The 576,716-nt window shown below is 44.3% G+C and overlaps 1 protein-coding gene across 1 annotated transcript; it reads left to right on the plus strand.

The window, feature by feature from the left end:
• Positions 1-18,701: 18,701 nt before the first annotated feature.
• On the plus strand, positions 18,702-484,058 carry GALNT3 (polypeptide N-acetylgalactosaminyltransferase 3). Its single transcript, XM_086956590.1, has 11 exons — positions 18,702-18,883; positions 98,117-98,684; positions 168,504-168,676; positions 176,960-177,109; positions 179,344-179,578; positions 241,511-241,628; positions 365,064-365,264; positions 418,692-418,823; positions 423,700-423,801; positions 455,651-455,803; positions 481,097-484,058. The coding sequence occupies exons 2-11, from the start codon at positions 98,188-98,190 to the stop codon at positions 481,217-481,219; spliced, it is 1,884 nt and encodes a 627-aa protein (XP_086812716.1). The 5' UTR covers positions 18,702-18,883; positions 98,117-98,187; the 3' UTR covers positions 481,220-484,058.
• The last annotated feature ends 92,658 nt before the right edge of the window (positions 484,059-576,716 follow it).

Consider the following 576,716-nt stretch of genomic DNA (forward strand, 5'->3'; position numbering starts at 1 on the left):
TGTGTCGGAGAATGGCATGAGTATTCCTGTGCCATTGGGTTCATTTCCTCCAGATGTCCACACACTCCACATTCTGTGTCACTTGTCCCAATAACTCCACTTTAGCTGACTTGATCTAATATTTCAGGGACTGCCTATCCAATTGACCATCCAGCACACATTTGAAGTCCCCAACCCACAGCACCCTAGTGGCCATCTATCAGTTAACAATGTTTGCATCTTGAGGTAGAAGTCTTTATCCTCATTATTAGAGCATACACAGTCAGCACACAGAGCCCCATGCCATCCAGCGGTCCCTGGACCAGGACAGATCTACCACCAGGATCTGCTTCAGAGTGCTGTAGTTTAAACAACACTCCAGGGGCCACTCACACAGACACCCCCGAGGCATATGCTGAATATGTCCATGAGTACAGCTGGCCACTCCATTTCGTCCTTAATTGATGATCCACCTCATCTACCAAATATGTTTCCTGAAGGCATGCTATGTGTATCCCCTGTCTCCACGGGTAGGACAGCATTCTATGTTGCTTTACATACCGACCAAGTCCCCGGACATTCCAAGTAACTACCTTGTATGTGTGAAACATATCCTAGAGTGCTTTGTGTCTCGGGGGAAACACCTGCACCTATCCCCACCACCCATCAGCTGCCGAGTCATAGATGCCCCGTCTTGCGCCTATCCCCAACCCCAGTGTGCTACCCTTAACCCATAATCAGTGAAACACAGTACAACAAATGTAACACAAGATACCCCCCACCCACCCTCCCCAGGTAACCACCACAGAACAACATAACAGTGAGCTTACCCACCCTGTTCGGTCAGGACTCACGTCCAGTCCCTTCTGAGACCCTGAAACAAGTACTCAAACTAAGCCAAGAAAAGGGCCACTCAGACACCCATATACTGTCTTACTAAGAAAATAAAGGTGCCTAGTAGCGCCCGGCAGGTCTCCAATCCCAGAGGGACAAGACTTCACCAGGGACCACACTCCAGCTGCCGTAAGAGTCCCTATCTAAATATCCCAGCAGGCCACCACCAATCTCCAGTAATTATGTCCATTGCCAACAAAGCTTAGTTACTCCTTTAAATCCCCAACCCCCTATAATTCTATAGGTGTTTTTACATTGACTTGCACCCACAAAATATTTGTCATACACAGTATTGTCTCTTCTTATACAAAATTTCCCTAACATTGGTGTATCTATGTTTATAGCCACATTCACATTCTTATCATCCAGATTTCCGTCATTAAATGTCCAATATTTTGATTTTTTCATGTTTAACTTTCTCACTCCTTTTATAAGCAACTCTTCTCTCTTCAACCATGTCTAGAAAAGTATTTTCCTCTGTTCTTAATTTACATGTCAAATTATGTTTGAAAGCATACTCATGGGTTAATTCTTCTATTTCTAAAAAATATTCTCCCGTAACTTTTCCAGATCTCTTTTGTTCAATGAATTGTCAATTCTTAATTTAGCAAAAATCTCATCTACATTAGAATAATGGTATTCTAATTTTCCAACCTGATAAAACAAACTTGCAATCACACTACAGGTTACTCCATATGTAAGAGGAAGGTGATGAAATGTCACACCTTCTGACACTGATGCAGGCAATTTTACGCAAACACAGCAATCATCAACATTCATGGTGTTGATATACTCAAGCAATAGCTTTAAAAATGTATTTTGTGAAAAATCACTGATAGACCTATCCTGATGCAACTGGTTTATACACATGAGTCTCATGAACTTCCGCTTTCTCATTTGGCTTATTCAAACTCACATTTGATTTTAATTTTGTTAAATTATCCTGGAAAGGAATAACAATAGCTAAAATTATCCATAATATTATCAATAATCCCATACAAATGGAACAACATCTACATCATTTTCTAAAGATAGAACATTTTGTTTTATGGTTATTAATAGGCATTTTCCCTAACACAATTTTCTTCGACCTTGTGTCACCTATAGAGTCTTCACTATTAGTTTTCTAACAGAGTTTTCTTCGACCTTGTGTCAATTCTATTCTAATCCATATTATAAATTATTTCTCTAACAAGCTTTCTTCTACCTTGTGTCAACTCCGACCTCTTCCATATTTACGATATCCGTCTCACAGGCACAGGACTACAGGCTTTTACTTAATATCATATACTTTGAATACCAATCAAGTTTCTCTTAAGCTGACTTCTTTACTCACTTTTCCCAATTTCTTTTGGGCAGTACAAGTTTTCCTGACTATATAAGTCCACTCAGGCGATTTATACTTCTGATTTGGTCGTCTTACCCTTTTCGGCCTTTGAACAACTTCTATTTTCTTGACCAGTGTTTCTCTCTGGCTAGTGATCTCATTCACTTGCTCTTCTGTCTCTTTTGCTTTGTTTACAATTTTAAATCTCAGTCCACCAGTTTCTTTAGGCCAATTATCTCCCTTACGGATTCTCTTGGTCCTTGGCTCTATTGTGTTATGCTCCACTCTCCAAGCTCTTTTCCTTGGACTTTTTCTTAATACAATTTCATCTGAACTGTCATCAGTTTCCCTTTCAGTATCCTCAACTGTGTCATTGATTTAGGTTTTTTACAATGTCTTTGTATTCATCAAATTCAGCTTTCTTTTCTGTTACTCTGTTAGGAACACCTTCATAACTGGTACTTGGAATCTCATACTTTTCGTGAGTCACTTCCTCTTCCCCAGTTTCAGGATTTCCGTTCCTGCCTTCAGAGTTTTCAGATTTCTCTTCAGCTTTTTCCACTTCAATTTGTCTTTACTTGCTTTTGCGTCTTTACTGGTGTCTGTCTTTACCGATTCTCGACCTTCAAGTTGATCTTCGGAATCTGGTATCTCCACAATCTCCCTTTCACCTTCACCTTCAGACGCAGAACTGGCTTCTGATACTTCCAGATGTCGACGTTCCTGTCGATCTTCAGTATCTAGATTCTATTCTGATTCAGCCTCAGAATCAGAGTGAGTTGTACTTTCTCCGTCGTATGGGTATTCAGGTGCAGGCACACGGATGGTATGACTGGCATGTACCCACCTCTTCAATCCAGCACACTTGACTGCAGTAGTACTGACCAAAATTACCTGTCGTGGCTTCTGCCACCGAGGTCCCAAACAGTTTCTTCTGCGATGTACTTTCACTCGAACCCAGTCTCCAGGGACTAGATCATGAGCTTGATTTTTCTCTTTAGAATTTGACTCAGTTCCCACCTGGTGGAGCACAGAAGTTACCACATCAGACAGATTTTTGCAGTAGTCCAATATGATATCATCATTTATTGTTAGCAATTTGTTAACAGGTTGGTTGATATGCTTTATTTCGATACATAAAAATATCTTAAAAGCAGTACATACAATAGAAATTAAAAAAGATATACAACAAATATACATCCTTAAGCTAAAAAAGACAATAAAACATTGGAAAATATACAATTAAAAAGAATTGATTTTAGTATGTACAGTAAAAAAGAAATTAAATGGATACAGAAAGCCTATTTAATCGGATCAACCAAGACCATTTTAAAAAATTTGAAACGCCACATACTACTAGGGGGGTGGTATCTGTAAGTAAGATGCGAAGGGCCACTGAGTATTGGCGGGTGCCAAATGATCTGCACACAAGTTTAAGCCAGCGCTTTCTTAGGTTACAGTAATCTGGACATTCAAAAAAAATATGGGCAACCGTCTCCACCCTCGTGGAACATAGGGCACTATAGGGGGAGTGCTGTGAGGTAGATTTCCATCTCGATGTCAAATAGCCCACTGGTAGAGTACCCACCCTAAGCCTGAAGTACAGAGCCCTATCAAATGCGATGGAAATCAAATCAAGATAGGGTTCGTAAGCCACCACATCTTTAATTCGTAAGAAAGCTGCGGTGGAGTTACAGTGGCGTGGGTTGCTAATAAGTTTAGAGGAGACCCAATCCCAGTACAATTTCTTTAAGGTGGCTTTGGGAGGGGCGGAGAGAGTAACCCATGCTTCGCCCAATCCCAACTCCCCCAAAAGACTTTTGATATCCCTCAACCACTTTATCTTATGCCAACCCCCCATAGCCATCACCTCGGACAGGCCCTCAGCATATGAGGCGAGTTCTGGGACCCTCCACAAACGAGCCCATAACAACAGCGGCCGTAATCGTGCCTGATCTTCAATCAGTCTACATTCCAAGTCTAGTAACACAGGGACTGTGGGTGTGCTCAAAGGGAGAGCCATTAGATCTTTCAAAAATTTGCTCTCCACTTTGGCTAGTATCTCCAGATTACAAGTACCCCACAGCTCAGCCCCATATGCAGCAGTGACCCCTCTAGCTTTATATATGTCAATAACGGGGGCCATACAATGTTTAGGGGAAGAACAGTGTTCCCTAAGTAACGCGCCACCCACTCTTTAATGGCTAAGTAACATTTTGTTAATGTGCGGGGACCAGCTCATGGAGTCACTAAGCCGGATTCCCAGGTAGTCAAACTCTGCCACTTTCTCCAGTGGACAGTTATTCAGCACCGGTGGACGCCCTAGTTTCCTAGGGGGATTCATGACCAAATATTTGGTTTTATCGATATTGATCACCAATCCCCTCAGGGAACAGAACTCCTGAAAGCGGTCGAGAAGCTTTTGCAGGCCTTGGGGGGTCTTAGAAATGAGGAGGGTGTCGTCCGCAATTAGGAATTTGGATGCCCACCAGGGAGGGTGCATCGGCCGGTTCTTGTTGTAGATACTCCACTACCCCATTCACATACAAGGAGAACAGGGTGGGGGCTAGCACACATCCCTGGTGGACTCCCCTGCACACCGGGATCCTATCTGTCTTTTCCCCCCCTATGCCCCACCGCACCTGTGCGTAATTCCCTGAATGTAGTTTGGTTAGGAGCATCAGTAAGTAGGGGGGCAACCCCATGTTTTGCAGGACCCTCCACAGTTCCTCCCTAGGTACCAGGTCAAAGGCAGTCTTCAGGTCTATAAAGGCCAGATAAGGACTGCCCTTGCCCAGCACCACCACCTTCCAGTGCAGGAGCATTCGTCTAAAGGCCTGTTCGATAGTTCCAGCTCCCGACCGGAAACCCGCCTGAAAGTCTGACAAGATCTTATTATCATCTACCCATTGGAGAAGCCTCCCCAGGATCGCCTTCCCTGCCACCTTCTGGGAGGAGTCTATGAGGCTTATGGGCCTGTAGTTGGCAGGGCTGTCCCGACATCCCTTTTTGAAAATCGGGACAATCTCTGCCCCTTTCCAGGAATCGGGTACAGAACCTCCCTACAAGATTGCGTTCAGTAGGGAGGCGATCAACTTACCCCATTCCTTGGGGAAGGCTCGTATCAGGTCGCCCAGGATCCCATCTGGTCCTGCAGCTTTTAGTGGGACCAGGGTCTTTATTACAGTTTCGACCTCCCTAGCGGTTTTGACCTCCCTTAGCAATTTGTTAACAGGTACATAAGCTTGTCTCATAACCCTGCCCATCAAAATTTCATGTGGACTTACTCCAGTTTACTTGTGAGGAATGTAGGAGAGTAGGGTCTGCAATCCTATGGTCACCCCAGATTTTTGCTTTTTGCTTCACTGGCTTACGACTTTCCCTGGCTGTGGGCCTGCTTATCAGACCCACAGCCTAGCTGTTCTCTCTGTAAATTGACACACATGTACTTTAGGTGCATTTACCAATTGGTATTGGGTCACTCTTGTAAGTCCTTGTACAGTGTACCATAGGTACCCGGGACATAAGTGCACCCAAGGCCTACCAGAGGCTGCAGCATGTATTATGCCACCCCTGGCTGGCCATTTAAACAGACACAACTGGCTGGTAACACAGCTGGGGCATGGTGGTGTAATCACCCTTTGCTGTAGATATAGCATACCTGAAAATCGCCTGTATGACCCACAAAGCTTTATACCACAATTCCCCCAGTTATCTCGTACAGAAACTGACAATATTTGGTGGATCAAGAGCGACAAGAAGCGCAGACAATCTTCTTTTGAAATCTAAGAGATTCCACAAGAAAAAACCTACAAACTCTCCTTTTCAGGAATGGCGCCTAGGATATGGAATGCCCCCCCTCCAGAAATCAGACTTATCTCATCTACAGCATCCTTCAAAAAAGAAGTAAAAGCTCTCCTCCTAGCCAAATTTACATGAACTCTGACTATTGTATTCTGGTAACTCAATACTTTTCCTCCTTAGACTATTTTGATTATATTTTTGTATGTAATCTGGTAACTCAATACTTCCTTCATGAGACTATTTTATATTGTATTTTGTATGTTTATTGACCTCCTGCATCTTTATCCTCAATACATTGTTTTTTATTTATGTTGTAACCATTAACATCTTTTTTATCAATCGTTTTTGTTTAATCTTTAGTCATTTGCACGTTTAGTCACACGCTGTAAAGCGCTCCGATATCTGTAAGGATCTTGTTCGCGCTCTATATAACGTTCAAAATAAAATAAATAAATAAATGTTGAGGAGCTGTATTTTAGGGTTCTACTGCAGCATTTTCTCTCAATAAAATATTAAATTTAGCCTTTCACTGAAAAAAAACTAAACCCTACCCCAGTGGCAAGACTGTCTTTGGAACGTTTTGGCCATAGTGTGGCTCAATGTTAAAATTGTTTATTATTTTATCTGGTTTGACCAGATCTGAGAGCTTACGTCTTCTATTAGGAGGCTATCCATTGGCATCTTGCTGAGTTAGCTTCTTAGCCTTTGGCCTGTTTACTTAACTTTGCTAAAAATATGGGTAAGGATGCTAGACAAGCGATGTACTTAACCAACAGGGTATTTGTGCGTATAGGAGGATCTTAACTAAGATATTCATTGATCTTCTGAGGAGTATACATGCCTATAACTATCTGTTTACATTGTAAATGACGTTGACCATGCTTGTTGGAAGACAGAATAAAATGGGGTGGGTTTGTGAATTTATACTTAATCAGGGGGATTCATGATATGTAAAATGATCTGCTGGGATATATTGCTTCTACGCAAAAAAATATTGATAAATGTTCCAGAGAAAAAAAAGTTGAGCCTTATTAAGAGTTTGGTGGGCAGTGTACTCCGCCACAAATACTGTGTGCCTCAAACTTGTCAATCTCCCTTTCTATTTGGAGTAAAAGGAAAAGTGCCAATTTTTTTTGGTACGGATTTTTATATAGCGCAAACTTGACCCAAGGGTTTCGGGTATCAGAGCGCATTACACGAGCACCAGTTTAGTTACATGAAGACTAATTCATTTTTGGTAGGCACGGGGAGGTTAAGTGATTTGCCCAGAATCACAGGATGTTGCACGTCCAGCAGAGACCCTAACTCGGTTCACCAGATTTGAGGTCGACAGCCCTAGCCAATAAGCAAAGCGTGGTCAGCTGTCTCCACAGGCCGCCTGTGTTATCCAGGGGTGACCTTGCTGTGCGGTTTTTACCTCCTGTATAAGACCACCACCTGAGAAAGTCTGGCATTCCTGAACAGGAAAATCAATATATGACCCTATGAGGAGGAGCCTGCCTTTACCCCGGTGATCAGCCCCCACCGGAGCGTTCCAAAGGAGCTGCCGTCCCTCGGCCCAGACCAGAGAGGGTTAACTAACCTGGAAACCTCTTCCCTGCAGGAACGCACAGGGGAAACCACCAACCAATGGGACAAGACCTGGGCCATCAGAAGGGCGGACCTGGCGCACGAAGAGGAGAACCCGGAAGATGCCAGGAATCAAGAGGACGACGCACGAACCACGAGGAGGACCAGCTGCAACAAGGACCGACCCGAGGACAACAACCTCACCAAAGCAGACGAGGACGACGCTGCCAACAGCGAGGCCAAGACCTGGTCCGAGGATTGGTGGACACCCCTAGAGGACGCCCAAGTGCCGCCATAACTCTGGAGAGTTACGGCTTCCACGGTGCGTGAGGAGGGAGGGAGATAGCGTTACGGGGACTGGAAGGGGAGCGGGCTCACCCGGGTCTCCATACTTCTGACTGCTGGTATAGATACAGAGGTCTCGGCTAGTGTCTGTGACCGTGGGCTGCCAGTACCAAACCAGCGTGTAGTATTCATTGTGCCATTGGTCTACATTTCCGTTTAATGTGCCTATCGGGTACTAGATAAGCAAGTATTTGAGCTTTATTTGTTTACATTACCTGAACGCTTGTTTCCTGAAGTAAAGGCAAGCTAAAGAATTTACACTATATACTCCCTTTCTTTTGGATCTTCCTCTTGTTCTCACCTTTTTTCCACAAACCCTACTCTAGAGCACCCGGGATTTCCTTCATACACCTTGGTGATGGGACTCCTTTAAAAAGAGACCGTAACAAGTATACTCACCGCCTCTGTTTCTTCTTTCTCCACGCTATCCGGGGGGAACGTCACCAACACCCTCCTGGAGAAGAAGACATCGCCAGAGGAAATTCCACACCATTCCGGAAGCCTAACCTCAAGAAGATCTCAATATGCTTTATTAACCTTTTTTGTGCACAGAACTTTAAATAAATACGCCAAAATAGATCCACGCATAAGACCTCCAAGCTTCTTTTTCCTCCCGTCCCTCTCACAGACCCCTACACACTGGGAGAAAACTCCCAGCGTGTCTGGGACATTTCTTTACAAACTCTGGCTTTGGAAGTTTATTTTTGATAAAGAAAAGCTTCAGTGTCTTCTGCGAAGGTGCACTGGCAGAGATTTTGAAGTTTGGTTGGCTGTAGTCTGCCATGACAATGAAGTACTCCCCTCCGCTTCCCTGACGTAACAGACTACAATCCACCATACTCTAAATGAGGGCATTTCTTTCCAGCAAAAGCTTGATGGCAAGTTCACTATTTGCCAGTTGGAAAGAATGACTTGTACACACTTATCTGTCCAGTATTGCATTATAAAGTTATATTACTATTCAGCTCAGTTTTTGCTCTTTCACTTTTTAATGGTACGAATTGGTTCTCTGAGTTGCAGGATTTGCTGCCTTTGGAATCAATACATATGCAAAAGAAACAATTGATGGACAAAATGCTAGACAAGGCAAACATTGACCCCCAGTCACAAGGATCTGGGTTTAATCCATCATTATTTTGCTCACCACACGACCCCATTTTAGACCCAGCCATATGCAAATCCACCTTGACCCTATTCCTTGTGGGAGCAGTCCAGCCTAAACTGCTAAGCCAGGTCCTCCCTGGACCGGAAACAAGCATCCTGGGACGGTTTCAGGGCATCACCCTTCATCAGCCAGACTAGTTTGAATCCAGTGGTGTAGGGAGCACGGGACCCACGTCTGGGCATACCCTTCCCACTTAGGGCAACATATGCAAAAGAAACAATTGATGGATGAATGCTAGACAATGTATTCTGTCCATCAATTGTTTGTTTTGCATTTGGCACCCTGAGTGGGATGGGTATGCCCAGACATGGGTTCCGTGCTCTCCATGCCACTGGAGTCAAGCTATCCTGGCTGATGAGGGCTGGAACCCCGAAACCGGTCCTAGGATGCTTGTTTCCAGTCCAGGGAGGACCTGGCCTGGCAATTCGGGCTGCACTGTTCCCATTGGGTGCAGGATCAAGACTGATTTGCATATGGCTGGGTCCAAACTGGAATGGCATGGTGAGCAAAAAAACGATGGATTTAGGCCCAGATCTCTGTACTGGAGTGAATGTATGACATTGTTCTGCATTCTGTCCATCAATTGTTTGTTTTGCATCTTTCACCCTGAGTCGGACGGTCATGCCTAGATGTGGGTCCCGTGCTCTCCATGCCACTGAAGTCAAGCTATCCTGGCTGATGAGGGCTGAAAGCTTGAAACCGGTCCTAGGATGCTTGTTTCCAGTCGAGGGAGGACCTGGCCTGGCAGTTCAGGCTGGACTGTTCCCATTAGGTGCTGGGTCAAGACTGATTTGCATATGGCTGGGTCCAAACTGGAATGGCATGGTGAGCAAAAGAAACAATGGATTTAGGCTCAGATATCTGTACTGGGGTGAATGTATGACATTGTTCTGCATTCTGTCAATCAATTGTTTGTTTTGCATCTGTCACCCCGAGTGGGACGGGTATGCCCAGACGTGGGTCCCCTGCTTTCCATGTCACTGGAGTCAAGCTATCCTGGCTGATGAAGGCTGAAAGCCCGATACCGGTCGTAGGATGCTTATTTCCAGTCCAGGGAGGACCGCCCTGACAGTTTGGGCTGGACTGTTCCGATTGGGTGCAGGGTCAAGACTGATTTGCATATGGCTGGTTCTAAACTGCAATGGCACGTTGAGCAAAAAAACAATGAATTTAGGCCCAGATCTCTGTACTGGGGTGAATGTATGACATTGTTCTGCATTCTGTCCATCAATTGTTTGCTTTGCGTTTGGAATCAATACAGCGTATTTCTTTCAGGCACCCAGATATCCTTGGCAATGTACTTCTTGTCTCCAGAAGGGAGGAAGTCTCATCAACTGATGAACTCTAAGATGTTAAATGGGTTTCTCTTCTATTGAAATTTATAGATGAAGTGGTGTATTTTCTAAGGAACACATCCCTTTTTTTCCAGTCTGGATGGAATAAGTGGCTCAAAATGAGACTAACCTTTTATTTCCAGTTACGCTGTGCTCAATGCAATTCATTTGCTGCATTTGAAAACAAGGGAAATGTCAATCTTGGGGTATTTTATTATGTTCTTTGTCATCACCGTGGCTCGTAACAAAAATATAAGACCAATGGTGATGTAGCTGAAGTCTCCAGGTAAAGAGTGATGAGAATCACTGGTTACCTGGAGGACATGCCCTTTATGCTCCTGTGCAGGCACAACTGGTTAACGGATTCAGATGACAGTGCTTTAGCAATTGTGATGTGTAACAGCACACAAGTCAATTTTTCAACCCCCCCAAATACAATTTTCTGTCTTTCCTGTAAATTTGGCAGTTGCTTCATTCATCCTTCTTAAGTCAAAGGCCAAATGGCAAAGAAAACTTTTTTTTTCTTTTATGTTTTTTATTGATGTTTGCATAAGACAATGCTGATTACAAACACATGTATTTATTAGTTCATACAATGCACAAGGTAGTACATTAGAGTGAACAGAATATATGTACTTTCGCTTCTCCAACTTTCCCCCTATGCCCATCTCCACAGTTAATAACAATCTGCCCATGAGGCCTGTCATTAGTGTATGTTAGTCACTCAATTCCGGGTCAGATTCTTCATGCGGAGGGGCGCCAATGTTTTCTCGAAATGCGTTCCATTTCTCCCACACTCGTTTCCATTTTTGGGGACACCCTCTGTGAATAAAAAACACCTTTTCCGCTACTATGGCGGCAAAGAAAACTTGCTTGAATCTGGAGCTGGGCTTTTTCTCTTAAGGTGTCTGCCAACAATGATTGTCGGACCATTTTTCCAGGTCCCCTGCAAGACAAAGCCCTCCAGAGGCTGAAATCCTTACATATCTGAAAAGGTCTACCTTACTTGTTATCAGTGGCCTTTCTCAAGATGCAGGGAGTAGCTGGTTTAGTGGTTTTCCCACATTGAGGCCTAGCATGGAAGATGTTTTCGGCCAAGCTTTGCATGATACAATCAATCAATGGCTTGTAAAGCACAACTACTCACCCATGAGGGTCTCAAGGTGCTGGCGAGGAGAGCTGCTGGTCCGTCGATGGTGCTTTGGTTCAGTCAAAGAGCCAGGTCTTGAGGTCCTTCCTAAATTGAGGCAGTGATGGTGATTGCCGGAGGTGGAGAGGCAGGGTGGTTCAGGTCTTTGCTGTGAGGTAGGAGAAGGATCTTCCTCCGGTAGTGGTCTTGCGGCTACAGGAGATGGTAGCCAGGGCCATTTGGGTGGAGCAGAGGTCTCTGGTGGGTTTGAGGAATGCAAGGCGGTGTTTGAGGTACGCAGTTCCCGTGTCCTGTAGGGCTTTGTCGGTATGTGTGAGGAGCTTGAAGGTGATTCTTTTGTCGACTGGGAGACAGTGGAGGTCTCTCAGGTGGCTGGTGATGTGGCGGGGATGATGAGGAGGAGTCTGGCAGAGGTGTTCTGGATGTTCTGCAGTTTCTTGATGAGTTTCTGGGTGATGCCGGCAAAGACTGCGTTGCCGTAGCCGATTCTGCTGCTGAGGAGTGCGTGGTTGTCCGAATTTTTCTCTGAGGCAGCTGTTCTTCATCCAGGTGCCGACAGACTTCATCCCTTTGTTAGAGTTGTTCATTGGGGAGGGAGAGGATAGCTGGGTGTCATCGCGTAGGAGAGGATGTTGAGTCTGTGGTTTGTGACGATGGCTGCGAGCAGGGCCATGTAGATGTTGAAAAGTGTGGGGCTCAAGGAGGATCCATGAGGAAGTCTGCAGCAGATCTCTGTGGGTTCCAAGAGGAACAGAGGTAGTCTGACTCACTGTGTTCGGCCGGTGAGGAAGGAGCGGATCCATTCCAGGGCTTTGTCGCGGATGGAGGCGTTGTGTAGTCTTGTGCATAGAGTGCGGTGAGAGATGGTATCGAAGGTGGCTGAGAAGTCAAGGAGGAGGAGGGCTGCAGTTTTGCCTTGGTCGAGCAGGGCTTGGGTGTCGTCTGTGGTGGAGAGGAGGGCGATCTTGGTGCTGTGATTGCTTCAGAAGCCGGATACAAAAGAGTCTTATGCCAGGTGAGTTGGAGAGCAGGCAGTTAAGAGGTCTGTAATAGAAACCATATTTCATATTAACTACTTAAATTACAAATATTTTTCATGTGGATTAATTTTGAATAAGGTTGGTGTGTCAGTGATTTTTAATTTTATACTTTAACCATTTAATAAAAATTGTGACTTTTCGGATTTTCATGTTTTTCAATATTTATTTTTGCAGATCTAAAAATATCAACAGCAAAAATAAATATTGCTTTTCTGTTATTTTCGAACGCAGTGCTTTTTTCTATTTGATTTTTATTGTTTTTAATTTCTTTTGCAAATTGCTTTTGTATCCGTCATCTGTTTTCCTCATTTTTCCTTTAAAGTTTACCTTTTCACTAATAGGGTTAGAACAAACTCTATTTTTTCATGTGTTGTAACAATTGGTTTGCAATTCGCAGCAACTATGTGCACTTTTTTGGATGACTGAATTGTTGCACAGATGAGACTACTGAGGTGAGCTGGTGTTGTACTTGCTAAACTGTTTGACAACTGTATATTGCACTACAGACCATACCCAGTTAGCCATTCTCTCATCAGTACCCATAAAGCAAGGCTTGTGCTAACATGCAAGCACCAATAACCATCATAAAATGTGTATATTCTAAAAGTCTATTTTGCAGTTAGCTGCCGTGTTCCGGTAATGCCACATTTGCCATCATCTCAAGACCAACTTGGGATAATAGAGGGCAACTGTTCAAGCGCCACCTGATGGGTTCCTCCCCCAAGTATGGGTTAGATTCTTCTTGAATCATGCCCTAGTTCATCTGAAGGTCCCGGGGCTTATGTAGGGGGATAAAACCAAAGATGCTAGAGGAAGAAAGTGAGAAACCAGGAGAGAATGTAAGTAGATGGAAAGTGGGCAGAGAACAGAAGTAGCTGGAGATCCCAGAAGGGTCTTCCTCACCCAAAACGAGCCACTGGTTCCATTCTAGGAGTTGCGTTGGAAAGCAGATGTGTATTATTCACTATATGTGGGGGGGAACCAACAAAGGCAATAAGTGGACTATTAAAAGCAAGAATGCACAAAAGTAGGGAACAAACATAGCTTTCCCGGCTGGTAGTTTACTAAGATACAAATAGAGACAGACCCAAAACAGGTACTGCTAGGAAAACTCCAGTTAGGATGCAGCCATACCTCTCCTTCATCAACAAAGATGTGTGAAATCCCGAAAACGTTGGCTAAAATAACCAGTTTTTCCGCAGTTACATTTTCTCAGGCTTCTTGGTTCGTGCTCATCAGTAACTCCATGTACATCTCTGCAGCTTCTGCTAATGTATTTTACACTCTATTTCTATGCACAGACTCACTGGGAATGGAATTGAAGGTTTCACTCCCTTCATCTTTATTTTACGTAGTTGCTACATCCTTTGCCTCCTATGTATGGAAAGCGGACTCAGATCAGGGAATAGGAGAATCATGTGCCCTGTATACTTTTAATGTCTTTCTTTAAGGTTGCTGATTTCAGGACCAGTTTCCTCTTGCCTACCCTTACTAGTGTCACCGGAATAGTGTCCCTTTTGTCTCCACCTTTCTCTTGAATTCCTGTTCGTATTCTGTCTGTGTGTATGACCACTGCACCGTTCACTGTTATCTCCAGTTGCACCAACTATTGAATAAGGAGGCTCCTAGTTGAACTCATCTTCTGGGAGCCACCCCATGTCGGACATGGCCCTTTCTGCAGGGTCATCCCCAAACTCTTTGCCTTCACTCCTCCTATTTCTGCTGAATTCGTTTTTGTTGGCCCTAGGAGTCTGTGCACTTTACCACTGCTAACCAGTGCTAAAGTGCTTGTGTTCATGCCTTATAATAAAGCAACATTAGCTTATATCTAATGCGCACATTTAATTTACTTATAAGTCTCTAGTAGAGTGGTGCTACCTTTGCCCAAGGCCTATACATTAAATGTTACTAGTGGGACTGCAGCACTGATTGTGACACCCACTTAAGTAGCCCTTTAAAACATGCCTCAGGCCTGCCATTACAGCCTGTGTGTGCAGTTTTTAAACTGCCATTTCGACCTGGCAAAATAAACCTTTCACCGGGTCCAAACCTTCGTTTTTAATACATAAAATTCACAACTAGGGTAGGTCCTGGATAACCCATTTAAAAAATGGGACTTGCACATTTAAGTTTTACATGTCCTGGTAGTGCAAAACTCTTAAATTCATTTTTCACTACAGCAAGGCCTACCTTTCCCCTTGGATAACATTGGAATTACCTTATTACATTTTATACATGTAATTTCCAAAATAGGACCTGGTCCCTCCTTCATGTATGGTGTCTCTGGATTCACAATTTAAAATCCTAATTTATGGTGAAGTCGGATTTTAAAAATGAAATTTTGAAAGTTGCACTTTTAGAAAGTTGGCATTTTCTTGCCTTATCCATTTGGTGCCTGCAGCTTGTCGCTGATCACATGACTGGGTGAAGTTGAAAGTTGGGCTTTGTGCATTTCTCCTTGACAGCCTCACACAAGGTGTGACTGGATGGGCCATCACTGGCCAGATGGGAGGGAGGAGCTGGACCCAGCCCAGCTTCCACCTAAGTAAGCTGTGTTCTGTCCACACACAAAGGGCTGCATACCCCCTGTAATTAGTCTGAATCCAGGACCAGGAAGGCAGGGCATTTGTTCACTTAAAAGGCAAGTCTCTAGAAGTGTCTCTCCACTTCAAAGGCACAACTGTGTATAAAAGAAGGACCTGAAACACCAATACTTCAGTAGACTTCTGGACCTATGGATACTCTGCCAGGAAGGATTGCCACTCTGCTGGACAGCACTCTGCTGGACTCCTGCTTTGCTGTGCTGACCTGCTGCCCTCCTTCCTGGGTGAGAAGGACTGGACCTGCATCTCTCGAACCCAGAATCCCAGAGGGACTCCAAGGGCTAGTTGGCTGACCTCCTGACTTGAGCCTCAGGAACAGAAAGCTCCAACAACCTTGAACCTGCCATCTGTGAGCCTACTCTGTCAAGTAGTGCCACCCCAGTCCTTGATCCTTGAAAGGAGGCCAGAGGTGGTCTGCCAACCTCTGTGAAGCCATCAAAACTGACATCTCCTCAGCTGCACAGCGCAAACCCAAGGAGAACTGACACATCTCCGGGGCTTAGACCTGTTGCAAAGACTCACATCGCCACCACACCCTGCATCGCCTTCGGGACCACCGCTCTGCTACACATCTGCGGCAAAGGCCCTCGCATCTCTCATTGGCAGCAGCCTCGATGACTGTGCTGGGCTCCGCATCGCACCCTCACAGCTCCTCGGAACCAATGCATTGCCGCAACTGTGCAATGCATCCCAGACTCTGGATTTCGCATTACAAGCCTTTGTCAATGGGATCATCAACGCCGATGCAACAGGACCTCGAACAGCAGCCTTGCCGCATCTTGGAACCAACGCCTCGCTTCGGCTGCACAATGTGTCTTTGACGCGGATCCACTCAACGCTTCACAAACTAGGATCAAAAGTACTCTGCTCAGAAGGTCTAACTGGGTACCTTAGCCGGCCTGCGCTCCATCGAGGTCCTGTCTGAACTTGTGACTTCGTCCCCGTGCAGCGGAAGCAGATATCCACGGTTGGTCCTTTATGCCTTTTGGGGCTATTTCTCTAAAAACTTTAAAACTCAATATCTCCGGTTCTACTAATTAGATTTGTCATTTTGGTCTTGTTTTATTTATCAAATTAAGTTCAAGTTTTCTAAACTAATGTGGGATCATTTTGTGTGGCGTTTTCAAATTTTTTACTGTTTCAAGTGTTGCATAAATAATTCACACATTGCCTCTAAGTTAAACCTGATTGCTCTGTGCCGAGCTACCAGGGGTTTGAGCAGAGGTTGATTTGGAGTTCCTTGTGCCTTACCCTGACGAGGAATGCAGTTGCTGCTTGACTAGGGCTCACAGCCCAGTAGACCAGCAACCCAGTTTCTTACACACCAGTTCTCAGATGACTGGTCCTCACCACCTTTGAGACGTTACATTGGATAACTCATGTGTGTAGCCGGGATTGATTACACTAGAGGGGGTGCTAGATTCTTTGGCCTTCTTATAGTTTGAAGGACATCATGAAATAGGCAGACTGGTCTCATGATTCTATCTTTAGGCATTATTACCATGAAACAATTGATCAAATGGTGCTAATTTGTAAGCAATAAATAAATAAATGTCAGGGCCAAAGGTACTTCGTGAGAGGCTGCAGCTTGCACACACTGCCACTGCTGCCAAATTAGAACACTTTTACTACAGACATTTCACACTCAAACATGTCACCTAAGCTGTAAGAAAGCCCTGAACAGGGATTCTTTATTTCAGTGAATATTAAAATTTTAAACAATCGTCTAATGTGCTCTTCTGAAAAAAATCACATCTAACGCCCCCAAATGGTGGCCTGTGAAATCTGTGCCGGCGCCAAGCACTGGAAAGCACCGGCACAATTTAAGCAGCTCAAGTTGCTTAGCATGTCATTGATGCACTTTAAGCTTGCTGTAATAGAATATCGAGGCTTGCAGGATTATACTTCACTGACATGTATGGCAGTTTCGTTCCATTAAAGTCACAGCAACATATATTACACCCTTAACCAAATTCTGCAATGAAACTGAAAGCACAAAAAAGTTAAAAGGTCACCCGAAGAGCACTGGTCAACGATGTATCCCGTGCTACGGATCAGATGTTTTTCCACGCGTGTCTACTCTCTTTTTATTGAAGTCTCTGACAACAGGGTGTGACATAGCATGTTTTGAGATTTCAGGTTCAAGCAATATGTGCAGTGGCTACGAAGAGGATGTACTCTGTACATTGTAAACTTAACGACGAAGACACTAGTCGGTGTCTTTTGTTTATTTATATTTGATATATATATATAAAATTCTTTGCTGCTATTAAAGTAATCAATAATATCTGCCCATCTTTGAAAGAATACAAATCTGCACTCACGATAGCGAGCTGTTTCTGTAGTTCAATACAATAGTGTACATGCTCCTAGTCCCAATCTGACATATAAAGGAACATTTGACTTGGTAGAGCTGGGGAGGGGCAGGGTGGCTATAAATCAAAGTTACATTGTTCAAAAGGCTATAAATTACCCCCCTTCAAAATGACCCGGTCATTTAGGTCAGGGTTGGGGGATGTTGCCTAGAACTCAGCAGAAGAATAGGCCTCTTGATACGGAAATAACTACAAAGTGGCCTCATATTAGGTGTTACGCTTTCAGCCATTGTTGGCTTAGAAGTCAATACTCGGTATGCTTTTATCTTTAAACCCACACTTGCAATGAAAGTTAAAGTAAAAGTCCCAAAACACAGCGTACTGCTGAAGCCATGAGTGACTAAAGGTGTGATACGGCGACAATAAACTGACGATGTAAAACTACACTAACCCCAAAGGAGGGTATAAAGGTCACCAGATTAAGGATAACACCTGAGCCTGAAAGTCCTCTGATAAGGACATTGATGCATGAAGCAGCAGGTGCCTCACACAAGTACTCATTTTGCTTCTTTTTGTAGGCGGTGTTGGTTTTCGGGACGCTCACTGTAACATCCGAATGCAACATTGCGTCTGGCAGGCACCGTACATTCATAGAGCTTTGGAGAATGTCAATAGACCTCACTGGGCGGGAAAATTCATTTTTTAAAGTAAAACTAACTTTATTTTGGCTGCCTCCCGCCTAAAAATACCTCTGCTTCAGTAGAAGTCAATGGGAGAAATACATTCTCCCGAATATATATTTTGTTTTAATCTCCCACTTTCCGCTTCTGAAATGTTGGAGGTATGAGAGTGTAGCAGCCTGGGGCCAGAAGGCCCGCCTCTAGATTTACAGATCGGGTGTGTGCTGTAATCTAGAAGACGTCTCCCATGTTGCTCCCACGCTGAACGCGCGAACCAGAAGGAGCACTTTCGGCTCACCTGGACACGAACACGGTAACAACTGTCACCGGGCATGCGCACAAGAGGCCTCCTCTCCGCGCTCAAATTAGGTCTCACCTAGGGTGGTGGTCAGGTAATGGCGCGTGACGTACATGCGCAGAGCGGAATCGTACTGGCTCACCTGGCTGCTTCACATAGGCGGAAGTGGGAGAAGTCTTTGCCCACAAACAAGCCTGCAAGTCCCGCCCAGCCTTAGTGCGAACCCACCTCCTTAGCATCACTTGGGCGCAGCACACCTGAGGGCAGACGCGTGGAGTCTGACAGCAGGGCTGGTTGTGCCGGAAAAAAAAACGCATCAGAGAGGCACTACGCTGTACCGGCGCCCGACGAGCCTTCAGCTGCCCGACACTCTGGTGCAGGTAGGGAACGTGCAGCGTTTAGGGCGGGCACTGACTGCCAGCTGGGGTTGCCACCTGGACAGTTTTATATCGGTATGACCGGTGTTTTTATGTCCCGGCCGGCATAATAAAAGAAATATCACCTAAAGCCGGTACATTTTCCCCTTATAAGTACCGTAAATTAATTGTGAATATAAAACACTTTAAAATGTGTTGTACTTCAGCAGCCCTAATGACACATGAATGATAATTAAACAAAGAAAGAAATGGCATGTTAAAAATGAATACAGGCGACTTTACGTGAAGTTCTAATTAAGCATTATGTACGGGCCTTTGTGGAAGGTTAAAACATTAACAACTGACCTGTATCTTATTCTAAATAAAAAAGGCGGCAAGTCGGTGTTATATCCATGGGCATTTCGAGAAAACTCAACGCGGGCTGGCTAGCTCCACTAACTGCACTGAACCGATCTAATGAAGCAGGGGTCTAAGAAGGGTTTAGGGGCACCAGGACGTTTTCTAATCAAATTTAGTTGGCATGGAAGAGGATCTAAAAAGTGTTTTGACTTCTACAGTGCAATGTGATAGTAGCTATGAAAGTTTGAGTGCATACTTTATCAAGTACCAGATGAAGCAGGGTTACAGAGAGCCGTTTCTTTCATTGATCTGCTTCCTCGGATTAGCACTTTCCAAGTGTGAGATGCTGGCACTCTACCATTGAAAGAAGTGAGCTTCTGCTAAGAAGGGCTGCTACTTTCTATAGGTGGATGTACCACTAAAAGCTCAAGCTCGAGGTCTATTGCAACCTCGAGCCTATAATGATTCAAGCTTTCATGTGGCTTCTGCTTGCTCTCTCGGTCTACCCTCGTCCACAAAACATTTGAAGTAGCAAGCATTGGTAATTGCATTAGGTTCGTCTTAAGCAGTTTTTGTTGTAAGTTGTAGCCAGGGCACAAGTTCTAAAGAAAAGAAGTGGGGGGGACTCTCCGAGTTAGGTAGACTATCCAAGTTGGGTAGTATCACAGGAAGTGACATCATGGCACGTGAAATCACGGTGCGCAACATCACATCACAAGAAGTGACATCACAGGTCTGCAGTCTCAGTGGAGAGGCCAATAATTGCAGGGGCAGAGCGCCTGCAAAACACCCTTTGAGTGACTGGTTCTCCCACCAACTAAATCTCTTGCTTGGTCCAGCTCGGTGATACCCTCTGTCAGACACACTGGAACTCCATCACCTTTTTGTTCACATGGTTACTCAGTCCCTCCCTTACTCTCCAATTTACATAATATTTTCTGCTTCGAGTCACTTACCCCCTCTACTACTGCTGCTTTCTCTTAGTCACTGTACACATCCCCCTCCCCCTTTCCTCCATCCTCATCTTTCCACTCACTAACAATCGGCCCAAAACATGTCCTGAGGCGCATTGGGAGAGCGGAAGTACAGTGGGGAGAGGGAGTTGAGGAGGGACTCGAGAGAGGCGTAGGTGGGGCTGATGATTGAAAAGCAGGGATATGAAGAGACATCAAGACAGGAGTGGAGATGGACAGTGACCGGAAGTCCGAGAAATTTCCATATTCAGCCGGAATCACCTGGAAATGCGTGTTTGGTGCACTCTTATCACGATTTTGATGAATGGACTGCGTTTTGATTAGCAGAGTGGACGGCGTCCACCCTGTAAAAATAGTAGGGGGATGCTGTCCACCCGCGTGTACCCCCGACTCTTACTCTGGTTGTAGCTTGCTAAGTAGTTGTAAAGTATGTTACAGAAAGTATGTTTAAGTGTTCTAACTTGTTTATGTACATAAAGGCAATATATTGTGCTGTTACTAGTGGTATAGTGCAGGTAAGTGATCGCAACATTGTGAAAAGCGAAATTATAGAGGGAACTAATTGAATTTGTTGATGTAATAGCAATATTATGTGTTTAGAGGAGTTCTGACAACGTCGCCTGTTGCACCATACAAATCATGGTCTTAGTGCCTGTAAGGTAACTGCATCTGTGACTGCCTGTTTAGTAGTAAAATGTAGCTATATTTGGTGTTTAGATGGGCTCTTAGAGCTTTGGGCCTTTGTGTCACTGCATTTGCTACACCATTCAAATCACGACCCTATTGCCTGCAAGATAAAATGCGCTTGTGACTGTCTTGTCTAGTAGTAAAATTTAGTAATAATCTAGGTTTAGTGGGCCCTAGTGCTTTTGGACCCAGTGCTACTGCACTCACTGCATCATTCAAATCAAGCCCCTTTTAACTGCAAGGTAACTGCAATTGTGACTGCCTGCTTAGTAGTCAAATATAGCAATATTATGTGTTTAGAGTTCTGACATCGTTAGGGCCCAGGCTACTGCACCTGCTGCACCATTCAAATCATGACCCTGTTGTTTACAAGGTAACTGCTCTTGTGGTTGCCTGTTTAATTGAAAATATGGCAATTTTAGGTGTTAAGTGGGTGCCTAGAGCTTTTGGTCCTGGTATCACAGCACCTGCTTTACCATCAAAATCATGACCTTGTTGTCTGTAAGCTAACTGCACTTGTGACTACCTGTTTAGTTTTACATTTTAGCAATGATCTGGGTCTAGTGAGGACCCTGGAGCTTTTGGCCCCGGTGCCACTGCACCTGCTGCACCATTCAAATCATGACCATCTTGTCTGCAAGGTAACTGCCTGTTTAACAGTTAAATATATCATAGGTCTTATATAAGAACTTTATTTTTAACGTGCAATGTTTATTAGAATATTTAGAATTGGTTCATAATGGCCAAATAGATTACGTTGAAAAAAACAAACTGATAATGCCTACAAAGAGCAAAGAAAGGTACTGAGGCATGAATAGGAAATGCGACAAACGTCTAAGGCTAAAGCATCTGCTTTACACAAACAAGTAATAAAATGCAAGCATTTCAGGATACTGTTAGATTCTTTCTGGCTTTTCCATGGGAATAGATCTTATCTTGAAAGTGAATGTGGCTTCAACAGTGTGGACAGCTTTAGTAGAAGTATCCTAAATGTATGAAACCAGGGGAAGTTAATTCAAAAGCGAATGAACACAGTTATTCAGCGAATGGGAACGGAAAAGAGCCCCTGTTTAAGATATATTAAATAAAATAGATTTTGCAAGCAAAACATAACAATCATTGGCACAGCCAATAGGTCTCGCCTTTGGGACTTTATAAGTGTTTAGCCATGCAGCACATTATCCTGGGTGCTGTGCCATCAGGGATTGAAGAGCTTATTCTCAATGCCGTTCACAGAAATGAATGCACATGACACCTGTCTGCTTACAAATACAGTAATGGCAAACAACAGTTACAGAGGAGACCTGGAATCGAACAGATGTTCGAGGTGAGCTTAAGGATGTGGCTGTGCCTCTGTGCTATTTGGCTATCTGGCTTGGCAGTTCGGGCTGGACTGTTCCCATGAGGCACAGGGTCAGACTGATTTGCATTTGGCCATGTCTGAACTGGGGTGGCGGAGTGGGCTATAGAACGGTGATGGATTAAACCCAAATCTGTTGACTGGGTGTGAGTGTTTGATTGGTTCAGATGCTCCGTCCATCACCACCCCCTTTTGTACCGCTTTGTTCGCCATAAGTTGGCAGGGTATGCTCAGACGCGAGTCCCTTGCTCACTTTGCCACTGAATTCAAGCAAGCCGGGCTGAAGACGGCTGTAATGGCAGAAACCGGTCCTAGGAAGCTTGTTTCCGGCCCAAGGAAGGCATGGCTTGGCAGTTCAGGCTGGACTGTTCCCCTGAGGCACAGGGTCAGACTGATTGGCATATGGCCATGTCTGAACTGGGGTGGCAGAGTGGGCTAAAGAACGGTGATGGATTAAACCCAGATCTGTTGCCTGGGTGTGAGTGTTTGATTGGTTCAGATGCTCCGTCCATCACCACCCCCTTTTGTACCGCTCTGTGCTATGTGGAGCAGCAGCGGGGGAGCGACGTGCTAAACCTTGGAAAAGGTTGAGGGCTACTCACTGGAGCGGCCTCCATAAGTAGCCTTGGGAGGTTGGAGGGGCTGGGCGGGAGGGCAGAGGGCGGGAAATGGTACGGGAAAAACCGTGATAAAAACAAAGTAGAATCACAACAGAATTGCAAAGTGGTGCTGAATACAGTGGTAAAAACTGTAGAAACAATGCGTCTAAATGCAAGCACAGTAATAGCAGACAACAATAACAGGGGAGACCTGTGACTGGAATACAGTATTAAAATGGGGAAAACAAAACTTGCAAATGCGGGAACCGTAATGGCAGACAAAAAGTACAGGGGAGATCTGGGACCAAAAAGCTGTTCGAGGCGAGCTCAGGGCTGTGGTGGTGCCACTGTGGTTTGAGGAGCTGCAGCGAGGGAGTGGCATGCTAGACCTTGGAAAAGGTCGAGGGCTGCTCCATTACCATTAGATCAATGTAACATTGTATCACAGGATAGCCTAGCCTCTTAATAAAAAAAATCAGACTAGGAATATATCGGCCAACTAAAGGTCAAGTGGCGCCCTCATCGAAAATTTAAACTCCGTGGTAAAAAAGCCGTAATTGCTTATAAGTAGCGCCGCACTTTAAGATTAGACAAACAAAAATGGCGAATGTCACAGTCATCGTAAAGTTAAAGAAAGTAGGTGGTAAAGGTGGTTGTAAACAAATGTTGCCCGCAGTGCCAAATAAGCTGAAAAGTCAGCTAATGTGTTTGTAGTGCCCTCATCATGAAGTTAAACTCAGTGTTGGGAAAAGCTGTGATCAAATATAAATAGCGCCCCCAGCGTGAGATTAGACAAAGTAGAAGCACACATCGTAAACAGCAGCGCCTGCAGCACCAGCATCACGAAAATAAACAAACAGAGCATACGGAGGGCTCAGGAGAACGTTGCTTTAAAAAAAATGGTGATTTCTTTGGGAGTTTGCCAATGAATTGTTCACCCAAGAATGCATTTATCCACAGAGGTTACTACTGCATGACAGTAGGCACTTTTTTTGAGTCGCTTTATAAGGCAAAGAAAAGTGGGCTGCTCAGGGAGGAGGGCGCAGCCATCCCACTGGTTTGCTGGATCAGGGGGCCTATTCATGGGTGTGGTGGGGAGGTGGCTTGTCTGTGATTAGTTTATTGTCTGCACGTCACCCGAGGGCATTATCTTCAGATAATCTGGCCGGCCTTTGTCTGCCCTCTGCTATGCAGGGAAAGGAGTCACAAACATCATGGCCTCAAGTCCAGCACAGGTTTATTTTTAAACGAAATAAGAAGGGGGTGGTGGGTCAAAACAACCTCAAATTTAAAACAAAAGGTTTGGAGGTCAATTATAGATAGCAGACAAGAGCAGCTCATTCACGTGAGATGCCCTCCATATATATGTGTGAAACGTATTGTATTTATCACCAGGGTACACTTCCACATAAAACTATAATCCTCAGAATAGAAAGGGGTGTTGTATTAAATGCCAGGATGGTTTAACAGTCTCACATAGGCTCCTTTCCTTGGGCATTATGCCTTAAAAACTCATTTCTTTAAAATGCATTGCGCTTCTGCCTTTCACCCAAATTACACAAACGTGCTTTTCAAAGCGAGCGCACGCTCTTTCTTCACAATAAATAACGCTTGTTTACGTTTGCCAATAGGAGTCACTTCCCAACTGTAATTAACAAGCGCAGCCGCAAAGTGAAAGCGACGCACTGTGTTTCATTAGTAACATGATCCACAACAACAAGGGAGGAATGCAGCTGCCACAAAGCGCGCCGCTGCTCGCTCCCAACACCAAAACACTGTGGGAGTGACCTTAACACAAAGAGGTGGGTCATGCACCCACCTTTGGCCATTTGCGTGCTTTCATTATTGAAAGTCACACGCAAAGGCCAATAGAATATGTGGGAGTTACCGGACCCACACGGAGAACTTTCGGGGAAGTTTGGAGTGCTCACAAGCAGCCTCCCATAAAGCAGCGCATGCGTGCTGTTCTAGGCTCGTTCTAAAAAGGAAAGGCGTATACATAGCTATTTAATGTCTGATTTGTACGAAGTGAAACAAGACAACCAGGATTAATTGTAGCTTCCCTACTTAACCAAATTGCGTAATCGCACATAAAAACACCTTCAAATACGTGATTTTAAAATACCAGTGTTTGATTTAATAGGGTATTATCTGGGCCACATAAAGTGTTCACACGACTGCAGTCCTGCCTTTTAGTTCACTAATACCACTGTTGCCGGGATAGGGGCAGAAATGGTTTTCAGTTCATGTTTGAAAACTATTAATGTAAAAGCTTCCACATTTTAAAGAAATGCACATTTGTAAATTTTGGAAATACTCTATCAGTGATAATTGTTGTATGATTTAACTGGCAAACATGTTCCGGGCTTGGTTCATTTGACCTCTGGCACAGATCTCCCTGTTAATTTGTTGTCTTGCCCAACTCTAATACTTTCACCTCTCAAATCAAAGTAGTGCAGATATCCATTACCTGACAGTACTTGCCTGTGTAAAGCACTGTTATTATGGTTTTTTTTGTACCACCGTAAAGCAATACCTTTAAAAATGATATATTGGTCATCTGGTATATTCCTTCCTTTGATAATTCTGTTGCTGTAAGGTGTGCAGTTTTCACTTAAAAGGTTGAAGTCCTGCCGTTCACTGAGGTAGTGTTGCTCTGAAGGCACTCTCAATCAGTTGTTGAATACCAGTGATGCTGAAGTTGTTGAAGTGGTAGAGTCATGTAGGAATGGAATTTTCTGTACTACCAAAGGCTGTCTCATAAAACTGTTCTGTTGTCGAATGACGTGACCAAGACAGCCTAGTCTTGGGAGTAGCAGAAAAAGTGCTGGGCAATGAGCCTTGTGCCTCTTTTCCTTGTCTGAGGTTTAGATGAGGGTTCGGGGAAAGATACAGTGGCTGTTATGCTGCAGTTTTAGTCGAGCAGTCTAGTGCTGCAGTAGAAATCATACTCCACATTTGATCAATCCTCTGCAGATCCAGCGGAGGAATTGGGTTTGCATAACGAGTCAGTCCCTGGACTTGGGGACTTTTGGCTATAGTCATTGCGAGAAATCCACAAGCTATTCAGTGCCCTGGTCAAAATCAAAGCAAAAGTGGTCCTAGTTCTAAACTCCGCAAACTGGTGGGCATCAAGTTGATGCCCCAAAGAAAACATAAGCAAGATAGACCACAAGTGAAAAAATTATAAATAGTCTAGAATCCTTATCTGTTTCAAAGGGCAGTTGATCTCACTGGCAGTCTTCATCCCTTGGGCCCCCAAACCCATTGAATAATCAGCAGATTTGTGGATCAATAGGCAGTAAATCGTAAGCTTAATGAAAAGGCAGAGCCCCTAATGGCCTTCTAATTGAAGAGTAAAAGGTGTTCCACTAGAGGGTGAAAAAGGCCTGCCTCTCTTCAGACCCTATGTAGCAGTGTGGCAGAAGACCGAGAAGAACCGAAGGCTTAACCAGTGAATACTGCAGCAAGTCCTTACTCATCCTAGGTCCCATCAGAAAGCAAACCAGTCCTTGTCCTATGTCACCCATACACTGTCCCCTTCTCAGTGACAGTCTCCCATCCAATCTGAGGGGGAGGAACACTTAACTATTTAAGGGCGTGTTTACCAGGGACATCCCACTTCATTCAGTGCCACTACGATGTCAACCTCGTCATCTTATCTAGTGAATTAATGAGGAAATAGCATACCTATTTTAGTGGACACTACAATGATCATGTGATGAAACAAGGAGTACTTAGGCCTGCTTCTGGCGCAAAATTTCCTTTAGAAAATAACTAAATCAAGAAGCAGTTTCTCGTGGTACTTATCCTGGTAGGTTGGTGGGTTCTATTAAGCATAAAGAATAAGGTAGAACACCACTCAGTTGTAAATGAACATAAAGCACCATGTCGGAATTCTTTTTTGCTCTTTCTATTCATTATATATCATCTTTTTATGCAAAGCATGAAAATACATATATGATATTTTGCACGAGCAAGTCGCGTTCAATGAAACTTGGTAGTCCAGCAATGTCTCAAAAAAGATAAACTCTATTTGTGTGTGAAGTTTTGTTGAGCTTTCCAGTTGATTGATGTTAGCAGTTCTAGTACAGTAAGCTCTTAAGGCAAGTAAGTTCTTGTTGTAGTTGTGTCAAAGATAATGAGGATACATCCACCAGTAATAGTCAATGATTAACAAGATACCTGCTTTCACATGTTTTGTCCCTACTGGAGCTTTTCAAGGACGCAAGGAATGAAAATTTCATATTTGTAGTTGAAATAGTTGATGGATTTGAGCCCCTCTGTAGTTTCTCGCTCGAAACATGGTATATTCCAAGCCTGAACAGGTCGAATTCATAACAAATAGATATACAAATAGAAGAGAACCTGACGTGCCAAGGAAAATTTGAGAACCATTACTTTATGCAGTATTGGATGAAAAAGAAGTCATTGTGATTAAATATATACTGGTTCGCACCTGATAAAACCTATGTGCCCACAAACAAGTAGTCAAAGCAAGAACAATAAAAAGGGATGAGTACCTCATTGGGCTGAAATTGAAGTAGTATGGTCCGTGAACGTGAGATTCAAAGAGGCTATGAACCTGAATTGCAGAAAGCTTCAATGGGAACAGGAAGTCCTCTCTTGAATTTACAAAGCGGGGAGGTTCTGTTTGTGTTGAAAAGCACAAGGTATAAATGAGGTGGATCAATATTGTAAATGAGAATCATATGGCGTAAGTAAGATTATGTCTCATAGAAGTAGTTTACCTTTTGAGAAGTTGGGAATAAGGTTGTTTAAAATCAGTGTGCAATTAGATAAGCACATTGGTTTTTTGACTTCTGCAAACTCCATTGAATAAGAACTGTAGAAGCCAAGAACTCCTAAACCATATCTGTGATTTGTAGCTCAACACTAACAAACAAAATACAAAAACAAGTACACACTATCTGACTCCAGCACATCTACTATCCTCTGCAACTGCATGTTTAAATATGAAAGTATCTATTTATTTTTTAAATATTTATTTTTATTTTAAATATTTATATATCGCAACATATACCCGAAGGCGTCAAGGCGCTTGAGGAGACTACATCAGCTGAACGGTAACTGTGCATCAGCTCAGACCGACAGCCAAGTCTTTAGGCCTCTCCTAAAGGATAACAGATCAGGGGCGTTTCTCAAATCAAAAGGTAGCTTGTTCCACCATCTAGTGGAAATACTGAAAAAGCTTTTACCAGCCCATCTTTGAAGACGAAACGTGGGTTCTTCTACTAGCTTCAATGAGGTTGAGCGCAAGGTTCGACAGGGGGTGTACCATGTAAAGAGCTTCCTCACATAGCAGGGTCCAGCGCCCTGCAGTGACTTCAAGGCAATACACATGGCCTTGAACATTATACACTTTTCCATGGGTAACCAATGTAATGTTTTAAGAGCCTGTTTTGCTGATGTAAATTTGGCTAATCCAAAAAGCAGTCTTGCTGCAGAGTTCTGAAGAACCTGAAGCTTAACCAGCGCAGATTTGTTTACTCCTAGCAGAAGCCCATTACAATAGTCGAGTTTTGAAAGGACTAACGCTGACATCACTGTTTTTTGTAGGTTTCCTGGGATGAAGAGGAGCACTTTCCTTATAATTTGCAAGACCAAATAAATGTATGAAGTAAGCCTTTTTATGTGCAGGGAGAAGGAGAGAGAGGAATCCATTATGACCTCAAGATTTTTGGCTTTGACCACGGGCGTGGGAACCGCTCCAAGTTCTGGAGGCCACCAGTCTGTGGACCAAAAAGTGGTGTCTTTACCAAAGGGAAACACCTCTGTTTTACTTGAATTCAATTTGAGGCAGTTCTTGGCCATCCATTTACTGACACTTTTCATGCAGCCCTTAAATTTTAATGCTGTGTCCTGCTTATTACTTGAGATTGTAATAATTATCTGTATATCATCTGCGCATGATACCAATTTGAACCCGTGCTTTTTTATCAGGCGAGCCAGGGGAGCAACATAAATGTTGAAAAGGGTAGGGCTCAGCGAGGAGCCCTGAGGGACCCCATGGGAGTCTAAAACGATTTAGATTTGAAGCCATCCGATTCAACAAATTTTTCTCTGCCCTGTAGGAAAGATTTCAGAAATGCGAAGGCCTTGCCACCAACTCCAGCCTCACCGAGTCGATTAATTAGGATGCTGTGGTCTACCATATCGAAGGCAGCGGACAGATCAAGCAGTATCAAAACTGCTTATCCGCCTTTGTCAACTGCCCTTCTGATTTGCTCTGTAGCAGTGAGCAAGGCAAGTTCAGTACTATGTTGTCGTCTGAAACCATATTGTGTCAGATTAAGGATTTGATTGTTCTCAATATAAGTCCCTAATTCCTGGTTCATGTGTTTTTCCAGGATCTTCGCCAGTAGGGGTAAACGGGAGATGGGGTGATAGTTACCTACATCCAGTTTGTCTAGGTCAGACTTTTTTTAAAGGGGTAGGATAGATGTTTTTTTCCATGAGGGAGGGAACATTGCGGTTTTAATGAGTGTTTAAGACTTCCATAAGAGGGTGGGCTAAAGTCTCAACTAACCTGTGGCTAATGTTGGGAGGGCAGTGGTCTAGTGGGGACCCTGACCTGGTTGCTAGTAAATATTTAACAGTTAGTTCCTGAGACATTGGTGTAAAATTGGGGAGACCGTGCGAAGTATGACCATATGCCACGGTAAGCGTGTCAAGACAAAGCTTTGTCGTCTCGTTTGGGGAGGCCTGGTTCAATGGGGTTTTACCAGAATGGGCCATGAATGTATTATAGATACTGGAGACTTTGTCACAAAAATGAGAGGCCAGGTTATCGCAGAACGCTTGATCTGCTATGACTTGACTAGTCTCTTGTACCTGACTAAGTTTCAGAACTGTGGAGAATAGTTCTTTTGAATTATTTTCTGCCCCTTCTATTTTTTCTGAGTAGTATCTGATCTTATTATTTTTTATCAGTTCTTTATATTGGGCTATTCTCAGCTTATATTTTTCCTTTTCCTTAGAGTCATAGCATTTACGCCAGCACCTTTCCTGGCCACGACAGAGTCTTCTTGCTCGTCTTAGATCTTCAGAAAACCATGGTTCTGTGGGTGCAGTCCTGTTAGCTTTGCCTGTTCTCTGCGGAATGGTTAAATGAACTGCTTCAGAGATACAGTCATGATATTGGAGCGATGCAGTTTCTGAATCTGAGGAAAAACATTGTTTACAAAGAATTAGTTGCTCAGTGAAGGTGTTTTTATCAAAGCGCTGCCACAAGTAATTTACATAGTGGTACAAGGCCCAGGTTGTGTTCACAAAATCTTAGACATCCTTGTGAAATCACCGCTCACAGCAGAAGTCTTGGGGCAGAAGTAGTAACCAAATTGAGATTGTCCCCGACACACCCAGGGCAGCAATTGAGCCCGGTATGAACAAAGCTGGAGTCTGTGCAGTGTCTTTGTCTCAAAAGGAGACACAGTGATTAAATAAAATCTAGAATACGTTAACAAGGTATACCGAGCACAAGCGAGAACTGTGCACCCTATTACGTATAATGCTCAGACTTCGGGGCAGCCACAAGCTCATACTTGCCCTCTGAGCGGCAAATTAGTGAAAGGTAGAACAACTGTTTGAAGCGGCAACAGTGTCTTTCACAGTTCTGGCTTCACCCGGCCTGCACTTCAAAGGGAGAGAGAGAAATCCCCTTCAGGCAGGTGCATTGACTGACTGAACCTATTCTCAGGGAGAAGTCTGGTGAGGATTCATGGTTCCCCCTTTCCTCCCTCCTGAGGAGTGCCCTCAGAGGGCACACTGACTCTGCACCACCTCTTTTTAGAGTAAAGTCAGCATGCCTTGTTACTGCGCCTTTGGATCTGGCCCAAGTTTACAATACAAAATCTATACAGAACCATAAATAAATATAAATCAGAAGAACAAAACATGCACATTAATCTAGTGTGTGAGTATTTATCTCCTTTTTTATTTAATAAACTTATTTTCAATTATGTTTTACAGTTGTTTGATAATCTTATCTTTCTGGTGCAGATGACACAGATACATGAAACAATTAACACAATTAACATCATGGAATACAAAAAAATACAAAGAAATGTTGAAGATCCAGAACTTGTCGATATCAGTGAGTTATATATACTCTCAACAATCAATGTATTACCCCTATTCTCACATGGGGTTTAAAAGGCATTCTTGTAAGCACTTCTCCACCTAAACAATCCACATTCCTTCCCTTTTCATGATTCAATATTTCAGGCTTCATAACCAAAATATATAGTTGTCCACAGAGAGTGTTCTTCTTTTTCCCCCCAAGAAACTGCCAACGCGTTACGACCTCAAAAAGTGGTATATGTAAACATATACCCATATTCCATAAATATTACTTTTCATTGTTTAGGCGGTGTCTCGTTGCTCTGTACCCTGTGGCACCGTTACTGGGCCGTGTGACAATTCTGTATTTTTCACTGACCGTGCTGAAACAGAAAGCAGTTTCAAAATCCCTAAAGTGTGATTCAACATCATGGAAATCTGATCAAATCTGTTGCTTGAGTCACCCCATCATGTGTTGCAAGAGTGGGCATCCTGTAATATGATTTGGAAGGGTTGGATTACATTAGCACTCGTGCATTTACAATGCATGCCTTTACCATGCATCAATTACATTGTAATGCCTTTACCATGCAAACCTTTAACCCATGTATATACCTTTACCACACAAGCCTTTACAATGCATGCTAGGTATATGTAAGGTAAGTGAAACCTACATAAATATTCACTTGAAAAAAACAAAGGTGACCGGGGCATTATGGTTAGGGTCAGGTGTCACTCGTACTAAACCATTGAAATTTGGCAGTTATATTTACCTTAGCTAACTAACTGATGACCATAATGCACTGCTTAAGACTTCACATTTGACATTACTCATGGCATGGTCAGCGACATCAGATGCAGAAAGGCTGTCTACCGAGGAACCAGGCACTACATATAGCACTGAGTTCTCCCTGTTGAACATTATTCCTGAGACCATTCAGAGCTCCTTCATAAGGAAAGCTGAAGCAAGATCTACAATGTACATTAATAAGTAATCTACATATTGAAATGTGGAATTTATAATTCCCTGTCATCTGAAGCCACATTGTGCGAGCCTGTTCCTTACTATGCAGGTCAATGGTTTTGATGCCAGAATGAAATTAGTGTGGAAAGAGGACAACTTACTTAGTATGTGGCCCTGTATATTTGTATCATGTCTCAAACCAGCTTGTTGGTTGGTAACTGTGGAGCCAGGACAGCATAGAATTTGAACCATTCCGTGAAACCGAGACTCAGTCATAAATGTAGGCAGTCATGCCCAAATATTCTCAATCTAGTATGTCAAATATTTTGTTTGTATGTAAACTAACAATGTGCCTAGGCTCTTCAGAGCTATTGCTTCTTAAAGTACTAGGAACAATCTCTGAGGCTAAATGTCGTATTTCTACTGCGAATAAATCTGGCCTGATCCAAATGGACCAAACTAATTATCAGTGGGGCCAATCAAATGGAAAGAACCTAAGATGGAAATTTTGTATCCACTTTTTTCAGCCATGGAGTTCTATAAGACCTTTTGTCTTAAGGTTCCTTGATTAAAGTAGGGAGCCCAACAACCTATTACTTTCACGATAAGTCCAGGAAAGTGAGTCTAGTCAACACCTCTTTGATAGTTATTGAATTGGGGACCATCAGCTTAACATACTGAATGTAAAAATCAACAGACAGACTTTCTGCTCCAATTATTTTGCCTTTGAACATTAATCTATTTGCATGAGCTATGAGTGCTGGCTTCAGGGACTTTTTTCTGCATCACAGACTGCTGCGTCCGGCATGGCTCGCGGGTGGGGTGGTGTTAGGCGGTTGCGGACAGGGAGGGAGGTCACAGGGTGGGAAGGAGGTGGCAGGGGGTTCATAATAAAGCTTTTAAAAAGCGTACCTTTCGGCCGGGCCCTGCATCTTCTCACTCCTACTCTCCTGCATCCGGCAGGAACAGGAAGTAGGCAGCCTGGCTCCTTCCCCTAAGCCAATCACAATGCTGCATGCAGGTCTGTGATTGGTCTACCCCTCCAGCCCCTGGCTGAACGTCGTGTCACAGCGCTCAGACCAAACAGTCATTGCGCACTCAGGAGTGGGAAAACCCTCCTGCCCTGCTCCGTAAGCAGAGCAGAGCAGCCCCGCAAAAGAAACACCCAATCGTAATAACTAAAAGTTATTTCCATTTTATGTTTTTGCTTCTCGCGTTCCGAGAAAGCAGTGGGGCGACACTCCTCCGCCATATTGGTGAGATGCTCACATTTACATTTCAAAGGCTATCTCTTATCCTTGGTTGCCTACAAGAAAAATGGCAGGAATTGAATTTATGTAACCCTTACAACCCCTGGAAGAAAACTGGAAAAACAATTGTATTTGAATATTTATCTGAAAGGTTAATTTTGATTCCAGCTCAAGCATTATTAAACATTGATTTCTACGACTTTTTGAAAATCAAAACCGCCCTCTCCAAAATCAAACTATCGCCTGCACAGTCGTCAATATCCCAATACATGGCAAGCATCAACAGACTAGAACACCAGGTCTCACACCTCTACAAACTCCTACACCCAAAATCCACCAATCTGAACACTAAGACAATTAACTACTGGGAAAAACAAAATAAAAACACACTTGATGAACAAGAATGGGCAACACTATCGACCTCTGCCTTGTGCAATAAAATCTCCCCGGTGCTCTCACAAACCAAAACCTGGCTACTCCACAAGGCCTTCTGGACCCCGGCACGCTTATTCTCACTAGGTCTCAGGGACAACGCACTATGCTGGAACTGTAGCAAGGAAAAAGGGGACCCAGCACACCTTATCTACCAATGTCCAATGCTCAACACCTACTGGGAGAGAATCTTTGGTTTAATAAACTGGGTACTGGGCTGCACACTAACAAATTAATTTTCCTCTTTCACCACCGCATTTATGACTGCAGAACTAAGATCACAGCACAATGATGACCTTCTAGACCTGCTGCTGACCGCCGCGTGAAAATGGTCCTAACCAATTGGAAAGACACAAGTAAGACCTAATACAAAGGCTGGTTCAACTGGGTTATGCACCTCAGAGGTGCGGACAACATTGCACTACAGAACTCACCCTGGAAAGCAGCAACCAGAGGGATGTGGAAATCACTCCACATATACCTAGACTTCTACGAACCCCCATGGAACCAAGTTGTCCCAGCGACACAACCCCCTGACCCCTCTAAGTGCGGTAAAAAGAATGTAACAATGCGCAATCACTATGGCCCTACGGATCGGTTGGACTGAGGAGTCTCCCTATCTCTCCATAAGCAAGCAAGTGATGTGGCGGCTTGGTCAGACATTTATACGTTTCACAATCACAGAGCCTTTATTGTGTCCTTATCTCACCCCTTTCTCTTCTGCTTTTTCTATCATCTTTTTCTCTTATTCTCACTAAACCTCGTCAGGTGGGGTTAGCTAAGCATATGTTTCGAAGTGACTGTAAACACGGTTGTACAAACTACGATTGTCTAACCTTGTAACAGAATTGCTAATGTCTTGTCTATAAAAAGTAATAAAATACTTTGAAATCAAAAAAAAAGAAGCCCTTCATGCATTTGAGCAGTGGCATATCCTTTCAAGAGTTTAACCAGTCACTTTTAGTTGCTGACAGCTGTATTCCGCTGTTAAATTGGTACAAATGTGGTATGAATGTAGGACACTCATGTTTTGTTCATGCAGCCGTTATCATGCAGATGCTTTTACCATGCATGCCTTACTACACATGGTAAGAATAATTACGGTATGTAAAACCCCTATGTATGTATGTATGTGTGTGTGTGTATGTAACTGTGTTGGAAGTGGGATTACTTGTTGTGGAGAGTGAAGCCCTACTCAAACAGCAGCCACAATTAATGTCAGGATGAAGTCCCAAGCAAACCATAAATTAACTGTGCTTAACATTATAGTAGCTTGGCACAAAACAAACCGGCTTAACTTGGAGGTAATGTGTAAAGTAATTATGCAGCACTTCAAACAGTAATAAAGTAAAAACACAACACAAGAAATCCTACACCAATTAGAAGAATGTAGAGTAAAATGTAAGAAATGATTTGACACCAAAACGACAAAAATCCAATTAATAGAACCAGAGATGTGCAATTTTAAACATGTAAGTGAAAATAGTGCATAGAAGCACAAAGTGCCAACTATGGTTATCTGGTTATGCCAGCCAGGAACGAAGTCACAAGTTCAAGCCGACCATGATGAAGTACAGACCGGATACAGGGACCAAGTTAGGCCAGCTGTACAAAATACCTTAAATTCTGGTTGCAGAGCGTTGCTAGATCTTGCGCCGAAGATGCATTGCTCAGTGGCGGTTCTGATGTGGCTGCAAGGGGATGCATCGCGCTGTCTCAGTTCTGCTCATAGGACCACAGCTGGGCTGTCAGAGTACCTTTAGGCCCACTTTAAAGGGCCTAGGACTGCTGTGGCATCACTTGTGGGGAAGAGGGTAGGAAGCAAGACTCACAGAAAGTAAAGTGCAGGTACTGGATTCAACATGGTTGGAGCCCTTTCTGTCCCTGAGGCTCTGATCAGGAAGCCATCCAACTAGCTCTTGGAGCCACTCTGGTGGTCCTGGTTTCAAGATGCAGGTCCAGACCTTTCACTCAGGCAGCAGATTAGCAGTCCTTATTGCTGAGCAGCACAGCAGTCCTTCCGAGTCTTCCACAGGTCCAAAGGTGTACTGAAGAATTTGATCTGAGGATACACTAGTTATACATGGTGTCTACTGTGAAGTAAAAGCAGGTTCTGGAGGTGTCCACCCTCAAAGGTGTTTGGAATTTCCTACCTTCCTGCCCTGGTCCCAGCTTGTCTGGGGTCACAAAAACCATTGTCAAACCCTTTGTGACTGTACCCAGGTAGAGCCTTAGTGATGTGCAAGTGTGGAAGATGATCGCTGCTCCCCCTTCACCCAGTCTGAGACGGATCATCCTGCAAACACCCTTTGTCTCACTGTCTGGGAGGAATACACAAAGACCAACTGCAAGTTGCACCTACTCATGTGACCTATAATACATGCGGCAGGCACCGAATGGTTAAGACAAGAAAATGGCAACCTGAGCAATGTTACTTAAAATCTGACTTTCCAATTAAAGAGGGTTTTAAATTACAATTCCATAGAGACCACACTCGACATTCCTCCTGCTCCTAATTGAAAGTTATCACTTATTAAATGTTATAAGTTAACCCAATGTTATCCTATCTGAGTTGCAGGCCTTGCAGTAGTGAAACTAATTTAAGAGGTTTTTACTACCAGGACATGTACATGATACAATAACATGTCAAACTTATTAAATACAGTGCACCTTTCTCACTGGGGCTATTGCGACTTAAAAACATGAAAAAGGAAGGTGTAGGCTTGGCAAAAGTTTACTGTGCCAGGTCGAAATGGCAGTTTACAACTAGGCTGCCATGGCAGGCCTGAGACATGCTTAAAGGGCTACTTAAGTGGGTGGCACAATAAGGGCTGGAGGCCCAGTAAGTGAAGCAGGTCCACTAGTAGCATATCATTTACATGCCTTGGGTTCATGTAGTACCAATATACTAGGGACTTTCAAGTAAATTAAATATGCCAATTTGGTGTAAGCATATTTTACAATGTTTAAATTAGAGAGCACATGCACTTTAACACTGATTAACATTGGTAAAAAGTCCTAAGGCCAATAAAAAAGAGGTCGTCAAAAAAATGGGAGTTAAGTAAAACATTGGGGGTAAGACTACCCTAAGGTTGACAGGTCTTTACCTCTACCACCCATAAACCCTAAAACTAACTCCCTAAACACATTTCTATTTTATATGTCTCTCTGTATCTATCCCTATCTATATCTCTTTGTTTCTCTTTCTTTGTCTGTCTCTCTATCTTTGTCTCTCACTCTCTCGCATATATAATTTCCCCACCCTCCACCCCCAAAAAAATGCGAAATGCATTTTGGCTCCCTGGCCTTTGTCATTGACAAAGGCCAGGGGGACGAAACGCAAAGATTACACGTGAGAAATTAAATAAACATCAAGATAAAGAAGCTCAGAGTTGGGTTTTTTTGGGGGAAAGAAGTGTTTGGGGAGTCCGTCCTTGCATGCTGTAAGTACTGGCTTTGCTGTGAGCAGTAGCCATAGACGGGAGTTTGGAATAAAAAAAAAAATAATAATAATATATATATATATCTATATCTATCCTACCCTACTGGCGGTCGCCAGTAGGTAGTTATAGTTAGGATTGGCTACCATAGGAAATCCGCAACATTCTATTGGGAATAACTCTGGCGACGGTTGAGGAATTTGTGTGTAATTTTCCAAAATTTTGGCCAGCTCCGCTCCGCACCTTCCCTGAAAGTTTCGGGGGGATTCGTGAAGTGGGGGCTGAGAAAAAAAGGAGTCCCAAAACGTGTTTTCCCCATGTTAATTTCCGTAGGACGGTCTGACAAGTCTACAGCCCGAACCGCTGAATGGAATTACGCCAAACTTGGCAAAATTGTAGGGACTGGTACACAGATGTGCCTTTGCTATATTTGGTTGAAATTGCTCCAGAGGTTTGTTTGAAAATTAACTTCAAAAACACATATATATCTATAGGCGCGCTCCGAGCGCTCACTGGTGCGTGTACCGGGGATCGAACCCGGCGCGCTACGGGAGTGCGCGAGCGGAAAGCTGATTGGCTGTCGGGTGTCTGTCCACATTCTAAACAGTCCGGAGAGTCCGCCATTTTGTGTCTCGGTAAAATCGAGACACAAGAAGTGAAAAAGAAAGAGGTAAATAATTAAAAGGGGGCAGAGTAGACACCCCCTGACCCCCTAGGTTTTCTGAGGGGGGCCTAGAAGGACCCTGAAGGGCAATAAAAACTTTTTTTTGTTGTTGAAATTTTCACGGGGTAAGCGCTGGGTGCGTTCCCGGGTACGCTCTCCGGTTCGCGCACCCTGAGCGCACCACGGGGAAAAACAGTGTAAAAAAATAGAGTAAAAAAATAAAGTAGAATGTTTAGAGGAAAGTGATGCTTTGCTGGAGTGTGTCACAAAAGTGACGCAACTCCAGCAATGCATCCTTTCACATGGGGCCAGCCCCATGTGAAAGGGCTTGCATCAGTCTTACGCCTGCTGTGAGGCAGGCGGAAGATTTTGACGCAACGGTGTCCTAAAAGTGACGCAGTGAAATCTCATAGATTTCACTGCATCACTTCTACGACCCTTTCCTGTGTCAATACGCCCTCTTTGCATACATTACACCTGGCGCAGGTATAATGTGGCGCAGGGGTTTACAAAGTGACGCATTTACAAAGATGCGTCACTTTGTAAATATGACTCCACGAGGTGGATTTTTTACACCACTGGTGCATCACAAAAAGTGACGCACCGGTGGCGTAAAAGTGATGGATGGTCTCAGAAATGAGGCCTTCAGTCTTCTACTCATACGTCATATTTAATGTATGACGCATTATGTCGCAAGGAGTTAAAGATGCGTCAGTATTTCTGACGTATCTGTAAGCACAAAAGTGATGCATTGCTGGAGTGTGTTACAAAAGTGACCCAACTCCAGCAATGCATCCTTTCACATGGGGCCAGCCCCATGTGAAAGGGCCTGTGTCAGTCTTACACCTGCTGTGAGGCAGGCGCAAGATTTTGACGCAACAGTGTCGTAAAAGTGACGCAGTGAAATCCCATGGATTTCACTGCGTCACTTCTACGACCCTTTCTTGCTTCAATACGCCCCCTTTGCATACATTACACCTGGCGCAGGTATAATGTGGCGTGGGGGTTTACAAAGTGACGCATCTACCTAGATGGGTCACTTTGCAAATATGACTCAACAAGGTGCATTTTTTACACCACTGGTGCATCAGAAAAAGTGACGCACCGGCGGCGTAAAAGTGACGCATGGCCTCATAAATGTGGCCTTCAGTCTTGTACTCTAACTTTTTCTTTCACTTTCTCTGTTTCTTCACTGCCTTACTCACCTTGTCTCACACTCAATTGTCTTTATCCAGTCTGTATCTCCACTCTTTCCTAACAATCATTGCTCTTTTGTTACCCTTCCACATCACCGTTCTTTTACTACATTTTCTTCACTTAAACACATTCCCCATGTTCACTCTCCTTCTCCTCACTCTCGTTCCCCACACTCACCTTATTTCAGTCCCCCTACTTCACTTCCCTTCCCCTCTCGTCCCTTTCTTTGCTTTCTCACTCATTTTCCTCTCTTCTCTCACTGCACTCCACTTCAGTTACTCTTTTTCATTTTTTTAAGAATACAGCTCTTTGATGAGAATTAGTTAGTTCTGAAAAGAACTTTTTTTTTTCTTCTTTTTTCCTTTTTTTTCAACAGAAACAAAAACAAGGAATGGGGAAACTGCTCAACAGGAGCAAAAAAAAATAATCAAAATTAGGACTGGGGTTGGCAGCGGTGGTTGTCTATTGCTCGAACCATGAGCATAACACTTTGTTCCCCATAACAAAGTAGCTGATCACATTTTTTGCATTTAATTACGGCTTCATTAAATGCAGGTTGAATGTTAGGGATCAGCTCTTCTGGTCGCCCCCTCACCGATGTAGTTGGTCCTCCGGTTGAAGTAGAGGCACCATCCCTGGGAGCCTCTTGTGCCAGAGCTCTGACACTCTCCCGGGCAAAGTTCTGGGGGTGCCTCCCCTCGACGTGGCGAATCATGGTGGAGTTCCCAAATGAATATTTTTTGGTGGGGTCACCCCGTGAGAGGACTGTATGAGAAATCCGGCACTCCACCTTTGGAGCATTTACTTTTTTTTTATCATCTGGAATGGAAAAAACTTCCATATGAAGTGTTCTTTTACCCGGGGCGGAGGAACCTCTTCATCAATAAATGTCTCTGTGTCATTCATCTTCACTGCTGGATTTTGTGGCAGCCATGGTAATCCAACAAAGATCCAAGAGCAAAAAGTCAGGTCTTGCAGTCACAAAAGTGAAAGAAGAAGTGAAGGAAATGGTTGGGGATTTCATTCTTTTAAAAAAAAAACTGTTAGCAACCAATGAAAAGAGTTATTTTAAGGTCACATGACTTGACACGCTTACGCTGCCCGCACCGGAGCACTTCCGGGGGCGCTTACGCGGCGCAAACGTAGGCGCTTCTGGGGGCGCTTACGCGGCGCGCCTGAGTGACGTTTCGATAGCTTTACGGAAATGTAAATTCATTTTCATTTCGTAAATCAAAAATACTGCTTTTATAAGTATGGTACTAAATGTCTTGCGTTATTATTTACTTTTCATACATATTTTTTTTAACGAACGTAGAAATAGCGCTCTCAGTGCGCTCTCCGGAGAGCTTACCGGTGCGCGCACCCTGAGCGCCCCAGGAAAAAATTATTTAAAAAACCATTGGAAAAATATTTTTCAAAAATAAATTCATAATAATTAATACTTACACAAAATAGCAAATAAAAAAAAATCTTAGGTTACAAACTCGATATAGAAAGGAATTAGCTTTTAAAAAACCTTTGAAATTCAGTGAAAAAACCAGAGGTTTTACAATCGTTATAGTTAGGAATTAGCATTTAAAAAAACATTGAAATTCACTAAAAAAAACATAGGTTTCACATTTGTTGTAGTTAGGAATCAGCATTTAAAAAACCTTTGAAATTCATTAAAAAAACCATAGGTTTCACACCAGTTATAGTTAGCTGAACATTTTACTCATACAAAACCATTGAAATTCCCACGTTATAGTTAGTTGGACTCACTATAACTCGCGCGCCCGCAATCCACTGCTGATGATGTCACATATTACATCATTCATGACCTGGTCAGTGACATCACTGATGACATCTCAAATGACATCACTGATGACATCACTGATGACATCATCTATGTGATAACATAATGCACCTCCTCACACTCTAATCTAATCTTTGATACATCCAGTATTGAATACAGACTACCATTCCTGAAACCATTGACACACCAATACTAGTTACTACATACACACTCACTGATTCCTAAGTTTACACTCACATCCACTCATTCACCCATACAATCACTCATACATACAGTCACTCATCAATACAAAACTATCATATGCACTCACACACCTATACAGACACTGACACACTACCACTCAACCATGGACTTACTTACAAACTTAGTTAGTCATGCAAAGAATCAATCACAATCCCATTTCCTCTTCTATACAGTTATACACACAACACCTTACTTATTCAAACATATACTAACACATACTTACTCTCTTTTACAATCACTGATACAAGTACACATTGATCCATACAGTCACTTACGCAATCACAGACTCTCATGTATAGTCATTGATATATGTCAACTCTCAAATGCACTGTGTTTTACATATGTACTTACTTGGACATGTAACACTGAGATATCCATTCACTCATCAACACATACGTGCACACAGTCAACCGTCCATACAGCTATTTCCACATGCACTCTTGAACCCATACACCAAGTGAATCAACTGCTCACACATCTATGCAGAGTCACACGCCTCCTAGCCACTCCCACACACACTCACCCTCACATACAAATACTAAAGCAACCAATCAATAACCCATATAGCCACTTATATAGCTACTAATCAACACATGCAGCACCTTACACAACTACAGACATAATGATGCACACATACAGACAGTTTAGTCACTAACCCATGCATTCAGTAAGACACATTTAATCACTCACTCATACAGTCAGTCACGCACCAACTAAATCCTTCATCCAGACACTTATACACCCACTCATTCTTGAATATTTAAAACATATTTAAACTTTACAGCAACACACAAATGATGTATAGAACTTTACAGAAACACAAAGACACTGGATGATGTCATCAGTGATGTCATTTGAGATGTCATCAGTGATGTCAACAGTGATGTCACTGACCATGTCATGAATGATGTAATATGTGACATCATCAGCAGTGGATTGCGGGCGCGCCAGTTATAGTGAGTCCAACTAACTATAACGTGGGAATTTCAATGGTTTTGTATGAGTAAAATGTTCAGCTAACTATAACTGGTGTGAAACCTATGGTTTTTTAAATGAATTTCAAAGGTTTTTTAAATGATAATTCCTAACTATAACAAATGTGAAACCTATGTTTTTTTAGTGAATATTATATATATATATATATATATATATAAACATTTTTTATTCCTTCCTCAACCTCCCAACGGCGATGAAGAAGGCGCAAACCCGCCTGTACTTCGCGTTTTGACCGGTGAAACCGGCCTTGCTCACATTATAAAAACAGCGTTACTCTGATTGCTTTTGTACCACCTCTAAGTGTCACATGACTCACAACAAGCATGAAGAAAAGACTGTTTTTTTTCTTGGATAGCATATGCGGGTCCAAGACATTGATATTATTTATCCTCAATATATATTTCCAATGCAGTCCGGCTATTAAGAAGTTACTACAAGGTATAAATAAAGAATATAATTATTATAAATACATTAAAAGCATATTGAACTTTAAAATTCGTCAGGATTGTTTGCATCAATGCATTGGAGTTACTTCAGTAACAACTCATGGCTCTTATATGCAGCCATATCTGCAATACTACTCGTATCAATTTACTGATTTATACCAGTTGTCGTCATTTGTCTTGAGTCATTACTTCATTAGACCCACTACTGTACTTAAATGCCTCATTTGAACGCCGCCAACACCACAGGAAAGCGCTAGGTGGCGCTTAAAAAGACAACTGGGCTCCCGCAGCGCTAGAGCTCCTTCTATCTGCTTTGTGTCCTTCTGCTGTTGCCGCCACTTGTGGCCATTCCCGGTCCTGCGAGGGAGGCCAGGAGAAAAACACAAGCCCCAGCAGCCCTAGCGGCGTGCACACCGCCAACGACACAGGAAAGCGCTAGGAGGCGCTTACAATGACAGGGCTCCAACAACGAGGGAGACGCACTGGCGTGCCTGGGCCGAGCCCTGGCGAAACCTGGGCCAAAGGCGGGCCCGTCTACGCCCGTCAGAGGCCGAAGGAAGCTGGGCTGGGCCACACTATTGACACTTTATGGTCAAGGGGGCATTTATTTGTGAACACGCTAACAAGGTACAAGGGGATAAGGCATCAGTTATATATTTTGGACTGTAAAGAGGGGCCTTAAACCATGAGCAAACACAAATCGTTAACTGGGCAGGGAGTGGCAGGAACATTAAACGATTACCTTATAAGGGCTGAGTCTGCTTTGATCCACGAAATCCAGCTTACAGAGCACAGGGTATCAAAGGAGCCCCAACTCCCTCACAGCCGGTTTGTAACGACTACCCCTGCAGTAAACCACAATCAGGTTTCCAATTCACCTCCCTGCACCCTTCGGTAACCAACATGGAAACTAATGATGCCCCTGATTTTACGGAGGATATTAATAAATTGACCAGGTCGACTGTAACTACCAGGGGCCAGAAAGCGAAATCTAATTAAGGTAGTAGTCTTGCTCCTCCACCTCAGAAGAAGAAGGGCCAGGGTCTTAACAAACAAAGTCACTCCTTAAAAGGCCTGGGACTTAATTCCAAAATTGTGGAGAGCGAACCCACACAGGAGTATAATCTAATCCCAAAGGATATTAGGCATATAAATTCACTCCCAGCGCAGGAGGATTTTTGGAAAAAGCTAGTGTCTACTGTTTTAACCCTCCTGAACCCACTAAAGCATATACTTACTCAAATAGAAGGGAGGCTATCCAACCTGGAAAGATCTGTAAATTCTGTGCCCTTAGCCCTGCCTGATCCCTGTCAATGTAGATTGCAAGCCGTACTTTCAAGCACAAGTAGGGTTCCATTACTTAATCGATCTAATGGCAAGTGTGGGAGTGGGAGTGTACTACAGCAACAAGCAGTTCCCATCTCGGAAATATCAAACAACTCTGCAAAGGTCTGGGTTGTTGGGAGCAAGCACACTTCAACCCTCCTTAAATCAAGCAGAGCCATTATACTCTAAACAGGGCACACTTACAGGGAAAGATCAGTTGGTAGACGACCCAAAGCAGGTCTCCCTGGATAGGGAAGCCCATATCCTGGGTAATTGGGGTCAGAGCTCAAGTAACTTAGGACGTCCAAACATGGCTCGGGGAAATTTGTCGGGCATGAGGAACTTGCATCTTCCCCCGGAAGCCACGCCATATACAGTTGTCTTTGCTAATGTTCCTCCTTTGCCATTGGGAGAAGCTGAGCATTGGTCAACACTGAGGAAAAAGTCTTTGCATTTTTTAAGTGTGAAGACAGGTATAACTAACAAATTGTTGACAGAGTTTAAGATGGCTAGGCAAATTGGCTGGGTTGAGAGTTCTAATAAGTCATTGTCTGGAGATTGTACAGTATTAACATTTAGGTCACCTGGCACCGTTCAAATCATATTAGACAGGGTTGGAATTTGGCCTGTCAGAACGAAGGAGATAAACATTCCAATTCCAAACAAGCTTTATTCGACATATAATCATAAAAGCACATTACAAAAAATATTCAATAAATATACAGAAAAAATGTTGTTCATAGGTTATAAAGCAGTCCTGTTTGGGGAAAATTTGTTAAATATTAGTTGCATATAAGCTTTCAATAGAGCAAAATATTATCATAAAAAACTCCATATGTACAAATGACAAAACTTGTACAAAATTCTTGATCATGGGAACCCAGTAGGAACAACTTCATCTTTGGTGGTTTAGGCCTGAGCTAGAAGGAAAACTGAATAAATTTGGGTGGGTGGGAAGCATTTACAGTACTGGTTCAATAGACTGACTAATCACAATTTGCATAGGTATTTCACACAGAGATTGATTTCAGCCTTATTGCCCACATCCACCCAAGATATTTTGCAATGGCTATTGAAATAGTGGGTGAAGTACTAGTGCGTATAATCCTTTCAGCTTCCACACTCCTTCTAGTACATAGCAGTTTACATATAGGACTCAACCAAACCCTACAAGGGGCTACATAGGCGGGACAGCAAAAAGTATATGTGCGACTGACGCTTTGTAGGCCGCACAAGCAGGACACTTGTTACCACTAGAGTTAGACCACCTAGAAGTGAAAGATCTAAGGGGCAACGAACCAGCCCTCAACTGAAAATACAATTTCCTATCCATTGGTTTGGTTATGATGTCCCAATATGATTCGAGACTCTGATTGTGTTTAAATTCGGAGAAGATTCCTGTCAAAGAGGCTGAATCACTATATCTCAAAGTGTTATAAGTAACCATCTCCCAATACTTTTTTTTTTTTAGGATCTTTTTTGAGAGATAGCAGGCCTTAGTTGGATCCTCCCAGAGCACTTTCGTGCCAATAACTACTAAAACTTTTCTGACTCACCGTAGCCAACTGATTTTGTGGAAGTTATCGTATTTTATTACATCCATGAAGCCAGCTGCATATGGAATCAATTCTGGTGTAGTCCACAACCCGTGCTAGTATAACACTGGACACAGTTTGGCAACATCAGATAAAGGTTTTCTACCAAGACCATATAGCAATGGACATAATGGTGTACTTTGGCGGAGGTTGGTGATACTATATAGGAACTTATTTTCTGAAATACTCCGATTAGAAATATTCTTAAACCGCCATAGTTCTACATCATAAGGGCTGAGCTGATCACTTTCATATCATAAACTTGGAGCACAGGTCTAATTGGTTTTGTAAGTGACTTTTTGTGCTCCATGCTTAATGCTCCCGAAAGTTGTTTTAATGTGGCCATGTCACTTTGGTGGTTCCACTTTAGGTCACTCTGTATGTTTACCCCCAAGTATGCAAGTATGTAAACGCTCTAACTTGATCCAGTGGTCGATTATTCATTAAAATACTACCTTTTAAAAGCTATATGTATGTTAAAAGCCATACATTTTGTTTTCGACACATTAACTTCAAGACCACGAGCGAAGCAACATTTTTCAAAAATTAACAGGGCTCGCTGCATCCCACTTGGGGTCTTTGAAATTATTAATGTGTCGTCCGCGAACATTAAAATGGGGATTTTTACGCCTACTAAAGACGGGGCATCAGTATTCATGGGTGACTTGCAATCAACTATTGCATTGATATACAAAGAAAAGAACGTGGGTCGCCATAGCACAGCCCTGGAGCACCTCTCTTTCTACTTGAAATGGGCTGTAACCATGCCCTGGGTGCCCCATCGAATTTTGGCATAGTTATCCTTGTGCAACCTCATTATAAGTGTGAGAAGTTCTATGGGCAGCCCTAATTTATTCAGCGTCGCCCACAAACTGGAGCGTGAAACAAGGTCGATCGCTGACCTTAAGTCCGCAAAGGCAGCGCACAAACTGCCTTTGCCCAGAATCCCTATCTTCCAGTGTAAAAGGATGAAACCAAACACCTGGTCGATGGTACTGGTATATGCCCGAAAACCTGCCTGCAAAGGGGACAGAATACTATGATCTTCAATCCAATCTTGAATTTTGTTGAGGATCAGCCTGCCCACAATCTTTTGCATCGTGTCTATCAGGCTAATGGGTCTGTAATTCCCTGGTAATGATTTGTCTCCTTTTTTGTATATGGGGATTATTTCTGCCCCTTTCCAGGTATTCGGTATAGGGGCACCTTGGGTGACTGCATTAGCCACCAACAAAATATATCTACCCCATTTTGATTTATAATAAAGGAACACGTCAGCAGGAACACCATCTGGACCTGGCGCTCTACCCCCAACCACTGCTTCAAGAGCTAGCATAACATCAGTAGATTTGAAAGCCTCTTCTGCATAAAACACATGGCAGGGGTCTTCCAAGTATTTCTCAGTTAAACTACGGCCATATTGTGGTCTAAAATGTTTGACCCAATCTTCCTGCAAGACATGGTTTTGCGGTTGTTCGGGTTGGCACCCTCTGCCCCATTTTTGGATATTCCAGAATAATTTACTGTTACTCTGGGCATTAGCCTCTTTAAGGTCCTGCCATCTTTGCTCATCCCAGGAGCGTTTGGCTTTGTACATAGATCTTTTGTGTTCCTGCCTGGCTCTGCGTATCATAATCGGCTCTCCACCCTTAATCGCATTACCAAGACAGACTCTTGTATGTCTGCATTCCTTATTATACCAGCGGCAGGACTTCTGATATATTTGTTTCTTTCGTTTACAGTGCCCAACAAAATGGGATCTCATACGCATACACAATCTGTTGTGAGACTGAGTGAAGAGCTCCAATTTCCCATTAGAGGACAAAATATTCTCTAACTCGATTAGAGTGCTATTGACATCTTTGTTAATGCTGACCAAAGACTCAGGATTTTCAACTATTTGGGACCATGTGAGCCGTCTCATAACATTGGTGGGGGCTACATTCTGGGAATGCATTTTTGCCTCCCCGCAATGCAATGACTTGTGCTTCCACCATCCATGGGTTACACACAAAGGATTACGATCACTTTCAGGATGATCCCTTAAAATCACATCATCAATTGTATGCCAGAATTTCACACTTGCGTGAAAATAATCTATCCTACTCTTACTATATCCATTATTAAATGTGTTTGCCCCTAATCTATCTTGGGGCATCCTACCATTTAATGCCCTTAGCCTCTTTTCTAGACAAATAGAATTAATCTGGATGACCGCCTCTGTCCGTTTTTTTAATGGATCAAGTTCCAGTTTTGGAATTCCCCACTGGGCATCTTCTTCATCAGTGAGGTGCCAATCTGAAGTGCAAGTGGTTCAAAAGTTATGTTAGGATCATCCGCAATAATAAAGTTGGTGTCCATTGAGTATAGGTCGAGGAGGTTGTCCAGGGCCGCTAAAACTTAAGACTTGCCCCCTCTAGTTCCACTCACATAGACGTTGTAAATATCAACGTTCTTTAAGGTGCCTAGATTTAATCTTCGCACCTGGATGTCATTACTCTTGGATGGAAGTTCCCCAATACTTACACCTATTTCTTGGCGAACCCATATAGTTAAACCACCTGAAGGCCGACCTTTTGCTCCCTTTACTGCTGGAATGTAATAGTTTAAAATACCTGCACAATATTGTGGTGTCAAGAGCCATGTTTCTTGGAAAAGGCAAATATCAAAACCATTAATAAAAACAAGCCATTCCGGAGACATACATTTTTAGCTCAATCCTGCGATGTTCCATGATATCAGTGAGCCCCTTGTGGAAGCATAACAAGTATACAGTGATTGACTTGTGTGCCCCGGGGGATTATTACTAAACTCATGCTGTTACTCTAGACTGGGAGTATGCGAAGCTCGCATTTGAGTGGACTTTACAAATCTATTAGTAGAGTTGGAATTTGTGGCTAAGTGGCTACCCCTAGGGGCTACTAAATCATCAACTCCACCAGGGCGTAGACCAGGCTCTCCCACCAGTCAGTCATTGCATTCTGTTATGTTATGTAAAAAAAAATTTAATACCGCGCTCATACACCAATTGGTTTCTTGGCGCACAAAGACAGTGGGCTAGGGCGCAGGGGGTGTAGGCAGCTAGCCGTGGGCAAGACGAAACAAGTGAGTTTTTAAAGATTTACGGAAAGTGGGGTAGTCAGAGATGAGTCGAATAGGGAGGGGAAGGGCGTTCCAAGTGGATGGGGCAAGGAAGGAGAAGCCAGCACCACCGTGCTTCTTGCGTCTAAACCTGGGAGTGACCAACAGGTTGTGGGCAGAGGATCTGAGGTGTCGAGGGGGAGCATAAGGGTGTAGGCAGAACGAAATAAAAGCTGGAGCAGAAACAAAAAGAGATTTGAAAACAGTGCAAGCAAGTTTGAAAATGCAACGTTGCGCAACCGGGAGCCAGTGCAAGGTTTTTAACAGAGGGGAGACATGTTGATGTTTGGGTTGCTGAAAGATTAAGCTAACTGCCTGGTTTTGCACCAGTTGAAGCCGTTGAAGATGGTAGGCTGGGATCCCCACGTATAGACAGTTGGCATAGTCTAAACGTGAGGTAACCAGGGCCAAGATGACAAGAATAAGAGCCTCTGGAGAAAGGTACCTTCGGATCTTCCCGATCCTGCGAAGATGGAAAAAGCAGGCCGAGGTAACAGCATTGATATGCGGCCGCATCGAAAGGTCACTGGAGATGACGACACCTAGGCTCTTCACGGAGTCAACAGGGCAGGGGGGGGACCGAAGGCAGGGGGCCAGAAGTTGGAAGTCCAAGGATGTGAGGGCCCACCGATCAGGACCAGCTCTGTCTTACTAGGATTGAGCTTCAGCTGGCTGAAGTTCATCCACTCGTAGATGGAGAGCATGGTGGTTTGGAAATTAGAGCAGGAAAGAGGAGAAGAGTCGATAGGAAAGATAAGTTGCAGATCATCTGCATAATTGAAAGTGGTAACAGAAGAGTGGCGGAGGGAAACCAACAGAGGCTGCATATAAAGATTGAACAAAAGGGGAGATAAAGCAGAAGCTTGGGGGACACTGCAGGAAAGTGAAGTGCAAGGAGCAGAAAAGGAAGATAAGTGTACAGATTGGGTCCGGAGTTGGAGAAAGGACACAATCCAGGACAGGGCCAGGCCCGAGATCCCAGCATTTCTGACACGGTCGACCAAGATGTCGTGGTCGACCGTGTCGAAAGCGGCCGAGAGATCAAGTAACACCAGGGCCTGGGCCAAGTTCTTATCGGCCCCCTGTCTCAGCGTGTCCATAACCGCTATCACCACTGCCTCCGTGGAATGGGAGGGTCTGAATCCGGCCTGTTGATCATCGAGGAAATGAGTTTCCTCGATGAAAGTGCTCAGACAACGGGTGACGTAGGTTTCCAAGACTTTCCCCAGATATGGGAGGAGGGAGATAGGTCGGTAGTTGCCCAGAACCGCGGGGTCGGAACCGGATTTTTTCAAAATAGGTACCACCACAGCGCTTTTAAAAGCATTGGGGACAGAGCCTATGGAAAGTGAACGGTTTAGGAGGTCCAGAGGAGGGTCGGGGCATGCCATGAAGGCGTCTCTAAGAATTTGGGGAGGACAGCAGTCCTTGGGGGAACCTGAGCCCACAGCCGAGAGTAGTGAGCGGAAGGTGTCTAGAGAGATCGGGGGAAAAACATTCAGGGAGTGGGGATTCGAGGGAGGAAGGGCGCTCAGGTGAGACATGGTGGTGGGGGGAATATTATTTTTAATCGTGGCAATTTTATCAATAAAAAAAGAATTGAGAGAATCGCACAAAGCTTGTGATGGCTGAGGCTGAGGTGTTACACGGTCGGGTAAAGAGAGTTCAGCTACAATTGAAAAAATTTCTTTAGTTTTAGATGCAGAATTGATTACTTTTTGGGAGAAGTAAGCAGATTTAGCCAGAATGATGGATTGTTTGTAGGATTTGAGTAAGTCAGTGTAGGTAGTTTTCAGTGAGGGATCATAATTACGCCTCCATCGGCGCTCAGCCTGACGAAGAAGGAGTTTGCTGGCCTTAAGTTGGTCCGTAAACCAGTGCTGAGCGTCGTGGGGTCGCTTCGATTTGATGGATTTGGCTGGAGCGACTACGTCACTGGCTAGAGACAGCCATTGATCCACTGCAGCTGCTTGAGAGTTCAAGTCAGAGTGGCTGGGGGGTAGAGTGGAAGCAAGGGTCGAGTGGAACAGAGAAGTGTCGGCGTGCTTCCAATTACGTGCCAAGAAATTGGAGGCTGGAGGGGGGCGATTCTAACGTGGAGCTTCCAAGGATGGTGGCTAGACTGACTGGCAGGCGGAAGCCTCCTTAGCTGGATAGAAGAAGAATCAGGGGAACATGTTCTGAACTTGAGGGCGAATAGATTTTCAGCCAACTCCTCCCTCTGTAGGGTTAATTCAATACAGTCGGTTAGAGGAGGAGATAAGCCTACGCGCCTTAACGATGTCTTCCCTGATCACAGAACGAGATCCCATTACATGAAGTATCCAATGGATCGCCTTGTTGGTCGGAGAATCTGCACTTTCCTGTTTTTACTAGGATCCAGCTTTGGAACATTTACCATACATATTCTATGGGTGATATATGATTTTGCTTTGTTCTTGTCCCCCCTCCCTTCAAAGTTACAATACTGTTGGTTTGCAGGTATGCAAGTATTCTTGCTCCTATCGAGCAGTGGGTATTTTCTTGGTGCTTCCAAATTTCGGGGCCTGTGGATGTTTGGTGTAGCAAGGGGTATTTTATTTGTAATGGAGAATGATGATATCAATTTTTTTTCCGTTTGGCCACCTCGCTAAACAAGAGAGTGACATTGTGCTGCCCAACCAAATTTTGAGAAACAGGTGGATTTATCTGGACAGTTGATTGACTAGATGGAACGGAACTATTAACTCCAAGAATTACACAATCTTGACTTGGAGATCCGCTATGTGACATAAGCCTGGCCATGGAAGTTAAATTATCAATCGGTGTCCTCGAAGTCCTATTTCATCCCAAAATGAGTACATTACCTGAATTCCATCCTGTCGAGCTGGTATATGGTTTAGGACTGGCTCTACAGTTTCAGGTAGCTGTGTGTTACTCTCCACCTGGGTGGCCTTCGAACCTTTTTTATGCATTAGGAACATAGCAGGAATAGCTGGACCTTTAAGCTGGCTTTCTCTCAATAATTGTGCTCTGCTAGTGGGAACTTATCCCTATCTAGATGCAAACTTGGCTCAGATTCTAATATATCCTCACTTTCCTCAATTAGTGTATCTATTCGATCAAGTACACAATTGCTGCCAGAATGCTTAGTTGACTTTCTAGCCTTTTTCCCTTTATAAATTCTGCCAGCATTGGCACCATCCACTCCCACTCATCTACCTTCCATGTTCTTTCTCTTTCCCATATCAATGAAATGCACCCTAATTCACAAATGGACTTCACAGATTTATGCTGCTAAATATCAAGCAAAGTCAGATTTTCCTCCGTGTGCTGATACAGGTATGGATTAACTCTCACCATGCTCCAACTCCAGATGGTGAACAAAAGAGGGGTGGCCCTGCCCTGCCTCTTCCTGGCGATGACGGGCAAGGACGGGGCCGCACTTGCCCGCGCGCGTCCCGCGCCGCGGGGGTAGAGGCAGCGATTTAAGCCCGATTACAAACGCCTCGCCCTCACTAGCAGCAGCTGTGGATGGCGCACTGCTCCCTGGGACTTACAGTCCCCTTCACTGCTGATTGGCGCTGCAGGGAAGAAGTAAATAACGTCTGTCGTGCCCTGGGACTCTGGTCTCACCAGGGCAGGTAAGCAGGCAAAAGGAACCCCATGGACAATGGGGCACGTAGGTAGGAGAAAGTAATACAGAATGTTGTCCCACGCCATGGGGGAGAGGCAGCACTTTAAGCGTGATTGCCTCTCCCTCACTAGCGGCAGCTGAGGATGGCGCACTGCTCCCTGGGACTTGCAGTCCCATCACTGCTGATTGGCGCTGTGGGGCAGAAGTAAACAACGTCCATCGTGCCCTGGGACTCCAGTCCCACCAGGGCAGGAAAGTAGGCAAAAGGAACCCCCATGGACAATGGGGCACTGAGGTAGGAGAAAATAATACAGAATGTTGTCCCGCGCCGCGGGGGGAGAGGCAGCACTTTTTTTAAACATTCCACCTCTGGGTTTCTTTTATCAACCACATAGGCTTACACAGTATCCCCAAGAGGGAGAGAATTTCTTTGGGTTAGTACAGCAAAGGTACGCAGTTCCAAACAGCAATCAATTTGATGTCTTCAATAGTTTAGAAGATATCGACTGACTGATTCCCCTGGCCCAGTACTTAAACCAGGATGATGGGTCAGTTGGGAGTAGCGTAGTGGGAGCTCTAGTACAGAACAAACTGACACAGAGACCAGATTAATTGTGCACTACTGTGAAGGGGAAGCACCAGTGAGTGGAGACACTATGGAAGTGCGGCTCCTTTGCCTGCACCCTGTAACCATCCCACTCAACCATCAGTGTCAACCCGCGTTGATAACGTTAATAGTACTAGGCTTGTTCCATCCTGCCCCTCTCCCAACCTTGACTGGTTTCCCTGTATTGTTAATCCCTGAATATTACAGGACTGTGTTCAAAGATAAATAATAGTCTGGTGTGACTATATTCTGAGTTGTGACATATTAAGTTTGCTGGAAACCTGGTCCAGAGACCCAACTCACATCAACGGTTTTAAAACCTTTGATACCCAAGCAGTGAAGGGTTTAGGGGGCAGACCAAAGTGCAGTCTTTGCACGTATATCTCTAATAATCTAGCAATAAACAAAATAGTCATATTTGGGGGATAGATATTACCAGATAGTCAAACTGTTTTTAAGTGCTAACTATTGTATGGTTTTGGCTAATTTCTATAACAATATTGCACCAGGTAAACTATGCCAGGTGTTAAAAAACTTAGATGACGATCTGAACTCCATTTGTAATGATAGCCTAAAAGATGTTATGATAATCTTGGTTGGAGACTTCAACTGTGCAATGTGCCCTTTTGAGGATAGCAGAATTTGCAGTCTTATGTATGAAGAAGATTTTTGTGCAATGCCCATTTTTGGCACTCAATGGCGGGGGAGTTGATTAATGATTTGCTTGTTAGTACTGATTTGGGTTTTGTCAATGAATTATTGTCAACACCTGTTCTGATGCCTCACACTTTTAATGGAAGGGGTTTCGCCTCAACGATAGATTACATCTTACCTTCATGCAAACATGCATCTAGATTGCTTCCCTTCAAGGTTGGAGATAATTCCCTGGAGTGACTATTTCCCTCTATGTCTAGCGGTTAATATGCCATTGTATAGGCCGAAAAGAATTGATAATGTCACGCAGGATATAGGTGAGATTAAACTTGATAAAATGTTTGGATTTACCTTAAAATGGTCGAATGTGGATCCTGTGGCAGTAACAAAACGATTAGTGACAAATTGTAAATCTGCCATTGATACCTGCCTATGCGAATTAGCCTCCCATGATAGTATTTTAGCGTCTTTTATTGAAATATCTGACAAGATCAGGAAATTATCTACCCAACAACGTAACAAAGCTAAAGATGCGGTCTGGCTTAATACAAGGTGTACACAGCGTATTCCAATATGAAGCTTGAGTTACATGGGCAACCCAGAATCCTGAACAATGTCAGGCTGGCAAAACTGGAGAACAGGCAGGCTGTGAAAGAAAGGGTGCCATGAGCGATGAAGCTTGGGAATCCCTTCACTCAGCAGCACAATTGAAAAACAATGTCGTATTCTGGAGAGCAGTGAAGGCCCCGTTAGTACCTCCTGGAGATTGTCCCTCAATAGAAATTGCTATCTCTGAAGAGGTTTGGATCAAGCATTTTTCAAAGGTATACATCGGCCCAGGTAACCCTACCTTGTCAGTCAGCAATAGAGTAGTGAGAAATCATGATAACGTAGATTTGAGGTTCACTTTAGTTTAGAGGAAGTGAACAGAGCCCTTGCATTAAGCAGGTTGGTAAGGCCCCCGGTCCAGACGGTGTTCCAGTTGACCTGTTTAAGTCCAACATCACTCTCTGGGGGCCCATCATAACCCAGGTTATTAATGCTAGTTGCCGATCCCGAATACCTAAGAGCTGGGCGGAGTCTATTCTCGTCCCAATTTTCAAAAAAGGGTACCGCCAAGACCCCGGTTGTTATAGACCAATTTCATTACTTGATTCCGTGGTAAAAGTGGATGGGTGTGTGATCTTGGAGCGTTTGCAAGATTGGGCTGAAGATACTCAGGTCTTATCAGACCTGCAGTATGGTTTTCGCAAGGAGCTCGGTACAACGGAGCAATGTTTGAATTTGGCTATTCTAGTAGGGAAATATACAAGGGCGAAAAAGGGTAGATTGTTCCTGGTTTTCGTGGACCTCACCGTGGCTTTCGATTGTTAGGTATGATAGAGTATGGGAGGTCCTCGAGGCTCTGAGGGTTGACCCACATATTATCGTTTTTCTTAGGCGCCTTTATAGTGGCGCATCAGCTAGTGTGCGTTTTTGGCTGAGGCGGGGAGCGCACAGCTGCATTTTCCATTAGTAGGGGGGTCAGGCAAGGCTCTGTGCTGGCCCCCTTTCTTTTTAACCTTTTATATTAGTGAATTGGGCAAAGTATTACTTAGGAGTGGGCAGGATTTTCCTCAAGTTGGTTGCAATCCATACCTGCTCAACTTTATGCGGATGACGCAGTTTTAATGGCACAAACGCAAATTGGTCTCCAGAGGGTCCTTGGCAGTTTTTTTGTCTTCATGAAGGACCTTGGTCTTAGTATTAACATATCAAAGAGTTTTGTAATAAGATGTGGCCAAGGTAGTCAGAGGTAAAAAGACAAATTTGTGGATGGTCAGAAGCTAGCCTCAACTAACAGCTTCTCATACCTTGGTATATTATTTAACCACAACGATTCATGGGCCCAAACAATATCCACTAAAAAACTGGCGTTCATTTGGTCATCCACTGCCCTTGCAACTTTTTCAAAGAAATTAGGCAGGAAACCACCAGGGAGCTCCTACAAATCTACAAAGCCAAGTGCATTAGTTCTGCTATGTACGTTTGTCAACACTCTTTCACTACAACTTGTTGAAAACTCCTTTTTAAGATATATTGTATCCGTCCCACCTAGCACATCTTCCTATGTGTATCATGAGGAGTTGGGTCTCCCTTGTATCTCTGATCTCATTAAAATGGAACCGATACTATTGTGGCATAGGATCTTGTCAAAGCAGCAGACCCAGCTAAACAGGGAGATTTTGCAGGATAGTCTTAAATTGGAATGCGGATTTACAGATTCCTTGGGTAAGGTTTGTTTGTGACTTTATGAATGACTTGGGTCATTTAGAATAGTTCACCGACCCAAGGTCCATGCAGGTAATCCCTAGAAAGGTCCTAAAAAAGGAGGGTCTTCGGTTGCTGGACACAGTAAGATAGGCAGGGGAACTTTTAAAGCCCAGCGTTAATCAACACCAGTTAATATCAACTACCTTAGGAATGGAGCCATACTTGACATTTGTACCAGGCGTTTTTGATAGATTGTTATTGACCATATTTAGGCTTAATACTGTCCATAGACTCGTGACCTTTCCTAAAATGAATGACTGGTCTTGATTGCTGCAAGTGTGTCCTTGTGACAATCATTCTGCCCAATCCACTATTCATTTAGTTTTTTTCTGTAAATTTTATTCAGAACTAAGGAAAGTGTGGGTAATTCCACTTTTAAAATCTCAGGGGTTGAGGCAATGTCGCCCAGCACTAATCATTCTTCAGTTCCTGGAGAATGAACACATAGCATGGAGGTTAGCTACGTTTTAGAAGAGAGTACTCCACCTTAAAAAAAGTTTTATTACTGATGAACTTTAACTGTATGGGAACTACCCCTTCTTTTTAGATGTTTTTTCCTCAGTCATGTATTTTCATTTTAAATTTCAAAATTGTTTTTGTTTACTGTTTTTAATTTATGTATTTCAATGTAAAAATTGTCTATTTTATGTGCTTTTATGATTGTTAAAGAACAGTCGAATAAAGCTTTCCTGGACTTGACAACAGTCCTGGAAATAAAAGACCAACCTCTATTGAATTACCATATATTCATGAACTCACATAGGACGATGAACCCTCACCTTCCAAGTGTGGTGTGCTTCATTTGGATTCCACATAGAACACTGGGAAGCATCCAGTGCTACTTTTGACTGGTTGTGATGTTTCCTAGTCATGGGTTCCCTCGTGTGCATAAGTTTGTCCCTCAAGTCGACGTTTATGTTGAACCTTTGTTTCACTCAGACTTACATTAAAATTATATGTGGGTGAGCTAACATGCTTTTTATTGGCGTCTCCATACTACAAGATTAACAGCAGGGTCAAGCACCGGACACTGCTTTTCTTTCCATCACCATGTTTTGGCAGTCAAATATTACCTCTACCGGGTCCGATGTCTTCACCAAGACTACTGGTCTTGTTATCTCATGTCAAATATTGTGAAATAATCCCCAATTCGTATAGCATGTTATGCAAGTGCACTCATTATAGCCTTTATTTCATAAGATGAGACAATAACAGTGGAACCAACCCTTCTTCATAGAACAGGCACATCTTGGACAGAAACCTTGTAAGCTTCAGTCATTCAAAGGACAGGTACAACTAGAGCAGCAGCAGAGTAAGCTTTACCCATCTAAGAACACATACAAATTTGAAAGCAGCAGTGCAATCTTTGCTTCTTCAGAGAACAAGCACAGCATGGTAGTAGCAAAGTAAGCTTTCTTCTCTCACAGAAGGCAGCATTTGCAATGTTTCATTCCCTGGAGAGCAGAATCCTGGGTAGATTAGTACAAACTTTCATCACTCACAGAACATGCACAGTTCAGGCATGTAGGTTTCTAGGTTAAGCAATTTGAATCAGTTGCTTGACTCACTGAGCAGAATCTGTATATGGATGGATGAGTGAATATGCAGGTTTTGACACAGTTATCACTTAGGTGACATTCCATGTCCGCTTCCTGAAAGTCTGCTGCTGTCACTCTAAGACCTGTTGTCGCTGTTGGAAATTCTTGTGTTATATCCTGTAGCTTTTCTGCTGACACTTCCATTAGATCCAACTGTGGACATTGACATGCATATTTGTCAATTGACCTTAGACCTCGATGGCTGAGCCATTCCTATACCAATACAGAGACCATCCCTAATCATGCTGTGATGGAGGGAGCAAAATAGCAAAAACAAAATACCACACCGCTAATCTGCTCTTTTGTTCTCCCCCCACCATTGTCCCTTCTGTCTCTATAATCCCCTTCAGTCTTTTATATTTTTCTTTCTCTCACTCTTAATCTAGTTACTACCTTTATCTGTTCTCTCTGTTTCCTATTTTTTCCCGCTTATTTTCTTTCCCTTACACTCTCTTATGTGTACCTCTTTTGACTTTTCTAGGTCTTCTCAATCTCTTTTGATTCACTTTCATTGATCTTTTCACCCTTTTCAATTCTTTCAACATGGTCACATCTTATCTCTTGCTCTCTGCTAATTATACATACCTCTGGGACACTCTTCTCATTTTCCCCACACTCTAAGCCCCTCTACTTCTTACATATTCTCTTTCTTATTTTGGGGGGGGGGGGGAGTTTTATGTAGTGCAAACCCGTTTCAAAAGTATCCGAGTGCTTTACATGATCACCAGTTTCATTACAGATGGACAGATTCTTTTTTGGTAGGCACGGAGAGATTAAGTGATTTGCCCAGAATCACAGAATGTTGAGCGTCCTTGCCGAGACTAGAACCTGATTCCCCAGCTTTGAGGTTGACCGCTCTAGCTGTTAGGCCACATCCTCTCCACTTTTATTTGTCTCTACTACTACTTTCTCAGTCTGAACCCTAATTGGGCAGCACAGGGATTGGTCATCCCTAGTTCAAGGTACATTTTTCTGTTCCACCACTTTTAGCAATGGTACCAAACTTGCTGCTTGTACTGGAAACATCATAATCTCTCCCACTTTTAATTCTTGCAGCTACTTTTGTCCATCCCCTGAAACCCTGCTCTTTATCCTCACTTCCCTCCGCTTAGTAGACATACTACTCTTTCCGACAGTCATCTCACTATTCTCTCTTACCTTTTTCTCACTTCTTGCTTTCATATATCTTGTAGTCTAACCATTTTACATCCTTCTTTCAAAGTCCCTCCTTTCTTTCCACACACTTCTCCTACCAGCCTATTTTCAATCACACACTCTTATACCCTCACCTTTCAAATCCTTTCCCTTGCAAACCCCCCATTCTCACACACTCAATCTCCCAAACACTGCCTTATACTGCTCATATAATTCTCTTCCCCAGCTCATGTTTCTAACACGCAGTTGTGGTTTTTTGTTTTCTCCCTTACACAAATTCAGACACTCAAGGATGACTGTTTTTATTTTTCTTATCACCAGTTTGATGATTAAATTAAATTTTTTTCCCTCGAAATTGCTCTTATGAAAATAAAGCTGTGTTCCATAATTTGGTAACCTTAATTTAGATGCTCTGCTGATGAGATCTGAAAAGAAAACCCTATGCAGGATAGTAGACTTCAATCAATTCAGCGATGATTTCAGGATGAAAGATGGATATTTAGTTGGAAAACTGGAGCAACCTGAAAGTTTGTGGACACCTAAAATATACCGAATTTGTGTTGAATACTTTATATTTTACGTATTGAGATGTAGCCAATACCAATTAGGTCATTGTTATGTGGAGCAGCTCAGCCGCAGCCTAAGTAACAATGTTCTACACAGGCGAACAGGAGCCAAACTCTTCAAAAAAACGGCTTCGACAGCTCGCGCACCAGGCCCTGTGCAGTGTTAGCCGTAGTGCTACGCCGGTACAAAAGGTGGAGGGCCGCCTGTGCTATACTATCTGATTCTTGGCCATTAACATCTGGAAGCAGTCTGACTTCAGCAAACATTGCGTTCGTAAAATAAGGAATGTTGTAATGTGTACTCAGCAATTATGTTTGTGAACATGCCTTCGCACGAGATCCTTAAGGTCCTTGGTGTGAAAACCCCACCGCTGTTTTTCCAGGATCTTTCTTTCCGGATCTTTTCTGCTGTTCCTAGCATACGTTGTACTTCAGTGTACCTGTTTAATAGTCTTGAAAGATTAAACTTGTTTTATTTCCAAAAAACGTTAAGCCTTGTGTTTTTGAGGCTGGGCAGAGAAGTTAATTTGATCGATTGCACGCTGATGGTTTTAGCAGCTTTATGATAAATTGTTTTGTGCTTTGGATATGTGCCACAGAACAAGGTTCTGTAACGCACGTATTTAAAAATACGTCTTCGATTTTTTTTTTTATTTGTATGGCAGCGTTTCATTTTTTTGCCAACTTTGATTTTTTTTTATAGAGGCTTGTCTTTTTTATTTTTCTCCTACGGAGCAACATAATTGATAGACGTGAAGATTTGAAAATGAATCTAAAACATTTACCTCATTCTTTTTAGTACTTGGACCTTTTTTCAGTACTTTAAAACACTCCCGCACATTTTCCAGCCTGTAAATGTCTAAGTACCTGTATTTGTTAATGCTTGCTTGCAAATCTGTAAATGAGGAGCTGGTATGAATTTAATAATAAAATACCACTATCCCCTCTCGCAACTCCAACAATCACAATACCAATCGCAATCGCATTACCACCAATCGTAATACTCCCTCTACACCTAACAACACTTCCCCCGCGCCTCCTACTCGCCTTACCACACAACACTCCCCACACCGGACTTCTATCCCCTCTCGCAATACCAACAATCACAATACCAATCACAATCGCATTACCACCAATCGCAATACTCCCTTTACACCTAACAACACTTCCTCCTCACCGCCTACTCGCCCTATCACACAACTCCCCCCACACTGGACCTCTATCCCCTCTCGCAATACCACCAACCACCCCAGACGCACTGCCAATACGTTCACAGACCATGAGACACACGCCCTTCTCCAATCTTACGTCCCGGCTCCCCAAAATCGCTTAGCCACCAACCACCTGCCCATCCCAACGATCATCTCTAACCCCCTCAGGCACCAAAAGGATAACAGAGGCGCCGTCCCTAACAACCTCACTAATGTGCCCATCACTACAGAACCTGCCTCCACCCTCTGCGCCCCTAGCCTCAAATGCATACTTCTCAACTGCAGATCGGCCCAAAAACATTCCGCGGGGGTCGCCGAGCTCATCATGTCTCAGGATCCGGATCTGGCCATTCTGACTGAAACATGGTTGTCAGATACCTCTACACCTATCTTGGATATACTAGTCCCCCTCAACTACTGTATAATTAGACTTGACAGGCCCATAAAGACAGGCGGTGGAATTGCCTGTATCTACAGAAGCAATCTCTCTGTGACTAAAGCGTCCGCCCCTTCTCTTACTTCCTGTGAATACCTCTGCCTTGATGTCATAAGCGAAAGCAAACCGGTCTGCTCACTTCACATCATATACCACCCACCTGGAGACAAGCTCTCCTTCTGCCAACAACTCATGGACACAATAACAACCAATTCAGGACGACAAAATACCCAAGTTTTCCTTGGCGACTACAATCTCCATTGGAACGACAGCAGTGACACAGTGGTTAATAGCCTCAAAAGATTCCTCAACGCCCTTGATTTCACCCAAATATGCAATAGCCCGACTCATGAGAAAGGTGGTATCCTCGACCTTATCATCGCCAAAGAGGACGCTATTCAACTGGAGTCAATTCAACCTTGTGACTGGTCAGATCATCATATTGTCTCCTTCCTTATCAATGAAAAAATTAAATTTAACCCACTGCAACCCTCTAAGCCCAAAGTCTGGAAAAGGGACATGAAAAAACTCAACCCAAACTCATTACCGCCTAACAGCTGCAATCTACTACTTCCCCCGTCCGGCGCTGCGGACGTTCAACTCCTGACTGACCACTATCTAAATGCTATGTCCACAATAATCAATGAGGCTGCACCCATGCAACTGAAAAGAGTCTCGTCCAAGATCTCCAACCCATGGTATGACGGGAGCCTCAATGAGGATAGACGGGCCATGCGAATGGCAGAGCGCACTTGGAGGTCAGACCCCTCTACACTGCACCTAGAAAGCCTGAAGAAGCAGAGAAATGCCTACTTCAGGAAAATAAAACGCTCAAAAAGAGACTTCTTCAGCCTCCAGCTCGCCCAAGCAAAAAACCGCCCAAGGAAATTGTTTGAGTCAATCAGAACACAATCCAAAGAACAACCCCAGACAATCAGCACCATGGGCATTACACCTTCCTGTGAAGAATTCTCTGCTTTCTTTAACCAAAAAAGCGACAACATAAGAAGCGATCTCCTCAATGACGCAATCCTTTATTCCAACCCCCAACTCACAGCAGCGCCTGAAACAAAGAACAACGCTACATGGTCATCCTTTAGCACCTACTCCGAAGAAGAAATTGGCAGACTGCTCAGCACCCTGAAACCATCCAATCACCTAACTGACCCCCTTCCTGCAAGCGCTGTAAAAGACTTTACCCCTCTGCTCCTCCCACTCTGGACTAAAATCATCAATAGCTCTCTTCAACAAGGATCCATCCCTGATGCCCTCAAAGTCGGACAAGTCACACCTCTACTAAAAAAACCAACAGCAGACCCCACTGATCTAAACAACTACCGCCCTATTACAAATATTCCCACCCTCGCCAAACTGTTGGAAAAATGCGTACAGCTACAACTGACTAAACACATAGACAAGTTTGATCTCCTCAACGCTCATCAATCAGGCTTCCGTGCAGGGCACAGTACCGAAACAGCCATGACGCACATAGTGGACGACGCCCTCCAAATCCTAGACCAAAACGAAACCTGCCTCCTCATCCTTCTGGATCTCTCCTCAGCATTCGACACAGTTAAACATGAGAATTTACTCGAACTGTTAAACACAAGAATGGGCATCTCAGGGACTGTTCTCAAGTGGTTCACCTCCTTTCTACACAACCGCTCACAAAGATTCAAAAGCAACAACCTGATGTCCTCTCCGGTACCTGTATCACTAGGCGTCCCACAAGGATCCTCCCTCTCCCCTACACTGTTCAACCTAGTTATGGAACCTCTCACTACTTTGCTACAGACATCCAATGTTCACTTCCACATGTATGCCGACGACACCCAACTCTATCTCAAAATACAATCCCCCAAGGACATCATGCTTCTGAACACCACGATCAGAAACACCCAGTCCTGGCTTGCAGAGAATCACCTCAAACTCAATGCCCTGAAGACTGAGTTCCTCCTGATCTCTCCTCCCGCAAAAGTCTCCACGGCTCAAACATGGCTTAAGCAGTTAACAGCTTTAAATGTACAACCTACCGTCGTAGACTCAGAAAAATCCTTAGGCATAACACTTGATACCAATCTCAACATGCAGCAGCACATCAGCAAGGCAACCAAAGGAGCGAACTTCCAAATCAATACCTTGAGGAAACTTAAACCCTTCCTTCCAGCCAAAGACTTCCAAACTGCAGTACAATCTATAGTCATCCCGCACATAGAATACGGAAGCACCACCCTCTGCGGGCTCCCACTAACAACTACGGCACCCCTTAGAGCGTCCCTTAACGCTGCAGCGAGACTCATCACTGGCTCAAAAAAACACTCGCATATTTCCCCTGACTTTAAATCCCTGAAATGGCTGCCTTTTGAAGCCAGAATACATCTGAAAATCGCCTGCATGACTCACAAGGCTGTACACCATAACTCGCCCAGCTACCTCACTCAAAAGCTGACAATCTCGGGTGGCTCTAGAACTACTAGAAGCACAAACAATCTTCTGCTGAAACCTCGAAGATTCTGAAAGGAAAAAACCTATAAACGCTCCTTTTCAGGAATGGCGCCCAGGATCTGGAACTCACTCCCTCCTGAAACCAGGCTCATCTCCTCCAACAATCTGTTTAAGAAAGAAGTAAAAGCGATCCTCATGGCTAAATACACATGATCTATTAACCTGTATCTCTCATGAATCCGCTCCGTAAGACCGGCCTGACCCCTTGGTCTACTAGTACTATTTGTATTATGACTTATTTGATTGTATATGTTCCCTCTTTGTACTAATTGTACCACTGGTATTATGACTTATTCGATTGTATATGTTCCCTCTTTGTATTTAGATGTACTGCACGCACCTACCTCAACTATGCCCACCTTTATGTTATCTCCAAAAACACTTGTTGCACGTTTAAATAAGTATATGCATACTTTTGGACTTTTATATTATTGGCGCAACGGTTTGACTATGTACCGTGTACTGACACTACCTCACCTATGATCTACCTCCGGTTTTTCTTTGACCTACCTATGTAACTATGCATATTGTACCTAACTACCTCAACTGCTACATGCTATTACTTCATCTCCTCCTGTAAAGCGCTCTGATATCTGCAAAGATCTTGTTTGCGCTATATAAAACTTTCAAAATAAATAAATAAATAAAATCAAATTGCCTGAGGTAGTGGAAGTGACATTATACACTCTTTGGCCTCAAATGACATTACAGAAAGTAATTCCACATTATCTTTCACTCTGATGACATCACAGGAAGTGACCCCACTACAATCCAATAAGGGCAAGATTAAAAATAGCACAAAAACGACTAATGCAGATAAACCTAGTTTAGCTACATTCCATGTGTTAACTAAGGAACATCCATTATATACCATGGTGCAGTGTTTGCATGGTGACAGCGGGAGGACCTTTAAGTACATTGGGCATATATATATCCGTGAATTGTGCATTTAGCTATGGCATATTCAGAAGAACGCAGGTTGCTATAGCAGTAGAATAAATTGTTAGCAAAATGAAAACGCCTCCAACTTTAATATCCATTAAAATCTCACTCCTTTTACTGACGTGAATCTGGCTCACGTGTGCAAATAGCTATAAGAATGACGACCTTAATATTTCCGATATGGTATTACATTGTGAATTAATGCCACTTTTATTCAGAACGTGTAATGCAGGGGTGGCCGACACGGCTCGCAGGTGGGGGGTGTGGATCAGCGGACTGCTTTATAAAAAAAAAAAACTTACCTTGCTGCCGCCAGGTCTTGCTTCTTCTCTCCTGCTGGCCTGGGTCCGACTCCAGCTTGGAGCAGGGAGCAGGCAGCCAAGCTTCCACCCCTAAGCAAATCACAATGCTCCAATGGAGCATTGTGATTGGTCTGAGCGCCATGACGCAGCGCTCAGCTCGGCTGGAAGGGTGGGCATGTTCTCCATGTAGGCTTCAATGCGGCCTGCATGGAGAACAGGAGAGTGCACATGACTGTTTTGGGCAGACGGAGAGGGCCGACCAAACAGTCATTGCGCACAGGAGTGTTCTATCACTCCTCCCATGCATCTCCGGCCCGTCCCCTCACACACTGCCGCAGCAGGAGGACAAAAGAAAATGAATGATTCTGTTATCATTTTATTTTTTATTTTCTTTGCTACTCCTGGCAGTTGGGCGACGCTCTTCTGCCTTAGCGGAGGAGCCGCCACTGCTGTAATGCCTTACTGTGTTTCTGCTATAAAACTGTCCAAGGAGGACCTGGCTTGGCAGTTCGGACTGGACTGTGCCCATGAGGCACAGGGTCAAGACTGATTTGCAAATGGCCCGGTCTAAACTGGGGTGACATGGTGAGCAAAAGAATGATGGATTTAACCCGGATCTCTTGACTGGGGGTGAATGTTTTGGTTTGTTCAGTATTACGTCACTCAATTGTCTTTTTCTTCCTCGCCCTAAATGCGCTGTACAACTCGCCATAGAACAGTTTAGAGCTGAATTCCCATCCCAGAAGGCAGGACGACCATATGGTTTTGTGTTTATTGCTGCTGCTCTATAAAGATCTATACCATATAGTCCTAAATGAACAAAACATTTAGTGAATGCTACTTATTTGTGTCTTACTAACAGGGGCGACTCCTCCATTAGGGCGGTGGAGCGTCACCCCTCTGCTTTCTCGCAGTGCGAGAAGCAGAAAAATAAAATAGTAATCTACCATTTGATGTTTCAGCTTCTCTCACTGCAGGAAAGCAGAAGGGTTTAGTTGCGGGCAGGTGGACGGGGCTGCTCTGGGAGCAGGACTGGGCAGGGTAGGAGTGGTTTGTCCACTCCTGATTGCGCATGACCGGTTTGGTCGACCCTCTGGGGCCGACCAAACGAGTCATGAGCAATCTGCGTTTCTCCATGTAGGCTGCAATGCAGCCTACATGGAGAACATGGCCGGGCCATGTTCTCCTGGCTGAGCAGCATCCTGACCAATCGCAAACCTGCTTGCAGAGTTGTGATTGGCTTAGGGGTGGGAGCCTGGCTGCCTGTCTCCTGTGACCCGGCCGGTGTGAAGGTAAGTTATATTTTTTCTTAAAATTAATATTAAATTGACAATTTCTCCCTACGCGTCATGTTGGCCGTGACTGCTTACTAAGTTAGATTTCCTAACTCTCATCTCTTTCTAGAGTACAAATGTATTGCGCAACATCACCATACTGCCATACAGGAAAACCTGGCCGTCAATGTGCAGTGTAACCATTCGGAAGGCACTTGAACACAGTAATAATCAATCCGTAATCCCCATGTAACTGCCCAGTTATCATTGACCACCCCAAGAAATGAATAAGATGCCCTATATGGCTCATTAAAACAGCTCTGAAAATGTACCCAAATACTGACCTACACAATTAGAACTGGCAGCCTCACAGCAGTGACCGGACACTTCAGTCTTGCCATATAACACCAACGGGAGCCCACAACTCTACAAATTTACTTGCAGGGATAAAAATGTGGTTCCATGCCACAAAGACACCGATTTCTAGTCATTTCCAGTCCCAAGCCTACGATTACCACTGTAAAGCATTTTGCTCCATGTAGTATTGGTTTAGGTTAATTGATCCTATGATACTAACACTACTGGAAACAAGGGATTGTGAAAGGAAAATTGAGATCTTGAAAAAGGTATGTCTTTGTGATTTGAAGTAAAATGGTTACCCTACGCAACTTATTCCTGACCTGCAGTAACCCATGTTAATGACATCTACTGGACTGTAATTGAGCAATTACCCACAGAACAAGGACTCTTTGAAAAAGAGCAACGTTGGGTTTTTCGCTTAGGTACACACATCTGGTTTGAATGATGCCATCCCCTGGGGCCAACTGAGACCCTAAAAGAAAAAGATCCTGAATTAGGAACCTCTCCCCCTTTCTACATAAAAGCAAGTCTGCCTAGTCTTAATGACCGATTAAATATCAGATTCTCCATGTAAACACTTAAAATGTGCCAAATTCTGAAAAACCCATAAGGCATATGGGTTAAAGATGAACGAAACTCCATGGGAAATATTGATTAAATTTTACCCCTCTCTCATCCCCTCTAATTTGACCATTTACACTAATATCTGAACATTGGAATAATTCACAAAATCTTTGTGTCACCTTACCATGTGTGAATATAATTTATGATTGCCAAAATAAAAACAAAACACTCGGCTCACTGCAGGCGCGCACCCGATTCCCTGAGGATAAGTCTAGAAACGAGTAGAAACCACCTCCCGGGCATGCGCTATAGACACGGAATTCAGGGAGCCTAGCACGCATGCGCAACCCCGGGTTACTACCTATCGCGCATGCGCGGTTCCACAGAGAAGCCAAACGCGAACCCAATTACCGGCGATCCAAATATGGGTATCCCCGATTTCAATATTTTCGAATAACCTAATTAAGGGCAAGATACCGGCGAACCAAATATGGTGATCCCGGTTAGAAACACTACCAATAATTCAATTAAGGGCATGACAAGGATAGTATATATAGAGCCCCTTTCTCAGACACACCGGCACAACCAACGGAGCCGGCGTAAGGGGCAGCGAAGAGGGATTCTCCTGATAGACTCGTGAGTAATACAAAAGAAAGAACTTACCACCTCTACCAAAATGTAAGTAGCATGATAAATAGCAGTATGCACATTTTTTCCTCACAGGCAGCAAGGAAGCACGAGTAACCCCTACATTATCACGGACTCATGGAGTAACAAACTCTAAACACAAACAGTATGTTATGCCCATTGTGAGCTTCGCTTAATTTTCTTATTATTCACAATAATTTCAGGACTTAACAAGTACCACATGGGCTGACTACAACCTGGTTATACCATGAACATTAGAGTGTGTGTTTTATGTTTTATGTGTGTCTGTCTAGTATGTGTTTTTTTGAATTAAAAGATTTTTCACCATAGGCACGTTTATCATGTGTAGAATGACACAAACGTGTCTAGACAATATTTACCCGCACCTTTTTGTGACTATATCCACGGGCAAGCATATCTATGGTGTCTCAAGGGATGAACCACCTGAAAAAAACTTTTTGTCCTTTCCCTTCCAGGTCAGCTAAATAGCGGTTGTTCTGTAGGTACATTGATATACCTGCACTTATAAATTTCACTTTTTTAGAAATATAAAAAAGCAGAAATAGAAAAACGTGAGTAAGGTGGGGATTTGTGTACCCCAGTCCTGAAGAAGATGTTTTTACATCGAAACATGTTGACACACACATAGGAGGTGGCGCACATAAATAACGCCAATACCTCCAACCCCCTTTTTAATAGTACCAGCCCGGGGGCCAATTAAAGTTTTGTTGCTACCCCACGTGCCAGGCACTTTTTAAATCCCACTCACTATTTAAACCCCACCACAACACTCACTTACACTCTCCCTCACTAACACCACACATAGTCAAATCAGTGCTCCCACGCAATCGTCGGTCGCAGCATGCCGCATCCCGTAGAGGGATGCGAGGACCCCGATGATGAAGCATGACACCAAGGGGTCTGTTGGTGTGTGAGGGGTACCCAAAACAACAAGTGTGTTCCCAACCACAGTAGGGACACCTTTTTCCCACTTCCCAATGGATTCCTCTTGTTAAATGTGTATAACTTAGGGAGAACGAATCCATTTCAAAGGAATACTCTCTCTCTCCCTCCTTTTGTTGATATTAGTAACCCATGTTATGCCATTACAGAGACATTACAGGAATTTCTGGGGGCACTGCATTCCTGACCTGTGGCACGCTCTCATTCCCGAACAGAGGCCTGCACATGTCTCTGCAAACGCACTTCAATTTTGGACAGACTTTATTTTTAAATACATATATTTCCAGGAATTTTATTATATTAGCTGGTCATTGTGCTCTAATGAAATACACTTTTACCTGTGCCATTCCTACAATACATCCCTGCAACCATGCCTGCAGTACTAACCTTTCCCACCAGCTCCAGCTCAGAACAAGCATTGGAAATGCAATAGGTCTTGGATTTATTTGAGTTTGAGAAAATGGCATTGTAAATGCCAATGTCTTTTCACCATGTGTTATTGAGTGTATGCATGTGGTGTGTAGTGGAATTATGTGGGTTGGATTTGAAATGTAGCAATGATGGTATGCTGCGCTTTAGATGAATATGTTTAAAAGTAAAGTGTGCCATACTGTGATTGCTACAATAGTTAATTGTGGATGTGTTAACAATTGATGTGTGTACTGATGGCTGGTGGTGTGTGTGCCTGTAGAAATTGTGCACTGATGGCTGGAGGTGTGTGTGTGCCTGGTGGAAGTGTGCACTGACATCTGGTGGTGTGTGTGCCTGGTGAAAGTGTGCACAGATGGCTGGTGGTGTGTGTGCCAGGTGAAAGCGCGCAATGACGGCTGGTGTTATATGTGCCTGGTGAAAGCGTGCAGTGACGGCTGGTGGTGTGTGTGCCTCTTGAAAGTGTGCACCGACGGCTGGTGGTGAGTGTGTACCTGGTGAGTGTGTACCTGGTCACCCTAGACACTCACACACTGCTCACACTGCACACTCACACACTGCTCACACTGCACACTCTCACCCTGCACACTGACACACTGCTCACCCTGCACACTGACACACTGCTCACCCTGCACACTGACACACTGCTCAGCCTGCACACTGACACACTGCTCAGCCTGCACACTGACACACTGCTCAGCCTGCACACTGACACACTGCTCAGCCTGCACACTGACACACTGCTCACACTGAACACTGCTCACCCTGCACACTGACGCACTGCTCACCCTGCACACTGACGCACTGCTCACCCTGCACACTGACGCACTGCTCACCCTGCACACTGACACACTGCTCACCCTGCACACTGACACACTGCTCACCCTGCACATTGACACACTGCTCACCCTGCACATTGACACACTGCTCACCCTGCACATTGACACACTGCTCACCCTGCACATTGACACACTGCTCACCCTGCACACTGACACACTGCTCACCCTGCACACTGACACACTGCTCACCCTGCACACTGACACACTGCTCACCCTGCACACTGACACACTGCTCACCCTGCACACTGACACACTGCTCACCCTGCACACTGACACACTGCTCACCCTGTACACTGACACAACGTTCACCCTGCACACTCACACAACGTTCACCCTGCACACTCACACACTGCTCACCCTACACACTCCTCACCCTGCACATCCACACACTGCTGACCCTGCATACTCACACACTGCTCACCCTACACACTCACACACTGCTCACCCTGCACACTCACACACTGCTCACCCTGCACACTCACACACTGCTCACCCTGCACACTCACACACTGCTCACCCTGCACACTCACACACTGCTCACCCTGCACACTCACACACTGCTCACCCTGCACACTCCTGCCTGTGTTGCCTGTTTCTATGTACTGTGTGTATATAATCAGGCCGAGAGAGAACGTAACTTGGACTGGCACAGCCTCGGCGGTGGGAGCTGTTACGCAGGCGGATTTCCTAGCCATTCGGAGGGGCTTAGCACTGCCCGGCTCTGACTCGAAATTCCTTCCCCGTTAATCCGGGCACCTTCTGTGCACTCCAGAACGGAAAGACCTCACTTAGGTGCTCTCTGGAACCCTTCACGTCGGCGGCAGCTGCTCGGTCCCGTTGCGTTGGGTATAGTTGGTGCACTGATTTTTTTTTTTTTTTATCTGGGTACCCTAGGTATGCAGTACACAGTATGGGAGCAGCACTGTGGGTACACACGCACTGACAGCAGTGGAGACTGGAACGGAGAAGGAGCAGCCAGTTTAAGTGCCAAGGTCAGCGTCAGGCTAGAAGTAGGCACGGAAGGAGGGGCCAGGTGGCACTGTATATGGCTGAGACAGGACCTGTGAGAAAGGGGGGTGTCCAACAGATGCTGCTGGGGTTCCTAGCACCTCTGCTCTGGCACAGCAGGTCTGCCGGGAACACCCCTCGGGCCATGGACAAAAACTGCACCCGCAGCAGAACATCACAGAACATCCTGCCTCCGCATCTCTTGCCCGCCTCACTTTCGGCTCAAATATCGGAATAAACACGCCCCTGCTCCTAAGAAATGTGCGCGAGCCCAGAGCGGGTTAACCACCAGAGTCTTTTCACAAACGTACGGAACTGAATTAAACTGATTAAAAAGTTGCTTTTTAGAACATAATTGTTGGTGATGGAGTACTTGAAGCGAAATCAATTCTCAAAAAAACAGAAGATGTCATTTCGACATAGGCGCTCTGCCTTCGCTCAAGACAATTACTGGAAACGCATCCTCTGGAAACCATAGAAACCACAAGAGTTCTTCAATGTTGCAGCATTCAGCGCTTATCGTTTATCCTTAATACTTCTGCAGTTCAGAGAGTAGCAATTAGCTCAAGACGAATCTGCGAGAAATGAAAGCAATCGAAAGCGATCGCGAACTACAAAAAAAAGCCTGCGAGTGGTGTGCGCGCACCACTGCAAGCATATGTTTTGAATTATCGTGGCTGTCAAGCCGCGATAATTTAAAACATATGGCCTCTTGCGTGCGCGTATCAGACACCAGTAGGCCATAGGCGACGCTATGCGACCGCCTATGGCCCATTGCGTGTTCTGTTAAAAAACAGCACGCACGCAAAGGCCAATGAAAATGGACCTTGGAAATAACACGCACGAGCTGCGTGGAATTTCCACGTCAATTTTCAAATCACCGGGAAAAGGACTCTCGCTGCGCGACACTGCATGCGCAGTGTACGCTAGGCCCGAGCCCTAAAAAGTGAGAATGTGATCTACTCACCTTTTTACTTCAGGGGTTAACTGCAAGAAGGCTTCGGATGTGTGTGCCTTTTAAATCATGAAATGCTAAAATGTAACGCACCGGACATTTAAACTCTTCTGATTGATACCAAGGCAGCATGTGTGTTCCCTTCTTCACATGAAATAACAAGTCATGGCTGGTGCTTACCCTTCTAACCTTTATTTTAATACCTCACAGCTTCTTTCAGGCACCTCAGTCATCATAGATTGGTGAGGAGGGTCTGTGGGTGGTCTGTGAAAGGAACTCTCACAGCCCTGCCTTCAGTCTATTAGCACTGCTTCTGAATCCTTTGAGACTAGGGGTCTCAAGGAGAGCACCAGGTTTTGTAATCCAAGGGTCGCAGCTACGACACCTGTCGACCCCTAAATGATGCTATAGCCAAGAATGAACAACCTCTGACCGTACACTGATATTAATGGGCTTATTTGTCTAGGTTTAATGATTTATCTACCTTACTAGATAGCTCATTCATCCACTCAGCTGCATGACATGGCACTTTTGCTTGTCCAAAACACTGAAGCCAAGCTGAGTGCCACGCAGATTATGCAGATTAGCCTGTTGTGAGGGACCACTGCTGTGTCACACAGTACTGGCCAGATATTTCCAGAAATACACATCACAAGCCTTGAGGAGTAACTGGATACCAGATAAAAACAGATACTCCATGTTGCACTGTAGAAAACGGACATTTAGTACTATCCCACAGGACCAACCAATTTGTGACCTCACACAAACTTGCATTGTATAGAATGTTTTTGTATTGTACTCCTCTCTCAAAGTTGTCCATAAAGTAAAGCCAAGCAGGTATGACTTTTGAGGGAATCGCAGTCATCCAACAGACTTCTCTGGAACCTCCACTTTGAATCTACAAATAGAAAGTACATTTAAGGTGCTCCACGCATATCTGGAATGTAGCAGCATTGATGAATATTTTGTACCAAATGGATGAAGTGTAGATGTGTCCCCAGTTGCTATGTAACCTCAAATAAGAGAGAAATCAGAGTTTAATCCCAAATAGCAGAACTGTAAATGTGAGTCTGAATATCTTTCCCCTGCTGTGAGAATAGCAGCCACAAAAATATAAACCAATAGTTATACAACATTAAATTCCCAATCATTTAACCAGACAACAGAGACACTGTCTCCCACCCCTTCCCATGCCCACACGAAATTGGAATCCAAGGACATGCACTCAGATGGACCTGCACCCTCCTGACTGTAAAGACCCAGGCATTCAGCCTGGCACTGTACACTTCAGACACCCGCGACTTCATCTGCAGAGTTCTGCTAGGATCCTCTCTGAGCCCGACCTGCATCAACGCATACATGATCCTTCCTGTCGATATCATCTGCTCTCATGATATCAAGGTCCTCTCTTATACCAATTACACGTAACTCATTCTCTCCCTCATGGATAAGATGCCCAGTAATCTGATTAAGATCAATGCCAGCCTGACAGAAATCGCCCACTGGATGAAGACAAAGTGTCTGAAGCACCAACAAGGCAGCAATCGTGCTCTTCAGGGAGAGTACTTCACTGTGTGACTCCACCTGGAGGCCCACAGAGCTGCCATCAACAGCACCAAGAATGTTGAAATTATCATCCAGTGCAAAGACAACATGACCACCCAAGTCATAGTCATCACCGCCTTGTGCTTCCATATCCTAAAGATGCTGAGCAAGATTTTCAAATGGCTCCCAATCAGCAACCAGAAAACAGCAATGCACTCCTGTGTCATAAGCAAGCTGGACTATATGAACACCATGCATGCCGGGGTCAACATTAAAGCAACTAGAATGCTGCTGACCATTCAGAACTCGAAGCCAGAATCACTGCCAACCTCTCACACTGCACTCACATCATACTTGAAGGAGCTCCACTGGCTACTCATAAACAAACGACCACAATTCAAACTTCCCACCCACACTTTCAAGGCAGTACATAACACTGACCCAGCACACCTCAACAATCGGTTCTGCCTTCACAAATCTTCTAGATACCTCTGCTTCTCCAAACCTCTATTGCTACACATACCACACTGTTAGACCCAGGATCCCTGTTTGGCTGAGGTAGGTACCTTAGGCCAACTAGGGACCCGCGTTCCAGCGTCAGGGAAAGGAAGATCACCTTCTTAGATAGCCCTGCTCACCCCCTCTGTAGTTTGGCACTAGCAGCCAGGCTCCTCTTCAAGGCAAATGTGTGAAGTACAAATAGACTCCGCACACGTTTCATAAAACGAGTATAAACTTTTTGTAAAGAGATATACAATAAGACCACACATTATAAAACCAATATGTGAGGTTGTGTAATATTTCTCCTGGCCGGTTGTTAGGCCAGCCAGCACTTGTAAGTTTTTTGACGATGTCAATGAGCCCTTCTAAACATTCTCCTGTACTCTTAATAGCATGCCATACAGTTCGTAATGCTAGAATCGGGCACTTTTGCAATGTAAAAATACTGTAATGCGCAACGTAGCAATCAGACACACTGCAATGAAAAGAATGCAATGCGTAATGCAACAATCAGGCACTATGCAAGGTAAAATAATGCGATGCGTAATACAACCACCAGATATGTCATTCTGTAAAAATAAGACCATGTGTAAACACTAATCAGGTAATTTGTTATGAAGCAATAATGCAGTACGCTGCTCAGGTAGTTCATTATGTATAAACAAGGCAATGTGCCATGCGAAAATCAGGTCGTTTGTTATGCAGATACAAATGCAATGTGTAATAAGACAGTCGGGTACATTCTGCAGATATGGAATACTACGTAGTACACTCAAGCCCCGATCACCGGGCCTTAAGTGGTCTCTCCGCCTCTCCTTCCGACTTGCAGTCAGCCTCTCACAGGTGCCCCAACACAGTACGAAGTAATCCCAAAGTGCTGCTTTGCACTGCGGCCCCTGTACCGCCATTCCTTGGCAATACAGGCCGTGATACGAGCTGAAGCAGAGGCTCGCGCTGCCAACACGAGAGAGAGGCTGAGAGCATCTCCCTCCGAGCCCGCGCCCTGCCCCAGGAGTCGACACACTTACCTGGGGGGGCACAAACTCACTCTCCTTTCTTCGTCCAGCGGCTGGGCCTCCAATGCAGCTTTGGGAAATAGCAACAGCGGCTCGGGCTGGCAACTCCGCTCCTCTGGGACTGCCGGTCCGGGCCGCTTTAGTTACGAAGACCTCAGGCTGCCACAAAGCACACACACACGCACACAGCGTTGCTAAGTCTTCCTTCACTCCGGGTGCACAATCAATGGGCACTACACACACAGGTCTCAGGTTGCACGAAGATCAAGGGCAAATAGTCGCTGAGACGCACTTTACTCGGGTGCACACGACAACAAGGCAAATCCTCACGAAGGTATTACGGTGCACAATGCACACGCACACAGTGTTGATGAGACTCACTTGGATTCTGGTGCACATGATAATGAGGCAAATCCTCACGAAGGTCTCCCTTTGCACAGCGCACCTGCAAACAGCGGCGATAAGACTCACTTGGATTCCGGTGCACACAATCACAGGACAGTTGTTATGGGGGTCTGAGGCTGCAACAAGCACGCTCACACAGCGCCGCTGAGACTCTCCTAGAAACTTTTGTGTTCTTGTGTTTCTGAACAAGGAGCCAGCTCACCTCAGGCCCTTCGGGAGAAGTTACTTCAGGACACCGCACCCAGCAACGTCCTTCAAGCAGGGGAACACAGCATAGTCCCTTTAGCCTTTCCTTGGTTGAAACAGTAAACTGCAGGCCAGCCACAGATCACACAGTAAGGATCAGTCCTATCCTTCAGTCTCTTCAGTTGTTTCTTCCTTGGCAAAGGTCCTCTTGAGCACAAAGTAGCTCCAGTCTTGTTCACACGTGATCAAGCATTCTCCAAAGTTCAGGGGTTTCGGCTCCCATGGTTATAGCTTTGAAGTTTTTGTGTTTCAGGGGGCACCAGTTCTGGGTGCCTCCCTGCCAGTGACACCTTTCTTCCTTTGATTACTGGGGGTCTGGATTCTCAATCACTTGGCAGGAGATGAGCTAATTGTTTTATAACAACAACCCAGGCCTCTTCACCTATAGGGACTTCTCCTCCCCCGACACTCCAGATGCAGGTCAGCCTGTTTCTGTCTCACCTCCTCCCCTTGGTCAAGACATTCCCCAGATCCTATCACTTTCAAATCCAGACAGTCATTCCACAGCCAGGCAGGGACACACAGAAATGTCAGAGCACAACAAATCAGCCACTTCTAAAAGAGTGGCTTCTGAACACTCAATGCAAAAAACACCTACATAAAAAGATGTTATTACATTGTGAGTTCAGGCATACTAAACTTCAGCATTCCATCTTAAGCCTTTGGGAAGATAGGCTGGAAAACATATTACACAGCCTTCCAGTTCTGTTCTATGGGCAAGATGGCCTTTCAACAGTGAAAAACGAAAATGGAGATTATTTCACTGTCCGCACATGACACACACCTTAGTACATGTCCTACTTTTCACATATACTGCACCCTGTCCAGGGAGTACCCTAGACCTACCATAGGGGTGTCTGATGTGCCTAAAAAGGGAAAGGGAAGGGTAAGGTCTGGCAAGTGAGTGCACTTGACGGAACAACATGGCAGGTTAACAAACTGTGCACAGGCCCCTCAATGGCAGGCCTGAGTTCCCTTTTTAAGGCTACTTGTGTGGGTGGCCAAATAGTGCTGCAGGCCCACAAGTAGCATTTGCATTACCAGCCCTGGCACACATAATGCACTCTACTAGGGACTTTACCAGTAAGGCAAACATACCAATCATGGACAGCCAATTACCATTACTTTATTCAGGGAGCACTTGCACTTTGACACTGATCAGCAGTGGCAAAGTGACCAAAGCATATGTCAGTCAAAAAAATAGCAGAGGTAGAGGCAAAAAGTCAGGGGTAATCACACCAAGAAGTACCAGGTCTAACACACGCATACAGAAATTCTTCTCTGGTAGTCGGAACTCTCTCCTGCATTGCTCCTAAAATGTGGAATGACCTTCTGGTACACATAAGATCCTCCTCACCACTTCTTGAATTCCGCGATAAGCTGAAGACCTAGATTTTTGAGAAGTCCCCCTAGGCCATAGGTTTGGTTAGCATCACACCTGCTCAGCACCATGATATCACCCAAGTGATAGTGTGCTCCACAAATGTGCATAACCGAACATGTTGTAGGCGTCCCCAAAAGGTCTGGAAGAAATCAGGAAGTGGTGGTACAACCTTCTTATCCTTACAAAGAGAAGGTAGCATCAAGAACACAGGAGGCTGCAGCTAAAGGTGGGGGACCTAGTATAGCCCTACAAATTACCCCTATGGAAGAAATAACAGAGGCCAATCCTGAATCCATTGCTGATGTATAAAATATTGACACATTAGACCCTGTATCTGATGCTTCAGGTCGGTTTAGTTAGTTTCAGTTTACTTATGCCAATATATATATATAGGATAAAGTATCCCCTGCTGTACATTTTAAAGACATTGCAAGTCAGTGAAGAGTTCAGTAACCATTTACAGAAACAAAGCTATATCTGTATATATGCCAGGGGGTACTTTATCACATATCATACAAGATCACACCATCACCTTTCCTACAAACCACTTAAAACCTTGGTGCATAGCTCTTTCATATGAAAGTGCGAGCATTTTTGCAAACGTGAATAAAAAATAAAAACCTCTAGTGAAAATTAAACACATCAGAAGCCTTTTAGATATTTGTTGCTACCAGACATTAGAAACTTTTCAATACAATCAGTTAAAAAAAAAAGCTGCACTACCTCAGGATGTGAAGCAAAATGCAGAAAGAGTCTAGCTCTTCTCTGAGTGTAAAAAATGAACATGTTCTTGCTGCTTGTAAACTATTAACATAGGGCAGAAGAATGAAAAGCTGTGCTCCGTTTTCGTTGCTTTAAACAGCTGCTACAATCATGCTCCGTATTCTGACTTGCTTTTCACCTGTGCTGCTGGCGTTGTGATGTCCGAACTTAACTGTAATAGCTTACAATATTCGAGTACTGACATCTTTTCTTTATAATCGGCGACTGGGTCCGACCTAAATCACAGATTATAAAGTAATCGGAAACTGGCATTTAAACAGGAATTACAGAATCCCATGTATTATATATTAATAACAAATTAGTGTCATAAGGTTTACCAAATAATTGAATTACCAGGGTGGTAATAATATGATGTTTATTTAGCAAGGGGTCAACATTGATGTTATAAAGTCAACATTCACAGTTAATTCATTTCAGGTGATAATTAAAATGCATTATGAGTAATATAATGCATGTGCATAACACCAAGACTTGCATAATTGTTTTTATTTTTTGCCTTGTGGACTTGAGAGCCTATATAAATTATATTGTAAATACTACATATATTATTTACATGTAGCTCCTAGGCTATTATTAAATAAAAACGTTTTAATAGGAATTCTTTAGAAAGAAGTAATCATTATAAACACATGTACAAAAATCGTCACTATGGTTTGATCTACAACAGCTCAACCTAATCATGCAACCCCAGCAAAAGCCAAGGATGTTAGTTAATCCTCCTGTCACTGAGAATCAGAAACTGCTGCTACACTTAATACAATTACTACAGAGGCAGGTAGTCCACTCAGCAGGCAAACACCTCCTCTGCATTAGAAGATCCACCGACAAATTTCACTAACTTTGCAGTTTCTAAACATCCAACACCACCCATTCCCATCCAAGAAGAAAGAGAAAGACAGGCTTTAGGTCTTACAGGGCGGTGCAATTAGGGAAGTCTTGAAAACCTCCTCTCCGTCTGCACAGTTCTGTGCATTTGAACAATCTGAGGTGAAAATTCAAAGAAAGCAACACAACACTACAACTAATACCTGAACAACTGTATTAGCAGTAAGGTTGGTTGGAAAAACGTAGGAGGGCTCAAGTGTGAGCAGTGTTTCTGTTGCTGATCTTGCTACATCAAGGTGCACTAGAAGCCAAACTGGAGAAGGACAAGGAAGAGCCACACAGTGTCCCACAGAAATAGCTGCTAATGGACTACAAAGACGTGACTAGAAATGTAAATAACTTGACAATTTTCTTGAGATTAAAAAACATTTTATTTTTTGGGAAACAAAAATAATCTATATGTTTTGTTTGGTTTTTCTTTGTAATTATGTGTGTGATGGGACCCTTGAATTTTGTTTTTGGTGACATCTTCCCTGCACGTATGTCCCTCTTCAGTTCTTGGAGCATTATGTCCCGGTGTTGTATTCGAGGGGGCTTTTCAACAAAATATGCACGGGTTCCTCACTTGCAGGATCCATTGCTACTCTTTTTCTGATGGCTAAATTATGCATTGCACAGACGGCTATAATTTTACAGCAGATTGTTAGAGCATATTCTAGGACACTCCCACTTTTGTGCAGACCTCTGACTTTGAGTATGCGAAATGTCCACTCTGTAATGTTCCTTGATTGTTTAGGAATAATATCGTAACTACTGTGTCTAGGTGTTGAGAGATTAACAAATGGAGTCATTGTAATGCACATGCACTGTATCCTGAAATTCAACATATTTGTTTTAGAAATATTAAAAATACTCCAAATTAAGGGATTCATTAAAATAATTTACCTAATAGCTATCTGTTTTGGTTAGTAGCTCTTATAGTTGACAGTGTCTAAAGACATAAGAGTCTTGAGTGCTCCCTGGGCATCGAGCAACTAGATCTGTGATCAGTCTTGTGACATTACACACTTCTTGTATATTTAATGAGTGGTGGCTCTTTTTATTGTGATATGCAAACTCTGTTTCCGAGGGTGAACACATTAGAACATGCATACCATGTACATATCCAATCGCTTCTGGAAAAAGAGCTGTGAGAAATTGGCCTGATATATGATGCTCACTAGTTCTAGTGATCACCTTGTATCAGTCCAAACAACCCTTATGGTGATTGGTTGTAAGTCAACCTTATAGACCAGCTATCCTAATGGTAGCATGGAAAAAGCCGTCTTAGGCTAAACTCTTTTGGCATGCGAAGCCAGCTGTTTTACCACACATAACCCCTTGAATACCAAATGAAAGGACACCACACAGGTTGTTATGAAAATAAACAATATATTTATTACTGACAAAACACCTCTGAACTCTTTATGAGATCAGAGAGCTAAGTACATGACAAGACTCTTAAGAAAAATATGTTAAGTTGCACAAATTACAATGGTGCCCTAGGGACACGACAAACCATATACTAAGTAAATGGTATGAGGTAATCGATCAAAGGAATGGAGCTGTCCAGAGGCTGTAGGATCGCTGGGACTACACTACCCTAACTTTAGGTAAGTAGCAAGAGGTCCACGGGACGCGTGTGCAGAGTGTGAACTCACACGCGAGATGTGGGACAAAGTCAATGGACAGTACAAATTACGAAAAGGTAAGTAAAAGACCGTTCCGACTAGCTAGGACTAAAAGGACTGGATACCTAGACACTAGGAGAGTCAATCTACCCTTGAGCACCGAAATGCTCTCGTTACCTCACCCACGGGCTGCGGGTGCATAGGTGTGAAAGTGTGTCGGGTTTCCGCGTCGAAGTCTATGGAGCCTTGAAGAAAGATGCTGCAGGCGACCAGGAGGAATCGAGGAAGATGAAGACCTGAAAGCAGAGGGGACAATGTTCAAAGTCACTAGTCAGTGACCGGAGTGGAACCAGGAAGGAACTAGATGCTGTTGTCGCGATCAGGTGAAGAGTGGACGCTTGACTCTGCAGCCACGTGGACCAGGTGGTGTCTTCGACAACCAGGATGGAGGCACGAGCTGTCCCACGCAGGCTCTCGCTGTCGGCGGTATTGGTTCCGGATTCGGCATCAACAGGCCTTGGCAAAGGCAACCCATGCAGTGAGTGGAAAAGGCGTCTGGTGCGGACCACGAGGGTCCGGGGTGCTTCTCCTTTGCAGGGAAGCAAGGGCCAGTCTGGAGCAACCAGACCAGTGGTGTGGATTTCAAGGAACGACGTCTAGGAGGCCACTAGCCAGCCGGCAAGTGACCAGACAACGCGTCGAGCAGCAATCAAGCAAAAGGGCCCCACGCAGATCTCGTGGATGCTGGAGGGCTGATCTTCTGTGCAGGCGCTGCTCGGGGCTGGGGCTTCTCAATCCCCAAAGCACTTTCTCGAGGATGCCTCTGAAGTCGTGCTGGAAGCGAAGTGCAGTTTCTCCAAGATGGCCAGTCCCACGTGTCTCGTCGCACCCACGGATCTCAGCTGTGCTGCAGATGTAGGTAGAGGTCGGAGAGGTCTGGAAGTCCGGATCTCGTCGGGCTCTGAAGTCTGGTTCCAGGCAGGAAGGACGACAAAGTGAACCGCTAGGACGCTTGATGGTGCCTGCAGATGCAGGGTGGTCACTCCTTGGCCACAAGGGAGATTTCTTCAGTCTTCTGTGGAGCATCTAGAAAATGACAAAAAAACCTGCACAATGCTCCCCGGGCTAGTCCCCTCTGCAACGGTGCATTGGTAACTACCAGATGAGAAAAAGCGAAAGCTAAACAAAACCTAAATCTAGGTAGGACTTGCTTCACTGTGTTGTTGGCTTGCATAGTACATAATTCAATCAATTAATTAATTAATTAAACTAAGAATGGTGTAGGTGCTGTGCCTATACCCACCATACGGTCTACTATTTGGCCAGAGACATTGTCTGTTTGAAAATCCTGTCTCTCCTCCTTTTCTGTTGGGCTTCAAGATCCCATATCTTCCTCACTACAGAACAGAGTGCAGCCATTGTGAAAGATTGCAATGCATATTGGCCGTCATTTTATAATTTGCACCTGGATACCACTTACTTCAAATTGTTAGTATTTTGCATGTGCAATATACCTTACTTTGCTGAATTTGCTCTCCACACCACTGGAGTCAAGCTATCCTGGCTGAAGACGGCTGATAGCCAGAAACCAGTCCTAGGATGCTTGATTCCGGTCCAGGAAAGACATGGCTTGGCAGTTCGGGCTGGACTGTTCCCATGAGGCACAGGGTCAGACTGATTTGCATATGGCCATGTCTGAACTGGGGTGGTGTGGAGTGCAAAAAAATGATGGATTTAGGCCCAGATCTCTGCACTGGGGTGAATGTAAGACATTGTTCTGCATTCTGTCCATCAGCTGTTGTTTTTGCATTTGTCACCCCGTGTAGGAAGGGTATTATCAGACGTGAGTCCCATGCTCTCCACACCACTGGAGGCAAGCTATCCTGGCTGAAGACGGCTGATAGCCAGAAACCGGTTCTAAATGAGTTCACACTGGGGGAGGTGGAGACAGCTATCCTCAACCTCCGGGCCTGGATAAAATACCGTGCGACCTAAAGCATGACCCGGTGGTATGGGCCCCTTATCTGATGGCCATTGTCAATGCTACATGGAGAGGCATGGAGGTACCCAGTACTTGGCAGGGGGCAGAGATTGTCCCAATCTTCAAGAAGGGCTCACCCCTGCTCCCTGCCAATTGTAGGCCAATCAGCCTCATTGACGTTCCCCAAAAACTCTTTGCACGCCTGATCCTAAATCGTCTTTTAGACTGGATTGAGGACTATTCCATTTTAAGCCCCTACCAGGCAGGGTTCAGGAAAAATGTTTCCACTACGGACCAGATTTTCCGCCTATACATGATCTATTGGAAAACTGTCAAGATCGGGGGTGGGTCATTATACACTATTTTTGTAGACCTACGCGCGGCTTTTGATTTGGTCCCACGCCAGAAGTAATGGGCTATACTTCGGGAACTCGGTATTCCTCCCCCACTCCTGAATATGTTAATACGACTTCATGCCCAGAACTATGCACAGGTCAGGTGTGGCAGCAATGGTTCACTGATCGCTCGATTCCCCGTTGGCAGGGGGGTAAGGCAGGGGTGCGTTTTGGCACCCACCCTGTTCTGCCTCTATGCCAACGGGGTAATCGCACATCTGGATGCTGTACACGATAGTGATGCCCCAAAGCTTGCTGGGTCCCGGATTGCAGCGATCATGTTTGCAGATGATACGCTGCTCCTATCTAAAACTCCCATGGGCATCCAGTGTGTCTTAGATGGATTTGTTTCCTTTTGTAAAGAACGGGGTTTGGAAATTAACACCTCAAAAACCAAATACATGATCTTTAACCCTCCTACAATAACACGCCCAAACCCCATGATAGATGGTGTCAGATTAGAAAGGGTCCATACCTTTGACTACCTCAGGCTCACCCTAATGAATCCTTCACCTGGGTCCAACATCAACTGAAACAGCACCTTAAAATGACCCATATAGCCGGGGGCATACTGAAACGCTTGAATAAATCTTCGTACAAACCAATTGGTCCCCCATTAGAAATTTATAAACTGCGGGCTCACGGGGCAGTGTCCTACGGGGCTGAGTTGTGGGGCCACAAGACTAGCTCAGCAATTACTGTTGCTGAGAATAGATTCTTGAGGCAGTTGACAGCTCTGCCCGCGAGCACCCCTCTAGTGCCGCTAAGACTGGACCTTGGTATCAGACCTATTGATGAGGAACTGGCCCTTAGACCTCTAACCTTTTGGAGGAGACTCTGGGTCACTCCAGAATTGTCTGAATATAGGCAAGAGTTAATGGAAGTATTGGGCTTGCCTAATGCGGGCAGACTTCCTTGGCTAAAATATGTCCGGAAGGAACTCGAGAACCTTGGACTTGCTTCAATGTGGTTAGACCCGGAGCATACTTGCGCTGGCATTTTACGAAAACAACTGGTCCAGCTGTACCGGTAAAACCGCATGGCTCACTTAACATCTAGCTCCCAACTAGGTACACTTACAGCTAGGTTCTTATCGATCAAAGATTCCTATTCTTTGGAGCAAGTCCTGGACGACATTAGCCCTGCTGCCTCGAGGAAGCTTTTTCTGCAATGGCGGCATGGTTCGCTACCCATCAGATCCTTTACGTCTGATTGGTGCACACCATCGCCGAAGAACTGCCCAGGGTGTACTGCGGCTTTAGAAAATGAGGTACATATTGTCTTCTTTTGTCCTTCTTATCTAAATTCGAGATGGAGGTGGATCATCCCAATATGTAAAAACTTGGGGATAAGCCACTGCCTCCAGGTGTTTAGAATCTTAAAGACGGATCTCTCTCCGGTTGTGGTCTTTGCTATTACAAAATTTATAGCAGCAATGTGGAACACCAGAAGGGCACTTGTGGCTAACCTGTAAACTAGGACATAGAAGCTACATAACAGAATTCTACTGGGGCCGGTAGTAGAATCAGGAGGCTAGCCGGGTCATCTGTTTCATTGGAAATATACATTGTTATGAAATGGTTTTATTACTGTTTTGTTTTTAAAGATTTTATTGTATTATTATACTGTTTTAATGTAGTGTTCTTTTATGACAATTTATTGTCGGAATAAAGATTGATGAAAATATATATATAAATATATGAGGCAAATAAAAATACCTTGGTTTGCATTTCAACCCCTGAAGGGTCATGACCCCAAACTCACATTACCCCCAAACCTACACCAGATAGCACCCCACAATATGGGGGTATCACTTTAAATAACACAGGCCTATTGTCTTGGTCAAGGGTTATCACATTAAAAGGCAAATGATCCATATGTATACCACTATCATTTCATGGAATCAATAATAATCAGGTGTACATGCAATAATCCCTCTCAATAAACAATTTCAACATTGCCCCGCAATCACGGTCAGTCTAAAATGTGACTAAAGTAATAAAAATAAACCTGACGTATCGGTGTCTTTTTTTAATACTCGATCGGGCCACATAAAATCCAACCATTGAACCAGCCCCTAGAGGTGTTCGAGCAAAGCTACAGCATTGGGAGTGCCTAAATAGCAATTAAAATCCAAGGGGGATCATATTTTTGGTGACCCCAAGAAACAGAGTCCAGGCTTAATTTCTTGGGGGGGCTGCAACTCTTACAGCCCCCACCCCAAACAACACTTTCCAAACCTGTTGGTAGTGCCCCTGCCCTCCTGAAGTCTGAACAAGGATAAAAATAGGTATATTAACCAGCAGGTATTATAGGGTACTGGTTCTGACCAGGGAGCTCGTCAATATTCAATGAGCGGCTCCAGCCATATTCTGCTGCCTTGCGGGGCATTGCTTCTCTTTGCTTTTGTATTTTTATGGTTTAAATCTTTCTATTACTATTATTGTTCACATGTATCGAAGACCATGCGGTACAGCATTTAAGCCTTCGTATTCAGCTTTCACAAATTGTAGTCCCCATCGTAAGTGTCTCTTAACTTAACATGTGAGTTTTATCAGTTAATATAACACAACAGGAAACGGGAACGAAACACAAACCCTCCTCTCCCCTCCCCTCCCACCCCCCAGTATTCAATGCAAGGGTGATTGGTCTTGTTATTGAAGGCAGATGTGTTTATATCTCTTCCCCTAGATGTGTGGCATGTACCACTCCTTCTCAGAAAGCCAGAGGATGTGCAAATATTTGGGACAGGTAAGCTCTCTGAATTCTCTGGCCAGGAGACTGAGAAATGGATGCCATATTTCGCAGAAAGAGACCTAGTGGGAATGTGCATGCTTTAAGGCGATGCCAGTCCTTGCTCAATAAATGTGACTCTTGGAGGAAGCAAATATCCGCTTCCGTGTTTTCGAGAAAGAAAAGAATCTCCCTCCTCTTGATGGGAATATTAAGGCCCTTGATGTTTAATGAGAGTACCTTAATTACCTGCAGCGCCATAACTTATGTGGGATAGGCGCCTAAGTATTCCCTTGTACCTCTAATGGTCCTAGTCTCCGGCAGATCCTTTGAACATAGTTTCTCCCTTGTATATGCACTACATGCTCTTCCTTCCCGATTAAAATGAGCACTGGATCCCCCCTGAACTTGAGGCAAACAAAACCTAAAACTCAAAACAGTCTTTGTAAGTCCAAGACTAGCAGATCCAGTCCACAAGTCCCTGGAAGAAAGAGAAATTGGGATGTGTGGTGGCCCATGTGTCCCCCTCCTCACACAGCATCCCCTGCCCGCCAGCAGAGTGAACCTGCATGTAGTGCAATACTTGACCAGGGATTTTATGTTGCAGCATCTTCTTGTTTCTCCTCTGACAGCAAGTCCAGGACCGCCCGGTGTTCTTTCGCTATAGTGGCAGGTCTGGCCTCTGATTGTGCTCCTTGGAGCGTCATTTCCAGTCCCACCGATTTCTCCTTTGCTGGGGCTTAGGATCACTCTTCTCCAATTCTTTGTCAGAGGAGTCCGCGATTCCCAGGATGTCACAAGTTTATTGCAAGGACTGAAGTTGAAGAAATTTACCTTCGCATCAGAAAATCAAACGAAAAGGATATCCTCACAAGAAGGCAATCCCTAGGTTGCGCAAGTGTGCAGTGGCTGGATGAAACTCCCTTCTTTTCTGCAATTTTATCATGACCAGGTCCTAGCATAGTGTTGGGGTATGGCCTCGAAACTCCAAAGACTGCTTCTCTCGTACCTTTCGCAGGATCAGTGCCTTTTGCTGGAAGTCTGGGAGGTGGGATAGGATGTCTAGAGGCGGAGCCGTAGAGCGCTTCGGTAGGCCCACTCTGTGTCTGGTCTATTTTAATCTCATTGTCCTGAGGGGCCCTCGGGATATAGTTGAAGAGTTCCCTTCGGTATTGAAAGATATCTGAGCACTCTGCTTGCAATGGAATGCTTTGGACACAAATATCCTTGCACCTGGAGCAGTTCTCAAGATCTTCAGCATGTGCCTACAGCTTTGTTGCTACAGTAAGCTAATCACCTCTTGCTGCCGGGACTCCACTTCCTCGTCCCATGCGTGTTCATTGTCTTCCACAGCCAACATGCGGTCCCCTAGGGAGTCAACCTCTCGCCGAACTTCTTTGATATCGTTAGCGATCTCCCCTCAGAGGGTCTGTATGTCATCCCACAGTGAGGCAATCAGGGACCTCAGGAAGACTCGGGTAACTGGCTCCTCTGCTTTCTCCAATTCCTGATCAGGTTGGCCACTCTGATGCACCTGCCCATCGCCCCCAGACACTGAAGAAAGTCTGGTCAACATGTCCTTCAATGTGCGGTCCTTTTTCACCCTTGTGGCGGCCATTATTGGGGATAGGTCCAGAAAGTAATGCGCTCCAATATTATGCTGCCCCTGCGTGATGGGAGCTCATGACACTGAGGTTAGCTAAGGATCGGATGTAGCCCTCTTCAGCTGGGCCATCACGTGCTCCCTTCCTCTGCTGCCGTGTTATCCTCCCTGATCTCCCACGTCTTCCAGGCCCAGAACCAGAGTAGGTGCAGCCCCTTGGTTCCCACTGCTGCCAAGCTCTTGTCTGTCCTTGCTCTGGGGGCTCATAGCTGGCTACTCGCACAGTGTGCTGTCATGCATTGGCTTTCTTTGTATCAGGGGCCCAGCATGAGGGCCTCCATATCTGTCCAGGGACGCCCGTCAAAACCAGTGGCGCCTGTGTTGCCTCTTGTGGAGGATGCCCTCCGGCTCGGCACCCACTCTGGTAGCTCTGACTCTGATTACTTCTTCCGTGCTGGTGCTCCATTGCCATTCCGTGGGCCTCGAGCTTCTGCTAGCCGCCCCTGGTTGCGTCTCAGGGGACATTTGTAGATTTTCGGTTGGGCTGCTTGCTCACCACCAGTCAGGGTATACCTTATACGGGGGCCCGTTGCACTGCTTCACTGCCCCCTCTCCTGGGTGTCAGTGGTGAACCCACTACTACTGGCTGTCTGGCCAGTCCTGCTGTGTCCTGGAAGACTACGTCTGGCCTGGAGCGACTAACAAACTTCTCCAGCCAGGCCTCCGTGATCTGCGATTACGGGGAGCCCGAGGTGAGCTTCCTGAAGTGGGCATAATGCCATCCAATTTCTCCCCCCTCCATAACAGGGACGAGCTCCCTGGTCTGAGCCTCTGCTGCTTTTTGTGGGTGTGTTGGCCGCTGTGCTCTGGGGATTGCCCCTCTGTGAATGCAGGTGGAGCCCAGTCGCAGTACCACACAATGCCCCTCACTCACTCTACGCTGGGTTTGCAATGCAGGCCACGGGGACACTGCCACTCCCTGGCTCAGTCTGCCCTGTCTGCTCACCTCCCGCCTCCAGAGAGGGCAGAAGCTCAATGTTTCCCCGCAGGGTCTTCAGGTTGGAAGGCGTTTCTGGCTGGGGACATAATTTTTGCTCGCCAGCTATGTCACTGCGTGTTTCTTTCGGGGGGACGCCGAGAGCATGGCGCTGTGGCTGCCATTACCTCAAGGCCCTCCTCTTCTGCTCCCAGTGCTGCAGTTGCTCCCGTCGGCACAATCCTTCTCGATCCCGCGGCGCCAGTTGGCGGTCTTTTTGGATCAATTTGTGAGACCCCCAGGCAGTCGAAGGTTACCTATATAAGCGGCAGCGAGCCGAAAGACCAGGACAGACATGTCCTAACCGCTCCTTCTTATCCACGCCCTGCTTTCATATTTTTTAAATGCATTTTTGGTATAGGTGCCCGGTCCTACACGGGCACTGCAAATGCATATTTTCATTGAGGGCAGCTTGGAGAGCCCACCCCCGGTTTCCTCAGCTGTCTGCTTGCCCAGCCGGCAATCTTCTCTGTACACATGTAAGTCAGAGCTCTACTCTGCTGCCTTCTCCTTCAGTCTGACTATCTTTTTGCGGTGATCACTCCGCTCCCCTGGGCATAGGTAATGGGAGATGGGCCCACTACCGCTGGGAGGAGCATTGCGGCGCTCCCCATGGGTTCTGTCATTTAGGGTCCCCCACTTTTCCTGGAGGAGAGGGGGAAGGGCGATGGTGCTCCCGCAATCCTTTCTCATGATGATGGACCGGAGACTGGGCCTGGGCCTTCTCGACCATAAGACAAGCCCGAGGGTTGAGATTACCGGGCCCCAAGAGCTCTGGAGAGGGATACAAAGCAGATGTACCCTCAGAGGGTGCATTAATAATTATTGACCTCTTAATCGACCACCTCCCAGGCCCTGGCCTTCTCCTGTGGAGCTCCATGCTCTGTCAGCTGGAAGTCAAAGGTCAAATCCCCTCTACTTTTAATACCTCTGGCCCGATGGTCCATTTTGCATGATCTTGAGGTCATTTTGATCCTGGTGGCACACCCTAGGCACCTCTGGCCAATCCTTGCGTGCCACATCACTTCTCCACTCCTGTCCCAGCCCTTCTGCACAGCATGATGGGACAGTGCTAATCACTGGTCACATCTCCTCTGGGAGCCTCCGCTCTGCCCCTCTCTGACATCATTATCTGGGCCTTTCCCACCAAAACGTTAAAGAGGAGTCCCCTTCTGTGTTGGTTCAGTGGTCTGGGCTTCCTCCTTTGATCACTGGGCCTGGTCTGTCCCAGCCTTGGTACAGTGTGATAGCTAATTAACAGATGGAGATATTCTTCCTCATCCTTTCCTCCTCAGAAGATGATGGAAACAGTGTAAATTACTCATTTTTTGTAGGGAGGCCTTTCTTTCCTCTACTGGGGAGCAGAATAATTAACTTGGCCCAGCAGGGTGAAAAAAAAATCCTGGGCTCAGATCCTGTGCTGAGCCAGGAAAATATTAATGCTCTGGATGACCCATAAAGTGTACATATGTCTGCTTGGTACTTGCATAGAACATCTTGGCACATGTTTAGCACCTTTTTGGTATCTTGGCGGACTTTGTATGGTAAAGGGAAGCAAAACTGCACTGTAAGACACACTTCCTCCAAAGTTTCACTTACAGACAAAACAGGAAAGAATAGTGATTTTACATATGAGTGCCCTCTAATAATTTAAGGCCTACCCCAGGTCACTAACCTTGAAGAATCCCCTCTGCCAGTCTACCTGTGCTCTGTTACCAGGCTGCACACAAAAGTAGACTCCCATGCATAGCAGTGCTTAATTTGAGCCTGTGGTTACCGGTGCTCTGCACTTATTTGTCAGAACCTGCACTTATGACAGCTGCCACATGGTGGCGCTGTTTGTGTAATTTAAAAATTAGCAGAAAAATAGTTGTTTATTAGTTCAATATACATTAAAAAACAACTAATGTCTGCCACCCAAGCCATTCTTAATGCTTTGGCAGCCTCAAACAGTCTGAATTGTCACACTTGAAGAAGTGTGATTGTTAGTAGGTGTATCAGTAGAGTGGCTATGTGTGGTGCAAACTGTGGATGGTTTCATGACTATGGACCTGCCATGTATTTTTTTAAAGAAATTAAACACTGACGCACAGCCCAAACATGTGTTCTTGCATCTTTAGGTGTAACCAACCAAGTGTTCCTGACCCTAGCTGTGTCTCAGCAGCCTTATCTTAAAAAGGGGACACCGGCGGTAAACATGAAAAGTCCATTACCATGGGTGAGACTCCTGTAGAGAGATTCACCCACAGCAGAAAGTCCAAAATAGAGTGATCAAGAAAAGCTTTAGAAAAATCCTGGCGTATTAAATGGGTGGTACCCATTTTCCAACAATCCTGCTCTAAAGGATCAAACCACACACCTGTTATTCTTTCAACAGAAGCATTCTCTCTCCGAGTCAGTCATTGGTGTCAGTTGTCTCTTCTGATACTAAGGATTAATCTCCAGTGGAAATGATGGAAGATCTTTGCATATGCAGACGTCTTGCGCCTTCAGGTGAGGGGCCCTTTGTGGAACAGTTAGTCTGAAACAGAGAGTGATGTACTAATGGAACACACTAGTTGGTTTAAGGGAATCTGACTGAGACATGGTAAACGTTAATGTTAAAATTGGAAATGGACTCTGACAACCTACCACCATGAGCTTCCCCTTCTTGAAACCCTATTGTTGATGCAAGTGTGACAAATTAAAATTGGTCAGATAATCTGGTGTTCATGGTATACAGTAAAGGGCATTTGCTCTAGAGCACACAATTGTTAGCAGTGAGTTCATTTGAATCGCACAGGTTTTTATCAAGAAATAGACTTGGAATGAGTACTAGATAGACTATTCATGGTTGGAGGTCTTGCGGTGATCCAGCAGGGGGCTGTAACATTGTTTAACCTAATACCAACACTTTTTAGTGTTGTTGATCTGCTGTATTTTCGTTGAAGCTTGCAATATAATAAGCATCATACATTTTTATATGGCGTTTTTCCGAAACAGGAGCAATGCATATGTTTTGAAAAAATATAATAACTACAATAGCTACAATAATAACTACAAGGCATAACTTGACCTTCTCCTTGGTCCGTGTCCCCTTAATCCCTCTTTCTGTTTCATCTCCACCTCTTATTCAGTCTCCTTCATATTCACAGCTTCCATTGCCTGATACCTCTTGATCCATGTGTTATATTCTATTTTCTTTTGCATACCCTTGACTACTGTTTCTGCTCTACTTGTCATTCTCCTATTTATGCTTCTCTTCACTATGTCAATTGTTCTTTTCTGTTAGCCCATGCCTCCTTCTCCTTTCTCTATCACTGTAACTTTCCACTTCTATGGAGGTTTAGCCCTGTCTTTTCACCACCTTGTTTGTCTTTGATTTCTTTTTTTAGACTGCACAATTTTTCAGTCCCTGTTATTGCCCCCTTTCGCCCTGCTTTTTCATTGTTTCCTCCTCGTTTTTTTTCTTTTTCCAGTTTCAATCTTTTTAATCCCGCTTTAACTTTGCTTATTCCTACTTCCACTTTTTCTTCCACTATAATTTGTTTTCTTTCATGCTTTATGTTGTGCCTTATTCTTAGTGTTAGTGTCTTGTTGACTGCTTCTGTTCTATTCTACATCATCGTATGCATCACTTAGAGTGTTAGGCTTAGTTAATTCTGTATTCTGTATTCTTATTCTGGCGGTTGCCGAGGCAGGTTAGAGATATCTTGTTTTCCTGCACCAGTACCTTCAATAAAATGCTCTGAACTCACAGCTCGGCTGCATCATCTTCTTAACATTTTGGCGACAAGGATCTATCCTCGTCGCCAAAATGTTAAGATGTTAGTGTTAATGGTAAGAAGATGATGCAGCTGAGCTGTGAGTTCAGAGTATTTTATTGAAGGTACTGGTACAGGAAAACAAGATATCTCTAACCTGCCTCAGCAACCGCCAGAATAAGAATACAGAATACAGAATTAACTAAGCCTAACACTCTAAGTGATGCATACGATGATGTAGAATAGAACAGAAGCAGTTAACATAACACTAAGAATAAGGCACAACATATCTTCTCTCCTTATAAAACAAAAGAAAATAAAAGAAAGAACAAGGGGAAAAATAAAGTGAAACAATAAATACAATACAAGTTCAAAAGATATCAATACCTAATTAAATCAACATTAATGAATTAAGAACATTACATGTGAAACAATTGGTTCAAATCTAGTTCAATAAACATTAATATCTAAGAAAATCATCATATTTCTTAGGAATACGAGAAATCCTACTAGAAGCTCCTCATCCCAAGACCTGAGCATTTCCTCTAGAAGACAAATTTTTTTTATTAACACCTCAGGTGTTATAAGAGACCCTTGGGAAGAGGACCCCTCGTTAGAAGACATTCAATTCCGCACCAACCGTTCACTCAAACCTTCACTCGTCACACTCCCTTTAGAATACAAGGCGATCCTACGGAAATTCCAACTCTGCCCATTCTCCAAGACAACATGCCATTTATGAACCTCCTTAACTTTCATAGGATCAGAAAACTTATTCATACCATGCTCTCTGCGACCCAACTTAACTTTGATTAAATCTCCCACTTCAACTCTTCCAACCATACCCGGAACAACCTTGCTAGTAACAGCTCTGCTCTCTCACAACCACTGAAGAACCAACTTAGTTTTCGGAAGTCTACCACGCATACACTCAAAAGGAACTTGATCAGTAACACCATGAGTTGTAATATTATAAGACCAAACCATCTCTTCCACTGCCCTACGTACATCACAATGCCCTTGCAGTGACATCTGTATGGTCCCTTTAACTAAACGATTCATCCGCTACACAATGCCATTACCCTGTGGATTGTATAATGAAGTGCACATGTGTTTAATCCCATGATTAGCTAGAAAAAAATGCATGGCCAAAGACCCTTCTTCCTCTAATATAGACAAATTTGATGTTAAGCCAAAAGTGTTTCCCTCTAAACCTAAATCCTTTTTTAGTGGTTCTGGGGGGAGAGGTAAATTTGTGGGGTGTTTTCGTTGTGGCAGTATGTCTCATGCTGCTGATTTTCAAGGATGTTTTGCCAGGAATAAAACTTGTCGTAAATGTGGTAAGCAAGGTCACATTAGCAAAGCATGTAAATTTCCATCTTTTAATAGAGTGAATTTTGTAGAGGATGATTTCATTCCTCCATAGATGTCCTTGTGTGTTGAAAGTGATTCTGAAGATAATAATACTCATTTTGTTTTGCAAAGGCCGAAGGCTTCCTTTATTCTCAATGGTGTTTCTGTTACACTTTTGGTTGATCCTGGTTCTATGTTTTCTATCATTCCTTATAGTATGTATAAAGAGTGTTGGTCTTCTTTTCCACTCTTACATAGTGACATTATGCCTAAAGGTTACACGGGGCAAGTTATTAAACTAAAAGGAGTCATGGATGCTTCTTTTCAGTTTAAAGGAAGGTCTGCGGTTGGAAAAGTTTATATTTCTGATGATGGTCCAGCCATCCTGGGTCGGATACAAAAATATGATTTGCATATCATTCTTGATCCAAGGTCTGATGACATGGTACTGGTTATTGATGATTTCAATAATGTTGACACTGTTTTATCTAAATTTAGTGATGTATTCCGCCCAAGTTTAGGTAAATTGAAAGGTTATTTACATGAGATTAAAGTAAAAGAAAATGCTACTCCTGTTAGGCATTCACTTAGGAGAATTCCCATTGCAGTAAGGAAAGAAGTAAAAGAAATGTTTGATGATATGCAAAAGCAAGACATAATTGAGCCAGTGGAAGCTTCAGAATGGCTTTCGCCAGTTGTTGTCACACAAAAAAAGGATGGTAAGCTCCAATTTTGTGTTGACCTTCGATCATTAAATCAGAATATCATAGTTGATAAGTTTCCTTTGCCTAACATTTCAGAAATGGTACTTTTGATGGATAAGGTTAAGTTCTTTGGTAAATTGGACCTAAGATCTGCTTATCATCAAGTAGTATTACATCCTGATTCCAAGAAATGTACTGCCTTTGTAACTATTGAGGGTGTCTTTCAATTCAAGAGGTTGCCATTCGGTCTGGCATCTGCAGCCAGCGTGTTTCAACGAATGATGCATTCCTTGTTTAAAGATTTGAAGCACATTCATTTTTTTCAAGATGATATTTTGATTACAGGAGTGGATGAACTCGAGCACAATTGCAATTTATCTAAGGTTCTTCAGATTTTATCTAGTGCTGGTCTTACTTTAAGGAGGGACAAATGCCAATTTTTCTTGACTGAAATTGATTATTTGGCGTACACTATTTCTCAAGCTGGTGTTAAACCAAAGGAAGATTTGTTAAAAGCTATCAGATGTGCTCCAGTACCTTCCGATAAAGACAAATTGAAATCCTTTCTAGGGTTAGAGGAGTATTACTCCAAATTTGTAGCAAATTTTGTCCATAAAACAGAACCTTTCCAATTATTGCTCAGAAAGGGTGTGCATTTCACTTGGGAGGCCCAACAGTCGCAAGCTTTTGACGAGATTAAAAGTGAAATTATTAATGCTGGCATTCTAACTACTTTTGAGCCAGGTAGAGACACGTATGTTACTGTTGATGCTAGTGCTTATGGCATCGGTGCGATCTTGTCTCAGAAAAGGGGTGGGGTTGAGAAAACGGTAGCTTTTGCTTCCCGTTGTCTCAATTCTTCAGAGCGAAATTATGCAGTGATTGAGCGAGAGGCACTGGCTGCTGTGTGCGGTGTGTCTCATTTCCGTACTTATTTATGGGGTATGCATTTTGCTTAAGAATTGACCATAAGCCCCTTATTAAAATCTTGTCACCTGGTGGGGCTAATAATGGTTCTCCTCGCTTAATGAAATTTGCAGCTAAATTGCAAGAGTATACGTACAAAATGGAACACATTTCTGGTTGGAGGAACACTCAAGCTGACTGTTTGTCACGTTTACCTATTGCTTCTGAAACAATAGATGAAGATTTTGAGGATGAAAGTGTGTGTGTGTTTGCTGGTTTTGAGGATGTCTGTACTAGCGAGTTTTGTTCTATTTCCAAGGAGGAGTGGCATCAAGCCGTTATTGAGGATTCTGATTTTAGTGAACTTGTTAATGCTATCCAGTTAGGTTGGAAAAGAGAAGGTGATGTCAAACCTTTGCGTTTTTTTGTAAAATTGCAAGAGGAACTTAGTCTTGGTTCTTCAAATGATCTGGTGTTGCAGGGTGAAAGATTTATTCCACCTACCCCTCTCAGAAAGAAACTCTTCTGTCTTGCTCATGAAGGTCATCTTGGGCAAAATATGACTATCAAACGTCTTTAAAAAAGTTTTGGTGGCCTGGAATCGATGATGATGTGCGGAGGTGGGTGGAGTTATGTTTGTTGTGTAAGGAGAGTGAGAAAAGGTTAAAATTGTTACTCCTTCTCAGGGTTCTATTGTTAGCACAAGTGATTTGCCTTGGGACAAAGTTTGTTTGGACTTCATTGGTCCAATGGACTCTTTACCTGGTGACTGTAGATTTGCCTTGGTGTTGGTGGACGTATGTTCTCGATGGTTGTGTGTAGAATTTATGAGAAATATTACTACTGACTCAGTAATTAGACAGTTGAGATCAATATTTTTAAAGGAAAGCTTTCCAAAGATTTTAATCACAGATAATGGGACTCAACTTACTACTTTGGCCATGCATTCTTTTCTAGCTAATCATGGGATTAAACACATGTGCACTTCATTATACAATCCACAGGGTAATGGCATTGTGGAGCGGATGAATTGTTTAGTTAAAGGGACCATACAGATCTCACTTCAAGGGCAGTGTGATGTACGTAGGGCAGTGGATGAGATGGTTTGGTCTTATAATACTACAACTCATGGTGTTACTGATCAAGTTCCTTTTGAGTGTATGCGTGGTAGACTTCCGAAAACTAAGTTGGTTCTTCAGTGGTTGTGGGAGAGCGGAGCTGTTACTAGCAAGGTTGTTCCGGGTAAGGTTGGAAGAGTTGAAGTGGGAGATTTGATCAAAGTTAAGTTGGGTCGCAGGGAGCATTGTATGAATAAGTTTTCTGATCCTATGAAAGTTAAGGAGGTTCATAAATGGCATGTTGTCTTTGAGAATGGGCAGAGTTGGAATTTCCGTAGGATCGCCTTGTATTCTAAAGGGAGTGTGACGAGTGAAGGTTTGAGTGAACGGTTGGTGCGGAATGGAATGTCTTCTAAGGAGGGGTCCTCTTCCCAAGGGTCTCTTATAACACCTGAGGTGTTAATAAAAAAAAATGAGTCTTCAAGAGGAAATGCTCAGGTCTTGGGACGAGTTGCTTCTAGTAGGATTTCTCGTATTCCTAAGAAATATGATGATTTTCTTAGATATTAATGTTTATTGAACTAGTTGTGTACCAATTGTTTCACATGTAATGTTCTTAATTCATTACTGTTGATTTAATTAGGTATTGATATCTTTTGAACTTGTATTGTATTTATTGTTTCACTTTATTTTTTTTCCCTTGTTCTTTCTTTAATTTTCTTTTGTTTTATAAGGGGAGGAGATATGTTGTGCCTTATTCTTAGTGTTAGTGTCTTGTTAACTGCTTCTGTTGTATTCTACATCATCGTATGCATCACTTAGAGTGTTAGGCTTAGTTAATTCTGTATTCTGTATTCTTATTCTGGCGGTTGCTGAGGCAGGTTAGAGATATCTTGTTTTCCTGTACCAGTACCTTCAATAAAATACTCTGAACTCACAGCTCGGCTGCATCATCTTCTTAACACTTTCACTATCCCCTTTCTTGCTCATTATTTTCTTTCTTCTCTTTTTCAGTGTTAGGCTTTCCTCTTCTTACTTTCTTTGAACCTTTCATCTGCTTTTTATCAACTTTAAATGTCATTGTTTCCCTCTCCCTTCCCTTGCTCATAAACTTTCTTTATATGTTATTTTATCATTCTCTGCTTTTCTCCTACTTTAATGCAGCCCCCTTTTCAATTTTATCTACTGCCACCTTTTAATTTATTTCCCAATTACTCTATCTATTAATGACCAAACATTGTCCCCTCTTTGTGTTTCTTTAACTCTCTTCTACTTTTTTTGCACTTTGATCTTTGTTCTTCTGTTACTCTTCCTTTCAGTCTTTCATTCTCGCTTTACTTTCTGCTTTTTTTTTTTCTGCTTTTATTTGATTCTTTCATGCCTTTTTCTTTATTTCCTGTCTTGACTGTCCTTTCCTGTCTTGACTGTCCTTAGCTTCTGTTGTTTTTTCTTTCCTTATTCCCTTTCTTTCATTCTTCCTTTCTTTGTTGCATTCTTTCCCTTGTTCAGTATTGCATTTTTATTCTTTATTTTACGTTTCACATTCTTCACTTTCCTTGTTTCTGCTTCACTTACCTTCTTCCTTTTGCTTCCCTTTTGTTGTTTTCTTTGCTTTCCTGTCCCCATTTTTCTCCAACTTAATTTTCCTTTCCTATTTTGTCTCAAATGCCTTCTCTTGTACATCTTTTTTTCTCCCCTTCTTATTTTTTCTTTATTTCTTCTTCCTTTTCTTTGTCACTGTGTTTGCTTCATTTGATCCCACAACCCCACCATTGATATATTGTTTTAGAGTTGGTATTGTATATTCCCTTTTGGAGACCTTCTTGTCTTGGATCAAATTCCAGAGGCCCGTAAAGAACATTTTAACGTTGTAACGTGGCCTAGACCTGCTAATTGCTGCAGAAGTCCTCTGGCAACCTCAGATACAAGGGCCAAAATGGGTAGTTTAAAAGCGCCATTGTATTAAAGATTGTATTACGCTTCACAAGGTGAAGGTGGTTCTCCAAAATTACCAGTTTTCTAAGACCACATGAGATTTTTTATTGTATTGAATGTTATGCTTTTCTTATTCTTTCCATAATCTCTGGAGGTGTATTTTGGAATTGCAATTGACATCGAGAACAACGATTGAAACAGGGTAATGGCTTTTTAAAAGTTTGTATATGACATTATCGGAGTTAATAGGACTGTTAAGATAGCATCATTTTGTTAATAGATCACGCCCTCAGCTGTGGAACTTGCAAACAACAGCCCAGATAGTTTGCTATACCATTACAAGGTATTCGATTTATGACCCAATATAGTGCTATTCTAACCAACCAGTTTACTTCATCAGTGTTCTATAGAAAGCAGTATGTAATCTGAAGAATATGCGGTACAACAGAAATGAGTCTACTACTCAAAATAGCATAATATCGACTTTGGAAACTGGTGCTTTAGATTACTAGATTGTATGTAAGTTTTTCTTCTGGATCACAAAGGGGTCGACTTTTTCACCTACATAGATTTGATTCAGTCTGGGAAAAGGAAGAGCATGGACATAAAAGAGCGAGGGTCACACTCCAAGTAAACTTTTGTGTGTTTTATTCTCTTATTTAACCTCAGTGGCTCGAGTTTGGTAGCTATCACAGAGTTGAGAATATTCAGACATGTTGTAATCCTAAAGATAGTGAGGGTTTAAAGGACACTAGGTTATGGTGGCAGTGATTCGTTTTGAAGAGCCATTGTCATTTGAGTGTTAAAGTTGTCTTAAATTTTAATCAATGTCAATGGCTGAGATGTTTAATTACTTGAATGAGTAGTGCTTTTTTGGTGGTCTACGTTGTCGAAATGTTGTTTCTCCCAAATAAATGATGATTTATACTCCTTTTGCAGGCATTCTCCAAGACAAAATGCGTACTAAGGATCTTCCGTCATAGGTTTTCAATCATATCCAGAGGAAGAATATGCGCGCCACAATGATTGGCTTACGAAGGCTCATCTTCAGAAGAAGATTTTTACACTGGAAACTTGGGGCAGTTGTTCTTGTTTTCATAACATTTGTATTTTTACTGCAAAAAGGAGTAATTGAGGACAGCTCTGGGGCTGAATCAAAGAGGGAGAACAGTAAAATGCTTAATATGGTACTGGATGCTGTGAACAATATTAAGGAAGCCATGCCAAAAATGCAGATAAATGCACCTGTCAAACAACCTAGCCAAGATAACAAAAAATCGTGTCTGCCTGGATACTATACAGCTGCAGAATTAAAACCTTACTTGGATCGCCCCCCTCAGGACCCTAATGCTCCAGGAGCATCAGGGCGATCATTCCACACTGACAAATTAAGCAAAGAAGAAGAAAAGGAGAAGGAGCTTGGAGATACAAAACACTGTTTTAATGCTTTCGCCAGTGACCGGATTTCTTTGCATCGAGACCTGGGGCCCGATACAAGGCCGCCTGAGTAAGTCTGTACTTATGATTTTCAAAGTTTTCATTTTTTGTTTACTGATTGTAATTAGTGATGTATCATAAACTTTAAGGACCTCTGGTTGTCAATGTCAAGGAACAAAGCCGGGTTAAGTAATGCACATTTGACAAAAGAGTTTTTCTCTTGAAGCCATCCTGCAGCACGGCATTTTTTTGTCCAGGTCCTTTTACTGCATGACTATCGGCTTCCATTTCCTAAATTCTCTTTTTCTGATTCATTTGAGGTGTTTTGAACCCCTCCATAGGTTTTCTGAATGGGGGTTATGATTATTGGACTCACCGAGTTCATCCCTTCCATTGGTATTCCTCTTTCCTGTGACTTGTTGTGTGGCACATACGTGTTTTCAGAATCTTGCAGTTAATATTACTCTGAGGATGACACAATAGTTTGGTGTCTCTTTATTATCTAGTGGTCTAGGACACCTCCATTTTTTAGACTGCCGATGAGTAAGGTTTATCGAGAGCCACCTGCTACATTAGTTTTCTGGTGGTCCTCTCCACAGAAGTTCAGGTAATGCCACAGCGGCTATTATAATTAGAGAACATTTCTTTTCAATCTGGCGCCTGTTATTTTACAGATTTCATGAAGTAGAGTCAAATCCATGTCCCCACCGGGGAGATCTGATGTGAGTACCGCAGGCTCCCCAACCCTTATGCAGCAGTAGAATACCTTCCGATGCCTGGGCTGGGATTTTATCTCCTAATTAGCCTGAGAGGGAAGGCAGCCGTCTCTGCAATCACCATATCTTCCTTCAGCTACTACAGGGGCCTAAATTACAGGGGCTACCCCCACAGTTTAGCGCTGTGGCCACAGCCCACTAGGGATTATCAAAATGAGATTGACCGTTAAGTAGGTGATGTGATGAGAAGGCGGCATGTGCCCTAGCACAGAGCTTGAATACTTCCTTCCCTAATTCCAACACTACCGCCTATCTCCCATGGAAGGAATCACATGAGTGTTTCCCTTAAGTCTGTGTCTGGGAAAGAGGTTGCACCACTGAATGCCAAGGATTTTAAAAATGAGAGGGAAGCCCCCATAAAGAAAGATGCACAAAGGCCACCTCCCATTCTCATCTCCTTTTCTGACTACCAGGAAGCACAAAGCCCTCAAGACAGTCGGAAATTCCAAAGTGAAATCTGATGTAAATCATCAATTGTAAGCACCCACTGCACCCTATTTATCCCACCACTGGTTCATTCAATAATTTGTCAGCGGCCTATGCTGGCCAGATCAGCATCGATTTCTGCTAGTTTGACCCAAGGAAATCTGAAAAGCAAGCACAACCATGTACTTGGTAAAGTGTCCAGTGAGACTGCGTTAGCAGTTATAGTACCATTAACGTGCGGTCCTTTTACGGGAGAAGTACTGTTGAAAGAGAACAATAGACCCTTAGCTTACCCTGCCAAAAATTTCCTCCTTAGGAATCACAACGGAACCAGGCAGAAATCCCTGCCTCTAGCCTGGACACTAGGCAAGGAGCTGCACCGCCTGTCGTGTCTCCAACCCAATAACGACAGACACGATGTATGATTGTTACACAGAGCTTTATTCTCTACCTCTTACTCGGTCCCTGTCCCTACTCTAACTAACCCCATCCTGTCCACACTCCTCCTCCTTCCCTTCCACCCCAGCTAGCTCCACCCACCCAACTACTAGACTGCTGACTACATAACACCGCCCTGCACGGTTTGTCCATTTTCCTCAGCCCTTCCCCATCCTCTGGTGATCAGACAGTGGTTATTTACTTCAATCTGCATTTCCAGGGGTTTGAAATGGCTCTAGTGCCAGTGACATACTTTTTCTCCAAGTAAAATGAAACTAAAGGCAATCGATGTCTTTTGCAGCTGAACACTCACAGTTCAATTCTACTAGGGAATTTCATGTGGATTCATTGCGCCAGATTTTTTTCCTGTAGTGGACCTTCAATCCGAATGAGCTCCACGAAAAATGTTATTTCATTTGAACAAAAATCATGCAAAGTGTGCATAGACTGGCGTTTTCTTTGTCTGTAACGTTATATAGCACATGCGTGGCCCAAAGGTATCAGGTCGCTTCACATGAGCACCACATTACGTTACACATGCATTTTTTATAGGACTACTGAGATTAAGGGATTTGCTCAGAATGACCGGATGTTGAACAGATAACAGGATTCGGACCTAATTCGCCAGTTCCAAAGGTTGCACCTCTGGCCTTAGGCCCCATCTCCCCCGAAATTTGGCCTAGAGACCTGCCTATTTGTTCACACTACTTGCCTTTACGACTTTATACTGAAACGTGGCTAGTGGAATGTCTGTAGATTTTGGTTTATTAGTACCACATATTTTTAAAAAAATAGATACCCTCAAGATTCTAAAATATTGCAATCTGCGTGACTCATGCAATATCTTCTTACCAATATTACCTGGAAAACATCAAATATTGTGGGGAATAACACTTTCTTCTTACATTTACCTAGCATTAAACATGGGAATTAGCTGCCAAAGTTCAATATCCCTCTTCCCTTCATTGCCATGCACCTTATGTAACCCTTTTGTGTTATTGGTCATATCTATGCCTGGGGGTACGTAACTTGCTTTGTGGAAGCTTTTGAAATAAAATAGATGTTTGCATGTGAGATTTCTGAAATTGAATAATCTAGGGTGGTATGACTTGGCAAATTACACAGATTTTCTTACCCATGAGCTCAAAGTATCGCTCAAACCTGGTCTACACATTTGTGTTGTAAAAGACAGATTTGCAGTCAGTAGTAAATGTCCTACAACCCTGCATACCCCATCTACTACTCACCGAAATCATCCCCAACGTTTGTGAACTGACAAGACCAGACAACCGAAGGACAGGCCATAGATGCAGGCAAATCTAGTATGTGTTTTCAAGAAATATGGCAATTGGTATGCTGGTGTTATTTGGCCTGTTCCTCTGCCACACCAATGCTCGTGGCTTTACTTTTTAATTGGAAGGGCCATAGGAATGAAAGATGGTTGACATTTTCTTCTTGGAAGCACACCTTTGTGTTTCATTGCACGTAAATGTGAGAAAATAGTTCTATATAGATTTGTTGTATTCTGAAATGGGCATTCTGGTCAGACCGCTTTGGGTTGCCTGTGATTTTTCCCAAATGTGTGGGTTTGGTAGAGCTCCCAAAGTGCTGGAGCCAAAAAACTGGAGCCATCCTGTATGTATAACAAACATCTTCTAAAATACCCTCCTCCCACCCTCACTTAATTCACAAGGTTGTTTTTTTTTCTGCCCAGTCTTATCCTGAAGCACCATTCCCGTCTACACATGGGGAGTATCATTTCTATAGGGGGGTAGGTGAGAACGCATAATGGAAGGACACTTGTTGATCTCAATGCAATTCGGCAGAATTTTAAAGTTACTATTGTGATTGTCAACAAAAAACAATTTTTGCAAAAACGTCCTTAAATTATGAAATTATGGGCATTCCACTATTCTGAAAGATAGGAGTGACAAGTGTTCCTAAACTCCTATTTCTAAATACAGTTAAGAAATGCAGAGTGTTCAGATGGAGGATGGTCCCATTCATGGCTGTGGAGACTGTGTACCGTGCTTTCTGTTTAGCATAGCAAGCTGTAGTAATGTTTGTCCAGTACCACATCAAACATGCTGATGCCCTTGGACCTGTTTGTCTTTTGTAGTGAGACTCCGAGCAAGACTCCGAGGTTGCAGGTGCACACCAAGTGCACGATCTGTTGTTGTTTGCAATGACTTTTGCCTCACTAGGCTCTTAGTGGACTACAATTGCTGGCAGTGATACTGATTATACTTAGCAGAGCCAACCTTTCTACCTGTTGCCTGCTAGGCCGTTGGTCGAATGACAACTCCTGCATTTTTAGATAGTCTGCTATACTCTGCAACCGTGTACTTCGCCCATGCATGCAGAACATAGTTGTTGCATGTGTGTTGTATGCATGTGAAAGACATGCATTTAGTGCACACTAGCTTCCATTTTGAATGATACGAAATACAAGTGGCACCAAAGATAGAGAACTGGGGAGAACACAGACGAGAGACATGAATTAAATGACTTTTCTCAAGCATTGCAGAAGGTATTAGAGTGAGTAAGATAGAAGATTTTTGAGGATAGGAGACCAGGAATCGCTTTGAAGCTGGGAAATGCCCCCCTCGTTCTTTTAAGGCGCATTGATCCCTGAAAGACACAGCCCTACAGTTTAACTGGTAGTTCAGTGGGACCACCTGCATATCTTTTATGCCTTTGTATTGGGTCTCTACTGCTGCCTGGAGACTTCCTGCTGTACCTCAAAGAACGGTGATGGATTAAACCCAGATCTTTTGACTGGGTGTGAGTGTTTGATTGATTCAGATGCTCCGTCCATCACCACCCCCTTTTGTACCGCGTTTGGCCGCCATAAGTGTGGAAGGGTATGCTCAGACGTGAGTCCCTTGCTCACTTTGCCACTGGATTCAAGCAAGCCGGGCTGAAGACGGCTGGAATGCCAGAAACTCGTCCACCAGAGAGAAAGCGTTAACTAGAACCACTAAACCGGAAGAAACCAGGACGGTACTAGTATCTAAATTCTCTACACAAAGCAAGGCCTACAAAAAGAATATTTTAAGACATTGGCGGATCCTCACACTAGAACCTGAGTTCAACGACATATTCAAAAATCCTCCAATATTTGCGTACTCTCGGAACAACAATCTCAAAGAAATCCTCTCTAGAGAACCAAAGAGTAAAATAGAGCCTAAAGGAACCCAACCATGTCTAAATTGCAATAGCTGCAACAATGTAATAAAAGGTAACACCATCAACCACCCCATGAAGGGGCGCAGTATCAAACTGAACATCAGTGCCACCTGTGAATCATCTAATCTCATTTATTTGCTGAAATGCCTGTGTGGTAAAATCTATATTGGGAAAACAGAAATAAAAATAAAAATACCCTTGAATGAACACAAATCAAATATTCGGACCAAAAATGAAAAATCAAACATTGCAATGCATTTTCTTGAATACCAACATAACATTGCTCAACTCAAATTCTTGGTATTGGAAATCATGGATAAAAAAGAGGGCAAAGACAATAGCAAAATGATACTCCACAGAGAAATCACCTGGATATATCGACTACAAGCCATGAAGCCCTTCGGGCTTAATGAAAGGACTGAATTCAGTTGTTTCTTATGAACCGCCGAATTGGTGGGACCTAATGCATAATACTTTTCTGCTGCCTATTATGAGATTTGTTATATGTTTCATATTATGGACACTTAATCGGTTGCTTTTGCTCCTATTGACTAGATTACCATTTTATAATCACTGTTCAAAGATGGCTGCCACATTGTATACATGCTCTGGCAGTCCGTTTTCTATTATGATTCGACACGCGCCGCCACTTCTGGGTTCACAATCCTACCACTTAGCGCGCGCGCTTTAAAGCTTGTGATGCAACCTATGCGCAATGATGAACACCGAGCTTTTGACACCCGTTCGGATTTAACCTTTAAACTACTTGCAAGCAAGTCAGCGGTTGACCCGTAAATACTTTTGGTACCATTATTATTCTTTTATAACGCTAGCCCGAGAGGCCGCTAGTCATTAACTCTTACTTATTATTTCTATTTCAGTCGGTGAACTGATCCAAACCGGCTTACGTAAGCATTTCCAACGCTTAGCGTGATGCATGATGCACTTTACCGCACTGGAGCATTTGTACACATATCACCGATTAGGCACTAATATACCCGTCTAATTATTATGTTCAGCATGTGTATTCACCACAGCTTTTGAGTTTGTCCATGTAATCCATATTATGACCTTTATGTTTTGCGAACCTCGTAATGATATACATTATGGTTTATTTGCGTTTCTACAGCTCCTTGACAAAGGGCTAAATAGCCCAAACTGCATTGGAGAGGCTAAAAACCCTATCGAGAATGTATTGTACAGATGGATTGTTTGGCAAACGCATTTGATATGAAGAAATAATATTGAATGGAACTAAAGTAAAAAATAGAGAAAAATAAATCAATTCAAATTATAATTAAATGTCTCACTTGGAGTCTTCTAGAAAGAACTAGTGGTGTGCCCAACGCAGGGATGCACTCACCTTTGATGTGTGCACTATTTCATTGATGCAGGGAGGCATCATAACCCCTGCCAGGGCGGATACAGGCCCTATTCTGCACCCCATAATACATGGACCTGGTTGGACTATTGTCCCTCGGTAGCGCTATGGATTAGTGATGTGAAACATTTCCCGTTTACATTGACAGATCACTCCCCAGTAGTACTACAATTGAGAGTTACACGCTCAGGAGGGTAGAGTGTCTGTGGAGATTTCCTGACATGGCCCTGAGAGATACGGTATTCGCATCTGAATTGAGCGCAGCTATCAGTAAATATTTTACATTAAACTTGGGCATGGTGACATCCAAGGGCACGCTATGCAAAGCATTCAAGGCATACACCAGGGGAATATCCATGTTAAAGAGCGCAGGTGTGCTCTGTGATCTGAGACAATTACACGTTTGGAGGCACAGCTGGTAGACTTTGATCATTTGGATGTGCAACCTCCTAGCTCCCCAGTTTGCAACGCTACCCTTCTAGAGGAGTTCAGGGGAGCAGCTGAGTGCGAGACACATCTCAGTAAATACGCTATTGCTAGGTGTTTTTGGGAGGGGGAATGGCCGGGAAGGACTCTTGCTAAACTAATGAAGCAGACCCGTAGAGCGACATATATATCTGAGTTGATGGGACGCGAAGAGTCACGTATAACTGGTAATGTGGGATTTCTTGGAGAGGCGCTCACATACTACATGGAACTGTACACCTCAAGAGCCACAGGGCACCCACTGGCCTACACAGACTATTTAGATGAGATCTCAATGGTCTGTATGGAAAAAGCACACCAGGAATTTCTGGCGGAGCCATTCTTGATAGACTAAGTGACTGACACCATAAATGCTCTGGACGGCTCTAAGGTGCCGGGGCTGGATGGGTTCTCTAGATGCTTTTATAAGAAATACAAAGATATCCTAGCACCATATCTTATAGATGTGTATCAAGAAGCAGTAGATACAGGCTTGCTCCCACCCACCCTAAGAGAGGCTGTCCTAATCCTACTTACGATACCCAGTAAGGATCTGCTGTGTTGGGGTGTGGCTAACCACCGTGTATGGCCGCTGCATAATCGCTGGGCTCCTGGCCGGTGACCTCTCTGGCGCCGATTACAGCAAAGCGATGGCACCCTGGAGCGCCAAAAACGTTGTCTGGGGGTTGTGACAATCTGGCAGATGCGGCGCTGGCACTGAAATCCTTTGTGCCAGCTATGAACAGTCATGACGAAGGAAGTGCGCCATCACCAACCGGAGCAAAGATGGCGGCCTCCGTTCTTTTTCCAACAGTGAGGCAACATTTGTTTGGCAGCCACAAGACCCCTTAATGTGCTCTGCAAACTCCTGCGGCGGTTTACCGCTCTGCGGGATCGGCGGCTATCTGGTCTGAAAGGGCTGCAGGCACTGCAACGCCTTGATCTGGACTCTGCTGAGATCATGGAGGCGGATGACTGGAACGCTCGGAGGAGCCCCAGCAAGGTGAGGAGAGTGACGCCCGGCTGCGCTGTTTATAACAGCCTGGGTCTAATACTGCTGCCATAGAAAGCGGGCGCCGGCCTGCTGACTACACTTGGGGTCCCGAATTAATCTGTGAGGAGCCCCAGAGTCACTTTCAATGGTAATGAATCCAGAGACACTTCCACCACCCTTAGTTCCAAGTTTGGAAGACACAGATTTGCAGTAAACTATGCCCACATAATTGTATGGCCTGCTCCATGAGAAGTGCTGAGCCCTGAAACACTTGCAGTATTCACGGGCAGGGGGCGCAGCTGCACTCATCCTGATGGTGTACAAGATATAGCATGGTCATTAGACTTGCCAACTTTGGGAATTGCAGAGCCTGACCACAGCTTTTCCTTGGATGTTGTGGTATTGTGTTTCACCGCCTCAGCGCGTGCATGGTGTCAATCATTGCTGGACACACACTAAAGCCTGGACTGATCAGTGACTGAGCGTAATTAAGTCAGTCAGTCAGTCAGTCAAAAGCATTTGTAACGCGTGCATATCACATCCAAAGAGTCTCATGGCGCTTGCAGACTGCTCTGACGAGAGGCGGACAGCTTAGTTTGCAAAAAGCAATGTCTTCAGCTTCTTGCGTAAGCAGATGTGTTCTGAAGTAGAGCGCAGGTTCAGGGGCATTTTATTCCTGAGGGAAGGGGCAAGAAAGGAAAAAGCACGACCCCCAATGTTGGCGGTTTGTATTCTCAGCCGGGTAAGCAGCGACTCAGTACTAGATCTGAGCTGCCTTCTGGGTGCGTACCAAGTAAGTTTATGGGACCAATATTTTGGGCCGTTACCATACATATGTTTATGAACCAGACATAATGTTTTAAACATAATTTGCTTCTTTCCCGGTGAACCAATGAAGGCTTCTGAGGCATGGGGCGGACGGCGATCTTCGGGGAAGGTCTAAAACCAACCCCCCTGCAGTGTTCTGAAGAACCTGTAATCTTTTCAGGTGGTGCTCATTTATCGCTAGTAGGAGCGAATTTCCATAGTCTAACCTGTTTATAATTAGACCCTGCACTAAGGGTTTCCGCGCCTCTGGTGGAATCCACTTGAAAACTTTGCACAGACTTCGCATAAGTCCAAAACAGGTTCCTACGATGTGGTTGGTTTTGGTCTTCATGGATAGTTTATTATCCATGTGAAAACCCTAGTTCCGCACTGATTCCTTGGGGGTTGGACAATCACCAAGCTGTACTGGCCACCAGTCCTGAGCCCAATGTTCCACGGCTGTTCCAAACAGCATGATCTCTGTTTTATTGCTGTTAAACTGTAGATGGTTGATACCCATCTAGTTCTTGACCTCGATCATGCAGTTTTTGAAGCGGAGTTTTGTCTCATTGAGGTCAGGGCCTAAAGTGACCAGAATTTGGGTATCGTCGGCGTAGGATAGTACCTCAAAGCCGAACGCTCTAATCACTTTGGCCAAAGGTGTCATATAGACATTAGAGAGCGTGGGGCTCAAGATGGAGCCCTGTGGAACACCCATCTTGACAGGCCGTGTACTTGCTGTGTTCCTGTCGACTTGGACAGTAGTTGTACGGTCGGATAGATAGCTGGTAAACCATTTTAGGACTTTCCCTCTGACACCAATCTCCCACAGCCGTTGAATAAGAATGCGGTGGGAGGTGGTGTCGAAGGCCGCAGACAAATCAAGGAGGAAAAGGATTGTTGATTGATGTTTATCCAGGGCCAACCTGATATTGTCTGCGACCTCGATCAGTGCTGTCTCCATGCTGTGAGCGGCACGAAAGCCAGACTGGGAAGTATCTAAAAGCCCCTTATTCTCTAGATTGTTCACCAACTGTCCATTAACAAAGGATTCCAATATCTTTCCAAAGCATGGCAACAGAGAGATCGGTCGGTAGTTTAGAAGAACGCTAGGGTCAGCTGCGGGTTTCTTCAATATTGGCCTGATTCTAGCTGCCTTCCATACTATGGGAAAGTCTGCCTCCCGGAGAGATTTATTGAGGAGGCTGGTTAGGCATTCTACCAGGGCAGGGGCCAGTATATTAAAAAGTTTGGGGAGACCTGATCAGTAGGGGAGCCTGACTTAATTTTTAATCCAGCTGACAAGGTCTTGTCATTATCAAGCATTTCAAATTCATTCCAGATGTGAGGTGAGTTATCAGGGGTGCATGTTGGCCCTTCCGACTGCATTAGGATTTGGCAAGGGGAAAAGGATTCATGTATAGCAGTTATTTTATCCTCAAAGAATCTCGAGAGAGCTTCGGCCCATTCTCTAGAGTTGGGAGTGGAGGATGGATTATTGGGGGTGGTAAATTCTCTTAAAATTTGGTACAATTCTTTAGCGGAATTTTCTGCTTTATTTATGCGCTCCGTTAAATACGCTCACTTCGCCGACCTTCTATCCCGCATATAGTTAGTATGCAGGGTTTTATATGCATTACGGTCTGCTGGATCTTCATTATTCCACCATTTTTTCTCAGCAGTTCTTGTTAGAAATTTAGTGATTTTTAACTGTTCCGTGAACCATGGGGCAGTCCTAGTCTTACACTTGACCATGCGCCGGGGGGCAATTTTGTCCAGTACTTTTTCAATAGTTACCTCGAGATGCTGTGCAGCTGCACTGACGCTTCTGATAGGTTTTATAGATTCGGACTGGAAATACTTAGAGAAAGATGATAGTGCAATTTTTTTCAGGGGTCTGCAGTTTGTCAATTCCTCTTTAGAGGCTAATTCTGTAATCAGAGTAGGAATGGTAAATTTCACTAAATAATGATCGGTCCAGAGCAATGGGATGGGAGAGCTAGCCCTTTATGTCAGAAGTTGGTAAAGAGAAGATCAAGGGTGTGGCCGGCCAGATGGGTCGGGCCAGCAACCTTCTGACTGAGTGTATTGGAGATTAGTTTTTCAGTGTCGGCATCTGATTGGTGATTTTAACTATCATGCGGATGAACAATCAAAATAAATGTGTCCGAGGTCAGGACATGAGGGGCAATAATCTCTAGCAAAGAGTTAGCAAACTCTCCCTTAGTACCAGGGGGTCGGTAGAGCAAAGCCCCCTTCCAGACCTCATTTAAAGGACCGCCTATTTTAAACACCACAATTTAAGTTCGGTCAAACACAATGCTTTCTATGCAGCAAATGTTTATTTTGAGTTGCTGCGATTAGTAGTCCACCCCCTCTAGAGTCCTTCCTATCATGTCGTATTATTTTATACTCCGGAGGAAAGGCTATGTGGAGATCAGGAGTGGCGTTATCGTGTAGCCAGGTCTCAGACACGAAACACAAGTCCGGGGCTTCTAAATCAAGAAGGCTCCATATTTCCACTGTATGTTTGGAGATAGAGCGAGCATTAAAATAGATAGCAGTAAGATCATTAACAGCTCCATTGGGCGTGTTAAGACATGGGGAGACCATGGTCGCACTCTGATCAAAAGAAGGGGCTGGGGGCGTGGCCAAGATGGCGGCGGAGTAGGACGCCTTTCCGAGCCGCTCCAGCGCTGATCCGACAAAGCTTCTAATAGCACGATCCTGAGGGAGCGACCCCGCTTCAAAAGTGGTGGAGAGGTCTACCTGACGAGGCAGTCTGCTTTGGCGCTGTCGCTGGAGCGGTGAAGCCCCGAGATCGCCCTCGAGACCAATCGAACTCCGCGGCCTGTGCGACCCCGGCCTTTCCTGATCTCAACGTCCGGCGTGGGAGGAGGGTGGAGCCCCTGAGGTCCCGCCTGGAGACACCGAAACTAGCGGAAGGTGGAGGGACGCTTTGTATCATTGGGCCGGAAGGTCTAGTTGCAGATGTGGCTTGGAGCCCCCTGGCCCGCAAGGTGCGGCAGAATCGCGGGGCTTGGTGAGAGGAGCCCCACAGTGGTCGCCGAGGGGTGGTACGAGACTTCTGCACACCGGAGGTGATGGCCCTGGGCGGTAGCGATTCCCCTGCCCATGCCTTGAGGTGGTGAGCGACACCGGACCAGCAGTTCCCGGCGAGGCCTGAGCCACGTGTGGGTCGGAAGAAGCTTGGGGGACAACGACAGCACCTGCGCTTGGCCGCCATTGGACTTTTGCTCGCCTGTGCACCGGTGAGGACCGCGGCTCGCACTGCTGTCCATGTGGAGCTAGACACATCTGCGGACTATACGGTGAAGCCTGGTGCTCGATTTGTGGTCGCCCGCTCTAACCTGGGCCGAGCGATAAGGCCCGCCATCCTGGTCGGCCACGTGGCGCGTGGCCGGGACGCTGTGGGCCGCCATGTCTAATGCGCAACGCAAACGGGGCCAGGGAAAGGATAATGCCCTGAAATCCTCCCAACAGCCGGCGTCACCTGGAGCTAGTGGGTCGTCGAAGCAGTCGGATGACGAAGCGCCGGCGACAAAAGCCTTCATGACTGAACTCTTTGCCTCCATTAAGGAGGACATCTCCGAACTCCGGGCGCAATTAGCCTCCGATTTGCGGGAGGTGCGGAGAGATGTTGACGGCCTGGGCGAGAGGGTGGCGACCCTGGAGGACCGTGATCTAAGTGTGGCCACCGACGTGCACTTGCTGCAGCAGGATATCATTCGCCTCACTGAGCAAAACCTACACTTGCAAACGCACACGGAGGATTTGGAGAACCGCTCCCGTAGAAATAACATTCGAATACGGGCGGTGCCATGGGACGGTGAGACAGGGGACCTGCGGGGATATGTCCAGGAGTTATTCCTCCACATATTGGATGAAGAGGATACAAAAGAGATTCAGATGGACAGAGTGCATAGAGTGGGGCTGCCCAGGCACGGAGGGGGCCCCCCCCCCCCGATATCCTTGTGTGCGTCCATGATTTCCAGCTTAAGGAGAGGATCCTCCGCAAGGCCAGAACACTCACGTCGCTGCAATTCCGGGACCACCGCCCCCAACTGTACCAGGATTTGGCGGCCTCTACCCTGCAGAAACGGCGGGAGTTCCGCCCGGTGACTACATTCCTGAGAGAACGGGGCATCGCCTATTCCTGGGGTCATCCGTTTAGGATCATCTTTCGGTGGCAGAATCGTCTTGCGCAAATCCGCACGCTTCAAGCAGCGAAGGAACTTCTGCGCTTGGAAGATGTGCCGCCCTCACAGGCCGCGACTGCTTCTCCATCTCGGAGGCGCCACCGTTCATCTTCCTGGCATAGGGTGGGTGCTTCACCTAACCGACGGCGGCCGGACCTCTCTGCCAGCTTGCTAGAGCGGGGCAATGCTGTGGCGTCGGTGGCATCGGCCACATTGGCTGACACGCAGCAAAGCTCCGGAGCGGCGTGACCTCCTTATCTTGATGGATCGGCGCCGGAGGGGTTCGGGCCTTCTGGTTGGGGGGTATGAAAGTACTCTTGGAGGAGACACCCTCGACTGTGGCCATGGGGGATAGTGTACTAGTCCCTCCGGCCTGCTTCCTGGACGGGAGGCCTCCTACGGACTTCGGCCTTCTGGACATGATGAGTACTGTTTTTGCATTTCGATTTCTGTTTCTGCTCCTGTTTTTGGTTGTGTTTCGATTGGGGCGGGGATGGGAGTTTGGGAGTTCGGGATGTTGGGGTGGGACCCGTGACGGTTGGACTGGGGGGACGTTTGATGTGTGGCTGTGGGTGTGCATGTACGATAGTGTTGTGGATGTCATTGCACTGGTAGACTGGCGACTGCTGGTCATCTCTTTTGTGGGGGCTGGTCTGGCTGTGGGGAGGGGGGCACTTGGCGTGCTGAGAGCAGTTTCTGGGATTTATCTTTATTATGCCGATTAGTATAGGGACGTGGAATATTAAGGGCATGAATTCACCACAGAAACGGCAGAAGGTTTTGAAGTATGTAGTGGACCACCACCTTGATGTTGTTGGGCTGCAAGAAACGCACTTGGCGCGGAAAGATGAGATGAGGCTCCGCCATAGGGCCTATCCCATTATTTATAGGTCTTCCGCTGCTACGAAACACAGGGGAGTGGCACTCCTCTTCAGAGCTGCATTGCACTTTCAGCCTGTGGAGGTCCGTCACGACAAGGAGGGCCGTTGGCTAATGGTCAAAGGACTTATACAAGGGCGATTGTGCACTTTCGTGGTGGTGTATTTACCCAATGTTGGCCAGAATAAGTATTTGCAGGATCTACTGGTGAAGGTGGGAGACTTTGCTGAAGGGCTCCTGTTCCTGTTGGGGGACTTCAATTTGGTGTGGGACAGGGATCTGGACAGCTCAGGGGGACACAGGGTGGGTACAGGAGTGTTTTCTGGTTCCACACAGCAAGGGGTGGGGGAGCTGGGACTAGTTGATGGCTGGCGTTTTTTTCACCCTACCACGAAGGACTATACATTCTTTTCGCACGTGCATCACTCCTATTCCCGCTTGGATTACATCTTCCTTAGTCAGTCCCTACGCGGGAACGTGCTGGATGCCGCCATTCTTCCAGTCTCGGTGTCGGACCACAGTCTCTTGGTGCTTAATCTCCGTTGGTCACCGCCTGACGCTGCGTGTCGGAAGTGGTATTTTCCAGCGTCGGTGGTCAGGGACGATGTATCTAGCCAGGCATTGCGCCTTGCTATCCGTGAATTCTTTGACCTCAATCCTCCATCGGACACTTCGCTGGCGACCACGTGGGATGCCTTTAAAGCTACGATCAGGGGCACATGCCTGGGTCTCAACTCGCAGCTTAATGCATTGCGGAGGAAGGAACGTGAAGCCTTGGAGGCTGAGGTACTAGAGCTCGAGCGGGCTCACAAACTTAACCCCTCAAGAGTGACCCTCCGGCCTTTGACGGCGGTACGGGGCAAGTTGAAGGCACATTATGCCAATAGGGCCGAGCTTACTCTCCTGCGATTAGGGCGTCAATCGTACTCTTGCGGCAACAAGATTGGCAGACACTTGGCGCGACAATTGCGGGACAGGAGGGAGAGGGAATACGTAGGGGGGATCAGAGATTCCGCGGGAGTGCTACACCACCGCGACGGGGCGAAGGCGGACATTTTTGGACGCTTTTACGCCGACCTGTACACGGGCGACGCCCTGGACGCTGCATCACAGCGGGAGTTTCTAAGACGTTTGCCACTACCACAGGTCTCTAGGGAGTGGAACGCCTTGTTAGAGGCACCGATCTCGAGGGAGGAGGTTCTCACCGCCATCAAAAATTTGAAACTACATAAGGCCCCGGGTCCGGACGGGTACACAGCGGTCTTCTACAAGACGTATGCGACTGAGTTGTGTGATTTTCTGGTTACCCTTTTTAATGATATGGCGACGTCGGGAGGGAACGCAGGGACTCTGGCGGAGGCGGTGATTACGGTCTTGCCGAAACCGGGGAAGGACCCGGAGCAATGTGCTTCGTTCCGTCCCATAGCCTTGCTTAACATAGATGCGAAGCTTTATTCGGCAATTCTGGCCGGCCGTCTCCAGGATCTGCTCCCGGCGATCATACACCCGGACCAGTCCGGCTTTATTAAGGGCCGCCAGACTCACGACAATACCCGTAGAGTAGTTCACCTTATCGAAAAAGCAGACAGGTTCCGCATCCCGGCTGTATTGGTGGGTCTGGACGCGGAGAAGGCCTTCGATCGAGTGGATTGGGGCTTTCTGTTTCATACGTTGCGAGCATTCGGCTTCTCTGATAGATTCATTACTATGGTGCAGGCAAATTTCTGTAGCCCGCGTTCGAGGGTGGCGGTGAATGGCCACCTGTCGGCCTTTTTTCCGCACTCGTGGGGCACCAGACAAGGGTGTCCCCTCTCCCCCTTGTTATTTGCGCTCAGCATTGAGCCCCTAGCAATGGCAGTGAGGGAACATGAAGGTGTGAAGGGCATTCCATTCACGGGTGAGCAACACAAGATTTCCCTCTTCGCGGACGATGTCCTGCTTTCGGTGGCTGATCCTGCTGGTTCTCTACCTTGTGTTCGGGATATTTTGCTTGAATTTGAGGGAGTGGCTGGCTTCAAGGTTAATTATGGCAAGTCTTACATTCTGAACTTGACCTTATCGCAGGCCGATGTCGCTCAGGTGAGGGCGTTGACGCCATTGGCTTGGGCCTCGGGCTCGATTCGCTATCTGGGAGTTCACCTGACTCCTACGGTGGGTAGGCTATTCGCGGCCAACTTCCCGCCCCTTCTGGCAAAGACGCGGGCGGAATTGGAGAGATGGAAGCCTAAATTCCTGTCCTGGTTAGGTAGGGTGCACGCGATTAAAATGGTCCTCCTCCCCAAATACTTGTATCTCTTCCAGGCCCTGCCTATTCCGATGGATAACTCTTTCTTTCGGCAACTCAAAACGATGATCTTGAAATTTGTCTGGCAGGGGGGTCGGGCGCGTCTGTCATTTGCAATCCTGCGCCGGCTGCGGTCCGAAGGCGGGGTTGGTCTCCCGGACCTGCACCTATATTATAAAGCTGCCCAACTGAGGGTCATGGTGGAATGGTCGCAGCAGCTTTCTGAGAAACACTGGGTGCATATGGACCGAAGCGTGGCGGGTCGGTCCATCTGGGATTTGGCCTGGAAGCCGAAGAGAGATCGCCCAGTGAATGCGTACCTCAGTACTCCCACGGGTACTACACTGAAGGTGTGGGACACTTTGGTCGGTGATGAGAGGTGGACGACCTTCCCATCTCCATTCACTCCATTGCACTTCAACCCGGCCTTCCCGCCGGCGCTTGACGCGTGGAGAGAGGGTGGATGCAGGGCGCTGCTCCACCTGTTCCACGGCTCTGACCCTCTGACCTTTGCCAATTGCATGCGGGATTACCAGGTGCCGCAAACTGATAGATACCGGCATATCCAATTACTGCATTGGGCCACGTCACCGGGAGTGCGGGAGGCTGCCACGAGGCCTCCTTCCAAATTTGAGGCTTTTTTGCTAAAGACGTCCACCATGAAGGGAGCCATCTCCTTCCTATATCAACTACTGCTTCAATCTGATTTGTCTCCTAGGCCGCGATATATGGAGCAGTGGGAGGAGATGGTGGGGAGGGACATCACCAATGGTGAATGGTCGGCGCTGTGGAGAGATCTGATCCAATTCAATCACTCGGTCCACCTAAGGGAGGCACATTTAAAAACTCTCATGCAGTGGTATATGGTTCCGGCCCAGCTTCATCGTATCTACCCGGCTACCTCAGATAGGTGCTGGAGGGGCTGTGGCCTTCTGGGGGACTTCCGCCACATTTGGTGGGACTGCCCAATCATCAGACCATTCTGGGATGAGATTCTTTCTCATATCAAGGATATTTTGCGATACCCTATTGACAACTCTTTGGCCTTCGTACTCCTGGGCCTACGGGACCCCGGTCTTGAGCACCAGACCCGCGCGGATAAGAAGATTCTATGGCTTTGCTTGGGTGCAGCCAAGCTTACGCTGGCGGCGGCTTGGAAACGGAAGGAGGCACCGGCGATCTCCCTTTGGCATGCTAGACTCTGGAGGCTTCTGAGCCTGGAAAGAATGGCGGACATCTTCCTCGGTAATTACAAAAACTTTAAGCACATATGGGGCCCCTTGGTGTCCTTTCTATCCACTGGCCTGCCTTCGGCGGTTTGCCCAGCATCATTGAGGACCTTACATCTCTTCCAACTTTAGTGTGCATGCTGAATGAATGGGGTGTGTGTGAGTCGCCGTCACGGGGGGATGAAGGGGGGGGGAAGGGGAGTTGTTTTTCTTTCTTTTCGGTGCTGCGACCGGGGCACCTACTCTCAGCGGACGGTGCATTTTGGTGCCTCTTGGACTATTAGTAGACCTGCTTGAAGGGACTGTTTGATTTAGTAAAGACTCTGCTCCTGTGGGGCAATTTCTACAGCTTCTCCTTTCCTGCGAATGTACGGGCCCACTGCCTGATCTTTCTTTTAGCATTATAGCACTGCCTCCGTCTTGATCTGCTCTATTTCCCACTGTGTGGGAGCAACTGTGCCGCCCGGTGTGGTATATTGTGTTTCTGTCCTTTTTGTTCACTGCAAAATAAAAATTTTACAAAAAAAAAAAGAAGGGGCTAAGCAAGAGATATATGGAAACCTATCGATTTCGGCCGATAAGGCATCGGAAATTATGGCCTGGGGGAAGTTTAGATCTTTTAGTTCTTTACTAGAGTATCTAAGGCTGGACATATTGGTAAGAGTGTTGGAAAACACATAGGACAAAGATGGAAGTACCTGAGGGAGGCGAGAGTATCCTGGCGACTGGCAGTGTTCTGGCCCGGACGGGCGCAGACAGGCCGCTGCGCGCGCCCGCGCCTTCCTCCCGATTAAGTAGGGAGAGGGGGAAGGCAACTAGAGCGCTGCTGTCCCTTCCGGTAGTGCGACCGGAAGTGAAGTAATGCCTGGGCCGACCCTCCGTTCAAGCGGCACAAGCCGTGATGGATCGGGGTCTAAGGCAAGCGAAGGTGAGTGGAAATGACACAGGAGTTTTTAAAAGCGCAAATAGTGTGGCGCAAACTAAAATGAAAGTAACACAAAATCCTTAAAAACACAATTCCGCAACGAGAACGTTTGTGTGCCTCACAAGCATTGATGAGAAATGACAGTCTGCCAAACAGTGTGGCCCTCCAATCGGGGTGCCGCTGCCGCTGCCATTGCATACAGTATGCCTGCCCCTGTTTGTAGTGAGCTGTTCTTCACGGAGACAGGGTGAAGTGCACCACGCCAACTCTCTTGTTGCCTGCCCATCGATAGCAGATGTAGTACTTCGGGACTGCGCTCAGCTGTGACATGGTCGGCAATCTACAAGAACATGCAGGGCATGCAGATTACTGTGCGGAGACAAAAGCTAACCACGGATACTACGATTACAGCACTTGGCTTAACGGGCTGAAATTTCAACCAGCCCTGGTTTGTTACCGCCCCCGCTGACAGGGGATCAGTTACAGTGTGACCGACTTGTCCGGCGACTTTCTAAACTGGGGTAAATAAGTCTGAAAAACTGGACTTGAAGAACAGGTGTTTGTCCACTGCCCTCAAGGAAGGGGACAAACACTTACACCTGCAACGGTACTACGGCGCGAGCACCACCCTTTCAACTATCACACTCTTGTCACACTCTAACAAATCCTGTCACATTAATTACGGCAAGATGGGGTGCACGAAGAGCAAGAATCAGGATATTGAAGACTCCTGTCCAGCCTCGACCATTTCCTCTGTCGAAATGGTTCCACCCACAGCAGACAGTACTCAACCAGATAAATTAGATTTAATCTTGCAGGAGATATGCCAATCTCGGGCGCTGATAGAGCAACAACTGGGAACCATGATGGCAGATATAGCCCTGTTTCGTGAAGGTCACAGGAAACTTGCTGAAAAAGTCTCTGCTAACAAATTGGCTGTTCAGGACCTACTTCTGAAGCAAATAGTACACTCAACTGAGCTGGAAAGGATGCAACATCAGACTGAAATACTGCAAGAGTGGGTGGAGGATGCAGAAGGAAGATCGCGTCGCAACAATATACGAATTATAGGTCTGCTGGAAAATGTTGAGGGTCAGAACGATATGCTCTATGTAAAAACATGGCTCCAATCCTTTTTGCCTCCGGGAAGCTTGTCCACCGCCTTCTGTATAAAAGGGAACACGGGGTTCCTGCACGACGACGTGTGCCAGGCATGCCACCCCGCCCTGTTGTAGATTGTGCGCTAAACTATAGGGATCGTGATCGGATTCTACAGATTGCAAGGGAGAAAGAATCCATTATGAAAGACAACGCACGCATCTCCCGATTTCCAGACTACACTCTCCAGGTGCAAAAGCAGAGAGCTCAATTTCAAGGGGTTAAGCATCATCTGCAGGTAATAAATGTGAAGTACGCACTCCGAAATCCGGCAAAACTTAAAATAATGCACAACCGAAAAAGCCATTTTTTTGATACTCCTACAGAAGCGTGGGAATGGATTGAACATACCTTCCCAGAACTCCCTATTGACACAGCTCCCAATTTAAATGGAGACAATCCCAGCATTGGTGAACTAAACCCAAGAGATATGAAGAAGGCACAACCCCAATGCCAGCACAGGCCCTGGAAGACCAAAGAAGGGCTATAATCTCTGCTGCCACATTCAGGGACATGAGAATAATCACAGGCGATGAATCCTCCATGGGAGAGGCAGCTCAGTCAGAATCGGACGCAGCCTACCACTGTTTTTGTCACTATCTTCGAATATGGACAATACACTTCTTAACTGAAAGGCGCACAGTAAGACTCTTTGGAACTAATCTGGTGGTATTGCAGAGACTTCCTTCTCGCATTGTTCTTTGTAAATGGGCGAAACTCTTCTGGGAGGGCAGTTGTAGTTTTTTCCATGTGAGGAGGTAAGACGGCCCGTTGTTCCCCTTGTGTGCCCCTTGTGTGCCCAATTTGTGATGGAATTCTATTCCCCCCCCCTGATATAGATGGGTTCCAGTGCTCCAATGATTAGCTGAAACTATAATACTGGCATATGGTGGGTTGGTGGGGGTCCCATAGCTGGGAGGTGGCAGCACACCTCTTTTGTTCGGCTTAAGCGAAGCAGTCAACATGGAGTATTGTTGGCTCCTGACGTATTTTTTAGCCATGGCCCCTGTTGCAATAGCAAACGTTTTGTATATAAATGTGTTGGTCTTGAAATTTGGTTGAACCAAGTTCTGCAGTTGAACCGTGTATTGCGGTGTTTGAATGGGGTGCTAAAAGCGAGATTCCACCGCAACTAATCCTTCACTGGTTTGTCTTGACATATACTGATGACTAGATCAAATACGATGCAAAATTATACTTGTATCACATGGAATATCAGAGGGATGGGTTCACCGCATAAACGGCATAGAGTGCACGCCCAATTGCTTAGCCGAAAGGCACAAATAGTGTTCTTACAAGAAATCATTTCACTTGGCAGGAGGCAACTAGGCTACAACATAAATGAAGGGGCACTTATATAGCACAACTTATTCTGTTTTTGCCCGTGGGGCCGCTATGTAGCTCAGAGCTGAGGTCCCATTTGTGGAGCAGGCAATAAGAGTCGAAAAGGAAGGTAGATTTGTATTAGTTTGTGGCACACTTGATGGGAGCTCCAAAGTACTGGGTAGCTTATATGCGCCCAACTCGGGTCAGAACGCATTTCATGCCCAAGTTATTGCTGTACTGGCTGACGGGTCAGATATTGGATGGGTACTTGGAGCTGACCTAAATGCGGTCATGGATATTGTCCTGGACAGATTCCACCCTCCCCTGGTTGGCGCACAGTCTATACACTATTCAAAAACTTTATTTACTTGGGCTCAGGGTTGGAACCTGACCGATATATGGCGAAACCACAATAAGGGTCTGAGGGAATATTCATTCTACTCGGCAGAACACAATCTCCATACACAAATTGATTATATTCTCTGTAGCCGATTCATCATAACACAGACCACTTGAGACGCATATGTGGGCAAAACCATGTCGGATCATAGCGCTTTGGAGATTACTCTCTCCTCGGGCCATGTTCTGACGCCGGTAGCCATGTGGCGCCTTAACCTTGTTCCTTTGAAAGACTAGGTATTTTGTGCAACACTCATGTCCCCTATAACTCAATATTTCACAGAAAATGCTGGCACATCGTCCTCGACAGACCTAGAATGGGAGGCATTTAAAGTGGTAATCAGAGGTACAGCCATTAGCACATCCACTGGAGCCCGACAACCGGTTCACCGCAATTTGCAGGATATAGAAAATAAATTACAAGCACTAGAAAGTAGGGTAGCTCAGGATCCCCGGTCTCTATACCTGATCTCCAAGAAGCGCATATTGAGTACGCCAAACTACTGGATATTGCGTACCATAGACCATAGAGCGTACCTGCACAAAACCTACACGGAGTCAGAGAGCCCAGGTACTTTATTGGCAGGCATGCTGAGAAATGCTGCCCCCCCTACCCCAATAACTGAAATCTGGTCCTCCAAACACACTAAAGTTGTTACACAAACCGATATTAATGCAGACTTTTATGTTAACTACATAGCACTATATACCACTCCTTCGCAAGTCGACCACTCAGAATTATCTGTTTTCCTGGACTCAATAGAGCTGTTGCAGGTATCGGAGGAAGGCTAGAAATTATTAGCTGACCCCCTAACAATGGTAGAAATAAAAACAGCAGTTGAGGATCTCCCGAGGAATAAAATCTCGGGCCTGGATGGTCTTCCTGCAGAATTCTATTCAATGTATGTAAAACAACTGACTCAACATCTTCATAAATTATACAATGACTTTCCAGAGAGGGGCACATTGCTCATCTCTACTACACACGCACTGATAGCTTCACTCCCTAAGCCTGAGAGAGACCATTCTCGGTTATCATCATACTGCCCGCTCTCACTACTTAATACAAAATTTAAGATTTTAAGTAAAATCCTGGCTAACTGCTTACAACCTCTAGCACCAAAGCTGGTACATATTGATCAATGTGGCTTTGTCCCTGCAGCACATCTTTGAATATACGTAGACTGTGTAACAGAATGTTTGCCAGCACCGATGAGACTACGGAAGCAGGCTGTATCACACTGGATCCTACCCAAGCGTTCGATACACTGAGCTGGGGTTACATGATGGCCACACTAGTAACATTTGGGATCCCACATGAATATATCTGTTGGATCCAAATCCCATATCCTCTCCCCACAGCAAAGGTGCGAAAATGCTCACATATCTCAGAACCCTGTCAAATACATCGGGGTACGATATGGGGATGCTCCCTCTCACCTATACTGTTCGCCCTGGCCCTGGAACCATTAGCTCACAAACTCCGAGCATCCTCTAGGGAGTAGGGGATAAACATTCACAACACGCATCATGCTGTATCTCTTTATGCAGATTATATCATCTTATACACTAGGAACTTGCGAACTAATTTAACCACTGTATCACTGTTGTTCGTTCAATTTGAACGCATTGCGGGATTGGCTTTCCACTAAGAAAAATCTTATGCCTTCCCTCTCGGTCTCAATATAACTGTCTAAGCTATACCATTCGAACAACGTGATATAACTATAGTTCATCACACTTTTAAGTATGTACGTATACAGATATACAGGACAAAAACTGATCTCATAGAAGACAACCTACACAAGGCGATTCACTCACTGAGGACACAAATAGCGTTCTGGACTTTACTTCCACTATCAATAGCGGGACGCTTGGCGATATCTAAAATGGTTATGCTTCCACGTCTATTGTACTATTTTGTAAATCTTCCAGTAGTAATCCTGAAAATCGTATTTACAACCATCAATATATTACTAATCTCATTAATATGGGGGACAAGCCGCCTGAGCTTAACAAAGTTGCAACTTCCGTCACGCGCTGGGGGAAGGGGCGGCCCAGATTTTTATGCATACTGTTTGGCCTCACAACTGCAGTGGTTATCATATTGGTTGTAACTTGCAGGAAATAGCATTTTCAGACTGAACTTTAGCGCAAGGTACACTGCACAGACATTTCTCCCCGAGTGGAACATTGCCACATTCAGCGGCTACGCTTCTCAGAACTGCATTTGCATATTGGAAACAGGCACTAAAATACACCAATACTCTCCCTGCATATGCTCCAAGTGTGCCACTATTGGGTATCCCAACTAATTTAGGCACACTCACCACTCTTTATTTAATCCCCTGGTTGCAAGCCGGGGTAACAACCATAGGAGATCTATTTAGCAATAAAATGCTACTCGCTCACACAGACTTTGTAAATGAGTGGGGGGTCATGGATGCCCTGTTTGACGCATGCAAGTTTATTGCGCTATGTTAAGATACACTGGGCTCCTAATGGAGCTGACCCGGACACTCATGAACTTGTTCATTTACTGTACATCATGGTGACAGGCGGCCACTTAACACGCTGGTTCTACAAGGGCATCCGTGGACACTGTCCCACCCCCCTCGCGGCAACCCGCACAAAATGGGAACAGGATCTTGACAGGCCATTGACTGATAAGGAATGTGGAACAATACTAGAATATCCAAAACGCATTTCTCGCAACACCAGGTTTAAGTTTATTCAATGTATGATCATACAGAGAGCGTATCTAACACCGCACAAAATACATGCCATTTTTCCCGCAATTCTGGCACGCTGCCCTAGATGCCCGGAACAAGACGCGATCTTGCTGTATATGCTTTGGGATTGTCCCACTTTGAAAAGTTATTGGGAGGGTATATTATCTGTCCTAAAAGAGGTTGTTGGAGAGTGTGGATGGTCTAAGGTCGCGGCAAGTATACTAGGCCTATACAAAAGACGCACAGAACTGAAAGTGCAGGCCAGATTTGCAGACTTAGCTTTACTCCTCGCTAAACAAGGTATTACTAGACGATGGAAATCCAGAAGACCCCTCTCATTCCTTAGTTGGTAGGAGTAAGTGGAGAGATGGGGACTGGCAGAAAGTGTGGCGATCCGTAGAGAAGAAAGAAAAGGCCTTGGAAAGGAACCAGTAGCACTGCACTGGGACCAACTATTGGAATCTTTCAACGTGTCGGACATGTTTGTTATAGGTTTATATATCTGAGACAACCTATCCCGCCTTTTAATCTGAGCCGAGCACCGACATCACTTGACAGTCGAAGTTGATAGTCACTTCGTTCCAGAGACTCCACTGCCTTCTACTGCATGCAATATAAATGCCCTCTTGCAACCTGAACTGCATTTATGTTATAAAGGTGAACCTAAAGTTGAATCCTGGATTAATCCTCTTTATTACTGAGTTTATTACACCTCTGTTAAGGCTTGTCAGCAGGGGTGGGGGGTAAGGGAGTTAATACAACGTATATTATTGTGTAGTTAATTTATTAGGAAATGGTACAACTTTTTATACAGTATAGCGTGAAGAAATTGTAACTACAGTGATATACACTATACCAGTACCAGGAGACATGGAGCCATTCTGGTCGAGTGAAGGCCCGATTTGTAGAGCATGTTAGAAAATATGAATATTACCATGTCCATATACACATGTCCAGCTGTAATTGTAACATTGAACGTTTACTCTTTTTGTACTCTTCCTGGAGAAAACCAATAAAGTTTGTTTTAAAAAAAAAAGGATCCGATGTGTTGTGGTTCCTACAGACTGCTGTAACTTTTAAATTTTGATAACCCGATTTTAGCTAAAATATTGGCAACCAAACTAGCCATAATAGTTTAAAAACTGATCTTGCCCGCTCAATCGGGGTTTATACCTCGTAAGTCTGCGGCGCTCGATCTCCGTACCTTGTTTGCCACCCTACATAGAATATCACCATTGGTTCCAGCAGCCACTGTGCTGCTTGACGCAGAAAAAGCTTTCAATTTGCCTGAGTGGCCTTTCCTCTATACTGTAATGGGTCGCCTGGGAGTGCCGGATATGTTTTTGGTAGTTATTAAACTATTGTATACACAACCCACGGCACGCATATGACTTAATAGCACGTTGACGACCGAGTTTCACCTCACATGGGAAACGCAGCAGGGATGCCCACTTTCCCCTTTGCTGTTGTGTCAGCATTGGACTCACTGGTGCATCATCTGCAAGAGAGGCACAGTCTTCGGGGCCTACAGTTTAACACAGGACCTTTGCTACTCACATTATGCACGGATGATATTCTATTATATGTACAACATCCGGATGACAACATGGCACCGCTGCTGCACGAGGTGACAAGATATGGCACCCTATCTGGTTTATGTTTTAACTGGGAGAAATCGAAGGTGTTCCAGCTGGCAGAGGTGCCCTGTGGTAGGCTTGAGGAGTTTCCATTGAATTGGTGTGAGGACTCCGTCAAGTATCTAGGGGTTCATATACACAGAGAGAAGTATTGTATCCTCTAGTCCCAGTAATGGAAAAACTGGGACATAACATAGAGCGGTGGTTGACGGTACCCCTGTTCATGGCGGGAAGAATAGCCATCGTTAAAATGGTTATCTTCCCCCAATTTTTACCTATTTCATAACATTCCGATTCCTCTATATAATGGCTTCTTCTCAGCCCTTTGAACACTGTTGATACGACTGGTATGGGGTGGTAAGCGCCCGCATCAGCTGGGACACACTAATGCCGCCTTATGAGAGAGGAGGGTTTAGTGTACCAAATTTGTGTGTCTACTACCTAGTTGCCCAGGCGAGCTTTGCTTGGCACTGGTAACATGCAGATAGGAGGATTCCCTACTTCAACCCGGAGGCTGATTTGGCACTCCTGGCGGCCCTCAGTACTCAGCTGCAAGTGGGGTTCCCGCGGGATGTGCGGGACATTCAAACACCTTCTACAACTAGTTGGGCATGGCACAAATTATTGAAGATAACGGGATCATGCATATTGTACTAGCCCAAATTGCCGCTAGCGGGACATGGCTGAATTCCCATTTTGCAAGAGGCACTTGCTCAGCGTACAATTGCTAAATTTCACTTGGTAACGTTCGGAGATATATTCCGTAAGGGTCACGTGTTCTCACGCACGAAGGACCCCCGCTTTTGTGGGGCAACAGTCATGGACCACTTTGTCCTGCAAAGACTCCAAAGAGCTCTGCTTCATCACATTTTCAGCTACCCATTAGAACCCCCTTAATTTCCAATTCTGACCAGCATCATCAAAGCAGGAGATGGCACGCACCGTGTGGCCTGAATGTATAGGGCTGTTGTGCCCCTGCTACGGTCTCTGTACACTGGGGTGGGCACGGGATGGGAACAGGATCTCGGACATACTATTACAGATGTAAAATGGGTTAGGTGCTATACACAAATACGCCTGGTCTCCCACAGCCATCATCATAAGCTGTTGTACTTTACATTATTTGGAGGGCCTACAAGACACCTAGTGCACTACATAAGATAGACCCATCCTGATCACATTATTGCCCGGAGTGCTGCTCCCCAGATGCGGACGTTGCACACATTACATGGACGAGCGCTAAAATAATGGGATACTGGACAACAATATTTGGGGAAATCTCCTGAATTATAGAAATGGTGCTTACACCCATGCCTTTATGGCGTTGCTTGGGTACACACACGACCTCCCCAAACCCAAACACTGGTTTGTCACCATTGCAGTGCTTATTGCTAAAAGAGAAGTGGCTTTTAATTAGGGTAGTACACGCACACCTATAGTACACTCTTGGCTGCACAGTATGAAATATTGCAACACTAACAGTGACACCTATGCACAGTTACAACCACCCACTGTGGGATGCGAGAAGTTCTCGGTTCGATGCGTGGACTGCAGCGGCGACACCCTTGTTCAGAAGTGCAATGACAACAGCTTCAGCTGCGACACTCTTCTCCCACGTTTGCGTGAAGCTTCCGCACAATGCTACTACTACAGAGGTGACATCCTTGTTCAGAAATGCGATGGCAGCAGCTCAGACGGCAGCGTGCTTCTCGGGGGATACGAGGCGATTTCCTCGATGCGTTGTAATGCGATAGTTCCAGCGGCAACACCTTTGTTCAGAAGTGCGACGGCAGCAACATCGACGGCGACACGCTTCTACCTCATTGCGAGACTCTTCTCACGATGCGGTGCAGTGAGACAACTCCAGCAGTGACAGCCTTGTTCAGAAGTGCGACGGCAGGCAGCAGCGACGGCGACACGCTTCCTCTCCTTTGCGAGACGCTTCTTTTGATGCAGTGCAGTGCAACAACTCCAGCGGCAACACCCTTGTTCAGAAGTGCGACGGCAGCAGCAGTGACTGCGACACGCTTCTTCTTCGTTGCGTCGCGCTTCCAGCTCATTGCGACACACAGTTCCTCAGAAGGCCCAAAACAGCAGCACGCACTTCCAAAAGAACTCTGGGGAGCTAGGGGTTGAAGTCTGTTCTCCCTGAGACTTCAGCAGGAATACACTACTGGACTTAAGTGCGGCGTTTGACACCGTATCGCACTCCGTACTACTGGACCGTCTGAGTGAAAAGGGAATAACCGGACCTGCCCATGAGTGGTTGGTTTCCTTCCTTAAGAACAGGAGATTTCAAGTGCATTGTCCACCATGTAAATCCAGTATAAGATGTCTTAGACAAGGGGTTCCACAGGGCTCGATTTTGAGCCCCACGTTATTCAATCTGTACATGGAACCCCTTGCCAAACTGGTGGAGTCATATGGTGTTGCCATAGTCTCCTATGCAGACGATACACAACTGGTGATCAACCTGTCCCGTGATCCAGTTGTGGATGCTAAGAATTTCTCGGCCTGCTTGGTGGCACTTGATGGGTGGATGAAGCAGAACTATATCTGCCTCAATGGTAATAAGACGGAAGTTCTTATCGTTGGTCCCTGTCCTTCCATCTGGACTTCTGCCTGGTGGCCCATAGAACTGGGCTCTGTCCCGGCCCCGGTGGACACAGTCGAAAACCTTGGCTTTCTTCTTGACTCTAATCTAGCCTACACTAATCATGTTGGTAATGTTGCCGGTAAATGCTATGGCATCTTGAAGGTCCTGAGGAAAATCCTGGACCTACTGCCCTCCAGCTCCAGAAAAACTATGGTACATACCTTGGCCACTTCCCATTTAGACTATGGGAACTCCCTCCTATGTGGACTCAGTAAAAAAGGCCTAACACAGTTACAACGCGTCCAGAACGCATCTGCCAGGCTGGTCCTGAACCTCCCTAGGAGAGCCTCTGGGAAACATGCATTGCGTTCCCTGCACTGGCTCCCAATAAAGGAACGAATTAAATTTAAAACTATGTGCATTACCCACTGTATAGCTCACAAAAAAGCACCTCCATATCTCCAGGACTTGCTTCCAATCTATCGTCCCTCACGCCCTCTTAGGTCGATGGGCAGCATGCTATTAGTGGCTCCACGGATCCACAGAGCAAGGATGAGAGGACGGTCCTTTAGACACCTTGCCAGTAAAGACTGGAATGACCTACCCATCGAATTGAGGATGGAACCGTCTGAAACCAGGTTCAGACAGAGGCTGAAAACCCATCTCTTCCCCAAGACATAATCAGCATAGTCTCCCCGGACCCAGTGCTCATCCTCTGTGAGCTAAGCTGAAGAGATGTTAGTGGGATTGTCAGCGCGGGACGCACTGTTCTCTGTGCAACCAGGCGCTTAACAAATGTCATTAACTAACTAACATACACAACCTAGCAGAGGGAGGCTTGAAAGGTTTAGGCAAGAAAATACCTACTTTCTAAAAGTTGTATTTTCAAACACAGAATGTTAAAACCAACTTCACTAAAAGATGCATTTTATCATTCTGAGTTCAGGCACACTAAACTCGAATTTCTACCATGTTCGCGGAGTCAGTTAGGATTATAAAATGTAATAATTCTAACAGCCTATTCTGGCCTATGGAGTACAGGTAGCCTTGCAATAGTGAAAAACGAAAATGGCTGTAATTCTCTATTCGGACATGCCACACACACCAGGGCATGTCCTACCTTATACTTACAATGCACCCTGACCTTGGGCCTACTATAGGGGTGACTGATATGAAGAAAATGGAAGGTTTAGGGACTGGCAAGTGGGTGCACTTGCCCAGTCAGTGTGACAGTACCAGACTGTACACAGGTTCTGCAATGGCAGACTTTAGACACATTTTACAAGGCTGCTTCTGTGGGTGGCACAACCAGCGCTGCAAGCCCACCAGCAGCATTCGGATTTACCCGCCCTGGGCACTCCTTGTGCACTGTTCTAGGGTCTGACAAGTAAACCAAATAGTCAATCATCGAATCACCAATTAATAGATCAATTTACAATATGGAGCACTTGCGCTGTGGCACTTGACAGCAGTGGCACAGTGCCCAAAGCATCTAACACTTGCAAAAATACATGAGGTGACAGAAAAAAATGGAAGGGAGACCCACGCCATTGGTGCCACGTCTAACACAGATGCTTTGTACTGAATGTTCACCTTGTCTACCATTGTCTGCTATTTGACTTGTATTTACCTTTCTATGGGTTATACCTCATACTGCACTGTAACCAAACTTGCAACATATGGAAAATCAATAAAAAGTACTTAGAATAAATAGTTCGCTTTTTCCAACATAATTTCTTTTTAGAAAAAAGCCACACATTTTATTGCACGTCGGTATTTCCATTTTTGTGGACAAAAATCGGCATTAATAGTGAGTTGGAGATCTTCTCAGACCCACCTAAGGTAGTTCACAAACTTGAGTATGGTTACAATCAACGACACATTGGGAAAAGGGAGGTACATTTGACCATGGATTAGCTTTTGCGGAAAAATGTTAGGGCAGTTTAATCATTATTTTCCCCACATGTAGAAAGGGATTGGCAAAGGGGAAAAACTCTTAGAAGTTTGGTGGATTAGAGCAAAATTAATTAGAGCTTTGTTGAGGATTTGGTTCGAGAACTAGCTTGAGGAACAACATTCAAATAAAAAACCAAATCCCTCTTTAGCTTTCTTTCCCACAGTCTATATCTTTCTCATTCTTGGTCATTGCAAGGGTCAAGAGCCTCGGAATAAGGTTCTGTGGTGCTGCAACAATTTTCGTGGTGTGGGTTATCTAAATGTAATTATAAGGGTTGTAAAATATAAATGCTACTTAAATAATGAATTTTCCAAATTGCAAGAGTATTATGGGAAGAGTCTTTAAACATTGGATAGTAAGGCTATTGACATTTATAGATAGCAGGTTAAACACAGATTTGTTTTCTGCAGCAAAAACACCAAATCCACCCTATGTACTGCCAAATAAGTTTGAAATGAGAAAGATGGGGCTCCTAAAAGCGTTTAAACTATTTACAGTGGTCTGTTTTCAAGAAACACCTGAAAGACAATGGTGTCCCAACAAGACTTTCCATGGTGCTGTAAGCCTTCCACTAGCAATTAAATAGATTCTATCCCCTTACAGGTAGACAGATTGTGTCCCATTTTTATTTAAATATATTTTATTTAAAAATTATTAAGTTTGACTCTGGCAGTCTTCAGCCCTGCTTGCGTCGGTGTTAGTGCACCCCATCACAAAAACACCTCACTGACATCACACATTAAGTAAATCGAATGATCTTCAGAGAAAAGGCTAAGGAGAGAAATTGAGTTTCCTCACTCTCTTTCTTGTAAAGGAAGCTATCCACCAACCAGTCTTCAACACAAAGAAGTTTTGGCAAAATGTAGGCTTCCTCAACTTTGCCAATGGGGCTGTGTTTGCGAAAATGTAGAGGTTATCAGTGTTCTGCCTTTTCCAGTGTGCACCTAAACCTCCAAGCCTGAGAAATAGGGAGATCTGCTAATGAGTTCCAGTTAATGGATGACAAAAAAAATCTTCCACCAGTGCCCTAGATGCAATAGTCCTCTGTAGCACCACAATAGTTATGCTCCCAGTAAAAACATGTTCACCCAGTATGTGTAATTTTAGGTGTTGTCTCAATCTGAAACAAACCCAAAGCAAAGGTATTTCTTGGGATACAGGAGTCATGGCCATAAAGAACATTATTGTAAAGTGAAAACATCTCAAAAAGGAGCCCCGTTATTTGAAAAAAAAAAACTCTTATCAGAAATACTGTGTACCGCATAAACATAAAGCACAGACTACTGCTTTTCAGTGAAACAATATACTTCAATACTGTCTCATAGAACTGAGCTTCTTAGAATATTGATCAAATGATAGCTTACAAAATATTGCCCAAAAGCTGGTCAAAACCAGAGTTTTGCGGCCTTTTAATATCTCATGGTCCATGCTCCTGCATGCTACCCGTGTTACAAGTTATTGCTGTAACGTGCCTTGGGCCAATTTGGTTCTTTTGAAAGCAAGTGAAGAAAACAACTCAAAGAATGACCTGATGAGTTATCTGGAACTTACAACTACTGGAAAGATGGGCCCTACCAACATGGGATGATATTTCAAACAGATCCCTAGGTGAGAGTTAGGGCCTGATCTTTTGCTGTTGAATTCTGAAAGCATCGAGCTTATGCTGACCAACGTCCCTCTCTAATTGTCACCACTGCAACCTAACAAAGGGATGGTACAGGCTGGAAGGTGAGCTGAGCCCTGTCTGTCACATAATATACAAATATAGGGAACCTTGTCATCTCCCACGTGGATTGTCATAAATGTCATCAATTTATTTCCAATATTTTCAGAATCCTACAGTGTTGGTTACTTGACTGACTATGCTACAGTTTTCAAGCTTTGACAAGCACTATATTTCTAACATTCAACATGTAATAAAGCACTTAGGCTATTTTAACTTCGCTTGAAGAACCAGGAATTCATTTGTCACAAGAAGTTGATCGCTATTTAAAAATGCCGTAGTTCAGTGGGTTAATGCACTTGATAGAACAATAATATAGGCTAAAGTGAAACCCTGAAACTTTGTGGAACATTCTTGTTAGATCTGACATGCTTGGTGTGGTATTCCCTCAAACTTTTTGCTTTCACTCCCCTGTTTTGCTGAACTGGACTCTGTACATTTTGCATTGGGACTATGTACACTTTGCCACTGCTGCTTCAAAACTACAAGCCCTGAGCTTCAGGTGAAGATCCAAAGGTTTTTTGGGCTCTTCACAAACGCAAATGAACTCATTACGTCACCCAACGATCATCCACAGCGCCTGCCAAAGTGAATCTCCAGCAACGACCGACTCTCTGCGTTTGCTCTGAGATCCAGTGCCAGTGGTGACAGTCCTTGTCTACAGGGAAAATGAAGCTCGAGTGATGACCGACTCATTGGGCTGCAAGGTAGCCTCCATGATGCCTAACCTGTTCCTTGTGCCAACATCTCCTTGTTACAACTGCAAACGCCAAGCTCCGCTTCAGCATGGACTTGGACTCAGAAAAGGTCAAATCTGCAGCAGGACGAAGAAGGTCCCTGTATCCTTCCATGCTCTATTGCGGTCAACCTGAACTTGTTACTTCGACCCGGTCCAGTGCGGCCAGATAACCACAACTGACACTTTTTGGCACATTTTTTGCTAGAAACTTTAAAAATTCACAACTTTGGTTCCACTGATTGATTTTTTTTTTCTTCATTTTGGTGTCATTTAATTTTTTTTAATTAACTCTGTTTTAGTTTGGGATTTTTCTGGTGTCTTGTTTTCACTATGTTACTGCTTGAGTGTTGTGTATGAACTTTAACCCCTCCCCTGCTGATGACGGAACCGCTCCGTCATCAGCTGCGGTGGCGCTGTGCTGATGACGGAGCGGTTCCGTCATTGCCCGCCCGACGCGCCTGCGCGGCACTGCTTTCGCGCCTGCGCGGCTCGTTCTATTGAGCGGGGCGGGCCATGACGGAACTGCTCCATCACGACCAAAGCTCAACCGCGGCTGGTGACGGAGCGGTTCTGTCACCAGCATGCGGCCGCCCGCCCTGTTAGCGCTGCGGCGGAATAGCCGCTGCAGCAAAAGGGTTAAACACTGTCGTTAAGTTAAGCCTGGCTGCTTATGTGCCAGGCTTCTGAGTGTTAGACACATATTTGTATAGTGACTTTAGTGGTTTACCCTGGCAAGGATTGTGTTTGTTTTAGTGGGGTTTCCACCCATCTCCACTAATAACTCAAGCTCTTACAATTCTGTTTCACAAAGGTCAACGAAAAACACTATCTGCACATTCTCTAAATAGAAAAGTAAAGCATGATAGTTTAAATATTGTTTCCACAGCGGTGTACCTCCCTGTTTGGAGCCTTTTTTCAGGAAAAAATATGACATGATACACATTAGCCTGCCACTTTTTTCCTCTCTCTGCATTAATTACCATCAGCTCTGATGTGTCACACGTTGCAATGTTTAACTTAGTGCAAGTTAAACGAAGGGCCATTTGCTTGCAGATTATTATACAAACAACGGTTGCATTAGGGCACAAATGAATTCATCTTTGTATCGCCAATTCAAATATCCAGGACCAGTCATTAATCATCCTGGCAGTATTATTCACATTTAATGTATTAGTCGCCAACGCCCTCTTTTTGTTTGGTACGATATCTTCATTTAAAAAAAAAAAAAAGCTAGAACATTTGTTTCAGATAACATATCAAAACAAGGTTTTAATGCCTGGATGCCCTGTGCTCAACAAGCAATTCAGTTTATCAGTCTCACCCGACCTCATCAAGACATTTAAACTTGCCTAGCAGCCCCGTAACCGCACAAAGTCAAAGAAAGGCCAAATGTATTTATTAGAGAGTAATGCCGAGGCGACTTGGCACTCGTGATATACAGTCAGGAGTACTTTGTGTCTTATAATAGTTAGTGCCTCATGTGTGATGTCATGACGCACCTGTCACTTTCTCCCCTGTAACTAAACGTCAGTAATAATGCAGCATGCAACATTTTCGTATTCTGCTTCTATAACCTATTTGTTTTCGGAATAAACGCGTAGGTAGGTGTTAAGTATACGTGTATCTCAGCGTGTTAAAGCCATGGTATGCTGACGATGAAATGCTGAACCTTCTGTTAAAATAGATTGTCCAGTTTATTTTTGGGCGTGGTACTAGGAAACTGTTCCTGTTTGGCTAAAAAGGTAAAGAGGATGACGCTCAGCCCCTGAAAATGATCATGCCGAAAAAGCACGTTTTTGCTGTTGAGGAATAGACTCCTTTGTTCTTCACTTATTTAAACATGCCTTTCCCATTCAAAACGGGCTGATAGGCGTGTCACAAATTTCATCATTCACATTTCAGTTCAGTCCTTACAAAGAAAGGAACGAGCCGCATTTAATGTCTGTGCTCATGGTGCCTTTCATCCTTTGTAACCCTGCCCTTCTGAAAACAATTATGCATATTTAGAATGGGATGGTCTCTATCCTGTGCCTCCCGTTTACTTTTATGACATCATTAGCATGTGTGGAACCCTTGCATCATTCCACCTACATCCGGAAGTACCAGTATGTGGACATCAGTACTACCTTGAATAGACTTACCGGCCCAATACAGGTTATCGCCTTAGAAGTGGGAAATAACAGTCTAGCCAGCCCGTTTGCGCCAGTTCCTACCTGCTTTTCCCATTAACAGGCATTTAAACCAGCTAAATGTGCAGGTAAGAAAACTAAGTGTGGTTGTCTTGTCCTATGTTTTGTGTATGAGACCTCTAGTGGTCCCCGGCATACTCCTTGCAAGTATTACGTAATCTGGTGAGTGTGACTTTGCATGATTAATAAAGTTTGTGACACAGTACTTCAGTTAACGGTTGCATGCTGAAGAATAAAGACATGCAAACCAGAGCTTTGTGAGTGGTGGGATCTGTTACATGCTCCCTGGCTGGGGAGGATGCTGCAACTGGCGACAAGATGGGGGGATACGTGTCCCAAAGATCCCAAACTGCTTTCCTTGAGAGTTTGCCATGGTCTACCTAATTGCTTGTGCATGCCATGTGCGCCTCAAGAAGAGGTCTACATTTCATGTATGTGGAGTCAAAGCATAACTCTATCTTTTAAAAAGGCCTTTGAAGAAGGTGAAGGCCCTACAGAGGTGCACAATCGGTAAGCCTGCCAGAAATCTACTGGTAAGGTCAAAAGAAGAGATACTGCACCACAGCATAACACAGAGCCAGCACCAATACAAAGCAGAAACTCTGAAGACCGTGAAAACCAGGTACAACGAAGCGTCAAAGGCAGCAACAGTAGGGTGCAAAAAAGCAATAAAGGCAAAGACGACCAGGCACATAGAAATGCTAAAGACAGTGACAGCCAGTTATAATGCATAAAGTCGAGAGCAGTGAAGACCATGAGCAAAAAGTGAAACCTTTACTCAGCGTGAAGTAGAAAGATGGCGCCTGCCGACCTCAGCTTGGTCACGACGGCCAAGAGATGCTGAAGATCAAAGGCTGCCTGAACAGCATATACTCTCAACATCATTAGGACACAGATCAAAATACGATGCTGCTATGTTCCTGAAACCACATCCTCCTTTCAATACCACCAAAAAGCAGAATATTTGCGCCAGATGTACTGCCTGATTCTAAATGTTCCATGACTTCATAGGTTCTATAGATGAAGCAGATGACAAAATATGAAATACTTAAAGAACCTTGCTGGTGCCCGAGTAAGAGAAGTGATAAAGAAGATACCACTAGCTGATGAAGTATCATATCGTCCGATCAAGAAGATGCTAGAGGCCAAGTTCAATTCAAAGCAGCTGAGGCCTATATCAATTTCCTAGTAAAGTCTAGTGTACCTGCAGCTCCTTGTATTGAACAGATTCTGCCAGCAACTAATACTGACATACTTAAGCTCAAAGAAATTGTTACAACGCAATCATGGAGGAAACATACTCAACCTCTTACAGATGATTTTGAGTACCAGAAATTCAAGAATGTTTGGAAAGAGCTTTTTAACACTTGGTAGTGTCATACTAAGGGCAGGAATAGTTATCCCTGAAAGCCTGAGGCAACAAATCATTAAGCTGCAACATGAAAGACATCGTGGCTTTGCTGCAACTAAAAGAGCCCACAGGGATTGAGTGTTATTCCTGCACCTTGATGAAGGAGTTAAAAGGGAACTTAAAGCTTGTCATCTGTGCAACTGTCTGTCCCCCAAAATTACTCTGCACTCACTAAGCATGTCTGATCTTCTTAAGCCAGCATGGGAGATGATTGCGGTTGACTTGTTCAGACCCCTCAATAACTGACATCATCTCATGGTAGTTGTTGATGAGTACTAACATTTTCCTCTAGTGGAAGACCCATCTTCAACCACAAATGAGTCCTCAAGAGGCTGGATGACATTTTCACAACATGGGGTGTTCACTCCATTCTAAATTCTTACAATGGTCCACCCCTTCAAGAGCCGAGAGTTCAAAGAGTTTCTTAATCACTTGAACATCAGAAAAGTGCACCTCTCTATCCACAGGCTAATGATGTTTTTTAACCATTTATTGGTTCTTTGAAAAGGATGGTTCAGTGTGCTGTGCTGGAAGGCATTGACATCAAGTCCTCTTTATGCCCAACCCTCCGTGCCTACCATTTCACTCCTCATTCCACGACAGGAGAAAGTCCTGCCACCTTGCTGCTCAGGAGAGCTGTTGGAACGAAGAAACCACAATGGACCACCAGTCGGTCAATAGACTGATGGAATTTGTGTCACCAAAACCTCTTGCAAAATAAAGTTTTACGTCAATAAGCACAAATGTGCTCGAGACACGTCTTCAAGAAAGGAGACAGAGTTCTTGTCAAGCAAAAGCAGACATGCAAGACTGACTCTTGGTTTGATGCTGAGCCGCTAAGAGTTATTGCAAGCAGAGAACATATGGTAACTGCCCAGCGACCTGAAAAATCCATAACCAGAGACTCATCACACTTTAAGACTTTTCCTCGATATTCATCAGCTCCAGACCTCTTGTGTGAGGTAACTGCACCTGAGTGCCCCAGTCAAACATCGGACTCTGCTTCAGAGATGCCAGGTGAAGATGCTTCTCCTCTATGTTGTACAACTAGATCTGGAAGACTTGTGCAAGAACGTTGACAACTCATTGAGGAGTTATAATGTCTATATGTGTAGATATATTGTTGGTACTTTTTATTTAACAAAGAGGGAGATTTTGTGTTTGAGGCCTCTAGTGGTCCTCTGCAAACTCCCTAGACATATTGAGTAATCTGGCGGGTTTGACTAGGTGTGGTTAATAAAGTTTGTGATTCAGTGAGTTCAGGTAATTGTTGCATGCTGAAGAATAAAGATGCGCAAACAGAGCTCAGTTTGCAGCATGTTCTGTTAAATACTCCCGAGCTGGGGAGGATGCTATAGTGGTGTTCCTCCATTCCTTGTAATTCTGAATTCAGTCTGAGAGGGCACTGATCCTTTTTTACCATCTGTCTCTGGTCCATGGATTTTTGTAGTAGCCTGAGAGGTAAAAGGAATTAACATCAAATTACATTTAGATCACAGTGTTGTCTTTACGACCACACATTAAAAGTCTGAGTCTTTAGGAAAGTGTCGAACAAAATGTATCCTCCTTAACAGGAAGCATATGAGGAGTTAAGTAGCCGCAAAGCATAAAATGAGAAACAGAATCTGATGATTAGATTGAAGGTTTCGATCCTCCTGCCTATATACGAGGATGTCTAAAGAAATCTATTAAGCCCTATTGTAAACTAGGAATTGGTAAACTCCTATTTTAATCAGGGAAGCAAGAAGGTTGTCCGCATAACAGTCTTCAGTAGAAGTTCTCCAAGTCAAGGGAAGAGTAAAGCATAAGCCACACAATGAGAAATATAGCAAGGTGTCTATACCTCCACAAGTCGAAGGGCATCTGCTTTTTAACTAACAAGGTGAACACCAAATTAACACATGTAAAATCTGCGTCATTATCTCCAGTAAAACTCCACGACTTCACAGTAGAAAATGGCTACATCCTTCGATTTTCCCACCTTCCAGTTGGAACATCAGGGTGCCCTTGAGGGTCTGTTTCAGCCATGGGAAATGGCCTCCTACTTAGTTAACATGCCTCCTTCCTGCCAAAGATTTCCTCCTGTACCTCTCTAGCTCTACAATGCACAATTTGCCTTTTTCTAACTATTGTTTTAAACTCTTCTTATTATGCATGCTCAGTAATCACCATTTCAATCACGTTCATTGTAGTCAAAGTTGCAGGCTACATGTTCCAGCATGCACCTTTCAGTTTGGCATTCTCCAGTGAATTTTATCCAGTGACCTCGCTCCACCCCAGTTTGCCTACCCCCTACATGCCTCCATAGGCTCTCTAGTTCAACCAGATTTTCTCCCATTTCTTTGGGCACCCTCAACTCAAGTAAATTGTGTGTTCGGCCTGTTGGCACCAGTCTAGGTCAGAGGCCTAGTCTGCTTCTCCCGGAGGGGTCACCACTCCCAGTGTTCAGCAATGTTGCTTTTGGCCACCACTGCTGCTACTTTGAGTCATTGTGTCATGTATTTGGGCCCGGACTGCTCATTCGGGATCAGGAAGAGAAGCGACTTTAGATCTATTGAAACTTCCCTCTCCACCACCTCTGCCATTCTTTTCCCAATGTCCTTCCAATAAGCCTGTATCTTTGGGCATTCCCAAATCAGGTGGAAGAAAGTCCCCTCCCGCTCCATTGTCTGTGGTACTGCTTCACTGTGTCCCATCCTGTGCAGTATGGTTCTGGGTTAATAAACTCTGGGTAGAATTTTTAACAGAACCAACCAAAATCTAGCACGGTTTGCTACCCCCCTCGGACTTTGCATTGCTTACATTTATAAATCTTCCTTTAGTGAACCCAGGTCTCATTCCCATTGAGCTCTCAGGCCCTCCAAAGGATCTTGCGAATTGTTAATGGTCTTTTTATAGATCATTGAAATGGCTTTGGAGTGTAATGGTTCTGTCAATAACCTGTCCTGCAGGGGAGATGCAAACGTAAGGGAAGTCCCCTCCTGACTTTAGCCTTTGAGAGTGTGGCCCTGTTGGAGGTATCTCAGCCATTCTCCCAGTCCCAGTTCGTACTCATGCTGCAGGGTTGCAAACGTGATATAGGCCTGGGGCTGCAATTCTTGGCATCAGCAGTCCACTGATGCCTCTGTAATCCAGATCCTTTGTAGAGCAAGCAGTGGGCGTACACAGAATGGCAGAGTCCAATAAATGATAGTAGGTTTTCCAGAAATCTTTATTTTCAATTATTTTGTGATGTAAAGACATTAGGTTTCTGACAACGAGTTTCGTTCTCTCATGGAGAACTTCATCAGGGCTCATAAGGACAATCACCCTTACGAAAATGAAGCAAGACAATAAGTGTAGGGTACAGTAGTAAATTCAGAGCTGTAAAGAGGCCTCTGCATGAGAGAACGAAACACGTTGGCTGAAACCTAATGTCTTTACATCACAAAAGAATAGAAAATAAAGATTTCTGAAAGACCTACTATCATGTTTCGGACTCTGTCGTTGTGCGCACCCCCACTTTTTTCTCACGCAATCACTACTACTTGCGTGTGCGTTGTGAGATTTTTGTCTTTATCATATAGGGCAGATGGGTATCCTCAAGGCCCCATGGACACTCTGTCTACCCTGTAGGCTGGTTCCTCCCTGTCACTGATGACCCATTCATTCACGCACACCAGCTGCATGGCCCAATAGAATGTTTTGACATTGGGAACAGCCAAACCCCCTTCATAAACTCCCCTCTGCAACTTTTTAAGGGCTATCTGTGGGGATCCCACGCACCAGATAAAGTCTCTCAATTCGGTTTCTGTTATGCAAAAAAAATGTGTCCGGTAATTCATGGGGGGGATTTTGCATTTCGTAGATTAATCTGGGGAGGGACATCATTTAGAATAGGGCTGCTCAAGGGGAGTCTTTTCCATTGTGCGCCGTCTGATACAAACCGGGCCAGCTGTTTCCCGGTGTTCCTGATATAGAATTCCTGGGGGCCCTAGTGATGTTGATATCCAGGTATTTAAAACCGTCAAGCTCCAATGGTATTACACATTCCCTTGTAAGTGCCGGAGTGCCTCCCGCCATTGGGAACAACACAGATTTGTCCTAGTTGAGACGGTGCCCTGAGTGTTTCCCATAAATGCAAAAAATTTGAAGTATGCTGTCAGCTGACTGCTTTGGTCTTTCAAAGCAGAGCAGGATATCAGCATGTAAGGAGATTCATTCTTCCCACTCGGCCCCAGTTGGTATCTGCCAAATTATGGGGTCCGCCTCGCCCATGCTGCCAGAGCTTCCAGCGCCAAGGTGAAGAGTAATGGAGATAGAGGGCAACCCTGCCTGGTTCCCTTTTGTAGCTCGAAAGCACGCAATATTGTCACGTTAACTTTCATCGTTGCCAGGGATTGGTTATACAGGAGTTTGACCCACCCAACAAAATTGGGCCCAAAGTCCAGATGGGCCAATACTGCGAATAAGTAGTTCCGCTCTACACTATCTGACCCCATTCTGGAGGCTAGGGACAAGACGGCTGCCAGACTCAATCCTCTGGCTACTGTTGTGTGCAGGACACCAAACAATCTGCCTAAGTTGAGGCTTGTGCTTCTGAGGCATAAATCTGGATTGATAGGGATGCACTACTGACGTGATGACTGTCAACAACCGTATGGCCAGTGCTTTTGCTAAGACTTTGGCCTCGTAGTTTATCAAAGATCTGGGCCTATAGGATCTCCATCTCTCAGCGGGTTTTCCCTCCTTAGGGATCACTACCAACACAGCTACCCTCTGGTCAGGCGGGAGGGCCCCATCTGCCTTGGCCTCTGTTAGCATTGCGAGTAGGTGGCAGCTGACTTATCCAGCATTAGTTTGAGGAGTTCCACTGGTAGGCCCTTTGGATCCCTGCTTGTAAAGCGCGTGTTGAATTTTTTAGTTCTTCCACCGTTGGGTCACCTTCCAACATTTCTCTATCTGTCTCGGACAGTGTCGGCCTCTGAATGTCTTTTTGGAATTCTGTACATTCCTCCTCTGTGTGTGCCGTGGGGGAAGAGTATATTGACTCATAGTACTTGGAGAAGGGTTCAGCAATTTTAATTTACCCATACCATGTTTCTGGCCTGCCTCGTCAATGATCCTTCCTGCGTCATTAAATCTATGTTGTGTGGCTCATGCCAACATTTTGGCACTGTCCTTCAGTAAGTCCCTCAACTCTTTGTGCTTCACCTTCAGTTTGAGACTTTCTCCTGAGTCCTCTACATCACCCTTCCCTAGTTTAGCTTCCAGGGCTATAATTTCTTCCTCCAGTGATAGGCGTTTTATATTTTGCTCCTTTTTTGCTACGTCAATTTGAGGCAGGCCGTGGCCCCTCATCACTGTTTTGATCGCTTCCCGAGTGTTATCTTTGAGTCTACAGATTCTATATTTTCAGTACAAAATTGTTCCACCCCTTTCCTAATAGCTGACAAAATGTTGCTATCCTTAAGATACCACAGGTCAATTCTGGGGGGAAGAGAGTGATCTCTTGGGGGCACCTCCAAAACCACCTCCACGGAGAGTGATCCGACACTCCTCATGCTATATGGGTCACCCTCAGGACGGCTCTTACTGGCCTGAGTGAGGATATAGTCTAGTCTAGACTAGAGAGACTCCCATGGAGGCTGATACATGTGCATATTGCCTAATTCTGGGGTGTTGATGCCTCCAGACGTCAGTAAGTCCCAAGGCTCTGATCAACTCCCTTAATAGGCCCGTCTTCCTCTTGGATGTCACTTTCCTCAGCGTATCTAACTCTGCTGAGACGACATTGTTCATGTCTCCTCCCAAGAGTATTCTACCCTCCGGGTGCATTAACAGCAGTGGGCCCAACATGTTAAAGGTCGCAGCTTGCAGGCCCGGAGGGGCATACACCGAGCATCGGTTTAAGGTCCTCCCTTACCATTCGCCGTTTACAGCTACATATCTGCCTAAATGGTTGTGCCATTGCTGTGTTCGTGTGTAGGAGCAGGATGTTCTACACAGTATCCCAACCCCCCTTGAACCTGAGGTGTATCCTGCATGTTCCAGCAGCTTGTAACCGTATTGGTTCAGTGCCCTAAACTGGTTGCCCAGGAGGCGGGCTTCCTGCACCAGAACTATATCCGGCGTTTGTTTCTTAATAAACTGCAGCACCATTGTACATTTTATCCCACTGTAGAGGCCATTTAAGTTCCAGAACCATATTTTATCTGATTCTGGTGGGGTGACAGGGGGTGCCATTAGGACAGTCTGTGTTTCCTCTCTCCTTCTTCTCCACCTGGAGTGAAGACCTACCTGGTCTTGGTTTTTTGCATTGCAAGTCACATAGCACGCCGTCACCTGTCTCTGAGTGTCAAACTGAACTAAGTTAACACTATAACTGAATTTCTTTAATTTTCCCCTATCACCCACCTCCCCCCTCCCTGCTAAATAGGTTTACCATGCCCAGCTTGTCAGCCTGCAGAGCGCCTGTCGCCCACAACTCTGAACATTGTCAACACACTGTGTGGGCAGTGTTTCAGCCGTGCAAGTGTGGTGTGTAATGTATTGGAAAAGGTATAATCCTTCAAACATCGTCATAAACTTGAGTCTCCTCTCACGGAGTTCTCTCTTTGCTACTTCAAAGTTCCTTCTTTGCTGCTGTACCAACAGCATGAAGTCCGGGAAGAACTTGATGTGTGTGGTTTTGTATTGGATATCGCCTGAGGCCCTAGCCACTTGCAAGATGGCGTGTCAATCACGAAAGTAAAAAATGTGTGCTATTATGGTCTGGGGGCGGGGGGCTCCCTTCCTAGGCGGGGAAATCTGGGCTCGATGGGCCCTCTTCACAGAGAAGAATTTAGACAACCCTTGGGTTTCAGCTTGTTGATTATGAAGTCCTCCAGGAAGAGCTACAAGCTGGGTCCCTCAGTCCCCTCCCGGACCCCTACTACACAGATATTGTTACTCCTGGCCCTGCCCTCCTGATCTTCTTCTAGCTTGATCACCATCAGTGTGGCTTGATTTGTAAGCTTTAGCACCTGTGACTCCAGGTGCTTTGTCGTTGACTGAAGCTGAGTGATTTGCGTTTCCGCTGTTGTCACTTTTTCACTGAGGTTCGACAGGTCAGTTCGTATCAAATTCACTTCTACTGTTACTGCATCTATTTGTGGTTCAAGAGTCTCTTTCAGGTCACTAATGGCTGCCAGTATGGCACTCATGGAGGGCTCAGCTGCTTCCTCTGGCCCCTCAGCTTGCAAGGGCTCTGGAAATGCGTAGCTGTCCATTTTGTTTGCTTGCAGGCCCGCCTGTCCCTTGGGTTTCATCATTTCTCCTTCGCTTGTGTGCATGTGGGCCCCTGGATTCTCTGACCTTTGTGTTCCCTTGGGGATGGGGGAGATTGGGGAATTATAGCATGTGTGCCAGAGGAGGCCCCTCCCCCTCTATTCTTCCAAGTCTGACTGGCCCCTGGTCACCTCCTGCCTTTTCGGATAGGAGCCCAGTCCCTATTGTTCGATGTGGTTGTTTCCCCTAGGCATGTCCCCCTTCACTCCCCCCTTCAGATCACCTTATACTCCGTGGCTTGATCCCGGTCGATCCCGACAACTGGGCCGACAATCTCTGCCTTGAGATCGGGAGAGCCGACCCCACCGAGGTCATGATCCATGTCTGCCGACCTACCCGTGATTGAGCAGGAAGGCTACTTCCATGCGAGCCCTCCTTGCAAGTCTGAGATATTTATAGGCAATGTATGCCAAGGTGACTACCATGCATCAGAATGCAAAGGGCCAAGACTTACACCCCAGGTCCTTTGCAAAAGACCGGCTGAGAGGGCACCCCAGGAACCACCTGTATTCTGGTGTCCAGCGATCCCAGTCCCGTAGACCCCGTCCTGGCCCTTGCCACAGGAGAGGCCCCAGCTCCTGCCTCCTCTCAGTGTTCACTGCTTACCTCTATTCATGGGGCGGGGGAGTGGGTCTCCTCCAGTTGCCTCAGTTTTCAGTGGTGCCTCCCATGCACAGGATACTCTGGAGCACCGGGCATCGTCTCAGGCCCTGAAGCTGTGTCTTTTGAAATGATCTGATGGCCCCTGCCATCTTTCACCTGCTCAGGCCTGGGTCGGCGCATCTCTGCAGGTTGGCTGCCGGCTCCGCACCCTTCAGTGTTTCGGCACCACTCCCTGCGACGGCTCGTGACCCTCTACTTCAGCGCACTTGGAGCACACCACGGTCAGGTGTTGCTCTGGCTGGCTTCGCCGCTTCCTTGGGAGGAGTTTAAATGCCTCCACCGAACCATCCCTTTATCACCTGGGGAACTGGGTTTTGCCTGCTGTCCAGTGGGTCTAAGCAGTTTTCAGTGGCAATGAGCTGGCCGGATTTAGCCTAGGATTCTTGTTTCCAGTCCAGGGAGGACCTTGCCTGGCATTTAGGGCTGGACTGTTCTCATTGGGCGCAGGGTCAAGACTGATTTGTATTTGGCTGGGTATGGCATGGTGAGCAAAACAACGATGGATATAGGCCCAGATTTCTGTACTGGGGTGATTGCATGACCTTGTTCTGCATTCTGTCCATCAATTGTTCTTTTTGCATCTGTAACATCACTGGCATACCCTTTGCTGTTGATCAGTTGCTGCCACTGACTGGCTCACACGTCTTGTAGGAGAGTAGGATCTGCTTACTATGGTTACCCCCGCTTTTTGCTGGTGTTTCACTGTTTTTCGACTTTAGTCTGACTGGGGCCCTGCTAACCAGGACCCCAGCCTAGCTGCTTCCTCTCTAAATTGATTGCATGTACATTAGGTACACTCCAGATTGGTTACTGGGTTACCCCTTTGAGTCCCTAGCATATGGTACATTGGGTACTAAGGGCATATGTACCCCAGAGGCCCACCAGGGGCTGAAGCATGTATCATGCCACCCCTGGGAAGCCTTCCAAAATGGCACCACAGGTCTGCTACTGCAGCCTGGGTAAGGTGGTGCATGCACCCCTTACTAAGATATAGGTTACCTATAGCTACCTTATATCACTGACACATATAAACCTATACGTCACTCCTATGGCAGGCCTTATCAATTCAATTTAAATCTTTATTTTGGTCAATTATGACCATAAAAGATGCAATTTACCAAACAATTTAACAATGTTCATGATTAATCCAAGAGTTGCGGCACAACAAAAAAGAGCATTCATTGCTATGCAGTTTATATGATCCATTCTTAATATGCCAATAAAACCTATCTATATCATATATATATTTAAAAGACATTTAAAAGCTAGGCATTTTTAACAACAAAAAAACACCCCCCAAAAAAAAACATTTATACCATGTTAGGATGTATCCATTCAAAAAACTGCAAGGAATACTATCGGGGGGGGGGGGGGGGGAAGAGACATAAATCACAAAGAACACAACCAAATTGGAAAGTGCTAGTACAATACTCTTTTACGCAACATTTGATAAAAGCGTATAGGTTTTTAACACTAGAGTTTTAGCCCTACTTTGTTCCTTATTAGATATACATTGAATAAAAACCTGCTTACGCTAAAGACAACCAGTTGTGACGTGTCAGTCTTCAATATGCGTTCGGCCTCACTGTAGCTTCTAACACCCAAATTTCTATAGAGAGACCTAATCCATCATGTTCTTCCTGATTCGTATGCAGGGCAAAAAAAAGTATATGTACATCGCTTTCCTTGACCTCTGTTGTGCATAAGGAGCACCAATCATGACTACTGTCCTCCTTATTTTTGCCCCATCTAGATGCATTTACATTTGTTTGTAAAACCCCATATCTAAACTTCAAAAACAGGGATTTTGCTAGCTGGGGGCGTATCTCATCCAAAAAGGGTTCAAACTGAGCAACATCTTTAAAAGCTATAAATGCCAAGGTTAGAGTCCCAACAGAGGGACTATGTAACATACTATTATTTACATAAGTCCAAAAGGAGGACTTTAAAAGTTTCTTACAAATAGAAGGCAGCTGTAATGGTTCCTCTCAGTAATGGGATAGGCAGGCCTTATCAATCATGAAGGCAGGGTGCTTGGTTTTGTCTGACAGGGTGCCCATGCATGAGCAGGACCCCTTTGCAGCTTTCGGAATCACTTCTCTGTAGCTGTTCTGTGATGCAGCCAGACCATATACTCTTAAGTGCATTATAACCTTGTGGTTAATGCTAACTTTGGAATGGCTGCAGGGAAACATGTTGTGTTTGGTGTCAAACACTTTGGAATCCTACCCCCCACCAGTTCTGGCAGCAGGGGTAGAATTCCACCCTTCTAGAGGGAGAAGACATATACATACTTACTTAACCCGTAATAGTTTTAAAGAGCTCCAGCATAAAAAAACTCCTGCTGCTGGCCTAAACTCTGGCAGAGGAGGCCTGGACAATAGGTTTCCTGTCACAGGAAGGTGTAACCACCTCCCAGACAGGCTTTAGTGTATTGGGGCTGGGTGGGTGCATTCATAGAATGCTTTTCAGACAGTGCTGGGGATACACTTGGTGTCCCTGTGCATATTCCAGTTCGAACTGGTTGCAGGGGCACTCAGCCCCTGCTCTGGCTCGAAACTGGACAAAGGGAAAGGGGCATAACCACCCCCTCCCTGGATCCACCCATAGTTGGGGCCCTAGAGTAAGTCCAACCCCTAAACTTAGTATAAGTATAGGAACCCAGTCTTTAGGACTTTAGATTACCCTGGACGAAACTCTGCAACATATATCCTGGAACTTCGACATTCTATTTTGACTAGAAGATGGAAGAATCTCCCTTGGGGTCAAGGAGTTACTCCCCTGTTCAAATAGGCCCCAAAGAAGCATCTTGCCAGTCTGCATTTCCAAGGCTCCTGCGGGATCCCGAAGGATTTGCGACTCGGGACACAGACTTCCAGACTTCTCAGAGGCCAACACAAGATCCCAGCAAAGCTGAGACCCGCAGCCCTCATGAGTGACGTGGGACCGGAACTCCTGGACACCGTGCACATTTGCTAGTGCATCAACTTCCCAAGCTTTCCTGAAGTTGTGCATTGGGCTACTTGTAGTCCAAGCCCAGAGCACCTTTAGCACTGAATATTGTGGGCTTAACCTCCCTCCTCTTCCCTGCTTCATCCAGCCTGATCCAACGACCTACCAGCCACTGACCTTGACGATTCTTGCTCCGCGGCTAAGGCCCCAGGTATTTTCCCACCTCCCGCATGCATTATGATCATTCTCTCTGGCGCTTACACACCGCTCCAGCGCTCTTCTCCCAGTCCAAGACATTCACTTTGCTCTCTCCTTGCACACACGTTGCAATCCACTGAGTTTACCCCCATGACTTCGGTCCTGCGCTTGCACTCCGCCCCAGCCCTCAGCGCCACTTTTCTTACCAGTGCCTAGACGCCCTCGCTCAGGGTTCCCCCTTCCCCCACCCCTTTTGCCCCTCCTCTCAGGGCCCAATACGACTTTGTCACCCTGCCTACACCTATACACTACTCCTATAGTAAGTCTACAGTATATCATGCCCGCACATCTCCCTAACGTCCTTCCTTTTACCCCATGCACAGCACTACCTTCAAACCAACCCAGTCCTGATGATGATCCCGATTCATGTGGATCGAAACCTCGTCGACACACCAGCGCAGCCATAGGCGCCTCATACAGAGTGGTTCATGAACAAAAAATGCATTCAGTTAGAAACTAAACTCCTGAAGTCGTCTAGAACCATACTGTACCAATTTTTCACTGTATATATTGTTGCACCAACTTCTTTGCGCCGCCCACGCTGTTCACATTGTCACCAGAGTTGCTACTTCGTTTTTTTCACTCACAAACCACGAGCACCATGTGCAATTTGGGTTGTAACAAATTACTTTTAGTTATGTAAATACAGTGCTGCTACAACTGTAATTACTCATTTTGCATTTCCTTCCTTACCTCTAAAGATTAAATATAAATGATGCCATGAGCACATGCTACAATCGAATTGAGTCTCCTTGTCTCCTTGTGGATAATGGTGTATGCATATCCTTATTAACTGCCTACAAATAATACAAGTTGGGATACTCCTTGTTGCTTTTTTTTTTTTTAATGTTTATTAAAGAGTAGCAAGACATCACATTTCGGCATATAAACAGAAGATAAAACAGAAAATATACAATACATAGTGCATTACATCTGTGTCATTGCTACCCATTTTTGTATTATACCCCAGAACCCCACCCTAACCCACCCACCCAGGGATCGCTACAAGGGGAGAGAATAAAGAAAAGAAAAGAAAAAGAAAATATGATAAACTCATATTATGAAACAGGTGAATCCCATTGTGTTTCATTATATACAATGAAGATTTTTTTTTTTTTTTTTTTTACTAGTTTAAATTATCCAGCCAATTAATTACCGGCTCCCAAACTGATTCGCCCTCTCTTCGAGCCCGTATGCCTCTCCTCTTGAAAACCAACAGCTCCCACTTCCCCACATTCAAAAACTTATTAAACCACTCATGTTCTGAGGGGGGAGAAGGATCTAACCACACTGTTGCTAGACATAATCTAAATGTAGCCATAGCTATATAAAATAGCTTCCGTTCTGGCAGCGTCATACTTATATCTGCCACCCCCAATATAATGGCTTGCGAAGACAGTTGTATCTGATAACCGAACACTTGCTCCAATCGTTGTTCTATTTTAATTATCAGTGGAGTTAAACTAGAGCAAGAAGAGAACATATGGATACTGTCAGCTGCTATCTCCCCACACCTAGGACAATTAACTCCTGTGATCCCGCCCCATTGTTGTATACGGCGTGGAGTTATATACAAATTAAACCATGTTTTAAAACTTTGTACCTGGAGGTTAGCAGATATAGTGGCAGTATAACTAAAACATAATGAATTTTCACAAACCTCCTGCCCAGCTTGTAAACCAATCTGCCATCGGTTAAAGTGTTTAGGTAGATCATCACTCCGCCTTTCATTCAACATTTTATAGATTATAGAGATATTAGAGTGCCCCCCTCTGATAGCCTCAACTAGTGGGATAGGGGTCCAACTAACATATTTCCGGGAGAGAAAGTCGCGAATCTGTAAGAACTTAAAGAAATGCTGGTTACTAATACCAAATTTATGTTTTATGTATCCAAATGTCCGCACCCCCTGAGCAGAGACCAAATCCCCCAACATTATTACTCCATGTATAGTCCATTCTCTGAAATACCCGTCTGCAAATATTTCAGGCAGGAGGGTATTACCCATTACCGGAGTATACACATGTGTCCTTCCTATATTAAATAGTTTCCGCACAGGGGTCCAGACTTTAAAGGCTGCCAGTAAGACTTTAAACCTCACATGTTTGAAATACGCAAAATCGATATGCCTGAATAGTAACCCCTTGACCTCTTCCCCATAAATTAAACAATACGTAGAAAGCTCAGAGACCTCTAAGTCCACAGAGTCCATTAATACAGCAATGTGTCTTAATGTAATTGCCCAATAATAAAGCTGAAAGTTTGGTAAAGACCAACCCCCCCTCTCCCTGGGTAACGTCATATATTTATGGGCTCGTCTAGGTCTTTTACCTGCCCATACAAACCATGAGATTAGATGCTCTAACTTCCTAAACCATACTTGCTCAAACAAAACAGGAATCGCCCTAAAAAGATACAATATTTTTGGTAGAAAAATCATTTTAACAACATTGCAGCGACCCATCAGTGTTAATTGAAGATTGTTAAACTTTCTAGTATCTTTTTCTATCTTTCCTAACAGTGGTTTAAGATTGATCTCGACAATTTCCTCGGGATTAGAGCTTATTACAATTCCTAGGTATTTGGCCCTGCCAATAACCCGAGGATCCACCAACATGGTTTTATCATTGCATATAATTTGAGTCTTGGAATTATTTAAATGGTATCCAGATAACTTGCCAAACTGTGAAGTTAAGTTTGAGATCTCTGGCATTGCTGCCTGAGGAGTGTCTGTCAGAATGGCTAGATCGTCTGCATACCCCAGTATTTTCGTGTTACCACCCCTGGATCTCACTGGACAAATCAAATCATTTAAAAGAATTTTTTTAATAAGTGGGTCTATATAAATTGCAAATAATAAAGGGGAGCAGGGGCAACCCTGGCGTGTACCTCTTAAAATATTAATTGAACCAGTCTGGATCCCCATAACTGAAATATGGGCCGTCGGCTGTTTATACATGCTCTGGATAGCCCTTATGATTCCTTCTCCTAGGCCATAATATCTCAATACGGCCCATAAAAAAGGCCAGGAGACCCTATCAAAGGCCTTCTCTGCATCTAACAGAATTAGGGCCATAGGGTCTCCTGAAACCTTAGTAAAATCAAACAGCGAAATAACACGGCGTATATGGTCTATAGTTTCTCGCCCGGGCACAAAACCATGTTGTTGGACAGAAACAAGTTTCTTAATTACCCCAGAAATTCTATTGGCAAATATCTTGGCATACATTTTAATATCACTATTGATGAGCGTGATAGGGCGGTATGATCCCAATTCTGATGGATCTTTATCCTTTTTTAAAAAAGTTATAATTCGGGCACCTCGCCAGGACTCCGGAGGAGCCTCACCACCCTGAACTCTACGAAATAGTTCTAACATGACCGGGGTGAGCTGAGGTCGAAATATCTTATAAAATTCTCCCGGCAGAAAGTCTGGGCCAACAGCTTTGCCCCTCGGAAGAGAATCTATAGCCTGCCAAAGCTCCTCAATACTAATTTCTGCGTCTAGTGATTCTCGTTCTTATGAGGTTAGTGGATCCACCCCGATCCCCTTTAGATATTCCTGAATTTCCACCTGAAGGGCATCGTTATCACAAATATCATCATAATATAATTTTTGATAAAACTTCTGAAATGCAAGAGCAATGGCTTTCTCCTCAGACACAGGCCCCAAATCCGGATCCTGAATCGTCTTGATACGTATAGTTGCTTCTCTGTCTTTAGTTCTTGCGGCTAACAAATGCCCTGCTCTCTCACTACTCTCAAACATTTTAGATCTCCAAGCAATAAATTTGCTAGCTGCTTTCGCCTGTGAACGTTCTGTAATTGCAGATTTTGCTATAGCAATCCGTGTTAGGGCTAAATCGCTATCCCCACCTGTCTGTATCGAGCGAGACAGATTCACTTCTGCTTTTTCCAATTCTTTATACAGCCTCTGTAAGTTAGCCTTCTCTTTTTTTTGAGCATCCCAGCCATATCTTGTAGTTTCACCCCTGATCGCAGCCTTAAGAGTATCCCAAATATTCTGAATACCTGTGCTACCCTTATTTTCCTCTAAAAACTGCAAAATCCAGGGGGACATAGTATCCACGAATTCCTTTTCACTAAGCAGGCCACGATTAAACGTCCAGACATCACTTTTGCTCTTACATGCCTGTATATTCATCACCAGTACGAGCGGATTATGATCCGACATCACTCGAGGATATCTAATGATACTAGAGCCTTGACTAAGAGCTGGTGATATAAAAAAATAATCAAGCCTGGAACAGATTTTATGTGGTGCTGAAAAAAAAGTGAAACCCGGATCACCCCGATTAAAAAACGCCCAAGCATCAATTAGCCCATGAATCTCTATCAGATAGCGTAGAGCCTTATATACTTTAGGTTTTCTCCCAATATATGCGCTCTCTGGTTGATTCAATAATCCACAGTCCATATTGATATTTAGGTCTCCACAAATTATAAAAGGGGATGGCCATCCTATCAGCTCCAGGCTAAGCCATTTATACAGTTCTGGGTCGTCCAAAACTGGGCCATATAAAACACAGAGCATGATATTTTTGCCCTGAAAATCACCATATACAATTACCCAGCGACCCAAACTATCTGCCAGAGATCGAGTTATATTCACCTTCCCTCGTCTTACTAGGATTGCAACTCCTTTAGTCTTAGCCTCAAGTTTAGTCCAAGAGACTAATTGAAATCCCTCAAATTCCAGCAATTTATGACGACTAGCTTCTATATGCGTTTCCTGCAGGCAGAGAACATCTGCCTGCAAGAATCGCAGATCTTCCCTCACTCTTCGCCGTTTGATCGGATTATTTAGCCCACATATATTTATGGATACAATTCTAATATTAGCCATCTCTTAAAAAAGATATTCCAGAAAACATGTATAACCAGCACTTCATAATAATATTCAATACGGAGAGTTTATCAAAAGACAACGTTTCAAATCCTACCATTTGTGCCCCTCGTCGCAGATCCCCCTCCCCCTCCCCCCACCCCCCCTGACCCCTCCCCTCCAAACACAGGCAAAATAGGTCCTCAGACCCGTGTGATGCCTCCCACTTCCCGAGTGTGCCCTGGTCGCTCCCTGTCTATATACATACAAAAGTGAGCGAACATTCCCAAATAGAATAGAATTGAATCCCATGTAGATCTACCCAGGGGAAAACCGATCAAATCAAGAGATCAAAAAACCACTGCATGTTAAATCTACAAATATACTGATAGACTTAGAGTCATATTTCTTTTAAATAGTCCTCGGCCTGTGTCTCAGAAGTGAAAACCCGGATTTTGCCACGAAAAATAACTTTAAGCCGTGCGGGGTTCATTAAGAACACCTCGCACCCTTTCTTTTGGAAAGGGGTGATCAATGAACGGAGCCGCCACCTCCGTTCCACTGTTGCGTGGCAAAAATCCGGACGCACAAAGAAGGTATGGCCTTCAGCAGTTCTTTTGGTATCAGGACGTGCTTTTTCAAAAATGGCTTGCCTTAGTAAAAAATTACCAAAAAAAATGAGGATGGCCCTAGGTTTTGCTCCTGGATCAGGATCCTTTTTTTGCGTAAGGGGAAATCGATGGGCTCTTTGAATCTCAGTGTCCCATGACCAATGAGAAAGCTCCGGAAAAGCAGCTTGAAACAATTTTATCACGAAACCTCTAATATCTTGACCCTCTTTTTTCTCTTCAATTCCTAAAAGTCTGAGGTTATTCCTTCGCAGCCTATTTTCGGAGTCTTCCAACTTCCACATTATATCTGTCAGTCTATCGTCATTGGCCGTTGTTTGAGTCTCGGTCTTCTGTAGCCCTGTCTCTAGCTCCACAATCCTTTCCTCGAGTGCAGCCGTCCTAGCAATAACTTCGGAACATGCTTTGGTGTTTTTCCGGATAGCACCCTGAATCTTCATTGTAGCCAGCTGAGCCCTCTTGTGTTCCTGGCGTGCTTCGCTTTGTATCGATTTTAACATTGCATAGATCAGAGTATTGGATGGAGGGGAGTTAGTTTCATTACGATCTTTTTCTTTCTCATGGGCCTTAGACCCCCCTAATCCTGTAAGACTAGTGGTAGCCGGGGCGTAGTCCCATTGGAGGTTGTGGCTCATTTCGGACCCTTCACTATCTACCTCCTCTGAAACCTGGATGGGTGTGAGCTTTGTCTTACTGTGACGAGGTGTGGCCCTTTTGAGTGTGTCCGCTGTATTTGGTGGACTAGCACTGTCCTCGTCTGATGACAGATCCCCACTTACGGAACCCCCAGTGGACTCCCCCTCAGACTCCTCTGCCACTGAGAAGAAGCTATCTGCGTCCAGAGCCTCCGACAGGTTGCCATCATTTGGTTCCGCTTTCTCTCCTGCGGGGGTCTGGAGAATACCTGACACCCCCTCCTCCAGCAACTGGCTCTCAGGGGGACTTAATAATACTGCTGTATTATCGTGCCCCTCACCGCTTCTTATTTCGTTGCAAACAGCTGGTGCGGGTTCCGCAACTAGAGTGGCTTTTTCCTGGTCTCCCAAACTCTTGTTGCCCCCATTGCCGTTTTTTTGTAACTCAGGGGTAGTGCCTTGATCATCAGTACATCCATTTCTTGTTTCAGTTACATTTATTTCAGTGGGGGAGGTTATTGTTAGAAGGGGAACCTGTATCCCATTTTTTACAGAAGTTGATCTTCCCATAAACATATCCGGGACCGTTACAGCTTTTCCCCTTACAGCGTTGTTAACTGCCCCTGCCTGTACCCCCAGCTGTACAGTGTCTTTAGTTCTGAAGGCGGCGCTGGGCGGCCCTTTCCCCACAGTTTTATCTGTTAATTTCTCTGAATGTTTCCCTTTCACCAGCTCGGGCTTTTTACCACTCACCGCATTTGCTGTTTTAATTGCAGCCTTCTCTATCTTGTCAGATCTCCCCGCTTTCTCTACCTTCTCTAGTTTCTCGGTAGAGAGATTCTTTCTCGTGGAAACGCCAGCCACAGGTGATTCTCCAGGGATTTTCCCAACCGCCGGTAAAGCATTTCCAGCCGCCGGTAAAGTGTTTCCGTTTCTGCGGGGAGGCATCGCGGTGTACTCAGGTGCCTTGCTGCAGGTGCTCCTCGTTCTCTGCGCTCTTGCTGCTCGCCACGCCCGCCACACTCCCAGGTGTACACGGCTCCGGAAGGTGGTGATCGCCAGCCGCGCTGACCAGAGCCAGGGTTTCTCCGTGAAACAATCTGTCAGCATCAAGTCTTCTAGCTGGCTCGGGTTCCGCAATGCCAGTCACATTACCAAACTTACAATCCGGTCGTAATCACTCACATTCCTCACTTCACGCTACCTCGGACAGGGAGTGACCCTCACTCGGATCAAGCGGCCGCCATCTTGCCAGCGGCCGCCATCTTGCCGGGATACTCCTTGTTGCTATCGCATTTTACCCCAATTCCAACAAGGTTGACGGTTCTTTGATACAAAATTACATTCCTTCAAGACTTAGCCTGAAGGCTGCTCTCCACAGCTACCACTAGGATAGCTTTCTATATAGGTTGTCTTTAAACCTACCTTCAATAAGGGTCATTTGGACTGGTGCAAGGTGCCCACTAGAATAGTGGACAGCATATGCCAGGCAAACTTCTCACATTGGTGTGCAGTGTGTGAGGTTCCAGCTTGCTATTGTTTTCCCAGATAATCTCAAGTTATTGGTCATTTGAAAACCACTAAAGGTACCAGAGGTACATATAATACAAGCTTAAATACAGTAAGTTCTACTGAACTTAGAGTTGTGGGTCAAGGGCTTAAGCACACCCTTTCTACAACTCAAGAGAGTCCAGTAGGTATACAACTAGAGTAGGTAGTGCATACACCACACCTCTCTCGTTATGTCTTCAAGGCCAGGAATCAGTGGATCCCTGCCAGATGTCAGTAGATTACAGACATCCAAGTATGACACATTCCCTTTTCAAGAGTTAAGGGCTTTATGTACTATGATGAAGTTGAAGACACCCAGAAATGCAACCACCCAACATCTCAGCGAGGTGTTGATGCTTGATGACCAGAGAAAGGCTTCAAAGCCTGAAAGTGTAGGCAGTGGGGTGGGAGCAGCAAAAGGGTAAGAGGCCAGTGGTTCCAATCCACAGGGCCCAGACTCTGATGTTGACCAGGAAGGTGACAATGACTTAGACATGGGAGAACCAGCTCCAACTGGAGATGAAGAAGACCAGCAGGGCCCTCTCTTTGTCCCCCCAGGAAGGGTTGAGTGTGTGCCTAGAAGGCCAAGATCTCCTTCAGTGGAGTCTAACAATTTTGGCACATCCATAGGGTCTACTGTTTCTTTTCATAGGAGGGCCTCCTCCCAAGAAAAGAGAGAACCAGTTGAGGTTTGAAGAAGCACAACTGGAGATAAAGGAATGAAGAGTAGCCTTAGAAAGGGAGTCCCTAGAGCTTGAAAGAGCAAGAAAAAAGATGGGACTAGAGTTCCATGGTGGCAGCAATGTTCCTAGAGGTAGGGATAGGTCTTATGACCATACTAACTTGAGCAAGATTGTCCCTCCCTACAAGAGTGGGGATGACATCCACAAATGGATAACTGCACTGGAGAGGGCCTGCAAAGTACAGAAGGTACCCCAAGAGCAGTGGGCAGCAATCTCGTGGCTCTCCTTTGCAGACAAAGGTAGAGACCAGCTCCTCACTGTCAGAGAAGAGGATGCTGATAATTACAAAGTCCTGAAGAGTGCTCTCATAGATGGCTTTGGCCTCACCACTGAGCAGTATAGAATACAGTTCAGAGATACCCAAAAGGCACAGACTCAGGACTGGGTTGACTTTGTTGATTGTGCTACTAAGGCTCTGGAGAACTTGGTTACTGGGCAGTAAAGTGTGTGATTATACAGGATTGTATAACTTGATCATGAGGGAATAAATCCTTACCTGTCAGAATCAGCTGTTGCATCAGCACATGGTAGACTCTGATCTGACCTCTCCCCAAGAATTGGGAAAGACAAAGGGGTCAGAACCAGGGTGAAGCAGAAGGTACAGAACCATGGTGGTGGCTAGAAGAAGCAAGATCCTAATAAGGGGGGTGGGGAGAAGGGTAAAGACCAGAAGTCTTCACAAGGCCCCCAAAAATCTTCTACTGGTGGGGATTCCCAATCTTCTAAGAAAGGTAAAGGCCAAACGAACCCATGGTGTAAAATCTGTAAACAGTATAGCCATCGGAATATTGATTGCACTAAGAAAGATGCAACTCCAACCACCATTGCCCCTAAGGCGACTGTTCCCCCTAGTTCAGCTCCAAGTGGTGGCACTCAGCAGAAGGGTGTAGTTGGGTTACCCCTGGGTACTGAGATGGGGCCTGGACTAATCAGAGTGCCAACTCAGGCTGTCTTGATCTGTGATGGAAGCATGGATATGTCCTCCTCTGTGAGTCCCAGTAACCTGGGCAAGTACAGACAACAGCCTTTGATAAATGGAAAAGAGGCTTTGGCCTACAGAGACACAGGGGCAAGTGTCACAATGGTGACACAAGATTTTGTGGACCCTGGATAGATCATACTTGGTGAATTTTACCAAGTGACCAATGCTAGGAATGTCAGGACCAACCATGCCCTGGCAGTTGTAAATTTCTCCTGGGGAGGGGTAACTGGCCTCAAGAAAGTTGTGGCGAGTACAGACCTCCCTGTAGAATGCTTGCTTGGCAATGATCTAGAGACTTCAGCCTGGTCTGAAGTGGAGTTAATGACCCATGCAGAAATGTTAGGGATCCCTGCACATGTGTTTGCTGTGACTATGTCACAGGTCAGAAAGTCTAACACTGAACAGGCCCTGAATTCTGGAATAATTTACCAGGTGCTTTCCAAGAAAAGGAGCAGTAGGGTTAAGGCAGTGCCTTCCCTCCTGACTCAGAAAGATGATCAATCTCTTGACGGAGACGATTATGCTCCTGAAGAAGAAACTGTCCCAGAGGAGCTTGAGCCTGATCAGGTTGAGTTATTGGGGACAGGGGGCCCTTCCAGGACAGATCTGAGTCGGGAGCAGTTGGGCTGCCCTTCTCTTGAACACCTCAGACAATGAGCTGCTGCTGAGGCTGCTGGGAATGCTAGTGGCACCCATAAGATTTATTGGGATGATGGACTCCTGTATTCAGAAAGTAGAGATCCCAAGCCTGCTACAGCCAGGAGGTTGGTTATACCTTTGAACTACAGGGGCTTCCTATTGACACTAGGCCATGATATTCCTTTAGCAGGACACCTGGGCCAAAACAAGACTTGGGACAGAATTGTCCCTCACTTTCATTGGCCCCACATGTCTGAAGACACAAAGGAGTTGTGTCGCTCCTGTGTAACCTGTCAAGCCAGTGGTAAGGCAGGTGGCACCACAAAGGCCCCCCTGATGGCACTACCTGTGGTGGGGGTTCTCTTTGAGAGAGTGGGGATTGACATTGTTGGACAAATGGATCCTCAGACTGCATCTGGGCACAGGTTTATCCTAGTGGTGGTGGACCATGTCACTAGGTACCATGAGGCAATTCCCCTTAGGACCACTACAGCACCTGTTGAGGCAAGAGCCCTCTTGGGAGTCTTCTCAAGAGTGGGTTTCCCTAAGGAGGTAGTATCTGACAGAGGTGCAAACGTTGTCTAGCTACTTCAAGTCAAAGAATTTAGTCAAGTCAAAGAATTTATATAGCGCACTACATACCCAGAGGGTCTCAAGGCGCTTAGGGAGGGGAAGAGGATTACTTGTCAAATATCCACGTTTTAAGTTGCTTTCTGAATGCTAGGTGGTTCTGGGTAAGGCGAAGGTAGGTGGGGAGTGAGTTCCATGTTTTAGCAGCCAGGTATGAGAAGGATCTGCCTCCCATGGTTGTCTTGTTGATGCGAGGTACAGTGGCGAGGGCTTGGCTGGAAGAACGTAGTTGGCGGGAGGGGGTGTAGAAGGACAGTCGTGAGTTGAGGCATTCTGGTCCGATGTCGTAGAGTGATTTGTGTGCGTGGGTTAGCAGTCGGAACGTGATCCTCTTGTTGACGGGTAGCCAGTGGAGGTCTTTCAGGTGGCCAGAGATGTGTTCGTTACGCGGGATGTCTAATATGATTCTGGCTGAGGCGTTTTGGATTCGTTGGAGTTTCTTCTGGAGTTTAGCGGTAGTACCAGCGTAGAGGGTGTTTCCGTAGTCCAGTCGGCTCGTGACCAGAGCATGGGTGACTGTTTTTCTGGTTTCGGTGGGGATCCAGCGAAATGTTTTTTTGAGCATGCGAAGAATGTTGAAGCAGGATGAGGATACGGAGCTGACTTGTCTGTTCATTGAAAGTGAAGAATCCAGGATAACGCCTAGGTTCCGTGCGTGGTCTGTCGGGATGGGTGCTTTTTCAAGGGCTTCCGGCCACCAAGAGTCGTCCCATGCAGAGGGGGATGTACCTAAGATGAGGATTTCTGTTTTATCTGAGTTCAGTTTCAGACGGCTGTGTTTCATCCATTCATCCATTCGGCAACTTCTTTCATTCCTTCGTGTAGGTTAGTTTTGGCGGTGCTGGGGTCATTGGTGAGAGATAGGATCAGTTGAGTGTCATCCGCGTAAGAGATGATGTTGAGGTTGTGTTGGCGTGCGATGGCCGCGAGGGGGCTCATGTATACGTTAAAGAGGGTGGGACTGAGTGAGGATCCTTGTGGTACGCCACAGATGACTTCAGTGGCCTCGGACTTGAATGGTGGAAGGCGGACTCTCTGGGTTCTTCCGGTGAGGAACGAGGTGATCCATTCAAGTGCTTTTCCTTGTATTCCGATGTTTCTGAGGCGTTGTAAGAGGGTGCTGTGGCAGACTGTGTCGAAGGCTGCAGAGAGGTCGAGGAGGATGAGGGCGACTGTGTCTCCATTGTCCAGAAGAGTTCGAATGTCGTCTGTTGCTGCGATGAGGGCGGTCTCAGTGCTGTGTTTTGCTCGGAAGCCAGATTGTGAGGAGTCGAGGGATTTGTTGGCTTCGAGGAAAGCGGCGAGCTGGTTGTTGACAGCTTTCTCGATGACTTTGGCCGGGAAAGGAAGGAGTGATATTGGGCGGTAATTTTTGAGTTCGGTGGGGTCCGCTGTGGGTTTTTTCAGAAGGGCGGTGAGTTCAGCGTGTTTCTAGCTTTCCGGGAAGGTGGCGGAGTTGAAGGAGCAGTTGATGACGTCTCGGAGGTGCGGTGCTATGACGGAGTCTGCTTTGTTGAAGATGTGGTGAGGACATGGGTCTGTGGGGGATCCTGAGTGGATGGAGTTCATCAGGCGGATGGTGTCCTCAGTGGAGATTGGGTTCCAGTCGTTAAGGGTGTTCAAGGGGGGAGAATGTTCATCATATGGTTGGGTGGGTTGGTCTCCGGGTTGGTTGTCGAAGCTGTTGTGGATGTCTGCAATTTTGTTGTGGAAGAATGAGGCTAGGGAGTCGCAGAGGGCTTGGGAGGGGGTGATGTCGTTGGAGTTGGCCGAGGGATTAGTAAATTCCTTGACGATGTTGAAAAGTTCCTTGCTGTTGTGGGCGTTGTTGTCTAGTCGATCCTTGAATGCTGTTTTCTTGGCCTTTCGGATTAGTTGGTGGTGTGAGCGGGGGGCGTTTTTGAAGGCGTCCTTGGTGCTAGTGGTTGGGTCTTTTTTCCAGGTCTTTTCAAGGGAGCGGCAGAGTTTCTTGGACTTCTTAAGATCATCGTTGAACCATGAGGCCTTCTTGCTGCCAGGTTTGCTTTGACGTTTTTTCAGTGGTGCTAAGGTGTCGGCGGTGTTGGATAACCATAGGGTGAAGTTGGCGGCGGCTTGGTCTGGGTTAGAAGAGTGGGCTGGGGTGTTTAGAAGGAGCGATGAGGAGATCTGGTCGATGGTGATTTTGTTCCAGTTTCTTTGTAGAGTTGGTTGGGGGTGGTTGATGGGTTTAGTCTTGTTGTAGGTGAAGTGAACGCAGCTGTGGTCAGTCCAGAGGAGATCCGTTGTATGGCTGAAGGAGACATGATTGCTGGAGGTGAAGATGGGGTCGAGTGTGTGACCTGTGATGTGGGTGGGGGAAGTGACCAGTTGTTTAAGTCCGATGTTTGCGAGGTTGTCCAGGAGGGTGGCGGTGTTGCGGTCGTTGTTCTTTTCAAGGTGAAAGTTGAGGTCTCCCAGAAGGATGTAATCTTTGGAGGGGAGCGCGTGTGGAGTGATGAAGTCCGTGATGTCTTCACTGAATTTTGCGCGGGGTCCTGGTGGTCTGTAGAGGAGGGTGCCTCTGAGTGTGGTCTTGGGGTCGATGTGGATCTGGAAGTGAAGGTGTTCAGAGTTGGCGAGGTTGACGTCAGAGCTGGTAGAGATGTGGATTGATTTTTTATGGACAATAGCGATTCCTCCTCCTGTGTGGCCGGTACGGTCCTTGCGTGTGATCTTATAATCTTCCGGGATGGCAATGGTGATGTCTGGGGCGGAGGAAGCGTTCATCCATGTTTCTGTTAGGAAGGCGACGTCTGGAGAGATGGTGTCTAGTAGATTCCATAGGTCAATGGCGTGTCTGTGGACCGATCGAGTGTTGAGGAGGATGCATTGTAGGTGATTGGGGTCGGGAATCTGTGGAGTGGTCGTAGCGGAGATGTTGTCGGAGCCGATGAATTTGCAGGAGTAGCAAGAGAAAGGTCCATGGGTGTGTCCAGGAGCGGCTTGGACGCAGTTGGGGGCGCGACCGGGGTTAAGGGCTAGGAGGGTGGCGGCATCGTAGGTAATGCGAGAGGGCTGGGCAGCGCGAGGAGCAGGGGGTCTGGCGCTGGGCGCGGTCCAGGCACGGACGGGCGTAGACGGGCTTACCTTTGGCGCACCTTCGGCGCGACCGCTGCGCGTAAACGCTGCGCGGAAGGCATCTGTCATATGTAGGTGTCGGTTGGGGAGGGGCGAGGCAGGGTCAGCTGGGAGGCGGGCGCGGGGTGGAGCTACGGCCTAGTAAGCACAAACAACAACAAAATGGCTGCAGGTAGGGGGAAAACGAAGCTGGGTGAGCCTGGGGGGTAAATAGAGGCACAATCGACAAACGATAGAAATGCTTTCCTACCAACAGTGCGCAGCCCTAACAGCACAATACAAGAATGTCAACAATGCACAGGGCAACAATCACACGAAATGGGCAAAATTAACGCGCAGTGCAGGCAGCGTCAGTAGTGCGGGGGAAGGTCGCGCTGAGAATTCTGCTTCAAGGCGCTACAATACCGCTGTTCAGCAATCAGCTATCAGGCGCTCTGATATTTCGAAAGCCACCAAGCCTTGGGAGCGTGGGGGGGAGCGACCTCTTCCTAAGCAGGTCAGGAGAGTCACAGCGTGGGAATGGAGAGGCAGGTCTGTATCTATCTGTGGGAGGCAGGGTCAGCTGGGAGGCGGGCGCGGGGTGGAGCTACGGCCTAGTAAGCACAAACAACAACAAAATGGCTGCAGGTAGGGGGAAAACGAAGCTGGGTGAGCCTGGGGGGTAAATAGAGGCACAATCGACAAATGATAGAAATGCTTTCCTACCAACAGTGCGCAGCCCTAACAGCACAATACAAGAATGTCAACAATGCACAGGGCAACAATCACACGAAATGGGCAAAATTAACGCGCAGTGCAGGCAGCGTCAGTAGTGCGGGGGAAGGTCGCGCTGAGAATTCTGCTTCAAGGCGCTACAATACCGCTGTTCAGCAATCAGCTATCAGGCGCTCTGATATTTCGAAAGCCACCAAGCCTTGGGAGCGTGGGGGGGAGCGACCTCTTCCTAAGCAGGTCTGCAATGTGGAAGGAGTGTGGACTGAATTACAAATTCACCACACCCTATCACCCACAATGCAATGGTTTAGTTGAAAGATTCAACAAAATGTTAAAGGGTATGATCAAGGGTCTCCCAAACAAGCTTAGGCGGAGATGGTACATCCTACTACCCTGCCTTTTATTTGCATACAGGGAGGTTCTTCAGAAGGGGGTTGGCTACAGCCCTTTTGAACTTCTGTTGGGGCATCCTGTAGGAGGCCCATTGTGTGTGGTGAAGGAGGGATGACAGTTACCTCTCAAACCCCCTAAACAGGACATAGTGGACTATGTACTGGTCTCTGCTCCAGGATGGCTGAGTATATGAAAAAGGCAACTAAAAAACATTGAGGCTAGCCAGGAATTACAGGCTGTACTGACTGTTTACCAGCCAGGACAGAAAGTGTGGGTGTTGGAGCCTGTGGCCCCAGCAGCTCTCCAAGACACGTGGAGTGGACCCCCCACTATTGTTGAACAGAAGGGAGAGGTTACCTCTCTGGTGGACCTAGGAACTCCCAGGAGACCCCACAGGTGCTTCATGTCAACAGACTAAAACCATATGTTGAAGGGCAGACATGGGCTTGCTCATGGCTACTGATGGACAGGAGGAGGAGAGTGACCCTTTCCCTGACCTGTGCTCACAGAACCCTGATGGGTCAGTGGATGGTGTAGCCTTCGCAGGCAGCCACACTGTTCAGCAGCAAGCTGATTGCAGACAAGTGCTCAGTCAGTTCAGACATATGTTCTCTCTGACTCCAAGTCAGACCATCTGGTGCACTTATGAAGTGGACCCTGGGGACAGTCTGCCTGTTAAAAGTAAGATTTACAGGCAACCTGGCCATGTTGGGGACTGTATCAGGACAGTAGTCCAGAAAATGTTGGATTTGGGAGTTATTGAACCCTACGATAGTCTTGAGCTAGTCCAGTAGTCTTGGTACCAAAGCCTCACACCCAGGGTGGTAAGAGAGAGAGATGATGTGTTGTGTTGACTACAGAGGTCTCAATGCAGTCACTAGGACTGATGCCCATCCAATTCCAAGAGCAGATGAGCTTATAGATACTTTGGCATCAGCCAAGTTTCTGAGCACATTTGATCTTACAGCTGGCTACTGGCAGATTAGATTAGCTGATGATGCAAAGCCAAAGACAGCATTTTCAACCCCTAGTGGGCAGTATCAATTTGTGGTAATGCCCTTTGGTCTGAATAATGCACCTGCCACTTTTCAAAGGTTGGTGAACACAGTCCTAACAGGCCTGAAATACTACTGTGCAGCATATATTGCTCTCTTTAGCTCCACCTGGGAGGATCTTCTGGTCCACCTGAGAAATGTTTTGGAGGCCCTGCAAAAGTCAGGCCTAACTATCAAGGCTACTAAGTGCCAGATAGGGCAGAGTCAGGTTGTGTACCTGTGCCACCTTGTAGGTTAAGGCCAGGTTCAACCATTGCAGAGGAAAATCCAGACCATAATGGACTGGGTTGCTCCCACTACCAAGACTCATGTCAGAACTTTCTTGGGCCTGACTGGGTACTACAGAAGATTTGTCATGGAGTATGGTTCCATTGTGATACCCCTGAATGACTTAACTTCTAAAAAGATGCCTAAGAAAGTTCAGTGGACAGTTAGCTGTCAAAAGGCATTTGATGACCTGAAGCAGGCCATGTGCACTGCACCAATTCTGCAAAGTCCTAACTACTCCAGAGAATTCATTGTCCAAACAGATGCATCTCAGTTGGGGGTAGGGGCTGTGCTATCACAATTGAATGATGATGGTCAGACCAGCAAGTAGCTTTCAATAGCAGAAGGCTGACCCCTAGAGGGAAACGTAGGTCAGCTATTGGGAGGGAAGCCTTTGCTGTGGTTTGGGCTCTGAAGAAGATGAGGCCATACTTGTTTGGCACTCACTTCACTGTTCCGGCTGACCACAAGCCCCTCTTATGGCTAAAACAGATGAAGGGTGAAAACCCCAAACTTTTGAGGTGGTCCATTTCCCTACAGGGAAGGACTATACAGTGGAACACAGACCTGGGAGTAACCATGCCAATCGAGATGGACTCTACAGGTATTTCAACTTAAAACATGAAGTCTCAACTGGTCAAGGTTAGTTTAATGTCCCTGCGTTTGGGGGTGGGGTTGTGTAGGAAAGTAGGATCTGCTTACTATGGTTACCCCCGCTTTTTGCTGGTGTTTCACTGTTTTTCGATTTTAGTCTGGCTGGGGCCCTGCTAACCCGAACCCAGCCTAGCTGCTTCCTCTCTAAATTGATTGCATGTACATTAGGTACACTCCAGATTAGTTACTGGGTTACCCTTGTGAGTCCCTAGTATGTGGTATCTTAGGTACCACAGAGGCCTACCAGGGGCTGAAGCATGTATTTTGCCACCCCTGAGAAGCCTTCCAAAATGGTACCACAGGTCTGCTACTGCAGCCTGGGTAAGGTGGTGCATGCACCCCTTACTAAGATATAGGTTACCTATATCTACCTTATATCACTGACACATATAAACCTATTAGTCACTCCTATGGCGGCCTTATCAATCCTGAAGGCAGAATGCTTGGTTTTATGTGGGAGGGTTTCCATGCATGAGCAGGACCCCTCTGCAGCTTTCGGAATCACTTCTCTGTAGCTGTTCTGTGATGCAGCCAGGCCATATACTCTAAGTGCATTATAACATCACTGTTCATGGAGGCTTTGGAATGGCTGCAGGGAAACATGTCATGTTTGGTGTCCAACACTTTGGAATCCAACCCCCCCCCCCCCCCCCAGTTCTGGCAGCGGGGGTAGAATTCCACCCTTCTAGAGGGAGAAGACATGTACACACTTACTTAACTGATAATAGTTTAAAAGAGCCCCAGCATCACAAAATGGATGCTGCAGCCACAGACACGTGACCTCCTGCTGCTGGACGAAACTCTGGCAGGGGAGGCCTGACCAATAGGTTTTCTGTCACAGGGAGGTGTAACAAGCTCCCAGACAGGCTTTAGTGTATTGGGGCTGGGTGGGTGCATTCATAGAATGCTTTCCAGACAGTGCTGGGGGCACACTTGGTGTCCCTGTGCATATCCCAGTTCAAACCGGTTGCAGGGGCACTCAGCCCCTGCTCTTGTGCGCAACTGGACAAAGGGAAAGGGGTGTAACCACCCCCGCCCTGGATCCACCCATAGGTGGGTCCCTTGAGTAAGTCCAACCCCTAAACTTAGTATAAGTATAGGAACCCAGTCCTTAGGACTTTACATTACCCTGGACAAAACTCTACAACATATATCCTGGAACTTCAACGTTCTATTTTGACTGGAAGGCGGAAGAATCTCCCTTGGGGTCAAGGAGTGACTCCCCTGTTCAAACAGGCACCAAAGAAGCATCTTGCTGGTCTGCATTTCCAAGGCTCCCGACGGACCCGAAGGATTTGTGCCTCAGGACATAGACTTCCAGACTTTTCAGAGGCCAACACAAGATCCCAGCAAAGCTGAAACCCGCAGCCCTCATGAGTGACGTGGGACCGGAACTCCTGGACACCGTGCACATTTGCTAGTGCATCAACTTCCCAAGCTTTCCTGAAGTTGTGCATTGGGCTACTTGTAGTCCAAGCCCAGAGCACCTTTTGCACCAAAGATTGTGGGCCTACACTCCACGAGTTTTCCGTGGGCCCGCTTCTAGCATTTCCTCTCGAGGCTCCTTTGCGATCCCTGGCCCATTGACTGGTGTGTCCCCACGAAGGTAACTCTGCTGTTTCTTGGGCTTTCCTGGTTGCTCCAGACATGCCCTGACTCCTCTCCAAAGGGTGAGCCCTCAGACCTTGCTGGTATGCACCAAAGCCAATCTTTGCTTTCTGCTTGGGTTGCTGTTGTCAAGGCTTGTTGGGTCCAATCGGAAACTGACACTGTAGTACTCGACATCCTTTGTGGGGCAGCTCGAATGCAGCTCCTGGTTGTCCTTCACAGCCCATCGGAATCAATAGGGAATACCGATTCGGTAATTACCGAATCGGTAAATACCGAATTCTAAGGATTCGGTATTTTCCTCATCTGGAAATACCTACATCTCCCCCCTTCATATTTACCGACTATGAAATACCAAATCGGTAAAATTCGGTATTTCAGAGTCGGTAAATATGATTTACCTACATCTGGCCCATATTGTGCTAATTTACTGTGTGCTAAATAAGTTTACTGAATGTAATTTTGCCTCTAGCCTCATAAAGAGACTAGAGGGATGTGTTTAGAATAAATACATATATTTTATATACATATATACCTGGTGTGAATCTCCTTTCATTTGGTCATTCATGAGATTATAGACTGGTAAAATAAGCTGCTTTACATTCCTTCAAGACTTAGCCTGAAGGCTGCTCCCAACAGCTACCACTAGGATAGCTTTCTATATAGGTGGTGTTTAAACCTACCATCAGTGAGGGTCGTTTGGACTGGTTCAAGGTGCCCACTAGAATAGTGGACAGCATATGCCAGGCCAACTTCTCACACGTCTCAGATATGGGGGAGGGTACTTACAGTAATCGTTGAAAGACATATTGGTGGACAAGTCATTGAAGGGTCAGATCTCAAAGCTTGACTGCCACTCATGCTGAAATATACTACAAAGGTTCTGAATTTCAAAAGAGTTTGTCTCTCTTTTGTTTCCAGACAAGCAATTTTAAAGTCAACACAACTAAATGACCTGATGCTGTTTTTAGAACAGTTCTATATGGATTGCAATGTCTGTTGTGGCACCCTCTCTTAGGTGTGCTACTGGGGTAATATGTTTCCTGTGTCCCTCATCATGAATCCCTGTTCAATTTAAAATATTCTGTTCCTGTTACATACATCCTATTCTGTGGTGTAGTGTATCCGTAAGAAGAAGAGTAAATCACCAAAGATGTGTGAAAAAAATGTGAGGAGAAGATGTGGAGTGCCTCACGGATGCAACACCATGGGAGTCCACTGGTTGGTTCTCACCAGTGTACTCTGGTTCTCATCATCAGCATACCACATCAAAAGGAAAGAAAAATTATATAGTGATGGTGAAACGGAAAATATGCACCTCTACTAGGTTTACTGGTGCTGCAGGGGGGTGTCTCCCTGGAGCAATTATATAATAACCCAGAATAAGGTGGACCGATGACTCAGGGCCATTTAATTTAAAATTAAAAACTAGCTACGCCACCACTGGCTATACCTCTTTATTCCTTGCTGTGGTGCTTCTCACTTTAAAAGACCCTGTGTTGCCTTCTAACTCCCTAGAGGGCCAACATGTTTTTATTGCCTATAGATGTTGGCAATTTCGTCAGAGCGAGGGTCAATATTCACCACACTGCTCGTGTTTCATATGTATGTAACCTAGGGAACAAAATTAAAAACAGACCACGCAGAGGGAGTACAACCTTAAAAAGACCACAGCATGGTCATTAGTCCTTCAACACTCATGTAGTCCTGAACATTAATTTATTGTTAGGATGCTCGACTGTGCCATACCGGTGACCCTCTTCTTTGTCACTCATACGGTCATACTCCCCGTACTGCTTCCTGTCAGGCAATCGAAGATTACATTTAACTAAAATGCCTGCACAATCGAAGATTACATTTAAATACGACTTGCTCAGGACAAATGCTTAAGTCCCACCACTCTACAATGACACCAGTAGGCTTTATTCTCTAATCCTAGTGAGCAGGAGGTAGGGCACAACTTTTGATATCTGCATAAACTTTTTTTTTTTAAAGCTTAATTTATATTTTCAACAAAGCAAACATAACATTGACGGTTCATGTACATACATGATGACTAATACAGTATGCAGCTTATGCTGCCCTGAACCTTAAAAGGAGCACACATCAACCGCCATCCCCAATGATCCCAGCCCGTTAACAAATCTCCACTCTTCCCTCCGTGGGGACTTCTTCCTGTGGGTCCTGATCTGTCTGTGAGCTTGTCGATGTTTGTGCTAGTAAGTGGGATTTATATGGTTGCCATATGCCTAGTGGTCTTGACCGAGGGGGTTGAAATTGGGCATACAGGTATATCTGCATAAACTTGATTTTAATGCAGTACGGAGCCAGATATGTTTTGCTAAATCTATGGTGACTGGTCTAATTAACCTATTAAGTAGCATCAAATTAATTTTGTATAGTTTTTATTGATCTGCTTTTTAAGAAAGACATTGCTGAATTACCCTGAACCTGCAAATTTTAGGATGACTATCAAATTCCTTTATCTTGTGGATCGCCTGGAGAAGGTGGTGCTTGTCCATCCTCAGGCCTTTAGTATTGGTTGAAATCATTTATAGCCCTATCTGGTTGAATTGTGAACTAGAAGAGTGAGATCATCCATGATTAAGACACGCTAGGGAAAGTGGTTGGATTACTTCGTTATTTTTTTTTTCCATGCTGTGGGTCTAGATGGTCATGATTGCGAGCGGGAGGGAGAGTAAAACCTCTGAATCGCACCGTAAACTAATGTCTTTTTGAGAAATGCTAAACCTCAGACACATGTTATGTGAAAAAGCATTAAAAATAAAATTAAAAAAAATAGGGGCAGTGTTAATGATCATCCTTCTCCACGACAACCGATTCGCTGAAAGTTCAGAATTGGGAATGTCAAACGATCCAATGATGTTTGACACCAGCTGCTACTCCTCTAAATTTCTTGTTTTGTACTTCAAGTTCGAGTGTTGATGATGACCTTTTAGACAACATCCTGGTGCACGCTTATATAGACACCCACTTCTTTGACATGAGCACTGACAAATCACATAAATGTTAACAGTTTCACTTCTCTCCTCTTGTACCTCTGATACTACGTTTTGGGTTGCGGTAGTGCTACATAAAAGCAAACAAATAATTGTTACAGGCAATCTTCATATTCTTCCTACAATGGCCCTGTCTTTTTATTTTGATGTCGGACACTCCTGACATGCTCATTGATAGGTAGACTAAACCAAAGACTCCGGCAATGTAAAAACTTTGCTCAAATGTATTGGTCAACTAGTATTGGGGTAAGTCCAACCTCTACGTGATGTCTTGACCTGCATTCTAAGACACAGAGGATATTTAATTTTGTGGTCATTGATTTTGCTAAGAACCTTGCAAAGGCACTTGTAAATTGTAGTGTTGTAAGCCCACATATAGACCTTTGTGAAAATAAATCTCACTTCAACTGTATGAAAATGATATTCGATTTTGGTCAGTTACTCTGGCTCTAAGACCACACAAGTAATTGTTTGTTCATTTACCAGAATGGCATTTCTTACTATATCCCCGTTTTGGGTTTGAGGTGGAGAGTGAATCGCTCCAGATTTATTCTAGTGAATTGTTCTGCTTTGGAAATGTTACATTATATAAATTATGAGAGACAATCACTACAAATGTCCTGGCATTGAATGATTGCAGATTATTCCAAGGAGCAGGGCTCTGCAACCATCTTAACATTATTACACTTGCTGTTGACTAGAAGGAGCCCTTCCAGACTTAATGGCAGGTAAGTGGCATGGGTTACTGGTGCACGGCATTGGCTTAAGCCCATGCCCTGCATTCAGTGCCCACTGTTAATGGATATGCGGGTTCAGGTGGTACCGTGATTGATTGAGCAAAGTGAGTGCCCAACTGCAATTTGTGCCTAGAGCATGACCAGCAGAGCCACAGTAATTTCCGTGATGGAAAAACTGTGTTAAAGGGAATTTGATTCTATGCACACTAGGAACAAAAAATAGTTGTTATAAAATTAACTATATGCATTCCTCTAAAATTTCAGTTTAAATGCTCCTGAAATCCATCAGAGTACGGTAAGCAACTAGCACCTTGCACATGATCTCGCATTCACAAATAATTGTACAAATTAAATTGTTGGTAACCTCTCTTGTGATATCACAAAACCATTAAACTCAATGATATCACTAAAGCCACCAAAAGTGAAGGTGGGTGGGTTGGAGTTCTGCGCACAGGGCTTCACACAATCTGCATCGCTACAAATCCGCTTGCTAAGAATATGTGGCCCTATAAATGAGTGTGTGGATTATGTTGGTGCGTATGTTCTGTGAACATTCATATTCAACGGCAATCTTGTGATTTCAGTATTGTTCATGAATAACACGCAACACATTTGTTCGCCTCTAGATGCATTGAGCAAAAGTTCAGGCGTTGCCCACCACTTCCTACCACCAGTATTATCATCGTTTTTCACAATGAAGCCTGGTCTGCTCTACTCAGAACTGTTTACAGTGTGATGTATACCTCTCCTTCAATTCTTCTGAAGGAAATCATTTTGGTGGATGATGCCAGTGTGGATGGTAAGAAAAATGTCATAAACTTTACATATGTTTATTACAGTCAGAAATGTGTTCCTTTTTTAACTTGTCAATTCAACCTCTGCTGGAAGTGTCAGTCCGATGTGAACACTGGGGCGACACTGCCTCATGAACATTCTGCGGGTTGACACTGGTCAGTGGTCTTCTTGGTTTCAGAAAGCAGTTTACCTTACCTTCCTTTTAATTTGTGTGTAAGTACCAAGTACTTGGGTTCCATAATAAAGGTTCTATTATAACCATTCATGCATGCAAAAAAATCCAACCTGACTCCAGGCACCTCCTTACACTTAAGTGAAAAGACAGCGAAATACTTTCACGTTTCTGGAGCCGCCATCGACCGACCTCTCTCCCAGTGCACTTGACATTTGAAGTCATCGCCTTTGACCGTATTCTGCGGCATGTATAAACAGAGACCACCTCAACAAGCAAAGCTAGAATGTAGACATGCTGACACGGCGTTTTTATTTCTGGAACTGCCACCAATGAGTCCCAGTAGTGTTATCGAGGTGGTTTGGCAGGTTATACAAGAACATAGCCTCATGAAAGACTTGTTTTTTTTAATACAAACCTGGATTACATACTGTGAACAGCACAATCTGCAGCACTTCTGGCATTTCTAAGCACTAGAAATAACTTATCTTCACCAAGTACTTTAAACAAAGAGTCTGGGTCTCTTTTTTTATTTTTGATTACCCCACTCCCGTTCTGTGTGAGAGGGTGTATAGATGTGGCTTTTTGCATGTCAGAATGTGGAGTGTTAATACATTTATGAAATGTACTATGAACTTGATTGCAGAACAAAAGTTGAATCATTCTTCTGACCAGGTGTTAACCAATTAAAGCAGGGCTTAGCCTTTAGTGATGATTCTTCGTGAAGGGAAAAGGAAGGCTATCTGGGGGCCCATCTCCCTTCATGAACAGCACTCGTAAGCACCCCGTACTTCACTACCTTCCAAGAATCTACTACATTTGCCTGGAAGAGATTGGCATAATTGTGACAAGTCTGCCCCCCTTCATGGCTGACTGCAGACTGACTGTTTAGCTCTCATTTAAACTCCTTCTTCTTGCTCTCTTCCCCTCCTTCATCTCGGTTTTATGGATAGGACTGGAAAGTTGTCTAACAAGCAATAGATCAATATTTAATGGCGCGCAGGTTAGGACCCTGCCACTTAAACCTAATATGACTCTTACCTTTCAAGTATCAATTCATTCCTTATTCCTACCCATTTAGTTCCTCTTTTGGAACTTTGGAACTTTTTCATTGACAAAGGTGTATGGGTTTATACGACGTGGTGGTTGGCCAGGTAGCTGTGTTACAAATAGGGTGACCCTAGGGTTAATCAGATATCCACACACACAGTAATCCTACACATCGGGAAAATCAATAATTGTCCTGATAAAATAACCTGTAAACGACGAAAAGAGCATTTTTAGTTAATCAGACACATGTGCAGAGATATACAAACCTTTGTGTAAATGTGAAATCACATACGTATTTCTGTGGTGATTGTAGCCATTTTCTTCACCTCCACTCTTTTAATATCTGGGGTTTCACGAATTCATTCTCTAAACCGTAACTCAGACATCTGACTTCTTTGCATCTAGTAAACACTATTTTGGCCTATTTATGGTAAGACCGCTTGCTTGGTGAGTGCTGAAGACATCCTTGTGATGTTGCAGGTGGGTATTCCAACCTAGGCTATCAATTTTTACTGGGTCATCTAGGTGTACATGTGAATATTTCTGGAGTTATTCAATAGTCTTCCAATGGTGTCGGTGCATGTTGTAACCCAAAAAACGCAACAGTAAAACAATCCATTTTCTGTGTTTTTTTTGTTGTCACACAGTGAGTAGGTATTCGTAAGGTTGGATTTGGTGTACCAATAGGCTGGGTATTTTACTAGTCATTCAGTTAGGTCATCATCTTGTTGGACTTCCAACTTTAGACTTACCATGCCTGTGTTTAGTTGTGATTTGTTCTGGGGGAAATTCTCTTGGCATGGCGTTGTATGGCATAGTTCACAGGATCAAGTATGTAACCATTCACATGGTTGACTGGTTACAAACGGCGTATGATGTACATTCTTCTTTGCTGGAAATATTATTTCTCTAAGGTATGGTTTTGAAAAATCGCTCCTCAGAAGCCAGTCTTGTTTATTCACTTTGCAGGTGGGCCATTGTTGGAAGCATTTTACTGTTTTTCTCCCGCTGCTGAGCCCCTGCGGGCCTGCCCCCTTCACTCCCATTGTCCGCCCCACTCCCACCTCCCAGCTCCCACCTCCCAGCTGCTCCTCCTTCCCTCTGCCCCTCATATGGAGGCCGCGCAGCTGACGCGCGCCGCAGGCGCGCCCAAGGCAAGCCTGTCTGCGCCCGTCCACGCCTGGACCGCGCCCAGCGCCAGAACCCCTGGCCCCCGCCGAAACCAGAGAACTCGACTGAGATACGACTTTGCCGCCCTCAACGCACTTAACACTGGACAACCACCAGCCTGCTACCGAGCCGCCCCGAAGCGCACCCACGGACCCTTCACCTATCAAGCCTGCAAATTCACCTGCCTCCGAACCTGCCCGCCGAACCAAACAACCACCTCAAGTGCGTCCTTCTCATCACCTGCTCCGTCCACAAGCACGCTGTCGAACTCTGGGACCTCCTTGATACGACAGCACCAGACGTCGCCTTCCCCATGGAAACCTGGATGAACACCTCCTCAGCCCCCACATCGCCATAGCCATCCCGGACGGCTACAAGATCACCCGGAAGGACAGCGCCAACAAAACTGGAGGAGGAATCTCCATCATCTACAGGAACACCATCAGCATCACGACCAACACCGAAGATACTCTCTCCACCGCCGAACACCTACACTTCCAGATCCAAACCGACCCCCAGACCACCCTCAGAGGAACGCTCATCTACAGACCCCCGGGCCCACGCACACAATTCAGCGAAACCAATGACGACTTTATCAGCCCGCAAGCTTTGGCATCACCAGAATACATCCTCCTAGAGGACCTAAACTTCCACCTGGAAAAAAACGACAGCAACACCACCACCCTGCTCGACAACCTCGGACTCAAGCAACTGGTGGGCACGCCCACCCACCGCGCTGGCCACACGCTCGACCCCATCTTTTCCGCCAGTAACCACGTCTACTTCAGCCACTCCACTGGACTACACTGGACCGACCACAGCTGCATTCACTTCACCTTCAAGAAGACCACATCCCACCACCACAAGCAACAGATCCCCGCAGATGCTGGAGCAAAGTCACCACAGACCAACTAGCCACATCACTGAGCAAGAGCCCACCTGTCACACCTCCGACACCAACAACGCAGCACACAATCTCGCTCAGTAGAACACCAACTGCGTTAATGACCTTGCCCCACTCAAGAACCCCCCCCCCCACTCAAGAACCCCCCAGACAAGACCGACAACAGAAAGACCTTGAGGTTCACAGACGCTCTCAAAGTCTCAAAGAAAACCTGCAGAACCCTCAAATACCTGGCACCACGAACGGACAGCAGAAAACATGACAGACCTCAAGAGCGCCACCCGCGACTACCACCAGATGATCCGCACCACTAAAAGGACATCATTTAAAGAGCGGCTGAACAACAACACCCACAACAGCAAGGAACTCTTCAGCATCGTCAAAGAGCTCTCCAACCCCATTGTAATGTAGTTCCTAGTTTCCCACTGGGCCCTGCGCATTGGAATAACATAAACAGTAGTATCGACGTAGAAGTGCGGATCTTCCAGGCCTCTACTGACTATGCTAAACTTAATTGGGTTTGTTACCAACTAGCTCAGAGGTCACTGGAAACTTTCTTGACTGAAATAGGAAGTGATCAGCTTCCCTGGCACAGACAAGAAGGGATTCAGTTTTCCAACAACCGTGCAACATGACAACTTTGCTCCTCAGATCAAGAGTCAATCTCTAGGGTCGTGTGAAACAATAGACAGTTATTTTACTCAGTCAGGTTAGTGCAGATTACTTTCACAATATGTAGAGAATAGAGAGACGGGCGTTTGTCAATAAAGGGTTAACATTTATTGAACAGTCTTTCTTCTCGTACAAGAGAAATGAATTGCCACAATTGCAAGACTTGTTATTATAAAAAGTACGTACAGTAAGATAAGTATTGCAAGATAATACTGTAAAAGCATTGATATGGTTTCTTAGCCATACAATGGTTTAAAAGTAATAAAACATATATACATTCATATATACATTAGGCTAAAATACTCAACTGGTGCTTCTAACTACGCCTACCCCAGTGTACCTGACCTAAGCCTAATACTTGGGAGGGGAGTAAGTAAGTAGCTTTAAGTTAAGTTGGTTTTGCCAAGGTTTGCTTCAAGAATTCTCACTAAGGGTTTAGTCAACACCATACCTCTGAATAGAATGATGGAGGTCTGGTATCTCCTTCAGGGGAAACTCGGTATCCCAGTCACCCGCAAGGGTAGACCAGAAACGCTGGAGCTGGATTTCTCGGCAGGAGAAAGGCAGCGTCTCTCTTCAGCGCGTCGAGGAGGAGGAGGGGGGACAGCGTCCGCGGGCAGCTGGCATCTGCTGCGCTCTTCGCAGAGGGACGGCTGTTCAGCTCCTAGGTTTCACCACACCATCGTTCGCGCTTTAGCAGCGATAATGGTATCAGCAGCTTCCATACAGCAGCTTCATCAAGCGACGGGCAACAGGCTATTGCTTAAGGCAACGTTGGTAATATTTATACCTGAAAGGTGCCATGTTTGACGTAAGTTTGCTGGACATAAGACGTCAATTAAAGATGTCACTAGGAAGTGATCGCTATCTGTTGCTCATTAGAGTTCCATTACTAATCAAAACACAGCAAGCGGGGATTTCCAGGTTTGCTGAGTTTTTATCTTGTTGAAGAACTCTGAGTGTTAATCTAGGAATCTCAGATAGTGACTTCTGCTCTGTCATTGCACTAATTGGTTGCAAAGGAAGTGGCAGAGAAAACTATTCTGGAATGTGGCTCTGTTCGTGTGAGGCCAGAGATGACTTTCTGAATATCGCACTTGAACGGTTTTGCCAATATAGGGAATAAATGGATTTATAGCCGAATAGGGGCATAAGGTCACAGTATCGATCAGGATCCTAGATAAGCACACAACACCAGCGCCAGCAACAACGACATCACACCATCACAAGACCTGTGCAACTCACTCGCCACGTTCTTCCACCGCAAGATCATAGATATACACAACGGCTTCGGACCCCAGATTCCGCTTCCAGCCGCCAAACCTATGACCACCACCACCACCCTCTGGGCATGGACCACCATCAGCACTGAAGACACCACCCACGTCATGAACACCATCCACTCTGGCTCCCCCTCCAACCCATGCCCTCCTCATATCTTCAACAAAGCCGACACCACCATTGCACGCCACCTCCGGAACGTCATAAACAGCTCCTTCACGTCAGCCACCTTCCCTGAGAGCTGGAAACACGCAGAGATCAACGCCCTTCTGAAGAAACCCACAGCGGACCCCAAAGACCTCAAGAACTTCCGCCCCATCTCCCTCCTCCCCTTCCCGGCTAAAGTCATCGAGAAGACCGTCAATAAACAGCTGACTACATTTATCGAAGCAAACAACTCGCTCGACCCATCCCAGTCCGGTTTTCGAGCCAACCACAGCACCGAGACCGCCCTCATCGCAGCCACTGACAACATCAGGACCCTGATGGACAACAGAGAAACGACCGCTCTCATCCTCCTGGACCTCTCAGCAGCCTTTGATACCGTCTGCCACCGCACCCTAATAACTCGCCTCTACAATACTGGGATCCAAGGAAAGGCCCTCATGGATCACCTCGTTCCTCCCCGACAGAACCCAGAGAGTATGCCTCCCCCTTCATCTCCACGGCCACCAAGATCATCTGTGGCGTACCCCAAGGCTCCTCACTCAGCCCAACCCTCTTCAATATCTACATGAGCCCCCTCGCCGCCATCGCACGCAAACACAACATCAACATCATCTCTTACGCCGACGACACCCAGCTAATACTCTCCTTCACCAAAGACCCAGCCACCACCAAAACCAACCTCCAGGAAGGAATGAAAGATGTCGCGAAATGGATGAAGCACAGCCGTCTGAAGCTCAACTCGGACAAAACTCAGGTCTTAATCCTCGGACAATCCCCATCCGCCTGGGACGACTCCTGGTGGCCCACAGCGCTGGGCACCGCACCTACACCCACAGACCATGCACGCAACCTGGGATTCATCCTGGACTCCTCCCTCACGATGACCAAGCAAGACAACGCCATCTCGTCCGCATGCTTCAACACCCTGCGCATGCTTCGAAAGATCTTCAGGTGGATCCCCACCGAAACCAGAAAGACTGTCACCCAAGCCCACCTCACCAGCCGTCTAGACTACGGGAATGCCCTATACGCAGGAACCACAGCCAAACTGCAGAAACGTCTACAGTGCATACAGAACGCCTCCGCACGACTCATCCTCGACATCCCTCGCCACAGCCACATATCTGCCCACCTGAGGAACCTGCACTGGCTCCCCGTCAACAAAAGGATCACGTTCAGGCTGCTCACCCACGCACACAAATCACTCCATAACATGGCCCCAGAATACCTCAACAACCGCCTCTCGTTCTACACCCCCACCCGCCAGCTCCGCCTCTCCCTCACGACCGTCCAACGGATTCAGAGAACCACCACCGAAGGAAGATCGTTCTCCTACCTGGCAGCCAAGACATGGAACTCCCTCCCCGCACACCTACGACTGACCCAGGACCATCTCACTTTCAGGAAACACCTCAAGACCTGGCTTTTCGAACAGTAGCAGCACCCCCCCTCCCTTCAGTGCCTTGAGACCCTCACGGGTGAGTTGCGCGCTCTATAAATGTTCCTTATTGATTGATTGATAATGCATTCAATTTGTTGCACAACACCAGTGTTCGGCACGCTGTCAATGGTCACAACTGGGGCTTTAAGAAATCACTGTGACCTTTTATGACAGCGGGCTGGTGCAGTGTTTAGAACCAAATGAGATTTACCCCCAGATTCATCAAGAACACATTTTGCGATTCCTTAATAGCGAAAAATACAGATTCGCTATTAAGGAATAGCAAAATGCTATTCATCAAATCACTTAAAAAATAGCGATTTCTAATAATTCCTTAATTGCGACTCGCAAATTGCGAGTCGCAATTAAGGAATATCTTCCCATTCATTCCTATGGGCCTAGAGGCCCATAGGAATGAATGGGAAGACCATCTCAATTTGCTAATCGCAATTAGCGATTCGCAAATTGAGATTGCGATTTCAAGGGTGCAGGGGTGTCCAAAGAACACCCTGTTGCACCTCTGAAATTGATGTGTGCAACATGAAACTTTGAAAAATGCACTTTTGTGCATTTTTGAAAGATTTTTGCTATTTACCACGTAGTTAGACTTCGCGGTAAATAGCTGCCCCAGATTGCGAATTTGCAATTTAAAAATGGTTCATGAATTGCATTTAAGGAATCTCAAATTGAGATTCCTTAAATCCAATTAATCGCAATTTAGCGATTTCTAGAATTGCGATTTTTGCATTTGGGATGATGAATCCCAAATGCAAAAATAGCGCTCGCAAAGGGACAGATTCTCGGAATCTGGCCCTTTGCGAGCCGATTTTACTTTGATGAATCTGGCTGTTAGATGTTTGTCAAATAAACACGGATGTTTGTTCATGTACTTAAAGTACAGCTTGTTCAGTTTCAGATGAACTACGAATGTAACTAGCTAAATGTCTTATGCATTGGAGGGTGGGGTACTGTAGTTACCAATTCAGTAACTGAGTGATTCCTTGTTAAATTACTCCTTCAGAAGCACTTTTATTTTGAACAAGAGTGTGGGCAGGAAAACCATGTTAGTGTCATAGTAAGGGGCAGGTGGCTTTCTTACAAACAGAAAATAAAATGCTACGCCTAGCAAAAACATATGTTATCAGACCTTAAACGAGTTCAGTAGGGGAAAGGATTATTGACTTTATGTACATAATGTTAAGTCATACCCGACATAATTGTGGTGCTACAGACACTTTTGCCTAGACATGCGATTGTTCTATTGCATTAAAACTGACAGGAATAATTGATATAAGTTGTTCTATTTACTTGTTTCAAAATGGCTTATGTTTCATGGCCTAAGAAAGTACACTAACACCTTATACATATTCACATATGCGTCTCTTATACGTGTTCTGGAATATTTATTTTCTTTTTTCTTACTACCCAGAATACCTGCACGAAAAACTTGATGAGTATGTTAAACAGTTGCGCATTGTGAAAGTTGTTCGACAAAGGGAAAGAAAAGGTCTCATTACAGCACGGCTGCTTGGAGCGTCTGTCGCGACAGGCGAAACATTGACGTTTTTAGACGCACACTGTGAGTATATCCTTTGTGAAATGGCTAGTTTATCTATATAATGTAAGGATACCATCTTTTAAAATATATGCATATATATTCCGAGTAGGCCAGCCATTTTGTATGGATTTTCAAGGTTGCTTTGGTAGGCTCAAAATAAACGTTCTCAGATAAGCTGAGACATCCAACCTCCAAAAACATGCCCTACTTTTTAAAACTTATTTTATAAAGTGCCTTGTATCAATGTATGCTCGTATTTTTTTTATTTTTGCTTCATATTTAGTAAACCATTACACCTTTACAATATACATGTTTAGTTCTTCTGGTGACAACAGGTCTTTATTCTTTGTTAATTGTCTGGAGTGAGCTCTTATTTTTATATTTTTAGATCTGAACTAGAGACCACGTTAGTTGTCCTCCAGACCTTTGTAAACAAGAATAAGACTTGGCAAATCCAGTAGGTCTCGCATTCGAAAGGCATTAGACCACCTTTTGGCTTTGTTGTAGCTTGTTGCAGAAACTCAACACAATCAAATACAAAAATAATTACTTGTGTTGCTAATGCTGAAATGAAAAACTGATTACATATACACATGCATGCACACTTATGCGTCATGACACTGTGGCAGCAATGTTTTTAAGTTTTAGAATACTTTTTCAGGATGGAGGATGCCGATCTTGATGTGGTAAATAAAAAAAACATACAAAGTGTGCCACAGTGAGGAGCAGTGTACAAGGGAAGGAAATAAAAGCTGAGTGTGTGAAGAAATATTAAACTGCTTGAAAATAATGGAAAGGGGTAACAGAGGAGCAATGGTGAGCAGAGAGGAATGATGCAGCAAGGTAGGAACTGGGTTACTTGGCGGAGGGGGGATGGACAGGCAAGAAGCAGTCCAACTTTTAGGAGGGGGCATGCAGCAAGTTGAGCATGGGGATTAGGGTGTGAGGTAGATGCAGCTCAAGGAGCAAAAGGAGAAAAAACACGCACTCCCATTGAGTGCTGAAATATATATCTTTTTTTAAGTAGCTCCCTGGTGTTAGGCTGGGAAGGATACAAGCCATCCATTCAGAACAGTGGTAAAGAAGTTATGACCCAGGCGAGGGACAAATATGGAAAGAGGAAAGAACCCCTTTAAATAAGAAGCAACCAAATGAGATGGACTACGGAATCAACCAATCATAAACAGAGGTCACCCCCAAAGCCCACTATGTACTGGAATTCTAGACAACAGGTCTCAAAACCGACAGATTTGCGAGACCTAAAAACGCCCAAAGAGAGGGTATTTCGGTCAGAACCGTTCAACCATTCCTTACATTAAGTGTCATTCACCCTGGGGACGAAGCAACAGTTTGTGGCATTTTGTCGACTTTTACTTTACATTAGGAATTCCTAAAGGAGCCAGTCACTGTTATTGCAGCTGATTAGAATCAGCATGTCTCAGAGAGATCACCATCCCGCCTATTGAACATGCCGGAGGAGCAGTTGTATTGTCCAACCTCCTTCAGCCCGATGCCGATTTCTCATCTTCTTGCTTTTGAGGTTGGCATAGTGTTAAAAGTAGTTGCTGCTTCTGATAGACATTACCATTTCCATATAGCTGTTACATACAGGATCAGGGCTGAATGTGGTGGTCATTCTGTTTTTTTAAAGCTTGATAGTGTTTTTTATGGTTTGGCTTGTTTGGACTTTTGTGTCTTCGAGGCTTTTTCAAGGGATGGGTGCTTATTTTTGGCTTTAGCAATGCGTGTTTATCTTACGCTGTTGAGATATGGGCCTCCTCGGTCAGACATTCAGTCCTGAATCTCATGACGTTCTGCTAATAATGACCTACCTCTAATGATCTACTGCTACCCATTAGGGCCTCCTCCTCGCTTCTTTAACTCCGCAAGAAGCTGAAGACCTGGCTCGTCGACTTGATATACTACCCGGGGCAGACTCACTTACCACTCCCTCAGACCCACACCTATACACCTGCTCCAGCATCTAGATACCCTACCGGGTGATAAGCTGAGGTTTGCTGGTCCAGCTCACCTAAGTTTAATCATGCACATAGTAAAAACTGAAGCATGACTGATTGAGCGCCATTTCCTTAATAAGGAACAGTAGTATTATCATAACTTTGCAGGTATGGATTTGATGAAAGCTGTACATTAACTCAAACATAAGCTTTCAGTTGTTTTGTTACATTTACAATGTACTCTCCTTTGGTGAGCAAAATATAAAGTATTTTTATTTGCTATTTTCTTTTCAATAGGTGAATGTTTTTATGGTTGGTTGGAACCTTTACTTGCAAGGATAGCAGAGAACTACACAGTTGTTCCAAGTCCAGATATTGTATCTATCGACCTCAATACGTTTGAGTTCAGCAAACCTTCACCCTATGGAAATAATCACAATCGGGGAAACTTTGATTGGAGTTTGGCTTTTGGTTGGGAATCTCTTCCCCCGCATGAACTCAAAAGACGGAAAGATGAGACATATCCTATCATGTAAGTAATGGTTCCTTGTTACTGTGTGTTTGTTTAGAAATCCATTAAATTGTATTTAAAATAAGTGTCATTTTTGCTAAGAAGAATAAATAAAATTAACTGTTATTCAAATTGTCAAAACGCCAGATTACTTGAATTATTTGGTTTTCATCAATAATCTGCCTGAAAATTTCCTCAAAATGATCTCTTCGAGCTCCGGTCCTTCCCTGAAAGTTTGGGGGGGATTCGTCAAGCGGGGGCTGAGATAAAAGGGGGGTCCCAAAACGCGTTTTCCCCATGTTAATTTCCATAGGGCGGTCGACCTCACTTTTAGCCCGAACGGCTGAATGGATTTCCACCAAACTTGGCAAATTGTAGGGACTGGTAGCCCGATGTGCCTTTGCTATGTCTCAAGATATGTGCTCCAGTGGATTTTGAGTAATTTAGGTTCAAAAAAATATATATATCTATGGCAGCGCCCCGGTACGCGCACCGGGGAGCGCACCGGGCGCGCCACGAGACTTGCGCACGGAAAGCTGATTGGCTCTCGGGTGTCGGTAAACATTCCAAACGGTCCGGAGCGGCCGCCATCTTGTGTCTCGGTAGGATCGAGACACAAGAGGTGGCCAAAACAAAGGGGGAAAAGACCATTAGGGGGCAGAGTAGACACCCCTGACCCCCTAGGTCTCATGTAGGGGCTATAAAAGGGCCCCGCGGGGCAAAAAAATAAAAAATAAAAATTTCGATTTGCGCAGGGGGGAGCGCCCGGTACGCGCACCGGGTAGCACACCGGGGAGTGCACCGGGGAGAAAAGAGAATGGCAGAGTTAAAAAATGTAAGTCATTTTATATAAATGGGAGGTAGTTCTGAAAAGAACTGTTTTTTTTTCTTTTTGTTTTATATTTTTTTTGTTTTTTCTTTGGGGAGAAACAAAAAACGGGGAATTGTAAATAGCTGAACTGGAGCAAAAAAAATTCTGCAAAAAATAAGGGTTTTTTCGGGCACTTATGGTTATCCCCAGCACAGATGATAAGTTTAACACTTTGCTCACCATAGCAAATTAACTTACCACAATATTTGCACACGGTTTTAAAATCGTTACATTTGGGTGGTATGATAGGCATTGTCTCTGTTGCCTCTGAACCCGATGGAGTTGGTTCTTTTGATGTTGAGGGTCTAGATGATGATGGGGGTAGCTTACTGCAGAGGTCCCTTACCTCTGCAGCAGAATAGTTGATTGGGTGCCAATGGATCATGTGCCGAATCATGGTATGATTCCCGGAGGAATATTTTTTGTTAGGGTTCCCCCTGGACAGCTCAGCATCACAAATCAAACAAGTCACCTTCGCAGCGTTGACTTTTTTGAAACCCCTTGGGATTTTGTAGAACTGCCATACGAAGTGCTCTTTTGGTTTGTAGGGCTGATGAACTTCTTGCAGGAACTGCCTTGAGCGTTCCTCCTCTTCCTCTTCCTCCTCCTCCTCCTCTTCTTCTTGACCACCAATGTGATCTTCTGGTGGTCTTTTTGATGGTGGTGCTGGTGGTGGTGGTGAGGCAGATGCTCCAGCTGCTGCTGCTACTGTAGCCATTTTTAAGTAGAATATATTAGAGACAGATCTCCAAACTTGTCTTCCTCAGTCAAAGTCAGAATAAAGAAAAAAGGAGGGGGCTTTCATCATTTGGGGAAAAAAACTGTTCTGGACCAATGAGAAGTGTTATTTTCAAGTCACATGACCAGGACTTTCATCATTTGGAAACCAAAAGTGTTGTGAACCAATGAAAAGTGTTATTTTCAAGTCACATGAGCAGGGCTTTCATCATTTTGAAACCAAAAGTGTTGTGAACCAAGGAAAAGTGTTATTTTCAGGTCACATGACCCGACACGCTTACGCTACGCGCCCCGGGGCGAGTAGCGTAAGCGCGTCAGAACGTTTTGCGATCGTATGCGCATGCGTGCTTCCGGGTGCGTTTACGCTGTGCGTCATATGACGCATCACGCGGCTACACGATACGTCACAATGTTGTTTTCGTTCGCGGCAATAGCGCTAACGGGACGTTCACCGGTACGAGCCCCTGGGCGCGCCACAGCACTGCGCTTACCGGTGAGCGCATCGGTACGCGCCCCGGGAGCGCACCGGGGCAAACAAATAAAAAAAAATAAAAAAATATATTACATAATTATAAAATATAAAATTCGTGATAAAAAATATTACATTTCATACCTATAGAGATTTGAAATTTGAAATTCACTGAAAAAAAAATTGGTTTAAGGCCCTATATATAGTTGGGAATTAGCATTTAAAAAACCTTAGAAATTCACTGAAAAAAACATAGGTTTCACACCAGTTATAGTCAGGAATTAGCATTTAAAAAACCTAGTAAATTCACTGAAAAAACCATAGGTTTCACACCAGTTATAGTTAGCTGGAAATTTTACTGACATAAAACCATTGAAATTCCTTGTTCTAGTTAGTTGGACTCACTATAACTTGCGCGCCTGCAATGCACTGCTGATGACGTCACAGATTGCATCACTCATGACATGGTCAGTGACATCACTCATGACATCACTGATGACACCATCCAGTGAATGTGTGTCTTTCTGTAAAATAAATATGTTTTATATATGTATATGTAAAGGTCGATGGAAGAATAAATGTTTAAATAAGTGTCTTAATGGATGTTTTTTTTTTTTTTTTAAATTGATTGGTTAACTGGCTTATTAAGTGTATCTTAGTGAATACAATTAGCATTTAAAAAATCTTGCAAATTCATTGAAAAAACCATAGGTTTCACACATGTTATAGTTAGCTGGACATTTCACTCATACAAAACCTTTGAAATTCTCCCGTTATAGTTAGTTCAGCTGACTATAACTTGCGCGCCCGCAATGCACTGCTGATGACGTTACATGTTACATCACTCATGGCATGGTCATTGACATCAATGATGACATCTCAAATTGCATCACTGATGACATCACTGATTACACCATCCTTGTGACAGAGTGACAGACCTCCTTTCAGTGTAATGTAACCCTTGAAACACATATTCAAAAATAGAAACTAACATTTTCAAACAATGGAGATACCCATACCAGTTACAACAACCAATTCAGTAATTCCACCATCTATATACACATCCACTCATTCACCAACAGTTCTATCTAGTCACTCATACATATACTCACTCATCATATGTAGTGATACACCTATACATCTTGTTACACACCGACAGTCATCCAAAAGTTACTCACACACATACTCACACATGCAAATAAACTATTGAACATCCATTTATTTGCATATACAGCTATACACACACTAGCACATTACTTCTAAGGAATACTCTTAAACAATCACTTATAGAAACACATACTTATTTAAACAGGAACTCTTTCAATCTCTCACTCTCACATATACTCACTTATATACATCAATACTCGCATATACTAGATTAAAACATATGTAGTTACTCATAAAGACACTAGTGAGGCAGGCATTCACTCACTAACACACATATATACACACTCATCCAGCCATACAGTCCTGCACATATGCTGTCTTCAAAACACATACAAACAGTGAGTCAGTCACCAACCCATGCAGCTACTTATACACAAAGTGAAACACTGATAGATATACTTAAATATTAAAAAATGACTCGCTAATATATGTATTCACTAAGATACACTTTATAAGCCAGTTAACCAATCAATATTTAATTAAAAATAAACATCCATTTACACACTTATTTAAACATTTATTCGTCCATCGACCTTTACATATACATATATAAAACATATTTATTTTTCAGAAAGACACACATTCACTGGATGGTGTCATCAGTGATGTCATGAGTGATGTCACTGACCATGTCATGAGTGATGTAATATGCGACGTCATCAGCAGTGCATTGCAGGCGCGCAAGTTATAGTGAGTCCAACTAACTATAACGTGGGAATTTCAATGGTTTTATGTCAGTAAAATTTCCAGCTAACTATAACTGGTGTGAAACCTATGGTTTTTTCAGTGAATTTAATAGGTTTTTTAAATGCTAATTCCTAACTATAACTGGTGTGAAACTTTTGGTTTTTTCAGTGAATTTCATAGGTTTTTTATTAGCAAATTTCTATAGCTATGAAATGTAATATTTTTTATAATGAATCCTATAATGTATATTTATGTAATACTATTTGTTTTATGTATATTGTTCATGTTTTTTTTGTTGTTTTTTTTTTTGCCCTGGAGTGCTCCCGGTGCGCGTCCCGGTGAGCGCACCGGAAAGCGCAGTCTTGCGGCGCGCCCCAGGGCGCGTACCGGTGAGCGTCCCATTAGCGCTTTTGCCGCGAACGAAAACATCATCGTGACGTATCGCGTAGCCGCGTCCGCGTGATACGCACGGCGTATACGCACCCGGAAGCACTCGAGAGCATACGATCGCGCAACATAAGCATCCGACGCGCTTACGCGGCGCGCCCCTGGGCGCGCCCGGGGGCACGTATCGTAAGCGCGTCGGGTCATGTGACCTAAAAATAACACTTTTTATTGTTGCAGGACAGTTTTGGTTTCCAAATGATAAAAGCCCTGGTCATGTGACCTGAAATAAACACTTTTCATTGGTTCAGGACAGTTTTTTTTTCCTAATGATGAAAGCCCCCACCTTTTTTTCCTCATTCTCACTTTGTACTTTGAGTGAAGAAGACCTGTTGAAAGACCTCTCTGTACTTTTTTGGACTGAAAAATAGCTTCAGTAGCAGCAGCAGCAGGAGCATCTCAGCCGCCACCACCACCACCACCACCACCACCACCACCAAGAGGACCACCACAACACCACACTGGTGGAGATGAGGAAGAGGAAGAGGAGGAGGAGGAAGAGGAGGGGAGGAGGACATTCCTGCCAGAAGACAATACCCCATATAGGTCAAAGCCACACATTGTATGGGAGTTTTTTTCCATCCCAAGTGGCCAAAAAAAGGTGAATGCACCAAAAATACTCATTCGGCAATAACACCATGATTCGCCACATGCAGCGCAGACATCCCCACAACTATGCTGCGGCAGAGGTGAGAGAACTGGCCAGTAACCCTCCCCAATCTTCACCCAGCACCTCAAAAGAAAGCAACCCACTCCATCGGGACCAGAGACAAGAGAGATGGTCCCAAACATTCAACCCCAGTTTGGGAAATACAAGATCACTTGTATTTTTTGTGGGAAAACCATCACCTATGGTGAGCAAAGCATAAAGCTCATCAACCCTGCTGGTGACAACCACAAATGCCCCAAAAATCCTTAATTTTTTCCTGTTTTTTTTTTGCTCCAGTTGAGCCATTTTCAATTCCTTGTTTTTTGTTTCTCCCCATAAAAAAATACAAAAAAATATAAAACTGTTCATAAAAGCCAAAAAAAGTATAAAATCTTCCAAAAAAAATATATAAAACAACAAAAAGAAGAAAAAAACTGTTCTTTTTAGAACTACCTCCAATTTATAAAAAAAGGCTACATTTTTTAAAAACTGTCATTCTTTTTTCCCCATGGTACGCTCCCTGGTGCGCGTACCGGGCGCTCCCCCGCGCAAATCGAAAAAAAGAATAATTTTTTTTTGCCCCGCGGTGCCCTTTTATGGCCCCCACATCAAACCTAGGAGGTCAGGGGGGGGTCTATCCTGCCCCCTTTTGGTCATTTCCCTCTTTGTTTTTGGCACCTCTTGTGTCTCGATCCTACCGAGACACAAGATGGCGGCCGCTCCGGACTGTTTGGAATGTTTACAGACACCCGAGAGCCAATCAGCTTTCCACGAGCGAACTCCTGTAGCGTGCTGGTTCGCGCCCCGGTGCGCGTACCGGGGCGCGCTTATAGATATGTATATTTTTTGGAACCTAAATTACTCAAAATCCACTGGAGCACATATCTTGAGACATAGCAAAGGCACATCGGGCTACCAGTCCCTACAATTTTGCCAAGATTGGTGGAAATCCATTCAGCCATTCGGGCTAAAAGTGAGGTCGACCGCCCTATGGAAATTAACATGGGGAAAACACGTTTTGGGACCCCCCTTTTATCTCTGCCCCCGCTTGATGAATCCCCCCCCAAACTTTCAGGGAAGGACCAGAGTGCAGTCATAATGCCCATAAAATGTATTTGTTCTTTTTGTGTCTTTGACAACACCCTTCAGTTACAACGCCCTTTGCTTGTTACATCAGGCAGCGTTGTTTTATATTACGGCTAACCAGTTGCTGGGTTATTTTTATTTTTTTTGCTGCCTAAATCACTTTTTGTAGAACATGATAGGTAGGTGTGCAACGTTTTTTACTCAGAAGATTATTAACAAAAATAAATACATTTTGCATTAAGCAAACCTTAATGAAATGGCAATGACTGGCATTTTCCATTGGAATGGGACATTTCTTTGGCATGAATAAAAAAAAAAAGGAATGTTACTTTTCATATTAAGGCATTGTATTGTATCATTTATATGGTGCTTACTAATCCTACGAGTAGTGCTGCAGCGCTGAACCGCACATATAGCAAGGTACACCATAGAGGGAGTGTGATTGGAATGGTGCTGTTTTTGATATGAGCTTATTTGGGAAGAATTTTCATGTCCAGGTCGTTTTGAGTGTTTTGCAGAAAGCCTTCTACGTTCATTTTAAAATCGTGACCCTTTTTTTTACAAACTGATAAAATGAAATCTGCTTACTCAGATAGATTGTCAAATAGCTGTTCCATACGTTTTCTTCTGCTTTAGATATAATTCTTCTGACAGTCTGATTCGCAGACGGCACCCATTTGCAAAGGTTCCAGATAGACACAAACCTCTTTTTCCGGACCCTCATTGCACACAAGAGAGGGACCGTCTACCACCAAGCTGACCCTGGCTCGCAATGTCGAGCCTTTCCTACCAAAAGTGGATTTCGGAGTGGTCTGTCGGAGTGGTTCTATCTCCTCTGGATGGAGGCACTGCTCTGCTGGCATCCCCAGACCCTCCTTATACTACTAAAGAGTGTCTTGAATGCTGCAGCCTGTCAATCCACAGGTCTTTCGTGGCGAAATCATATCAAAACTTAAAACTCCACCTGCATCGCATTGTCTACAAGGCAGTGACTTTCATTGCCGGCTGTAGTTGGTAAGCAAGTTAATGATGTCTGACAGAACATGCTTGACTAAAAGTAGCAGAATACTGAATTTAATGAGTATCCACTAGTACTCCAGGCTTACTACTGATATTCAGTAGTTAGTGATGATTAATCCAAGAGTGAGTCTAAGTAAATCTTTGTGAATGGGATACCATATGTTAAAAAGATAGAAGAAAAGGAGGGGGGGGGGAACTGAAAGTCTAAACCTGAACAGAAGTGTAAATCTACCTTTCTAGCCCACAGACCTGTTTACATACAAGATAAGACATTGCAATGTATGTGGCATTAGATCACCTAAAATGTCATCTAAGTGTTTCCTTAATCACAAGGCGACTTAGGTTGCCACTCCAATAGCATCCACCCCTCTAGAATGTGTGATGACAATGATGTCAAATAATCAACATAGAGTTAATAAATTGTTAATACTTCTACTGAAAGGCAGAGGTATCTTAATAAATGTGATATTTCTGTGATCACTTAGAGCAATGACCTTTGCAATTGTCATAGGGTGCTGAATGCTGAGCCCCACTTTTTATTTAAGATGCTGGAACTTGGTATATAATTAAGAACTCACTGAAATGTTTTGCCTGGGTTTTAATGATAATGTGATGTCTTTGGTGCATTGCAACTGGTTTGTAACCTCATCTTTTTTACACTTTGGGAATTGGTGAACTGTATTAAAAACTGGGCTGCCTGGACTATAACCACCTTTTAAAAGTGATGGCAGCTCAAATACTCCCCACGCTGTCATATGGTCTAGTTGCTTGGTGCGGAAAGGAGTCTATATTATTAAATGAGCTTCAGACGAAGATTTATAAGGCTGTTTTTAACTTACCAAAGTCCGCCTCTCCAGCACAGGTACGGCTGGAATTTGGTCTCCAGAATCAGATATTCCGGAGTATGAACAGTTTTGCGAAGTTATGCCATAAATTTCGTTCATCCGAGCTCGGCTCATTGAACAGTTTATGCTGGGAAGAGATCAAAAACCAGATGGAACAAGAAACACCAATCTCATGGAGAGCGTACTTGAGAAAATTCTTGGCTGTACTAGAAATACAATCAGCATGGGATAGCATGGTAGATCAGGCAATATTTAGTAAATCCAGTAATGACGCAGCAAAGAAGAAATCTCTTTTTGAAGACAAAGTAGCAATGTCCACACGTCGTCATGTGTGGACAGTGATACATTCTTATACATCTATAAAGCCTCAAGCCTACCTAACGGCCCATTTTAGTGTAGAGATAAAAAAAGAGTTTTATGTATTACCGGTTGGGTATGCACGATTCAAAGGATCTACAGCCGTCGTGGAAAAGTAATCAACAATCAGCGCATGTCGACTATGCGGCTTCATTAATGAAACATTAACTCATCTGCTATGTGCATGTCCTGCATTCAAGGAGTTGAGGAAACAGCTTTTGAAACCCATTTTTGATGAACTGAATACCTGCACATGCAGGCAAGCCGTAATCCGCTTGATGGATGGTTCCTCTATAATCCTGTCCTGCCGGGGTGTAAAATATCTTTCAGAATTAAGAAAACTTTTCCGGCAAGCGGACTTAGAGGAAAATAGAAAGAAAGCTGTGAGATCATCGCCGATCTGGGTAATAGCTCAAATACTGAAGCACCTTAAAAGCCCCCGTAACTAGTGGTTCACATGCTCCGCCCTTAATTAATTAACTGTATTGTAGGACCTTTGAACACTGACTGTAATTTTATTATAAGGCATTGTATTTCTTGTTTTAAGTATAATTTCTCGCAGTCTTTTCATAAAGCTGCTGTTTTTTAGGCACATTTGAATTTTAAAATGGTAATAATAATTTAATAGCCTAAGACTAACTTTGATCAGATCAAAAGAATATATGCATGTGGCTTGGTACTTGCACTTTAGTTCACACTTCATGTGTTTTATTAGTGTTGTTTAAACTTTAATAATCATAAGCCCTTTTTCCATTAAATGTGACTTTGCTTAGGTGTTTTTTCCAATTGCGTCTATTATGTCATTTTTACCTTTTTTCAAATTGTAACGATTTTAATCAATCATACAATAAACTGTAAACTTCTTTACAGTTTGGGAATTGGTGAACTGTATTAACACCCTCGGGCACTGTGGCAGTGGCGTCAGTTTCAGATTCAACTTTAACTTCTATCTTGGGGGATCTTCATTGATAGTCATAAGCATTTGAATTGTTCCACCCACATGAGGGAATCCTGGAGCACTTCTTCATAGAATATCTTCTTAAGTGTAAAAGTGTGCCTTACTTCATGAAGGCCTATAGAAACCCTTAATAAAGAACAGATTATACAGCTTAGTCACAAGCTACAGTGGATGTAATTCTTCCGATTGTACTTAGAAAAGGGTAAATGTACCCATATATATGTATACATTTAGGTAAATGTTTAAAACAATTTAGATCTCTTTCACAAACCCTTTTCTGTAAAAGATGAAGAATAGCAGGACAGTGTAGCCCCATAGGCTGCCATTGTGTAAGTTTTAAACAGTGTCTGTACTTTTAAGAACCCACATACCACCAGTATCCCATAATGCTTAGCAGGTGGCAGTTGCCTCCATTCCTTTTTCCGGCACCTGGTGACAGGAACCTGGAGCACTGAGCTTGGCCTTTTAAGCTTTTTTTAACATTTCACCAGTGTAAGTTTTGTAAAAACTGATTCATTCGATGTTTCTCAACATTCTCTCACTATTTCTGCCTTTTCGCTGTTACAAAATTGTAGCATTTGTCAATTATTATGCCTTCTCTGTTTGAAACGTGCCCTGCTTCTGGGAGAAAGAAGTCCAAATAAGACCCTCACAACATCCGTATTCTCTGCCTTCTATTTAATCGTGTTCCAGAACATTGCCAGCACTGCACAAAATTTTCACAACGCACCCTGAGAGAAAGGGAAACACTATACCTTCATGGCTTGGTGGAATGACACAGACAAATACAATCTCAATGTGAGACCTCAGAGCATGTAGAGGGTCACTACCAATGCTCTACCATCGACATCTGAGGCATGTGGAAGGTCCAAAAAGAGGGGTTCAACCTGAAAAATACATCTTTACCGGTTGACGTCGTGACCAGGTACGGCTCCTTACCCAGGGCTGGTTCGACATCAAGGAAGAAGTGTAGATCGATGTTGAGGTCAAGCAGATTGACGCCTACAGTTCATTCACCATCGACGTGCACAGTAAGACCGAGGTCAAAGTGTATTGACATCAAGGTGTGCAGATCCATGGACGCAGAAAAGCAGTCCAATGTTGAGGCGTCTAAGACCACCATCGAGGAGCAGATTGATGTTGAGTTGAGAACGACGTCAAAGAGCATTTTGACACTCAAGGATACAGGAAAAGAGGAGACAAATCTGTTCTTCTCCGGATTCTGAATACTCAAGGGTCTACTCCTCTAAACCGATAGTGTTACCGGATTCACCTCCACCACCTCCAATACCTACACCTGTGGAACCTCCAGGACCTAGATTGCGCTCAAGCATGCAACATCATTCACACCATCACAGGGGTCATTCCAGCTGTTCATCATCTTCGTGATTCTCTCGCCATCGAAGCCATAGATCTCGTTCAAGATCAAGAACCAGAACACACACAAGATTTAGGTGCTGTTCAAGACATATGACATCCTCATCTTATTCTACAGGGTGATATACGCCGACATAGTCAGATTCTCCACAACCTCGCATTTGGATGACATCACCACCTTCCAGGGTGTCTTGGTAAGAGGAGCTGCAAAGCTTAATATAAAGATGTCTGTCCCCACACCTTTTACATCTGTTATTTTTGAGACGCTCCACCAGTGGTCAGTGTCAAGACCATTGCTTCCGTTGGTGCAAGGACTCTTAGAGATTTTATGACCTCTGTCTCAACTAAGACGGCTCCTTTGAGACAACAACAAAAATACAGACCTCCCAAGCAAGATCCTCTTTACCTCTGATCAGATCCACCTCCTATATCATTAGTCAAATTGGTGGCCAAGAAGCATCATGCTACCACTCCTCCTCAGTACCACCTGATAAGGAAAGCAAAAAGCTGGACTCTGTAGTCCACAAAGTTTGCAACACTGACGCAACCACCATGAAAGTGGCTAGTGCAACTGCCCTCCTTGGCAAATACGGACTGAGACTCTATTCAACAATTTGCAGAGACAGGTGGGAAGACTTTCTGGAAGTAGTCATTGAAGGCCTCATGGTATCCAATCAGGTCATCAGTGCCACATAAGACTCTTCCTTGTTAGTGGCACATGAATACCGTCATGGAATAGCCTTAAAAAGACATTCCTGGCTGTGCCTTACAACTCTCAAACCAGAGTCTCAAGAAAGGATCCTCAATCTTCCTTTTTCAGGTTCTTTTGTACTTGAAGACAGATGCTGAACAGGTTAATGGCTGTTTAGCCTCTTTGAGCTTTACCGCTCCTGCCAGCCCACAGCAAATGCTCTACTTCCAGCAAGCAAGAGCTTTGAAAGTGCTCTCGCTCGCTGGAAGCGAAGCAGGATTGCTTTTAGACTGAGGGGGCAGCCTTTTTAGCAGCTCCCTATGACTAAAAGCAATGCCCGCACCCACAGGAGGCGGCTTCTCCTGTGGTCCCAATGATGAGTGGGTGCCCTTGAAGCACCCACTTTAAGTAGGTCATGCCCCGGGGGATGGGGTCCCCGGGGCTGAGGGAGGCCACGCAGCCCTCTTCCTACTAGCAGGAAGAATTTTTTTTTAAAGGCTGGCCCCAGGAGATGGGGTTCTTGGGGCCAAAATTGGCCACGGGAGGGGTGTTAAGTGGGCTCCTTCCTTATTGCAAATAGGCCGGGCCCTGGGGGATGGGGTTCCCGGCCCAAAATCTGCCATGGGAGATGGGCAGCACCACCCCATACTAAAACAATTTTAAAAAGTAAAAAGGCCTGGCCCAGGAGGATGGGTTCCCCAGGGCTGAAATCGGCCCAGGAAAGGGTGGGCCCATGTGACACCCCCTCCCCTAATAACACATGCACAAAAAAAAGACTGGCAAATTGCGGGGGCCCAGCCCCTTACACCACCACTGCAAACATGCCTCCTGGTGCATTGCTGATTAAGGCATGAAGAAGTCGTCGCCTTGGCTGCTGAGGGTCCTTGGGAGCCAACACACCCGCCTGTTACCTCCAGTAAGTCCCAGACGCTGGGATTGCTGAGAGGTCTTTAGAGGCCACTCCCCCTTTCTTAACTACTCTGCAAACGCACCTCCTGGAACACTACTGGTTAGTGGATGAAGTCATTTTGGATGCTGAGGGTCCTTTGGTGCCAATAAGCTTTCCTCTTACCTTCAGTAAGCCTGACACAGTGGGATTCCTGAGAGCTGGTTGAAGGCCCAGCCCCCTTTCTCCACCACTCTACAAATGTTAAAATGTCCTAGAAAACTTAGAAAACCAAAGGTTACAAGTATGTTATAGTTGGGGAAATAGAATTTTAAAAATCTGCAGCGGATGCCTGTGGTAAGTCTTTCACGTGCGTGGCTTGAGAGGGGTGAGGTTGGGTGTCCTAGAGTTCCTCACAAGCGGTACTATAACATCAGCAGCTGGGGAGATTCTTGGTGCTCCTCCGATGCTGTTAAAATTCTTGAGTTCCTCCTCTCTGATGTCACTCACCATGCCAAGTGTAATACGTGAGGTCATAAGCAGTGCACTGCGGGGCCCTAGCTATAGTTAGCTCAGCTAACTATAACTGCTGAATTTCTCTGGTTCTGTATGAGTGAAACCTGAGCCCTAACTTTAACATCTCTGTAACCTTTTGTTTTTTTCCTGTGAATTTCTAAGGTTTTTTTAACTGATAATTCCGAACTATAACGTCCCTGTAACCTTTGTTTTTTTCAGTGAATTTCTATCGTTTTTTTTAACTAGTAGTCACGTTTGCAGAGTGGTGGAGAAAGGGGGCTGGTCCTCCGACCAGCTCTCAGGAATCCCACTGTAAAGGACTTACAAGATGTACTAGGAGGGCTTCTTGGCCTCTAAAGCCCCTCAGTAGTAAAGTGGACTTTATCTGCCAACCAGTAGTGCACCACGAGCCACGTTTGCAGAGTGGTGGAGAAAGGGCCATGGACTCTGAAGACATCTTGGCAATCTCGCTGTGTGGTACTTATTGGAGTAGTTGGCCCTCAAGGATGTCCTTGGGAGCCAACTACCCATCATGTTACCTCCAGTTAGTCCCACACAGCAGCATTGGCGAGACCTGATAGAAGGCCACAACCCTTTCTCCACCACTCTGCAAACGCACCTTATGGCACACCACTAGAAGGGTATGAAGTCCCCTAGGCTATTGAGGGTCCTTGGGGCCATCTACCCCTCCTGTTACCTCCAGCAAGTCCCACACAGTGGGTTTGCGGAGAGGTCTTCAGTGGCCACGCCCCCTTTCTCCACCACTCTGCAAACATGCCTCCTGGCCCACTACTAGTTGGGGGATGAAGTCCCCTTGGCTCTTGATAATCTTTAAGGGGCTAGCTAGCCCTCTTGTTACCTCCAGTAGATTGCTGAGAGGTTGTCAGAGGCCACCCCACCCTTTCTCCACCACTCTTCAAACGTGCTTCCTTGCGCACTACTCATTGGGGGAAGAAGTCCACGTTAGTCCTGACCCTAAAGAGGCAAGGGGACCTGACCCCGCCATCAGCAGTTCATGTAGAGGCACGGTTGTAGAGTGGGCGTGGCCTCTGACCACCTCTCAGCAATATCACTGTGTGGGGCTTGCTAGCGGTAACAGGAGGTCTTGTTGGTCCCTAAGGACCCTCAGCAGCCAAGGGGGAATTCCTACCCCAACCAGGAGCGCATCAGGAAACGCGTTTGCCGAGTACTGGAGAAAGGTGGCAGGGCCTTCGGCAGGGTTCCTGCTTTTTTTTTATATTTTAGGAAGCCAATGGACCATTTTGGGCCACTAGGTACCCTATTCGCTGGAGCCTAACCCTTTAAAAACATTTTTTTATATAAAAATAAATTGGGTGGGAGGGGTGGGGTGCTCGGACCTCCCTCCCTGGCCAATAATGGTCCCAGGGTCCCCATCCTCTGGGTCCAGCTTTTTTTTCAAATATTCAGAAAGGAGGAGGTCCCTGGCGGACCGATCCCCCAGGGCTTGCCATTTTTTTGTATTTTTTTTATGGGAGGGGGGTTGCGCGGCCCCTATCCCGAGGCGGATTTCACCCTGAAGACCCCATCTCCCGGGCCAGCCCTTTATATATTTTTTTTAAAAGGGTAGGGGCCCACATGGCCACACCCAGGCCGATTTTGGCCCCAGGGACCCATCCCGCAGGGCTAGGCCATTTTCTTTTTTTCAGAAAAGATTTTCTTTCAAAGGAGGGGGCATTTTCGGTCCAACGGACCCCATCCCCTGGGACCTGGCCTCTAAGCTGGGGACTGCGGGGGGAGCCTGAAGGCCTCCGCAGTCCCTACCTGCTCCCCACCCGCAGCGGGAACCAGCATTGCTTTAACACGCAGGTAGCTGAAGACATGCAGCTCCCTTTGTGTAAAAGCAAAGTGCTTCACTTTGAGAGAAGCGAAAGCGAAATGGTCATGCTTGATCAAAGCGGAGCACACTTTTTGCTACGGCACAGCTCCTGTGATGCTATAGCAAACTGCAATGTCACCGGGGTAGGGACCATGGGACATTGATGGGGCTGGTCCTGGGGTGTGGCGTTCCTCCGTGCCATCAAGGGCTCCAGGACATTTAAATTTGCCCGAGGAGGTGGTGGTCCCCAGAGCATGGGGGTCTGCAACAGACCCCCTTCATTAATGTATTTTTGCCCCGAGGTGGTGATGGTCCTCGGGCAGGGGGGGTCTGCAAGCCCCCCCCACATTGTTTTAATTAGCCTGGGTGAGCTGGCTGTTCCCGGGGCTGTTGGAAGGGCCTGTGGGCCACCCAAATTCATAATGGAAAATAGCCACGGGGAGGTGGCTGTCCCCAGAGCGTTGATAAGCCCTAGGAGGGGGCCCCATGTGCCCCTTCCTAAAGTTTGCATATGCCCCTGGGCCCTGGCCCACCCAGGGGTTATTCATTAATCCATTCAGATGTTTTTTCGAGATATTGAAAGAAAACCAAATTTGTACATCTTGAGGCGTGAATCCTACCGATCTCGTGTAGTGATCTCATTGGCTGCCAACACTTCAAGCAGGAAATGTTGGCAACTATTTTGGGACTTGTACTCAGCTGAGTCCAAAACAAAGACAAAAAAAAAAATGAAAAGGAGGCAAAGTAGAAATACCCTGACTCCCTTGGCCTAGTGCTGGTGACACCCAGGGATCCTGCTAGGACGAAAAAGCATTAAAAAAAAATCATGACAAAAATCGCAAAGATTCCCAAATCCCTGCAGAAAAAAAGCAGTCTTCATTGATGGTTTGTATTAGAGCCCTCTGGTGGGCCAGATCTCTGGGGCTTATATATAATATGGTAAGCGGGACGCAGACTGCCCCCCCCCCTCCCCTCCCCATGGCCAATCCTGGCCCCAGAGACCACCACCTCCCTGGGTGTTTAATATTTAATTGAAGGGGGTAGTGCAGACCCCCTCTATTGCCCTTAAGAGCCCTGGGGGCAACCACCACACGGGAGGGGGCCGCTCGGCCCCGGGCTCTACCACGTCCCCAGAGCTGGCCATAAAACACAAAGGACGGGGCCGTGCATGCCTCCCTCCTGGATCCAAATACTGTTCCTGGGGGCCTCAACCCTCCAGGGCCCGCTCCCTATGTCCTATGGGACTTACCCTTGGGACACAGCTGTTTGCTCGTGCTTGGAAGGAGTTTTGACTGCTGCCACCAAGTGAGAGCAAACAGTAAGTCTGCTCCCAGCAGGCAGGAGCAGGAAAACTGCTCCCTTCCCTTGGAAGTGGACTTTTCATCTGTTCACAACGGGCAGGAAGACAGATGAAAGAATTACTCCTGTTTGTAGGGGGCAGCATTTTTGTTGCTCCCTGTGTGCAGCAGCAATGCCAGTTCCTGCTGGAGGCGGGAAGCCAGCACAGACCATGGAGGATTTGGGGCTCCCCCGTGGTCCCAAACACTGTGCACTGGGCTCCAGGGCATCTATCATCAAAAGGCCAGGCCCCGGGGAATTGAGTCACTGGACCAAAATCAGCCCAGGAAGGTAGAGTGAGTATTTTCTTGTCCTGTGCATGTTTCTCCCTTTACGTTACTATATGTATGCAAGTGTACAAATCACATGGAAGCTGTGCCCGTTTGGCGCCACCCACTACACCTTAGTACTATGCAAAGGTCTTCCCGCCTTTTGCCAGGATGATGGACAGCATAACAAACGGTCCCCCAAAACATTTCCAGCGATTTTGGTGACACGTTTTTGATACAGAGGAATATGAGGACATCGCCATCAAAAAAAGAAGCACTACCTTCATATAGTTAAAAGGAAGGACCTGTGTTTGGTGAAGATTTACCTCTTTGTGGTCTCGTTGTCCTCTCTATAGGACAATTTATGCTGTCACAGATTTGTGGATGAAGACGCATGAGGAAGTCACATTGCCGAAATGCATACAAGGTCACTGAGACATTTCCTCGTAGTCCATTATGCGGCTGTAGTGTAGAATACACACTAGACATTTGCCCAATGAAGTAGCACTTAATAATTAGCCAGTAAAAAGTACTCCAGTTTGGTATGTATTTTGTGCAAAACTGTGGACTTTTGTTGGATAAAGGGACAGGTGAAGTTCTGTTCTGGCCCAGTCACCCACAAGCTACTGACACAACCACATAGAAACTCAGAGACCCACTCACACACCCATTCTGGCAGCCAAACACCCATTCACAGACCCATACAGTCACTCACACACACCCACTCTCAGACCCATATAGCCACTCACACACCCACATAACCACTCACACACCCATGCAGCCACTCAAACAGCCACAAAACCACTCACACACCCACTCAGACACACCCCCACTCATTCTGAGGATTGTCCCAGTGTTGAGATGAATGTGAGAGAGCAGAAGATGGCAGATCTTGAGATGGAAAATCCACATCTTTGGTTGCTTTCAGAAAGGCCTTTCACCTTCAATTTGGCACAATGTGGCAGGAAGTCTATTCCAGGCTTAAGGACCCAGAAAGGTGAGTAATCTATCTTCTGATTTTGCCGGCCTAACCTGAGGAACTTTAGCCAGATGGCAATGGGAAGAGCGCAGAGTTCTACGCCTGGAAGACCGGTACTCTGAGCCAGAGTGGTTCAGAACTCTGTGCGTAAGGACTAGAGTCTTGAACAGGATCCTTTTATTAACAGGTATCCATTGCAGGTTCTTCCGGTGCTACGAGACTGGCCCACGTCTAGGTAGGTTGGGAACTAGATGAGCCGCTGTAGTTTTCCTCAACAAGTGTTGCGAGAGGCCCACATAAAGGGCATTGGCTTAATCCATTTTAGACACAATTAAGGCCAGGATCACTGTATCCTGGCAGGCAAGAAAAGGATCTGCAAGAACCTTTAGCAGTGCGCATAAGACCAAAACACATGTTAACTACTTTGTCAATTTGTTTTTTTTACGACTACTGTTTATCAAACTTGACTCCCAAGTTTTGTACTGCGTCAGCTTCTACGTTGGGCGGTGGCGCCCCACCAGGCCAATGAGCTCTTTCAGGCTGAGATTTGTAGGCAAAGCTAAGAACCTCTGTTTTACCAGTGATGCATTTGAACTGGTAGTACTCATCCAATGGAACACAGCTGGTAGGGTTTAATGGCATCCTGGGCAATAGGCTCACCTTTCTTAAATGAAAACAGCAGCTAAGTGTCATCGGGGTATGAGATTATTTTGGCCCCAAAGGACTCCATTAATGCCACTAATGGGGTCATATAGATGTTAAACATGGTCAGACTAAGGGCTGAGGCCTTGGGCACTCCTACCAAGACACTGCTCTTACAGGACGAGAAAGGTGACATCCAAACCTCTTGGCCCCTGATGCCTACATCATAAAGGCAGGCAAGCCTGGAATGGGGGACCATATCAAATGCAGCAGAAAGGTTTAGCAGTACCAGGACTGCCTTTCCTGCTGCATCTAAAGTACATTTTATAGTTTCGAAGATTTCCAGACGAGCTGTCTCTGCCCCTGATTCTAGCCTAAATCCTGATTGGCTAGGGTGGTAGAGCATGTTGTATTCAATGTAGTTGAATATCTGCTGAGTCACAAACCTCTCCACAAGTTTTAATGAGACTGGCAGCAAGGATATAGGACTGTAGTTGCTTGGGATATTGGGGTCTGCATTGCTTTTTTCCAAAAGGTTGAATTTTGGCCTGTTTCCGGTTAGAAGGGACTAGCCCATATGACTGGGACTTGTTCAGTCAGGAATTTAGGCCCTGGTTGGTTACATTCCGTCCGTGCACTAGGGGGGCAGGGATCTACAGGGGAGCCTGACTTAAGGTTTAAAATAGCCGCTCTCGAATCATCCATCGATATTGGGTCAAAGGACGAAAGTACGCATTTGATGGTATCGGGGGGCAGGGGACCAATAAGTGAGTGACCTTTTAAGGTAAAAATTCTTGAATTTCTTCTATTTTGTTCTATAAAAAAACTGCCCGGTTGTTCTAACCACTTGGCAGAGGGACCCTTACTGTGGTGGCATGCCACCGGATGTAAGACATTTTTTACTAACTTAAATATTTCTTTTGGCGTATTTTCCCCCTTATGAAGCCTTCCCTCATAAAATATCCTCTTAGTGAAGTTGATTAGATTAGAGTAGCTTTTTAGTGCTGCCATTTATTTAGATTTTTCCTAAAAAGCTATAGCTTTTGTGTCCAGCTCTTTCTGCCTTTTTACAAGTTTTTTTTCCTCCTGCCTCAAAGTTTCATTAAACCAAGGGAGAGAGAGATTGGCTCAGCCTGTAATGCATTTGGGGGGGGGGGGGTTTAACTCTTCCAATGATGACTGAATCAATTAGTCGGGCTCCTGAAATTCTGACTCAAGTGAACCGGAAAAGTTTGGCACAGTGTTTTCCAGATTGATTAGAAAGGTCAAATTTTATCTAGGGTGGAGGAAGTATCAGGGCTACCGTGTAGGGCCACCTTATATCCGAAATTAATCAGGTAATGGTCGATCCAAGGATGAAGGGGGTCAGGCATAGTTAAGCTCTTATTGAAGAAAATGGGTCAATGGTGTGACCTCCTGTGTACGTGGAGTCTGGGACCATTTGAGAGGGGCCTAGAGGGGTTATGATGTCTTCAAGACTGAGTGTATCTTAGTCATAGGCTGAGTCCCAATGAAAAATCAAAGTTTCCTAGTGTGATACAGTGTGAAAAGCGTAAAAAATCCTGTGACACCTCTTCAATCGGGGAATTCATGAAGGGGCCTGCAGGGCTAGGTGGCATACAGTGCCAGGCAGAAGCAAATGGCTTCAGCCTTGGGTAAGTAGTGATTCAGAAAAGTGGATCATGAATATATGTACTTGAAGATAATAGCAATACTTCCTCTTCTACCATTGGTGCGGTCTAGATTCTTAATCTTGTTTCCTGGGTGAATGGCAGTTTCCAAGATAGGTTTGAAAGAGGCCTACAGCCAGGTTTCAGTGATAAAAAGTACGGTGGGTCTCATCACAACGGAGATCATATATACAGACAGCGTGCTTTTGAAGGAACCATGGGGTAACCAGGAAAGCTTTAATAGGGTCTTTAATTTGGTTTGTGGAGGAGCTTCAGCAGACAACACTTCAAGGGTGAGCTGTATAGATTGCAGATGGGGGCAGTATCGGCCTTGTGAGGAATAGTGTGTTAGAACAAATAGTAGAGATGTTAAGGGCTAGTAGCTCCTCTTCGAGTACGTCCGTCTTACCCTATCGTTTCTCAGAGAAAGGCATAGTGGCTGGCGTTGGAAGCTTCTGGGACGCTAACAGGCGTAGACAGGCTTGCCTTAGGTGCAACTTCGGTGCACCAGCACAGCATCCGCACTTAGCCCATCTTAAGTAGCAATGAGAGATCAGAGAGCAAGCCGCCTTGCCCACTGCCGTACACAGTAGTGGGGAAGCAAAGGCCTTGTGATGGATTTTCATCACCACCAGAGGTGTGCACGGAAGGAAGCCCTGAAGCAATGTCAAATTCACTTTTAACATTCATTTTAACATAATCTCCCATTCATTAAAAAACTGTCCCCCATACAAGAGAATTTCCCTGTGCAAATTAGCAATTAATGCTGCATCCGCAGGGGCTGTGATGGCTCCTGCCTTGAGGGAGCAGCTATTTATGTTGTTCCCTGTGGGCAGGAGCAATCTCTCGAGCTGTCTCCTAGCGCATCAGTGCGGGCAGGGAAACAGATCAAAGGCCTGCTCCCAGCTGGGGGGTCGTTTTTAAAGCTCCTGCCCACTGGGAGTAGACTAGGTTTGCTCTCTTTGGTGGGAGATTCAATAGCACAAGTTTCCATGCCTCTGCTGGCGGAGGCTGGGAAACTGCTGTGTCCTGGGAGCGGGCTCTCGGAGCGAGACACAGCATGTGAGCAGGCCTTGAGGACTGGGACCCCAGGGTTATTATAGGCACCCCCCCCCCCTCTACTTCTTTCACCATTTTGGCCTGGAGGTTGGCTGGCTGGGGCCTTCAATGCCTCAGGAGAGGAACTGCATGGCCCACCTCCCCTTGATTAAAAATATATTAGACCCAGGGGATGGGGTCCTGCGCGACCCTCTACCCTTTTCTTGGCATTTGGGCCCCAGAGGTGGGCTCCCCGGAGTCTATAATGGCTTTGGGAGGGGGGGAACTTGTCCCCTAAACAATGTGGTCCCGGGGGTGGGCTCCCCACGGCCTATAATTGAGGAATGTGGCCCTGGCCACCATTTTTTTCCTGATCCCGCAGAAGGCCCATGGGATTGCGGGAAAAATTGCTTTAAAAAATAAATTAAAAGATTTGGCTCGGGACCGGGAAAAGGGGTGGGGTGCCTCTGGATCTCGCCTACCCATGGGGCCAGGGGGTGGGGCAGGTTGTCCCTACCCTACCCTACCAAGTATTATTTATTTGTTTTACTTTAGGACAGAGGACTAAGCCCCCCAGTCCTGTAATAGCTGCCAGCAACACTTTTCTCATGTTGTTAGCAGCCAATCAGAGCGATCGCTCCCATGGGAATCTAGCTCCAACTGCAGTGAGATAGTACCAGGTAAAAAAAGCTCCCTGGGCCAGTCAGAACGCTCTATTTTTTTTTAAAATTCGGTTTGAGGGACTCTTGTGAGAGTCCAGCGAACCCAACCTTCCTGATATACAAATAGATGTCAACCTTCATTTCTCAAAAACTACTGAAAGGATTAACACCAAATCACAAAAATCTATGGACCAAGATGTAGCTTCTTGCCAAATTTGTTGTTATTCCGTTCTGCAATTTTTGCTGTAGCCCTTCCCAAAGAAGTCAATAGAAAATAAATCAACCTTTTTACATTTTGGATCCCCTTTTTTCTCGGCCCCCGCTTGACGGATCACCTCAAAAGTTTTTAAGCACTAACTTGGCAAAAGAGCACTTTTATGGAAGGTTTCGTAGAGATTCTTCAAAGAGTCCCAAAGTTATTAGCATCAGAAATGATGGATTTCCTATGGAAACACTTAACTAGAACTACTCTACCACTGTTGCACTAAGAATACTTAGATCTTACCCATGTCTATTGAAGGCATGCTCTGTTGCCAAGTTGCTAGGTTGGACGTGGACTCTAAGATCTAGGATCATAGCCGACTGTTAAATCTGAGACCATTTTTTTCTATTCTCTTCTGGATATTGCTCTTATTCTTTACAGCTAGCAAATATTTTGAAGCACTTTTATCTTATGTATTTTAATATGTTTAACCCCATGCGTGCGGGGCGTATTCCCCGCCTGTGCTGACTCCGCCTTGCGCGGGCGGAGTCATGACGGAACGGTTCCGTCATCAGCACAGCTCAACAGACGCTGATGACGGAATCGTTCCGTCATCAGCATGGAAGGGGTTAAGGATGGGGAATTGCTGTTGTTTTCGGGCAGGGCGCAATGTATTTAAAAAAAAATAGGGCATGTACTTTCAAGTTTTATGTCTCCTAGTATAGAAAAACCCTTAAATTCGCTTTAAACTGCTGCAAGGCCTACCTCTCCAATAGGGTACCATTAAAGTTACCTTATTCGATTTAATAAGCTGTAATTTCCAAATCTGAAGAGGTAACCCCGTCCATGTTTGGTGTCTTTGGAGTTGTAATGAAATATCCTATCTTATGGTGAAATCAAATTTTTAGTTACAATTCTGAAAATGCAATTTCTAAAAAGTTGGCATTTCCTGTCATCGCAATTTAGTGCCTGCAGCCTGTCCTGGGTCATGTGACCGGGTGTAGTTGGGCTTTGTGTATTCGTCCTAGACAGCTACACACAATAGAGAGCTCAGGTGTTCCTGGATGGTCCATCACTGGCAGGATGGAAAAGCGGAGGTGGGCACATCCCTTATGCACTTGAATAGGTCGTGCCCTGCCTCCACATACATGGCTGCGTACCTACTGCAGTTAGTCTGGAGCGAGGAGAGGGAAGGTAGGATGCCTGGCGACTTGAAAGGGAAACCTCTAGAAGCTTATCTCACTTCAGTGGAAGGCCCAGGTATAAATATTGGACCCCAGACACCAGCTCTTTAGTACACTTCTGGGCCTGTATATACTCTTCCAGGAAGGACGGCTGTGCTGCTCAAAGGAGGGTCATTCCTCTGGAATGCTGCTCTGAAGGACTGCTATCCTGCTGTGATGACCTGACCTGCACCCATCCTGTGTGAAAAGGACTGGACTTGTATCATTTGAACCCAGGACCACCGGAGTGACTCCAAGGACTAGTTGGTCTGCCAGCCTCTTTGGATCCAGTGGAGCTGCCGCATCTCCTCTGCTGCGTGACGGAACCCAAAGCATCGCCACCGCTACAGGGATTTTCCCTATTGTAAAGATCTGCATCGCAACCTGCCACCTAATCAGAACTGCCACTATGCAATGCATCCTCGGGGCAGGCCCTTGAATAACTAGATGACAATGCCAGACTCTGCCTCGCAACCCATGGCGTAACATAGGCCCCTGCAGTCCTCGAGGTGCGGGGGCCCCTGATCTGCAGGGATCCCCTCGGCACAGTACTCTGGCATGAGAGCTCCTGATTAAATCAGGAGCGGGCCCCTCCATGTACCTTTGCAGGGGGACCCCCTCAAGTTTTGTTACGCCACAGCTCACAGCTCCTTTGAACAGACTCATCGTCTCAACTGTGCGAAGCATCCTTGACACCGGACTTCGCACCGCAAGCACTTGTCAACTGGAATTTCAGCAATGGCACAGGCCTTCGCACAGTAGCCTCGATTGATCTTGGTACCTATGCATTGCTTCAACTGTGCAACGCATCTTCAAGGCGGACCCTTGTAAAGCTCGACAAGCCAGGATTTAAAGTATTCTATTCATCAGGCCTCATTGGGCCCCTGTAGCTGGCCCACGCTACAATGCAGTCTGCCTGAACTTGCCACTCTCCAGGTCCGGCGCGACCAGCTATCCACAGTTGGCACTTTGTGCTTTCTGGTGCTATTTTCTCTATTATCTTGAAAATTGCATTTCTCCAGTTCTACTGATTTGAATTTTTGTTGTTTTTACCTTGTTTTATTTTTCAAATAATCATTTTTTTACTAATCTGATGTGGGATAATTTTTGTGTGGTGGTTTTCACTTTATTACTGTTTGAAGTGTTGCACACATACTTTACACGTTGCCTCTGAATTAAGCCTGTCTGATGTGTGCCAAGCTACCAGGGGGTTGAGGACAGGTTAATTTAGGGTTGACAGCATGTACCAGGCCAACTTCTCACAGGTTGTGGTTGCTGCCTGACCAGGGCTCACACCCCAGTCAAACAACCCAATTTCTTACAGTAACATACCAGAGGATGACAGTGGGCATGAATGCCCATCAGATGTGATTCATTACTACTATTATGCCGCTTAATACCTTAATTTTACTCCACACATAACAATGGTACTGGAAATAGCTTTGAATGCAAACTGCTACAAACTTGAAAAAACACCACTTTTCAAAAGGGATCTTACCCCCTGTACTGGGAGCTACAATGCAGTAGCACCAGCCCTGGCCCTGCATCTCAGATATACTTGTAAGGGGCATGTTATGTTAATTGTGGGGGAAAAAACACTATCTGGAGCTGTATACCCTCAAGTAGTGCTATGTGCACGGCATAGTGCTTGACAGTGTACCTATATGGAACCATACACCGTGTACCCTGGTATCTATAATTGTCAAACATGCAAAAAGGATGACTGACTTGAAGGTATACTCCTTGAATGTGCATGGTTCTCAAGTTAACCCTATTAATCATACTGATTCGATGCTGGAACTGCCCTGCACCCAACACAGCAAACCATAGATGACCCTGAAGATAAGCAATTCCACAAAATGTTGACTCCAGTGTGTAACAGTACATTTGCTGCCCGCGCGGTTGGGTCGTCGATTCACAATGTGTGAGCCATAGGTTTAAGTTTGCACAGGCGTAAATCGGCTAAAGGCATTCTCGATAATTTCTTACACAACAAGTGGAGATCTTAAACCTTTGGAATGTTGATCCATGTTCAGAAACATGTTTTGCGACAGTAGCTCTGGAGATACACATAAGGACTAACGGTTCTTTAAAATATTAGTAATATACTTAACCAAGATGAAACTTTATACTTTCTAAGGTTTATAGCACTACAGGGATTGTCATGTATTGTGAAACTGCTCATCTTAAGTTTGAAAGGGAGAGTACTTGAGCATCTCAACAGGAGTGCAGTACATTTAGGAGTGGAATACCATTTTTTCTCTGCAGAAAACAGGTATTCTACTTTTAGACAGTGAGTACTTGCTCTTCTAAATCCTAATTTCAAGCACTGGCTGCAGCGGCTTGATTATTAATTCAATCTTTTCTAGAGTGGGTTGTCATGGGGATATTGTTCCATCTAATCCAGTCTTCTGTACTAAACCATAATACTTGTGAAGAACAAGTATACGACTGCACTGATGCCGTTAAATGTAAGAAAATTAATAAGAAAATTGTATAAAAAACAAATGTTCTTTTCATGCACCAACAAAGCATTCTGAAGGCCCAGTTATGCCCACCTCACACTGAATAGTACCATCTTACTGTTAGACCTGGCACCATTGACTGGGTCTCCTTTCCATTTTTGCTGTTGCCTCATGTATTTTTGCTGGTGTAAGAAGCTTTGGGCACTGTGCCACTGCTGTTCGTTCAGTGCCACAGTGCAAGTGCTCCCTATTGTAAATGAATGTATTAATCAGTGGTTCCATGTTTGGCTATTTGGTTTACTTGTCAGACACTAGTACAGTGCACTGAGTGTGCCCAGGGCTTGTAAATCCAAATGCTGCTGGTGGGCTTGCAGCACTGGTTGTGCCACCCACAGAAGCAGCCTTGTAAAATGTGTCTACGGTCTGCCATTGCAGAGCCTACGTGCAGTCTGGTACTTTTTATAACACTAGAACAGGGTATAGGGTAGGACACTTAACTGCACTCAATCTAATGAATCTTGGTCAAGTTATATCTAGGGGTGCCAAGAACCTGAGGCCATATACCCCTAGGCCTCCAAAATCAGTGCCAAGGCACAGTACACAATTCAACGAAATAGTTCGGCACACCACAAAATGTTCAATGAGTAATATCAGAGAGGTCAAAAAATATATCAGTAAGTCATTATGTATTCTTTTCTTTCTTTATTTTCAGTCTTCACAAAGTAGCCAACGCTTTTCGTCCAGAGGACTTCTTCAGGGCGAATTGATGGGATGTAGTATAGTGTACAGGATTTTATCAGTTGGAACAAATTTCTCCAGCTATTAAGATGGCACCTGACTCCAGATGCTGTGTTGGCAGCTATCCTTATATTTTAGTGGTAGATAGAACAGGTTTTTGAAAGAAGAATATGTTCCAGCGCAGAGGGATGTCAAAAGCGCATACGCACAGGTGATGAAAGTGTTCACCTTCGCCAGGTTGGTCTTGCGTGTTGTCTCCTCGGGTGTCGTCTCGTAAAGTGGTACTGTCACACTGACTGGGCAAGTGCACCAACTTGTCAGTCCCTAAAACTTCCATTTTCTTCATGTCAGACACCCCTATGGTAGGCCCAAGGGCAGGCTGCATTTTAAGTATAAGATAGGACAAGCCCTGATGTGTGTGGCATGTCCTAATAGTGAATTACAGCCATTTGTGTTTCTCACTATTGCAAGGCTACCTGTTCTCCATAGGCCAGAATGGGCTATTAGAATTAATACATTTTATAATCCTAACTGACTCAGAGCACATGGTAGAAATTCGAGTTTAATATGCCTGAACTCCGAATGATAAAATACATCTTTTAGTGAAGTTGGTTTTAACATTGTGTTTGCCATGCCTGCCTTTCTTGGCCAAAATAGTGGAGAAAGCAATGAATAGTCAATTAGCTGAATATATCGAACAAAATAACCTTCTGGACGAATCACAGTTTGGGTTCCGCAAACTTCACGGAACTGAGACTGCTCTCATAAAGGCTGCTGACGACATTAGAGCCATCAGGGACCAGGGAGGAACAGCGATACTGGTCCTGCTGGATCTCTCGGCGGCCTTCGACACGGTCAATCATGCTGTCCTGATTGACCGTGTCGAGGAGATGGGTATCCACTCAAAGGCAAAAGAGCTCTTGACATCATTCTTGTCCAATAGAACACAAGCTGTGACCCTAGGAGCATTCCAATCCTCAGAGCTCGCCCTCCCATGTGGCGTTCCGCAAGGCTCATCCCTAAGTCCGACACTCTTTAACATCTATGTGTCGGACTTAGCAAGGGTAATCAAGAACTACCGGATGAGCCTTACGTCATACGCCGACGACACCCAATTGGTGATCGCAATCAAGAAAGACGGCGAGGAGGTAGCCGTCAGGTTCCAAGAAGGTATGATGGCCATCAAGGAATGGATGTCTGAGAATTGCTTACGCCTCAACTCAGACAAAACTGAGGTAATAATCTTTGGAAAACTTTCACCACAGTGGTCCACCTGCTGGTGGCCGACACCACTCGGAGACCCCCCAGAACCTGTGCAAAAGGTGAGGAATTTAGGAATCTTATTCGACGACAACCTCAATTTCACTAGCCACGCCAATCAGGTGGCGTCGTCTGCTTTCTATAAGCTTAAGATTATTAGGAAAATCCTACCCTATCTTCCGGAAAGTACAAGGAAAACAGTGGTGAGCTCCTTAGTACTCTCATCATTGGACTACTGTAACGGATTGTTTGTAAATGCTCAAGCACGGGTAGTAGCCAAACTGCAGCTAATCCAAAATGCCGCAGCAAGGCTACTCGCGGGCATCCCCAAGTTTCAGTCCACCAAACAGGCGATAAGGAATTATCACTGGCTAACGGTGAAAAACCGTATTCGATTCAAGACCCTTTGTCTCACATATAAAGCTCTTAAAGGTCTTGGACCAGCATTTCTCAAACAGAAACTCCTCTACTACCAACCGGAAAGATCCTTACGATCTGAACAGAAACATCTATTGGTAGTGCCACGCACCAGTACGGTCACATGGGGCGATAGATGTTTCACTACCTCCGCAGCCAGACTTTGGAACACGCTTCCAAAGGAAATAAAATTGGCACCCTCCCTGCTCCAATTCAGAAAATTGGTAAAAACCTGGTTATTTAACCAATAAACTGTGCAGCCAACCCCTTTTAATTTAAACACATGCTCAGCTGAGATCTTTAGTCAAGTCATAGCGCCAAGACACCCACGGGTAAACGCTGCGCTTTATAAATTTTTAAAATAAATAAATAAATAAATTGAAACTACCACTTTTAGAAAGTAGGTATTTTCTTGCTTGACCTTTCAAGCCTGCCTCTGCTAGGTTGTTTATTCCTCTGTCATGAGTTTGTGAGTGACAGAGCTGGGGGATTCCAGGAGACAGGATGGGTCAGCCCAGAGGTGAATAGAGAGATCTGCATCTAGATGGGAGGGAGGAGTTGCACCTGGGACCTGAATAGGGCTGGGCCTTCCCTCTACAATGCTCACTCCACCTCCTGTGGGACGGCTGATGTCTCTGCCCTGCACAGTGAATAGAAGGAAGGAGTCCTGTAAACAAAGTGCTCAGGAACTGGTTTGGACTAGGCAATGGGCCCCTCGCCCCTCAGAGAACAAAGGATTTTGGGGTATAAATATTGGGACCCTGGTCCCGAAAAATTAGATCACTTTTGGACTACAAGAAGAAACCTTTGCTGAGGAGAGGAACCTGAAGAAACTGAGGAGAGGCTATTTCTAATCTGAAGTGCTGCTTAGGGGATTGGCCTGCAGTGGTTGCCTTACTGCCAAAGAGAGGAGAAAGGAACTTTGTGTACTTTGCTTTCACCTTGTTGAAGGATCTCCAAGGACTTGGAAAAGAGCTTGCCTCCTGCTGAAGTCTCAGGGACAACAGACTTCAACTCCCAGCTCCCCAGAGTTCTTTTGGAAGCGTGACGCCACGAAGAGGAAGCGTGTTGCCGCTGCTGCCGACGCACTTCTGAACAAGGGTGTCACAGCTGGAGTGGTCACACTGCACCGCATCGAGAGAAGCGTCTTGCAACGAAGAGGAAGCGTGTCACCGTCGCTGCTGCTTGCCGTCGCACTTCTGAGCAAGGGTGTCACCGCTGGAGTTGTCGCACTGCACCGCATCATGAGAAGAGTCTTGCAACGAGGTAGAAGTGTGTCACTGTTGCTGTTGCTGCTGTCACACTTCTGAACAAGAGTGTCGCCACTGGAACTGTTGCATTGCACTGCATCGAGGAAAGCACCTTGCATCCCCGAGAAGCATGCCGCCGTCGGAGCTGCTGCCGTCGCATTTCTGAACAAGAATGTTGCTGCAGTAGTTGTCTCATTGTGCGGAAGCTTCACGCAAACGTGGGAGAAGAGTGTTGCAGCTGAAGCTGTTGCCGTCGCACTTCTGAACAAGGGTGTCGCCGCTGCAGTCCATGCATCAAGCCGAGAACTTCTCGCATCTCCGGAGAAGCGTGCTGCATCTGGAAGATCTTCAAGTATTTATTTCTTTGCACCAAAGGTTTGCTGCATTTCCCTCGCTGCGGCATTGCTTGTCGTGGAAGCGCAACGCATCGTAAGGTACATTGACGCAATGTCTCATCTTAAGAACTAAACTGAACTAAGCTAAAATTACCATCTTAAAGTAACAGTATTGTGTATTTTTGTAGTTTATGGTCTTGTGCTAAATCTCTATAATGTATACTTATTTCCTATATAAAACCTTGTGTGGTGTCCATTTGTAGTGTTGTCACTTGGTTACTGTATGTGGTCACAAATGATTTACAAACTGCCTCTGAGATAAGCCTGTCTGCTCATGCCAAGCTACCAAGGGGGTGAGCAGGGGTTATTTAGAAGTGTAATCCCCTTATCCTGACTAGAGGCAATGGTCCCCATTTGTCACAAGTACCTACCTGTGCCAACTAGAGACCCCAGCTCTAACACTTACCATTACCACCACCTGTCAGCATTTATTCCCCCATCTCTGATGAACCCAAGTTCTTGTCTCAAAGGTCAGCTATTGGGCTTCACTGAGAATAATAATGTTTTTCTTGCAAGTTCTTCGTAGTCTCCCTCACTTCCAACTTAAGTGGAAGTCTTCGCATGAGGTGCATGATGCTCATCAGTGGCTGACAGTGCCAGCCTGCACCTCATAGTTGAGGGATGTTTTTCGGGCTCTGAAACCATACAACAAAAGGAAACAGGACAGAAGACAGTGTCTGTCCTTGGTAGCACATACGGCGACCTACAGGAACAAAACCTCGGACCTCCTGGTTAGTGAACTTTGCTCTCTCGTGCAGCTCTGTCATTGTGCCGCAGCCCCCAGCACCTCTCTCCTTGCAGATAGGTGTTCGAGGACCTCCTCCACCCGCAGGTACCTGCTTGCGCCTCATCTCTGGTGGTCCAGTGGGAAAGCCTTGCTCTTCTGCTGGTCTGCTCTGCCAGTCTCTTTCTAGTTCTGCCTTTTGTCTGTTTGTGTCTTGCTTGTACAGTTTGTACCTTGTTAGTGCCTGTTTGTCTTCTTGTGCCGTTTTTCTGCCTGTATGGCCCCTTGTGCCTTTTCTATGCCTACCATGTGCCTTTTCTGTGCGTATTTGTCCCTTTGAGCCTCTTTCCACTGTTGTTTCCCTGTTCTCCGTTTTCACTCCTTTTCCCGCTGCTCCTGTGAAACCCTGTCCCCCCCCCCTGCTCCCCCTCCCCACTGGTTGCCACTCCTGCCTCCCAGCTGCGTTCCCTACCCCATTAAATACTTAATGGCAGCCGCTGCGCGACAGGTTGAGCAAGACCTCTGACCTCCTGGTCAGTGAACTCTGCTCTCCCCTCACGCAGATCTGTTGTTGTGATGCTGCCCCCAGCATTTCTCTGCTTGCAGATAAGTGTTTGAGGCCCTCCTCCACCCGCAGGCTCCTGCCTGCACCTCATAACTGGTGGTCCAGTGGGAGAGCCTTGCTCTTCTGCTGGTCCTTTCTGACAGCCTCCCTGTAATTCTGCCTTTTGTTTGTCTGTGCCTTGTTTGTACAGTTTGTGCCTTTGTGTGCTTGTTTGTCTCCCTGTGCTGTTTTTCTGCCTGTCTGCCTCCTTGTGCTCTTTCTGTGCCTTTTCTGTGCCTATTTGTCCCTTTGCACCTTTTTCCACTGTTGTTTACCTGTTTGCCGTTTTTGCACCCTTTCCCGCCGCTGCTGCCCCTGTGGCCCCTTCCCCTGCCAGTTCCTGCTCCCAGCTGCATTCCCTCCCCGTTCCCTATTTAATGGCGGCCGCTGGCATGCTGAATACGTGCCAAAGGCAAGCTCTATCTGTGCATGTCCACGACCCGACCACAACCAGCGCCAGGGACCCTGGCCCGCCGACCTGCCACCGCTACGATTCAGCCACTCTCCACACACTCAACCCCAGAAGAAACAATTGCCAGCTGTTGATGCCAAACACGACCGGCTGCTAGTTCTCCTGCCAACACTGCCGCCACACCTTCACCCACCTCCGGAGCCCCACGGCTACCACCCACCTACCAGATGCCAGCGCCTGTAAACCACTAAGCTGCATCCTCCTCATCGTACGCTCCCTGCAAAGACACACAGTAGAAATCTGGGACCTCCTTGACACCCTGTCACCAGATGTCACCTTCCTCACAGAGGTTTGGACCACCTCCACCCCCAACATCGCTACTGCAATCCCCGATGGATACAAGATCCTGAGGAAAGGCCACCTCAACCACTCGCCACAACAACTCGTACAGAAGAACTCCCTCCGCCTCACCACATCCAGCACGAACGACTCCTCGGTTACCACAGAACATCTCCACTTCCAGATCCAGACCAACCCCAGAGCAACCCTACACAGGACCCTTGCGTACAGACACCCTGGACCATGTACCGCATTCGCAACAACCATCACTGACCTCATCGCACCCCACGCCATCGGCTCCATGGACGACATACTGCTCGGAACCCTGAACTTCCATCTCGACAACCTCAGCAACCCCAACTCCACCACCCTCCAGGACAACCTCACCAACATCGGACTGAAGCAGATTGTTGCCACCCCTACCCACAAGGTAGGATACACCCTCAACCCCATCTTCGCAGGAAGGAACAACATCCACTTTCAGCCACACTAAGCAATCCCACTGGACGGACCTCCACTGTATTCACTTCTCCTTCTCCAAAGCCACCCTACACACACCTACATCATGCCCCCCACTCAGGAACTGAAGCAAGGTCACCGAAGAGCACATCAACTCTACCCTCAACCACGCTCCCCCGCCCGCCATACCCGATGTCAAGTCTACTGCCTGCAGACTACACAGATGGAACACCAACTGAGCAGACCAGCTCGCCCCGCCTCCGGAACTCCGACAAACAGCACCCCACGAAAGCCACCTGATTCACCACCGACCTCCGAGAATCAAGACTCACCTGCAGATGTCTCGAGAAGGTCTGGAGAAACAGCAAAACCCTGGAAGCAAGGATTAGCTACAAGAACACCATGACAGAACACCACCAATGCATCAGATCCACCAAAAGGAACCTCATCCAGGACCAGATCCTCACCAACCCCAGCAACTTGAAGGAGCTCTTCAGCATCATACAGGAATTCACAAAACCCCCCAGCGAAGCCTCCGACGTCACGCCCTCCCAGGACCTCTGCAACAAACTCTGCTCCTACGTCTACCTCAAGATCAAGTCCCTCTACAACAACTTCAATGAACAGACACTAGACACCGAAACCTTACCTACCTCCAGCAACGCCAGCCAGCCTACCTCCTCCGCCTGGACCCCGGTCACTACAGAAGACACCACCGTGACCATGAAGAGCATTCACTCAAGAGCCCCCTGTGACCCCTGCCCGCTGCACTTCTTCCACAGAGCCGCCATCGCCATAGCACCCGAACTGCAACGCACTATCCACTCCACCTTTGAAACCGGTACATTCCTCAATGACTGGAAATGTGCAGAAGTCCAGCCCCTCCTGAAGAAGCCCTCCGCTGACCCGACAGACCTCAACAACTACAGACCCATCTCTTGTCTCCGTTTCACAGCAAAAGTAACTGAGGTGATTGTCAACCTACAGCTCACAAACTTCATCAAAGCCAACTCCATCCTCAGCCCCTCCCAGCCTGGATTCCACAGCACAGTAATAGCCCTCCTAGCCACCAGACTACATCCGAACGCTCCTCGTCCAGCGTCACATAGCTGCCCTCGTCCTACTTGACCGCTCTGCAGCCTTCAGCACGTCTCCCACTGCACACTCACCGCCAGACTCCACGACGCCGGCATACAGGGAACAGCCCTCGACTGGACCCGCTCCTTCCTCACCAGCTGAACCCAAAGAATCATACTCCCACCCTTCCTCTCTGAACCCACAGAAAGCGGCTGCGGAGTACCCCAAGGATCATGCTCAGCCCCACGCTCTTCAATATCTACATAGCCCTCCTCACCGCTATTGTCGGACAGCATGAACTCAGTGTAGTATCCCATGCCGATGACACGCAGCTCACCCTCTCCCTCAACAAGGAACCTGACACCACCAGGCTCAACTTGCAGGAAGGAATAAAAGATGTTGTCTCCTGGATGAGCAGCAGCTGCTTGAAGCTCAACTGGGAGAAGACAGAAGACCTCATCTTTGGTCCTACCCCCTCCGCATGGGACAACACCAGGTGGCCCAACGCCCTCGGCATCCCCCCACACCCATGGACCATGCCTGCAACCTTGGCATCATACTGGACTCATCCCTCAGCGTGACCCAACAGGTCAACGCCATCTTCTCCATGTGCTTCAACACTCTCGGCAAGACCTTCAAATAGATCCCACCCCAAATCCAGAAAGACCATCACCTCCACACTCAAAAGCAGCAGACTGGACTATGGAAACGCCCTCTACGCCGGAATCAACAAATCCCTGCTCCGAAATCTTCAGACCATCCAGAACACCACCGCCAGACTCGTCCTTGGCATCCCACGACAAGACCACATAATCCAGCACCTACAAGACCTCAACTGGCTCTCCGTCTAGACGAGAGTGACCTTCAAGCTACTCACTCACACCTACAAATCCCTCCACATCACTGAACCTCAGTACCTCAACGAAAGAGTTCTACATGCCCAAGAGAAGCCTTCGCTCCACAGACCTCGCCCTGGTCAAACCCCTCTCATCCATTGAGCCAGAACAGGTGGAAGAGCCTACGCCTACATCGCGGCAAAGACCTGGAACGAACTCCTGCTCAGCATCAGACGTTCCCCCACTCAGCATGCCTTCAGCAAAAGCCTCAAGACCTGTATCTTTCGGTAAGATGTTCTTGCACAACTCCCCCTCCCCCCCACACCCCATGCCTAGAGACCCTCTAGGGTGATTAGCATGCTTCACAAATCCCTGATTGATTGATTGATTGATTGAGCTGTAATGGGAAGTTGGTGGTGACTATACGAAGCCTATTACCCCTTTTTCAGGTTTATCATTACTAAGGAGACTTTGGTGTTTCCACATTTTGTCCTGAGGAAGACCCTGACTGATAATAAAGTATCATGCTTTGTGAGTGGGGTCAAAACGTCACTATAACAATTTGTCTGTACCACTAAGTTGGGCTGCTTATCACTAAGGGATTGTAAAGGCACCCCAGACCACACTCATGATGGCCACATTGAGAAGATGGGTTCCTGGTTAGATAAGCCAGTCCTGCTCATGAGTTTCACAATACATGAGAGCGGCCAATTGTGTCATTATGACCTAGTCATTCTCTCCATTTTATTATAGAACAGCAGAGCTTCCTCACAGAAGATAGGCAGATCAGAATGTATCGTGCCAGGGCCGGCTCTAGGCATGTGCAAGCTGTGCACCTGCACAGGGCCACCAAACCCCAGGGGCCACCACGCCAATATATATCCTTAATATATTAATCCTCTGAGGATGGATACATATTTGCGTGGTGGCCCCTGGCAGGGATTTGGCGGCCTCCGGCTCTGTTCCACTACTAAACATCCTGACCCCCTCCCCTCTTTACTGGCCTGCGCGCTCTGCCCCGCCCGGACCACCTCTTACGGGCCCCCTACCTACACTCCTTGCCCAGGGCCACCATGAGCCTAGAGCCGGCCCTGATCGTGCACAGGGCTGGTCATTGTTTATCTTTGATCCATGACAATTTTTGCAGACCTAACTTCCTTTTTAGGGAATATTGTGATGACAATCCGAGTTACATGGGTTGAGCGGGGATCTATATAGTGCAGAGATGGCCTTTACAGCCTGCATCAGTCAAAATACACTTTATGGACTAATGCAGAGGATGTCGAGGGGGGATCGGTACATTTGGAGAAACAACATGTTTAGATATGTGAATTTCTCCCATAGCTTAGTTTTGAAGGTTAGGACATCCTTGTAAAGGCCATATAAATGGTAAGCTTATGGTAGTAATTCAGTAACACAGTACAGGAGCTGTGTGTGCCGCAGTCTATTGCGTAACATTTTTTGGGCCATCCCCAGGTCTGCCTCAAACACATGCAATTCTGGAAATGGCTAAATAAATAATGTAAAAACACACAAGGTGCACATGCACTTTCAGGCATTCTGTCAAGCCGATAGTAGACACGTTGCATTCCCTAAAATCAATGACCTAGTTTAATATGAACAGAAATTGAAAGTAGTAGCTTGTAAAGTCCTGTTTCGTACAGTTCTAACAATCATTTGCAGAATAAGGCTCTCAACTGTTTCTAAACTCTGATATGAGCTAGACCTGGAAGAGATTAATGGAAGTATGGATGAGGGGATTTATGAATTAAAAGCGAATGAAGGGAAAGAGGGAAGCCATACAGTACACATTTCAGAAGCAAAGGAAGTCTCAGACAGCGTGGCGCTGGCAGGAGAGGAACAGGAAAAGACTCCATATTACAATGAAGGCAGAACATAGTAGCACAGTGATACTAAGAGCGCCTTTGTGTCCCTGTGCAGTGACTTTTACATGCCTTATACTTTTCACCTTGCTTGGAGGACATGGGAATCATGGGATGGAAGGGAGAGAAGGGTAAAAGGGAGAAAGAGATAAGGTGCAATCAGAAGAGATTGAGAGGTTGGTATTACGGGAAAGAAGGATGGGCAAATTAATACTACAGAGATAAATTGGGTTGGGAGTTTCAGGCTGGCGATAGCGTGGTGGAGACTGAAGAGAGAGCAAAGTTAACTATTGTGTAGTGAGTGTTACTGCACCGAAAAACACAAGAACCTCATTCGTCCTGGTGCACATTTCCATTTACTGTCGCTTTCCCCATTCCTTTAGTGGGCCGTGGGAAGGGTGAGGGAGATGCGGATGTTAGTAAGGCGTAGGGCAGCCAGCGAGGCCAGACAAAGAGGCGAGTGTTTAGAGTGGTATAAAAGAAAGGGAGAAAATACACAAATATATGCTAATATATGAGCAATGGAGGGCAGAACTAGAAAGTCGCAGAGATTTCTATCTTTTACAAGTGGGTACAACAAACCATGGACTGTCTCTGCAGTCCGCGCAACAGGGCAGGTAGCACTGTTAATTGTAGCTGCAACTGCGAGGTGTGTGGCTTTCTTCTCGTTGCTTACGTGGCATCGACTGAGCACCAGAGGGCAGCAACCAGCGCGATTAACTGATTAATTGATATGCTTGACCTCTTCAGTACTCAGGGGGGAAGCTCTCAGCTCAACAGGCTGCGTGTATGAAGCATGTACATAGCACAGTATGCTGGGCAGGCGCGCAACACCCATTGGACTCACCGGGCTTCGGCCACAGTCCCCCCCCCCCCCACCCCCCCCTCGTGTGTGGCAGCCCGAGATTAGACAGATCCCGGGCACACACACAGCCGCACCCGAACGTTTCACAGGTCTTTAAAAGACCATTTGAATGTTAATTAGGCCTTGCAGTTGTTTCACCCCTTCTAAGAGCCCCTGCAGCTCCACTCTGCCTACTGATTAAAGGTTCAGCCCCCCCACCCCCCCCCCCAAATCTTTTTCTTAGCCACCCCCCGAAATTTGGCTCTAGTTGCGCCTCTGATGCTGGGCACTCTGTGGTAACGATTTTCTTTTTGCATGCAACCTTACTACATGAACCACATGTGCGAAGATGTTCTCAAGTCTCATGACTCTGTGATGCTTCCAGGTCCCAAGCACAGACTTTGTCCACCAGACTCACATCCCTAAGGAATGAATAGTCCACTAACAGGTGTGCTTTAACTGCACGGTTTCCAAATGTATCACGGAGTATAGCCAGGGAACCTTGCTGATCCAGCTCCACCATGTAATAAGTGATGCAAGGGGGTGGGTGACTGGCCCTTGTTGACTGCAGGCAGGCCTTAGTTGAAAGTGCATGGGCTACCTTTGCACAGGTGTGGGCTCCGAGCCTGTACTCTGTATTTTGAGAATGGCAGCTTGGCAAGGCTGCGTATCCCAAGGGGGTCTTGGGGGGCAGTTGAGCGTAGGGAGGTCTGCCCCCCGGGATGTTTGGGGAATGGGAGCGGCACGGTCCTCCGCTCCGCCCCCTTTGGGCTTGTTGGGGTTTTTGGGCTATTTTATAGCCCAAGGGATATTTAGGTCTCCATTTTGTGTTTCCAGCCACCATTTTAAGGTATTCCCGGTGGATGGTCATAGCCTGTGAGAAATGTTTTAATTTTTTATTTAATAAGTTAAGGTCCAGCTCCCTCTCGTTGGCCGTGCTTGGCTGCTAGATTTAGGATCCCTTAGAGCAGCATGACATTTGCCAGGTGTCAGTGAAGACTGGGAACTCCACAGGGAGGAGAGGCTCCTCGCTGTGGCAGCTTGTCTGTGACGCAGGAGAACTCCATATGAAGGTAACCTTAGGCGCTGCGACGGCTTGCGGGTAAACTCGTCGGTACGTGACCGCAGGTGAGACTCAGGTGGCTCCCGTCTCTGGAGGGCGAACCTGATGGGGGTATGTTGGCGCAGGCCCCTCCTTAGGAGAATATGGCAGTTTTTCGGTCTCTGGGTATGGGGGATGGAGAGATGATTTTCCGTTCGGGGTAGAAGGGGTGCAGCTTGAGTTTGGTTCTTGAGAGGCACATCTCTAGCAAAAAGTTTGTGCGGGGGCTCCCAAACTTTTTTTGGGGGGAGGGTTTTTTTTCTGCCATCATTCTTCAGAGTTTTTAGTCAGGGGTTGTTTAGAGGGTCTGAAAAGCACCAATGCCTCATTACAAGTATGGTCTCCTTAGGACCAGGGCGGTATTTGGGGGCAGCTGTGCATGGTCTCGGGCGGCTCCTCGGCCTGGGATGACACACGCGATGGAGGGGGACTGGCCCCCTTAGAGCCCAATGGTCGTTTAACACTTGATTCCCCCCCCTTCTTTTTGCGATTAAACCGTAGTGAGCTACAGCAAGCGGAGGCGGGGGCTTTGCGGTTGGGGGGCTGAAGGTTTGTCTGACCACCCTTTTTTCTTTGACTTCTTGGCTGGCAGAGTGCGGCCACAATGATGTGTCGGCATTTCACGCTTATCTCCTTATTCTGAGCATTACTTGTGAAGGGGTCAGCTCATTATCTTTTTTCTCAGAGTGGAGCAGCTTTCCCTCTCCCACTTCTGTAGGGTTAGTCAGCTGGGTGCAGGCCCTGGGTACTTTCGGACGGCAGATTAGGATACAGGCAGGGACCAACACACCGGACCATATATTTGTGGCGGGATCACTTTTTCAGCTTTCCCGACACGGGAGAGCACTGTACGGCTCCATTGCCCCATGGTGAAGAGAAGGCTGGGCCCAGTGCAGCCAGGCTGGAGCATCGGGGGACCACAAGATCACTGCCACACGTAGGCCCCGTACGGCTTCGGCGGTGCACCAGGTCAAGGGGGACAGTACGCCCCCTGGTGGAAATCGACTGGAGGGTGATGGACCACAAGATCACTGCCCCACAAAGGCCCCGTACAGCTTCGGCGGTGCACCTGGAACACAAGATCACTGCCCCACGTAGGCTCTGTATGGCTTCGGCAATGCACCAGGCAAAGGGGTATTGTACTCCCCTGGCGGCAAGCGACTCAGAAAGCAGCTTTTAGGGTATGGTACTGCCTCACATAGGCCCCGTACGGTTTAAGCGGTGCACCGGGCCAAGGGAGACAGTACTCCACCTGGCTGAAATTGACACAAAAACGCACTTTTTGGATATAGTTTGGCTGGAAGGTTACAGTACGGTTTTCAATGTGGGCGCAAGGGTATATTGATAAAGATGGAGTGCTTTTGGAGGGAGCTATTGCTCAAATGGTAAGTGGTGTGCTGTTTTGGGTCACAGGTTCAAAAGATAGGAATCCGGCTCCTGTCGATGCTGTCAGAGTATGATGAGGATGTGCAGCTGAGCAGGAGGGTATGCAGGAAATGCTGCCTCGTATGAGGGCGGACACATGGAATATCATGATCTGGTCTATGAGGGAGTAGTTATTAGACGATAATTTGCAGGCACGGGGGGGGGATCTCACCATTTGTTCATGACATTTTCCAGGATCTTTAATCTGGCAAGCGGACAGAGAGGTCAGGGGAGCCAGACAGGAGGTGAACAAAAGGGGACAAAGGGCGGGCTCCAGCATGGACACTGGTTCTGGCACCAGGTAAAAGGGCAGCAACATACTTTGGGTGTCGGGTGTAATTGAGGAATGAGCTCTGGCATGAGAGTTCAAGGTGGTGTTAAGGTACAAGGGAAGGCAAGTGCTGCACTGGGGAGCATAAGTTTACACTACGGTAAGGGCCCATGGCTGTGGTTAGACGGTGTGAGCTGGCAATTAAAGAGAAAAGCCGATACTGGTGGTGCGGGCAGGAGCCTTCATACCGGAAGGGCACAAGGTATTTTGTAGGTAGTTAAGCAGGTCTACAGGCCCCGGGGTACACTTTCTATTACCAATGTTATGGCAGACGGCGGCAGGGACATATCAACACAGGCAGGCGTATGGGAACTGCTTCTGATACACCTAGTAATTTGGATCTTTTAATACTTTGGATTGTGGAGGTATAGTACCACAAAATTACGTTAATGGCCAAGGGAAACGGCTCACGCTTGGGGGATTCTCCAGAATGTAAGGGTTAATAGTGGTTTTTCATCCAAGATTATTAAGCAGGGGGTGGCTCGCTTGGAAGGTGCACTGGAGGAAGGGGGCCTGGTGCGGCTACATTTTTTCCAACTGGAATGTCATGGACGACAGGGCATTTTGAGGTAACATGCCACTGGGGAAAATTGATCATTGTGGGGTGGCAAGTCTTTGCTGGAAGCCTGGATATCTTGGGGCGTTCAGGTGGGTCTTAGGGGTAACTTTTGACATCAGAGCCATTACGATGGATTCAGTGCCCAGAAAGGTTTATTTACATAGTGATACAGCCGCCAAGATTGGGATCAGGTAGCAGATAGCTGGACACGTTTTAGAACTGACATATGAGGACATTGAGATCTATCCTGTGGCTCAGAGGTCTGGTTATGATACAGCAAAACACAATGGGGGAATCATAGGTGATTTGGGGCAAGAGAGCAGACAGCTGGACCCAGGTTGGGGGCTGTCAAATACAGCTGGACCCAGGTTGGGGGCTGTCAAATACAGCTGGACCCAGGTTGGGGGCTGTCAAATACAGCTGGACCCAGGTTGGGGGCTGTCAAATACAGCTGGACCCAGGTTGGGGGCTGTCAAATACAGCTGGGCCCAGGTTGGGGGCTGTCAAATACAGCTGGGCCCAGGTTTGGGGCTGTCAAATACAGCAGGACCCAGGTTGGGGGCTGTCAAATACAGCAGGACCCAGGTTGGGGGCTGTCAAATACAGCAGGAACCAGGTTGGGGGCTGTCAAATACAGCAGGAACCAGGTTGGGGTCTGTCAAATACAGCTGGAACAAGTTTGGGGGCTGTCACATTACAGCTGGACCCAGGTTGGGGGCTGTCCAATACAGCTGGACCCAGGTTGGGGGCTGTCAAATACAGCAGGACCCAGGTTGGGGGCGGCTGTCCAATACAGCTGGACCCAGGTTGGGGGTTGTCAAATACAGCTGGACCCAGTTTAAGGGCTGTCAAATACAGTTGGACCCAGTTTGGGGGCTGTCAAATACAGCTAGACCCAGTTTGGGGGCTGTTAAATACAGCTGGACCCAGGTTGGGGGCTTTCAAATACAGGCCGGTGAGATGGAGCCTGAGGTCAGGGCTGCCTGATTACTAATTGTGATAGAGCAAAGGCGGTTAGTTCGACAAGTCGCCCAGTACGCCACTAGCATACGCTCAAGGAGCGCAGAGTTGACCTTTGCGGTACCATATACAACTTTGAGGATAGATGGACCAGAACAGATTTAGCACTGGTTCCAAGGGCTGCCAGAGGTTGCTGGGCAGGCTTGAGGAGCTCAGAGTGCACTTGTGGGGTTCCATTGGCAACACAGCAGAGGGGTGGTCACTACGTCGGTAGCACATGTTGGAGGAGTTTGTGTAGATATTTTGGGGTTCCCTTGGAAGCATATAAATGAAGTGACCAGAAAAGCACTGGCATGCAGGAGCATCAACAATGGTACTGTGCCATGGAGGCATGGCTGCTTGATGGCGATTAAAGCTGACAAGCCTGTTATGCGGTGCCAGGGAAGGCTTTACAGTTACGGGAAGCATAGGTGACAGCGTGATAGTCAGCCGGATCGGCACGGCACAGTCATTCCTGGGGTGTGATATTGAGGCGGTGATTAGGGAGGTCCTGTGTTCAGGTAGGGATTAGAGAGGATATGCCCGGTCCACGGACGGCGGAGAAGGCGGGGCAGTGTTGGGAGCTCAGGGGCATGTGCTGAGCACTTCGGCAACAGGGAAAGCAGCTGGACTTAGTATGGGCTGCCACTCAGGGGCATTGTATTTGATACTGTGGCAAAGCGGGGTAATTAGAGGGGACAGATTTACCGAGCTATTTTTGCCACAGGTTGTCAGTAGGCGCGGGTCAGTGTTTTGGGGGCAGCTTGGGCCTGGCTTTGGGGCCAGTGGCAAACAGGCCAGAGAGGGTATCCCGGTACAGCGCTGAATTTGTTTCTGGATTAGTATGCACAGATTGGAACTTCAGGGCTTGTTGTGAGCATGTCAGGCGACAGGGAGGTGCTCGGACATTGCGTATGCTTTCTCCTGCGCACAGTGGGTGAGTCCGTAAGAGGTTCACAGTTACAAGGCTTTAGGGGCTGCCCTACTTTGCAGGGAGCAAGAGGCAAAAAATCCAGAGTGAGGTTTGTGATCTGTACAGTTTCTTTGGCATCCGTTTGAACTGGGATAGTGGTTGTGAGTGGGACAGCCGAGTGGTCCGCAGTGCAGGGTAGTTTTGGTCAGGCATACTTCACATTTTCCAGACATGTGGTTGTAAGGTTTTTGGGTGGGACCCCACAATTTTCTCTCCGTAAACTGTGGAGTAGGTGCGGTTGGTTATTCCTTAAGTTCCTCGGGTGTGTCTCTGGAGAACCCTTTAGTTGTGTTTTTTTCCTGCTCATCGGGGTGGTTTTGGGGGGTTTACCCTTGGTTAGGTAGTGGTATGGTTAAACTAGTAATCTTAGGGGTAGCCTCCTGGGAACAGCATACATTCGGATTTTTACACGCCTACCATAAATCGGAGAGGTCTTGGCAGGGTGCAGGGCGTAGGTATTTAATTGTTATGTTTGCTCCGGGACGTGTAGTCTTCCTTGTGAGTTGAGTGGCACCGGACTGGGGCATGTTAGGTCACACTGGGGGGCCAAGGGGCAAATTAGTCCATTGTTACATGTTGCTGTGCATCTGCAGTCACACAAGGTCTTGGGAGTCTGGCCATGGGTTCGGGGCATGTAGGACCTGGGGTCTTGGGGTGAAGGGCATGTACTGCTGTTAGCAATGTGTTATGGTCGGGGGTAGTGGTTTTTCAGATTTTTCGTTTTCTGAAATATTATGGTTGTTCTTCAGGTTCGGTTACAGTTGGAGGCTCTGGGGTGTCTGTTTCGATACAGGAGGAGTCTTTGTTTTACATGGGAAGATCAGCAAGAAAGAGAAGCAGGCTCAGAGTTTTCTGGGCCCCACTTCATATTGTTTGCACATGGGATCGTATAGGAGGTGGGGGCCTAGGGGGGAGGTAGCTGCTACACTCTAAAAGATAGGCTGTTGGGGGCGGGGTGTAGGGGTTAGGAATTTCCGTACAGGTGAATTACGCCAATGTTCGAGTGACAGCTAGGTGGGTTGAGTGATGTCCATGCAGGGCAGGGTATGGGGACTTTTTAATTGGAGGCAATAGGAAGTCATGGAAGGGGTCTTTGGTGCCCGGATTTATTTTCTCGAAGCCCACGCAGCGGGCATTATCTATGACTCGTAGGTGATTTTAGGGTCTTTTTTCGTAGTTTTCTTTTTCTCAGGGATCGGGTGGTGTCAGGTGCAGGTTTATTTTGCGGAGGCTTCTTCAGTTTTCCAAGTTTTTGGGGGGCAGAAAAAGGGGCAGTTAACCCCCCTTTTTCTGGATGGCGGTTGTCAGTCAAGTTGGCATATTTTAGCCAAGTTTATTCGTTATTGACAGAGGAAATCCAGGCTGAAAGGGAACGGGTAGACAGGTTCATGAGGTAGGATCTTTAAGGTGCTTTAGGAAGTTAGGTTAGTGACAGGTTAATAGTCGTAAAGGTTAAGGTTGAAAGGGCAAAGGTAAAAGGGTAAAGGTCAAAGGCAAAGGTTAAAAGGTCACACCAAGGGTAAAGGTCAAAGGCTAAAAGGTGACAGTAGGTGGTATTGTATTGCAGGTTTTAAATGTTGTGTCAGGGAACATTACGGGTGGGGGTAGCGTAATATAGGTAACAGCTTGTATAGTGAGGTTGTAGTTTTGTAAGGCATTTAGGCCAAGGGCCTTGTAATTGTGATGTGCACCTGTTTCCATATAGCAGCCTTTTTCACACTATTTCGGTGTCCGTGGTCTGTGCCGGACCCCATATTCCCCAAAAGCCCTATCAAGTCCATTAGTGTTGGTGCATATGCACTGGGCATCACGAACATGCGTGGCTTCCTGTCCCTTGTTCAGAGCGAGGCTCAACTGAGCACACTGAAGTAGAATCGACAGTATATTTTTACTCAGTCAGAGTAAAATCACTCTACTAAAGGGAGGCAATAAATGGGAAGTTCAAAACCCAAGCACTTCTATTTGCAACTCCTCACCGAAGGGCAGTTTCTCATCAAAGAACATTGGGTCACCATGTTTATGGTACAATATCATTCTTCAATGACCCCAAGGATGCTTGGTTCTGGATGTTAAATCATGGAATAGCAGGGCTTGAAACAAACCTCGCCTGTAGGAAAGAAATGCAAGAAACGTGCACAGCGTCCATTGCTCAGCTCCCCGAACCTGGAGAAAGACATTGAGGAACACTGTAAGGCGCTGCAGAAGGCGATCGACTTTCGTGACCACACTACAGTCCGGACGAAGACAGACTCCGTACCTCAGGAGACGACCACTCGCTCACATCTTCTGTAGTTCCGTAGTTTGAGGGTCTGGTTTGGTGGTTCCGAACCCGTTCAATAAAGGTCGTCGGAAATAGACGATTTTGGTGTCAGCAGACCGCAAATCACGAGTGCGGTATGTACGAGTGTTTTCGCATTAATTGATCAATGAGAACACTATGTATTTAGGGATTTCGTTTGAACCTTCGGGTTCCATTTTGTGTGTGGCAGCCATTTTGTGTGGTTGCCCTCACATAGGCCGATGACTACGGCTGAACAAGTCTTTGGGACACGAGCACCTTAGCTGACTTCTGATTGACCTGGCTGACTGACTCCCTTGCCCGAGGCTGACCTCGCTGAGCCAGTTCCTTGTTAAGCAGCTGGTCAGATAAAGATCAAAGAGCAGGACGTGCCGGAGTTTACAGTACACTGTACCCACCTTTCTATCTTGCTTCCAAATCTGTTTCTGCTCCTTCCTTTACAACATGCTGATTTGGGTTGAGGTTTTATGATGGGTTTGTCCGGCCTGACCGAACAAGAAATTGGAATTTGCTTGGTCATTTCTGGTGGGCTGGACAACGGAAAGTGAGATTGTCGTCATGCAATATGTTTGAAATGTCACCATGTGATTGGCTAGTGTGTATGTAACAGATACCACCTTTGGAATGTGATTTTTGGCATAAAAGACCATGCTCCGCTCATTGAATTTGTGCAGTCTCTAGCGAACCACCCGTGTTGTGCTTCGTAGACCTCTGTTCCTGGTTGCAGCCAATAAACTTTGGTCTTTGACGCCATCAAGAAGCGTCCTGTGTCTCTGTTTGCCGAGGCAGGGGAACTCGAAGGCATCGGGCGTTTTCCCTGGCGCCGCTAGGTTCTAAAACTGGTCCTTCAGTTGGCGCCCAACGTGGGGCGACTTCAGCGGTACCGGTCCAAGCCCGAAGATCGTGGAGAGCTTCGTGTGGAAATTCTGGAGGAAGGCCAGCCACTTCATTGACCCCTGTATGTCGTTGTGGTCCGAAAGTCTTTGCTGCGAAGTTCCCCGCTTTCCGACGGCTACGAAGGACTGCTGCCCTGACTGTCGCCCTGTCTTGGAGCCATAGACGATTTGTAGAGCGAGACGATAGACGGGTCTTCTGGTGACGCCATCGACATTTCAGTTAAGTATGAGTGGAGCGTCTCCCAGTTCTTAGTTTGTTTTGGTATCCTTTAGTGGATCGCTTTGATTTGGTACCTGCAGGCCCCAAAGCCAAGGGACTCGTGTATTCACGAGGCTATCATTTTGAGATTTCTATTGAAGTTTGAAGCTAGACTAGTGCGCACGATGCCTGGTTTTAGCAGACTTGGAAAGATATTTAGTTGTGGTTGTTCTAAGGATTCCCGTTAGAGGATTCGTGTCCGGTTCCTCCGATTGGAACTCCTACATATGATCTCTATGTGAAGCATGGTGTGGGCCCCAATAGTTATAATGATATCTGGGTCAAATATACAAGGAAGGACGGTGTCCTACAGTGGCCCCGTTATGGCAGTTTTGAAACTGAGATTCTAGATAATCTCGAAGTTAAACTGTTCAAGAAGAAAGCCTGGCCGGCAATGTTTGACTCTTTTTGCATATGGCGCAAAGAGGCTAAACAGAAAGAAATTAAATTAGCGAAGAAGAATAAACGAGAACGAGGTTTGTCAATGGTGCAAGCTGCTATAGCGTATAGGGATAATGAGGAAGAGCAAGAGAGCGAGCAGATGCTTAGGGTTAGGAAGTTAGCGGTAGACAAATGCTACCCAGTTTTGCCGCGTACAGAGCAGGAAGAAAAAGATCTTGCGAAAGATCCTTTAATGTCGCATCTATTGAGTTCGCCACCCCCTTATGCACAGAATGCTACGGCACCACCGCCACCAGTTGTAGTTGTGCAACCTCCGGTTGTTGTGCCACCTGCAATTCCTCCACTGCCAGCTCCTCTTCCGTTGGCTGCTGTTCCTTTGGCGCAGCTTCCTCAGGGGCCGCCAACTTGGCCTCCTCTTTCGTCTGCTACTCCTACGCCTATCTATAATACTCCTTCTGTTCCGACTTTGGATTCTTCTACTATTGTTCCGTCTTCTCTTATTCTTTCATCTTCTCCTTCTGCTAGACAGAGAATGACTGCTGCTTTTTCTGGTTTCCTTTCTCCTTTGTTGGGACAATTGGGTATGTCTCCGGTTAGTGAGCGTAGACAATCACGTAGTCAGTTGCCTGATACAAATGAACGTACAGTTTTGGATCATTTGGCGTGTAAGTGGATTACGTACGCTTCTCAGTATGATCTTGAGGGTGTTATGGATGTCTTCCTTCAATGGGAAGCACCAAAGCAGCGGTACGTCTTTGAGATGATGTGTGTGTTCCTCCCATGAACAATGGGTTGAGGAAGTAGGTAAAGCTCCTGATGAGTTCTATCGAATACGTTTTGAATTTGCGAAAGGGACCGTTGTGGGTCCGAGTGATGTTGGAAGAGCAGTTGCGACTATCTTGTCGTTTCGTAGCGACACTCCTTCTGAGCGATAGTTTGAACCTGAGTCGTCAGTTAGGAGACAAGTGCGTCAATATTCGATGCGTGAGGTTCCTCCAGTTTGGAGACCTGCTGATCCTAATGCTAATCCAGCTGTTGTTGCACACGTTCAGCGAGTATGGGTACATGTTCCTTGGAAGCGTGTTGAAGTTTTGGCAATCAACCCGTCTTTACCTGATCCGCGCAAAAATCCAGCAGGATGTTACAAAGAGCTCACTCAGACTGTGGGTTTGTGCATCATGAATTTAGCAGACATAGATATGTTGTTTGGAAATGTTGTCCCACAGCCCATTTGGAGTACGATTCGACATACGGATCATGACCAAGAATTGGGTGATACATGGGTTAATATTAGTGCTGCGAATGATAGACAGGTTGGAGGTGCTAAGCCTGAAGATCTCATTACTCAACTCCCTGGTATGATAATTAATTATATGAAGACTTTGATGCCTGAAGTGCGTGTTAATTGGGACAAGTTGTCTGCTTGTAAGCAGAAGAAAGACGAGACGGTGTCTGACTTTTTCACGCGGTTTGAAGAGACCTTTGTGGATCATAGTGGTCAGGATATGGCTACTGAGGGTGGCCAGAGATTGTTCGTCGACAAATTCGTACATAATCTTCTTCCCGAATTGTGCACTAAGTTGAAAGATTCTGAGAGTGCTTGGGCTGTTTCCACGTCAGCGCAGATTTTAGCTACAGCCCAGTACTACGAAAATAGGCGGAAAGATGAGTTAGAGAAAGCGGATAAGAAGACTAAGGAATTGAAGACTAAAGTTCTTCTGCAACAAGCTTATCCACCCCGTCCTAATAATCAACGCGATTATCAGCAGAATCAGCAATATTCGAGAAACTCTCAAAGGAACGAGTCTTCTCGACAGCGTTTTCCATATGGGCCTAATCAGTGTGCGTATTGTAAAGAAGAGGGCCATTTTAAGAATAGTTGTCCGGTTTTGTTACAACGCACAAATGGTGCTTCTGGTGTAAGAGGTCGAGGTGCTCAACAAGCGGCTAGAGGTAGAGGTCGAGGACAGAATGGACGTTCTTTGCCTCCACAGAATTCAATGAACAGTTTTGATCAACAGCAGGGTTCCTCTGGTAGGACAGCACAGTACTATACGGATGATTATTAGGTCGAAGGTGAGGATATGGATGGTAATGATTGCTAGGACAGCCATGGACAAAGAGAGGGAGTTGTTTCAGTTCCAGTAGATCAGAGTGGACCTTATGTTGAAGTGATTGCATCAGGTGTGCCAGAGCCTTTTCTGTTAGATACTGGTGCTACGAAGAGTTCTATAATACACTCTAAACTCCCTGGCGCACCTTTGTCCGGCTTTGAGAACGTTTCTGTAGGTTTTTCTGGCGCCCCGGTTACAAATCCGATTTGTGCTCCGTTGTCTCTTTCTGTTGGACCTCGTAAGTTTGAAGCACCCCTCATTTTGACTACAGGTTGTGGTGAGAACTTGTTGGGATTGGATTTATTGAAGAGATTGTATGCCACGTTGTATTGTTCTCCGTCAGGAGTACATCTTACGTTGGGTGAGAGAGTGATCTCTCCAATGTACATATCGAAAGACAGACTTCCACCTGAATTGTCTTCTTTACCAGATTCGTTGTGGGCTGTTGGTCCGAATTATGTAGGTCTTTTAGAGATTCCTCCATATGTTGTGACGCTGAAGGCGAATGCTAGGTTACCGCGCATTCCACAGTACCGTACTTAGAGTGATGGCGAGCGAGCACTTTTGGCGATTATCGATGATCTGATCGAAAAGGGTGTGATTGAGGAAACGAGAGGTAATGTGTGTAATAGCCCCATTTTGCCTGTTCTGAAGAGAACAGATTCTTCACAGCCTTCTGTATATAGGTTTGTGATCGATCTTCGTGAAGGGAACAAGGTTGTTGTTCCACAGTTTCCTGTTGTACCTGATATTACTGCTTTGTTGACTCTTATTCCGGCTACAGCCACATGGTTTTCGGTGATTGACTTGAAGAATGCTTTCTTCAGCATCCCGATTGCCGTGGAAAGTAGAGATATCTTTGGATTCTCTTTAGGAGGACAAAGTTTCCGCTTTAAGCGCGCTCCTCAAGGCTATTGCGAGAGTCCATCGATCTATAGTAAAGCTTTGAAAACACAACTTGATCTGTTGGTTTTACCTGATGGTGCTGCCCTTATTCAATATGTTGATGATTTGCTAGTCGCCGCTGACAATGAAGAGATTTGTAGGGAATCCACCTTGTCGTTGATACGCCACTTGTCTGATTTTCATCACAAAGTTTCTCTCTCCAAGTTGCAATATTGTCGACAAGAAGTAACCTACTTAGGTCACATCTTATCGAAGGAGGGAAGGAAACTGACCCCAGAAAGAATTCAAGCTATTGAGAAAATGAGTGTTCCTACAACACACAGAGAAGTACGTGCGTTTTTGGGTATTACGTTGTACTCTAGACAGTGGATCCCTAATTTTTCTTTGTTGGCGAAGCCTTTGCTAGCTCTTACTGTTAAGGATACTCCGAATCCTATTCCTTGGACTTACGAATGTCAGAAAAGCTTTTCCGAATTACGCAATGCGTTGTGTTCGGCTCCTGTGTTGGGTACTCCCGACTACAGTAAGCCTTTCACATTCTATGTCCACGAGAGAGAGGGATGTGCATTGTCAGTGTTGACTCAGCAGTTTGGCGATAAGCAACGTCCATGTGCGTACTTTTTGTCGACTTTAGATCCGGTAGCTAGAGCGTTACCGAGTTGCTTGAGAGCTACAGCGGCAGCGACTGTTTCAATTCGACAGTCTGCTGGTTTGGTTATGGACAACACGTTAATCGTAATGGTTCCACATGCAGTGGATATCTTGTTGAACCGTACCAAGACACAGCACTTAACTAGTGCTCGGTTGTCGGGTTACGAGTTGACCTTGTTAGCGAGTCATGTGCACATTAAAAAATGCAACAGGTTGAATCCAGCCACGTTGATGCCAATTTCAGTTGAGACAGATGATAGTGAAGAACAAAATGATTGCTTTCTGAGAACTGAGGAAGAAACGAAAGGAAGAATAGACCTTAGGGATACTCCTCTTCCAGAATGTGATGGTACTTTGCGGGTTGATGGTTCGTGTTTTAAGTTGCCGAATGGTGATACGACTGTGGCATATGCTGTTACGACTTTGCATACGGTTGTTGAAGCTGAACTTATACCATATAATTCAGCGCAAGCAGCAGAGTTGATTGCATTAACGAGAGCATTTGTGTTGGTGAAAAGAAAACGAGTGAATGTGTATTCTGACAGCCAGTATGCGTTTGGTGTGGCTCATAGCTTTGGACGTTTGTGGCGTGAACGTGGGTTCTTGACTTCGCATGGAACGAAGATCCAACATGGGCAGTTGGTGAATGAACTTCTTGAATCACTTACTTTGCCGTTGCAAGTAGCGATTGTGAAATGCAGTGCCCATAAGAAAGTTACGGATGATGTTGGTCGCGGAAATGCGTTTGCGGATGAATTTGCGAAAGAAACTGCGAGAAATGTGATGAGCCGAATGTATGATGCAGGTCAGGCGAGATGGGTTCCAGAGAAATGTATGTGTGAAGATACGTTTGAAAGTGTGAAATCCATCCAAGCTGAAGCTACAGAGAAAGAGTTGAATGACTGGAGAGAAAGTAAGGGTAGATTGGATTCGAATGGTTGTTGGACTGATTTGTCCGAGCATCAAAGATGGTTGTTGCCTGAAGCGTATGTGCTTCCAGTTGTTACAATGGCTCATGGGATGGCACATATCAGCGTGAAAGGGATTTGTAAGTTGTTGGCTCCGGTTTGGCAGAATGTGGGAATTCCCAAATGTGCCAGGAATTTTGTTAAGAACTGTATGGTGTGTTTGATGTACAATCCTGGTAAGGGAACTCCAACACCAGCTGGTCATTTTGCTCCTCCTACGTATCCGTTCGAGGCTTTGCAGCTAGATTTCATCCACATGGAGAGGTGCAACAACCTGAAATATGTTTTGGTGGTTGTTTGCTCCTTTTCTAGATGGGTGGAAGCTTACCATTTGAAGGACAATACTGCCTTGTCCACAGCGAAAGCCCTAATCAAAGAATTTTTCCCGAGGTTTGGTTTGCCGAGAATTATCTGGAGTGACAATGGGAGTGAATTTGTGGGTCAAGCAATGCAGAGAGTATGTGAGGGATTAGGAATTCGGCAGAAGTTCCACGCTGCAAATCACCCCCAATCAGCTGGTTTAGTAGAGTGCTATAATGGCACTTTGAAGTTAAAAGTAGCCAAAATCCAAGCGAGCACTGGTTTACAGCGGCCAGATGCTATGCCTTTAGCGCTCCTGTCCACAAGAATGACTGTGCATTCGTGAATGGGTTTGAGTCCGTATGAGGTTGTGATTGGTCGCCCGGCGAATATTTGGGGCGTACCAAGACCAACAAAGTTTAGTGACCTCGAGTATCCTGTGTTGCTTGATTACTTGCATGAACTGACGGCTAAACTGCGTGTTTTACACCAACAGGTTCATGAAAGTTTGCCACGAACTTCTGAGGATCCAGGTCACGCCATCAAACCCGGTGACTGGGTTCTCACTAAAAACTTCCAGCGGAACAAGAATGATCATCCCCATTGGACAGGACCACATCTAGTCCTCCTGCTACACGTTCTGCAGTTCGAGTGCAAGGCAAGAAACACTGGATCCACGGCGTACATTGCAAGCGGGCACCATTGCCCTTACCGTACGACCGGTGGGTCCAGGAAGGACTCCCAGACTCTGAAACAGAAACTGTGCCACGATTTTTGCCATTCAGCGATGCCCGTCTGATTGGAACAAACTCTGAGAAAGAAAGTGACGATCTCTTGCAAGAAGCTGTGCCTCCTTTGAATCGATTGAATACTACTGAGCCTGAACTCTTGTTCAAAGATCAAACATTGCCTGGAAAAGATCGTTATAATTTGCGACCAAGAGTCGTGGGACTAATAAAAAACAAATGAAGTTTTTTTTGTATGATTTTTCTGTTTGCAGGTTATCTCTCCACCGAGGATCTACTCATTTTTGTTTTTCGAACCGCCATCCGGGTTCAGCTGTAGGGACGCGGTGCCAAGTCTTTGGAGTGCAAGCCTGAGACACTAGGTCGAAGGTTCTGGTTGGCCTAAGGGAGTTGCCCTGGGTTGACAGAGGCATTCCTTAGCATAAAACACCCTACCATCGCGAGCAGCATATTTAGTTAGGATGGATTGCTTAGAGTTGGAGAGACCTGTAAGGACAATGAATTTTAAGAATACGATATGCAAGCTAATCACACAGAAAAGATTTTTAATACCATGTTTGTTTTTGCTATTGAGTTTAATGATATTTTTAATTGGTTATGTGACATTCTCTTTTAAAGTGACGTTTATTCCTACTGTGCAACCTACACCTACACCTACTATTTCTTCTCATTCTTTTCATCCTTTTCCTGAACATGAGGTAGTTAGACGACTGGAATTTGCCAATAATTCCTTTATTCAGCTTTTACACCAACACCAGTTAGTGATGAATACAACGAATTGTTGGATTTGTGGTCTAATGCCCCATACGACCGATAAAGGTATTCCGTACTTGGTTTTGCCTTTTAGCTTAAATGGTTCTATTTGGGCTTATAGAACGATGTTTATCTATGCCCATAGTGTCTATCCCCTACGTTCACCGAAAGACAATCCGAAGAATAGTGCTGAAGCTAGAGGTATAGTCGACATGGTTAAAGGGACTAATGCAGTTGAAACTATTCCGAAAGATGAGAAGCAACCATATAGTGGTTGGGACGTTACTGGATATGGAGTTAGTCTGAGTGTTAACCAGCGAGCTAAAAGTTCTCCACCGATTTGGATAGTGCCCCATCAGGGTCGCTATTGTCTGCAGGGTAATGGCAAGAATCCGAGAGTTCAGCTAGGGAAGAGCGGTTGTACTGACACCTACGTATTTACGTCTCAGACTTCCCCAGCATTCCTAGCTGCTAAGGGTACTTACTTTGTCTGCTACGACAAAGCATATACATGGTTGCCCCCCGACTTTTCGGGCACATGTTTTGTTTCCTTCCTGTTGCCTCCCACTTTTACAGCTGTGGCAGATTACCATAAGACGAGAGTTGCTAGAGGTGTCTTCAGTCAGGAAGACACTGCAGGGCAAGAGTTGGGAGATTTCTTTAAGGGTTTTCTGCCGTTCTGGGGACCGATGGCTAACAGCAGGAATATTCGCCAGTTGACAAGAGTGGTTGAGTCCACCATAGTCGAAACTGCCGGTGCCCTTAGTAACTTGACTACTGAGCTCCAGTCGGATAGACTTATGACACTCCAGAATAGAGTTGCTCTTGATGTCATACTTGCAGACTGAGGTGGAGTATATAAACTGATTCAACCGAGCTGCTGCGTTTTCATTCCAGACAACGCTCTGTCAGTCTTCCAGGCCATTTCCAAGCTACATAAGATCTCCGATTCTATCCACTTGGATAAAGGAGATTGGTCGTTGATGGTTATGGGAATTGATATCCACTTGGGAATGGAAGATTTTGATGGTCATTGGGATGGTCTTAGCTATCCTTTTCCTGTTCTGTCTCTGTGTACAGTGTGCTCCTGCTATTTGTGGGCTTTGTGCTACTTCGTGTACAAGGAGACCTGTCCAGAGAGAGGTACTAAGTACTAGGATGATGCTACAGCAACATATTAATGATTTGATGAATATAGATCCAGATTCAGACTGACATGAGTTTGGGTTTGTTGCCTATGTAAGGGCAAAAGGAGGTCTGTAGTTCCGTAGTTTGAGGGTCTGGTTTGGTGGTTCCGAACCCGTTCAATAAAGGTCGTCGGAAATAGACGATTTTGGTGTGAGCAAACCGCAAATTACGAGTGCGGTATGTACGAGTGTTTTCGCATTAATTGATCAATGAGAATACTATGTATTTAGGGATTTCGTTTGAACCTTCGGGTTCCATTTTGTGTGTGGCAGCCATTTTGTGTGGTTGCCCTCACATAGGCCGATGACTACGGCTGAACAAGTCTTTGGGACACGTACACCTTAGCTGACTTCTGAATGACCTGGCCGAACTAACTCCCTTGCCCGAGGCTGACCTCGCTGAGCCAGTTCCTTGTTAAGCAGCTGGTCAGATAAAGATCAAAGAGCAGGACGTGCCGGAGTTTACAGTACACTGCACCCACCTTTCTATCTTGCTTCCAAATCTGTTTCTGCTCCTTCCTTTACGACATGATTACTGATTTGGGTTGAGGTTTTATGATGGGTTTGTCCGGCCTGACCGAACAAGAAATTGGAATTTGCTTGGTCATTTCCGGTGGGCTGGACAACGGAAAGTGGGATTGTCATCATGCGATATGTTTGAAATGTCACCATGTGATTGGCTAGTTTGTATGTCACAGATGCCACCTTTGGAATGTGATTTTTGGCATAAAAGACCATGCTCCGCTCATTGAATTTGTGCAGTCTCTAGCGAACCACCCGTGTTGTGCTTCGTAGACCTCTGTTCCTGGTTGCAGCCAATAAACTTTGGTCTTTGACGTCATCAAGAAGCGTCCCGTGTCTCTGTTTGCCGAGGCAGGGGAAGTCGAAGGCATCTGGCGTTTTCCCTGGCGCCGCTAGGTTCTAAAACCTGGTCCTTCACTGACATTGTTTCCCCGAGCACTGATGAAATGCCCATGGTGACTCCCCAAGCATCCAACGATATCCTTTAACCCCTCCCCTGCAGGTGACGGAACCACTCGGTCATCAGCCGCGGTCGCGCTGTGCTGATGACGGAGCGGTTCCGTCACGGCCCGCTCGGCACGCCTGTGCGGTGCGGATTCTGCGCCTGCGCTGAGCGTTCCATTGAGAAGGCGGGGCCATGACGGAACCTCTCTGTCATGAGCACAGCGCGACCGCGGCTGGTGACGGAGCGGTTCCGTCACCAGCATGGGCGCGCCGCGTGCCCCCCCCCCCCCCCTTAGCACTGCGGCGGAATAGCCGCCGCAGTGATGGGGTTAACACAGTGCATCTTTGACTATGCGTGTTTTATTTGCTTGATATTACCTTTTCATTCAAATGTCATTTGTGGTATGTTTACCGACTTAACTGTCTTTGTTATTGTGTTCTAAATCTTTTGTGTGCTCTCCATGCTGTCCTGGTATATTTAGGTTCCTAACTTAATTTACCGTTGTTGGCACCGATCTGAAAACGTTGTATTACACTGCCAACTACACTGAGTGACGCATTACTTATCTGGTTGCCTAAACTGGAAACCGATACACTTGCTCTGGAGTCCTACAGACCCCTTGCACAGTTAAATACCGATTACTAAATCCCGGCAAAGATTTGTATGGATTGCCCGGCCCCATTAGTTCCACAGTTGGTGCACCAAAATAGTTTTGTACCTGCCAGAAAAACCTCTCTGAATCTATGCCATTTCTTCCGGGCACTTGCACATGCCCCACAGCAGTATCCTCATTCGGGTTGCCTTGTTTTGAATTACACAAAGCTTTTGATTCCCTTGAATGGCCCTTCTACTTTGAGGTACTTGCATGGTACAGAATATGACCCGCTTCTTCCAACTGGTTAAATTACTGTACACCAATCCCACGGCCAGAGTTAAATTTGGATGTCATGTCTCAGATCCCATAGCGATACAAAAGAACACCTGCCAGGGATGCCCATTGCCCCTCCTCTTGTTTTCTTCGGCACTAGAACCTTTGGCAAATATTTTGCTTACCTAGGGCCAACATTGGCAGATGCCCCTGGGAAACGGTACACACTCAGTCTCCCTTTACACAGATGTTGCTTTACCTTAACAATGTTAGTTCCAGAACTCATAATATTTAAATATTGCTAGTGGACTTTGCTGCAATTTCCGGGCTCTGAGTTAACAGCAATAAATCTGGTTCCTGCTGTCACTGCGTTGCAGGCACGTTTCATTCTGGCGAACTCTGCCACTATCAAAGGCAGGAAGGTGGTGATTTTGCAAATACTCATTACTTTGTCAACCTTCCTCTCTTTATGCACCGGCCTACTTGCGTTCTGTGGAACTTCTGATGGGTAATCTTATCTGGCACAATACACGTCACAGAGCGGCGCTTCTCAAACCTTGAAAATTATTATCTGGCTGGCCTTCCAATTACAGTGAGTGGCACGCTGGTTTGCGGGTTACAGTCTAGCAGATACAGGATGCTCCTTAACCATTGGGACTTGGATTAGTTACTTAACATTTTCCATTCCTTTTGTTAGGGCATCACTGCAGAGTACATCTCTCCTCCAGGTTGCTTATTGATGGTTTCGTAGGGCCCTATTTATTACTCGAACACTTCAACCTCACGCCCCAGAATTACCACTCCTGGGTATGGCACGTGTCTACTTCCTTTAGGGAATTAACGCCATGGCATGTGGCAGGATTACACTGTTTGGGTGACTTATATTGTGATCGAATCCTCCTATCCATAGCGGACCTATTGAGCGACTTTGAACTTCCGGGCCAATTTCTGTTGCACGTTTCTTTTATTGGAGTGCTAAGCTAGTCATGGACTGTACAAAAGGGGGTGGTGATGGACGGAGCATCTGAATCAATCAAACAGTCATACCCAGTCAAGAGATCTGGGTTTAATCCATCACCGTTCTTTAGCCCACTCTGCCCTCCCAGTTCAGACATGGCTATATGCAAATCAGTCTGACCCTGTGCCTCATGGGAACAGTCCAGCCCGAACTGCCAAGCCATGTCTTCCCTGGAACGGAAACAAGCTTCCGAGGACCGGTTTCTGGCATTCCAGCCGTCTTCAGCCCGGCTTGCTTGAATCCAGTGGCAAAGGGAGCAAGGGACTCACGTCTGAGCATACCCTGCCACACTTATGGCGGCCAAAAGCGGTACAAAAGGGGGTGGTGATGGACGGAGCATCTGAATCAATCAAACACTCACACCCAGTCAAGAGATCTGGGTTTAATACATCACCGTTCTTTAGCCCACTCTGCCACCCCAGTTCAGACATGGCTATATGCAAATCAGTCTGACCCTGTGCCTCATGGGAACAGTCCCGCCCGAACTGCCAAGCCATGTCTTCCCTGGACCGGAAACAAGCTTCCGAGGACCGGTTTTTGGCATTCCAGCCGTCTTCAGCCCGGCTTGCTTGAATCCAGTGGCAAAGTGAGCAAGGGACTCACGTCTGAGCATACCCTGCCACACTTATGGCGGCCAAAAGCGGTACAAAAGGGGGTGGTGATGGATGGAGCATCTGAATCAATCAAACACTCACACCCAGTCAAGAGATCTGGGTTTAATCCATCACCGTTCTTTAGCCCACTCTGCCACCCCAGTTCAGACATGGCTATATGCAAATAAGTCTGACCCTGTGCCTCATGGGAACAGTCCCGCCCGAACTGCCAAGCCATGTCTTCCCTGGACCGGAAACAAGCTTCCGAGGACCGGTTTCTGGCATTCCAGCCGTCTTCAGCCCGGCTTGCTTGAATCCAGTGGCAAAGTGAGCAAGGGACTCACGTCTGAGCATACCCTGCCACACTTATGGCGGCCAAAAGCGGTACAAAAGGGGGTGGTGATGGATGGAGCATCTGAATCAATCAAACACTCACACCCAGTCAAGAGTTCTGGGTTTAATCCATCACCGTTCTTTAGCCCACTCTGCCACCCCAGTTCAGACATGGCTATATGCAAATTAGTCTGACCCTGTGCCTCATGGGAACAGTCTAGCCCGAACTGCCAAGCCATGTCTTCCCTGGACCGGAAACAAGCTTCCGAGGACCGGTTTCTGGCATTCCATCCGTCTTCAGCCCGGCTTGCTTGAATTGAGTGAGTGTTTGATTGATTCAGATGCTCTGTCCATCAGCACCCCCTTTTGTACAAGCTAGTCATGGAGAGAGGTACAACTGGAACCCTCACAACACCTTGCTATTCAATACCTGCATATCTTAGGCACGGGTAGCCATCAGACCAGGTGACTGGCTGGTGCCTTACTCACGCATACGGCCGTTCCCTTCACCTCACTGAGTGGACAGTGGGAGGCAGATCTTGGAGGGCTTGTACAGATAGCGAGAGGCAAACTATCTTAACTTACCATTCCTTGGTGTCCCGAAATGCCTGTTTTAAATTAATGTAATTCTATACCATACACAGAACTTCTTTAACTCCCAGCACGATAAACCATTGATTTCATCAGGGATGTTACTGGACAATCGACACGCTGTGCCGGCACATTTTCTGAATTGCACTTAGGAAGTATGCATGTTTTGGGACTCGGCCGTTGCCCCAAAAAATACAGAGCAGCAATACAGTTCGCAGACCCAGCCCTTCTTTTGGTAAAATGGTTGATCTCCCGTAAATATAAAGCAGCGACCCCTCGTCCGCCTTGGCGTGGATTCTATCCATGTTGGCGTGGGCTTGGGTGGAGAGCGCATTACTGCACAGGGAAGAGGTGAAAGGTCTCCGTGAATATATCCCATTTCTGAGACATGGGATGCACTCTTGGGGAATCTACGCGAAGATAACCACCTACTCAACCCTCTCTTGAGAACTCCAAGTATATATATCCTGTCCCCCTCCCCCTCGCCACCCTGAAATACATATATGTAATGGCGAATGTGACCCTATCACTGCTTACAGTTGATTTGTGAAACCCCAGTGGTGTCCTCAGGATCTGGTTTTTCTAACTTTTCGTTCTGTCACCTTGAGTGAGTGTATGCTCATTTAATATATTGTTTTCCTTTATTTCATTTGTGTTAGTTTAGTATAATTTTTGTCAAACATCTTAGCTAGTATCTCTGCATTGCACCAGACCTCCTTCATATATATCTTGGTTTACATTTGATATATTCACTAATGCTTTTGATGCGGTCCCAACCATCATTAGCATGCAGGCACGTATCCTTTGATATGAGATGTAACATGTCGCCGTGCTTTGTATGCATGCTATTTTGGACACCCGAAATGTATAACAATTACATGTAGGACAGGTGTTGTGTTCTAACCGAACAGTTTTAATCCAAAGTTAGTCGCTTGCTGTGTTACGCAGACTGCAGGCAGAATACTTTTTGTCATTTTTACCACCTCAAAATGTATTGCTAATTAATGTAAACATTTACAAATGTGGTGGAAGGCTCCAAAACCTGATGGCCAGCTCATCAAACGAATACCTGAAAAGGATCAGCCAAAGTAGCTAGAAGCTGAAGGGGGTGATCCAAAGCCTCTTTCTGTATACTGTTCTGATATGAGATCTGGTAGACAACTAAAGAATTCTGTCGCCATATGAAAGCACTAATGTCCAAACAGATACATGAGCCAAGAATTTAGTGGAGCCACTTAAGTCTATATAACCAACCTAACATTCATACCTCCCTGTGATGCCCTGATCCTACAATCTATCACTCCCACACTGTCCAAAATGTTCTTGCTCTGCACTAACATTAGTTTCCAAGTATTCTAAGCATCCCTAGCAAAGTTCTTTTTTTTAATTTTTTTTAATTTTTTTTTAATTTTATTTAATTGGTTGACTGCATAAATACATGATAAGTCATAAATGCATCAAAATACAAATAGAGAATGGCTTATTTCATTCAGAACAAAAACCATAATATCCTTTATATACAAAACATCCGTAATGATAATAAAAAAAAAGATAATAAAAATTGTGATCTCATTGAAATTAGATGGCATTCTCAATCTTCATAGTAATCTGAAAAAGCCCCCCAAATTTTCAGTCCGATTTTTTTCCTTTTCCTAGACCCAGAAACAGAAAAGAGGCCCCACTCCAATTTATATAACTTATACATTCGTGCTCGCCATTGCTGAAATAGTGGTGGTTTTTCCTGAAGCCACTCTGTGGCAATACATAATCGTACTACAGTCATAGTAAAAAAAAAAAAAATAACGAAAACGATATAGTCCATCAGCAGGGTTGTCATTAGGAATTTTCCCCAGCATCAACATAGAGGGAGTGATCGTCAGGCGAACATTGAGCACTAAAGACATACATTTTTCAATATGTTCTATAAACCCCATCAATCTAGGACAAGAAAGGAAAATATGTAGGCTATTTGCATGATCGGCTTTACACCGAAAACATTTTCCATCAAAACCCTCTCCCCATTTTGACATTCGTTGTGGTGTGTAATATAAATCAAATAGGGTTTTGAAAAACTGTGCCTTTAAATTAGCTGACATTAAAACTTCTTTGGAGAGCAAAATGAGATCTTCCACATCAACCTCAGTATCCCCTAAAGTATTAACCCATTTTCCCCTTATTCTCTCCAAATCGTCTGGTTTCTCCTCCACAAGCATTCTGTGCAAAGTACCAATCTTGACCTGGCGACCTATTCCCTCAACAACTTAGTGCTTTTGTAAGCTTAATTTTTGTCTCATAAGAAAATCCCTAATTTGTAGAAATTTAAAAAAATAGCTTCTGGGTAGGCGAAACTGCTCACTTAATTCCACAAATGATTTGCATTTGCCATCCGCCAAATAAAAATCCCCCAACCATGTCACCCCCTTTTTTTGCCATTTCAAGGCCATTCCATCCAAAAATATAGTAGGCCATAATCTTGATGCGGTAAAGGGAGTGTAATACGCCAACTTCCCAATACCAATGCTACAAGTCATCCTTTTCCAAGCCTTATAGGCTCCTATCAATACTTTGAATCGGGTCTGCTTGTATTAACTACCATCTATTTCAATAAAAAAACATTGTCTCGCATGTGGCCCGTCAAAATCTCAAATATTGATGGGTGATTGTACACAAGTTCCGTTGATTCCCCTGTAGTCAACACTCTCATTCTTAATAAAAAACAAACTATATAATAAAGAAAAAAATCAGGTACTCCTAACCCTCCCCTTTCAAATGGTAGCATCAAAAATGTCATAGCCCGTCTTGGTTTCCCAGGGCTCCAAATGAATTTTCCACATAGTGATTGTAAAGCCTGTAATTTGGGTTTTGGAAATTCCAAGGGTATTGACTGGAACAAATAGAGCACTTTAGGTAAAACATTCATTTTTATAACATTAGTCCGTCCAATGATAGTCCAGAATAAACGTTCCCATCTCTCAAGAGAAACCTTAATTTGATCATATACATTATTCCAGTTCACATCAACCAGTTCGGTCATATTCATTTTGATCAATATCCCAAGGTAAGTAACCTCCCCGACCACTCTCTCATCCTCCCAGGTTATGGCTTCTGAACATAAAATCTGAGTCTTTGATGCATTAAGTTTATAACCAGTTATAGTTCCGAATTCTTTCGCTAGCCTCTCAATCTCTAGAATAGCAGTGTCTGCTCTGTCTGTAACCACCACAATATCATCCGCATAAGCGAACACAGAAAAACAAAAATCAGATACTATAAAGGGAGGAATTAAGGGATTCTGACTTAATTGTTCTATAAACGGGTTGATGTATAAAGCAAATAGTAACAGAGAGAATGGACAGCCTTGGCGAGTCCCTCTAGTAATGTTTAAAGAATCAGAGAGCGCTCCCAAGGCCGAAATTTTAGCAGTAGGTTTAACGTATAAAGATTTAATACCATTAATGTATTTCTGTCCACAGCCCTTTTAGCCATTAACGTCCACAAGTAATCCCAACACACACGGTCAAACGCTTTTTCTGCATCTAACACAAAAAGCGCTAACTTCTGTTTATTTACAGCCGCCATATCAAACAATGTAATTACTTTATTGATATGATCCACAGTTCCTCTTTTAGGGATAAACCCATGTTGATATGGAGAAACTGGGGATGATACAACTTTGGATAATCGATTGGCCAAAATCTTTGAATAAATCTTATTATCCACATTCAATAAAGATATTGGACGATAAGATCCAACTTATTGGACGATAAGATCCAACCCCTAGCAAAGTTCTTGTTACAAAGAGGAATGTTCCAAGGTCCACTGGTCCAGAATGACTACATAAGAAAGTGCCAGAGAGAACCAGACTGAACAGACTAAATGCCACTATGGCAAGAAAAAGTAATTATGCAGTTAATGCAGCACATTTTGTGATAGTATTTTATTATTTTGTAATGCAGCATATTTTGTGATAGTCATTCATTGTTTTGACATTTTTACCAATTTCCACTGTCTAGTTAAATGTTTAAGCTCATTAGTACCAGTTTAGCACCAAAATACAGCAATAAGAAACTGGAATGTTACCAGGCAACCTTTGTGAAGTGCCTTATACTGCACAGCAATACATTTTTCTCCAGTTTTAGTAACTTTTTATCGGTTTGAAATAGACACAAAATGTATTTTTTGTTAAAATCTACATATTATGCAGTAGATGATTATGTGGCAAATGTGACGACTCCATAATTATGTGGAAAACTCTGCAGCCACAAAATCGAATCATTCCAGTGGCCCTGCGCGTAAGTAGGCCACTGAAACTGTGTTATCGCTCTTTAAAACTGAATGTCCTTCTATTTGATGTAAAACGGCAAACCCTTACAATGGTCTCTTTTGTAGATCACCGACATTTGCAGGAGGTCTTTTCTCCATTTCAAAAAAGTATTTTGAATTTATTGGAAGTTACGATGAAGAAATGGAAATCTGGGGAGGAGAAAATATTGAAATGTCCTTCCGAGTAAGTTTATATAGTATTATTTTACAGATGCATAAAGACTTCAGGTACAGCATCAAAGGTATACCATTAAAATTATGCATGTTTGTAACGAATAGTGACATGAAATAAGCTTAATATGCTACAAGTGTGTAATACGAAAATGCAATAGTCAAATGTATTATTAAACAATTCTGATATGTTTAAAATGACATGGATAACATTTGTTGAATATGTTGGGGAATTTAGTCCTGAACTGATACATTATGAAGGATAAAGTTGAATGAGTGAATAGTTAAACAGAAAATAGGTATGTTGTACTTTATCTACCCATTAAAAAAGTTTCCCATGGTGTGTGTGTATGTATGGGTGTGTGTGTGTGTGTGTATATGTGTGTGTGTGTGTGTGTGTGTATGTATATATATATATATATACATATACATATATATATATATATATATATATATATATATATATATATATATATATATATATATATATATATATTATTTATTAATTACCTACTGGCAGTCGCCAGTAGGTAGTTATATTTAGGACCTGGTTTCCATAGGAAATCCGCAACATTCTATTTGGAATAACTTTGGTGCCGGTCGACGAATCCGCGAAATTCTCCAAGAAAATGGCCTGCTCGGCTCCGCTCCTTCCCTGCAAGTTTGGGGGTGATTCGTCAAGCGGGGGCCGAGAAAAAAGAGGGGTCCCAAAATGTGTGTTCCCCATGCAATTTTCCATAGGACCTTTAAGACTGGCTACAGCCTGAACTACTGAACAGATTTGCACCAAATTTGGCAAAAAGGTAGAGTTCGGTTCGCAGATTACCCTTTTTGTTAAATGGTGTAAATCCGTTCAGTAGTTTCTGAGAAAATCAAAAGTAAAATCATAGATATATCTATAGTCGAAGTACCGTACGTGTACAGTACGCGTAACTTCCAGAGCACAAGCATTTTGTTAATTGGCTGTCAACACTCCAAACCAGGAAGTGTTGGCAGCCATCTTGTGGCGCAAAAAAACAGCGAAAAACACGCAAAGGGGGCAGGGTAGAAACACCCTGACCCCCTAGGCCTGCTCAGGGTGTCCCTCAATGACCCCCAAGGCCCTAACATTATTATTATTTTTTAAATCGCGGGATACGTGTAGGTACGCGTACCCCATGAAAAAAAAACGGTCTGATTTTTTTTTTTAATTAACCCCCGGGGGGACCAAATCCCGGGGGCTTTATGAAAAAAAGTGTGGCGGGGCCCCAATCCCCCCCCACACTGCCCCGGGGACTGCCACCCCCGGGGAAAAGTAAGTATGATAGCGGGGGCACTCACCCCCCGCATCCCCGGGGACCTCCACCCCCCGGGGCTTCGATATGTATGGTGGGGGGCCTCTAAGGCTCTCCAAGCCCCGGGGACTTCCACCCCCGGGGCTTTATTATTAAGTATGTAGGGGGCTCACAGCCCCCCCCGCAGCCCCGGGGACCGCCACCCCCGGGGTTTTGATATGTATGGTGGGGGCCTCTAAGGCCCCCCAAGCCCGGGGATCGCCACCTCCCAGGGCTTTATTATTGAGTATGTGGGGGGCTCACGGCCGCCCCGCAGCCCCGGAGACCGCCACCTCCCCGGGGCACTAGTATTTAAATTGGGGGGTCCGTCATGGACCTCCCAGCCCCGGGGACCACCACCTCACGGGGCTTTTAACAGGTGGGAGTGGGGCCTCGCGGCCCCCCTCCTGGAGCCCTTGATGGCCTGGGGGACCGCCATCCCCCAGGTCTGGCTCCTGCAGTGTCCCCGGAGGCCTACCCCTGGGACACTGCTGTTTGGTATGGTAGGGCGGGAGCCTCGCGGCTCCCACTCTACCATAACAAACTGCTTTGATTTTTGAAAGAGAGAGCAGGAAACCTGCTCTCTCTTTCAAAATTAAAAGGGTATTGTTTTTCTGCATGGGGAGCAGCATCTTAGCTGCTCCCCATGCAGAAAAGCAATGCCGGCTCCCACAGGAGGCGGGGAGCGACGGGACCGTGGGGGGGCTTGGAGACCCCCCACGGTCCCCCGGGGCCATAAGTTGCCCAGGAGTGGGGCCACGCAGCCCCCCTGCACCATTGAATTTAAAAAAATAAAAAATTGGCAGGCCCCGGGGAATGGGGTCCCCAGGGCCTTAAGGGGGCATAGGAGGGGAGTGGCCTCATTACACCTCTCTGCAACGCAGCCCCCTGGTGCATACTGGAGGTTCCTGGTGGGCTAGTTAGCCCCCCAGGGATCCCCAGTATGCAAGAGGAATTAGTTCCCCCTCTGCAAACGCGCCAGGGTGGGGGCGCTGCAGAGAGGTGTAAAAAGGGCCGTGGCCTCATTACACCTCTTTGCAATGCACCCCCCTGGCACATACTGGAGGTTCCTGGTGTGCTAGTTGGCTCCCAGGGACCCCCAGAATGCAAGGGGAATTATTTCCCCCTCTGCAAATGCGCCAGGGTGCTGTGTTGCAGAGATTTGTAATGAGGCCACGCCCCTTTTTACACCTCTCTGCCACACAGACCCCTGGCGTATACTGGAGGTTCCTGGCAGGCCAATTGGCCCCCATGGACCCCCAGTATGCAAGGGGACTTAATCCCCCAACTTAGAACACGTTATGGGGTGTGTTTGCACAGTTGTGAAGGTAGGGGGCGGGGCTTGAGGTGATCTGTGTGCAAACATGCCCTGTGGCACATTTTAAGTTGGGGAATTAATTCCTCTTCAATACAGAAGTCCCCTACGGGTCAACTAGTCCAACAGGTACCTCTAGTAAGCGTCACGGAGCTGTGTTGCAGAGTGTTGTAAGAAGGGGGCATGCCCTCTGAAAACCTCTCTGCAACGCAGCTCCCTGGCGCATACTGGAGGGCCCTGGTGGACTAGTTGGCTCACAGGGGACCTTAGGATTTAAGAGGAATTAATTCCCCAACCTAAAACGCGCCGCAGGGCGTGTTTGCACACGACACCTCAGGCCTTGCCCCCCTCCTTCACTATTGAGCGAAATATTCCTCTAAAAACAGCCGAACTACGAATTCCGATTTACTCACCTGTTATGACGAGAGACGTCAGTGCTGTATCTTTGAGCCCAGTACGGACCCTGAAAAGTAAATGTAACCATACTTACAGTAACTTGAATTTCCTTCCATAGGCTAACATTAACTGGTTTCACTTGGAAATTTTTCTCAGTGTGGAGTTTTGGAAGTTTAAAAAATTCCTCAAAAATCAGCTGAACTACGAATTCCGATATACTCACCTGTGTTAGGAGAGACCTCCGTGCTGCATCTTTCAGCCCACTACTGATCCTGAAAAGTAATTCTAATCGTAGTTACAGTAATTTGAATTTCCTTCCATAGGCTAATATTGATAGGTTTCACTTGGAAATTTTTCTAAGTTTGGAGTTTTGAAAGTTTAAAAAGTTCCTCAAAAATCAGCTGAACTACGAATTCCGATTTACTCACCTGTTGTCAGGAGAGACCTCAGTGCTGCATTTTTCAGCTCACTACTGTTCATGAAAAGTAAATTTAACTGTACTTACCAGTAACTTGAATTTCCATCCATAGGATAACATTGCCTGCTATATAAAATATATATGTATACATTAAAAAAAATATAAAATAAAATAAAAAAATTACTATTTCAATATTTAAAAAAAAAATCTATTTATATTAAAAATATGTAATGTAATTTAAAAAATAAAATATCTAAAAAGAAATACTTTAAAACAATGTAGTAAATCAGTATAAAAAAATATAACCATACATTTAAAAATTATCATTTACAAAACCTTTGAAATTCACTAAAAAAAACATAGGTTTCAGCCACGTTATAGTTAGGAATTAGCATTTAAAAAACCTTAGAAATTCACTGAAAAAACCATAGGTTTCAGCCACGTTATAGTAAGGAATTAGCATTTAAAAAACCTTAGAAATCCAATGAAAAAACCATAGGTTTCACACATATTATAGTTAGCTGGACATTTCACTCATTCAAAACCATTGAAATTCCCCCGTTATAGTTAGTTCAGCTAACTATAACTCGCGCGCCCGCAATACACTGCTGATGACGTCACATATTACATCATTCATGACCTGGTCAGTGACATCTCTCATGACATCTCAGATGACATCTCAAATGACATCACTGATGACATCACTGATGATATCATCCTTGTGAAAGAGTGGCAGACCTCCTCTCACCCTAATATTACCTTTGATACACACATTCAAAAATAGAAACTAAAGTTTTCAAAAAAATGGAGATACAAATACCAGTTACAACAACCTATTCAGAAATTCCAATATGTACATACACATCCACTCAGACACCAACAGTTCTATATAGTCACTCATACATGTACTCACTCATCATATGTACTCATACACCTATACATCCTGTTACTCGCCGATACTCATCCATAGTTACTCACACACATACTCACACATTCAAATAAACTATTAAACATCCATTTACTTGCATATACAGCTATACACACACATCACTACACTTCTACAGAAACGTACACATACGTACTCTATTAAAGAATCACTTATAGAAAGACATACTTCTTTATACAGGAACTCTTAAATTCTCACTCTCACATATACTCACTTATAAACATCAGTACTCACATATACTAGTTTAAAACATATGTAGTTACTCATAAAGACACTATTGAGACAGTCATTCACTCACTAACACACCCATGCACACACTCATCCACCCATACAGTCCTGCACACATGCTGTCTTCAAAACACATACAGTGAGTCACTCATTCATGCATCTATGTGATAAGTAATACCCCCACCAAACCATACAAACACTCATACTGATACTAAAAAAAAATCTAATAACCCATATACCTACACATGTAGCTACTCACCAACCCATGCAGCCACTTATAAACAAAGTGAAACACTAATACATATATTTAAATATTTAAACATTTCTCACTAATATATGTATTCACTAAGATACACTTAATAAGCTGTGCATAGCGGGAGCGCGAGTTATAGTTAGCTCAAGTAACTATAACGGGGGAATTTCATTGGTTTTATATGAGTGAAATGTCCAGCTAACTATAACATGTGTCAAACCTATGGTTTTTTCAGTGAATTTCATAGGTTTTGTAAATGCTACTTCCTAACTATAACGTGTGTAAAACCTATGGTTTTTTCAGTGAATATATATATATATATATATATATATATATATATATATATATATATATATATATATATATATATATATATATATATATATATATATATATACAAAAAACCGGCTGGAAACCGGTAAGGAGGCACTCACTCAGGCAAGTTTCAGTTTTAGACCAACTTTTCAGCATACTAGTCTTAACCCAGCGCGTTTCGCCTTCAGCTGAAGGCTTGATCACGCCTTCGGCTGAAGGCGAAACACGTTGGGTTAAGAAGAGTACGCTGAAAATAAAGCAGTTGGTCTAAAACTGAAACTTGCCTGAGTGAGTGCCTCCTTACCGGTTTCCAGCCGTTTTTTTGTGTGCAAATTTTACACCTGGTTCTGTCGTTTGGAGGAGGGCACCACGCTACAACTAAGAGCGCCGGCCTTCTACATAGAACCACACTACGAATATGAAAATACATATATTACCTACTGGCGGTCGCCAGTAGGTAGTTATAGTTAGGATTTTTAGAATTTCCTTTGCACCACCATTGCGTCAAATAAAGTGACGGGAATGTGACGCAAAGAGACGCAAGGGCATCATAAATCTGCCCCTATGTGTTTTAAACTGCCCTCTAAATTACAACGAACACTCTCTTTGAAGAGACCCCCTAGTTTTTTTAACACCTCTTAACTCCTCCCATGCTCATGACAGAGCCGCTCCGTCATAAGCATCGGCTCAGCTGTCCTCATGACGGAGTGGTTCCATCATGGCTCTACCACTGTGCTTGCGCGGCGCTGATTTTGCACCTGCGCGGCGCGTTCTATTGAGTGAGCAAGGCCATGATGGAACCGCTCCGTTATAAGCACAGGTCAACCACAGCTCGTGAAGCAGTGGCTCTATCATGAACATGCGAGTGCCGCTCAGCCCCCTAGCGCTGCAGCGCAATTGCCACCGCAGCAAAGGAGTTAAAGTCCTGGAAACAACACCATTTAACATTGAATATCATTTACCTCCAATGTTTTCATATATCAACGTTCCTGAACTCACTCAGTGAAATGTCGCTGATTTCATTAAATCACTTTTAAGACACTCCTTATGACAATGCACCCAATCCTGTGGGGAAGTGCTTATATAAAACATTACACTGATATAACTAGGATAGACAAAGAAATGACACAGTGTTGGAAAAGTTTCTTTATTTTTTATACTTACCTAAGAAATAGTAACAAAGTAAAAGTAAATTTCTTTTGAAAACATAGTATCTGTTGAAGAAAAGTAAAAATAAGATTATAATGTACATTTCATGAAACAAAAAAAAGTAGGAGTGAATGAAACAGAAAGTAAAAGAAAAAAAGACTGAGGGAGAGAGAGAGAGACAGACACAGAATGTCTAGTATATAATTCAAAAAGTAACATAATTAATTGAAAGAGATAATAGCACTTAAGGAATGAGTGTCTAAATGAAAATAATGTCAGAGAAAATAAAAGTATGATCAGTGATAGTACACGAAGTAAACAGTCTCTTAAAAAAACACAGTAAGAGTACAGGAATATCTTAAGGAGATAAATAAAATAAAGGAAAAACAGTAAGAGAAACAGAGTGAAAAAGAGTGAGTAATAGAAGATAAACAGAGTACAAATAGACAAGCACTGCAAGACACATATAAATAGAAATAAACTAGGGTAAGAGAAGTAAACTATGGGCCTTATTTATGAAGGCCTTGCACTACCCATGCATCACTTTTAACATGGGAAAAATTGGTGAATCGGGGCGCAAGACTTTCATAAATGAGGCCCTTTACATTTAAGTTTAAAAATTGAGCATAATTAATGAAAGCAGAGTAAGGGAACAAATATTAGATACGGTAAGATAAACAAATTAAGATTCTAGAAACAAAGGTGATGCAAGGTCAATAAAGGTGAGTCACCATGAGACAACAGTAGAAACACACTGAAGAGATAGATAGACTGAATAAGATAGTGACAGAAAAGATGTTAGAGAAACAGGAGAAAAAATTAAACAACGCAAAATGTGAATGAGTTTAACGGAATAAGCGTGACTGAACAGTACTGAAAAAGGAAGGGGATGAAAACAATAAGAATAAGAGAGAGGCAAACAAAACCCTCGGATGTTATTGGTTGTACTTACCTTATAAATATAATATCTGTTGAAGACAGTAAAAAAATCTGTTATAATACATATTTCAAAATCCTATGTAACAAAATAACTTAAACAACATATTACATGGTTTATTTTTGCTTTCCTCAGAATATATTGATTTTCACCATAAACAGTGATTTCAATAGTAATCATCATGTAACAGCGCGGAAAAAAAACACAATCAAAATGATTGTGTTTAAAAAACCCATACAAGATCTCCATACATAATGGAAAGGGGCGACCACTCGGTCCCCCCGAACGTATGGTGGAGTGCCCCGATCCCCCCGGGAAGCCATTTTGGGCGGGAGGCGAGTCTCGGCTGGTATGCCCGAAGCGGCGTAGCCGGGGCGCGCCTTTTCCCGCCCAAGAGGGGGTTGTCCTAGACACCTACACCGCTGGCCACGCCCCGGAGGCGGATTGGAGGAGGGTCCACGCCCGCCCGAAGAAGGATAAAAGGAGCAACAAGCCAAGGAAGCATCCTCTTGTTCCTGTGCTCTGAAGCTGCACCTCCCCGTTGCACGTGAGCTCGAGACGGAACGAAGAGCCAATTTTGACCCACCCACCAGCCCCTGATGACAGCGATTTGTTTGAATAAAGTCGAGTGACGTGATATTGTTTCTTTTACAGGTTGTTGTGAATAAAAGTGTAATTGGTAAGTAATAAAGTTGTTACTTTTTCAGCATGTTGTTTCAGCTAAGTAGTTGCACCAGAGTTGAACAGTGATGCTTGGTAGAAGTTATACTTTGAATTGCTTAGTATAATTGCCTTTTCTCCTCTTTAGCTTAAATTGTCGTATTTATTTTTGGTCGGGCGGTAAGGTCATGACCGGTGAGCAGTAATTGGAAGATCCCTAGAGGTGGGGCGTCACCCATTATGGATGGGAGCGCCCGGGGGGAGGCGGCCATTGGCCCCTCAAACGGGGAGGCGGTCCCCTCTAAGGATGGGGACGCCGAAAGGGAAGGCGCTCATAGGCCCCTCCCTGGGGAGGAGGGGCTACGGGCCCCTCCTGGGAATTTCCCGGGGCCAGGACATCTGCGACGGCAGATGTGGTAAGTTGTGTGGGGTGGGAGGGGGGTCTACGCTACCTTCTAGACACCTCACACGAGTCCTCGGACGACCATTAAGATGGCGTCGAGTTAACAGGGGCCCCCGCTAAGACAAGGGAAATTGGAAGTTGGCACTGAGGTACAGTCCTCTGTGCGCCCGCCCCTCACAAGTGAGGGTGGAGTTCTGGTATTAGGGATCTGACACCGGTTACGACCTTGCCGTTGGCCCGTAATGTTAGGATGTACAATTTCAATTTTGAGAAATGCATTTACAGGATGTTTAGTATCGGCTAGGAGAACCTTTGTATTAGAGATGTGTTAAGGTCAGCCAAGAACATCGTAATGTGTAAATGAAATTGTACATGATATGAAACTGTTATTTTAATGTTTTAATTTTGTTTCATATTTTAATAAATACGGCCGGGAGGGTAACTCCCTCCCGCCTTCCAAAAGTTCAGAACCGTTTCCATTTTCCCATTCTTGGGGATTGTGTTGAGAGGGGGTGGCGGGTATCTCAGCCATATATAAATACCTGAAAAAAACATGTCTTAAATGTTTTTCTCTAATTCGCAATTTCTTCAGTAAGCACAGTACGTCTTCCACAGTTACAAACTAATTAAACTATACCACTTATTTTTAAATATGTCTCAACAAAGCCCCGTGCAAGTATGTTGTTTAAAAATCTATCTTAAGTACACATTTTCTTCTCTCATACCTTTCCGCGTGGCCAAATGATATAAGTTAACTCGTTATCTTTTAAATACCTCTCAAAAAACTTCTGTCCATATAAGTTGTAAAATAATTATCTAAAGTACTCATTTTCTTGTCTCATATTTTTCCGCGTGGCCAAATAGTATGAGTTAAATAGTTATTTTCTAAATTTCTTAATCTTAGTCTTATCCATTCTTTTCTGAACCTTTCCAGTTAATAATTGTAACGTGTTCTGTACCATCAAACATTAAGTAAACTTGTACCTGATGCTATCACTATGCCAAATACAAATTTCATTTCTACATTTGCACACCCTCAGTCACATAATATTTCTAAACAACAGAGTTTCATATCTTTACAGTATTAATCTTCCTACAACAAGTAAATTTACTGAAATTTGGGTTGCAAAAATAGCAGATAAGAGTTAGTTAAGTCACAAGGTAAACGTTTCTTAAAAGTCAATAGACTATCATTGCAAAGCGTCCAGCCTGTTGGACACTTCAAATAAGCTGTGTAATGTCCTGATGAAGTTGAAGGCCCTTCATGAAAAATAATGGCTACAGTTACAAATGTTCTTCTATAAATAGATAGTTGAGAAGCCACAAACTTTTTAATTAAAGTTGACAATTTACTCCCATCAGCTCTGCATCGTTGAAGCATTAAAATTACATATTGTCCATATCTGTGCATAAATAAAGTTAACATTTCAGACTTACATTGAGAACAGACCATGTTCTGATGCGCATCTTTAACTAGTTTATTAAAAGACACTTCTTTGCAGTCTGGTAATGTTAAATATATAAATCTTTCACTGTGTATATCAGTAGTACTAGAAAATGAACAATTATCACAATTATGTTGCCATTTATAAGAAAGGCCAAAAAGACTATCAATATCTATCCCTTCATCTTCCAAAACTGTAAACATATACATAATAAATTCCTGACAATCTTGCTGAATATTCTGAGAAAATTGATTTAGTCCTGCACATATGTCTAAAACATTCCTTAGTTCTGAAACACTTGCCACTTCACTATCACCACTGCTACATTTTTCAAATACAGAATTTAACGAACAACAAAATATTTGCTCCCGATTTTGTAAAATCTGTTCCTTAACATTTTTTAGAAAAAAAACATTAGCTACTACATTTGCATAGCAGTTGACACCAGACCTGTTTTCAAACTTAAATCCAACAATCTCTTCAATACTAACCTTTCTCTTACTCCTACCAATGACGGATACATCTTTTTTTCTTCGTTTCTCGACTACTTCAGTACATTTTTCCTCATTTCTCCTTTTCTGACCAACCATACACCTTTCAATTAAAGGATATTGAGGTAAACTTGGAGCATATTCTCTTCTTAACCTATTATACTCTTTCACACAATTTAAATCTGCACTAATCTTTGTCTCATCTAAATCAATTAGATAAAGTCCACATAAAGTTCTAACTCGAGATAAAGCAACATACGCCATACCCTCTTTGAATACAGTGCTTCCAATATTTACCAAAGCACAATCTACACTTAAACCTTGAGATTTGTGAATAGTCACTGCATATGCCAAACAAATTGGAAATTGCTTCCGACGGATATATAAGTCTTCCACAAGCAAAAAATTAGTTGAACAGCGACTAATTTGTTGAACTTCCTCAATTCCATCAAATTTTATTCTTAAAAATTCAATCTCATCTCTATTCGAGTAATTGACAAAACCAACAACATTACCCATTGCTCCATTTACCAATCCTTTTTCTACATGTAAATTTCTCCGTAAAATTATCCGACAATTTAAACATACATACAGATTTTTCTCTAAGCCAGCAGTTTTAGATATAGATTTCTGAAGATAATCTAATTTTAACTTCAACTTTTCAGAAAAAACAATAGTACTACCTTCATGCTCTATTCTATCTTTAGCTTCCGGTTTCTTAATTTCTTGATTTTCTAACTTCAACATTTTTTCATTGAAAACCGAACATTCTTTGAGAGTTGGCATCAAGCAAATCACTGACTTATCTACTACCTCTTTACTATATATTTTCTCAGGTACATTATCTTCATTAGGAAACAGCTTGGAAACTAATCGTGTTTGTAGAGTGTCTTTCGCATCTTCAGTTAGTTTTCCAATCCTTATATCTTGAAGAATATTTCCATATTTAGTATCCTTTGCCTGTCGCATATTTTGAATCAGTTCAGTATATTTGAAATGTGACCATATATTAACATTTCCAATACTGCCCAGGCACTTTCTGGTCTCTTCATGCATAACAGTTTCAAATACAGGTTGTCCTTTCACAGGAGTTAGCTGCAGTAGATCTCCAAAAACTATGACATGTTTACCTCCAAATAACACATCATACTCTGTCTTAAGTATCTGTTGCATTCTTAAATGCACAAAAGCAAGCATTAAATTGGATACCATGCTTACCTCATCAATAATGAGAAGTTTCATTTTTTTAAGGTCTCTAGAAACTTCAAAACAAGCTTCTCCAGATAGCTTGTGATATTGTAATTTATTTTCATGTTCAACTGGCATCATCAGTAAACGATGTAAAGTAATCCCTTTAATATTATGTGCTGCCAATCCAGTTGGAGCAGTAACAACACAAGACAGTGTTGACTGAGTTCTTTGCTGTAGATATGTAGTAATTCCTTTAATTAGGAAACTTTTACCAGTTCCAGCTTCTCCACTTGCATATAGTCGAATAGGTTCAAATGACATACATGAGCAATCTTTTTTCTCATGACGAAAGCCATGCTCAATGTGCTCTGTCACTTCATCATATATCTGTCTTTGCTCAAGATTAAATTGCTTCTTTAATTCTTCTAAGTTTATTACTTCCTCTTGACCTTGCTGCATTGCTCTTTCCACCTCATCCATGGCAGTGGCTGCTTCATTTTGGATAATTGGTTGTCCCAGTGGATTTTGACTTAACAAAGCCGAACTTTGACTACCTTGTGAACTGTCTCTAGCAATCTCCGCTGCAATTGTTGCTTCTTGCTCTATTTCATCATTCAACATTTGGAGATAATTACTAAAAACAGGACACTCGATACTACTTTTAGATGCGTTGAATGAATCTTCATAACTATCAAAGTCACCAAGTAGTTCCTCTTCTGTACGCCATGGTTTACAGAGTTGCAAAAGAGCTAAATAGTAAAATTCTCTTTTGTCAGGTATATCGCAACTCAGTTTTCGGTGATTAATCAAGTGTCCTTTTCTTTGTTTTACCAGACATCCTTCATGTCCAATTACAGCGTGTACACCTTTATCAATATTCTCTGTAATATTCCTTTTAAAAGTGTAGTTTTGAAGTATTTCATACAGACCAATATTTTCAAGCAGAGTACTTCTATTTGGATAGTATGTATCCAACATATTTGTTTTCAGAATGTCTGTACTGTTTAGTTCTTTCTGTGCTAAATATTCAATTTCTTGCACAGGTTTCAGAACACGGTTTTGTGTTTCTGCAAGACCCAAACTCACCAAGAGGATAGTTCTTGATTTTGCATAAAGACTTGCTGATGATAACCGATCACCACATTCATATGCTCCAATTTCTCGATGAGACAACATCTTCAAACTGTACGTATACAATTTCTTGCTTAGGCTCTTTTCATGAGAAATGTCTTCCCACATCTCCTTCAGTTCCGTCTTTTCAGATTTCGTGATGTAAGACGTTACATATCGAGCCACAGCAATAGAGTTGTCTGCAACATATTGTATGTCCATGTTAGCATTCCACATGGACAAAATGACTGGGTTATAGTCATTTATATATTTGTATTCTTCACCTCTTCTTAAATTGTACGTATTTTTAGGTGACCTTCTTGTGATGTTATGTCGCAAAGATGACATCAAATTGTTGACTCTTCCTTTTGAAAGTACCGGTCGTGCAAATCCAAAACGACATTTGGTGTAGAATTTACTCTTTGTTTTGAATTTTCGCCGACAATATTTTCCACAACGATGACTTTGAAAGCGTAACACTTTTCCTCTTAAGTCCTTATCAGTTGTAGTATTAGGTATGTCACAAGTGGCATACTGTTCAATAAAAGACAGTACAGTCTCATCCGAGTCTGTTCCAAATTTAGGAGCATCCTTGATCCATAACAGCATATGAATATGAGGAGCACCTCTTGCTTGATATTCTTTTCTCCAAAAGAAATCCAGTACTTCACCAAGAGGCGGATTTTTCTTGTTTGTAATAAAAGACATCATAGCTATGATTAAAATATCTGCAAACATTAACCGGATCTAACGAACACAGTTCTCCAGGTGTCTTGTAGTTTGTTTTCTATGTTTGCATTTTCCTCCCGAAGAAATTCAAGTAAATCTTCCCAAGCAAACTCTGCACAGCTTAGAGTTAAAAACCATGTAGGTGCTCCTAAGTTTCTAAGCATGCACTTCAAATCTCCATGACGACGGTACCAATACTCATTAGTACCATTAAATTAATTAGGTGTGAATCCAAAACACTATCTTTCTGTTGCACTTTATCCATAAATTCCTTTGCTGAAACATTTTGCAGATGCACTCCACTTTTTAAGATATGGTTTACTGCATAAGAATGACCAGATATGTCACTCTCAAACAGAAGATGAAACAAATATGGAATGCATTGGCGAAACCTCGGATCTTCTGCATATAATCTTGTTGTCCGATACTCAGATGCAGGAATCTGCATAGGTCGATCATCATATTGTGTACCTTCACCTGTAGGGAATAACTGTGGGAAACAATGACCTTCCAAACTTTCTTCCCATACACTAATAGGATTTCCTTTTGCTTGTTCATCTGAAATAATCCAATAGCATTCCCTATTGCTTCTTTGGAATGCAGTGGATGAACACTGTAATGCTCATAAATTTCTTCACTTCTGGATAAGTCAACTTTTTCAATTTGTCCAATAGACAAATCATTATCCTCTTCTTCACTTACTTCTTCTTCTTCTACGTATACATCTGTATAGTACTTATTGTTTTTTACTAAATACGTTACCTTTTTGACTTTTCTAACATCCACTAAATCTTGCCAGATTTTCTTACTCTTTGTAGGTACACCATTAACTAGAATAACTAGAGGTTCCTCTTCTACATTTTCAACACCAATTGTTTCCATGTTTTATTTTTAAATCAAGTGGCAAATATACAACTCTACCCTTTAATCCTCTTTGTAAATCTGAAGGATTTAATTTGCCAGTCTTAGGCTCCATGCGAACAATAGCCTGAAAAGGATGTACACATTGAATCAGAATAGTCTCAAGAGTATTTAAATCCATCAGTTCCAAAGGAATATTTATCAACTCAAGATTATTATGGACAGCTCTAGCAGGCATTCTATTTTCATTTAATTTATTATAACAATACTTACAAATACGTTGCTCAAAACCCAAATCAAAATTGTTTTCTACCAACAGATAAGTTGCAAAATCTTTCCATTGACTATTACTTTCATCTTCACTTTTTAAATATAAATCAACTAACCTAGTTTGACTTTTATAATGAATGCGTCGACAACACACACAAGAAAAATTTGGTTTCTCACCTGCAATGACCTTAAACTTTGTTATTTCCTTTTAAAAATTTTCAATATTAAAATTTCCTTCTATAATTATATCAGTTTCTGCATTATCTTCCTCTGGACCAAAATAACGTACCTCAATTTCTCCACAAATCTTCTTAACATCTAATTCACATCCATGCAAAAGAGCACTATTTAACTGTTTAAGTTTAAGTGCTGGACTTTTTGCATAATACAACTTTCTCACTAATTTTCTCATTTTCGTATGATGCACTGCGAACATCCTGAAGTGATGGAAGACACTCTGGCATATTTTTTTAGAAAGACAAGCCAGAGAATGGCCTTGCAGACCTATTTTTTCTCGCACTCTGCAATGATCTAATTCTTGCAACATTACAATTTTTTTTATGACTTTCCTTAGTATACTTACGTAAGAAATTGCGAAAGAAATCAATTGAATCCTGTCGTACACTACAAATGCTACTACAATTCCAACTGTAACAGGAACATTAGGACGTCCCTCCAAAACTTCACCAGCCATCACCTCTTCTCCATTTCTAACCACAATTTTCTCTTTCTCAATTACACAACCATCCTTTACCTCATATGCTCGACCACTGGTGTCAACTGCATGCAACAAATCGTTACTTTGAAAGTAACTCTCTTCATTAAAAAATGGCTCAGAAGTTGAAGTATGCATCCACTTCCCAGAAAACACTTTACAAAAATTACTTCTATTTATGTGTCTCTTCCATTTACTTTTAGCTTTTAATACTCGGATTGCCTTATTTAGTGTATTAATTCTATTAAGTACTAAAATAAATAATTTTCTTTTTGTCTCAAATGCACGCTGAACAACACCCTCTATGTGTTGTTTCTTCTTATAAAAAGCAGATCTTCTTTTACAAACTTTCTCCTTTTTTAATAAATTCGAAACTACTCTGTTATAAAACATACGCTCCCTGATTTCCGTAAACTGATTCTTCCGAGTTTTACTATAAACATTTTCCTCTCTGCTGATTCCAGAAACATTTTTATGTTTTCTTCCATTTCTCCTTCTAGATACTGATAACTCTTTTTCCTTTTGAACGTTATCGATAACACTTTTCCTTTGACATAATCTTCTTAAAAAAGCTTTGGTTTTCTTACCAGGAGCACTCTTCTTTTTATCCGTCCTTTGTTGTTTTGATAATTCTTGAATTTCTTTCTTTCTTCAAATTGTATGTCCGTTTATAGAGCTTTCTTTTTTCACTTCTGGTCGGCATACTAATTTACATTTCTGATGAAAATGACAATCTGTAAAACACAAACATAACAAATATTATAGTTGGCTACTAGCATATAACATACAAATTAAAACCACAGATTCATTTTCTAAGTAGAATAAAGACAAAGAAACAGTCTCTGAACAGAGTAGGAAATCCTGTAGTGAATGTTGGTTCTAAATTTATGACAGTCCATAGCTGTGTTAACATTATAGACGTATTTTCTAATTCTATTTTTTAAAGCATACAAACAGTACACTTTTTTCAAAAACTATCGGTCATCCTAGTGCTTTAATCTTTTTTACTATAATCTCTTATACACTTCATGAGAACATGTCTTGTCAGTCTCATAAAGCAGATGAACGACGAATAGGACAAGAAAACTGTATTCAAGAATGCTTTACTATCAAAAATAATTTTATTCATTTAAAAGTTCATAATTTAAAAGAACTTCAAGCATAACGTCATCAGGTACTTCTTGTAATTCATCGTCCTCATCTTCAAAACACTCCTCATCCCCTTCCACCATCTCTAAATATGCAGAGTCCAATGAAATGTCCATAAAGTCATCATTTTCTTTTGTCATTTCCTCCTGAATCACTGCTTCTAATAACTCCTCCATCAGTTCATTAATAATTTCAAAATTAATTTCTTTTTGTTGAGAACAATTCTCCATCTCTATTTACTTTTCAATCTTCTGTATCCTTTTAAAAAAATATAAAGACTAAATTATATCTTTTTCATAAATATATAACTTAAAAGTACCTTTACTAATTTTTAAACTACATATATTTTTATAATTTCTAACTTACTAACTACATATATTAAGATAGCACCTTCCTCTTGTTTTGAAAACAAATTGGCAGTATAACCCTAAACATTAACACTGTTCCTTTTTTTTTTGCATTAAATAATGACTGCTGTAAAAAGACATTTTACTGTAAAATTTGTTTTTAGATTTTCTAGATATCAGAAATATTGATAAACTTTATAATTAATTTTTAGAGATCCATTTTCTGAGTTCACCACTACAAAGTGCTATTCAAACTATATACACTCTGAAGGGAAGGCTCACATTGTACAAACCATAACATTCACTTAACAGATTACTACTTCCCACAGAGACAGTTGCTTTTATGTTTGAACAGCATACTCAGCATGTGAATTTCATAGCATATACAAAATTTCATGCTAACCATGAAGAACCACATCATAATAAAGCTCTGCAAATATATGTAAAACAGTGCCTATAGATAGTACAGTCAGAGATATGCAGGAAAGATGCCCATCACACCAAGAGCCATATCATAATACCCCTCTGTAAATGAAGAAAAAAGACTGCCAAAGATAATACAGCATGATTTAAAAAATAATGAACACTTCGCAAGAATTATTCCATGTAAACCGGAAAGAATTATACTCAAATGATACGTAAACCAGAACTCCATCAAAAAGAACAAATGCACCAGGCCCATAAAAAGATAATTTCAACTGTCAGTGGAAAAATATCTCAAAATACATATCTAGTACAAGCAGATACAGACATGGCAAAAATAGAAGATAAAATCATGGTCCAAACCGAAACTTTACAAATATTTAAAAAAATCTTCTTTATTATTTTAATGTGCACCCAAAAAATTGCCTTTCAAAAATACCAACTCACCTGAAAAAAAGAATATAATTTCTGAAATTCAGCGAAGTGGAAGGCAGGTTATGCTGTTCAGCACCAAACACTATAAAAAAGAGAAATAATGAAATTTAATTAACATATTACAGACATATTTATTACACAACATAGAGCCATTGTAGCAAAGAACAAGCATAACAGATAAATTCCCTAAGATTCTCTACCATTAGATATCCTAATGCCTAACTAAGTTCAATAATTGTTTATTCAACACATGACATAACTAAATATAAAATAAAATATCAAATATAGAGTAAAAAATAGATACAGGACAGGAGAGATACAGACTACAGGAAAGAGAGAGACAGTAGCAGGAAGAGGAACATACAGAGACAGACTAGCATTCAAAGCACAAACAGATAGGCAGAAAAATAACGCCACCACTGAAAAGTCAAGAAAGAAAGGGAAGGTACAATAAAGAAAAAGATGACCATACAGACGGAGTCACAAAGTAGAAATAACAGACAGAGAACAAAGAAGACAAAAGACAGGAGGTACAGAGACAGAGAGGACAGCAGGCAAACACTACAATAGGGTGAGAGAGAGCAGAAGGAACACCGAGATGGACAAACAAAGCAGAAGAGAGAGAAAGATAGAGAGAAGAAGAGTGAATAAGAGGAAAAGAGATATACACCACCATACAGACAATCTAGGAGGAAGACTGAGAACAGGACACAGAGAAGCATACAAAAAGAGCACGAGAAGGAGAGAGATATCACAAGGGACAGTGAAGGTAAGAGTGCTTTCAGGCCAAAAATAAAACAATCACAGAAATGAATAAATATAGTGAAAAACACAACCAAGACAAAGAGACCAAGAGAAACAAAAAGAATAGGACACAAAGCGTCTCATTTATGAAAGCCTTGCGCCACAGATACGTCACTTTTTCCCATGTTAAAAGTGATGCACCGGCGGCGCAATGCCTTCATAATTAAAGGCCCATGTGAGGGAGAACAACAACTGCATAGAGAGAAAATGTATGAGAGACAGGAATGGTAAAAATCAAAGGATGGGCAACATGGAGAAAAACTGCACAGTAGACAGAGATACAGAGGGGCGAGCCAGACACACTAAAATATATAAAGTAAACAGCACAAAAACAGTATGTTGAGAAAACGAAAACAGCAACACAGATATATGTATACTGACTCCGCTAACTTAGTGCAAGAACGTATCTGTTACAAGAACTTCTGCATAATCTTAACTCACAACTCTTTTTTTTCCTTTAGCCCCAACACTTTCCCCTCTGAACTCTCACCCACCATTGCAGCTCTCGGCCACAAACCACACTGTAAATTTTGCCCTCTAAATTTTTACATATAGGTATGGTACAACACGTAACATCATACCTACAGCAACTAAGTACTAATACCTTTGACACAGATTAATAGCTGCACAACTTAACTAAAAAGTCTGCCTACGCCAGGCCTCAAAAGTGCAGCCCAATAGACAGCAAGCCTACCTTTAAGAAACTGCCTGTGCTGAAACTCGAACAGACCCGGCCAACTTAAAGCCCTGAAACTATCTTAATTTTCTCCTCTCTCTTTAAACCAGGAGTCTCCAAACCGGTCCTGAAGGGCCGGATCCATGCCATATTTTTTGGATATCCCCATTGAAATACATGTAGTAATTTTTAAAATCTGGCATGGATCTGGCCCTCCAGGACCGCTTTGGAGACCCCTGCTTTAAACCTTTACATTTCATTTTCAAACCATGTTTGCTTTCCATAACACACATTTTTTTTCAATGTTCCACATTCAACGCCTAAACACTTTTCCCTTTTTAGTATCCGAAGCCACAACTGCAACATGGCTAATGCACGAATTAATTAGTCTACCTTTCCCGTTTTTTCAGTCTTCAAATTCTATACATTTCTTCACATAAATAGATACCAGCGGCTCAGTACCTCCTACAGTCATAAAACTAAGTTGCTCCCTTTCACTTACAAATGCCTTTGAGACAGCAAAAAAATGTCGGGCAGACTTACAATCCTCTTACGCCACTTTAGCATCACTTTTAACATGTGACAAGTGAAGCAAAACTGCCGCACGGAGCATGTTAATCTGCCCCTAAATCTTTATAGAAATGACTGTACTCAAACATGTAATTAGTCGTTCACATGCAGGCACTTTCAATCACATGACTTATTTAACTAGAAGCGCTGTAATGTTGCATGTCTTTTCAAAGATACACCAGTGCCTGCTATAATGCCGACTTTTTCTTTATTCTTCAGTGGTTATTTTTTTTTAATGTAATGAAAATTACTATGACTTTTTAAACTGCAAAGCTTATGCGGTAATAATCACTCTGCATATGCTTTCCGGTAAGAATGTAGTTTATCTACCCCCGCATGGGAACCTTGATGTTTCCATCTGGCCGCGAATTCTGGCCTTGAATCACAAGACATGAACAACAGCCTTATTGTCACAAAAACAAGTTACCCTACCATCTGTTCGCAAACATATCTTTCACTTAGCTAATATTCACAGAGAAGTGCATTCCTTATAAAATAGTGACCTTCCTTTACAGTTTGCTGAGGTGACTCCCTTAATTTTTAACGCATCCTCCACTTCAAGACAGCCCTATTTTTTTTATAACTACTAAGCAATGGTTTAGTGACTTGTCTGCCAGAAATTATTTGAAGTCATTCTGCTACTCTTCACTCCATAGTCGGCGACCTATTTTTCAAGACTTCCTGTTCTATACCAGTGCTGCGACTTTTGTGTTCCTATTTTGTTTATTACAAAAAGGATGTCCCTCCTGTCTTCGCAAACGAGCCGGAGCACTTAGAATTATTTCGCCAGAGGATGCTTGACTACTACGGCATCCTACCACTCTCGACTTTGAGTTCATCATATCGATTATCATTTCGATTTTCCTATTTCACCTGTGTGCAGCCTGTATTTCATTGCCTGAGCTGTGATTTCATGTGGGCCCTGGACTTATGTCTCTGCAACTTGGTACCTCCTGAAGTGAATTACAATCATCTCATGAATCCGTTAATTGATCATGAACAGCTTTGTTCCGACGCAGGGATTATGGCCTTTGCAGCGATACAAGGAGTTCTGGGTCATTGGAATATATTTGCAGCGGCGCAAGAATTCTTGGCACACTGCTACATAGAAAACACACCCAGTTGCCCTCTGATGGTACTAGAGGCTCCGGTAATTAAAGGATTCAGAAAAGGAGGTGGTGATGAACAGAGTGTCTGAATTAAGCAGACCACTCTTACCCAGTCCAAAGATCAGGGCTTGATCCATCACCGTTATTTAGCTCACTGCACCATCCCAGCTCAGAACCTGGCTATATGCAAATGAGTCTGTCCCTGGCCCAGTGCATCATGGGAACAGGGCAGACCAGACTACCAAGCCAATTCTTCACTGGAAAGGAGACAAGCTTCCGGGGACCGGTTTCTGGCATTTCAGCCGTCGTCGGCCCGGCTTGCTTGAATCCTGATGGTGCAGTGAGCAAGGGACTCATGTCTGAGTAAACCCTGCCACACCTATAGTGGCCAAAAACGATTCAGAAAAGGGGGTGGTGATGAACAGAATGTCTGAATTAAGCAGACTACTCGTACCCAGTCCAAAGATCAGGGCTTGATCCATCACCGTTATTTATCTCACTGCCCCATCCCAGCTCAGAACCTGGCTATATGCAAATGAGTCTGTCCCTGGCCCAGTGCATCATGGGAACAGGGCAGACCAGACTACCAAGCCAATTCTTCACTGGAAAGGAGACAAGCTTCCGGGGACCGGTTTCTGGCATTTCAGCCGTCGTCGGCCCGGCTTGCTTGAATCCTGATGGTGCAGTGAGCAAGGGACTCATGTCTGAGTAAACCCTGCCACACCTATAGTGGCCAAAAACGATTCAGAAAAGGGGGTGGTGATGAACAGAATGTCTGAATTAAGCAGACTACTCGTACCCAGTCCAAAGATCAGGGCTTGATCCATCACCGTTATTTATCTCACTGCCCCATCCCAGCTCAGAACCTGGCTATATGCAAATCAGTCTGTCCCTGGCCCAGTGCATCATGGGAACAGGGCAGACCAGACTACCAAGCCAATTCTTCACTGGAAAGGAGACAAGCTTCCGGGGACCGGTTTCTGGCATTTCAGCCGTCGTCGGCCCGGCTTGCTTGAATCCTGATGGTGCAGTGCGCAAGGGACTCATGTCTGAGTAAACCCTGCCACACCTATAGTGGCCAAAAACGATTCAGAAAAGGGGGTGGTGATGAACAGAATGTCTGAATTAAGCAGACTACTCGTACCCAGTCCAAAGATCAGGGCTTGATCCATCACCGTTATTTAGCTCACTGCACCATCCCAGCTCAGAACCTGGCTATATGCAAATTAGTCTGTCCCTGGCCCAGTGCATCATGGGAACAGGGCAGACCAGACTACCAAGCCAATTCTTCACTGGAAAGGAGACAAGCTTCCGGGGACCGGTTTCTGGCATTTCAGCCGTCGTCGGCCCGGCTTGCTTGAATCCTGATGGTGCAGTGAGCAAGGGACTCATGTCTGAGTATACCCTGCCACACCTATAGTGGCCAAAAACGATTCAGAAAAGGGGGTGGTGATAAACAGAGTGTCTGAATTAAGCAGACCACTCTTACCCAGTCCTAAGATCAGGGCTTGATCCATCACCGTTATTTAGCTCACTGCACCATCCCGGTAATTAAAGACCATGTATGTTCTTTTCCTCTTTTCAATTGGATGGCTGACATGTTTTCGGATGATAACAGTGACTTCCTTTTAGAAGCGGTAGCTGCTTATTTCGCCTACACAATTGTAGGATGACTCTTATGCAAGCCATTGACGTCCACATTTTGTTTTGCCTCCCTATCTTTTTCACGGTTTCTTGGATTTTTTTTTTTTACATCAACAGACCTATTGGCTTTACTAACAGTGGACATTATAATTTCCTGCTGGTCAGATTTTTGTGTTTTATGTGGACTAAATTTTTTTTCCTCAGCTACTCGATTTCGAACTTAACTTTTTATTAAACTCTAATGTCAACAATTCAGTTACATATCTTATCTTATCTTATTTCAAACGTACTCTGAGCAAAACAGGGTAATATATGCTACATGTGCCCTGATTAATGTGTAAAGATAGCATGAGTTTTTTATAAGTGTAAACGCCATTTCTCCTTTGAACTGCTTATTTGCGCCTCACACACCTCTGCTGCTTTAGTTTTCCATGTACTGAAATATTTTTAATGCATACGAGAAAAATATGTTCTTTCACTAATATTTCCATTACTTTTCGTGCTGTATTTCAGATGGAGTACTGAAACCTTCAAAAGATATGTCAATACAGTAGTTCTTCTCAACACTAATTTGCGAACGTTCCAAAAGATTACATACATGCACCTTCAGCCAACTTCTCGCTTTTGGCGCCTTTTTTTTTCCTTACACAATAGCATAACACAAACTTGATAGTGCTTCGCATGCAGAGAGCTGATTGTTAATGAGCTGATGTCTAACCACTAGCATTTTCATGTATCGTTCCTAAACTGAAAGGCAAGACACCTTCTTAGATTTAATAACATATAATGTACTTCCTCATAACAGTGTAGAATTAATTTTGCTAAACCATATTCATTTTACATCAACTACACCGTTTGTATTCTATGTACTAGTGACTATACCGATTACTTTGTTTCTTACAATGTCTGTACTCGTATTAGATAAGAGACTTGCCTTGAAAACAGTGCATTTCTGAATAAACATTTCAAATATACACGTTCTCTCTTTTAATCCATAATCTCAACTGAAATAATTGTATACTAAAAGAATATTCATGTGTTCCACGTAACCTCAGCTGTACTAACTTCATGTTTTCTTTTGTCGACCTGACTTACTCATACTAGAAACCGCAGGCCTATGACGGCCCGTCAACCCTTTCTTAGTGGGTCGCGGACCATGCAAACAGTTGTACCTCTGTAAGAAAATAATTTATTACTGTTACCAAGCACCGCCGCAGTTCTGCTTGACTCAGTGTTAATCACTGCTCCCCCGCTTCTACAGACCAGACGCTATGTTGCATTTCACTACTTATCACGCTTTCATCTCCACAATAACAAACACTTCTCCGCCAGCCACCAGAGAACAGAGTGCAGATGCAAAAGCACTAAGAAGTCAAATACGACATACCCTCTGCTCTGTGGAGCCAACCGAGCAGTAATTGTGAAAGTAGACCTTCACTAGCGCTTCAAAAAAGCATCTCAATTATATAAATAGTTTTTTGAAAACCTGCCAAGTACTTTGATGCGACTATCTGTGTGTGCCTGCACAGCAAACTTCCTCAGCCCGGACTGAAGGCAGACACAGACAGACACACACACAGTAAGATAACACAGGGCAACGAAGACGGAAAGCAGAAGGGAGATTAAGATAGAGTCAAACGGCAGGAGGGAGAGAGATATTTGTATACTCGGTCTGCTACCTCAATGTATGAAGGCATGTACTGCACGAACCTGTGTACAACCTCATGGTCACAACTTTTCATTTTATTTTACTCGACCACCTCCCCCTCTCACCCCACCCCCACCAGTGCAGGCCGCGGCCACAAACCACACTGTAATTTTGTCGTCTGACAGAAAGTTTATTAATACCTTACTCGTTACCACTTTTTGACGACGGTTTCACATTTGTACTACACGAACCTGTGTACAACCTCATGGTCACAACTTTTCATTTTATTTTACTCGACCACCTCCCCCTCTCACCCCACCCCCACCAGTGCAGGCCGCGGCCACAAACCACACTGTAATTTTGTCGGCTGACAGAAAGTTTAGGAATACATTAAGCATTAGCACTTTTTGACGATGGTATCGCATGTAATGTACCATTTCTCTCTCTATGTGCATTATCTGTGTCTCTGCTAATACCATTTTTTCATCTCAAAACCAACTTCTCTGATTATATGTAAACGCTTCAAAATCACACTAATAATTGTCTATATTAAACATATTTTATATTCCATTTTTTGCTGTTCACCAAAATTATATACAAAACTATAATTTACATTGGAAAGAATATGAAAAAAAGGCGCACAACTCCCATTAAATTCACAGGACTTCAGGCCCCCACCCCCCTCCCGTCTGGTGTAGCAGCCTAAGGTAACATATATATTCTAGGTACACACACCGCCGCACCTGAACGTTTCACATCTCTATAAACATCCATTTGAATGTTAAGTAGGCCTTGCAGTTATTTTACCCCTCCTAAAAGCCCCTGCACCTTTACTCTGTCAACTAATTAAACATTCATGTACGCCTAATAAATTTTTTTTCATTTGCCCCCCCCCCCAAAAAAAATTTCGTTCCACTTTCGTCTCTGACTGACAGGGAATTTAAAAAACTAACAGTAAAAGATTACATAAGAACATGACTGAAGACCATTTACCTTATTGAAATGTATTATTCAAAATTTTTAAATTAATAATTGCAAACAAATAACGTCGTTAAAGAGTGATGAAACGAAATGGAAAAACAGTTTTAAAAATGCAAGACATTATCACAGTCAAAAAGGAGGTTACTCCGAGACTGTGAGGGAAATGAACCAATTTTAGTGACTAAACCACATATTACAGTACATGACAAAACAAACAGTTACAGACTTACCTTTACCAATGCTTTGTACGATGTAGAACAGTGACAGTCACCAAACAGATATTCGTTTGCGGAACTCTGAATAATGGTTCTATCACTGCAACCAAAATTCAATGGCACAGATATCCTGTCAATACAGACTCATATATGTGTCTTCAACCAATCATATTTCTTCCCGCAAAATTTTGAAATCAAATTTACATTTCAGTTGGTTGTCCCTTACAATATTTTCATTGTCACATAAAGGTCACCCACCACCCACTGCCTTCTCTGGCTGTTTCCATGGTAACACCTCATTCTGCACCTGGCTGAAGGCACAGGTCAAAAGTTCATATCTCAACGTTGTACATCAAACCAAGAATGCTGATTTCCCTCCAAAAACACCTGCCTATCCACAGCTCTGTTACATGTCATTTTTTTAACACCCAATAGTAGTTTTCGTTTAACATAAACATTAACATGCAACGTAGTCTTCAATCTTGAGGTATTACAATCAACCAATCATTTTTATTTTTTCAACCACACCAAGTCTCTTCCATTTTTTTATCCTGACTTTCAGCTTCTAACTACCATTCCACTTCAAGAACCCATTGGAGTACGAGTGCTTCTGCCTTGAAAATGAAGGTTTGGCTTTTAGGACACAGCTATATTCACTGGAGTGGAAAATATGCAGCAAACAGACGAATTTCCAACCTTGATTTACCAAATGTGCAGATAACGTGGATTGGCCAGAGAGGATTGAGATGTCACCAATTGATACCATTGGTGAAAACTTTTATGCATCTCCCAGAACCTGACCTTATACTTGTGCACTGTGGTGGGAACGATCTAGGCACATTGACTGGGGTAGGTCTGGAAATGCTTCTAGAAGACACCTTTCGACAATTGATGACACTTTTTCCTCAAACTGCCTTGGTATATTCCAATATATGCCAAAGACAGAAATAGAATTGGTCCAATCAACATTGTGCACAAATTGAGAAAGCAAGGAAACATGTAAATAAATCTGTTTCTGCTTTCCTCAGAGATTATAGCATGGTTCTATTTACCACAACAACTTGTGTTACAACATGCAAGACGTCTATAGGACAGATGGTGTTCATTTCACGGATGAGGGAAACAGAATCTTCCTCTGTAACATGAGACTCTGCATCGGAACTTACTTATAAATGCAGAAAAAACTCAATTAACACAAGGGCTCTTTTCAGAGCCACCTTATATCTAAACACTCAAACTTCTGATTTATCTCCATTTTCACACTCTTGTAAATAGGAGTGCGCGACCGAGTGCGCGCACCCCGCAACTTAAAAAAAAATATATATATATCTTTTCGCGTTCAAGGGCCTTACTGCACCCCCTGAGAACCTACGCGGCCAGACAATCTCTACCTTATCCCCTTTCTATGTTCCAACACTTTGAAATCTACAATATATTCACTCGCACTAACAAAATGGCGGTCAACACTTCCTGATTTCCTTCGAATTGAACGTTCACAAACGTCACACAGCAAAAAAAAAAATTCCGCTCGCGCACAGCCGCATTAGTGCGCGCACCCGAGCGCGCTTATAGATATATAATTGACTTTAACTTTAATTTTCTCAACAACTACTGAATGGATTTACACCATTCAAACAAAAGCGTAATCTGCAAGCCGGACTCTACCTTTTTGCCAAATTTCGTATAAATCCATTCAGCCGTTCGAGCTGTAGCCGTGTCTAAACGTCCCGATGGGTTCTTAAAGTGGTCAAGTGGGGGCTGAGATAAAAGGGGGGTCCCAAAACATGTTTTCTCCATGTTATTTTCCATAGGACGTTTAGACACTTGTGAGGGGCGGCCCAGAGGCGTACCTCAAGTGCAATTACCAATTTCCCTTGACTTGACGGGGGCCCCAATAAAACTCGACGCCACTTAGAGGTCGTACGAGGACTCGTGTGAGGTATCTAGAAGGTAGCGTAGACCTCCCCCCCAAACCCCACACAACTTACCACATCTGCCGTCGCAGACGTCCTGGCCCCGGGAAATTCCCCAGGAGGGGGCTGTAACCCCTCCTACCCAGGAAGGGGCCTTGACCGCCTTTCCTTTTCTTTCGGCGACCCATCCTTAGAAGGGACCGCCTCCCCGTTGAGGGGCCAATGGCCACCTCCCCCGAGCGCTCCCATCCGTGCTGGGTGACGCCCACTCATAGGGATCTTCCAATTAGTGCTCACCGATCATGACCTTACCGCCACAGGCCGGATAGTTGACCGGCTATCCGGACCCCCCACAACACTCCTACCTAAAGGTCATGGTATAACGTTTTTAGCCATGTTAAGAAGTCTCCTATGAGTAACTCATTCCCCACCCGAGACAAATGCACTCCATCCCCCAAATACATACTGTCATCATTAATACACCCATGCGAAATAGAATGCAGTGTCTTGGAACGGAACAACCTACTCACTTTGTTATTAAGCTTTCTAACAGAATGATTTAAAGCAGGAACCGAAATAGCCCCCCGCCACACTTTTCGTGGGATCATATGGGACCACGCAATTGTGCACCCTGGAACTCTCCTTGCTAACCAACTTACAGTGGAAAGCATCGCCTCAAGAAGAAGTCGTCTACCAGTGGTGACCAAATCATTACCCCCAAGATGTACTATGACTACAGACGGCGGTGACCTCGTCCGCCCTAGCAAACCCTCAAAAAATGATTGAAACTGGTCAATACAGAGACCGCCTCTTCCGTAGAAGGACACACTGTACCCGTATTCCCCAGCTACGTGAATCATGTCACCTGCCTTGAATACGTCTGCGGCACGTCTCACGTATGAGTGGCCCACGACCCACACTTCCTTTTTCACAGCCGGTGATGTCTGACCGCTGGCCCGGTGTTGGGTCGACTGCAAAGTCCGCCCCGCCTCGTAGGCTTGCGCAACTGAAAACCAAACAAAAACAAGAAGCGTGAGTGCATCGTTACAGCTTCACAACATGTGCAACCGCACATACCTTTTATAACAATTGGAGGACCAACGCCCCACCCGTTTAACTTGTTCCACATTCAGACCCCTGGCTGTAGCTTCTGTAGCAGCCCCTATCCGAAAGGAATGGGTCCCAAACTCGCACGGGTTCAAGCCCGCAGCGGCAATCGACATCGCAAGCACCCGCTGAAACTGAAACTTTGTCAGTGGGGTGGCGTCAGCGTGTCTCAACAAGGTCCCCCCCCATGATGCCACCCTTCGTGCTAAATAATCTTCTAAACACTTTACCGGGCACATGGAGGACCCGGGAATCCTGCGTATGATTACGCAGTCGCCCATCCCACTTTGATCGGTCTTGGACCTGACAAATGAGACCGTCATTGTCTCCCCTCTGATCTGGACGTGCTCCTGGCACAATCCTCCTGTCACATCCTGCTTGTTCCTCGCCACTAGTTCGCTTACCCGCATAGCCCCATGGAATGCCAGCGTAAAAGCGGCTCGGAATAACACTGTCTCAAACTGAGATGTACACGTAGCAGGGAGTCTGGATAATAACTGGGCCAGCCTATCCAAACCTATCGGGCGCCTATCGTCTACTCTGCGACCCTCAAGGCGTTGCCACCCCCGTAGCGCTTTCTGTACTACGAAAGACGCTGTCGGGTCATGGATCCCATGAGCCCTAGCAACAAAGGAAATGGCAGCCCGGTGCCTCTGAGCCATGGCCACCGATTTCCCGACCAGATGTAAGGACATCAGAAAATTTACCACCCACTCCTCCTGGCCCCAAAGCTCCTCTCTATCAGTCCCCAAAAAGGCTAAATAGGACCGGAACGCCCCTTCATATGCCTTCCTCGTCCTGGGTGCTAAACTCTCTCCCACGAGGTTACGAAGTTCGGGGCACCGAGAGACCAGAGAGCTTCGGGAAAGGGTGCCGGCTCCGGGTCCGCTGTGGGAAGAAAACCCCAGAAAGCCTGCATACGAAAACGAGACAGTGCATCAGCCGCCTGGTTCATTACCCCTGGGACATGTCTTGCTCTGAATAGCACATTCAATTGCATACACAGTAAAACAATTTCCTTGAGCAGTCTCAAAATCCATTTGCATCGTGCTGCCTGGCTATTGATACACTCGACCACGGTCATATTGTCAGACCAAAATACCACAGAGTGATCTTTGAACCCTTCGGGCCAAGTTCTCAGGGCCACTAAAATGGGGAAAAGTTCCAGGAAAGCAATGTTACTTGTCAGTCCACTGTCATGCCACCATGTCGGCCACTTTTGTGCAGACCATCTTGTGCCGAAGATGGCACCAAAACCTATGCTCCCTGCCGAATCTGTCCACAGCCCCAGCTCCTCAGAGGACACGGCCGGGTTGTTCCAGACGATTCGACCATTGAAATCCGCCAGAAATGCCAACCAAATGCGCATGTCCTGGCGGACCTCTGCCGAGAGCCTTGTGCGATGATGGCCCTTCTTCAGGCCGACCATGGCTTGAGCAATCGAACGGGAAAAGGGGCGGGCCATTGGTATAACCCTCAGGGCAAAATTCAACTGGCCAACTAACTGCTGTAATTGATGCAGCTTAACCTTAGGTCCACTTATACACATTTGCAGGGATGTCCTGAACTTTAACACTTTGTCAGCTGGTAAACGAAAACAACCTTCTCCGGAGTCTAACTCGATCCCCAGAAACTCGAGGCAAGTGGAAGGCCCCACAGTCTTACCTGGTGCCAATGGCACGCCAAACTGCTTCATCAAGACACAAAATTGCGCCAAAGCCTGCCCACATTCCGGATCCCCGGCTGCCCCCAGGAACAAAAAATCATCAAGGTAATGCATCTCATGCTGGAAACCCGTCTTCCTTGTGAAGACCCATTGTAGAAAACTACTGAATTTTTCGAAATAGGCACAAGATATAGAGCACCCCATCGGCATACACCTATCCATGTAATAATGCCCCTGAAACATGAAACCAAGGAGACGCTGATCGTCTGGATGTACCGGGAGCAACCGGAACGCTGACTCGATATCAGATTTTGCCATCAGCGCCCCGGGCCCCAGGCGATTCAAAATGGCTACGGCCTCATCGAAGGATGCGTACCGCACCGAACACACTTCCGGGTCTATCGCTTCGTTTACGGAAAGACCACGTGGGGCTGATAAATTATGTATCAGCCGAAACTCACCCGGGTCCTTCTTTGGGACCACACCTAACGGGGAACAAACAAAGTTAAGAACCGGTGGTACACTAAACGGACCGGCGACTCGACCCCGAGTAACCTCCTTCCTGATCTTATCCTGTACCACGGTCGTATGCTGGAAGACCGATAGCTGATTTTTACATTTCTCTACACCTTGAAAGTCCCCCACTGGGATGCGGAAACCATCGGAAAACCAGTTCCGCAACACCCCAGCAGAAGTACGATCCGGGTATTCACTGAGCCAGGGAATCATTGCCAAGGTATCAATCGGGGTAGGTAAAGGCGCCCCTCGGACTATGTTAGACCTGTTTGGCGCCTCCTCTACCCCCGTTATCACCCGTTTTGGCTCTGCACGTGGACTCAGGATGGGATGATTGCCCACACCCACTACATTCGTGTCTAAATTTGCACGATCCCTGGGGCCTAGTACATTTACCCCTGTTGAAGTTCCAACAAACCCCCCTTTTTCCTGTATTGCCGGCAGGCCTCGAGTAATTGTCGGTACCCGCACCTGATCGAAAGGGCGTCCCCGCATACTGGCGGGAGGATTCGCCAACGTTACTCCCTACTAATGGTAATTTTAACATACCAGTATCCTCCATTTTGGACCATGACACAGAATCATAACAGTCCCACGTTAAGTTTTTATCATGTTCTTTAGCCTTTCTAAACAGATTATCATAGCAGAACCAATGATTACCCTCGTGTGATACCGAGTACCCCATGATTCGTGACTGATAAATCGGCAATTCGGGTAACAGATCGGGCCTTCGTTCCCCCAAGATCGATGTAAAAACCCCCCACGCTTTGCCCCAATTGCCAATGTTTTCATTTACCTTAAAGGCGGCCATTTTTGCGCGCCAAACACTCGGATGCATGAGATCCTTCTGGCCCTTAACATGCTCCATCTCATAGTGATCAGTAAGCAACGAGAAGATGTTTACGTACTCCCCTGCCCATATCTTCTCTTTAATAGCCAAAGGAACATGCTGACCCAACTTTTCCCTACGAGAGGGTGCTGACTCATCCCTCGCAATCGGCAATGGCCGCTTACCTGAACCGGACGCTGCCTCTGCTACTGAACCCGTCCCCTGTGGCTTCTCTACAGCTGCAGCCGGCGTGGACACCTTCGCTGCTTCCCGTGACTCACGCAGTTGCTTCATCAGCACCTGTGCGTCGACAGCCGTGGCGCCCTCGCTACCTTTACCCAACCACGCTGCTAATTGTGCTGCCAGCTCGGGCGGCATATCTTCCCCGGACACGGGGGTGACCACAACGGGAATCGGATTCCCTTCCTCCGGCACGGGAGTGGGTGCCTCGAGCGGGGTACTGGGACCCGGGATGTCTTCCCCAGCTGCTCCCCTCCTTGGCCTCTTGTATTTCCCTCCCGGGGCTGCTCCCGCCAAAGGACGTTTCGGTCCCCCTTCCTCGTTTTTATCCATTCGCCTCTTTAGTTCGGTCATCTCTTTCATGAGAACGCGCAGCATCTGGTCAGTAGTCATGCGCTTTCCCGCCTTCTTCGGCATTCTCCAACAGAGTATCTGAAAAACAAACAAGAACGATTACAACGCTCAAAATTGGCTCTTCGTTCCGTCTCGAGCTCACGTGCAGCGAGGAGGTGCAGCTTCAGAGCACAGGAACAAGAGGATGCCTTCTGATCTTGCTTCGCCTTTTATCCGTCTTCAGGGCGGGCGTAAACCCGCCCCTGCCTGCCCCAAGGGCGTGGCCAGCCGCGTCAGTGTCTAGGCCAACCCACTCTAGGGCGGGAAAAAGGCGCGCCCCGGCTACGCCGCTTCGGGCATACCAGCCGAGACTCGCCTCCCGCCCAAGATGGCTTCCCGGGGGGATCGTGGTACTCCGCCATACGTTCGGGGGGACCGAGTGGTCGCCCCTTTCCATTTTGTTTGAATGGTGTAAATATATATATATATATATATATATATATATATATATATATATATATATATATATATATATATATATATCCACCAAAACCTCCGTTTAGGAAGAAAAAGGGCCGCCCACCAGCAGGATTCTTAACACGATCTTAATTTAGTCTTCAATCATTTCTTTTCAAAAGCCTACACAGATTAGCCCACGCGGTCTGGTATGTCCCAATACCTAGTTCACAGCTGAATCATCACACATTTCCTGTGTGTTTGCTAGAACTACACCAGTGATTTTTGGAAGTTGTAGTTCCGAGTATTAACCAATTTACATTCTTTATCATTTTCATGGTGCACATATAAGATATTTTCATGCAGTATTCACCATATTTAAAATATTTAAACTCCTTTAAACCAAGATGGTCCTAAATGCGATATGCCATATCACAATAACCCTGTTATGTTTGTTGGCAGAAAGAAAAAACGTATGTCGTTTGTCATCATTTTTTGAGCAAACTTTTAAACTACCCATTTTTGATTACCACACAACTGCCAAGTATCCCTCCTCCAGTGAGTACATTTGAATGTGATTTTCACATCTTTTCTTCATTTCATTCCCTGGTACCGTTATGCATTTTGCATCCCTCTAGTGGGAGTTGCATTTATGGTATCATAATTGTTTACACTGTTTGTAGGAGAGTAGTGTCTGCTTTCCTATGGTCACCCCACTTTTTGCTACACTGGTTTTCGACTTAATGTGGCTGTGGGCCTGCTAATCAGACCCACAGCCCAGCTGCTCTCTCTAAATTCACTACAATGTACTTTAGGTGCATAACCAATTGGATACTGGGTCACCTTATGAGTCAGTGTACAGTGTACTATAGGTACCCAGGGTATAGGTGCATACAAGGCCTACTAGGGGCTGCAGCGTGTATTATGCCACCCCTGGCTGGCCATTCACATTGACACAACAGGCTGATCACTCAGCTGGGGCAAGGTGGTGTAATCACCCCTTGCTTAGATATAGTATTCCTATATCTAACCTTATATCTAGACACATATATAGCTAGAAGTCACTCCTATGGCAGGCCTTAACAATCCTGGAGGCAGAGTGCTTGGTTTTATGTGAGATGGTGCTCTAGCATGAGCTGAGCCTGTTTGCAGCTTTCGGAACCATGTCCTTATAGCTGTTCTAGGATATTGCCATACCATATACTCTTTAGTGCATTATGAACCTCGCAGTTAAATGCTAACTCTGGTTTGGCTTTATCAAAACATGTTGAGTAAGGTGTCATACGATTTGGAATACTACCTCCTCGCCAGTTCTGGTGACAGGGGTAGAATTCCACCCTTCTAAAGGGAGAAGACATGTTGTTCCTACTATTCCCGGTTAAAGTTAACCAGAGCCTCAGCATCAAAAAATGGATGCTGCTGCCACAGACACAAGTCTGACCTCCTGCTGCTGGGAGTCCTTCAAGTGAGGGAGGCTTGGATAGTAGGTTTCCTGCCTTGGGAGGTGCTAGCACCACCCCAGACAGGATTTTGTGTTTTCGGACAGGGAGGGCTGAAAGGAATGAGACACTGCCTGGGGCACACAAGGTGTCCAATGCATGGTCCAGTTCAAACCGGTGCTGGGGCACTCCAGCCCCAGCTCTGGCGCGAAACTGGACAAAGGGAGGGGGTGTAACCACCCCCTCCCGTGGTCCCACCCATAGGAGGCACCTAGTAGGCAATTCAGCCCCTAGATTTGGTATATAGGTAGGAGCTAAGGCCCAAGACTTTAGATTATCATGACAAACTCTAAAACGAAACTCTGGACCTTCAACACTCTACTTTGCAAGAAGATGACTGAAGAATCTCCCTTGTGGTCAAGAAGTGACCACCCTGCACAAGCAGGCACCAACCTAGTGAGCATTGACTTGCTTTGTCGAAGCTCCCACTGGAGCCCTAGTACTGAGCCCGAAAAAAACCAGACTTCCAGACATCCAACAGCCCGATCCACAGCCCCAGCGAAGCTGAGACCCGTGGAGGCGACGAGAGATGTGGGACCGGCCATCTTGAAAAGTCTGCAACCTGCTAACTGTGCAGCCCCCGAGGCACCCTTGAAGCTGTGCATTGGGGATTGAGAAGCCCCAGCCACGAGCAGCATCTGCACTGAAGATCAGCCCTGCACACTCTACGAGTCCTGCGTGGGGTCCTTCTGCATTTTCCTGCTCTACGCGTCCGCCCGGTCACTTACCCGTTGGCTAGTGGCCATCTTGGCAATGATCCTTTGAATTTCCACTGCTGGTCTGGTTGCTCTAGACTGGTCCTTGCTACCCTCAAAAGAAGCAGCCCCTCAGACCTTGCTGGTCTGAGTAACAAGCCAACTTTGTTTCCTGCGTGGGTTGCCTTTGCCAAGGCTTGTTGACTCCAATCCTGAAGCCGACACCGCCAACAGCGAGAGCCTTTGTGGGACAGTCCGTGCCTGACTCCTGGTCATCGTCGATGCCTCCTGGTCCACGTGGCTGCAGAGACGAGCTTCCCATCAGCACCTGATTGCATCACAATATCTCCTGGTTCCTTCCTGGTCACTGGCTAGTGACCCAGACTCTGTCCCCTCTGCTTTCAGGTCTTCTTAATCTTCGATCCACCCTTGGATCCACCCGGACACTTCTCTCCTGGCCGCCTGCAACATCTTTTCTCCAGGCTCCATAGGATTCGACGAAGAAACCCGACACACTTTGACACCTATGCACCCGCTTCCTATGGGTGAGGTAACGCGAGTACTCCGGTGCTCCTGTGGGTATTAACTATTCAACTGTCTAGGTTTCAAGTAACTTTCACCGAGTCCAGTCAGAAGTACCCTAAAAGAACTAGTTTCCATCTTTTACGTTCCCATTCATTCTCTATGGTAACCCATGTGTGTATTTAGACACTGCACACGCATCCTGTGGGCCTCCTGCTTCATAACTCTTGGTAGGTCAGTGTAGCCCCAGCAATTCCCTTGGCCCTAGGCCTATTCACTTTCCGTGAAGTGGTTCTTATACCACTATTTTAGTATATGGTTTAGCGTGCCCCTAGGGCCCTACTGTATTTTTGTGCTACTTATTGTATTTATATTGATTATCTTGTATTGTGCTTAGACCTCTGACCTCATAAAGAGTTCAGAGGGTTTGTTTAGTAATAAATTACATATATATTTTATATATATCCTGTGTGGTGTCCTTTCATTTGGTATTAAAGGGGTTTCACATGGTAAAACAGCTGGCTTCACATGCCCTCTTAAGTTTAGCCTAAGACTGCTTTGTCCATGCTACCACTCGGACACCTGGTCTATAAGGTTGACTTTACAACCATCACCATAAGGGTTGTTTGGACTGGTGCAAGGTGTTCACTAGAATAGTGAACATCATATACCAGGCCAACTTCTCACACTGTTGGCTCGCAATCCTATTTTACCAACCACAAACATTTATGCCCTCTAGTGGGCTCTTAAACCGCCAACAACTTTTCCCTGCGTAAACAGGTTTATCGATATCGTGTATACTGAGTGCGTTCATTATTTACACCACAGTTCTCCCTAGTTACTAGTGCTCCTTAACCCTTTCGCCGCGGCCACGATTTTACCGCTGTGCGGTAAACAAAAGAACAGGGCGGGGCCGTGACGAACCCCAGCCGTCATCAGCACACGCCCACCGCGGGGCGTGACGGCTGGGGTTCGTCACCAGCATGGTAGGAGTTAAGAGAAGCTAAAAAGAAATTTACAAATGTATGTACAGTTCTTCTGACTGATTTAACCCATAAGGTGTCATGGTTCTTACGTTCAAGATATGCCGAGATTCCCTTTGGTGCAGTCTTTTTTCCTGGTTTCTTCCTCTTTAATTTACCTGTATAGTTTCAATTCCATAGAATTTTAATGTTTTCCAATTGGCATTATGGTGTGTTTCCATATGCTTGGCCACAGTATTGTTCCTGTCCTTATTCTTTGTCGCCTGTACATGCTCAAGTATACGTTTCTTCAAGTCACAGATGGTGCTTCCTACATATTTTAACATGCATGGGCATTCCATGACATACACTGTGTATTGACTCTTACACATGATGAGATCTCTAATTTGCCAGACCTTGTTATTTGACATTGTGATTTCTGCTGTTGGTTTCGCAATTTCGCACACTTTACAATTGTGGCATTTTATAAAGCCCTTTGTTTTCAGCCAAGTGGTTTTTTGAGATTTTGCCTTCAAATGACTGTGAACAAGCCGATCTTTTAAGTTTTTACCTCTTTGATATGTTGTCACTGGGTGTGGCCCCAATTTTTTCTCCAATTGTTGGGGCATAAGTTAAAGTTAGCTCAGGTAACTAGAACTGCTGAATTTTACTGATTTTGTATGAGTCAAATGTGAGCCTAACTAGAACCTCCCTGCAACCTTTGGATTTTAGTGAATTTCTAAGGTTCTTTTATTTTTATTTTTAAACTGTATTTTAGGTCTCGCCTGAGACCATGCGCTTGCGCATTGCTGGCGAGATTATAGTAAGGGGAAAAGAAAAGTCTACCAAAGAGCTTTAAAAATGCGGTTTATGGCCAGTGCATGTGAGGCATTCAAGCGCGAAGCTGGCATCTGGACTGCTTTCGCCAGCGCGCGCTCTGCCTCACTTCCTGCTCCCCCTCTTACTTTTGTTATCGCTCACACCCCATATGCTCGTTCCCTCCCACCCTTCCTTTGATGCCAGAGGGCTTTGGAATGCGGATTATGGCCAGTGCATGTGCCTCACCATTTGCTCCCCCGCCCCCGCATCATACTTCAAAGGCTGCTGCTCCCCCGCATCAGACTTGAAAGGAATGCACTCCCCGCTATCTTGTTCTTTTAGCCCTACACTCACCATGCATTAGCTAAAGCTCACCAGTGGGCCTTTTGGCCCTCACTAAAAGCTCCTCTCCTCATGTCTCTTTCTCGCTCTCGCGCCCACACTCTTTCTGTTACTCCTTGCTCTGTTTATCTCCATTCCTCCCCTGTTGTTCGCTCTCATTCTCACGCTCTCCCTCACTCTCCCCATACCATCCCTCTTGCTAACCTACTTTCCCTTTCAATGCTGAATATTGAAAAATATAAGCAGTCACCAGGGGGTTTAACTCAATTTTTTTCACTTTCTATGTGCGCACCACTCGTGTTATTTTTTTCTCCTTCTACCACTCTCTCTACGTCTTTCTCGCTCTCGCACCCACACTCTTTCTGTTATTCCTTGCTCTCCCTCCAACTCCACCCTCCAACTCCACCCTCCAACTCCACCCTCCACCCTCCACCCTCCCCTCCAACTCCACCTTCCCCTCCAACTCCAACTTCCCCTCCAACTCCACCTTCCCCTCCAACTCCACCTTCCCCTCCAACTCCACCTTCCCCTCCAACTCCACCTTCCCCTCCAACTCCAACTTCCCCTCCAACTCCAACTTCCCCTCCAGTGGAGAAGTGTGGCTCAATGGTTAGAGCGGCAGACCCTGATGCAGAGGTCTAGCCCGGGACCAGGGTTCAATTCCCCACCTCGGCGGGTCTTGGGCTCAAAATTCCACGGACCTGATAAATCTCGCCTCGGTGCCTATTCCAATCATGGAGTCCCACTCTGCAACTCTGGGCAATAGCTTGCTTAATCTCCACAACGGCCCCCACAACGCTAAGGATGCCTGGCCTCCACCTTGGGGGTGCCCAGGAGTGGACGCCTCACAGGGAAAGCCAGGATGGGTTCCACAGCAGTATTCGTACAAGCGCCTTGAGACCCTTGCGGGTGAGTGGTGCGCTATACAAGTATCAATTTATAATTTATAACTCCAACTTCCCCTCCAACTCCAACTTCCCGTCCAACTCCAACTTCCCCTCCAACTTCCCCTCCAACTCCAACTTCCCCTCCAACTCCAACTTCCCCTCCAACTCCAACTTCCCCTCCAACTCCAACTTCCCCTCCAACTTCCCCTCCAACTTCCCCTACACCCTCCAACTCCAACTCCACCCTCCAACTCCCCCTCCAACTTCAAGTTCCCCTCCAACTTCAAGTTCCCCTCCAACTTCAAGTTCCCCTCCAACTTCAAGTTCCCCTCCAACTCCAAGTTCCCCTCCAACTCCAAGTTCCCCTCCAACTCCAAGTTCCCCTCCAACTCCAAGTTCCCCTCCAACTCCAAGTTCCCCTCCAACTCCAAGTTCCCCTCCAACTCCAAGTTCCCCTCCAACTCCAAGTTCCCCTCCAACTCCAAGTTCCCCTCCACCCTCCAACTCCAACTCCACCCTCCAACTCCAACTTCACCCTCCAACTCCACCCTCCATCACTCGGGGACACCACCGCATCACTCGGGGGCACCACCGCATCATCACTCAACACCACAACAGCACTGTCCTTGCTTGCTACCAGCAAGCATTGCCATAGCCAATAGGACTCGCATTAGGAAAGTGTAATCTATTGGCTTTGTGAATAACGATGCAATTAATTTATCAATCAATCAATCATAGACATTTATAGAGCGCACTACTTACCCGGAGGGTCTCAAGGCGCTGGGGGGGGGGGGGGAGGAGGGGGGGGGGCTGCTACTGCTCGAATAGCCAGGTCTTGAGCTTCTTCCTGAAGGAGAGGTGGTCTTGGGTCAGGCGCAGGTCGGTCGGGAGGGAGTTCCAGGTCTTGGTGGCCAGGTAGGAGAAGGACCTTCCTCCTGTTGTCGTTCTTCGGATGCGGGGGACGGCGGCGATGGCGTGGCTGGCTGAACGGAGATGTCGTTTGGGAGCGTAGAAGTTGATGCGGTTGTTGAGGTAGCTCGGGCCTTGATCGTGTAGGGCTTTGTGTGCGTGGGTGAGAAGGCGGAAGGTGATTCTTTGGTTGACGGGGAGCCAATGCAGGTCTCTCAGATGTCCGGAGATGTGGCTGTGTCGTGGGATGTCGAGGATGAGTCTGGCTGAGGCGTTCTGGATCCGCTGGAGTCTTTTCTGGAGCTTGGCGGTGGTTCCGGCGTAGAGGGCGTTGCCGTAGTCCAGTCGGCTGGTGACGAGGGCCTGGGTGACCGTCTTCCTGGTCTTGGTGGGGATCCACCGGAAGATCTTCCGTAGCATGCGCAGGATGTTGAAGCATGACGAGGAGACGGCGTTGACTTGTCTGGTCATGGTGAGGGAGGAGTCCAAGATGAAGCCCAGGTTGCGTGCGTGGTCTGTCGGTTTGGGTGCGCTGCCCAGGGTGGGGGGCCACCAGGAGTCGTCCCAGGTGGAGGGTGAGGAACCCAGGATGAGGACTTCCGTCTTGTCTGAGTTCAGTTTCAGGCGGCTGGTCGTCATCCACTCGGCTACGTCTTTCATCCCTTCGTGAAGGTTGGCTCTGGCGGTGGCTGGGTCGTTGGTCAGGGAGAGGATCCGCTGGGTGTCGTCAGCGTAGGAGATGATGTTGAGGTTGTGTTGGCGTGCGATGGCCGCGAGGGGGCTCATGTAGACGTTGAAGAGGGTGGGGCTCAGCGAGGATCCTTGAGGGACGCCGCAGATGACTTCGGTGGCCTCTGACTTGTATGGTGGTAGACGGACTCTCTGTGTTCTTCCGTCGAGGAAGGAGATGATCCATTCCAGTGCCTTCTCCTGGATTCCGACGTTGCTGAGGCGCTGCACTAGGGTGCGGTGGCAGACAGTGTCGAATGCCGCAGAGAGGTCTAGGAGGATGAGGGCCGCTGTTTCTCCGTTGTCCATCAGGGCTCGGATGTCGTCGGTGGCAGCGATGAGGGCGGTCTCGGTGCTGTGGTTGGCTCGGAAGCCAGACTGTGAGGGGTCGAGGGATTCATTCGTCTCGAGGAAGGTGGCCAGCTGCTTGTTGACGGTCTTCTCGATGACTTTGGCTGGGAACGGGAGGAGCGAGATGGGGCGGTAATTCTTGAGTTCGGTGGGGTCCGCTGCAGGTTTCTTCAGTAGGGCGCTGAGCTCGGCGTGCTTCCAGCTCCCCGGGAAGGTGGCGGTGTCAAAGGAGGTGTTGATGATGTCCCGCAGGTGGGGTGCGATGACTGCGTCGGCCTTGTTGAAGACGTGGTGAGGGCAGGGGTCGATCGGAGATCCGGAGTGGATGGAGTATTTATATATTTTCAAAGCCAACACATTTTAAAAAAATGTGTAATTTACAATACCAATAGCTCACACTTTCCTAATGCGAGACCTATTGCATTGCAAATGCTTGTTTGAACTCAGTCAGTCATACATCAGGAGTTATATACGACCTCACATGTTACAAATTATCCGGAAAAGTTGTGCCTATACAGTTTACATTCTACCCCAACAGTGATCACTCATGATTCTCTGCTTCCCCGTCCCAGTAGACGTCTCCCGATCGACTGGAGGGTGACACCCATCTGTTCCCATGGAATGATTTCCATTTATCCCACACCTGATCCCACTTTTGGAGACACCCCCTGCTTTTGTAGACAACCTTTTTTGCACTCATACACCAGTTCATGTCCCGTTTCCTATTTCTCTAGTGTTGGCGGCTCTTCCACACCTCTTCTCCTGGCAATGTTTTGTTTGGCAATGGTAAGTATCAATGTCACCCACAGTTGCTCCAGGCAGTTTAAGTTTGTTGCCTTCCACACATTGAGGCGATGTAATTAGGCATAGGATAAAGCATCTCCCCACATACTTCCCACATTCACAATATCTCAACCTCCCAGTATAGTTTAATTACCAGACAGTCCCACAGTATATGTTAGAACATACCATTTTGACCACAGAGCCTCTTTCATCTAGCGTTTTCCTTTTGTCCTATTTAAACTAAGTTGCCACAAGAAATAGGATCTGTGGAATACCCTAAGCTATATGAGTCTAGGCCGTGATGTGAGGCTGCTTCCCAGGGGGAGGAAAGTGCCTCTTGACAGTCTTCACCCTCTAAGGCCCCAAGGTCAGTGTGCAGGTGCCGAAGTGGGTCAGGGAGGTTATTCAGTATTATTTGATAGGTCATGGATATTGCCTTCCGGTCCAGGCAGTCTGTGAGAAGTCTATATTCAAATGGGGAGGCCTCATCACCAACTTTTGAAACTCCTATGGTGTGCCATTTATGAAAGCCCGGGCAGGATCTAAGTCTTCCTAGCCTCTCTACCTCCCATAGGGGCGTAGATTGTGTCACTTTATTGTGCCAGCCAAGTTGGGTAATCACTTGGTGCCATAGGGCAACTATTTGGGCTGCTGGGCCTGTGAGGCGTTGCCACCTGGAGCTGGTGTATAGAGCTCTGTAGCAGCCTCTGAGGCCCAAAAGCGCTCTATGCATCCAATACGCAGGCTCGTGCTATGGTCGGTGTGCTTATTGATTTGTAGCTGACAGCTGATCTACCCAGTAATATGCTTGAATATTGGGTACAGCTATCCCTCCATCATACCACACCCTGGTGAGTTTGAGTGCTGTGATTCGCGAAGGCCGCCGATCCCACAGCAGTGTCCTGACTTCATACTCTATCATTGTGAAATATGTATCTGTGACTTTGTATGGTGTATTTTGTTGGGCATGGAGGAAGTGTGGCAATGCCATTGTTTTGAAGAGGGCCGCACAGCCTAGCAAGGACAATGGCAGTGATCTCTAGTGTTGCACGTCACGTTGAAAGCGAGTCAACGGGCCCAGCAAAATGTGTGTATAAAAACGGTCCGATCTGCTATAACGTATATCCCCGATTAGCAAAAGTCTTCCGTCACTATAGTCACCTCGCTGTTCGATGGCTGAAGTGTGGCTGGGCCATGTAGCGTATATACTGTGGACTTAGGGCCTGATGTAGGTAGGGCATTACCGATCGGTATCGGCCGAAAATACAGATTTTTGGCCCTTACCGATCGGTAAACAGCCATCGCGATGTAGGGAACCAAAAACAGAACGAATCGGACAGAAAACCGATTCGGAATGAGTACCGAATGGGAAAGAATCCGATACGTACATACCGAAAATCGGATATGTAACTAATCGGAAAAACACCGAATCGGTTACAAAGACCGAATCGGTCCATGTACCGAATCGTTAGTGACACCGAATCGGAAAATTACCGATTCGGTCCTACTACCGATTCGTTAGTGACACCGATTCGGAAAATTACCGATTCGGTCCTACTACCGATTCGTTAGTGACACCGAATCGGAAAATCACCGATTCGGTCCTACTACCGATTCGTTAGTGACACCGAATCGGAAAATCACCGATTCGGTCCATGTACCGATTCGGAAAAAATACCGAATCGGACATGAGCCGAATCGGAAATCATGCCGATTCGTATGATTCTCCGATCGGGAAATTCCCCGATTCCGACAGTTGGGGAGATGTAGGGAGGCACAGAAACACCGAAATCGGCTCAAAATCGGTAGAATTCACTCGGTATTTACCATGGATTGCAATCAGGTGGTAACCAACTCCAACCCATATAAACAGTCCCAAAATGCATTGCAACTTGCAGGATGGCAGCTTTCTATGTCATTGCGAGGCGGCTACGGCTACAGCAGGAAGGACAGAGGGAATGGCTAAGAAATGAACAGGTCTACAGACAGAGGATAACCCTGTTCATGCTCACTGAGGCTGAGATCCTACAGAGATACAGGCTGGACTCTGACACCATACTTGAGCTCATCAGGGACCTTAAGCCATACTTGGACCACCACACCCCAAGGGCACACGCCATCCCTGCGCACGTCCAGGTGCTATGCAGCCTACACCTGGTAGCGTCTGGTAGCTATCAAAGTGGAGCAGCAGCAGCAGGAGGGGTGAGCCAGAGCAGCCTGTCAAGGTTCTTCCACATATTCCTTGACGCCATGATAGACAGGATGGAGCAATACATCTCATTCCCTGCAACCCACGCAGAACTGCTACAAACCAAAGCAGACTTCTACCAGATGGCGCAGTTTCCCCAAATCATCGATTGCATAGATGGCACGCATATTCCGATTTGCCCACCAGCGGACACCGAATACATATACCGCAATCGGAAATCGACACACACCATCAACGTGCAGGTGATCTGCAATGCCAAGTGCACCATCACAGACCTGGTAGCAAAATTTCCAGGGAGTACCCATGACTCCTATATATTCCAACAGAGCGGCATATATGCACGGCTGATGGCTGGCGATTTTGGAGAAGGATACCTCCTAGGTGAGCCACATCATCAGACCCCCATAACACATAGTAGGTAGGTGTAATACATGTATGCATGTGCCTAATGTGACCCCTTTCTCTTCCAGGCGACAGTGCATATGCCCTCCGCTCATTCATACTCACCCCCTACCTCAACCCCTCCACACCCAGCCAAAGGAGGTATAACCGGGCCCACATACGCACCAGGAATGTTGTTGAACGGACCTTTGGCATCCGGAAAAGTAGATTCAGATGCCTGCACAAGAGTGGAGGTGCAAGGCAGTATACCCCCATCACCTGCTGCAAGATCATAGCTGTATGTGCAATGTTACACAACCTTGCGGTCAAGAAGGGCACTGAGGTGGAGTTGTCTGACTACGAGGACTATGACGACGACGAAGCTGTGCCACTGACACAGCCAGCTGGGGTGTGTACGCCATGTGATGGCAGATACAGACGTGAGGAGATCACTGAGAACTATTTCTGACTGAGTACAGATGCAAAGACAGCTAAATGTTGCTTGGAAAATAAAATTTTTAATAGTGATGCACCACAGTTACATCACTGAAGTGCATCAAAAAATGGAGTCTGTAAAAACAAATAAAGTCCAGGGTTCTGGTTTGCTCATCCCCCCTTGCCAGCCTATTTTTTGGCCCGCTTTCCAGACCCACTGGGGTGTCCCTCGGCCCCCTCCGAATGGCCTGCAGCATCAGCGGATCGCCTGGTGCTCCTCCTTGGCTCTGATGCAGCGCTGGCCGGGCTGCTGCGGCTGCTGCTGTCTCCAGCATCACCCAGGTCCAGGGCAGGATTGGAGGCGGCGTTTGATATTAACATGGCCTCCATGGCCGTGGTGATCCTGGCCATCCCCCTGGTCAGCTCAGCCGTATGCTGACTGAGCACCGACTCCTGATTTGAGCTTCGATGGCACAGCTGTGCGGTCGCCGCTGCAAGGCGGGCCATGGCCCGGTTGAGCACCCGGGCATCCCTCCTGCGCGCAACCTCATGCTCCTCCTGCCTGGCAGAGGAGTGGGTGATGGCAGTGGTCAGCCTGCCCAACCCTGCTGCCACCTCCTTGTTGCTGTCCACAACAGCCTGGAAACCCTTCACCAACTCCCCCATCTGCAGGTTGTGCTGCAGGAGCTGGCGTTGGCAGGCCATGGTGGATCTGGCCTGTTGGCGCTGGATTTTGACCATCTGGCCCTCCAGGCCCAGGAACACACTGCCCTCCCGTGCTGGTGCAGCAGTGGTGGTGGTGGTGGTGGTGGCACAGCGTCTGGCACTGCTGCCTCCGGCCTGCTGAGTGGGCAGGGGTGCCACTGGTGGGGGTGTGGTGCTGGCCGGTCCCGGAGCCCCTGCTCCCAGGTCAGGTAGGACGGGTGGCAAGGCCACGGTTGTGGCAGGTGCTGTTGTCGGCGGAATGGTCTGCCTTGTAGGGAAGTTTTCAGGTGAAAATTGCAAGGGGGGTGTGCTGGCCAGTACTGGGGAGTGCACTGCTTGGTAATCAATCACCAGGACTCCCTCCATTCCAAGCCCTGGGGTGTCTCCTTCCTCATCCTCATCCTCCTCCTCCTGGCCAGGCTGGCTGGTGCTCGGCCCTGCCACTGCAGTATTTGATGTTGAAGCTCCCTCTGCTGCCACAGTGGTGCCGCCTGATGGTGCCCCTAGGTACAAAGAAGCATTTGTAAACTGAGTGCCGATGTATTACAGTCAGTACAATTATGGCATTCCACATGTCCTTGCATCTCCTTACACCGTGTCACACTGTTTCCTGTCTTGTGATTCTGCACTGACATATTTGGCTAACTTCTGCTGACTACATGTACCATGATGCTTGTCTCTTGTATGTTGGTGACAGTACAGTGCTGGTGTTTGCCTATGCATTGTGTCTAATGGGGAGGTGTCTGGTAGGGTGTGTCATGATGCGCATGCTTCTTACCTGTAGCTGTGGCCATCGCAGTGCTGTCCAGGGTCCCGATCCCTACGATGCTCTCCCTCTCGATGGTGCTGGAGACAATTTCCTCCAGCTCGGTGAGGGGTGGCGCCGGGTTCTTGCCTCCTCCGGTGTGTCCAGCCTGCCTTTGGAGGTCGGCCAGCTTCCTCTTCGTGAGGCTGCGGAGGTCGTAAAACCTTTTCTTAAGTTCCTCAATGGACCTGGGGGTGACTCCAGCAGCATTGACCTTCTGGGCGATGTCGGCCCACAATCTCCTCTTGGTGCTGTCTGGCACGTTGAGGGACAGCTTGCCAAAGAGCTGGCGGTGCACCCTCACCACCTCCTCAACCAGCACCTGAAGTTCTGTGGTGGTGAATTTGGGCTTCCTCTTTTGGCAGGACTTCTGGCTTCCTGCCTGATCTGCCATTTTCTCCTGCTCCTGCTCAGTCTGCAACCTCCTTCTCCCACTGCTGCTAACTGTGTGTTGGGCTCAGGCAGGCTTTCCAGAAACTTCTAGAAACTTCTTAATTGGCTGCACCTGCCAGGGTTGCCACTCCCTGTTTGGGTGGGGGAGGGGGAGCCACCTCATTGGCTGAATCGCCTATTGCCGAGTCGGCTTTTACCGAATCGGTAAAATCCGAATCGGTAAAATCCGATTCGGTATTATCCGATTCGGTAAAAGCCGAATCGGTTCATGCAATGCATTCCTATGGGCTTTTTCGCCATGGGTCTATGATTGCCGATTCGGTTTTTACCGAATCGGCTTTTACCGAATCGGTATTCGCCGAATCGGAAATATCCGATTCGGTGGTAGCCGATTCGGTGTTTTCCGATTCGTTGTTGGCCGATTCGGTAATTTCCGATTCGGACCGAGCTGAATCGGAACGTACCGAATCTCATTACCGATGCCTACCGAATCGGTTTTCATTCGGTATTTTTTTCCTACATCTCGTTTTCCGATTTCAGAATACCGATTCGGCCCGCCTCGGTATTTTGAATTCGGAAAATCCCGTTTACCTACATCGGGCCCTTAGTCCAATGGTTGGTGTATCCTGAGTATTTACCAAAATTAGTTCAGATCTGGAGGATCCTGTTTAGAGGATCGCGGCAATGCCACATACAAAAGCAAATCGTCCCCATATAAGGACATTCTGTCTTACCATCCTTCCGCCCAACGTAAACCACGGATTAAGGGGTCTCCCCTTATCCAGGTTGCTAGTGATTCTAATAATAAAGCAAATATGATGGGCGACAGTGGGCAGCCCTGTCATGTTCCTTGCCTAAGGGGAAACGCATGAGAAGTGTGTCCGTTTATTACCACCTGCGCCATAGGCTCTGTATAGAGGAGTTTGATCCACTGCAAGAACTTCGGGACAAATCTCATGCACTTCAGGACCGCAAATAGATAAGGCCACTGAATTGTGTCAAAGGCCATGCGGGCGTCCAGGGATAGTATTGCTGTGTCTCCACTGATCGCATGCCTTCTCCCTTACTCCCCATGGAGTAGACGTAGGTTTAGGGCTGTGTTTTGCCCTTGGCATAAAGCTGGATTGTTCTGGATGAATCAGTGTGGTGGCAAACTGTAGTAAACGGGGTGCCAGGAGTTTAGTAAGGATTTTCACGTCATTTCCACGTTTAAAAAAAATTCTATTCCCCAACTATAACGTCCCTATAACCTCTGTTTTTTTCAGCAAATTTCGAAGATTTTTAAAATTCTATTTCCTAATTATAATGCCTCTGTAACCTTTATTTTTTCTGTGAATTTCTAAGGTTTTTCAAAAACATTTTCCAGAACTGTTACCTGTAATGTTTCACAGTGGATGTGTGAGCACCTGTGGGGGCCATTAGTGGTTTATGAGTGTTTGTGTGGGTCTCTGAGTGGGAGTGTACCAGTGGCTATCTGAGGTAATCTATGCATGGGTCTGTGAGTGACTGTGTGAATACCTCTGCAGGTTTGTCACTGGTTGTATCAGAGCCTGTGTGTCTGTGAGTGTCGGTGCAAATGCTGCGTTGGATCTTTGGGTGGGCTTGTTAGTGAGTTTATGGGTCTCCAAGTGGGTGCTTGAATGGTGCTATTGGTTTTGCGGATTTCCATACTTAGTTTTTTTTTTTAGGACAGAACCATGCTCTCTGCTCTTACAAGGACATACCATTAAAGAATTCATTCGTCACAATCTGAAGTTCAGATTTTGCTTCAATATATTTACGATGCATTCACTTCTGTTAAGGATTTCAGATCATTTTTTAATATGGAATTTAAGAGGAAATGTTTTTGATTTCTATTTGCCAAGCCTTTTGAAGTTAGATTTGTTTCAAGTTAACTCAAGTGGAGCTTTACCTGGTGCACATTGTAGGAGAGTAGTGTCTGCTTTCCTATGGTCACCACACTTTTTGCTTTTTGCTTCACTGGTTTTCGACTTAATGTGGCTGTGGGCCTGCTAATCAGACCCACAGCTGCTCTCTCTCTAAATTCACTACAATGTGCTTTAGGGGCATTACCAATTGGATACTGGATCACCTTATGCGCCCCTGTACAGTGTACGATAGGTACCCAGGGCATAGATGCATCCAAGGCCTACCAGGGGCTGCAGCATATCTTTTGACACCCCTGGGTGGCTGGCCATCCAAATTGACAGAACTGGCTGATCACTCAGCTGGGGCAAGGTGGTGTAATCACCCCTTTCTTAGATATAGTATTCCTATATCTAACCTTATATCTAGACACATATATACCTATAAGTCACTCCTATGACAGGCCTTAACAATCCTGGAGGCAGAGTGCTTGGTTTTATGTGAGATGGTGTTCTAGCATGAGCTGAGCCTGTCTGCAGCTTTCAGAACGATGTCCTTATAGCTGTTCTAGTATATTGCCATACCATATACTCTTAAGTGCATTATGAACCTCGCGGTTCAATGCTAACTATGGTTTGGCTTTATCAAAACATGTCGAGTAAGGTGTCATACGATTTGAAATACTACCCTCTCGCCAGTTCTGGTGACGGGGGTAGCATTCCACCCTTCTAAAGGGAGAAGACATGTTGTTCCTACTATTCCCGGTTAAAGTTAATCAGAGCCTCAGCATCACAAAATGGATGCTGCTGCCACAGACACAAGTTTGACCTTCTGCTGCTGGGAGTCCTTCCAGCGAGGGAGGCTTTGACAAAAGGTTTCCTGGCTTGGGAGGTGCTAGCACCACCCCAGACAGGCTTTTGTGTATTAGGGCAGGGAGGGCTGAATGAAAGGAGACCCTGCCTGGAGCACACAAGGTGTATCATGCTTAGTCCAGTTCAAACCGGTGCTGGGGCACTCCAGCCTCAGCTCTGATGCAAAACTGGACAAAGGGAAAGGGGTGTAACCACCCCCTTCTCTGGTCCCACCATAGGAGAGACCTAGTAGGTAATCCAGCCCCTAGATTTGGTATATAGGTAGGAGCTGAGTCCCAAGACTTTAGATTATCCTGACAGAAACTCTGAAACGAAACTCTGGACCTTCAACGATCTACTTTGCAAGAAGACGACTGAAGAATCTCCCTTGTGGTCAAGGAGTGACCACCCTGCACAAGCAGGCACCAACCCAGCGATCAACGACTTGCTTTGTCAATGCTTCCACCGGAGCCCGAGCACTGAGCCTGACGAGAACCGGACTTCCAGACATCCAACAGCCCGATCCACAGCCCCAGCGAAGCTGAGTACCGGGGAGATGACGCGAGACGTGGGACCGGCCATCTTGAAAAGTCTGCGACCTGCTAACTGTGCAGCCCCCGAGGTATCCTCGAAGCTGTGCATTGGAGATTGAGAAGACCCAGCCCCGAGCACCATCTGCACTGAAGATCAGCCCTGCACACTCCACGAGTTCTGCGTGGGACCCTTCTGCATTTTCCTGCTTGACGTGTCTGCCTGGTCACTTGCCCGCTAGTGGCCATCTTGGCGACGATCCTTTGAATTTCCACTTCTGGTCTGATTGCTCCAGACTGGCCCTTGCTTCCCTCAAAAGAAGCAGCCCCTCAGACCTTGCTGGTCTGAGTAAAAAGCCAACTTCGTTTCCTGCGTGGGTTGCCTTTGCCAAGGCTTGTTGACTCCAATCCTGAAGCCGACACCGCCGACAGCGAGAGCCTTTGTGGGACAGTCCGTGCCTGACTCCTGGTTGTCGTCGACGCCTCCTGGTCCACATGGCTGCAGAGACAAGCTTCCCATCAGCACCTGATTGCATCGCGACATCACCTGGTTCCTTCCTGGTCACTGGCTAGTGACCCAGACTCTGTCCCCTCTCCTGTGGGTATTAACTATCCAACTGTCTAGGTTTCAAGTAACTTTCACAGAGTCCAGTCAGAAGTACCGTAAAAGAACTAGTTTCCATCTTTTACGTTCCTATTCATTCTCTATGGTAACCCGCGTGTGTGTTTAGACACTGCACATTCATCCTGTGGGCCTCTTGCTTCCTAACTCTTGGTAGCTCAGCGTAGCCCCCGCGATTCCCTAGGTCCTAGGCCTATTCACTTTCCGTGTAGTGGTTCTTATACCACTATTTTAGTATATGGTTTAATGTACCCCTAGGGCCCTACTGTATTTTTGTGCTACTTATTGTATTTAAATTGATTATCTTGTCTTGTGGTTAGACCTCTGACCTGATAAAGAGTTCAGAGGGTTTGTTTAGTAATAAATCACATATATATTTTATATATATCCTGTGTGGTGTCCTTTCATTTGGTATTAAAGGGGTTACATATGATAAAACAGCTGACTTCACATGCTCTCTTGAGTTTAGCCTAAGACTGCTTTGTCCATGCTACCACTAGGATAGCTGGTCTATAAGGTTGACTTTACAACCATCACTATAAGTGTTGTTTGGACTGGTGCAAGGTGCTCACTAGAATAATGAACATCATATACCAGGCCCACTTCTCACACACATGCTATGTTTATGTTTGTAAATATTTACTATTGAGGTTTAATTGATCTGAAATGAACATCAGGATATGAATAGAATCACATTTTTTAAAGAAGAGTCCACAGTTTTCTAGAAAATGGGTACTCGTCTGTGTTTCTTTGTATTGGCAAATTACTTACTATTTTGTCATTGTGCAATTGTCTACTGTATATTATACACTTCACCTGCATAATGACCACCCATTTATGTATTTCCCTGTGTCACTCCCTGTCCTTTATTTCAGTGGATTAATAACAGGTTTTTTCAAACATTTTTTTATTTGACGCAAATTTGTCGCGAATTATCACGATATGCATGTTCCGGTTTCATGGAAAAGTCACGAAGACCACATGTTTTTCAAAAAGTGTAAGACCCATACATACATACATATTTTTGTAATTAATGTTTGACATTAGCTGTTTACTAATAGTGTTTGAACTTCTATTTTTGTAAGCAGTTTTTAGTTGTATTTCCCTTCTTCATGACCATGCTGCTAGTCATGCTGACATTAGTATTCACGAAGATCTGACTATGTAAGAAAGAGATTTGATTGGAGCAGACCGTTTTCATTAATCTTCAAGGAAAGTTCCCACCCATTTGTCTCTTCTTGAATATTGTCTCTGGTTAGGGCTTTTTTGGTTCAAATTTTTTTTTCATCAAAAATTGCAACAGGAGGCAGTGACAAGCAGGAGTTCCACAACAGCCAGAGGAGCAGGAGTAACCGCAGCAAGACTCTCATGATAAAAGGTCTGCACCGTAAAGACGTAGCAATGCTGGGGATTTTTTTAAGATGCCCTCTGGAGAATCCAAGACTGTTGCCACGTTTGTTAAATGTAGTTTAAGACTCAAGTCTCAAGAGGAACAAGCAAAAAATATTCCTGTGTTATGACTTCTATATTGCACCACTTAAAGACATACCATAGGAATAGCTTGTAGAGGGCACAGAGGTATAGTGAGGGGCCATCTACATCCTTGGGACTACACCTGCAGCTAGTGAGCAGTCTGTTGATGTCATCCTTCAAGCAGTGTTAGTGACTGTATGGGTGAGTGGGTATGTGAGTAACTGTATATGTGAGTGAGCGGCTGCATGAGTAACTGTCGGGGTGTTAGAAATGGGGGTCTCCTGTTGGCAAGGGTTTGCACATTTGTCCAAGTAGGGACCCTTCTTCCTAGTCAGAGTAAGGGAGCTACACTTCTAAAATAACCCCTGCTCACCCCCTTGTAGCTTGGCAGAAGCAGACAGGCTTATCTCAGAGGTAGTGTATAGAGCATTTATGCATGCATACAGTAGCACAGTAAAAACACTACAAACGGACACCACACCAGTTTAGAAAAATAAGCAAAACTTTATCTAAACCAACAAGACCAAATACGACAAAAATCCACACTAAAATACTGTAAAAATAGTTAGTTTGCAAGAAAACCTTAAAATTTTTAGAAATATCCTCAAAAATACAATTCTTCTGAGTCAGTAACTCCTTCCGGGGCCGCCGCGATGCTGAAAACAACAATATAACAATTCCAGCCAACCATTTCGGTAGGGGACAGCTAAAGTGTTATCAGACTTGTGAACAGTACCTTTCTCATTGCGGCTGACACGTTGATGCGAGTCGGTCGGGGGCAACCGTCGCAGTTGTGTGGCAAAAATGGAAGTGTTACAGGATGCGGTGCCCTCACGATGTGGTGCAGGCAGCGGCTTGGTGACGATCGTCCAGATGGCGTCGGTGAGAACAAGGCTTACTGTGTGGGGTGAGGCAGTGCTCGTTGCATTGCTGGAAGGTTGTGGTGCAGGTGACTCAGCCAGTCGATGTATGGGTTGTGCAGCGAACGCGTCAGTGACATCCAGGCAGGATGAGGCAAGGCGGTGTGGAGTGTGGTGCCCCCAGGAAGCGGTGCAAGCAACGGCTCTGTGATGATCGTCCAGATGGCGTCAGTGAGACCAAGGATGCTGGCAAAGTGCGGCAGAGCTTTCTGCAGTGCCTTAATGACACAGAATGGAAGGCCAGGCGCACTTCGTGAGTTTGATAACAGTAGTATTAGTTTGGTTTAACAAAGTTGAGATTTCGCTGGGTTTGAGGGTGCTCCAACAAGTAACGTATCCGTCCTATACGTCAAAGTATTAGTAGCTGGCTTAGTGCGTTACCATGTGCGTAAACGCATCCTTGTAGTAGGGCACACCTTTGGGTTCGTCAATCAACGACAGACTCCGTGATTTTAAAGTAAGATCTTTTTAATTTTTCTGATTAAAGTTTTTCATTGTTGTTTGCATCATTTTTTTTATCCATATTTTTCCATGTGAATTCATTGAGTTAAACATTCCATTTTGTTATATAACACAGATGCTCCGGGTGTCCCCTCCGGAGCATCTGTGTTACATCTGTGATTGAAGCCAACTAACAACGGGGGAGGTGGGCGAGAGAACTTGTGAAGTTGCAGCGGGGGATTTGGGTTTGTGTGCGGAGGTGGGAGGTTCTATTACGGACAACCTACCTAAGGGGCACGATACAGCCCATTATTCCAGCTGTAATAGATTTAATAATGGGCAGACTCTATGCAATCCAGGACCCCTTATACAGAGAGATGGTACCATAACACCTATAAGCTCATCAATGTGTGGTAGTACCCCTAGGTTATTTGATGCCCCAACGACCATGAATATAACCCCTCCCGAAATAAGTCCTCTATCCAACGAGGCTGTAATCTCAACAGAGAGAGGATATAAGTTGGGGAGCTGGAATATCGCTGGGTGGAATAACAAGACGGATTGTTTAGGGTGGTCAGAATTTTTAACCCAATTTGACATCATGTGCCTTCAGGAGACCTGGGCGACTGAAGATGTTTATCTTGATGGGTATGTTGCCTATAATTGTCAAGCCCAGCCATCCAACAAGGGGAGAGCCAGTGGGGGGTTGGTGATACTGCTTTCTGTGAGGTTGCCGGTACAAGTGAAAACCCATCTGATTGTTGGTCGGCACTCGCAGTTGTTATGGCTGCAACATAGGAATGGGATGAATGTCTTATTAATAAACCACTACAATAACGTCTTTAACCACTCCAATACTGTTATGGTTGAAGAACTGGAGGCGGAGGTTGATAGGTTGTGTGACCGCAGTGGAGTGTCTTTTGAATTTTTGTGGGGAGGTGACTTCAACATTAACAAGTGCCCCCTTGTTGGCATGAGGGTGTGCGGGTATGGAGGGGAAGATGGCGAAGATCAGGACCACTTCTCACACTCAGCCTATGGAGATTCTTTAAACACACTCATGCTTAAACTGGATTTATGTATTATGTCAACTGGTGTAGACAGTGAGGGTAACCCGATACCTACCTTTATAGGCAGGAACCACGCGACAGTTATTGATTACCTCATTGTCTCCTCCAGTATTCTGGTTTTGTGTACCACTCCTGTAATTGTAGACTTATCCCTCAGTGATCATAATTGCCTAACCATGTATCTCGCTTTGTGGGGGGTTAAGCCTAAGGTGTCACATGGTATAGTGACAGACGTAGTCCCACACAGACCAAATGGCCCGAGAATTAAATGGGGCAGGCATAATGAGGAACGCCTATTAAACACCATAGTGTCTGCCTGTTTAGCTGAGGTAGAATGTTGTCTTGAACCCGACCAAGGAAGCGCCGATATATTAGCCAGTTTTGACACCATCAATAAAAACATTGCTAAAATTCTAACCGGTACAAAACCTAGAGGCACTAGGACCACCAGTGGATGGTTCAATAAGGAATGCCCCAAATCCCTACGTAAATTGAAAGCAGCTCTTAACTACAAACCGAGGGATAGGGAAGCCGTAAGGGCCCTGAGGAGGGAATATACAACTCATCTGAAGGCGAGAAAACAGGAATTGAGGGAAGAAGCATGGAACAATCTGACTTTGGCCGTTGACCTTAAGGATACTAAGTTATTCTGGTCAACGGTCAATAGCCCTTTCCTACAAAAGGATGAAGCCCCGGTATTGTCCGCTCAGGTGAGCGAAGAACAGTGGGTTGCCCATTTTTCTAGCATTTTTAACCCTGATGGTTTAGAGGCGGGGGTTGATAAGGAGGCTGTGGTCACCCCCCTACCCCTTAACATTACAGTGACCGAGGTGGATACTGCTATCCAGTGTAGCAAGGGGGGGAAGGCACCTGGTCCCGATGGGGTACCCGTTGATCTTTATAAAGCAGAGGTAGCCCTTTGGAGCCCACTGTTAACCAAGGTTTTTAATGCAGCAGCAATGACTATGGCTCCACAGGTCTGGGGGGAGTCTATTATTATCCCTATTTACAAAAAAGGTGCGAGAGAAGAGGCAAAAAACTATCGCCCGATCTCACTACTTACCGCCTCCCTAAAAATTATGAGCAGGGTTCTATTGAGTCGCCTGGAGGACTGGGCCAAAGATAAAGGTGTCCTTGCGGACTCCCAGTTCGGATTCCGTAAGGGGTTAGGCACGATAGAACAGTGTATAAATTTGGACCTTATCATAGGCAAATATACTCGTGCCAAGCAAGGCTCACTGTTTCTTTGCTTTGCCGACCTTTCCAGTGCCTTTGACCTGGTTAACCATGGTCTGTTGTGGTCAACTTTACTGGATATGGGAGCCCCACGGGAAATCATTTACTTCCTGGCCGAATTGTATAGGAACCTATCGGCAAAGATACGCTATGGGCAATTAGGTGAGTGTTCCCCGAATATCCCGGTAGGCTGCGGTATTAGGCAGGGATGTGTCCTTGCCCCCCTCCTTTTCTCCCTTTTTATTAATGCTATTGAGTCTGAACTACGTGCAGTCAATGCCGACGCACCAACCGCAGATGGTATGCCCATTCCAATACTGCTTTACGCGGATGACGCAGTCCTACTTTCGAGAACCCCCCTTGGGCTGCAGAAACTCATGGACAAATTTGTGGATTTTATTAAAGGGAGAAAATTAAAAATTAATAATTCAAAAACTTTTATTTTGGCCTGCGGCAAGAAAGTTAAAAATCTAAAACCTTTTACAGTTATGGATCATACAATACAAGTGGTTGATAAATTTTGCTACTTAGGTATCACTTTTAATATCGGAGGGATGTGGGCCTCTGAAATGATTAATGTACGAGCTAAAATGGGCAAGTGTTCTTTTGGTATATTCAAGTTTGCATCAAAGTTAGGCTCCAGGCGGATACCCGATATGTTGTACCTATATCGCCATAAATGTGTTGCCCTGGCCCTTTATGGTTCAGGTGTTTGGGGCCATTGTAATCATAATGTGCTCCAGGTGGAGGAAAATAAATTTCTTAAAAAGCTTTTGTGTCTACCATCCTCTGCATCAACTAATCTGATCCATCAGGAGGTTGGTCTGGATCATCTTTCCGACCTAATCAGTCTAAGACCTCTTCTAGTGTGGAGATCTATCTGGATCAAGGAGCAGACGGGGTTCACAAAAAAGATCATTTTAGACTGTCTCCACTTGGACAACTGTTCCCGTATCCCCTGGCTCAATTATATCATTCATGTATTTAAAGATGTTTTTAACTTAAGTGTGCGTGAAAACCCACCCTGTGTTATAGACATCCCCAAGAAAGAGCTTAAATATGTATTCTTAAGGGCCAGTGCTGTGAAGCGTAAGGCTGCTACTTCCCAGTATTCTACACATGTTTTTTATGATAGATATAATATGGTAGATCCGGGATTCGCAGGATACCTTAAATTGGTTACCATTCGTTCTCATCAATATGTATTGACAAGATTGCGGATGGGGACCGTTCATTTGCTTGTTGCGAATCCATATATTAAGACTCACACTATTGCCCCCTGTCCATGTGATGGGATCACAAAGCAAAGCTCGGAGCACTTTTTATTGTTATGCCCCTTTTATCTTCATCTGCGTAAAACCTATTTGAAACCACTTTTTAAAAAATATAATGTATCCACTATTGAATCTGCCATGAGGCTTTTATTTGGTCTTGATTCGCATGATATTTGCTTTTTTACTGCTGTATATATTTTAAAATCGGTACACCTGAGAAATATGTCCTTTGACCCATGAATATGTCCTAATTAAGCTGTATTTTTGTGTATTTTATGCTGTATGTATGTACTTTTATGATTATTATCAACTAATGATCGAATAAAGTTTATGAATTTGAATTTGACTAAAGAACTTCCTGGCAGGGTCTGTGAAGGAGGAAATTAGTTCTGAAGGTGTCTTTGGAATAAAAGAGATTTGAGGTCCGCTTTGAAGATCTGGATGGAGGTGATCATGTCAGCCCATACTACGCTGCTTAACAAAAGCTTAATTTTCACCAAATCCATGACGTAACTGGCACATGCACATGCGCTTTAGCGCATGTTCCCTGAGGAAATCTGCCTGGTTGCCTGATGTCTGTTTTGGCAAGGCTGATCTGTACAGCATCCATTGTTTATAATGGAAAGTGGAGGGTAATTGCTTTTTGCAATTACCATTAATAACACTGTGAAATTGGTAAGGGTGCAGCCCCTCTGCCCACCAATATAAAATGCCACTGTATAAATCTGCTCTATTACAACAAATGTTTTAATTATAAAATAGGCAAAACAAACTAATCAGAAGCTATGACGAGAGTATTATGTTTAAAAACTTTCTCCATGGATACCTCTAACCAATATGTCTGTGGTAGAAAAAGTGTTTTGAGACATCTAATGACTTTCAACTGCTGTTGCTATTGATAAAAGAACATAAAGATATGGTAATATTTAGTCTTCAAAATTACAGAAATATAACAATACACATTGATTATACTGTAACACTGTATTACAATTGTTGCAGGGATTCTGCTCATACACAGAACTCTGCACAGAGACCCAGGGCCTCAGTGAATTGTGGTGGACCAAAAAATTCACCTCAGTACCTAGAACCCGTAACCGACTAGCATCAGTGTCACATTAGCCCTTCGTCCTATAGCAAAATAACCAATGAATAAACAACCCAGAACATGCAACTTAGGTTACTCTCAGGAATGGTGGGAATCAAGAACACTCTTCCGTTTGTTTTTCCCATACCAGTCCACAACATGGGTAAAAAGAGACACAAAGTTTAAAATGTTTATTTTAACAACGTGCTCTAAGATGCAGTATTTTTGCTAACATAAGCAGGCATATGATTAAAAATAGTATGATCAGCATTGTTACAATTCCATAACACAAAAGGAGAAATCATATTATAATGATAGAGGAAACCGGTCCTATAGTGCCTTGTATGCCACCCTCCCTAGCTAGGAACTATGTTTTATAAAATATAGAAGATCTCTGAGGCTTGAATAGGGGATCCCCGGTGCTTAATTTGTGCCGGTGCTTGCCGGTGCTTAGCTCCGGCACTTAATAATCAGGGCCGGGTCTACATGCATTGCTGCAGCTGCACGCACTTCATTAACTTTTATTTTTGACATGGCACAGAGTGTTGTGTTTTTCAATCTCTGAAGTCTCATTGGCAATCCGCGGTACTGTCTGCACCTCCCGAGTCCCAAGAGACTCAGTCCCGCTCCCAGCACGAAGCTGTGATGAACGAGCTGCCTGGCCTGCCCTGACTGAGCGAAGAAGAGAATGGCAAATATCACTTTCAATCTTGTTGATGGCATGCCCCTCAGTTCAACCACAGTGTTACAGGCGGGAAACTTTTGGGCTTGATTTCCGACCTGCAGGAGTTGGGGCTGTGCGCAGTAGGAAGCTTGCGCAGATTTTTACAGATTGCGCCCATTGTCACGTGGCCACGCCTGACCGAGCATACCCGGACGGTCGCACCCCACCATCGAGTCCCCAACGGCCGTTCAAGCCAGACAGCGCGACCTCACCCGACTGCCCGATGACAACGTGAGGACTGGCAGCAGTAGCGCTGCACCAGTACGGGCAGCAGCATCAGGTAAGGCAGGCAGGTAGGCTGGCAGGCCAGGCCTAATCAGTAATCGTTAATAACCTAAGCAAGGCAGCGTGACTGCGTGAGTGCAGTGGGTGTGCGTCCCACCCGCCCACTGGGCTCACCACGGATGAACCAGAACCGAATTTAAGCAAGCATAGCAGAGCTGCAGTGTAGTACTTCTGAAGAAGTCAGTTAAGGGCGCCGTAGCGTAGCTGCCATGCCATGATGTCAAAATTGGCAATAATATGTTGAGTGGGTGGCGGTGGCCCATGCCAAAGCAGCGCTGCTGTTTTGGGGGGAGGCGGGAGCGGGGGGGGGCATGGTTGTGGCATAAGCCGACGGTCGTTAGGATATTTTTAAAGCCTTGATAGTTTATTAACGATGCATCTTTATGGCTCCAATTTGTGTATAGGAGATGCTACTGGTTTTTGATCAATGTCTGGCTTCTAGTGCACAAGCGTGATTATGTTATGCTATGTTATGCTATTTTATGTTAAGTTAGGTAAGGATATGTGTAAAGTGCGTCAAATACCTCAAAAGTGCTAAGTAAACACAGGGATGAAAGTGTCAAAGCACAGAGGCAGCGTGGTCAACCAACTGGGTATCAGCTCAGCAGGTTCTAGTTATTAAAAGTGTGCGTTTTGTTTTTATGATGCAGCGTCCTCTTAGTTGTCAGTGCTGCTGCTGTGTGTGTCAGTGTTATCGTTAATGGCTTAATATATGTGTACTGTTTCAAAGTGGCTGGAGCAGTAAACATGAAGATGATGGGTGTGTGTGTTTTTGTTTCCTAGAGATAGTTTGCAGTTACTCATGTTAGGAATAGTGTGGACGGCAAAATTATATATCTGCTGTTGTATAAATGTGATGTATCTATTGCTTGAATCTTTATGTGGTGTGTTTTTATGCTGCTGTTATGAGTGCTTTAGCAGCTGGCAACACTGTGTATCTGAACTGTGTTGTGTTTATGTAGGGTGTTCTGTTTCTGCGTTGAACTGTCGTATAGAAGAAATGCAATCCCACATTTTTTTTATTTGCTTAGATAAAATAGCGGCTGATTATTTACAAGAGACATTGAATGAAAATCACTTAACGCATTAGCAGCCCTTTTCAAATGACGAAAGGGCAGATAAGCAGGAACCGGGTTCCTAGAAGTCTTCGACCACTAACTAGTGGCTTTATGCGGTGCACTCGGTAATGTGGTTGCCAATCCCCAACTGTCTTTGACCCCTGAGTAGCCCTGGTGACCATGGAGTTGTAATATTTGTTTGTCCCGATATATTCTGCAAACACTTCGCTTCGGGGGTAGGGGAGGGGTGCTATGATTGTGGCATGAGTCGACGGTCGTTAGGATATTTTTCAAGCCTTGATAATTTAATAACATTAATGCATCGTTATGGTGCCATTTTATCTGTACGCAGACTGTCATAAATTTTGAATATATCTTAACGGTGCGGACGTTGCAGAAGTAAATCTGAGGGAATACCCTGCCCACCTCTTGTTTCTACCACGAGCTATAAAGCTTTTATATGTGGTTGACTGGGAGTACATCCATGTTCTGCCTCTCGAAGGCCTTTGTTTCACACATGCCCACGGTAATGGCAGCGCTATTTAGAGAGTCAACGTAGAAGGTCAAACCTGAGTGACCCGGCCATATCATCTAATTGTTGCTGGTTTGTCGGGTCATTACTAGTGTTTATAGACGTGGGAATATTGGCACCAGCCAGGTTAAATGAGGTCTTGTCAAAATTTTATATAATACAATTGCAACAAAACCTTATTCTAAGCTATTGTGTTATGTCAAATACCTAGAAACAGTTTTTATAAATGGAAGACCTCATTTATGAGAGTTATTAACTGCTATAACTGTTGCACAGGAGTCTATAGTGGTACTGCCTAAAGAGAGTAAAGTTTAGACTGATGAGTGATAAGAGCACCATTTGAAGTAGGATTGTATAAAAATGATTTATAAAAACAATTTTCAACAAGAGGACAAAAAGTCACAACAAGTTAAGCCACTGGTTCCTTAGCCCAAATGATAATCATCTTTTGGTATTGTTTCTCTAAAGGTAGTCTCTTTAACAGAATACTCTACTATTTATTAACCCAACAATACCCCTTTGGCCAATGGAAGCGACAGTGACTGACTCATTTGAGTGTATTGCATGATTTTATTAAGTTGGTCTGTTTAGAATGTTTTCAGAACATTATGGTTTATTTTGTCACATACGCTATGTCAAAGTTGTATCTTTGAACTCATAGACTGTTAAAAATGGCATACCCTCAGTATTGCCCTTTGGGCACATAGAGCACTTAAATTGTCCCTTTTCAATGCATTAGTGATTTTAGATAATTTATTCCAAAATTGTGCTTTAAATGCTCTTTTTATTTGAACTTTTGAAAAATGATCACAGTGCAGGGGAACCGCCTATCAAAACCTTACTATGCGGAAGGCTCCCTTGCTGAAATTCAGATCGGGTATTACATCTGACTTTTAGCAGTGCCTAGTTGAGGATGTGGGTGGAGCTAATAGAGTAAGTGGGTGGACCCGTAAAAAGTAGGTGTGGCCTCCGACAAACATTTGAGCACCTGCACTTCATATTTTACAAATTAAGCACTGGGGACCCCATACCGCCAAGATCAGCAGAGATGAATCACATCAGGATCTGAAAAAGCTATTTCAGCTAGCTGCAGCTGCATGCACGTTGTGTCTAGAGCATGAGCCGATCAGCCCGAACAACACCTAACATTGTTATGATAACCTTGGAGGCTTCAGCACTCACTGTGCAGACTAAGGTCAAGATGTAAGTCTAGGGACGTTGAAAACAAGCCATTCTCATGTGAAGCAATTCACGCAGCCTAACTTACAACAACAGTTACATATAGTGTTGTGTGCAAAAGCAGCAAAAAGGTAAAATGGCGTTCAAACTTTTAATAAGCCTCTGCTAACATAGCAATGTGCGTTAGCAGGGTCCTGCCTTCACTTCACCCTCCCTTGATCGGAACACATGTGCCACTGCGCAGGCCATTATTCTGATACCAGAACAGTCTAACTCATAATCCGGGTTAGGAGACACCGTGTTGCAGAGACACAAATCCAGAGCCCATTCAAAACCTCAATCCAGGCAATGGAAGACAGGCTGCACGCATGTAAAGTACGAGAACTGGAAAGATAATAAATACGCCACACTCGAGGTAGCCAGCAGTAGCGCTCCATAGTAATCAAGCATCCGGTTACGAAGTTGGAGCAGCCGAGGCAGGTTGTCGTGTGTCACAGATTGTACAGCCATTTTAAGCAAGCAAATTAACAGCAGTACACCGGCAACCAAGGCGAAAATTAACGGTAAACCACCGAAGAGGCTGGAAAAAATAGAATGAAAAAATGCCGGTATCACACCAAATCTAGTTTGGAAAGAGGTCACAAGGCCAGAACTTAAAATTTTTAAAAAGTGCGCCAAGCCTGTGGTTGACGAGGCATTGAATATAGAATGAATCATGGCACCGAAATGCAGGGGGAGATCAGTATTCAAAGTGCCACGTGAAGGACAAATGTTTCACGCAAAGAAGTAAGGGCGACTTCTTTTTAAGACAATAGAGCCTTTATTCGACTCCTCTTCTTGAACTCTGCTTTCCAGGTCGGAATGGAAGGCCAGAAGGATACATCGAGCTTCCCATTCGGAGGAGGGAATAGCTCATTCTTGCAACAAACTACACGTTGGGACACAGTCACAACCTTCCTGCCAGCATACCACAGTAATCTTCATTATTTAAAAGCAAATAACTACCGTTTGCTAGCAATGTGAAAGTCTGAGTTATAGTCGGAACAGGATTCCCTTTTAAAATGCATGCTAAATTTGGAGCGTCAGAATTGCAAGAGCCGTGCAGTTGGATGTTCCTGCAAACATGAGTGATCAGGTGTTGAACTGCAATCCTCACCTTTCAAATAAACTTCTTTACCCTTCCTCAGGCACCAATAGGTGAATGGCAGAGCCCAAACTTTATGGAGATAGGCGCTTCCCAAAGCTTCATATCTGCCTATGGCATAGTACTTCATACATGATTTGAACTGAAATAAGAGAAAAGTTAACGTTATTAACCCAAGAATCAGCCAAACAGCTGAATTATATTCGGCCACAGAAAATGGTAAAGGTTCTAATTTTTCGTTATGCAAAAGTGAATACGCAGCATCCTTCATAGACCTAAATTGTTGTTTCACAGTCAAATTGAACAGTAAAAATAAAGAAGAGGTATTCATGTAATCTAAGGGCACTTTACCAGCCTTTAGCGTTTGTAAAGCCCAAGCAAAGTGCCAAAGTGCCTCGTCCCAACTGTGAAGCAGCAATCTTCAAGCTTGCCCTCACCCCTAACTTTGTTTTCTGGCTTGCTCGTCTATCGTCCACCTGGTTCTGTCACAGCATGGACAACTGTCCTCCCGGAAATTATAAGTCCCTTAGTGATGACAGCTGCCAATTTTTCTCTTATTGGAGATTTTAACATACATTTAGATAATCTAACTTGCACAACTACTTCTGAGATTTTCTCCAATTTAGCTGCCCTGAACCCTAACCCTTTTAAATTCTGGACCAACACATACTGCGGGTCACTTACTTGATACAATTTTTTCCAACCTTAAGGCAATGAATATTCTCCCCACACTGCTACTTTGTTGGTCAGATCACTATTTGATTAGGTTTTCACTTCAAGTAGCCCTACATCAGTCTAAATTCCCTACGGATCAACCCATGCTAATAAGAAATTGGAAAAAACTGGACATGTAAACTTTGAATACCTTCTTAGACTCACACCGTCCTTGTTCAAAGCAATCTGTACACTTACTATCTACAGCGGTACAGAACTGGCTCTTGACGGCAATCGACACTTGCCTTCCTCGGTCCAATTTAAAATGCAAGGGCCTACGACCTCCCGCCCCTTGGTTTACGGAACTATTAAAAAAAAGAAAAATCTGAATGCAAAACCTTTGAACGCAGATGGTGGTAAAAATTATTACCCGGAGGCGAAAAAAGTGTACAAAGGTAAACTAAACAAATATCATACTCTCTGTAATAAGGCACGAGCGGATCACGTGTGTTCCACCATCTCGGAGGCTTTAAATCGCACCAAAACCTTATTTAACTTGCGGGATCTGAAACTTCAGCCACGCCACCAGACCTAAATAAATTACAATGTGAAGCATTAGCCTCCTTTTTCATACAAAAGGTGGACAAAATGTATCGAAGAATTACAGCAGCTCAGAATAGTAGTCCTCACTCTGCTACAACGCCACTGTGTCCCTCTACTCACAAATACATTAGCAATTCTGATACAGATGTCCTTCAGAATCCTGGAAGTATTCTGGATAGCTGGCCCAGACTAAACACTGAGACTCTAACTAAACTGCTCATTACTATTAAATCTGGGTCTCCAAAAGACCCCCTACCTTGCACTATACTCAAAAAGCTTGGTATTAATTCATTGGGCACTATCACAGACCAGCTTAACACCTCCTTACAGGAAGACACTGTCCCTTCCGACTGGAAGCATGCAATGATCCACTCATTGCTAAAAAAGGCGGGAACTGATCCTAATCAGCCTTCCAACTTTCGGCCGATTTCCTTTCTACCGATATTTTCCAAGATTCTAGAAAAACACATACACCAAACTTTAACAGAATTTGTAATTACCTAAGATTTACTACCTCCCTATCAGTCAGGGTTCAGAGCTGGCTTCTCGACAGAAACCACTCTATTAGGATTCACTGAAAACATCCGCTGCCTACTGGATAAGGAAGAGACTGTGGCCCTTATATTGTTGGACTTAAGTGCCGCTTTTAATTCAGTATCGCATACTGTTTTAATTAACACGCTTCGCTCCCTAGGTATTCGTGGTTCGGCACTAAATTGGCTCATCTCCTTTCTGACTAAACGTAGGTTTTTTCTCATACAGCATGCTCAGACATACATGTCTTTGAACATGGTGAACCACAGGGTTCTATACTTAGTTCTCTATTATTTAATCTGTATATGAGCCCCTTGGCCTAGGTGGTGGAGGAATCAGGTCTATCAATGTACTCAAATGCTGATGACTCTCAGTTGATTTTCTCCCTCTCATCTGAGAACATTGATACCCCCTCTACACTAAAACAAGGACTAACTAAAATAGCAGGTTGGATGCAGGACAACTTTCTCAAATTAAACGAGGAAAAAACAGAAGTCATTATTCTCGGCAAAAACAAAAGCCTGTGGGGCCCCCAACACTGGCCTAGTGAGATGGGCATACTCCCTGCCCCAGTCTCACAGGCGCGTAACTTGGGTGTCATCATTGATGACTCTCTTAAGATGCACAAGCAAGCTGAAAAAACCTCAACCACGTGCTTTGCCATTCTAAAATGACTGAAAAAGATATGCCGGATGCTGCCTGAGTCAACAAAGAAAACCATAGTCAATGCCTTGATTACCTCGAGGATTGACTATGGGAATGTGCTTTATTTGGGCTCAAATCAAGCAACCACTCGCAAATTACAGGTAATTCAAAACTCAGCGGCCAGACTGCTATGCAAAATTCCCAGAACCACCTCTACTACCCAATATCTTCGGGACCTTCATTGGCTGAAGGTTGAAAACCAAATTAAATTTAAAGCACTCTGTTTTATGCACAAAATCAATTCTGGCAAAGCCCCAAAATATCTTCACTCGCTTGTTCGCCCATATCATCCACCTCGATCGCTCCGTTCTTCTACACTAAAAAAGTTTGTCATGCCCAAAATCAAGCTCTCTCGTATGGGCGGCAAATCTTTTTCCTACCAAGGGCCCTTGCTGTGGAACTCCCTGCCTTTCTCAGTACGTAACAAGAACAATTACATCAATTCCGTAAAGCTTTAAAAACTTGGCTATTTAACATCTAGGCACTCACCTTTACCTACCTTACTTACATAATTCTACAATCTTGCGTCGGGAAACCCTTCGTGGGTAGCTGTTGCGCGCAATAATAATAATAATAATAATTATAATGGAACGTACTTGATTTTGACCATGGTAAAAAACAGACACTTAATCATGTATGATATCAACGACAGATGAAACAAAATTGTCCAATGTGTAAATTCAGGAACAAGGGGTGTTAATGCTGTTATCAACAACTGCAAGCACTTTTTCTAAACTCGGCTGGTCAATTGCACGTAATCTAGAAGCAGGTTCTATTTGAGATACTTTCCAAATTTCGTTGTAAACCGCATATAATCCATAAATCTATCTTTTTGACCTGACTCCTGCAGGGCCTTTAACAAAATCATTTAGATCAACATCTTCAGTTAATTTGGACAAATGGAGTTTAACTGACGCGAAGGTGGAATGCTTGAGCCAATTTTGACATAATTTGCCTACCAAATAGGTAGTAACAGTATGGTCCCTTTCAAAACAGGGATCCACCTTCACCTGTGTATAGCCAGGCGCCAGACCCAAAAAATGATGTTGCCATAAATCTGAACTTTTTTGCCATAACAACCAACCTTGGGGATCAAACTGGAAATATTAAAAGACCAATTTAGCATCAGAAACTGTAACTCACTAAGTGACCTATCGGTGTGATTGGACCATTTAGGATATTCACCCAAATCAGGAAGAGAAAGAGCATTACATTTTTTAGACGTAGCCAATCCAAAGCAGGTTGTTTGTGAAATAGTCAAATTCAAAAACAACATATGGTTTGGGATGAGACATGCATGATGCAAAGCCTCAGTGCCTTGTACCTGCCTGCTTTTAGAACCCCAAACATATTTAAGATCAATTGTGTCTTTCCATAGTTCATAGCCCCCTACTGCTAATTGGTCAAGAAAGGGCTTAGAATATAGTAATTTAGTGTGGGTGAGACTAACTTTGGAAGAGAATGCAGCATTCATCTTAAAATAAAATACCCCCGGATTAGATTGATTAACATAAGTAAAATAAGTAAACTTTTTCAAAAGAGTTTTTGAGCTACCCTCATCGGGAGCTGGACAATCTTCCCATTGTGTATAATTAACCACATTTCTAAATGTGTTTGCTTTGTGCAGAAAATGATTGCCATAATGTTGGTAGCAAAATAAATTGGCATAGTTGGCTGAGTCTAAATACAAATCTTCAGCATCAAAAGCAGCATAGTATTTCAAATCAGAAAACAGAGCCTCTACGGCCTGGACATCCCAATCATCAGAGCTTACATTTTGTTTCACCACATCCCCCACTAAAACACGTAGTATATTTGGAACATTTATAACCTCTGTGAGGCAGTGGATCTGAAATGTAATAGCATCCCATACAATCCCATCTATAACAGGCCAAGCTGTAATGTTAACAAAAGTCTGGTCCCTCTTCATGATGTGTGATGAAGAGTGGGGTGCCAAAGTTCCATCAATTAATCTAATTGAAGTTCTTTCTTTAACATAGTGTCCATTTACAAAACGGAAACACCACAAATCCAATTGACATGAATAAAAAAAGAATAAAGCACCAGCCAAATAGAGGTCCATGGGGTATCAAAAATGTTTCTTAAACCAAACAACAAAAACAGAAATTATTGATTGGGACTTTAATGTCGTGGATTCCGAGTCTAATGAAAGATGGGACTGGTCAAAAGCAGTAGTCCGTACATCAGGCACAGACATATCCGTAAGGTAAGTATCATCAATGTTATCATGGGAATCACCGGATGGTGAATGCAATAAAGGACTTGCTACTGTAGGCATCTCGATTTCAACGTTAGGCCTGGTGTTAACGCCTTAACCGCAGTGTTTTTTCCACCGTGGTGCAGGCGTTCTGAAGGGTGGGCGGGGCTCCGTTGGCAGACGGCAGCACTAGGGAGCACGCAAGGGGTTAATTGCCGGGGCCAAAACAGAATTTCTCAGCATTGCTGGACAAGATACCCCTGGAGTCATACTAAGAAGAATTGGCCACTCTCTGTAATTTGACATTGTAAATGAAGATGTACCTGTTCTCCTTGCGACCAGGAAGTGTTGATAAAATTACTGTTCTTGTACCCTGCACTCCAAGCACAATAACTGGTGCACGATAAGAGGGGCCAAACTCCTCCTTGTTCTCCACCTTCTCACGGACCAGATCACTGACTCGGGGTAGCCAGCCAACTACTGGAATCTGAAGAGCAGCATCAGACGTGGAGGGCAAATGTTCCTTTGCAGGACAGTCTCTGGTCTTTTGTAGGTTTAGTAAAACAGCAGAATGTTCATCTACGTCAAAGGATGCGGCAGACGCCGCCATGTCTAGACACTCAAGGTCCGGAACAAACATTTTGATGCCAAAGCGCATTTTGTATGGTGTCCGCCCACCCAGAGACCTTCTAGGGAGATTTTGAAGTGCACATTGAATGCTATAGGTTAGCCAGTTCCAGCCTGTACCTAAAACCTTAGCTGTCAAGGATTTCTTTAAGTCACGGTTCATCCGCTCCACAACACTATTGCCCTCAGGCCTGTATGGAGATGAAAATTTGACTTGGACCCCCAATGAACGCATGTCATCCTTGTACGCCTTCAAGGCAAATGCTGGACCCTGGTCCGAATGAAAGGTGCCACATACAAAAATTCCCACAAAGACATGCAAATCCCTTATGACAGTGCGGGCTTCAGCACTCCTTTTTGGCCACACCCAAACAAAGCGCGTGCACAAATTCACTGCAACTAAGATGTACTTATACGCGGTATCTGAGGAGAAAGGACCGCAGTGATTTAAATAAACACACCCAAGTGGTTTATTAGATATGTACAACTGCGTCTGAGGAGGGCGCGCAGCAGTTGAAGGTTAAATCTGCTGGCATATGTCACAATGAAGGATGTAATCACACGTCTGTTTGTACAATCCACGCCACCCATAACGCTGTTTTAGGAGAGATACAGTAGCTGACACGCCTGCATCCGCTGAGGCCATGCCCTCGTGAGCTGCTGTTATCAAGGTTTGCCTGCGGTCCGTGTTGGGAATCAACCTGTCACCAACGTCGTTAATTCTCACATAGGGCACTTTATCAGGACTTAAAAGATAAAAGTATTTAGAAGGGAAACTTCTAGGGTAATTACCTCCCTTCTATGTTGCCGCAATAGCTGCCAAGATGTCATCATCATCTTACTTTTGGAACGTGTAACTGCTGCTACTACATATATCGCAACTGCTTTCTTGAATGTTTCATCAGCAAGACAGTTACCAACAGCTTGTACCCCCAGGTGTTGGTGACCAGATGTCTGATGTGGGTGCAGCAACAGAGTGTTGACCCTGATGAATCTGCCATAATTTCTAACGTGCAGTGAAACATGTCGGTTGCAGGTAGTGGTATGCGACAATAGGCTACCAGCCTTTTTAACTCAGCAGCCCAGACCTCAGTTAGTAATAAAGTGGTTCAAGAGGTCTGACTGTTGATTTTACTATCACTCTGTTTTGTCTATGCTAGGAGCCAGGCTCTAAGCTCCTTTCTTTGCACTCTTCCTTTAACTTTTTTCACTTGATTCACAAATTCTGGAAATAGGAATGGCCACCTATGATGAGAAAGGGGCACAATATTTGGTAAACATCTGACCAAATTGTCCCGAGGGTGTTTGCCCGTGAGGTGCCTTCCTCTCCGCCACACATTTTTCTGGTACGAATTGTGTATGTGTGGATGTTGGTATAGTCCTGTCTAGGGCTGACTATATTGGTCGCGCTGAGTTGAATACATTGTGAACCCCCCCTCTTTTTCTCACTAGTATTTACAAATAATGTGTTTGTTTAGGACAGTGGGGCATTAGAGACAATAAATACCTACTTAGAGAATTACGAAGAGGTATATCTAGAATTTTACTTTAGAAAATTCTAGTGGAGACTGTTCTCATGCCCACAAGACCATTGCTAATTTGAGTCCTGGGTCCATTGACCGTAGATGCCCAGTTGGCGTATAAAAATTGAAACGCCTCCTAAGGTAAAAGGGTCCAGACTTGTAGAAGGCACCGTGGGCGATTGTTAGTGGCTTAAAAAAGATGCACTGGTCAACAGGTAGCCATTGCAAGTCGCAAAGAAACTACTTGATTCCAAAACTTCGCGGAATGCCTAATAGCATTCGAGCGGCCGCGTTCTGAATAGTCTGCAGCTTTTTTATGTGTTGGCAAGGGAGGCCGATGTAAAGGGAATTGGCATAATCAAGTCGCGACAAGATGAGAGCGCGGGTCACCATTTCTTTGGCCGCTTTTGGTAGGAGCGGCAGAAACTTCTTAAGATGTTTCTGTAGGAGAGTAGGGTCTGCTATCCTATGGTCACCCCAAAATTTTGCTATTTGCTTCACTGGTTTATTACTTAATGTGGCTGTGGGCCTGCTAATCAGACCCACAGCCTGCTGTTCTCTCTCTAAATTAATGCCAATGCACTCTAGGTGCATTACGAATTGGATCTGGTTCACCTTATAGGCCCCTGTAACAGTGTACCCCAGGTACCCAGGGCATAGGTGTATCCAAGGCCTACCAGGGGCTGCAGCATGTGTTATGCCACCCCTGGCCTCGCCTCCATATTTGACACAACTGGCTGATCAATCAGCTAGAGTAAGTTGGTGTAATCACCTCTTACTTAGGTATAGTATATCTATATCTAACATATCTGAACACATGTTAACCTATAAGCCACTCCTATGGAAGGCCTCGACAATCCTGGAGGCAGAGTGCTTGGTTTCATGTGAGATGGTGCTCTGGCATGAGCTGAGCCTGTCTGCAGCTGTCGGGAACAACTCCCTTAGCGGTGTCCCGGGATATTTCCATACCATATACTCTTAAGTGCATTATAATCCTCGCGGTTACTTGCTAACTTTGGTTTGGCTTTATCAAAACATGTCGCGTAAGGTGTCATACGAATTGGAATACTACCCCCTCGCCAATTCTGGCGACGGGGGTAGCATTCCACCCTTCTAGAGGGACACAACATGTACATAACCTGAACCCCGGTTAAAGTTAACTCGAGCCTCAGCATCACAAAATGGATGCTGCCACCACAGACACAAGTCTGACCTCCTGCTGCTGGGAGTCCTTCCAGCGAGGGAGGCTTGGACAAAGGGTTTCCTGCCTTGGGAGGTGCTAGCACCACCCCAGACAGGATTTTGTGTATTAGGTAGGACAGGACTGAATAGAATGAGACATGCCTGGGGCACACAAGGTGTCCCTGTGCATAAGCCAGTCCAAACCGGTGCTGGGGCTTTCCAGCCTCAGTCCTGGCGCAGAACTGGGCAAAGGAAAGGGGGTGTAACCACCCCCCTTCCTGGTCCCACCCAGAGGAGGGACCTAGCAGGTGATCCGGCCCCTAGATTTGGAATAAGAGTAGTAGCTGTGTCCCAAGACTTCAGATCATCCTGAACTCGACTTGAAACTAAGAAGAAAACTGGACTTCAACATGCTGCTGCACAGAAGCCTGAAGAGCATCTCCCTTGTGGCCAAGGAGTGACCACCCTGTGAATACAGGCACCATCCAGCAACTCGACGTCTGCATTGCCACCGCCTCCCGCCGGAGCCTGAGCCCAGAGCCCAACAAGACCTGGATTCCCAGACATCTCAGAGCCCGATCAACAGTCCCTGAAAAGAAGAGACCCGTGGAGGCACCGAGAGACGTGGGACCGGCCATCTTGGAAGATTCATGAGAAGCTGACTGCGCAGCACCCGAGGCACCCTCGACACTGTGCATTGGGGTTTGAGAAGCCCCACCACTGAGCAGCATCTGCACCGAAGATCAGCCCCCCAGCATCTCCACGATCTGCGTGGGGCCATTTTGCATTTTGCCACTCGACGCGTCATCCCGGTTACTGGCCCTTTGGCTAGTGGCCATCTTGGCGACGAAATCCAAAATCAACACCACTGGTCTGGTTGCTCTAGACTGGCCCTCGCTCCTGTAAAAAGGAGCAGCCCCTCTGACCTTGCTGGTCCAAGTGAGAAGCTTGCATCGTTTCCTGCATGGCTTGCATTAGCCAAGGCCTGTTTGCTCCGATCAAGAAGCCGACTCTGCCATCCGCTAGAGCTTTTGTGGGACATCTCGTGATAGACTCCTGGATGTCCTCGACCTCTTCGTGTCCACGTGGCTGCAGAGACAATCTTCACTTCTTCGCCGGTTTGCACCCGACATCGCCTTGTTCCCTCCTGGTTCCACGGTAGTCACTGGCTAGTGGCTTTGAACATTGTCCCCTCTGCTTTTAGGTCTTCACCTCTTCAGATCCACCCTTGGATCCACCGGAACTTTCCTAGACGACCTGCCTGCAGCATCTTCAGCTACAGGCTCCATAGACCAGCGCGACGAAACCCGACACACTTTGAGACATATGCACCCGCTTCCTGTGGGTGAGGTAACCCTGGCACTCCGGTACTCCTGTGTAGCAATACACCTCTAGTGTCTATGTTCCAAGTTGCTAGGTTCTAGGTTGTCCGGAAGTTTCCCTTTTCTGTAACTTTGTACTTTTTACGCACCATTGACTTTGCATTGGTGCATGCGTGTGCTTTAAGCACTGCACCAGAGTCCCGCGGGCCTTTCCCGACTTAGTCACTGCTAGTCCCGAACAGCTCCAGCGATTCCCAAGGCCCTAGGCCTTCTTCCTTATCAATTAGTGATACTTATACCACTATTTTAGTATATGGTTTAAGTGGCCCCTAGGGCCTATCCATATTGTGCAACTTTTGTATATTTAAATAGTGTTTTGTTTTAACGCATTTGCTTCTGTGCTCATAAAGAGTATAGGGGATACTTGTAGTAAATAAATATATATATATTTTCAATATATATCTGTGTGGTGTCCTTTCATTTGGTATTCAAGGGGATTGTATATGGTAAAACAGCTTGCTTCACATGCCTTTACAGAGTTTAGCCTAAGACTGCTTTGTCCACGCTACCTCTAGGATAGCTGGTCTATAAGGTTGACTTACAACCAATCATCATAAGGGTTGCTTGGCATGGTACAAGGTGATCACTAGAACTAGTGAGCATCATATACCAGGTAAGCATGGGCGAATTTTGCGAATCTCGCGTTCGCGAATTTTGCGGATTTGCGAACTCTCAATCCGCGAATTCTCGCGAATTTGCGGATTTTTTTTTTTTGTGTTCGCGCGGGTTTCTGCCAGGTCGCGAGGGTTTTTGTACAATTTCGCAAACGCGAACTTACCTGTCGGGTCGCAAGTTTTGCGAACTTGTTGTTTCTACGTGTCCAGCCTGTTTGGACACTCTTCTTCATCACTGCCACCCTCTGTCACCACATGCCACCCTCTGGCTCACCCATGCCACCCTCTGTTTCATCACAGCACCCTCTGGTTGTCCAGTGTACATTATTGTGGCAAAGCAAAGCACACCTTCCCTGCCTCAAGTGACCTGAATTAATTTGGGGCTGATTAATGTGTCACAGAATATTTTTTTAGCTGGCACCTGCTTCCTTAGTGCTTCCTGATTAGTGATCTTTTGCACTTGCGAAGTGCTTTCATTGTTGCAAAATTAGTTACAACACCTGCCCTGCCCCAACTGACAATAATGAATTAGGGGCTGATTAATGTGTCACTGGATTTGAACTTCCAGCCTGGCTCCTGCTTGTCTGCCTTAGCTGTAATTCAGGACCTTTGTGTAACTATTCTGAGGGTCAGAGCAGGGTCACATAATAGTTGCAAGTAGGCAACTGAACTCTGGAGGGGCCCCTCAGGAAGCACTACAGGAAATGGCTACTAATGATGAGCTTGAACTTTTGAACCTGGCAAGTAGTTTCAGTTTTGCTAAGATCGTATTTCTGCAATTTAGCGCTTATTCGCGGGGCGCGAAGTTAAACTGGGAAGCCGCGAACTCACGCGAACAGTGCGAGCAAGCCATAAAATCCGCTGCTCGCGGATTTGCGGATTTTGCGGGAAATTCGCGAATCTCGCGGATTGCGAATTTACCGAAAATCCGCAAAATCCATGAGCGGAACGGATTTTCCGCCCATACTTAATACCAGGCCAACTTCTCACAGTTTCAATGTATCAAAGCACACTCCTGCCAACTTATTAATCTGAGTTCGGAATCTGAGGTCCTCGCTGAACCATACCCCCAGGTTTTTTTGCTGGACTACCCAAGGTTTTTGGGAAGCCCATGGGCCACAGATCATCCTGAAAATTCGGAGGAATGGTCCCTTAAAGAAGGACCTACGATTTTTCCTCATTGCATTTAGGTTGGGCCCGCACCAACCAATTAAAAACTTCCATCAGGCAGTTTCTAGCTGATTCCACAGGAGCCTCATCTTATTTCCATGTGAAAAGCAGCCGGGTGTCCTCATCGTAAGCTATAGTTTTGGCACCCAATTCTTCCTCCAGATATATCAGTGGAGTCACATACACATTGAAGAGTAGAGGGCTCAGCGTTGAGCCCTGAGGAACGCCTGTAGTAATGCTTCTTGGTGTGGACAAAAAAGGCGGTACCCACACTTGTGATCTGTTGGCCAAAAAGGATTTGATCCAGTCCCACACCTGACCTGAGATTCCAATATTAAACAGGCGAGCTAAGAGCTGACAGTGTGGAACCATATCAAATGCAGCAGAGAGGTCTAGTAAAACCAGGCCCGCCCTGCCACCAGAATCATAACATTCCTTAATAGCCTCTGTTATCTCGACCAAAGCAATCTCTGTGACGTGTGAGGCTCTGAAACCGGACTGGGCCGGGTGACGAGCACCAGACGTTTCAATAAACGCAGCCAGCTGTTTAAAGACTGCCTTCTCACATACCTTCGCCACAGCTGGTAGGAGTGAGATTGGTCGATAGCTATCCAGGATATCTGGGTTCAATTAGTTTTTTTTTACCAGGTGTAGTAGCTTAGCCTGTTTCCATTCCTCAGGCACCGTGGTAGACTTCAGAGACAAGTTAATGATGTTATTAATTCGGGATTAACTATTATCGTCACTGTTGCCAGCTGCCTGGCAAGACAAGGGTCTGCTGGGGATCCTGATTTAAGTGCTTTAAGAATAGCCAGGGTATCGGCCAACGGAATAGGCGTAAATTTCGTCTAAATTGTGTGAGTGCGATCAGGCTCCCGGACAACCTGGGGTGAATATTACGTCAGGCTAGGCATGGGCGGAAAATCCGTTCCGCTCGCGGATTTTGCGGATTTTCGGGAAATCCGCAATCCGCGAGATTTGCGAATTTCCTGCAAAATCCGCAAATCCGCGAGCAGCGGATTTTGCTCGCACTGCTCGCACTGTTCGCGTGAGTTCGCGCCCCGCGAATAAGTGCGAAATTGCAGAAATACGATCTAAGCAAAACTGAAAGTAACTACTTACCAGGTTCAAAAGTTCAGGCACATCATTAGTAGCCATTTCCTGTAGTGCTTCCTGAGGGGCCCCTCCAGAGTTCAGTTGCCAGTTGAAACTATTATGTGACCCTGCTCTGAACCTCAGAATAGTTACACATATGCCACAAAGGTCATGAATTACAGCTAAGGGAGACAAGCAGGAGCCAGGCTGGAAGTTAAAATCCATTAATCAGCCCCTAATTCATTATTGTCAGTTGGGGCAGGGCAGGTGTTGTAACTAATTTTGCAACAATGAAAGCACTTAGCAAGTGCAAAAGATCACTAATCAGGGCGCACTAAGGAAGCAGGTGCCAGCTAAAAAAGTATTCTGTGACACATTAATCAGCCCCAAATTAATTCAGGTCACTTGAGGCAGGGAAGGTGTGCTTTGCTTTGCCGAAAATAATGTACACTGGACAACCAGAGGGTGTGGTGATGAAACAGAGGGTGGCATGGGTGGGCCAGAGGGTGGCATGAGTAGTCAGAGAGTGGCAGTGGTGACAGAGAGTGGCAGTGATGAAGAAGAGTGTCCCAAACAGGTTGGACACGTAGAAACAACAAGTTCGCAAAACTTGCGACCCGACAGGTAAGTTCGCAAATTGCGAAATTGTAAAAACCCTCGCGAACTGGCAGAAACACGGGCGAACACAAAAAAAAAAAAAAATCCGCAAATTCGCGGGAATTCGCGGATTTTGCGGATTGCGAGTTCGCAAATCCGCAAATTCGCGGATTGCCAATCCGCAAAATCCGCTCATGCCTACGTCAGGCCCAAGCCAGCTGTGTCCCCAAGCTATCCTGAATTGCTTGTATTTTATTGATAAAATCAGAGTTGCTCGCACCAGAAATTGGAGGCGGGGCAACCTTACGTTCTCCGACCGGCTTCAGAAAACTCTAGACAATCGAAAAGATTTCCGCATAAAACTGACCTTCGGTGCTCTTAACTGCATCATAATAGCAATTCTGGCATTTCCTAAGTGGTAATTTGGCCAGCGGGCAATTAACTTGTCGCCAGCTCCGTTCTCATTTTTTACACTTGTTTTCTGTTCTTTAAGTTCCTTGGAGAACTAGGGTTTGGAGGGGGTCATTCTTACTCTCTTGTAGTCCTGAGATGTAGACAGTTGATCCACTGCTTTCACAATCCAATTGTGAAAGCTTCCTACCGCTTCAGACAGTCCCTCCCCAGTCCATGGACGTAATTCAGTCAACCCCGCCAATAGCTACCGGCTCTAGGCGAGGGGGGGGGGGTCTGCCTTCAGTTAGCCACAAGGGTGGATCTGGAGATGTAATTGACCAGGAAAAGTGGATTAGAGAGTGGTCAGACCATGTAACCGGAAGAGGATCCTGAACTGTTATTACCAGGTTGGTGTGGTTATCACGAGTCAGTAAGTATTTAGATTCAAGAAGATCAGACTGTAAAGATTGCAAAATTGAGGAATGTTCAGGCAGCCAGCAAGATTTGGTGAAAGTAGGTTGTACCAAGGCGTAAAGAGGCTTGATACACTAGGCATAATCGGGAATGTAAGTACGCCCTAAGTTAAAAAAAAAACAAACAGTAAAGATTGTAGTTTTTTCAGAGTTTTAGGAGCGCGCAACTGTGCACATTTCTCCAGGAAGTGAGGCGTTAAACCTCAACCTTCATTGTTGAGCTCAAAGCCCAGGAACAACACTGTGTACTCTGTAATGTGTGATTTTGCAAAGTTAAATTTGTAACCGAAGTCCGCAAACATGGAAATGATGCGGTCAATGCAGCACAGATGCGGCCATAATTCGTCGTCTGTAAGATAAATGTCATCAACATAAGAACACGCATCAGGGTCGACTCTCTCCAAAAGAGAGACTATGCGGGCGGCAAAGACGCCTGTACTGTTTTTATAGCCCATACCTAATATTCGAAACTGTTTTTGTTTACCGCACTAGGTAAAAGCTGTCCATTGACTACTAACAGGGGACAGGTTATGGCTAAAAAAGCCATTGGATATGTCAAGTGTGGTCTTAAACCGTACCTGCACAAGATTATCCACAAGGGCTGAACTGTGAGTATTTTGTACCGCGCAGGTCCAACAATGAGAGTTTAAGAGCCGGTAATCCAATACCAAATGGTACGAGCCATCAGGCTTAGTCACAGTAAAAAGAGGATTATTCATCGGAGATACACACGTTTCAATCATACCTTGATCTTCCAATTGTTCAAGGATTTCCGCCACGGGAGCTTTCGCTTCACGTTGCATGGGATATTGGGGTTGAGGCTGTGGCATAGACCGCAATGGTATCTCATGTCTGGGGGAAAATGTGTCCCATCCACATTGAGTACGGTACAATGCTGGTGCAAGCACCTTAGCCCACTCTTCTGCAAAATGCAGCGCCTGCTCCTTTGGCACAGTGTGCGCGAAACTAGGGAGGATCACCTCCTCCCCTCTTTGAGCGGCCAGAACAAAAGGTGGGGGCCCGTCGGCCTCCACCAACAAAATGTCATAGGTAGTAGTTTGATTTTCCCAAAATATCCCTTTTATAGTGCATTGTATGTCTCCTTCCATTAAAAGGATTATTTCATAGAGTCTTTCAGGGGGAGCCACTCTAGTGTCCACTGTCTCAACAGTAAAGAATGTGTCAATTGCTGTCACCTTCAGAAATGGATACAATGCTTCCCGCACTACTGTAATTTCCACCGCGCTGTCTAGGAACGTCAGCGCCCATGTCAGGTTCCGAAGCTGTGTTCTCACTGTCCGTGGCATATCTCGCTGTTAAAGCTGCAACTTTCTTCTTCTGAAACTGGGGTCGATGATGCGGAAAGTCGTCTTGCTTGCCTTTACAGTCAGTCTTGCGGTGCTGCTCGCTGCTTTGTTGGGCACTCCGACCTTTGCCGCCGTCTCCTCCACCAGTTGGTGAGGCCGATGTATCCTGCAAAGAGCAAGGAGAACGTTGATCAGGAACCTGAAAACGATCAGGTGACTTAATATTAGCACGGTCGCGCCAATCATACGTGCGCTCAGTAGACACAGGTATCAGCAACACAGGACGTGACCCCTGTTTCTGTTGCTTTTTCCAATGTTTTTAATCTTATTCTAATTCTACTTTGGAAAATTGGGGCGTTCATCTTTAGTAGACTTCAGCTCCTGAGTTTGCTTCTGTGCTGCTTTAGCAAAAGACTTAACACCCAAACTATTGCGGCCAATGGTCTTATAAGCCTCTGCAATGATTTTCGGTAACTGCCGGGGCTTATCGGCATCGGGGACATCGCGTAAAGCATTAGACACCTGGAAGTTTACTTTATTTATTTATTTAAGTTTTCAATAGCGCTAGCTAGACCCAAGGGTATCAGAGCACTTAACAGCATTAACACAAAGTAGGACAAATTTACACAGTGATATGTACAGTGAGTCAGGACGTATCGCAGAGTATCTTCGGGGGAGAGCCCATTTTCCTTTGAAAGATAGGTTAGCATTGTAGGATACACCGTGTCTTGTGACGTTACACGGCGATGACATTGAAGAGGCACTGTGGCTCTAGGTGAGATTCATGAGGATTAGGTCTTAGTGTCAAACTGTCTGTGTGCTGCTATAAGCAGGATTTGATTATTTAGGCTTTAGTTATCCAATTGTGAGGGATCGATTAAAGAAGAAGTGTTTGATCTGCCTTTTGAAAATTAAGAAGAAGGGGTTGGTCCTGATATGGATTGGAATGGATTCCATATTTTTGGTGCATTTCCTGCGAAGGAGCGAGATGCGGTTTTCTGTTTACACGTTTTCGGGGGGATAAGGAGTAAGGTGTTGGTGCTCCTTAGGTTTCTTGTCTGACCGACCTTCTGGAGTTTAGAGGCCAGGTAGGCGGGATTCCCTCTGTGTAGCGCTTTGTGAGTGAGGCAGGCAGTTTTTAAGTTGGCACGCATTTCCATAGGGAGCCATTTTAGTTCTCTAAGTGTAGGCGAGATGTGTTCATATTTCTTGACTCCGGTGCCGATTCTAGCTGCTGCGTTCAGAGTTGATCTGAGGGGGGCTAGGTGAGATTTTGATGATCCTTTGAGGGTTGCATTTCCATAGTCCAGTCTTGATAGCACTAGGGATTGAGAAGCTTGTTTGAGGTCATTGGGATGTATGAAGGGTTTTATTTTTTTGAGTAGTTTGCGGTTGAGGGAGGCGCTCTTTGCAGTGTTCTTGATGTGTTTGCTCATGTTTAACTTAGGGTCCAGAGTGATTCCCAGCGATTTTACAGAATCAGCTGGGGTGGGTTTGTGATTGAGAGCATCAATAGCTTTTAACCATTCAGTGATTTGGGGGTTCTTCTCCTTGTTGGAGATGAGGAGGATTTCTGTCTCGTCTTGGTTTAGTTTCAGGTGGTTTTGTGATAGCCAGTGCTCGACTTTTTTCAGAGTGTCGTTTAGTATGTGAATGTCTTTGATGGAGGTGGTTTCCAGATAGATCTGGGTATCGTCAGCATAGAGGTGGAAAGGTATGTTGTTTTTTTTTAATATGATGGTAAGTGGTTACATATAGATGTTGAAAAGCTGAGGTGAGAGAACTGATCCTTGTGGGACACCCCTGCTAACAGGGACTAAGTCAGACAGGAAGTTCTTTATTTTTATTTTTTTGCGAGCGGTTTTGTAGAAAGGAGGTGAACCATTGTAAGACTACCTCTTCAGCTCCAACCCTTTCTTTAAGTGTCTTGATGAGAAGTTTGTGGTCAACCGTGTCGAAAGCTGCCGATAGGTCCAGGAGTATGAGAAGGCAGCATTGGCCTGGGTCAAGGAATTTGTGCATATCGTCTATTATATTTAGGATCGCTGTCTCTGTGCTGCATCCCTTTCTAAAACCCGATTGGTGTGGGTTAAGAAGGTTGGTGATTTCCAGGTGTTGGGTAAGTTGGAGGAGAACACATCTTCCCAGGATTTTCATAAGGAGAGGAAGGTTGGAGATGGGTCTGAAGTTGTTCAGATCGTTTGTGTCGGAGCCCGTTTTTTTTCAGTAGAGGTGTTACTTGGCCAATTTTGAGACAGTCCGGCATGGTTCCAGTGCTTAGGGAGCTGTTTATATTCTCAGTCCAGACTGGGGCTAGGGAGAGTGTGAGCTTTTTGGCCAGTTGGGCAGGTATGGGATCCAGGAAGTGTGCTGAGGGTTTGGAGTTGGAGATCATTTTGATTATCTCTGCTTCTGCAATGGGATTGAAAGATTTCCATAGGTTTGCGGGGTGACTGGGAGTAGTCTCTTCTGTTTCTTGAGGCAAATTGCTGCTAGGGGGGCTACGGTGAGTGTCCAATGAGAGTTCAATCTTGGTGATTTTATCAGTGAAGAAATTGGCAAAGGTATCGCCTTGGTCTTTTGAGGCCGTAGCTAGTGTTGATGTGGGTTTGGAAGTTTGTTGCCTAATGAGATTGAAGAGTTCTTTGGGCCTGTTTTTAGCATTTGCAAGGGCACTACAGAAGAAGGAAGATTTTTCATTCATATGTGTTTTTTATATTTTCGACGAACTGCTTTCAGTCTATTTCGTAGGATTGAGGACGGGTTTTTGCGCCAGAGTCTTTCTGCAGCTCTTAGTTCTCTTCTTTCGGAGTTTATGCCTGTGTTGAACCATGATCTCGATGGTATGTTCCAGACTCTTTTTAGTTTCAGGGGGGCTATTTGGTCCATGATGGAGGACATGGTGGAGTTTTAGTGGGAGGTGAGTTCTGTTGTTGAGAGCTCACCTTTGTGGTTGGGGACGAGGGAGTTTAACCTTTCCTCCAGGTCTTAAAGGGGAATCTGACTTAAGTTTCTTTCCCATCGGGGGGCTCTTACGTTCGGGACTGACACTGGGTCTTTTGGTTGATATGGAAGAGAATGATATGGTGATCAGACCAGTCAATGGGCAAGGTGTGGTCAATTGAAACGAAGTTAGGTTGTACGATAATGGCATCAAGGATTGAGCCTCTATTGTGGGTTTTCTCAGTGCAGTATTGGGTGAGGTTGTAGTGGATTAGGAGATCGTTTAGGGTTTTGATTAGCGTGTTGTTTTTTTCATTCTAGTGTATATTGAGGTCGCCAAGGATTAGGTTGTTGGAGTCACGGTGTGAGTCATGAGTTATCAGGTCGGAGAGGTGTTCTCCAAATGAGGCATTGCTTCTTGGCGGATTGTAGAGGAGATGGCAGAGTAATGGATTGTTGTTGCTTGTCTTGAAGGAGACAGTGAGACATCGAAGGAGTTGTATTCTGGTGCATCAGTTTCCGTCACGACTATGTCATTCTTGTGAATGATTGCTATACCTCCTCCTCGTTGTTTGATTCTGTCTTTGTGGATGATTGTGAAACCAAGGGGGACAAGCATGTCCATGGTTGGGGGAGGGGGTGGGAGAACATTCAGCCATGTTTCAGTGATGAACGTGATGTCTATGTCGTGGGTGAGGATGGTCTCCGCTAGTTCTGTGGCATGTTTGATGGCTGATCTGCAGTTAACAAGCATGCAGTTTGTGGAGGATCCCTCCATTACGGAGTTTTCCTTAAAGGGGGCTCTGGGAATGATTGTGAGGAAGGCTGGTGGTCTTGGGGGTATGGGGTGTGAACGGTCTCTACCGAAATCAGTGACTACCTGGATCTTGGAGTTGGAGTGGGTGGTGGTGGATGAGTTATATGACGAGGCTAGAATTATCGCTTCGCTCTGGGACATTGCGGCTCTTGCTCTTTTGGGTCTTAGTGTCTGGTTTAGTAGGGGGATTGTGGTCCAGCTGGGCCATTCGGTCTTTTTTTGGTCTTGTGCGATTGGGGTTGGGGAGTGAGGGTTTCGGAGATGGGAGTTTGTTTGGCTTTTGAGGTGTGGTGAGGTTCCATAAGATTTCGGTGAGGCCCAGTATTATCTTTTGTAGCTGGCTTTCCAGCAGAGCAAATCGCTGGGACGTCTCTATGGGGAAGAGGGTGGGGGCGTCCAGGGAGGTCATTACAGCTCTGGATCCTTTGGGTCTCTGTGTCTGGTTCCCAAGGGGGAAGTTATTCTTGTTCCAGATGGGGGGTTGGACAATCTAGGTCATTGTGTCTTGAGTGGTCTTGCATGATTGGTGTCGGAGGGAGTGAGTGTCGGGTGTGGGTGTTGAGAGGGCTCTTGAGGGTGACTTTTGGTGTAGAAATTGTTCAAGATGGCCATATTGGTAGTCCTGGGTGTGGGAGTGGGAGATCACCTTGTGGTTGCGAGTGAGATTTGAGAGTCATTGACTTCGGGCAAGGTTCACTGGTTGTTAGTTGGGGAGGGGGCTTATGGAAGGAGGGGGTGGGGGATGTTCAGTGGAGTGCTGGAGAGCCTCAGCGGTGATGTGGTTCTGGCTGCTTGAGGAGGGGGGGAGAGAAATGAGAGCTATTGGAGGGGGTTGTGTTGTTCAGTGGGGGGTTGCGGAGCCTCATCGGGGGTAGGGCTCTGACTGCTAGAGGAGGGAGGGAGAGAATTGAGAGCTATCAGGTGGGATTTTGGGTGGTGTCTGGAAGGGGGAGGTTGGCTTTCAAGGCAGGAAATTTGAGGTTGCTTTGTGTGGTCTTCAGGATGGGTGGTGTGTCAGGGGATAGGGAGTTTAATGGGCGGAGGCTATGTAGAAACGAGGGGGCGCTGCAGAGTGAGGGAAAAAGAGAGTCAAAAGCTTCTACGTTGTCATTGTTGGCTTGGATCATGACTGTGCCATTGGTGTAGATGGTCACGGATGTGTAGCCGCTGTGTGTAGGGCGATTAGGGAGTGTGATCGTTAATTTTGAGCTGTGGGGAGTGTTAGTTGTTTTGAATATGTGTAGATGATATTTAATGGTAGCGTTCCAAATAGCAGGTCCCGCGGTATGGAATAAGAGGTCCATTTTTAACTGGCCTTTCGAGGAGCAGTGGTAGATGTCTGCTAAAAGAATTTCTGGGTGTTGTTTAATTAGCTTATGTTTGAGGTTTCTTTTTGCTTTAGGTGTGAGATTGGGTGGGAAATTGATGGAGAAGGTATTCGGGCCGTAAGGTTTCAATACGTAGGTAGTGGGGGTGTTGGTAGGGAGAGGTGATGGAGGGAGACATTTCGAGAATATGGTTTTGGGGGGTTGCCCCGAGATTGAGTTCAGTCTGTTGGTCAGAGAGGATAAGATTAGAAGGAGAAGGAGTAGGTACCCTTCTCTGTTACTAGGTGGGGGAAGGTGTTTTAAGTCGCTCCTTCTGGTCTAGAGAGCTCAATCTTAGAGTCTGCGGCGTGGGTTAGATGTGAGATTGAGGAGTGGGTGATTACTCTATTGCTTATCTCTTTAAGCTGTGCTAGGGGTGGAGGAGTGTAGTGGGCTTCCAGGAGAGGTGATGAAGAGGGATTGGTCAGCGGGTCAGGTTAGACACACAAATTCAGATTGTCATCACAAATTTTGATTGGACCTAGGTTAACAGTTAAGTTCACAAAGGGTTTGTCTTCATTCTGCAGTGTTGGTGCGGTTAAGTGAAGAGATCAAGGGTGTGTTACACCTCCTGTTTTGGCTTGCTGCGTTGTTTGTTCTTAAGTGGTTCAGGTTGTTTCTCACAATCAATGGTGTTTCCTAATTAAAATTCAGTCCACATTGGTTGCAGGTTTGACGGAGCAGAGAAGAAAGAAAAGGGCGGGCGGGCGGCTGCCATCTTGGGGGTAGGCACCAGGTTAAAAAGGAGTGAGCTGCACCTCCTGTCTCAGTTTATTGAGTTGCTTGATTCATTTATTTGTGGTTCAGGATTGTTTCCCACATTAGGTGGACTTTTGTGCTAACATTCGGACCTCATTGGTTAAAGTAAGATTATCGACGCGGAGGAGACATTGGGGGCGGGTGGCCGCCATCATATAGAGACAGGCTCCGAGTAGTGGAGGAGCGAGGATGTGTTGCCCCTCCCGTCGGGGTTTTTGAGTTGTTGGTGTCTGGCTCAGGAAGAGGAGAGGAAGGGTCTAGAGGAGTTGGGAGTCTTATTCGGAAGGTCGTTAGAGGTGGGAGTCCGATTCGGGGATTGGTGCCGCCATCTTTGGGTCAGGCACAGGGAGCGCGCCTCATGTCTCCCGTTATTAGGATTTGTACGATCGCAATTGGGAGAAGAGTCTAGGCATTTGCAGCGGTCTCGCGTCTTCCGTTGCTGGGATTGCGACGCCGCTGAGGATAATTAAGCGATGAAGACAATAAATAAATAGGTCGGGGGGTTCCAGTGAGCAAACCGTCTAGGGCTCGCTTCTCGGGCACTCACCGGAGTAGTCAGTTACGACCTGCTTTGCTGATTCAGTGGCCGGATCCTGCATATACGGCGTCGTTTCCGATTTTCGATTCCTTTCAAGTTTGGCGGGCCTGGGTCAAACTGCTATGGAGTCTGCCAGTTTCTTTGACCTCCTTGAGGTGTGGGCAGCCTGTATGCCGACTAGGCGGAGGATCTATAGCGCGATTCCGGGTTGCCAGCTTGATGATCAGATTCTGGTGAGTCGTGCTCATCTTGTACACGCTTAATGACGGAGGGAAGGACAGCCATTGACGGAGTGCCTAAGTATAGATTGTTGCAAATATCTTACCGCAGGTCTCACAATCCCGCACCTCTGGTATTAAGTCTTTCTGCAAACCAATCGTTAGAATCCGGCGTTTCTCAACAGGAGTCGTATTAGTAAATACTGCTTCCAGCTGTTCAAATTTCCCAGCAAGCCAGAAAGGCATATCATCCTTATCTTGGGGCTGCTTGCCCATAACATAATTAACCATGACGGGATTAATTTCCATCCCGGCCTGTCCAGCTGGTTGCGCCGCAGCACCAGGTGGCCCCACCTGGACGTTGCGGGAGATGTATTGCACTAAAGCCCAATGCACACCAACGAGAGAGGCATAGAGCACACGCAATTCATCAACAGTGACTTGCAGGTAATGCGGATGCGGCGTGTAACAGGCCAAAACTAGCCACGTAGCCCCGGGAATAGACAAAGGGCCCAACCTGCCCACCATTACTGATTGGGGAAGGGCACCATCAAACCAAACTCTATGCTGCCAAGCCGAAATAAGAATCTCCAGTGTCCTAAATGGGGTGTAGTCTAGAGTCATGGCCGTGGGAGTATAAATGTGAAAAAGACCAGAATCTGCATTGACCACAGGAAAAGTAACCCATGAGTAAAAAAGCTCAAACGGGTATGCTGCTTCGGCACTCACCACAAAAACTACCGCCATGCCATCAACAGTGACGCCATACATCTGCAAATGATTGCTGTCGGCCACCCTACTATGTTGCCGGATCTCATGGTCAGCCGTAAGGACACTGTAGAGAAAAAGAACAATGCATAAGAATTGTCGCACAAATGAGTAGTAATTCAAAGTAAAAACCATTTTTAATTATCAAGCTTGAAAAGACCTATGTAACTATAGGTAGGTTAATCCGGCACCACTGTCAACCGGAAACAATAGTGAGGGGGCCATGGACTTATATAAGCACTACTCGAGAGTCTCAAAATAAGACCACGTCGTTAGGTGCGCCATGTTGCAGCGATTCTGCTCATACACAGAACTGTGCACATAGACCCAGGACCTCAGTGAATTGTGGTGGACCAAAAAACCCACCTCAGTACCTAAAACCCCTAACCGACTATCATCAGTGTCACATTAGCTCTTCGTCCTATAGCAACGTAACCAATGATTAGACAACTCTTCTCATGCGACTTGGGTAACTCTCAGGAATGGTGGGAATCAAGAACACTCTTTCGTTTGTTATTCTCATACCAGTTAACAACATGGGTAAAAAGAGACACGATAAAGTTTAGAATGTTTATTTTAACAACGTGCTCGAAGATGCAGTATTTTTGCTAACAAAAGCAGGCATATAAAACACAAAAGGATAAATAATATTACAATGATAGTGGAAACCGGTCCTATAGTGCCTTGTATGCCACCCTACCTAGCTAGGAACTAAGTTTTATAAAATATAGAAGGTCTCTGAGGCTTGCAGACATGCACGCAACCTGGGCTTCATCCTGGACTCCTCCCTCTCCATGACCAGGCAAGTCAACAACGTCTCCTCAGCGTGCTTCAACATCCTACGCATGCTACGGAAGATCTTCTGGTGGATCCCCACCGAGACCAGGAAGACCGTCACCCAGGCCCTCGTCACCAGCCGACTGGACTACGGCAACGCCCTCTACGCCGGTACCACCGCCAAGCTCCAGAAGAGACTCCAGCGGATCCAGAACGCCTCAGCCAGACTCATCCTCGACATCCCACGAACCAGCCACATCTCCGGACATCTGAGAGACCTTCACTGGCTCCCCGTCAACAAAAGAATCACCTTCCGCCTCCTCACCCACGCACACAAAGCCCTACACGACCAAGGCCCGAGCTACCTCAACAGCCGAGTCAACTTCTACGCTCCCAAACGCCACCTCCGCTCAGCCAACCACGCCCTCGCCGCCGTCCCCCGCATCCGAAGAGCGACTACAGGAGGAAGGTCCTTCTCCTACCTGGCCGCCAAGACCTGGAACTCCCTCCCGACCGACCTGCGCCTGACCCAAGACCACCTCTCCTTCAGGAAGAAGCTGAAGACCTGGCTGTTCGAGCAGTAGCGGCAACCCCCCCCCCCCCCCCCCCCAGCGCCTTGAGACCCTACGGGTATGTAGCGCGCTTTATAAGTGTCACTGATTGATTGATTGTATAGGGGACCCCATACCTCCAAGATCAGCAGAGGTGACACACATCAGGATCTGCAAAAGCTCTCGCTCTCTGGTAAACGATTTTCTCCAAGTGCTGAAATCATGTATGCAGTGCAATATTAAAGGCGCCAGAATTTCAGCTAGCCTGCAGCTGCTTGCATGTTGTGTTTAGAGCATGTGCCGATGAGCCCGAACACCTAACATTGTTATGATAACCTTGGAGGCTTCAGCACTCACTGTGCAGACTAAGGTTGAGATGAAAGTCTAGGGACGTTGAAAACAAGCCATTCTCATGTGAAGCAATTCACGCAGCCTAACTTACGACAACAGTTACATATGGTGTTGTGTGCAAAAGCAGCAAAACGGTAAAATGGCGTTTAAACTTTTAACAAGGCTAATCTAACATAGCTAGGTGCGTAAGCAGGGCCCTGCCTTCACTACACAATGTAGTAAAAACATAATTTTCCCTTTTTTTTCGCTCTCAGCTTTCATACTTCTTCACCATTAACGGTGGTCTGCATGAGCATCATCCTCGAACAGTGGGGGAATAAAACAATCAATGGATTGTGTAAAGAAAAAATTACAAACAAAGCTTCACAGTAAATCACAACAAATAAGTGACACAAACTGTGCATTGCACTCAACACAATTCATGAATCAGTTGCTTTTTCTGGAGTTATTACAGTAATCTAATCAAACCTATGTAATAGTTCTTAAATAATTATATCTGGTACAATTTCATAAATACATGTAAAGCTCTCTTCAGTTTTGGAGATCTTGGCAACATCACCTTTGGCAGGCCAAATTATGTTTAAAATTCTGATGATCCATGTAGATAAAATCCCCATCTGTAATATTCTTTGCTCAAATAGTACAAAGAGGTTTGATGAAACACAAGGGGTAATTTGTGTGGTACAAAGGCAGGTTTTGCCATCAATTTAAGACTGCTCTAATTGGATTATGTCCATTCAGTTTCAGACTTTAGACAGTGCAGTATTTAGATGTGGTGTTAATTCCTCTGTGGAAGATAAAAGGACTGTTGAATTTTGAAGAAGTTCTTAAAGACATTACCCCCAATAGGCTGAATAATGTCTAAAAGACTGATGAGCCATGTAGAAGAAACAGCATATACCACTTTTATATCCACAATTCCTCCTGAGATCAATGGTTGAAGAAAGAAAAGATAAGAGTTTTGTAGTTTGAAAGGAAGTTTACGTTTGAATTTTAGGTTGATGTCATTACATTGGGTCCATCCGGTTTCACTCTTTAAATAGACAGTGTAGTGTCCAGAGGTTGTATTAATTACTTCATGAAAGATGATAGCTGAAGTAGTAAAAGGTTGTCTTGAAAGTGATATTTGCCAGCTTTGAGGTTTCTAATTTGAGTTTCAAATTTAGAGCAATTTGCTCTGCATTGTTGTAGCATTACCGTAAGGTATTTTGAGTTCCACCTAGGATTAACGTAGACATAACTACTGAACTGCTGTTTGGGCAGGGCATATTTTGGTTGCAATTCTTTAACAATATATCAAAAGGCACAGTTTTGGAATCTGGTAAAGTTAAATTAGGAAAAAACTTGGAAGTTAATTGAGTGGAATATGAATAATCACAATATTCAAAGTCATGGTTCCATGTGTAATTGAGTCCAAACAAATCATCGATATTTACATCATCATCATCTTCTTCCAAAACTACAGATGTAACCATAATAAAATCTTGAGCGTCTTGTTTGACTTTTGAGAGTAAACATTATATATCACAGTTCTGTCAGTCGGTATATGTTAGAGCAAGTGATACAGTGCAGAATACAATCTCTTATCTGGTTTTGTTCAATTTGGTGATCTAGATGTGATAAATGAAACCGTACATAGAGAACAACATTTGCGTAGCAGTTGACACCTGAGCTGGTAACCTACAATATCTCTTTCATTTTCTACTTTTCTCTTCTTAACAGTTTGTCCTTGTCCCCTTACTTTTCCTTAGTATCCGTACACTATTTAGTTATCTTCCGTTTTGGAAAGATGATCTGTTTCGCACAAACGTGGTATTGGCCTAAAAAAGGAGCATATACAATTCTTAACTGATTGTACTCTCTTATACAGCTTCATCTACATTTGAACCTTGTGATTTATGGACAGTTACAGCATATGCTAGAGAGAGAAGGAACTGTTGGCGACGCACATATAAGTCTTTCACTAGCAAAAAATATACAACACATTGGCCAATCTGCTTCACGCCATCAATCTGATCACATTTTATAGCCAAGTATTCAACATCATCCCTATTTATGAAATTAATAAAATAAATGACTTTACCCATTGCACCATTTACTAACCATCCCTCAACATTTTAAATATGGTGCAAAATTACTCAACACTTTTTGCTCATGCATAAATTCTTTTCTAATCCTGCAGTTTTGGATCCAGACTTCTCCAAAGCATACAACTCTTTTTGTAGTTTATCTTTGAGTGATCCATTTTGTCAATAGCTGTAATTTCTAAAATACCTGCTTTCTCAAGTTTTAGTAATTGTTCAATAAAGTTGGAGCACTCGCGAAGTGTTGGCATTAAACAAACTATAGATTCTGTTTTTAAATGAAATTGTACATTAGGTCAGCTGCTGTAATATTAGATGGAAATAGTTTCTTAATATGGCAAGTTTCCAAAGTATGATTCCCCTCTTTTGTCAGTACTCCTATTCTAATGAAATTCAGTATATCTGCATAATCCACATCAGATGCATAACGTGTGGTAAATATTTGATTTACCGTCCTAATTTCTATGCAGGTAAGTACTTAACAAAAATAACTCAATCGGAAAGAAAGACGCAGAGTCCGTGGTGTTAGAGTTCTTAGGGGTTTTATTCCTTAAAAAGGAATGGTCATGGTACCAGATCGGATATCGGGTTCCTGCCACCACTGGGGTGCAGGAAGGGATAGAGCATACTTTATTGACAAGACATAACTTTTATACTTAAACCATATACTGAAAACCAATACAGTAGGCGTAACAGCTGAGAGAAACAAGATAACAGCATACACGTGTTAGCAATACGTAATCAAAGGGCGTGAACTAGGCGTGGACATAGAGGTGTGTGCTAGAAATGTCACATGTAAGTGTCACGAGTAGGTGGGTACTTAGCAGAATTTTGGCAATGTCAGCAGAAATCTGAGGCCTGGATGCGCACGCAGCTGCATGACGCGTGATTGACGTGGAACTGGAGGGTGCAGGGGACTTGACATTTACACTGGCGGAAAGAGACAGAAGTCTGGCATGTCAGATCAACTCGTACCTATATCATATCTGATATCTAATGTTTGGGAACCATATTATCTAGAGGAAAAGGTCTCTTGGGCAAAGGCTATTCTATACTGGCTGTGAGTGCGTGTATAAGCGTCTAATTGTCTGCATGAGATGCGAGGGGGCATGGGCCTACCATGGTAACGGAGGCTATGAATTACTTGCACGGAGACAGTGAGGCCGGGCCCTTTGCTCTGCAGCTGGAAGATGTTTACTTGAACTAGTAGGCAGGAATGTATGTTTGAGGAGCGGAACAGATAATTCGAAGGTTGAATACGGTGTTGGCAGGCAGCAGACTGGGCCAAGCGCCGTTAGCCGCACAGGGAGTAAGGCAGAGGTCACGGGTACAGAGGCAGCCCAGGCTGAGGCGTTCAGAGTCGGAAAGCAGAAAGAACTCGATGGCAGAATTCAGGGCCTACTTCGCCAGAGCTGAAAAACGTGTAAAGTACACCACAAAAAGACGTTGGCATGGCATACTTAGGAACAGAATATTCAACCCATTCAGGGTGGATCTGAAAGAGGACATGTTAACGTTGGACGCAAATGTATTTGCGTCTTCATAGCTGGCACAGGAGGGAAGTTACATGCACTTTAAGCTGGTACATGGAGACGGTGGGGTACACGTTAGGGAACATTTCTTGACCATAAAAATTATATTTCCTCATTCCCTCCTTGTTCCCTACGGACCCTTCATGATATATCGATTCTCATAAACCGATCAGTCTGTTCTTGTAACATTATTTGCTCTTCTTTCTTCTTTTCGCGTTTTAAATGAAAACTGGAATGTGTAATACATGAAGTGGCGCACAGACCACAAATCGCTGGCCCACACTGTAGGCACAGGCAGCAACTGAATACTATGACAAGGGCAATGCCTAGGAAGGATAGGATCTTCCATCCCCAAACGGTCAACGTTGTCCAGAACCAACCGGACCAAGTCCAGGTGCCTGGATTCTGATGTATCAAACTTGCAATGTTATGAAGACGTGTAATAGCTTTATATACTGTAGGCGCGTTTTCTGGAATGAAAACACAGCAACTTGACCCGATGACCTTACAAGCTCCGCCCCTATCTGCTAGGATGACGTCAATAACAAGACGATTCTGGAGAACAACAACCCGCATGGCAGATTGCTCCTCTGTTAAGTTGCCTAGAGCGGAGGTAGTTTCATTCACTACTGCTTCGAGTGTTCTAGTTAATCTTCGTATCAGTTTACTATTTTTGGACGGGACCTGTGAAGAAAAAGAATCCTTTATTGAAATCTGTGTATTGCTCCCATGCCGTTTCAGTATAGTCGACAATCGGGAGATCTCTTCGGAGTCTATTCTTTACTAGATTTGTATTTCTGTGATAATCAGGAGGGGCTAGAAAAACAGGTGGCAGAAGGAATGCAATGTAACAGGTACCATCCCAATCTAGAGGTAAGCGTATGTATGCGGTATGGCCACAAACAAAATAGGAATGACGAGTAGCTCTAAAGGAAGATTTGCCTTGATCACTGAATTCGACCACGGTAGTACATTTGCTATGACCTAAGTGTACTGAACCCTTCTTTCTGACACATAAATCACCTTTGACTGGCAACACTGACATAGCAGGGAGAACTGGTGCAGCTTCGGATTCGACAGTAAGAATCATAAGGTTAATTGTATAATTACCTAATCCATATACTTCATTTTCTAGATCAGTTCCTATTCTAGTGGGAAGTCCCTTTTTGTCAGGATAACAGGCGTTAAGCAGAACTAAGTTCAAGTTTCCCCAAACTCAGTTTCCTTCGAAAACAGCAATATCAGGATCTAAGGAATTAATTATTCTAAACCATGCTCCACTAGAGCCATTGTGTGTGAACGGGTACGGAAAGAGGGGTAGAACTCCCTTGTATTTCTGATAGGGAGGGAGTCGGCCACATATCCAACAATTTGTAGCATTATTAGTCTGATGGGAATGATGTAACATACTAATGAAGGTGTTGTTGCGCAGCGCAAGTCTGTAAGATAGTTCATGAGGAGGTAACTCGCTAAAAGAATGTTCGGTAGTGACATTGTAAGCAGATTGTTCACGCTTGAAAATAGGGTAGTATATAGACAGCAATATACTAGCAGCGATAATCAGAAGACTTAGAAAAAACATAATCAATAATGTCACTATACAGTGACTACGGAGTGATTTACAATATGTACGTTTCTTGAGTTGTCTCTCTCTCTCTCTATCTCGATCTAGGGGATACATGTCAGAGACTATTTAACCGATTCACCTAGGGGAGGACTTAAACAATTAAACTGTCTGACTTGCTAGATCGAAGTTTTGTTCAATACTCCTCTTGGGGAGTTTTCTCTCTTTTTGGAACTTTGACGTCTTTAGTATCGAGGCAGTCCTTTGAGGGGGTGGACGAGTCAGTTTCTGGCAACAGTTCATTACATTTTTTAATATGACTCGTGTGGATCCACCCCTTTCGGCCTTCCACTTTGATTGCGGTCCTCGTGGTAAGGACGATCTTCGGCTCCTTCCAGCGGGGCTCCAGCGGGCTTTTCCTGTCGAAGTTGCGAATTAAAACTGTATCCCCGGGACGGACATCGTGTGGCTTTACATCAGTGTTGTCGGGGAAGGCTGCAGCAACCTGTGAATGACATGATTGGAGTGCAGACATCAAGGAGGCAAGGTAATCTGTCAGCATATTACAATCAACATCGGTTATTTTCTTAGGCATGGGCGTCCCCCACATATTCGGTGGTCTGCCAAAGACCACCTCATACGGTGATAGTCCTGATCTCGAATGGGGGACCATTCTCATATAGAACAGTGCAACTGGCAGGGCGACTATCCAGTCGACCCCTTTCTCTTTCCAGATTTTAGCAAGGCGTGTTTTCAATGTCTGGTTATGTCTCTCTACAAGGCCAGCGGCCTCGGGATGTCGGACGCAGTGGAATTTCCACTGATATCCTAGCAGAAGGGAAACCTGCTTCATGAGCTCGGATGAGAATGGCTGTCCGTTATCTGAGTACACGACACGAGGCAAGCCGTACCGTGGGAAGAATTCTCGAACCAGCTGTCTGGCAGTAGTCGGGGCAGTGTAATCTGGGACTGGATATGCTTCGGTCCAACGGGAAAGTGCACAAACAACTACGAGGACATACTTGAATCCTCGACAACGGTCCATCTGGATATAATCCATCTGGAGGACTTCAAAAGGGTGATCAGGAGGATGGAATCCACCTTGTTCTACAGGGACGCTTTTACCTGGATTGAACTGACAACAGATCATGCAAGTACGCACTTTCTGTTTTGCGGCTGCTCGTAAATGTTTGTTGTACCATAGATTCTGTAAACTGTCTAACATAGCTTTTTCTCCTAGGTGTGCTGGACTATGTGCTGTATTTATTATGACTTGAACCATAGAGTCGGGGAGAAACCATGTAGATTTTCCCTTTGTCATCCAACCTTGATCTGTCTGGATCCCTCCTAGTTCAGTCCATTTCTTGATTTCATCTGGAGTAGCATGTGTCTGAATATCGATTACATCTAGTGTGGGATCCCTAACTGTCATACAATGTGTCGGTACTATTGTCTTTGTCATATCAGTTGTCTGGGTGTGAGTCAATGCTGTATGTTTTGCTGTTTGGTCTGCCAGGTCGTTACCCTGGGAAATGGAATCTGTAACTTTAGTATGTGCTTTGCACTTCATGATGGATATGCCTGAAGGCAGATGTATTGCTTCTAACAGTGCTTGAATGAGGGGACCGTGTTGGATCTTGGCACCGTGAGAGGTCAAAAAACCTCGTTCTTGCCATAACACTCCGAAGTCGTGTACAACTCCGAAAGCATAACGTGAATCTGTGTATATGTTAACATTTCTGTTCTTGGCTAGTATACAGGCTCGGGTCAGAGCGATGAGCTCTGCTGCTTGAGCAGACAGTGTATCAACATGATATGTTTCTTTTACTTCAGTTTCAGTGGTCACTGCATAGGCGGCCACTAATTCTCCTGTGTTTGTTCTCATACATGAACCATCCACATAAAGTGTCAGGTCTGGATTTGTCAGTGGAACATCTGTTAAGTCTCGTCGGGGCTTTGTTACTGCATTAATGATCTCTATACAATCATGTGGGGCTGAATTAGTCATAATCGAAGGTAACAGTGTTGCGGGATTCAGGATGTTACAGCGTCTGATTTCTATGTGTGGCTGGAATAGTGTCAATTCATAACCTGTCAGTCGTGCTATAGTCAAGTGTTGAGTCTGGGTTCGGTTTAAAAGAACCTCTACAGAATGTGGAACTTGTACTGTTAATTGATGTCCTAAGACAATTGAATCGCTCTGTCTGATTGCTAGGGCTGTCGCTGCAACTGACTTTAAGCACGCAGGGAGCGCCTGGGCTACTGAATCCAATGTACTTGAAAAATAAGCACAAGGCTTATGTGAACCTGCTTGATCTTGAGTGAGGACAGACAATGCTGTACCATCACGTTCTGTAACAAAAAGTGTAAAGGGTTTGCTGTAACATGGTGTTGCTAAAACTGGTGCTTGACATAAAGCTTTCTTTAATTCCTCAAAGGCTTGTGTATGTTCCTGAGTCCAAGGAAGGGCAGTCGAAGTCGCTGCCTCCTGTGTTGTCAACTGAATGAGTGGTTTAGCTAGAAATGCATACTGGGGAATCCATTGTCTGCAGTACGAGGTGAGGCCTATAAAGGCCCGCACTTCCTTTTGTGTCTGGGGTTGTGGCATGTTTACAATTAACTGAATGCGGTCGGGAGAGAGCTGTCTCCCCACTTTGGACAGCAAGTGACCCAAGTACACAACTTGCTGAACACAGAATTGTAGCTTCGAAGGAGACACCTTGTGTCCCTTGTCGGCCAGAAAATGTAAAACTGTCAGTGATGCTTGTTCACATTCTGGTTCACTTCGTGCGGTGATCAGTAGATCATCGACGTATTGTAGTAAGGCGGTGTTAACTGGCATTTGGATACAATCAAGTTGTCTTTTCAGTGCTTGACTATAGATGCTGGGGCTTTCTGTGAATCCTTGAGGTGCGCGTGAAAATTTGAAACTTCGTCCATTTAAACTGAATCCGAAGAGGTATTGGCTCTCTGGATCAATGGGCACACTGAAGAAGGCGTTCTTGAGGTCAATTACAGTAAAGAACGTTGCTTCTGAATCAATAGCAGTCAATAGGGAAGAGATGTCGGGAACCACAGGGTACTGTGGGACAATGCATTTATTTAGTTCTCGTAAATCAATCACCAACCGATATACTGGCGGTGCATTGGGATCAGTACGTTTAAGAATCGGAATGATAGGGGAATTACAGATATTGGAGTCGGTCTCTACGACCACTCCTTGGGCAATGAGCTCTTCAATAATTTCCAGTAAAGCCACTACAGCATCGGGTGGTAACTTGTATTGTCTTATTCTCGGTAAAACAACTCCTTGTTTGAGTGTAACACGGTATGGTGTGATGTGCATGCAACCTACATCGGTTGGGCCTTGTGCCCACAGGTGCTTCGGTACATTTTTCAATCTGACATCAAACTCTCGTAATACATAGTGACCCTTAAAGTCACGCAAGAAAAGTCTAACTCCTTCCGGAGAACAACATATCACAGCTCCTAGAGCCTTCAATGTTTTGATTCCTAACAAGTTTTCTGGACATGATTTCGTGAGTAACAAGTCTGTAACACGTGATAATGGACCCACAGCCAGGGGGACTGGTTTCGATACCTCATTTACAATAGGTTGTCCTGAAAAACCAAGGGAAACATTCTGTAAGCCTGAGAGGGGTGCCCCTGGGACTTCATTATGGCTTATTGTAGTGCGGCTTGCCCCTGTGTCAATTAAAAACTTTCTGTCTTTTCCCAATACTTGACTGTGTACGTAAGGACCCTCTTGATCTACAGGAATCTCAATAAGAGGCAAGCCAACCTCCCTCTCTAGGCTGTTTCATGTGTATCGCTGATAATCGGGATAATCAGATTGGGCATACTGGTTCATCTGTCGTGAAACTTGCTGTGTCGCGGCAATGGGCTGTGGCTGTGGTTGTGATACCGCTGCTGTCTGTGCTGTATGTGGTGGAGCATGCATAGGTTGTGAATTCTGTGAAGTCTGTTGCTGGGCCTGGTCTTGTCTAGACGGATGCAGTCTTTCTTTAGTTTTACCTGTTGCTATATTGTGTTTCAGGACTGGACATTCATGTACGTAGTGACCTGGCTGTTTGCAATAATTGCATGTCCCTTTAACGGGAGCTGCGGCATTACCTGTCTGGGTCGTACCCTTTCTCTGGCCGTCGGCTGGAATCGACTGGGCCACTAACATTTTCATTTTCGTGTCTTTCATACGTCTCTGTTCGTGATCCTGTTCTTCTCTAATTCTGTTCTGATGGTATTGTAACATTTGTAACATCTGGGATGGCGTGTTTGCTTGCCATGTACTTTCAACTTTATATACACGGTTTTTGACTGCTGTCAGGGAATTCTCGACTAACTTTGATACAAAAAGATGCGGGTACGACTCGCTACCTGGTTTTAGGCCACTATTGATAATGAAACATTTCTCGAATCTTGAATAGAAGTCACTGGTATCTTCATCGTGTTTCTGTTTGCAGGCTGAGATTGCGTCCCAGTCTTCCTTTTTAGTTGTCAATAATCTTGGCAAGACCTGTACTATTAGACCTGGTAATGCTTTTGCTTTGTCCCCAAGGCCTACCCCTGGGGTACGACCTTTTTCCTCGTCTTCTATTTCAGTCCATATAATCTTTTTATCTCCCACCTCCCATTCTTTTTCCTTGAGTTTCTCGTAGATGCCGGTGGGCAGCAGTACCTTTAATAATTTCATAATATCTGTATATGTGTAATCTCCCATGAGTAACATATCTTTAAGTTCTCTGTGAAAACCTGCAGGGTCTTTATCATGACAGGGTACTAGTTTCTTCATTTCTAACAATTCTAACTTTGTTAAAGGTGTGTAAACAAACACACGTTCCAAGGTATTATTAGTACCCATAACTGGGTGTACTTCTCGTAAGGGATTCTGTCTGTCAAAATGCTCAAAGTGACACATTTTCCTTTCTGGCGGCTGAGCTGGAACGTATTGTGGGCCTAGGAAAGCGTTATATTTTCGTCGTTGCTCTAGAATTATTTGAATTAATCTGGTACTTAGGCCTCTCCATCTATTCATAAGTAGAGCTTCTAATGTATCAGGTAAGGGACCTGGATCGGAACGTTGTTGTCTGTATAACGTGATGAGATGCTGAATCATATATATACCAGCCAATTTCTGCTCGTCTGGGGAGAGGTTCAGAAAAGTCTGTGCTACTGTATCATCATTGTATGTGTTAGTATTGTCAGCCCACAGTACTGCTGACCGGGCTAGTTCTTGTTCATCCATAGAATTGAGTACATGGTACCCCATTTGTTCTTGAAGCATTTTATCGGTAACTTGAAACAGATGTTCAGGTGATTTTTGCTTTAATATGCCAGAGAGAAAAACTCTCTTGTTATCTGGGCGAATGCCTTTCCTAAGGTAATTTCCCTTACCTACATATGCTATCGTATCTGTAGTCGTTTCTTGTTCTTCAGGTCCTTCCTCCTCCTCGGAGGAGGCATTCTTGTCACTTTCTTTTTCTTTTTCATGTATTTCTATTACTGCCTTTCTGATTTTCTTGTACATGCTTGATATAAAATTCATTTTATCATGCTTTCCTTCGGCTATATTTTGACCCCACTTGTTTAGTGATTCTATTTCATCCTGATCTACCCCAGGCCTGTCTCGGTCTCTTATTAAGCAATTTATGAAAAAACGTAATATATATGCTTGAGTGTCAACTTTCTGATGTGCCAGGGCCTCTTTAATACTATCGGGATTTTCTCCAGTCTGGACAAAATGGTATATTCTATCTAGATGATCAGTCATCCCTGGGAATAACATTAGGTAATCTGTAGCTTGTCGCAAGCGTAGTGACGCTATCAACATTCTATCGTCTTTGCCGGGTACTGGATAGTATCTGCAAACTGGAAGTTGTTCTTTGAGTATGTCGAGACGGGGTGATTGGAGTGTAGGGTGCTTCTGCATGTCCCTAAGGTGTAGTCTGTGTGTTGCTGGCGGGGTCTGGAGACCCCCTGTCGCACCTCCTGAACCAGAGGCTTGAGCATTATTTCTCTGTGGAGTCTGTATGTGTATCTGAACTTGTCTCTGACTGGGATTGGGTACAATCGGATTTGATATATCAATCTTAGGTGCGGGAAGTGGTGGAGGTGGAGGAACAAATGGAGCAGGCTGTCGAACGGGGGAACCTTGTTGCGGTAATGGCGGGATATGGTCTGGAGGCGGGTTGCCACCTCCGTCCCCGTCCGTAGGCGGGACGCGGGCACGTGGATTGGTGTAAGCGGGTGCTACATCATCTAGATAGGAAGCAAGGAATATGTCTTTGGTGGTCCTGTGATTTACTTTAGTCGGAACCAATGGTGACGGCAGATTTTTCGGTATTTCTGAAGTGGTTTTAGGCGAACCCTCGGCCACAAGATACATGCCATTTACAAGATTGTTTCGTGCGCGGTCTACTTGTTCGGCTTTTACTCGGATCCCTTCATTAACTAATTCGTTTTCTCGGGCTCTATCTGACTCTTCTCTATGTCTGTCTTCTCTACGGAGCGCTCTTTCAGCACGTTTATGTGATTCTTTACGCCAAAATTCTATGGCGTCTTTCTGAGATTGTCTGGCTTTCTTTTTCCATAGTGCTTCTTCTACCTTCACGATGCACTCGGCATCCCATGTTCCTGTAACGGGCCATCTGTGTCTCTCGTCTAGATGCTTAGTATAATCAGCCCATAAATCTAGATACAATATGGCATCTAAGCCATGCTTATGGTACATAAAGTTTCCAGGAGTGTCCCTAGGGGGAATAGGAATTTCTTCCTCTAGTATCCCTTTCCTAGTTCCTATCTGTCTTAGTTTATTGAAGAACGGCATCTTGTTACTTAGTACTGGATACTTGGTACTGGTTACTTATTCTGAACACAGCTAGTTGCACAAAAACACAATAATGTACATCAAACAGTCACTCATACCACGACATTAATTACATGAAAAACATTTGGAACATATATCACTACCCTTGATACTAGATGTACTGCTAAACAGCACAGATACACTGTTGAAAACAGTGCAAGAACTTGTATGCTTGATATACTGCTAAACAGTACAGATACACTGTCTAAAACAGTGCAGACCGCGTTTGTGTACCCAAACACGTCTTTACCGGATACATAATAATGCACCCGTCTAGATACGTCCCAGCAATGGTACTCACCGGGAAGCACGGAACAGAAGGCCTCGGAAAACTCGACTGGACTGGACCGGACTGGACTCGACTCGACACGTGGATACTTCAGAAACTGGTGGGCCTCTTGACACCTCGGACCTTGCTTCTTTCGGCTAGGCTCTGGTCGGGATCCTCCGCACTCCTCACCGCCTCGTCTGGGTGCTGATCGCAGTCTCCGTCACCTCCGTGGGCCAGAGGGAGATACAGGAAATCCTGCGGGTACGCGTAGTGGTCCGTCTTGACTTATGGCAGGGGGCAAAGGTTGCAACGCACCAACCGGCGCGTGAGGTGGGGGAGGGGTCTCTATTCGGGCGCCAAAACAATGTGGTAAATATTTGATTTACCGTCCTAATTTCTATGCAGGTAAGTACTTAACAAAAATAACTCAATCGGAAAGAAAGACACAGAGTCCGTGGTGTTAGAGTTCTTAGGGGTTTTATTCCTTAAAAAGGAATGGTCATGGTACCAGATCGGATATCGGGTTCCTGCCACCACTGGGGTGCAGGAAGGGATAGAGCATACTTTATTGACAAGACATAACTTTAATACTTAAACCATATACTGAAAACCAATACAGTAGGCGTAACAGCTGAGAGAAACAAGATAACAGCATACAGGTGTTAGCAATACGTAATCAAAGGGCGTGAACTAGGCGTGGACATAGAGGTGTGTGCTAGAAATGTCACATGTAAGTGTCACGAGTAGGTGGGTACTTAGCAGAATTTTGGCAATGTCAGCAGAAATCTGAGGCCTGGATGCGCACGCAGCTGCATGACGCGTGATTGACGTGGAACTGGAGGGTGCAGGGGACTTGACATTTACACTGGCGGAAAGAGACAGAAGTCTGGCATGTCAGATCAACTCGTACCTATATCATATCTGATATCTAATGTTTGGGAACCATATTATCTAGAGGAAAAGGTCTCTTGGGCAAAGGCTATTCTATACTGGCTGTGAGTGCGTGTATAAGCGTATAATTGTCTGCATGAGATGCGAGGGGGCATGGGCCTACCATGGTAACGGAGGCTATGAATTACTTGCATGGAGACAGTGAGGCCGGGCCCTTTGCTCTGCAGCTGGAAGATGTTTACTTGAACTAGTAGGCAGGATTGTATGTTTGAGGAGCGGAACAGATAATTCGAAGGTTGAATACGGTGTTGGCAGGCAGCAGACTGGGCCAAGCGCCGTTAGCCGCACAGGGAGTAAGGCAGAGGTCACGGGTACAGAGGCAGCCCAGGCTGAGGCGTTCAGAGTCGGAAAGCAGAAAGAACTCGATGGCAGAATTCAGGGCCTACTTCGCCAGAGCTGAAAAACGTGTAAAGTACACCACAAAAAGACGTTGGCATGGCATACTTAGGAACAGAATATTCAACCCATTCAGGGTGGATCTGAAAGAGGACATGTTAACGTTGGACGCAAATGTATTTGCGTCTTCATAGCTGGCACAGGAGGGAAGTTACATGCACTTTAAGCTGGTACATGGAGACGGTGGGGTACACGTTAGGGAACATTTCTTGACCATAAAAATTATATTTCCTCAAACGCATCATTTTCATGAGTTCCTTGTATTTAAAGTGTAACCAAATATTTACATTGCCAATAATCCCCAGAGAATTTCTTGTTTCATTATGCAAAAGTGTTTTCAAAACAGGGTGTCCTTTTACGTGGGCGAGTTGCAGTAGGTCACCAAATACAATGATCTGCTTTTCTCTAAAGAGCACATTGTAGTTTGTTCTTAAGATCTGCTGCATTTTTAAGTGTATGAAACCAAACATTATGTTTAATACCATGCTGACCTCATCAATGATTAAAAGCTTCAATGTCAACAATATTCTTGATAGCTAATGGAAAGCTTCAACAGATAATTGTTGATACTCCAGTCTATTGTCATGTTCAAAAGGTAGCATTAGTAGGTGATGTAAAGTAATACCTTTAAAGATATGTGCAGCTAATCCTGGTGGTGATGTTACTACACATGACACATTTGATTCTGTAGATAACCATTGAGAACTTTCATTTGGAAGCTTTTTCCAGTGCCAACTGATAGTAATATTGGTTTGTCCGAAGACCAATCACACTGTTTCCTTGACTTCCTGGTGCAGAACTTTGGCTGCTTTGTGAACTCTCCTTTGCTATCTCAACATCAATGGATTCTTCCTGTTCCATCTCATCTTTCAACATTTGCAAGCAGTTTGGAAAGACTGAATACTCAATGTGGTCTTTCACAGCATTGAAAGAGACTTTGTAAAAGTCATAGTGTCCAAGTAAATCTGATTCCGCATGCCAAGGCTTGAACAACTGTAAAAGTGCCAAGTAGAAACACTCTCTTTTCTCTGGGGTTTGGCAACTAAGCTTTCAGTAGTTAATTTGTGTCTCACCAAACAGTCACATCCAAGTACTTCCTATATTATTTCTTCTATGTTTTCAGTTAGATAACTTCCATATGAATAGTAGTGAAGTACTTCATAGAGACACATTTTCAAGATTATGACTCCTTCTTGGGTAGAATGTATCACGCATGGTAGTTTTCAGAATGTCTCTACTTTTGGGATCAAATTCTGTAAGGTACTGTATTTCTGGGGAATACTTTAATACTCTATTTTGACTGCTTGCAAGGCCTAGGCTTACCCACACAATTCCCCCTGACTTGGAGAACAAACTAGCCGTGCTCAAGTTGTCCGAGCACTCATAGGATCCTAGTTCTCTGTGGGAAAGCATTTTCAAAGTACAACAGCAATTTCTTGGTAAGACTCTTTTCTTCAGAAATCTCCTCCCACATTTCTTTTATATGCCTTTCATGATTTCGTTATATATGAAGTCACATAGCAAGCAACAGAGATGGAGTTGTCTGCAACCAATTGTAAATCCTTATTGCATTCCACATCGTCAAAATCACAGGGTTGTAGTCCTTGATATACTTGGAATTGTCTGTTGTCTGTTCTTCTCAGGTTGTATGTCTTTTTGGGGTGATTTCCGTGTTAGACTGTAGACAAAAGCTGTTGACTCTTCCTTTTGTGAGAAGTTGTGGCAATCCAATATGACATCTCATGTAAAATGTTCCTTTGCATCTGTGTTTTTTGTTACAGTACTTCCCACATCTGTGAGTTTGAAACCGGATACCTTGTTGTCAGCACCATCTTTTGGGATGGTGCATGTTAGATACAGTTGTATGAAAGACCATACAGACTCATCACTATCTGTTCCAAATTTCGGTCCATCTTTTACCCATAACCGCATGTGAACATGTGAAGCACCTGTAACTTGCTACTCTTCACACCAAAAGAAATCAGTTATTTTACCAAGAGGGGGATTTTCTTTTGTTGCAGATGAAAGCCATCATGGTTTTAAACCTGTGGTTAAAATAACTGCATACATTTGCAGGGTCCAATGAGCAGAGTTCTCCTGGTGCCTTCAGATTGATGTCTTTTATGTTGGAGCTTGCTTCTCACAAAACAATCAAGCAGGTCATCCCAGGCATACTCAGCACAACTTAGTTTTAGAAACCAAGTAGGTGCTCCTAAGTTTCTTACCATGCATTTCTGCTGACCATGAAGACAATACCAATACTCGGTGCCACATTGATACGCCATCAGATTAATCAAGTTGTATTTCAGGTTTTAACCTTTTCCTTGAATTTGTCAACTAATACCCTTGCTGTGATATTTTGCAGATTCACTCCTATTTTGAGAATGTGGTTTACTGCATAAGATAGCCCTGACAAGTCGCTCTCAAATAGTAGATGAATGGTACAAGGACTACGCTGACAAAATCTAGGATCCTCTGAACATAGTCTAGTTGATCTGTATTCTGCAGCGGGTATTGTATAGGCCTATAGGAGAAGTGTGGCTCACTGGTTAGAAGCGGCAGACCCTGAAGCAGAGGTCTGACCCGGGACCAGGGTTCAATTCTCGATGCGGCAGGGTCTTGGGCTCAATGTCCATGGACTTGATAATTCTCGCCTCGGTGCCTACTCTAATCATGGGTCCCACTCTGCAACTCAGGGCAATAGCTTGCTTAATCTCCACAACGGCCTGAAAGCACTGGGGTGCCTGGCTTCACCTTGGGGGTGCCCAGTAGGGGGCATCTCACAGGGAAAGCCAGGAAGGGTTCCACAGTGGAATACAGCGCCAGGATGCCTGTCAGGTGATAGTGCGCTTTACAAGTATACACACACACACATTTATCATATCTCCAACCTTCTTCAGTAGGAAACATATACCGAGAACCGAGAGCTTGTAAACCTTTCTCCCACACACTTAAGGGAGCTTCTTTCATTTGACAGAGATCAGTAGCATCACCAATAATCTCTTCAGAATACAGAGGATGGATACTGTAGTGTTAATAATTTGTTTCTGATCTCGATTGATCCACCTTTTCAATCTGACCTGGTGGTAGGGACACTAATCACTAGAATTACAAGTCCTTGTTCAAAATGTCTCTCTACCCCTATAGTTTCAATATTCTGTTTGAACTCCAATGGAAAGTATACAACTCTACCTCTAAGACCTTTCTGGAGCTCAGTTGGAGGTAACTTCCCTGTCTTTGGCTTCATACAGACAATAGCTTGGAATGGAAGTATACATTGAGGAAGAATTGATTCATACACATTTAAATCTCAGGATTCTTGTGAAATTGAAGCTATTTATAACTTGTTAAACACTGCTCTAGCTAGAATCATCTTATTATCCTTATATTACTTATTATAACAGTATTTACATATAATTTGTCATGTGGAACAATCAAAATTTTCCTCCACTTATCTCTTGTCTTCAGTTTTCGAAGACACAATAAAATAACCAGTTTGACTTTTGTAGTGAGTGAGTCTACAAAATATTCAAGCACAGTTGGATTTCTCTGAATGGACTGTTAATCTTTCTATTTTTTCTTGAAAGTTATCAATAGTAATTCTTCTGTCCTAATCCGCTACACCTGCAGATACCAAGTCTTTTTTTGCCGTACACTCCTTTTCAAGCCCAAAGAAACAAAACTGGATATAATCACAAACCTTTTCTACCTCTGCAACTGTACCATGCATAAGAACTCTATTAATTTCTTGCAAACATAGGACAGGAGTTTTTAAATAGTAAACTCTCCTAACAAATGTGCATTTCTGAGTGGTGTATAGCTAACATTCTGAAATGATGGAAGGTACTTTTGACACACTTTTTGAATGAGTGAGTGGGTCTGTGAGTGGGTGAATAAGTCTGAGTAGGTCTATGACTGAGTGTGTCTCTCTGAGTGAATCTGTAAATGGGTGCATCAGTGGGTCTGTAAGAGGTGTATGTGTTTGTGAGTGAGTGACAGTGGGTGCATGTCTCTCTTACTGGTGGGTGTATGAGTCTGAGCGGGTATATAAGTGTGTCAGTGAGTGTGTGGTTCTCTGAGTTTGACTGTGAATGAGTGTGTGACTGGGTCTGAATGTGTGTATGAATCTAAGGTGGGTACAATTACATGAGCAAACTATAACTTACACCCCCACATTCTACTCCGTATGACATCACATACTACATCACTCATGACATTGTCAGTTACATCACTCATTACATCATCCTGTGACTGTTAGTATTTCATAAACACTTCTGAGACTTAAAGATATATACTAAGCTACAGCTTAAGTTAAATTACTATTCTTTCTGTACTAGTAATTAGTCATACTATTTCTAACATCTCATCAGAGGTATCTGTGTTTGAGAGGATGTCTGAGTGACTGTATGGGTGTGTGAGTGGCTGTATGGACATGTTAGTGGGTAAGTGAGTGGCTGTATGAGTGGCTCTATTAGCAAGCGAGTGGATGTGTAAGTGTCTGTATGGGTGAGTAAGTGTCTGTATGGGTGAGTAATGGTCCACACATTGGAACACGGCGATCCGGGAGACACAATTGTGGCTTATACTTCCTCCGCAACTACACTTTACTGCGAGTAATCCCCTCCAGTAACCTCCAAACTGCAGCAAACAACTCCCGGGCTTTCCACAAGAGATAACGCCTAAAGAGCACGACTCTAACTCGAGTCTCTCGTCTCAGCGCCCATTCTGGATGACAACCATCTCACTGTAAATTCACCCTTACCGCCTACACATTGTGCGACCTTTACCCGAGTCGCTTTTTTCAGCATCGAACTTTTGGAGAATAGCAACCGCACGTCCAAGTTACTTTAACCACAAAGACTTTGATCATCACTACAACCTAGACTTCTACTTGATCTGGTTACGTGCCCTGCCGGGGAGAATTATCACCGGTGGAGCGACCGTTCAGTCTTTTAGACACACGCCGCAGCCCTGAGGAGTTGCGTGAAAACTGTTCCAACGCGACAAAACACGTGTCGGCTGGTTGTGGAACCATTAAAATACTCCGAAATCTGCACAACGAATGTCTCCAAATTCTGATTACTTTTGTTGTCTTGGACTTATATAATCGTATCTACATGATTTTCTTCAGTACTGTGTAACTTACTCCTTGTGTGTGCATAGGCATTTCTTTGATTTCCATTGTTGCATGTCAGTTTCCCCTGGCATACTTTTGAGTGGTTAAAGGGTTTTTCCACTCGCCAGTTGCACCACATCAAATTCCTTGCCTTTATACTTTTGGCGCACACTTTAGGCAGAGCGCTCTTAAGTATACTCTGTGCTTCCAAAACCCTGTTCTAGTCAAGTTCAAGTTCAAGTTCAGAAATTTATATAGCGCACTACTCACCCAGAAGGTCTCAAGGCGCTTGTGGAGGCGGGTGCATTTACTTATCAAATATCCAAGTTTTTAGTTGCTTTTTGAAGGAGAGGTGGTTTTGAGTAAGGCGGAGGTGGGTGGGGAGAGAATTCCAGGTCTTGGCCGCTAAGTAGGAGAAGGATCTTCCCCCCATGGTGGATCTGTGGATGCGCGGAATAGCGGCAAGGGCTTGATTGGAAGATCGAAGTTGGCGGGTGGGGGTGTAGAAGGACAGTCTCGTATTGAGGCATTCGGGTCCTAGGTCATAGAGGGCTTTGTGTGCGTGGGTGAGGAGTCGGAACGTTATTCTCTTGTTGACGGGGAGCCAGTGGAGATCTTTCAGGTGGTCGGAAATGTGAGCTTGACGAGGGATGTCCAGTATGAGTCTGGCTGATGCGTTTTGGATGCGTTGGAGTTTTTTCTGTAGTTTGGCTGTGGTTCCGGCGTAGAGGGTGTTTCCGTGATCCAGTCGGCTGGTGACCAGTGCGTGGGTGACCGTCTTTCTTGTTTCAGTGGGGATCCAGCTGAAGACTTTTTTGAGCATGCGTAGGATGTTGAAGCAAGATGAGACGGCATTGGCTTGTCTGGTCATCGAGAGGGAGGAGTCCAGGATGAAGCCCAGGTTGCGTGCGTGATCCGTTGGTGTGGGTGCGGTTCCCAGGGCTGGTGACCACCAAGAGTCACCCCAGGCTGAGGGGGATGAGCCTAAGATGAGGACTTCCGTTTTGTCCGAGTTCAGTTTTAAACGGCTGTTCTTCATCCACTCGGCTACTTCTTTCATTCCTTCGTGTAGGTTGGTTTTGGCGGTGTTCGGGTCTTTGGTGAGGGACAGGATCAGCTGGGTGTCGTCTGCGTAGGAGATGATGTTGAGGTTGTGTTGGCGTGCGATGGATGCGAGGGGACTCATGTATACGTTGAAGAGGGTGGGACTGAGTGATGATCCTTGTGGTACGCCGCAGATGACTTCAGTGGCCTCTGATTTGAAGGGGGGGAGGCGGACTCTCTGGGTTCTTCCGGCGAGGAACGATATGATCCATTCCAGTGCTTTTCCTTGTATTCCGACATTGCTGAGTCGTTGTATGAGGGTGCTATGACAGACTGTGTCGAAGGCTGCGGAGAGGTCAAGTAGGATGAGGGCAACTGTTTCTCCGTTGTCCAGTGTGTACGGATGTCGTCTGTTGCTGCGATGAGAGTGGTTTTGGTGCTGTGTTTGGCTCGGAAGCCGGACTGTGAAGGGTTGAGGGATTTGTTGGATTCGAGGAAGGCGGCTAGCTGGCTATTGACGGCTTTCTCAATGACTTTGGCGGGGAATGGGAGGAGTGGGATGGGGCGGTAGTTCTTAAGTTCGGTGGGGTCTGCTGTGGGTTTCTTCAGAAGGGCGCTGAGTTCGGCATGTTTCCAGATTTCCGGGAAGGTAGCGGAGTTGAAGGAGCAATTGATGACATCGCGGAGATGGGGTGCGATGATGGAGCCGGCTTTGTTGAAAATGTGGTGGGGACATGGGTCGGTTGGCGATCCTGAGTGGATGGAGTTCATCAGGCGGATGGTGTCTTCGGTGGAGATTGGGTTCCAGGCGCAAAGGTTGTTAGAGGACGGTGTTGGATCGGAGATGGGTGGAGTGGACAGGTCTTCGGCCTGGTTTTCAAAGCTGTTATGTATTTAGGCGATTTTGTTGTGGAAGAATGAGGATAGAGAGTCGCAGAGGTCTTGGGAGGGAGAAATGTTGTTGGTGCCGGCGGTGGGGTTAGTGAATTCTTTGACGATGTTGAATAGTTCCTTGCTGTTTTGGGCATTGTTGTGAAGTCGATCCTTGAATGCTGATTTCTTGGTGGATCTGATTAGTTGGTGGTGTTTGCGGGTGGCGTCCTTGAAGGTGGCTAGGTTATCAGTGGTTGGGTTTTTTTCTCCAGGCTTTCTCGAGAGTACGACAGAGCTTCTTGGATTTCTTAAGGTCATCGTTGAATAAGTATGAGCTTAAAATCCGTTCCGCTCGCGGATTTTGCGAATTTTCGGTAAATTCTCGATCCGCGAACTCCCGCGAATTTACCGAGAATTCGCAAATCCGCGAGCGGCGGATCCGGGGGCAAAAGTTGAAGCCTGGCCTGTTGTAACTATTTTACGATGGCGCCGGCAAGCTGCCAGCGCCATCCTAAAATAGTTACTAAGTTAGCTTCAACAGGAAGCTCTAATAGATAAAATAAAGCAGGTGCTCGATTTTATCTATTAGAGCTTCCTGTTGAAGCTAATTTAGTAACTATTTTAGGATGGCGCTGGCAGCTTGCCGGCGCCATCGTAAAATAGTTACAACAGGCCAGGCTGGTGTGCTTTTTTTCCCAAATGTACCGTGGAAAATCAGCTGTGATGCTGGATAGAGGCTTTTACATCCTTGACTTTCACGAGCGCAATACCCGTGCTGTTCCTGTGACCAGGAGCTTTTTCTCTTCATCTGCTGAACTGATCTTTCTCTGACCTTTTATGCACACAAGAGGCATGTGAACTCGCATGGAAGCCCCGCACGTTTGGCCCCGCGCACACACTCGCGGTTTGCACCGTCTTCCCGCCATTCACCCACTATGATGGACAGCTCACTCAAGGGACCCCTGCGCCCTTCGGGGCGATTGCATAGTAACACACACACATGGTCGCTCGAACTAGTTGATGCTCAAATTCAGTGACTCATTCATTAGCCCAAAAACAATCGTGAGCGTCGTCGAGGCTGGACAGGTGTGCCTTTTTTCCCAACTCTACCGTGGAAAATCAGCTGTGATGCTGTATAGAGGCCTTTGCATCCTTGACTTTCACGAGCACAATACCCGTGCTGTTCTTGTGACCAGGGGCGTCTTTCTCTTCATCTGCTGAACTGATCTTTCTCTGACCTTTTATGCACACAAGAGGCATGTGAACTCGCATGGAAGCCCCGCACCATTGGCCCCGCCCACACACTCGCGGTTTGCACCGTCTTCCCGCCATTCACCCACTATGATGGACAGCTCACTCAAGGGACCCCTGCGCCCTTCGGGGCGATTGCATAGTAACAAAAACATGGTCGCTCGAACTAGTTGATGCTCAAATTCAGTGACTCATTCATTAGCCCAAAAACAATCGTGAGCGTCGTCGAGGCTGGACACGTGTGCCTTTTTTCCCAACTCTACCGTGGAAAATCAGCTGTGATGCTGTATAGAGGCCTTTGCATCCTTGACTTTCACAAGCACAATACCTGTGCTGTTCTTGTGACCAGGGGCGTCTTTCTCTTCATCTGCTGAACTGATCTTTCTCTGACCTTTTATGCACACAAGAGGCATGTGCACTCGCATGGAAGCCCCGCCCCAAATCCGCGGATCCGCAAAATCGGCAAAATCCGCGGATCGTGGATCCGCAAAATCCGCCCATGCTTATCGTTGAACCAGGGGGCTTTTTTGCTACCTTGCTTGATTAGATGGTTTTTCAAGGGTGCAAGTTCATCAGCACTCTGGGTGATCCATTGGGTGAGGTTAGTGGCTGCTTGGTTTGGGTCCGATGAGTTGGTGGGGGGGTTTTGGTGAAGCGATGTGAAGAGTTGTTCGGTGGTGATTTTGTTCCAATTTCTTCACGGAATAGGTAGTGGGGGGTTGTGGGTCGTGGACTTTTTGTAGTTGAAGTGAACGCAGCTGTGGTCCGTCCAATGGAGTGCAGTGGTGTGATCGAAGGAGATGTGCTTGCTGGAGGTGAAGATAGGATCGAGCATGTCCGGCGTAGTGGGTGGGGGTGTCTACGAGTTGTTTGAGTCCTAGATTTGCCAGGTTATCCGGAAGGGTGGAGGTGTTGCTGTCGTTGTTCTTTTCCAGGTGAAAGTTGAGGTCTCCCAGTAGAATGTAATTCTCGGAGGGGAGGGCATGTGGGCTGATGAAGTCAGCGATGTCTTCGCTGAATTGTGTGCGGGGTCCTGGCGGTCTGTAGATGAGGGTGCCTCTGAGTGTGGTTTTGTGGTCTGTGTGAATCTGGAAGTGGAGGTCATTTGTGTTCGCCGTGGAAATCAGCAGTCTACAGCCGGCCACCCCAGCATTGTCTTAAATAATGAGGCATGAGTGTGGACTAAACCGGTTCTTAGCCCATTTTGGGCACCATCTTGGAGTGGTATATTGGGACCCCCTGGGAACTGGAATCCCTGAACCCATTTTGGGGCCATCTTAGAGTGGTGTATCGGGACCCCCGGGGCACTGGAATCAATAATATTGTGAACTAGCGGAATGTCGGTGGGAAAGGGCTGGTGTAAAGCCCATAAGATTAAACGCTATCTGCTAGTAATCGGTAACTACAGGGGCACATGACAGCATTTTGGTGCACTGCCAAACAAGTGTGACATTTGTGGCAACGTGCATGCTGTGTTTATACATAAATACATCCTTGTAAGAAAGTTCTCTTGATATCTAAGAGCTTTGTCATTCTGACCCAAACTAATCAACATGATAGTGTGTTTTGTGATGTGTGACAATGTGATAGTGAATTTCGTGACATAACCGGGTGAACCTCTTATTTAAGTATAAATTCTTAGACTTGTTACCGACAGTGGCAGTTGGTCTCAGTTCTCGCTAGTATCAGATCCAAAGCATTTAGGAAGCGCAATGCAATGTGAAAATGAATTCTGTGACATAGCTAGGTGTGGACAGTAGCATTTATTCTCAGTTCTTTATTATACATCGTCTACAACATGTTAAGTCCTGTCAATTCCTCACTGTACATAGTGTACAACATGTAAAGTATCGAGTGCGAGTATATCCCTTCATTAGTACGGAAACAGTCATTTATTCCAGCAGTATGTAGCCTACCAAAATGAATAAGTATGATAATGGGAATACTCTATAAACTGTGATGGTATACATAGTCTACAACATGTTCTGTCTCGAGGTCACAGTATATGGTCTATAACAAATTAAGTATCCAGTGCAAGTAAATCACTTCATTAATACAGAAACAGTTATGTATTTCAACAGTACGTAGTCTACTGTAGTGGTGATGTAATGCTTCTTTGTAGAATGTTGGCCTTGTCGAGTGTAATTCATGTAATGTTGCGTATTGCTTTGAATTGACTGGAGTGTTCTTGTACTCCGGGTTCGTTCAGGGACTTCAGTTGCTGAACGGACTCCGGGCTGTCAAGGCGCTCCTGACTGTGGGTGAATTACTTCTTGAAATAAACCAACAATTCTTCTACATGTAATGTAATGTCTCCTGGCTCATTACATCTACCAAAAAAAGTAGGGATGCTAATTTGGCATATTCTGTAAGCTGTGATGATGGCATAAGCCAGCTATTGTTTCAGTTCATTTGGACGTGGGTACGGGCTAATCCCCAAGGAAGTATTGAAGCTCATGGTCCATGTTCAAGCACTGTTTGACACTTTTAAGTCTCATAATCCTTAGCGCCTCTTTCCTCCTGAGTGTTAATTCCGTATTCCCTTCCCTTGGGTCTTTGGGTGTGACATCAAAAACATAGAAGGAGACCGTTCTATGTGTGCTCTGAGAATTGCATTCAGCTATGTGTGTGGCTATCGGATATCTGCTGTCCTCTTGCTTTACAGCTCTCATGTGTTCCTCAATGCGCTCTTGGAGGCTCCTGATGGTACTTCCAATATATCTTAGACCACACTTACACTCAATAGCATGTACTACATACGTTGTGTAACAGGTTATGTTGTTTCAATTTTGTACACCTTATTGTTAGGTTCCCTAAATTCTTTCTTTCTGTCAGTGGTCCATCTGCACATGGACCAGTGGGCGCATTTGAAAAAGCCCAGAATGTGTTGGGTAAACCAGTTTGGTGTTTGTTCCACTTTTGGGTAGCTAGGGCTGAGAATATTTCTTATGCATACACCCCTTCGAAAAGGTAATGTTAGGTCTTGATGTTGTATATTTCGGCAGTGTCTTGTCTGCCATGAGTAAGTGTCAATGTCTATGCATACTGCGTGTTAGTGTGTTTGCGTGCTTGTTAAAATCCATAATTAACCGTACTGTTTTGTTCTCTCTCTTTTCTGATATGTTTTTAAGGGTGTCTTGCCGACTGCTTTTAGAGATTCTCTCTTTGGCCCTATGCATAGTTCTCTTCGCATACCCTCTGCATGAGAATCTAGTGGCCATGCTCTCTATACAATCCTGAAATTCCAATTCTGTACTGCAATTGTGCCTGCCACGTATGAATTTGCTGCAAATGATAACATTAATCTGGTGACCTGGATGTGCACTTGAGTCATGAAGGGTTGCATTACAAGCTGTTGATTTCCTAAATAGTCTGCTTTGACTCTTATTATCTAGAATGAAGATTTCAACATCTAAGAATGTGATGTTCCTCTAACTGTACTGGAACGTAAATCTGATGTATTTGTCATTGCTGTTAAGGTGTGTAAAGAATTCAAGGGGTTTTTCTGAGTGAGAATTAATACCGACTGCCACTGTCCGTAACAAGTGTAAGAATTTATAGTTAAATATGAGGTTCACCCAGTTATGTCACGAAATTCACTATCACATTGTCACACGTCAAATGTCACAAAACAAACTATCATGTTGATTAGTTTGGGTCAGAACGACAAAGCTCCTGGATATCAAGAGAAATTTCTCACAAAGATGTACTTGTCTATAAACATTGCATGCACGTTGCCACAAATGTCACACTTGTTTGGTAGTGCACTGCAATGCTGTCATGTGCTTCTGCAGATACAGATTACTAGCAGATATTGTTTAATCTTATGGGCTTTCCACCTGCACGTTGCCACCAACATTCCGCTAGTTCACAATAGTATTGATTCCGGTGCCCGGGGTCCCGATACACAACTCCAAGATGGCGCCCAAAATGGGCTCAGTACCGGTTCAGTCCGCCATCATGCTTTATTTTTTAAGACAATGCCGGGCAGACCGGCAATACTGCAGATTTGCACAGCGAACACGCCACAGCCTGGAGATCTGAAGGTTTCTACCTATCACCTCTGGTAAGGAATGATAAAACAGACTTACTAGAGTTTCAATACAGTACAGGAAGAGTAAGGGATAAAAATGCTAATACAATGTTAATTTTACCTCAGGATGGGGCAGCTCTTCTAAAAGAAACTCCCTTCTATTTGGAAGCATATTTAGCTCTCTGGACACAAGACTAATTGGTCTGCCTCTCCAGGAGCAATACTTATAGGAACCCCTTCTGGGTTGGAATTATCACCGGTATTAAGGTAGGGTGATCCTTCATTGTACCCAGTACACCTCATTAGAATGTACTGACTGCTACCTCTTAAGCAGATGTGACCTTTTCTGTTACTGAGAGACTACTTGAAACTGACCTCAGGTATCGTATTATGAAAAAATACGATCTTTTAATCAAGTTCTAGTACACAATAAACAACACAACAAAATGAAATTCCCCTCTGTGCTTCAATTAGTAAAAGTAGTGTCAATCAAAAAGTAATCACTGAACCAAACCGTCTCATGTTAATAAATCATGTCACACAGCACATATACTAAAAACAATTTATTATAGCAAATTCATATTAAAATATATATTGTATTCAATAAAAATATTATATTATTCAAATTGTATGGAGATGGATTTGCCTTCAATAATTTTCCACAAAGAATTTCAAAATCTCATCGCCATTTGCACTGTCAATCTAAATTACTTAAAAACAAATATAAACAAGTGTACATACAATGTAGGCAAACATTCCCATCACAATTTAGCAAGTGCTCAAGCAATGATTTATTACAGAAATAAAACTGATGTCAATGCAGCGTTTCAGCGATTGTATCTCTGCCATCTTCAGGACTTTGTAAATCTTATATTTCTTTGGTGTTATTTAAGACAATTCATCTAAAAACAATATAAAACCGAAAAGAGAAAACAGTATATTATTCATCTTTCCTCTAATGGGTTGGTTCATTGTGCACTATCCTCTAAATATTTGCCTTATATTTAATTCATATTACCAATGTATCCTGACTAATAATATCATGAGCCTCTCTTAGTATGTTTTCCTTTATACTAGGTTGTGTATCAATTCCATATTTTTTGATCAGTTAACTCCCCATTTAATTTTATGGTTGGTCAAATATGATATGGCGTGCCCATCATCCAGATTAGGCTGCACAGGTTCTAATGTGAGTCTGTTCCATAAGATTGTTTCCATCCATCAGGAAAACAGTACTTCAATACATGGACCTATGTTTTCCAATAGACAAGTGAATTAGTTTATATATCCTTTCATATTAAATAAATCTGTTTATTCAGACATGTCTTAAAACAATGACTCACCATTCGGTGATGTTGTTGACCAGGTTTACTCAATGTGCCTATCGTCCATATTAAAATATAATTCTTCTCGTATAAATCTGTTGTGTAAAAATGTAATTCATCCAATGAAAAACACTTCCTCAAATCAGGGATCTATGTTTAGACAGTTAAATTGCATTACGAGTTCTGACATTTTATTCTAGTAGGTTTCTTTATTTAAGCACTTACTTAGAGATTATAACGTCATTTTCAAGGTTTCACAGGGGCTCACCACTCCTCTTTGTTATGTGGGTTATCTCCCTAAAATATATATAATGTTGGATATTCAATTTTTTATCCAAGTTGTAAACCATATTTCTAATTGTCTAAACTAGAGTCATCACTTACCCTAGCTGAATGATAGGTCCTTATTCAAAACCATTTTTTATATTCTTTTTAATTGTGCTTTCTCCCGAAGTTCCTGTGATCAATTTCTTTGAATTGTTATGATATCAGGTATCTATTTGTTAAAAATAATCCAATAATACTATAAATATACCATCTTGCCATTCCTCCTCTCTACCTAGTTTTATATCCTGTCAATTCTATATAGATTATTGATCAAATACTAATAGACAAAAAGAGGGAGAATCTAATGTGCCGATATCATATCTAGGTTTCTCACTGTTACCTCGCATAAATCCCGGGGGTCTCCATTCAGCTATCGTTATCTAAATCCATAGCGCTACTTCAGCAATTATACTTAAAAGCAACAGGTGTTAAATTTTGTGGTTTCTCACCGTTTCCTCACATGATTTATGGTGGACTCACTTCAACTGTCGCTACCTAAATGCATAGTGCTGCATCAGGAATTATACTCAAAAGCAACGGGTGTTGAATATTGTGAATATCTAAATTTCTCACCATTGCCTCTCATAAATTTCGGGGGTCTCCCTTCAACTATCACTATCTAAATACATTACGCTGTGAGAGCTGTGAAAGGCTTTTTATCAGTTAGACTTTGGGTGCACTGCCCGTATATACGCACATCGGTATAAACTTACAGACTATTAAGGTGCAAGACGGCGAGTGGAGAAACCTTGAACCACTTAATAGGGTAGGAAGACACCTACTCTGGTAAGAACAAAATTGGTTGCCGTTGCACTCAGGACAGTGTGAACAATGTTAGGTAACACAAAGCAATACACTTTATACAAAATGACAGAATTATCCAAGCACAAAAACTCTCGATAGGTAAATCTTGGAGTCTTTAATGTTGCATACAGCCAGCCGACACGTGTTTCATCGCACTTGCGATTCCTCAGGGCTAAAAGGCTGTGTTCTTATCAGAAGGTCGCTCCGCTGGTGATACTTCCAACCCAGCCGGGCTCTTGACCGCAAATACCCAGTCCGAGTATTAAATATGAAATTAATTATTCTGATATTGTTTCCCTCTTTATGGTTGTAGAAGTATTTTCCTTGCTATTAATTGTCCACGGCGAGTCGATTAACGTTCTATAGGTAAGGAGTAAAGTAATATTGCCGTGAATGCGTCCGTTGTGTCAGAATAATTAATTTCATATTTAATACTCGGACTGGGTATTTGCGGTCAAGAGCCCGGCTGGGTTGGAAGTATCACCAGCGGAGCGACCTTCTGATAAGAACACAGCCTTTTAGCCCTGAGGAATCGCAAGTGCGATGAAACACGTGTCGGCTGGCTGTATGCAACATTAAAGACTCCAAGATTTACCTATCGAGAGTTTTTGTGCTTGGATAATTCTGTCATTTTGTATAAAGTGTATTGCTTTGTGTTACCTAACATTGTTCACACTGTCCTGAGTGCAACGGCAACCAATTTTGTAAATACATTACGCTGCTTCAGCAATTATACTTTAGAGCAACGGGTGTCAAGTCACATACCTTCATACTAGCTACTCGTTATATCGATGCTATCTTTTGAATAAAGCCTTTTAAATAAAACCTTATGACTTTATATTACCGGTTTATATTTTGAATTAGGAGTCGCGATATATCTAGTTTAACTAAAAGATTTAAACAAAAATTCTGCACCCTGTAAACTCTTTAGTATGCCGCATCAAGGAATCCCCCTTACTCCTTACCTCCAATTGCCGGCAGAGTGTACGTCTCGGGCATCCGGTTTAATTTCCGGGTTAAGTGTTGCATCATTTTATACACTCCAGGGTCATTCTGACTGATCTCACGTATCCCTTACATTTATGACGGCTATCTTGTTTACCGTATTCATCAAAAAGATTTTTTGTTTTATAATATTTTATTTACCAATATTATATCTTATTGTACTTTTATCTAAGAGGTGAGGATCTAGAATGTTTTAATTAATGATGTTATGTATATAAATATACGTTCCGTGTCTTATTCGACCTGCTCGATTTCCTATTTCCTTAAGAGTCGGCCTTCTTGGAATCAGGCATAGTTCATTGCAGATATTAAAATGATTATTGCATTCCAAAAAGTGGACTTACGTTTCTAATGTTAACACAAATAAACAAAAAAGCATATTTGTTATCATTAACTCACATCTAGTGTGATAGATAAAACATCCCTAATTTACCATATCGTCCCTTCCCCTGTATTACGATAAGTCTATGTAATGGCCATGTTCTAATCAGGCACATTTATTCTTCTGACTTATGATAGGTGTTGTGGATGGATACATTTGTTAATATCTCTTGCTGTGTGATTACATTTTTTTGTGTGAAAAATTAGAAAATTAATTAACAATTAAAAATGTCAAATGTACCTAGCTATATTATCCATTTATTTTGAGGACCTTCTGATTTTCATCAATAGAACACTCGTCTTATACAAGAATAGAACACAATATAGTCAGCATGTATTTACTATTTAGTGACAGCATGAGGGAGCACTACTTCGCCACAAATATAACAAAATAGATTATAAAAATAAACAGGTGAATTGCATGCCCGCACCTTGCCAACCACGGGATTACTCCTATAAGGGAGTCTCAAACACCAACTGTACCACTATGTTTTATAGTGATAACAAATGATTGGGGGCTTAGCTTATTTTTTCTTTCCTCCATTGATATATGGATGCACAGAGAAGCTGTACGAGAAGCATGTACAACACCAGTTTCACATGGATTTCCACACAGTTCTATTCACTTTTTTGAAATTCACACGTCACTGAGGTCACCTTGTCAATAACTTGAATAGTAAAGTGTTCTTACTACTATTTCATACACAAACAAGTACATGTTTATATGTTCCCTTAGCCCTGAAGAAGGCACGGGGTTATCCCCTGTAACAGCGGCAAAACACGTGTTGGCTACGAAGGCTTAAAGATCTTGAATTAAAGACATCTGAAAATATAAAGACAAGCATCATTGTGGTATTTAATGTAACTTCATGTATTTACTTTGAACGTGTACAGAGGATTTGTATATAGAGCATAAGTGGTCTGCTGGCCACAAACGTGGGGATCTAGTGGTTTTTCCCTACCTTATGCACAGTGCCAGATTACCTGCCTTAACAGATTAGTATTTGTGATAGACCTTAGAGCGCCATCTTTGCCTATTGCTGACCACCAACTGTATAACTAAATATATTACACATGGCCTCAAGTTAATCCGGACTGCTCTGCTCTGTGCTGTAGCTACCACAGGTTTAAGCTCAGGTTAGTTTAGCGACTTTGACCTGGCAGGAATTGTGAATAATTAAAATTCTTAAACCAGTCAAGGGAATACATACCAAGGCAACACCTGCTAAAGATAAGTGGGCTAAATAAATATCAGGGATTTGACATATTTGAGAAATATTTAATCACTGCCTACAGTAGAATCTGAGAGCCTTCTGTAGAAGTCAGTTTTCATTAGGTGCAATAAAAGGGGTTACTTCAGTTGCTTCTGAGATGCAATACAACTACACACTACAGAGCCAGAATTCCACTGGAAACATCCACTCCGACACATGCCCTGAATCAATTAATTCAATTTCCAATGTAATAAACACATGTTCTAAATCCAGAAGGCAATTCGAAAATAGTTTAATCCATCTTCTACTGGTGGTCATATTAAACCAAGGAATGGATTAAGGCATTAAAGTATTACCATCATTGATTACTTTTTGTTTCAGTGAACATTCATGTTGGATCATGTTATATACTCTCAGATTTTGGAGGCATGCTCAAGTGTTTTCCAGCTGTTATGAACTATATTAATGATTGTATATAGTGTATTTATGGATTGGAGGTAGTACAAAAGTAGTATGTATTTCGGACAAATATTTTATTGCTCAACTATTGGTGAAGGACTTTGGCACATTATACAGATATGACTTCACACTAGGTGCAATTCTGGCCTTCTCTTCCCTTTTTCTTTCCTTTTTCTCCACTGGTATCTTGCTGGTATGCTGACTAATTCCCCTTCCTACTTACAAGCTGTAAGCATTCCAATGCACAATCCCTTCTAATGTATGGGAGCCTTAGAATCGTTAGCTTCCTTGTCACCTTGGTGCACACTGAATGAATAATCATGTCTTAGAGTTCGCTTGGATGCCATGGATGCAGCACAGAATACTTAATGTGTTATTAAATTATTTTCAGATGAGAAGATCCCCCAGTTTTTATATGTATGTGTACATGTCTTTGTCGGCCCTGAAGAAGGTGATATAAATTATCCATGTTCACCAAAACGTACGTAGGCCCCATACACCTGAGATCCATACCTGAGAAGAGTAAAAGAAATCAAGATCAAAGCAATATATAACCCATGGAACATCAAGATATAACATTGCTGATGTAAACATTTGTTAGTATGTCATATAGATATACCTTGCATATATGCTGTGTTACGTTAGCATGAGCTTATTAAGAGTTTAAACGCCATTTTACCTTTCTACTGCTTCTGCACACAACACACAGCTGTTGCTTTAGCTTTGAGTCTAGTAGAATGTTTTGATTCATGCGAGAATAATATGTTGTTACTCTGATATCAGCCTTGCTTGGCGAGCTGTGTCTGTACAGTGAGTGCAGAAACCTTCAAGGATACCTCAACACAGTGGTTGTTGTGAGGTCTGATCTTCGCACGTTCCTAGACATAACATACATGCAGCGGCGGCCAAGTTATCGCTTTAGGCGCGTTTTATATTGCTTTGCACAAGAGTATAGAAAAACACTTGATGGTGCTTCGCATACAGAGAGCTGGTGGCAGATGATGTGATCCCTTACCACTAGTATCTTGAGGTATGGGCCCGCCCTGCTAAAACCCAAAGAGACCTTCTTAGATATAATATAATATACCAGCTAGGGAGGGTGGTAATTAGGTGTTACTAAACCCTATTCGTTTTAGCATAATACCATGCTTTCACCGTTTGTGTTCTATGGACTAGTGACTATGCTGATTACTTTGTTTGCTTGTACTAGCTAAGATACTGCGCTTGAGAACACTGCATTAGTGAATAAATATTTCAAATATGCACGTGTCCTCTTTTACTCCGTGTTCTGGATTGGAATGATTGTATAACGAAAGAGTGTTCATGTGTTCCACGTTACCTGAGGTGTACTAAGTCCATGTTCTGGTTTGTCTAAGCATTGCGAGTTTGTGATACCCAATAAGAAACTGTAGCTAGTCTGGTAGGGGATTTTGGGTACTAACGTGAGTTTTGGCACACCCTAATTCACTGAGGTTCCAAGTCTCTATACACAGTTCTGTATGAGAATGGAATCCCTGCGACATGGCGCCCAACGATACTATGACTTACCGATACTAAGTTATTGTACTCGAAGTCCTTACTAGACCAGCTAGCTGTTGGTGGCTACGAGTTGTGGAAGGAAAAAACTGACCTTAAATCGGTTTGGGGTTCTAAAAGTTGGCAGGTACAAGGCACTGAGGCTTTGCACCGTGCATGTCTCATCCCAAATCATATGTTGTTTTTGAATTTTACCATCTCACAGACAACATGCTTTGGATTGGCTACTTCTAAAAAATTAAATACTCCTTCCTTCCCTGATTTGGAAGAATATTCAGGTTGGGAAAATTCAACAACATATTCGATTAGAGCGTTGCAAACTCTATTGCTAAATACATCCTTTAACATATCCAGTTTGGATCCCAAGGGTTGGTTGATGAGGCACAGAAGTGCTGATTCGTGCCAGCATCGTTTTTTGGGTCTGACTGATGGTTTTACACAGGTCAGGGTGGATCCCCGTTTTGAGAGTGACCATTCTGTAACCACTTATTCAGTGGGCAAATTGTGTCAGAATTGGCTCAAGCACTCTACATTGGCGTCAGTCAAACTGCATTTGTCTAAACTGACTGGCTAGGTTGATTTGAATGACTTCATAAAAGGCCCGGGTAGAGGTAGATCTAGAAAATGGATATATGCCGTTCATAATGAACTCTGGAAAACATCACAGATTGAAGCGGCTACCCGCCTTAGGGCTATTGATCAAGCTAATTTGGAGAAAGTGCTTGCAGTTGTGGATAACAGCATAAACGCCCTTTCCTCCCGCATTTACACGTTGGATAATATTGTGTCGTCTGTCGTTGAAATTGTACAGGATGAAGTGTCTGTTTTGTACCATGGTCAAAATCAATTGCGTTCTATTATGCAGTTTGCGTGGACCCTGCAGACACTGAAAAATGGAAAAGTGCCTTGGAATTACATTAATGTCTCATCTCCATTTGCCCCTTTTAATTTGACAGAGAAACAACGTTTGCTTTCAATGACAGATGCTTCTTTTTCCATGTTACACATTGAACGACTGGAGTCTTTACCATTTTCAGTGGCAGAGGCCACTGCTGCTACGTGGCTTATCCACGGTTTAATAACTTTACCATTTGCGCTTTTCCAGTTTACAAATTGCATGAAATATTTTGCCATTGGTAGGTACAAGCCTCTTGGTAGCTCCTATTTACATGAAGCCTGGTCACTCCCTTTCACTTACAGATGCCTTAGGAACGGAAAAGAAGTTTATCTGAAAGGGGAGGAGTGCACGAAAACACCAGATCACTCACTAATATGTAGGCACATACAATTGCATGGTTCATGTAATCAGGAACGGCCTAATTTAACATGTGTTTTAAAAGGTACACCCGTGCCCGCGATTGTCCCCACAATCACTTTATTAGCGAACAGTAGTTATTTACTTTTAAATAATGAAGATTGCTGTGGGTTATTAAAAAGGCATAGCTTATGTGGTTACAGTCAGTGAGCGTGTGGTTTGCTGTAAAAATGTGTTGTATCCATCCAAGCATGGGAACTTGGATGTTTCCATCTGGCTGAGGATTCCGACCTTGAAGGCAGAGTTCAATAAGATGAGTCGAATAAGAGCCTTATTGTCACAAAAAGAAGTTGACCTGACATCTGCTCGTGAAACATTTGTCCTTCACGTAGCTAACACCCGCACAGAAGTGCATGTTTTATTAAATACTGACCTGCCTTTACATTTCGGTGAGCTGATTCATACAATCTTTAACGCGTCCTCCACTTCGGGGCTGGCTCATTTTTTAAAGTCGTGAGCAGTGGTCTTGTGACTTCATTTAAAAAAATATTTGGAGTCATTCCTGCTTTCTTCCATTCGATCTTTTCCAGCCTATTGGGTGGATTTCCCGTTTTACTGGCGCTGGCTGCTGGTTTTTTGGCGCTATTTTGTTTCATTCAAAATGGATGCCCATCCTGTTATCGTGGACGTGCAGTCGCAGTTAGCGCTGTTTCGCAACAGGATGCTTGAATACTATGGTACGTTGCCACTTGCCACCTTAAGTGCAGCATATGGATTATCGTTTCGATTTTCCTATTTCACCTGTGTCCAGCCTGTCTTTCATTGCCTGAGCTGCGATTTTGACTGGGCCCCGGATTTGTGTCTCTGCAAAATGGTGTCTCCTGAAGTGGATTTTAATCATCTCATGAGTCCCTTAGTTACTCATGAATTGCTTTGTTCTGACGGACGGATTATGGCCTTTGCAGCGATGCATGGAGTGCTGGGTCGTTGGAATATATTCGCAGCGGCGCAAGATTTCTTGGCACACAGCTTCATTGAGAACCCACCGAGTTGTCCTCTGATGGTACTAGAGGCTCCGGTAATTGAAGAGCATGTATGTTCTTTCTCACTATTGAATTGGATGGCTGAATTATTTTCGGATGATAACAGTGACTTCCTTTTGGAAGCTGTTGCTGCTTATTTTGCATACTCAGTGTTAGGCTGACTCCTATCGAGGCCTTTGATATCATGCCGCTTTTTCCAATTTTTTTTCAAAATTATGATGGACAGTTTTTTTTTATATCGGACCTATTGGCTTTAATAACAGTGAACATTAAACTGTCATGCTGGTGAGATTTTGGATTTTTTGGCGGACTAAATTATTTTTCCTCACCTACTCTAATTTAAATTGACTACTTTATTGAACTCTGCATTTCATAATTGAGTCCCTTACCTTGTCTTATCTTATCTTATCCGTGCTCGGATCAAGGGAGGGTGTCATATAGATATACCTTGCATATATGCTGTGTTAAGTTAGCATGAGCTTATTAGGAGTTTAAACGCCATTTTACCTTTCTGCTGCTTCTGCACACGACACATAGCTGTTGCTTTAGCTTTGAGCCTAGTAGAATGTTTTGATTCATGCAAGAATAATATGTTGTTACTCTGATGTCAGCCTTGGTTGGCGATCTGTGTCTGTAAAGTGAGTGCAGAAACCTTCAGGGATATCTCAACACAGTGGTTGTTGTGAGGTCTGATCTTCGCACATTCCTAGACATAACATACATGCAGCTGCGGCCAAGTTCTGGCTTTAGGCACGTTTTATATAGCTTTTCACAAGAGTATAGAAAAACACTTGATTGTGCTTCGCATACAGAGAGCTGGTGGCAGATGATGTGATCCCTTACCACTAGGATCTTGAGGTATGGGCCCGCCCTGCTAAAACCCAAAACCAAACCCATATCAAAGAGACCTTCTTAGATATAATATAATATACTAGCTAGGCAGGGTGAGAATTAGGTGTTACTAAACCCTATTCGTTTTACCATAATACCATGCTTTCACCGTTTGTGTTCTATGGACTAGTGACTATGCTGATTACTTTGTTTCTTATAATATGTTTGCTTGTACTAGCTAAGATACTGCGTTTGAGAACACTGCATTAGTGAAGAAATATTTCAAATATGCACGTGTCCTCTTTTACTCCTTGTTCTGGATTGGAATGATTGTATAACAAAAGAGTGTTCATGTGTTCCACGTTACCTGAGGTGTACTAAGTCCATGTTCTGGTTTGTCTAAGCATTGGGAGTTTGTGATACCCAATGAGACACTGTAGCTAGTCTGGTAGGGGATTTTGGGTGCTAAGGTGAGTTTTGGCACACCCTAATTCACTGAGGTTCCAAGTCTCTATGCACAGTTCTGTATGAGAATGGAATCCCTGCGACAAGTATTCATAGTATCTCAGTTGTATTGCCTTCCTTTAGTTGTTTCTATATAGCTGGTGAGTGAGTATGGATGAGTACATGTGATGGTGAGATAGTTTAGGAATGAATGTTGTTATGATAATTTGCACTATTTAATCATATCTGGGGTTTATGTCGAGCTTTTTTGCCTTAACTTTTGTATTTAATGAATTTGTTTAACTATATCTTTTACGTATTATAATAATGAACTTAAAAAAAACCTTATAAATATTTTTGTCTTTTGATAATTAAATGAAAACAAACAGTTGAAGAACAGAATAATAAACAAAATGAAAAATAACATGTTTGTTTGAAACTCTTTACATGTGCTGCATCCATTAAAATTACAGATTGAGTCACTTTAAAATAACATAGGTCAGTTTAGAGGTTCTTTATTGGAGTAAAAAAGTAGTATGCTGTAAATGTCACTCAGTTACTTATGTAACAGTTTCAACTTACAGTTTATTTTCTCTTTGCTTTCTTTGAGACACGAAAAAGCATAACATTTCTCAAAGTTGCACAAATTATTTTGCCATTGGATAATTTGTAGGAAATATTGTATGAATTACAGGTTATGTGTCATGCTTTAAAGCATTTTTTTGTTGTAAATTATCAGGTATGGCAATGTGGCGGTACTTTGGAGATCCTACCGTGTGGTGTTGTGGGACATGTTTTTCGCAGCAAGAGTCCACATACCTTTCCCAAAGGCACACAAGTAATTGCTCGCAATGAAGTCCGCCTTGCTGAGGTCTGGATGGATGAATATAAACACATATTTTATAGGAGAAACAAAGAAGCTTTAAAGATTGCAAAAGAAGTAAGTAATATTTCATATTTAATGTAGTTTTTGCCAACTTTTGCTCAAGGGCCTATTTAGGAGCCAGGCATTGAAAGATGAGACAATATAAATACTGCATTCACCATAACCGAGCACCTTACTGCTTAAGCACATAAATGGAAGGAAAGGGTTTGGAACAACAAAGTGGTTTGTGGTGGAAGTGTTGCACTAAAGAAAGATCATTGGTTGAATTCTCACTTAAGGTGCTTTTTCAATATCACATTAATAAATACTGGATACATCAAAAACCTGTTGAAATAAAATTACCATTATTCTCAATAATATCTAAATTAAGATAGTGATGTGTGAGAATTCAGTAACTCGGTGAATTGGCATTAACTGCTCTCCTGCCTCACTTTGCATAGCAAAAGATAATGATGCTGTTTTTTTTTGTCAGAGAATTCTAAGATTAACAGGATTCGACCTGAAGTAGCCATGCTAAGGACTTATTTGATTGTTAAGAATGTGGGGTTGATGTTGTTTTAACAGCATAGTTAGACATAATTTAGTTCCGATACCTTTGACTGTTTTGCTTGCGTGCCCAATGACTTCACCACAGTTGCAGACTAGCTTTGTTAGGCTGTCAACAGTACTTGAAAACGACATGTCACTTCAAGGTGGATGAGACCATAACCCACAAACTTCCATGGAATTGAAAAGCTTTTATGTAAGGGCACTAGATATGTGGTGAGTTGTAAATTGAGTTAAAGTAACCTTTTTGTGTTAAACCAAGCATATTTTTGTAAATTGTTATGTCGACTGAGAACAAAAAAGCTTATTGTTTTTGGGTTACTGAAAAAAACCACACCTTTAAATAGTCAACAAAGCAGCAGTTCTTTAGCTGAATGGTTTAGAGGCTCTGTGAAGGTTTAGATGCTGTGTATTACATCTTTCAGTAGTTCCTAGTCCTTCCTTTTCTTTCTGCACGTTTTAATCATATAAAATCTCAAATATCATCACTAACCTCTGCTCATTCCAAGCCACACCCACCTATTTGAATCTGGTCTTCAGTTGATGGGATGGAAGGCGGTGGCAGGGAATGTGAGGGTGGCTGCCCACCCCTCAGAGCCTATCCTTAAATATAATGTATCTCAGAGGGTAGTATTGGGAGGGACTTTAATTGTTCAGTTCCTCACTGTCCAACTGCGCATTTGCATTCTTGTTGATGGCATTTTATGCCAGATTGGAAAGTGGTGCAATAAGCCCTTTCCAACAACAGTCACAGTGTGTAGGGAAGTAAGTATTGGGATCTGAGGATGAGGAATGAGTTGGGGAGGGACCCAGAGCAGTCTCAATCTATTCCCTTCCTGATCATCATGCTTATTTATTTGGTCAGTTATGACATGATGGGTGTTATGCTCTCTCAGCCTCACCTTAACCACAATGGTAAAATTGGCAGGGAATGCATGGCACTGAGCATGTCATGATGTATTGCCTGCCCCTAATCCCGTTTTTAATTTGATAGCTCAAGTCAGATAGTCCTATATGAAGAGATCTGGCTGGAAGGGGTCTTCAAGCTCCAATGTCACTCATTCTAAACCCGACAATAAAAATGAAATTGATGTGGAATTGAGCATATCCATGTGCTGCACCCCACTGCACTGTTGTCCACTGTAGTCCAGTTAAAGGATGGTGGAAGACACTGTATATGATTTTATGTGCCCCATTGCACCCTGTTCCAGTAAAGAGAAGCAGGAATAGTAATAAAGGATGATGGAGAGGGCCATGACAAGACTAATGAGAGGCGAACTGAGCCAGATTATTGCTGGGAGAGGGGAGTGAGGTATTAGCTAGATAATGAGAGTGGTGCAACGTTTAAGTATCAGGGAGGCAAAGAGCAAGACTGATAAAAGAGGGGACCATGCACGAAGATGCATGGTGCAAGAGACATTAGAATGAAGCACAAGATGAATGAGGTAGAGGTCCAAAAATAGAAGTTTAAAAAACAATGCATGTGATGGATAAGCAAGTGGGCTGAAGTACATAAAGGTTGAGAAAAACTACAAGAAGAGATGGCAAAAGCAGGATAAGAGAGGGAGGTGAGACACGAGCTGATTTATAGAACACAGTAAGTTGCAAGCTTGATGAGATACCGAAGTGAGAACAAGGCAAAAGGTTCTACGGGCGAACCCAGGACCAAGATGATTGCAAGCAGTGACTGTGGCACATAGTGGATGAGAGGTTACTAAGATACATAAGTAATTGCTGGGAGCTAAGACACACTATTGTCTGAGGGTCAGAATGGGGTACAAGAAGCATGACCGGGAGAACTGAGATAAGTGATAGATAAAAGAATGGACTGAGTCACTCAGCAGTTGAGAAATTTCACCAAGGCAAATACTGGCAAGAGAGAGGCTGATACATAAGTTGAATGATGAATTAGGTGAACATGGCATCCACCAAAAATTGGAGAATTAAGTACCCAGCTGATGAAAGTAGAGAGAGAAGGCAGCCATAAGAGAGGGGAGTGAAGCTAAACCATATGAGCAAGAAGTCGAGCTAGAGCTTAGCCACAGATCATCAATAAATGAGAGAAGGCCGAACAAACGTGTTGAAATTGGGGTGCAAAGAGGATGTGAGGTGTGCAAGGATCAGGATGAATACCTGAGGTACAAGGTGAAGTGCGAGAGGGGGACCAGGGCTCATGATGGATGAGAGAGGATACAGAGGAAAGCATTGAACAGGAAAAAGGACTACGGCACATGTTGGAAGCGGAGGCACCCAAATGATGAGAGAGTGAACAGAGGTGAGACAGATGAGCGAGGGGAGTGAAGATGAGAATGTTAGGAGCGAGAGCATGGAATAGTTCTGTGATGGCTGGTGTGTGCATGGTCTACAAAAGTCCTAAAAATTAAGGTCATGGCATATCGACTTGGTGGAGTATCCATGCTGGTTTTGATTCCACATGGTGTAAGCAAAGGGCCAATAACACTGTTGACTTTGTAATCAAGCTGAGAAGATCAACATTAATGTTTGCATTTTCCCTACCTCAATAAGAGTCAATTGTTTAAGCAAATGTGCATTCATTCACGTAGACAAGCTGTGATCAAAGTTTTGAAAGCGAATTATACCAGCTTTATTATGTATCTTTAAATTTCTGTGTCCGGCTGAAAAGAAACTGGAAGGTTCTAAATAAAGGCTCTTACTGGCTGAGGGTATTTTTATCCAATTTAACATGCTGTTCGTTACAACCTTATAATGTTACTTTTAACCTTTGTATATTCATACATGCAATTGTTTTTATTAACTTTGTATGAAATGAATACATTTGAATTTGATGGTATTCGAAGAATTACTAGCAGGAGAGCAGTTCTGGTTCACACCGCAACTCCTATGTATAACACGGTTTTACGGTTTCAAAGCTTTATTCGAGCAATGTACTCATAAAAGCACAACATACATTTAAAAAAAAAATACAAGACATAAAATTGACCTTCTTATACATTCAGTCATAAAAACCGTTGTGCAAGCTTTAACAGGAAAGGGTTAAAAACAGTTAAATACACATTTTACTCAAAAGTCCATATACATTAAAAAGAGATAGCCCTCCGTCTGATGGACCATGCCCACCCCAGGTATTTCGCTGTTCCCAAAACAATTGACAAATCAGTGGAGGTACAAATAATTCTTAGCGCCTCAACACCACTAGATATCCCTAGGTTCTTACAGACGGGAACTAGCCATACTCTTTGAGGGGTTGCGTATGCCTTACAAATAAATAAAACGTGGCCTGTGCTTTTATTGGTTACACCACACACCGAGCAGCACGAGTTGGTCGTATTCCTCCACCTGCCCGTCAGAGATCTCAGGGGGAGAGAACCAGATCTTAACTGAAACATTAGCTTCCTGTCGCCTGGGACAGTAATACTGTCCCAGTATGGTTCTAACAGTGAACACTGTTTTATTTCCAAAAAGCGCCCTCCCATTGAATCAGATCTCGTTCCACTCCACAATCTGCCATCACTCCTATCCCAATATAAACTTTTGATGGTGCTTTTACTAGGAAAAACTTCCCCAGATGGATTGTTCCAGAGATTGGAGAGGCCGAGTTCTCCTAGAGCAGCCCTGAGGTGTTTAAGCCATATTATTTTATGGAAAACATCTGCTTTAATTATTGCAAGGAATCCATCGGCGTAATGCCGTATCTCTGGAATAGTCCAAAGGCGTCGCCAATAAAGAATTGGGCGCAGTCTTACTCGGTCGCTGACTGATCTTCTCCCAAGATCGAGACCAAGCGGGATTAATGGGGTACTCTGGGGGAGTCCCGTTATGCCCCTAATAAACCTGTTCTCTGATGTCTGCAAGGGAAGAACCTTGTCAAAGCCCCATATTTCCGCCCCGTAAAGGGCGGACCCAATGGCCTTTGCGTCATAAACTGCCAGGGCTGCTTTGATAGGTTTAGATTTTGATTATTTGTGTTCAACCCTTAGTGCTCCCGCGATCTGTTGGTGTTTCAGGACCGCCTTTTCTATATGGTAGGACCACTTTAAGTTGTTGGTGATCTGGACCCCGAGGTAGGTAAATACACTGACCACCTCTAACATTATTCGAAATTCAAATTCAAAATTTGTATTTGATTCAGACCTCATCTGAGGTCAACAAATGCAAATACATAATATTAGAAAGTTGTATTTATATTTTTAAAACGCTCTTTAAAACACGTTATAAACATGATAAATTAAAGTTGACAAATACAGATACTTAGTTTGTGATTATTAAATTTATTAAAAAAATTAAAACATCTTTAAGAAACTCTTTAGGAACTTCAACAAGTTATAGCAAATACATTTAGAGGAGACTTGCAAAATGTAATTAAATCTTAAGATAAAATGGCATTCTATCCAAGGCAAATGGGATTTATGAAACGATGTTGGGCTTCTACCAGGGTCGAATTTAGGCAAATTAAAAGTATGTGGTGAAGGTCTTGTACTCCACCGTTACACAAGTCACAGATATCCGAAGAATATTCAGGAGAATTCCATCTGGAAGAGTAAACTTTTAAAGTAAGAATTCCTTGTAATAGGAGAAGAATACAGCGCCTTACTCTGTGTTGAAGCTGAAACTTTAAATAGTGCTGGGGAGTTTTATGCACTATATTATCTGCAAATGTTTTGTAATGCTTTAATTGAGTACAGTACTCCTTGTCTGAATCAAAACTTATTCTCAGCATCATATGCATTAAAAAGAGCTTCAGATATGCTGGGGACCAAGCTTGCAAAAGTGCTATAGTGCACTGTGATGCCTCAAGGGCTACTTTGAGATTCCTATTAAAAGTATGCAGTGTCTATTCTTCTCTGAATGTCTCTGATTTTAATATATGCCTTAGAGAACCTGGAGCCATGCGTAAAAGGTTAAAAGCCCACCTTATAATATTAGAGATGGCTCGAGCATATGTGCTTGTTAAACTGTATTCATATACCCAGAAAACTCTGAGAGATCAATATATTTGGGCTCCTTTCTAACTAAAAGCATCCTGAAGGAGGGTTATTTAACAAAATGTAAACGTTGCAGATTCCCCAGGCCAAACAAATCCCATTGGAAATACATTTTCATCAGGGCCTCATGGCTCGTCAAGGTAGGGCAACAAGGAATATATTTGTGGTTTGTCCAATCAGAAAATAGTTATAGTATGTCTCCCTACATTTTTAGAGTAATTTTCCAACTAAATGAAGGGATAAGGCATATGTAGGGTATAAAGAAATACTTAGAGGTAGCATCTATTATCTGCAATCGAGGTGGAACCTCCACCTGTAGTGGGAGACAGATGAAAATAGATTCATGACACCAGATTTCATTCACTCATCTCTTAATATGTGAAGCAGGTGAACAGCAAAAAAGTATTTTGGGAAATATTTTAAAGCAAACACAAAAAGCTTGTTATGGTTTTCCGACTGAAAACATTCAACCGTTAAATAAAAAAAAACGACCCTTGCTTAACTGGCATCTTCCTCAGGAGGCCAGTTGGCTCACTCTTCCCTGCTGATGCATTCATGCACAATGAAGCCTCTGGAGAGATGTGGTTTCTGACAAATAATCACAATGGCCAGGGCGCTTCAGGTATATAAGCCAGATAAACAGGACGAGGGAGGTTTACCACTCCAGTGTTGCACCATGGGAATGTAGCATTTAGACATGTATGGTTTTGGCATTTTTACACATGCTTCTGGTGTGAAAATGGGTGATCACAGACAGGGATCCCAAAGTAACGTGTCCGCCTCACTTTCTTGAACTGACCGCCACTGTGTTTGGTTTACTATCAAATCCAATTGAAAAATGTATACATGCTTGATATCACCACACTCTGGGGATCCAGATAGATGAAATTCAACATACATACCAAATCACCCGCCGGCATGCTTTCGTTTGGTGCAACTAGAAGCAAAATACCATCTCGTGAGCAAAGAAAGATCTATATGATGCCAGTTTTTGACCAGTCCTCTCGGTCTTGCAAAGTTGATGTACAGATTTTGAAAATGTACACTTTTCTGTAGTTTTGATATGGTCTTGATATTTCATGAACTCAACAGTTTATTATTAAGTTTAATATTACCTGTGATTCTACCACAATTAATTGATGCATTGGATTGTAAATCCGACAGATGTATGCAACCAAAATGCTGCATTTTGAGTGGCTATTAGTTGGTCGATATCTATCCAGGAGATTCATAGCTAGTACATGTTGCAAAGTCATCCTGTGGGTCCTGTACACCCCTATTATTTGCTGACTGGTACTGTTGGTAACTGACTGACTGTCCCTGGGCTCTGTCTAACCAGGCCCAGCACCAGTGTGATGTATAAAATACAATTGAAAAGCCACTCACTCAGAGCACAGTATATATTAGGGTACACATACAATTGGCATGACATGCCCTATAAGTCCATAGTAGATAATAGGGCAGGGGGATTAAAACTATCTTTAAGTCCATAGTATATAATAGGGCATGTTGGTTTAGAGTTGTAAAATATAATAGAGAGAGACCCCCTACACCAGGGGAATAGGGTACTTTTAGACAGTGAAATAAAAAATTCCCTTGGCAAGATTACTAAAAAAATAGAGCCCAAATGTTAATATTGAACACTACTATTATACAATTATGACAAAACATATATGTGTATATAAAAATGATACCAAATTTATTTGTGTAATAAAAACATAAACAATACACAGTAAAAACAAAATAACATTCCATTTGCAATTATGCTAAAATTGTCAGTCATAATAAATCTAAAAATGTTGTACACTGCACAAATTCTCACATTTCACATGTTATTGTGAACTAAAGATAACGACCTAAATAAAACCAGTACCATACAAGTTGTCAATTATAAAAACACAAAGAGAGGAGAGACGAACAAAAGACAGTGTGATTTGTCATAAAGATTTGCACATCAAGTGTCAAAATTCAAGAACTCAATCCTAGACACACTTAATTCTTCCAATACACAGGATGAGCTTGATTACTCGATTGTGCGATTTGTTTGGCGTCGACGCGTTTCGAAGGCTTATCTTTCAATAGTATGCCATCTTTGTCAAGACTGAATATAAGGTCTCTCCTATTGAGCGGCACTGGGTGGTTGCCTTGTAGTGAGAAATCCTGTTGGTAAACATACTACAATCAGTATCATTCACAGGATTCACATGGTTGCCTTTATCAATTTCACAACATTTTAAAGGAACACTTTATGAACTCTTTATTTGTTATCTTGTTAAACATATAAAGTCCATAGTTCTTACACTGACACCAATTCTGTTGCTTGTGCATCTCTATATTTTTCAACATGTGCTAAGCATGGCATTTACATCATATTCATTTGCCTATTGTATTTCATCGCATGTTGAGTTTCATAACCTACAAAGTGATAAACTCACTTCCTGTTCATAGTACTTTGGAAAATATATATGTCAAATACTACCATGTGTGCTTCAGAAATCACATTTTAAGATCACAGGTAGGAGAACCCCTCTACCCCAAGCTATGTGAAGGTTGAAGACATTTTCGCTTATCTTATTATATATATTGGCCCTTCATCTAGGCTAGTCACCATCTTGCGACAAATAGATCATCATTTTACCCTAGGTTCCAATTATTTACCTTATTTCATATTGCTCCGAAATTCTTATGGTTTTTCGGTATCTGTGTCATAGTTTTTTGGTGGATCTGCAAGTTAAGTTATTATTTTAAAAAAGGAAGAATTCTTTTTAACCAAGGTTTACTCTCTATGTCTGGATACGATTTATCTATTCGAGATCATTCATTACCTGAGTGTCTTTTTTTGTTACTTCCACTCGCACCACTGTTCATGGATTGTGCACGATAAAATCTATATGGAAAATAATTTTTTTATTGTAGTTATCTATTTAATTCTATTTATTAGGCTACCATGCTAACAACTTGTTCAAATCTAGCGGTTGGGCTCTTCACTATTTTGCAATTTACCTGCTTTGAATAGTGCTTCTTTCGTTATCTTGATTCTTTAACCTCGCAATCTTGTGCGGTACCAACTTCTCAGAAATCGTGACTCCCTGTGCTCAAAGTGTTAAACTCTTCCTAAGTATAGAGATAAACATTCAGTGAACGCCATCGCATGACACTCATAAACATCTCTATGGGTAATACTTGTTGTTATAAGAGACCCACCTAGTATCTTAACCTTGTGAGTCCTCATTGGGGTGGATATAAAGGAGCCGCTTGCCGTCGTATTATCTACCTGCAGTATAAGTAGAATAAAATAGGGAGGCTAAGTTAACTCAAAGTCCCGCCAACCACAGTTCTATCAGTCAACTAGGAAACCACGGTACGGTGATAGAATCTCCTTACCGATCGAAGTTTAAAGCCTCCGCGTCTCCACACCCATCAAGCGTCTAACTCAGGACTCTTCTTTCCCGAAAAATACTGATTGCTACACCTATTTTTTGAAGCACTTTTAACCATTTGTGCTTGCTGTTTATTGGCCAGCTTCTATGCATTCAGCTGATGCTCATTATCTTGGTGCAGGGTTAATTACGCTGAAGTTCTACGCCCTACGTAGCTTCGCGTTCCACGCCTCGTTTTCACTTGCCGTCCTGTGCCAAATCCAAGCCTCTTTTTCAATTTGGATACAGGCCTCGTTTTCACTTTTGTTACCCGTTAACCTCTATTCGCCGTCAGTGCTCTGAATTACTTTTCAAAGGGATTGATTAGAATGATGTTTTACCAGGTTTATGCAGCACAAACCGAGCGTATACAAGACCGTTTGTACTCGTTTATAGTCCAAAACTCATCCCGCCTTGCCCTTTCCCATTTGGGGACTGTTGCATATTCTTTATAAAGCAATTTCTCCGTGAACCATCACCTAGTTTGGCCAAAGGTTGCTAATAATAATTTTCAAATGCTGAATGATACGTGTTAAAAAAAAAAAAAAGAATTTTGACAGATATAAGAGTTGCAAGTTCTTTTCAGGCGATATTCTCGGATTTTTCATCCTCCTGACTTTCTGTGACATTTGTTTAGGTTAACACGGTTTATCAGTGGCTAGCTACTAGTTTCATCCAATCTTCTCTCGTATTTAAACCATTTTCTACAGTGTCAAGATAACACATGAACCACTGTTCACGTGGTTTTCTTACAGCTTCCAGGTTACCACCTCTTCTGTTGATGCTTATTTTTCCATAATAACCAAGTAAAATCATTACAGTCATGGTTCTTTTTTTGGTAATGATATGTAAGGGGCGCACTTTCTTTTTTATTTTTGACTGATGATCTATGCTCTAAAAGTCTAACTGGGAGCTCCCTCCCTGTCTCCCCCACGTAGCCAAGGCCACAGGGGCAGACAAGCAGATAGACTACATTCTTGCTCCTGCAATTATTTAAACTTTTAGGGATCAGTGTTTTCCCATTGAAAGTCAATTTTTTGGTTGTAATGCAGTTCGGGCAGATGGAATATGAGCCGCACTTGTGGTTGCCTATCGCTTTTTTGTTGTCAATCAAGGTTGTTTGAACACTGCTAGCAGAATTTTTATATGTTTTTACTAGGGCATTTTTGATTGTTCTGTTACGCCGAAATGAGAAAAGTGGTTTGGAGGCCAGCAGCCCTTTCTGCACTTGCCTTTGTGCACTGCTGAGTGCCTGAGGTCATTTTAAAAGCTGCTCTGTGTTGCAGCACTGCTTTAAAAAGTAGATTCAGTGAAAACTCGACTTTGGTGGTAGGGACACTTAAAAAGTAATAATCTACAATATTTTGGCACATTAGGTACCTCCAGGGTATCCCCTAAGTGTCCCAGGGGTAGGGAGTCATGCAATTATTAGGAGGTCCCTTACAGATGAGATATTATATGCCCTGGGGATAGAGAAATTGCACATTTCCTTTTCCACATTGTAGTAAAATGTGCCTCACAAAATCGACTTCGGTGCAAGGAGCACTGTGGAGTATAGATCTACCTTATTTTTGCATATTCAGAAACCCCAGGGTTTCCCATAGGTGTCTCCAGGGTGGGTGTGGGGGGGTCATGTCACTATAAGCAGGGGCCTTCTAAAAAGATGTATATGCCCTGATGATGGAGAAATTGCCCATTGCAGTTAACCCATTGTAGATTCCTAACCGCTTAGGATAACATGACCATAATTTATTAATGCATAACTATTGCTAGGAATTAAATAATACATAATTCAAGGATTTAGCAGAATGGTATTGCTAAATCCAATAATATGTAAGTATGAGCGCAAAATCCGTTCCGCTCACGGATTTTGCGAATTTTCGGTAAATTCGCGATCCGCGAATTTACTGCGAATTCGCAAATCCGCGTGCGGCGGATTCCGGGGGCAAAAGTTGAAGCCTGGCTGGCCTGTCAACTTGTAACTATTTTAGGCACCATCCTAAAATAGTTACAACATGCCCTTCCTGTGAGCCCAAAAACAATCGTGAGCTTAGTCGAGGCAGGTGTGCCTTCTTCACAAATCTACCGTGGAAAATCAGCTGTGATGCTGGATAGAGGCTTTTGCATCCTTGACTTTCACGAGCGCAATACCCGTGCTGTTTCTGTGACCAGGAGCTTATTTCTCTTCATCTGCTGAACTGATCTTTCTCTGACCTTTTATACACACAAGAAGCATGTGTGAACTCGCATGGTAGCCCTGCCCGTTTGGCCCCACCCACACACTCGCGGTTTGCACCGTCTTCCCGCCATTCACCCACTATGATGGACAGCTCACTCAAGGGACCCCTGCGCCCTTCGGGGCGATTGCATAGTAACACACACATGGTCGCTCGAACTAGTTGATGCTCAAATTCAGTGCCTCATTCATTAGCCCAAAAACAATTGTGAGCGTCGTCGGGGCTGGACAGGTGTCCCTTCTTCCCAACTCTACCGTGGAAACCAGCTGTGATGCTGGATAGAAGCTTTTGCATCCTTGACTTTCACAAGCGCAATACCCGTGCTGTTTCTGTGACCAGGAGCTTATTTCTCTTCATCTGCTGAACTGATCTTTCTCTGACCTTTTATACACACTAGAAGCATGTGTGAACTCGCATGGTAGCCCTGCCAGTTTGGCCCCGCCCACACACTCGCGGTTTGCACCGTCTGCCCGCCATTCACCCACTATGATGGACAGCTCACTCAAGGGACCCCTGCGCCCGTCGGGGCGATTGCATAGTAACACACACATGGTCGCTCAAACTAGTTGATGCTCAAATTCAGTGACTGCACTCGCATGGAAGCCCCGCCCCAAATCCGCGGATCCGCATATCCGCAAATTCCGCGGATTTTGCGGATCCACGATCCGCATATCCGCAAAATCCGCGGACCGTGGATCCGCAAAATCCGCCCATGCTTAATAATATGCCAAAAGTTGTTTTTTGCTGCCGGTCCAGCGGGAAGGATTGCCGTGAGGGGAAATACTGTTAATTGCCATAAGGGGAACGGCCATGAGTTTCATCTATGCGCCGTGAGGGCAACGGCCAAAGCACTACATCCTCCAGCAGCAGCGACAAAAGCCCCACCCACCTCCCACAGCTCCGGACACGCGCGGGCGTGCTTGAGCCGCACCTGGGCAAAGCCCAAGCCAGGGGCGGGCCCGTCATCGTCAGGAAGAGGCAGGGCAGGGCCATTTCCCTTGGCTGTTGTGACCCATTTGTTAGTAGTATCAGCCGGTAAGACTTTGACCATCTTTTGTGCCCCTTCTTACTGTTATAGCACCTAGCCTCACCTATTGAGGATCTACTGCCCTAACAAGTGTCCCGAACTGCGAACTGTGGTTTCCAAAGGAACAGCACACTGCACTGACATTCTAACTAATTAGAAAACTGGCTGGTTATGTCAAAGTGGGGGTGGTCCCGGGGATTATAGCATCTTGTTTTAGCTCTTGACTTTTGTTTTTCTTTCAAGTTGTTAAACTGATCATAGGTGCTAGACGTGTGACACTGAGAACCAGTGAGAAGTGAGTTGGGGTGGTAGATTGGCAGTAGGCAGCAAAATGGGGAGGAGGGCAGGACCACCTACAGCCAAAACAACAAGTGCATCCTCCCTGCCTCCAGCATCAATATACAAAATTCTGTGGAGGGCCATAGGGGTGGTAGATTGCGAAATTGAGCTAACAGAAAGGCGGTTATCACTCACCCCTGATCTATTTATTCCATCGTCTGATTTGATCACGCTGCCTAATACACCCCAATCCCAGTTATACGTTCAGACCCTTCCATCTTCTTTGCTGTTCCTCACAAGAAAGCAGTGCACAAGAGTAGAAACACCACTAGTATCCCCATGAACAGAAAACGCAAACATACATCTGAGGTTGGACCCAAAAAGAAGAAATTTTGCGAGGGCAATATAGTCATCCCAGAGGGAGGTGAAGAGTGAGATCAGACCCCAGGTAGACCACCATAAGCTAGCACAGATACAACCTATCCGTTGTGGGCTCTGAATCTGATGACAGATCTAGAAACAGCGAGGCAAGATGGCGGTCGCTGCTGTGGCTGTGAGCATACTCCTGCATCCCCTCCTACCGAACCTTCCCTCTCGTACCTTGGAACCCTATATAGTATTTTGAGAATTCCTACCGCATCTGGAGAAGTGTGGCTCACTGGTTAGAGGAGGCAGACCTGGAAGCAGAGGTCAGCCCCGGACCAGGGTTCAATTCCCGGCTCGGCGGGGTCTTGAGTCCTAAAAATGTCCATGGACTCGACAATTCTCGCTCCGGTGCCTACTCGATTCACGGGTTCACACTCTGCGACTCTGGGCAATAGCTTGCTTAATCTCCACAACGCCCCCTCGCGGCGGGATGCCTGGCTTTCACCTTGCGGATACCCTGCCGGGGTTATCTCACAGGGGAATACCAGGACGCGTTCCCTAAGCAAGCGCTTAGAAACCGCTCGGTGATTTGCGCTATATAAATTCCTGTACATTTACATTTACATTTACATCTGTTGACCCTCTCGTATGCTTTGGCAATCCCGTTCCTGGCTGTGGGGAGTACCGCTGCTGTGTCTGCTGGTGGCTTGGAGAACTCCTGGTGCTCTCTCCCCGCCTGTATGCTGTGCCTATCTCGCTGAGGTGCTGCCGCCTAAGGCAGGGGCAAGAAGCGTCAAGAATCGCGCCCTCCCGGGGAGCACCGCTGGTCAGCAGCAGACAGCTCTGAATGCCGTGGTGGTGACGGGTCCCGATTTCAAGATGCGCTGCTCGACCGGTACATTGTCAGAAGGTTATATTAGCCCTGGAGAACAGAAAAAAAACCTTCTCAGCAAAACTGTCCCAGCCTTGTTTAAGATACACTGTGAAAAGAACAGAACATTACGGGAGCCCCCTGCCAGCTCTAGAGGTAATGTGAAAGCAAAATGCGACACGCCTTTGCCGGCTCCCACTACTGTGGCTGCCTTGACATTGCCTGTGACATCGTCTTCAAACATGGTAAGACCGCAAGATAAGTTACCTGCTTTTGGTGCGATTTTGGACGCTAAGCAGCATGCAAATGACGGTCCGATCACAGATCGGGATACCGGAGAGCCCACAGTCAGCCTCCCCCTGCTGGTAATTCCCCTGTGGGTAACAATGGAACTGACCCAGCAGGAAATCAAAACTGCTGCATTATGGGACCTTTAGTCTCTTCAGATTGTTCCCAGATCAAAGTATCAACTGTCCCTTCACTCTCTGAACACTCTGGAGGGAATAATTCAATAACCTCTAAGGATGAGGAGGTTGTGGAGAAGGTTTATTCATTGTCGGACTATTCAGACTCCTCAGGGGAGGAGCACCCAGTTAATGACTGGGCGGCAAATGAGAACGACAGTAGCAGCCTACATTGGGAGGAGGAGAACGATAAAACATTACTGGGCCAAGGTGCAACAGCGAGTCCGCATGAAACTGCTACCTTAGTGGGTCATTCTAAGGGCATGGTGGGCTCATTGACCTGGAATTATTCCTTCTCACCCCGTCTGTGTGATAATGAAACTCCGGCTGAGATCCAACCACGTCACAATATCCAGAACGCCGATATAAATCCAGAAGGTATCACACTCCCTATAATATACCAGACTATTATGGCCATAAGAGAAGAAACTAGAACTTAGAGCTCAAGAACGCAAGGCGCCCATCGGAAACTTCAAAACTCAATCAGTAGAGTTGCTAAGTCATGCGCCAACTTAATGTCAAGAATGGGGGAAGCTGAAACCAGAATCTCTCATTTGGAAAGATGAGCTATCCGTGCAAAAAAATCTCACAGAATCTATAAATCCATTAGAGATGATACGGTGTGGAAACTCGCGAACATGGAAAATCGCTCCCGAAGAAATAATCTCCGCATTTTAGGTGTTCCGGAGGGGAAAGAAGGTGGTGCTTCCCCGTCAATGTTCGCAAGAAAACTGGTGGTCAGACTGATCCTCGGCCACGGGCCATTCTTATATCGCTTAATAACTTTCTAGCTAGGGAAGCTCTTTATGATTTAGCTAGACCGGATAGAAAAAGTAGGGGCAAGGAATGGGAATTCTTTGTGTGACCTGATTTTTGTCAGGCTACGGTTGAGAAAAGATGGCTTCTGCGTCAACTCATTCCGGCATTCCAAGCCAAAGGGACACAGGTTTTTCTTCTTCACCCTGCAAAATTGAAGGTTATCCTCAAAGGGCAAACACACTTTTTTTGTCTGAGATTCAAGCCCAGGAATTTTTGTCCGCTATCTAGGTCTGTCAGGGGGTCCATTATATGTGATTTACAACATACAGCGGGGTAGGCATCCTATTGGATTAGTTTTCGAGTCTTTCCTCCTTTTTCTGATATGTAACCTGTCAATATGATACGTTGCTTTGAAACCTTTCCCTTATTAGTTTGGTATTAAGGAGGGGTGGAGGTTCGCTGTGGTGTAGGGGGTGGAGTTTCTTTGCTCTACATCACCAGGGAATTAGTTCCCTTAGCCTCATGGGAGGGGGGGGTGTTATAAGAGGGGCTCTCTGGGAGGGAGAGGTTCTTGGGTGGGGGGTGTGGGGTGGGGAGCACATGACTTGACTAATCTGTTTAATCAGTTTGTAAACCTTTTTTTCAGAGGTACAGTCATAATGACAAATTCAGCAATGCTCAAAATCTTTTTAAAAAATTACACTGCAAGTCAAATGGGGTTTCTTCAATGTAATATGGAATATGGCAAGGGATAAACTATTGATATGTTCCATTAATATCTGACGGCTTAATAATCGCAAAAAAGGGGTTTATTTGCCAAAGTAATTAGGCATATGCAAATTGAGGTGCTGTGTGTACAAGAAACACACATCTCTTGGTGCAACTGGAATTGGCTCTGAAACACTGGTCTTGACCTATTAGCATGTACTCATCAAGGGACCAATACATGTGGTGTAGCAATGTTAGCGAAACACGGGCAATTGTCTGTAGACGCAAGAAAGAGGATCAATTGGGACGGTGGGTGATCTTAGAGGCAGACATTAAAGGATCTATCTTTACTATCTGTTCCATATATGGAGCAAACCTGGATGACCCGGCCATCTTGAATTTTATAAATATCGAATTAGCATCCTGACCATCCCCTTTGGTAAAATGTGGCAATTTTAATATCCACATAGAGCATAACTTTAACATAGCTGGCTCTATACCATATCCCGGCCGTAAGAATAAGACATTTAAGGCAGTACAGGGCGTAGTCATGGAACACGGATTAGTGGATGTATGGCATAGACACAGACCTGGGAAGCCAGGTTACACCTTTTTTCTACACCACATAAGAAATTGGTGCGGTTAGATCATTTTTTTTGCTCTCAACAACTGGCAGAAAAAGTGGATATCAATCTAGATCTAAGAATCATTTCCGATCATAATCCGTAATAATAGGGATTCCATTATCTGGGCTTTCAAGGACTTTAAAATCATGGACATATTTGACAAGAAATTGTTATTAGATACAGCTATTGTCAGCATATGGTCAAATGGATTGATGAATATTCTAATATTCATAGGGGTACTGCCTCCTAAATTATTGTATGGGATGCATTCAAAGCTGCTTTACGCTGTGAGGCGCTCAGCTTTTCTTTACATCGCCAGAAAGAGATTAAGGATGCGATCAAACAATGGATTGATAAATTGTTTTCTGCCGAGGTTGAGCTTACTCGACAAATTGGTCTGGGTCAAAACATGGTTGCATACCAAAATTTCATATCTGTTACCAAATAAAAAGTACACTCATTTTATGCAGAAGAGATTGCTGCTAAATATGTACAGCCTAGGTCTAATATTTACAAGCTTGGGGAAAATACTGGGTAACTACTGTCCAAACATATTAAACAAAGGGCTGTGACACACACAATTAGTCGTATTAAAGACCCCCAAATATTGTATACAATGTATACTTAATGTTTTCCATAACTTTTATACTCAATTGTATACTGCAGAAACAGAGGCCACTACCTGTAGTATCACACAATATTTAAACGGAGTAGTAACTGCAAACATTTCCCCAGAGCAGAATGAGGTCTTTAATGCCCCTATTACCTGGGATAAAATTGAGTCAGCAATTGTATCGCTTGTTCTCGGTAAAGCAGCCGGCCCGATGGAATACCCCTTGAGTTCTTCAGAACTTTTCGGCAAACGCTGCAACCCACTTTAACATCCTTATTCCAGCTTGCCCAACAGGGACAGACCTCTAAATCTTTGCATCAGACCACAATCATTATGTTTAAGAAAAAGGGTAAATCCGAACTAAATCCAGGATCTTACAGACCGATTACACTTATCACTGCTGACAGCAAAGTTTACTCAAAAATATTTGATTCAAGGCTTAGTACAGTCATTACTCCGTCAGTATCCTTAAGACAGCATGGGTTTATCCCGGAAAGAGATACAACAGACCATGTTAGGAGAGCAATTGCCCTCTTTGACTGGGTGCAGGCCATGGGATACCCACTTGGGATGATCCTGTTGGACACAGAAAAGGAGTTCGACAGGGTCTCCTGGCGGTTCCTCTGGTCTGTTTTACACTGGAAGGGTTTCGCCTCCGAGTTTATTCAAGCCATCCAAGCTCTATATATATTCCCAGAAGCAACCATTCGAATAGCTGGACAAAATTTGCAATCACTTAATATCACCAGGGGTACAAGACAGGGCTGTCCCTGCTCCCCATTACTATTCTCACTTTATATCAACCCTTTTTTAGGAAAACTGGAAAGCGAAACCAATATTGAGCCCGTAATCTTGCATAATACCACCTGCAAAACATTGGCTTATGCTGATGACATTCCCATTCTTACTAGCAATTTAAGGTTAGCCTTTCACTTAGTGAGTATCTGTGCTAAACAATTTGGTGTAGTATCCGGTTACAAACTGAACGTTGATTAAACGCAGTGTCTACATTCGGATAAACTCCGTCCATCTGAAATCATAACGGTTCCAGAGGTTACCTATTTGGGGGTTAGAATTACAGCGGATGTAGAACGCATCCCGGCACTTAATGTACAACCATGTGTCCAACTGGTAAGTAACCCTATGGAGAGGCTACATTGTCTGCATTTATCACTACATGGTTGATGCAATGTCATCAAAATGTCTATCTTTATATACTTTTTCCGCACAATACCACTCCTCTTCTCCACATCTTTCTAATTAAACATCAAACAGATCTGTTCTAGATTTTTATGGGGCTATTGGAGGCCTAGAAGAGCAAGTAAATGGATGACTCTCCCAAGATCAAGGTGGGGTTGGGGCATGCCAAACTTTCTACTATATCATTGGGCTGCTCTCCTGTAACATATGGAAATACTTATAACTGCTAAAAAATCTACTTCAGCTGCCACCAATCCCTCTATCTACGAGATGCTTTTAGGGGAGAATTCACGACAAAGACTAGTTAAGAACCTGGAGCCAAGATACTTTAAAAAAAAACTAGATTTAAAACTGTACAATCTGCCTATTATGTATGGAATAAAATTCTGAAAAGATTCCAAATTCCAAATATTAATGCATACACTCCTTTCTCTGTTCAAGGTCTTCTACCATCAATATTTCAGGATAGTACTACATTTAGCTGGGCCGATACAGGGATCATGCTCCTTGGGGACCTAAGACAGAGAGGAATTCTGATGTCATTCACTTCCCTACAAGATATAGAAGGTCTACCTAGAAGCGATTTTTTAAAATTTCTACAAATGCGGAGTTTCCTAGGCCCTAGACTACAAAAAGATCAGGTGAACCTGGAGTCAATCAGTATAATTGAACTGCTGCAAAAACAAACACACATCAGGGTAATCTAACAGTCTTTATTGGCCCAGCTGCCCGACTATTTAATATCCCAATGTGCTCGTTTGGAAAGGAAATTAGGGGGAGTAATTATTAATCTGCCTAAATCGCTCGAACTGGCTAACACTGTAATGTTGTCAGGCAGTTTGATATCGCAGCATTTTATGTTGGGTTTTTTATTTATATTATCCCCCTGCTAAAACCTCTAAATGGGCGAATTCTATGGGGAGCTTAAGTAATAGATGCAGACTATTTGGATGCGATTCTCTAAATATGTTTTTTACTTGCCCTGGGTTGGCAACCTTTTTTTCAGGATATAAGTCCGTTTTTAAATCTTTTTCTAGCAACTCTGGTTACACTTACTAAAGAACTGGTAATCTTTGGGGTTGAGAGTCCTACAATAGGCACGTCCGTGTGAATGCAGAAGTAAATTTCCTTTTTATCCCTATGTCAATAGTGAGACTATGTAGTACCTCTCAAAGGAATAGCACTGATAACTCTACGTTTATCATTTGGAGATCTAGGTTACTTGGACTATGTAATTTAGAGCTATCTGTTTATAAAAAACGTGGCATTAAGAAACACATCTGGGGGCTGAAAATCTGGTCTCCGATTATTAACTGGTTGGAAAGAATTGTTTAGAGTCAGACTGTGCCCCTGTTATTATGTTTCCCCTACTGTTGAAGAAACAAATGATCTGTGTTCTGTTATCTTCCTTTTTCTTTTTTTTTTGTATGCATTACTGTATGATTTGGGATCTATAAAGGAAGGTGTACCTACTGTATAATTTATTGCATAAAAAGAAAATAAATAAAAGAAAAAAATGAATCTGATGACAGATCTACAGAACAATCTGAGGGCCATCATTATAGAAGAATTGCCCCCCCCCCCTTATCAGTCGTCTAGATAAACTAGACAAAGCCTTGGCTGCGGGAGAAGCTAGACTAACTGACTCACAAAATGACTCCACCAGCAAGTCTAGAAGAGGGATCGATATCGGCTGTCAGGTGGATAGTGTGGGTCTAACACACCCACCCGGGTTGGAGATGCATGCTCCTGAGGGTCCCTCTACTAGCCATGAGATAAAGGATCAGAGTGTTAATATGCACTAGAGGCAGGAGTGCTAGTCTCGAGCCCAGAGCTAAAAAACGGCCATCTCCTCCCAGGCATCGAGACAAACCTAGCCCCCAAGTCACCAATAGAAAAGTGAGTAGGCATCCAGCACAAGAATATGGTGAGGGGAGGTATGCCTGTTCAAGTTTTTTTGTTTTTAATTTAATATCTGTTACTTTCAGTCAAAACATTCACATCAAGGAACAAAAGTTCTGTTACAATGAAGCAATAGGAAACCAAACCCCGCCCCATCCCTCCCCCACCTGCCTGTTGAAGTTTAAGCCTGCCTAATATCAAACTTCCTCCTGCCTGCTCCCCGTATGTAGCTATTCTGACAGGTGTCCCGCCAATTGAACCCAGTGTAAAGGAAACCCAACTCGAGCTGAGGAATAAATGCCTGCTCTGGCTTGCAAGATACAAGCACTTTGATTATGCCACAGCAGGGGAGATTATTATGGTTCGAAGGGTAGGGTGGGTAGGAAATTGTAGAAAAAGCGAATTGGGTGAGTGTGTAGTTATTCATTTAAAAAAACCTAACACTGTTACCAATCTATTTAAAACCACCCTTAACTGCCACAATGTTCCAACATGCATGAGCCTGCGCCCCTTGGTCTTTTTCTATCCACAACAGCAAACACACCCAAGAAGCTGGGTACCACCTTTAATTCCAGTAAAGGACCTACGGCCCTTACATGAGGGAAGCTGGGCTGCCCATAATCGGCTCCCCCATTTAATATTCCAGTGAATAACACATACAACATTCTGGAGGAGGTAGATTGACTGGTGGAGGGACCATCTAAGGGTGGGGACTCCGAAGCGGTAGGACATGAACCCACGGGCATAGTGGGGTGTGGCTCGAAACAAGCACATAGGGGTAGCAGTTTAAGCCCCCCCCAGCTGACTGCTTCGGTCGGAGGTAGAACTAAATCAATTTGGGTTCCTGATGTTATATCCCCCGCTTCACTGGGTCACGCAAGCAGAGAAGGTAAACAGAGGAGGGTACTAGATAGGTATTGTGTGGTCCACCCAGGTGACTCTATCCCACAATGCTAGTGTTTCTGATGCTGTGAGTGGGGAAAGTGGGCAAGGCAGCGGGATGAGGATACTATCATGGAATCTGGCAGGTATTAAAAACAAACTGCCCTGCCCCAAACGGGGTGACTTTGTCAATAAATACGATATCTGTATCTTCCAGGAGACCTGGGCGAGGGAACATTTTCACCGGGTGGGTTTTGCCTCATTCAAAAACTTGGCAACCATGGGGGGAGGGGGAGACACTCTGGTGGCCTATCCATCTGGGTAGGCACCCACCTCGGCTGTAGAGCGGAGCAGATGAGAACACCCACAATTCAATGTGTTCTGCTCTCCTTTCCCACAAAGATGAAAATTGCCCTAAATAATGTGTATTCTCATCTTGTTAACAGACCAGAATCTGCCACCATTGACCATTTGGGACATTTCATTCCAACACTGGATCTGGGGATATGGCTGATTGTAGGGAGTGATTTTAATTGCGACTTTGAACCCCTTACCGATTCAACTCACTCTGTTTCCACGGAAGAAGATCTTTATTGGTCTATACCCGACCCCCTGACCATTCCCATTAAAGTATGGTCACCATTGGTAATGCAGCTCAACTCACTCACTCTAGCTGCACCGTTAAGGGCATGCAACGGCCGGACTAAATCCGATCAGCCAGGACGGCTCACATTTAACAGAGCAGGTCAAGCCTCAATAATCAACTACATTATGGTAGAAACCAGACTTTGGGAAAAGGCCCTCAACTTTTATATCACGGTGAGGCAGGATAGTGACCATAATGCCCTGATTTTGATCTTAAAAACATGGGACCTTGACTTTTCTAAACCTCCTTCCGCCACTACAAATGTGATCAGTGCAATAACAGTAACAAATAATAGAAGAAAAGTCAGATGGGACCACATGCAACAGTCTCCCCTCAAGCTGGCCAAAGTCTATCAGCTAGCATTTCCAATAATAACCAAAAGGTGAGAGATAGCACTGGTGGATGGTCCCATCGTGGATCCAGACCAGGGAGGGAAAATACAGGCAGAGCTAACCACAAAACTGGCGAATGTATTCTTCCCGGTTGTGCGTATGAGGGAAAGTAACCAAAACAAATGCTCATGGTTTAATGACGAATGTCGCAAGGCCAAGCAGGACCTCCTGGAAGCGGTGAAGGTGAAGGATAGGCCACAAATTAAACTTTCTAGGGCCGGGAATAAATGGACCACCCAGTAGGAAAAAAAAAACCTGGGAACTAGAGAGGTGGGAAACTCTCAGGATTGCCCTGAACGATAAAGATCTGAAAACCTTTTGGACAATAGTGAGCTTGGGCGATAGGGAAGGGAGATCGGCCATTGAGCCCAACATAGCGCCTGAAGCCTGGGAGATCCCCTTTGGGTCACTGTACTCCACTAGGGATGGTGGGCTCAATAACTCTGTTACTGCAAGCATGGTATCGGAGCTCCACCAGGTAGGAGACATGGTGATCACTATGACCGAAGTGAGAACCGCTATTAATAAGCTTCACCATAACAAAGCGCCAGGTCTATACAAACTACCGGGGGACCTCTTACGGGAAGAAACCAAAATATGGCTTTCATACTTGTGTGCCCTATTTAACGCTGTCTTGAAGGGCATGGATCCCCCTGATACCTGGAGCGAGGCTGAGATAGTTCCCATATTCAAAAAAGGTTGTCCCCTTTCACCCTCCAACTATAGGCCAATCAATTTAATTGATATCACCCAAAAATGCTTCAGCCGGGTGCTTCTGGACCGTCCTCAGGGTTGGCTGGAAGAAGCGCAAATATTAAGTCCCTATCAGGCCGGCTTCAGAACAAATATGTCAACCGTAGACCAGATATTCAGATTACAACTACTGTTCTGGAAAACTGTGACTATAGAGGGTGGAAGCCTCTATCTAATATTTGTTGATCTGAAGTCGGCTTTTGACCTTGTACCCCGAGAGAAACTCTGGAAGGTGCTGAGCAAACTTGGGATTCCTCCCTACCTTCTTAATGTTATAGAGAGGCTCCACTTGGAAAGCTTTGCACAAGTACGATGCGCAAAATATGGGGAACTCACTTCATGTTTTCCTGTCCAAAAGGGAGTACGGCAGGGATGTGTTTTAGCTCCTACTCTATTTTGTCTTTTTATCAACGGTCTTATTGACCATCTTAAAAAAACAAAGGACAATGACGCCCAAGTTAGTCTCCGGGAAGGTCCTTGCGCTGATGTTTGCCGATGATACCCTGCTACTCTCAAAAACACCAATGGGTATCCAGCGCATTCTTGATGGCTTCGCCAATTTTTGTAAGTTGCAAGGACTGGAGATTAATTTAACAAAGACCAAATGGCCAAATATATGGTTTTCAACCCCCCCAACACGACTCATCCAAATCCTTCTCTACTTGGTATTCCTTTGGAAAGAGTGAAGATATTTTATTATATGGGAGTTACCTTGTCAGCGTACTTTGAATGGGGGCACAATTGGACGAAGCAAAACTCAGGCTAATCCAGACAGTGGGCGGTATAATGAAATTGTATAGAACCTCAGTTTTTACATCAGCCGCCCCTGTGGTGGAAATCTATAAAGCACAAGCAAGGGGTGCTACACTATATGGTGTGGAGATGTGGGGGCATTCTTCTACCACTAACTTGACAAAGGTGGAGAACAACTTCATGCTGCAGCTTTTAGGCCTACCCCATAGTACCCCCCTTAATGCCCTTCGCATGGACCTGGGTATTAGGCCCCTTGATGAAGAGATTACCCTGAGACCTTTAACATTTTGGCGGAGGTTATGGGTGACCCAAGAGTTGTCTGTCTTCAGGGCTGAGCTAAATGAGCTCTTGATCATCCATACCACCAAGAAAATTCCCTGGCTTTGCCACATACGGTATCTTGCCTTTAAGTTAGCCAAACTGGACCTCTGGAGAACACCAGAGATGACATGTGCCATGATTTCCAGGTTGGAATTAGTTAAATGCTATAGACTAACTAAATTAATGTCCACACGAGAAAGTGCCTCATTGGGTCACTTGAGAGGAGAGTTTTTGCTAGTAAAAGATGTATACTGCAAGGAACATTTTCTGGATTTTATTCAACCCCCATTGCCAGGAAATTGTATGTGCAATTCAGACTAGGGACCTTTCCACTATCCGCGTACTAGTAAATGGGGAGCAAGCGGGTGAATGTCCTGCTTGTAATTATAAGTAGGAGTCTGAATTACATGTTCTGCTCCTCTGTCCGGCCTACCGGCTACTGCGCAAGCGTTGGTTAATCCAACTATGTAAGAATTTGGGCTTTGTGCGCTGTATAGAGGCCTACAGAGTTTTAAAGTATGACACCCACCCACCAATAGTCTTTGCTGCAGCATGATTCTTAAATTGTATGTGGCATATCCGTCGGGCCTTTTTAAAGTAGATCCCATGGGGAAGAACTAATGCATTGTATTTGCATAGGTATATTAACTGTGTAGTCATGTTTTGGGTCTATCGCCTTAGTCCTATATTTTTATCTTTACAATATTTTAGACTGTAGCTTTTCTCCAGATGTTTGCTTTTATTGTGCTTTTAACAGGTTGAAGAGAGTACTGAGTATATTTTTATATCCCTGCTGTGACTCTTATTTCATGTGTGTTCCTTGGATGATCTCTGTACAAGAAGATGATTGTGAGCTATCCAAACTTTTAATCACAACTTTTATTATCTGTTTTATTGCAACTTGTACTTTTATGGCCCTAGCGGCCGAAATAAAGTTTGTAAAAGGTAAATAATATGCCATTGTTGAATTTATCCTAAAGTATACCGAAAATGTATACAACTTTTTTGTCTGTAAGCAACAATTCAGCCTTCCTGCCCTTTTCCCTGATTGGTCTGAGTTAACAGGCTTAGCTAGGCTGCTTTAATAAAGTGATATGTGACTCACCAGGTGAGAGGTTATCTGTTGGAGAGAGCTCTGCTACACAGGAATGCCAAAGCAGGGAGGAGGGGGGTCATAAAGCATGTAGCTTCAAAGGAGGAACAGGACAGGCAGGGAATGCCAGGTTCATCTACCCCTATCCCCTCTGACCCAGTCAGATAGCAGGCGTAAGGCAGGAATTTGCAGATGTTCGGCTAAGGAGAGCTATGGAAATGAGCTCTACTGATGTTTGGTTTAGCTAGTTCTTACTCCTCTGCTAAGATTTCAGCCATGTTGAATTTTGGAGGAATAGTGCTTTCTGGGAGAAGATGATGCCACACTTTGGAGGAAGTGGTCATGGTCTGGGGTGTTGCCTTGCCCCTTTTGGGTAGGAGTACTCGCTTGCTTTACCCCAGAGAACACTGAATAAATATGTGAGGGGTTCGGAGCCTCTCAGATCTGCTGCTTGAAACTAAGAGAAGGGTTGCCATGCTGGTAACTTGATTTGCACCAACAGGCCCTGTATTCTGACTGACTGCGCCTGCTGCATTATCTGGAACTATAGCTTCTAGACTAGATAAGAAAATCATTAGAATACCTCACCGCAGAACCTCTATGGTTCTTTAAAATAAATGCCGAACGCCTGGCCTTACTAGAAGTGGCAAAACACCTGTTTACTTCTTTTGCTCCTGTCCACATATTAGATGGTTGTTCATACTTTTTACCGCATTGGGGCAGCACTCTACAATCCGTTCAAGGAGGTTGAGTATCTGATTAAAGCACTATCAGAAAATTCACCATTAAAAACGAAATAGATAGCCTTTAGTTACAAAACCCCAGATGCCCACAAAGCAACTAAATGTACAACATTACTAGATGATGTATTTTGAAGGGAGAAATGTCGAGCAATATCACATTGACAGGTGTCGAGGGGATGGTGGATTGAGAACCATGTTGTGGGAGTCACTCACGGCCACATTGTGGGAGGCAATCAAGGTCACAGTTCTTGTGAAATGAGATGAGTGATTGTTCTTGTGGAGAAGTGTCAAATGGTAGCTGTGAACACTTAGATTACATACAAGTTCATCTGATCATTTGAGAGAAATAAAACCCATTACAGTTAGATTGTAATCTTGTAAATTTGTTCAGAGCGCAAACATGGAATCAGAGGAGTACTGGTAGTATATTATATTGACCAACTTGTTTATTAAGATGTCTCTTTATGAGCATGTTTTTAACAATGTTTGAAGATGTTAAAGGTGGGGGGGTGTTCATGATAAGAGTGGTTATGGTACTTAAATAAAAACATGAACCCACTCCTGGATATTGATAGGATTACATGAGGTTTAATTTGATCAAACTGATTTAGTCATTTTACCCTCAAATCATTAGAAGTATATAACTGCTTTCATGTTGTATATTGACATCAACTATGAGGTATAAGACTACAATTGTACTCTTGAGACCTGGCAAAGATTTAGTGTGCTGTACTTCCTATTGAGCGTTGTATTTCATTAACGTTGATAATAAAATACTGGGGAAAATATTGGCTGGGAGATGATCCAAAGTGGCAAGCATGTTAAGTGAAAACAGGCTTACATTCATTACTGTGAAGAAAGCTCAACATTTTTGTTGCGGTCCCCTGACTTTTCCCAGTTTTGCGTTAGGACCCTGAGAAACAGTGGTACAGAGTGTGTGCTTTTCGCCCAAGGCATGTACTGTGTATTTGTTTCACCTAATTATATAATTTAAGTTTCCAGTAGGGACACCGTAATAGTAGGTACAGCAAATGAACCTGTGATGTGCAAGTTAGTTGTGTCTGTTGCGTTATGTACTTAGATCACCCTCATGCACGCCAAATATGTATTGTTACAGAAAGCACCATTGTGCTCTGGCTGGGTTGCAGTTTAAAAGCACTGCAAAGTAATAAGGCAAAGAAAAGTGCCTTTTTAGTTTGAAATCTGTTTATTGAGATTTTGAAAACAAAGATATGAAAACATAGTAGAACAAAGCATTCACAGGTGTACATATCTGATTAATAGCTTTGATACGGCTGCCATGAGGTGACTTTATAAGGAGTCTTGGCAATTGAATACACTGCATAGGGAAGGGTGGAGCCCAGACCCAGGATCAGCGTAAGACCGATATATAGCAATTCTAAACATAGGGAGGGCCATTGTTGAGGGTGTGCAAGTCTATGGATCATCACAGAAGTGAGGATGCAGATACATCTCAAGCTAAGGTGTTGGGAAGAGCGGAAGCTTGGCTGGGAAGTTTTGTTCTGATTGGGAGGCTCAGGCACCTAGCATTCCTGTGGGGGTCTCGGTGATGGCGGGGTTAGTCAAATAGTTTTAGGGCTTTATGCCTAGGGTGAGTAAATCAGAAGTGCTCTAAGCGGGTGAAATAAAGTTATCAGAGGCAGCTGTGTGTGTGAACTTCTTTTCGGTGTGGGACACCCTATGAGACAGACGTTCAATGGCCGATGCATGGCAAACTCATTGGAACCACTGTGTTATCGACTAGGTGGACTCGTTCATCCAGTGATGAGCAATTAGGTGTCTGGAGAATGCCTGCTTGTGGGCTATGAGGTGCCAGTAAGAATGTGTCATGGCTTGATAAGTCAGAGGTCGAATGCCCAGAATCACTGTGTTGAACTAATCGGGAAGCGGGTAGCCCACAACCCATTTTATATGGCTCAGGAATTCTTTCCAGTAGGTTGCTATAAGGAGGCAGGACCAGCAGATATGGAGGAAATCGACCATTACTGATTGGCATCTCCAGCATAGTGGAGAGGGGGTTGTGTAGAGTGCGTAAGCAGGTCCTGGTATACCACCACCCAGTAATCAGTTTATATGGGTTTTCACATTGGGATATTCTCCTATACAGTTTGGGGATATCCCTCCAGAGCGGATTGGTGTCAGTACAACGCGTTGTGTTACAACGCATTCCGTTACAACGCAGATTTTACAAGGCGGGATCCATTACAACGGATGTCAATACAATGCATGGCATTACATCGCAGATGCTATTACAACGCATGGCATTACATCGTAGGTATAGGTAAGTATACCTTTTTTTAAAAATGTTATTTCGTTTATTGTAATTAATTTTTTTTAAATAATTTAATTAAAAGACATTTAAAAATTGTCATTAATTTAATTTAATAAAATAATATCTATTTAATAAATGTAATTTTATGAAAAATTGTAATTAATTTAATTTAATAAAAAAAAGTAATTAGTTTAATGTACATATTTTTTATAATGAAATTAAATTAAATTAAAAATATTAATTTATTTAATTTAATTAATTTAATTAAAAAATGTAATTAATGTAAAATTATTAATTTAATTTATTAAATATATTTTAAAATGGTAAATATAATTTAATTATCCCTAAACCCAAACCCTGCCCTAAAACCTAAAAACACCCCTGTACCCCAAAACCCAAACCCTACCCTAAAACCTAAAAACACCCCTGTACCCCAAAACCCAAACCCTACCCTAAAACCTAAAAACACCCCTGTACCCCAAAACCCAAACCCTGCCCTAAAACCTAAAAACACCCCTGTACCCCAAAACCCAAACCCTGCTCTAAAACCTAAAAACACCCCTGTACCCCAAAACCCAAACCCTACCCTAAAACCTAAAAACACCCCTGTACCCCAAAACCCAAACCCTGCCCTAAAACCTAAAAACACCCCTGTACCCCAAAACCCAAACCCTGCCCTAAAACCTAAAAACACCCCTGTACCCCAAAACCCAAACCCTGCCCTAAAACCTAAAAACACCCCTGTACCCCAAAACCCAAACCCTACCCTAAAACCTAAAAACACCCCTGTACCCCAAAACCCAAACCCTACCCTAAAACCTAAAAACACCCCTGTACCCCAAAACCCAAACCCTGCCCTAAAACCTAAAAACACCCCTGTACCCCAAAACCGAAACCCTGCCCTAAAACCTAAAAACACCCCTGTACCCCAAAACCCAAACCCTACCCTAAAACCTAAAAACACCCCTGTACCCCCAAACCCTACCCTAAAACCTAAAAACACCCCTGTACCCCAAAACCCAAACCCTACCCTAAAACCTAAAAACACCCCTGTACCCCAAAACCCAAACCCTGCCCTAAAACCTAAAAACACCCCAGTACCCCAAAACCCAAACCCTGCCCTAAAACCTAAAAACACCCCTGTACCCCAAAACCCAAACCATACCCTAAAACCTAAAAAACACCCCTGTACCCCAAAACCCAAACCCTGCCCTAAAACCTATAAACACCCCTGTACCCCAAAACCCAAACCCTGCCCTAAAACCTAAAAACACCCCTGTACCCCAAAACCCAAACCCTGCCCTAAAACCTATAAATACCCAAACACCCCAAAACATATACCTCAGTACCCCAAAACATATACTCCTATACTCATACTTATTTAAAAAATCACTTTAATATATTTAATTTATAATATTTAAAAACAAAAATAATTTTTTTTTTTATTATTAATAATAATTAAATCAATTAAATAATATTAAATAAAATAAAATAAAATTAAATACTTACCAATACTTACGATGTAATAGTATGCGTTGTAATAGCATCTGCGATGTAATGCCATGCATTGTAATGACATCCGATGTAATGGATCCCGCGTTGTAAAATCTGCGTTGTAACGGAATGCTACGTAAAAGTTGCGTTGTAGGTGTAACATACCCTCCAGAGCTGGTCCCATTGATTGAAAGTGCCTTTTGCCATGGAGAAAAACTATTTTGTATATTAGTTAAGTTGCTTTTAAAGACTGACTTGAAAGCCCAGGGAGATGGATCCTTTCTATAGAGAAATGGGCATACTAGGCTATGAGAAAAGTATGCCGTCTTACTGAACAATTTCAGATGTAGGCTAGAGTGCATTTACCACTTACAGCCCAATTGGGAATTAAATCCTTTTCGTATCTGGGTATGGTTAAACACTAGAGCAGTCGTTATTTTTTCTTCATTTTCAAATCTAATTCCCTGATGAAATTTGATAAACTCTCTTGAAAAGTAACTTTAGAAAAATTTACTTTTTGCTTTCTGAAGGTAAACTGGTTTAGAACTACTTTACCTCACAGTTCTAAATATGAATCCCTGGCTGACTCGTAACAATTCGTCCTTGTGAAAGACAACAGATTGCCTATTACAGTAGGAAAGAAGGAGTGGTGTTAACAGTCACCACATAGCAGGGATAATTCATCTGGAAGGAGAGAAGAAACACCTGGCAACACAAGGGGTATATTCCCTGCTTTTCCTTTGAGGTGGAAATACTGAAAGGCCCTTTCAGGAACTGCAACCATTTATTCGCAGAACCACCCTCAACGTTCTGGCAGTGTTCATAGAATATCCAACGTGGAAAGAGGGAAATCTCCATAGAGGAGTGGATTGATGGGGGCAAGGCTCCTACACCTGGGAGATGTCTGGGGCTATTTGGTTGTGGGATATTGGGAAGCTTTTCCATTTTCTTTAAACTGGAAAAGGATTTGCTTAGGATGCATTTCTGCAAGACTGTAGCCAGAATTGGGTCTAGGGAATTATCCAGTCATTTAATCGGGCACAAGATATCCGGGCACTTCACCACCACCTCCTGAGAAACATTCCTGGACCGGCAGGAAAAGATCCTGAAAAAAGAAGACTTCCCCAGTCTAGGATAAAGCTGAAGAGTTCCCAGTCTGGGAAAAGACTTAACTCTTTACAGCACCCAAAGTAATGTGGTTGGCCTCCTATTTCCTACTACAAGGACACAAAAAAGTGAAATGTCTCATCAATCCAAGAAGGTCCAGCTGACCACTGTGAACTGGACCATGCAGGACCCTTGTTGTGCTTACAAGCCTTCACTGCAGACCTTATGGTTAAAGTAAGAGACTTCCCCTGTTAATGATATATATAGTTAATCATATATTGCATTTATGGAACCTAACCCTAAAATCAGGCTGCCCTTTCCAAAAGCTCAAAGCCAGCCACCTAATTCGTTTGTCACACATTTATGAATTACGTTTTCTGGGTTTCAAAGAAATCTAGGACAATAAAAGCTACACATTCCTTGACATATGTCTAGGTAGATGTGAACTTCCACTAGGGTGAAGAGATTTCTTCAAGAAGCCAAAAACGTAAAAAGTTGATACAATATTGCCACAACTGTGAGATGGAGGGTAATGTGTGGCAAATGGCCCTCTATTGTGGGGAAATTCATGGAATTCAAGCCTTGACCGATGATACTAAATTTGTGTAAGAGTATCTCTAGGTATGTTCAATATATTTGCATAGGGCATGTACCAAGAAATGTATTCATTAGTTTTGTTATTTACCACCCAAGGTAGAAGACAACATATTGATAAAACACAGTAATTGTTAAAAGTACTCATTACAAAAGTAAGCATTAAAAAAGGGGATTTTCATGTGATACTCAGTCAATAAATTCTGTATAAAATATTTATGATAACCTCTCTAGACCCATCTATGCAGAAGACTTTACTATAGATTTTGGACGTTTTATTTACACTTTAGTCTGTCATTGTCAGTGGTGCAAGGGCAGCCTGAACATTATTATAAGATTTTGGAGAAACCTATTTCTCAATTAGCAAGACCATACTTCTTTCATTTGAGGAAAAATGAAGACGAAGGGAAACGTCTTTACTAATGTGGGACAGTAAGGATGCTACTTATTTCTTTTTAACACTTTTTTTAATTAAAGTTGTCATTTATACAGAACAAAGGGTATACCTGTGTCATCATGTCATCATTGCGGCTTGTACAGTGGTTTTGTCATGCATTATTACATACAATACAGTTAGATTAATTATTGTTGTGTTATGTGGATTAAAGTACATAGTGTTCATGTCAGATTAGGATCCAGCAGATGATGTCAGAAGGTTTGTGGTAAGTGCTGGCTACTATTTCCCCCTAATTGATAGCCACCCTCCTCTTTGCTAACATCAAGGCTATCATCAATCTTCAGTTGGCCGGCTGTAGTCGTTTGAGTAGACCAAGGAGAGACATGGGAGGTGCATGCCGCCACCTCCATTACCATTCAGACAGAGCCTAAGACACCTGAGCCCAGAAGCGGTGTATGAAACAGCAGGCCCAAACTAAACGTAATAAATTGGCATATGTTTCATGGCATCTGGCGCGTTTTGTGTCTGTTTTGTGTCTGTGCGGAGCCAGTATTTATACAATTGAAGGGGAGTGTAGTACATTTGTTGGAGATACTTAAAATGTGTAATCCCTAAACCGCAGGTGGAGGTGAATTGGCCTGTCTGTGCATAGCAAAATCCACAGTCCTCTAAAGAGTGAGGTCCCCAGTAGGGCATTCCACTGTTCTAAAATGGCGCTAAGGGCCATCATTTTGTCTATCTGAGAGGCATTATATAGCCTGGTGATAAGGCTCTTACGTGTGTTATGTGTAAGTAATGTCTGCAGAGCCCCCATTGTGGGTAGTTTATCTGGGATTGTGGATAGAGTGCTCTCAGAGCCTCCCACAGCCAATGATAGGTGAATATCAACAGCAGTGTCTGGCGCTGCTGCTGGGACATCTCATCTAATGCTATAAACGTCCCTCCTCGGTATAGTTCTCCCATTGTCCTCAGCCCCATCTCTGCAATTATGGACAGTGCCTTAGGTTCCTGTGAGACTGACTGAGACTGAGATGGCAGGGTGATTGTGGTCTTAGGGGAATTTCCCTAAAACCTTTTGACCTCCTTGTTTTTGCCATCTCTTTTCATGACTGTAGGACTCTGGGTACTTTTCCACTGTACTGCAATGGGAAAGTGCACATGCCCTTCCTACCCATGCCAGAAATGGGTTCCTACTTGGTTGTTTTAGGTGTTGTACCTGTGAGGGCCCTGTAAAATGTACACCACATACCTAGGGCGGTTATACTGGCTAGTAGTGGGATTCAGCACTGATGGTGCCACCCACCGGAATAGCCTATCAAACATGTATCATGCTTAGGTTGGCCTTTCTCAATTGTTAGCCAACCCTCAGGGAGCCTTTCACTACCACCAGTGTTGCCCTAGGGTAATCCTTGAAGGGTATAGCTCGGGGTAGGTGAGTGGCTGGGTAGGCACACCTGCATGTTCGTTGCCTGGTTAGGGAAGAAGCCCAAATTGTTTTTCCCCATCTCGAGGTCAGCTCTCCCCACTGGACACCTCCCGGGGTTCTGCTGATTCTATCACTGTGGCCTTTGGGCACTTTCCCTCTGTAAAGGCAGTGTGAAAGTGTGTGTGCCCTTCCTACACACGTAGGAAGTGGTGCTTACCCGATGTATGTGACACAGGTCACCAGCCTACCATTGCAGGCCAGTGTGCGCACTTGCACCTGGGATGTTTTAAAACATGTGGCTAGTCTGCAATTGCAGGCCAGTGTGCGCACTTCCACCGAGTGTGTTTCTAAACATGTGTCCAGCCAGCCATTGCAGGTATGTGCATGCGCAATTGTGCTTCTTCTCAGGCTGGTCTTTCTAAAACACTAGCCATCCTGAGAGGTCGTTTTTACTACCCTTAGGACACATATTGAGGGGTGAAGTGAGTGGCAGGTGTAAGGCCAAGCAGGTACACACGTGTTTCCTGTCCAGGCAGTGAGGAATACCCATGTGTGTTTTCACTACCAAGAGATTTGCTCTTCCCATAGGCTAACTTGGGGAAATTGTTGAAATTACTTCAAGCTGGATTCACAATGACAAACCCTTTCCTGTGGTAGAGGTGGTTTTGTCATTACTAGCTTAGAAATGCCTCTCCTAGAAAGTGATGATAAAAAGGGGAGTTGGGCCCAGTGGGCCAGGTTCTGACTGGGCCGTATATAACTGTGAAGCAGGGGAGAAGGCCAGAACCTGTAATAGAATGATCTTTATTGATTGGTTAAAAAAAACATTTACAATTTGCGACATGACAAAAAAAATAATAAAAATGAATGTAATAAAAATAATTTAAAACAGTTAATTTAAAATAGCTTGGGATTGAGGGGGCCAATAAGATCTAATAATGTTCTGGTACAGTACTTAAATCTGGATTTCTTGTAGACTGATTCGGATATTGTGTCTGTTAACACCACCGTCTGCTATAATGGGGAGACTTTGGGTTGGAGAGTGGCTTCAAGGGATTTTATCGCTTTATGGACAAATTTTGAGAGCCCAATGTTTAGCTTGACGTTGTCAGGGTCGAGAGCGGCCATTATTGCCTGGCGGCAAGATCGAACTTCCAACTGGATACATTGGCCTCGCAACAGTGACCGTCTGGCTGTAAGCAGTGCAGGGCATGCACAGACGATATGTTCAATTGATTCTGAATGGTAGCCGCACAATCTGCATTTTGTGCAACTACTCGGCCGCCGCCATTCCGGGAGGTTCTTCAGAAAGGGCCATTCTCCCATCCTCAGGGCTAAAAACTTGCGTTTCCAATAAAGTGCGTATGTGCTTGACAAGTAGAGCGGCAGAACACCCACTTTAAGATTGGCAATTACAGCCCAGGCATGTCTCCTCTTTGAAAGGATCGCCCTGTCAGAGTGGAAGGACCACAATCTAACAGATTTTTTGATGGCAGACTTTAGCACGGGAACAGATGGATTTATGGCCCAGAATCTTTTGCGCCTAATAACTGTAGGCTGTAGTCCAGGAGTTGCCGATGCTTGTGGCTGGTCTGTTTATGCTGTATTTCCTGCCAGAGTCGGGCCTCCAAGGAACCCTCCTCGGCATGGCGCAGTCTATGGCACAGTTTGATGAATGCACCTGCCTCCACTCCATGCTGATCTTGGAGACCCAATTCTAGTCTCACTTGGGCTGGCGAGGCAGATTTTGGCAACCCAAAGGCTATTTTGAAGATTTTTGTTATTAACTTGTTTATTAGTGTGCTGGTTGCGCCTTTGGTGATTTCGTGGCCATACGTCAGGGAGTTGATTACTTTGGTTTTCATTACTTTCAGCATGGGTATTAAGCTGGGACCTAGTAGCTGTTTTGCCAGCTTTGCAGCAACCACCTCTAACGACAGACCTTTGATTTTTAATGCTTCTTTGTGCTTGATAAAGGAGCCTCTTCCATCAAGATAGATGCCCAGATATTTGTAGCTGTGGGTCGAATCTAACTTTGTTTTGCTGAAATACCACCTTTCTGTTGACCTTTTTTGCTTCCCAAAAGAGATGGTTTTGGTTTTTAATAGGTTGAGCTCTAGATGGTTTCTTGTTGTATAGGGTAGCAGTTCATCCAGCAATCTCTGGAGACCCACTTTTGTGTGGCTTAAGAGCACCAGATCGTCAGCATAAAGCAAGTTAGTGATGCGAGTCCCGTCAAGTTGAGGAGGGTGGCAATTTACACTGTCGAGAACTGGAGAGAGATCAGATATAAACAAGTTTAAGAGAAGTGGGGCCAATACGCACCCTTGTTTGACGCCGGTTTCGGTTTGGATCTTCCTGGAGACATGGCAGCCTTCGCCTAGCTTAATTCTTATCCACGTTTCCGTGTGGAGTTGAATTTATTACCTGAAGAAGGGGCTGCAGAATGCCCCACGATTTTAGTTTCTGCCATAACAGGCCCCTAGGCACACGATCAAAGGCTGCTTTGAAGTCTACAAAGCAGCAGTGCAGCGGGATATGTTGGCAGGTCGCTTTATCCAACAAGACGGTTAGCGTTAGCAGATTGGTTGTGGTACCGGTTTTAGCCACAAAGCCCGTCTGGTTGAAAGGAAGCCGTGCAGTTGATTTGGTCCAAGCCTGTAGCTCCTCCAGTAGAATATTTGCGTAGTACTTGGACTCCACATCAAGAAGCGCTACCATAACCTGTATTCTATGTGTGTCTTTAAATTAGCGCTAGACCAAACTTTTTTAGTTCATTTGATCTGGTACTTTATTTATACCTTTTTCTTCAACTTCTTTTTAAATTGTTTTGTTGCATATTCAAAACAGGAAGAAACAATAAAGTCTATATACAGAAAAAGCTTATGTACATGTGATTAACAAAACATTGAACAATAAAATTGTGTTTTTAAATACACAAAATAGACAAACATAAATGTGAAGAATAATTAATGAAAAAAATCATAAACAAATCATCCTACTATCTTAGAAGTCTGTTGTCTTTAACTTCTAAATCAAGGTCCTATTTTATATATAGATATTATTTCATAGATATTCAACAAATGTTACACATTTCAACAATCAATTAAGGAAAAGTGGGAAAATACAGGGAAAACATTGTTGTTGTATACGTGGGACTTATCCTCTACATATAGACCAAAAATGAACTCATAATTCCTCCATGTTTGTATCGCGAATCATGATAAAGCCAACGCGTTTCGATTCTCTGATATTAAATATACGGACTCTCATCTCGCAAAAAATGCACAGAACTGGCCTCGTTTTTTAAAAGCAAAATTGACAATATATTGTCTTCCCTTCCCCGGCTAGGTGAGGTTTCTTCCTTGAAGGGCAATTCCAGCTCTCAACTTAAGTCGCAATCGGTGGAGCTGGCCTCCCTTGGTCCGGTCACTAAGGAGGAAGTTTTGGCGGTTCTGAGGTCTATGAAGAGCGGCTCCCCGAAAGACCCAGCACCTATTAAATATCTTAAACAGGTGTCATCTACAATCGGCGGCCCTGTGACGGACCTGATAAACCTGTCTCTCGCTCATGGGGTAGTCCCCCCCAGTTGGAAAGGGGCGGTGGTTAAGGCCCTTTTGAAAAAGCCTAACCTCGATCCCACCGATCTCGCCAACTTTCGGCCTATCTCCTTGCTGCCGGGTATCAGTAAGGTTGCTGAGAAGCTGGTGAACAGCCGCCTTTCGGATTTCTTGGAAGCCAATTCCCTCCTGGGCGACTCCCAAACGGGTTTTCGCCCCGGTCAGGGGACTGACACCGCCCTGCTGGCGGTCATGGAGAACGCGAGGAGCATGCTGGATTCGGGGGGATCAGTGGCAGTGATCCTCCTGGACCTCAGCGCTGCTTTTGACACCGTGGACCATCAGGTGCTTCTCCAACGGCTGGCGGGGGTGGGGGTCACGGGTCTGGCCCTCAAATGGTTCGCTTCCTTCTTGGAAGGTGGTACATTTGAGGTGTGGGAAGGCCAGGAAAAATCATCTTCAACCCCTCTCCAGTGTGGTGTGCCGCAGGGCTCTTCATTGAGCCCTACCTTATTCAACGTTTACATGGCCCCCCTGGAGAGTGTGGTAGTGCCGCTGGGTATTAAAATCATCAGTTATGCTGATGATACTCAGCTGGTGGTAGGCCTCTCCCAGTCGGCGCACCATCCCGACCGGCTGCACACGTGTCTTGAAAAGATCTACACGTGGATGTGCAGCTCAGCCCTAAAGTTAAATGGCTCCAAGACGGAATTGATGCTGCTGGGGAACTCTTCTCCATCTCTGTCCCCCAGCAGCTGGCCAGACTGTCTGGGACCGGTACCCTCCCCCAAGCAGGAGATCAAGAGCCTGGGGGTATGGCTAGAGCAGGACCTACCGTTTAAAACCCATGCCAAAAAGACTGCTGGCGTGTGCTTTGGCCTGCTCCGCTCAGCCCAGAAGATTCTGCCTCTGCTCCCAGTGGCCACTCGAAGGCTTCTCATCCAGGGACTTATCATCTCGCGGCTGGATTTCAGCAATGCGCTATTCCTGGGAGCACCCGAATCTACCCTGAATAAACTGCAGCAAGTGCAGAACGCGGCTGCCAGGCTTTTGACGGGTCTCCCTAGGCGTCAATCTGCCTGCCCGGCGGTGAGGGCACTGCACTGGCTCCCTGTGAGGGACAGGGTGAAATTCAAGTCACTCTGCATCGCCCACAAAGTTCTGCACGGGATAGGTCCACCTATTCTGGAGGAGATGGTCCAGCCTTACAAGGCCCCTCGTTCTCTTCGCTCTGATCATCAACATCTCCTTCAGGTTGGCAGGGTGAAAAAGGCAAGAACCGGTGGCAGAAGGTTTTCAATAAATGTGGCCTCCTTGTGGAACTCCTTGCCCTTACAACTGCGTTCGGAAGCTAGTCTTCTTCGGTTCCGTAAACTTTTAAAAACTTTTTTGTTCTCCGCTTAATCCCTGTATTCTTTTAGTAGTGTTATGTTCTGGTAAGCGCTGGGATGCCTATCAGGTAACCAGGCGCTATACAAAACTCAGAATAATAATAATAATCATCAGGGCTCTTGGTTTTTAGCAGCACTGTGGGTTTCTGGACAATAAGTGTGTATTTTGTCCGTTCCGTTTTCTTTATCTTTTCTTCCAGCCAAGGTTATTTAATTAAGGACTTCTTTGCCTATTTTCGTTTCTTGTGCCGGCTCTGAAAGCCTTGTTCACTGCTTAGCGCGGTGAATCTTTCTTGTTAACTTAAGCTCACTTGGACTTTTTCGAGCTGGAAACAAACATAATGCCTAGATTAATAAAGCGTTTGTCATGTTGTGAAAGCTATTACTAACCATGTTAACATTGTGGTGCCACTGCTAACCAGCGCTAAAGAGCTTGTACTGGCTCCTTTAACCCGTTTAGCGCGTCGAACATTCCGCCCCAGTGCGGACGTTCGATCGCGCTAACGGGATTCGGACGTCCAACGGTCGTGCGCAGCACCAGCGAGGTAGTGCACGCGACGACCGTTGGACGTTCGCAGCACGGAAAGGGTTAAAACATGGCAAAATTGGCTTACGCCCAATTGTCACATTTCATTCACTTATGTGTCCCTAGTAAAGTGGAACCTCATGTACCCAGGTCCACCAATTTAAATACTACCAGTGGACCTGCAGCACTTATTATGCTACCCATTTAACTAGCCCTTTAAAACATATGTTAGGCATGCCATTGCAGCCTGTGTGCAGTTTTAACCATTTTTAAACTGCCTTTTCGATCTGGCAAAATAAACCTAAACCTAATAAAAAAAATATCTAAACTTGTAACTTTGCCCCAGTCCAGCGCACCCTCAGTTGGCGCTTTGCCCCTTTTTGTGCTACTTTTATCTAAATTATTGAATCATTAAAATTCAATATCTCCAGTTCTCCTAATTGAGTTTTTGTTGTTTTGGTGAATCATATTCTGATTTTCTAAATTGGTGTGTGATTTTTTTTGTTTTTTGTTTTCACTTTATTACTGGTTGTGTACTTCATAAATACTTTATAAATTGTTTCTAAGTTAAACCGGACAGCTTTTTGTGCCAAGTTACCAGAGGGTTAAGCCCTGACGTTTGTGGTTCACGTTGACAATTGTAGTTACTTCAGAAGGCTCAAAACCCCCCTTCAAACAATTGCCCAGTTTCTCACACTGTCATAGCAGGATAGCTTTTCAACACAAGCCAATGCTTTTACCTGTTTACAGGTGTACAATATAACAGTGGTGGTGTAATCAAAGCAGCACTCTCAATTATCTCCCGTAATGCGTACATTGTGACCCAAAGGCATAAATACTAGAGACAAAAGACTGAAGCCTGGGCTCCTCGATGTTTCACACGGAGTATCCCACACCTGATGTGTGAATAAAACTCCTACTAGAGTACTTCCCTACCATGACTATTCACAAACTGCTGGAGACCATAAGTTTAAACAGATAAAGTACACATCTCAATTGTCGCAAGCGTAAACTGCCCAACTTCTCTTGGGAGTAGCTGTATGCATTATAAATTGCCTATCCTATCAAAGGCAAACACAAAGCCAATGCAGAATGACCTAGCAGTTCTTTATGCTGAAAAGCTGCATGGCTATGACCTCCAACCTCATTTCTACCAGAGAAAAGCAATACCATTGTTTCCTTAGTTAAAAAAAAAAAAAAAACGAAAGGTGAGAACTAAAAATGCAGAGGTCACTTCTGTGAGGCAAGCCCAGCGCAAAGTATTGATTTTGAAATTTACTTCCAGCACAAAACATGTTTTGCACTGGAAAGAAACTTCAAAGTAACACAAAGTAGCGGCTTGCATTAATTTGCATCAATGAAGCATACATTGGTAGGTACATTGGCATTCCCATGCAACCACGCATGGATTATTGATGAAAATCCCTTTCTATTAACATTGACAAGAGATTTGCAACAAAAATATGTACCTCCTCGAGGCTGGCCTAAAGTTAGAGAAAACTTTTCTTTTGCCTAACGTTTTGAAAATTTGCTTGTATGCTATACTGTACCGCGCACACATAGTTATAAAACTGTTCAAATCTGTAAACGCACATTATTTCATACTGGAAAGTTCCCATTCCAAAACAAAACCTATGCTTCACATCACTGACACTTTTGCGCTATGATTGACGGGTGTGTGAATTAGCGCAAGGCAGTCTATAGTTCAACAGTGCAAGGAGAGACACAAATATTGCTACAATTGATTAGATATGGCTCTGTTCTGCAATCTCACTTTCACACAATGTAGCACAGCAATTTATATTTCTACGCTGTTGCTGGATTTCTTTGCAAATTTGACACAGTAAGTATAGAAATTACACAGCAAGCATGAAAAACTTTTTTTTTTTTTTTGGAAAACCTTTATTTGAAAGATCAAGGCACACAGCTATTTAGCCTTACATCCCGGAGGCTAGGCAGCATTCTTGGAAGAAGGATATGTAGTGTACACAGTACATGTTATAAAATCGTATCCGGTTTAATTTTATAATATGATAACAATAAACCTATGAGATAACGCATCTAAGGAAACACCAAAACCAGTGTGAATAGGCAAGGAAGAAGTACGTAAATGCGACAATACCCAATGCAGGGGATGGCAGGGCCGTGTGCCCACAGGGTGCAACTAAGCAGTACAAATTGAACGACAATGGGGGGAACCAGGATGGCAATGAAGTGACGAGTAAGTTGGAAATAAGGGCTAGGGGGAGAGTCGTATGTCCAATGGGGCAGTGTCGGAAGGTAGACAGATACCACCCCTATATTCATTCCAGGCCCCCCAGACCGTACTCCACTTCTTGGGCTTACCCATGGCCACATACACCGTTTTCTCGCGAACCATACACCAATCCATATTGGTCTTCCACAGTTCCACAGAGGGGGGCGACGGGGCTCCCCACTTCTGAGCGATGTCACGTTTCGCCACCATATTCCCCAGAGTGACCCATTGGGTTTGAGCATTATTGTAATCTGTGGGGCCCCACACATTCAGCAGACAACGCCGGGCCTCCGCCGGCAGATCCACACCAGTCACCTCACGCATCACCGCAGGGACACGCCTCCAGTAAGAGGCTATGGCATGGCTTTCCCAAATAATGTGCATGAATGTGGCCAGTTCTCCACATCCGCGCCTACAAAGACCATCCACTGAGAGTCCCATATGAATCAACCGGGGGCCTGGTTACATACACTCTATGAAGAATTTTCAATTGGACCAGGCGTAATCTAGCTGGGATTGCCACTTCCTTGGGAGAAGACACCGCACACTGCCAATCCTCATTGTCCAATTCGACTCCATCACGCACCCACTGGTCCCTCACACTCAACAGAAGATCCGTGCGGACATTGATCAATTTTTTGTAGACCAGTGAAATGGCACTGTCCGGCATATGACCATCCAAGACCCTGTCTTCCAACGGGGACGATTCAGGGACTTTCTCACCTACCGGCAACACCGCCATAAGGGCGTGTCGCAGTTGGGCATATCTAAAGAACTCCGTCGCTCCCAGCTGAAACTCCGTTTGTAGAGCGGCGAAAGACTTTATCTCGCCCCTAGCCATCATGTCATCCACTTTAGAAATGCCAATAAGGTCCCACCGATCAAACCCCTTTGCGTGCCACAGTTTGCCCAGTAGGTCTGAGTCGTAAGCGGAGTAGCCAACGTAAGCCTCCCCTACCACCCCTGCGCCTTTGTGATAGCCCTCCAAATATGTACGGCTGTCCTAGTGGGACCTGTCATTCCTCCATCCAGAGATCTCGAATATAGCACTCTGTAGTACTTCCCACCGCCGAGGAGCCACCGATCCATGGCGTACCCCGGACTATCAGCCGGTCCATAGAAACCATGGTTAAGGGCGGCCAACTGGGAGGCCCAGTAGTACCGTCGGATATCCGGCAGAGCGATGCCGCTATCATACCAGGGGAGCGTCAATTTGGTTATAGCAATGCGTGGCCTACCTTCCCAGAGGAGGGTCCGCTGCAAACCTTCGACCTCTCTAAAATAACCAGAGGGGACTGGGTCCTGAGTGTTCTGGAGCGCGTACAAGAATCTGGGCAGAGACATCATCTTAAACAGTGCCGCACGTCCAAGCAGGGAAAGCGGCAGCTTGCGCCACCCCTCCACGTCGCACCGAAGGCGTGCAAGAGGGGGAAGCAAGTTATTTGAATACCGTGTCCGGGCATCGGTTGAAATATAAATGCCCAGGTATTTAAACCCCTGCCTCGCGATCTGCCCCTGGGAAGACGCGGAGTCTCACCATTCAATACATAAAGGTGAGATTTGGACCAGTTAATAACCAGGCCTGAGTATCTGCCGAAGGTATGCAGCACATCGCAAGCCACAATCCAGGATTTACAAGGAGAGGTGAGGTAGAGCAAAATGTCGTCCGCGTATAAAGACACGCGGTCCTCGAAGCCAGACGACCACTTCATCCCATTAATGTCAGGGTGGGTCCGTAACCAAGCGGCAAGGGGCTCAAGCGCCAATGCAAATAGCAGAGGCGACAGGGGGCATCCCTGCCTGGTACCTCTTAGCAAGGCAAAAGATGCGGACACTCGGCCATTGACCGTGACATTGGCCAATGGGTTAGCGTATAGAAGTCTGACCCATCTGATAAATTCAGGGCCAAACCCAAACTTCGTCAGCACCGCCCACAGGTAATTCCATTCAAGGGAATCAAAAGCCATTGTCGCGTCCAGAGATGCCAAGATGGACGGCTCCCGGAGCGTACCGACCCTTGCCATGACCGCATGGAGTCTCCTAAGGTTGAGGGCAGTGTTGCGATGAGGAATAAAGCCCGATTGATCCGGGTGGACCAAATCGGTAATCGCACCCACCAACCGATTGGCCAATAATTTAGCCAGGATCTTAGGCTCGGCGTTCAACAAGGAGATTGGGCGATATGACCGGCAGAGGTCTCTGGGTTTTCCGTCCTTGTGGATGACCACAAAAGCATGAAAAACATTTAATGAATATGGGTTTATGATCAACAGTAATAAAAATATGCTAAACAATTTTCACGACATGACCTAGTTTAATTGAAGTGTTTTATGAGGCTTATGCCAAACAAGGATTGAAGTGTGTTATGAGTCTTATGCCAAACAAGGAACGCAGTAATGTTACACTTAGTAACTCTCCACATCAGAAAAAAAAAGTTTTTCTTGCAAAATCCTCACCCACCAGGGTCATCCCTTTGTGGCATGCTTCATCATCGGGTCCATTCCGATCTGCTGTGGATAGGGGCATGCTGCAACCTACTAACTACGTGGGATCACTTATTGAGTTTTATACAGTGATAAATGAGATGTTACAAGTAGGGGATTGGGGATAGTGTAGTGCTATGGTGTAGTTTAAACATACTTGGTTAGTAGGGATGTCTAATTTTTATTCCTGCCTCTGGTTGGTATGGTTAAAAACAAGGTTTGTTTTAGGAAAACAAGGTTATAATGTACATGCAATCCTAAAGGTCAACATGTTTCGAGCTGTGCCCCTATTGGCTCTTCTTCAGGATCACGTAAACCTAGTTCCCCCTTGGTACCACTCCTGTTGGTTTTCTCACTGAAAAACATGCTACTTGCATACCATATCACAAAGGTAACATATAAAAGTTTATCACCTAATTGGTGTTCCTTATCTGCTTCTATATTAGATGCTTTAGTATCACATCATGGTTCCTCCGGGGAGAGGGTGGCCTGTTGTCACACTCATCAAGGCGAACCCTCATCGTTTGCACCTATTGTGGGCTTCGCCTGAGTACACCATGTGAGTTACTGAGTGAAATATTACTGGGTTCCTTGGCATAACAAAAATTGGTTAAGGAGGACGATCCCGGTATATCCTCTTCCTCCCCCTTTTCCTGATGTGTGTTATAAGGCTCCATAATAAAAACAAATTGCCACTAAAGTAGAGTTTAAAAAATATATTTTCTTTTTTTGCAAAATTTTGTGCTTGAGAGAGATATATATATATATATATATATATATATATATATATATATATATATATATAATATATTTGTATCACTATTATATTACTTGTATCTTCTTGTGTGTAAAGATTTTAATGTGTATACTCTAATATATATATATATATATTTATATATATATATATATATATATATATATATATATATATATATTAGAGCATACACATTAAAATCTTTACACACAAGAAGATACAAGTAATGGAAGCAAAATAGAAAACCATTGCAGTTGTCAACCTATTCATTTAAGTAACAAGTGAAGTTTCATGACTTCTTTAAAGTTTTTTTTTTTTTTTAAACAATTATAAGATTAGACAAAACAGACCATGTGCTGACAGGTTTATAGCCCATTTCCTCTACCTTTGCCACTGTTTTCAACAGACTGCGAGGTTGTTCTGCTTTTATTTCGGCAATCAAGAGTTAATTTCGCATTTGCAAATTCCAACAAACATTTGCAATACAACAGGTCTTGCATTTACTCGAGTTTAAGCTATTGGCATTTTAAATGACAATGCTTTTGATTTATGTTTTGGTTTTTGAAACATAAATAAAACGCCTTTTCATTTACAATGCCAATAGCTTAAACGTACGTAAATGTGAGACCTATTGCATTGCAAATGCTTGTTGTTTTGTGCTTCTGGAAGTTCCCATTACTAGGGTTAGAAAGAAACAGATACAATGTCTTCTAAAACCAATTATTCAAAGAGTATTCATTCTGATATTTTAAGACGAAAGGCCGAATTGACAGTTTTGTAGTTACTGCCAGAACCAGTTTTAAGGAATTTAAGGATGACCACATTAATAAAAACAAAAAATGACTTGAAACTGCAGCAGGTAAATTACTTCCCCTGGCCCGCTTATATTAAAACAATTTTTGGTGACCTTGACCACATTGAGTTGTTTGACAATCCTGTATACATGCTTCATATCTCTAGGAAGGACCTAAAAAAATAATGTTTAAATCTCCTGGAGACGATCAGGCTTTCTTCTAACATTATGAAACAGACAGTCGGAGCCAATCAATTACTCAATTCAAACAGGGATACAACTGTATTTATTATGTACACCAAGTAATTATGACAGGTTCTTACCAACGCACCTACGCTTAGGCAACTTTCACAACCTGGTTACATTTCCCCAATTAAACGACTGGTCACATTCTCCTTGCCTCTGTGCTTGTGACAATGTGTCTAATCAGTTAACAATCCACATTATGCTTTTTTGTAAATTTTATACTGTATTTAGGAGAAGATGGGCTGTGCCTTATTGGAGGATGCTAGGCATGAGGCAATGTCAACCCGCATTTATAAGGCTTAATCTCTAGCTGATGAAAATGTCACTAGTCGCATTGCAAAATATCTGAAAGGGTTGGTCAGAACAAGTCCATCGATACAACGTCCAACTTTTGGTAAAACTAACTGATTCACATGATGATTTTGTTACTACATGAGCATGCAGCTAATACTTTGAAATCTGTCTGTTATTTCATATCTATGGTATTTCTAATGGATTTTAATCCGTTTTTAGCTTGATGAACTTTTAAATTATGAATGCTTATTTTTAAATGTTGAATGATACTTCTTGTGCTTTTATGATTTAATATTTGAATCAAATAAAGCAAATATTGATTGATTGATTGATTGGCTTGGAATGTATGTTATCTGAATGAGGCAGAACCCAAATAATCCTTCAACTCAGATCTAGATGCGATTTAATGTCGTGATTACCTGTGAAGTCATTGACCGCACAATAATTTCCGATTGTCATTGGTATGATATTTAGCCATTTCCACACCTAAAAATCCTTCCTTTTTTTGGTCACATAATGTAGTAAAGTAAGGATTTGAGATCTTTGTGTTGGTGCTTTGCTGATAGTCCATGACTGGCCGAAAGAAAATTGCCTTGTTGACATCCATGTTTGCTCTAGACAAGGTGCCTATGCCTCCAACAGCTCCTATTTACACTTATTTAGTATGTGTGTTTGTTTGGTGATTCACAGAACACCGTGGGGGCAGGGTACATTGTTACAATAGATTTTGAAAGGGGTTAAAATACATTTTAAAGCGAACATACTTATTGATTTTCCATTTGAAACACACAGAAAAAGATGCATTTGCAGTTGCCTGGGTAACAAGCTAGGAGAGAGTTTGTTTATTGACTCGGGCTTCCTATCCTACATATGTCCAAAAAAGACGTGTCCACTCACGCTTCTGCCAATGGAAGAGTTATGCTGGTGAATTCGCGTACTATCCTAATAGAAAAATTAGATGAGAAACTAGTACTGATTTTGCCTTCAAACGTTCTTATTAGCTAATTGGGTGCCGCCAAAACATAAAGGAAGACAAACGTTTCTCAGACGCTACATCTTATGTGGTATAGACACCGAAATATAGTATCTGCATTTCGCTAACTGATTTAATTTTAGTGCACAAATATAGCATTCTGGAGAACGGCGCGAGTTCTCTGAAAAATATACGTTCATTTCTTATTAAACTAAAATTTGCTTGTAGGTCGAACTTTTCAACAATGGCGACTGTGGTGGGAATGGATACTTAACGAATCACAGTTCGAATCTCCTCTTGCTGTGTAAGCTCAGAAGCCATGTTGGAATGCAAAATCTGTCCACATTGTGTCAATTCTCTATCTCACATGGAGACAGTACAAACTACTTAAAAAAAGCATTTGCAATGCAGTAGGTCTCGCATTTACGCGAGTTTAAGCTATTGTCATTGTAAATAACCATGCCTATTTTTGTTTTGTTTTTTAAAACATAAATGAAAGGCATCGTCATTTACAATTCCAATAGCTTAAACTCCCGTAAATAGGAGACCTATTGCATTGCAAATGGTTGTTTAAGTTTAAAACTGAGCCCGGCGTTGCTTCAAGGACACTGTGCTCGTTTTTTTAGTTTTTAATTTTTTTTTTTACATGGAGCGTGGTGTCCTTGAAGCGGCGCCCTGCTCAGTTTTAAAGTTAAAAAATAAATAAACCGCGTGCGGTGTCCCTGAAGCAGGCACCGCGTTCACTATTAAAGTTAAAAAATAATTAAATTAAACGGAGCGTGGTGTTCCAGAAGTGGACATTGTGCTCAACATGAAAGTTAAACAAAATAAAAAATTGAAATAATCTTAGTGTCCCTAAAGCGGGCGCCGTGCCCATTATGCAAATACCAAAAAATGCAGCCGCCAATGTCCCCATCAGTGCCAATAACAAAAAATAGTTCTCACCCCCTAGATAAAGCAGGCAGTGTAACGAGCCAAGTAAAAGGTCCAGTCATTATGGGCAGTAACAAATGGAGACAATGCAGTGCCAAGGCGGGACTAACAAGCCCATTTGCGAATCAAAAGCCACCATTTAAGAAGGACAATGGCACAAAACCAATGCCACATATGTGCGGGGCTGCCAGTGCATACCCTAATACAGCATGACTCGCAGAGCGAGAAGCACATGCTCGCTGCCGCTAGGCTCAGCCTAAAAAGCTGGAGGGTCTGTCTTATGAAGGCACATACGTTCAGAAACAGTCTTTGTAATAAAAAACTAAATGGCCAAAGAAAGACCGGTCTTTTTCTGTGAAGCACAGTACCCGGAATTTCTTGATGCGATCACCGCAACTCTTTCTGAGTCTTGAACAGGATCCCCAGAGAATATCAACACATCTGAGCTCTGTCTGTTCAAGTCCCTCCAGCAGACACTCTCGAATTCCCAAGGACGAGAGTCAAATGGATCCAATCTTGGAAGATCACCTTGTGTTTTTGATGCCCTAATTTTGACATGTATGCTCAAACGTGAGTCCCATGCTTACTGTGCCACTGAAACTAAGCTATTCCTGGCTGATGAAACTGGTCCTGGTTGCTTGCCTTCAGTTTAGGGAGGACCTGGCCTGGCAGTTCCGGTTGCATTGTTCCGACTGGAGCAGGGGCAAGACTAATTAGAATATAATTGGGTCCAAACTGAGGAGGTATGGTCTGCAAAAAGCAGTGAATTGGGATGTGGCCCAAGCAATTGCCATGGTTTGAGGTTCATTTAACAAATCCACCCATCACCTTGTTTTTGATATCTTCTGAGAATTGTGAGCATGTGTGCATGGATGGGACAATTTTCATAAGCAAGCCCCTCCCAAGATGACTGCTGCGCAAGGCCTCCTGGGAAATGTTGTGCACATGTCCCATGTGGTTTATTAGCTGCAATAGGACACATCAGCAAGGAATAGTAAGATTAGTCATGTGGATATAGAGCAGCAAATCAGTCCAGAACATAGTCCTGCTGCAAACCATGAAAGCACATTATCACAGTGAGCCACAACAGTACATGTGACGAGAACTTAACCACCATTGAGCAGTATGTGTAAGTCACTGCGTTTTGCCACAGGGAGGCATCGCAGGCCTACTTGTGAGTGTGTACGGAAAAGATGGCGGTGTGGTGGAGGGGTGGGCCCTAGTGCGTACATTACCAGGACCTTAACACACATCTGCCTTAAATGTGTATTTCATTGCCACAGCTTGTGAGGAAATGTGCTACATTTCCAATATTTTATTCATTTGCCTACTTTAGCCTTTAGTTTTGTTATCATTATTATATTTTTAAACTATGTTTTCAGGTACACCAATTTAAAGCCAAAAAAGTTAAATTTTCCTTTAATGTGCTTCAAACTCACAAGGGCTTCTATGCATGGTCTATGTTAGGCTGCCTGCTAGAATTCATCCACACTTTTCTTTTAAAAATATATGTGATCAGTAATTTAATTTAATTGTTGTATATTTAAAATGTTGTTTTGAAAGCATGTCTCTGACACAGTTAAACAATGGCATGCTTTTTTATTTATTTTATTTTTGTTAGCATTTGTGTGCAAAAAAGAAAATAATCATTGCAGCAGCATGCCAAGACCAGACCTTTTTTTGCTAATATTGATTCCATATGTGCTGCTCCTGGTGATTTCTGAACAGAAGTTGTGCAAATAATAAGATTTGTTCAGGGTGGACCCTAGATCCCACACACCGGTTTGTTTGATAGGTCTGGTCCCAATCAGAACATTTAGAGACTCACAGGGCACCAGGCAGAGGCCAACAGCAGGGTCCAGTCCAGGTCTAGTTGCCACTGGTCAGCTGAATAATTCAAGTAAAAGGCATCTTGCAACTTGTTGTATCTATCTAGCTTAAACAGAAGGTCAGCCCTATGACCCTTCGAGTCCACTTCTTTGTCCTGGGTATAACATGGAGCAGGTTCAGAAAAGGGGGTGGTGATGGACAGAATATCTGAATTAAACAGAACACTCTTACCCAGTCAACAGATCAGGGCTTGATCCATCACCGTTTTTTAGCTCACTGCACGTTCCCAGCTCAGAACCTGGCTACATGCAAATTAGTCTGTCCCTGGCCCAGTGCATCATGGGAACAGGGCAAACCAAACTACCAAGCCAATTCTTTTACTGGAAAGGAAACAAGCTTCAGGGGACCGGTTTCTGGCATTACAGCCGTCTTCGGCCCGGCTTGCTTGAATCCTGATGGTGCAGTGAGCAAGGGACTCACATCTGAGTATACCCTTCCACGCTTATGGTGGACAAAACATGGACATAACATGGAGTAGGTCCAGTATTTTAGGGCTCCTTTCAGATCAAAGAGAGCAGGCCAGGTCCTCTTCAGAACACTTTCTGGACCTGGTGAATATCAGAAGTGGGTGCCAGGAAGTGCCTCATTTATGCCTTGCACCTGATAGTGAGTGGGAATGATCTCTGGGACATCCTAACAAATGGGGTAAACTTTTCAAGGCCAGCCTGACCCACTCTTGGCATTTAGGCTGCGAAAGCTTTTGACCACAATAAACTTGGTTTCTTAGGACTGTGTGTGTTTGGGGGGGGGGGGGGGGGGGGGTTTACTATGATTATCCTAATGTCCTCCCACATCTAACACTAAAATTCAGTTTGAGGCCAGCACTGTACCCAAAATAAACCCATAAACCCAGACGGAAGAGGCAAGTGCAAAATCCTTCAGCAACCAAATAACACGCAGAGAGAGAGAAACGACACACCTGGGATCATGCCGGCCTTTGATGAACCATCACAACACAAAAATTGGTGTGATACCCTTGGCTTGTGTTTAAAATAGTTTTTTCAACGCGCCTGTCATAACGTCAATCCCAGCACCTGCTAATCTTCCTCCAAGAGAAAACTGGAGCAATTCGAAGAATTGGACCAAATATGCTCACTCATGCAATGTGAAATGCTTCATCATTTGCCACCTTGTCCCACCCTGGTAAGATAGTACTACCAGGACAGACTCAGACTCAAACTCTTTGCTGTGGCACACCTGAGGGAGTTCTTAGAAATTACTTATTTTTTCTGTATATAAACTTGGATCCAGCTCAATAAATGAAAAAAGCCATTGGATAAACCTTAATTCAGGTGGTATCCTAGGCATGTTAAAAACCTAAACAAAAGCTTTGTCAGAGGATGTATAGGGTTACAATGACCATCACATATTGCTGACTTATCTTGCCAATACCTTTCTGCCCTATCTATTATGAGCCACACGGTCTCTGGAATTCATCAGGGCCAGGTGTTGGTAAGCCTACACTGATATATTAATAGTGCAGAGTACCCAAGGAAATGTAACCAGGAACAGTAACCTAAGGTTTAGCAGCAGGTTGCCTCATGGTCTGTTCAGGTGGACGCCTCCTGTAGTCACACTTGCGTCAAGGTAGAGCATCCACATTGGTCCTATCGTGTCCCATGCAACAGCCGACTGGTACCAAAAGCTAAAGCTTTTGACCACAATGGGGGGGTGTGAGTGGGAAGTTTACCAAGATAATACTAATGTCTTCCCACATCTAACACTAAAATTCAGTTTAAGGCAAGCACTGAACCCACACAGAAGTCTAGTAGGACAAGAGCAGATTCCTTTAGCAACCAGACAGTGGATCCAAAAGTATTGTCTTGGCATCCTTTTCTCTCCTCTTTCAAGTGTGCCCCAAGATTTACTTGTAAACCCAGAGACAGAGGTCTGGTAAGACAAAAGTAATGTCCTTCGACAACCAGACAATTAATCCACAAGAATTGTCTTGGCATCTTGTCTCTCCCCTTTCAAGTGTGCCCCTACCGTTATATGTGACCTCAGTAGACCTGTCAAGCAGGATATAAAACTGAAGGGCAAAAAGGATGCCTTCTGCCTTCTCCTGCAATTTCAGTGGGGTTCAGAGGAGTCCCATCTGCCCATTCAGGGCAGCTTACTATTAGCTTCTGGAATGAATTTCACACAGATTCACAACTATTCAAGGGGAATTACTGGCTGGGAGAAGTTAAAGAGCCAATGCTTATTAGCCTCCAGGAACTTCAGGCAGGGAAAAGGTAACTTTCTAAAAGTTACTTTTATTTATTATTTATTAAAAGTCAGTCTTCACTGTTGGTTTGGATTTTTAATAACAATTAAAATTGGTTGTTTGATTTTTTTTCTAGCCTGTCCATTTTGAAATGCAGTATTAGTATTTTAATCTGTACCCGGGTTTTCTGAATAGGACTTCTTGGTCTGCAATGGTCAAAAAAGCTTTTGGGTGCGAGTCACTGTAAGGTTATGTTAAAACTACATTTCTACATGTCCTACTTTTAAATACCATGCACCCTGTCTTTTGAACTGTAAGCCTACATAGGGTAGAGTTGAGGTATTACTATTTAAAAGTGAGATTTTGACCTGGCAAAAAAGTTTATCTTGACTGATCATATTGCAGGTTTTACACTGCTACAGTCCGGCTTCTGTGGTTGTGTGAAGAATTGTGGTGTAATATATTTTGTGGTTATGCAACCTTACCATGAAATACACGCACAAAACTAACTTGGGTCCAGTCAGGCTCATTTGTAAAGCATTTAGCTCAACCCAGGCAGGATATGGTTTAGATATTTTTAATGTATTTTTAGACATCAAAACAAACAAAATCCACCAGAGGATTCTGGAAATACAGATTTTTAAGTAAGATGCAAATCTCATCTTTTTACTCAAACGCAAACAAGCATTGCTAAGCACAAAGTTCAAAAACTTTGTAGACCTTTTAAAGAGGTGTGTTCAGCTACTCTGGTCTGCTTTGGGTGACCAAATCGAACATGGGGAATGCCAAGGAGGGAAAGGAGGAGTAGTAGCTCAGTTACCTTGGAATCAAAGCAAGTTTAAGTCTATTTTAAAGCACTGTGGGCACCGCCATAGACTTTAATTGAGTGGTACTGATGAAAGGGATGCAGGATGTTGAAGAGGCTGTGCCATTGACCGGGGTCTTTCTGGGGCTACTCCAGGGTGCAGGTGGGGTAACTTTGGTCACAGGTAGATGTCCCTCGAAGTCGTCTTTGCCCAGAAAAAGTCCAGTTGCCACTGGACTATTGGTCTCCAGTCACAGTGAAACCAGTCGTTCCCTTTGGTGAAGGCTAGTGTCTGTTTTCGGTGGCCAAACTGCACTCCAATGACTCTCTCAGATCCAGCAGACTAAGGTGCAACATTTGAGCATTGGGATTTATCTGTCTGGACTGCACATCGGCAGTTGGCGGCAGTCAAGCAATTGTGGCTACTGACTGGCCAGAATGGGCTACAAAAGCTTTTGTAGCCCTGGTGCTGTAACTGGAAGTCACTCAACTGACTTTTGGAATTAACCTTTCCTGGCTGGGGCTCTGGAATGAGTTATCAATGAGCCAGGTACCACAGGCACAGCCCTGTCTTTGCCAGCCCAAGGATCAGCAGGTGTTGTCCAGCGGTTGGTGCAGCCTCTCTTGCCTGGTCCAGGGAACAGCAGAGTATTCCTTCAGTCCTCTTCAGTCCAGATGTGATCTGAAGTCTGGGTGCCAGGGGTATCCTTTATGCCCAGAAAATGCCCTCAGGTGTATGTGGCAGTCACTAGCCAATGGTTTGTAGGAGTTTTCTGGCATGATTATGACTTCCTGAAATTTATGGCATCTAACTATCCCAGAGTTCACTATTCTGCTCAATCTCAAGATGGCAGATCATCTCTCTTTGTGTGGGGAGCTTGGTGGAATACTCTAGAGGTGTGGTACCGAGGGCTACACACTGATGTAACAACTGGTTAGGCAAATGGTCTTGCACCTTTAGGATCAACTGCTTATACCCTTTTATATTGCCTTACTTTTACCATGTGAAATCATAGCATTCATAACAACACTTAAGACATCTCAAATGTAATCATTTGACCAAACACTGTAATTGGTTGAGTGGCAAGGTATAGTGGCGAGATATAGTTAATTTATTGTGGCTAGTGAGTTGACAATAACTGTGTATGGAGGTGCACAAGTTATAGTAATTTGAAGGTGATGCGTGACTTACAAATCAAAGGTATAACTGTACAATTTTTAATGTTTATGTAGCTTAAGTTTAGTTTGAATACAAAGAATACATCAAGTTTTCCTAACCATAACCAAGCTTTAACCTTTGTGTTTTTTTATTGACAACAGATATATAATGTCTGCATACCTGTGGTACTGATGTGTTAGAATTGAAACTGTAATGTTCATTTACAAAATTGCTGAAATTGTGTTCCATTTGTTTCTTTCCTAGTTACTAATCTGCGGGTACATTAAGTGTAATGATCTGGTTGGTTGATTGGTGTATGCATATTCTGTTTTACAGGGAACCTTTGGCGATATCTCGAAAAGACTCAAATTGAGACAGCAACTTCAGTGTAAAACATTTTCCTGGTATCTTACTAATATTTATCCTGAGTTGTACATCCCTGATTTAAATCCTGATTTTTCTGGAGATGTGAGTATCTTTCTTCGCATTATTTCATATAACTGAATATGTTTAACTTCTTACATTTTTTAAGTAATGTAGACAGGCATACTTTACTATGACAAGCGTAATCCTTGAGAGACATGAGTATGAATAATGTACACAATGCATGTATACGTTACACAAGACGCATATGCATAAAGTTTGTATTGCATTCAGCAGTTGGATGCACTTTTATGAGTATTAACCTCTTATGTGCTGAGGACGGAACGGTTCCGTCCTCTGCCCACATCCAGGAAATCCTGCTGCTGTTTACAGTGGGGGGATTTCCTTTTTCCCATTTTTCATCCTCAGAAGCAGGGAAAGAGCTTCCCTGCCGTCTGAAGCATTTTAAAAAATGTGGTTTTTGGGATCGGCACCTATGGCTTGCTAACTGCATTACAGTGAAAGGGAAAGCGAAATGAGATCAGCACATTGGAAAAAAGGGTCATGTTTTGATGGAAAAATGCGCTGCATCCCTGTTGGATTTTTTGGCCTTTTCCTGCGGTGGGCACTAGGTCTACCCACACAAGTGAGGTACCAATTTGTATTGGGAGACTTAAGGGAATGTCGGGTGAAGGAAGCTTGTGGCTCGCTGCAGATTCCAGAACTTTCCATCCCAGAAATGTGAGGAAAAAGTGGGTTTTTTTTGTCAGGTTTGCAAGGGATTCTGGGTAATAAAACGTTGTGAGTCATGCAAGTCAGCGTGTAAAAAATGTACAGTTTGCCTAGGTTTCCCTAGGTGCCGGCTGAGCAAAGGTCCAAAACCTAGAGGAACAAAGTAGTAGAACAAGTGTTGTCCGGGCCCGGGGAGGCTGTCCCTTCTTGGCTAAGTTCAGAAGCTCCGACTGGACCCTGGGCAGGCCTTGGGGTGGGAGCCTCCATCCTGGGCTCTCTTCTACAGTCTGTTACATGACGAAGGGCCTGGGACGGGTTTCCATTGGGTCTGGGGAGGCATCCCCTATGCAGCGAGTCCAGGAGCTCTGACCAGGCCCTCCCGCCCCGCCCCGTCCTTCCTCCTTCGTCCTCTGGCCTGCCTGCTAATTGCCCGGGACAGGGGTCCATCGGACCCGGGGAGGTTTCCCTTTCTCAGCTGCATTCAGGAGCTCTGACAGGGGCCTAGTGGTGGAGACCCCCCATCTTGATCTCCGTCCTCTGGCCCTCCGCATGGCCAACCCCCGGGACGGGGTCCCGCAGGTCTGGGGTTCCAGGAGCTCCAACAGGGCCCCAGTGTGCATTCCCATCATGGGCTATGACCTCCCAAGGGCCCGGTATAGGGGTCCATCGGCCCGAGAGAGGCTTCTGCTGCTTAGCTGGGTTCAGGAGCTCTGACCGGGACCCCAGCAGGCCTGGGGTGGGTCCACCTGTCCTAATCTCTGTTCTCTGGCCGCCATGTGGCAGAATGCTCTGGATCGGGACCCGTGGCCCCCAGAAGCAGTGGTGGGTGGCCGGTGCGAGTGGCAGGGCAAGCATGGGGGTGCGCAGGGCGACATAATGCCAAGCTCCACTGACAAATCACAATAATGCAATGCAGCGTTGTGATTGGTCTGAGCATCAAGGTTCGATCTGCAATCAGGGAATGGGGGCCTGGGCATGTTCTCCTGCATGGAGAACAGGAAAAGTGGCATGACTGTTAGGCAAAGCAGCACGGAAACATAAAATGCTAATAATTCTAAGTCATTATCATTTTATGTTTCCTTTTATTTGCACTGATTGAAAGCAGTGGGGCGATACTTATCTGCCATAGCGGAGGAGCCGCCACTGCCACAGAGACCTCCCATGTGTGGCCGGTTCTAGGAGCTCCGACTGGGCCCTGCTGGGCAATGGGGCGGGCGCTCCCAGCCCGGGCTCTGTCTTCCAGCCTGCAGCACTGTCACGGGCCCCTGTCAAGGGTCTATCGGGCCTGGGTTAACTTCCCCAGCCGGGCCGATGACGGCTGAAATGCCAGAAACCGGTCCCCGGTAGCTTGTCTCCTTTCTGGTGAAGAATTGGCTTGGTAGTTTGGTCTGCCCTGTTCCCATCATGCACTGGGACAGGAACAGACTAATTTGCATGTACCCAGGTTCTGAGCTGGGATGGTGCAGTGAGCTAAAAAACGGTGATGGATCAAGCCCTGATCTCTTGACTGGGTAGGAGTATTCTGCATCATTCAAAAACTCTGTCCATCACCTTTTCCAAAATTGATTTTATCCACACTAAAATTGGGAGGGTATACTCAGACGTGAGTCCCTAGCTCATTGCACCATCAGGATTCAAGCAAGCCGGGCCGATGACGGCTGAAATGCCAGAAACCGGTCCCCGGTTGCTTGTCTCCTTTCTGGTGAAGAATTGGCTTGGTAGTTTGGTCTGCCCTGTTCCCATCATGCACTGGGACAGGAACAGACTAATTTGCATGTAGCCAGGTTCTGAGCTGGGATGGTGCAGTGAGCTAAAAAACGGTGATGGATCAAGCCCTGATCTCTTGACTGGGTAGGAGTATTCTGCATCATTCAGAAACTCTGTCCATCACCTTTTCCAAAATTGATTTTATCCACACTAAGTGTGGGAGGGTATACTCAGACGTGAGTCCCTAGCTCATTGCACCATCAGGATTCAAGCAAGCCGGGCCGATGACGGCTGAAATGCCAGAAACCGGTCCCCGGTAGCTTGTCTCCTTTCTGGTGAAGAATTGGCTTGGTAGTTTGGTCTGCCCTGTTCCCATCATGCACTGGGACAGGAACAGACTAATTTGCATGTAGCCAGGTTCTGAGCTGGGATGGTGCAGTGAGCTAAAAAACGGTGATGGATCAAGCCCTGATCTCTTGACTGGGTAGGAGTATTCTGTATCATTCAGAAACTCTGTCCATCACCTTTTCCAAAATTGATTTTATCCACACTAAGTGTGGGTGGGTATACTCAGACGTGAGTCCCTAGCTCATTGCACCATCAGGATTCAAGCAAGCCGGGCCGACGACGGCTGAAATGCCAGAAACCGGTCCCCGGTAGCTTGTCTCCTTTCTGGTGAAGAATTGGCTTGGTAGTTTGGTCTGCCCTGTTCCTATCATGCACTGGGACAGGAACAGACTAATTTGCATGTAGCCAGGTTCTGAGCTGGGATGGTGCAGTGAGCTAAAAAGCGGTGATGGATCAAGCCCTGATCTCTTGACTGGGTAGGAGTATTCTGCATCATTCAGAAACTCTGTCCATCACCTTTTCCAAAATTAACTTCCCCATCTCAGCCTGGTTCAGAAGCTCTGACCGGATCCAGTAGGTCTGGGGACGCCTCCCTTGCGTGGGCTGGACTAGGAACCCCCCATCCTGGTGCCACGTGGCAATGTCCCGGTACGGGGTCTTTCGGCGGTTGGGATAATATTGATGAAGTGCTAAAACCTGCAAAATTTCTTATGCCTCTACCCACAGAACTTGCACGTACATGTACTTGCAAAACCTGTGCTACAAAAAGATGTTCCTGCCGATATGCTCTTCTCAAATGTTCAACATTCTGCAAATGTACCACGAGCGATTGCTGAAACAAATAAAGTGAACTATGGAAATGTTTAAAACAGTAGTGATAAACATTATTTTTTTCATATTCAGATGATGATGGTTTTTAAATATTCATGTTCACACCAAACAATGTTTATTATTTGTTTCATTTCTATATATGTCTCTTCCTCCACTATTATAATCACCATTTTGGAAAATGGAGGATGGGTAGTTTAGAAGAGTTATTTTCTGTCACTATAAGACTACTTGACCCCCTAAAACCTATTTTTTTTTAAAAACCAAAAACAAGTGTATACGCCTCATGGTTCGTGACGTATCACATAATTACTGCAACACATCCACCATTTTGAAAAATGTTGTCTAGAAAAATTCGGCCTTGATTAGCAATGTCTACCCAAGCTAAATTACTTCTGTAATGATGCAAACATACAAATCAAAAATGAAAATCTCTGGACTTTTTTTTACGGATATATATCAAGGGGCCTGGAATAGAAATGCTGTTTAGAACGTGGGCAGTTAGGTATTACAGATCAATGCACTTTTGAGCTATGTAGACGAGAATGCCTTTGTTGAAATATACACACAAGATGATGGACGGAATGTTGCACAATGGCAAAACATTCACCCCCAGTGACAGATCTGGGTTTAATCCATCGTTATTTTGCTCACCAAGCCACCCCAGTTCAAACATGGCCATATGCAAATCAGTCATGACCCTGTGCCTCATGGGAACAGTCCAGCCCGAACTGCCAAGCCATGTCTTTCCTGGACCGGAATCAAGCATCCTAGGACCGGTTTCTGGCTATCAGCTGATTTACATATGGTCATGTCTGAACTGGGGTGGTGTGGAGTGCAAAAAAACGATGGATTTAGGCCCAGATCTTTGTACTGGGGTGAATGTATGACATTGTTCTGCATTCTGTCCATCAACCGTTACTTTTGCATTTGTCACCCCAAGTTGGATGGGTATGCTCAGACGTGAGTCCCATGCTCTCCACACCACTGGAGTCAAGCTATCCTGGCTGAAGACGGCTGATAGCCAGACAACGGTCCTAGGATGCTTGATTCCGGTCCAGGAAAGACATGACTTGGCAGTTTCGGCTGGACTGTTCCCATGAGGCACAGGGTCAAGGCTGATTTGCATATGGCCATGTCTGAACTGGGGTGGTGTGGAGTGCAAAAAAACTATGGATTTAGGCCCAGATCTTTGTACTGGGGTGAATGTATGACGTTGTTCTGCATTCTGTCCATCAACTGTTATTTTTGCATTTGTAGAAATATACAACATATGTATATTAACTTTATAATCTATGACCTGTAGTTTTATTCTCACTTTGTAGTGCTTTAACTTTCTCTCTCTTGTTGTTTTTTCCATCTTCAGGTGAAAAATGTAGGTAGAGATCTCTGTATGGATGTTGGTCAAAACTATGAAGGTGGTAAACCATTGATAATGTACACTTGTCATGGACTCGGTGGAAACCAGGTAATTCTGTTGATCTTTTATCTAGCCATACATTTTACATTTTAGAGTTATAACGTAAAAATGTGAGTCATGGTTGTGTAAATCCCTCAAAAGGACAAAAACGGGGCCCATTTTTTGTCAAATCATCATGTTTTGATAAACCAGTCCATTCTATATTCCTTTAGACTTTCATGTTCTCAGCCAGCAGTGGCAGTAAGTCCGGTGATATATCAAGGTTTTTTTATGGCCCTGACAATATATATTTTGGTACCAACTGGTTTTTGTTTCCAAGTGAATATTCATTGGGTTTTACATCTTTTGACAATGAGCGAAGGTTATCCTCGCATACGGATTGCATGACAGAGAGCCTTTATTTTTGTTAACTTCAACAGGACCAACTACAGTGGCAGTCTTCCCATTAGCGCCCCAAAACTGCGCCCCGCTTGTTGTATCAAGAGTGATCATCTTTTATTCAGTCTTGGTAAAAAAAAGAAAATGCTGTCCAGCAGCAGCCTAAGACGGGTTTGCTAGTGAAATGTCTGATGTCTGGCACAGGCGCATAAAGGCGCCAGCACCAGCCATCCGACATTATCCAGGGATGGTGAAACCTCAAGCTCCTGGCACGCCTCCCAATATGTGATGTGATAGAGCATCACAGCTACAGTTGCTATGGGTATTGCATGCTTAAGCCCTGCAGTGCCTCTGGCTTCATGTCAATCAGCCGGTCACAGCCCCCTTTCCCATCTCGTCACAGAGTTGGGAAATGGTGAGGTGAAAGAGCAGAGACTAAAACCTCGAATTTGTGACTGAGCAGGCTTCAGCTTTCCGCTTCAAGTGTCCAAAGCTGAAAGAAGCAACAGGTGTCCAGACTGGACCTCCACAGGTAGCAAGGTGAGTAAAAAATGGTTTGAAGTGCTGTCTATGTATGTATGTGTGCCTATGTGTCCGTGACAGAGTTGTGTATATGTGTTTATGTCTGTGTGTCTACTACGTATGTATGTGTAACAGTGAGTGCATCAGTGAAGGAGTCAGTCACAGTGAGGACAATGAGTGAAAAGAAGAGTAAGTACAAGTGAGAATGAATGAGTGAGGGGGGATGATAGGGAGTGTAATGCTACTGTGTGTGGGACTGAGTGAGTCAAGTATGAATGAGACTTAGCAAGTCAGAGAATGAGTGAGACAAAGTCAATGTGAATGAGTGAGACTGGATCAGACTTAGTAAGAATGCTTGTGTCTGATTCAGAATGAGTGAGTCAGAGTGATATTAAATGAATCAAAATGAGTATGACTGAGGGAATCCGTGAGAATGAGTGAGACTGACTGAGGCGTTATTTGGTTTTTCTTGCTGCGCAATTTATTAATTCCTATTGGCTAATAATGTGATCCTCCCCTGCTGCATATTTTCAGTGTCACTTCTTTGTTATTTGTTGAAGTTTCTTCTTGAAAAAGTTTTGGGGACTGAATAGTATTATGCTAATAGCGTTAATGTATGCTATGGTTTAAGATGCTCCTTCATTCGTAATTGTGATTTAGATTTGATTTTTGATTTTACATTTTACACACCGTGATATAAAAGACATTGCCATGCTTGCTTCTGAAGTCTTAACCAACTAATCGACCATGCACCCAGACCTCGGTGATAAGTCATTTGCCAAAAATTATATTAGTTTTTATTGGTGGTCAAGACCCGAGGCCATTCTTGAAATCGGAAGATGTAGCTGAAAGATTTATAGTGTTTGTGATTGGTTGCAGCATATACCGAACATATAACCACGTTCTCTGTAATCAGCTAAGTTTGAATGCATTTAAAAACCATGACTAATCCACCAGAGAGCATGCAAAACAGACTCTAGGGAAATGGGTTTTTGCAAAATGTGTCCCACCCTTGGCCTTAGAGGTGGGGGAGCCAGCAAAGTAACATGGTGAGCCGAGCCAAGGGTCTGGCTTAGCTCTTAGAGCTCGTGGACGAGCCGAGCCCCGGCAATGTTGGCATGTAAATCATACAAGAAACAACATAAATATGATCATGTCTCTTCAAAATTCAAAAAAGTATATTTCTTTAACATGTAGAAGCTTTGGCATTAATACGTTACATTATAATACTGCCCTGAGAAGTACTTATTAAAAGTGAACGTTTGTAAACATGAACCTAGAACCTTTCCTGCTCCCACCCCACCATAGCAACAGTGCTATTAAAGAAATAAAAGGCAGGACTGTTGTCAAGTGAACCGTCGTTGTGGCCCAAATTTTTACAGCTAGAGTAACATTGACATAACCTAATACATTAAATACAATGTTTTTTTGTACAGCTGGTATTCTGAACTCACATGTGGAAGTACTTTCACTTGCTATAATGAAGAAAACTGATGAAAGGAAAAATAAAGTATTAGCCTAAGATCACACAATTTGTTAAACATAGAAACATAGAAGCATCTAAATGGGTGTCTGTCTCTCGTTTTTATGGTCTGACGTGACAGGGCAGCTGTCACCATTCAATTAAGCGAGCATCCGCAGAGAGAGGCTTTGGCTCTGCCCAGATGTTGGGAGCAAGGAGTACCTCTTTTGATTGGGCAGAAGTTGTGTGCTTTCACAAAAAAAGTGCTTGCCCTCCAGCAGCTGTGATAATTTGATTTATGCAGCTTCCTAAGCTTAAACTTTCAGGGACACACACACCGGACATTTGGATGTGATTAAATACCTTAGATAAGTAGATAATGTATTTTGTTTTTCTCTGGTAGCAGCACAGGTGGGAGGAGGGCAGCCAATAACATATTTAGATCTGTCCTGATAGGGCAACTTTCACCTAGCCTTTTAACTTCTACAAATACAATTCTACAGTTATTTGCTTCCAGACAACTACATATCTATTTCGCTGCTATGTACTTGTAATACTTCATATTACTATACATTCCTTTTCAGCCAAACCTATTAGCATTGCTAAAACTTATTACCTCAAATGTTAATGTTATGTTTTTACTTTTGTGCATCAGGGTAGAGCAAGGGTGGCAGGAAGAAGCCACAAGCTTGGCTCATTATGGGCTCGAAGTTCCCACAGGACTTTGAGCTGAGCTAGAGCCAGGCGTCAGGCGTTCAGTGGCCTTGCTCACCTCTACTTGGCCTCTGATTCACAGCTTTTTGAACCAGCTCTCCAAGTACAGCATGACATTGCTGGTTAACGGTCTTCAAACCCTGTAAAGCCATTTCCCTAAAAATGGCAAATATATATTCTCATGAATATTTTATAAAATTCTAAATCCTGCAATAAGCTAACTCACTTTAGTGGGGCTTGAGGGCGCACCCTCAATCAAAAGTGATATGCAAGGTTGTTTTTCACTATATCAGGCTTCTTTAACGAGTACCTCATGAGCTACTGGTAGCTCTCCAGGTACCTGTAAGTAGCTCACCTGTGTTCAGCCCAGACTACCAAATTAGTCGCTTTTACTTGTTGAATTATACGTATACCAACTTTTAGAGTGTATAGTTGAGATAAAAATGTGTTTATTTTCGGAACTCATAATCTGATATGTGGAGAAAAATAGATTAATTTTCTAAATATATTTAAGGATGATTGACATTTGAGTGCTAAATCATGTGGCATTGGGAAAACATTTTTACAAATGTTATTACCTTGGTGGCAGAGGTATTGCAGCTTTGGCTGTTATGTATTGCCCATGTAGAGGTATTCCATATTCACAAAGGTTATATATTTTACTGCTTACAACCATGCCTGATACACTGAGTTGATCGCTGGTAGTAATCTTGCATATGGTGGCCACTAATGTAAGTGTGTCTGATGTGATGACTATTACAATGCACTTAATGAGTTTGATTAAGCATAAGTAGCTTTTATTACAGAATAGATTGGAGAGCCCTGCACTATATTATAATAAATATATGCAATTCAAACAAACCAAACATTGAAAGGGAGATCCCAGGACGAAATACATTTTAAAAGAATAGAACAAAATCAAAGATCGTGTTAACTTTTTTCTTACAGTTACTCCTAAAAGGTTTTTGCTATTCATTGTTCACATCATAACAGATGGTGAATGCCCTTTCTTACGTGTAGCACATTCCATGTGTTCTGGTTCTTAGCCAGAAGCACTTTGTTAAAAGAAAAACTATTGGTCCCAAAATACAATTTGATGTTGACTGAAAGACCAGCACTGGCTGGTGGTGTTGCATGAGACATGGGGCCACTTTGCAATTATGTATATATAAACATTTTGAGCGCTGATGTTATTTAAGGGACCTTTTTGTAAAGCACTCTGAAATACATGATTGCTAACATGCTGTTGTCAGACTTCTTACCCCAGAAATGTTGATTGTGAAACTGAGGCAGGTTGGAGTCTATATATAGGCCCTCTTAAAACCATCAGACTGTACATGGTTGACAAGATGTTGCTGATTGTCCATCACAGAGGGTCAATGCTGCTGTTTTATCACCATATCACAGCACTGCTTTTACCAAATGGACAAACTAGGTGCGCTGCTACCCATTGTCATGTTTAATAATAAATTGATGTCATCTCTGAGGAACTGTATTTAGTTTAGAATTATCTCCCCCACGTTGTCTGCCAATCTGTGTCCCGACGCCACTGCAATTTCTGAACGATTGATTACTATGCCTCTTGCTATAAATAATGAAATCAAGAATATCTGGGTCACTTTCATGCCACATTACTCGTGTCTTGCTTGCACTCTGCAGTGGCAGGGCTGGGACCCAGAAGCAACGGCTGAAACCATGCTTCTGAGAGATACTTTTAACAGCAAATTCCTTACCTTGTGTAATAATATTCCGCTGGTGTCAGACTGGATATGTAAACTTTTCGTGCAATACTCCTGCGCACAAGTAGGTGGCATTGTGGAGCTCTATACTGACATCATTCCACTCCAGAAGTGACCAGTGGAGCTGCACATAAGTGACACACATGCAGACTGATATCCGTGCCTTTCTTTCCGTGCCTTCAGACACGGATCCAGAGATTCTCCTTGGTCTATCTTTATTTATTTTTTATCAAGATTTACATGTGTGCAAGGAATAATGTCTCCTCCCCCCTTAAGTTGACAGGATTCGAATTGTGCCGGGACTGTTGCAAACCAATGTCTGTGATGGACCCTCACAGGTGCTTATGATGTCTAGAGTCAGAAAGTGACTCCAAGACCTGCGAATAATACGCCCAGATGAACCCGATGGCCATAAGGGACAGTGAGGCCAAACTTTAAGTCAGCTACACAGGAAGAATCCAAAATGTGACTGATCGTAGTCAAAAGGATGGTCCTGTTCCTGCTCCTGATATCATTCCCATGGCAGATCATGTTTGCAGTTAAAGTCTTTAGGTAAGTCCAATAAAAAGTTGAAGTGAGAATCTGCCCCTTCCAGCCACTCTCGAACTCAATGTGCCTCCAGGTCTCACTCCCAATCGTCATCCGAGCCAATTCGGAGTTAGGTCCTTGAACACCCCCAGGTCCCAGGTTTGTCATTGCTGTTGCAACAAACAGTGGCCTTAAGAGGTGATTCTGAGTCGGGTCCCACCGCACCCGGGATCCTCTGGTCCGTTGGTGATGTTGGAGCAAGTATAGGCCTTCAGAGAGTACATTGTTTCCCATTTTTTGCACTTTACTAGCTCCATCTGGCGTCCCTTTGAGGCCCAAGTATCAGCATTAGCCTCTAGTTAGGCGTCCACTGGCTGATCAATCCTCTGTGTCATCTCTGCCTCTATAAGCGATGTCTGGTTCAGAACCAACTCTGATGTGGACTTCAAGATGACATTGGTCTGTATACTTCTCCAGACACTGACCTTGCATCTCCCTCTGGTCCTGCCATGAAGGAAAGTGTCTCCTTCACAATTGTTATTTGGAGGGTGACAGAAGTTTTAGAGCACCTAATTGTGATTCTGAAGACTAATGTGTTAACTGGTATTTCTAACAGGACAGGCCCTTGTTTCCATTTAATGAGACATTCACATACACTCTTTTGGGCAGGTGGTCGAAACCATGTTCAGTTCCGCAGGTAGCTTGTAGTCATAGACATGCACCAGGTACAGGTGTCCACAGCAAAGCCCATGCTAATGATTTTCCATACACTCTGATTGTGAAGTTAAAGGAATAGATACATTTTGGAAACTGATTTTCTCCTCTACAATCTCTGCCTTTAGGTCAGTGAAATCTAGCTGCCTTCTACGCCGCTAACATTATAGCCCTTTAGGGTACAGTGGTACATGTCTTATATCTGTTCAGATGTCCTTCGATCGTCCCTTACACAGGCTATTCAACATGGTTGCGATGATACAAAATTTGTCTTACACTCTGGCTTAGACTCAACTAACTGCTTAGATCAGGCGATGGGCACTAGTGTGGCTCTTAGGTGGTCTCCGGGATGTCCAGGCATCCTTAATGGACATGCAGTTTGACAGATCTGGCCCTTTTGGCAAAAAAGTGGACTCTTTCTTGGAACTGTTTAAGGAGGGCAACACCTTAGCATCGTCCTTGGGACTTTACACTCTCAGAAGGCAGTTCCACCAGCAATTCCTCTCTTTTTATGGTTACATTCAGGGTTTTCTGTTTTGCCAATGCCAGACCAATGCCACCACCAAAAGATCTGCAGTTGTGGCTACTGAAACACAGTTGGCTCTGTGGAAGACCCTCTCCTTACTCTACCTATATCTGACAGTGGTTATGGATGCATCATTACTGGCTTTGGGAGTCCATCTAGGAGAGGTGGAGAACAGAGGCCTGTAGTCTTTGGTGGAGACTCCACTCTACACAAATGTTTAGGAGTTGAGGGTGATTTGCTTGGTGTTGAAGGCCTTCCTGTCCACCATCAGGTGAAGGCTGGTGCAGGTGCTTATGGACAAGACCACCACCATGTAGTACTGCAACCAGCAGTGCATGGTGGATTCTTGGTCTGTGTGCCAGGAGTCTCTGCACCCCTGAAAGTGACTGGACGGTCAAGGAATTTCTTTGGTGGATCTTTAAACACCAGGGCGGACAAATTCAGCCACCGACGCTTAGTGGCTCACTAATGGCAGTCGAAACCAGAGGTAGCACAGGCATGTCAGAGAAATGGGTAGAATTCTTGCTCAATCATTTCACTACTGTCAAAAGCATTCAATGATAACACTTTTGTGCATTGGAGTTGCTAAAACAGCTTTATCTTGGAGTTAGTTTCAGCCTTGTGTGGAACGTGGGAGAAGCTGGATCCAAACCCAAGGGAAAGAGAAGAACTAGTTTTAGTGTTAGACAAAGGGCTGTCCTCCACCACACACTGGTACTGAGTATAAAAGTGCATCCCCAGAACCTTCAATCAGAACACACCTTGACCTGAGAAGTTTCAGAAGGGTGGCCCATCTTTCTAAAGAAGGAAGACTGAGCCTGTTTGCCTTGAACCCAGGACCACAGAAGTGATGCCAAGGGTAGGTTGGCAGGTCTTCGGTTTGAGATACAAAGACATAAGGTTCCAGAGCCCTTTCCTCCTTTCCAGGTAGCAGTACCTACTGGACCTGACCGGGTCACCTGTGCTGGCCTCTGTAGAACCGAGTCCTGACCCCGCAAGTACTGTTCACATGGTCCTGATCCCTTGGTTAGAGTCAGAATGCACTTCTCCCTGACTAATGGAACGTTCCAGCAGATCTGATTTAGAGGCCTCACAGAGCTGCACAGCTTGTACTAGAAGGCTTCACTGGATCGAAAACGAATGCCTGCAGAGCCACGCCCCTCACATCCCGCGAAGCTGTACCATACAGCTCCTCACCAAACGCCCCAACGGCAAGGGGGCCCCCGTAGAGCTGCACAGCTATCGACTTACAATCTCACCAGATCCAATACGGCATGACGCAGGACAATGCAGAGCCCTGCCACAACATCTTTGCATCAAAGTCGGAGGGTAAAAATAAATTTGGTGCAGTATCCAGCCCGCGCTCCCTCGCGGTCAGCCTGAACTTCTAACTTTGTCCATTTCGGGCATGACCAGATACCGCAATTGGCGCTTCACACCTTTTGGCACTGTTTTTACCTAAAACTTTAAAAACTCATGTTGGACTTGGCCCTTTTATGCAAATTTTTTGTCTTCTTCCTCCTGTGTTTTCTGACCTGTTTTTATTGGCTTTAGGACTCTGGGCACTTTACTACTGCTAACCAGTGTTAAAGTGCCAGTGCATATACTCTCTGACTAAAATGTATTGGTGATTGGTTTATCCATGATTCGCATATTTGATTTACTGGTAAATCCCTAGTAAAGTGCACTGTGTATGCCCAGGCTTGTAACTCAAATGCTACTAGTGGGCGTATAGCACTGATTGTGCCACCTACACGAGTAGCCGTGCAACCATGTCTCAGATCTGCCACTGCAGTGTCTGTGTGTGAAGTTTTGAAGTGCCATGTGGACCTGGCACCAGCTAGGGACCACCCTTCCCTTTTAATACATGTAAGCCAATGCTAAGGTAGGCCCAAGTTAGCCCCATGGGCGCGGTGAAGTGAATTTAAAGTGTAGGACATGTGCTGGTGTGTTTTACATGTCCTGATAGTGAAATACTGCTAATTCCGTTTTTCACTATTGCAAGGACTCTCTGCCCATAGATTATCAAGTGTAACTTCCAATTGGGAAGAGAAAGAGATTTGAAGTTTGGGGTCCCTGAACTCACAATTTAAAAATACATCTTTTAGTGAAGTTGGTTTTTAGATTGTGTGTTTTGAAAATGCCACTTTTAGAAAGTAGTACAAAAGGGGGTGGTGATGGACGGAGCATCTGAATCAATCAAACACTCACACCCAGTCAAAAGATCTGGGTTTAATCCATCACCGTTCTTTAGCCCACTCTGCCATCCCAGTTCAGACATGGCTATATGCAAATCAGTCTGACCCTGTGCCTCATGGGAATAGTCCAGCCCGAACTGCCAAGCCATGTCTTCCCTGGACCGGAAACAAGCTTCCGAGGACCGGTTTCTGGCATTCCAGCCGTCTTCAGCCCGGCTTGCTTGAATCCAGTGGCAAAGTGAGCAAGGGACTCACGTTTGAGCATACCCTGCCACACTTATGGCGGCCAAAAGCGGTACAAAAGGGGGTGGTGATGGACGGAGCATCTGAATCAATCAAACACTCACACCCAGTCAAAAGATCCGGGTTTAATCCATCACCGTTCTTTAGCCCACTCTGCCACCCCAGTTCAGACATTGCTATATACAAATCAGTCTGACCCTGTGCCTCATGGAAACAGTCCAGCCCGAACTGCCAAGCCATGTCTTCCCTGGACCGGAAGTAAGCTTCCGAGGACCGGTTTCTGGCATTCTAGCCGTCTTCAGCCCGGCTTGCTTGAATCCAGTGGCAAAGTGAGCAAGGGACTCACGTCTGAGCATACCCTGCCACACTTATGGTGGCCAAAAGCGGTACAAAAGGGGATGGACTAAACCCAGATCTTTTGACTGGGTGTGAGTGTTTGATTGATTCAGATGCTCCGTCCATCACCACCCCCTTTTGTACCGCTTTTGGCCGCCATAAGTGTGGCAGGGTATGCTCAGACTTGAGTCCCTTGCTCACTTTGCCACTGGATTCAAGCAAGCCGGGCTGAAGACGGCTGGAATGCCAGAAACCGGTCCTCGGAAGCTTGTTTCCGGTCCAGGGAAGACATGGCTTGGCAGTTCGGGCTGGACTGTTTCCATGAGGCACAGGGTCAGACTGATTTGCATATAGCCATGTCTGAACTGGGGTGGCAGAGTGGGCTAAAGAACGGTGATGGATTAACCCCAGATCTTTTGACTGGGTGTGAGTGTTTGATTGATTCAGATGCTCCGCCCATCACCACCCACTTTTGTACCACTTTTAGAAAGTAGGCATTTTCTTGCTTTACCATTTAGTGCCTCTGTCTGCATGTGGAATTCACATCTGAGGGAGGGTGGCAGTCGGGCTGTTTGTGTATTCATTCTAGACAGTCACACAAAGTGAGTCACCAGGCTGATATGGCTTCCTGAGCAATACTGTTGGGAGTAGGTGTTACTGACACCTAAATTGGGCTGTGCCCATCCTCACACAAAGCTGTCTCCGCCCCCTGTAGTGTGTCTGGAGCCAGGTCAGGGAAAGGCAGCATCCTGTGCACTATAAACATTTCTCTGAAGTTTGCCTACTTGAAAGGCAGAAACTGGTATAAGTATTGGAGCAGTGACACAATAACTTCAGAACACTTCTGGACTAGGGGATAATTCTGGCAAGAAGAGCTGGATACTATAGGACACCACTCTGTTTGTTGCTTTGTTGAGCTGGCCTGCTGCTTGCTGCTTCTGCCCTGGGAGTGAAAGGACTGGACTTTGCTTTCTACATCCTGCTTCCAAGGTTCTCCAAGGTCTTCTGTGTGCCTGCTCCTCTTAAGAAGTCTCAGGGCCTTCAAAGACCTCATCTGCAGCCCCTGAACTCCTCTGCTGGGAATTTGGATCTGCCAAATGGTGCAATTCCAGTTCAGGCCCTCCTAAAAACCAAGAAAATCTATGCAACGACTCGCAGCGCCTGTTTTTTTGATGCAGCACCACCGTGTGGTTGAAAAACCAGTGCATCGCCCCTGTGTGGTTGAAAAATCGGAGCAGTGCCTGCCGTGCAGCTGAAAGCTCGCCGCAGGCCGAGTCCCATGTCACTGACGTCCGTGGCATGTGCTCAGGTTCCAACGCAGGACCTGCTGTGCGGCGGAAGAAACTGATGCATCACCTGTCTCACAGTTGGGAAACTGACACAGTGCCTGTCCGCCGCATCAACCCAGTGCGGCAGGATTTGCAACGCATCATCCCTGTGCGCCATGTTCTTCATCGACATTGCCCAGCTGTAAGGATCCGAAACCGCGTGTCCGGAGATCGACGCATCACCTTCCTTCAGAGTAATGAACCGACGCATCAAGTCAGGAAGGAACTGATGCATCAACTCCCCTGGGAGTAAGAAACCAATGCATAGGTTTGCTTTTTTCAGGTGCTTCACCTCCCCAGTGCCTGTTTTTGACCTTGATTTTGACGCATCCCAGGTATTTTGTGATAAGCTAGGCATCCATAGTTTCGTATGGACTGACTTGCTTTGAACCTTTTAAAAGGGATATTTTAACCTGTGTATACTGGATTTTTGTTGTTTTGGTCTTGTATTCTGATAAATATTGGTTATTTTTTCTAAACTGGTGTGATCTCCATTTGTAGTGTTTTCACTGTTACTCTGTGTGTATGTACAAATGCTTTACACATTGCCTCTGAGATCGGCTTGACTGCACATGCCAAACTATCAAGGTGGTGAGCAGGGGTTTTCTAAGCCTTGTAATCCCTTTACCCTGACAAGAATAAGGGTACCTACTTAGGGTACAAACCACTGCCAACTATAGACCCCCATTTCTAACAACTCATAACTCTGGTTCTACGGACTGAATTTTGACATTTTGTTGTAATTTTTATTTATTAAAATGTACTCTAATATTCTAAATCAGTTTGGGATTTCTTTTGCAATGTGTTTCCACATTATTACTGTTCAGGTACTGCATAAATACTTTACACTTTGCCTCCAAGTTAAGCCTGACTGCTTTTGTACCAAGCTATAAGAGGGTTAAGCACAGGTTTATTCAGTGACTTTTATGTTTCACCCTGATAAGGGTTGTGATTATTTGGGTTGGGTTCTCACCCCTCCTAATTAATTACCCAATTCCCTACAGCAACCCACTGTAGTTCGTAGTTCTCAGACTAAGCACACCCAGATGAAAATGGTGCTGTACTTATCTTAATAGCCAACTTTTTAAGGCTCTTAAGGTAACACCGTAAGTGCTTGACCACCCAATGGATATGTACATTTAAAGGCATTTTATACTCTGTGCTGGCATTATCATTTTGCAGTATTAGATGCATGAAATTTAGGAGGAGCTACTCAGTTGGTGTTTTCTCTTATGTTTTAAACCAGCAACTAGGGTTCGAACTGGTAAAATGTCTTCATACGATGTAGGGTAGGGAATATGACAGGGATGCCTGCTATTTCCCATGCTCTTTGCTCTGGTAGTCGAGACCTTTGCTTCTGTATTGACAGCTGAAGGCAAGGACCGTGGAATACCATTGCCAGATGGTACGCATGTCATCTCACTATATATGGATGGCATATTAATATTACTGTGTAAAGGCGAATATGGGTTGGGGGCATGATTGATACCTTGGAAGAACTTGATAGGTATCGAGACTTAGAGAAATCTGTACGACTATTCCCATGCTTGAGATTAGCTTAGATGAATATTATGACATAATAGTGGTACACAAATAAGTAATAACATGGGAACCACACACCTTTATATATTTAGGGGCATAACTATATTACTTAGATGATTAGTTAATAGCTGAATATTTGTGCGCAATGCTAGCAGAGCTCAGGAAGGGAGTAGGGTTTTAGAAAATGTTAGTTGTTCGCTGTAGACCAGATAGCACTGGCCAGATGTTTATTCTTCCACGTTTACTTTTTGTTAACTTGCCACTGAGATCTCTAAATGATTCTTTCAAGCAATCAATCAGTAGATTTGTAGAGCTTGTCTTGTCACCAGTGAGGGTATCCAGGCACTGGCAGGGTCCAGTTGATTAGCCAAATAGCCAGGTATTGAAGGACTTTCACAACTCTGAAAAAGAAGGGGAGGTCCGTAGATGAAAGGGTAGATCATTCCATGTCTTTGATGCTAGGTAGAAGGAGCAACCTGCGCATCTGCTACGTTGGATGCAGGTGGTGAGGGTTAGAGAAAGGGACTTGGAGGTGTCTGGTGGGCTGATGGAATTCCAGGTGGTGGTTCAAGTACAAGGATCTGCAGTTGTGTATGGCCTTGTATGTATAGGTCAGGAGCTTGAACTGACATCTTTTATTTACAGGGAGCCAGTGGAGTTTCATGAGGGAGGGGGTGATGTGGGTTCATCTAGGGAGATCCAGGACTAGTCTGGCTGCAGCGTTCTGTATGGTCTGTAGTCGGAGGAGGCGACTGCTATCCCTGCACAGAGAAAGTTGCTGTAGGCAAGCCTTGTGATGAGTGTGTGGTGGGAGACCCTATCAAAGGCTGCCGGGAGGTCTAGGAGGACCAGAGCTGCAGTATCTCCTCAGTCGAGTAGATCTTGGATGTTGTCTGTATACACAATCTGGGCTGTCTCTGTGCTGTGTTTGCTGTTGAATCCGGATTGGGAGGAATCAAGTAGGAGGTTCCGTTCCAGATGTGAGGAGAGTTGTTGGTTGAAGGATTTTTCTAATACGTTGGCTGGGAACGGGAGCTGGGAGATTGGTTGGTAGTGTTGAGTTTGCTGGGGTCTGCTAATGGTTTTTTTAGTTGGGCGTTGACTTCTGCATGTTTCCAGTCCTCTGGGAAGATGGTCGTGGCAATTGAGGTGTTGACCAGGGTGGGGAGTACGTGGCTGATTCTGGTTTCGCCTAGGTGAAGATGTGGTGAGGGCTTGGGTAAGTTTGTGCCCCTGAGTTGACTGAGTTCATGTTGGGGGCGGTGTCCTGTGGCTCCATTCAGTTAGTCAGATGTCTGTGGCTGTAGCAGGGTCGTTTGTTGCTTGAAGAAGTCTGTGGCCTTGGGCTGGGATTCGACATTTCTGTAGATGTTGGCAATCTTGTCATGTAAGAATTTTGCACGGTTGTCGCAGAGTTTCTGTGAGAGTGTAATGTTTGTTGCAGCTGAGGGGTTAGAGAATTCTTTGACAATGTTAAAGAGTGAGTTCTTTGCTGTTACTGGAGCTTGATTGACTGCATGACCCTTAGGCCTTTTTCATCAATTCTCTCAACTGTCTGTGGTAGAGGTTGAGGACTGTCTTGTTGGTCTTATCCTTGCTGGTGTGCCATCTCCTTTCCAGTTGGTTACACTGTCATCTAGCGGTTCTGAGGGCTTTAGTGTACCAGCTAGCCTGCTATGTGGAACTTCTGTGGGTATTGTTGCTGATAGGAGCAATGCTGTTGATGTTTCTGACATTCCCATCTAGGTTGTTGTAGGAGATGTGGTGGGAGGTTTTAAGGGTGGTGATCCTTGTGCCTTTTGAGACTTTGATCCAGCTGCGGTAGGGGTGTTGGGCAGACCTGGGGACAGAGGTTCATGAGCTGGTGATGCTGAAGTGGACGATGGAGTGGTCAGTCCAGATGAGTTCCATGATGTGGCTGTACCTGATGCAGTTGCTGGAGGTGAAGATTGGGTCTACTGTGTGGCCTGTGGTGTGCGTGGGGTCATGGATTAGTTGGGTGAGTCAGATGTTGTTCATTCTGTTGAAGAGGTTGGAAGTGTTGATTTTATTGTGGTCATTGAGATGGAAGTTGAGGAAGCAGAGCAAAATGTAGTTGTTGGAGTCTATGGTGAGGGATGTGAAGAAGTCTGCAATGAAGTTGCAGATGGCTGTACATGGTCCTGGAGGATGGTAGGCAAGAGTGGTTTTGCTGTCTGTTTGGAGTCGGAATTACGGTGTTCCATGGCTGGAGAGATGTTGTCATTTGTGGTGGTGCATTGGATGTATTCCTTGTGTATGATGCCAATCGGTTGTGGTGGGAGATTTTGTATCCTTTGGGTATTGCAATGTCTGGTGTGGAAGTGCGGTTGAGCCAGGTCTCCGTGAGCAAGGGAACAATGGTTGTGAGGGTGTAGATGAGGTCCCAAATCTCATTGTTGTGTTTGCAAAGTGAGCGTGTGTTGAAAAGAGCGCCTACTATTCGGTGTTTTTGTTCATGTCGTGTCTGGTGTGTTTGGGCTGGGAATGGTTGGTGAGCTTGTGTGTTTTCTGTTATAGGGGAAGAGATGGTGGGTGCAGGTGAAAGGTCCTACCGTAGAGCTTGGGTCTTTGTGGTGACAGTGTTTGTTGCTGCATCCAGGGTGTAGAGCTAGGTGATGGTGTATCTGCTGGGGAGAGAGGGTCAGGGGTCATGGCTCTGGGCACCATCAATGTGCAGACGGGCACAGACAGGTTTACCTTTGCTTTGAAGGTGCTTCAGCCTGCATTAAGTGGGTGGGGCTTATGTTGGTGGGAAAAACAGTGAGCAAGAAAACTCAGGCAGTGGCAGTGTCACTGGTCCGGATGGAAAAAGCAGGAACAAGCAAGCTGGATGCCCAGGTGCCTACACCTTTCTTTAAGGATTTACACTCAATTTTAACAAATTGTAGCCCTGGTAGATGTAGAACAGCCCAGAATAACTTAAATCTCTCAGTAGCAAGGGTGACCTGGGCTTGCCTGATGTTGAACTCTATTTCTGGGCTGCACAGCTGCAGTGGCGGTTGCAAGATGGTTAAATGAGACAGAGTAGGGTGACACTGGAATCTATAGTGAAAACTACATGAGGGCACCTTGAACAACTTGTTCTTGGGGTGAGTAATGATTGGTAAAGAACATCCATGCTTCTTAGCAGCTTCCGTGGGGAGCTTGAGGAGAGCACTACAAAGAACTCACCCCAGTTCTGCCATAATAGGTCTTCCATAATCTTGAAGCCATTTCATGGCTAAGCCACTGTAAAATGGACTGAAGTGGAGATAACAACCATAACTTTTTGGGTATATTGACTGCTAGTGGGGACGTTTCAATTAAATGGGATACTAAAGAAAACCTTTTAAAATGAACTGGAACAGAAGGGGCACAAACCCCAGATACATGAGGTCCTATATCTGATGGGCGAGAACATGAAACTGGTGGCTTAAATCTACCAAGGCCTTCTTAACATGACGAAAATTGACTTGAATAGCTTCAAGGTCAAGTGAGAAACTGATCTGAGGAAGAAGCTATATGACAGAAATTGGACGCGAGTCCTTGAAAACGCTGGGAGATTGTCTAGAAACAACCTGCTTCGTAAATACAATTTTTTTTTAATTTACACTGGATGTACTTAACCCTCAACAAATCTACAGGATATACGTGGCAGCCATGTTAAATTGCCACAGATGTAGATACTGTTTTTTGTAAATATGGTATAGGAATGCCGAAGCGTTAGTCAGTATGTGGGTGGTTACAAGATTACATTCCCTTTTCCTCTACTACACCAATGTAAATAAGTGATTGTCTGTAACAAGTGGGTTGACTACTGGAGATAGTAATATGAGAATGAAGCCTTACATCTTTCCCAGTGATATAACACCACTACAAATGTGCTGGTCCATTACTTTCAGATTGGTGGTAATAATTAATTGATAGCTCAACCACAACTGTTACAATATAATTTTCATGCTTGGTTTTGTTAGGTTTGATTATTGACGAACCGATATGTAAACGTTGAATTTTACCCTTAGATATCAACATTTTTCTATGATCAATGATATTTGATATAATATAAGAGATACTGTATAATGAATTTACTTTGCTAATCTGCTGTCCTCCAACCCCTACGTAAACCTGCTTTCCACCATACTTGGACTACTGTCAAAAATGTGTAAAGTATTTATGTAGCACACAAACAGTAATTAAGTGACTATTCACAAAGGTATGCAGTTGCTTAGAGAGGGAAAAGGGAATATGTGGTTGGCTAGTTTAAAGGAAATGGACAGGGAGGGTGCGTTCCTTTCGGAACTGGACCACTCGCACACCCAGATGGGTGTCATGCTTCCTCATAGGGCATGCTCCTCATGGAGCTGGTGCTGCAGTGCCTGACAGGCACCCACAAAGGGGCTGTTTATCGGAGATCTTTTGTCCAATGCCGTATTTGAAGTGTGGAAGTAGGGCCGTTGGTGGAGCTAGATATAGTGAAGTGTGTGTACTTGGGGTAGTGCATTGCAATAGGCCAAGCAGTACGCTAAATCAAGTTTTAATCAGTGAGTCCACTTGTCTAATTAAAAAATGGTGGTTAGCAGTAGAGGCAATGGTCTCTGGTAGCTCAGAAAAGTGAAGGGGTCAACATGTTTCTTGCCATAACAGGAGACAGTAATGATCAAACGGAAGTTCGCCAGGACCGTAAATTTCTCATCTACGCAGTGGCTGGAACCTAGGTTGATCTCAAGGTATTCCAAACACAAATAAACCTTAATCTAGTGTACCTTTGTACAATGTATCCTAAAAAGCAAATCAGAAATGAAGGTAAAAACATGAATACAAGAATTCTGCGGTTCTTAAAAATGAGCGATGCAGGCCCTGCGTCTAGTTGCGTTTGGCTGTGTTGGTTCTGATGAGGAGCTGAGAGTGCTGAAATGCGAGGTCAGCATTGAGATACGAGGCTTTGAGTCAGTTCCGATGAGGAGCTGAGAAGGCTGTGATGCGAGGTCCCCATCAAGTTACATTGCACTGCGTCTTTCCAATGAGGAGCTACAAGGGCTGTGTTGGTTCTGATGAGGATCATACCTGAGCTGGCAGAGCATTTTTTTTCCCCACCTCCAAGGTTCCAGGGCTGGGGATGGACTACTTAGGGGGTTAGGACTCACAGCAGTTAGAGTCCAGGTCAAGGGTCCAAGGATGTTGAGGCTTGTTGTGCCCCTGTAGCTCAGAACAGGAGGCTATCCAACTAGCCATTGAAGTCACTCTGATGGTCCTGGGTTCAAGGTGCAGCTCCATTCCTTCTTTCTCAAGTAGCAGGGCAGCAGAGCAGTCCTTCTAGTAGGCAGGGCTGCAAAGCAGCTGGTTTTAGGTGACCACTCCGCCCACCCCAGAGATGGCCCTTCTGTGGTAAATTTAAATTACCTATACTTAATTTATGCGGTAAAGTTCAATAAGAATAACTCAGTCAAAAATAAGAGGCAGAGTCCGTGGCATCTGAGTTTATGAAGGTTTTATTCCTTAAAAAGGAATTGGTTCGGACCAGGTATCATGTTCCATCACCACAAGGGGTCAGGAAGGGAATGGACATGGACATGTACAATGTTTTATTAACAGAATATCATATATATAGTACATGCATACAGTGATGATGAATGCAGAAGGCGTAACAGCTGGGAGAAACGAGATAAGAACACATGTGCGTAACAGAAGGCGTGCACAAGGGCGTACACGGAGGTGTGTGCTAGAAACGTCATAGAGAAGTGTCACAGGTGGGTGGATCCCTAGAAGAATCCTGCAGAGTCAGCAGAAATACATGGCAGAGATGCGCGCGCAGCAGCATGACGTGTGATTGACGTGGAACTGGAGGGTGAAGGGGACTTGACATTTAGCCCTACATGAGGAGACAGAAGTCTGGGGTGTCAGAACAACCTAATCCCAAATCATATCTAATATCTGGAGTTTGAGGAACTGTATTATCTAGAAGGAAAGGTCTCTCGGGCAGAGGCTATTCTATACTGACTGCGTGCATATGCGACTACGTGTCTACGTGTAAAGCAAGGGGGCCATGGGCCTACCATGGTAACAGGAGCTATGAATTACTTGCACGGAGACAGGAAGGCCGGGCCCTTTGCTCTGCAGCTGGGGAGATATTTTCCTAAACTACTAGACAGGAATGTATTTTCGAGGAGCGGAGCAGATAACTTGAAAGCTGAATACAGTCTTGGCAGGCAAGCAGGTCGAGCCAGGCACCGCTCGCCGCACAGGGAGTAAGGCAAGGGTCAGGAAGCAGCAGACTGCAGCTTTCAGGGACAGAAGGCAGAAAGGGCTCGATGGCAGGAATCAGGGCCTAACTCACCAGAGCCAGGAAAACATGAAAATGCACCATGTAAAGACGGTGGCAAGGCATACTTAGGAACTGAATATCCGACCCATTCATGGTGGATCTGAAAGAGGACATGTTAACGTTGGACGCAAATGTATTTGCGTCTTCATAGCTGGTTGTGGAGGGAACATACATGTACTTGAAGCACGTACATGGAGCCGTTGGGGTCTACGTTAGGGGACACAATTGACCATAAAAATTCATATTACCTCATTCCCTCCTTGTCCCCTACGGACCCTTCATGATATATCAATCCTCATTAATCTATCAATCTGTTCATGTAACATCATTTGCTCTTCTTTCTTCTTACGGTGTTTTGAACGTGGACTTGAATGAGGAATACATGATGTGGCGCACAAGCCGCAAATCGCTGGCCCACATTGTAGACATAGACAACAACTGAACACGATGAGAAGGGCTATTCCGAGGAAGGATAGGACCTTCCATCCCCAGGCTGATAGTACACTCCAGAACCAACCGGACCAAGTCCAGGTGCCTGGATTCTGGTGTATCTGACTTGCAATTTTGTGAAGACGAGTTATGGCTCTATATACTGATGGCGCGTTTTCTGGAATGAAAACACAGCAGCTCGATCCGATGACTCTACAAGCTCCGCCCCTATCGGCCAGGATGACGTCAAGGACTAGACGATTTTGAAGAACAACAATCCGCATAGCAGACTGCTCCTCCGTTAAGTTGCCTAGGGCGGAAGTAGTTTCATTCACTACTGCTTCGAGGGTTCTAGTTAATTTACGTATCAGTTTACTATTAAAGACAGCACCTAAGTAGGGAAAGAAACCTTTATTGAAGTCTGTGTATTGCTCCCATGCCGTTTCAGTGTAGTCGACAATCGGGAGATCTCTCTTGGGTCTGACGTGTACTAGATGGGAGTCCCTATGATAATCAGGAGGGGCTAGGAAAACAGGTGGCAGAAGGAATGCAATGTAACAGGTGCCATCCCAATCTAGAGGTAAGCGTATATATGCGGTATGACCACAAATGAAGTAGGAATGATGGGAAGCTTTAAATGTAGACTTGCCTTTATCACTGAATTCGATCACAGTAGTACATTTACTATGACCCAGGTGTACTGAACCATTCTTTCTGACACATAATTCACCTTTGACTGGTAATACGGACATAGCGGGCAAGACTGGTTCGGTTTCGGATTCAACATTCAGAATCATGAGGTTAAGTGTAAAGTTACCTAATCCATATACTTTGTTTTCTAGATCAGTCCCTGTCCTTTTGGGAAGACCCTCCTTGTCAGGGAAACATACTCTATGCAGAACGGTGTTCAGATTTCCCCATACCCAGTTGCCCTGGTAAACTACGGAATTGGAATCTAGGGAATTAATTAAACTAAACCATGCACCACAGGAACCATTGTGTGTGAACGGGTACGGGAAGAGGGGCAGAACTCCCTTGTATTTCTGATAGGGAGGGAGTCGACCACATATCCAACAATTCGTAGCATTGCTGGTCTGATGGGAATGATGTAACATACTAATGAATGTATTGTTGCGCAGCGCAAGTCGGTAAGATAACTCATGCGGGGGCAGTTCACTGAAAGAGTGCTCGGCAGTGACATTTAAGGAGGAATGTGCACGCTTGAAAATAGGATAGTATATATGTAACAGTATACTTGCAGCAATAATCATAAGACTCAGAAAAAACATAATCAATAGTGTCACAATACAGTGACTGCGAAGTGATTTACAATATTCACGTTTCTTGAGCTGTTTCTGTCTATCTCTCTCTCTATTGGGGTCTAGGGGATACATGTCAGAAACTCGTCTAACCGATTCACCTAGGGGAGGACTTAAACAATTAAACTGTCTGACTTGCTAGACCTCAGTTTTAATTTATATTCTTGAGAAGAAGTTTTCTCGACAAGGGGGAGTTTTGAATCAGTCTCTGGAGGAGGGCAGGGCTGGGAGTCTAGATCTGGCGGCAGTCCATGGCATTTTTTAATATGACTCGAGTGAAGCCAGCCCTTGCGGCCCTCGACTTTGATTGCAGTCCTTGTAGTCAATAGTACTAGCTTCGGCGCTTGCCAACGGGGCTCCAGCGGACTTCTCCTGTCAAAGTTCCTCACGAAGACGAGGTCCCCTGGAACAACCTCATGTGGCTTCACCTCGGTGTTGTCGGGAAAAGCTGCAGCAACCTGTGAACGACATGATTGTAGTGCAGACATCAAGGAAGCAAGGTAATCTGTCAGCATGTTACAGTCAACATCAGTAATTTTGCGAGGCAGAGGCGTCCCCCACATATTCGGTGGCCTACCAAAGACCACCTCATACGGCGATAGCCCTGTTCGTGAGTGTGCGACCATTCTCATGTAAAAGAGTGCAACTGGTAAAGCTACTATCCAGTCGACGCCTTTCTCTCTACAGATCTTGGCAAGACGAATTTTCAGAGTCTGATTATGATGTTCCACGAGACCTGCTGCCTCGGGATGTCGGACACAGTGGAATTTCCATTGATAGCCGAGCAGGAGTGATACCTGCTTCATGAGCTCGGACGAGAATGGCTGACCATTATCTGAGTATACGATGCGGGGCAAACCATACCTGGGGAAGAATTCACGAACCAGCTGCTTGGCAGTGGTCGGAGCAGTGTAATCTGGGACTGGATGTGCTTCTGTCCAACGGGAGAGTGCACATACAACTACGAGGACATATTTGAATCCTCGACAACGTTCCATCTGGATATAATCCATCTGGAGGACTTCAAAAGGGTGATCGGGAGGATGAAATCCACCTTGCTCTACGGGAATGCTTTTACCTGGGTTGAACTGACAACAGATCATGCAAGTACGCACTTTCTGTTTGGCTGCTGCTCGTAAATGTTTATTGAACCAGAGGTTTTGAATACTGTCTAACATGGCTTTTTCTCCTAAATGTGCAGGACTGTGTACTGTGTTAATGATAACTTGAACCATAGAGTCGGGGAGAAACCATATAGATTTTCCCTTCGTCATCCATCCCTGTTCTGTCTGGATCCCACCTAGTTCAATCCATTTCTTGATTTCGTCTGGTGTAGCATGTGTCTGTATGTCAATTACATCTAGGGCGGGATCCTTAACTGTCATGCAATGTGTCGGTGTCTGAACTATTGCCTTTGTCAGGTCAGTTGCGTGAGTCTGAGTCTGAGCTGTATGCTTAGCTGTTCGGTCTGCCAGGTCGTTACCCTGGGAAATTGTATCTGTGACCTTCGTATGTGCCTTGCACTTCATAATGGATATGGCTGTAGGCAGATGTATTGCGTCTAACAGAGCTTGAATGAGGGGACCGTGCTGAATTTTGGCCCCGTGAGAGGTCAAAAAACCTCTCTCTCTCCAGAGTACACCAAAGTCGTGTACGACTCCGAAAGCATAACGTGAATCTGTGTATATGTTAACTCTCTTGTTCTTTGCTCGAATACAGGCTTGAGTCAGAGCAATGAGCTCTGCTGCTTGAGCTGACAGGGTCACAATACAATTTGTTTCTATGACTTCAGTTTCTGTTGTGACTGCGTAGGCAGCCACTAATTCTCCTGTACTTGTTCTCATGCATGAACCATCCACATAAAGTGTCAGGTCTGGATCTGGTAGTGCAGTGTCTGTCAAGTCTTGTCTGGGTTTCGTCGTGATGGTAATGACTTCGATACAATCATGTGCCAATGGATCTGTCTCACTTAATGGCAGAAGTGTAGCAGGGTTCAATGTGTTACATCGTCTGATTTCTATGTGTGGCTGAAACAATGTCAATTCATAACCTGTCAGTCATGCTATAGTCAAGTGCTGAGTCTGTGTTCGGTTTAAAAGAACTTCCACAGAGTGTGGAACTTGTACTGTCAATTGATGTCCTAACACTATGGAATCGCTTTGTCTGATTGCTAGAGCTGTCGCTGCTACAGATTTCAAGCACGCAGGCAGCGCCTGGGCTACTGGATCCAATGTACTAGAAAAATAAGCACACGGTTTGTGTGAACCTGCTTGATCCTGAGTGAGTACTGACAATGCAGTACCTTCCCGTTCTGTGACAAAAAGTGTAAAAGGCTTGCTGTAACATGGTGTCGCTAAAACTGGTGCTTGACATAAGGCTTTCTTTAAGTCGTCAAAAGCTTGTGTATGTTCCTGAGTCCAAGGGAGGGCAGTTGATGTCGCTGCCTCCTGGGTTGTCAACTGTATGAGTGGTTTCGCTAGAAATGCATACTGAGGGATCCATTGTCTACAGTAAGAAGTGAGGCCTATAAAGGCTCGTACCTCCTTTTGTGTCTTGGGTTGTGACATGTTTACAATTAACTGGATACGGTCAGGTGTTAGCTGTCTCCCCCCTTTGGACAGCAAGTGCCCAAGGTAAACCACTTGCTGAACACAGAATTGCAGCTTCGAAGGGGACACCTTGTGTCCCTTGTCAGCCAAGAAATGTAAGACCGTCAGTGATGCTTGCTCACATTCATGTTCGTTGCGGGCGGTGATCAGTAGATCATCGACATACTGTAACAGGGCAGTGTTGTCAGGCATGTGTATACTGTCTAGTTGTCTTTTCAGTGCTTGGCTATAGATGCTGGGGCTTTCTGTGAATCCTTGAGGTGCGCGTGCAAATTTGAAGCTTCGACCACTTAAACAGAATCCGAAGAGATATTGGCTTTCCGGATCAATTGGGACACTAAAGAAGGCGTTCTTCAGATCAATTACAGTAAAGAACGTTGCTTCGGAATCAATGGCAGTCAATAGAGACGAGATGTCTGGGACCACGGGGTACTGTGGTACGATGCATTTATTTAGTTCTCGTAAATCGATCACTAATCGATAAACAGGGGGTGCATTTGGATCAGTACGTTTAAGAATTGGAATGATAGGGGAGTTACATAGATTCGAGTCGGTTTCTACAACCACTCCTTGTGCAATGAGCTCGTCAATGATTTTCAGCAAAGCCACTACAGCATCTGGGGGTAACTTGTATTGTCGGATTCGTGGTAGTACTACTCCTGGCCTGAGTGTGACTCGATATGGTGTAATGTGCATACAACCTACATCAGTGGGGCCTTGTGCCCATAAATGTGCAGGAACATTCTGTAATCTGGGATCAATATCTCTCAATACATAGTGACCCTTAAAGTCACGTAAGAACAGTCTTACTCCTTCCGGAGAACAGCAAATCACAGCTCCTAGAGCTTTCAGTGTCTTGATACCTAACAAGTTTTCTGGACATGATTTCGTTAATAACAAATCTGTGGTGCGAGACAACGAACCAACTAAAAGAGGTACTGGTTTCGATACTTCATTTACAATAGGTTTTCCTGAAAATCCAAGGGAAACATTCTGTGAGCCTGAGAGGGGTGCCCCTGGAACCTCGTCATGACTTATTGTTGTTCTGCTTGCCCCTGTATCAATCAAAAACTTTCTATCTTTTCCTAACACTTGGCTATGTACGTAAGGACCCTCTTGATCTACAGGAACCTCAATAAGAGGCAAGCCAACTTCCCTCTCTAGGCTGTTTCATGTGTATCGCTGATAATCGGGATAATCAGTTTGGGCATACTGGTACATCTGTTGCGTTGCATGTTGTGTTGCAGCAATCGGTTGTGGCTGCGGTACCGCTACGGTCTGTACTGTCTGTTGTGAAGCCTGCATAGGCTGGATATTCTGTGGTACTTGTTGTTGGACCTGGTCCTGTCGAGGTTGACGCGGTCTTTCTTTAGTTTTACCTGTAGCTATATTGTGTTTCAAAACTGCACAATCGTTTATATAGTGACCTGGCTGTTTACAATAGTTGCATGTCCCTTTAACAGGAGCTGCTGAATTATTGGACTGTGTCATACCCTTTTTCTGACCGTCAGCTGGAACTGACTGGGCTACTAACATTTTCATTTTCGTGTCTTTCATGTGTCTTTGTTCGTGATCATGTTCTTCTCTAATTCTGTTCTGGTGGTACTGTAACATTTGTAACATTTGGGAAGGCGTGTTTGCTTGCCATGTGCTCTCGACTTTCAGAACATGATTCTTGACTTGGGGCAGAGAATTCTCGACCAACTTGGATACAAAAAGGTGTGGATATGACTCGCTACTTGCTTTCAGGCCACTATTAATAATAAAACATTTCTCAAATCGGGAATAAAAATCACTAGTGTCTTCATCGGGTTTCTGTTTGCAAGCTGAGATTGCATCCCAGTCCTCCTTTTTCGTTGCTAATAAACGTGGCAATACTTGTACTAACAATCCTGGTAATGCTTTAGTTTTATCCCCAAGCCCTAGGCCTGGGGTTCTAGTATTCTCTTCGTTCTCTAATGCAGCCCAATCAATCTTTTGCTCTCCCACCTCCCATTCCTTTTCTTTGAGTTTCTCGTAAATACCGGCAGGCAATAATACTTTCAATATTTTCATGATGTCGGGATAGGTATAATCACCCATGAGTAACATGTCTTTTATTTCACAGTGGAAACCTGCAGGGTCTTTATCGTGACTGGGCACTAATTTCTTCATTTCCAATAGTTCCATTTTAGTTATGGGCGTGTACACAAACACACGTCTAAATGTATTATCATCATTCCTGACTGGGTGCACTTCTCGTAAGGGATTCTGTCTGTCTATGTAATACATTTTTCTTTCTACGGGTGGAGCTGGAACGAACTGTGGATTCAGGAAAGCACTATATCTGTGCCGATGTTCTAGAATTACCTTAATTAAGTCGGTACCTAGGCCTCTCCATTTATTCATGAGTAGCTCTATTAATATATCAGGTAGGGGACCTGGATCAGAATGTTGGCTTTTATACAATATAAGGAGATGTTGTATCATGTACATACCAGCTAGTCGCTGTTCGTCTGGGGAAAGATTCAAAAAGGTCTGCGCTAATGCGTCATCACTATATTTATCAGAATTGTCAGCCCATTGTACTGCTGACCTGGCTAATTCTTGTTCATCCATGGAATCGAGTACATGGTACCCCATTCGTTCTTGAAGTATTTTATCGGTAGCCTGAAATAGATGTTCAGGAGTCTTCGGATTTAACATAGCAGAGTGAAAAAGTCTCTTGCTTTCTGGACGTATCGGTTTATTAAAGGATCTACCCCTTCCCATATATGCTATCGTTCCTCTATCTTCTGTCTCTGTCTCTGGCTCATCCTCTGAGGATTTATTCTCGTCTGCTTTTTCTTCCCTTTCTGCTTTCTCTTTTGCATGGAATACTACTATTTCTTTACGAATCTTTCTGTACATGCTCTCTATACAATTTTGTTTATCATGTTTTCCGTCTGAAATATTCTGACTCCATGCAGTTAATACCTTCATCTCTTCTTCATTTACACCAGGCCGGTCTCGTTCTCTTATGAAACAGTTTATAAGGAATCTTAATAGTAGGCTCTGAATGTCTACTTTCTGATGCGCCATGGCCTCGTGAACATATTCCGGACCCTCCCCCGTCTGAACAAAATGATATATCCTGTCTAGATTAGCTTTTATTCCTGGAAACAGAACTAAAAAGTCTGCAGCACGTCTTATACGTATTGAGGCTAATAACATGCAACCATCTTTGCCTGGTATGGGGTCATATCTACAGTATGTGATAAGTTCTTTCGCCTTTTCACTGCTAATCGGTTTCGGAGTACGTTGCATTGCTAGTTCTCTAGTATTTAATCGGTGTACTGGTGGCGGGGTCTGGAAACCTCCTGATGCACCTCCTGAAGCGGAGGCTTGAGCATGATCTGTCGGTAGGGCCGTGTCAGGCCCAAAAGGATTAAGCAGATTAATAGGGTTAATGGGGTTTGCAGGAAGTGGTGGGGGAGTGTCCTGTCGTTGGGGATGACGGTCAGGGGGATGACGATCAGCGGGTGGTATGCGTGCAGGCGCAACATTGATATATTCGGGTGCTACATCGTCTAAATAGGAAGAAAGAAAAATATCTTTTGTGGTCTTGTGACGTAATTTAGTCGGAACCAATGGAGGGGGCAGATCTCTTGGTACTTCCGGGTTCGCCTTGGGCAGGCCCTCGGCCAGGACTGGATACAATCCTGTCATAATAGCATTACTACGTCTATCGTGTTGTTCTATCCTAACTCGTTCTCCTTCTTCTAGTAGTTCTTTTTCTTTGGCTTTTTCGGAATCCTCTTTGCTTTTCTCTGCTTTTCTGAGTGCTTTCTCTGTGCGTCTATGCGATTCTTTACGCCATAATTCGATGGCGTCTTTCTGTGACTGTCTGGCTTTCTTTTTCCATAATGCTTCTTCTACTCTCATGATGCACTCGGCATCCCATGTCCCTGTAACGGGCCATCTCTGATTCTCTGCTAAATCTTTGGTATAGTCCACCCATAAATCGAGATATAATACAGCATCTAAGCCGTGTTTGTGGTACATAAAATATCCGGGAGTGTCCCTGGGTGGGATGGGAACAGCTTCCTCGAGTATCCCTTTCCTAGTTCCTATCTGTTTCAGTTTAGAAAACAGCGGCATCTTTCAGCCGTGATACTTGGTACTTGATACTTACTCGTATTTGGACACCACTAATACAGTAAACACAGTAATGAAAAATCAAACAATCACTCATACCACGACATTAAAACACACTAAAAACATTTCGGAAAACGAACAATAACTTGATAGCGGAATACTGGATATACTGCTAAACAGTACAGATACACTGCTAAACAGTGCAGACCGGGTCTGTGTACCCAAACCCGCCTTGACCGGACACAAATTAATGCACCCGTCTAGATACGTCCCCAGCAACGGTACTCACCGGGAAGCACGGAAACGGAAGGCCTCGGAAACTCGACATTGGACTGGACCGGACTGGACTCGACGACTCGTGACGTAGGCACTTCGGAACTTCGGAACTGGTGGGCCTCTGAATACCTCGGACCTTGCTCTCTCAGCTAGGCTCTGGTCGGGATCCTCCGCACTCCTCACCGCCTCGTCTGGGTGTCGATCGCAGCCTCAGTCACCTCCGTTGGCCTGAGGGAGGTACAGGAAATCCTGCGGGTACGCGTAGTTGTCCGTCCGGCTGTGGCAGGGGACTAGGCCTGCAACGCACCGCCGGCGCGTAAGGTGGGGGAGGGGTCCCTATTCGGGCGCCAATTATGTGGTAAATTTAAATTACCTATACCTAATTTATGCGGTAAAGTTCAATAAGAATAACTCAGTCAAAAATAAGAGGCAGAGTCCGTGGCATCTGAGTTTATGAAGGTTTTATTCCTTAAAAAGGAATTGGTTCGAACCAGGTATCATGTTCCATCACCACAAGGGGTCAGGAAGGGAATGGACATGGACATGTACAATGTTTTATTAACAGAATATCATATATATAGTACATGCATACAGTGATGATGAATGCAGAAGGCGTAACAGCTGAGAGAAACGAGATAAGAACACATGTGCGTAACAGAAGGCGTGCACAAGGGCGTACACGGAGGTGTGTGCTAGAAACGTCATAGAGAAGTGTCACAGGTGGGTGGATCCCTAGAAGAATCCTGCAGAGTCAGCAGAAATACATGGCAGAGATGCGCGCGCAGCAGCATGACGTGTGATTGACGTGGAACTGGAGGGTGAAGGGGACTTGACATTTAGCCCTACATGAGGAGACAGAAGTCTGGGGTGTCAGAACAACCTAATCCCAAATCATATCTAATATCTGGTGTTTGAGGAACTGTATTATCTAGAAGGAAAGGTCTCTCGGGCAGAGGCTATTCTATACTGACTGCGTGCATATGCGACTACGTGTCTACGTGTAAAGCAAGGGGGCCATGGGCCTACCATGGTAACAGGAGCTATGAATTACTTGGACGGAGACAGGAAGGCCGGGCCCTTTGCTCTGCAGCTGGGGAGATGTTTTCCTAAACTACTAGACAGGAATGTATTTTCGAGGAGCGGAGCAGATAACTTGAAGGCTGAATACAGTCTTGGCAGGCAAGCAGGTCGAGCCAGGCACCGCTCGCCGCACAGGGAGTAAGGCAAGGGTCAGGAAGCAGCAGACTGCAGCTTTCAGGGACAGAAGGCAGAAAGGGCTCGATGGCAGGAATCAGGGCCTAACTCACCAGAGCCAGGAAAACATGAAAATGCACCATGTAAAGACGGTGGCAAGGCATACTTAGGAACTGAATATCCGACCCATTCATGGTGGATCTGAAAGAGGACATGTTAACGTTGGACGCAAATGTATTTGCGTCTTCATAGCTGGTTGTGGAGGGAACATACATGTACTTGAAGCACGTACATGGAGCCGTTGGGGTCTACGTTAGGGGACAATATTGACCATAAAAATTCATATTACCTCATTTCCCTGACCTTCTATTGTGATGATGTCTGGGAGAAATATACAAAGGCCAGCTGTCAATTGCACTCAGTCATATGACCCAGGAACTGGCTGCAGGCACCAAATGGTTAGGAAAGAAAATGCCAACTTTCTAAAAGTGGCATTTTCAAAATTGTGATTGAAAATCCGACTTTACCATTAAGGAGGGGTTTAAATTACAATTCATCACTCACCAAATATGACTTACTTTCCTGCTCCCAACCAAAAGGTACCACTTCAATTTTATCTTATGGAAAATGTAGGCCTCACAGTAGTGAAAAACGTTTTTCACTACCAGACATATCAATCTCAAAAGTACATGTCTACCATTTTAATTACATCCTCCCCTACGGGCTGTCTAGGGCCTACCGTATGGGTGACTTATATGTAAAAAGAAGGAAGTTTAAGACTTGGTAATAGGATTGTTTTGCCAAGTCAAATTGGCAGTTTAAAACTTCCAATGGGCTGCGATGGCTGTCCTAAGGCATGTTTAAAAACGCTACTTAAGTTAAGTGGGTGGCACAATAAGTGCTTCAGGCCCACTAGTAGTACATAATTTACAGGCCATCGGTACACATAGTACCACTTTTCTAGGGACTTATTGGTGAATTAAATGTTCCATTTGGGTGTAAACCAACTTTACCATGTTTACAGGAGTGAGCACAAGCACTTTAGCATTGGTTAACAGTGGTAAAGTGTACAGAGACGTGACGCTAACAAAAACAAATTCTGAAACAATTGGAGCAGTGATCAGATTTGGCAGGAATGCAATACACTGCTTTCTTTAGGAATCAGGTTAGTTGAAGTGTGCTATGATTGGCCTGTTGCCTTGGATAGCCATCGCAAATCTTGTGAGATGCCATTTTATGTCTACAGTGTCTATATCAGCAAAGGGGCGGCCTTCTTTGAAGGTCCTCCAAGACTTCTCTGCTACAGATATCTCCAATGATTCCTGATGGGCTTTAGAAGTTCCTTTCTAAATTTGAACCTATGTCCCAAAATGCTGTGTTCTGCCAGTCATAATAACACATTTTATAAAGCGCGTAGCTACCTAGAAAGATGTCAGAGTGCTAGGTACAGGTATCTGCAACCCCAAATGCAGCGATTAAACTCCAGTAGCTCTCACACTAAAGAATAAAGTTTTATATTTTTTTTCCTAAAAAACACAGTCCGTCTGAATCTGACAAACCGTCGGTGAAGATCTTCTGTGCCAGGTACCTGAAAGAACTATTACCTGAGCGTGCTCTTTTTATTTTCGGAACCAACACCAACTTCTCCCCAGCTGATAATTAGTTTTTCACTGGTATATGTGGTCTGACAAAAGATTGAAGTTACCGTTGTCCTTTTTTTGCAGGTGCCTTGTGATCAAGCCCGGGCCGAGAGTACTCCGCTCCACCAGCGGAGTTTGCGGAGTTTTACCAACTCTGTGCTCCGCTGGGAATGCGAAGTTACGGCAAAACTCCGACTCCTTCGCGGAGTGGAGTACTCCCCTCAGCCCGAGTAAAATGATAAAAACAAAATACTTACCTTCTCTTCTGCCGACTGAGGCCGTCCTCCTCCTTGCCGCGGTTTCTCCTTCTTGCCATCATCCTCCTTCTCACTTCCCCCTACGTATTACATCTTGCGTGAACTGCAGTTCACACAAGACGTAACACACACGTTTTGCAAATACCATAACAAAACAAGCATTTAAAAAGCGGCGGTACAAGCACTGGTCATCTCCAGGCTAGAATACAGCGGTGCCACTCTTTGCGGTCTGCCGAAACAGTCTAGCTTCTATCAGAGACTCTCTTAATTCTGCCACTAGACTCATCACGGGCTCCACGAACACCAATCACATTTCACTGGACTTGAAATCGTTCAACTGGCTTCCCTTTGAAGCTAGGATACAATTAAAGATTGCATATATGACCTATAGAGCACTACACTTCAACACCCGAACACCCCACTCTACCTGACTAACAAACTTGAGCTTATCTGGTGGCTCCAGGTCCACAAGGAGCTCAGGCACTTTGCTGCTCAAGCCCAAGAAATGTAATAAGCGTAAAACCTACAATCGCTCATTCTCTGGCATCGCCCTGAGAATCTGGAACTCCCTTCCAGTGGAAACAAGACTGATTCCTTCTACCCTTGCCTTCAAAAAGGAAGTAAAATCTCTACTACTGAACAAAATCCTCTAACAAACAATGCGCTGATCTTGATGCTATGCTCCTACTGCCTCTAAATGACTGTTTATCTGATTTGCTCTTGATGTATATTTCCCTACTTGTCTCTCTCTCTCACTACCTAAACCTATATAAAGCCCTCTGATACCCACCAGGGTCATGTTCGCGCTATACAAACTTTAAATAAATAAAGCCAACAAACTAGCAGCCAATGCCTGATCAATTTGCTTTTATTTGTTTATGGATTTATTTGTTTACGGGGCAGGCCCCCATGTATTCCACCTGTTTTTTTAAGGTTTTGCATGAAGACTGCATTAGCTTTCTGCTATTTAAGTCCTATTGTTACCTATACATTAGATACAATGGGATTTTGGTCAGTCCCTTGCTTATGACTGGATGGCTGCCTTGTCTCTCGCACTTCCCTGCTCTTGAAGTGAAGGCTTCCTTGCCTATTCTTGTGTTTTCCGCACCAAGGGAGCATATAAGTCTCTCTCTGATTTGAATGGATGTTGTGCATCCTTCCATTGTTTTTGATGGTCCTTACATACAGTGTGTGACTATAAGTCCCCTCATTTAACATTACTCTCTATATTAAAAGATATGCCCCAACTCTCAAACACCAGCTTGTCCCAGGCCTCGCAAATGCACAGCAAACATTTGTGAAAAAAAGCACTGGCAATGTCAAAACGTTTCCTGGCAGTATCTATTGCCTTTGCCAATGCTTGTTTATCCCACATGTCAAGAGTAGCTCAAATGTCAAACTGTGTTCATAATATTCACCTGGTGTCAATACTTGTATGATTTAAAGTATCTGCGATGTGTATGCAATTCTTGCGTATGTAATACCTGTTTTATCTTTTTTTCTAGTATTTTGAGTACACTAAACAACGTGAAATTCGGCATAACACAGAAAAGGAATTGTGTTTGTATGCCGTTACAGGACCAGTGTGCCTTAAGCAGTGCAACTACAAAGGAGTAGGGACCACCATCTCTGCAGAAGAAGTGTGGGAATTTAGAAAGGTATTTTTTAAAGTATATGTTTGAGAGAACATGTACACACATTTATTGATCCATTGTTAAGAATTCCATCAACTGAAATAGTGTTTGAGTGAGCCCCTCTAAAACAAATTCTGTCTAATAATCTACAACAAACAAATATGTGATTGAGGAAAGATCAATGGTTTTGCATGAAACTAATCGATGGATTAAGTGGTATAACTCAGCTCACACATTTTGAATATTGTAATAAATTGAATAAGAGATGTTGCATTTCTAGATTTTTTGACTCAGATAGTGTTTGCTATCCTACCTCAGTATTAAGATTTCATTTGTTTGCAGTCATTGATCATATAAATATGGATTCTATGTAAGCTACACAAGCATTGAAAAATGCATCTCATATTATGGTAATTCCATTCCTAATCCTAATTTTTTTTAAATACTTAATGGTGATGTTTTCTGGATTCCTCTCCAGATCATCCCCAGGAAATGTATTTTCAGTACTCTTTGCTTAGAAGGACTTTACTATGTATACCAACATGAGATCGAGAACCTGGTGGGCTGCAGCCTCCTGTAATCCACTCAGCATTGGTTAAGTAAGGTGCATTTTAGGTAACTATCTGTCCTGTTAGACTTTGCAACTTGGAACCCAAAATAGAATAGACACACCTAAGAACACAAGGAAGCTAGGAATATATATTTCCAAGATTTATGAAAATTAAAATCCTATTCTAGTGCACACAATATGAATAGTAGCTATTCCTAAAATAATATGGGGCAATGATATTTGTAAAAGGGCAAAATAACAAATATCGAAATATTATGACAGTATATATATAGATTGTAATAGATTAACACCCGCAAACTCTTTTTTAAACAATAGAAGCAATGCTCAATAAAGAGACAGCAGCTGTTGTCCTTGTCTGTGTCTATATTGTCCGCGAACAGGCAGATAAGATTGTTAGAGGACCCGACTTGCCTTTTCTGTAGCATTCAGCAAGGACCCTAAGTCTGAAATTCCTGGATAGAAGTTCCTCTCTATCTAATAAAGCTTTATTCCAGTTTATATCCGCTTCGCTGCGCGCAAGATTTCCCCGCCGTGGGGACGAAGTGCACGCTTGCGCAAATCGGACGGCCCCCAGCCATCAGACGCACACCAGGGGCCGTCCGACGCATGGAAGAGGATATATTCTGCCTGAACGTTTTCAAAAATAAACAATAATGAAACTCCTCTAAACTTTCACCCACTTATATTCTGTGAAAGACTGCTTACTATTTGAAAACAATAACTTTAAAAGGAATTCAAACCAGTTGAAAATAATCATGAATATATTAAAGCAGGTTGAATTATCATGTTGCAATGAATCCGATACTTTAACAAAATTAATAATTGTGCATTTATATATTACGCCTACACCTAACTAAATGAGCATATATAATTCAAGAGTTAGATACTTACAAAAAAAACACGAAGATTATAACAATATGTAGCTTACCTGTGCTGCTAAACCTGTTAGAAATGTGATTTATGTTTACTCCATATTTTTCATTTTTTTCTGTTACTAAAATGTTTAACTGGCTTATCTTTAGACAGCAGTGAGTTCTGGTACATACAATCTTTCACATCTCATCAATATTAATATTCAGCTGTTGCTGTTGCAACAGGCGCCGACATACCCTCACACCTGGTGGGAGTTAAGGAGAATTAAACAATGAGGCCTTCTAATTCGGCTTCTTTTCACGCAGGTCATAGCTGTTTGTTCATATTTCGTGGAAGCTTACAAATACTAAAAATAAGTCTATTTTGGGCCTTTTACTTGTGGAATGTGGTGGCATGCATGTTTCGGAGTGTGGTGAGAAAATAAACCAATATACATTTATTTTACTGTTGTGTACATGCATGACTAAAACCACTCTGATTAATTAATGGTTTATTTTAAATAACTAATTTTTCATAAATGGTGATACAGTTAATCCATACATTCAATAATATTGCATCATAATGCACCATTGAATCAAATTTTCGAGAACGATGCCTCAGAGTCGTCTCATCCACCTTCTTCCTTCCCACAAACTTTAAAGTTGTGTGCTCATTAGCCTGGGTTGCTCATTCAGTAACAGAAGGACTTTTAGAGCCTGTATAATTTTCGTGAGCTGATGCACTTGGCCAGCACCTCCAAATAGAAAGCAGTTTCATCCCTACAGGTGGCTAATGAGAACCCATTGTATTTGAATGACACAACAAATTCAATATTTTTTCTCTCTATTTGAAGTCCATATTGGTGTTAACACTGTTTAAATATACCCAACAATGGCTGAGTCCTAAGTTGTATTTTGGTCAGGCATCAGCTGTAGTATGGTGTGGAAAAACTTGAACCAGTAGCCAGCTGTGAATCAAACACGGCAGCTCTCCATCCTCAAAGTTGGAGTTGGGTTGGGGATTTAAGACTCTGCCAATCTTAGATATATTTAACCACTATTAATTAATCAAAACTGTTACATTTCTCGTGCCCCATGTGGAAGTTGACATCACAGGGGCCCTCAGATTTCACAAATGCAGTGATTCCTGAGGATGGTTTCACGTACTAAACACTATAGCGACTGAAACATCAACACAGTTCCTCTAATCTTCTGTAATTTTCATACCATTCAAACAAATTCTACAGCTCATGCATATATTCTTCTGATTGTTTTTGTGAGTGGAGTTGACATTCATTTGTCTACCATGTGGTTATTGTAACAACAAATAGACACTGGAACAAGTGGATAGCTTTATTATGCATCCCTATTAATGTATGGTATTTTGTAATATGAATAAAGTGAATGCAGTAGCTTTATTCTTGTACTCTAGTTTTTCATTCATTGTTTTTCCATTAAATTTGTTACCCATTTTTTTTATCCAATTCAATATGGTAAAACACTGGATTGTGTTTAATGCTTCCAATTAGATTCAATCTGTCATACATCATAGATGCCTAAACATCTGGACTAAGTATAGGATACCCCTTGTTGACCTTGGATTTCAGTTAATTCTGCTACCCAAGCTCACCAGGGGTTATTGGGTTGCGGTTCCTTTGTAACACATAATCTATTCTATACCTGTTCCTTCAACACTGATGCTAGTCCTGCGGGAGGACCTGAAAACAATTCCGGTATCCAGCTCTGAGCCAAGCTCATCCTGGGCACGATAAGGTCATGTCTCAAATTCACACTGATGCCCCTGATTCCTGTACAAGCAGCTTCAGGCAAGACATTGCCTCTACCATGCGATAGCATTCAGGCGCTTCACCACCTTTTATACTCTGATCAAAGTCAGCCTTTGAAAATGGCCATGGAGATGATAGGGATTATTTCCCCTCACATTATGATGGCAACAATTTACACATAGATTTACAGGAGGCCATTGGATTGGACACTTCCCTGATACTGGATTATTCCGTTCGCTTCCCCTCCACCACACCATCAATGGTACGGATTGCTTCTATTTTTTAAGGGAATAAGACATGCAGTAGAGATGTTAGACTTCCATTTTCCTTCCACGAAAGTTGAGATAAAGATTCTTACAGAGATTTTGCAGCCTGGCCAGCCTTCCTCTGAACATTTGCTACCACTTAATGAGGCCCTAATCAACACTTTAATGGGTACCTCATCTAGGTCTCGTTCTTGCCCACTGGTGAACAGGCAGGTAGCCAGACACAACAGGCCAGTGCCCTAAGGTCTGTCAATGCCTGCTGCCTCTATATAGGGAAATACACATGCTCTTTGGGACATATTCAGCGAGATCTTGCCAGCAGTCCTTGAAGAATTTCAGACCTTCCTGGCTCAATCCACCTAGGATGCTTAGGATACCACCAAATGTGTAATTCAATCTAATTTGGATACCGCTTATTACTAGAGTTGCACAGTTGGCACCAGTGTGGTGCTTTGTCACCACACATGAATGAGATCCAAAGGATTTTTAGGGGACAGGCAGGGATCTCTTATTGATATGCCTTTCGACGAATCTCACCTATTTGGCAAAAAGGCAGATTCTTTCCTGGAAATCTTGAAAGAGAGATCTGCCACAGCACACTCCTTGGGCCTCTCAATCCCTTCTAGACAATTTCCTCAGCAATGTCGTCTCTTATTGGGGTACTCTAGAGGGTTGGCATAGAGGCAACATCAGGTCTCCTAGTCTCTCAGCAGCCACCCCATTTATTTCAAGGTCAGGGCCGATCAAGCAGACACTGTACATGCTCTCAGGGGCATCAGCCTTCCCAGTTCCCTACAAGTGTGGCTTCAGGCTCTAAACTATTTTAGTTTACCCTTAGTGGCACACAACCACCCTGTGGAAGACAGGATCAAGGTAGACCAGAAGCAATTTTTTGGCCATGCTCCCCTTTGACCTCACCAGTGCTCCTCAGGTGTTCCCCAAAGTGATTGTAGAACACCATCAGAAGTTGAGGATACCTATTTTCCCCTCTACCTCAGCATCTGACAGTTGAAGAGACACACAGTCCCGACCATGCAACCTCCCAAAGATGGCGAACCTCCTAAAATCGGTGGTGTGCACGATAAATGTGCCACAGTTACACCCGACTACTTTGCAGAGGCTGCCTTTCATTAGTCATCTTGGATAAAGTGCAGTTCAGTACCTTTCCTTGGCACAAGTCCAGGACCTTTGGACTATGATACAGATGCTTCAGCCTCAGTCCTGGGCCTCAGTGTGTGTGTGTGTGGTGTTTTATGGCTTATTGGCCCGTTGCATCCCAATTGTCAATTCTGACATGTTGCATATACAGGCCCGGCAGTGCGACCTGTAGTCTCAGTGGGCACAGCACCAAGGGATCCTGTAGGATTCCATCCAGGTTTTGAAGGTGACTGCAAAAGACCTGTAGTGGTAGCTGCTCAACCACAACTGGACCAGCAGCAGATCCCTCTCACTACCCCACCCATAGCTAATAGTTGTGACGGATGCATCATTGCTTATTTGGGGTTTGGAGAGGTCATCTGGAAGAGGTGGAGATTCAAAGGCTCTGGAAACTTGGTTTTATATCAACCTGTTGGAGTTGTAGGCCATTTCCCTGGCATTGAAGGCCTTACTTCAGTCCATCAAAGGAAGTCTGATACAAGTTCTCACAAACAACACCGCCATGTGGTACTGCAACAAGCAGAATAAAGTGGGGTCCTGTGCCAAGAAGCTATACACCGCCTGGAGTTAGCTGGATCGTCAGGGCATCTCCCTGATCATGAACCACCTGGTGGGGTCTTTAATGCCATGGTAGACTAGCTCAGCTGGTTGTGTCTGGCAGATCATGAATGGCAGTTACACCCCAAGATGGTACAGGGCATCTTTCGGCAGTGAGGAAATCCCTAGGTAGATATGTTTGTCATCCTCTAGAACATTGATTCTGAAAGGATGGATTAGGGGCCGCATGTGGCCCTCCTGATCTTTACATGTGGCCCCCTGAGCAGCAACAGCACTGGGCTGCTGTTTACTCGACTTAGCACTAACATGGAAAAAAATATATATACAGCAAATACTATTTATAGGTTAATTGCAGTTAGGGAAAGGAAGTAACTAGGCCCTTAACCTTAGGAACACCTTCATTTTTAAAGGCAGCTACTAGATATACATGCTTGCTTCACCTACTCCCGCTTTACACCCCCCGCTGGCATCGGTGCAGCCCTCGGTCACACCATAACCAAATGTTGCCGCCCCAGGGAAAACGTTTGTGAGTACCTATGATCTAGAATGTTCAATTCAAAGCTTTGGTGCCCTGAAGTTCCCAAGAAGGCTCTCTGTGAGATGCATTCTGGTTAGAGTGGAGCAAGGGACTCCTGTAAGCCTTCCTGCCTCAGCCTCTTAAGCCCCAAGGTTTGAAGATCAGACATGACTGAGCCCAAGTCATCCTTATGGCTTTGGATTTGGTCAGGGGAGTGTGGTACCCAAAACTTTGGGACATGAGCCTCTGTCCTCCGATCAGGCTACTCCTTCAGGAGGATTTTCTGTCACAGCAGCAGGGCAGGATTCTGCACCCTGGCCTGCACAATCTACACCTTTATGCATAGAGTTTTGAGTGGCAGCAGTTAACTGCATTCGACTAACCAACTGAAGTGGATGTCATCCTTGCTGCTTGGCGATCCTCTTCCAAGTCCATCTGTGCTGTGTGCTGGGACAAATGTGTGGCCCCATTTGGAGCCAAATCGTTGGGTGTTTTATTATTTTTGTTCTCTCTGGTCCAGTACAAAGACGTGCATTGGGCATCATTAAAGGATACTTGCTGGCCCTTTAGGCCTTTTTGTGTTTAGCAAAATAGCTGTACTTGTTTAAATCACCTGTTATGATGATGTTTTTTAAAGTCTTGAAACATATGTTCCTCCCAAACTCTTGGGTGATTCCTCAGTGAGATCTCAATTTGGTCCTTTCCTCATGCGTAATTCCTTTAAGTCGATGCAACCTGCTTGCTCTGTCTTCTGACTGTGAAGACTGTTTTCCTTGTCATGAATACGTCACCTCGTGGCATGAGTGAGCTTCACGCTGTCTTTGTGCAACCGCTATACACCACCATTTTTCCAGACAAACTGGTGTTGAAGCAGCCTTTTAGCCTAAGGGTGTGACCCTTTTAACAATGGGTAATCTATCACCCTTCCAAAGTTCTTTGCTCCGCCTCACCCCTCAGAAGAGGAGGAGAGACTCCATCAGCTGGACCCCGAAACCAAATACATCAATTACACCAAAGGCCATTGGGTGAGCAATCTGTTTTTTCTAGGATTCTCTTAGACAAAGAGAGGTGCAGAAAAGGATATTGTCAAGGTGGACAGTCTTCTGCATTAAATTCTGCTACGCATTAGCCAAGAAGTGACCTCCAGAAAGACTGAGGGCTCATACTACCAGAGCCAATGTTGCTACCACTACATTGGAACATGGAGCGCCTGTTTTAAACACCTGTCCTGCTGTGAAGTGGGTCTCAGTTTCCACGTTCATAAAGCACTACTGCATTGACAGACAGGTCTGATAGGAGGGTCATTACACCTATTTAGTCCTGTAGGACTTTTTGTTCTGAGTCAATAACCAGCACCTCCAACATGAGTGGTATTGTATGGTATCTATTCCACAGGGCAAGGGGAGAGGATATAGCTTAACGGCTAGGGCGGTCAACCTCAAATCTGGGGAACCGAGTTCAAGTCTTGAGCAACGACGACAACATCCTGGGATTCTGGGAAAATCACTTCATCTCCCTGTGCCTAACAAAAAATGAATCTTCCTTCTGTAACTAAACTAGTGCTCATGTACAGCACTCTGATACCTTCAGGTCAAGTTTGAGCTATATAAAAAAATAACTACGAAAACTACAGGTGAGGAATTCAGTGGTGGAAGTATCTATCCATCAGAAGAACAAGTTACTTACCTTCAGTAATTCCCATTTTGCTGGATATTCTAGCTGCAGATTCCTCACTGCCCTCCCATCTCCCAGTTTAGTGTAATAGTTTCTTTTGTCATCTAAAAGGGTTCCCAAACAGTAGTACCTCTGATTTTTGTTGTGCTCTGCGTCATAGGGTTCAGACTGTCAAGAAAGAATTGGACATAGTTGCGCAGGGTGGCACTTATGGCTTGGCTTGGCTTGGCTTGCCACTTCGGGGGGAGTGCGAAGTAAATGCAGAGCTGCACAATGCCACCTACTGAAGTGCAGGAGCAATGCTATTTAAACCTTCTGCATCTAGTGTGGCACATGGGGATTTTCTGTAGTTAAAATATCCCCCTAGAAAGAGCATTGCTGAAGGTAAGTAACTTTATCTTTATTGCAACAATCAAATATCACCTGGAAATGCACTTTGCTAAGTCATGAAATTTGGCTCTAAGCTTCTGCTTGATTTAAAAGAAAAATAATTAATAAAGAATACATTGCAGGTTTTTTTTTTGCAGGTTTTTTTTAATATAGCGTGAACTCGACCTGAAGGTATTGGAGTGCCTTACATGAGCACCAGTTACATTACACAAGGACACATTCATTTTTTTTATAGGCACAGGGCGATTAAGTGACTTGCCCAGAATCACAGGGTATTGAGCCGTAACCGAGACCCGAACTCGGTTCCCCAGTTCCAAAGTCGGCAGCTCTTTCTTTTACTTCACAACCTCTCCCCAGAGTACAATAATTTTGCCCTCAAATACCAGCCAATGTGTTTTTATAACTTAGCAATTTTCGGAATGCGTGCGATTTATGTCCTCAAATAACCTCTCTTCATATGTAGTTAAAAACATAAATTTTCGATCCTTAAAATATCAACAACTTTTTGTTCATCAAGTACTCACATTTACTCTAGTTTACCAACGAGTTCTCATTTGAGGTCGTAATAGTTTGATTTGCAAATAATAAAAATGTGTCACGAGAACTTGACTTACATTTTTTTAAAATATATCTCAAAATGTAGGCAGTCCTCATACATGTCATTTATATTGATAATCACATTGTCTCTATTCCTAATCTTCAATTAATATCCCCAATCACTTCACTAACCTCACTCACTGTTTTTTTCTTATTTTTACAAACTATTTTTCCTCACCCTTTTCACATTGTTGCTCACTTTTCCCCCCCTCATATTTCTCACATAAAATTGGTCATAAACCATGTCGGGCAGCAAGGCTTCCAAACAGTGCTGACCTTATTTGCACATTTATCCTATCTTTTTCTTTATTTATCTCGTATATCTTTGCATGAGTATGGGGAAGACTAGGATATGAATATGAACTGCCTGTGCAAAAGTGCTAACGGGAAGTGATGTACTGTTCCCTGTGAATTTAACAGCTTTGTACTACTCGGGTAAGTACAATGTTTTGCAATATTTGTTCCACAATGGCATACATGTAATAAAAACGCCATATGGAGTGTAACTGAAGAAGACCTAATAATATGTGCCCATCCCTCATCCCTTTATGGTACACTGACTTGGTAAGGGCAGACGGGAGTCTGAGCACTAATTCCTGAGGGACTGTATTTAAAAACTGGCACTCGACTGTCCTTCTATGGTCTAGTAATTCAGCACACACCGAACATTTTTATTGCACTTAAGTTCTATTAGCCTTGATTTGTGTTTAAACACTGTGTGTTTCCTATACTATTTATGAACCTTTGTGTTTTGACTGCATCATAACTGCTGGCCAAGAAACGTAATTGGGCTTTTTTTTTTTTTAAATCATTCCAAGAAAAACTCAATGGTATCTACTAAACAAGAGGACAAGGTCTGATGAACACCAAGGCTGATCACTCAGTCACTGCCCATCACTGTGAGAGTACCTGCATGCTGGGAAGATTAATGCACCAGCCCGAGTCTTATTTCCTCAACACAGGCATGTTTGAATCTAAAACTATACGTCTGAATTGTTTGGTTTAAGGTCAAATTGAAGTAAAAAGCTAAAGATTTTAAATATATTTATATATTTATATAGAGATAGTGGGTTGCACACAATAGAATATATGGTGAAATGGAGAGATGATGAAGGCAAGAATTTTCTATGCGGAAATAAATTGTATCTACTCCTGATGGGGGAATACATCGCTCCAGAACCGAAGCGATGAATTAGTGTTCTCCAGTATTGGATCTCTCATAGATTCAACATGCTTGAATCATTCGCCGTCTTCAAAGTGGGAGCCCCAAGGTACAACAATAAAGCAGTATGTATCACTATCATAGGCTATAAAAGGCGCGCAGAAAAGCCATAAAAAACACTTACCAAGAGTCTTGATAAGGCACTTCTCACGGAGAGAGAAAATTGGAAAAAACTTTCTCAGAGGCAGACCCTACAACTCCCTCTTCAGCCCTGACACTATATCAGTATCTACGGCAAAACTGCTGTCAAAATCATTGTGAACAACAATTACGATGTAAGGAAAAACAATAGGAGAGCAAGGGTTTTTAGGGGCGCGTCCTGTCCCCAAGGGTAATCTGTACAAAACAATATGGACTAGCTCACTATGTGTAAGTAATTGTACTTAGTCACTCTAGTAAGTGGCCGTGAAACTGGACCCATTGGGTGTTGTTAAGACCCCTCACACCAACCTGGGAACCCTTGCCTAACCTTTTATTAATGGCGGGCCAGGGTATAATAAAAGGTTAGGCAAGGATTCCCAGAGGTATTTTTATCTTACTCACTTTCACCCACATCACATTGTTGCACGACACCCGCTCCGCTGTAGTCAGGCGTTGAAGCACAACAAGGTGGCACTCGGTCGCCTGGTTGGGACCCCTATGATGAAGCATGACACCAACCAGGTTGGTGTGTGCGGGGTCTTTTAACAACACTCAATGGGTTCAGATTCACAGCCACTAACTAGAGTGACTAAGTACAATTACTTACACATAGTGGGCACTCCATATTGTTTTGTACAACAATTACGATGACCACATCGATGACCATCACCATGTCGACTATGACTGCCTCACCTACGATGGCCTTGTCTACGATGACCTCATCAATGATAGGCATCGTTTATGATGGCCTCATTTACGATGGACTCATCTATGACAGTCATCTACTACAGCCTCTACAACGATGGCCTCAACAGTGACGATGGTTGTTGATGACCGCCTCATCTACGGTGGCCATCTACAGCGGCCATCTAGGACAGGCGTCTAATACAGCCTCATCTCCAGTGGTCATCTATGACGGCCATCTACCAATGGCCTCATCTACGAATGGCTTCATCAATGAATGGCATTGTCAATGATGGTTGTCTACGACGGCCTCATCTACAACAGCCTCATCTACGACGGCTTTATCTATGACGGTCGTCTACGACAGCGGCCTTGTCTATAATAACCTTGTCTAGGATAACCACATCTACGATGTCCTCGTCTATGACTGCCTAGTCTGACGGCCCTGTCAGTGGCAGCCACATCCATAACTGCATCCTCTAAATTGGCCTCATCTACAACGAACGCCTCGTCGACGACAAACATTGTTAACATCGGCCTATTCATCTACGTCAGCCTCCTCGACTACGATCTCGATGACAATACAATCAATGACAAAAGGTCCGTTGTCATCAACAAGAACAAAAGACCCATGATCCAGTATAACTTAATGTCAAGAATTAAATGGACTAATATGAGTGTGTCTACAACAGTCGGCAATATATGGAATGCAATATGTGGAGCAATTTCAGCACTTCACTCTACCTCCAACTTCAGAGCATGGGTTAGGTCCATGTAGCTCTAGTACTGGACCTACAGGGCAGGTTACAGGATTACTACATACATTTCCCGAGCCTGCAAGGTCACCTCATGCCCGATATGTCAGTATCCTCAGATGCTCCAGACTCTAAAAGAATGATCCCAGTGTCAAATATTACCCTGCTTCCCGGGATCTACCCATTCACATTTGGTGATGATAGAGAGAAGGCACACAACAGGTGGATTTCCCACCAGATGGTTTTTGATGGTTTCCATACCCTTAGGGAATGAGCGGCCAAACACTTTCAACTTCAAATACCAAATAAGCAATCAATTTGCTCTTTTTATGATTTTTTAAATAGAAAAACTGTGAGACCTATTCCAATTGTTGTTCAATTTTCGAGGAATTAAAATCCTGGAAAACCCTATCACTCATAGCCCTCCTAACCAGCAAGGAGATGTTCTCAATTATGCCCAGTGCTACTCAACAGGCTGCTAATTCACTGGCAATAGGGGGCAGGTATAACCACCAGATGTAGTCAGACATGGCAACATACATAGAATTTTTGCCGGAAGACACAACGGGCAGAAACAAAAAAGATTCTGCAGGGGGGCAAAACATAGATTGCACTTTAGAGTCAAAAGGTTTACCACAACTGGCAGGGTCAGTGGTCCTTAGATGCCAAGGTTGGTTTAATGCCACAACATTTAGAACCTGAGGTGCTGATATATCTAATATTTTTACCTTACCATGGTGACGCTCTGTTTTGCAAGCATGTCAACGACACCTTGCAAGCTGTCAAGGCTGACAATTTTGAAAGCCGCACCCTTTAGAGGGACCCGTAAAAGAGACACTTATAAAGGAGGATACCAGAGGTATCACACTTAGCAACCCTCTCAGTAGCCCTTCGGTTGGCTTACCTATAGTGACAACGTTTAGTTAAAGTTAAAATCTTATCAGTAATTTTAGAGGAGTGACTAAATCAATATCAATCATTTAAGATTTAAGAGTGCAAGATAACTAAATGAATCTCTATGATTGCAAATAATTTCCAAAGCTCTGGAAACGTTCAGGAAAGAGATTGGAAACACAACAGCTCAAAAGTATTCTCCCATGAGAGGGAAAATGTCCAGGAGTAACACACACAGCGTATGTGTGAGCCAAAGGAAAGGCCAGTAAAGTATGCAAGTAAGTTCCAAAAAGCTAACAATATATCTTTCAGTCCGTAATAGAGAAAAAGGGAAGAGAAGAATTTTGTCCCAAAAAAATAAAACTGTGTTTCCGTCACATCAATGTATAATATAAATCCTCAAGTTCCAAGGTGCATCTCTTGGGTCACCTCATCTGGTCAGACCACTCAGTCCATTAGTCAGGTTCATATAGGGTGATTGTCATGCAGTATAAAGAAGACACATATTCTATTGAAAAGGTGGTGATTATCATGAAAGCTATCAAACCATCCAGTGTATTTGATTCTCAAACAATAGTCCCTTTGCAAAAGTACACGAGGGAGTTCAAGAGGACAGCTTTTTCAAGGCAGATGTTCCCAAAGTAACGAAAATGTTGCGAACAGTCCTTGTTTGCAAATGGAAACTCTCCCGATGAGACTTAGCAAGTTTACAGAGCCTTCCATGACAACAGCATCAAGCAATAATTAACATCATTTTTTGGTACTATTAAATTTAGAAGGCCCTTCTTGGCACCAATGTTTGCATAGAATTACATTTTAAGTAATTGCAAAGGTGTTTGGAGAGGGTGGGGATAAGTGGTAGAAAATACAGATGTTGGGTCCCAAAGATAACTGTGACTTAGAAAAAGGCCCTGTGTTGAATATTGACCTGTTAGGAGATGGCAGAAGCTGAAGTGGAATCACTTAACACAAGAGATGGTCAGAAACCGATGTATATCAACACCAGTCACACTCTTAGTGGTGCTAATCTTTACCAGCCCTGTTCCAGGAGGCAGAGCAGCAGTTGTTAGTCGTAGTCAAATTCAAGCTGATGGCTCACATCACAACAATACTAGTCTCCCAGATGTATTCTCTCTAGCGCTCTTCTTGCATCCTCCCTCCTTTTATCTCTCGCACAGTCAGATTTATCTCTCTCTCACTCCATATGCCTCTCTATCTCTCCTTCCCTATCACTCTTTCCTATTTATCTGTATGCCGCCATCCCCATCATGTCTTTTTAGCTTCCTTGTAGCAGAAAATCCTGTGAGTAGGGTTTCGAGCAGCAGCAGGTAACCAGATTTAGTATTTTGTTCCCTTTTTGTTTTTTCATCCCCCTCTTCTAGTCTCTCTCCTTTCTTTGTACATTTCTATCTCTTTTCTTCCCTATCATTCTCTCTACATTCTCCCTCCCCATCCTATCTCTGCTCCTCTCACTCCCCTCCTCTCTGTATCTATACGTATCTCTTCCCATTCTCTTCTCTCTTTAGCTCTCTCACCCTGTCCTCCTGCAGTAGTTTCTCTCTCCTCCTTTTTAAATGTCTTGTCTCTTATTTCTCCCTCTTCTTGTTCTCTTTCCTCTAATGTTGCTCCATCTATTTAATTCTCCTCATTTGTCCTTTCTTCTCCTCCAGTGTTTTTTCATCTCTGTCTCACCCTGTACCCTCTCCTCCTACTTTGGCTGCATGTTTGTGATCCGGAGGCTGGATAGGAAGGAAACCTGCCCGTAGTGAGGTGCAATGTGAGAAAAATATGGTTTCTCTTGGATCTCCTTTCAATGCTAGCAGCCGCTTGGGGAAGGAGGGAGAGGGGATGGGATCAGTGTCATGTGCACTCCAGCACCCTATAGTTCAGCTGGTCTTTCTCCACGGATAGAGCCGCTAGGTCACTTTTGAAGTTTAAAGTGACCTGGTTACACGTCTTGAACCTCTCCTTACTTTGTGCTGGAATGTTGGTCCGGGTCTCTCCCTGTACCAGCACTTCTTCAATGTCATCATATCGTGTCAAATGAGAGCCACAGATCTCGCGGAGGGCGGGCCATGTTCCAATGTGAATATGTCACTAAAGATTATCCAATCTGAAAGAGACACGTTAGTGATAGATTCCTTACCTTAGAATATCCCCAGGCGTCAGACTGGATCCGGAAATTTTTGCGTAGCAATACCCCTGCGCGCTGGTAGGCGTCGTCTGCGGCTCCGCGTCCGTCGTCGGCGTCGTGAGCGCCGGGATGACGTCATCGGAGTATATAGACGGCGCCCATGCGCGCTGACGTCAGTTCTTCTTTTTTCCGCGCCAGCTAGCGCAGATCCGGAAGAAGCTCTACCCCCAGTCACTTTTTGACTGAAAACTTTTTTGATCTTTTTGATCCTCTAGTTAGTCGATTCTCGACTATAGGTGCCAGGGATGCCCGGGTTCAAGCCTTCCCCGAAGTGCGGCCGACTCATGTCGGTCACGGACCCCCATCGCCGGTGCCTGAAGTGCTTAGGCCTCGACCACGACGATCGAACCTGCTCCGACTGCCGGGCCCTGACGTCGAAGGCTAGGCGGGAGCGGTCCCGCAAGCGTCTCGAGCTGAGGCAGTCGGCCCCGCGCCGCTCCAGGTCCCGGTCCCGGTCCCACGGGAGGTCGAGGGACAGGTCGCGAGGTCGGAGTCATCGACGTTCCGGGAGTGGACACCGGTCGTCTGGTTCCAAGTCCTCAGGTAAGAGGCATGAGAGGTCGGAGCGACACCATCGGTCCTCCGACCCGCCCCGTCGCTCGCACGATGCGACCGGGGATTCGGGCGACTCCGCCCATGCGGCTCCGCGGGAGTCGCAAGCGTCGCCGCCTGCCCCACACCTTCGGGTCCCTGGGCACGGCGCGTCGCAGGAGGAGGTCGAGAGGTACCTCATGGCCATGAGGGCCTTCCCTCCTCAGTCGGTTCCCGTGGCGCCTTCGGGCCGATCGGCTCCGTCTGGAGGTCCTTCCGGGTCGGGCGCTTCGGCCCCGACGACGTCGGGTGCTTCGGCCCCGGCGCCGCTGGCGACTTCGGTCCCGGCGCCGCGCGACCTCGCTGGATCCGGCTCCGGATCCGGGACCTCGCCGGTCGACCCTACGACCTCGCCGGCGACGTCCCTTCAGGTGTCGTCCCCGGCAGCCGAAGTGGTTGCTGACCCCAATGCTTCCTACGGTCCTACTCAGGTGTCGGAGGGGCGCCGCTGGGCGCCGATTCCGTCGGCCTTCGGAGAGTTCTATCTCCACGAGGAGGCCCTGGCTGTTAATCCTGGTCTCCGGGAGCCGGGTGACGAGGAGCAATGGGAGGGGTCCGAGGACCCTCTGGCACGTGATTGCCAGTCACATCAGGACTGGACATATGAGCTTGGGGAGGCCAGTGGTATTGACACCTCGCCAGACACTGGATTTACGTCGCCCCCGACTGTGGCTTCGGAGGCGGGTTCTGCTTACAGTGTAGTGTTGACGAAGGCAGCTAAGGCCCTAAACCTTGAGCTCCCCGTCGCGGCCGTGAGGACTAATCTCCTCACTGAGGTCCTCAAACAGCAGTCCGGCTCCGCGGAGCCCCTTCTGCCGTTCAATGAGGCCTTGTGTGACGTTCTGCTGGGCACTTGGTCCAAGCCCGCCACAGGTCCCCCTGTGGATAGGAACGTGGCCAGACGCTACCGCCCGGCACCGGGCGACCCTTGCTTTTTGTCCACCCACCCCACCCCCGAGAGCCTGGTCATCCAGGCCTCCAACTCCCAGACCGCATTCCCGTCGGCCCCGCCCGACAGGGAATCCAAGAGATATGAGCAGTTCGGGAAGAAGGTCTTCTCGTCTGTGAGCCTAGGGCTCCGGTCAGTGAACACCAACTGTCTCTTGGGCCGCTACACCCACACTCTGTGGGACACGGTTGCGGAGGTGCTGCCACAATGCCCTGAGGAGGTCAGGGCTAAACTCAGCCAAACCCTTGCGGACGGCCGAGATGCGGCACGCTTTTCTATCCGGTGTGGGCTGGATACCACGGACTCACTGGGCAGGGCGATGGCAACGACGGTGGCGGTTCGACGCCACGCCTGGTTGAGGTCCGCCAATTTCTCGGCCGATGTCCAGGCCACCCTCCTGGACATGCCGTTTGATGGCTGTCGCCTCTTCGGCGACAAGGCAGACCATGCGCTGGAACGTTTTAAGGACTCCAGGGCCACGGCCAAGTCCTTGGGCCTTACGGCCCCACGCCAGCAATCGGGTGCCTTTCGCTCCTTTCGTGGCCACGGAAGGGGCGCCCCACCACGGACCGTCAGCCACGCGCCGCAGAATGTTCAGCAACGCGGTGGCGGCCGTGGGAACCGCCGTGGCGGTGGTCGGGGCCAGCGGCGAGGCCAGTCCACACCTCCCTCAGCAGCCCCCGCCTCAAAACCTTCCTAGTCCGAGTTTTCAGGCCCATGTGACGCCTGTGGGAGGCAGGGTTCGCCATCACCTCTCCCACTGGCATACAGTCACTTCGGACAGGTGGGTGCTGCAAATTGTCCGAAGGGGTTTCTCCCTCCCCTTCGAGTCTTCCCCTCCATCCATGCCACCTCAATACCACCGTGTGTCGGGGGATCACTGGCAACTTCTGCAAGAGGAGGTTTCGGCCCTCTTGGCCAAGAGGGCCATCGAGCGCGTTCCTGGGCCAGAAGTAGGACGTGGCTGTTATTCCCACTACTTTCTGGTACCCAAGAAGGGCAAAGGGGGCCTACGCCCTATCTTGGATCTGCGGAACGTCAACGGCTTCCTCCGGACGGAGAAGTTCAAGATGCTCACTTTGGCTCAGGTCCTGGCTGCCCTGGACCCAGGAGACTGGATGGTAGCGTTGGACTTGCAGGACGCCTATTTCCACATCCCCGTCCTGCCGGCCCACCGCCGTTACCTGCGGTTCACGGTAGGCCTGGAGCACTTTCAGTTTACCGTGCTCCCCTTCGGCCTTACCAGCGCCCCACGGGTGTTCACGAAAGTGATGGCGGTGGTCGCAGCCCATCTGCGCAGGCAAGGGGTGTCAGTCTTCCCCTACCTCGACGACTGGTTGTTGAAGGCGGGCTCGCCCCAGACAGTCGTCACCCACCTCCAGACTACGGCCGACCTCCTGCACTTGCTGGGGTTTTCCATCAATGTGCCGAAGTCACACCTGTGTCCCTCTCAGAAGCTCCTTTTCATCGGAGCGGTTCTCGACTCGGCGCAGTTTCGGGTTTACCCACCCGAGCAGCGGGTTCGGGATATTCAGGCTCTGATTCCTGTCTTCAGGCCGTTATCCCGGGTCTCGGTCAGGTTGACGCTGCGGCTTCTGGGACTGATGGCCTCCTGCATCCTTATGGTGCGTCACGCCAGGTGGCGGATGCGGGCTCTGCAGTGGGACCTGAAGTTTCAGTGGGCCCAGCATCAGGGCAACCTGTCCGATCATGTCCTGATCTCGGAGGGCACTGCGAAGCAACTGCAGTGGTGGCTCACGGACCGCGACTGGGTCAGTGGCAGACCCCTCTCTCTACCCCAGCCGGAGCACGTAGTTGTGACGGACGCGTCCCCCCAGGGCTGGGGAGGCCACATGGGAGAGGCGGAGATCAGAGGCCTCTGGTCTCCGGCGGAGTCCCGGCTCCACATCAACCTTCTGGAGCTGCGGGCGATTCGTCTTGCACTGAAGGCATTCCTCCCCTCTGTCAGGGGGAGCGTGGTGCAAGTGTTCACCGACAACACCACCGCCATGTGGTACTGCAACAAACAGGGCGGTGTGGGGTCGTGGACCCTTTGCCAGGAGGCTCTGCGCCTCTGGCAGTGGCTGGAACATCAGGGCGTGACCCTGGTGGTTCAACACCTGGCAGGCTCTCTGAATGCCAGGGCGGACGAACTCAGCCGCCGGTGCATGATGGATCACGAATGGCGTCTGAACTCGGACGTGGCGCAAGGTCTCTTTCGACAGTGGGGAGAGCCTTGGTTAGATCTATTCGCCACAGAAGAGAACGCGCAATGTCAGCAGTTCTGCGCGTTGGAGTTTCCAAGGCGGCACTCGCTCGGAGACGCTTTTCGTCGCGAGTGGAGCTGCGGCCTGTTGTACGCCTTTCCGCCTATACCACTTCTGCCCAGAGTGCTGAAGAAGATCAGGCGCGACCGAGCCCAGGTCGTCCTTGTGGCTCCGGACTGGGCACGAAGATACTGGTATCCCGAGCTACTCAGCATGTCAGTCGATCCCCCGATTCGTCTGCCTCTTCGGGAGGACCTTCTGTCGCAGCAGCAGGGAACGGTCCTGCACCCGAACCTGTCCAGTCTCCACCTACAAGCTTGGAGATTGAGCGGCGGCAGTTGAGGCCATTTGACTTGCCTCCCGAAGTCTGTGACATCATTCTGGCAGCCAGGCGTCCCTCCACGAAGTCGGTATACGCCTGCCGGTGGAATAGATTTGTGGCATGGTGCGCAGCAAAGGCTGTGGATCCCCTCTCTGCACCCCTTTCGGAAGTGCTGCTCTTTCTTCTTTCCCTTGCCCAGCAGGGCTCTGCTCTGGGCACTCTTAAAGGGTACCTTTCTGCTCTTTCAGCCTTCTTGAGGCTACCAGATCAGCCTTCCTTGTTCAAGTCCCCTATAGTGAGTAGATTTCTGAAGGGCATCACGCACATGTTCCCTCCTGTTCCCTTCGTGATGCCCCAGTGGGACTTGAATCTTGTTCTCACCTATCTGATGTGTGCTCCCTTTGAGCCACTTCATAACTGTCCTCTTCGTCTCCTTACTCTGAAGACGGCCTTCCTGGTTGCCATCACCTCTGCCAGGAGGGTGAGTGAGCTCCAGGCTCTTTCTTCTTCTCCACCTTTCCTGTCTGTTCATCCTGATAAGGTGGTGTTACGTACACGACCTTCCTTTCTGCCCAAGGTTGTCACGGCCTTCCACATCGGGCAGTCCATCACTTTGCCCACCTTCTTTCCGCCTCCGCATCCCTCGAAAGAGGAGGAGAGGCTCCACCGTCTGGATCCAAAACGTGCGCTCTCCTACTACCTAGACCGCACTCGCCAATTCCGGGTGGATGACCAACTCTTCGTTGGTTACGTGGGCGCGAAGAAGGGAAAGGCTGTACACAAGAGGACCATCTCCAGGTGGATCATCTTGTGCATCCAAGCATGCTACTCCATGGCGAGGAAGGAGCCCCCGGCTGGATTGCGGGCTCACTCCACTCGGGCCACGGCAACGACAACTGCCCTGGGCCGCGGTGTCCCCCTGCAGGACATCTGTCAGGCAGCCACGTGGGCCTCGCTGCACACGTTCGCGAGACACTACTGCCTGGACAGTCAAGTCCGGAGGGATGGCTTCTTTGGCCGTTCCGTCCTCCAGGACTTTCTGGTGTGATATTGGTTCGCAGACCCACCACCGGGGTTGGTATTGCTGGGGTATCTATTCTAAGGTAAGGAATCTATCACTAACGTGTCTCTTTCAGATGCACAAGTTACTACTTGTGTAACGATATATCTGTAAGAGACATTAGTTAGTGATAGATTCCTTACCATCCTCCCCGTTCTGCGAACCGATATTTAGGGTTAAGGTCATCCCCTTTCAGGGCCCTAGTTTCATGGCACCAGTGTTAGTTCTATCATGGCTCTGCGTATCTGGCGCGGAAAAGCTGTGTTATCAGAACTGACGTCAGCGCGCATGGGCGCCGTCTATATACTCCGATGACGTCATCCCGGCGCTCACGACGCCGACGACGGACGCGGAGCCGCAGACGACGCCTACCAGCGCGCAGGGGTATTGCTACGCAAAAATTTCCGGATCCAGTCTGACGCCTGGGGATATTCTAAGGTAAGGAATCTATCACTAACTAATGTCTCTTACAGATATATCGTTACACAAGTAGTAACTTGTGCATCAGGAGTCCTTCAGCCTCGTGGTACTCAACAGCTCAGGCCAATGAAAATTGTAGACATTAGCTGTAATCTTATTGGCTGCTGAGATCCTCGGCTTCATCTGTCACTGGTCATTGGAGCAAGCCACTTTCCAGCTACTGAAAATGAATTATCTGGTAGCGAGGAAAAGGGAGAGAAGATGCAACTTAAATTAATAATGTTTGATAACTTTGTGCACTAGCGCTAATGCGGGAAATACCCTTAAAATGCTTTTATATAACACCAGATGTGTGACACTTGGAAGGGCTGAACATGGCAATACGCTGTGTTTTCATAAAAAATACAGGTGTCATTTTTTTATAACAAATCAGCATTTTGAGATAAAACATTCTACTGCCAATTTTCTGCTTCAGATGCATGAGAAATCACCATTGAAACGTATGTTTGTAATGCTTCCTCCTGTCCTCCTTCGCCTAGTCCACTCTCTCCCTTAACCATTGAGCCACCCTTCACTCCGTGCTCAACACACCTCTCTCTGGAAACTAAACTTGATTCCCTCATCTCGTCCATTTCCCTGCTTGAAGCGTCCATTTCACTCCTATGTGCTAAGATATCCCTATCCCCGAACAACCTCCCAAGGAGTTCCTTGCTCCCGCGCCCCAATAGAGCCAACCACAATCTATCCTCCACAGACATTACCAACCTATTGGCTACCTACAAGACAATCAGTGTCATTTCCCCTACACTTGCCTCTTCTAACAACTCAACTCAATTTGCCATTCAGACCATCTCTTCCATCAGAACTTACCAGCCTCCCCCTCAAGGGGCACCCTCATTCAAGAATCTAATCCCTATCCCCCTCATCAGTCCAGACACACACATCACCAAAACAGTTGCGGCAGAGCTACACTGTATGTTCCATAACTGCAGATCTGCAACCAATCACAAACTGGAAATCTCCGACACCACCACTCCCCACAATCCTGACATGCTCTTTCTCACTGAGACCTAGTTTAATGACTCCTCTAACACTTCATTTGATCTTTTGTTACCTACTGACTACTCTGTTCTCAGAAACGACAGACCAGGCAAGATCGAGGGAGGTGTTGAGATTATCTTCAGAAACACCCTCCAAATCAAAGCCTCTCCCACTACCCTCTTTCGCACCTTTGAATGCCTTTCCCTAGAATTCCAAGTTCATCATGGCACATCCTTCAGGTTCCATACCATCTACCACCCACCTGGAAATTGCTCTTCCTTCATGGAGGAATTCATTGACTTCATTAGTGACCAATATTCACAGAGCGCCAAGCAGATCTTCCTAGGTGATTTCAATCTCCACTGGGGCTCTTTGGAAGACTCTGCTGCCAACAAGCTTGCAACCTTTCTTTCCGCTAACGATCTTGAACAGCACTGCTCGGAAATTACACATGCCAAGGGCTCAATTCTGGACCTTGTGATTTCCAAATCAGACCAGATTACCACTGCTTCACCCATCCATGTGGACTGGTCTGACCATTTCCTCATTCCCTTCTGTTTTCACCTCTCTCACATTTTAACTCTCGGCCAACCCAAAAGAGCCTCTACGTGGTTCCGCAACACAAAAATTATTGATCTTGAGACTCTGTGATTCTGCTATGCAGTCTCTTCCTAGTCTAGACCCCAATACGGATGTCAACGATCTCACTCCCCTTTGCCTCTCAATCCTCAGTCGAAATTGACAAGGTTGCTCCACTCCAAAGCAAAAGGAAAAGACCCACCCCATCAGCTCCTTGGTTCAACAAAGCTGTCTATGATGAAAGGAAAAACCTTAGAATCTTAGAGAAACACTGGAACAATCTCCATCCACCCCCAACCTCCCTCTTTTACGTTCAGCAAGATCCATATACCATAAACGCATCTTCCAGGAAAAAACATCCCACTTCAGATCCCTCCTCGATTCAGTTAAAAACAGACCCAAAAAAAACGTTTTGACCTCATCAAAAACCCAAATTGTTCTCCCCAAACCATCAAGCCTGAGGATGCATCAAAGAAAACAACTGAGTTCGCTATATTCTTCGATCAAAATGTAAAATCTCTGGTGGAACAGGTCACCCACCCCACCCCCATCGTGGAGCGAAAATCCTTAGTCACTTGGCAGAACTTTGCCAACATCTCAGAGGTTAATCTCCTCAAATGCCTCTGCGAAACAAAACCCTCCAACCATTCCTCTGACCCCATTCCCAGTGGCCTCGCCATTGATTTCTATACTAACACTCTCTCCTACTGGACCAGGCCAGTCAATCTCTTCCTCAGTCAAGGATCCCTCCCAAGTGTTCTCAAAACAGGACAGGTTACCCCCCCTTCTAAGAAAAAAAAAACCTCTGCTGATGCAAATGACCTCAATAACTTCCGCCCCATCACCAATCTCCCTTTTCTTTCAAAGATCACAGAAAAATGTGTTGCAAAACAACTGTCCCAACACATTATGGACAATATTCTCCTCGACATTTTCCAGTCGGGCTTTATTCAAAACTGCAGCACTGAAACAACCCTGCTGCAAGTGATCGATAATGCGCTGCATATTCTCAATTCAGGGGAATCGTGCCTTCTGATTCTTCTTGACCTCTCTGCAGCTTTTGACACTGTTAGTCACAACACCCTCCTTAACATTCTTCAACAGAGAATGTGCGTGGAAGGCACAGTACTCAAATGGTTTGCCTCTTTCCTCACAGACAGATCCCAAATGATCAAGATTGCAAATAGTCTCTCGTCCCCACTGGTGGTTGGTCAAGGCGTCCCTCAAGGTTCTATCCTTGCTCCCACTCTGTTTAATCTCTATCTGGAACCATTAGGGTACCTTCTAAGCTAATCTGGAATCCTCTACCATCTCTATGCGAATGACACCCAAATCTACCTCAAGGTGTCTTCCCCTCATGATCTCTCACTACTCAGCTCTACTCTCAACACTATTCATAACTGGATGCTAGTTTACCAACTCATTCTCAATCCCTCCAAAACGGAATTCCTCCTCAAATCTAGCTCTCTCTCTCTCTCCGCCTCCTGTTCAAGCCTGGATGGATCAATCAAATCTACTCAACAGTAAACCCATCATTGTGGACTGTGCTAAATCCTTAGGTGTCATACTTGACAAAAGACTCAACCTAATCTCACACATCAACTCCATGGCCAAGAGCGCACATTATCAACTGCGACAGTTATGGGGGATTCGTCGGTTCTTCCTGGAGAATGACCTAAAAACCTTGGTACAATCGCTAGTTCTCTCTAGACTTGACTATTGTAATTCTCTTCTGACTGGCCTTCCCAAATCTCACCTCTACCCCCTCAAATCCGTCCTCCATTCAGCAGCTCGCTTTATTTCAGCGTCCAAACGAAGTGACCACATCACTCCTATCCTGTCTTTTCTCTGATGGCTTCCCATCGAGGCTAGAGCTATCTACAAAACAGCGTGCATCACCCACAAAGCTTTGCACTCTTCCTCCCCTCGCTATCTGGTGAATAAACTCAAACTGTCTGGAGGCTCAAGACCTTCTCAGAATGCAGAAAAGTTCCTTCTTGAAACCCCTCCTTCAAAAGAGAAAAACTGTTGGCACAACCGTTCTCAGGTAATGCGGTGAGAACCTGGAACTCGCTTCCTCCTACGCTCCATGCCATCACCTCTATCCAGATCTTCAAAGCGGCCTTAAAATCTCTTTTATTCCAAAGACACTTTCAGACCGAATTCCCTCCTTCTCAGACCCTGCCAGGAAGTTCTTTAGTCATTGTAAATTTGTCACATATGTTTATATTTTTGCTTGTACATCCTGTGCTTGCTGTGTTTGAATTTGTGTTCCTTTTGCCTGCATTGTTTTGATTCTATGGCCTGCTATTGTTCGCCAGGAATTTCTTTAGTCATTGTAAAATTTGTCATATTTATTCTTACTTTTGCTTGTACAGTCTGTTCATGCTCTTTTTGTTTGTTCTATTCCTGGAACAGTTCTCTCATGTAACGTATCTGTTTCTATTGTACAGTGCTCTGACACCTTCGGGTAAAGTCAGCGCTTTATAAAAATGCATTAAATAAAATAAGGGCAGTCCCATTCAGAAGAGCCAATCGAAAAAGTGGGCTGTCCTAATGCCTAATACTGTATGGTGTGGTGGGTGGGAGCAAATAGTGAATGACAGTTGCACAGACCAATAGATTAAGATGTCTGACAAAAAGCTATTCTGTGTATGTACAACATATAATATTTTTCTCTTAAAAACAATAGTCTGGTGAGACACCTAAAGCTGTCTGAAAGGCCTGCCGAAAAATAAAATGTTTTAATCCTCCAGTAGTGTCAAAGCTTAGTTACCCCCGAATTTTGAAGATTATAGTAATAATATATGCGACACTAGGTCATTTTGCAAAAGCAGAACACAACTTCATTTTAAATCACTTCATGTATAAGCTGCAAAACGTACCCTGTAATTCTCCACAGATGAACAAACGAAGTGAGTTTGGAAGAGAGGAAGTCACTAGCCTCTCTTAAGGGAAGAAGGAAGGAGAGAAATACAGTAGGAAGATTGGGAGAGAAGAGCAGTGCTGATTGACTGCAAGGGATGTGTGAAAATGTTCAGAAGGAACAAGAGGGATCGCCACCAGCTCTTATACAGTGGCTGCCTGAAAGTAACCCACTTGTATCCCCCTTCTCTGGAGTTTTGGCTGTGTCGAATAGCTGACCAAACATGCCAAAGCCAAAAAATGTCCTTTTTGTTTGGAAGCGCTTACATTGATATTTATAAGGCTATATACGCAATGCAGTGGGCAGTGCATTGGTCATCTTTTGCTAATACAATATTTATGCAATCAGTACTTGCCATTGTCTTCTGCACAGAGCAATACAGTAGCACCTGGTTCAAAAATAATCAGGAGCCAGACGCAGGCATTTGATTTTCGTCCGCAGTTACGGGTTACCTACCTGGTTAGGATGAAGGACTGTGTCCTGCATGTGACAGAATGCCTCTGTGAGCAGAGTTTACAGTCCTCTTAACACAGAGGGATTGTTATGACGTTGGGAAGAAGCTTGTAAACATGGGCAGGTTCCTGTAATATCAAGTTGTTTGCCATGGTCTTTTTCACTTTTCCCATAGATGCTTACTACTTGATCAGGCAGGAGCTTTTTAACTTCTTTACTACTATTGGCATGGTCGCAAAACGATTTCACATTACAATTTGTTAGTAAGTGGTTTATGTCCTTAATTGCAGTAAATCTTGCTGGTGGAATTGCGTTTTACTTTAGCCATAGCGAAAAAGCGAATCTCAGTATATTTTGGCAACAAAGTAAGCAGTTTGCATATGCATGAAACAGATTTATAATAAATTAACTCCACATTATGACCAAGCCTTTTTCTATTTGTCTTTCTAGGATCAACTTATATTTAATACAGCATTGAATATGTGCCTTACTGCAAACGGAGAGCATCCGTTTATGGCCGAATGTAATCCAGAAGATGCCTTCCAGAAATGGATTTTTAGTTCGGGCGATTAGAGTGGAGTTAGACATTACAATTGCAAACTTAAATGCAGAGGCTGTCTGCTAAACTGTGACGTTAAGTATGCAAAAATGAATGATACAAGAGCTCTATCTTCTTCAGGAGCCCTGAATGTGTAATCCTCACCAAAGAAAAGTGTGAAGTCAGTTGTAGTTTTGTAGAAACGCTGACCGTAAGAGGAAACATTCCACTATGCCTATTTTTTTTACAACTGAAAAAAGATATAAGACATGGATCTTTGAATTCCACGATGGTGAAGGATGAAATTCAGGACCAAACATGGATTGTTAGAAGATGGAAAAACCCTTTGCAGTTTTCTCATCATAGACGTGCGATTTAGAAAACGATTATGCAGGAGGTTTTCAAGAACATATCACTGCTGTCTTTCTCTGAAAAAGTTCGAATAAACACTGCAAATACATTTGTAAGGTTTGTAATAACAAATTAAACAGTATTTTTGTTTTGCATCAAAAAAAATGAAATAGCATATCTTTAGTGCTGTTCAGTGTGTTTCTCTTACGTATTTGATCTAAACCAGCAATCTGATTATCTTGAGTTTGTCACCCTGTTCACACATTTGCGGACACGTTCCACACACTTGGATGTGGTTGCCATTCTTTCACACAATAAGATTTAGTCCTGGTTAAAATGTGTTAACATTTATGTATCTTTTTTGCCTTTTTATTGTGTGGGTGGTCCAGTGACACCCCTCAGACATGCGAATGAATGTAAATTTCATCCCACAGAAAGGACTCTTATGGCAATTTAGGTAGTGCATTCCCACTATTCGGTCCTGAAATGCTTTCAGAATCTGGATGCATTTTACGTCTTTGGGTTCTAACTGCCAAAGGTCAAAGTGGTCTATTGACATTGCATATTGTTGTTTTATTGCATATTGGTGGGCAAGTTGGAGGAGACTAATTATTTGTGATAAGTTATGTTGGATAGTGGGCTTTTAGATCCAATAATGGATCCAATGTTGAGCATTATGTTTGATTAAAAAAAAACACAATGTTTCGATCCTCTGGAGTGTATGGTATCCCTTGCTCAGCATTTGGTGTTTGCTATGTTTTGAAGCATCTCTGCCCATTGCGCTGCTTTGATTCCATTCCATGTGTATGAAATTATGGTAAATTTAAGATAATTTATTCAGATTTGTTGCTATGTAGATTGGTGAGATGGTATGAAGGTGTTGCTCTACCTTGGAATAAAGTACCACTGAGATGGCAAGCGCTTAGCCAATATGTCGAGTTGGATGGTGCCAAGAGTTGTCTCATGGGTACTACTGTTATAGAGTTAGGTGTGACTACAGTTTAATCTAGGCATGGCATTGTTTTGACAAGTGATTAGCCTACTGTATAGTTTGGATCTGTGCTGTGTATGTGATGATGCCAATGGTTGTGGCTACAATACACTATTGTTGTAATGCAGGCACTAAAATCTCCAGGATGTAGAGTGTGTGTACTGTGGGGCAAACACACAAGGAGAGGCAATGCAATCTCCAGGCACACCTACATAGATACCACACTAGGTAACTGGTTGGACTCAAGTTATCGAATAAACAAGTAAACCGACACTGGCAGCCTTTCACTTGACCATGGTGTTTTCATGGCAAGGAAATATGACACCAAGAAGTTGGCTAGTTAGGGCTATTTTTGGATAAAGTATGTAAGTAAAATACACCATTTACTTTGTCTAGATTTTGAACCATAAAAGGTAGAAATAATTTTGCTGTAATGAGCAAGAGTCTACAATTTGTGGAATATGTCACATGTGGACTTCAGCAGCATTCCAAGTGCCTTAATTATAGTTGGGCTTAAGATAGCCAGCTGACTGAATTATCTTTTTATTGACTGTCTAAACTAAATCACAATTAATTGATGAAATAATCAGATTACATGGGAAATTCCAAATTCTGTAGCAATTGTGTATTTGTCCAGCATTTCATGCAGCTGTGGAAATTCAGTTATAGGTTCTTAATATATGAGATAGCGGTCAAGCTCATTTGGGGTACCGCTAATGCCTTTGGCCAGAATTGAGGGAACATATTTTTGAACGTACTTAAATGTTTGTTTTGTCAGAGTAAGAAGAAACTTCATTGAAATACTACTATTTTCAAATGTGCCTTTACCAAGTGCCTTGTAATGAAATTGTAAACACATTTTCTGACTTGGCATGTCCAGTTCTTCCAATAAACTACTTCTTGTGTGAAGTCTTTCTACACATTTTGTTGGGAGAATATACCTTTGAAAGCTTATGGTTTGCTTGGAATATTTTAGAATCTATTTAAACTGGGTTAAATCTCTACTATGTAGAAATGATTTGGAGCTTTTAAGGGATGCCATTATTTTCTGATTACGTTCAGTGTATTTGTGTGCAGGACAGCACTCCTGTTTTGGGAGTTGAGTAAGTTACAGAATATTATGTGTTTTATTTAAATTTCCAGTAGAAAAAAGTATTCCTTCTAAGTATGTTTTATTTCTACTGGCATCTCAAGCATTAAAAACAGACACAAACATCTGGATAAATGAGTCTTACAGTACTTCTGTGTTTCAAATAGTTATCAGTCTATTCACATGCTGAATATTTTTGGGAGTTTATTATAGTAGCAGTTTAATATGAAAGAAAAATCACCAACACTAGTATGAAAGATTGTATAGTGGTAGAAGCTGTTATTGGGTCAAGGAATAACTGTTTGTTCTAAAGGAAATAGAACTGTTCAATTGCCTTGTGGGCAAAATATATACTGTATACATTTTTAGATCAAAGGATTTGTGGGTTACTTTGTGACTGTATTTTGCTGAATACTAAATAAAGAGCTACATAATTCAATAACATACCTTGTCTCTCTTACTTCCCTATAAGAAGATTCCAGTTATGAAGGTTGGATACTTCTGATGCCTAATAAAATAAACAAAAGCTTTATTCTTTTTAGAAGTGCCATTCCCTGTTTGATGCAAGTCTTTGCTGTTACAATTTCGAATTCTCAATGATATGCCTCTTTTTGTAATTGGTATAATGTTCATTGCATCTGACTGTTTCCTTGGCTAATATCAGAATGTACCAACCTCTGTTCTATATTCAACAGGAGCAAAAACATTTGTACTGGTCTCTGTATTCACAGCCCTCCATACACAATAGGAGTACATGGTTAACAACAAACCCAAATAAAGTGGAATGGGATAAAAGAGAAAATAGAGACACTGCATATCGCCACTCAGAGCCATCACTCTTCTAGGCATTGCTGTCTACAAGTTTAAGTGAATATCTTTAGCATCATATCACTAAATTGAATGAATGGTTATCACTTTCTTCCTATACCTTTAGAATATCTCTGCTATATACCTTGTTTTTAGCAGAATGGTTACATCTATAAAAACTGAAACATAAATTGTATCTATGTAATCATTGTTATTTATTCAAAGCAATTACATAATCTCACTCTATTCGTTGGGAAGTTAACTATCTTTTGTTTTTGTGAGTTCACATTCACTCGTTCCAACATACATTCGTTGTTTTTTTAACCAGCAGCTATATAATAAACATATGACAGAAGTATATAGCTCTGACTTATACCACTTAATTACTTTCCTTAACACACCTTAAATACAATGTGTGTGAGGAGGAGCTACGTGTCGGTCAAAGATCGCCGCCTGAAGCCTCAGCTCCCCCGGACCTGTCCCCCATCCTACTATCCTGGAACTCATCCTGATTGCTGACCCCACCGCTACTCGGATGAAGGTGAGCGGTGCCTATTCCTGCTGCTCCGGCCCCACTGTGTCATCGCGGGCCAGAGATAGACGGCGTGCCCTCTGAGGCCTTGGTGATGGCTGGAGCCGGGAACTAGACTGGACGGGAGAGTTGGCTGCAAGTTTAGTAACACCGGGGCCGCAAACCGGAAGTCGCCGGTCAGGTCCTGGTGCAGATCGACAATCACTGGCGCCCAGCAGAGAGTGCCGGAGACAGAGTGTGCTGCAGTGTGTAGGCCCCCGCCTTCCCCCCCTCCGTCTGGCTCCGTATAAGTGGCGGCGCAGCTGCGGGGGAGACGGCTGCAGCGAGTCCTCCCGACCCGGGGCTCGCATCAAGGGGTGTGGTGGCGGCACGGGGAGCGCGTCTGCTGTTTAAGAACAGAGCGCAGGAAGACACTGTGCGCCCCCGGTGCCCAAAAACTGCTACAGGCACCATATAATTTTGAGACATGGGCAGATGATTATTCGAGCCTGGGATTTCCCCTCCATCCTTTTGAGAGTAGTTGCGGGGGCTCCTGGTACACAGCGCTGGAGGAAGTGGCACTTGAGGAGCCTGGCCCCGGATGAAGAGTTGCTGCCTGCAGGGCTGCCCCCTGATTGAGTGACGGTGGCTGGAAGCCGGGGACCCGGGAGTGGGACTTGCATCTATTTTGGTCGCTGGTCTGGACGGCTATAGTGCCATTGAGCTCCGGAGGGGCAGAGATAGGGGTGAGCAGTGGAGATGGCGCAGTGGTTGCGACAGGAGGCCCCAAAGCTGGCCATAACGTACATCCTTGGGTGACAGTGGGGACCGACCCGCTCAAAATGGCCCTGGACGCAGGGATTTTGTGGCTGGCTGCAGGGGTTCCCGGTGCATAGCGTTGGAGGAGGTGGCATTGAGAGAAGCCTGGCCCTGAATAAAGTACTGCTGCCTGCAGGGCTGCCCCCTGATTGAGTGACGGTGGCCATAAATCGGGGCCTCCGGGAGTGAGACCTACACCTGCCTTTGCCGCTGGATTGAACGGCACTGGCGCCATTGAATCCCGGGGGGCAATGATTGGGGTGAGCAGTGGAGGTGGCGCAGCGGTTTTGGCAGGGGGCGTCAAAGCCGACTATAACATACATCCTTAAGTGACGGTGGGGCCGACCCGCCCGGAATGGCCCTGGACATAGTGATTAGAGATAGGCGGGACGATGCCTCGCTGGCCCTGCATTTCACCTGAGATTGTGGACTCGCGCTTCGAGGTCTGACTAGCCAGTTGGGGACTGCTGTCTAGAGGCTGAGCCCTTTCCGCTCGACGGTACTGTGACCAGATCCGGCTGGGGACACCGCATACATACGACTGAGTGAATAGAGAGCCGTTGTTACATCCAGGCAGAGTGGAGTGGCCAGGGGTGCGCCAAGGAGGCAATTGAGATGGCGTCAAAATCCGAGAGTGAGAGGCAACAGTCAAAAACCACTAAAGGGTCGCAACAGATACAACCCAACAAACTTGACCGGTACACGATGCCTTGGGGTCCCCGTCGGAGTCAAAACGGATCCAGAGCGAAGGGGAGTCTGTCGGCCCGTCGGCTGAACCGACCCCGATTGATGTGATGGCGGCTATTGATGGTGTCCTCCCTGGGTCAAAAGATGGAATCGCTGGACAATAAGTTAGATGTGTCACCATTGAGGTCAATCTCATACGAGCTGATCTCACTAAGGCAAGTGAGAAAGTGAAGTCCCATGATATCAAGACCGCTAGCTTAATGGATGACGTGGCGCAGCTCCAGCAGGAACTACTTGATCTCCAAGCCTCCGTCGCCCAGACCAACCGGAAGCTGGACGAATATGAGGGGAGGGCTCGGTGCACCAATTTTCGCATTATAGGTGTCCTCGAGAAGGCGAAGGGCCTAGCCCGGACCTATTTGTCGAGGATATCGTTCTTAACCATCTGAAGCCCAGGGAACTAAGCAACTTCTTCACGATCGAACGAGCACACAGGGTGCCGGGGGGAAAACCCAAGCCGGCCCCGCCCCATGATTGCGAGGGTGTTAAATTTTAGGGACAGAGACGCTATCCTGCAGGCTTCCTGATCGGGAGGTCCCCTTCGCTATGAAAACGCTGCGCTCTCGTTCTTCCCGGATTTTACTCAGACTGATCAGAAACAGCGCCAAAGTTTCCTCGGACTAAAGAAGAAACTCAGAGATGCAGTACTGAAATACACAATGATGTTCCCAGCCCGGTTGAGGGTGGAGGCTGAAGGGAGGGTTTGGTTATTTGACATACCGGAAGTGGCTGCAGACTGGTTGGAAAGCCGCCCCCGAACAGACAAGAGAGGCACGACCGTGATGGCGATGACAGACTGCAGGAAGAGGAACAATGGTGGTTGCAGGCTGTCTGGGACTTTTTTTTAAAGCGACAGGTAGTGGGTTCAACCCATATGTTCTGTTTTGATTTTGCTCCCAGGACAATGAGTGGACATGGACATAGAACGGGTGGTTACTCAAAGAGGGGGTGGGGGGACGGGGTCCTGACCTCCTCCTTTTCTACTTTTAGTTAGTCAGTAGGTTAGTTTATGGGGCGACAGGCACACTGCCAGTTGGGGTTGGGCATAAGCCATGAGCAGGGGTGCAGGGTGGGGGGGTGGGCTTTGGGAGTCTTTTGGTTAAGTTTGGAGATCCTATTATACGCAGTATCGTTTGCACTGTGGGTTTTTTCTTTAATTTTTACCTTTCATGCATCAGGTGACAATGTTACGGTCGGACACTACTCATATTGGTTAAATGTCGAATGTTAGCTGGGGATCGGGGATAAAGGTGCTGAGCTGGATTGTGAATGGCCTTGGGGACGGGATCAAGAGAGGAATGGTTAATCAGTTGGTGAGAAGGCATTCTCCTGATGTAGTGCTATTGCAGGAGACTCATCTCATAGGCAATCTCTGCATGGCTCTCCATAAAGGAGGATATAAGTTGGTGGCTCATGCTGGGTTTACCACAGGGTCCAGGGGGGTTGAAATTTTGGTAAAAAACTCCTTTCCCTTAGCAATGAGGGCCACGTGGTTCGACCAAAGGGGCTGTTATATTGGTATCTCGGGACAGTGGGGGGTGGGGAAGATGATAACCTTCTTGTCGATCTACGTCCTGCCTGGCCTTCAGTCTGATACTTTCCGTGACTTGGGGGCTGTCTTTCTCACCTTCCCCTTGGGCCTTCTGGTGTTAGGGGGCAACTTTAATGCAGTGATAGGCGGGGAGAGTGACAGACACCCGGCAAGAATACTCAGACCAGCTCATAGATCGCTCTCGGACTTCCTAGAAACGATGGGGCTTGTGGATAGCTGGCGGATACGAAATCCGACGCAGACGCACTTTACACATGTTTCCGCCGTGCACCAGATCATGTCCAGGCTAGATTACATATTGATATCGGCGGCCCTAGCAGCTACGGTCAGAGAGGCACGATACCTTGGAAGGGGGATCTCTGATTACTCTCCCATGTGGTTGCAGGTGGAGCTCGGGCAGCCTGCAGTAGGTAGAGTGGCTCCTATTAGTGCGTAGCACTCAAGGGACCCTGCTACTAAGAGAGAGATTGCCAAGATTTCGGATCGCTATTTCCAAGAAAATGTAGGTACTGTTGATTCGGCACATTCATTCTGGGAAGCATATAAGACAGTAGTGCGAGGGGAGGTCCTGTCCTTGATGGCGGGGAAGAAAAAGAAGCATCAGGCAGAGGTCGAGAGGGCGGAATCAGACGTGACAAGGTTTGAAGAATTGGTGGCCAAGACAGCCACTCCGGCGGACATGCATCTTTTAAAATTACGACAGGACGAGTGCAAAGCCATAGCTAGAGACAGGGCGGTAGCTCAGAATAAGGTCACCCAAAGTCAAATATATGAGCATGGAGACAAGGCTGGTAAATTGATTGCTTGGCTCGAGCGAGGGGAATGGGCTTTGCGGCTGGTACCTGAGTTACAGGGAGCAGATTCTATCGCTGTCACGGACCCACAGGCAGTCGCAGATGAGTTATCCGAATATTACAGAGGTGTATACACTTTGGTCGGAGGGTATACAGAGGCTGAGAACAGTGCTATGATAAGGGACAACCATATGCCTGCGCTGTCAGAAGAAGATAAGGGATAGCTGAACTCCCCTCTCACTGATGAAATGGCACAGGCGATGAGAGGGGAAAGATCCAGGAAGGCGACTGGCCTGAACGGCATCCCAATAGAACTGTATAAATTGAATGCCCATAAACTCGCCCCGTATATTTGCTCCATGTTCACAGAAAGTAGAGAGAAGGGTCTGCTCCCATAGAACTAGCGGGTGGCAAATATAGCGGTTATCCATAAGGCGGGCAAACCTAAGACGCTTTGCTCCTCATACAGACCAATCTCGCTGCTCAATGCTGAGCCTAAAGTCCTGGCGAAGCTACTTGCTACTAGATTGGTTAAGGTAATCACCACCTTGATACACCCGGATCAGTCGGGCTTCATGTAACGCCGAAATACAGCTCTCAACTTGCGGAGGTTGCATGGGATACTGGGTAGATCCCCGATGATTCAGGAGCCAGCGGTACTAGTGTCCTTAGACGCCACTATGGCATTTGATAGAGTAGAGTGGTCCTACCTGTTCGCGGTATTGGTGAAGATGGGCTTTGGACCAGAGTTTGTAGGTTGGGTACGTTTGTTATACGCTAATCCCTTGGCTAGAGTTGTCGTAAACAACTGCAAGTCGGCTGACTTTCCACTTGGAAGGGGCACAAGACAGGGATGCCCTTTGTCCCCGCTTCCCTTCTCTCTTGACTTGGAGCCTCTGGCGGCATGGGTTAGTTAGGACTGGTCAATACGAGGCCTGCGGTGGACACTGGAGTGGGAGGATAAAATTTCACTGTACGCAGATGATATTCTGCTTTATCTCAACAACCCTAGGGGATCTTTGATTAAGTTTATAGATGTACTAGCCATATTAGGAAGATATTCCGGATTTGCAATTAATTGGACGAAATCGGTGCTCTTGGTCCTCAGGGGCGAGCCGCCAGTGATCCCGCAGTCTTGCCCTATACAGATTGAGCCAGTAGGGTTTAAATACCTAGGTATTTGTTACACTTGACCAAAAGCTACGGTATACCAATAATCTGGGTCCCCCTCTGAACCAGTTTAAAAGGGAGGTGGAGCGCTGGAGGGCTCTTCCGCTCTCACTGTGTTGGGTAGGGCAGTTCTGTTCAAGATGTTATGTTATGTTATGTTACTAACACTTCTATAGCGCACAGATGCCCCAGCCAAGGGGCGTCCTGGCACTTCTGGAAGGGTACCCAGACACAACATAGCAGTATAAAGGAGGAGACACACAGATCAGGATCCTAAGAGAAATGAGGGAACAGATGCGTTTTGATGGCTCTCCTGAATTTCAGCAGCTCATCAATTCCGCGGATGTGGGACGGTAGAGAATTTCACAACTTTGCAGCCAAGACTCTGAAGGAACGTCCTCCCGCTCTACACAGTCTGAAACGTGGGACCACAGCCAAGTTTTGGCCCATGGATCTCAAAGGGCGCGAAGGAACATAAGGCTTCAAAAGATTGTCAAGAATCGGGGGGGGGGGAGGCCATCCTGAGTATCTTGAATGACAGGCACAGGGTCTTAAAATAGATCCTCTGTGCCACCGGCAGCCAGTGTAGAGAGCGGATGGTACTCTCTGCAGAGCAGAACCTCGGTAGCCCCACCAGGGCTCTGGCTGCAGCATTCTGAATACGTTGCATCCGCGCAATTTCAGCCTGATTGGCCCCCAGCAATAGTGAGCTGGTGTAATCAAGCCATGATAGTATAGATGCTTGAATGACCAGCTGCCTGGTTGAAGCATCAAAGAACCTCAGGATAGGTCTCAGCCCTCGTAAGATGCCAAAACAGGTGGCCGCTACTTTTTTCGTATGGCCACAGAAGCTGAGGGCAGGGTCAAGCCAAACCCCCAAGTTCTTTACCTCTGACACTGGAGTAGGGTTACACCCAGCTCAGGGGGCCACCACTTATCACCCCAGAGAAACGCTCGCTTACCCACTATCATGACCTCCGTTTCTTTGGCATTAAGCTGGAGACAGTTGGTATTCATCCAGCTGGCCACTGCTAGGAGTCCTTCCCGAAATCTGGGGGCATCACGGTCGGAGTCCCCACTCAAGGTGACCGCCAGCTGCGTGTCGTCAGCATAAGAGGCCATGGTCAGACCCCATTGTCTTTTTTTTGGATAATTGTTAATAAAAAGATTTACAAAAAAAATACAATGTGTGCATTGTGATTATTTCAAGATTATTTTAATGTGAAGTGGATACAAAAATGTTTAACAAGAATATAGCTCTATTTTTATTTGGAGGGAAGCTGAGAATCAGTACTTTAAAGTTTTAAAGTTTGCTTCCAAAATGTTCTTGCTGCAGCAGTAAGCATCTCATTTGCACCTCATGGATGCTGGGAACCATAAGGAAACTTATACTTTGTAACATCAAAATGATCACTTGCATTTCCAATTAATATGAATTCAGCAAATTCATAGAAAATGTATTTTGTGTTTTGGTGCTGATAAATAGTGCCTCCTCCAGAGACATGAAGGCTTTCACCAATTGGTGTTGGCATTCATGGACCGCTCTGAGAAGTTCTTCCCCAGAGGCAATGTAGCAAAGCATAAGTGAGTTTGCACTGGGCACCGAACGGTATGTCACATGCAATGACAGTTACTGGTTTTAGGTCATGGTGCTTCGAAATCGTTGACTGCTCCTGCAGTCGGAGGTATAAAAATGGGGGTAACAGATTACTAATTGTACTACAATGAATTATCTGGCCTACTAGAAATCATTTTGCTAAATGTTAGAAGATTATGGGAGCCTCAAGTACACAATAAATGCTGAAACCTGTCTTTGCTCATTTGAACGCAAATCCCATTTGAAATTCCTTCCCTCGTCATGTGTTCTAAGCTCACATGCTGTCGGAGGACCAACAAATTGAGAAGCTTCTTTCTCTAAGACTGCCAGCCCATTCCTGATATCACAAAATAAAGGATGTTATGGCTATTCACTCTGAGAAGCTCTACAAAGGCAGTGTGGAACTGAGAGAGAAGTGGATTCTACCTGTGAAAACCCCAACTTTTTCACTTTGGATCTTTGTTTTTTTATCTCTGCTGTGGGGTGAGACTCCACAGTGGAGGTTCACTCACTGTAATCTGTATAAATTGATTCTGAACTGCAACCTCCAGAGTCACAATTTTAACATAAGGTCAACTGCTGTAGATAGATGGCAAAGGGGTTCTGAGCAGGATACATGTACAATTTGTCAATGTGTGTATACTGAAAAAGGAAGACTGTCTGACTAAGCCTGGCATATGCACACAGGTAGGTCTCTCGTCTCAGCCTAAATCATTACAATTGAATGGAATATTGAAAAAAACTGCATCATACTTTTCGGCTAACGTGTATGGTGGTTAGTGGTTTCATTTTTTGTACACTTTGTTTAAACTGTATTAAAATTGTTACTTTAAATTGACATGTTACATGGACTAGAGTGACAACATTGTATATGTTTCCTGGGTCTCAACCAGAGATCCAAGGTTATTTTGTTATAATGTATTTTACTAGAGATGGATTCTTTGATATTTGTGTAAGAGCTTTTTTTTCTCTGAGCCATTTTTAATGAAATTCATAATTTGAACTGCCTGACTCTTGCTGCTGTAGTTGAATCTTTTGGCATTAATATCATATCTTATGCGGACAATGCCCAGCTTCTTTTATCATATGATTACGCCTCTTTAACAGCAAATGAAGCTTTCTTGGCCTGTAGGGGAGCAGTTATGAGCTGGATGAGAGCCAATAATCTGCGATATAACCCAGGCAAAACAGAAGTTATGTTACTTGGCACTGCTCCTACCCCGACTAGGAGGTTAGTTGTCCAAGGAAGGTTCCCCATTCTCAAGCAGTAGTGGCCAGGAACCACAGCATCCCATTTGATTGCCAACTTTCCTTTAATTCTCAGGTACCTTCGGTGGTTAGATCCTGCTTTGGGATATTGTGAGATCTAAAGAAAGTTTCATATGGAGGCTCAGAGGTCAGTAGTTCATGCCCTAGTCACATGTCAACTGGAATATGCGAGCGTGCTTTATCTTCGCCTTCGAGATAATCAATCTTCTCAAGTGCCTGCAAGCTGTGCAGAATATGGCGGCATGCCTTCTATGTAAACTCTCATGGTGTGCTTCGATCTCCTCCTGTCTAGTAAAGTTACATTGTCTGTCTGTGAAAAAGTGAAACCTGTTTTAGTCTCTGGAATTAGCCCAACTGCGTTTTTATGAGACGGGCCCTCGTAATCTTTCTGAGGGGATGCATCCATTTTGTCCGAAAAGAACTCTTCATTCTACTGATGCCAGTTTAATGGCTGTCTCACGCTTTAAAATGGAGAGGTGGTTTCTCTTTTAGTATTTTGGCAGCGCAGGCCTGGAACTGCCTTCTATTTAAGCTAGGGGACATTCGGGATGAATTGTGTATTCAGAAAATTATAAAAGCACACTGGTTTATGCTACATTGATTAAGAGAGCTGGGATCTTTACTTGTTTCCTCAGCGCAGGGACACTTTCTAAGTAGCTGTGCGCTCTACAAGTTTGTTCATTCAAGGTTGTTCCTTCAATAGCCCACTTTCTTACAGTCTATAATTAACATATTAATTATAGATCTTTTAGGTTGTATTGCTACTTTACAATGTTATGGCCATCATGTTCATACATTGTTGGGTGGAATCTTATAGATAGCATACACATTTTACTAGGTTAATTGCACCCTCTAAATCTTTTTGGTAGCTGATTACCATTCTTGTGAAGCCCCTAGGAGGGGTTAGTTATTAATGTCTGTATTAAAATACCTTTTCTTTTGAAGTAAAAATAGTGGATGGACATTAATTTATTGAGTGGTGGTGTTGAGCATTGCTGGGTTCTGAGGTGCTACTCAATTGTACCTTACCGAGTCAACCTTGTATTGTACTGCCTTACAATCATGATAGTACTTAAAGGAGTACCAGGTTCTCAGTCTGAAGGGTTCTCAGTAGGGAGGCCCCACGACCCTAGAGGTAAAATTACCCCACACTTACATATGGGCCTCAGTAACTTCTGATTATTGTGAGAGTACCCCCCCACCAAACTGTATTTCTTATGGTTACTCTTATATGTTTGCGCACCAGAATTGACCTTATGAATCCATTTTGTCAATGGGTTACACTTGTTTTGGTTGGGCCCTCCTCCTGATGTGCTTGTCTAGTGTTCTCTGGTGACTCAAAGTAATAGTACAGCTAGCAGTTTGTAAAAAAGGAAAAGGCAAAAAAGGAAACAGGAGAGATAGGTGCTTGACCTGCGAAACCCCATATGCTGCCCACGCAGCATTTTAGTGTTTGGGGAAAGGCAATGTGACTGTCAAGCCACTGTGGCAGGTGGGGATATAATCCATAACTGGTGGAAGAACAATTCTAAGTTCTTTGTCTTGCTGAAATTTGGTTTGCTGTGAACTTCATCCCTGGTACCTATGATCTGCTTCCCCACAGCACCATTTTCAAGAACATAACAAAGGATTATGCTACAACAAGAGCATAGAAAATAAAAACAACTACAGACCTTGTCTTCAAATGACAAGTAATTCAGGAAAACAATTACGTTTTCTGATTACTAAAACTTGTTTTAGTACTGAGGTCAATATTATTTTCAACATAGCTAAGCTGAGGTAAAGAAGTTGATTATGCTTTGGGTTAGGTGTAGAGTTATGGTGAGTGATGACATCATGAAAACCCGAAACCGGTCCCTAGGATGCTCGTTTCCAGTCCAGGGAGGACCTGGCCTGGCAGTTTGGACTGGACTGTTCCCATTGGGTGCAGGATGAAGACTGATTTGCTTATGGCTGGGTCCAAACTAGAATGGCATGGTGAACAAAAAAACGATGGATTTAGGCCCAGAACTCTGTACTGGGGTGAATGTATGACATAGTTCTGCATTCTGTCCATCAATTGTTCTTTTTGCATTTGTCACCCCGAGTGGGACGGGTATACTCAGACGTGAGTCCCGTGCTCTCCATGCCACTGGAGTCAAGCTATCCTGGCTGATGAGGGCTGAAAGCTGAAACTGGTCCTAGGATGCTTGTTTCCAGTCCAGGGAGGTCCTGGCCTGGCGGTTCGGGCTGGACTGTTCCCATTGGGCGCAGGGTCAAGACTGATTTGCATATGGCTGGGTCCAAACCGGAATGGCCTGGTGAGCAAAAAACTATGGATTTGGGCCCAGATCTCCGTACTGGGGTGAATGCATGACATTGTTCTGCATTCTGTCCATCAATTGTTGTTTTTGCATTTTTCACCCCGTAAGGGGCATACAATCTTTGTGCCTAGCAAAACCCACTAGCCACCATGGATTTTGTTTTGTTTTTTGGGGTGAGGTGGCAGGTGTCTATTGATGTATAGTCAGTACACAAGGAAAGCTGCAGCTCAGTTGTTGGCCCTGGGTATCAGGCATTGTGGGATCAATAACACACACTATACATCCATGCAAACAGAAGGATCTGAAGATGTAACGGTATGTTTCTTTTGAAAATAGGCCATCCGAGCACAAAATTACAGATGACAATGTCGGCTACATTTCTTTCCTTTTTTTTTTTTTTAGATTATTATTTACGTCAACAATTAGTTTGTTTGAGGAACCCATGATCTATCTCCAAAAATCATGACTGCTACTGAATTAGGAATTGTATTTAGTTTTCAAAAACATATTGGGTTCCAGCGTCATCCATGGTCTTCACACCTATTTCTACCATAAACTGCAAGTAGTCAGAAACCACCAAAAATTAAAAATGGAATACCACTTAGAAAAATGCAAAAACTATGGTTAAAAATGTATTTTCTTTTATTATTAATTTTTTTACAACTCTTCTTGTTCCTGAAAGGTAGGACATTAGTGATCTTGGCACTGTAAACCTTATTGCAAATTTTAGAAAAAAAACACACACTTTCTTGCACAGCATTGTTTCCCATTACAGCCCCATGTGCTATATTTATGTTCACTTTTTTTCCTCAGTTCCCTCCTGGGAAATGGACAAACCCCGAGTATGTTTAAAATCCACAGGAATTGGGGAAAAGGATGCATATTTACCATGAATACCATTTGTGGAAAAAAATATATGAAGCCTTAAGCACAAAGCACCTCAAAACTTCAAAAAAAGAGCGTAGCACTGGGGATGAAAAAGCTTTGACGTCTTAGTGTTATAATAGAGAATGTCCATTAATTTGCTTCTAAGGCAATAAGGGTATCCATTTTGCTTCTTCAGAGCTTTAGGGGTTCCCTTTTACATATCATGGAACATGATGCAGTGATAGCTAAAACCAAATTTGGCAATATATTTTTCTCATTGTAAATGTTTAGGCATGCCAACACAAAGCAAGAAAACATTTTACAGTACTTTATACACTAAAATGTAATCTTTTCAGTATGATAAATGAATAGTAGCTGATGATGCTAATGTAAATTTGGAAACCAGAATAGATCGATCAAAAGGTAAAATGTTGCAAGTCCAAAGTCACCACAAAGCCCTTAAAACATTGAAATGTATATTGAGAATCGGTGATGTGTGAGGCATCCAAGGGAAAGGGAATATAGCTTTTATTACCCTGTTTAGCACAGTCATTCTATGGTCTTTATATCTCAAAATCTTTACTTTCAGTAACTAAACATCTAGAAGTTCAAAATATTTGAATTTCAGACTATGCATTAGAGATTCCGGCCTTGGAGCATTTCCTTCAAATTACAAACAAAGCCAGAAATTGGAACCTAACAAATTCCCTCTTAAAAATACTACCTGGTGAGCCCTCTCTAGAGCTAATTTGGGGATTTTTGGAGTAGCAACATAGACACGATCTACATTTTCTTTATTATGGGATTCTCTAAAAATCCTGTTCTTGTAGATTAGTAGTTATTTTTGAATCAAAAGGAAAAGCAAGCAAAATATCCTTTATTCAGACTTGGAGATCTCTTTGAAACTCTTGGAGAAAACATTTGCAAAGCCTCATGATAAAGATTATCTATGTAGGCTTACTAAAGTTAGGTTTGCAAGAAATGACAAAATTAATAATAGAGCAGAGTATGGAAAGAATGTATGAAAAAAGACTTGGTAGGGAGGTGGCAGGGCTAGTAAACATTTAGCTTACATACTGAATGAAAGAAAATGTAATTGCTTACTCTTGTGTCCATAACTAATACATTGGGGAAAACAGAATTATATAATCCAGATACACGCACTGTATTTGTGGACTGGTATAAACTACAATATTCAGAGGAAACAAAACTGATGAGGTTAAGCTTGATGGTTTTCTTGAAGAGCCAATCTTCTGACTTTCACCCAATAAAATAAAAATAAATAATACCACATTTACTTATCAAAGAGTTGAGATTGCAATACATCCATGTAAAAAAGGTTGAATAAGTATATTTTATAGAAAATATTATACGTTACTGTCACTTCTTCTTGCAAAACATAGTCAAATGTAGTAAGCCTCAATAGCAAAAAAGCATTTGACAGCATAAGATGGTCCTTTGTATACAAAACTTGTATGCAGGAGCTAAGACACAAATTCTGGCCAATGGAATTATATTCAAAACAATTTAAATAAAGGATGTCATTAGGGCTGTACATTACCACCAATTTTCTTTGACCTAGTTTTGGAGTCCCTACTTACACATCTGAGAAATGAGCTTACTCTGGAAGGGATAGCTCCTTAAATTTCTGCTATCAAACTCATAATCTATGCTGATGATGTTTTACTTATTCTCTCATCCCCTATTACCTGTATACCATGAGCTTTAAACATGTAGGCATACAGTCATTGCTCATTCTGTCTAAAACTGAAGTGTTCCCAATCGCTAATCAAGGACATGTGGAAAGTTTTGTCATTAAAAGTACTCCTAAAGGTATCCTGTATCTTGGTGTAGACATTGTCGGAGTCTTCCGAGATTGTAGAGTTCAAATCTACATGCCATTGTAAAACTAGATGGAAAAAAGAAAGGAAGAAAAGGATAGCTGGGCTGACATTAAACGCAGTTTATAGGGTAAGATGAATGTTTCTCAAATAAAGATAATGCACATATTGTTATACTATAGAAGTTCCAAATCACTTTAAATTAAGAAACAATATTTAAAGCCATCTCATAAGTTGATTGAGTAGCTCCTATTGCATCAAGGGAAAAAAACAAAATTGTCAATGGAAATACTTAAAAGGATGCAAAAAGGGGTAGTTTTGGATCACCTTTATTATATATTGTTACGTTTCTTTTCATTTCGAGACAGTTGTCTGAGTGGCTATCTAACAGGGAGGACAATCCTTGTAATTAGATGAAACCAGAATTTAGTATTGTGAAACCATTCAGTATTGGTGCAGTTTTAAATTTAGGGGAGATGCGCACTAAAGTCAAATTAACCAAATCTACTTTTGCAAGTAAAAAAACGTTATAAACAAGCACTGATGCAGTTTACCAGGATATATATATATATGTTTTAACAAATTTACAATTGAGAGGCACCTCCCCTATAAACATTCCCACCACATTATCTTTTTCCTTATCTTGGATTTGAACTTGACAATTGTTCAATGATGCCTTGAATACTGGATGTCTGGTGAATTTTGAGCATTTGATATTCAAATGGAAGCTGCAATCTTGTGAAGAAAAAATAAATATTTTGAAATGAATTATTGAAAATATTACTGACACAGGAGTATTTAGCTCACCACCCTTACTTTCTAAGGTACAAAAAAGGGATAAATTAACCTCTTAAACTACTCATAAATGTCTGAACCTCTCTAACAAGGATACATCTTTGAGAACTTTAAAAAATTCATGGGAATTGGATAGTGAGGAACAGATATTTTGGGCTAAGATGCTAAAAGTACCAGGTAAACCTTGTTGATATAGGAAAAATCTTTGTGTAGCAAAAATCCTTCTTAGAAAACATTGAACACCATAGACATTTTTGGCAAATTGGGTTTATCAGATAATTTAAGCTGTTGGGCATGTAATGGCCTTTGGGGGTTAATACGCATTATCTACGCATGCAAAAGAGCAAAGCACTTTTCTCGACAGGATATCGTTAGTGCGGGAGTCAAAGCAAAAATCTCTAAAACTAAAATACTGATCACCTTTATGATGATCAAACCGATTTGCTCAGGAACCCTCAAAACAATTCCTATGAAACATATTAATGACTGCAAAGAGGATCATTTTAAGAATATGGAAGGGTAGCAAGCTCACAAAATAGAATGAATGGATGGACATTTGTTTTCTAGCATCACTTTAGAAGTTACAAATCATTTGTCTCTAGGTTAATGTCAGTGATTATTTTGTATTAAAAAAAAGAATAAGTGCCAGGACCCTCACGAGGAGTCAACTACAGCTTGCACCACCCATTGCCCGTGCCAACGAGCCAAATACACAACGACTATCACACCCCTACAGTGTGACAATTCAGTCTATTCCAGGCCCCCAGTGTTAGAAGAATGGCTTGGGTGGCTGATATTAGTCATTTTTAATGTATATTGGATTATTAAACCATTGTTTTGGTGCTCATCTCTAAATTAGACCAACAGCGCCACCATGTGCCAGACTGTCATAGGTGCCAGTGCAGACATTTAGGTCTTGGTGCCCACCTGCTAAAATTAAGCACTGGTTATTGCAGAGAATAAATGCCACATGATGCAAGCAAGACTCAATATATGATTAAAATACAGTCTAGTGAAATGTAATTTCAATGTTTATTACATTTATTCTCAAATAGTATTAGTCCTTTTTCTGATGTTTTGTACTGCAATTAAGAAACAGCCTTGTAGTACCACAAAGTAAGCCAGCTGTTAGACAGATCAAATGTACCTCTACTTTAATTTTTGATTGAATTTTCTATTGAAATGTTATTACAAATATATGTATATTTCCATTATAAAAGTGATAATTTATATGCATGTAAAAAACACTGAAATTAGATTACTAATCTGCAGGTTGTGTATTCATGATATGTTTAGTCTTGCTACTAAAGAGTTCTAAATAGGCCTATGTTGATGCCTTTCCACACACATTTAGCTACCTCACTAGTTCTGTGGTTTTACGATTTGGTGGAATATACAGTACAGTCTGTTTATACACTGGCATCCACTTTGTGCCCAAACTATGTCACATGTGCTGGCATGACCTCTAGAAGGCAACACTTTGCAGGTGTTCTGAGGGGTGGGCAGAGAGATGCTCATCAGTAATATTGGAAATGTGTAGAATGTAGACCAAGGGGAGTGGGGGAACGTGGGAGAAAAGGGTTAAAGTAGGGAGGATAAGATCAAACATAGCAGAGCATATGATCAGCCAGTATATATGCATTTTTTTTACATTCTCCGCAAAGAAATTGAGAAGTTAAAATGCTGTAGTTGAGCTATTCTGGATTACAATTACTGGCCAATGGCTGAATTTTGAGATATGCTTTGCAGTTATTGTATCTGAAGTAAATCATCTGTTTTATCCGGCGAGTCAAATGGTATAATACGGAGTAAATATTTCTGGTGGGTTTTATTTTTTTATTATTCTTTTTATTGGTTTTCAATACAATATTACAGTGTCAAATATGTTATTGACATTTATCTGAGTTGTTCAGTGGTGCGTGTGTTAATCATGTATTTTAAGCAACATTTAGTGCCAGCTAAATTGTCTTGTCAGGTCATCTAATACAATTCTTTCCTTAGTTCAGATCACATCGTATTCATGCAGTGGTTTCTATGTGCAATTTGCAAATGATGCCACACATGACTGTCAAATATACAATAAAAACATACAGGTTGAAATTGTAATATAAGGTACAATGAGTAACCACAATAACGTAAAAACTGTGAAAACCTTACTCACAGCTGTGATCATGTCTAACTGACTAATGCAGTGGAACACGCTACGTTATCAGAAGTTCAGTATGGTTTCTGCCCAGGTTGGTTCACGGTGGCCCAGTGCCTTAACCTAACCATGATTCTTAACAAATATACAGCTGCTCGTTCTGGTACCATTCATCTTGCATTCATGGACCTGTCCACGTTTGATCGTGAGAATTTGACCAAACTCTGGCAGTCCATGATTGATATCGGTGTAGATAGCAATATTGTTTCTTTTTTAGAAGATCATCGCGCAACTAAGGCCCATGTTAGATTTTCGCAGGACTTTAGATTCTCACGCAATTTTGACATAAGGAGAGGTGTACGCTAAGGGTGCATTTTAGCACCCTTTTTGTTCAATCTATATATCAATGATTTAGATAAAGCCCTATTGTTAACAGGGGTAGATTATCCATATGTAGACTGCCGTGGTCTCCCAGTCCTCCTATGCACAGACGATGTGGTCCTTATTTCTAGGACCGCCAAGGGGCTACAAACCCTCCTTGATACATTCTCTGCCTTTATGTCAGAGCGGGATCGATTTATAAATGCCTCTAAAAATGTCCCCAAAAATCCTCTCAATTTTGGGTTTGATCTGCGAAAGTACCCCGCACTGATGTCTTTTCGTATTTCGGGGTAGTAATGGACGAGCAGATGAAATGGGGCCCATTAATACAAAGAAAGAGGGGAGACTTGGTACGGGTGAATGCAGCTATTTTTTATTTTGCATCGAAACTTGGAAACAGACCTACCCCAGGTCTTCTGAAGATCTATCAGGCCAAGAGTGTCACAACAGATTTCTATGGTAGCGAAATATGGGAGCACGTTACCATAGATGATTTACAAGTAGCTGAAAATGCATTCCTGAAACGTTTACTGGGCGTCCCGCTTGGCACTTCTAATTTAGTGGTATATGAAGAATTGGGGGTGCCTTACTTAAGTGACACACTGGCCCTCCGCCCCTTACCTTTTGGATGAAAACATGGCTGGGTGAGGAATCATCATTGAGTCAACAGAGCATAAAATAATGCATGACCCTTGACCACGCGCTTCGCATACCATGGCTTAGATATATCAAGAACAGTTTTGTAATGTTAGGAAGAGCCTAACTGTATACTAACCCTGAATTAGTAACTAAAAAGGATGTGGGGTTAATAAGGGAGTCTTTTTGCATCTTAAGGAAACTGGAGAGGGATGAGCTGGAGCTGAAGAAACCCAGTGTTTGCAAATTCATCATGTTGAAAACAACACCGTTAGCTGAGCCTTATCTCTTGGGGGTTTTAAGTATTTATCAACGGATTTTACTAACCAGGTTTCGACTTGATCTCTTACATTTTTTGGTTGGCTATCCCTCGGGGGTGGGGGGGGATAGCAGAGGCAAGGTGTTAGCACCCTGTGGCTGCGACGATGAGTCCCAATTTTAAAGAAGATGAATTTCACACAGGTCCGTCCAGCTTTTGTGTTTTTACAGTTGTTGCATGATGAATGCATTTTCTTTGTTCTCAGGTTTCTGAAATCTGCTATGAAGGCTAGATGCTGCCTTGATTAAATGTCAGCCTTGTCCAGGGTCTATGCCATCCCAATGATATACATACTCAAGAAAGAGGCCCCCAAACTCAGTTTTAACTTAAAATCTTAATTGTGGGTCAATGGTACATGTATTTAACTTTGCACCCTAGGCTCTGAATCAACAAGGACTCTCTTGGAATGTGTTTTAACCCCTTCGGAGCTCAAGACGGAATGGCTCTGTCATGAGCACCAGTGTTCCTGTGCTCATGACGAAACCATTCTGTCATGAGGACAGGGGCATGAAATCCCTTTCCATTTTGGTGTTTTGGGGGGGGGGGGGCTCTGGAGGTGGGGAAGAGCTTCCCCAACCTCCTGAGGCCCTTCACTGGTTTTCAATCTAATGACAATTCGGTGCATGGCGCGCTGTCGTCATTAGATTGAAAACGAAACTGAAACTTAGTTTCAGTTTTAGTGTTTCAGTGCTCGTGGGGCTATCTCAGCCCCCGAGCACTGAAACACTTGGGAGAGGTATTGTTGGAAAGGGGAGAATCTAGTGGATCCCTGCTTGGGGATCACCCCAGGAGGCCGTTCCCCAAGCAGGGTTCCACCAACTAGCACCCGGGAGGGGGGAGCGGCCCCTTGGGCATGAGCCTTTGCTCCCCCCATTTGCTTTGGGATATATAGGAAATTATGATTGTCCCTTCCTTCCTATTTTTCTATCATTTCCAAAATACAGAACTTCAGTTGGCTGATGTTGTGTTTAGCTTCGGAAAAATGGCTTGCTACTGTAGATTTCACTTGTTTTGTGCTGATATTGCTCTTATGTTCATTCAAACGCGTTTTTATTTTCCTTTCTGTCTGTCCAATGTAAGTTTTTCCACAGGGGCATTTTAGCATATAGGCCATGTTTGAGGTATCACATGATGCAAGCAGTTTGATACAGATACACTCCGGTTCAGAGAGTGCTACCCTGGAGCACGGTACACCCCTATAACCTCTTCTTGAACAAGAGGCTGTGCACATACTGTTTTCCATAGTTATTGTGACAGGACCTAGCTTCTAAATCCTTGTTCTTTGCTTGGATTACTGCAAGTACCTTCTCCATGTCGAGGGTCTTGGTGGTAACAGCACTCAGGCTGTACTCCGCGTCCGATATTCGTTTTTCTGCTTTGCCCAGTCTAGCTCCCCGTTTGTCCGGTTTAGCAGACATATGGTCGATTCTAAGATTGAGGTCGTCAATTTTACCATCGATAGATTGATTGCAAGCTGGTCTGCATGGCCAACAGTGTGGATTCCAAGGGGGTGGTTTTCTCCGCTGGGGCGGCCAGTTCAGAGTCAGTCAGTCAGTCAAAAATACTTTATTCGGTTCAATACATAAACCACAAAAGTATACAAAAACATGCAAAAGAGGTCCAAAGGCAATAATATACACAGTTACATATAAAAAACCTCGGTTTTGGTTGTAGACAAAACTCAAAACCTTATTAAGAGATTACAATAAATATACAATTACATCCTATCCGATTTTAAAAATACATATTAAAAGTAGTCCATGGTTAAAAATGACGATCAAAACATTATAAGTAGTATTTTATGAAAAAATAGCGGGTATTAAAATATGTCTATGTCCAGTTGATCTTTTTACTTAATCTCATTGCAGTGGTTAAAAATTTGGCAACATTGCAAATTTCCCAGATGCTTGGCAGTAATTGAAGGTACATTAAAGCAGGCTTCACTTGGTTGAACCCTTTTCCCTTTAATAAGGGTACAATAAACTTTCTCCTAATATTGGTGAAATGACCACAAAAAAACATGAAGTGGGCGGTATCCATAAGGGAACACCCATCACATTTGCACAGCCCTAGGTCAACAGGTTTCGTCCAACCGGGGCGACCACAAATCAATAGGTGGATTTTATTTAAGCGAAACTTGGTTAACAAATATCTATGGTTTGAGATGTTTACCACTTTTAGATAAAGTTCCAGTTGACACCCAGAAGATACGATCAGTTGATGCATTCTCACTGTGGGCTTTGCCAGTTCCAGGCCTTCTCTATCCATCCCTCTAATTTTCAAAAATGTACTTTTCACCCACTTTAGGTCACCCTTTACCAATTGAGAAGGCATATTAAACAGTTCTGGCCAACCCAACTTTTTTGATAGGAGTTGAACATATTTCAACCACGGAATGTGGTCCCAATGGTCAAGTGCAAGACAGTCATTTAAAACTAAGTGGTTCACCGTCAATTCAGAGTTCAACCAGACTGAGATCCACTTCAGTAGCGGGGCCATCGCAATTCGGTCCTCCAAGTAATCTATGCCACATTCCTGATGTACTATGTAACTGGCCGTAGATCTTGGCAAGGATAGAATTGTTTTAAGGAAGTTGTCCTCCGCTACCTGGAGAATCTTAACTGGTCTAAAGCCCAACAGATCTGCACCATACATCGCAATAGAAATACATTTTGCGGTGTAAACCTTCAATACCGCCTCCAGAGGTTTCACCCCTAATTTGCGGGAAAAACCCAGGACTGCAGAGATGGAACGGGCAAAAGCATTTTTTTTCTCCTGCATTTGGGGGTTCCAGGTAGAATATTCATCAAAAACAACCCCCAAGTAGGGAAATCTAGATACTCTTGACAGTTTATGGCCATTGCAATGTAAAAACAACGCCTTTTTCTGGGGCCTGCTTTTACTACCCAAACCATTACATGAGATTTGCCATAATTGACACTAAGGTCAAGAGATGACATTAAAACATAAAATGAATTTAATAGGCATTGGAGACCCACTGCGGTTCGGGCTAACAGGGCAGCATCATCGGCATATAATAATGCTGGTACTTGGAGATTCCCTGCCCTGGGTATGTCCTTACATGATTTTTCTAAAACCGCTCCCAAATCATTGATATACAGTGTGAATAGCAAGGGTGCTAAAATGCATCCTTGCCTTACACCATTGGAGATACTTATCTTCCCTGTGCTATTACCTTTGCGGTCGTACCTCACAGACGCTGTTAGATCCCTGTGGAGGTCTGCCAAGAAGTACACAATGTCAGGGTCTATACCAATTCTTAAAAGCAGGTCCCATAACTTGGACCTATTTACTCGGTCGAACGCCGAGGATAGGTCCATAAATGCGATGTACAGGGTTCCTTGCTTTGCTAATGTATACTTCCCTATAAGCAGTTGTAGATTTAGGCTCTGGTCTATTGTGCCACGCCCTTTTCTAAAGCCATACTGAAGGGCGGAGAGGGTGTCAGTTTCTTCCAGCCAATCAGTAAGCTTGCACAACACCACTCTCCCTAGGACCTTTACAGCTGAATCAATGAGGGAGATTGGACGGTAATTGCCCGGGTCGCCTCTATCACCTTTTTTGTAAATCGGGACAATCACCGACTGGGACCATGTCTCCGGAATGCCTATACTAGATATTCTGTTAAAAACCTTAGTTAAGATTTTGGACCAAAATGCTATGTTGGATTTAAAAAGGTCAGATGGAACGCCATCCGGTCCAGGGGCCTTATTACTTGTCATTTTACCAATTGCATCGGCCACCTCACCTTCATATACTAATAACGTATAAGGGAGCCTCACAAAGGTGGTCGATGCCTCTGCCCCAGGATTCTCAACCTCATAGACTGACTTGAAATACTGCAACCACCTATCTTCTTTTATTCCGCAATTAAGTTCATTATTACCAGGATCAACAAAATAAGATTGATTGACCACAGCCCAGAACTTGGCGCTATTTTTCAGCACGTCAAATGAAGTTAACTCTGCCCAAGCGTCCTCTCTAATCTCCTGTTGCCTCTTTTCCACTACAGCCTTATAATCTTTCCTAAGCGTGGCTACAAGCTGCCTATTGACCGGTCTACATTTGAGCGCCAGTTTTAATTTTTTATTGGCCATTGTACACTTTTTGTCGAACCAGCCTACCCTCCCGCAGGATTTACCTTTACCATATTGTGTCAAGTTGGCGGCAATTTCATAACAAACTTTTGGTACGCCTCCAACACGTCTTTATCCCTGGCATCGGGGTTCATGCAGAGGTCCAGCTCCACCCGACTGCTCCGGCGACCCCAAAAAAGACATCTGGTGGGCATTTGTCCGGGCACTCATGGATGTTAAAGTCCCCCAACAAAAGAATAGTACACTCAGCCTCAGGTGACTCTTTGAAGCTTATAAGAAAGGAGTTTAGCATTCTTAAATTACTGGTGGACTCGATCCTATCAAAGGAGTTATAAAAATTTACCACAAGGACATTATGGCGACCCTTACATGAAATGTGTACTGCCAAGCAATACGGGCAACCAGTGGCTATTTCTTTGTAAGTGCCGGGAATTTTTGCGGAGATCAATGTTATCAAGCCACCCCGCACCCGCCCCCGGGTAGAGGGAACTGCTGAGAGATGGAAGGTAGTGAACCCATCTAGTGTTAAAGCATTTTGTGTGCCCCATGTTTCCTGCATGCCAATGATGTCCATGGTGCCTAGAAAATCCCTCCAAATGGGGTCATCAATTTTGTTTCTGAGACCAGCAATATTCCATGTGGCCATTAGACACTCCCCCATCCCTCTTACTTCCTGTTTCCCAATTGTTAAATCATATTTGGCCCCATCCGTGCACAAATCACTGACTACAGGTGATGGGCTTGTGTCTGCATTCAACTCCCCGGAATTTATAGCATTGTTTGCCTGGTGTAGTGGGGTTTGTATAGTGGTAACTAACTCCTTAGCCAATGATCCCTGTATTTGTCAGTCTACCCAGCCCAGATTAGAAAGACAATCATAACGGTTAGCCATAGGGATGTGAAACAGTTGATCTTGTTGGTTGTTAAAATGAGGATAGCTGTTACAGTGGCCATTTAGTGACTCGGTCCCAAATCCCCCTTGCATAGGTCTACCCCCTCTACCATGAACCATGCTCCAGCCACCCTCTCCTCCATCTCTCCATTCCTGAGTGTTTGTGTTCCAAGGAAAAACAGTCCTGGTCCTACCCTTTTGTTCATTTGGAGCTCTCAGCCAACTCCATCTCTTGTCCACCTGTTCAGTTTGTTGATAAAAATAAGAAAGTGGTCAAGCAATGACTAGGCTGGCTTGATGGCGTGGGGGCCTGTTACAAATATATTCCACCACCTGTGGATTTTCGAAAGTTACCACTATGCAATCACCTGTTAATCTTTTCCTATTGCCACCCACCCATGGGGCTCTCTCCACCATCAGGATATTGCTGGGGGTGTTCACTGGAAGGGGGTAATTGCTTGATAGCCAGTGGCATACCTTGTTCTTTAATGCTTGAAAAGATTCCACGTGGGGTGGTGATAGTTCTGTGACCCCGGTCAATACCACAACATAGGGGCTGGCATCTAAGGGGAGATGAATATTTCTGCGGGGCTCAGCCTTTTCTAATGGGGCCGAGTCCAATGTCGGGGTCAGAGGGGTCTGTGATGTCTGGGGTGTCTAATCCTTAAATTTAACCTGAGGAGTAGACTTGGGTTTAGCAGTGACAGGCGTGGGGGTTTTATTAGGGGCAGATGTATTAGCATTAGCATTAGAACCTACCAGGGTTGAGGTATTACTAGGTTTCTTTAGCGTTGGTTTTATGCCCACTGCCACGTTACTACTTGCCACGGGATGCGACCGATTGCTGTTGGTCGCAGTGGATGCCCGGTTCCCAATTGGGCCAGGAGTACTTATTTCAATATGGATATTTTTTAGTACATGCTCAATGCGACATAGCCTTGCCTCCAAAGGTGCTAGTAGGGTTTTCAAGGCCTCGATGAAATTCGGGGTTACTTCTCCTCTTTCTTGTTCTGAGTCCCCCGGGTTAACATTTCCCCCACTTAATTCTAAAATGTCATCCAAGCTGTCGTCTGCAAGCGTGTCATCAAGCAAACTCAATGACAGGCCCCCAGCCGCTGGCTGTACAACCCCAAGGTCATTGACTCCTGCGGCCATTGTCCCACTAACAGCCGTCATTACTATGCCACCTGTTGTCTGATTGGAGGTGGGTTCCACCTTCCTCGTTATATTAACTGGTAAATTAGTGGGTCTATTCTTAGGGATCGCCCCCTCTTTCAAGCCCCTCACATTTATATCAGTGGTATCAGTGGTAATAGATTGATTAATCACAAGCGGAGTACCAGGATCATTACCCATATTAAGGTCTAACACTGGATTAGGATCAAGTAATGCCCCTGAGTTTTGAAGGGGGCTGGGCCTTTCAGGAAGAGTACCACATGCTAAAGTATCTGGGAACCGAGCCTGGGCAATATGGCCTAGAGAGGATCTTTTCGCTAATGCCAGGTCTTGAGACACCCTTCTACCCATCAAGACTATCCCTTCATCTATGAGTGAGTTGGTGCGAACTATGAAGTCATCAAGGGTGTCAGTCAACTTTTTGGCCCCTGCTGTCCTACTTCGTGTCTCTCGGCACTCCATTTTAACTCAGTTCAGAGTCACATGTGGCCCCCTACTGCGCCTTACTCTATTTCCGAGTTTAAAAATTGAGACTTGGCTGGGTTTTGTCTGGTTTCCCCATTTTTCATCCAGATAACGCAGTAGGAAACCTCTGCTGGGCACACACCGCAAGCAGTCCGCACAATGCTGTCCCTGTAGGAAGTTGGGGGCACAGACTCAGCAGCAGCAGGCCATCCATCTCATCTCAGCAATCCAAATGTAGCCCACTAGAAAAATGGCACACTCTTCTCCAGTACTCAGTGCTCTCCAGAAAGCCAAGCAGCCACCAATGGTTGCAGAGGCGACGTAGTACGAACACCAAACTTATGTCCCCGGTCCCTCCTATGCTGCCCAGAGTTGTCCACAGAGCAGCACAGGGGCGAGAATGCAGTACAGGCCCCAGGCCCTCCGGACGCGCCGCCCAAATTAGAAAGGCGGTACTCAGGCACCACGTGTACTGTAAGTCCCACCAATATCACCTTGTGGAGCGAGCAGGCCAAAGAATCAGCTTCACCACTCGAGTCACGCTCCCGCCAAACAGGATCTACAGGTATGGGGAAGTACCACAGCATCAGAACATGGGCTTCTGTAGATTTCCTCGAATCACAGACACGCAATGTTGTGTAAGACATGAGCAGGTCAGGCACCTATGTGCAGTCGCCCTGCAAGGCCTCCGGTAACGTCAGCTGCAGCAATGAGGCTCCAAAAATGCGTCCAGCAGGGACACGGCGCGAAACCTATGAGCGTCCAGCACTGAGTCTAGGCTCCCTTATTCCGAGCCCAGTCCTGACTGCTATCATGCAGCCCTCAGAGGCGTTCACTCACTGCAGTTGAAGCCAGGGGCAGCGAGTCCCAGTCACGGACACCTCCACAGCTCCGACGCCTGCAAAGGGCCGTGCATGGCCTGCAGCTGCCAGTGCCTGCCCTCAATCACATGCAACAGGGGTCGCCGCCCTCACCCAGGGCCCGCTCGCAGTCCCAAGGGCACCGCTCTAGATAAATGCAAGTATCCCAGCACTCTAGCCGCCAAACCAGGAACTCAACAGCCGGATCACCATTTTCGGCACCCCCAGCGACTCTCCAAATTCACTCCACTGCACACAGGGTGTCAGGACTGCTTCGCCTGAGGGTGCAGTGCGAAGGATGGCGTGATGAGTGCAGGATAATTGTCAGATAGAGAGTACAGACAGCAGAGCTGCACTAATGCACAGCCATCTTGCTGTGCACCCTCTATCTCCCCATGAAATGAAATATTGTACTTGACAACGGGGACTACTTCATTTTACATCAGCCACTATATTTGCCTGTGTAAACTCAGCAGTAGTTTACTCTTTACATTAATATTTGCTTGCATAAATAAATATCGGCATGATATGATATATCAGTATTTAGGGGCCCATTAGGATGTAGGGCGGATCGCCTCTGCCCGCATTGGGGGGGGGGGGACCGCGGCGGACGGGAAGATCGTCTGCCGCTTTTCTGCCCGGTCAATGAGTTGACCGGGCGGAAAAGGGTTTCATATGGTCGCGGTGTCTGCTAGACACCGCCATCCATATCAGGATGCAGGTGGGAGGGTGCTTTTACGTGGCGGCGTTGCTGCCACAGAATGGCATGCTGTGTTTGTATTTGGGGGCCCGTTGCGGGCCCCCAAGATGTTGGTAGGTGGGGGGTGGCACATGGGGGTACCTATGGTACCCCTTAGCAGTTCCATGCACAACATGGCAGGCACCGCGCGTTGCCTGCCATGTTGTGCATGGAAATGCACAACATGCCTTCCTGGCATTGTGGCGGCCGGTGCTGTGTGCACCGCCCGCCACAATGCCAAGAATGCAGGATGCGCCCGCCACTGTGACGGGCATATCCTAATTGCCCACACGGAACCCCCGCCCTTATGGTGGGCGGTCCCAATCCCTGAAAGGATGGCGGGCAGACAAAGTCCGTCCGCCATCCTAATGACCCCCTTAGTGTGCAATCAGAATTGTTCATGTCATCCAGGTTGTTCAATACCTCTTCCCACTGGTCTGAAATTAATATTTGCCTAGGCCTTTTCTTTCCTCACGGTGCAGTAGAAAAGTTTTTGCCTCTGTCCATTTCTGCTGATCCAAGTGTTAATCCTTAAAGGAGGGGCAGTTACGGCTTTCCACTACATTGCAGTCATATGTTTCGTCAATGGAAGTGTGAGGTCTGCAAACCTAGAGAGGGCTTTCCTGGCTGCTGGGCAATTTCACAGTCCCAATAGACAATAGTCTGGACTATTTAACAGTGGTTAATGTACTTGTTATGTGCTTCCAATAATCTACAAATATTGGGCATGCCCAAAACATGCCAGAAACCAGATTCATCAAATGAACGTCTCGCGGAGTGCATTTTTGGCCGTGTACGGAGCTCCCGCCATGCTCCACGGCTGCAGACATCTGACAACACTCACTGACAGCCAATATAGCGTGCAGCGATGTTCGCCGGCTCTGCTCCCGAAGGCGCTTGATTAATTTAGGCAGTTTATTTTTTGTTCCAGCGCTGTCCCATCGAGAATTGAGACCGAACGGAGATTTTTAATTTATGGTTGAAGTTCCTTTTTTAGAGGGGGCTCATCTCTAACATGTCTGGCCGCTGCAGCTGCCTTACCGGCCGACTTTGTGTTCTATTGAATTGAATTGAATTGCATTGAATTGGTGTGTTTTGCAGCAGTAGACTGCAACACTGGACTTCTGGCTACGCTGGTTGGCTGCCTACTTCAACTCGGCCGGCTGGAACTGCCCCTTCATCACATATCATACTGGGTGAATGGACTACATTTTAAAAAATTTGAGCATGGGGGAGTGCCCTTAATCGCGAATTATGGGGGAGGGAGGGAAGAGATAAAAGTTGAAGGCAGTAATGGAGGAGAGAAGGAAAGGAAAACACCTCAGAACACTGTGGAAGAACTCTGGTGGGAGGCAATAGGCCTCGCCAGGGTGGGGAGGACTCTTGGGGGTCTCAAAGTACCCACAAAGATAACCCATAAGCAGCGCAGCAATCATGAGTCCAGGACTATTGTTACACAGTCTCTTCCTTGACTAGATCCGCTTCTGCGCACTCGTAGGAAAAGGGAGAAGGATCAGGTGCAGAGGTGAATGACACTGAAAAGTCACCTCACATGTTGACCTCAAGTCTGTTTAACTCTATCTTCGTGTCGTCAACTAAAGCTACAGATGCAAGCCAGGCAGCTTTAATGGGGGAGCAAAAGATTATGAAGAATATACATGGGAGTATAAAGCCTCAGACTTAGCCTCTATTTGCAGTAGCCAGATTGAAGGAGCTCTCTAAAGATAGACCCGCACAAAAAGTTGATCTTAATGTTGCTGTGCAGGGTCAAAGTAGAACCAACTCTATTTCCTGAGAGTCTGATATGGGTGGAGCCACATTCCAACACCTGGGCAATCCACACTCAGTGACATCATAGTGCCGACATTCACAGCTGAGCTACACAGAGCACAGCAGTGATTACCACAAATATAATCCCAATAAATTCCACATCATTTTCGCCAATCTTTAAGACAGGAGATCCTGTGCAGGATGCACATGTGGCGATAAAGAAGGTGCTTCAAAAGTCAGGCTGCTCTAAAGCAGTTATGCAGGCTGACAGTACGAATTATAAGAATATCTCCTCTACAGATTTACTCTTACATAAAATCTTAGAAGAGCTCAAAACAATGAAAATCTCTCATGCAGAGGCTCTTAGAAAGACTTAGATACAGCTGAGTCTTATTAATCAGAATATGCTAAATTTAACAACAAGGCTACCTGAGATTGAACAGCGAGTCTCGGCTATAGAGGACGTAAGACCACAGCAGGAAGCCTCCATTTCTAAACCCCAAGCTGAATTAACATATCTGCAGATAAAAATTGATGATGCTGAAAATAGGTCATGCCATGCGAACTTGAGGTTTACCGAAATTCCTGAAGGACGCAAAAATGTTCAAACCGTGGGTAGCCTTATCTCTGATCTTGTAAAAAATGATGTGTATCCAGCAGCAGAACCTAGTGATTTATATTTGACTATTACCAGGGCTCACCACGTGATGCTCCTTCAAACACCTGGTGATAAGTATCCTGGGACAGTAATTGTAAACTTTGGTGACATTCGAATTAAGGAGCAGATCCTTACCAATGCTATAAAGAATAAATCTTATCAGATACCAGGGGACTTCTTTCAGGATTTTTCTGATATGTCTGCTGTGGTGAGTAGCCAAAATATGGAAATTAAAATATTGATAAACAATAATATCGATGTTTTAATTTCAATGGTACAAAATATCGATGTCAATGATTTCGATGGACAGAATATCGACCTTAAGATAAGTAATATCGATGTTTTTAATATCTAAGTTAGTAATATTGATATCAAATATATCGATGTTACCAATATCGATTTTCGTATTGTTTTCATGTATTTTGTTAATAATGTTATATGTATATTTTAATTTTGCGTTTTAGTACCGTAGCGGGTTGTGGGTTTATAGGGGAATAGGGTGGGAAGTAATTTAATTATAGTAAATTAATTATTCATTTTTAATAATTATAAATACATTTAATTAATGTTATTGTTTAAGTGCTGTTGTGGGTTTATAAGGGAATAGGGTGGGAAGTAATTTAAATGTAATTAATTAATACTCATAATGACATTATTGTTAACTATTAATTGGAAATTTATTTTTATTATTTGGGAATTCATTTTTAATAATTGGCAATTCATTTTTATTAATTGATACTACATTTTTATTAATTGGTAATTATTTGTAGTTATTCATTTTTTGGGTACACAACATTAATTAATATTTGTTAATTGGTAATTATTTTTTATAATGAATATGCTCTTATGTTTTTTAAATATGTATTTTAATTGTTAATATTAATTACTTTTTATTTATTTGTATTTATTATTAATTTATTGTTAATTATTCATTGGTAATGTTTTTAAATATTTTCTGGTATTTTAAAATAGTTTATAGTTATTTAATGATTAAATCATTACTATTTTTTTATATTTTGATTATTTTTAAGTAAGTTGTTTTTAACTTATACACTATCCAACACTTTCCCTACTGTTGCACTCACTGGAGTTTGAATGGTAATTTTTACCCCTACACTATCCAACACTTTCCCTACTGTTGCACTCACTGGAGTTGGAATAGTAATTTTTACCCCTACGCTATACAACACGTTCCCTACTGTTGCATTCACTGGATTTGGAATAGTAATTTTTACCCCTACGCTATCCAACACTTTCCCTACTGTTGCACTCTCAGGAGTTGGATTAGTGATTTTTACCCCTACGCTATCCAACATTCTCCTTACTTTTTTTAATTTGTTTTACATTTTTATTTATTTTTTATTTATATTATCATTTTATGTGTATAGATGTATTTGTAATGTATAATATTTTTAATTATTTATAAGTTATTAAAATAATTATTTAAAGTTATTAAGTATATATATTATGTATTCTATGTATATGTTTAATTTTTTATTACATTATGTATATTAATTTTAAATATTATAAAATATTTTAACTAGGTTTATTACATTTATAAGTATTAATTTATTTTACATATTTATTTAATTAAAAAACGATATTTTTTAATGATGATATTTTTGACATTCAATATTCTTTTTCTCGATATTTTTGTACTTACCTTGTTGGAGATAGGATGTCGATATTGTTGACATCGCTATTTTTGTTGCGATATTTTTGTATGTCGATATTTTTTGTATCGACATTTTGTCAGACATTCGCCTGCTGTGTCATCCCGCTGCAGAAAAGAATTTAAGAGCCTTATTAATAGCTTTCAGCATGTAGGGGGAACCTGCTGGAATCATACAACAATCAAAAAGCTTAAAGTTATTTTTAAGGACCAGGCTTAAATTTTTCATTCCATAGCACAGGCCCATGAATTCTTGCTGTCAATTAATCAGTCAGGACAGAAAGCGGGGGGGGGGGCATTAATTTGAACTTGTGTACTAATGTTTGACTGCAGGAAAATGATTGCAGAAGTAAGGATGTCTTAAAGTAGCTGTATCTTGGATTCTGAGACTTTTTTGAGAAAACAAAAAACGTTTCTTTTCTTGGATTCCATGAGTGGTCTCAGTTGATCTTCAGGTGCCATGTCAAGGCATCACATCAAGGGTCAGAGGTGGGTATGTGGGGTTTGTGGAGGCGAGTTAAGAGGACGCTTGTTGTGGGTCAGGCGCCAGGGACTCAGGGAGGGGGGATTTATGTGTCAAAGGGGAGGGTGATGGGAGGGGCACAGGTGAGAAGTAGGCATGAGGGTATAAATGGAAAAAAATAGCCAATATGGAAAAACAGAAGCAGTCTACGAAATGTCATATATTAGGTTGAAAATTGGATCATGTAACCAACAGATTAAATAACGGACTTAAAACGCAGGGAATACTAGCCTGGTTTAGATCTTTAAAGTCTGATATAATATTATTGCAGGAAACACATTTAAAAAATGATGGTCTACAACCTCGGATCCCCCAGCAGATTCAATATGCATTTTTGGTTCATCTCAGGCATCGTTTGGAGGAGTAGCAGTACTGATAATGTGTACAGTACATTCGGAAGTTCGTAAAATAGTTTAGGATCCAGCAGCCAGGTGGATTTTGAGTTAAAATACAAATTATTGGACACATTTACAATTTGATAATTTATTACGGTTCTATTGAAGACTCACCTGTGGCTTTAAAAGAATTGCACTCTCTTCTGCACGATAAAACGGACTACATTATAATAGGTGTGGATTTTAATTTAATTATAGATACTTCTCGTTCTAATAGGCAACAAAATAAACCTAAGTCCATAAGTGCAGTGTGAGCGCCAGTTCATGACTTTGCTCTCTTAGATCCCTGGCTCATGCAGAATGAGGTGCTGCAACAGTATACATGTTACTCTAAGCATTATGGTACTGAGTCTCATATAGATTTCTTTTTAACATCATTTATATTTGCATGCGGGGATGAAGATATTTTGAGCAACCTGTTTTCAGATCACTCATTGATTAGTTTAATGGTGATTTTTTTAATGGCAATTTTCACCCCGAGTGTGCTGGGTATACTCAGACGTGAGTCCCAGGCTCTCCACACCACTGGAGTCAAGCTATCCAGGCTGATGAAGGCTGATAGCCAGAAACCGGTCCTTGGATGCTTGATTCCGGTCTGGGAAAGACATGGCTTGGTAGTTTGGACTGGACTGTTCCCATGAGGCACAGGGTCAGAGCTGATTTGCACCATGCGCTCTTATACTTCTGCTGAACTCCTCTCCCTTCGGGGTGAGGCGGCTAACTGCCGCTGCGTCTTTCCGGGTAGGCGGGCATTGAAAAAGGGCTGCCCTGGCTGCGGCTGGCGTTTGGTCGGCCCTCACTCTGTATCTCCCGCGACTCTGCCTACCTACAATCCCTGCTTTCTTCTTAATACCAGATCTCTCAGTAGGCATTCTCTGGATATTTATAATCTGCTGACGGAGTCTAAGCCGCTATGCCTTTTTCTAACGGAGACCTGGCTAGGAGAAAGCTCTGGCCCTGACCTAGCGACTGCCATTCCTACTGACTATGTCATCGTCAGAAAGGATAGGGCTACAGGCAGAGGCGGTGGGGTTGCTCTGGTAGTCGACATGTGCTTCTCCTGCGCCACTTTTTCCACTGACAATATCACGGTTCGCGAGTCCCTGGGTTTCACCCTCTCCCTGTCCCCCCACCAAGCTTGTGTTGGGCTTCTAATATATAGGCCACCGGGACCCATAAGCCTCTTTTTCGAGGAATTGCAGGCTGTTCTTTCGGTACTCTGTTTAAAATCAGAACATTGTATACTGTTGGGAGATTTTAACTTCCACATGGATGTATGCAGTGACACTGATGATGTTAAGTTGTGGGACATTACAGCTCCTTTAGGGTTGTTACCTTATGTCTCTGTTCCCACGCACAACAAATGTCACATCCTTGATCAAGTTTTTTCTACCGTTTTGATCAACACGTCCCCCCCGGTCCCAGTTCTATGGTCTGATCACTATTTAATAAATATATCCCCCCAGTCACCATTACTTCTTCAAGACTGTTGGAAGGCTCCAGAGGGACTGCACGAGCATTCCACCGGGTGTCCTCTGAAATGTTGGCATTTGCACTCTCCTCTCCCCCTTGTCAACTGTCTGGTAGTTTAGAGGAGGATCTGGATCTGCTACATAGGTGGCTCATTGACAGATTTGAGGAGCTAGCTCCCGTGATAATTTCCAGTAAAACCAGCAGGCGCGTCTCTGCCCTGTGGTTCACTCCCTTTCTCGGTGAGATGCGACGAGAGTGTAAGAAAGCTGAAAGGGCTTGGCGTCGCCTGTACGACCCCAGTGATAAAAATAAATATAGGGAATCAATTAGGCTCTATCACAGCCATATTATGGCTGGAAAAAAAGCCTATTTTGATAAAAGAATTGAGGATGCGGCGAATACAAGCAAAGAAATATTCTGCATTGTAAAAGAGTTCATCTCCCCCCACCTCGATCTTGCCTTCCCACTCCCATACTGAACCATAGGTTTGTCAACTCCAATCTTCCTTGATACTAAAATTAAATCCATTCAAGATACTTTTCCCCCTACTAGCTTAGTATCTGCACCTGAGACCAGGCTTCCTCTGTTCCCATCCTTGGTAGCGGAAGGCCCCTCTCTCTCTGAGTTTCCGTCTTTGTCTCTCCCTGCCTCACTTGATCTTTTCACCCAGCTCAAGTCTGGTTCTCTGCAGGATCCCTGCCCCGCAAAATGTCTTGGAAGAGTAGCGCCTGCCATAAATACCTTGCTCAACCCGGTGCTCAATATGTCCTTAAGCACGGGAGTGGTTCCCCAGGCCTGGAAGCATGCCTTGATCCTGCCGCTTGTCAAGAAGCCCAATTTGGACCCATTGGTCCATGCCAACTATAGGCCTATCTCCCTCCTCCCGGCTTTGGCAAAGGTAGTGGAGAAGCACGTGCCCATCTCCCTAACCAACTTCATTGAGAGCAATTCTATTTTACACGACACTCAGTCGGGTTTCCGTGCCAATATGAGCACGGAGACCGCTCTTCTTGAAGTCACCGGAGGAAAGGCCATACTAGTTATGTTGGATCTGTCGGCGGCCTTCGACACCGTTCCCCATGACGGTCTCCTTTCAAGACTCAGTGAGATCGGATTACAGGGAACGGTGTTGAACTGGTTTGAGTCATTTCTGGCCGGTCGCCGGCAAACGGTCTGGGCGCCACCTTTCTCCGCCGACATGCTGCCATTGGAGGTGGGGGTGCCTCAGGGTTCCATCTTAAGCCCCACCCTTTTTAACATCTATATGGCCCCTCTGGCGGCAGTGGCGGAGTCGTTTGGTGCCCAGATCGTATCCTATGCTGATGACACCCAGCTCCTCTTTACCTGTACAAAGGGTTCCGACTTTGACGGTATGCGGATCAGAGGCTGTCTGGGGGCTGTCTTTGACTGGTTTAAACAGCACAGTCTGAAATGTAATTCCGATAAATCGGAACTGCTTTTCTTTGGCTGCTCTCCAGATCCTAGATGGAAGGCCTGGTGGCCCCCAGATATGTACCCCCAGCAGACGCTTCTTCCAAGGCAAAGAACCTCGGGTTTCAGATTGACGACGGCCTTTCCTTTGGGCCTCAGATTCTCGGGCTTACAGGGAAATGCTTTGGCATTTGAAAATGTTAAGAAACTTCCTTCCGATCTTGTCTCTGGAGCATAGAAAGACCACTGTGCAGGAAAATTCCTTCCGATCTTGTCTCTGGAGCATAGAAAGACCACTGTGCAGGCCTTGATAGGCTCACGCCTGGATTATACGAATGTGCTCTATCTGGGACTGCCAAAATTTCTTCTTTCGCGCCTGCAGATGGTGCAGAACTCCGCTGCAAGAGCTATCTACGGCCTCCAGCGGAGAGTGAGTGCATCGGAGTTGCTTAAAAAGCTCCACTGGCTTCCTGTTTCAAGACGGATTACTTTCAAGGCACTGACACTTGCCTTTAAGGCGCTCCACCATGTAAGGGCCAGATACATTAGGAAGCGCCTGGCCTTCTATGTGCCTTCTAGAACTCTGAGATCAGCTTCCTTGGCTATGGCTTCTGTTCCTTCCATCAGGCGGGCTAGAATTGGAGGTCGCTCTTTTCGCCACTTGGCACCTCGATGTTGGAACTCTCTGCCCGTCTCTCTAAGGAAAATCAGCAACCTACTGGCTTTTAGGAAGGAGCTGAAGACATGGCTTTTTACCCAGTAATTTTCCTGCTTGCCTACTCATCTGCCCTGGATTTTTTTTCTCGGGTTTTGTCAAAGCGCCGGGACACTCCTCGGAGTAGCCGTGCACTATAAAAAATCAGTTTTAACATAACATAACCCTGATCCCTTAGTCATGGCAACACCCGGACATGCCACGGCGCACGTACAGGAGCTTCGGCACATATACACCAGCCGGGACCACGGGGGACCACAGGTTTTCAGCAGAGGACACATCACTACCAAGTAAGGCCTTGTAAAATACCCGACGCTGCTCCCTCAATTAACTTATCGTTTCGATACAGCTTGCCAGGATGAGCCGCTACCCGAGCCCAGATGTCTTTCTTATTACTTTTAGCATTGTAAACATTGGTGCATGTTTTAACCTTTCTTGAGCTCTGTAGAACACACCGCACCCTTCGCGGTGGTTTAACCAACATAGTCCGGGCAATGTTTGGGTGTTCCAATCACCACTCAAATGCATGACCCCAACAACTGCACGCAGCGCGCCACGGACCGCAGTGGTCTCTTCTCTGTAGCCCACCAGCACACAACAGTGCCACAGGCATCATAGCATAGATCTGCACGCAGCGCATCACTGGCGTAGCCATTGCCGCCATACTGTAAAAATAGCGCAGCCAGATCATTGTCACTCTGCAGCTTTGAGTTCGAATACAGCATGCATCACAGTATCCACGCATGCCATACTGAATGAGCCAGACATAAGTCACTGCAGTGGCCTTTCATGAGGACGAATGCATAACGCTGAATATAAATGTCTAAGATTGCATTTTATGTTGCGAAACCCTATCTACTGTGTCTTGTCTTCTTCTCCACAGGAATTTTTGGCTATTTTAAAGTGTCTGTGAGTACGCCAACATTTTTATCAAACCACACACCTTAGCGAGTGTGTAGGTATAACACTGGTTTTTAACGTGGCTATTTTCACCTTTCGCCACTCACTTTTTACCGTCCTGGTTCTGAAGAAAGTCCCGTTAATCACACAGCGGGGGCTGAAACATGTAGAACGTCACACATAAGCCAACTCATAGGTAAATTACTCTTTTAGTAGTTGCACCACATTTATTTTAACGATACAGCCAATATTAAAATACAAAGGCAAGGATTCCCAGAGGTATTTTTAACTGCATTATATCACATCACATTTTTACACCTACACCAGCTCCGCTGTATTCAGGCATTGTAGCACAACTGGGTGGCACTCGGCCGCCTGGTTGGGACCCCAATGATGAAGCATGACGCCAACTAGGTTGGTGTGTGAGGGGTCTTTTAATAGCACCTAATGGGTCCAAACTCAGTCCACAAACAGTGACTAAAGTAATTACACACACAACATTTTTTAAATAAATAAATAAAAATAGTGGGCCCGTCCACATTGTTTAAACATAGTACGCTTCTGGGGAACAGGACGCGCCCCTTATACCCTTGCTCTCCCATTGATTTCTCGAACTTGTCATCTGTGGCATCACACAGGGACGTGACAAACATATGAAGCCAAGAAACCCACATCCATCACGAGCCACCATCCAGTCAGGGGCCCAATCACCAGAATGAGACAGTGGAATGCCATGTGAGATGGTGAACTCCATAACGGGCCTTATCCGAAAAGAGAACCAGCTGTAACAGGTGGAGGACGCGAGACACACTTTACGAAATGCTGAGGTAAGCCTCTGTGGGGTACTGGGAATTCCTTATGTACGGATGAGCATAAGTTTTGCTTGTGGCTCACACCATATATACAGTGGTAATCGTACGTGACCTCACAGCAACCCGCATGACGTATGGCTGCAGGGAGAACTTGATCTGTTACTTTGCATTGTTTAGGGAAGAAAGGGTACATTAACCAGTTACAGTATATTAGATTTGGTTATTTTTTCAGCCCACACAGATGGCATCTGAGAGGGATGCACAAAGGACTTCGCTTCCAAAGCCCCTTTTTTAGCAGCCCATATTAAACCCTGCACAAATACAAACCACAGCAAAACTAGCATCATACTTCCAGGACAATTGGGCAGATTGGGAAAACTGTCCAAACTTGAACTCAACAAATGGTGAGAAGCAACCTCACTACAGAACTATTTAGATGGCTCCACGAGTTCTTAGAATATTTACAGTACTGCTGTACAAAGACCAAGATCCCTATGACAGATGAGTGGGAGGACAGTATTAATCAAATAGCATGGTCTTACTGTGTAAAGGCTTTCATGGAAATATCTGAATTAGAGAGCTGGCTCACAACTCCAAAGGAAGAAGAACAGTTTAAAAAGGTCATGGAAGAAATGAAACTGAGATTGGATAAATTAGAGAATGATATAAAACTATGTAAACAAAGCAAATTTGCACATGATACAGCGGATTATCTAGCAGGACGGATTATTAAATTTAATAAGAAATGTGATCATATCTACAATGCCGGCAAAGTAAACATCAATGAAGCTGCCTCCATCTCTGCAGCAATGGCCAACAGAGAACCTCACACTGCCAATTATACTGACACTTCAAGCACAGTAGGCACAAGAGACTCCAGTGCTTCGGAAGGAGAGAACAGAACCACAATTGTTTTACAACAATTCATTCCTCTTGAGCAAATGGGGCATGGAGAATCCCCTGCCAAAAAGATGCTCAAAAGGAAAAGGCGGAAACAGAAAAAGAGGAAACAAGAAAGAAAAGAAGCCGGAGACCACCTTCAGGGAAACATGGGGGTGGGGCAAGCAACAGTGGACAATCTAAAGTCAAAAAGACACAAAGAACTGGGCCACCTGCATTGGATGATTGCACTATTGGTGATATTGACTTTTTGACAGCTTTGGTGGAGATGCAGGATGAGGGTAGGGACATGAGGGTTGTTGAGTCTGTTAGAAGAACAGGGCATAGCATTTGATCATAGTGTTCCTACAGAATTCAAGCCTACATCTACATTTACTCCAATGCTGGGTTTTGATATGATTGCTGCCTTTCATGAAAAAGTGGTCTCTGATTTTAGCAGTTTGGCGAAGAGTAAAAGCAGAGCAAAAACAGAACATCACATGGGCACAAAGGAAAGTGATTGAATGACTGGTGAAGGAATCCAGCATAATAATCAGATCTGCAGACAAGGGCAGGAATGTAGTAAGAAAGGCCCTTGATATGTACACCACTGAGGCAACTGAGTGACAGAAATTGCTGTGGCATTATCACTATGGGACAATACAAAGACGCCATAAGTCAGTACTGGAACAAACTTAAGTGTATGGAAAGACAGGGATTTATTTGAAACAGAAGAGCACCAATTTCTGAAGAATCTCCACCCTAGGGTACCAACACTATATCTTCTCCCTAAGGTACTCAAATCTACCATTAATCCTCCAGGGAGACCAATAGTCTCTCCAATTGGTAGTCTGCTAGAAAACACATCAAAGTACATTGATCACTTCTTGATTCCTTTTGTGTGTTCTAACCGCGCATATTGCTGATACTAGGGACTTTCTCAGAAGGATTGATGGCATACACTGGGAGCCTTATTTCCTACTGATGGCTCTTGATGTCAGAGCACCGTACAAGAGCATTCGCCATCAAGATGATATAAAAACTTGCAAACACTTTCTTAGAGCCAGGCCTTTGAACCTCCTCTCACACACACAAGTGCTACTAGTAAAGCTGACATTTTGTCTGACCAACAATTTCTTTACCTTCAACAGAACACTATACAGACAGGTGCAAGGGTCTGCGATCCCAGCTATGTGAACCTTCTCATGGGCTGATGGGAGCTCAGGCATGACATGGAGAGAGTTGTGCTCTGGTTACGTTTTATTGATGATCTTTTTTCTAATTTGGCAGGACAGTGAGGAGGATGCCAATAGATTTTTTGGAGCATCTCAAAAGGAATAATCTCAATCTTGAGTTCACGGCGAATTTAGGAAGGAACGTATTGTCTTTATGGACATAGAAGTAGAAATAGCGGAGAACAGGGTCACTTCCAAACTGCATCGCAAATCCATGGCAGGTAATAGCTTACTTCATGCTCTCAGCAGCCATCCTGGGCAGCTGAAGTGGAGCATCTGCTTTGGGGAATTGATACGAGCTAAGAGGAATTATAGTGATAACACCTTACAAGCAGAAACGGCCACTATGATCAAACGTTTTGTCCGAAGAGGTAATCCCAGATGGGTATTGGACAAAACAATGCAAAGGGTTAGCACACAAACTAGGAATAAGGTTCTGTATGGACCAAGCAGGGAGGAAAGGATTGGGAGGAGATTGACACCAGATGCAAGACCACATACAATGCCAGATCAGGAAGCATGCAGCAGATTCTAACCAGGAACTGGGATCTCCTACCCTGTGACCTAATGATAGGCGTTGCAATGAGGAATAGGCCCAAGATAACCTCCCATAGAACAAGATCTCTTAGGCACATGTTGGTTAAACTGACGTCTGTACTGGTGATAACACACTTTGTACTGGGTAGACCCCTGACAGGTTTTTACATTTTTGGTAATTGTAAACCCTGTGACAGTCAACTAACTGCAAGGAATTTGTGAACCACAGTACTAATAAGGTGAAACCTATCACAAAGTTTATCAAGTGCAGTACACCCTATGTGGTATAATTTTGGAATGCCCATTGTGTCCTCCGGTATGTGGGCAATACCATACATGTAGTACGCAAAAGTAATCTAGAAAATGTCTGGAGGATAATGAACCATGACAAATATTACCCAATTGCAAGACACTTTGTGACACATCACTACAGTGATAGGAAAAAAACTGAGGTTCATTTGTATCGATCGCATTGCGGCAGAACCTCAAGAGTGGGAGACAGTATCACTACATTAAGGAAACAGGAAGCCAGCATTATTATAGAGCTTAACACCAAGGCCCCACAAGGTCTCAACTCAGATGAAGAGTTACATGTCCATTTGGATAAATTGTGATTTTTAGAATTAGAGTGTGGTTCCTTTGCTAGTTGTACATAGGTTTTAATCTTGCTCTCACAACAATGTTTGTAAACTTTGTCATGTGTTTTTTTTATCTTAAAGGAAGGGGACAACCCGGAGGGGCCACCCTATCTTTTTCTTCGGGAGCACATGGAGCACTTGGGTGATATTTACATTATTATTTTGATTTATTCTGTGTGGACCTGTACTGTTATGTGTACCACAAGGTATTTATTGTTGGGCTCGGCTCCATTGTGTCTAAAACACTTTAGAAAACCCTTTTGGATGTATAGTGACACTTTGCAAGCTTGGTTATCTGTTTTCCACTCTCGACTTCTCATGCCCACTTAAGCCCACTTGAGCTTTATCCATTACTAATGTCCTTCAAGAAAGCTGTGTCTTGATGCCTCCACTGAGTTACGGTGGCTACCCTGTATGGCCCTTTTGCGGCAGCCTGATCATATCTTAAGTTTACTTTTGACATGTCTCCATACATCTGCATTGAGCCTCTTTGTGCGCGGTAAACTCTCCATAGGGATATGTTGTCCCGCAGCCATCACCCACTGGAGCAGTATTATGACTACATCAATGCATTAGGTGTTTACTGCTTCTTGCCCAGATTGACATCAGTACAATGGTTGTTTCTACACAAGATGATTTCTTCTTGTAATCTGAACCTAAGCGGGTATTTTACCACCTGCGGACACCATGCCTCTGTCACCTAATGCAGCATTACCTTATTGGTAGAATTAACAAATTGAACGGACCTTGTAGATGACACAATGTGACAGGCATTTACTTTTGTATTGGTGGCGTTTCTACTTTGGTACCTTTTATTGCTCGTCAATGTGGGTCTGATATAAACGTGGTTATACTTGTTGATTTGCCTTACATCATGTCGGGGTGCAGGAAACACACAGTGAAATGCGGCACATTTATTATTTTAGATTTCATGTAATACTTTGAGTGCCACTTATGCTGGTTGTATTTGGAATGTCCTCACTGTTTTACAGTGTGAGACATGTATGCATACATTTCATTTGAATTACTTGCTTTAAATTTATTTAAATTGCCATTTACAAGAAATTGGTTCATGAAAGTATATGTAACATATACACTTGTTTAGTTTTCTTTGAACTATTTTAAGATGGCGGCTGAATGTGCAGAACATTGACAGCTGTATCCACTGGTACACTTTTGATCTCTTTTTTTTTTCTTCACTGACAATATATTTGATGTGAGTAATACAGCCACCCGTGCATAAACAAGGCTTAGTGCCTAAAGGCATCACAGGGGATGGATTTCATTTAATAAAGCAACTTGAAACTTTTTCGAGTGCACTTACATCTTGTATATTGGAGACTGTTGATAAGATAATAGCCTTAGCCCCTCTGCCCCTGCATCTGCATGCAGATTAGAGAGTTTAAGTCTAGGTTTCCTTTCCGCTGATATCAATGTCCTAGTGCGCTTGTTTAGGAAGCGTAATGGTCCTTTTGGAACTGGAGGTGTTCATTCCTAGAACATAATTAATCCTGGGTGCCAGCACCATCTTTACTACTTGTATAACGAAATTTGAAGGGCTGACCACCAAAGGAAATCATTTTCAATGTTTGCCAGAAATAGCTGTCGACGATCTGACTATAAACACCAGTTGTTTGTTGAATTGTATGCCCAGGTATTTTAGATTGGAGATCTTTCAGGTAAAGCCAAATTCATTGCTGTCCTGTTTTTCCATGAGCTGCATCATCGGGAGTGCTTCACTTTTTTCTCCAGTTGGTTTTGTATCAAGAGAAAACTGAGACAGCATATTTCTTGGATATGAGTTGTGGTGTTGAGTGTTCTGGATTGCTGAGAGTCAGCAGTGTGGCATCAGCATAATGCATGATTTTATTGCATCCCGCTGCTGTGTCTATACATCTTATCTGCTTTCTTTGTTGAACAGCAGATTCCAATGGTTCAAGGGCCAATAATAATAAAAGGGGGGTACAGTGGACACACCTGACAAGTTCCTCTATGAATTGTAAAAGTCTGGGACATGTATCCTCCGGACTCAATTTTTGCTGTGGGGTCCAAATAAAGCAACTCCGCTTTAGCAAAAAACAATTTGACTATCTACAATCTGTTAATCTTTTAAAATAGGTACCCCCCACTCCACCCAATCAAGAGCCCTTTTGGCATCCAGGGACAGCAATATCATACTGGGAGAAATTAGCATGAATTTAGAAACATTACTTACTCACGGTGTTAGAATTGCACTTTAATAATACTTTAAACATTGTTGAAGTGCTCGCTTTAGAAAACAGCTCATAATTAAAAGCATAAATGCAAATTGTTAGAATATTAGTGAACAAGTTGTGAAAAAATGTTTTATGTTAACATAGAAATTAAAGATGCCGCTATAAATCGTTAATTGGTTAATGCATGTTTCAAAGAATTCTATTGCACCAGGCAACCATTTCTTATCGTGTATATTAACAAGGCAAAAAAGTCTTATCACTTGCTCTTCCTCGCAGTTGCATGAATGAGATATTTAGCAAAACTGCTTAGCAATAGTTTTATTATTTATTTTATTTTTTTATTTTTATTTTTATGTTTAATAGAGCATGAACTTGACCCTTGAGGGTATCAGAGCGCTTTGCACTGTATACAGTGTTGAACAAACAAAAGGCTTAAATTGCAGAAACAAACAAGATCAACATGTATGGTTACAATCAACGTCAGAGTCAGTAACAAAACAAATGTCCCATATGTTCTCATCGTGGGGAGTTGGTGATCTGGGAAAGCGGTAGTCATAGAATAGTCCTGCATAATGTGGTGGTTGCGGGCAGGCCTTAGGCAAGGAATTTACCCATGAGGAAGGTTTTGGTCTCCAAATTCTTGGTGCTACTCCGGTAAACGCTCTGTTGTAGGTTCTTTTTTTCTGAAAGGAGGCAGGTTGGAGTAGGAGGTTTCTAGCGGACCTGGAGTTCCTGCTTCCTCCGGTGATCACTAATTTCTGTGCCTAATAAGCTGGGGAGTTTGTGTATGGAGCCTTGTGTATAGGGCATGCCAGTTTCAGCTGAATTCTGGCCTCTAGATGGAGCCAGTTCAGCGCTTTCTGGTACCTGTAAGTAGTCTGGCGGCCGCGTTGAGGGAGGATTTTAGAGGCGCTAAGGAGATCTTTGGTAATCTTGTGAGGGTGGAACAGCCGTATTCCAGTCTAGAGATGACAAGTGCTTGAACTGCCATTTTTAAGTCCGGAGCATCGATGAAAGGTTTCAGCTTCCAAAGGTAGCTCAAGTGGAATCTGGCTGCTTTAGCCATCGAGTTAATTTGGTCTCTCATATTCAGGTTACAGTCGAGGATAACGCTCAGTGATTTGGCAGAGTCCACAATGGTCGGTGGACAGTTCGGGGCTGTGATGGCCTTAATCCACATCTGACTCTCCGGGTTGGCTTTTGAAGGGGAGATTAGGAGAAATTCAGTTTTCTTTGCATTCAGTTTTAGTTGGTCATTGGCTAGCCATTGGACAGTTAGTTTCAGGGTCTCATTCAGGGAGAGGATCTCATTGAGCAAAGAGATGTTGATGTATATTTGGGTGTCGTCCGCATACATATGGTAGGATATGTTGGCGGAATGGAGAACTTCGGTGAGTGGCTCTAAGTAAAGATTAAAGAGGGTGGGGGGCAGGGTGGAACCTTGGGGGACTCCGATTGTGACCGGGGTGGGAACTGGTAGTTTGCCGATGATTTGCTGACTATAACATCTTGTGCATCTAGCCTCTCACCCCATGTTAGATCATGTGTTAGAATACAAAGAGTTAACAAAACTGTTTATGCTAAGTACTGACTTACAGACTTTATGAATGATGTTTCTGAATAACTTTGATAGATGCTTTCATATTACCGACTAGCTATTGTTAACACATCAAGCTTATAGAGCATGCTTTAGCTTGGGTAAGAGGGTTCACACAGGAACCTTCCCTCACGTAACAATTGATGCAACAATAGTATGAACTAATAGCAGCGAGGGTACAGACTGTGGGAATCAGAAGAAGAAGCATCATATGACTGATGAGACCACCTCCTGAACTGTTCTCATTGGACCTCAAGTGAAGACGCCTTCAAAAGTTTTTACTTGGGTGAGAAATCTATATTAATGAGTGTTCCTAGGTAGTTAGTACCACTTCCTTTACCTCACTTTCTGAGACTTGCCCTTACCCATTATTTCATTCCAATGCTCCATCCGCTGCACGTCTTGGTCCTGAGACTCTTCTTTATGAAGAGTTGATTTATTTAGCTTTCCCTTGGGGTGACGACTTTTTGGATTTTGATGTTCAATGCTACTTCAAGGGTCGCACTTTTGTTTACAGTTGTTACAGCAGCTGTAGGGAACTCGGATGAGTTTCCAGAACTACTCTTTATGAGAATTCATCTCTTACTCACTCTTCTCCAGTGGAACTCTTCACAGGTTTGATTTAGAATAGGTCATTTAGTTAGCTTACAGGGTTTTCTTTATGGAACACCGTGAATTTTTCTAATGCTGACTTGTATTCAAATCTATTTGATATTTTTGTAAACCTGCTAATCTAAATAAAGAGATTTAGATGTTATAACCCTATGAGAAAGGATTTAAAACTTTTACCAACCTCTCCTCATTGAATTGAATTAGGAAATCTCTAATTCGCCTACGGTGGAAAAGGTCCATTGTCCTCTCAAGAGCCACATGGATTCTCCTCGGCAAGATATGTAAGTGGTTGTAATATTAACATTGAACCATCTTGGTGAGTCCTTGGGCTTCCGCAACATCATCAGTGTCATGCCTCATATGACATAATATATTTGCTAACAGTCACATGTGGTTTCTAGAGGACCTGCCTGATAATAACCCCACCTGTGAGATGTTTATTAGATTCAGTATTCCCTTCATCAGTCGGGTCACCAGGACCTTGGCCAGGATCTTCATATCTGTGTTAATCAATGATATTGAGTGGTAACTGGCACAGTAAGAGGGGATTTTGCCGTCTTTAAGAATTAGGCTAATGATAGCTTTGTTATATTCCAGGTGAAGTTGGCCTTTTTCTGTCCTGTACATATTTAAAGACTTTGTGTCGTAATGGTGCTAAGAATTGCCTATTTTGTTTATAGAATTTGATGAAGAAGCTATCCTGTCCAGGTGCGCTATTGTAGGGCATGTTCGCTATGGCTTGTGAGATCTCTACTGTTATTATTCTGTCTAACAGTGTCTAACATCTACAGTTGCTCTGCAGGCCTGCTCCGTCTGCTGGTTTGTGCATGCTTCTGAACCACATAACCCGCCCAGGAAATGTGCAAAACCATCCGCTATTGCGCCCTTGACCAGTCTACCATTTTGGTCCTGTATTGCCAGTATAGCTTGACTAGCCTCTTGTTGGAATAGTTGGCCACCAAGAGCTGGCCAGCTTTTTCTTCCTACTCATAATGTCGACACTTGAGGCATACTATAGCATATTCTGAGTGTGTGGTAAAGTGGGAGTTTACCTTGTACTGTGCTTTTTCCAGCTGCTGTAAGAGTATGAAGTCAGACACTCAGTGTACTACTAAGATGTTGCAGCCCACAGTATTTGGGATTAAGATACTGAATGCTCGTTGTCGTCAAGATGCTGTTGCAAATAGGCCGTGAGTTTGTTTGTCTGCAGGAATTTTCTAATGGGATCTAGTGTTAGGATCACCGGAGCATGGTATTAAATCCCTCCCGCCACTATTTTACGGTCTTTCAACAGTACCAGGAAAGGGAGGTTAATCCAAAAGTGAGTCAGATGCCATGGGTCTGTCAATCCGCAGTCCTGTCCGATGTCCGTCAGTATTGCTTGGTCTCTGGCATTGGTCTTGTCAAGTGGACTAGGCTCATCTACAAAGGAGTTCCAGTCCCTCCCTATAACTACCTTTTTGTGTCCAAATTTCGTTAGGAGTCTTGATAACATTGAGAAGAAGGAAGCTTTGTCATGGTTAGTAGCGTATATGCATCCCACTATATCAATATCGTGCCCATTGTTTTAAGTTTTAGGAAGGCTTACCTGCATCTTGGGTCTATCCACATTTTCTGTATGGCATATTGGGGAGTTTTTTTACAGCATAATTTTCACACCACGTTTTTGGGAGAGGTGCTAGATGGTATGGGGGGGATCTGTTTATCCAGAGGTGAAGCTGCTGCTGATCACTTTTCCCACCCAATCCCTCTATAGCTTGTCTGGTGATGTGTACGAGAGATGCGTCTTCTGCAACAATGGTATGCCAGGAGACTTTGTGGCAATATATGTAAGAGTTTTATAAAGGGCATTAATCAATTTAGTGAGAGTGTACACTGATTCTTGGGTAAGGGATGTCATCATGGTTCTAGTCAGCCCTCTGCAATATGTAAAATTGTTGTCTTAAGTCATTTGAGACAACTTTCAGTTGTGTTATTAATGTGCTATGCGAGCCCATTGGTGTATGATACGTGGTGCCAGCTGTACTGGCTCTGATTATCCTCAAGTGAGTATATGTAGCCCTGAAATATGTAAAAGGTAAGAAAAATAAAAACTTTTCACACTTTAAATGTTTTGTCCATCAATCAACGGAATTAGGCAACTAACTTCTTTGTATGGGAAGGCTTTTCCCCCACCTCCATTCCAGCCCACCCGTCACCTTGACCAGCACAATCCCTGGTACTTGAATCTCTCATGAGTGGCTTCTATAACAGGCACAAATACGCGTGGCAAGGGTCCCAGGATCAGTCCCTTGTACATATGTTGAAGTCCATTATGCTTTCCCAGACACTGAGAGCCCATTACTCAATGTTATTCTGTATATCTATTGTCCCATCGGTGTGGTGCAGCAAGACGTGGACAGATATTACATGTTACTCTTGTGGATGGTGCTCGCCCTTTTGTTCCAGTCCTTCTCCCTGTCTGTGACCTATAGGGCCTTTAACGGCGATTGAGATATATCTCTGCCTCTGAAAGTAATTTTTGCATTGCCTTTGTGATCTATATCCTTCTATTATTTCAGCACAGTTCCATTCTATGTTTAGAGCCTGTACCATCTTGGGTGTTTTTGCTGACTGGGACACTGTTCCCTCATTGTTCTTTCATCCATTGTTCCCACCATTGGTCTCATAGTGCCCATATCCATGGTATCACGTTAATGCTAGAATTGTTACAGGTCCTGAAATTCACTGTTTGTGGCTTTGATTGTGATCAGCATGGTGGAGGAGTCTTGTAGACCATAGTGTATGTTAGGTTTTTTTTGTTTGGTATTGGCCTGAGTGCTCCATTTCATTTCATCTTAAGCACGGTGTCATTGGAAAAATCTGCAGCAATATATATTTTAGCATCCTTGTTTGTGAAAGGTCCATTGTGGCATTTGGCTGCCTAGCCTGCAGTTGGCACAGGAGACATACTATGATGGGCTGAGGAGCTGTCTAGTTTCTAGTGGACCATGCATGGATCTATGCTCCTACTGGAATTCTAGTTGTGCAGTGGATTTGAGTTCTGTCAGCTCTAGAATGAAAGATGCCAATTTGCCTCCCATATTGTCCACCTCCTATCCCTCTGGTATACCCATTAAACAATACTGGTTTCTTCTACTATGGTCTTAGACCTTTACCAACTTCCTGTGTAGTGCCTCCATTTCTGGACCCAGATGAGGACTTTGTTCGAGTGTAGCCAGTCAGTTATCCAGTGCCCCATTTTTCTTTCTATTGTGTTGACCTTAGTTTGTAAGGTGCCCAGTTCGACTTATACAGATTTAGGTTCACTGGCTGTGGATTAAGTATCTTCACATACTGAGTCCAGCGTTGATTTGATGGAGTTTGGTTCTCTCATCAGTGCTTTCAACGTAACGTCAGCCATGATGCCCGGCTGTAGTTGTGAGTTTCCGGCCACCACTTTCATGAAGAGAAGTTGCTGCGAGGCCTTACCTTTTGACAATCATAGTGAGAGAGTGGTGTGGGTCATAGGAGGGGGCATAGATACTTTGGTGGCAGGTAGGTTGTGGCAGTGTGTGCAACCATGCCTCTCGAGGCAATCTCTAGAATTTCTCCGATCCTTCCATGCCACTCACCCATATCACTTTGTACATCTACCATCACAGTAAAGTAAAACAAAAGAGTTTTCCCACTGGGGAGTATTGTAACCTGCTCCTAGATCAGGACTCAAACTCACAAACATTAATCACACCATTCATTTTGTGGAACTGGAAAACACTTACCAAGAAGGAACATATACAAACAAGTTATAAAAAAGTGTACAATTTATTAAAAAATATTTTGGGTTACAAAAGATATCAATGAATCATCAGTTAAAAACATATATTGCACAAAAATACACGAAAATATAAAAACACAGTTGGGGCCACCTAATGTGGACGTGGAGAAATTAATCTAGGGAGACACTAATATCTGTCTTTGTCATTTCATTTCGGACTATAGTTTGTCAACAATGGGAGGAATATTGTTCCTTTAGACCAGGATCGTTGTTGGCAACGCCGAATATGAGTTAAGAATTAGCGTCGACGCGTTTCGGAAGCTTACACTTGATAAAGGCTTCCTTCCTCAGGACAATTTATATTTCTATTCTCCACACGTAAAAGTGTCAAACCTAATGCACAAAAATACAATGCAATGCAACTGTTATACTGACATGTAGTATTGTATGGATCACATAAAGTTCTTTTTGCATTTCTTTGTTTACTGCTTATTTACCCCCTTAGTCCTTATGTTCTCCTTTCTAAGATTTATTCAAGAGTATTCATACTAAAGTAAACAACCCCCTTTGAGATTAGTCCAACCATGGGCCGTTTGTTGGTATTCCTCACTTATTAGTGTTATCAAACAACACCGCCGGCGTCTATTTATTCCAAGGAGGTCAAACTCTTTTCTGGGTGTCAATAGGTGTTTCAACATTTTCTACCACCGAGTCGTTGGGAGAGGTTCTAATAAACAGGGATAGTATATCCATATTTTCTCATTATGTCTCTTTTTTTAAAAAAAACAGTGCACATTTTTCATAAGTGTATCCAACATAAACCTTACAGTATCTAAAGGAACCTATACATTGCAAGGTATTTTCAAACTACATTCCAATTACTAAAAAACATTGTACTCAAATGTAACCTTCTGGTTAGTGTTGTCCACATTCTCTTGTCACATATATAACCACACACGAATGTCATTCATACAAATAAATTTATATGAGCACTAACCGGGATGGTTATGTTGCTAGTGGAAAACTACCAAGTGTGTAGAATTTCCTTCCTTGTCGCCTGTGATGTCATCAAGCATTTGCCCTCCTGTCTGTAATTTGGAGGAGTATAATCTTAAGTAAAACATGCCCAAATACTGATGTTTTTATTATTATGCTTCTAGCGCGCATTTTTTGTTTACCTTAAATCTATTTTCAGGCGCTTCTGTTTCACAACTTGTCTGTTGAGAGAATAATCCAAAACAGAATTGGCACAAACCTGCATAAATTACAGAGATTAAATTGATTGGTTGCCAATTGTATTGTTACTGCATTAATGTTAATACATGGCAGCAGGGGTCTCCTAGATGTATTGTTAAATTTGCATCATAAGGAAAGTACCTTGTTGTCTGCACAAATCGACGTGCTCGATTTAATGTTTCCCTTCTGTTTTTAGTTCTTTAGTACTGCAAAAGATATATTACAGAATGGCGTTTAGCTAAGTTAGATAGACACCTAATTTTAACAGTTGTTCCTCAACCTTAGTTTTATAATTCATTCTTACCTAAAAAAACGGGCCTGGTCTCCGCGAAGGGGGTTCTGTTTTGCAGCCGGGTAATTTTACACACGTGGCTGCATGAGAAAAATACGAAAAGCACAGGGGCTTAGGTTTTGTATGTTTATACAATCCCGAGTTTGCTTACTCTTTTAACTACGTGAAAAAGGCTTGGTTAAAAGGCACCCAAGTCTTAAATAATTACACTAGGCATATTTCCCGTGGTCGATTTCTTACCTATTATCTGCACACGGCTGGTTTCCCTGGGACTGCTTTCTGTGGCGTCTGCTCGATCACCGCTTCTTTTGTGAATGTATTGACTGCTCTCATTGCGGTGGTCGCTTTTAAAACTCGTCATAGAGTCACGTGGTTGTCAAAAAAAGAAATCATGTGACTCGTAGAAGTATCCTAGCGATGAACACGAGTTCTTGGGTTTTTTTTCCCTTTTTTTTGGTTTCATTTTGATTGGCAGCAACAAAGCTTTATTGTTGTCTTAGCTGTGCCGGCGAGACCGGTGTCATTTCTTGAGGATTCATAAACTAGAATAGAATAAAAGCGTCCTCGCAAACGCTACAGGTTGCTGAGTTTTTTCATTATTTGATAAAAGAGAAAAGCCGGTACGCTTTATTGTGACTAGCGATGCTGGTGTTTATCTATTCCGGCTTCCGTTGCCCTATTTGTACGCAGATTGCCGAAGTTTACGGAGAACTTGGTGCCTAAAGTAATTCAGAGAACTTTATTGTTCCCTTGGTTAATGGGACTTTCGGCGTTTCCTAAATATATGTTTATTTTAAGTGAAGCCCAACCGAGATTGTGGGATTATTCATCTATTTTTAGACGGGAATTATTACAGTACTTAGATAAGCATACAGATTGGATTCAGAGCCACAGCTGAGATATTCCTCTGGGGCAGATATATTTCTTATGTATCCTGGTCGGATGATGGTGATTTTAGTAGTGATATACCGATTTCTACTTTGCTGGGCTGGTGTTCTGAATTTCCTTATTTGCAAGCCTAGTGTTTTATTTCTAACGGGTGGGCGGGGTATTTTTTATGTATTTGCAGAGATGGTATCGTCTTAAGGGTATAGATGTAGGGCTATGGCACTATTCTCATCCAATCTTCTTTAGTGTTGAGTCCACGGTTAACCGTGTCTAGCGTGGAGATGTACCACTGCTCCCTGTTTTTACGTTTTGTCTCCAAATTGCCTCCTCTTTTTGAGACAGTTATTTTTTCAATGACAAACCATGAAAACTCTGTATGTTTATGTTGCAATTGTTTGAAATGATCCACCATAGGAGCATTCTCTTTGTTAGTTTTCAAGGCGGATCTGTGTTCCAACAAACGCAGTCTTATTTCCCTTCCAGTCTCTCCTACGTAAGCTAGATTGCAGGGGCACAAGATTATATAAACAAGGTTGCTGCTTCTACAGTTGTTTAAGGTTTTTGAAGTGATAGTGTAATTGTTATAAGTCAAGGATTTCCCTATGATACAATTTTCACATATTGAACAATTACTACACTTGTGGTTTCCCACAGCTTTTTTGCCATTTAATGTCAATTGGTTGTTTTGATTCTGCTCCCTGTAGGTGTGAACCAGGTTTTGGCGAATATTTTCATTGCGTCTAAATGCAAAAATGGGTTTGGCCAGTTTGACTTCTTTACCGTCATTTAAAATGTGCCAACTCGAGTGAATCGCATTTTTCAGCTTGTTGCTGATGTTTGAGAATTGGCTGACAAAGACTAATTTTGAGTCATTCAGCGTTTTTTTTACCTGAGTGGGGTCTGGATGTATCATCGTGTCACGATCATAAAATCGCGCCCTTTTGCAAGAGTTCCTGATGAGTTTTTTGGGGTACCCCCTCTCTTGTAGTTTCTCACTTAGTTTGTTGGCATGTTTTGCATAATCTTCTAAAGTGGAACAATTTCTTCGGAGGCGAAGAAATTGTCCGAATGGGACATTATCTCTTTGGGAGCGGGGATGGTAACTGCTGTAATGTAATAGGGTGTTTTTGTCTGTGGGTTTAGAGTAAAGTTCCACTTCTAGTTTGCCCTCCTTGTTTTTTATAGTAATATCTAAAAAGTTTACAGCCTCTCGGTCATACACTGCTGAGAAGCGGAGGTTCTCGTCTCCCAAGTTCAACCACTCGAGAAATTCTTCCAGGGTGTCAATCTCTCCTTCCCAAATGAAGAAGATGTCATCAATGAAGCGTCGCCATAGCAAGATGTTTTCAAAAAATGGCGACACATGCCAACAAGCTAAGGGAGCAGAATCAAAACAACCAATTGACATTAAATGGCAAAAAAGCTGTGGGAAACCACAAGTGTAGTAATTGTTCAATATGTGAAAATTGTATCATAGGGAAATCCTTGACTTATTACAATTACACTATCACTTCAAAAACCTTAAACAACTGTAGAAGCAGCAACCTTGTTTATATAATCTTGTGCCCCTGCAATCTAGCTTACGTAGGAGAGACTGGAAGGGAAATAAGACTGCGTTTGTTGGAACACAGATCCGCCTTGAAAACTAACAAAGAGAATGCTCCTATGGTGGATCATTTCAAACAATTGCAACATAAACATACAGAGTTTTCATGGTTTGTCATTGAAAAAATAACTGTCTCAAAAAGAGGAGGCAATTTGGAGACAAAACGTAAAAACAGGGAGCAGTGGTACATCTCCACGCTAGACACGGTTAACCGTGGACTCAACACTAAAGAAGATTGGATGAGAATAGTGCCATAGCCCTACATCTATACCCTTAAGACGATACCATCTCTGCAAATACATAAAAAATACCCCGCCCACCCGTTAGAAATAAAACACTAGGCTTGCAAATAAGGAAATTCAGAACACCAGCCCAGCAAAGTAGAAATCGGTATATCACTACTAAAATCACCATCATCCGACCAGGATACATAAGAAATATATCTGCCCCAGAGGAATATCTCAGCTGTGGCTCTGAATCCAATCTGTATGCTTATCTAAGTACTGTAATAATTCCCGTCTAAAAATAGATGAATAATCCCACAATCTCGGTTGGGCTTCACTTAAAATAAACATATATTTAGGAAACGCCGAAAGTCCCATTAACCAAGGGAACAATAAAGTTCTCTGAATTACTTTAGGCACCAAGTTCTCTGTAAACTTCGGCAATCTGCGTACAAATAGGGCAACGGAAGCCGGAATAGATAAACACCAGCATCGCTAGTCACAATAAAGCGTACCGGCTTTTCTCTTTTATCAAATAATGAAAAAACTCAGCAACCTATAGCGTTTGCGAGGACGCTTTTATTCTATTCTAGTTTATGAATCCTCAAGAAATGACACCGGTCTCGCCGGCACAGCTAAGACAACAATAAAGCTTTGTTGCTGCCAATCAAAATGAAACCAAAAAAAAGGGGAAAAAAACCCAAGAACTCGTGTTCATCGCTAGGATACTTCTACGAGTCACATGATTTCTTTTTTTGACAACCACGTGACTCTATGACGAGTTTTAAAAGCGACCACCGCAATGAGAGCAGTCGATACATTCACAAAAGAAGCGGTGATCGAGCAGACGCCACAGAAAGCAGTTCCGGGGAAACCAGCCGTGTGCAGATAATAGGTAAGAAATCGACCACGGGAAATATGCCTAGTGTAATTATTTAAGACTTGGGTGCCTTTTAACCAAGCCTTTTTCACGTAGTTAAAAGAGTAAGCAAACCCGGGATTGTATAAACATACAAAACCTAAGCCCCTGTGCTTTTCGTATTTTTCTCATGCAGCCACGTGTGTAAAATTACCCGGCTGCAAAACAGAACCCCCTTCGCGGAGACCAGGCCCGTTTTTTTAGGTAAGAATGAATTATAAAACTAAGGTTGAGGAACAACTGTTAAAATTAGGTGTCTATCTAACTCAGCTAAACGCCATTCTGTAATATATCTTTTGCAGTACTAAAGAACTAAAAACAGAAGGGAAACATTAAATCGAGCACGTCGATTTGTGCAGACAACAAGGTACTTTCCTTATGATGCAAATTTAACAATACATCTAGGAGACCCCTGCTGCCATGTATTAACATTAATGCAGTAACAATACAATTGGCAACCAATCAATTTAATCTCTGTAATTTATGCAGGTTTGTGCCAATTCTGTTTTGGATTATTCTCCGAACAGACAAGTTGTGAAACAGAAGCGCCTGAAAATAGATTTAAGGTAAACAAAAAATGCGCGCTAGAAGCATAATAATAAAAACATCAGTATTTGGGCATGTTTTACTTAAGATTATACTCCTCCAAATTACAGACAGGAGGGCAAATGCTTGATGACATCACAGGCGACAAGGAAGGGAATTCTACACACTAGGTAGTTTTCCACTAGCAACATAACCATCCCGGTTAGTGCTCATATAAATTTATTTGTATGAATGACATTCGTGTGTGGTTATATATGTGACAAGAGAATGTGGACAACACTAACCAGAAGGTTACATTTGAGTACAATGTTTTTTAGTAATTGGAATGTAGTTTGAAAATACCTTGCAATGTATAGGTTCCTTTAGATACTGTAAGGTTTATGTTGGATACACTTATGAAAAATGTGCACTGTTTTTTTTAAAAAAAGAGACATAATGAGAAAATATGGATATACTATCCCTGTTTATTAGAACCTCTCCCAACGACTCGGTGGTAGAAAATGTTGAAACACCTATTGACACCCAGAAAAGAGTTTGACCTCCTTGGAATAAATAGACACCGGCGGTGTTGTTTGATAACACTAATAAGTGAGGAATACCAACAAACGGCCCATGGTTGGACTAATCTCAAAGGGGGTTGTTTACTTTAGTATGAATACTCTTGAATAAATCTTAGAAAGGAGAACATAAGGACTAAGGGGGTAAATAAGCAGTAAACAAAGAAATGCAAAAAGAACTTTATGTGATCCATACAATACTACATGTCAGTATAACAGTTGCATTGCATTGTATTTTTGTGCATTAGGTTTGACACTTTTACGTGTGGAGAATAGAAATATAAATTGTCCTGAGGAAGGAAGCCTTTATCAAGTTGAAGCTTCCGAAACGCGTCGACGCTAATTCTTAACTCATATTCGGCGTTGCCAACAACGATCCTGGTCTAAAGGAACAATATGCCTCCCATTGTTGACAAACTATAGTCCGAAATGAAATGACAAAGACAGATATTAGTGTCTCCCTAGATTAATTTCTCCACGTCCACATTAGGTGGCCCCAACTGTGTTTTTATATTTTCGTGTATTTTTGTGCAATATATGTTTTTAACTGATGATTCATTGATATCTTTTGTAACCAAAAATATTTTTTAATAAATTGTACACTTTTTTATAACTTGTTTGTATATGTTCCTTCTTGGTAAGTGTTTTCCAGTTCCACAAAATGAATGGTGTGATTAATGTTTGTGAGTTTGAGTCCTGATCTAGGAGCAGGTTACAATACTCCCCAGTGGGAAAACTCTTTTGTTTTACTTTACAGTACATTGGCGCTCCAATTCCCTCTGGGTTATTAAGAGCCCCTCTCTTTTCGTTATACCATCTACCATCACAGACCAGGGATCTCAAAGTTTAGGTCTGGTTGGTGGGACCTGTGCAGCTTAGTGTCTGTCGTTACCTCTTAACGTACACTTTCTGTGTGATTTGGTGCTCTTGTTCTCTGTCTGCAGGCTATACAGTGCCTCTCAGGCATGTTCTTCTTGCCTACCGATTTACACAGAGTGGCTTAGTAATGCTTGGATCTCCTGCCTGGGATTAATCACCTGTGTGGGGCTGGTAATGTATGCTGGAACTAGACATCCATCATAGAAAGCTCAATAATGGCCTGTTCATGTTGCAATCTTGGAAAGCTTACTGGAGGGGGCCATCATTCTCATCAGAGTATTATCGCCATGCGTCACTGGGTGCCAGTGCATGACACTCCCAGTGTGCTCTTGGGCACTGACGTTTTGCATCAGTATTCTGTAACCCTATGTGGGATGCCCGAGGGAGCAAGAATGGAAGTGTTGCCCGGACAGCGTAAGTGCCTTCGTTTCGGTCTGAAGTATGCATCACCAAGTTAATAAAAATGAACCCAGGAACGGGTGTGGCAGTTCGGAGACCACAAGTTACGTGCATCATTGTGTCTGTCTCTTATTGAGCACTGTGCCACCAGAACGCTACAGGCACCTTTCCTCTACTGGGTCAGACTTTATTCTGCCTCTCTCACTCACCACTCTGCACTTTACAGTCACACAGACCATGCCTTTATTAGTACAGCATGCCAGTGCTATCCTCCTTCCTCCTCGTGCTGTTCATCTCTAATTACTATATTGGCCCAGTACAGTCCTCAACTATCGCTAGATAAGTGTCGGCATAAGTGGGCCTATCAAGTATGGTCACCAGTCAGCCTGAGGCATCTTTGCTGCAGTAGCTTCGCATTCCTCAATGCCACCACCTGTCTCCCACTTGGGGCCAGTCTCCCTGCCTCCTCTCTCACTGCGCAGATCAACACATGGAGGAGGTCTCCATGTGCTAATGTATCTCCAGGGTCGTAACTTGGTCTGTAAGATTCGGGGGAGGGTGTAAGCTTCATATTTCCCAACAATTACGCTGGCATATCTTGTCAAGATACATTGTGTAAAGCAGGACACGTGGAAAGAGAGTGCAGATTGTTATAGGTACTTAAAACAAAATTTTCAAACTAACCAACTTTTAAGGCAGAGAGAGCAGGTGTGTTTTTGTCAGTCTGGGCATGTAAAATCCAGGGTTAAAGCCAACAAATCCCTCACCATACCCAACTAATGACTACAGGATAATTTTTTTAGGGTTGAGTAACCCCCCCCCCCATCACCACCAACAGGGCTGCACCTCTGCATATCTGTTTCTCTGGGTTAGGTACGAAAGCTCGTTCTGGGCTTCTCAGATGGCAAGGGCAGTGATCCTTTTACGCCATCCTGGCTGCGTTGGACTGCCAGGCCTATTAGTGTTTAGAGCGCTGGGCAAATGGATACTTGTCTCACCAGGTAGTAGGTCTCTGGAGGGTCACATTGGTTCTTTTCGCCGATGTCAGGGAAGTAGAATCGCTGATTTAGGTGCCAAGTGCTAGAAGAGCAAAGGGAGCCAGTTATCTTGAATGCGGCCACCCAGAGATCCTTGTCTAACATGCAGTAGAAGTTCTATTCCTGGTAAAATAGCACAGGGCATGGTGTGCCTCCTCCAAAAAGCTTTATGTAATCTGTGATAACTACATTGGAATCTTTGCAGATTTTTACTCAATCGTTCATTCTTGAAATGTTCATAAAAATGGGATCGTTGATGGTTTCAAAGGCACTTATTAAAAAGTTCCCAAAACAATCCAATTTTTTATTGTGTAATAGTGGTCCTCAGTGTACTTATAAGCGTAGAAGTAAATATATTGCATACATATTATGCTTGAGAAAGTAAAATACCCTTTCAGTTTATCTTTCACCAACTTGTGAAGCTCCTGATGAACTCCTGAATCTGTAAAAGGTGTGAAATAGTGTGTAGCTGAGCAGGCGCATTGACATTATTTAGGGGTCCCCAGGGAGTAGCAGCTGCAATCCCTGCCTTGCCTTTTGGAATCCCTGCCACTGCCTTTGTGACCCCTGGCCTCATAGGTGGTAAAAGCAGTGCCAGGATCACAGTGGCAGCTCGTCCTTATAGATCTTGGTGGGAGCTCCACTCTTTGTAGTCTCTCAATTTATTACACTAATAGACTTTCAGTTTGAGTGGCCAGTGCAGCATTTTTCCCATTGTCAGTCCTGGCCAATGTAGCAGGGACAGGACAGGATGACTGTTTTTATGTATTAATTTTTATGCTTTTGTAGCTTTTCATGGAAGGACATCAGTCACCAATTTGATTTTGACAGAAAAATAGATTTTGTTTACTTTAATCACCGGTTTTCACTTTCCGGGTAATAACACTAACTATTACCGCAACTCTTGTGCTTGGCAACATCAAGGGGGTGTTGGAACAATACTTGTATTATTGCTGCAAACTATGAAAACATTTTGTCTGCAACTCCTTGTGACCTACATTTAGGAAGAAGGTTATGGGCTAACAAACGTGTAATAATGTTGCCTTCCTTTACAATCTCAGGGTTTTGACAAAGAGCATGAGTGAGTTTCTTTTTCACTGTGGCTTCCTCCCACTTAAGACGATGCCACCTAGTCAGTTGACAAAACTCTGAAGGAAAATTCCGATCTTCAGCCACACAACCATTTCCTCTGCAAATAAACCAAAAGTATAGCCTTCTACGACATAATTTGAATCCGTTCCATAATAGGATAATGCTTTAGGACGGTCAATGCCAAAAATAGAAAATTCCTGTTTTGCAACGTCGATGCATATGCCAGCACTTAAGCGGAATGTTGGCCGTTTTGATACCTTATTTATTCTGGCTTCTATAAAATAAATGTCTCTTTTTCCATATTGCTTTTAGGCAAACCTCGAAATTGTGATTTTTTGATATATATTCTTGCTTTAGATAAAAAAAATAGGCGTTTCCATGTAATTCAACAAAGAGTTTTTGTCACAGTGAAAATGCGATAAGCAAATCATTACTTGCATTGGTGATTTTATGCATTTTCTGATTATGTGGTTTTAAAATACCTTTTTTTTCTAATGTTGGTAGTTTATTTCATAAGCGTACTAACCTAATTCAATATTAAATATATTAAATGGCCCTTTTGTGCCTTTGGGAGGCATAGCGGTGCGGTTGGTAATTCAACAGATTCACAGACTACTTTGTGGTTGTGGAAAAGCAGCATTTATTGAGGCAAAATACTCTATTACGATTTCAATTTTTTTGTAATTATTATAACTTTTATGTCTTCCAATGCTCTCCTTTCTTTTCCTTCCTTGTACAATCACCTCCCCTGTTCTTCCAACCATCGAAATAGCTTTCATTTCCAAATATTACAAACTTTTGATTTTTTTTTATTGCAGGTCGTGATTTGATTAGCTCTCGCTCCAATGTACACTTGTCTAAACGTGCTGATTTGCCACAGAGTTCTGTTGTATGCATTTTCCTCTAGCCCAGTGCTGACTGTTCTACCCACATTGTGTTTTGTTCCTCCTCTTTGGATGCCCTGAGCCAACAGTATCATCTAATTTCATATTGTTTTCTTCTTCTTGCCCTTCCTCTTGTAACACGCGACAAACAAAACATAAAATACGTAATCATTTAGAGACTTTTTAGATTGTCCCCTGCTGTCTCACACTTCAATTATAACTCTTTTTAGCGAGTCATATTGGATAGGTTGTCTTTAACCCCTTCGATGCTCATGACGAGCTCAGCTCGTCATGACCACACCCATTTTCATTAGGGCCCAGCACAGGAGAGGGATACCATCCGCAGCGATGGTGTTAAGGAACTTGGGCTGCAAAACTTTTCCTTTTTGAAATGCAATCAGAAGGATGATTTCTACTATTCCTGCATGCAACCATCCTTGTGATGGTAACCATTCGCAAGCATCATAAATTACAACCTGCTTAATGAAAGTTAATTAGAGGGGTGCTCTGGCGATTCTATATTTTCTTAACCAACCTCTTAGTTCATAGTTCAACTCACGAAAATAAAATACCAGTGGCGGCTCCTCCACTAAGGCGGAGGAGCGTCGCTGCACTGCTTCACAGCAGTGAAGTAAAGGAAACATTATGATAATTACTCGTGTTATTATCATCTTGTATTTCCTTCTGCAGCGTCACCTTTCGGGGCGGGACTGCTCAAACTACAGAGGAGCAGGGGAGGAGTGGTTTGTCCACTCCTAAGTGTACATTACTGTTTGGCCGGCCAGTAATTCATGCGCACATCACATTTTTTCCATGCCCGTTGCGTTACAGCCTGCATGCAGAACATGCTCAGGTCCCCATTCTCTGGCTGAGCGCCAATCCACGGCATTCACACCAATCACAAAGCTGCATTGGAGTGCTGTGATTTGCTATCAGGAGGCTGGGAGGGTGCTTCCTGTTGCTGCCTGCATCTTGCTGCAGACAGTAGACAGGGAAAAGAGGACGGAGAGGCGATGGTCGGCCGACACAGGTAAGTGGCTATTTTGGAAACAAATGTGTTTGACTTTTTTCGTCCCCCTGCCAATACCTCTGCCCCACCGCGCAGGTCAAATACTTGTCATAAAATGCCAGTGTAGAATTCCAGAACGCTTTTTGTGATTAATATGTTATGTGTCCCATTGGCTTTATGGTCCATGTTAGAAATGGGGTTTCTGGTTGGCAGAATATGCACCCTGTTCAAGCAGGAGCCACAATCCTGGTCAGGGTGAGTCAATACACAACCTAAATTATCCTGTGCTCCCCGAGGGTAGCTTGGCACAGAGAAGTCAGGCTTAACTTAAGTGGCAATATGTTTAGTATTTGTGAAACATAAACTATCAATCAGGTAAAACACCACAAAAAGACTCCACAACAGGTTGTAAAAATAAAGTATGCCTTTATAAATAAATCAAGACAACAATTACAAAGATACAATATAGAGGGGTTGAGATATGAATTTTAAAGGAATAAATGTAAAAGTAGCACTTGGTACCAAATAGCGCTTAACAGGTTAACTGGTCACGCTGGGCAAGGACAAAGTCAAGAGTTCAGGTATACCACAAGGGAGCGGGCCGGACTTAGACTGAACAAAAGTACCTAGGGACAAATTTACAAGGAAGTAACGCAGTGCGGTGCCACAAGTCATTTGGCTGTGCCATGCTGTGTTACTTTCGAAGCAAATAGATGCGTCATATTTACAACAATATGACCTATCCCTGAGCTGTCGCCTGTGCTGGAGCACAATTGGCTGTCATGATGCAAGGGTGCCTGCGTTGCAGGGATGATTATTTTTATGCAGGAAGGGACACAATCAAAAGAGGTATTTTCCTCTTTCTATGTGTGCTGCAGAATGCAGCATGCATAGAAAGAGGAATGAGGAGAAATTAAAGTACTTCTCCTTGTTGTGCCTCCTTACTCCTCCCCTGGGGAGGCGTAGGATTCTGACGCATTCCCAGCTTTATGAAACGTCCTTGTAAATATGGAGCACTACACCTCGCCACCGGTGCGTCACAAAAAGTGGTACGCTGGCGGTGCTAGGGGCTAATAAATATGTCCCTTAGTTCCTAGGTTTACGTCAATATGAGGGGTGCAGCCAAGCAAAGCTTTTGTGATCCCCAATACAGCAGCAGCAATGCGACGAGGGCTGTGAGCGAGTGTGTTGGTTCTGAGTGGGATGCGGCAGCCTTTGGTGCAATGCGCCAATTACATTTTAGAAGCAGCAGACGATATGTCGATAACACTGCAGCAGACCCCCCCTAAGTCCATGTCTAAAGGTCCAGAACTGGGATGGCACCTCTTAACAGGACAGACTCCCCAGCAGAGGGTTGAAAAAGGAGAGTTCTAATTCTTTTGTGTCCCTGTGACAGGCAACAGGAGGAATGCCAGCAAGCCTTGGGAGTCACTCTGGGTTCAAGTGATGCAGGTCTTGTCTTTCTCACCCAGGCAGAGAGAGAGCGGCAGCAGCAGGGCAACACAGCAAGGCTAGAGAACAATGTGCCAAATTTACAATGAGACCTATCTAGGGAGATGCGTCACATTGTAAAGCCCTGCGTCACATTATACCTGCGTCCGGTATAATGTATGCAGTGTGGGTGTTCCCATGAGGGCAAGCCTTGTAGAAGTGACGCAGTGAAATCTACAACATTTAAACAGAACAAGGCATGTACACCAATGGAGATGCAATTGATGTAGTCAGAAAACAGCGAACAACAGCTATTGGGAGTAATAGCTGCGGAGGCCACTTAAACCAGTTATGATATCACAGTGGAGGATATCATCCAAAAAACGTTAGAGATAAAAGATATGGATATGGACAGGGTTGGATTTCAGGATCGACAACTAGATTCAGGCGAATTAGGACTGTCAATAAAGTGAATGTTTGAAAATATCGAGACAGAAATAAGAGAATATAAAACAACTCAGACACAGGAAATTGCAGAATTACATGATCAACTCACAAAAATTAAAGAAAGCATTCCTAAAATCCCGGAAAGATTGACGGAAGCAGAAGATCAAATTGTAAAATTAGAGGACAAAGTTCAGATCATGCAACAAGAAATTTAACAATTGGAGAAAAATAAAAGCTAGTTTGAAAACATAAGTATGGATTTGGAAAATTGCAATGCACGTTCAAATCTTCGGTTAATGGGCGAACCAGAAGGAAGTGAAGACTCGAATGTACAAGACTGGATAGACTCCACGATAAGAAAGGAATTTCTGGAATTAAACGTGGACTTGACTATCACAAGGGCCCACATGGTACCAGCACAGTAACATGCTGACGCAAGATACCCCCGGGCATTTCTAGAAAACTTTGCAGATTATTGTATTGGGTAATCCATCAGGTCTAAAGCCATTGAAAAGAGAACACTATCTACCCAGGAAATTCCACAATTTAAGATCATTTCGGATATGCCAGCTACTTCTGTATGCAGACAAAGGGATTTCGTCAAAATGATAGACTCATTTAAAGAACTAGGCGTACAGGCATCAATTGCACAGCAATCGAAACTTAAAGTTCTTGTAAAGGGTCAATTTAATTTGTTTACTGATTTAGTAGTGGTTCCTACCGGATCTGTCTAGAAGAAATATATCTTAAAGTCAGGATTTAGAGGGTCGCGAGGGTCCTCTGGTTAGTCCGAAGGCACGAGTACGCTGGGGTGCAACAACTTGGCACATGAGGTGGGAGGTGGGGAAGGAGTGGGGGCAATCTTTGCCTTGGGATGGTTTCCAGGAGGGATGGGGGAGTGGGGCAATGGGGGGTGGCAAAGAAAAATTGAAGTTTTTTGAATTAATGGTTGCAAGGAGGTAATTTGTTCTCAGTATTTGAATTAACAGCAAGGTATCTAATAGGATGCAAAGTAATAAAAATGGTCAGATATTTGAGAATTAATCTGTGTATATAGGGGACATAGGCACAGTTCATACGCATGGTGAAGTTTTTGGATGCAAGTGGCATCTTATTACAAAAAACGGAGGTGATGTATCTTATTAGGTGAATAGACAAGTGAGTTCTAAGCTTGATATAGCATATAAGCACTGCACACTTTAAGGTTGCATAAAGCACTTTTTAAACATGCTGGAATAGTGGTATATTACCGGATGGGTAGATATGGGGAAACTAAGCATGGTAAATGTGTAGATACCATACTGAAGGCATATGGATTCAAGATTAAGGCGGTAAACATTATGGTCATTATGGTTTTTAAGCGCATTGCACTTTTAGAAGGCAAACAGCACTTTGACAAAACACTTTAGACACAGATAATAAAGATTAGGAAATGACAGCACAATTTAGAGAAGCAATTCGGATTGTGACATTTAATGCTAATGGTTTAAATAAGTTTAAGGCTAGGGCGATAGATATATGGGTGAGAGAACACTCCCCATATTTAGTGATTATTTAGGAAAAACATTATATAGAGAAAAAGGAACCTAATTTTAAAATGTTTAAGTAATGGGTCGGATATCAGTGTTTATCATGCGCGAGTGCAGCACATGGGGGGGTCGCATTGTATGTGAGCAAACATTTGCCCCTCCAAGTCACATTTTCCCAAATAGATACAGAAGGCAGATTTACAATAGCTGCAGTATATCCCCAACTAACTGATAATTCGACCCAAATTATAGATTTATATCAAGCCCTGCTTAATATTCCGGACTTTTTGATTGGAAAGGTGGATTTTAATTTTCTATAACATCTGGAGGTGGATTCATCCTCAAACAAGCGTAAACAGAATAAACCACGAATGGCAGCAGTCATCTTAGAGTGTAAGTAAGGATTAGGTCTATTAGATTTATGGCGGGCAAAGTTCCCAGATAAATGGGAATATTCATGTTATTCAGGAAGGCATAAGTCAGTAGCCAGACTTGACTTTTTTCTCTCTACACAGAATTTGCAGTTAAAGGTGTACTCTCATATTCAAAATGCTGTTTCTGATCAAGCCCTAGTAAAAATGGAGATAACAGGAATTAAGGTAGAGAGGCTTGATGGAATAAGGACTTTTAACAAGTCTCGAAGATGAGGACTGGTGTAATGAGACGCAGAGAGAGATAGTGAATTCAAAATAATGAATACCTCATCTAGTATTGAGAATGTATGGGAGGCTTATAAAGCTACAACACATGGATATATTATTTATAATGAGATTGTAAGCGCGAGGGAAAAGTCTATACTCGGGGCTGAGCTTGAAACTGAACTAAATCAGGCAAGTGTGGCTGTGCAATGTTCGACAACAATAGCTAATAAGAACACACTAAGGAAAGCTAGAATGCACATGCAGGAGAATTACTATGAGCACACATACAGAGCCAATAACGCATATTTCCACAGATTATTTGACGAGAGTGAGTGTGCGGGTAAGTTCCTAGCTTGGCAGATGAGAGGTTGCCAAGAGAAAAATAAAATAGACCCAGAGACAAAGAGAAGTATTAAAGACTCTCAACAAATCCAGAAGGAATTTCTTAAGCACTGCAAGACAATATACAGTACTGAACAGCAGGGTGATTCAGGAGCGGTCAGTGATCTTTTAGATAAATTAGATATTCCAAGATTGAAAGAAAACAAAGTACAAGCATTGGTAGCAAAAGTTACTCTTTGCGAGATTGAAGTAGTTGTGAAGTCCTTAGCTAATGTTAAATCCTGCGGGGAAGTTGACAATCCAGCATCAGTTTTAAACCCAGAATTGTTAATATTAGCCAAACATGTTCTGGAGAGAGGGAAGATTCCGGCTTCATTTCGTTTAGCAACAGTAGTTTACACACAAAAAAAGATAACGAAATCATCAATTCATATAGGCTTATAAGCCTTTTGAACGATCATAAGATTATTCCGAAACTTGTAACTAACCGAATCAGTCAAGTCATGGAATAGTAATCCACTCCCATCAGAGTGGTTTGTCCCCTTAGATTATTTTGCACAGAAAAACATACCTGCACAATTGATGTTATTAGATGTTGAAAAGGCCTTTAATTTGTTAAGTTGGGAGACCCTTTTTTGATTGATTGAGTGAATAGCTATTACAGGGGAGAAAACGCCCAAATAAACAAAATTGCTAGAAATATTGGAACATACATGGTGAATAGGGAGACAAGACAAGGCTGTCCCTTGTCACCCATACTTTTTGCCCTTTTTATAGAACCATTGGCTATTGCCATCCATACAACACCACATATAAACCCGCCTGTAAGTGGTAAGACCTCCATTAAATTATACGCAGATGATATCATGTTCTTTTTAAAGCCGTATATAGAAAATCAGAAAGGGCTTTTTCAATCTTTCAAATATATCAAGACTTGCGAGGTTATAAGATCAATAAGTCAAAAACTGAGATACGTTATTACACAAATTGTATCAGTTAATCAATTCTAGAACCAGGCGATATTTGGCGGGTATATTTCAGGAAAAATGTTAATAACCTATTCAAATTGAATTATATCCCCCTTATCAGCATTATTAAGGCATTATTTGCTAGATGGAACAATCTGCCTCTTTCTATAATGGTCGTATTCCTTTAATCCAGATGTCAGTTTTTCTTCTGTATAACTTCGTGTTTGCAGCTATTCCTTTGGTTCTTCAGATAAAGTTCTTTAAGGAAAGGGAGGGTGTGTTTACAGCCTTTATTTGGGCCAATAAATCACCTCATTTAGCAGTGGACACATTATATAGATAACTAAAAGAAGGTGGATCAGCTCTTCCTAATCTAAGAAGTTATTATTTTTCGAAATTCGCACACAACACTTTTAGATTCACCAAGTCCTTAAGCTGCCAGGGATTCAATGATTATTTTCTTACTTTGTTTTCAGGAATAAATATATTGGGGATTTTTTACGTCTTACCAAAATACCCCAAAAAGTTAGCTATACGACTCTGCAGTGGTATATAAAATGAAAGATGCAGATAGTCAAACACAGTGAAATTTCAATGATTAATGGTATAAGTAAGTTGATGGATGTTTATGTGGGCGATGGACCCCTTGTAGAAAAGAATGTTGTGAAAGTGGGAATGTAATGGTTTTAGTTCAATATCGGACTTCTTAAATGGAGAATCGTGGACGGTCTGGAGTCATATAGAATCTGGTATTAGGTTTCATAAAAATATACTCCAATGGCTCTTCATTAAAATGAGAAGTTATTTAAGGGAGATGCACCTAGAATACATGCAAGTCAGGAATTAGCTGAGGAATTTCTGGACCCCAGAACGAGAAGATCCATTAGTGGATTGGCTTAAATTTTGAGGCAAAATAAAAGTATAATGGTGTATGAGAAAGCCCGGAATAAGTGGCATACTAAAGAAGATTTTGGTGTTTCTCCTGACACATGAAACAAGATTAATTATTTTCATTTTACTTTGATAAAATTGGCAAATTTTAGGCGGATGCAATTTTACTCTAAAAGATTACTTTACAGAACACCTGAGTTATTGCATGGAATAAAACCTGAAATGCCCTCTAATTGTTTTCAATGTAAGAAGGCAGGAGTGGGGTCATGGAAACATATAATCTAGAGCAGCCCAGGAATAAAGACATTCTGGACTGAAATTGAACTATATTGCCTTCATGTATTAGATTTGACTCAGTCTAAAGATGCTCATACTGCGATTATGGGTTATTCACCGAATATAAAAAGGGTATTTTGCAAAGGAAAAGAATGTATATTTTTGCTTTGATTGCGAGATCGATTATTATGCAAAATTGGCAACCGGAAACAATTCCGACATTTCAGCAGTGGCGATTAAAATTAAATAGAGTCAATGAACTGGAAAAGAGATATGCTTTGAAATCAGGTCCTTGTTCTACGTTTTGCAGACTTTGGGTGTTCTGGGATAGAAATAACTTAGTCAAGGTGAAAGTAGTAAATTGGGACTGTGTGCAATATAATATTAATTGTTTATAATTTATTTATAGGTTGTGAATTGTATATGATGTTTGATGTTATGTAACTAAATGAATTGATCTTACAATTTTCACCTTCAGGCGATTGTGGATATTTTTAAATTTTTCTCTTTTTAACTCTTCCAATGAAAAATAAATAAAATAAAAACTTGTTTAGATCACACTGCAGTTGTAGCTTTATAATTCAACACGTGGACCAACACATCCACCCGGTTGCTGAACAAGACAAGTTTACCATACAGACAGTCCATTCCTTTAAACAAATTATTCATGGTGTCAGTGTAGGAGCTCTAGCCCTATCTGTACATGTGAGTGTGATGGGAGGCGAGTGGGCATATTCACAAGCCCCTATCTTCACCACAACCTCACTTTCAGTTGTGATGGCGATAGGGGCCTCGCCCTATTTCCAAGGCAGCATTAAGCCATTTTACATTGCTTACTGCTGCCTTCTAAATAAGGCACTCTTTTACGCTGTATTTAGCGTGAAAGGGGAGGGCAACGGGTGTTGCGGAAACATAAATAGGAGGCAGCACCAAAATTAAGACCAGGGAAAACCTGGCCTTAAACAGGCGAAATGAGGAGAAATGCATTATTTCTCCTCATTTTTGCTGTTTCATGTGTGCTGCCTTTTGCAGCACACATAGAAACAGCCAATTGCCTATGATTGTTTATGTGCATTAAGGTCCCCTTTTCTCCACATGAACAATCATTTAAAAAAAATGCAGTTTTGCTACTTCTATGTGTGCTGCAATAAGCAGCACACATAGAAGATAGAAAACAGCATTTAACGATTGGTTATGTGCAGGAAGGGATATATTCCTCCACATAAAGAATCTTCCCCTCAACACAGGCAACCTTACTCTGTGGTGCAAGGGTGCCTGCGTTGGCGATAGGCAGCTAAATATAGCGCCAGCGCAGGGGGAAACGAAGACCTGCACCATGGTTACTAGAATATGGTGCAGGTCTGTATTTTTTTAAGTGACAAAGCATGTTGTTAGCCTTCTTGGCTTAACGAAATGCTTCCCCACTTTATTGTAAATATTCCCAGGTCTCATGTTTTGCATTTGTCTGCAAGAGTGTTAGTTGCAATATTGGGCTAGGAATATTTCAGGACATTTGCATGTTTTTAGCTTCGTGAATTGTGAGAGATCCTGATTAGCTGAGGCCTGCAAATGAAGGCACAGGATCCAAGAGCTGGATAGGTCAGCACTAGTTGGTCCTGCGTTATTGGCATGCAGGTTCCTCAATATCACCTTTCACCAACCTGTTTAGCAATGGGCTGAGCTAGAGAACTGAGCTTGGACCTACCGGCTTCTCAAAGCACTTTCAACCAGTGATCCAGGTGTGGCAACCACTAGGGCTACTAACCAGTGGCTTAAAGGGCTGGAATGGGTCCCAAGATTATTATTTAAGTAAAAGACCATAAGCACACCTAGCAGCAGAAGCATTGTCTTGGAGAAAGCTCGCATGGGTAAATTATGGGGGCCACTCAAGACAAAAGGGGATGGGTCCATCACGCTGATGCCCTGACCAGATCTTGCACCTGCCCCATATGAAAATTATATATTACTGTGATGTAGCATACCATTTAATGAATGGGTGATAACTAGTAAGACCAGGTGGGAAAGTGATGTTCCTTCACAAGTAGTATTCACCTCTACAGATGGTCAAGACATGTTTCACTTTACTAGCTGCCATTTGATGATGAAATAACTCCTTTTACCAAGCAAGACAGCCCTTAAAAAACAAGACAATGTGTATTTCATCAAATATTTTGGGCATGGCACACGTGAGAAAGAAAGTATTTGTATGTCTCTTCTTTCCATTAAAAGGGTGGAGGAGGTGCCAGATGAATGGTTCCTGTGCTAACCGTTGAGATGGAGGTAATCTGTATGAATACCATTTGAGAATTGGTACTGCTCTTGCGCTTGTTTCACCACCAATGTAACCCTCATCTCGAACTCAAGTACTGTTTCCTACTCTACTGTGTGGATTGGCACCATACTCCTCTTCCCGTGTGTACGACTAAGAAGTGGGTTCATACTAGGGAAACTAGGCTCAAGGGTTACTTCAGTTTGTAGGTTTTGCTAACTTTTATTTTAGCACCTCTTGAAGAACTACATCTAGTACTACATCTTTGAATATTGCAGTCTCATGTCTCTAGTGTCTTTTTGTAGCGAGGCCAGGAATTTTCTGCTGCCATTCCTTTGATGAAAGTCCAATATCTAAGCTGATTTAAGCAGCTGCACTAATATACAGTAAGTAGCAGGAAGCTTGATGAAGCGGGTCAGATCTAGTATGGTGAGCGCATCCTGTTTCCAAACATTTCTTGTTACATTTTGTGATTTTTGCAGTTTATGCAGTCGTGGGCACTTTCTTCATATGGCTCAAACCTAATCTATCAGTTCACATCAGGTGACTCCCTATCATGGTGCCACTGACAAGTCTGTTCCCTGTTTTGGAGAAACAGTCAGTCAACGAAGCTACCAAGGTCTCCAGGCCACTGGTACGTGCTCTTGATGAGATTAATTGATTTTGTTGATATATTAGAGGAGGACTCCGTCAGTCAAACAATCTTTATTTCGATTACTTAAAATCATAAAAGAAAAACAATACATACATCCTCTGTACATAAAATAGTTAAAAACAATGAATACATTCGATTAGATACAATTCATATATATATACACTGTTTAAAGCACAAAGATCAAACATTAAATCTACCCTTGTTTTAAAATACCCTTCCTCCCATACCCAGAGAAAAAATTGAAGTACAGCATTTACGATTTAAAGTGCATCACAGGGTGTCTTAAGTTTAAAGTGCATCAATAAGTTTCTTCTATTTAAAAGACCACAAACCCCTTATAAATCCTACTGTACAATTACATATAAATAAGTCTTTTATTATTTACCCGGGCCGCAGCCACCAGGAAACTAGCTACGCTAAAGATGACACGCACACTACTCAACATTTGCAAATGCAAAAGGCCAGGCCTCACTTGCACGAAACCAGCTTCACGAAGAATAGGATTTAAAAAATGTTTACGCGCTTTTGAGAATTTCTTACAAAACATTACAAGATGGAGAGTGTCTTGTGTCGAGAACCTGTCACATGAGCATGGTGCAATGACTTCCGGTTTCCCCCATTGTGGGAATACACCCAGAGTAATATGAATTAAATTGAACCTAAATCTAACCAGCAAAAAACGGTGAAACTGTTTAGTAACAATCTTCAAATAGGGTTCAATAGATAGAGAAGTCTGTAGTTTTCTAAGCTCCTGCTCCTCCCTATCCTGCTCCAACAAATTCAAAAAACTCTTTTTAATCCATCCTAAATCCTTTTTCTGTATTACCCCCGGGGCTGTATACAATTCAGGTCGACCCAGTCTGGCGCACGCCGCTCTAATGTATGCCAGCTATGGGATCCTATCTGCCTTATCGAGGGCTAAACAATCTTTTAGGATTAGATGATTAAGGGTGATCTCCTCATTAAGCCATGTCATCGCCGAGCAAATCAGCGGGTCATATTTAAATGATCTGAAATATAGCCCAGGCCTAATTCAGCATGTAAGGAGAATGTCGAGATGACTAGGGAACCGACAACAGGGATCTAAGAAACCTGTTTTCTACCACTTGTAGTTTACTCACAGGAGCGTATCCCCATATAGCGGCCCCATAAGAGGCGATCGCTAAGGACTTGGATTTGTACGTGCACCGGCCTTCCTGCGTGACCCTCACAGAGGCAGAGAGGTCCTGATGGAGGTCACTAAGAAAATCAATCAAAGGGGCCTCCATCCCCATTTCACGCAGGATTCGCCACAGTTTCGAACGATTGACCAAATCGAATGCCGATGATAAGTCCATAAAACCTAAGTTTAAAAGACCATCTTTAGCTATTGTATATTTACCTATAAGGAGGTACAAATTTAGACATTGGTCTATGATACTTCTGTGTTCTCTAAAACCATATTGGAAATTAGAGAGCACCCCCCTGCCCGATAGCCAGTCTCCCAGTTTCTGTAAAATTACTCTGCCCATGATTAGAGTGAGGAGGACTCGATCTTGCCATCATCTCCTGCAGGTCTGAGACAGCTCTCCTGGCCTTTTCAAGAACTCTGTGCTCATTGTGGGGTGATGGAACTGAACAAAGCAATATTTTACTCCAGGAATATGATTGCCGCAGACAGATTCTGCTATCCTACACAATGTTTGATAATAGCTCCAGGTTGTACCTTCAATTAGCTGGAGAACACTTTCCTCAGGGGCATATTGATATTTATTTTCTGTGTTGATCTTAACCCCTTCCGTGCGGGGCGTATTTTCCGCCTGTGCTGACTCCGCCTTGCGCGGGCGGAGTCATGACGGAACGGTTCCGTCATCAGCACAGCTCACCCGTAGCTGATGACGGAACCGTTCTGTCATCAGCATGGAAGGGGTTAAAGAGCAGCATTTGCACTCTTGACTGCTCAGGCTGCTGATGGAAGAACAGTGCTATCAGCAACTGAAGATTGTCTGAAAGTCACATTTAGTAGTTCAACTGTCCTCAAGGCTGGTTGGGGGGATGGAAAAAAAGTGTGTCAGCTTTGTAAACAGATTTCCTTACCCTGCAGAATTCTGCAACCAATCACTTTACATTTAACTGTATGGTAATGCAAACTTCTTTCAGCAGCATCTCCCTGGCTTTCCCTGGTGCTACCGGTACATTTTATCTGCCTTTCCCACAACCTTTTTCAATACAAGAAGCTCTCGTATCCAGAAATAGTCATGCCTTCTTAGACAGACAGTGACTGTGTGTGGGCCTTTTTCCTTGTTGCCCCACAGACTACCAGGGTTTGTTTCAGATTTGTGCACCAGTGAAATTAGTAAAATAGGATGGTGCGAAATCAGTATCAATTTAATTAATTTGTTTTGTCTTGTAGCAGATGCCTCAACTTATAGCTCAGCTTAGAATGGGGTCTCATGGGATGTCTATCCCCAGATATATGCTTCTTTGATGACCTCGCTCTAGTTGCAGCATTCATAAAGTCCTCCACGGAGGTCCAGAAGCTATACAACTCCTGGCAAATCTATTCCGCATTCCAACTGTAGCTTGGGTACAACTTTTGAATTCATTTTGTAGTGTTTGCCGGGAGGATACCTCTCATCTTGCCTACCACAACAGCTCGGTGTGCTACAACGATGAGTACCTCCAGAGCTGGTAATAAAGAAATAGACTCACAAGCATTAATCTAATGTCAGATGTGGCCTACTAGAGCTGAACCCTTCAATTGGCACAGTGCTGAAGCCACATGTCTGGAAACCACCTAAAAGGAGCAGGCTATACACATCGCCCAAGGCGCTGGCTGATCAGTAGATAAGTAAGGAGCAGGTTGCTGAAATGTTATAGAAGGATTCCAAGTCTGTCAAATGTTTCTCCAAAGTGACACATTGATGCAGCATCTCTACAAGGCACTGAAAAAGAAAACCGCCAAGTATACTGAATGATGAACTATCTTCCAGTAAGGGAACTGAGGCAGCGAGCTGGCCGCCCAAAGGCTTCTGGGTGATTATCTTGTTTCCCAACTGTCAATAAGTCATTACGAATTGAATTAGGCTTGCCCTCATAGGCATTGAGTGAGTTCACTTTAAAGCTCCAGTAATTGTTTTCCACCCTTATAAAATTGTAAAAATCTTGTCTGTCACGGGTTATACATTCTATCACTCGATTTTCAGGTGTAATATCAACCCTCTATAAACTAGTTGTATGACTCATTGATTTCCCTGGCCAGCTTGTACATTCTGGTGCCATTAATAAAACAAGGGCGTTAAATGTTTGCCTCTAGCTAGGAAGCGCGTATCAATGCGGGAGCTCTTACATCTTTCCTCTTTAAGTATAACGAAATTCAAAAGATTGTTTTCATCCAGTAAATTGTCCATTAAATACCCAGTCCTTTGACATATGTCATATTATGAACAAAGATGCCCCGCAGACAATCTGGTTGCCTTTTAGTCATTTAATTAACACAAGTGCATTATATTTGCATCTGTGAGTCCAATCAATTTACATTACTTCATTCGAATACACATTTCAGAGTTGAGGCATGATTATATTTGAATACTTGCTCATAGAATATTCTGCTTTTTACACAAGCCTTTACATTTTTTTCATGTCAGGTATTATTAAAAATCATAATTAACGTGACTGGTATGGTTTATACGTCTTAGCCACATCATGTCGCAATGATGAAATGTTTGGCTGTGACTGACATAGAAAACAAAAAATCTTTAACACGATGATCAGGCCTGGTTGAAATGATCCTTTTCCATCCCTGGTAAGCGAATGTGAAACTGCAGCCAATTGTGCCATTTCTGCATCTGACTGCTTGATTTCGAAAAAGGGAAGAATGCAGGGTAAATGTCTTGCAAAACAAAAGTACCTCATTGTAGGAAATTGTGTTATTAGTTGTGCATGATTTGAGGCCTGCACAAGTAATAGGACCAAAGGTTCCCCTTACTAGGAACCAGGCACCCCATTGTAGCACTTGACCCTCTCACAGTAGCGAAGCAGAGCAGTCCAAGGCCTACTCAGGGGTGGTGGTGTGGGTTAGTAATCACCATTCGCTGGCTCGCAATAACAGTCAATAAATGATTGGCCAGCCAGTGCTTTTTCTTCAAAAAAGCAAAAGTGTATTTACCACACACTACTGAACACTGTGCATTAATGTACAAATATATATATATATATATATATATATATATATATATATATATATATATATATATATATATATATTCACAGAAAAAACCATAGGTTATAGTGGATATATAGTTAGGAATTTGCATTTACAAAACCTTGAAAATTCAATGAAAAAACCATTGGTTTTAGGCCATATATAGTTAGGGATTTGCATTTACAAAACCTTATTTTACTCGCATAAAACCATTGAAATTCCATATATAGTTATAAGCGCTAACTATATATCGCGCACCCGCAATCCACTGCTGATGATGTCACATATTACATCATTCATGACATGGTTAGTGACATCACTGATGACATCACTGATGCCATCACTGATGACATCTCAAATGACATCACTGATGACATCACTGATTACAACATCCAGTGACTGTATGTTTCTGTAAAGTTAAAATATGTTTTACATATTGAAGAATGAGTGGATATATAAGTGTCTGGATGAAGGATTTACTAGGTGCATGACTGACTGATTGAGTGAGTGATTAAATGTGTCTCACTGAGTGCATGGGTTAGTGACTAAACTGTTTTAATTTGTGCATCATTATATCTGTTGTTCTACAAACTGCTGCATATGTTGATCAGTAGCTATATGAGTAACTGTATGGGTTATTGATTGGTTGTCCAAGTATTTGTATGGGAAACTGAGTGTGTGTGTATGGGTGGCTGGAAGGTGTGTGACTCTGTACATAGATGTGTGAGTAGTTGATTCACTATATGTATAGATTCAAAAGTGCATGTGCAAACAGCTGTATGGGCGGTTCACTGTGCATGAGTGTATTAGTGAGTGAATGGATATCTCAGTGCTACATGTCAAATTAAGTACATATGTAAAACACAGTACATGTGAGAGTTGACATCTATAAATAACTGTGCATAAGAGCCAGTGAATGTGTGAGTGGCTGTATGGATCATTGTGAACATGTATCAGAGATTGTATAAGAGAGTAAAGTAAATATGTGTTAGTATATGTTTGAATAAGTAAGGTGTGTATAACTGTATAGTTGAGAAAATGGAGGTGTGATTGATTTTTGGCATAACTGACTAGGTGTGTGAGTAACTCCATGGATGAGTGACAGTCTGTGACTGTCTGTTTACACTGATTGTATCTAAGGTTATATTAGAGTCTGAAGAGGTTCATGGTATTATCACATGAATGATATCATCAGTGATGTTATCAGTCATGTCAAATGAGATGTTTTCAGTGATGTCATAAGTGATGTCATTTGAGATGTCATCAGTGATGTCATCAGTGATGTCACTAACCATGTCATGAATGATGTAATATGTGACATCATCAGCAGTGGATTGCGGGTGCGCGATATATAGTTAGCGCTTATAACTATATATGGAATTTCAATGGTTTTATGCGGGTAAAATAAGGTTTTGTAAATGCAAATCCCTAACTATATATGGCCTAAAACCAATGGTTTTTTCATTGAATTTTCAAGGTTTTGTAAATGCAAATTCCTAACTATATATCCACTATAACCTATGGTTTTTTCTGTGAATTTCATTGGTTTTTTAATAGCAAATATGAAAAGCTTTAAAATGTCAAGTACGTGATAGATAAAAACATTTTCGTATTTATGCACGCTGATGTGCTTTGAACGCTGCCCCCCTCCCCTCTTTTCTCTTAGTAGTACTCTCTCTTTGCAGATAGTGAAGAGAAGTTAACGCAGGCCTTTACCCCCGTTGTAATCCGTCCTGCCTGCTTGTCTCTCCATTTGATTGATTATTATCCAAGCATTTACTGTTTTACAATTGATTCTCTTTGGTTCATTCTCTATTTACAAACAAGCACAAAGTCGCAATACTCTGTTTAGTCTTTGCAGATCGTGAAAAATCGTGTAAAAAAATAAAAGTAATCGAGCAAAATCAGTAGGCCACTAATTGGATCTCTTTTTGACCTCGCTAAAATAGAAATATTATAAACAACCCTTCATGAGAAATACGAAAATAGTGAGATGAACTGAGCTCCACACCATGAGGGCTGCAAGACAGCTCGGCTCCGTCACCCACCCCGCCCAAAATAACGACAAACCCTATGCAAATATTAAAAATATAGACAACACACCAGCAAAGAAACAGGGTAAAACATTTTATTAAATAACTATTTACATAACGTTGGTTTATAAGATGATGTCAGTAGTGGACCGATGTGTGAATAGGTCGGAAGCAGCACAAGGCGCCAAGATCCGGATGGAAAGTCCTGGATGTTGGGTGCCATAGTTCAGAGTTCTGAGTTTGAGCCTTTTTCAATGCCTGTGCTTTGTTGTTTCCCCTCCATCAAAAACAAAAAAAATATATAAAACTGTGCAAAAATACAAAAAAATCAAAAAATGTTTACAAAAGCAGTGCTTGTAAGACTGTCTGAAGCTTATTTCCACCTACTGCAGCTTCACTATTCTCAAAGTAAGTGAGGGTCGTTTGTGGACCTGACTGCATTTGAAAACAATGTTATATGGTACCTCCCTAAACCGCTTGACGGAGGCCCCCGAGGGGCGGTGTGATGGCACGGACTCGGAGAAGATTCTTGGCTCCGACCCCCTCCCCAAGTCTTATAGCACTGGTGTAGCCTGAGATCGCCCCCGACATAGGCGGCCGGCTCCCGGGGTCCGGCGGAACTTTTTGCCTTTTGATGACTCTTCTATTCTGGACTTTGTCCCACAATCCGTTTGACCTGAAGACACGCTGTAGTGGGGCGCCCCTTTACCGTTTTAGTTGCCATTCCGCCCGCTTTTGCTACACTGTGCCTCTTCCGCCATTCAGCTGTTTACCGCCCGCTCTTGCGACTACAGCGTCTCGCTCACCATGTAGTTAAGTTGCTCCCGCTCTTGCGGTGCAGCGATAGGCGGCTGCCACAGGACTCTCAAAATGGCGGCCGGCTCTTCGGTTTTGGGCCTGGTCCACTAAAATGGCCCTGGGACACCTTGGAACTCGGACGCTTCCCTGATAGGGCTTGGGTCCCATTCTCGAAAGCGTCCCCTCAGCCGTGAAGATTCTACAAACGTCTTGGGGGCCCCCGACTCCCGCAGGCTTCTGGTGGTGAGCGGCTGCCATGTCTGCTCGTGGAATGGCCACGACGGAGCTACGAGATGGTAGTGCTCTCATGCTGACGCCAGCTTTAGTCTGAAACATCCAGAAACACTGTAGACTACCAATTCGATCAGTTCCGGTAGCGCCCCAACAGGACCCGGAAGAGAAGAACTTGCCCTCCCCTCTTTGACTGATGGTTCTTGTTGCCTGTCCCCTCTGTTGTAATTTAACAGAACTTTTTGGACTGCTGAAAGGGGTTTTGTTCCGAACGCTGGTTGGTGGAGACATTTTGACTATATTCTTGACCTACGTTGTCACGTAATGCGTTATATGACACGCCGCGTTAGCGCACCCAGAAGTGATCCGGGGCGCGGCGCGCAGCGCGTAACGTAAGCATAACAGGTCATGTGACTTGTTAATAAAACTTTTCATTGGTTCATTTTACTTTTGTTATTTTAATGATGAAAAGCTTGGTCATATGACCTAAAAATTACGCTTTTTATTGTTTTCGAACATTATTTTTTTTAAAACATATATGTTATAATATTCCAGGCTAATGTACTTTCCCGGAAAATTTACAACTGTCCTGCAAGTAAAATATATTCCTTTTTCGAGAAAAAGGGCGTTTCTTCGTTCCATGACGGAGCCGTTGAGTAAAAGAGACTCGGCCTGCTGTCTTAGTCGCCGATACGCCTGATTATCAGATTCTTATCGATCACTTTATGTTGCAGGAGTGGAAAACACAACTGCCCTTGACCATTTATCTTTACTACGTTCCTACATATTATACCTTTTATCCGTCATGTAATTGGACTGCTTTATTTCACTTGCCTTTTACTGATTCGAAAACAGTGACTAAAAGTAAAAACTTTACCAATGTAAATACTACTACCGTGTTTTGTTTTAAAAACCTTTATTGTGAAAATGTCAGTATACAAATACGGGCCTATAACCACCTGGGCCGGCCACGGAGCAAACTGAAATCGTATATGATGAGGAGACATTTACACTGTAGAGGAACGTAACGAGCGGGCCATTAGGTTGCAAGAACTAAGGTGTCTAACAGTTGCGGAATCGGTGGACGTACATTTTGTAATTAAAATAAGACAGGGCCACTTACAATAAAATTTTCTAGATATACATTTGCGGGCAAGGAGTTACGAGTCCCATTTATACCGGCGCCATTTTGGGCGAGGCCGGGCAGGTCCAAGATATAGTCAAAATGTCTCCACCAACAATCGGCCAGACCAGAACCCCTTTCGGCCCTTTATGCTACAAGATGGTGTCTTCCATTCAGAAAATATTGTTGGCAGCATTTTGAAAGGAAAGATAAACAGCCGTTCTCCTAGTGAGTCTCACATTGTTACATTTAGGAAGAATGTTGAAGAGTAATATGTGGAAAATCTGAAGCCATTTTTCTACAAACTCTCAATCAGCCTAAGTCATGGGCGATCTTTGTCCACACCAGGGCAATAGTGAAGCTGCAGCAGGTGCAAAAGAGCTTCAGACAGTCTTACAAGCACTGCTTTTCTAAACATTTTTTTGTATTTTTGCACAGTTTTATATATTTTTTTTGTTTTTGATGGAGGGGAAACAACAAAAAACAGGCATTGAAAAAAGCTCAACAGTGCAGGGCGCCTTGTGCTGGTTCCGACCTATTCACACATCGGTCCACTACTGACATCACCTCATAAGCCAACGGGGCACCCCACACTGACTTTCGGCGCAGCATTGTAGGATGGCCACACCAGTGCGGCAACTTGCTGGACACCACCTCGGTGCCATCCGGATCTCGGAGCGTTCGAGTCACTGTACCGCAAGAGTGACCGGAACTCAGCTGGTCACGCCGTCTTTCGGCGCAGCATTGTAGGATGGCCATACCAGTGCGCCAACTTGCTGGACACCACCTCGGTGCCATCCGGATCTCGGCGCGTTCGAGTCACTGTACCGCAAGAGTGACCGGAACTCAGCTGAACACGACGTCTTTCGGCGCAGCATTGTAGGATGGCCACACCAGTGCAGCAATTTGCTGGACACCACCTTGGGCAACAGTGAAGCTGCAGCAGGTGCAAATAAGCTTCAGATAGTCTTACAAGCACTGCTCAGAACTCTCAACTATGGCACTCAATATCCAGGACTTGCCAATCGGATCTTGGCGCCTTGTGCTGGTTCCGACCTATTCACACATCGGTCCACTACTGACATCACCTCATAAGCCAACGGGGCACCCCACGCCGACTTTCGGCACAGCATTGTAGGATGGCCACACCAGTGCGGCAACTTGCTGGACACAACCTCGGTGCCATCCGGATCTCGGCGCGTTCGACTCACTGTACCGCAAGAGTGACCGGAACTCAGCTGGACACGCCGTCTTTCGGCGCAGCATTGTAGGATGGCCACACCAGTGCGGCAATTTGCTGGACACCACCTCGGTGCCATCCGGATCTCGGCGCGTTAGAGTCACTGTACCGCAAGAGTGACCGCAACTCAGCTGGACACGCCGTCTTTCGGCGCAGCATTGTAGGATGGCCACACCAGTGCGGCAATTTGCTGGACACCACCTCGGTGCCATCCGGATCTCGACGCGTTGTGCTGCCTTCGGCCTATTCGCACATCGGTCCGCTACTGACGCCGCCTCACGTGCCAACGGATTTTCTACGCTTTTTGTAGCCCTATGCCGCATAACAGGTCATGTGACTTGTTTATAAAACTTTTCATTGGATCATTTTACTTTTGGTTTCCTAAAGATGGAAGGCTTGGTCATATGACCTAAAAATAACACTTTTCATTGGTTTAGAACATTTTTTTTTCCCAAACGATGAAAGCCCCACCTTGTTTCTGGATCATTCAGACTGAAGCTGGCGTCAGCATGAGAGCACCACCATCTCGTGGCTCCGTCGTGGTCATTCCGCGAGCAATCATGGCAGCCGCTCCCCACCGGAAGCCTGCGGGAGTCGGGGGCCCCCAAGACTTTTGTAGAATCTTCACGGCTGAGGGGACGCTTTTCGAGAATGGAGCCCAAGCCCTAGCAGGCAAGCGTCCGAGTTCCAAGGTGTCCCAGGGCCATTTCAGTGGACCAGGCCCAAAACCGAAGAGCTGTCCGCCATTTTAAGAGTCATGTGGCAGGCGCCTATCGCTGCACTGCAAGAGTGGGAGCAACTCAACAACATGGTGAGCGAGACGCTGTAGCCGCAAGAGCGGGCGCAACTCAGCTGGATGGCCGCCACCTGGGGAGGCCCGTTCACGCCGCCTCCCCCACGCCCCCCCTCCCCCCCCCCCCGGGCCGCCGCACGCAAATTTGCGGAGCAGCATTGTAGGATACCAAAACCAGTGCGGCAGTTTACTGGACATCACCTGGGTGCCATCAACATCTCAGCGCGTTCTGCTGCCTTGGGACTATTCGCACAACAGACCGCTACTGACGAGGCCTCCCCCCGCCCCACCCGGGACGCCCCACGCCAATTGTCGGAGCAGCATTGTAGGATCCCAAAACCAGTGCGGCACCCAGGCGACATCACCTGGGTGCCGTCCAGAACTCTGCACGTTGTGCTGCCTTGGGACTATTCGCACAAAAAACAGCTTCTGACCATTGTTGCTTTTTTGGGTGAAAAATGTTTAAATGTTTTTACAGTTTTTGTTCCGTTCATTATAGTTAAAAGTTAATAAAGTTTTAAAATCTAACTTTGTTGGAGTGCTATATATGTTTAAAAAATCGGGTGAATGGGGCCTTGAATCGGGTTATTGTCATGTGTGGGCTTTGCAAGTGTACTGCTACAAGATCGGACATTTCAAACTCAAATGCACGTTCTTTTTCTTACCTTTCCGAAGCATGGAGCGCAATAACAGGCAGAGAAAGGGTGATGCAAGTGTTGAACACTGCCTGGCAAGTTGCTGGCAGTGCCCCCCCCGCCCGCTCCTGAAAGAGGGCACACACACACCGCCGCCCCGAGTACTTCACAAATCTTTAAAAGACCATGCGCTTGTTCATGAGGCTTAAATGGTTTATCACCCCTTCTAGAACCCCTGCATCGACCCTCTGACGTTTCCTGGAAGAATTAGCACGTAACACAATACCAAGCCCTGTCAGCTGAAACCCCCGAGAAATCATGGAGCATATTATCAAGGGGGTTTATTTCCGATTTTTTGGCTTTAAAAGCCAAAAAAAAAAAGAGATAAAATTATCTCCCTATTACCAAGCTGTCGCTAACACCAGTTAGTGACAGCTAAAAGGAGATAGCGACCATCTTGGGCCCCGCTTTGCATATCAGTGATATTTATCACTAATGACATGCAAAGTGGGCGTGCCAAGATTTTAGCGACTGGAAACAGTCCCTAACCATCGCTATCTCCTATTACCAACTTTTGGAGATATTCGCGCTAAGCGCGAATATCTCCAAAACCTAACACCTGCCCTGAGCAGTTTTAGCCATGTTATCCAATGGGAAGTGGATAACATGGCTAAGAGCATTTGCTGGATAATGCATGAATATCGCTGACTTTTCAACGATATTCATGCATTGCGGCCGTTTTTTATCGCATTTGCGATAAACCTTGCTAATAGCAAGGTTTATGTGCGATAAAATTCGCCGATGTGCGGCGATAATTTTTGTCTCTAAACAAGTTAGAGACAAAAATTATCGCTAGTTGTTGGTAATATGCCCCCGGGTTTTTGCTTGCAGGAATCGGGAGGCGGGAGACTAGCACTGAAATCAGTAGTCTCACGCCTGAATCGGGAGGGTTGGCATGTCTGGATACTCTACAGCTGGGGCCATAAACTACATCCGCAGGGCTAGGTGATAGCCTAGGTCCGGCCTGGACAATCGGACACAGAGGAAGAGGAGTGTCAGAGGGTGCGGTAGTGAATAGGGTGAAAGGGAGGTGTCGGGCGGGCACAGGGTGTGATTCTCAGAGAAGAGCAGCGCAGATGGGGGGAAGTATATGGCCCATGCATGAGAGAAAGAGCGGGGGTGACCAGTGCGTGGGGGAGATGCTTGCGAGGGTGGGGAGCCATGCTGAGGATCGGCGGCGTGCAGAGAGTGGCCCTGGTCAAGGCATCTAAAATGGCTGCCGTGCACGACAAAATTGTGGCATTGGACAAAAACGCAAGATGGCGCAGACAATGTTTATCAATAAGGATTCAATTATAACAAAATATTTACTCGCAGTGACAAAATGGTGGTCAACACTTCCTGATTTCCATCGAATCGAACGTTAACAAACGTTACGCAGCAAAAAGAAAAAAAAAAGCTCACGCACAGAACAGTTTTTAGCCATGTTATCCAATGGAAGGTGGATAACATGGCTAAGAGCATTTGCTGGATAATGCATGAATATCGCTGACTTTTCAGCGATATTCATGCATTGTGGCCGATGTGCGGCGATAATTTTTGTCTCTAAACAATTAAAACGAAGCACAAAATGGCGAATTCCCGTTTCGCTACCAGTTTGCGGCCCAGTTCGCGGCCCGTGAAGCGCTTCTACCGTGAAAAATCATTTTTTTTTTATTTTCCCCACGGGACCCTTTAATAACCCCAACAACATTCCTAGGGGGTCAAGAGGGGTATACCTTGCCCCCTTTCATTAAATTCCCCCTTCGTTTTTCACCTCTTCTTCTCTCTCGATCTTAGCGAGAGATAAGATGGCGGCCGCTCCGGACTGTTTAGAATGTTGACAGACACCGGAGAGCCAATCAGCTTTCTGCGCGCAAAGTTCCGTTTCGCGAAAAGTAAGCGGACCGGATCGCTGCCCGGAGCGCTGTTACAGATATATATCTTGTTTTGAACGTTAATTTCTCAAAAACTACTGGAGCACATATATTGAGACCTAGCAAAGGCACATCGGGCTAACAGTCCCTACAATTTTGCCAAGTTTCGTGCAAATCCATTCAGCCGTTCGAGCTAAAAGTGAGTCCAACTGCCCTATGGAAATTAACATGGGAAAAACGCGTTTTGGGACCCCCCTTTTTTCTCGGCCCCCCCTCGACAAAACCCCCCCAAATTCTCAAGGGCTGCTCAGAAACAAAATGTGCCATTTTCCTGAAAATTTCAGCCGATTCCGTCCACAAACGCCAAAGTTATTAGACATAGAATTTTCAAAAATCCCATAGGGAAAAAATCCTAACTATATATACCTACTGGCGATAGCCAGTAGGTAATATATAAGGCAGATCAAAAATACCTTGGATTACATTATAAAAGCACATTTGACCTCAAAGGCTCAAAATCAGAGCTCCCCATTCCAGACAACACATAACCATATAGGAGTATCACTTTAGATAAAACAACCCTATTGGCATTATCGAGGGTTCACCATATAACTGGAACAACCACCCCAACCACCAACTTGTTAAAAACACCATAATTTGTGCGCAAATGCAATTATTAATCCCAGTAAAGCATATCAACCTTAGGAGTCACAGTCAGCATTTTTATTTGAATAAAACATTTTAAAGTAAAGATAACATGTTTGTGTGATGTATATATACTTTCAGGCTATATACCAAGCATTCATAAAACAGCCAGTAGTGGGTTCTACTTTCAAGAAAAGTATGCAAATTAACAAACCCTGCAGGTCATTATGGGGTGCTCCAGCCAGGAGCAGTGAATATTTTATGAGCAGCTCTCCCGCTGGTCATTTTTCCTTAATTGTTCTTTATTTTTGGGGTGCCCAATCCCACCTGGGTACTCCACATGCTGCCTTTTGTTGGAGGCAGATCAGGGAGCACTAACATATGCTTACATCAATTACAATATCTTTCTGTGTCCTTTTTGAAAAATGTCATATATTTTTATTGTTGTCATCCAAGTTTAAATACAGTGATCTCTCAATATGTAAGAATACACAAAAACAAATTCAATAAAATGTTTTTCAACAATTCAGTGTATTAGCGCTATTAAAAATACAGATATGTGACTCTCAAGTCAGATTATAAACTGTGTACATCATGCAATCCTGTTTACATTCATCATAACATTAATAAACGTTCTCCTCCTTATTATTGCTTTTCATCCAAATTATTCTAAAAAATATCCCAAGCCAAATAAAGACAACAACAAAAAATGATAACATTCAGTCCACAATTTGTATAAAAAACACAATTTTTAAAACAATATCTGTTGACGTGGCATTTCGGCTGTTTCTATGGTCCATACCCCAACTACTTCAGGATGAATATATGTATGTTAAAAAACTTTTCACAGTAAAATCATATATTCTAGGAGACAAAGAAAACATAAAGGAAACAATAATTTATATTTTTAAAAAAAATATCTTTACATTCCTCCCATGTTTTGGTGCAGCCTACTGGTTATGGATAAAAGAACCCCTTTTTTCCTAATGGTTCAATCTAACGTGTGGTTCCCAGCGCAAACTAGGTGGTCACTATCTGTTCAACCTACCCAAAATTACTATACATGGGATAGTTAACTTCAGATATTAATAAAGGGTTACCATATTGCAAGGGTGTTTTGAATCACCACTATATAGGGTACAGTCTACAATTGCCCATCCCTTCTCCCTTTGGGATTTAAGGGAATAGACATAAATCACCTCGCTGTACCTTAGTCTTGATAATTAATATTACTCCCAGCAGAGGTCGGTGGCTTGATACAATCGCCTCCACAGATTTATAAAAATCTATGACATATTTGATTTCATTACTCCAGTTGTCATAGGGTATAATCCATAGTTCAATAACCTTATCTTGGTCACTTACTTAATACTCTGCCAATGTGGTCGGTTATTTCTCCCAATCCTATTCATTGGTACATCATGAATTCTTTAAAACCTATCCGTAATAAAGTATGTCTTCTGGTTATGCATATATTATTAACTTACTTCTAATGTTTTCAGTTTATTAAATGTTTCAGTTCTTTGACACTGACCCAATTTTTTTGGGTAGTAGTGCTTCTCACTGCATATAATTACACCAGGACCTCTCCCTAGATAATGGGTCCTTATTAATTATAAGTCTTTTAATAATGATGCCACGGGCCACTTGTGATCCAATACATACTGAAAAAATGATAAAAATATAAATATTAGGATTTAAATCGATTTATTAATATATTGATGCCCCATTATCTATCGTGATTTAGACTGGCCAATGAACAAGTCCGGTTAGTTGGTACCCAATTTTTGAGATTTATTCATATGCCCTTATGGTTGTTCTTTCAGGAGCAGACTAGCTGTAGAGGTCACCAGGAGTTTGCCCAGTGTGCTGCTAAGGTGGGGCTGGTTTTGGACCCCTGGGGGTGTTTTTGTTACCAGGAGCTGATACCAGCCCCCTGTAACAAAAGCGGCAGTGGTGAGACAAGAGTGGTGCTTCCAACTAGCACCCCCGCCCCTAGGGGCCGGCCGAGCTGTTTACCAGTCCGGCCGTGTTTCCTTTAAGCAGGTTTCAATTTCCAAATTGAAATATACTAACACATTCTCATCTCATGGTCCCTAAGCTTTATTTGGGTCATAATGAGGTTAGCCCTGTGTTGTTACACTAGTAGAATGCGCACAAGATTTCAGATACAACCCTCTTTTCATATGGGGCTTACTTGAATGCGGGTAATCATGCACTTCCTGGAAATTATTGCCCCTTTATTTGCGCAATTTCAAAATATACTAGAGACCTCATGTATCACAGATCATCCTTTACATTTCTCAGGATACTTTTCATAACTCGTAATCCTTTCTGCAGTGCCCTTAGAAGTGCCACAATCTGCTTATCGTTTGCTACGGTATCACCAATATGGCACTGAATTAACTTAACACAATTAAAGGAATGTCCTGCTAGTTTAAAATGCTCCCCATTATCGTGTAGAGCAATTTTCCCATTGATTCACCATGCTGGGGTTGATCTCACATCTCGAGGTTTATGTGCATGGTCGCCATTTTAAGATGCAATCTGTCTTTATATGTACTATTGCTCCACGTCTCATTGACCTATGCGTCATCTGATCCCGTCTCGCTTTGGCAGGTATGTTAACATTAAGCCGCACAAAGAATCACTATATTTATTTTATACCTACATGCGGCTGAACTTCTGCCGCAGTATTGGCTATTTCATTAACCCTTCATCCTACCTTTTTAATGGTGCTCCCGTAATATTACTAGCCGGGTCTATTTTTGCTCCTCATTACAATCCCATCCAAGATGACTTCAAATTCAAGTTAGGACCCTTTCTATGTTATACCGATAGTCTCTCTGTCAATATAAACATTATCTAGTTCTCTGAATGTCTCTACTCCCTACTGTACCACTTCGCCCCGTCACACACATATCTACCTGTCAGCCATCTTAAGGTTAGGCTAAGCTTCTATCGGCCACTGTCTCATTCCTTATTGCATACTGGGCCCATTGGACTGACATATTCTATTGCCCCCCATTTATCCTGGGATAACTCACCAGTTGGTGATTCAAGTATTCCAGTGTTAATTACTTCTATACCATATATGGGGATCAAGATATTATTCTCTCCCATTCCTCTCTATTGTTAAGGCCATGATTGTATGTGCTTCAATGTCTATTTCCCAATCACCTGTGCACCCTCTTCCCTTCTTGCCTCGCATCCTGCACTTAACCATTCTCTCTGCCACCTCTCCTCCTTCACCTTTTGCAGTCTCCAGCCTCTTTCCATTCTCTCACCTCTCCTCCTCTTTTCATGTCTTGTCCTGATGCTGTCCATTCTGTCACATCTCCTGATCTGGCTCTTTGCTCCTCTCACCTTGCGGTTTTACCATAGTCCCGTTCAACAGTCACCCGCAGACTTTCTCCTCTCACCCCACCGTCTGTCTACCCTCCCATCTTTTCCACTATAGACCCCCTTTCTTCACCCCACATCTCTTTTCTTCTTTTCACTCATGCAATTAATTGTCTCCCGATCACATATCTTTCTGAATTCTGTCATTGTTTTCTGATGTTGCACAGTATTGCATCACACCAGGCCCTGGATCGATAAACAGGTTTCAGGGATGCAACTAAACCCAAACTTTGGTGGAGGATGGGTCAAGCACTCACAGCCGGGACCAGCTCGAACGCTTGTGGCGACTGTTACGACAGTCTTTTCTGGCACTCTCCTTCCCCATATTTCCACCTTCTCAAGTCCCTCATTACCACTCTCCAACAATGCACCTCATCTCTCTATAGCCTCTCTCTGACGTTCATTTCAATTTTTATAGTGCTAACCATAGTTCACTCACACTCTGTTCTGTGATCTGTATGGTGCATTTTCTTTGCAGCAGGCACACAGAATTGCAATCAGACCAGACAAAATTCTGAACTCTCACTAGTAGGAACATTAATCACTATAGGTATCTTGATATTTTTATTGTTTCCTCAAAACTACCCGATTCACAAAGAAGTTTTTTTTGTTCGATACTCACTCCCCTGCAAACCAAAAATATAGATAAAAACATTATGATTTATAAACCCAATAGCTATAACTTTTAAAAATGCAAGACCTATTGCATTACAAATGCTTGTTTTTTGTCTTTATTTGGCCTGTGATATTTTTTGGGATAATTTGGCTGAAAAGCAATAATGAGGATAAGAACGTTTATTAATGTGATTTTGAATGTAAACATGATTGCGAGATGTACACAGTTTATAATCTGAACTTGAGTCACATATATGTTTTTAGTAGTGCTAATACACTGATTTGAAAAAAAATATTTTCTATTGAATGTGTTGGTGTGTATTTTTAAAAATTGGTAGATCACTGTATTTATTTATTTATTTATTTTTGTGTTTTATAGTGCGCGAACTTGACCCGTTAGGGTATCAGAGCGCTTTACAGAGTCGCAGAGTTGTACAAAAGGCATGAAATAATACTAGTGTATCATCAGTAACGAGGGGCGGGGTGCAGGGTACAAAGGGATGGAGGGATAACATAGACATTTTACAATCCATTTACTCAAAGCAAGGTCCTACCTCTCTGCAGGCAGCACAGTCTTGCTCCTAGCTGAGTCATTGAGTTCTGAGCAGATCAAAGTGTTTGCCCAGGGTCACAAGTTGTGGCGAAGCTGGAAAACCGAGATTAGTAATGCTTTAACCCAAGATTAGCGACCCAGTACCTTGATCTTATCTCCTCCTTGTGTACCGCCCCGATGGCTCATGGCTGAATAACGCAACTTTCCTTTATTCAGTTGTTTGCCATACATGTAAGTCAATTCAACACATTATAATCAGCGCTGTGCGACCCTTTCAGGGCACTGAAACTCTGCACGAATGTTTTAAACTTGGATGACAAGAATAAAAATGTAGGAAACTTTTTAAAAAGAAGACATAGTAATATTTTGTAATTGATGTAAACATATGTTTGGTGCGTCCTCACTGAGTTATAGGGATAAAAGTGTGGGTTACTCACAGACCTCTTCACCTCCAAGGTGGTGTATTTCGCAGATAGCTTGTTTCACTGGCTTCCTGCATTAGCTCTCCTTCTGATCTTTGTCTCTTGGCACAGAATACAAGGGCTTTTCCCCAACTAGTGCGCAGGGGATTTAAGGGGGCCAGCTTCACTGGGCCTTGGAGAGACCCACTGGTCCTGGGGTCAACTGGGGGCAGAGTCCTTAATTCTTTTAGACCTCATGAAATTTGTCTTTCCCATTGTCAATGGCTCTCACAGTCCCAGGGTCCTGCAGGGAAAAGCACAAACAGCAACAATAGCCCTTTCTCTCCTTTTTGCAAGAGTTCTGTAAGTGGGGTGGAAGGTTCTAAGAAGCTAGACTCCCCTGACCTATCCTAGGGTGACACATTGCCTCTCCACCCCTGTACAACCCTCCTGCACAGCATGCTGGGACAGTCAATCCTAGAGTGACACATAACCTCCAACTCTTCCCAACCCTCCTGCACAGCATGCAGGGACAGTTGGCTTATCCGAGAGCCGGCAGGTGAGTTGCATTGCTGATTTCTACATGTGGGGCACAAATATGAGGCAGAGGCCAGTTTCATTACGTGGAGGTCTGTGATGCCGTAAAAAGGGTAAAACTCACCTAGTGTTTGACCAGATTTGATTCACGGTTTCCCCTTTGGATGTTCCTCGGGCTGTATGGCTGAATAGGTATATGGTTGCTTGTCTTTCACTGGCCCTTAAGGGGCCTGGAAAGAGGAAGAAATGCTGTCTTTCATCTGAGGAGCTAATAAAAGCTGGACTTCGTCATCAAATGTTACAGTGGAAAAGGTCTGAAGGATTAAACACTTGTTTTCAGATCTGACCTTTCCTTGGCTACCTCACAGTGGATGATGGACTTAAAATAGATATACACACCGTCTGGTGTTTATACCAGTGCGGTCAGAATAGGCAAGGAATGACAATAAACTATGTACATTTGATGATGTACGATATTTTAATGTGTTGATTTGTGTATATTTTTGATTACTGTATACTGTGAATGTGATAGTGTCCTGTTCTTTGATTTATGAATGATGTAATGGCTTAAAAAATGTGATATAATGTAATCTTTAATGTGATATATTACCAAGAAAATGCATACAAATGGTAAAACTAAGATGTGTGGGGATTAGTGATTTGAGCTATGCTTTGGCCATTGTTTTGCAAACAAATTAGGGCTTTTTTGTGACATAACTGTTTTTTCAATTACTTATCTCGTGCTCCCCTTCTCTATTTGTTTTGGGACAGTTCAAGATGGCGTCATCCAGGAGTCACATCTGCTCTGGGCTCTCAGCTTTAATCCTCGCTGACATCACTGCAGGGCCTTTCACATCAAAACATTTTAGGGAGTGCACTTCCTGTGTTGGGTCTAGTTGTCTGGGCTTCCTCCTTTGTTCAATGGGACTACAATGCCCCCATCCCTGGTACAGTGTGCCAGGTAAATAACAGATGCAGATTTTCATCCCAACCACTTCCTGCTTAGCAGCTGAGGGAAGCACTGTTAATTACTCCTTTTGTGTGGGGCGGCCTTTGGGACTTGTAGATTTGATTTTGTGCACATATTCCACCCCATTTTGATATGTCACTGGACTTTGTAGGGTAACGGAAACAAAACTGCACTCTAAGGCAGTTTTCCCCTTATGTGTAAGATGGTGTCACTGCAGGAAAAAAATAAACCACGCTGACTTTTCCTATGAGTTTACAATAACATTATAGGGCTTTTCCCAGGTCAATATCTAATCCTGCAGAGTCCCCTCTGCACCAGGCTACCTGCACACAGCTACCAGGCTGTGCACAATGGCAGCCTCACATGCGCAGCCTGCACACATGTGCACACGTTCATGTGCAACCAGCCAAAGGCCCCTAACTATAGCTGCATTGCAGTGGTTTTATTTTAATAGGCAGACATTGCCAGTAAACATGCATAGTTAATTTATTATGTGATTACCGTGGGTGAGACGCATGTAGTGAGAGTAACCTACAGTAAAAATTCCAAAACCAGGTGATCCAAAAGCTAAAAATCTGGGTGTATTAAATTGGCAAAGCCCATCTTGCAGCACTCATTCTGGGCATTGAGAAATGCAAAGTATTAGGAATTCTTATGCGGCCCTGCCGTGTCAGAGGGCAGGCTCTGTAAGGAACCTAATGGTAAGCACTTTGGGGCACATTACTAAGGGCATTATCGCCGCATTAGCAGTTATTTAATTGCAGTTTTGTGGGACACACTGTGCGCGCTGTTGTAACAGCGAATGTTTTTAAGTAGCGATTAGGCTATTACTTTTAAAACGCTCAGTGCAGGTGAATCACTGTATATTTACTTTCCTGCTTAGTTACTCTCCCTCTCCCGCCCCGGTCCGCCGCGTCCAATCATGGACGATTGATGCGGAGGGCGAGGAGGAGCCTTGTACATCCGGGCTCTGGGAGCTGAGGTCAGCGCTCTAGCGACCCCTCCCTTTCAGTATAAATGTGCTTAGGACAGCGACCGCGCAGCGGACGCGTGCAGCGGGCGCGCCGGAAGCGCGCCGAAGTCGAGCCAAAGTCCAGCCCGTCTGCGCCCGTCCGCGGCCGGACGGGGCGCGGGGCCCCAGACCCTGGTAGCCTGACACAAACTTCCATAAGGTATGACAGACATACATTACTGGCACTACAACCCGACACGCCTGCCATTTGCAAGCACACCATGCTAGCCCAGTCACTCACAAAATGCTGGAGGTGTCGCTTTGATCCCCTCCCTCAAGTCCCAGATATTAGCACTGGGCCTACCATCAAAGCAGCATTACTGAATTGCAGATCTCTTCGCAAACATGCTCTGGAAATCTATCACTTGCTTGAAGACCAGAATCTTAACATCCTCTTCTTAACGGAAACCTGGCTTGATGAACATTCAGATCCGGACATTATCCAGGCCTTGCCTAACGGATATTCCATATCTAGGCTAGATAGAAAGGACGGTAGAGGAGGTGGCATTGCCATTGTTACTAGAGATCCTCTCGTCTGCTCCCTGGCACACACACAGGTTGATCATAGTGAGGCTGGCACCTTTACAATCAACACTGGTCCCAATCACTCGATATCTGGTATCTTGATATATCGACCACCGGGTAGACTGTATGACTTCACATCCACCCTAATGGAGGCGGTCACCCATCTAGCACTAAGGAAATCTAAATTGTTAGTTCTAGGAGATCTTAATGCCCATTTCGAAGATCCTTTAGATAAAGATGCGGATGATATTCGAATGGAACTGCAATCGGTTCAACTTGATCTAAAAAATAAAGATCCTTCACACCAACTAGGACATTTGTTAGACCCCGTCTTTGGAAATTGGCTAGGAGTACATACCTCTGATCCTATACCCATACCCTGGTCGGATCATTACATTATTCCCATTTCACTTCAACTTGACAAAGCAGAGCTCTTTCGTCATCAATCTCTGAGATATAAACGCAGGAAATGGAAGAATTTTACTTTAGACTCCTTCACTCAAATTGTTCTAGACGAAGGTCCTCCCAGAGGAGCTGACTGTGAGGTAGCTAATGAAAATCTAAACAATATCGTCACTAAGGCCCTGGACATTACAGCCCCTAGCCGCACCATGTCCAATGTTAGGAGGCCTCAGAAAACTGCCCCATGGTTCAGCCAAGAATTACAGACCTTGAAAACGGCTTGCAAGAAACTTGAGAGAGCCTGGCGCCATAACTTCTGTGCAGATATTAAAATACAATATAAAATAGCACGGAAAGAATATTACAAATCAGTTCGCCTGGCCAAAGCCGAGCATTATCACACGCGCATCACGGAAGCAGGCAACTCCTCAAGGGAACTGTTTCAAATATACAAAGAGATATCCATAGTGGAGATGTCATCCCCCACCCAAAATGATTCTGTGGAATCGTGTAATAAGATTGCTCAGTATTTTGCTGGCAAAATCAGTAAAATCTACACGAGCTTTTCTAAACAGGGAGCCCCGGCCACGGACTTTACTGAAAACGATAAAATTGTAACTACTCCTGTGTGCCTTAAGTCTTTTGTAGTTCCTTCCTATGAGACTCTGTCCAAAATGTGTAATAAAATCAAATCAGGATCGCCCCGGGACCCGGCACCACCAAAAATTTTAGCGGAAGCCTTCTCAGTATTGGAACCTCATCTGAGGCACATACTCCAAACCTCCTTTTCAACCTCTTGTCTCCCGGAGGAATGGAAACAGGCAATAGTGCTACCCATTAAGAAAAAACCCAACATCAGTGTGGACATAATGGATAATTTACGACCTATATCCCTGCTACCTTATGTGGCCAAGTTAGCAGAGAAAATTGCTAACAGTCAACTGATGGAACATCTTGAGACCCACAATGCTTTCCATAAATCTCAGTCGGGTTTCAGATCTGGTTTCTCTACGGAGACAGCTCTTCTGAGGGCCACAGAAACCCTACGTGAGGGAGCAGATGAGGGAAAGACAATGGCCCTCATCATGCTTGATCTCAGTGCCGCTTTTGACACTGTAGCACACTCCATCTTGCTACAGTGTCTAAATAAAGCGGGAGTCACCAATAAGGCACTGGGATGGCTGAAAGCTTTCTTGCTCAACAGGAGCTTTCAAGTCCAAAGGGGGACTTCTCTCTCTGACAGGGTGATGCTTGAGCAGGGGGTTCCTCAGGGCTCTGCCCTGAGTCCCACCCTGTTTAATCTATACATGGCCCCTTTGGCAGAGGTAGTGCAGTCGTTCGGCGTGGAGCTTGTCTCCTACGCCGACGACACGCAACTTCTGATATCTCTGACCCAAGCCCCCTCTAAGGAAGCTGACAACTTCAATGCCTGCATGACTAAACTTGCC

The sequence above is a fragment of the Lissotriton vulgaris genome, chromosome 2_1 (assembly GCF_964263255.1).
Source record: "Lissotriton vulgaris chromosome 2_1, aLisVul1.2, whole genome shotgun sequence".
Taxonomy (NCBI): domain Eukaryota; kingdom Metazoa; phylum Chordata; class Amphibia; order Caudata; family Salamandridae; genus Lissotriton; species Lissotriton vulgaris.

What these genes read in the sequence shown, in the direction of transcription:
- GALNT3 (XM_086956590.1), top strand. Translation starts at nt 98,188, where the DNA reads ATGCGCGCCACAATGATTGGCTTACGAAGGCTCATCTTCAGAAGAAGA. An exon ending in CCCGATACAAGGCCGCCTGA is followed by an intron (nt 98,685 to 168,503) that starts GTAAGTCTGTAC and finishes GTTCGCCTCTAG; the next exon opens with ATGCATTGAGCAAAAGTTCA. An exon ending in GGATGATGCCAGTGTGGATG is followed by an intron (nt 168,677 to 176,959) that starts GTAAGAAAAATG and finishes CTTACTACCCAG; the next exon opens with AATACCTGCACGAAAAACTT.